The 553137-nt window shown below is 38.5% G+C and overlaps 5 protein-coding genes, 1 long non-coding RNA gene and 2 pseudogenes across 9 annotated transcripts; 4 read left to right on the top strand and 4 right to left on the bottom strand.

The window, feature by feature from the left end:
* Positions 1-9644: 9644 nt before the first annotated feature.
* Positions 9645-91030, bottom strand: GLCCI1 (glucocorticoid induced 1). 3 transcript variants are annotated; one of them, XM_087821180.1, is made up of 9 exons: positions 90090-91030; positions 60462-60613; positions 50545-50631; positions 42520-42657; positions 35186-35302; positions 30771-30923; positions 26362-26572; positions 13706-13826; positions 9645-12556 (listed from the first exon to the last, which is right to left on the bottom strand). In XM_087821180.1, the coding sequence occupies exons 1-9, from the start codon at positions 90547-90549 to the stop codon at positions 12208-12210; spliced, it is 1788 nt and encodes a 595-aa protein (XP_087677306.1). In that variant the 5' UTR covers positions 90550-91030; the 3' UTR covers positions 9645-12207. The 3 variants fall into 3 exon arrangements, with proteins under 3 accessions (XP_087677306.1, XP_087677304.1, XP_087677305.1); XM_087821178.1 differs by lacking the exon at positions 42520-42657; XM_087821179.1 differs by lacking the exon at positions 42520-42657 and having other exon boundaries at positions 35186-35299.
* Positions 91031-146438: 55408 nt separating this feature from the next.
* LOC107541709 (uncharacterized) lies at positions 146439-201200 on the top strand. The gene is made up of 4 exons (XR_001603638.2): positions 146439-146493; positions 192745-192874; positions 196991-197062; positions 200838-201200. It is a non-coding gene; the product is annotated as an uncharacterized LOC107541709 (long non-coding RNA).
* Positions 166940-349209, bottom strand: UMAD1 (UBAP1-MVB12-associated (UMA) domain containing 1). Its single transcript, XM_087821177.1, has 4 exons — positions 349112-349209; positions 332250-332346; positions 226354-226421; positions 166940-168843 (listed from the first exon to the last, which is right to left on the bottom strand). Exons 2-4 carry the CDS (start codon positions 332329-332331, stop codon positions 168586-168588), a joined length of 408 nt encoding a protein of 135 aa, XP_087677303.1. The 5' UTR covers positions 332332-332346; positions 349112-349209; the 3' UTR covers positions 166940-168585.
* Positions 282301-283076, top strand: LOC107541707 (5-azacytidine-induced protein 2 pseudogene; annotated as a pseudogene).
* A 284-nt stretch (positions 349210-349493) lies between the features above and the next one.
* On the top strand, positions 349494-352960 carry RPA3 (replication protein A3). Its single transcript, XM_016218782.2, has 4 exons — positions 349494-349612; positions 351018-351092; positions 351924-352032; positions 352591-352960. The coding sequence occupies exons 1-4, from the start codon at positions 349514-349516 to the stop codon at positions 352671-352673; spliced, it is 366 nt and encodes a 121-aa protein (XP_016074268.2). The 5' UTR covers positions 349494-349513; the 3' UTR covers positions 352674-352960.
* Positions 352961-365971: 13011 nt separating this feature from the next.
* Positions 365972-397312, bottom strand: MIOS (meiosis regulator for oocyte development). 2 transcript variants are annotated; one of them, XM_087821175.1, is made up of 12 exons: positions 397255-397312; positions 396211-396357; positions 390585-391926; positions 390163-390261; positions 382740-382994; positions 380646-380815; positions 377794-377859; positions 376757-376915; positions 372635-372787; positions 371179-371383; positions 368898-369027; positions 365972-368101 (listed from the first exon to the last, which is right to left on the bottom strand). In XM_087821175.1, exons 3-12 carry the CDS (start codon positions 391876-391878, stop codon positions 368005-368007), a joined length of 2628 nt encoding a protein of 875 aa, XP_087677301.1. In that variant the 5' UTR covers positions 391879-391926; positions 396211-396357; positions 397255-397312; the 3' UTR covers positions 365972-368004. The 2 variants fall into 2 exon arrangements, with proteins under 2 accessions (XP_087677301.1, XP_087677302.1); XM_087821176.1 differs by lacking the exons at positions 365972-368101; positions 368898-369027; positions 371179-371383; positions 372635-372787 and adding an exon at positions 376140-376310.
* On the bottom strand, positions 383062-386425 carry LOC107541717 (proteasome subunit alpha type-6 pseudogene; annotated as a pseudogene).
* A 15862-nt stretch (positions 397313-413174) lies between the features above and the next one.
* Positions 413175-550906, top strand: COL28A1 (collagen type XXVIII alpha 1 chain). The gene is made up of 36 exons (XM_087821415.1): positions 413175-413255; positions 416094-416250; positions 417143-417699; positions 423401-423421; positions 425007-425063; positions 426723-426776; positions 428588-428629; positions 431800-431826; positions 435922-435966; positions 439041-439085; positions 439827-439880; positions 454719-454787; positions 455902-455970; positions 461201-461269; positions 463708-463776; positions 465881-465949; positions 470192-470260; positions 471283-471351; positions 475777-475848; positions 476614-476682; positions 478421-478492; positions 482330-482398; positions 483016-483084; positions 486222-486290; positions 487033-487101; positions 499168-499236; positions 501156-501224; positions 529076-529144; positions 529701-529781; positions 529875-529910; positions 534874-534910; positions 536498-537046; positions 538768-538925; positions 547128-547329; positions 548796-548972; positions 550094-550906. Exons 2-35 carry the CDS (start codon positions 416130-416132, stop codon positions 548966-548968), a joined length of 3438 nt encoding a protein of 1145 aa, XP_087677541.1. The 5' UTR covers positions 413175-413255; positions 416094-416129; the 3' UTR covers positions 548969-548972; positions 550094-550906.
* The last annotated feature ends 2231 nt before the right edge of the window (positions 550907-553137 follow it).

The raw sequence follows: 553137 nt of genomic DNA, 5'->3' as shown, positions 1-553137 counted from the left end.
GGCTCCCCCAGCCGTAAGACGCCCCCTCTGAGCTTCCGTTTCGTCACCCATCTAGCAGGGATGGCAGCAGTCCCTGCTCATGGAGTGACGACAAGGACTAAGTGGTTAATATTGTGCTCGCACACCACAGCACGCAAGTACGGCCGCTAGCGTCCCAGATGGTCACTCGCTTGGTTAATGCCATTGAAGTGGGAGCGGGAGGCTTCTCCCTCCCCATGACCTTCCAAAAGACTCTCCCAGCCCCAACTCTGTCCCTGGCATTTATTAACTCATTCCTAAACGTCACGGGAATGGAGGACCGTAGGATGAATAGGTGGCTCCTGATTTTTCCATAAAGTTGGACAACATTTCATGCCGAGAGCAGAAGCGAGGTAGGTGGGTTCTCTGCCACACGAAGGGACGTGCTCAGAACTCGCTCGTCTGAAAGGCATTTTGAAAATGAACCACTCGCCACAACACTGATCAAAAGGAGCTGGGCTGCAGAGCGATTGGAACTCGCACACATTGTTGGTGGGAAAGCAGAGTGGAGCAGTCATTTCGGAAACAGTCTGGCAGTTTCACAGGAAGTTACACACACACACCATACAACCCAGCAATCCCACGCCTAGGAATTCACCCTAGAGGGGAGAACATTTACATTCCCTCAAAAGCTTGTATGTAGATGTTCGTAGCAGCTGTATTCATAATCTCCCTCAACTGGAAACAACCTACCATCCTTCACCTACTGAGCGGATAAACGAGCTGTGGTACCTGCAGGCCATGGATCTGATTTAGCAGCAAACAGGAGCAAACTATTGATTCCCGTGGTCATTCATGTGGGTTTCGTGCACTTCCCCATACGATGTAATTAGAAGGGAACTTCACCTTGGTAGAATTTGTTCCCAAAATTAAGTCACCAGTCTAGCCATAAGAAAAATATCAAACAAACTCACATTGAGGGGCATTCTACAATATACCCGACCAGTACCCTTCAAAAATGTCAAGGTCATGAAAACAAGAAAAGACGGAAACCACCACCAGCATGGGGAAATGAAGGCGACAGGGCAACTGAATGCCGTACGGGATCCAGGACTGGATCTTGAAACAAAAAAAGAACATTAGTGGAAAAATGAATGAAACCCAAATAAAGTCTATAGTTTAGTTAATTGTATCCTACCAACGTCAACTTCCTCATTTTGACACTGTCCTGTAGTGACACCTTCCTATGTAAGATGTTAACAATGGGGAAGCTGGGGAAGGAATTTTGTGCTATCTTTGCAACTTTTCTGTCCATCAAAGCAGTCCAAAGTAAAGAGGATGTTTGTTTTACAGGCTACATACTGTGTGAGTCCACTTGTATGCCATTTTGAAAACGGCAAATGCATAAAGACAGGTTATCAGATTAGTGGTTTCCAGGGGCTGAGATTGGGGGAGGGGTCGACTCAAAGAGGCACAAGAAAACTTGGGGGTCATTGGAATTCTTCCATAAACTGATCGTGTTGGTGGTTACATGTCTGTTGCATTTATCAAAATCTATAGAACTATGCACTGAAAAAAGATTAATTTCACTATATGCCTCAATAAGTACCACTTTAATGAAAATAATTGGATTCTGGATCCTCTTCAGGGGCGGAGAGCCCCTGAGGCATCAGCAGAGGCAGAAAACCTGGTTTGCAGATTCAAGAGTCTGATAGGCATGAAACTCAAAAGAAGACGACTGTCCACGGTGGTGTTCTCACAGCGGTGTTCCAGCATCCATCTGTGGGTAAGTCAGGATAGGCCAGGCTATGCTTCAGCAACAATCACCACACGTCTCAGTGGCTTATAACAAGGGAATTTCCTTCCTTTCTCACTAACGCTCTATTTCCAGCGTGGGTCAGTGAGGCTTGACCCCACAAACCCTCAGGGACTCAAGCTGACGAAGCGTCACCAGCTTACGGCTGATCTCATGAAACACGTGAGCTTCTGTCACCCCAGGGAGGAAAGGTAGAACTGGAGTGTCACGCATTGGCTGTGCTGTGCTTCATCCAGGGAATGGCACACAGCCCATTGGCCAGACATGGTCACATGCCCAACCACAAGGGACTGGGAAGTGGGCACGGTAGATAGAATATTTCATGAGTGCTGCTATGTCTGCCTTAAAAAGGCTTAGGTCTTGCCATGGCCGGGTGGCTCAGTTGGATGGAGCATCAACCTGTACACCCAAAGGCTGCAAGTCTGATTCCAGGTTAGGGCACATACCTAGGTTGCAGGTTCGATCCTCATACGGGAGGCAACAGTTCAATGTTTCTCTCTCACATCAATGTTTCTCTCTCTTCTCTCTCTCTCTAAAATCAATAAAAACATATCCTCAAGTGAGTATTTTTTAAAAAGGCTCTTGGCCTTTAAAGTTGACTTTGAAAACTTTATATTAAAATCTAGCAGACACAGACTGATGGTTGCCAGAGGGGAGGGGGGTTGGGAGGTTGAGTGAAAAAAATGAAGAGATTGAGAAGTACAGATTGGTGGTTACAAAATAGTCATGGGGGTGTAAAATACAGCATAGCAAATATAGTCAATAATGTTGTAATAATTATGTACGGTGCCAGGTGTGCACTGGAAATATCAGGGGGAACACTTTGTAAAGTATATGATTGTCTAACCACTATGCTGTACACCTGAAACTAATACAAAATAATGCTGAATGTATACTGTAAATAAATAAAGTGAAATCTAGTTTCTTCAAAGGAAAGAAGAAAATATATGTGGATTGAAAAAGGGAGTTGCGTGGGCTGTTTTGTTTTATTTTTAGTAGAATATGGTCCTATAATCCTGGGAGTTCTGTTTTCTAGCAGGAGATTGTAAAAAGTTCCATGTGAAGGTAATGACATAGATTAACATTCAAATTGCCTGTCACTCCTGTGTCCCCTTCTAAGCAGTCCTGGCTCCCATTCTGCTAGGAGAGACATGGTCTTAGCCTAGTGAGTCACACTCTGGGCCACAGGACCTGCTGGTCTCAGCTCACCAGCTCTGGAAGCCAATGTCATAGTCCTGGTAGAATTAACTTTCCACCCAGAGAAGAGTCCAGAGTTTATCAGCTTCTCCCTCCTTTCATTCTGAACTGGTAATGATATGAAACAATGCATCAGTTACAAAAGAGCAGAAATCAAAATGCAAAAGAGCAATGCACAGTTACTATAAAGTCATGGGAGCCTTGAGTAATGAGAGTCTGAGCAAGCAGAAGCAGAGAGGTGCTGAGGAGGCGTGCGGCGGAGGAGGTGAGAAGGCTGGTCAGGGCCAGACCGTGGAGATACCAAGTAGCTAGGTCAGCATGAGTATCATTGCTCTCCTGCTGCTAATCTAAACTTTTATCCCTTGCACCTCTTTGCTCTTTCCTCTGAAAATAGGATCTATAGCCTTACTACAAAATATATACCTATGTCCTGCCTTCTGATAATTAATTGGTAGGAAACTGACTTGAGGGGCCTACTGTCCTCAACATGCCCGAACGCTTGCTCTAGAGCTCTCTAGCATTTGGCCACACTCATTGACCCAATGTTGCCCTGAAGAACATGAGGAACCTCAGTTGAATTCTGGGGCCGTGTAGGCTCTCTATCAAATCTCTTCCTGCATTCTCCCTCCTCCCTTCACCCCAGCCCCAGCTCTTATCTCCTGACACTCTACTGCTGGGCTATGGCACCCAAGACCCATGTCATGTTGGATACGTGCTGGCTTTGGCATTAGGATGGGCAACTTCTTCATGACTTGCTTGAGCAAAGAGTGGATTGGAAGTGCTCAGGAAACCTCTGAAATCTGACAGAGGCCTGCACCCAGGCCCCCTCTGCCAGCCAGAGAAGAGCAATTGATTTTAGAAATAAATGCCTCTTCGGTGGAGTCTGGATGATACATCAGCTCTGGGCTTCCTTCTGTAGCCGCTTCCTGGGGAACTCTTTTATTGATTTTGGTCTGAGGTGTCTCCTTGCTGGTATTTGTTTATTCCATATTTTAGAGCATTCTCCACTGTGCCCCTACCTCCAGCACAAACAGAAGGCATCCTCAGGACTGACACAGCACTTGACACATCAACACCCTCACTTCTGTTCTCTTCTAGAAGTTCATTGCTATTTCTGGCGGCTGGACTATAAAATCTATTCTGGCCCAGGGATTTATGGACATCTTAGCTTCAATAGTTCTATGCATCTTCTGAGATCATACGTAATTTTTTGTGTGTGAAGATGTACCTCTGAATTTTTTCCCCAAGGAAATGATCTAGAGGTTCCATAAATTCTCAAAGGAGTCTATAAACAATAAAAATCAAAAACATTCATGCTGATCGTGGGTTTCACACTGACACAGAAGCTCCAATGTCACCACAACTTCCTATAAGCACCAGAAGCCTGAACTGTCGACGCGTAAGCAAGCGGGAGCTTCCTTCAGCCACCTTTCCCTGCAGGGAGGTCACAGCCATTCTGTACTGTTTCCTCTCTCCTTGCCCTTAATGGCTCAGTTGGCCATGCGTGGGCCCCAGCAGTCAAACTGAGGGGTATTTTTATCCTGCCAATGGGAGCTGCCATCCTGGGAGAGCTGTGACTTCGGCTCCAGCTGGAAAGGAAGAAGCTAGCAGGGAGAGAACTAATCCTGACCACACACGAGCCTGAGCTCTTGCTACCTGCAGTCTGCCACCCATCTGTCACCTGCCCTCAGCCCCAGCCCCACGGGAGCCCTTGCTTCTGTGTCTTGGGCCTCAATGGTGAGCCTGCAGGGAGACAAGCCCAGGGCCAAGCAGCCTGTTTTTTCTGACCTGTAAACCAAGTTCACAGTTAAAGACAAAGCACCTGGAAAAGACAGAGAACTGGGCCCAGCCTGAAGCCTGAAGTGTCCCGGTTTTCTAGCCTCCCTTTCTGGTTGTGGGCAGGGCTGGGGGGAGCCAGGGGACAGGAATGACATGGAGGTCTTGGGGAGGACCTGGCCTTTTGCATGGGTAGCCAGGCGATGGCCCCGACTGACCTACCTACAGAAGGCCCAGAAAGGTACAAATGGCAGACAGTGGACAACAGGGGGAGGAAGTTAGGGCCACACAGCGACTGTCCTTGAGAACCTTAGAGGAAGAGATTCTAGGCTCATGTAATCATATTTTATAGATATGATCACTATTCAGGTTTTTTGTTGTTGTTGTTAATCAGTATTTTTTCCACTGATTTTCAGAGAGAACAGAAAAGGGCGGTGACAGGGGTGGTGGTGGAGAGAAACATCGATGTGAGAGAGACACATTGATTGGTTGCCTCTTGCACTCACCCCAACCAGGGCCAGGGATCCACCCCGCATCCCAGGTATGTGCCCTTGATCAGAAATCGAACCTGTGACCTTTCATTGCAGGGGCTGATGCTCTGATCACTGAGGGACACTGGCCAGGGCCACTATTTGTTTTTGTACATTCTTTGTGTCTCTCTTTTTAAAAAAAACTCACATATATATGTAATTTTACAAAACCAAGGGATCGCACAGGTTTGTGACCTGCTTTTTGCTACTCAGTGAAAGTGATCCGTGTTCTTGTCCAGGCTTCACCAATTTATTGTTCAGATGACAGACAGGGGGTGACTATGCCCTGGCCACCCTCTTAGCACTGAGCATTATCCATCTTTTTCATCTTTGCCATTTTTACGGCCACAAGTTATTTCAATTTGCATTGTTTTGGTGGCTAAGTGAAGCTAAACGTGCATGTCCCTGTTGGTCACCTCCCTTGAGTTTCACTTGCCTCTCCATTAGGAGCACGTAAAGCAGCCAGTTGTCACATCCACCTTCTGCTGCAAACTGGATGGCGCATGGATGGGTGCGGAGCAGGTGGTGCCGGCAGGGCCAGGGGACTGCTGACCACTGCAGAATGCAGGGCATGTTGCTTCCCTGTCTTCTTTTACAAAACATCACAAAAAGGATGCATGCTCATTATAAGAAAAATGCAAATATTTCAAAATACTCTGAAAGCTTGTCTCAGCACTTTCTCCCCGCCCCCCCCCCCCCCCCCCGCCCAGGCCGTGCTCCCCAGGGGCAACCACCCTGCGCCCCTTCCTGCTACTTCATCACCGGCTCGCAGGTCCTGCCGAATGGTCACGGATGGAGGGGAGCGATCAGGAGAAGGGGGTCGGGGATTCAAACAGGAGTAGGTTCTTCACAGGAAGCTCCCAGGGTGGCCACCGGGAAGGGAAGCGGGGAGACCACACCAGGTGTTTGTCTGCAACCAAACGGGCAGGTGGATGAATGGAGAGTGGGTTGAGATGACCCTGTTTGCCTTGATTTCGGCCCATGTGAAAAATGGAGGGCTGTTGATCGCAGCCCATGAGCAGTGTCCTTTGTTAACTCCTGTCCCTTGAGGGTAACCCTTTTCCTTTACAAAGTGGAATCGAAAACCCGAGAGGAGGTTTGCCTTTCCAGCGTGAACCCTTCTCCCGTTTGGCAGGTCCCAGCCAAGCCCTCAGCCACCTCTTATCCAGCCCGCTTCCAGAAAGGGGTTTGAAATAACATCCATTGCCGCCAGGGCCATGGCCAATTCTGGCTGAAGGAATGTCATCGAAGTCACACTTCAGACCGATGCCAAGACTTGAGTCGAATTTGCCCTGTGAAAGGGAACCCATTCCTTGTTATCAGGAAATCTTTGGGAGGAAAACTGATCTAATTGTTCAAATTCTTAGTGTTAAGAAAATGGCTGTTTTGAATGAGAGGGGCCATCCCTAAACTGATCTGGAACCTTTGAAAATTGTATTTTTTATCTCCTCTTTGAGAGATGCAGATGCCTATTGAATGGCCAAATGAGAACCAGTGGGCCACCAGCCTCTGAACTACAGGTAAAAAAGACATCGGAGGTGGAAATATTTCTCTTTTTTTTCCTTTTTCTTCTTTCCCAGCTTGAAAAACTGATCACTTATCCCACCCCTTCCTGCATCATTTCCCATAGGGAATCCTTTTCTGCAAGGGTTTAATTCCCTCCCACCTTTCACCACCGTTGGTTTAGCGTTAGACAACTTTTAGGCTCATACAGTAGACTTAATACCACGTGGATTGTTCAAATAATAAAATTTTGCATAAGAAAACTTTGTCGTGGACTGAGTCCAAAGGGCCTCTTTCAAGAAGTGTCCATTCTACAAAAGGCAAGCCTTACTTTACGGACCGAGGGTAGAATGCTCTAGCAAGACTCCGGGTGCTGTTGGGGGCCGTAGTGGGTGTACGTATGTGCGTGGTGGGGGTGGCATGGAGAGCAGCTGCTCTGTTGTATTAGTTCTCTAACCCGATGTAACAAAGTACCCCAACACTTAACACCTTAACACAGCAAACATTGGTTATCTCACAGTTTCTGAGGGGCAGGGACCCAGGAGTGGTTTAGCTGGGTCTGACTCAAGGGCTCTCCGGAGGTTCCAGTCATCTCAAGGCTCAACTGGGGCCTCAGTTCCTTGCAAGCTGGGGGCCAGAGGACCCCACTACTTGTGGGTCTCTCCAGAGACTTCCTGAGTCTGCTCATAACATAGCTTCCCCCAAAGCAAGTGATCCCAGAAAGTGCACACCCCAAGACCGAAGCCTTTCTATAACCTAATCTGGGCAGTGCCAGCCCAGCACTTGGTGGTTTTCTATTCACAAGCAGGTCCAGCCCACACGCAAGGGGAGACAGCTGAAGCTCGACCTCTGGAAGGAGGCACATCGAAGGATTTGTGAATGTATTTCACAGACAACCACATGAATGATACAAGTTACCTACTCTAGTTTGCCCTCTGGTCTACAGCATTAGTCAGTAATTTGTTTTCTGTAAAGGACCAGACTGTAAATATTTTAGGCATGTGGGCCAGACTGTCTCTGTTGGAACTACAGAACTCTGCCACTGTGCTGCGGGCAATCTAGTTGATCCTTGAATAACGTGGAGGTTAGGGGTGCAAACCCTGTGCACAAAAATCCACATACAACATTTGACTCCCCCGAAACTTTACTACTTACTACATAAGCAAATGAGGGTGGCTTTGTTCCAGTAAAACTTTATTTGCAAAACTAGGCAGGGGGTGGATTTGGCCCACAGGCAGTAGTTGGTTGACCCGTCGATGACTTGGAGAGGTCTGGAAGTCTAGCACTTAGTTTTGTTTCCTTGCCGTCTGAATCCTATTTCAAAAGCTCATCCACCTGGCATGGCTGTCTGACCTGACAACATTGTGCCTCTGCTGCTCGAAATTCAGTGGAGAGATAAGAGGAAGACAGGCTCATCTGATTTAGGGGAGAAAACCTCAGGGCTTGGAATTCCCGTCTGTCTTCTGGGAAACAGGCCTAGGAGTGTAAAAAGGAGGTGAGCCGATTTGGTACAACAGGGGACAAGATAGTGTGTTCGATTCCACTGAATCACTGAGTTGAGATGAGGCAACAAGTCTGAGAGGAGATGCTCCTCAGACAACTGGAACTGCGGGGCCAGAGTATATAGATAGCATTCAGATTTTTGACTCAAGATGCAAATTAAGGGGTCCAACTTCACAAAGCTCCTGCAGCTCCAAAGAATCCCGAGCTCGCCAGGGAGTGAGTGTCCTGGGGAAAAAGACTGGAGTACCAAAGATGAGGGAGAAGGGAGCAACTGCTCGCAGAGAGCAGCGGGGAACATGCAGAGATAATGGAACTTCAGGCCGAGGGGGCCTCACATGGGGTGGGGCATGGGGATAGCACGTATTTTCAATATTCATAAATAAACTTTCAGTGGCTATTTCTAGCTAGCATAAGGCTAAACCGATATAAGTGCTTAGGCCCAATTTCCCCCTCCTTGTTTCTTAAGACTTGATCTTGCAAATACTGATATACTGCTCGTTTCTCAGGGCTGTTTATATTAAGCTTATTATTTGAGTCAAGCAGAGATAGGGCTGAGATTTCTACTTTTCCTTCGAATTCACTTGCAGTGGAATTTTTAAGTTGTACAAGGTACATCATTTTCTGCCTGAATTATGTATAATCCTTGAGAAGATAGTTGACAAACTTCACCATTAAAATGTTGTTTTTTTTTTCTCCCCAGCCAAAAACACAGACACTAGTCATTTTAAAGTTCATTTTAAAGGTGAAATCTTATCTCTTGAGTGAGATGTGCTTTGGAAATGAATACTCCACTGGTAAACTATTTCTCATAGTGGTTTGTTTTTGCTTTCAGGACACACGATCTATCACGAGCCCATTTGGATAGCTGGACATAACATCAACACTCCACTGCTCCGTAAAGCTTTTCGCCCCCTTATCCTGAATCTAAACATATATAAAAAGAGTAAAAAATAAACTTTTTTTTTTTTTTTTGGCTACAGCTTTCATTGCAAGAAATAGGCAACTTTCTTTGAGGGCATTTCACCAAACTTAAAAATAACTTGTTCCCACAAGTAGTTCTTAGGTGTAAAATAATCACGTGGGAATGATGTTTTCTCTATTTAAGGTGCTCGGAGCTGGGAGCATTACAAAGACTTGGAACTTAAGACATCTAGCTTCTTACCTTGTGCTGGAAAGTGTGTAAATTAAATGTCGGGAGGAAAGCAGGCTGTGGAAATCTGATCCAGTTAGCCTCCCAACAGCCCCCGAGATACAGGCTGGGAACTCGGGGAGCACCAAAGGCTGCCTTCACCCTGCCCGGAACTCATCTCTGTCGGGTAAGATGCCAGCCACCCAGTCTTTCCAAAAACATATGTGAACTGTTCCACTTTTACTAATAACTTTATTTAAATAAGACACAGGAACTTCTATACTGAAAAAATACAAAACAAAAGCCACATTTCCTTGTGTAAAGCCATATCGATGGTAACTCCAATACTGTTCAGCGCAGTGGCTAGAATCAAACAGTACAACTATATACAAAATTTAAACAATTTCTGACAAATTTCTACAGCTGGATGTAGGATACATTTGAGCTCAACAACTTCTGGGAAATTTACATGGCAAAGCATAAGCTTCAACACATTTGGTTCAAAACTTTAATATATGCTAAGAACAAATGTACAACACAATTAATATTCAGTTTCTCATGAGAAAATAAAAGCACATGTCACTATAAATATCGTACATCAGATTTCATCACCAGAAAAAGCATATTCAGTCCATCTTTCAGAAATTGATATTGATACTATTGCATCTTATTTGGACAAAAGCAGAGCATAAGATCAACACATATGTAATGCTAAACCAGAGAGCAGAAGTTAATGGAGCTCATATTTATCTTACGGAGCTAATAATTTTCTCCCTTTAACCATAATCTACAAAATATAGTATTTTCATCAAGGCCTGAGATTATTAGGGTTAAAGGTGTCTGCTGCTGAAGAGATTGTTTTAAAAGGTTCCCCTGTGAAAATGGCAAAAGTAAACGGAGTCCTTTTCCATGACAGCCTCCTACAACGTAACACTGACTAACTTAAAGGGGCCAGGGCGCCCCTTCAGGAGAGAATATTACTGTGAACTTTGGTGGAAAGATAACTGGGATCATGACAGATACACAGAATACATACACACACAAACATATACACACAGATGCCATTTCTTTAAAAAAATTTAAAAAATCAATGGTGTTGCTTTCGTCTTAATCGTCTCCTCCTTCTTCAACCTCCCTAAAAAATAACACCCCAGGAATGACTGAAGGGAACTGAAAGGTTCCTGTAGCTGTAGGCATCTTGTTCCCCTAATTCTTGAGAAAACTGCATTACACGTTAGGTGCAGATGGAAGCTACTCTATGTTTGATTGAACTGAAAGCAATGAAATAAAAATACAAAAACTTCCCTTTGCTTTTGGATGCTCTCTTTGTGCAGCAGAAAACGTCGCCTGAAAGTTGGGCTCTTCCACCGACCAATCGGGAGCCTCTAGGGCTCTCTCCACGCTTCCTTGAGAAGTTAGGCCCTAAGTCTGCAAGGTCAAGGCTACTTACCGGGGCTTTTACTGTACTCTGCACGACCAAAATATTAACAGCAGTATTCACGATGTTAATGTGAGAGGCTTCAATGAGACAGCTTCCAACTACTGCTTCTGTAAGTCACCAGCTAACCTGCCCACTTCTGCTGCATTAATTCTGAGACCTACCCATTCCCTCTCTAGGTGAATGTAATGTGTGCACCTCAACTGCTTGAGAAAGACAACAAGCGAAGGTGTGTCCCTTTTAAACCTGTGGAATAAAGACTTTCCAAAAGGGAAATGAGACATTGATATGCCTCTAGATAAAACAGTAGCATTTCCTGACCTCGATGGCCAGCATAAACAAAAAAATCTCAACTATCCTCTCTGAAGCTTCACTCATTCTGCATTTAAACCTAGACATTCTTGTCTCTCAATCCCATCACACGCACTGTGGAATGTCTGTGCACAGCCTGGTACTGGACACTTTATATGCGACACTGAGCAGTCACTAGCTGAGCAACACCTGAACTTGTAAAAAAAAAAAAAAAAAAAAAAAAGCCACGTTTACACATGTTGAGACAATGAAGCAACAGCTGTTTTACTGGTAACCATGTGACAAGAGTGACGTCAGACACCCCGGATTTGCTGGTTCTTCTCATGCTCCCCCATGTCCAGGATTACCGTCCTCCTAGGGTTGAATGCACTTCTTATTCGAATGTGGAATGTAATGAGGAAAGGGAAATGCATAAAACAAGGAAAGGCAAAGAGTGATGTTCCCTCTTTAGCTTTTTAGCTGTGAAATACTTAATATCCCAATATGACATACATTCCAAGTTACCTGAGTTTAGACTTCAACTGAAGTACCTGAAGCTAGGCCATAGGGTGGGCACTGTGCAACTGTTGTGGCCATTTATTTTGTTTTCTTTTTTGCATTGTATGTATTACAGAAGTTAGAAACAAACACCTGGATCAATTGTAAACATAATCCTGAAGTACAGTATTTTCCATAGGACAAAACACAGCAAGACATTTTCTATTTAGACAGGCAACTTTTTGATAATAGAGCTTATTTATACTGAAGAATTTGGAACAAAACACAGGACACAGTACTAATCTGTCAAACAAACTATGAAATGCATAGTCTCCACTTAAAATGCTCAATGACACACACATTTTGCAAGCATTACTGCTTTCCACAAAACTGCTGAATAGGAGTTCCGTCCCTGCCAAGATCAGTGTTAAGAGATACTTTACGATGCTGATAAGTAGCTTGGTGGTGGTGGTGGTGGTCGGAAAGTTTTGTCACTCCATGCAGGTAGACGTCTGAGATCTAGTTCCTAATCCATGGAAGGTCAGGCGGAGGCCAGCTCCCCTTTGCGTTAGATGACCACATAGTTCTGAGCAGAGATGTGCTCCTCACCCTGCAGGTCCTGCAGGAGCTGCTGTGGCTGCTGGGATGGCTGCTGGACAGAGGCCTCCGTGGAGCCCGCCATGCTGGTGTCATCAGAGAGAGACGCAAAGGAAACCCGGGAGGAGAGCTGCTCCACGGTCAGGGTTGCCAGGGCTGAGCTCTGGCCAGAGTTGGGAGAGTTCTTGAGCATCAGGTCGGAGGCAGGTAAGAGAGGGCCTAGGAGTTTTACAGGACAGAAAGCTGATCCAGTTGGGATAAAATTAACCTTGTTTTTGTCAGGACATGAAAAGAGAGGGGCTGAGAGAGGCTGACGAGACCTAGAACCATAAAACAAAAGGAGGTTTATTTACAATCACGAAAAAGGTAAGCACTTTCTGACTTAATTGGAGTTCTCTAAAACGGCTAAAATGTGAATGGCAGGGAGTGAGTTAAGTGTACACAGAGGGGTAAACATCTTCCATAGCACACGTCAGCTGGCAGATACTGATGTACACAGCACTGAAGTGACATTTAGACGGAAGGACTGGGCAGACAAATCTTTCCAGAGATCCTTTGTTTGCTACCAAGTATTTAGAAACGTGGAAACACCTCTCACATTAGAGCTGAAGATCAGACTAAGTTAGAATGACCCTTTTTGTTAAGAAAAAGTACACAGGGAGAGGGATTACCCCATTGTATATTTGGTTTTAAGCATTTCCTTTTTCTGCATCTCTATACATACTTCTACTAACAAAGATCAAAGGGGAAAAAAGTCTCAGCAGCTTCTTGAAGAGCCAGTCAGCCCAACAGAGCAGGGTCCACGAGCCCTTCCTCTCCTCCCACGCCCAGTAACTAGCCATCCTCTCCTACAAGGCCCGTCTGCACCCTTCTGTGTGCAAGAGCACAGCAGCCGCCACTGGGCACCTGCACTGGGGCAAGGGGATGAGTGAGCCCAAGAGCCACACAGTTTGTTTTTCAACTGTTCTGCCAAGTATTTACAGCATGAACCCTCTTTCCTTTAATTTCTAATTTATACATATTGAAGTTTCAAAAAGAAAAAAATCTGGAAACACAAAGTCCAGTGCCTGTCCACATGCTAGACGTGTCCAGAGGGAAGCAGACTGGCCTCCTCCTGGCTGGCGGGGTCACTGTCGGGCTAGCTACACGTGGGTATGCACTGTGCTGCGAAGTGTCTTTGTGTCTAAATCAATACAGCCTCTGAAGGGAAAGTTCTCAATGATTAAAAATAGACCTTTTAGCCGGTGAGGATGCATTTCCCAGTTTCTCTGTATTAGCTTCCCCTATTCCCAGCAAACAGGCTCTGACTCTCCTTTAATAAGATCTCTTCTGCCGACTCAATTCTCTTTTCATAATTGTGAAACACATTATCAGCTGGATGGAGTAGTTGATTCATCCGTAATCAACTGGTCTCAGTAAGAAGCTTTACAGCTTTGTAGATCCCAGCTGACAGAAAAGACATTACTTACGCCATTTCCTCAAAGACCTTCACTCGCTCACATCCCTCTGGGGGCTCCCGTTTGAACATGTAGCTGTTGTTTGGTTTGGGAGATGAAGCATACTTGGGTAACGGTGAGCTACTCCCACTGTCTGTAAATTTAAAGCAGTTATATTAACTAGTGATTGAAAGCTCTTTTCAATTAAATTTGATTTCCAAACAAGCAGCCTTTTGCACAATGTATCCACTACGGCCCCTCTGCTTCCACCACAGAGCTTCCTTTATTGCAAAGCTATTTCTAACACCCTTGTGTAGTGCACTTCTTATAAAGAAAAGCTTCCATGCAACAGTAATCTGTCACACCACCAAACAGAAAAGGATGCTATTTGGGTCCAGAAGACTGCATTCTGAATAAAGCAGAGCTGTAGTCCTGAAAACAAATACATTATTATGTATTTCAAAATGTAAATGAATGGCGTAATATGTGTAAGTCATACAGAAGAATTACAAGAGATTGTAATACAGGGCTCTCTATGTTTTCTCACTCTTCAACCAATGTAATTGGAAATTTTAGTATGTGGCGTAATCTTCACTAGCTCTTTGCAGAAATGTTACTTTTACTAAACATCATGAAAAATATGTAATGTGGAGGGGAAAAAGCAGGTTTATAACACAATGTCTTTTTCCCTCGACCCACCATGAAACAGTAATTTGCTCAGGATTTTGCATTGAAAATGTCTGTATTAAAAGTACTTGCTTAGCACAATTTGTATTTTCGCTACTGGAAGCACGAGAAATCTAAAAGCATCTCTACCTAACATGTTTTCTTCATATTTTTGACCAAAAAGAAAATGGTCTTATTCATGAAAAGCCATAAAACCTATATGTAATTTCTCCCTTTCCTACCTGGCAAAGAATTTTGGAAATTCAAACCCTCAGAAATGTGTCATTATCTCCACAAGATGCCAAGCTGTAAAGTCAGTAACATGCTTGTATAAATACAACAGTCCTATTTAAACAAATTCTGACTTAATGCAAACCAATCCCTACTGCTAAACTACTAAGCACATGACCTACTGAAATGTATTATTTTCATACATATTTTGAAAGACAGCATTTGCACCATAATTACATTTGTCACAATTTTGATAGGTTGCTTTAGTTTAGGATACAGAACACAGTGTAACATTCAGAATCTGAGTAAGAGGGATGTTTTTATCATTATTAATGAAGTATAGCACATGCTCAGAAACTAGACCCTTCAGGCACACTTATAGTGTATTTAGTGGATGAGTCAAAGAACTTCTATGTTAGTCCTGGGAACAAAGATGTGTGCTTATATTTGGATAGGCTATATCTTTGGCTGGGAAATCATTGCCTGAAAAATACCAAGGCCACACTACTGAGAAACCTAGAAAAGCACAGTTTCTCCATCACTATTGTTATGTATGTCCCTACAGATTATGCGTAGTCTCGGAAATAATGAAGGCTTAGCATTAAGTTGGGTTTCTTCACATACATGAAAATTCCAGGATTATCTTAGATTCAACACTTACACTATATTGTATAAATAAATCTCCCAGGGAGGGAGGAGGGGAAATATGAATTTCTCTCTCGGGTAGATGAAAAGCATTATTAACCAGACTAGAGCCTGAGTTTGCTGCTCTCTGTTTGAGCTAGGCTAGGCCAAAAGACCAGCCCACGTTCAGAAAGTGGTGAGAATGAGGCCTGGAACTCAGTGTAGCACCAAAACTACAGCTTGACCTTGCTTTGCTATCCAAACAGCAGCAAGCCAGGCAGAGGAAATACATAAAAAAGTAGCTAGGGCATGGGATGCCTCCATGAAGATTACTGCTGGTAACAACAGGCCCTCCTGGTATACAGAGGCCGCCTAAGACCATGGGCCCCATGCCTTTAACAGCCTTTCTGCCATCAGCAGGGGTGTGACCGGGTTAGCAGCAATCAAGGATCACCTGATTATCACGTAAGAAAAGTCATCTTGGCCACGCCTTCTGCGTTCTATTATTATATCAGTAGGCCCACCCACATGATTTCTCCCATAACTTTGTTGATGATCTCAAGGGACTTTCCCAGACTCGAAAGTTAGATGTGAGTTGAATGATTTACAAAACTGATTATTCTTCCTATTAAACAACCATCTACAATGAATCAAATGATTTTTCTTCTTGAAACTTTTCTAATTTCCAATTTCTAAATATTTTCTAAAACACAAACACACACACACACATACTTATTTATTTGCATTTAATGTTTGGTGGTCTGGAAAAGCAAAGAACAAAATTTGGAACCATAAACAGATTTGTTAGCTCTGAAGTTTTGCCTCAGGTAAGTATGTAATCTGATACAGTGCATAGAGAAACAGGGAACGGAGGCACTAGTTGCACAGCTGTATAACCTTAAATGCAACTGCCGCTCTCAGTTTCTACATAACTTTAAGAATTGCCACCTCTAACTCTAAAATTCTGCCATTTTTTAAATGGTTCTAACATACAAAGAAGGAGCACTGTACCAACTATTTTTGCTTTACAAAATGGCATGCTTCACAACCCACATGAACATCCAATTCTGCCCATTACAGACGTGGATGTCTAGCTTACTCATTCAGAACTCTTGGTCGAGTTTGATAACCACATTGCAGTAGGAGAACACTATAAACATGAGGTGAGCATGCCTGTTCAGAAGATTCAAGATGAGAAGTCTCACGGTAATCTTAATTTAATCCCTTTTGTTCACAAGCATGATGAATTTTCTCATTCATTCTGTTATCCCACAGTAGGAAATTACTAGACATGTAGATGAGATTAAGGTAAATGTTATTTATGTTCTTATAACATCATAGCTAATGTCAATTAATAAAATTAAATGCAATGAATATGATTATTTATATAGTTGTCTATATTTATAGCATTCTCATCTATATTTATGAAAGGATAACCCAACTCTGAAAATCAAGTATGAAAACATTTTATTGGTCATTTTATTATAATAGATCAGACTTATGTGTACCATATTTACCAAATAAAATCTAAGTAACTTGTCAAATATTTTTAAACACATGATCATGAATTAAAGCTTGGAAAAATCAAAGACGCTATTAAAGTTTGGAATTCCACATAGAAACAATATTCATTAAACTACATGTACCTTAACAGTTTAAGATTTTCTGAATTTCTCCTTATAAATGGCTTTCACTATTTCTGATGTGTTAAGTTGTGTGGCTCACAAGTCCAGTATAAAAATCATATATATGAAGTTGGTTCACTTATGTGGACAGCTGCTGTAAAATCTTTGCCATGGTTCTATTCCAGCCCTAAGTCTTTAGATGTGCTTTATCTCCTACTATCTGATTTACTTTATCACATTAAGTGAGATCAATCCTAAAGCTAGCAATATACTAACAGAACAGTGATTTTTAACTCGGGTTTCACATTATACTCATCAGAAGATGTTTTAAAAATACCAATGAATACCAATGTCCAGACCTCATTCCTAAGAGATTCTGGTTTCGGTCTGGGGCTCCTCCCAGTTGTGTGCTTTTTTTTTTTTTTTTTTTGTAAAGCTCCCAAATGCTTTTGAAATGTAGCCAGGTTTGAGAACCAATCATAAAAACGTTAAAACACTGGTTTGGGGTTAGGCCACCTGACTTCTACCCAGGCCTAACGACATGACCTAGGAAAGTCTGATCCCTTTGTTTCCGGACCAGTAACATGGGAATAACTACTGACATCAGCTATGAAAAATGTGTGTAGAAGGATTAGGATAGTGCCCAAAACACAATAAGGTCTCAAAAAATACTGCTATAATAGTAGACGGACCATTCGTAATTTGAAAATTAAAGAAGGTGAACCAACCATTCAGAAACTAAGTGCCTACTCCACTCTCTCTCGGCAGAAGAGAATAATAGAAAAGTCGTTTTTAATAGATCTGCACACTCTAAGTTTATTCAGGTATGGAGATAAGGTTTTGTGTCTGGTGGGCAAGCAGAGTCATATCTGGGGTGCCAGATTCTCCAGTGTATGTCTGCCTAGCATGACCTACGCCAGTTCACAACGGCATCCCTCAGCACATAGATGCTGATCATCCTGAAATGAAAACCAACGCCCAAATCACACAGATTCTACAGATTCCTCTACAAAGAAAATATTTTTATAATAAGTGCACCAATAACCACTGGAATGCAATTCTTACTCCACCTTTAGCTGCTAGAATAACAGGCTGGGAAAGTGAGCAGAGACTTAACCAACACTGTACTCAATGACACACGAAGAGCGTAATTAAAAGTTAGCCAACAGAGTCAGATTAGAAATATGGGTGACTAAAAAGGATCTAAACAGAATTAGTACTCTACTATTAAAATTACTTCTTTTGCTTCAGGAAATAAAATTATCAGCTGTAATGTGGTTTGATGGACTAATGAAATCAAGAGAATCACACAACTGTACAGCATTCCTTGGCAACACACTTTTGGAACCATTTGGCACTAACAATCTATTAAAAAGCCTACATTTTTAGTTAACTCCAAGACCAAATTGTGAGCAGGTAAGGAGAACATTTGGCTTTTACAAGCAGTCTCTAAGGTTTCTATAAAATTTCAAGGTCAACCCTTTATGAGAAGGTTAGAGAATTTTAATAGAATAAGCCATCAGCTATAGCTAAGATCTTCACTAAACCAACATTCAACAAAGGGTAAGAAGGAAAAAATAACATCATAACCTTTGCTACTTATGTTTTGCTTCTTCCACAAACATAATCCTGATACGCAGAATAACACTGCTTACTACTGTCTGCAGATGTGACTTGGAGCTGCTGTGCTAACTACTCACTGGGAATATATCCGGCAGGGCAGTTAAAAATGAGAGCTGGCAATGGGGGAAAATACGGGGACATCTGTAACACTTCCAACAATGAAGATAAATTTTAAAAAATGAAAGCAAATCACTTTTTTGAAGACAGTCCTCACCTCAATTTATAGACTAAAATCATGACTTTTATAAATTTAAATCACAATGGTAAAACTAAACTGAAAATAAATTTCAGATCACACAGAATATTTTACATCTTGAAAGCAACTGAAGCAAGGATCTCAGGCAAATCATTCAGATGCAATATTATTTTTTATAGTCTTGAACTTTTAAAATGAAAAAATTTCCAGGGACATTAGTTTTCAAAAACTGAAACACACTGTTCATATTAGATTGTTCCTAAAGTGTCCTACAGAGGGAAGAAACCCAATACTTCTAATAGAAGTGTCACTATAATTTTAAATGCTCACTTAAATATTTACTGAGCACTTAACTATATGAAAAAGAGAAGGCAAAGCAAAATGCTAAAAATGTCTTATATTAGGTAAAACTCAGTATTTCCTATTTTTAGTTCTTGCTACATGAAAATGGTGTTATAACATCTTCAGGCAGAAAGCCACATGGAACTTTAGGTTTATCATTATATTCACCTACAAGCCTGCTCCTTCTGATAGTCGCTGCCTTATTAATGGTGGTAATAATATTCCACAACTTCCACGCTAGAACTTTTACCCTTACTCTCATCTCCCTTCCTGCACATCTCCCTCACCTCACACATGTCGTCAGCCACCAAGTGCTGCCGACTCTTCTTCCATGCCTCTCTTCCAAGCCCTCTGCCCTTGCCTCCCCTCCTAGACTTTGCCCTGCACCTGTGATTTCCCAACTGAGGTGCACAACGCAATTTGTTGATAGGCAGGAAGAAAATATTAGAACATTTATATATATTTACTTTCTATATTTGAAAAGAAGAAAGGAAGCTTTACCAGCACAGAACATTCAGCTCTGGGATTGAATTACACATATATAACTTAGAAATAGATGAATTTATATTAGGGGTACAGATTAAAAATGGCTGAAAAAGGTGTGTAATAAATAAATCACGTTTGGAGACCACAGGACTAGGCTACTACAACAGCATCTTAGTTTGTCTTCCTTCTGTCTCTGCAGTTCCACCTGAGCTATGGTCCTAAAAGATAAAGCTGGTCATGTCCTTTAGCTGACAAAAGATCTTTGCTTGGCTCCTCATTTCTCTTCAAAGGCCCCCCAGGCCCTCTATGAAGTAGTGGCCTCTCCGCCTCTCGGCGCACACTGCTTTCTACTCCCCGCCCTTCGCCCCTGTGCTCCAGCCACCCAGTTTCTCACTGTTCTCCACACACCGGGCCCGTTCACAGCCGAATGCCTGCCGAAAGGCTACTCCTCCTGCAAAGGCAGCAAGAAGCAGCATGTAGTAGCAGAAGATTTTCGTTGGCATCTGGACTACATAGGAGTTTAAGAACGTCACTTCATTTCTCTAAGCCTCAGATTCCCCATTCTTAAAATACGGACAACATCCCTACTCGTAGGGCTGCGGCAGTATTACAGGAGAGAACGAAGGCACCCGCACCTGAGCACACTTACTTAACAATGCTATGTGGCAGGTGCCATGTTACCCCTAATCTACAGGTGAGAAAACCGAGATACAGAGAGGCTGAGCAACTTGCCCAAGGACACGCGGTCAGGAAGTGGCGGAGCAGGGATTCAACCCAGCTGCACCAGAGTCAGAGGTCACTGCTGGCAGACTATCTGCCAAAGTTCTGATCTATCTCAACTCCACTGTCCTCATTAGACAGGAGGTGACTGAAAGATGAAGGTCCTTCCAATCTAACATTCTGTGCTTCTAATGAAACTCTTACAGCTCAGGTAACAGCTTTATTGGGTCTGCCTTCTGCTAGAGTCCCAAAGAGATACAGCAGAAAGAGCGGCTCTGTGTGTTGATATTTATTCTTAGAGGAAAACCAAAGATAATGGGGTCAAAAATTTCAACAGGTCCTCTTTTCCCACAGCCTGGTTGACACCCTATTTTCTCTCCAGCCACAAACAGAGTAGACAATGCGTTGGGTTTTAGCAAAGTTACTTCCTTTCCCCTAATCTCAACAGGAAACTTGAAACTTCATGTCTTCTTCCCACCAAAGGCCTATCACTAAGCATAATCTTAGTGGGGTTTTTTTGGTGGGGAGTTGGGGAGAGAGATTATCACACTCTTCCTGAACGTTCAAAAGCCAAACACATAAAATTTAACAACTTAAAATAAAAGACACTAATATTTTCAACACAGCTATAAAAAATATATCCTTAAAAATGGACATACCATGAAGAAAGGCCTTAAAGGATTACTCAAAAAATCTCCACTAAGCACCACTCCATGCCAGGCACTACTCTATTTGCAAAGGATAAAGTGACAGGTAAAACGCAGTTACCTGCTCCTGCTGCAGCTTATTTTCTGCTAAATATATAACAGCAGATTAGGTGAAAGATATATGCAGGCATGATAATAAACTTTGGGTTGCTTCCTATTGTAGACTCTGAGTTGTAACTGCTAGATCTGAGCTGTATACTTATTAATTAGTTTTAAATTATGAATAGTAATTCACCCAGAGAACTAGCACAGCATCTGCCACTGGTACAACTGTGAACATTTTCCAAAGGTGGGGGAAAAGGGCATTTACTGGATGTTCCTTATGTGTTGTCAGAATAGGAATATAAGTAATTTTAGATGTTACCTTGAAAAAGAAATAGGAAAGATGACCTCAGAGACATAATTATAAAACTGATCAGTGTTTTAACACAGCAGCTAATAGTTATTATTTATTTAAATTAAATTTATTGGGTGACACTGGTTAATAACATTGTATGTTTCAAGTGCACAATTCTATGATACATTATCTGTATATTGCATCGTGTCTCACCGCCCAAAGTGTAGTCTCCTTCATCACCACATATTTGATCCCTCTGCCCTCTTCCTCACCCCCTCCAACTCCCTTCCCCTCTGATAACCACCATTCTGTTGCCTGTGTCTATGAGTTTGTTTGTTTTGTTTTTCTTTTGTTGCTTTAGAACACATCTGTTTTAACCTGCGGGGTAATTCCTTCATTGGAACTACATCTCTACACTTTTTTGTAATTTCACCACCAACAGGTTCTTCTAGGATAATAAGCATCCTGGAACCACATGGGAAGAATCATTTCATAGAGAAACAGATTCAGGTTCAAAAGCAGTGATTTGCAAGATATGGTGGCTAAAGGGAATATATCCAACATATCTATCTTCCCAATATAAAGCACAAAAAGAAGAGTGCCACAAAAACTTGGCTGCTTAGGCTATCTAGAAAATAGAGGGTTAAAGTATGGTAAGGGCAAAGGTCAAAAAAGGTTAAGAAACAGAGCCCTAGAGATAAATCAAATAGAGTTAAAATGTATGTAGAAAGGAATTAGAAGATATCAAAAATTCAAAGTCTGCCTACGGTCAGCCCAAGACTCTGAAAAGACTAAGATAATACTTTTATTCTCTCCTGCGACTAAAGGCCGCTCAGTCCTAGCACCCGAAAGTTTAGCATTATGAATATTTATGAGTTAAATCACGGTATGAGTTAAACAGGCTTTAATGCATTGGTCTTGGGAAACTCCATCCACATAACATAGGCTGTTCCTCTGGGAAAATAGAGTTTAAGTTCCAAGTAACCAATTTATGGACTCTAGGAATACAAGTCTCCGTAGCTGGACTGAGGAGAATGGTTGAGTTGACTTCATGATTACAATAATCAATGTTTCCACTATATTTGCAAAATTGCAGAATGTTATAACAACTGCCTACGTGAATTGTGCCAAAGATCAAGTATAAGTGGCAGACTGAAGTCTAGATTTTGTGGCCTGCCCAGTACCAGTTTGGCTACCATCAAGGAACACTGACAGAGCTGCTAAGAGAACTAGTATTTCGACGCTGCCATCTGTACTATATAAATGACTCTTTTTCTCTCTTGCATTTTGGGCATGATAATGTGGAAGAATTTAGCCAACTCTTAGGATATATTTTGAGGCTGTGAAGATGAGAGCTCTTATCTGGACCCCTGCATTCTCCACACAGGCCATAATGTAGGGCTGTGGCTGCTACTAGGTTAGCCTGGCAACTTTACACATGTGACCAGGATGGATGCCTCCATCTTTTAGTCACTGGAAAAGCCTGGCAGAAAAACACACATAAAAAACCCAAACCTGAAAGCAGTCTCTTAATGGCTGGACCTTTCTCAATAGTCAGAGTGTTTCTGCCCTGGCGCTGCAACTGCAATAGCCAAAGAAAAAACCAATAGGCTAATCAAGTAAAATTATTTTAGAGGTCTCAAATTATACGTGATTCAGGGGGAATAGATGTTAGCAATAGGCAGAAATAATGTGAGCAAAGTCAGGGAAAAGATAAATTTAACAGACAAGTACTAGAGGAAGAATCAGCTCCCAGCACATCTCTCATTAGAGCATCTATTCACAGTGGCCATCCCTCCCTCCTGTGTATGCCTACCCAGAAGCCCACAGATGTCTGAGCTGGCTAGTCTACCACAGGACAAATGTCTCTACAGCAACTAAAGAACATGTAGGTACTCCAAATCAATCCTAGTTGACTACAACATTATAGCATCGATTCTGTTTTCATAGTTAATTATGCAAACCTGTTAGAAATCTGTAACTTTCACCTTTTTCTTCAATGGAAATATATGGAAACAAAAAACCAATTTATGCTTTATTGTGAAAAAATGCCAATTATAAGCTAAAATTAGTATCTTTAAAAACTCCCCAGAATTTAGACTGTACATAGAGAAGTAATGAGTCAGAGACGATATTCTATAGTTTGAATGACATAAATATGCAAGTTTCAGAAACTGTAAAACTGATAAGTTCTTTTGTGCTTTAGTAGCAGAACATACCTGTGTAACAGTGTATTATTTATTTACATTACTACCTATTAGACCAGAAATTCCTTATAAACAGGTATCATATTATCCAATTCTAACTCTCCACCTAATAGAGTACCTGACATACAGTAGATGCTCAACAAATGTTTCCTAAATAAACCAGAAATATTAATTCAGCTGAAATACATAAACCACCACTCCTGATCCTAAAGTACATATATATGTGTATTTATATTCACATATAAAATAGATATTATTTGAATTTTCTCTTCACAAAGATGGTAGTTAATTTTTTCTGAGAACTAGAAACTTCACATTTTAATAGATGGTGACACATTTTTCCAGGGAAGGGTAACATCAACTTGACCCTAAAAACAAAGTAATGCTTCAAAGCTACAAAGGGCAGATATGTTAAGAAACTCATATCTTGAGGTCTTAAATCCCAAACTGAGTTAATCTTGTAGAAAGCAGAACAATGTCTAAGTGATTGAGATTTTCATAATTTCCAAAGAGATTAAAAAAAAACCAACTCACTATAGCTACAACCAACATCATATATGAAGTGTTTACTAAGTACCAAGGGTTATGCTAAGCATTTTGCTACAATATCTCATTGAACCCCCAAATTTTATGAGGCTGGTATTATCACCCAATTTTAGTAAGAAATATATTTTTAACTATCAGGAAAAAAACTACTGGCCTTAAAGATTATCTGAATCAATGTTCTCATTTTATATTTTAAAAAAGTAATGATGATTATTTTTACAGCAGCAGCTACCATTTACCGAATCCTTGAGAATTAATGCAAGTTTTATGCCCCAAACTTCACAGGACTCAAATCCATGCCTGTGTATCAAGGCCAGCGAGGCTCTTAACTCCAGTGTTACAGTGTTCCCTGAAAAAGACCTTGAATATACCTTCTCATAATAATACAGACTATAAATCTTCAAGAAAAAAGATATTAAAGAACATATATGGTTTTAAACTTAGGCTCTAAGTGACTACCTCTCCGAATTGCAAAAGCAAAGATTTATCTGCCTCATGGAAAGTAGTCACTTCGAGGCCATGAAGACAACCTCACAACCAGTAAACCAAAATGGAACGAAACTATCAACTCCTTAATACATTTCCTTTGTGGGTCAGCGTCTCTCAATTACTCACAGTATTCAACTTAAAAAGAAGAAAACAAAACTCCAAAATTAACTGCCTCGCCCTACTATCACTTGTTATTTTTACTTTTCATTTTAACCCAGCTACAAGTCCTAATAAGCAGCAAAAGTGGTCCACCTGAAACGTACTTAACTTTCTACTGGTGTAACAAAGAATATGGGTTTTGGAATCAATCAGACAGGCTTGTTTTGCCAAATCACCTGTGTAGCCTAAAACATGTTAACATTATTTAACATTTTCATTTACCTTCAAAGCAAATACTCCTACTAGAAGCAAGGTGTTTCCCTGTTTGTTTTATTGCAAAGCAGCCACAGTGAAAATGTTGTGGGGGACTTGCTCTGGTGGGATGCCTTAGTGAAATGAGTTTCCTAGTCTGACACTCTACCAGAAGGAGACTTTACATTCAAAGGAAAGAGATGCCTCAGGTACTATCCCCCTTCAGTACAACCATAATGGAGTAAGGGAGTTCATAAGGCTTTCAACAAGGGAAGGGTAAAAAAGAAAGGGGAGAACCACTGAGATCCACCTCCAGAAATGAAAGCAAAGGGCGAAGTCCAAAAGAGGGTCCATTAAATCTCAGCAGAGAGTCCAATGATGGGTGGAAGAAGCCAGACACAAAAGAACCCACATTCCACTTACGCCATTGCATTTCTATGAAGTCCAGTCACACAAAAACTCAACTACGGTGAGGGAAGTCAGAACAGTGGTTGCTTCTAGGTAGAGAGGAGAAGGGTACCGTCTGGAAGGCGGGCCGAGGGAGCGACCTGGGGTGCTAAAAGTGCTCTAAATCTTGATCTAGGTAGTGGCTTCCTGAGCACTTACATGTGAAAAATTAATCGGGCTGAGTACATAAGATCCAGGTACGTCACACGTAAGAATACCTCGAAAGGAAACAAATTAAGGGGAGTGGGAGTCAGGTCAGACAAGGACCATGAAAATCCTCTAAGATTCTGTAAATTTTAACTTTCCTTTGTTTTTAAATTTTTGTTGCCTACGATCTATATCTCTATGGTGAGCAGCAGTAAATGTGTTAAAAAAATAAGTTCAATGTCTCTTGGAAAGTAGCTAGGAAGGTGGGAGCTGGGCGGTCTTCATTGCCGTTTGTGTTTAGGTCTGAGGGGGCCAGAAACTGAAAGAAGAGAGCGAGCAGTAGTAGCCAAGTGCCCACCACCAGGACAGAAGAATGTAGAGAAACAGTTTGGGCCTGACCCGCAACAAAAAAATCCCAGAGGTTCTGCCCTCTTATTAAGGTATTATCAATAATTCATGTACACACCATAATATAATCCCTGATATCCTGTAGGTAACTTATTAAACTTTATCTACTTGCTTAGAAATACACTCATTCGTCCAGCAGTATTTTTAGAAATTATTTCCTCCCAAAGCAATCCGACTATGAAGTCTAACTAGAGGCACGAGAAATATAGACCCTACCATAACCATCATTAACTCTGGACAACACCAAGGAAAAACCTGTGTTATATGACATGAAGCTGTGCACACTCCATTTTACAGCTTCCATCAGCTCTCCGAATCATGTGCTGTGCTTCTCTGACACATTTATGGAAGATGTTTGTAAGAGTCACAAAGAAGGGGGTATGTGAAACCAATGAACAAACAAACCTAGGTTAAGCAATCCTTTACAATCCCACCACTCAACAAAAGAAAAAAAGATGCAATGGTCTAAGATAAAGAAATATAATGACCAAGGCCCTAGAACAAGCCCTTCATTCAGGTGGATGACGCCATTCTTACCTTTATCACGATCATAGAGTAAGTCTTCCGTTGAGCAGGGACTACCGTCCTGGGATTCCGGGGGACAGAAGGGGGAGACGCAGGGCGAGTGGCTGCTGCAGCTGCTGCTGCGCTCCTGGACAGAGGGGGTCTGAGTGTCGATGCTGCGCGTGCTGCTGCTCCGGTAGTGGGCGGGCAGTGGGGCTCTCCGGCCATCCGGGATGTCCAAGGGCTGCAGGAGGAGCGACCATGCGACACGTGAATGACAGTGCATTCCCTCGGCTCACACAGAAAACGCGTGGCGTTTCCTTCCATGTCATATGCCATCACCACCATCAGCGTAATCGAGTCTTCCGAGAATGAAGATACCAATCTTGTGTGTTAATTTTTGCATGTTACCTTTACTGAACAAAAGCTTTCTTTCAAATCCCAAAGTCTTTAGGTTTGAAAGTACTGAGGATAAACTGTCTTTAAAATTCCACAGCTCTCTGTATGCATGGGAGGTCAGCACTTCCCATAATATTCCTCAAGGGCAGGGGCTTCTTTTAACACTGTATCCCAAATGCCAAGTGCTGTGTCTGGCACATAGCGGACATTCAGTAAATATATGCTGAATGAATTCATGGAGCTGCTCAAGAAATCACCTTCACTTGCTAGTAGGAAAAGAAAATCTAATATTCACAGGTACACTCTTTCTTATTTTTAATTTTGGAGGCCAGGAACAAAACTATATTCTCTATTTCCTTTGCAAATTACCCAACATTTCTAATAGTGAGGTTTTTTTCTATCAGTACTTAATGAAGGACGTTAACATAACTCAGAATAATTCTATTAATTTGGCATCCAACTGAGCAGGACTAATAATTTTGCTTAGTTCCAATGCATTATTCTGAGTGGCAAAAATAAAAAATAGAAATGAAACTATAATCACAGAATCATGTATTTTCAACCCAATAAGACCTTAAAACTCTAAGGTCTTCACAAATAAAGAACTTATAATTCCAAGCTCCTGGTGACATGGTTAATTAAATGGCATCAGAGCTTCTGCCTTTGTAAATGTCTACTCTCCTCCTGTGAAAAGATAGGTCTGGCTCCATTTTCCTCATCTCTGTCAACAAGTAAAATTCTCTGTATTAATCATTTAAACTGTTTTTGTTATTATACAGACAAGATTGTAATGCTAAGAAAAAGAACCAATGTACTCAATTCATTTACAACTAATTTTCAGTATTTATTGCGGATACTGTAAGCTTTGTCATTTCAGAGTTTTTACAAATACTGTCAGAGACAAAATGGAGTAAGATAAAATTAGGCAAGATTCAAAATCTATCTGTTTTTCTATAACAAACAACTTAAGTGACTTTACTGAATTAAAAACTTCATTTATCCATGCAATGTTGCTAAACTGAAGCTACACCATCCTCACCACCTGACTATGACTCTACTATAAAAGATTAAATAAACATCAGTCCATTTGGTAAGTGAATTAACAAAGGAAAGACTTCCAATTTAGGAAAAAAATATTCCTAAACATTAAGTTGGTCGAATGTTAAGAAAATGTTTCTTTATTTTTAGTCTTTACAATTTTTTCTTTTATTTAACTAAATTTAGATTTTAATTACGACTCAGTCCTAAATCTTAGACTGAACAGAGAATAAATCATTGGTACAGGGTTTTTTTTGTGAGGGGTGGGGGAACGACAAGATTGTGTGATGCTTAGTATAAGATGTGTGAGGTTCTCAGGGCAACCCATAAAGAAAGATCATTTTGGAAAATATATTTGAGGGCCTCGTGATAGTTATTTCTTAAAACAGATATTTAAGTCAATAAAGACATTACTTTAATAAAAGCTTCAATATTAGTAATCAGGAAAAGAATAACTAATCAATTTATAGCTATAAAAATTGATAAGAATTAGAGTTATCTTTCCTTCATGTACTGTTTAATAAACACAATCTTTCCGTATTCATATTTCTGTCTGTAACTGATAAGATATGTCAATATCTTTAACTAATTTTAGTTCTGTTGGGGACGAAAATTAGAAGAATTAGAATAACAAAACTGATTTTAGAAATCTACATATTAACATGAAGTAACAATGGGAAATATAAAGGCTTAGAACATTGATATACTTAACAGTACACTTTTCTTTTTTTAGCTATTTGTAGATTCCTTAATGGTCACATTTTAATTTATTAAAACTTTGAGATATATAATCATAAATCTAAAAACTTTTTAATTAGTATTTTAGTTTAAGTGTGTAGGTTACCCCAGAATAATTTTCACATGGCTACTATGAAATTAGGATATGACTTATTTAAAAGAACTGTTAGTAAGTTTTATATCCTAGCATAGTTTTGCTTTAAAGTTCTTAAGGAGTCAGTAAATATGTGACTGACTTTCTCATCCTCAAAAAATTTGACCTGAAACTTTCTTACGTTACTGTTCTAATATATTATTTAATGGAAATAAGGAAACATTTTAATGGTTAATAGCTAAGATATGGCATAATTTCCAAAGGGTTCTATTATGGCATAATAAATATAAAATAAAAATTTAAATATGAAATGTCTATGGAGACTATAATGGCATAACCTTTGGGAGAATAATTTTTGTAGTATTTATCAAAATTTAAAATGTACAAATGCTTTGACTCAGCAATTTCACTGCCAGGAAATTGTTTGCAAGAGTACACAATGTTTTCTAAAGCACTTCTTGTAATGACAAAAACTAAGAGCAATTGAAATGCCCATCAATAGGGGACTTCGAAATATGGTTTGTTCTTATAATGATTCACTATATATCAGCAAGCACGTGCACACACACACACACACACATTAATTGAGTAGGATATATAAGAAACTATGAATATTGCTCAGATCTGCTAAGCAATACTGAGAGGAGGGAAAAGTTTTACTTTTTTATGTTATAAATATTATGTTATAAAATTAAACTTTGGATTTTGAGATTAACTCTAAGTCAGTTTTAAACCTATATGTTATTTGAAGGAATTAGATACACATTTGACATAAATAATATTTTAGTTTCCAAAAAAAAGCAACTATAATAAAGCCAAAGGCTATTGGATGGTTTCTTTTGTTGAATATACCTTTAAAATGTGATCAAATATAGGTTCACACGTAGTAGTGCCCAGATGTCTTTTCTGGGACACAGGTATTTATAAAGTATTTTGATTAATTCAAAAATGGATCAAAGACCTACATATAAGATAAAGCTCTTAGAAGAAAACAAAAGAATAAATCACTGTGACCTTAGATGAGCCAATGGTTTCCTAACTATGACACCAAACGTACAGACTACAAAAGAAATCAGACTTTATAAAAATTAAAAATGTTGTGCCTCAATGGACATCATCAAGAAAGTGAAAAGTGAAAAGACAACCCAAAGAACGTGAGATATTTCCAAGTAATACATCTAATAAGGGTCTTTTTATCTAGAAAATAATTTTACAAAGAACTTCTACAATTCAATAATAAAAAGACAACTAAACTAATTTTAAAATGGGGCAAAGGATCTAAATAGACAATTTTCCAAAGAAGATACATGAATGTCCAACATATGAAAAGATGCTTAACAGGCTTAGCCATCAGGAAATGCATATCGGTACCAGTGACGAGATACCACTTCACATCCACTAGGATGGCTACAATAAAAGATAATTTCAAGTGTTGGTGAAGATGCAGAAATTAGAACCTCCATATACAGATGGTGGGAATGTAAAATGGTACAGTGCAGCCACTTTGGAAAACAGTCTGGCAGTTTCTCAAAAGGTTAAACAGAAGGTGACCATACCAATAATACCACTCCTAGGTACACACCCAAGAGAGATGAAAACATTATGTTCACATGACAACTTGTATATAAATTTCATAGCAGCATTATTCATAATAGCCAAAAAGTAGAAACAATGCAAATGTTCATCAACTGATGATGGGATAAGTAAAATCCATACACAACTGAGTATTACTTGGCAATAAAAAGAAATGAAGTGCTTATACATATTAAAACATAGATGAAACTTAAAAACATGCTAAGTGAAAAAAAACAGTTAAAGAGGCCAAATATTACATGACTGCATTTATATGAAGTGTCTAGAATAGCAAATCCATACACAGAGAAGGTCGATTTGTGGTTGCCTAGGGCTAGGGCCATTGGAGGGAAATGAGGGATGACTGCTAAAGGGTGTGGAGTTTCTGTTTGGGGTGATGAAAATGCTGCAAAATCAACTGTGCAGATGGTTGCACAATTCTGTGAATATGCTAAAAACCACTGAGCTGTACACTTTAAATGTGTAAATTGTATGGTATGTGAATTACATCTAATAAAGCTGTTACCAAAAAGTCCTTCTGAAACAGTTAACAATATTAAAGAGAAAAAAAAAAGGATTTGAACATGCAATGTAATCTTACCTTGGACACTTCCTCCTTCCCATTATTTTCTTTAATGAATACCTTTTCTAACTCAGGACTTATTCCTTCTACATTGCAGGGCACACGTGAAACAGATGATTTTGGCACTGATATATTTGACAGTGGCATAGGGACTGATCTTGATCCAGTAGCCTACAAATGAGAAGATAAGGTGGTACAAAATTATTTGTGGTCAAATAATCAAAACTAAAGAGTATGAAAGACCTGAAAATAGAAACTCAATGAGCAGAGTTATTTCGACCTTTCAAATACAATATACATTTGGATACACATATAGAAATTTAAGCTCTAAAATAAGGAAGGTAAAACTCACAGAGTATAGGTATAATTGTATAATAGGTAAATTTTTAAAGTAGAATGGCAGACAGAATCCTCGGCACTGTTTAATTTTTTTTCCTGTTCTGTTTTTACTAAAACAGCATAATTGAAATCATGTAAGTGTATCATGTGACTCTACGTGTGTGTGTGCATGCTCGTGTTTCCTGCACTGAGACAATTACCTGCAAGCATTTTTCATTTCCATTTAGTCCCAGTCATTTAAGAAAACCTTTGGACTACTAAGTAATGTGGCAATGATACCATATTAAGTTCAACAACACTCACTTAACTTTTTGGTTGTTTTCAAAAATCCTTTGGAGGAATTCTCAAAAATTAACCACCTCACATAGATGTTGTAAGGGTGCCAAAGAGTGTAAGATAAGCCTTTTGATGCACAAGGAACTTATATAACAGAAAGAAAACAAAAAAAATAAGGATGAACAAGGTAAAAATTAAAATATATGATCTCTATCTTATTCTGAGTGATTAAAGTTGACATATATGACTCATAATGAGGTGGACTGCTAATGACTGATTGACACATGATATTTCCCATCATGCTGTGCTCTGCCATCTGTGACCTGCTGCCCACTAATGTCCTCTGTCTCTTACTGATAACATGAGCTTTTTTCACACTGAATTTGTAACTTTGTCATACATTCGTTGTTTACTCTCACATGTTTCTTCTAGTACTTTGGTAGTTTTCATATTTAAATACCCTATTACAATTTATTTTTGTGTATGGTGTAATCATAGTAATACATAGTAATCAAACTGCCCCAACATTTTTAATGGATTCTATATTTTATTTCCTTGAGCTGTTAGCTGATAAGACCTCTACTTTAACTGCTATAATTTTATAGTACATTTTGGTATCTTGTAGGGAAAGCCTTTTCAAATATTCTTTTCTATTATTTGGCATTACTTTTCCATCTGACCCTTGAAAACAACTTTTCAAGTAATAAAACAATTCCTTTTAAATTTCTATTGGAAGTCATTTTGTACATTAATTTTGGGCAAATTACTATTTAAAAAATACTGAGTTTCCCCATGCAAGAATGTGTTAAGACTTCCCATTTATATCTCTATCTTACATTTCATACCCTCAAATTTTATAGTTTGCATATTTCTTTTAGGTCTTATTCTAGGCATTTATATATTTTGTTATTTAGTACATAAATTTTATACTAACATTATCACCAGTTGTGACATAAGAAGAAATATATATTTGGTTTCTGCCCCTGGTTTCCTAACACAAAGTTCCTAAAACTCTTGTAATTTCCTGAGTGATAGGGGTGTCAGTAGTATCTTTTGTTCCACTATTTGTTTTTTGACCCCAGATCCTGACACAGAGCTCCTAAATCCCTTGGAATTTCCCAGGTGACAGGAGCAAAAGTCTTTTGTTCTAATGAAGCAACTCTTAGTAGGCTTCTAAATACCTTCAGAATGGAAGCTAGTCACCATAAAGACCAATCTATAATTAGAAGCTTGAAACTTTCAGCTCCACCCCACCCCCATCCTCCTGGGAGGATAGAGGGTGTAGAGATTGACACCTCCATAAAAATATCCCTAAACTACGGATCCAGAGACTTTCTGGGTTGGTGAACACATATCCATACCCATGTGCCAAAGGGTGGCATGCCCCAACTCCATGGGACATAAGTGCCTGCACTTGGGACCCTTCCAGACCTTGTCCTATGTTCCTCTTCATATGTATCCTTTATTATATCTTTAAAAAAACACACCAATAAATCTGTTTCCCTGAGCTCTGTGAGCCATTATAGCAAATTACTCAACTGAAGAAGGGGTTGTGGTAATCCCTTCTTTACAGCCAGCTGGTGAGAAGTACAGACAACCTGGGACTTGCAATTGGCACCTGCAGGCAGGGGCAGCCTGGCGGGGCTGAGCCCTTCACCGGTGGGGTCTGTGCTAACTCCAGGTAGTTAGTGTCAGAACTGAACTGTAAAACACTCAGTTTATATGTGAAGAGTTGGAGAATTGGCTGGTGTGGAAAAACCCGACACTTGGTGTCAGAAATACTGTAAGTAGAGGGTACAACAGTTTACATTAACTAGTATAAGAGAAAACTACTGATCTTTATGTTTATATTTTATCCAATCACCTCATTAAGTTCTCATTTTTTTCTTTTTATTATGAAAAATTATAATCATAAACATCATTAAACAGAAGAACATAATGAATCCTCAGGTGCACATCATCCAGCCTCAAAAATTGTAACATCTGCCAATCTTGTTTTATCTAAACATACTTCTATTTCTGTTCTTAAGAGTATTTTGAAGAGCATTCTAGACTTCATATGTCACCTCCAAACAGTTATGTATATATAGCAGAAGATAATTATTTTTACACATAACCAAATGCCAAAAAATTCTGTGTAAATTGGGAACAAGCATGTAAGTCTTTATGTTAAGTCAACAGATCTGCTAGAAATGCATTGGGGTCTTACAGAAAAGATGCTTGAAATAAGCAAAGTAAGAATCATATTAATTCTATCAGATTAAGGGGAAAAAGGAAGTCATGTGAAAGTTCACTTGAAATGTCTGAGGCATGCTTGCCAACTGTATGTTTCTTTTACAGTGCTGATGAAGTATAAAAGGCATACAATAAAATCCTCCCATTTTAAGTAAGCAGTTCATTAAGCTTCGTAAATATACACAGTCATCCAATTATGAGTATAATCACATTTTAGAACCTTCCATCATTCCAAAAAATTCCCTGGGGCCTCTCTGTAGTCAATTCCTATCCCCAATACTTTCTATCTCTATAATTCTGCCTTTTTGAGAATTTAACATAACAAATTATATAGTATGCAGTCTTTTGTTCCTCACTCCACTTAGCATGTTTTTTAAATTCAACCATGTAAGTATCAGTAGCTTCTTCCTTTTTACTGCTAACTAGTATTATATTGTACAGATACATGAGACGTCGTTTATCCATTCACTAGTTGATGGATATTGGTTCGTTTCCATTTTCCCACTCTTATGAATAATGCCTCCATGCACATCAATGCACAAGTCTTTGTGTGGACATATGCATTTATTTCTCGTGAACAGATACCAAAGAGTGGAACTGCTGGGCTGTATGGTCAGTGTGTGCTGAACTTCAGAATAAAATGCCACATTGTGTTACAAAGTGGCTGTACTGTTTTGTGTTTTCACCAGCAAAGTGTGGCTCTTCTAGTTGTTCCACATCCTCAACACCTGGTATTGTATCTTCCAATTTAGCTATCCTATCATTAGTTTTAATTGGTTAATTCATTCACTTTGATTTTCTAAATATACAACAATATCATATGCAAATAATAACAATTATTTCTATTTCTCACTGCTCTGTCTACAGTGTCTATATTACTAGAAAATAGTATCAGTAATTATAGACATCTATGACTTGATTTTTATTATAACTGAAATACTTCCAATATTTTATTAGTAAAATCTCACTACATGTGCAGTTATTTACATTAGTATTGCCCTATTTTTAAATAACTTTTATCACATGAGTACTGAGGGTTTTTTTTGAGTTTTTTAGCATCTAGTTTGACCTTCTGATGTAATGAATTAACCTAATATTGAATCATCCTTACATTGGTGAAACAATCCCCAATTGGACTTGTTTTGATATACTACTTGGGTTTCTTCTATATTACTGTATTTTATTTACTAAAATTTATATAAATATTTGTAAGTTAATTTGATCTACACCAGCCTTTCCCAAATTCTGTTCCACGGGCTATGTTAGTATATGTTCCTAGGGGGAAAAATCCCCAACAAAACTGTAATCCTCAATTTCTTCACATGTAAAATAGGTACAACATATAAAGAGATACAGAGATAGATGGATTAAGGTACTATTAGAAAGATTAAATGAGATAATGCCCTTGAGACCACCACACTCCACTATATAAAATACTTCTTACACAATTTAGCAAACAGTAGTACTTTAGCAGAACTAGGGATTTACATTATTAATTTTTTAAATCCTAAAATGATAGGTTCTCCCTTTATCACGAACCCTTTAAAAGGAATTATTCAAATCTGGACCAGAAGTTAGCCTACCTGAGAGTGATTGATGGCTATGTGGTTACCATGGAGAGGTGACTGGCGATCTTTCTCCTTACTGTGCCGACTACTCTGTTTACTACGTTGTAGTTGCTGACGCAGTTTGGCAATCTGCTTTGGAGAGAGGGGAAGAGAAGCAAAAAGAGAACAAAAGTGAGTACCAATTTTTAAGTACTTATTTCTTTAATTTTTGGATAGTAATTCATGCATTTCTTCTCAAAGGTTTTAAAGCAGAGATAATACTTTGCTACGATGATTTATTCTTCCTAGTTGTTATGATTAAGACTTTTAAAAATAAGAAATGAATGTGCTACAAATGCTTCACTTGTACAATTTAAATAATGTTGCTGGTAAGTACGTACAGTAAATTTCCCTAGATTATTTCAGATTTTACCTTTGTAACACCAGAAATATCTTCCTCTTCAAAAACTTTTCGTGAGGTGAAAAACTAGTACTTCACATACTTATTGGTTAAAGTCAAACCCAATCTCTCAATATAGGGACAACATTAGTTTCTAAGTTCTGGTCTTATATAAACAAAATCTATCTGGTTTATCAATTACTAAATACCTTAAAATTATAAATCCCACAGTATTGAGAAGAATCAAAGCATTTAGTATTAACAAATAATTAGTACTTAATATTTTACTATATATTACTCTTTAGTCACACAACTGGTATTTTATTTTCCGGCTTTACTGAGATTTCACTGACATGGACATTCTGTAAGTTTAAGGTGTAGAACAAGTTGATTTGGTACATTTATATATTGCAAAATGATAGCATTAGGTAACACCTCCATCCCGTCACATAACTACCATTTCTTTTTTGTAGTTAAGAACATTGAGATTACTCTCTTAGCAACTCCCAAGTATGTAATACGGTATTATTAACTATAATGAACATGCTGTACATTAGATCCCCAGAACTTACTCATCTTATAACTGGAAGTGTTGACCCTTTGACCAACCCCCATCTCCTCCACCCTCCAGCCTCTGGTAATCACCACTCTACTCTGTTTCTAAGAGTTTGGCTTTTTTAGGTCCCACATACAATTGACACAACACAGTATTTGTCTTTCTCTGTAAGACCTATTTCACTTAGCATAATGCCCTCAAGGTTCATCTGCCTTGCTGCAAATGGCAGAGTTTCCTTCTTTCTTGTGGCTGAATAATATTCCATTGTGTAGATACGACATCTTCTTTATCCACTCGTTCACTGACAGACACCTGGCTCTAATCACACTTTTAAAAAACAGACATAACTTAGGGTTTATTCTCCTAAAGGGAATGGTAACACTCCCAGGCTAAGAAAAGTTATTTACTGCAATATGGTTTGGAATTCATTAAACTACTGATGTATTTTAGGTGAAATATAATCTGCTCAAAATGTGCTAGATCAGGAATAAAATATTCCTGAGCATTTTAAAGGATATCATTAGCAATTTGAGGGAAGTTATTTAATATGGGTATTACTCGTAGAAAAGATTACATCAATTAACAGTTATATCTGGAAAAGCCACTTTTATGTTACCTACTTGGCAAGGTGTAAATACAAAGTGAAGTCTGTAAAATATATTGATTTCCTCGAAGAGATAAAACAAAAATAAAATGTATTTTAATATTAGCTAAATACTTACCGTGAATGGCCATGCCAATGAAAAGCAAAATAGTTGTTATTAAAGATCAACAGAAAAAGTATATAGGTTGCTGGGAATATTAATTTTTACCTGTGGCAAACAGAAGAGAAACAACAGCATGGAAGGAAATAAAGCACCTACACAAAGGAATAATTTGTATCCTTTCTTTTATATTAAGGTATGTTTATTCCTTTAGTTTTTTTTAAAGCTCTTTGTAGCTTATGGACCTCTTAAGCAACATCCTTGCAAAGATATCCAAATAAGGTTATCTATGTTATTAGTGTTCCCTGTGCTGTTGTAATGAGATAACTTTCTTCTAAAGAACTAATTTTCATGAGAAAAGGAATTAAAATTAGTATGTAATTACTATAAATCAAGACAGAGTATTCTCTATGATAAAAATATATAATTTTAAATTGTACAAGTCATTTAATTAGGATAGAGGTATAAACTTAAGTGTTTTCTGAGTATTAATGATGTTTACTGGTACTTTGAAACCATAAGAGCTTGTAGAGAAGAGGCCATATTGCTTAGAGATTAATCGAGGCAATTTGGATTTTTAAAAAATATCTTTAAAAGTAAACCAAAAAAAAAGGCCTTTGAAACATCAAAATAAGGCAGAAAACTCTTTGTTATAAACAGCTTTAACAAACCTCTGAAAACAAAAAGTATGCATCATGGTACACACCATACTTTGCAGGAATAGCAATTTAAACTGTTCAACCTTGCAGTGTTCACACAATACTGTTCATCTTTGGAATATAACAGCTATGCGCTTGTTTACAATTCAATAGAGATTAGGGTGAAAGTGAAGCACATCTTCCTAAATATATATATATATGTACATATATATAACAAATTTTTTATCAAGAACTACATTAAATGGAAGCAAGACGCCATAAATCCTCCTCTGCTTCAGAGCACAGGTGGTTCCCGAGTTACTGACACCATGCTGAGAGGAGGCGCAGACCTACCTAACAGAACTGCGAATGCTCTCGCCCCCGCTGCCACCAAAGCCACCTCTTCTCCCTGACCTTAGCACCAGTGGAGAGCAGACACAAAGGTATCCTCCGGGAGGAAGGAGCAGAAGGCAGCTGTAAGCCCCCCATCCACACCTACCCCTGCCCCCTGCCCCCTGCCGCACAGCTCTGACCCTCTGCCTGGGCGCCTCTCCAAGGCCCGCATCCCGTCGCGTCACACAGAAGCTCTCGGTGCTCACTTCCGTGGGCCTACCCACCCTGGATACTATGAAGAAACAGCCATACAATTTTCCTTTACAAAGAGAACAATGAGTTATATTGATGGGATTTTTAAAACTAAACGATAGATGAATCTTACTTTGTGTTTCTAAATATTCATTAGCTACTGTGTGACCCTAAGAAAAAAATTATGAATGGACCTTGAAGGTATTATGCTAAGTAAAATAAGGCAAAGAAAGACAAATACTGTACGATCTCACATGTGAAATCTAAGATAAAACAAAAACACAAAAAACTTAAGAAACAGAGAGCAGGTTGGTGGTTGCCAGAGCTGTAGAGTGGGGGGTAGGAAATGGGTGAAGGTGGTCAAAGGGTACAAACTCCCAGCTGTAAGATGAGCAACTTCTGGGGATGTAATGTACAGCATAGTGACCACAGTTAACGATGCTCTATTGTACATTTCAAAGTTGCTAAGAGAGCAGATCTTAAAAGTTCCCACTACACAGCCCTAGCTGGGTGGCTCAGTTTGGTTAGAGTGTTGTCCTGTACATCAAAAAGGTTGACGGTTTGTTCCCTAGTCAGGGCACATACCTCAGTTGTGGGTTCAATCCCAGGTCGGTCAGGGCACATGTGGGAGGCAACCAACCAATGTGTGCGTGTCTCTCTCTTTCCCTTCCTCTCTTTCTCTAAAAAAATCAATAAACATATCCTTGGGTGAGCATAAATTTTTTTTTAAAGTTCTCACCACTATACATAAAAAAACCGTAACTATGTGAGGTATGGATGTGTTCTAACCTTATTGTGGTAATGATTTTGCAATTTATACATATATCAAATGATCACATTGTATATCTTAAACTTCTACAATGTTATGTGTCAATTATATCTTAATAAAGCTTAAGGAAAAAATTAAGAGAGGAGAGAGGAGCTCTCTTTAAACACAAAAGGGGTCCCAAGCACATGAGCTGCAAAGTTTTAAAAAGTTAGGGAACAAATGATCCTGGGCTACAAAGAAGAAATAATCATTGTAGACAGAAGAATCAGCATAAATAATCACAAGAAAATAGCTAAATCATTTGTGGAATCAGAAAATGGCCCCACTTAAGATCTGAGAACTAGGAATACGTGTTACTGTAAATTTTTGAAAACCTGATAATATCACTATTGTTTATTTGCTATTTTTGTCTTGTATGTTTTCCCACTATTGTTAACGTTTAAAAACAAACTAAAACTAAACTAAACTCAGTCTCAAATAACTTTTGCCTCAGGTGCTGAAAAGGAGGGAAATATTTCTCAGAATGAGTCCTATTCCACAGTAGGCCGGGGAAAATGAGAAATCTTAACGTAAGAGGTAGCAGTAGGGAAAAAAGCAGGATCCTGGGGCTTTGGGGGAAAAAAAGAAGAAAAAAAAGAAAGAAAAGAGAGCTATCTCAAAACCAGGAAAAAGGCACTTTGCCATTTGCTTTTATGTGAGTCATCCATTTTTCAATAAAAGCATATGAGATAGGTACCATTATTATCCTGACATCTTACAGGGGAGGAAACTGAGAGGCAGAAAGATTAAAGAGCTTGCTAAAAGTCACACAGTTAAGTGGTGAAACAAATATTTAAATTCAGGAAGTGTAGTTCCAGAGTTTGCTATCTTAACCACTATTCTATACTGTTTAAAGAATCAAGTTAATAACTCACAAGGGAAATAAATCTTATAAAAAGTGAAGACAAACATACAAATGGGAAGGAAAATTTTGACACCTGAACTAAGAAAAGAGCCCCAAAGCAATAAAACAATTTACCCAAGAAATTCTTCTGAAAATGTAATATGAGAGGTCATGAACCACAAGCTGCTATTCACTTTTACATGAAAAAAAGGGCATACGTGACAAACTTTAGTGCTTATAAGATCAACTGTATCAAAAGAAAGGTCCCGTAGCTGAAAAACAAATTTAAAATATTATATCCCTTGACAGTGTTCAAAGGAATTTAAAATGTAACACTATCTAATGTAATACAAAAAATAAAAATTTTGAACTTCTTTTTGTCTTTCCATAAATATGAATAATCAGTGCTGTCTTCCTATTTTTCTTTAAAGTGCCAACAGGCAAACTTGAATGAACTAACTGCTATTCATTCAACCCATGATAATCAAATGAACAAACACACGCATATGCATGCACAGATGTGCATGTATAAGGAGCACACACATGTGCAAGCACATGCACACACATAGGGAGAGGTTACCTGCATGGACATCAACCCTTACACACTCACAGATATGCCTGCCCACAGGCAGACTCACACGAACCTACTATTCCAGGAACAGACAGATATTCCCACACACATTCATCCCCACAGACAAAGCCAGCTCGGGGACAATTTTTACACACATAAAATAAGTGTAATACAGAAGTGTATTTACAATTACCAATAAGGCATTTTTTCAACAAAAAAATGTTAACAGTACCAGACTATCATTTAAAATACACACAGTTCACAAACCCACTTGATCCAGCAGATTTATTGTATCTCTTATACAGACTGGGAAACACTCTAAAAAATTAAGTACCTTTCCCAATGTAACACAGCCAATAAATGGCAAGCCTACGTCTTTAAATTCATAACCTCTTTCTATTACCTACTAACAGTGCTGAAAGTAACACTAAGTTAATGTTCAACTGCAATAACTACTAGTCACTATGTATTGGCTCATAATCTCAACCACTTTGCAAAGTAACTTCCTTTGTTAATGTTGGAGATATTGCAATTTGTGAAACTTCAATAAAGATGAACAAAAATTTGATGAAGCAATTAACTGACTACATACTAACCTACTGATAAGTGTCTATTTTTTCAATAAGCAGTTTGTACAACCTTAAAAGCTGTGCCTATTGGATATTGTTTTAAAGAATGAAAAATTATAAACCATCTTTATAACTCAATATGGATTGAGACAGAGACTTCTTTAAATATATGTATTTTTAAAAGGTTTACCACATAATTCCTTTGCTCTCAAAGGGATAATCAAAATTTTCCAGACTGTTGTCTTTTAGGTCCAGAGAAAATATTATTTTCCCCCACTATAGTATGATTAAAAACAAAAAGTTTAAATACCAAATATTAAAATAATGTTAGGGTGAAAGGTATAGTCTCAGTAAAACTATAAGAAAACTTTTGTTTTTCTTACTTAAAAAGGGAAGTCCACATCAATAATATTTAGTAATTGGCCCTGGCCAAGTAACCCAGTTGGTTAGAGTATCGTCCCACCATGCCACGGTTTTGGGATTTGATCCCTGGTCAGGGCACGTACAAGAATCAGCCAATGAATGCATAAATAAGTGGAACAACAAATCGATATTTCTCTCTCGCTCTCTCTAAAAATCAATAAATAAAAATTTTAAAAATAAAAAAGTAATACCTAATAATTATTATTCGATTAGAAGTGAGAAACACCCCTAATAACTTCACTTACTTCTACAGATGGTTCCCTCTAAGAAAAACTATCTTACTAATGAGAGCAGGGCTGAGATAAAGAAGCAACCTATGATTTTTCCTTATTTTCACTGGAGGACTTAAGAATAGTATACCCACCTTTTTCAGTTTATCTTTATCAAAATCAGGAATAGTAAAAATAAAATCAAAACAACAATGCAACATGTATTATTTTTGTTCTCTCTTGAATGTCACCCTCTGGGATAAAAAGGTTCGCTTACTGCCTACTATAAAAATAGTGGATCCCCCCAGCTCTGTGTTTCTCTCCTGAAATGTCATCTACTGCATGTGCAGGCAGGAATTTGGGCCCTCCCCATCACCACCATGTGACTTGAGGTTCAGGGCAACAAATGCAAACTTGATACTTTCTGTGCTAAAGTCCACTGCCTCTAAACCAGGAGTCTCATGCCTCTGCCAGCATCCAGGAAACAGTAAAAGACAAGCTTTTTAGGCTGTAAGTAGGAAAAAAACAAAATCCAAGACCTGAGAGGGTGTACTTCCTCTTTCGCCTCAAACGGAGAAGAGTTTTAATTGAATAATTGATGTATGTTCCCCACAAATAAGGTGTCATGATGAATTGGTATCTGACACCCACTCCAGATACTGAACATTTAGAGCTAGGATAACAGATATACTGTTGAAGCTCCTAGACATTAACTAGACAAAAAAATATGTGAGAGTTTTCAAGAACCACTTGGGAAATTTGAGCGTGAGAGTCTTCATGTGGGTTGTCTTAGGTCCCATGTAAGAGGACCACCTAGAAGGGTGAACAGATCTCAGCAGCTGAGAAAGTGAATTCTAGGTCTACAATTCTAGAGGCGAAAGAGAGAGTAAGAAACTTACTAACCCATACAGACAGAACTAAAGTTAGAGATACGCAGCAACAGGGATCTCCCAAAGAACCCATGAAGTCACAAAAGAAAGTTTTAAGAATCTGTCGAGCCCAGAGAATGTAAAGGTATCTCACAATAGTACCAGTTAAGTAGGAACATTTCTATTCCCCTTACCTTTCCCTCTCTCCCCGACACTCCAACTCCAGAGGGGTCGGAAACAGGGGCTATGGAGTTAGGAAGGAGGTGAGCAAGAAACAGAAAAGGAGCCTCCAAGATTCCTTCACCCATGAAGTCACCCAGCTGCAGGAGGCCCTGGTTGGGAGAAGAGGAGGAGCTATAACCATGGAAAGAGTTAGAAGCCTTGACTAGAATAAGGTTGGAAAGCGCGCTCACCTGAAGGGACCGCAGGAGTGTAAGAGTGATTCGATTCTAGTTTCGTACCAAGGGCAGGAAACAAACGTCTCTCATTGAACAAGGACAATAGGAGGTAATATAGAGTCCTTTGGTGATTACTCCTTAAAGTCGTAGCTGCTTTTCCTAGTATGTAATTAAGCTCTTTAAGAAGTAGACTGTTGTTATCTGCGTTTCTTTTGAAATTCTAGATGTTTTACACAATATTGAGCATACAGCCTTACTCATCTGACACTATTCCATGAATAAATGCAGTGCCACTAAAGGCTCATGTGGTGTGCTAAAAAATCTTAAAATTTTACCTATTCTCTTTACCTCTACTAAATGTGTAGAAATCAAGTACCATAAAAAGTGACAAGTATTGATTAAGTCTTTATCATTTACTTAGCAGGCTTCTTAAACTCTATTTATGCTGTATACAGTGGTATCTCGGTTTTCAAATGTGATCCATTCCAGAAGCCTGTTCGAGTTCTGAAAGGTTCAAAAACCGAGGGATCCATTGCAGACAGCTAGGCCTCAGGATCTTGAGCTCAGCAGAAGCCATGTGGCACGTTCGACTTCCGAGGCGTGTTCGAAAACCGAAGCATTTATGTCCAGGTTTACGGTGTTTGTAAACCGAAATGTTCGTCAAAGGAGACGTTTGAAAACCGAGGTACCACTGTAAATTAATTTTGAATTGTTTTATATAAACAGGGAACCACACATCTAATAAATGGAAAAGTACCCTTGTAGATTTTTTTTAGTTTGTAAAATCTAAATAAAGGTTGGGTCAGCAACCCTTCAGTAAACATAACCTAAAGGAAGAACAGTAAATCTTTTCATGAAGGACAATGACACCTCACTGGAATTCATTTCCTTAACACAGACACAAACCACCATTTCACTGTATACTGTCATCAATTACAGTTCACGATAAATGTATCGATACTCTGCCATTTCTTTGTAGGCAATCTGCCTTTTTTTCCAAACTGCAAAAAAGTGTGTGTGTGTGTGTGTGTGTGTGTGTGTGTGTGTGTTTGTCCTTGATCTACATACAGTCCCACCACACTACACCTAAAGGTTGAAATTTTTTCATTGTCCTGTTCTTCCTCCTTGGAACTGGTGGGCTTTTCCAACATAAAGACACTCATGGCTCTTCAAATCTAGAGAATTTTTATCCTTAAAAAAATGTCTCTTCCCTGGTACTTGCTATTCTTACTTTCTGGAAGTCCCAACTTGGTCTATTTTCCATGCTCCTTAACTTCTCTTTCATGTTCAGGCCTCTTTATCATTTTGTTCTATATTCTAGATGATTTGCTCATCCTGACTTTCAATTCTCACTTGAGTCTTTCGACTCATTAATTCTCTCTTCTACTGTCATTTTAATCCAACAAAGAGTTTTTTTAATTTCACCAACTTTTGTAACTTATGAGATGTGCAAATGGATCTTTATCATTCTGCCTGTTCTTATTTATTCCTATTCTCACTGCAAGTTACTATTTCATTTGAAATTCTAAACATTCTTATTTTTAAGTTCTTTTTGAGACTGTGTTATTATCCTTATTTCCTCAGATGTAAATGATTCTATTTAACGTATCTTCTGTTTCTTAGGGCAATAGATTTCCTTACATTCACTAAAATACTTGTTTGTAAGCTTACCTCATGTGGGAGCTTTACCCTCGGTGAGCTCTTTCCTGCCTTGTTAAACTGGTTGCTCAGACTAGCCCCCTGGAGTTTCATAGATCCAGAGCAGGTTCTAAATTAGGGGGACTGGGGTTTTGGTCCCACATGGGTAGAGCTCTATTCCAGATGCCCCCCCCCCCCCACAACATATGGTTACTATTTCCATTTTTGCATAACTGCCTCTCTGGCCCACAGGAAAACACCAACAGTGTCACATGGTGTTATTTCAGGTCCAGTTTTACTCCCTACAAACATAGTCCCAGTTCCCTATTTATGTAGATAGCCCCATTCCAAGCTCCTGCCATTTGCAAGATGCATAGATGTGTAGAAATCTACACTCTCTCTTAAATTTGGCTTTAAAATCCTCCTTTAATAGCCAGCCAACATGATCCAGGTTTCTCTCTCTGTTAACTGATTTGAGAGAGACAGAAAGGGGGGGGGGGAGAGAGAAACATCTATGTGAGAGAGAAACAACCATCCCTTGCCTCCCGCACTCGCCCGAACACGGGACTGAACCCAAAACCCAGGCATGTGCCCTGACCAGGAATCAAACCTGCAACCTTACTGATGTACAGGACAATGCTCCAACCAACTGAGCCACCCGGCTGGGGCTCAAGTCATTTTTAAAAAAAAAAAATGTTTTTATTTATTTTAGAGAGAGAGGAAGGGAGAGGGACAGATAGAAACATCAATGAGAGAGAGAGACATTGATCGGCTGCCTCCTGCATGGCCCCGACTGGGGATGAGCCTGAAGCCTGGGCGTGTGCTCCGACTGGCAATTGAACCAGGGAAGTCTTGGTTCATGGGTCAGCAGTGAACCACTGAACAACACCAGCTGGGCTCAAGTCATTTTATAAAAACACTAAAGTAGCATAGAACTTTTAAAAACATTACTATTTCAATAATAGTTTTCACTTTTCATTATTTTCTCAAATGCCAATTCTTTTACCTTTAGTCGTCACCCATGTACTCCTGTCCAGTTATAAATATCGCATAGAATTTAATACCTTCATGACATAGCACAGAAAACCCACCAGGCTTTTATATTAATTCCTTCTCTTTTCTCATCTTTCCTAAGGTAAACTTCGTCCATTGTAAGGGTAAAATTCAGTAAGTTTTAATCACTGTTCAGGGCTGTACAATAATCACAAAGCAGTTCTAGAACTATTTCACCAACCCCAAATTTGCTTTGTGTCTACTTGTAGCCGATCACCATTACCCCGGCCCCACTCCTGGCCACATGCAACCACTACCGGGCTTCTTGCTTTCCTGTATAAATTTGCTTTTTCTAGCATTCCAGTATAAATGGAGCCATATCATATGCAGACTTGTTCATCTGGCCTCCTCCAGTTAGCAGAAGTTAGCAAACTACAATCTACAGGCTGAATCTAGCCTGTCATGTGTTTTTGTAAATAAAATTTGTTGGCGCTTAATTACACCCACTTCATACTGTCTATGGCTGCTTTCACACTACAACAGCAGAGGTGAGTAGTTGCAACAAAGATAGTATGGCCCACAAACCCTAAAATATTTACTATCTGGCCTTTCATAGGAAAAAATTGCTGACCCTTAACTTAGTAAAATCTTTTTGAGCTTCATTCACACTGTAGCATGTATTAGTGTGCAGTGTACTGTTTCTTTTTATTGCTGAATAGTATGCTATTGCATGAATACACCACATTTTGTTTATCCATTTACCAACTGACTGATATTTTCCAGTTTTTAGTTGTTCTGAATAACCCTGCTATAAATAATAGTGTACATGTCTTGATGTAGACAGGTGTTTTCATATTCCTAGAAATGGAATTGCTGGGTTACATGCTAAGTTAATGATTTAACTTCCAAAGAAACTGGCTGTTTTCCAAAGTCACTGCACGACTCTATATTCCCAACAGTGTTTGAGGGGTCCAGCTTCTTTCCATCCTTGTCAACACTCAACATTGTCTTTTAAATTAAAGTCATTGTAGTTGGTGTGTAGTTGTATTTCATGGTTTAAATTTGCATTTGTCTAATGACTAATGATGCTAAACACCTTTTGGCACCCATAAATCTTTCGTGAAAGATTCTTTCTATTCAAGTGTCTTATCCATTTTTTAGTGGGCTATCTTATTATTGATTTGTATGAGTTCCTTACATAGTCTGTAGATAAGCCCTATATCAGATACATGATCTGCTAATATTTTTTCCAGTCGGGGGCTTGTCTGTGCATGCTCTTAACCATGTCATTTCAGGTGGAAATGTTCATTTTAATAAAGTTAAATTAATATTTTCTTTTGTGGCCTTGGTCTTGGTGTTGAATCTAAGAATGCCCTGCCTAATTAAAAGTCTTCTAGAAGTTTTATAATTTTAGAGCTTATCTTTAGGACTATGATCCATTTTGAGTTAATTTTTCTCTGTGGTGGGAGTCAAGGACTTAAGTTTTTCCCTTATATATGGATATACAACTATCCCAGCACCACTTGTTGGAAACACTGTCCTTTTCAAGTGAATTGTGTTAGCAACTTTGTTGAAAATCAACTGATCATAAATATAAGGGTTTAATCCTGGATTCACAATTTTGATCCGTTTACCTACATGTCTTCCTCTATGCTAATACTTTGTCAAATTCATTAATGTACATTTATAAGAAGTATGGAAAGTATACAATGTAAGTCCTCCAAATTTTTTCCTTGCTTTCAAAATTATTGTGGCCATTCTAGGTCCTTTGCATGTCCACATAAATCTTAGGACTATTATCTTATTAATTTCTGCCAAAACAAAAGGTCTGAAATTTCAATAGCTATTACAGTGAATCAATTTTGGGAGAACTACCATCTTAATGATAATACTGAGTGTTACAGTTCATGAACAAATAAGTCTTTCCATTTACTTAAAATCTTAATTTGCCCAGCAATGCTTCTAGTGTACAAGTCTTGCACTGTTTTGTTAAATTTATTCCTAAATCTTTTAATCATTTTTGATGCTACTGTAATAATCTATTCCTTATATTTTTGGACTGTTCATATCTAGTATCTAGACATATAATTGATTTCTGTATGTTGATCTTGTATCCTGCAACCTCACTGAACTTGTCTATTAGTTCTTGTAATATATTTGTATACTCCCTAGGAGTTTCTACATATACCATCATGTTACCTGTGAATAAAGGCAGGTTTACCACTTCCTTTAGAATCTGGGTATTTTGTTTATTTTCTTGCCCTATTCCATTGACTAGAACCTAAGGTTGACAGTGGATATCATTGCCTTGTTTCTGATCTCTGCAGAAGGAAAGCATTCTGGCTTTCACTATTAAATATGCTATCTGTAGGCTCTTCAGAAACGCCCTTTTTCAAGCACAAAAACTTCACTTTTATTCCTGGTTTGATGATTTTTTTTTTCCTCTCCATAAATGGGTGTTAGAAAATGCTTTCTCTGGCCCTGACTGGTGTGGCTCAGTTAATTGGAGCACTGACCCATATACCAAAAGGTGGCGGGTTTGATTCCCAGTCAGGGCACATGCCCAGGTTGTGAGTTCGATCCCTGGTCAGGGCTCATGAGGCAGCCTATCAATGTTTCTCTTTCCCCCTTTCTCTCTCTAAAATCAATTTTTAAAAACTTATTTCTCTGACTCCACTGAGTTGGATATGTGGTTTTTAAAAATTTATATAGCATATTACATTAATTGAATTTCAGATCTTAAACCAACTTTGAGTACCTGGGACAAATCCCACTTGCTCACTGTGTATAATCCTTTTTATATGTTGCTAGATTTGGTTTGCTAATACTCTGTTAATGGATTTTGCATCTATACTCAAGAAAGATATTGTTCTGTCATTTTATTTTCTTGAGATGCCTTTGCTTGGCTTTGAAATCAGCTCACTATGGCCTAATGAAATAAACTGGGAAGTGTTCCCATCTCTTCTATTTTCTGAAAAAATTTGTGAAGGACTAACATTATTTCTTCTCTGAATAACTGATTAAAATTCACCAAATCTGATACTGGCATTTTCCTTGTGGAAAGATATTTAATTCCTCATTCAATTTGTTTACTTATTACAAGTCCATTCATATTTTCTAGTTGTTCTTAAATCAGTTTAGGTAATTTGTCTCTTTCTAGTAATTTGTGTCTGTCTAAGAATTCATCATCTATTTCATCTTAGTTTCTAAACCAATGACATAAAGTTGATCATAATATTCCTTTATAACACTTTTAAGTTCCACAGGTTGGTAGTAATGTCATCCCTTTCACTACTGATTTTGGTAATCGGTGTCTTCTTTTTCTTGGTCAGTCTATAGCTAAAGGTTGTCAACTATGTTGACCTTTTCAAAGAACCAACTTTTAGGCTCCACTGACCAGTGATGCATGGGTGGCTTGGGCCCACTTAATTTTCTGCTATGCATATCCAGTCAAGCTGGGATATGTGGTGACCTTATCAAGCCCCTGTGGCTGTCTTGTTTCCTACAACTCTATACAATTCTGCTATTCCATGAGCCTGTTGCTTGCCAGAAATGGGACTACAACCTCAGACTGGCGGAGCCACTGCCCCTCCCTGTTCATCTGCAACTAAGTGCACTATTTTAATCTTCAACAGTCTCCATCAACGTGAGCCATTCCTTTTTCAATCATGCATATCCTGTGTTGCTGTAGTCAAAATTCAACCATACCAAATCTTGGCTATTTGGGATTGTACTGACCTCTGAGATAAAACTGCAAGTTCACTATTTGTTATTTATATTTTATGCATAGATATGTTGCTACTTTAGATATATTAAACCACTTTCTGTCTTTTTTTCTTTTTTGCTGCTGTAAAACTGATTTTGTGCACATGCATTTGTGTGTAGGATAGATAGAAGTTGAGGATTTCCTACATTAACATTATAAAGAAGCCACTAAAAATGTAACACAGTCATAGGCATAATCGTGCTAATAGACTGTATCTATTCAGTCTAGATATTAAAGTATATGCAAGATACTGGATAGCCCATAGTATATGAAAATAATACTAAAGGATATGGAAACTATGGCATATATAAAAAATATCTGAGAGAAATGTCAATGTTTACCCTGGAGAAAACTGACATATTGCTAGCCTTTCAAGTATTTAAAGTAGACTTACACAATGATATAGAGGCCAGAATCAAAACTAAGGGGCATAATTCTGAGTTCAATATACAAAATGAACTATTTAACAACTTAAGCTGAAACAACTGAACTAGTTTGGTTCTCTTGCAAAATGATGAGCTTCTCTTACCATGAACGATCAAAATATACTAGATGACCTTTTTTAAAAGAATATATGTTTTTACTGATTTGAGAGAGAGAGGAAGAGAGAAAGACAGAAACTTCAATTTGAGAGAAACATTGATCAGCTGCCTCCTGCATGCCTCCTACTGGGGATTGAGTCAGCAATCCTGGCATGTGCCCTGACTGGGAATCGAACCAGTGACCTCTTGGTGCATGGGACAATGGTCAACCACTGAGCAACACCAGCTGGTCAAGATGACCATTTTTTTAAGAAGTGTTAACATAGGAGATAGACTACATGACCTTCCAACTCTAAACTTCTATAAAAAAAGTAGTTATCAATTTAGATAGATAAAAGGTAACACTATCAGGAAAAATAACCCAAAATGTACATAAAGATTATGGCAATTTAGGTTATTCATAATGAATAAGGGAATGGGACATAAAACTATTCATAAAAGATATTAATTCCACTGTACTACTGGATCTCAAAGGGCAATAATATGCTGGCTATCAAGAAAAAGCTATTAGAAGCAGAAAACACTTTTCTACCATTATACAAAGCTATGATCTACAGTTCTTGTTGCTATAACTCAAAAACAAGAAAGCTGCAGTGGGAATAACAGATAACCAAAATGAGGAAGATACAGCAATTATTAATAAAACCAGAATTCATTCTGGAAAAGGCATAAACTGAGAGTTTGCATAACAAATATTTATAAAGAACATGAAGAGCCCACATAAGGTAAACTTAGACTTGTTCACCACAATGTGGAAGGCAACCTTTAAAACTCTGAAAGAGGTAAGGTTAACACAAATAAAGAAAGTATCATTACATTCAAGAAATAGTAAGATAATTTGCTAGGACCAAAATAGGTTATAGATCAAAAGAAATAACTTACCTCTTTCAGTTGATCAGCACTCCCCCATGATGCAGAACGCTGATGAGACCTCTTTTCTGCTCCCTCTTCTGCCCAACAGCTAGGTGTCTTTAAAAAAACAAAATAAAATAAAATAAAATAAAATAAAAAATAAGGAATTTTGTCTTTACTCCTTATACTCACAGCAACTCAAACATATTTCAAAATTTTTGTGCAAGCCCTTTAAGGAGCTATACTAAACACTAAAACCCCTTAAACTCTTAAGATTTTCATGACCCTGTGTAATGTTTAAAACATTCTATCATTCTCTGAATCAGACATGATCAATTAAAGATGCCTCTAAGTTACTCAAAACATCTTGTTTTTCACATCAACAACATTAATGAAACATCCAAATGTAAAGTCCCAAATGGTAAGACCATTTAGTAGCTATATTTATAAAAGCAAATATTAATGTATCATTCTTAGTACACAAGAGGACTCTTGGTGTAATGTAAATTAGGGAAAGTAAAACTCAAATTTAACGACAAATAGTAATGATTATCACAGTAAATATATATGGCTTTAAAAATTATTTTTATTACACACCGGTTAATAAAATTATAGGTTTTGGGTATACAATTCTACAATACATCATCTGTATATTATATTGTGTGTTTACTACACCAAGTCAACTCTCCTTCCATTACCATTTATCGCCTCTTTACCTTCTACCTTCCCCCACCTCCCTTCCCTCCGGCAATCACCATTCTGTTGTCTGTGTCCAGAGACTTTCTTTTTTTTCTTAATCTCTTCACCCTTCTCACCCAGCCCCCAACACCCTCTCCTCTGACAGTTGTTATCTGTATCCATGAGTCTGTCTCCACTTTGTTAGTTTATTTTGTTCATTAGATTCCACATATAAATGAAATCACATGGTGCCTGTCTTTCGCTGACTGGCTTATTTCACTTAGTATAATACTATCCATGTCCATCCATACTGTCACAATCTGGGTATATATCCAAAGAAACCCGAACACTAATTCGAAAGAATATATGCACCCCTACGTTCATTGCAGCCTTATTTACAATAGCCAAGATCTGAAAGTAGCCCAAGTGCCATCAGATGAGTGGATGAAAAAGCTGTGGCACATTCACACAGTGGAATACTACTCGGCCAGAGGCAAAATGATTTATTTGTGCATTTTGAACAGTCCTTTATCAGATATGAATCCTCAGTATTTTTGTTATTTATATCTTTATTCATAAACTAGCAAAGGCAACTAATGCTTTCCTACGTTACCAATTTCAAAACAGGTAAAACTAATTCATAGCAAGAAAATACTGTTTTTCAATATCATTGTCAATATGTAAGAGCCTAAAGCCACTTCCAAAAAAACTTACAAAAACAAAAGAACTAATAACTTCACAAAATTCTCTTAATCTTATTTAAAACTTAAAAAAAATCTTATATAAAGCTTTAAAATCTATTTTTTTGGTATAGTTCATCCTTATCCTTGAAATTTACTGTACATAGTTTATAATTATTGTGGAAATGTGATTATTGACTGCTAATTATTTTACCATACTTTAATATATGACCCTTAGTAGCAAAGTGCTGATAAACCTGGCAAGGAATGAAGTGGAATTAACTGAAAATCAATGATATTTCAACTAATAATTAATTATGATTATAGACTAATTTTCACTTATAAAAAAGTTTTAAAATAAATAAGGACAAACCCTTCATTATTTATAAATATATCGTTTGACTAATAAACAGTTTTAAACTTTTAATTTAAAAGATAATTTTGAAAAGTCTGTCCTGATGAAGCTTTAAAAAGGAGCACAAAAACCTTATGATTGTAATATTATTGTCCTTTGTTTTTCTAGTAACTGTATGTAAATACAAATAGTCTTATAAACAAATATAAACAGCCTCTTCACTTGAAAACAAAGAGTGTAGAAAGAAAACAGTTCAGCTGAAAAAGGCAAGAGGAATTCAGCGATAGCAGCAGTTACACACTCAAATTTTTTATCAGGCTCCAACTACATACCAAGTTATATGCTCATTATATTAGACTAGTTTCATCTGGTGGTCCCTGGGTGAGCATAATTGGCCTCATCTGGGAACATGTTAGAAATGCAAATTCTCAGGTTCAATCCCAGAATTATTAAATTGGGAATTCTTAGATCAAGTCCAGCAATCTGTGTTTTAACAAGCTCTCCAGATGATTTGGATGCAAGCTAAGGTTTGAAAAGCAATGTTAGATTAAGAAAATAAAAATGAATAAGAAATAGATCCTGCACTCAAGGTGACATGCTGACCATATACATAACCACTCATTTTTCTTGATATTGTAGGCTAATATCATTAATAAGTATAATATCAATTTGCATATAATTACATGTTTAGAAATGAACATAAGCTAACATAAATACTGTTTGGAGGCATGTAGAAAGTTATATTGGTAGGGAGAGATTTTGCTTTAGTGGGGAACATTAAACAGCAGTCTCTAGGAGGGACTAACATGCCTCAGTATTTAAGTAAAATGTATAAAATCCATGTCTATTTAGTCCTCAATGTGTTCCACACAACTGAATGAAGGTCTGTGAAGTAAAAATGATTTGTGATTTTCTAGGTTATTAAGCAGGGAACTTATACAGAAGCTAAATTTCTATTTCCAGATCTCAAGGGGAGGGGGAGGGAGGGTGTTGGTGGTAAATCTCTGGATTGCAATTTTTTGCAAACAGGAAATATCACAGAAATCAAGTACTGCATCTGTGTTAGACATGATAAAATGAAATAATCTGCCTTACTTGTAAGAAATGCTAATTTGAGAAAAAGCAATCATAAATGTGCCAACAACCTTAAACATATTCACAGTGATTCTATTTTCAAGAATTAACCTGAGAGGTACACCAAAAGAAGCACTGAAAATAAATTAAATGTCTGTCAATAGGGAAATTAAAATTATCGCACATTCTTATAACAATATAAAAAAACACAGCACATGAACTACAATCCCACTTTAGTAAGCAAATACATACAAAGAGAAAAAGACTAGAAAGAGATATTTCAAAATATAAGTAGTGGTAGGAATTGTAAGTAATTCTCTAGTAAATCCATAATTTTTTTTTCAATTGAATGAGGAAAAAAAATCAGGAAAAAAAAGATTTAATATCACGTTTAGTAATATTTAATGGCATGGGAAAATACTATAGCTTATTAAGTTAAGAAAGTTATTAAAAACTACCTATAGTACCATCTGAATTGTTTTTAAAATGGTTTTTAATTTCTTTAAATGTAAATAATCAAAATATAAAAGTATATACATCAAAATGTTAAAAATGGCTGTCTGGACATTGGAAATATAAGCAACTAAGCTTTTTATTTCATGAAAAGGTTATATTCAGGGAAAAATATTAATCAAGACAAGGAGTATTCTATGACAATAAACAATGCCAACCATAGGAACATATAATGCACATAGATCTTTAAACATCTATAATATTATCAAGATATGTAAGGCAATGACCACTGAAAAGAGGGAACAGAAATTTTAACTCAGCCACAGCCAGCTCATGACAGAACAAACAGACATTTAAAAAGGGGGCTACATAGAAACTGAATAATATAATTAATAAGATCAAGTTAATATGTAATGAATTCTATATCTAAAGTAAAAGATGTACTTCATTTTCAAATACAGAACATTAAGGAAAAAAATGAATCATATATTAGGCCACAAAAAAATTTCAATGAAATTTCCAAAGATCTGTATTTCCATACTCTAATTATAATAAAATAGAAGTAGAAATTAAATTGTTACTAGGAAAAGAAACTAACCACTTAGAAATTAAAAACAAAACAAACAAAAAGCTCTCATATGCTAAACAGGATTAAAAACTAAAATTGCATAATATCTTAAAATATAAATAATGGAAACATTATACACTAGCCAAAGCTGAGCTCAGAGGGTAAGTCTTGGCATAAAACACATGTGTTACTAAACAAGAAATATCACAAATACAAAAACTGAGCATTCATCTCCAGAATCTAGAAAAAGAACAATAGACTCTAGGAAGGCAGAAGAGACAATGATTGAACAAAGTCAGAGGGCAATGAAGCAGAAAACCAAAAAACCAGGAAAAATCAATTCAACATCTTAAGAAAATTAAAAACTATATAATCTAATAATTTAAATCACTCAAGGAATATTGAGGAAAAAAATACAGATATGCAAGAAATGTAAAAAATTATACAAGAGTACTTTGTGAAACTCTATGCAAATATATTTGAAGAGCTGGATGAGATGGATTATATTCTAGCAAAATAAAAATAAAAACTGAACTAAATAAAGAGAAACTGAAAGAGACCAAGAGCCATGGAAGAAATGGAGATTTACTAGAGAGCTACAATCCCCAAACATACAAGTCTAGTCAGCTTCCTAGGTAAAATTCTCGCAGACCCAAGTGAAAGATAACTGAGGTAACATTTACATCATGACAGTGCACAGAGGAAGGAAATGTTGCAAAATCATTTTATTAAGCAAGTGTATCACCAACCTAAGGATTACATTAGTAAAAAGAAAAAAAACTGTAGACCTCATTTCTGAATATTGAAACAAATATAATAAATAAATGTTAACACTTTATTTTACTAATTTTTAAATTTCATATTAAAAAAGAACTCCATAAACCAATAGCATGTATTCCATAAATGTAATCATAACCAATTATTAAGTAATCTATCAAAAAAATTCACCATGTAATAGGTTATGAGTCCAAACAACATACTCACTTCAATGAGGTTTGGCTATAAAGAACCACTCCTGATTTTTAAAATCAAGCAAAATGATTACTAAAATTAGCATGCATGTTTGTCAGAGTGAATGCACTGGCTTTCTTTTTTAATTGCAGTATAACTGAAATACATTATATCAATTACAGGTGTATAAGATTATGGTTTGATATTATATATACTATGAAATGATCAGCACAATAAGTCTAGTTAACATCTGTCACCATACATAGTCAGAATTTTTTTTCCCGAGATGAAAACTTAAGATGTACCCTTAATGACTTTCAAATATGCAGTATAGTATTATTAACTATAGTTGCCATGCTGTACTTATACATCCCTTAGACTTACATATGTCATAAGTGAAAGTTCGCACCTTTTGACACCTTTCACCCATTTCACCCACCCCTTCCCCCCCATCTCTGGCAACCACCATTCTGTTCTGTGTGTATGAGCTTGGTGTGTTTGCTCTGTTTTGTTTTAGATTAAACAAATAAGTGAGATCATATGGTATTTGTCTTTGTCTGAATTATTCCACTTTGCATCATGTTGTTGCAAATAGCAGGATTTCATTCTTTTTATGAATGAACAATATTCCATTGTTTGATATATATATGTGTGTCATATATATATGTATGTATATGTGTGTGCGTGTGCGTGTGTGTATATATATATGAGAGACATTTTCTTTATTCATCTGTCAATGGACACTTAGGTTATTTCCATATCTTAGCTATTATAAATAATGCTGCAATGAACACTGGGGTGCATATATCTTTGTTAGTGTTTTCATTTTCTTCAGATAAATACCCAGAAGTGGAATTGCTAGATCATATTGTAGAGTTCTTTTTAAAATTTCTGAGGAACCTCCATACTGTTTTCCATAGTAGCTGTAGCAATTTACATTCCCAACAGTGCACTAGGGTTCCTTTTTCTCAACATCCTCACAAAACTTACTTCTTGTCCCTTGATAATAGCCATTCTATTAGGTGTAAGGTAGTATCTCATATCCATCTGAATGCCTTTATTTCTTTTTCTTGTCTAATTGCTCTGGTTGAGACTTCCAGGACTATGTTGAATAAAGTGGCAAGAGTAGCCATCCTTGTGTTGTTCCTGATCTTAAAGAAAAACCTTTCAGCTTTTCACCACTGAGTATAATGTTAGCTGTAAATCTGTAATATACGGCCTTTATTATATTGAGGTATGTTCCTTCTATACTTTCTTTACTGAGAGCTTTTATCATAAATGGATGTTGAATTTAGTCAAATGTTTTTCTGGGCATATATGGAAATGATCATATAATTTTTACCCTTCATTTTGTTAATGTGGTGTACCAAGTTGATTTATTTGTGGATGTTAAACCAATCTTGCATCTCTGGAATAAATTCCATTTGATCATGGTGTATAATCTTTTCAATATATTGTTGAACTTGGTTTGCTAATATTTTGTTGAGATTTTTGCATCTATGTGCATGAGAAATATTGGCCTGTAATTTTCTTTTGCTATGATGTCCTGGTCTGGTTTTGGTGCACCAGCTCTTTAAAACTGCATCCCAAAGCAAGTCTCACTTAACTTCAAATAAGCAGAGAAATATAATCCTACCATGTAGCAAGGAGAGAATGCAAATATTTAACTGCCCTCATCACTACTATACCTGGGAAATCAGAGGACATAACTTTGATTACTGCTCTGTACTATTTTTATTGTCTGACCACTTTACAAAGAGTATATGTTACCTTCTCATTTAACTTCAATTTATAGAAAAGGAAACTGATGTTTGGGCCACACAGCAGTTGATTCAGTGGGCCATGACTTCCCCCCCCAACGCTTTATTTTTAAAAAGTCAAACACATACAACAGCTGAAAAAACTGCTCTGTGAGTACTCATAAAGCCAAAAACTTATATTCTATAGTCAACTCCTTGCTATATTTCCTTTATCACATACTATCCATCAAATGAAGTTATTTTTTATTCATTTCAAAGTTAGTTGCAGACAGCAATATACTTCACCCCTAAACATCTTATGAGAGTTCAACATTCATGTTCTATATTCTTAAAGTTAATTTATATAATAAAATGCACAAGTATATACTTAGGTCTAAGTTCTGATAAATGCATTCATCCATGTAACCAAAGACTCTATCAAGATATACACTTCCATCATCCCAGAAAGTTCCCTCACATTGGGCCTTGGTTTGAACACAGGATCTGCCTCCAAAGTCCAGTCTTTTTCACAACACTATGCTACTTCTTTATAAAAGGTCCAAAGTGTAAATATATTAAACATAAATAATTTTCTTTCTAACCTTTAATAATTAAGGTAGTTGAAGTATGGAAATGCGACAGGAAGAAAATACGAGAGAGCCCAGTATTTAATAATATCTGAGGCGAGTGGACTGTACCACCTGCCCTCTAATTCCCACTAAATAAACAAAACCTTCTACTTCCCTCCCCAAGAGTTCAAGAGTGAATCCAGGAGAAATGAATGTAATAAAAAACATCTCATGTTCATCTCTTGTCTCTTCAATTAAACTAATAAATACTTGGGGCCAAAACCATTTCTTATGCTTGGTAGGCAAGCATGAGGTTAAGTGCTTTATACTTCAGTGGTTAATGTGAGAGGCAGTGGGGAACTGGAGAAAAAGAAAAAGCTTTGCAATCAGCCAAATTTGCATTCAAATCTCTTCCTATTTATTAGCTATATAAACATGTACAAATTACTTAACTTCTCTAAGCTTCATTATCTCACCTATAAAATGAGGTCTATAGTTTATCTTCCTTTCAATGTCAGATTTCTCAAATGGCTTATATGCAAAACCAGGCAAGATAACACCCACCTGGACCTCAAGCTTCAGGGGGAACAGCACTGGCCCTCCAAGCTACCCACCTCCCCACAGCGTGAAGAGACCTTGGGACAAAGGAAATATGTGCACCATGAACACACACCTCTGACACAGCCTATGCTCTGGGAAATCCAGACCCAGGAATGCCTTGTCCAAATAGCAGCAAGCCTGGCTTCCAAGGTCTGCAAGGACCTATTCCCTGACCTCACTTCCTGAGAGAGTGTGGATAAAAATGAATGTGAGGACGGGGTGGAGGGGTTCAAACATGCATGTAAAGCCACCCCTCAGGGTACAGAATGGTGTGAGGGGTAAAATGAGATATGGGTTTTAGGCTCAGAAGGTGGAGTGGGGCTCGGCCCATGTACACACATTCTGGCATGTAACTCTAAGGAATCTAGGAATTCTTAGCTCAAACCTGAATTTCAAGATCCATATGAAATTTCATTTGTCAAATTAGAAGGATAAATATATTTTATGTAACGGTTAGTTTAATTTATACATATATGGTATATGGGTACTCATTTGTATTTGCTCCAGACTCTGCAAATGTTACAAATGGGCCTGTCTACATCTAACTTCAATTTATAGAAACCTCACATGTGAATTGCCATATTCACTTTCAAATACATTTAGCCATATAATATCACCATGAGTTCTGTTACATTAACCCCATCACACAGAGAAACCCACGTTTAAACATACCCAGCGCCCTTTCATTCTATCTCTGTGCCACTCTCTTAACTCCCAAATGTCCGAGTGTCCCCCTCTGCCACTATACTCTCCAAGACAATGTGCCCCTAATCCCAAAGTCCAGTCCTTCTTCTCCATGACCTCTCTTTAGAAAAGCACTTGATACTGTTAAAAATGTTTCCTTTCTTAGAACAGCTTCCTTCGGCCTCTAAGGCTAGACTATTTCCTTTCTTCTCTTAGCTTTTGCTCTTTCTCTGGCTTCTCTTCTTTCTCAGATGTTTTGTGAAAAATTAGTAAGATAATGTTTCTGGACAGTGTCAGCATAAGCATATTCAATAAAAGGTAGGTTTTTAAAAAATCTAAAACGAGTAACTACTATTTTTAAGTACATGCCAGTTACTCTACTAGGTGATATGCACACGTACGCACATTATTCCACTTATCCTAAGAGCAGCATAAAATTGGAGCTCACATTGGTTGACAAATTAACCTTCTACAGAAACCTGGTTCCAGCACGTTCTAGCTTTATGATTCTGAGTAAGTCACTTGACTCCCCCGAGTTTCTGCTTCTCCATTTGTGTAGTCTTACAATGTTCTTGTGAGAATTAAATGAAACACAGGATATAAAACACACAGCACATGGTATGTAGTCAGTAAATGTTAACTCCCTCCTCTTCTTATTGCTTCCAGGTGAGTACATTAGTTTTCTCTCTTTCCCTTGTGTACATTTCCAAAATCTAAGTCCTCGGTCTTTGAACTGGTTTCTTTACACTCTACGCCTACACATCATGACACTTTTGAATCCAACTCCTTCAAAAAAACGGGTTTGAATTAACTCCATCTCTAAGGGTTCAGGCCCACATCTCTAAATTCTGCTAGTTATTTCTGCTTGAGAATCCCACTGCCTACCATATCAAACTGATCCTTTTACTCACAAAACTAAGAATGAAAAGCAAAAGACTGGGGTGGCATGAAATATCACAAAGGCAGAATTGATAGGATGGATGATAAAGAAGCTAATTTCATGGTTTCAAGCTTGTCTGGGAAAATTAGAAAAATTGAGAAGATTCTCATAGATCATGTCCAACCCCCCCCCCTTTCTCTTCCCTCATTCTTCAGACATGAAACTCTAATCCTTCTATTCTCCTAACCTACAAAGCCCAAAATGTTCTCATTCCTTTGAATTCTCTCAAATTTAAACGTGTCATTCTTCAATCAGAAAAACACACCCCAAACACCTTTAACATAAATTTCCTTAGCCACTTGTTAATACTTTATAAATAATTTCCAAGACTGTGCAAAGTTTTGTTCAAAAATTACTTATATTTTATAATATAGTTACTAATCATTATATTAATTTCTCTTGGAATACAATTCTTAAAACTGTAGGTCTAAAAAAACCTGTGTAATATATTTAAAATATTACATAATGTTAAAACTTTAAAAACCCAGATGACAAAAAACAATTAGTCTAAAGTTTATTAAATGAAATGGCTTTCTTCTTTGGTTGAATATATTATATTTCAAATTTGGAAATATTTGATTAAATTACATTTTCTTTACTGTGATCAAAACAATAACTGCAAGGTAGTAAAACAAATTTTGATTTGCTTATTTTACCTGAGTAGCTTTATCTTTCATACATGAAGGGTAATGAACATGAGGATCCCTTGGCCACTGTCCTGTGAGATAAGGTCCTGTTATCGTATCCAAAGAAGAGGTTCGCCTTATTGTACTAGAGGTTCGAACTTGCTGAGATTTTGGCCTGTCCACTATAAAAAGTGAAAAAGAAAATAGATTAGTCACTAATGAATAAAGTAAAATTTAAAATTATTTAAACTTCATAGTTTGTGGAATGTCATCCTATCAGTTTTCCTTATATGTTTATCCTAATAGCCCCTTTATATGATCTGATGAAATTTATAGACCCTCTCCAAAGACAAATACATTCACATATTAAATCTTACATCCACTTGCAGGGCTGTCACAGACCCTACAAAGCTCATCCATTTTAGAACCTATTTTACAATCTCCACATCATCTCCACTGCCATTACTTTGTAAGATTCCATCATGTCTCACCTGGATTGCCACTTTCCTAACTGCTATCTTGCATCCATCTCAACTCAACCTTATATAGTGCTACTTTCTTCCAGTGCTAAAAACCAATTCCATGGTTATTCATTCTTTAACTTAAAGCCTGTATTTTTCACAAATTGGCTTCCATGTATCTCAATATTTAATGTCCTGCTACTCCTCCACACACTCATGCTAACTACTAAGTGCCACACAATCTAACTGCAGTTTCCCAAATGTAAAACACTCCCTTCTCTGTCTATACATTCTATTATTTCCTGAGCCTAGAACTCTCTCCTTCCCTGTTCACTTGCCAAACTCTTATTTAAGATATATGCACCCTCCTCTGCTTGAACAGAACCGTAAGTTTATCTTTCTCCCTCACAAGAGCATAAATTTACCCTTATGAACTAAAAAGTAGTTGATGCTTAATACTTATTTAATACATTTATTCACAGCTACAAAAAAATAAACAAACATGTATAATAAAACTACACTTTAGTTCATCTTCCTCATTTATGAATGAATAATTTGAAGCCCAGAGGGATAAAACTGAATTATCCAATGAAATAACAACTGCTAACAGCTGAGAGAGGTAAAAAGGAATCAAGATGTCCAGACATTCTACACAGTTCAGTCCAAACACTGTAACAATCTACTTTTCCTCTCCATATGGGTACCATAGGTATGTCTGTTGAAAATTAAAATGATCATACTGAACTAAACTATAGAGGATTTTTCATATATACATCCCACATAACTTACTCTAATGTACATTCTATAATAAAATCCAGTGGATTACAAACTCCAAGGCTCGCAGTCTTATTCAGTTATATCTCACATCAAACAAAATGTCTTGCACATTACAGAGGGTCAAGAAACATTTGTTACTGAATGCTGTCCTTTATCTTCCTAAAACCAGAAGACAAAAGAAAATGCAGTGTACTCTGATGTTATCACCTTTTTATATGTCTTACAACTGCAGTTTTGACTTCTTTGACCCAAGAGTGGTAGAAAGGATCTGAAAATTACCAAGTTTCCTCCCTATCTTTATTAATTAGCTCCAATTTTATTTCACCACAGGCAGAGAATCTAGGATGACCTATTTCTACACTTTGGAATTACCTGCAATTTTCTTTGTAAACATGGTAAACTTTTATAAACATTTCATGAGTCATAGAGAAGATATGCTTTCTGTTTTCAGAACATACAGTTCTTTGTCTTGTACATCAACTAAAATAAAAATACAGAATTTAGGAATAATATCATTATCAGCTTAATCTGAAACACAGATTTAGAGAAGTACTCTAAATTTCTAAACTGTAATTGAGGTCTAACAATTTCCTTTATTTCTTGCAAACTTTATCATTTATATTTTAGTTCTGTGTAATTTGGTTCATATTAATTTATGACATCATCGTTATGGCTTATGTGTCACCATTTTAATCTGTCCCATTCATTACTTTTTACTTTTAAACTCTGTCGAGTTAAACATTAATGACCCCTTTGCTTTATTTCTATTATAATTTTCCGGGCATGCCTATTCTCTCATTTTTGATTCTGTGTGAACAAGATAACTATTGTGGCAATGAGTTAGTTTTAAACTGCCTCAACACCAAAGCCTCGATTCTCCCAAATTTTTGTTTATATAATTTGTGATATTATCACCTACCAATTCAGGTTTTACAATTTAGTGCAATAAGGAAAATCAACCAAATTTACATTATTTATACATTCAACACATTTTTAATTTCATAATTACAGTGATCAGAATATGTAGTTTTGAATTGAGTGATCACAGTATTTTTCTACTAATTATTATACAATAACCTCAATTCAAGTAGATCAAAAAAGAGGACACCTTATTAACTAGAAACATATATTAGTATAGCCAAGCAATCTTTGGATTAATTGATAAGTTTGAATAAATAAAATTGCTAAAATAAATATTTGATTATATATGGAAAGCATGAAAGAAAATCAATAAAATAAATACTTATTGTCATTACTCAAGCTAACCAGGCATCAGGAAAATAGTACCTTCATAAGTGGCGAAACCTAGTAAACATTACTACTAAATAAAACTTGCTGAATGTCTACTATGTGCAAAGCACTGTTCCATGTCCTAAAGGGAATTACAAAATAAGTCTTAGACTCCCCTCAAGGAGTTTACATTCTGGTTGGGGATGATATATGTATAATTAAACTATAATATAAGGCAGTATGTATGGCACATGCACACCAATAAAGAACAGGAAAGCAAACGAGACAAATAAATTAGGCAGCAGATAACAAGAAGGATGGTCTCCACACCAAGGGAAACTTTTAAAGTGGAGTAAGAGTCTTATCATGCCACTTAGCAGTTCTGTTGCTAACATCTCTTGGCCAAATGAGAGTAAAATCCAGAATAGCTAAATTCAGCAATAAAAAATTACATTAAAAAAAAAAATCACATCTATTTCTAGTACTATCATCATTATTAGGACCAGAAAATGACTGTTCATAGCAGCAGTGTGTAAAAAGGCTTCCACATTACATTCATCTGCAGGTCGTGCTTTCCCTCCCCCTTCTCTTCCCTGAATAGAAAGCCACATGGCAGCAGCAGTTGGTAGGCCTGGGGCTCCTCTGGGGTACCTACTGGGGACTATACAAAATAATTCTTGCTCTCTAACAGCCAATTGGAAATGCAACTTTAAAGTAATAATAGTAAAATAGGTTTAAAAACAAGAAGCTATATTAGTTAAGTCTGAATCTGAATGTCATACCAGGCCTCGTTTTAAACAGGTAGTGAATGCTTAATATCTAACTGCCAGAATCCTGTAAATATGATGTTAAATTAATTTGTTCCCAACAGCCATTTTACTTTAGTGGCAATGATTGAAGATGACTAGTTGGTGAGTTTGGAAATCTGATGTCTTTAAGAAGCCAATCTGTAGTGGAAAATAAACAAAGTTAAATAAAATTTCTGCAATAAAAAAACAGTTATTGAATGTTGAGAACTTTAACAAGTTTAGCTACAGAGCAATATGAAACAAGCCAACACACCTTCCAAACCAACCTTACCAACTGGTAAAGACGACGCAGTATTTTTGAGTGCCACAATGTATCCATACAGAATGTAAACCAGCACACATAACTAAACAAATGATCACATTCTTTTCTTGGACTTTAACACACTCCAATTTTTTCATCCTACATTCGTAAGGATAAAACAGCTAATTTAGTCTGAAAAAACAAATAAAAATGGCCAGTTGTCTACGTTTAGTTCTCAATTAATGATTAGTAGCCAAATCTTTCCATTAACATTGATTACATAAGCAAGGCACATCTAAACTTAAAGAAAGCATTTAAATGACAATTTATTTAAACCTTTTGGAAAAAGAGCTATTACTCCTTCAACTATTATTTAAGGACTGGTAACTTCATGAAACTTAGCCGTCACAAGTAACACCACCAAGAATGAACTGCTTACTTTATTCAAAATCCACCACTGATTATGATTGTAAAGAATCCACAAGCTACACAATTCAGTAAAATGCTTAAGATAACTGTAATAATAATACTTTATTATTACACAGAACTCATATTAAATAACTAGTTTGAATATAAAAACATCGCATTAACAATGCTAGCCAACATATCAGAAAGCACACCGGTAACGATATTTTGTCTTGAATTTAAGTGTGTAAAATCTTCTTATCCTTTAACAGTTAACATGGCAAAATCATATTTATCAACCTAACTTTGTTAACCTCCAGAATGAAAACAGCCATTAAGATCCATAATGCAAACATACTTACATATGTGTGTGTGTGTGTGTGTGTCTTACTTAGTATTGATTTAGAAAAATGCTAAAAAAAAAAGTTGGCAATGCTTTTTAGGCACTACAATGCTAACATCTGGGCATTTCTGAGAAGTAATAGAAACAGCTTTCTAATATTTCAGCGAGAAATTAGATCTTAGGAGATCCTAGAACATAAGGGAACAAGGCCCTCAGGCAACTCATAGGTGGACTAAGCAATAGATCTCAAGGATGGGATCCTGAGATGTGCTTTTCTGTATAAGGATCACCAGGCACCTTGTTAAAAATGCAAGTTAATGGGCCACATTCCCAGAGAGTGTAATTAAGTAGTTATAGGGTGGAACCAGGTAGCAACAAATTTTTTAAACCTAACTAGATTAATTCAGATGCATCGCCAGGTTTGGGAACCACTGAGGTCTAAAAGCAATGTTTCTCAAAGCGTGAGACATTTGTTAACTCTCTGGTAGTGAGACCAAGAAAATGAAATTTTTAACAAGCATCTCAGGTGACTAATGCTACTACTAAAAGCTTAAGAACCTATGTCTGAAGGATTGGAATTAGATCCTCTAGAATTGTAGGTGCTCAAAAACAAAACCCTTTTTGAAAATAACCTACACTAGCGGCACTGAAAGTTTGACTATACACCCAAGAAAATCCTACTGCAAAAAAGTCAGCCAGTTCTTTGAAATCTGCACTAGTTGCTAAACTTCTAGGATCTCATAATAAATTTAAACATCCAGTCATCTCCTTCAAAAGGTCCAGTTCTAAACTCAATGCCAGCCAGGACAGTAAGAACCTTCACATATAAGTACAGAGCACTCTAGGCAGAATGCTTAGGGACACGGGAAAAACAAAGGCAAAGTTCAATACAGCTGCTTTTGGAAGGAGGCCCTCCCACCCAAACAGGGCATTTTGCATGCAAATAAAAGATAACTAAAATAAAATCTACTTCTTGAAAGATATGTCTTAAAAACATATTAAGTAGGTTCCTTTATAAAATGAAAAGTTCCAGACCAAAATTAAACCAAATATAGGAACCAAGTAAAAATTTAGATTTCAATAATTAACTTCATTTAAAAATTTAAGCCTCAGTCTGAAAACATTATATGCTATAGCTAGTTTATTAACCTTATCTTTAACAGAAAACCAATGAGTTACTCATGGTATCTAACTCAACTCATTCACATTGTAATTTTAACCTTCATCATAAAAAAAAAAAAAAAAAGAATCATTGAGCAGAGACTGAGTAAATGTAAGACTTAAAGTTGCTTTTCTTCGACTTCAAAATATTCTGAAATGATACAGTTCCCAATCTACTAGAAATCAAGAAGAGACATAAACAACTGGGAATTTTCCTGCTATGGATTCGCTGAGGTCAAGTATAAACTTGCTAAAGTTCTATTTTCTTAATAATAGAGATTTGCCTCAATATTTCTGTAATGAGGGCTACTTCCTTGCAAGCTATGGTATCACTGACAAAGAGTCTCTCCTTGATCAAACTTTAGTTAGGTTCCCCTGAACTCAACTAGGCTCTAACTTTTAAGTGTCCCTGTTTGTCTCTGCGTTGTTCAATTTTAGCAAGAATCTTACTACATCTGTTTAACCAGAATCCCCCACCCTCAATATCTGATCATCCTTGATATCTGATCAGGTTCTTTACCCTCCATTATCCCCCATGTGATGTCTGATCACCCCGGCCTGCCTTCGGCAACAATCCTGTTAGGGATGTCTACCCCAAATCCCCCCTTATCCCAGTTTCTTTCCTCTTAGTAATTTTCCATCCACTGAACGCCCCCCACTCCCCTCTGCTCCTTGGCTATAACAGTAATTTCCCACCTTTCTATGTTGTATTTAGAGTTTGAGCCCAAACCCTCTTACCGATGGCAAAACTCTACTGTAATGGTCCCTATCATGATAGTTCCCCTGCATAAAGTCTACTTTACCCCTTTTTAACAAATTTCATGAATAATTTTTGTTTTAACATCAATACCAAACTAAATTTCAAAAAAAATTTAAGAACTGTACAACTAAGAATAAAAAAATGTAGAAAGGAAACTGGTACACATCTTAACCAGTCTAATGTACATTAATATTGATCATCTAGTAGAATTATTACTAGATTCAGCTTTCCAAAATTAGCACAGTCAAGGCACTTCACCAATGGCCTTTATGGGCCTTTCTTCCTTGACATATAAGAAGATGAAAAGTTAGCCAAAATACATGGACCACATAAAATAAAACCATCAAAATCAAATGAACTTCAGATAAGAGACAGGAAGGACACTAGATGTGAATACGCTATCTAAAATAAAACTAAAGGGCAAAAACTAAAGCCATCTCAGTGTGAGTAAGATTGTGAAACACTAATCAACCAGACCTGGAATCTTGCCACAGGAGCAATCTAGAAAACATGCAGAAATGACCATATGGCTGCCCTACAGAAATCTGGAAAGGAACCAATCAAGAAGCTGACAAGAGAAACAAACATGCTTTTGACCAAATGAGGCCTGACACAGCCTGTAACTTGAGGTTTGTTAAGAAAAACAATTAAAAAAATGTAGTCAAGCAGGCATTTAGGAAAGATTCTTTAGGTTACAGCTCACTCAATTAAATCTGTGTCAAATGACACATAAGTTGAAATAAGACATTTGGAGGAAGGCCTTCAGCCTATTTTCAAAGAAAACCCTAGAGAGTATATTTTTGGATGAAGATTGTAAAGCAAACTTCACTAAAATGGCCATGAAGCCTGGTGACAAGCACTGTAATACACAGCAAATTAAAATGGTGCTCTGACATTTGAAATACATCTACATAAAAATTACATATATGGCAGATTTTTAAGTTCATTTTCTTCTGGCTGCAAAATAGTAGTCCTTTAAGGAACCCTAGCAAAGCTGTAATTAGTAGAAGGTTCCATAAGCTTTATGAACTTCCAATTAATTCAATTTATAGAGATTCCAAACATGTAAAATCCATTAGTACTAAAGGGCTCAATGTTCAAGAAATAATCACAAAGTATTAGCAACTATAAAACAACCAAAACAAGAGGATCAAAAAAGGAAAGCAGTATTATAAGTGAAAAGAAAGGAAATATTCCTTAATCAGAAGACTGAATATTTCACAAAATTTTGTTTCATAGCTGGCAGAGCTTGGAAAATATTTTTACCCAAATGAGATTGATTCACTATTATATCCCAATTTAAAAAAGAAAAACAAACAGAAAAGGCTACAGAATAGGCAGTATCTTGACCACAGAACGACAATCAATATTATTGATGAAAGTCCTTGATTGTTTTTATTAATCCTCACCTGAGGACGTTTTCATTGACTGTAGAGAGAAGGGGAGGGGGAGGGAAGCATGGATGTGAGAAAGAAACACCCAGGTTGCCTCCCATATGCGCCTCACTGGAGACTGAACCTGCCACCTGGGTATGTGCCCTGACCAGAAACCAACCCACGACCCTTTGGTGCATGGGAGGACGCTCCAACCACCTGAGTCACACCAGCCAGGGCAAAATTCCTTGAGTTTTAAAGTAGGGAATAATTTTCCCAGAACTGTGATTATAACAAGGCATTTTCCCTCAAAGTTTACCTATTTTTAAAAAAATATAGGAGGAAACAAGATGATGGCGTAGGTAACAGCTGCACCCCCCGCCTCCCACAATCACATCAAAATTACAACTAAAATACAGAACCACCATCACTCAGAGCCTCCTGAGATCTGGCCGAACAGAAACCCTACAACCAGGGAACTGAAGGAGCATCGAGATTGGAAAATCTCATTAAGAGCAGAGATGTTGAAGATATAGTGAGGAGGAGGGAGAAGCCAATTTGAAGGTTCTTGAAAGACAAGAGAAGGGTTCCTGAGCACAGGTGGAAAATTGGTCAAGACAAGATGACTCTCGGGTGCATCAGGCCTACTCTTCTGGTCACTTACACATAGCCCAGATGGTTACATGCAAGCTCAGGGTTTTAATTACAGTATATGCTGGTCACTTTCAAATCTTTACTTGGAACCTATATTCTCTCCATATCCACATATATAACTACCATATTGGCCTGTTGCCCTGTCTTTCATCATGGGCTAAAGAACAAATTCCTGAGGAAAATGAATGATGACAGCAGAGTTGATAGAGTAAACTGGAAGCTCATTCTTAGCGTCCAACAGACCTTCCATTTTAAGCAAGTGAACTACATCTTTTAGAAATTAAAATGTTTAAATTAAAAAACAACATATATATATCTATAAAAACAACATATATATATATATCTTTATTGCTGAAAGTATTACAAATGTCCCTTTTGCCCCCGTTGACACCCTCTACCCTGCTTCCAGCCCCTCCCCAGGCCTTTATCCCACTATTGTCTGTGTCCATGGGTTATGCGTAGAAGTTCTTTGGTTAATTTCTTCCCCCCTTCCCTCTGAGATCTGTCAGTCTGTTCATGCTTCCATGTCTCTGGATCTATTTTGTCAGTTTATTTTGTTCATTAGATTCCACATATAAGTGAGATCATGTGATATTTGTCTTTCTCTGACTGGCTTATTTCGCTAAAGGAAGAAAGATATAGACAATAAGTCGTTCTTCTAGTAGAGGATACCACTAAAATTGTAAGCTGCTTTTATTTGGGATATATGTCCACATATACAGAAATTCACAAGCACACACACACACAAATAGCCCTCTATATCTGTCCCCAGTAACAGTTTCACTTCACAATACTAACTTATCTTAGTTTTTATTTTAGCATCATAGCAAGTTTCTAATATACGCAGTAGCACTCAGGATAGTTCTGTATATAAAAGTTTTGTTAAAATATTCTAAAAGTGGGAAAGATGGTAACAGAAAAGATTTTACATCTCCCCATAACAACAGACAGAGCAATGAGGATAGCCAACCCAAAGACTCAAGAACAGTATCTACAACAGAGCAATGTCACAAAGTAGCCCCACAAAAACTTCAAATAAAAGCAAGTAAGGACAAAGCATCAAAAATTAGTGAGCGGCAGCAGAAGGAAAGCCCTTGGGCTTCTGATGGTCCCAAGGAAAAAGAACACCAATCACTAAGGGGTAAATGTAAAGGGTGGTTCTAGGAACAGTAGCCACAACTGGTAGAGGGTTCAACAGGATCCAACTTTCAAGTGAGTGCAAGAGGCCACCAACTGAATAAAGTCTGAAGTACCAAAACAATATGGCTAGTCTCAAGTCTCACAAACAAAAGCTGCTTCCAGTACACAGTCCAACACTGAGAAGAAATTACTGGGAGCTGAATCCAAACTAAAGAGAATAACGACAATAAAAGCAAAGAAAAGAGATTGTTGAGATAAAGTTGGGGAAGAGAGTCAAGGAGGTTGATCACAGAAGCAAGAGTTATTTTTAAAAACGTCATTTTACAAAAACAACAGAAGTAGAAGGACTGGAGCTCTGAAGCTAGAAAAGGTATTCTGAATGCTCCCTCCCTCCTAAAAGTAAAATTCATTTCACTTAAAAAAATAACAGGAAAGAATAGCAAATTAATCCCATATAATTATATCATAAAAGGGCAAAAGGAATAAATGATGTCCCTATGGATAACAAAAGCACACCAGAAAGCCATGTCTATATAATATGAAAAACTGTAACCTCACAATTCAAAACAAGCTAGGAATCTGTTTTAAATGACAGAAGTGATGAAAAGACTCAGAATTAGAAAAACTCAGAAATGATGTGTTTGAGGGCAAGGAAGATATGAAAAGAGAGGTGTCAAAGCTCAGGAAACATACAGAAATAAAAGAGAAGTTTATTTCAGGAATGAAGACTAAAGTACAAGAAACACAACAGGTAATGCCTTAACAAAAATAAAAAGTGGAACATAATACAAATTTTATAATTAAAAAAATAAAGAAATAAAAAGATTTCAGTGGGGTCAGTGGATGTGGAAGAAGGTATGAGGAGATAAAGGGCGATGGGGAAAAAAAGATTTCAAAATAAAATTATTAACATGTAACATAAGCAAGACACTCCAACATATGTTTAATAGGAATCCCTGAAGATCAAAGTAATAAAAAACAAAAATACTAAAAACTGTAATAAAAAGATAACTTGAAACTGCATATTCAAAAGAACATACATGTATCTGGGGAAAATGATCTAGCACAGACTACATCACACACATCTGAATAAAGCTAAAGTGACCTTCAAGTATAAGAGCCATTGATAAAAACGATATTTGAGTTCTTGATGCATAAAGTATGCAGAACTCAAGGAATATTGCTCCTAAGTCCTTCCTGAGAATAAGTCCTACCAGAGAATAAGCATCATACAACCAGCAGTTTGGAAAGGACTTCTGGGAGATGTGAGCCATGCAGGTAGTAACTTTGAAAGGAGAAGAGAGCAGCTCAGTATCTCCAAGTCTTCCATCGCTACTTGAAAAATGACCAGAGAAGAATAGGAAATTCATAGCTATTCTCTGAGCACATGTGAATTTAAGACTGAATTTCCAGAATATCTGATAACTAAATGTGGATTATTAAATTCCTTCTAGACCCAGACATATATTTATTTTTTAAATTTTAATATCCTTCTGATACTTTGATTGTGTTGACTCAGAAAAATTAATCCTAGCCTTAGAGAGGTATACTTTCTTCCCAGATAACCAAGTAAAGAATCAGTTCCTGCCTAATTTAAAGGAGAAACTAACTGAAATGGAGCATCCATAATCACTCCATCAGTAGGATTTTTGCCCAACCCCTCCTGCTAGAGCCGGCACTCATGAAGCAAAGTTTCAAAGTGCATCCTGTGGAAGCTTGCAACAAGGACCAGGAAGGGATCAAGGAAGAATAATTCCTTTAATGAGGACAGGGGGATCTGACCATGGAAATGGTAGGACAATGGACTTGAGGGGCTTACAGAGAGAGTTATGTCGACAAGACTAGATGGAAAGAAGCCTTGAAGAGGACCTTCACCTTCCAAGGGACCACATTTAAAAGGGCCTCCCTTTTAAAGGGACAAAAATAACCAGGTTCTTTCAACATCATCCCATCATCTACTGGACATGTCAATAAAGAACAAAGAGTCCTAAAATAATTTTCAAGGCCAAGAAAGAAATGCTTATGACTATTAACATTATGGAATAAAGGTCTTATCACTACTCCAAAAAGACAATTAATTTATATTCTGTAAAATGAGAGCTTAAGAAGTCTGTATGACAACCAGTTTCCTGATGCTGAATAAGAATCTGAAAAAAATTATCAGCTTATCTCTATTTGAATAAAGAGTAATGACTTAATTTGACACAGAAAGCACAACAGTCTCCCAGTCAAGTACACATCTCTTCTCATCTATACTGAAAATTTGTAGAATTCTAAATCCAAATATTTAACAACATACAATTTATAAACAATAGTAAGACACAAACTTAAGTCAAAGCTATAAACATTTTGCTTAGGTAATAACTATAGATTAGCTCATAATAGCATAATAGCATAGGGTTAAGTAGTTAATTCCATGGTTAAATGTAGAGGAGATTAAGGGGAAAGGCCTAGGAAAAAAGTAACTGCTTAACCTCAATAAGATATGACTGCCAGGCAAATGATAAACAGAAATCTGTACTGAAATATGTCTAGGTACCACTGACTTGCTTAATGTAAAAGAACCTAGTAAATGAAATCCAGCCTACGAGCTGTATTTTCCCTCACATTGTGCCCCTAAATCTAGCGATGGTGAGCATGTTGTTGACTGGGAAATACATAACTAACTACACTTCTCTATAATAAACCCAGAATCAAAAGGCTCAGCAGAATGAAGGCTTCAGAAATAAGTAAGCACAGATGTTTATTCTAGCATTTACTTCTATAAATATTGACACCAAAGAATCAAATATGTAGCTGTGAAGCAGTTTACCCAAAATTGAATGCTTCATTAAAGTCGGAAATGGCCAAAAGCTGCAGGAAACATCCTGAAGGAAAATGTCTTACACAAATGACACCTTTGTGGAGGCCATGGAGTAAAATGGAACATGGTAAAAACCAGTTCTGTGTTCGCATACACAGAACACCTTCCACCTCAACAATTCTACAAATATTGTGCATAAAAGGTTGCCAGGAAACATTGCCAACGACTTAAAAGCAACTTAACAAAAAATAAAATGACTAGTGGCATGACTAAATGTAGGGGAAAAGTGTCATAAAATATTTTAGAATAGCATCACACCTTATTCCTCTAGAACAGCCACAGAATTGGCTATTATAATCTTAGTAAAAAATAGTTTATTGATAGTATTGACTGAACTGTACTGCAGTCAAAATGTCATTGCCCAGAAGCTACAAATGGACTGAAATCACAAAGTGCCAGAGTTTACTGTTATTGGCATCTAAGTTAATGTTTTTTCCTTATATGATAAAAGTGAACAAATATCAGACTACAGTTTTGGATACAGCTTGACTCATTAACAATATCTAGAATAGCTGGGGCTATTTGGAATAAAAACTGAACACCTCCAGATGTACTGGACTCAATGGAGAAGGAAAACAAAGCCATACTAAGTATACAAAAAGATAGGTAAATTGGATTTTCCTCTCTCCTCGCTCCCTTTTCACCTTTGATTAGAATTTTTTGAATGCTTTCTACGTAGGGCTGAGACAGACCAAGTACTGAACAATATGTGTTCAAACATTATAAATAAAAGTTAGATTATTCTTCATGAAGATGCCAAATCACTGACTTAACTGTCTCTCTCTCCACCTACAGTAGTCCCCCCTTATCCATGAGAGATACATTTCAAGATCCCCAATGAATGCCTGAAACCACAGATAGTACCGAACTCTATATATACTATTTTTTCCCTACACATACATACCTATGATAAACTTTAATTTATAAATTAGGCACAGTAAGAGATTAATGATAACTAATAATAGAACAATTATAAAAATATACTGCAAGAAAAGTTATGTAAATGTGGTCTCTCAAAATCTTATTGTACTATACTCACCTTTTTTCTTCCTGTGATGACATGAAATAACATGCCAAACCTATTCCTAAATCTGTGTAACCATCCTTACTTGCTGGATGTCACTCGTTTCAGGGGATCCCTTGCTGAAGTCTTTGTATAGGCTCAATACTTTTTGGCACAACACATTGCTGTCCATGGGAACACACTCTCTGTTCATGTCTTCCACCCACATATTTAAAGCCTTTTACATCTTAACTAAGAACTTATCAGCCACTGTGGCCATAACTTTTGCAGCTTGAGGTGCGACAGCAGAACTAGTACAAATTTCTTTTTCCTTCACAATTTCTGAGATAGACGATTCCTTCTTACTGTAGATCTTAGCAACCTCAGCAATTTTTTTTCTTTCCTTTTTAAGTCAGAATGTTCACTCTTTCTTTTAGAGAAAGCACTTTACAGCTTTTCTTTGGCATATCTGAGTTGCCAGCATAACTACTCTTATACTTTAGGGGTCACTGTTAAGTAAAATAAGGGTTACCTGAGCACAAGCAGTGAGATACCTAAACCAGCTGACCTGATGACCAAGACAGCCACTAAGTGACTAGCAGGCAGGGAGGTCTGCACTGAGTGGGTGCAATGGACAAAGCACGATTCACATCCCTGGTGGAGGGCAGATTTCATCATGCTACTCTGAATGGCATCAATTTAAAACTTATGAATTGTTTATTTCTGGAATTTTCCATTTAGTATTTTTGGACCACAGTTGACCATGGGTAACTGAAATGGTGGAGAGCAAAACTGTGGATAAGGGTGAATTACTGTATATTTTAGCTATTTCACTTTCACTTGAGAGCAAAATAGTAAAGAAAAACCTCCCACCATTCACGAATCTGTGTCATCTGTACATAAATGATTAATCTAAGACTTACCTACCAAGCGGGCTCACTCCTAAAAATCAGGCCTGTGTCTCTTTGCTTCTCCAACACTTAGCACAGCTACTCAGGGAACATTTTTCTCTTGTTTTTCACCCCTTTATGTCCTCTTGCACCTCCCAACCCTCCCCACAATCACCATGTTGTCCATGCCCGTGATTTTCAAGAAACATTCGTTAAGTGTATGGATATCACTTGTGTACCCTTTCCTTAGTCTTTCTGAAACAAATATTCAAAAATTAGGAATCACCTGGCAGTATTCTGACCTCTTTACCAAAGGACACTTTTTGAAAGAGCCTCAAATAGAATTCTTCTTAATATTCCGTATGTGAGGCCCATCTAAAAATCATTGTAAGGTCAAAATAGTAACAAAAATAACTTAAATTCAGGTCCTACTGCAATCCCATTTTCCACATTTATATAAAAGGCTATGATGACTATGCTCAGATATTTCATAAACAGGTAATTAAGATAGGTTCATATAACACAGAACTCTTCATTAAGTGCATATCCAAGGAATATAACTAGTTTCTATAAAATAATAAGACATTTTAACAAATACACTAAACTTCTTGTCGTGCCAATAATTCTGGAAGACGATGGACTTATTTCCACATGGCCACTTACTATTGCTTAAAACAGCTCTGAACTTTTTTGAAAATGGCCTTTTAAATTTTTAATCAAAGAGTAGTTATATAGCATCTTTAGCTAAGACTGAATTGCAAATTACATAAAAATAAACACATTCTACCAGGTTCACACAATCATCTTGATGAAGTGTCTCTTGTGTACTGACAGAAGCACTGACAACAATGAACCCCACTTGCCAATGTGATGGATCAGATGAAGAAAGAGCGGGACTCCCAAGGTAAACTTCAAAGTGGCTCCCACAGTAGCAGCTGGTAAACCACCTTTTTAAAATTCTGAGGCCTAGAAGAGTTACAATTTTTAAAAACCAGTGCCTTATCACACTAAAAGCCCAATGTGTATCTTCATGGCTGACAGATGGGCTTCCACATGATCATTCAGAGTTCAGACTTCCTTCATCTTACGGCTCCACCATTCCCCTAGGGCCTTCCCTGGAGTCCTCTGCTAGAATCTCCGCATACAGGTGGCAGGTGAGGGAAGAGAAAATGAGGATCCAACTAGTGTTTTTGTACTGAACAAAGATGAAAGTGTTGTGTATCATTTAGCCTCACCTAACTGCAAGGGCAGGAAATACAGACTAGATGTGGGATCAAGAGGAAGAGAAAACAGGGTTTGGTGAATACACAGAAGTCTCTGCTACAGAAGGGCTTAACTTCATTTTCGTTTGTCTGAATTACCCTTGGAGATAGTTTCCAAATTTTAGAGCAAGTTTCACTGAATTATCATAAACTGTCACCACAGATAGAATAGTCTAAATTAATGAAATTTAAGGTCATCGATCTTACTTTACCCTGACAAGGAACATGTATTCAAAGTATGGATCTATAAAAAGATAACAGCATTTTCAATTAAAAAATGAGTTTAGTTTGCAAAACACAAAGGAGGATGCTGAGATGAGTCCTTTACGTCAAGCTAAGGAGTTTGGATTTCAGAAATCTTTTTTTCTTTTTGAAAAGAAAGGCTGAGCTTATAGCAGTGCAATAGCTAAATTAAAGATGGGGGACTAATAGCAGGGGAAACCACTAAAGAGGTGTTAGTTTCAACAGTCCAAGGGACAATAATTAAGACATGAAGGAAATGGAAAAAAGCCACCAGATTCAGAAGATAATTTTGAAGAGATGGGACAAGATACAGTGTTAAGTAGGATAGGAGAAACGAGGGAGGAGGAAAAGTCAATGATTATACTGGCAGGAAATAAGAACCCAACCCAATGAGGCTCTGGGTCTGAAAGTATTAACCAAGGCTTTCATAGTGCCAATGAGAAAATAAAAGAAACCATTCAACTCCATTTCTGTACCAAGTCTCTGAGTTTAAACTTAAATCATTCGATACTCATCTTGATAACTGTACTCTAATTGTATCTTTTTACATATGAATAATTAAAACACATGACCCAAATTTTAAATTATATAGGGTAAAATTTATTAACAAATTATTGTTTTTTATCCAAAGCACAAAAAAATATACTAAACCATTTTTTCAAAATATGTTAACTTATGGAGCATGATATATATGTTCTCTCTGTGAAACACAGGCTGAATACACTTTAAATTAAAACTTTTTATACAACAAAACCAACAAGAAAGTAAAGAGTATAAGCAAAACATCCAGACAGTTGTGATAATATTTTAAAATATTGAGATATTTAAACTTGCAGAATGTAAGGATCATGTCTGTTTTAATTTGCATACACAGGTACCACCTATAAAAATACCCACTCCAGTCAGTAGAAAAGCAATAACAACAATTTTCAATGCTTGTTTCAACTCTGAATTTAAATACTAACATAAACCCCTGCTCAAAAAGCACAAAGCTAACTCCAGCAGAGAAAATTATCACATTTGTTAAGAAAATTAAACAGCAGTTAACTGGACTATCATTACAAACTTTGTAAGATGATTCAGAAAAGGAAATTTATATTTAAACTGATTTGTTTGTCCAAACTTTTTTTTTTTTAACCAAATAAAAAACTGCTTGATCAAAGAATTCAACTAAAGACATGCCTCTTGGAAGGTAATATACTTGTAATATTACAAGTAGTAAATTTCCCCATAGTCACAAGCAAGATGTTCAGAATTGTATCTAGTTAGCTGTCAATTGGTTTTATCTTAGTGAGATAAGCAAAATCCCTAATTCACTACCACTTGGCGTATTAAAATTATTTAAAGTATTATAAAAGGATGACCATGAATGTCTACTCTGTATGGAGAAAGCATCAGGAGCCAGTGATAGCTGAGAAAGGAATGTAAACTTTAGGGCCTTCTCTCTTATATACACACATACACACCCATATTGCGCAGTCCCTGGGAATATAGATTACTTGGCCAATTAATTCTTGGTCATTAAGTTTATACAGGAACTTTCAGTTAAATCTAGATAGTATCAGTACACAACTATAAATAAAATAATAATCCGTAGCACGCATCATCTTTCTAGTCTTATTTTGCTGGCTTATTGTTTTGCCCTCCTCATGTCGGGAGGTTTTGTGAAAGTTTTTCATGATGAAAGAAATACTTCTTCATGAAGCTGATTAGAAACAGTTTGCTAGGAAATTATAACTGAAGTAATAACTTCTTTTTGTAAGGATAAAATATTCTGGAAAAAGCCTTGGAATATTTATCTAATTTAAAAGTATACCTTTCCACAAGACGGGGTTCTTTCAATACCAAATTTCTTAGAATCATTAAACTCAGACTAAAAAGGGAATGTAAAAGATGTATTCATGTTTATTTATAACAACTTATGATATTAGTTAATGCTACTAATTGTCACTAAAACATTTTATGCAGCAATTAGAAATTACACTATTCAGTAATGTGTTTTTACAGCCTCAGATAAATCTCAACCTTGTGTAACTGACTTCCTAAAAAGTAAGTAACACTTACTGTAAATAATACTTTGGTAAATTGAATAATTTTACTTGCACGTAAGTTAGACATTCTCTAAAGCAAATAACCACTCCAAAATCTGCTCTACAGTTTAAAATTTTTATATTATAATGAAACACAAATTAATATGTAATGTACTTTCTCCTTTCTTGGAGCCTAGTACAATCATAATCTTTCTGAAAGATTATTAAGACATTTATATTTTTAATTGAAAAATCCACCACCAAGCTTTGAGCATGATGGTTTAAAGTTTCTCTAAATATAACAGCTTCAGAAATTGATTCCATGGAGCCTCACTATACCAAATTCAATTTGAGCATAATTCTGAATGTAACTGAGAAACTCACTCTGCAGAACTGTATCTTCAAAATGTGGATTGTCCTGACATCACCCATCTTCTGCCAATAATGGGTGATGTAAGAACAGTCCACAATAATGTTGTGTGGTAATACCTGGACAGTGGTGCCCTGTATGGCTATTGAAATGAGTAGGACTTGGCTTTTACTAAATATCTACTATTACTTGATATCTTGGTTGAATGTACAATGACTTGTCTTTATTATACTCAGAATTTACTTGTTTTTAATTTTCTACCAAGAAAAGCACCCAGCTCATTTTGTGTGTGAAGGTCTAAATCAGTGTTTTTCCAAGCTCACACATCACCAGGGAATGACAGGCCCTAACTGAGGACAAAAGTCATTAGTTATCTAAACCATTAGGCATTTTAGAAAACAAGCTACACAAGTTAATCTATTAACTTCCATCTTTGTCAGGTATTTATAGGACTGTTCAGTGATTTGAACCCAGCTACATATATAGCTAAAACAGAAATCTCTGTGTAAATTCTATGTAAGGATTTAATAAATATTTACTGTAGGGCCTTCTAAGCACCAGACACAATGCTGGATGCTGGAATGCTAACAATGACAAGGTGCTACTTGGTGAAGTACACACATCCACCAAAACTACCTTGAATACAGAGTTATGGAAACATTAAGATGAGCTGAGATGAAAAATTATAACTAAACTGTTGAAGTCTCTAAAACTGCTGTATTAACTATGGGAATAATACAGTGAGTCTAACCAAAGATTCAGCTACTATACTATATATTTACTTTCTTTTACATTATGAGGCACTTAATTCAAGAATGAAAAATATTTTTAAGTGATCAAAACAAATATTAACAATAATTTATTTCATTACTTTTCCTATGCCTATTTCCTAAAATTCCTGTATACAATTTTAGATGGCTTATTATATGGTTACATTCAGGGACTAAGCTTTTTTCAGCGTTCCATATGCAAGCTAAAAAAAAAAAAAAATCAACCCCCAAAATATGATGCACCTCACATGTTTTTACCATGAGATTCAGTGTAATGCTTATTCCATTACATAGGAATATCTGTATAAAGACATTATTTTTTGACTACATGGTTTAGTATAAAGCAGAACAGGGCAACTGTCTTAAGAGTTAACTAACACAAATGAATAATACTACTAAAGGCTATAATGCTAATAATTATTTAAGGTAAAAACTATGAACAGGTAAAAATTAAAAACAAGTAAATTCTGAGTTTATAATAAAGACAAGTCATTGTATATTCAACCAAGATATCAAGTAACAGAAGATATTTAGTAAAAGCCAAGTCCTTCTCATCTCAATAGCCATACAGGGCACCACTGTCCAGGTATTACCACACATTATTACTACATCGTACTACATTTCTACACAAGAAACCACACCCAACAATAAAATTTAGAATTCTGAAAGGGTGTGTGTGCATGTGTGTGCACAGAGAGAGTGTCAGTGACATCACTCTAAGCTAAACTACAGCAGAATATATGTCCAGGCAGTAATATAGCTTAGACTTAGATATAGGTGCCACAGGATGAAGCTCTCCTAAGCTACATCTAATGAAAGAAAAACACATATAAACAGAGTATTTGGTATTCAAAAAGAACACCAAAAAGCTCAATCTAACTTAGGAAGGTAAACAAAGGAAAATAATAATTCATATATGAAGTCCAAAGCTCAGAAGAAATAGTGGGTCAAATTCTTGGCAGACTAAATGAACTGACCTTGTTGAGAAATACAAATGTGAGTATACCAACTGCACCTGGAATGTGTAGTCTGTGTGGGTCAGAGTTCCTCAGACATAGTAAGGATTCAATAAATATGTATTTTGTGAAAAGGGGGAAAAATCCATTTGTTTTACTCACTAACATACTGCCAACAACTAGTATATAACCTGAAACAAACATTTCTTTAATGAATGAACAGTTATCACTAGAATTACATTAAAGCTACGCTAATCTTTGGCCAAATATAAACCAAAAAGACAAAGGGAACAAATACAATGGACTGAACCAGATGATTTTTAAATAATGGGTCAATCTGGCATATAAAGAATAAATAGGACTTCAGTATAAGTTTTGTAAAGATATCTGATAAAAATACAACAGAATCTTGTAGCTTTTTAAAAAACCTTATTTCTGAGCACAGTCCAACTCCCCAATTTTACAATACTAATGAAACTGCATTTAGCAATGTTTGCTAAACCCTGTTTAGTAAGTACTAGGGACTTAAATAACCCTACTTTAAGCAGGAAAGGGACAGTTGATTCTTTTCAGGGTGATTCATCAGATTATCTCAAACATACTTTAGAAGAACTCTCAAAGACATTACAAGTGTATTTTGTTTAAAGACTACCAGCTAATACATAAATCCATATTCTACTATGACCTTTCTGTACCTTCATGGAAAGATCTCTTCACAGGTTTACATGAGAATAGTAGTTTTTTATGGGTAAGACCTGATGCAATCCTGAGCAACTAAAGCCCTACTAGTTTTTATTCTTCTAAGGTACAACTATTATTTCACTAATTCAATTTAAGAACTGATGTATTCAACTACAAAAGTAACTATAATTACAGCAGAAATGTCATGAGAAACTTCACCTATCACATAGACTCTACAGAGCACTTTCAATATCTTAATAAAAATACCATTTCTCATGTTAGTTATGGAAGGACTCACGCTCCACATTGACTATTAAAGAGCTTATGGCAAGTAAGAATGACACTGAAAAGGGGCCAAAACACCCTGGGAGAGATTATTAAAATGAAGATCAAAATATCTTTTCTACATCACATTGGCAGACCTAGAAAAAGTGAAAGGGCCCAAGCAGATATAAATTGAGAAGATAGTCAACCTTGTTGTTTTGCAATGAGAGTGATATATAAATATCAAAATAAAATAAAATGAAATAAAATATCAAAGGATGCTAAAAGTGAAAAATCAATGTTAGGGTTGAATGGAGCCTTATGATTCATTATTATAAGTGAAAGCTTGTCAAGTGTGAAAATGCAAAAGACCTTACTCTATCTAGATTTTGAAATTTCATGGGAAAGGTAGTTTTTAAAAAATTAAATCTATGTTCTATCTTAACAAAGTGGTAGGTCCTTTGAAGACCAAGGGAAAGGCCTGCTAATGGTGCAATAAGGTTTTGAAGTGCTGTAACATTCTTATGTGCATACCTGAGGCCTGAATCACTGGGAATACTTGCAACTATTTTAAGTTCTGTGGACCCTGGAGTCTAGTCCCATTTAACTTTCTCTTTACCACCACCCCCAAGTTATTTTTGGTCTTTCCATGACTTAACTGTATAAGCAATGGGATAACCCATTGTGCATGCTTTCCTGCCTCATAATTAACTGAGTTCTAAAAGTAACTTTCAGCTCACTTGAAGTCAGGACTTAAGAGAGTTACATGGGCCCTCTGTGCATTCTGCCTGACCTTGGGCAAATTACTTAACTTCTCAAGATGTCATTTCCTTACATGTAAAGAGGGGTCATAAAAGTACTCCATATTGGGTCCCAGTGAAGACAAGGGGCTAATATATATGTTCAATAAGTTATAACTTTATAAAAAATCATCTAGTCTATACAATGCTATCGTAATCAACATGATATGGTACTGGCATAAAAAGACACATAGACCAGGGGTGGGGAACCTTTTTTCCGTCAAGGGCCATTTGGATGTTTATAACATCATTCTCGGGCCACAGAAAATTATCGACTTAAAAATTTGCTATGAAAAAAGCTCCTAGGCTTATTGAATTTCAAGTCCTGCTTGCAGGTGCCTTGGCAGGGCCAGACCAAATGACTTCGCAGGCCGCATAGGGCCCACGGGCCAGACGTTTCCCACTTCTGACATAGATCAGTGGAACAGAATAAAGAGCCTAGAAATAAACCCACACATATACATTCAACTAATTTTTGACAAAGGTGTCAAGAATATACAATGAGAAAAGGATAGTCTCTTCAATAAACAGTATTGGGAAAACTGGATATATAGATGCAAAAGAATGAAACTGGACCCTTACCTTAAAACCATATACAAAATTAACTTGAAATGGATTAAAGAATTAAATGTATGACCTGAAAAAATAAAATTCCTTGAACAAAATATAGGGAAAAAACTTCTTGGTAATGATCTTGGAGTGACATTTTGGATATGACACCAAAAGCACAAGCAACAAAAGCAAAAAGAAACAAGTGGATTATATCAAGCTAGAAAGTGCTACACAGCAGAAACAATCAATAAAAGGAAAAGGCAAGCTATGGAATGGGAGGAAATATATGCAAACCATACATCTAGTAAGGGGTTAATATAAAAAAATATAAGAAGCACATACAACTCAAGAGCAATAAAACAACCCAAATGAAAGTGGGCAAAAGATCTGAATAAACACTTTCTCAAAGAAGACATATAAATGGTCAACAGTACATGAAAGGTGCTCAGAATCACTAATCAATAGGGAAATGCAAGATAAAACCATAAAAAGATACCACCTTCCACACGTTAGAGTGGCTATTATTAAAAAGACAACAAAAGTGCTGGCAAGGATGTGGAGAAAAGGTAACCCTGTACACTGTTGTTGGAAATGTAAATTGGTGGGAGTGGAAAACAGTACGAAGGAGGTTCCTCAAAAACTTAAAAATAGAACTAAAATACGATCCAGCAATCCCACTTCTGGGTATATATCCAAAGGAAATGAAATGAGTATCTTGAAGAGATAAGTTAAGTTGTGGGGATCTAATGTACAGCATGGTGATTATAGATAATAATACTGTGTTATATACTTGAAATTTACTAAGAGTAGATTGTAAGGGTTCTCATCACACACCATGAAAAACAGTACTGTGTGAAGTGACTTGTGTGTTAATTAGCCTGATTATGGTAATCATTTCACAATTTATATGTATATCAAATCATCACATTATATACCTTAAATATACACTTCTGTCAATTATATCTCAGTAAAGCTGAGTGAGGAACGTCAAAAAAAATTACTTTTGTAAATCATACAAAATGATTGTAAAATAATATTAAATGCTTGTATAATTTTAGAAAATGTTTCATCAAATAGTTAATTTTTTAGTAATGTAAGTTAAAATTAGCTATACAGATTATTCAGAAAAGCTCTCCCTGTAGTCATACTGGCTAAACAAGGGGCTATTACTGTCAGTAGTTGATAGGCATTTATTTGATCTTTAGAAACATTAGGCAGCAAGTTGTAGCAGTTTTTACGTTCTTGTTATGAAACGCATTCAGATGTTTAATTCTAATAACTGGAAGACAATTTTGGACACTAGCCTTGCCATGCAATAATGGGTTTCATTAGTTTCTTTAATCCTTATTTATGGTGAACCATCCTTAAGGTACACCATGGTGGCACTTCATTAAGTCACAAACATACAGAGTTCAAACCCACAAATTCAGTGATAACTGTTAGCTCTTGGGAAGCCTGAATTAAATCAGCACCAGTTGCTGGGACACTCACTTGAGACCAGTTTCTGCTTGGTGAATGATTCTTGAATCGTTCATCAGTTTACCACCATGTATAACTATCTTTTAATATTCATGGAGAAAGGTACTTCTGCTCACCATAACATGACCCAAGGACAGCACAGACTGTACATGTAAGGAAGGCCAAACACAATCAAGTTCATATTCTTGAGCCCTCAGAAACAAGGATTACTCTTTTGTTCTCTCTCTCTCTCTCTCTCTCTCTCCCTCTCTCTCTCTCTCTCTCTCTCTCTCACACACACACACACACACACACACACACTCTTTTATGTAAGAAACAAATGGAGAAATATGACCAATCCATCCATTTTCTATTTCAGTTACATTCAACATTCTAGGTCTTACATTTTTAGACATTCTGAAAATGTCAATGCATATCCCAGCACAGTGTAATAGTGCTGTGGAAACAATAGAAAACGCTGTTCTTTAGCAATTTTTAGCTCAGAAATCATGACTGTTCACCAACAGGATAGTCTTGTAAACAGTGGATCTGAAATGAGAAGATTTGTGTTGCAAATCCACTTTCCTGATAAATGAAAGTATACACTGCCTTGTATATAGTAAGCATGCAAATGCTTTCTTTCCACCTACAACTAGAAGCACAGAGTAATACAGGGGAAGTTACTCAGGTATTCCTGAACTTGCCTGAGTATTTGCCTCACTAGTATTAACTTGAGGTAAACAACACTGCTTAACAGTATCTGCCGTATTTGTTTCTACTGAAATGAAATAGAAAAGTATTTTTCCACAACTTGTTTATGGCATAAGTAAAATCCTTATTTTCTTCATAACTACTACTAACCCATTATAGTTTGTTTTGCAGAATAAACATAAATCTTATCTTTCTAGAATCAGCTGGATAATGCGTGGAGTCATGGTCAGTTCAGGGGGTTCAGATGAGGGGTAGAGGGAAAGAGAGGTGGCTTCTGGCTCTTCCATCAGTTCCTCAGGCTTTCTATATCAATAGATGAGTAGTGTTCTCTCTTTCCTCCACTTACTTTTGGCAAACTCAGTTTGAGACTATCAGATACATAAGCTCAACCTCTTGTACAAATAAACGGCTTATCAGCCGGGGCCAAAATTATATATTGAAGACAAAAGACAACAGCACCAGACACAGACCTAGGACAGGTGCTGTGGAAAAGCCTATCATGGTGGTGTCTGGGAATTTTAAGCTCTGGAGAAAAGACTGAACTAAAATTAGGAATAACAAAGTCATTCCTATATACTCCTTAGCAGATGTGAAAGTTTTAGTTACATGGGAAAGTTCTGGTAAAATAGGTTTTTAAAATTTTTAAATTCAAGATTTAAGTAAAAACCTCTCCAGTTAGCCATGGGTGAACATTGCCATTTATTTCCATTGTTATTCACTGTCATGGAGACCAATTATTCCTTTGTTGTCTAATTCACATTTAGTCTGCATCATCACAAAACAAAAATCACAAGGATGCCATTACCGGAAACTTCAACATTTCCCCAATATATAAATCCTAATTTGCATTAAATCCTTGAAGAAATGTACACTGCAGTAAATGAGATGTCCTTCCATAAAAAGTACTTTAAATGATGAAATAATTTTTAGTTCAATATATACATACAAAACTTTACATAGAGCTAAACTGACCTAGGTGCTTTAATACACCATAGGTACATGATATTCAATATATTTAGGGTAATAGTTATTTGAAAGGAATATAATCTTTGAACATAAGACAGTAGTTTAAGAATAACCTCTATAAATTCACTATTTTGTTATTCACCCACTGATCTAGAAATTTTATGCACTATAATTGATGAGGAAAATTAGATACGTAAATAATGAATGTTGTTGATACTCAGTGTAGTTCTCAAAAGCTGAAAACCTTTCCTGAAAATGAGTATTTGAAACTATCACTTCAGGAAAAAACACAGCCAAAACTTTCCTATTTTCACTCTAGTATCGGAAAGCTTTGAAACAAGTTCCTCTAAGTAATCTAAGAAAATTAATTTTAAAAAGAGAGGACAGGAGAAGAACCTTAATTTCCAAGAATATCCACCTGATAAGTAACTTTACAGGAAGAGAATATCTGAGTATCTTTTAAAAGTTAGAGAAAAAAGTAATTTAAAATGTTGGCATTCCACAAACTAAGCACAGCATAAAATGACTCATAAAAGGAAATTTAATGAAGACATAAAAAACTGAAAGCAAATTAATTGATTAAAACACACGGACACACACACATTGCATGCAGTCATTCAACATTATATGCTGGTTGGCTTTATACTTTCTTTTAAAATATAATCGTAACTTCTTAATGTATAAGACAATAAGGCCCTCAAGATGCTCATGAAGTATTCTAATCAAATTTCACTCTAGAGTTAGTAATCTGCTAAGAGTACTAGGCCTAAATAAATCTGTTATGCTAAATCAGAAATCAACACATGCTATTTTCCATAGCAGCAGCTATATAAATTACAAGCTTTTCCATGTTTTTGTTAACTAGATTTGGTACACTTAAAAATAAGCAGTACTCTTCATCCAGAGTACTCCAATACAAATGTTTTTATACCTTTTAGAATTTATAATTCATTCTAATGCACAATCTTTACAAAAACTATCAGAGGATTTGCAATTGCTGCCTACTACCATGTATAGTAAAAATTTTATTTGTTCTGTTTTTAAATCCATAGGTTTTGCTGTATGAGGTTTCAGAAAGAAGCAACTTTTCTTTTGGTTGTCACTGATGAGGTTAGCTTAAAGATAAATAATTTTAACACTACATCCTGTTATATTCTCATTTGTTGTTCTATTTATCTCAAAGGTAGACTTTATGTATTACCATTACAAAAAATAACTATTTGCATAAGACTTTATGATTTTACATCTATTACAAACACATCACAGGGAGCCTGAGGATGCATTCAGTAGCTTGTCATTCACCACTTCAAGACCCTTCAGAACCAAACAAGGGGAGGGTGACATTTTGCTAATGGCAGAAGTAAAGAGATGAATATAAATAACAAACCTTGAAGGCTTAAAAATACAAAAGAAATTTTAAAAATACAAAAATATGATCCACATGCATAAACAAGATAGTTTCAATTTGTAAAACTCCATGTCCTCTCTTTAGAAGCAAGGTATGTTTGGAGATTTATGTAACTATTATAATACCCATTTAAATTGCCTAAAACTGCTACAAAAATAAAGGAAATTACCATCTTCTTCGTCTTGCTGGATTTTATAAAATAGTATCATATTAAAATTGAATGCACTTATTTAAAGAATTCAGCTCTTCCTTAGCCTTGTAAAATAGTCTAAGTACCATTTTTTATTACTCTAGCCATAACCCTATAAATATGCATATTAAGAATGTTTAAGAGGGAGATAATAATGAGCTAACATGTTTAGAAATTATGTTGTTTCATATTTTTCCTGGTAAAGCAATTCCAAAGAAAATTATTTAAAGCTATATTTTCTTTCATAACCACCAGTCCAGATTAAAAATACTGAATGCTCAGTTATGTCACCTCTAGTTCAAATGCTCATAGCACTTAAAGCTTTTTGTAAACATTACGCCTCTATAGTAAATACATATTGGGCCACCATCTACTTAATTTAACATTTTTAAATGTAGTTTCATACCCAGCATAACACCGTCTACACACACACACACACACACACACACACACACGCAGAGCAGTGTGCAGAAAAGGATGGAGGTGGAGAGCAAGAAATGGAGAACGTTGTTGTTTTTCATTCATGCAGTATAGTGATGTCAGTGTCTGCAGCAGCAGAGGCACCGGCAGGAGCCTTGACCTGTGGAGACTAAAATCCACTGAAGTCAGAACCTTGCAGAATTCAAAAGAAACTGAGTAGATAATCGTTTGAAAATTGTTCGACTGTTCATAGTAAGGATTTTAAATGGCTAAGTAAACAGAACAGTTGTACAGTTTTAATTTGGGTAGCTCTCTAGCCAGGCGAAATGTGGATAAGTAACATAAAGGTAAGATAATTAGGAGACTGGGGGCAGACTAGTCTGCATTCAAAATCACTTCAATGTAAGAAACTGACAAAACCACCTGGTGTTATAAACAGCACAAAAGTCTCTCCCATTCCCAGTACAAGCTCTCTGATGATGCAAATCTGTCTACCACACAACCAGACTCAGAAGTGTTTTCATCATGATTGCATTAAAATTGCATTAAACTGGGATGTGCCATACTACAACAAAGAGGATAGTTTAAACCTGATCACAAATTTCATTAAAACTGCTTGATGATGGGGCATGTAATTCCTAAGCAATTAAAGCTTTTGAAGGATGCAGAAAAACAAGTTGTACTATGATCTGTTGTAAGATGTTAGTGTTTATCAACAAAAGAGGAGGAGGTGCTAGATGGCCATTATATTGTTGTAGCAATTGCCGAAACTACTCTTACTCTGCCCACAAAACCCTCTGTACACAATTTGTCTGGAATGCTTATTTTATGGCTCTTGTATTAGTACCTAAAAGAAAATCCCAAAACTCAATCTATGTACTGTTGAAGCTAAATCACTCAAAATTTTATGTAACTGATGCCTTCTTTTCATTCTGTTACCTCTCATTTCATATAGCTCTAGAAAATGTGCAAGAGAGTTGCATATGGCATTAATCTGTTAGAAAATGGTGGCCTTTTCTATAAAATACAGCTAAAGATGTATGCTCAGTGGTGGTCATTATTAGGGAGATCACGTTGTTTTCATTCATTCATTCAGGATTTGCAGGAGGATGTCAGTTTCTGCAGCAGCTGGCCTGACCTGGGGGAGGAGTGGGGGGAGCAAATTCCTCCTGGTGCATACAGATTACAGGATGTATTTCTCCGTGCTCATGTACACATACCGGTGCACTACATCCTACCTTGCCTCAAGTGGTCTGAACAAGTGCCTTAGCAACATGTTAATTACAGGTCAGAAATATTAAAACCAAAACAAATCTGTAATCTATCATAACACAATCACTTTCTCCAAATCTAAGACCTTCATCAAGAAAACTCCATTTAAAAAATTCCACATACCACATAAACACTGCACAGAGAGCTCCACAGTACTTCCCTTCCAAGCAGATTTTCCACTTAGTATGATCTATTCTCTCCACAATGCAGCAGCAGCGGCGGCGGCGGCGGCAGCATCTGTAGCTCTAGCCTGGTATCTAACAATATTAGCTGCTCTACTCTCCCTTATGAGCTTTAAGTCCCTGTTTTGGCTAATCTTCCTTTTCTCCCCGAGGACTCGACTAGATCATGCCCTGTGTCCCTAGACATACAACAAAACCAAACTAAAACAGAAACCCTTAAGGGGAGCCGACAGCGTCCACCAACTCACCATTACCTTTGACACCCAACAAAAAAGAAACTTGAGATCCTTTAACAGCTCAACTGGACTGTTAAGTGTACTTAAAAATGGAAGGAAAAAGTGAGCACACTTCACAAACAGGTCTTTAAAATTTTACCATGAAAATGCTGAATTGGGCATAAACTGTTCCCAGGGAAGTACTGCTCTGATGCATATGACTATATAGAGACGGGGCGAGGGGGGAGCGCGGGGGGGGGGGTGTAAAACAAAACACTATACGCTTCAATTGCACACCCCAAACTGTCCCTTCGACACATCCTTACGACAAATATCCTTACATCACAACTAATGCCACCACTCCTTCAAAAAAAAAAAAAGGAAAAAAAGAAGAAAGAATGATCCCGGTAGTCACAGACATTAGGAACTTTGAAGGAACGCACAAAGAGGCTGCTGGAGAGTTTGTGTGCGTGTGTAAGTGTTTCGCCCAACTCCTCCTTCCCCGCTACAAACAGCAAACACCTGAGTAAGCTAATCAGCTCCTTGAACTGAAAAACCTTTCCACGCAGGTGAGTGATGGGTGATAAAATCTGAGGGGCGGCAGGAGGGTCAAATAAAAGTTGCTTCGCAGTTCGCTCCTCCAAGCCCTGCAGCGACCGCGGAGGGTGAGGTTCCCAAAGCCACTTTCACACCTTCGATAAGGCACTAGCATAGAGAAGCCCGGAGAGGCTGAAGTTTCCGCGGAGGGCACCGTCGGGGAGACGCAGCCCGGGAGGACGGAAGGGTTGGGCTCGCTACCTCTGCACACGGGCGAGCCGGGGCTCCTTCTCTCAGGTGAGTTGCTCCTCCGGTGGCTCTCGGGGGACCGTCTCGGGCGGCCCTTGGCTCGCGGCGCCTGCTCGGTCTGGGCCCCGGCCGGCGGCGGCGTCGGGCTGGACGGGCTGGGGCCGCGGGCCGCGCCGGGCCCCGGGAGGCTGCCCAGCGAGGCGGCGGCGGCGGCGGCGGCGGCGGCGGGCGGGCGCGTGGGACTGTGCTGGCTGCCCCGCAGGAGCTGATAGGGAACCGTGGCGCGGATGGGCTGCAGCAGCCGGCCGGCTCCCGCAGCCGGGGCGCAGCCCACGCCGCCGCCCGCACCGTTCCCACTCCCGGCGGCGGGGGCGGCGGGCGGCGAGCCCGCGGTGCTGCGCCGCATCCTCTGCGGCGGGGGATGAGGGGTCTGGGAGGAACTGGAGGAGGAGGAGGAGGAGGCGGTGGACATGGTGGCTCCCGCGGGCCCTGGACGACGCCAGCCGACACGGAGGAGCGGAGCGGGAGGCGCACGAGCGTGTGGGAGCCGGCGCGATAGTGCGTGCGAGTGTGTGAGGAGGAGGGGCGGGGGTATCGGGGAGGGGGAGGAGTCTCCGGGCTCCCCCTTCCCTACGCGCACCCCCACCGCCTTGGCGAGGGGGAGGGGAAGGCTGAGAAAACAAACGTCCAACGGCCCCAACCGCCCGGTCAGGCTCGGTGTGGCGGTCACGGCCGGGGCCTCGAGGAGCCTGCAGCCGCCGCCGCCCGGGGCATCGCGCTGACAGGGGCGAGAGGCAACCGTCCGGATCGCGCAGCCCCGGGGGCCGCTCGCAGCTGCACGCTCCGGAGAGCCCCGCAGCTGCAGGGAGGGCCGGGACTTCTGCTTCTGGGGACCGGGTAAGGGGTAAGGGCCTTGAGGGATCTGCTTCTCCGGGGAGCCCGCGCCACCGCCAACGCCACCGCCGCTGCCTCTGCCCGCTCCTCACTCCAAATGGCAACTTATTCCCCCACCCGCACCCCGCCCCCGGCACCGCCTCCCGGTGCTTGGACCCGGCAGCTGCCCCAACGAACATTCCCATTGGCTCCGCCGCGCTCCAGCAGAATTCGAGTGATTGGTTTCAGAATAGGAGTGAGAGGAGCTTCTGCCAATGAAAGTGGTGAGTTCTACTTTGAAGGCGGGGCTTGGGGGGTGGGAGCGTGAGGAGGGGGCTGAACGCGCACGGAGGGGCGTGAGAATTGACAGCCTTTGAGGTGAGAGAGAGACTTTGATTGGGCTGCCCTAGGAAAGCGGGTCCCCGCGTGTGCGCGCGCCCCGGCACCCACAGACACGCGCAAGCCTCGGAAGCAGGTTGCGAGGACTCCACCCTCCCGGAGCCGACTGTACAACTTGAGACAGAGGACACTTAAGGCAAACTTTACTATGCAAGTACACCTGTTCTGGTAGGATGTTTTGGAGTTGGAACCAGAAGAATCCATTTTTTCCCCTCCAATTAGTAATCTGAGCTTTCGTGGCGAGTTGACTAATTGATAAAAAAAAAAAAAAAAAAGCAGTTTCTGGATGCTGGGTTGATGCAGTTTCTTGAACAATGGGCTGATACTTCCACAGCCTATCCTAGCATTTGTAGTTATGCAGTGAAATGAGATAATCAAATCTTATGTTCCAAGACAATAACTCTGAATTGCAGGGGTTAACAAGGAATTGTACATCATTACATCATCAGTTAGATATATTAATGGAGGGCACCCTCTTGTCTTTCCCCAGAAGCAGATGGCCTCTTGGGAGAAATAAATACCAGACTTAATGTAACAATGCACTGTGGTAAATTTAGTTTTTATTCTGCGATGAAACTGAAGAGATACAAAGATTTTGGATGACCACGGAGATTTTGGATGACTATCAGAAACCTAAGTTTGCCCTACAATAAACTAAACCAAGGTTTTAAACCTTAAATAAGCAGGAACAATTAATTTAAGGGCCTACATTAGTACCCTTTATTAATCTCCTTGAGATAAAAAAGGAGAAGTGGGAAGTCACATTGGTCTACTCTTGTGTCTGCCCGCACTGACAAGCTTCCTCTGATTTCAGGGACTTTATGCAGGGGTCAGTTTCACTTAGAAGAGCCATCCCTCTCTGCTTCCTTGAGCCCTCAGACCAGAAAACATATTTGGTTCTATAAAAAGTGGATAAAACAAACCTAATATAAATAGTAGAATTGCATCCAATACTTCATCCTGTTAAGACTAGTGATAGCTCCTCACTTTATCACACACTAGAATAATTAACATCTATTGAACATTCACCATTTGTCAGTCACCGTTCTAAGAATGTTTTATGTGTTAACTCATTCAGTCCTCCTATAATCCACAAGTAGACACTGTTATTAGCCCCACTGTGTTCTCAGCTGAGGGACAAAAAAGCGAAATGTCTTGCCTGCTAGTAAGTGGGGAGCTAAGAATCTAACCCAAGTGGACTAACTTGAGTTTGTGGGTAAGCCCTCTGCTCTAGCACATTACAGCTTAAAGCTGTGGAGTACATGTTTGTAGAGTATTTTCAGTAGTCCACAAATTTCATCTATGAGATAAGTTCCCATTAATTCAAAAGAAATTTTACATGTAAAGACAGCCCACTACATATATATATATGTTTTTGCTTTCCAGAATATAATAGCATATTTTAATTATAAACAGAGGAAAGACTTTACTCTTTCAAATTCGGTATAATTGACCTATTGTGTTACTGTTTCCATCTAAAATTAAAGATGCCTCATTAATTAGGGAACTGCATTCTTTCTTGAGGAAGAAGAATGGTAAATGAATTGCTTCTTTCTAATGACTTTTTAAACATATCATGAACAAAAATTTTGACAGATTAAAATAAGTAAAGGTAAAAAAATGCTGATAAATTTCTAAGTTGTTGACCTGATTACAGCATGGTTTCATTATAGAAATCTCTGGCCATTCCTAAATATAAGTGTGGAACAACCTTAACACATTAGGTTACAATAATTCTAAATCTATACTAAGCCACAGTCATAATGATCAATACTTGATTTGGATTTAAAACAGCATACCTGGCCATATTTTAAAGGCTTTCTGTGTTTGTTCAAATATATCATAGTTACCTTAAATCAGACATTTAAAGTGAATCTAAATGACCCATGGAGAACTACAGGGGTGGGCAAAAGTAGGTTTACAGTTCATATGGAAAATAATACAATAATTTATATTGCAATAATTAATAAATAATACAAAAATAAACTCTGTTTCGTGTACTCATGGCTTAGAAGCAGGTGTAGATTGCTAGGCTAGAAGAGCATTGTAACTTAACTGTAAACCTACTTTTGCCAATGACTGTAGTATGATCACAAAATACTATTTTCAGTTACTGCTAAGTCATCATGACCTATTTGGGTGTTCAGCCACTTTCTCCTTGCTAAAGAAATCTTGGTTGTCTCTAATTCTCATGGAATAAGTATTGATTTTCATGTGTAAGGAATTCAGTCTCTAAACAAATCAAAGATGAGCTGAGGGAAACTAAACCCAGTGTCTGCTTTCAAGTGTCCATTTGTTGAGTTCTTACTATTTTATTCTTATTAAGGATCTCCACATGGGATAATAGAAGCTTTAGGAAAGCGTTCTCAGTAAATTGGAAACCCCTTACCTTACAAGGAGGTGTGGATTGCTGGGCTAGAAGAGCATTGTAATACTAGTATGCTAGCTGTGAGATAGATAGGCCCAGTGCAGATTATCTCTGTTGTAACAATCTCTGGGAAGTCTACATAAGGCTTAATATTAGTAAGACCTCTTTACTGTGTTGTCCTGACTAGAAGAAGACAACATTGAAAGCACAATTTGGTGGCATAGGAAATACCTTTGTTCTCAGTAGCCCATGCCTTGTCTGTGGGACAAGAATCCTACATTAGCTAATCTCAGGTAGAATTATATCATACATCTTAGTTCATAAATGGTAATGGACTATATTTTAGGTTTAAGTGAACACTTGGAATCATTCACTGCATATGATTAATAGGCATCCCCCTATGAAGAGAGAATGAGATAAAGAACTCTCAGGCCTACAAAGCTTCTAAAATGTCTCTCTCCCAGTTTCAGGTTTGCCAGGCTGTTCATCCAACGCCCATCCAAATCTAAGAGGCAGGCAGGCTGTCAGTATTAGCAATGAGGTCATGGCTGAGGGAGAACACTAAACAGATCTGCACTGATGTTCATCTTAAGCTGATTAAGCTCTCGTGTAGGTGGATTCTTTATAGCAACAACAAAAAAAAGCCTTGCCTGAATTTTTGTCCCTGGCAGATGCTTACAGTAAAACTTCTTACTGCTTGTGACAGCCTACGTGCACCTTTGCACTAGGTGTTCCTTTTGCCTGAAAGGGTCTTGCCCCAGATATCCACGTGGCTTTCTCAGTTCTATCAAGTCTTTACTCAGATGTAACCAGCTTCACAATGACAGCTTTTCTGAAAACCCTTTTTAAAACTGCAAGCACCCTCTAGGCGTTCTCTACTCTCTATCCGCCTGTATTTTTCCAGAGCACCTATCACCATGCAACATATTATATATTATAATTATTTTTGTTCTGTTTGTCCAAAATATAAGGACCATGAAGGTAAGACTGACTTTTTACCTGTTTTATAATTGCTGAAGCCTCCACTACAGTGCTCAGTACATGGTAGTCAATCAATATTTGCTCAATGCTGCTGAAAGAGTAGCAAATTCTATCCAGTCCTTGTCTCATGAACTAAAACTGCCTTTTGTCAGAAAAAAAAAGAAAACAAAGATAATAGGTATATTTCCACTGCAAAGGCATAGCCACACAGCAGAAAAAATGTTCCATGTGGCTACTGTAAACCATACAGATACCTGCACTGGGGCTGGCATTCAAAAAGAAAGCTTATCTTGTATTAATCGTCTTTATATCTGCAAAGCAAAAAATATTAGTCTTTGGAGGCTCATCAGAGGTTGAAAATGGAAAATAAAATTGGTAATGAAAAAAAAGGCAGTTGAAATTTTCAGAAAAAAAACAAAAGACAAAAAACCACCTGAAATTGACAGAGAAGGGCAGTTGAGAAGGATCAGTTGGGGAGTGACATCTGCTGATTTGTAGTTAGCTCCATCTCACTGGTATGAACAGCTATTCTCAAGAGGCCTGTATAAAGGAACTGAAAAAAATTATATTTAATTAAGTAGAAAGGGGACATTTCATGTAAATAATAAAAATTTTGCTTTCTTTCCCGCCAGATTTATTGAGGTGTAATTGAGATAAGATTGTGTAAGTTTAAGGTATATAATGTAATGGTTTGATATAGTGTATAGTGCAAAATGATTAACACAGTAAAGTTGGTTCACACATCTATCATCTCACATAGTTAAAAAAAATTTTGTGGTGAGAACTTTTAAAACTATTCTCTTTGCAACTTTCAAATATACAACACAGTATTGTTAGCTACAGTCACCATGATGTAGATTATATCTCCAGAATTTATTCAGCTTATAATTGGAAGTTTGTACCTTTTGACCACCCTCACACATTTACCCATTCCTACCTGCCTGCCCCACTTTAACCACCAATCATCTGTTTCTATGAGTTTGGGTTTTTTTTAGATTCCACATATAAGTGAGATCATATAGTATTTGTCTTTCTCCATCTGACTTATTTCACTTAGCATAATGGTCTCAAGATTCATCCGTGTTATCACAAATGGCAGGATTTCTTTTTCGTGGCTGAATAATATTCCATTGTATATATTTCCCATATTTTCTTTATCCATTTATCCATTGATGGTCATTTAGGTTATTAACGTGTTTGGCTATTATAAATAATGCTGCAGTGAACATGGCTGTGCCGATATCTCTTCAAGGTATTGATCTCCTTTCCTTTGAATATATACCTCAAGTGGAATTGCTGGCCCATATAGTAGTTCTATTTTTAATTTCTTGAAGACCCTCCATATTTTTCTCCATAGTGGCTGCACCAATTTACATTCCCACCAACAGTGTGTTAAGGGTTGCTTTTTCTCCGTATTCTCACCAGCACATGTTATTTCTTGTCTTTTTGATAATAGCCATTCTAACAAGTGTGAGGTGGTATCTTATTGTGGTTTTGATTTGCATTTCCCTGATGATTAGTGATGCTGAGCACCTTTTCATGTACCTGCTGACTATTTGAATATCTTCTTTGGAAAAAATGTCTATTTGGATCCTTTACCAATTTTAAAATTGGATTGTTTGGGGGTTTTGCTATTGAGTTGTATGAGTTTCTTATATATTTAGGTTATTAACCCTTTATCAGATATGTGCTTTGCAAATATTTCTCCGATCTGTGGATTGCCTTTTGACTTTGTTGGTCATTTCTTTTGCTATGCAGAAGGTTTTTTAGTTTGATACAGTTCCACTGGTTTATTTTCGCTTTTGGTTTCTTGTGCTTTGAGCATTATATCCACAGAATTTTTGTGAAGACCAATGTCAAGGAGCCTTTCCCATGATTTTTTCTCACAGAAGTTCAGAAGAAGCAATAGAAGTAGAGGGTGATTTCTTTTTAACTGGTAATATTAAAAGAGTAAATATGCAATTATTTCTACAAGGATAGAAAGCAGTGATGAGGACCACAAGTTTTTCAGCTTCCATCTCCATAGCAATTCCTGTTGCCAGCTGTGATGCCAGGGGCATATCCCCTAAGCTGATACATAAGTAGACTTTTATCATTTAACTGAAAGACTGTATTGTGCAAAGCCAACGCATTCAGAGGCAAAAGATGTGGGGACAAAAGCACTGCAAGTATTCTAACTCTTTCCATGCTGTGATATTCCACTTGTGTTAGTTCCAAACATGATGTCAACAGTACATGAGAGCAGTAGTAGTCCTATGAAGAGAGTATGCTTGATTATCATGGTGTTATTTTTTAAATGAGAGTTCAGAGTGATTAAATATGTCTTGTATTAATTTCCTCTTATGTGGTTGAATTTTACTTTTTGCTATGTGTGTTGAGGGACAGCTGTTAAAGGGCAGACAATTCATCACCAGTGCTTGACTAGAGAAGTTTCTTTTTATTTTAAACTTTTTGTGGCACACAATTTTCAGTGTTCTACTCAGCATCTTATTGAAAAGGTCCATAGTAATACATCTAATAGGCCTATATGAGAGTTTAATAGCAACAGTACTACTAGTATCAGGCCTTAGTGAACTTCACATAAGTTACTTATTAAATGTCTTCATAGTGGCCCTAGCCAATTTTGCTCAGTGGTTACAGCAAATCGATGTGTGTCTCTCACCTTGATGTTTTTCTCTCTCTCCCTCCCTTCCACTCTCTGAAAAGCAATGGAAAAAATATCCTCGGGTGAAGATTAAGAATTAATAATGATAATAAATGCCTTTATAGCGTACACTGTTGTATACTTTGTAAGGCATACTTGCTCTCACACTTTTGTAAATTGTAGTTTATCAGATGCAACGAGATATGCCTACAAAAGTAAAAAACCGTGTCTAAACATATGTCATTCATAGGAGAGATGCAAACAAAGTAATGTGGAAGTGATGCGAGGGAAAGGTAGGTTTTGAGAAAGTGCTTCAAGAAGCGAATGAAGAAGTTTGTCAGTAGGAATACAGGATATGTTAGGAGATGATCCAAGAGCCTGCCTTGACCTATGGTTAATGGGAGATAAGTCTTGGTCTGTTGATGACAGGTCGTGGAGAATGCTAGGCAAAATTTTCAGTTTGTTGAGTGTGCAGTGAGAAGCTGCTGAAGATTCTTGAGTGGGTGGAGAGAACATGAGTGCAGCTGTGCTTTATGAAGATTAATGCAAGAATAGTTTACAAGCCTGGCCGGGCGTGGCTCAGTGGTTGAGCATCAACCTAGGATCCAGGAGATCGCAGTCGGATTCCTGGTGAAGGCACAAGCCTGGGTTACAGGCTCGATCCTCAGGAGGGGATGTGCAGGAGGCAGCCGATCAATGACTCTTATCATTGATGTTTCTATCTCTCTTCCTCTTTCTTCCTCTCTCTGAAATCAATAAAATATATTAAAATAATAATAATAAAAGAATAGTTTACAACCTGTATTAGAGGCTGCAAACGGGAGGATGATTTATTGGGCTTTGAGAATAGTCCACATGAGTTTAGGTAACAAGAGTGAAGGGAATGACAGAGGACATGGAGAGGAGGAAAAGACGTGAGTGACCCTCTTTCTCGGCTGATGAACCTGAAAGCAGGGGGTTGGGCAACTCTGAAGCTTCACTACCCTGAGAGGATAGTGGTGGCTTTAACAGGAACAGGGCAGCCAAGAGAAGGAGTGGGTTTGGGAGAAGATAATAAATAAAATGACTAGAGGATATTTAAGTGGAGGCAGGATTTTTTCCTTTGTTTTATCCAGATATAATTGACATGTAGCACAGTATATGTTTAAGGTATACAGCATAAAGACTTGACTGACATTTAATGTGAAATGATTATTACCACAGTAAGTTTAGTTAACATCCCTAATCTCATATAGATACAAGAAAAAAAAGGAAAAAATCTTTTGGAGGCATTTTTAAAATGACAGTGAAGTTGAGAAGAGCAGAGAGATGGATTTTGGGGCTATCCTTGTAAATATGGTAATTGAAGCCCTGGGCACAAATGAAGTTGACAAGGGAGAAAATTATAGAAATAAAGGAAAAGGGGATCAAAGGGGAAAAAATTGAGAAATTATACATTATTAGGGGAGGGAAGAGTTAAAATAAACTAGAAAAGAAGGCCAAAGGGAAGCACTCCTTAGTTAAATAGAGTTTGGCATCTCAGAAGATAAGCTTGGTAGATACCTTATGGGGTACCTGGCAGCTCATGCCCCCCTTCTCTAAGATCTTCCCCCAGCACACAGATGGCTTGGGCCTGACAGCAATGTTTGTACAAAATAATCTTGTTCCTCTGGCCATGTTGGTTTGACCTGAGTTCCACAACTGACGAAAGGTGGACCAATCAAATTTCTCCTCTGGGAATTTGGAATTAAGAAATAAAATATATTTCTATTAAGGACATGACCTAGTGTATGGTGGGGTGGCCATCCTCTGTCACAGGCACAGAGAGGCACAGGAAGCCTGCCTTCTGAGAGAAAAGAATGACGTGACTTGCAGGAAATAGAAATGAGACCAGGTGACAGGGAGGTGGGGAGAGGGACTATTTTATGTCTTCTCCTTTTCCTTCAATCCTCTATAACCATCCCCATGCCTGCCTACCCCTGATACAGCCTCATTATATTTATTCCTACCAAGAAATTTACTAATCTTCCTCTCTTACCTTCTCAGGGACTTCATTTCTTCAGTTATTCCTCCTTGTTCATCATCAAATTTATTATTCCCAAGAAGTACGAACGTATCCCGTCCTAACACTGAAAAACAGCAAAGCTAAGATTCTCATGCCGTCCCTTTCCATCTGCAATTCTAAATCTCTGACCTCTTCACAGCAGCACTTCGTTTTAAATTTTCAGTTACATTTGACTTCAATATTATATTAGTTCACATGTACGGTATAGTGGTTTGACATTTACATAACTTACAAAGTGATCCCCCCAATAAGTCGAACACCCACCTAACACCATACGTAGTTATTACAGTATTATTGACTCTATTTCCCTAGGGTGTACTTTACATCCTTGTGACTATTTTGCAGCTGCCAATTTATATCTCTTAATCCCTTCACCTCTTCCACCCATCCCCCCAACGCTCCTCCCACCTGCCAGCCATCAGTTTGTTCTCTGTGTCTTTGATAGAGTTGTCTACAAGTTAACTTGACTTCCTGTTCAATCTCCTCCATTCTGGCTTGCACACCACCATGCCACTGAAAATTGCTAAGCAATGTTGTCAACACCCTCCACATCGCCAGACCCAGTGGATATCCTTTGGACCTCATCCTACCCCAGCTTGTAGTACTTTTTAAGATAGTTGGTCAGGCTCAACTTCTTGATAAAAGTATTTTCTGTTGGAGTCTAGGACACTGCAGTTCCTGGTCTGTCTCCTACTTCAGCCACTGCTGTTCAGTGTCCTTTGGTGGTTTTTCTCCTTTAACTCCCTCTAAAAATTGGGCTGTATTCTCTGCTTTCTTCATTATAAACTCACCTTCTTGGCAGTCTCAGCCATTCTCATGGCTTTCAGTACATAAAATGCTGGCAACTCCTAAATTAATCTCTTCAGTCCAGGCATTTTCTCCAGTTCTGTATTCAGATATCCAGTTGCTTGTTTGCCATGGCAAGTCTCCATGAATGTCTGAAAGAGTGCTAAATCCTTAATTTCTATACTCCTACATTTCCCTCTATCAAAAAGGAATTCTGTTTTTTCCTACTTCGGTAAATGGTATCACCATCTAAACGGTAGTTTCAAGCAAGACAACGTGCTCAATATTCTTGGTTTCTCACTCTCCTTCACTCCTCAACTCCAACCCATCATCTCGTCCTGTCATTTGTGCCTCATAAATAGATGTCTCATTCACCCACTTCTCTCCATCTCCTCTGCTAGCATTAATCCAAACCACCATCATCTTTTCCCTGAGCTATTGCTACAGCTGCCACTGGTCTTCCAGCTTCTGCTCTTGCCTTCCTTAGTCTTTTCTGCTTATCACTCAGGAAAAACCTGGAACTATGTTGGACCATGTTGTTTCCTGCTTAAATCAATTCAGTGTCTTCTAATTACTTTGCAATAAAATCCAAACTCCTTAAAATAGCTTAACAGGCCTGGCCTGCTCTGGCTTCTGCCTCCTTCTCTACTGAATCTTGCTCTGTGACCCCCCCCCCCCCAAACCCTTTAAGTTCAGCCACAGTGACCTCCTTTCACTTCCCCAGAGATACCACTGCAGGGCCTTCACACAGGTGTATCCTCAGCATAAACTCCTCTGTTTCTCTGAGTGGCTTCCCCACATTCTTCAGGTCTCAGTTTAAATGCCTTGTCTTTAGAGTATCCTTTGAGTCCTCACTCATCACTAGTAACCTACAATCTATAATTACGCCAGTTTGTTTCATCTGTGGTGCTCATTACCAGCTGTAAATACACATTTGTTTACGTGCCAGTGGTAAGCCTTCCCCGCTAGGTTGTAAAGTCTCCAAAAGCAGGACCTTGTTTCTTCTGTTCACTATTTGATCATGTAACACATTGCCAGTGCCTAGAATAGAGCAGGTCCAATATAATTATTTGTTAAAACTTTATTGGTTGCTGATAGCTTCCTAGGTCCTGATTCCAATCCTTGCAAAGCCGTATTACACTTTCTGGGGAGGAGTTTCCTGTAGTCTGTCTTAAAACCCTCCTTGTTGTTTCAGTTTAATTTATAGGTTTCTGTTCTTAAAATTAAATGGTTGATTGCTGAGCACCCCATGCTTTTAAAAACTTTATCAGTGTCAAATGTTGTTGAATGGGCAGGAAGGTTAAGGGCTAAGCAAAAGTCATTAGATCTCATCACTGGTAATCTTCAAGCCAATAATGCCTGTAAAATGTAGCCCGTAGAAGCCAGATTATAGTTGGATTGATGAGAAGGGTGTGAAGGTAGATGCAACCGATGTAGAATATTCTTTTTAAAAAATCTGTTAGTAACAATCAGGCATGAAGTAAAATGGGATCTTGGGATTGAACAGAGCCCAAGAAAGTATATGTTGGTTTAGTTTTAAAACAATAGGGAAGCCCTGGCTGGTGTGGTCCAGTTGGTTGGAGCTTTGTCCCATATACCAAAAGGCTGTGGGTTCAATTCCTGGTCAGGGCATGTACCCAGGTTGCAGGTTCACTCCCCGGTTGTGGCATGTATCAGAGGCAACCAACTGATGTTTCTCTCTCTCTGACCCTCTCCCTCCCCCACCCTTTCCTTTCTCTGAGATAAAAAACAAAGAAGAATAGAGAAGAAAGGTCTATTGATAATGCCTATAAGCCAAGGGAGAAAAAGTGAAGAGCAAGGTTTGAATGGGGAGAAAGATTAATGGAGTTAGCTTCTGTGAGGCAGCACAGGATTGATCAAGAGCACAAGTTTGGCAAAAAGGGACAGTGTTCCCCCTCCATTGCAGGAAGAAAGGAAGATAAGAGAGCGAAGGTCAAGGACATTTTTATATTGAGCAAAGGGAGGTTGAGTGTGGCCACTGCAGGAAGTAGCAATGTCATCTACAACTGGTTGTCAAGGGGAGGGTTAGAATCTCTTGAGAGACTTTTCCAAACCACATCTCCATCCCTTGACGTCATTACCTCCCTGCCCAAGACTACAGATGCCGTCCTCTGCTACTGCCAGAGACTCATTCCTGCTAAAGGCCACAGTGGCTGATGGGAATGTTCCTTATTTCTTAGGTGGGGTGGAACAGATAAAAGCCTGCAATCACTGAGAAGTGTAGTCAGAAGGGAATATGGGAGTTTGAAGAGCTCTGACATCATGAGGAATCTGATAAGGATGCAGACTATGTTTTTGAAACATGTAGATCACCAGACATTCTTGGGGCCTTTGCTAAAAATACAGATTTCAGCCCTCTTCCCTGGAGAGTCTTAATCCAGCAGGTGTGAGAGTGGAAGGGGTAGGATTGCATAATTTTTAATAAGTTCCCCAGGTGATCTTTATGATTGGGCAAATTTGGGAAACAGTGGATTCAAAATGAATAAAAGTTCACTAAATTTAATTACAGGGCCCAAACTATTTTCTCAATACCTAGCCAAATACAAAGAAATGTTGATAACTGACATCAATTCATGGAAATTACCGAGAGAGAACAGTTTTCAAAGAATTGGTATCTAATTCTATGGTTCTAAGTTATCTACAATGATATGAAAAATATAAGACTAATTTATAGATACTTCTTATATAGAATTTCATTGAGGAAAGGTAAATGGAACCAACTGGCTAACAGTTATTATTTATAAGATAAGGAGTCAGATATTTTAAAGCATGTTCTGCTTCTAGTTTGCTTAGCTCCCAGATTAATAAACTAAACATTATAAAAATCTAAGAATGTAACTTGATCTTATCCATTCCTCACATTCTTAAAGGAGATCTTTAGCACACTAGCAGTAGAACCACTGAGAGTAGATTCCGTTTAAAATACTTTTTCCATTCCCTCCCAGAAGGGGTGATTTGTATTGATATACAACAGTTGGGCCCCAGACCACTTTCTGGGACCTCAGGGCTCCACTAATTTGTACCAGTTTTCCTCTATTCTAGCTAGCCCTGGCCATCAGGTATAAATTAGTGCTAAATCAATATTAGCTGATACTTCCCCAGGTGTGGGAAGTGTGGAAACCTGATCACATGAGCAAACACAGCCCTTCCTGGCTACATTTAAAATAAGGTGGGTGTTACTATGCTATATGGGGGGAAAGGTTTTTAAACAAATCTCATGCCACCTTAATTTGCATTAACTTGATGTACTGATATCAATAGACTCCATTTTCAGTTATTACGGTTTCGCTACCACCCTCCACACTTTCTTCCTTCTTTCAGGGAGATTTCTCCCGCCCTTCCCATTTCTTCTCACCCCCAGCCATGCCACATGCCCCACACCCTTTTCCATTCCTGGTACTACTTGCTTACTTACTTACGGGGTTGAGTGGATGCGCCAAAGGAGACTTAGTTTACATATGTGCTTTCGTTGTTCACCTTGGGTGGAGCACTGTCCTAAATAAACTTCAGTTTTGCCTTAGCACCATTACTCAACAAGGTATTTATACAAGTGCCACTTAATAACACAAGAATAAACAAGGCATTTAAACTTGTTATTGAGGAAAGAAACTTTACCTGCCCATTTTCCTTACTCTGGGCCCAATCTCACTTCACTTGTTCTTTGAAAACTCTTAAGGAGTTTTCTTTAAAGAAAATCAGGCAGAGCACAAATACTGTAAGTCAAGTCTAAGTGACATTTACCTTTGAAAGGATTTGTTCCTTTGTTAATTATCAATGACAAGGAATCTTGTCATTTCTCTCAACACTTCCAAGTCATAGATACTCAAGGTGTAGCTATACATTTAACACTCTTATAAATATTGAAAACATATGTTAAGTATTTAGCCATAGATGAAAACAGAAACAAATGTTCAAAATTCCAACAAAATGCTGTGACTCTACATAATTTTTCTCTTTTTAAAATTTATCTTTATTGTTGAAAGTATTACAGATGTTCCCTTTTCTTCCCCATTGATCCCCTCCACCCTGCATGTACCCCACCCCCAGGCCTTCCCCCACACCAATGTTTGTGTCCATAGGTTATGCATATAAGCATATAAGTTCTCTGATTAATCTCTCCCCACCCCCACCTTCCTCCTTAGATTCCTCAGTCTGTTCCATGCTTCTATGTGATTTTTCTCCTCTATATCTGAGTTTTATAGAAATTTCATAATATGTTTAAAGTAGTGTCATACCTATGACCTTTCTGTATGCAATAATTCTGTAAAGTAGTTAGAACACGTACTATTTTCATTTTACAGGTGGGGGAACTGAAGCCTGCAGCATTGGCTGGCTTCACTGTTGTCACATGAGAGATTCAGAACTGGAAATCAGGTCTCTTGACTCCAGGCCCAGCGTTTTCCCCTCCCGAGAAAAATTGCCTTTATTGCAAGCAAGTCAGGGATATGATCACTTGAAAATAGAGAGCATGGATCTTTTCCATCCTTAGCCTTTGAAGGACCTATGAGCTCATAGTGTATGCAAGAGAGGACACTTACTGCCTGAGAGATTGATTACCTACATTTAGGGAACCTGATGATGCACCCTGATAGGAGAAGGACCTGTCTAAAGGTCCTAATTTGCTTTAAACATCCAGAGTTCCTGATAGGAAGACAGGGTGTGGTAATTATATATCTTGCTTTTGGCTTATCTTCTCCATATCCTCACCCTCACAGATGTCTTTCAAACATTGGTAATTACAGCTTTCAGAGCCAAAGCCTACAAACCCATAAGCCACACAGATGACACACTAAAATCTACTCAAACATGTAAGGCTGAAGGAAATTTCAGTGCTACTGGACTCACATTAAAAAAAAAAACACACCAAAAAAACTGCTTACGAAAGAGGTAGCCTTTATTCTTTGTCACTGCCATACTCTACTACATAGGTGTGCAGTTGCCGTGTTGACCTGTGGGGGTGCGTATCAACTCATTTGCCTCTAACTTTAATTAGTAGCGTAAAAACAGACTGTAGTATGTGTGTAGATGACAAGACCATATGATTAAAACCAAATGCAGTAGTCTGACGTTGGAAGACAGGTCCAAGTTAATGAAATCAACCTGAAACAATGAAGGAACTGCTTCTAAGCAAGAGGAAGCATCAGTGTGAAGAAATAAGTGCCACACAGAAAAGCGGTTGTCCTTGTCATATAGCCTATAAACGGAGCCTGAATTAATAACATCATAATTTCTTAAGAATTCAGTAAGTTCTTGCTATAGTGGCAGCACTATATATATGTAACAATTTCCAACCATATGTATCACTGGCCAGACCATTGGTAATATGTCTTCTCTAATTTGGGGTCTCACAGTTTAGAAAGGTATAAATGTTTAAAGAATTATGAAAGTAGACTCAAGAAAAAGTCAAACGAATTGTACCATTTTATTTGACTTGGAGAAGCAGTTCAGAGGGCTTAGTGATGGCCTTTGGGTATATTTAGTGTCGTAAATATTGGCGTGTGTGTATTTTTTCATTGTAGAAAGAATATAAGGAAATGTTATCGTTTTGAGAAAGGGTAGTTAGAAAGAACTAACATATATGTTCAGCATCTACACTGTGCAGGGCACTCTATGTACGTTCTCTCATGGACTCTTCACAGAAATCCTGCAGTGGATCCTCATAGAAACTGAGATGAGAGAGAGTAATAAAGACAAAGGTCAGAGTACTTTATCTGGCATTTGTTCGTAGGGTCTATTTACCTCCAAGTCCTGTGCTCCTGCTACCATGTGCTGTAATACTACATTGGGTAGGTTTATTGAATTCTCTTCCCTCATTAAATTCATGAATAGTTTCTAGAGACTTATCTGGGATAGTGATATAGTATTCCTATCGAGAAATAGGAAAATGAACTACATTCCTCTGAGGTCACCTTCAGCAGTTATTTTAGATTAAAATTCAGATCAGTAGAGATTTAGTCCAAGGCTTTTACTGGGCACATTATTATTATTTTTTTAATCATTAAAGATCTGAGGGCTGTGGCATGAGTAATACTTTAGGTGTTTATATTTAAAGTTTTCTCCACCTACTTAAATGTCCAACAATAAGGAATCGGTCCAATGGAATTCTATGTTATAGTTAGAATTATGTGTAAGGAAACATATCCAAAAAGATATTGCCAAAAGCGATGTCAAAGACTTAGTGGAAGAAATTTTAATGATGTAAGAAAATGTTTTGATATATTAGCAAATTAATTTTTAAAATCAGATAAAAACAAACCAAACTATAAGGTGTGTTTCCAATTGAATTTAAATATATATTTACATATGCATGAAAAACAACTGGGAGAGTATAAACCAAAGTATTAACAGTGGGAACTGGTTTAGTGGGTGACTTTTATTTTCATCTCTGGGCTTCTCTAAAACAAACAGTGCTCATATATATTACTCGAAAAACATGTTTTACACGCACACACTACACAATTTTCTGCAAAAGTTTTAAAATTTAGAAATAGAAGAACAGTGTATTATAATGCAGTTATGTATAGGATGAGGGAAATTTATTAAATAGCATCAAGCCGATTGGTGGCAGCAAACAGAGTACACATCAATGGAAATAAAATTGGCCCTTTGTGTAATTTCTTATGCTAAAATTATTATATATTAATACCAGAGTTCTTTTAGCCCCTGTCCTTAAACCCCTACTCAGAAGGCACACAGAAAGCACGCAGCTAGGCATATGGCACTGCATGTGTAAAATAGAGATAATAGTCACAGCTAGCTCACAGGATTCTCAAAAAGATTTAAATAAAATAATACTTCTGAAACTCCTAGCACAGTACCTGGCACATAGGTAACAATTATTTAGTGTTTACTATGTTGGTAGTTACGTTCTTACTTATAAGCTAAGAAACAGAGTAATTCTACAGAGGAAGATGGTTATTGATCTAAAAAGTTCATGTCAGCGACCTGGCACACACATTTCATTTTAAATAGCCTTACAATTAATGTAGGTGGTGTCCAAAGGAATCTCTGGCACATTATAATTATGTAGTATATTACATTCACTACACTTAGCAAGTTTTAATGAGTGAAGAAAACAGGAAATGAAGCCATGATATAATTGAATTTTTCTTTAATCATTTTGCTTAGTTTATATTACCAAAAATGATAGCAACATAAAAAGAATTAGCATGTTACAACTACACTTCTATTTTCCTGCATCTAAAAAATTTTATTTGTGATTAAAAACAGCTTTGAATTTAGATATGCCCTTTACTATGTAATGCAAACAGAAAGCACACCTAAAATTCTTCTCTGAAAGTACCATCATCCACTTGGAGACTGTCTCAGTCAATTCAGGCTGCTATAACAAAAACACCATAGACTGGATGGCTTAAACAACAAACAATTATCTCTCCCAGCTCTGGAGGTTAGGAAGTCTAAGATCAAGGTGCTGACAGGTTTAGTGTCTGGTGAAAATCTGCTTCCTGGTTCATAGACAGCTGTTTTCTCACTGTGTCTTCACATGGTTAAAGGAGAGAGAGAACTCTCTAGGTCCCTTTATAAGGGCACCAAGCCCTTTCATGAGAGTTCCACCCCTAAGACCTAATCACCTCTGAAAGGCCCTGGGGGAGGGGGGAGGATTTCAACATATGAGTTGTGGGAGCAGGGCTGAGTGGGCATAAGCATTCAATCTATAGCAGAGAAATTCACACACTTGTTTAAATGTAGCTTAACAATCTGTGTTAGGTAAAATTGGAATGGTTAAGTGTTCCACATTTTTTCAGGGAAATAATTTTAGTAGGGATCACATTTCTAGGTAAAGACACATTAACCCAATGGTTTCAAAGAATATGGCTTGGATCTATCATCACATTTCAAGATCAAGGATAAAAGCCTCAGTTACCTACTAAATGAAAGATACAACAATTATAACTTGTAAGAAAGTGGTTCAGAAGTATGAGTGGGATTTTAAACAATCAAACTTAGACTTGTTTGTTTCCTACTCTGATTGAGACCTTGCCCCTTTTTTATCTCAGCCTTCATTCTCTGTCCAGGAGCATGATTCCATCCAGAAGCATTGCTAATTAGTGCCTTCCTCACAGCTATTGAGGATTTTTTTTTTGCTTTTTCAGGGAAAAGTTTTCCTATGTGATTTTTGCCAACCCTTGCCCAGCCTCATAACTTATTTTCCAGAAAACAGGTTTATTTTTGGCCCCAGAAGGCAGGATAATGGGAGAGAAGGGGCTAAAAATACCATCACCATTCAGTACATATCTAGATAAACTAATTCTGTCAAAGAAACAGGTTTCTGTATTTCTTTGTGTATGCTCAGTGGGATTTTCTAAACTTTTCAGTGTTTCTGTTTCCATCATGTGCTTTAAAGATAATAAATTTTAAAGCAAGAAAACTAGAATACAGGTAAAATTCAAAGGGGAAAGGATACAGGCTTATGAAAAGTTCCTGTACCCTCTCCCACTTAAAGCAAATTCATATTTGACTTGAGTAGTGGTTCTACCTTTATATCCCAGGTAGCAAATTAGTCTTGTGGGTAAATAAGGAATGTTTGTTTCTGTCCCCATGGGGAAAACTGCATAAGACTAGAGTTGGATACTAGACGGCAGTTGCCAAAATGGGGCAAAATGTTAAAGATGATGAAAGTATTTATTTTGGTATCAGTAGGTTTAGAAGAGAATAGATATCTCACGCAGCAGAAAGAACATATTTGGATCTGTAAAATTGAAAGAGCTTGAAAAATGCTGTATACTTTGTGTTGGACAGACTTCCCAAGATAGGAAAGAACCCACCTGAACGCTGAGGGGCAGATCAGTCAAGTGCCCTGAGTTTCACTTTCTTCAACTGTAAAATCTGGTGATTAAACTGGCCAAGCGGAAGATCTAATAAACATAGATTGGAATAAATCTGCATTTTTCAAGCCTGATGAATTTTAAAAACAGAATTAAGTGACTAACTAGAATCTTGAAAATGAAAGGAAAAGACCTAGTCATGCCTCCTGAAGTAAGAGGGATCTAACTAAAAATTCTGTTGTCTCTGAAGAAAAATTACAAAGAAATAAAAAGACTCAAAATCACCTAAATGGCCACTGTCCCCACTCTGAGGCTGTAAAGGAAGGACTGGAAAAGGAATATTCTCTATGGGAACATAAATGTTAAAATATAAATCTGCATTTTATTTTGATTCCAATCCAAAAATAAATGAATTAAATGTCAAAGTCGTCTATTCTAATTTGAACTTCTCTGTACAAAACCTAGTATATACTGGATGCTAAAAATCTGTTCATGGTACGTGACTAAATAATCACTATACAATGTGTAGGGGTTAAATAAATGTCATAGTTCATTTATTATGAGATATTTTTTCACATCCTAACATCTCTGAAATGTGAGTAAAATCTGAAATTAATGGCATGTCAAAGTTTAATTGGCAGCATCTTTTTTTGTAGCATTACTTAATGTCACAACACACAGATGGTGTCTTAGATTTCATAAAGTACAGTATTCATTCAATACAGTTTAAAAACTAAAACTCTGTCTAGAGTCCTAAGGACCTCATGATGTTTAGTATTTGTGAGTTATCTTAACAGTAAGCTGGAAAATGCTAGATAAATGCCTCTGAGAAGGTCTGTTCTTAGAAGCAAAAACGACATGTATGGTTAGGAGGAGGTTGGTGGGCAAAGAAAATGAGCCTAATGGCAACATTGGTGATTTAGGCCTGGCACCAAACTCAGGTAGGTCTCTCTTGCCTTGTTCCCTAAGCTCCTAAAGCTGGGCCTAGTCGGTTTCAGTCCCCTCACGCTGTATTGGAGATCACTGACACATGTGATCGCCAAGAAAGCTGGAACCCACGAAAAAGATTCATATACCCTAAGACTGGCAGCAGAGTAGACATAATGCATTTTCTATGTGATGTATTTATCCAAGGTTTGGCTGTAGAACGTGTTTTACACTTTTAAAAGATTTAGGTCTTCTAAGACTCATAAGTAAACATATTTTTTTAAAACTTAATTGAAGCATTTTGTCACCCTGCTTAGATCAGCTCAAAACAGCATCAGTTCTTCCAGAAGGGCTTCAGAGACCTTAACTTAAAGGAATAAAGTAGCAAAGCATTCAGTGTTATTGAAGATTAAAACCAACAACTTACTGTTTTAAAAAGATGAATATATACACATGTCATGTATAGATATGTAGGTGAGGCTGTTGTGGAAGGGTGTGTCAAAAGTGGTTACTTCTGAATGAAAACAGTTTTTTCCCCTTATCCATATTTTTAAACTTTGAGACAGCAAACATGTATTGTATTTGCAGTAATAAAAAAAGCAATAGGGGTTTTACTTTTTTTTTTTTTTTTTTTTTTTTACAGTTAATGGGTATTATAAAGTACAGCTAGAATCTTCAAGGATGCATTTGCTTACTAATTCCTTCCCTAAAAGTCACCATCCAGTCCTACCACAAAGCTGAATTTAAAGTTCATCATAGCCCTAGCCAATTTGGCTCAGTGGTTAGAGTGTCAGCCCAAGGACTGAAGGATCCTGGGTTCGATTCCGGTCAAGGGCACGTGCCTCGGTTACAGGTTCGATCTCCAGCCTTGGTCAGGGTGCCTGTGGGAGGCAACCAATTGATGTGTCTCTCTCTCCCCACCCCCTTCCCTCCCTCCCTTCCACTCTTTCTGAAAAGCAATGGAAAAAATGTCCTTGGGTGAGTATTAAAAATAAATTAAATAAATAAAGTCCGTCATAGGTGAGACAGAGAGCCCACAGCTGACGTGGAAGGAACAGTCCTGCCTTCCGTGACAGACACGGAGACTTCTGCGTGTGTCCGTGTGCTGCCAGCGCAGTGTGCACTTGCAACCTGCCTTCTCTGGCCTGGCTACGGCAGGGAGCGATTCATGTAAAGGCATCAATCTCTTGATCTGGATTTTGTTCAAAATGCTGGAGCTGCACAGTCTTTTATTTGGATGTCACGTCAGTCCCTTCAAGTATAAAACCCCTTCAGGACAGGTTTTTCTCCTACTGTAACCACATTTGTGCCAAATTAAAAATACAGATAAGCACCACTTGAACAGAAGTGATGCACTACTAAACCAAATGTCCTCTTTTGCTTGTCCCTAAGCACAATTTTCAGATGTTGCGCCTTGTTTACTACGTAGTGGGTAGAAAATTATTTCTGATTTTTATGTTGCTCAAAAAAAGGTCAGTATTATTCAGGTTCTTTGTTCCCTCAAGTCATGTTATTAACATTTATTGACATATAGCTCTTCTTTTATCTTAGGTGCATATAATTTTATCAGCTTTGCAGGAAAAACAGATACCCTCAGCGTCTGAACTGGTATTTGAGGAGATAAGCTCACTTTTAGCTCACACCTAATAACATTACATTACTGTTTAGAAAAAGATAGCAGGCTGTGTCTTATACATTTAGAAAAAGATAGCAGGCTGTGTCTTATACATTTCAATATATTCTTTCTGTCATCGAATAACAAGTGAATTGTCCTACTGATAAACCTTAGGACTCACATCAAACTGTTAATGATGTCTAGTTACTCTACTTTTGCCAACTAAGAGCAGAGAAAACCATTGTAATGTCAGCATTTCAGCGACTTTTGGAACCTGTATGTATTTAGCACCTCTTCTCATATTGCTCAGAGAACAACCTTTCCAGTGATCTCGGAGGGAGAACAAAAGGGAGTGGAAAGGAGAACTGACTGAATAGTTGCAAAATTGGGCAATGGAACCTCTCTAAGCCTCAGTTTCCTCCCTGGTAAAACAAAGAAGATAATTTCTTCCTCACAGGGTGGTTGCAACTAGTAAGAATGATGTAGTAATGTGCAAACAATTTGTAAAGCACTATGTTGGTTACTATTATTGCATAAATATGAGCATTGAGCACACTAGGAAAGACCTTATAAAATTCGGTGGTTTAGCACTGAGAGTAGCATTAACTGGAGAGGGAGAGAGGGGACGGGCTGAATGCTGTTGACCCTGACATTACAAACCCACTCCCAGAATGTCCTGGTTTGCAGTGCCGTTCATGCTCCCTCAAGCTAAAGGGCCCATTCTGCCTCTCAGAGCGAAGGAACTCCTCAGGCAAAGGTGTCTGATTTGGCTGATGTCGTCCACTTTAATATCAGCAAATGTGGGAATATTGATGCAAAGGAGGGGGTTAGCATTCTCTTGAGGGACTTCAGGGAAGCTTTCCAACTGGGAATTGAGATGGGCAGGAACTATGATTTAAACAGCTAATTGTCATTAACTAAATATGCCACAAAGAAAGCTGGCCCCGTGAAATAAGACCAAGCCTTTCTCTCTCTACATACACACCCAGGACCTGTGAACATAGTAGTTTCACACCCCAAGTAAGAGTTAAAGGTAACAGACTAGATGACTCAGGTGTCCTGGGCATAGAAAGATGCCTGGCTGAAGAGATCAGCTCTGTTTTCTGTAAGCAAAATTCTGCCTACTACCATCATCATCTTATTTTTGTGGCAGCAGAGACAAACAAAGGGGATTTTCCTGAGGAGCATGAGTGACAAAGAAATGAGGCAAATTATTGAGAAACTGATGGGTGTTCATCGAAGAGCAACAAATATGATATGTAATCCTGGAGGGACTGCCTTCAGAGGGAAGATGAAAGAGACAAGTCTCCCAGCATGACCACCGGCTCTAACTAACAGGATTGGCTCAGCGGCCACAAGTACTTGAAGGGTGTAAATAGCAGGGACGGAGGGAAATTATTTAGTGTGGTCCAAGGGGACAGCAGGAGGAGTGATGGAAATGAAAGTCAGAACAAAGATGATTTAGGCGGTGGAGCAAGTCTCATGCCCTAATGGAGAGATCTATTATAGACTGTGTTGTCTGGTCCCCCGGGAGGGGTGGACGCCCCATCACTTGTGCCATTTACAATTGGAAAAGGCACTAAAAAGTAGATCAGCATATTGGAGAGGGAAAAAACCACCACATGCCCTTAGAGAATCAGTGGGATGACTTAATAGGTCTTTTCCATCTCAAATTACTGCGATGTGGCTTGTGCACAGGGGTACCTGAGATGCTGGAATAATTTCCCATCATCTGGGCTTCTTTTCTCTTGCTACAGGGCCCTGGTGAAGAAATGATAATAGGTAATGGAGAGCAGTTTCTGTGTTATAAATGGAAGTCTGCAGTGTCCTGATGCTTTGATGTGAAGGCAAAACTGGCTAGATTATGTTTTGTGTTGAGGTGTCAGTGTGAACAAAAACACACACATACTGATTGAGACCCAAAACAACATACACACATTAATTGAGACCCAAGACAAAGGGAAAGGAACTCCATCACAATTGAATGGTGGCTGCATAAATGAAAGTTCAAGTGGTTTCTTTTCTAATCTAGGAAAGTGTCCAAACACTTAAACACTATCTTTAAAAAAAAGAAAAAAAAATTATTTGCCCTTCAAAAACTGTTAAGGAACATTTACTGTGTGGGAACTTGAGGACCCATGTCTCGAATGTGTTTACACTCTATTTCTGTCCACAGCTGCAGTTGTTTTAGCAACTGACACATCCTGAAACTCTCCGCGGGCACAGAAGGGCACATGTGAGCACAAGGCAGTGCTAACCTGGGGTAGATCTACAAGGAATGGGCACAGCATGGTCAGATGGAAACTGGGGCAGGCAGAAAAGGGCCAGTGTTCCTGTGGCTGCTAGAAGGAACACAACTGTGACAATAACCACCCCTCTCAGCCAGAGGATGACACAGAAGCAGGGGGACAAAAATGGTCAGAGGGTGACAGGAGGGAGAGACAGTGAAAAGGCAAAAGAATGTAGTCTGGGAGCGGGGGTGAAACCCACGGATGTTAAGTTCTTTGCAGGTAGAGGATATCATGGTTCCTGATAAAAATATTGTATGTGGTTGGGTGTAAGTTAAAGTTGGCTTGGCTTTCTGGAACACTGACGTTTGCTACACACTCAGGGTTTGACTTACACCCGACAGATATAGGTCAACCCTCATCCTGCTGCTCTCAGCAGCTGTAACCAATGGGAGGCAGAGCTGCCCAGCACACCAGTTTAAGCTGCTGCTAATAGATGGAAATCAGCCTAACCCCATTTCCTGCCTCTCTGCTACCCTGACTTGTCTATTCACGGCCAATTTAGGCACAGGCTGAGCTGCTGGCTGCTGGCTGCCGGCACTGCTGGGAGACGGCGGGCAGAATCTGTCTCTGGCAAGTTCCCTTCTTATCTAGGTGAAAGATCTGTTTTTAAGTCTTTAAACGGAGGACTGTGCAAAATACAATACTCCCTCATTAGCTGAAAGGCTATCCTAAATTCATAGATTTTACTGACTTTCACTTCAGTGAAACTTCAGATGTCTAAAAAGAGGGAAATCTGTGACAGAGCCCTGTTTCAGAAAGGATACAGCAGAGGTTAAATGACTTTGTCCAAGGTTATTCAGAGAGATGGTAGTAGAGGCAGAAAGGGAATTAAGAGAGCGGTCTGAGAATAAATGAGGGAAATTTTCAAATTAAACCCAGAGAAAGAACATCACTGAATATAACTGATTTAATTAAGATCCTAACACTGGGCTACATCTGTTGGAAACCCTAGTTCAGTAACACACATTCCTTTGTCCTAGGTGTTGAGGCTCTTAACTGAAAAGTGAGTTCAGGTGTTTTTTATGCTCATGTTTTTTTAACTGTCCCACCTATTCTCAATGAAAACGACATTAAATCAGGCTAATTCTGGTCGTGGGGCTGTTTACTCACTGGGATCCCGAGTTGAATTAGAAGAACAAGCTTTAGGCTAAATGGTCTGTTGTAACTGCATATCTTTCTGAGGATTTTATGCCTTGTCTCATTTTCTCCCCTGCATTCCAGACCAGTCGGGTTAAGCTAGAACTCCAGAAGAAGAGAATTCCATAACTCAGAATCTTTGCTTCAGATAGATTGCTGTTTTCTTTTTATCACTTTAAGACAGCAAATGAATCCCTGAACTACTTTTTCCCACTACTTAAGCTTCCTGAGGATATTCCGGACTGAAAGTTGTCCATACTCTAAAATAACAGATTACTTCGTGTTATTTGTGTTTAAACAAATGAAGTTAGGCTTGTTAAGTAATATTTAGAAAATATTTAAAGGAAAATAAAAATCACCCATAAACTTTCCAGCCAGTGACAACCCTGTGAACATTTTTGTGTGTTTTTTATTTCTACTCACACACATATACTTTCCAAACTTTATCATAAAAGTTTTTCTTATACTGCCAAACTGCCCTTCAAAAAGTTGTATCAATTTATAATCCATTTTCAATGAACAATGTAATTTTTTAAAAAGCGAAATTTTAAATGTGAGAGTTGAGCAGTGATGCCTCTCTTTTCTCTTGTATCTTCCTCACTCTTAAGGCTGACCATTTCTCCCCTATGGTTGTGGCCAGTATTAGTGGACGTTGTATTTACTCCTCAGCAACAGTGTTGTTTCTGGAACTGACCCCAGCATGAGGAACGGGTCATGATTAACATAAACCACGCATGGTAATCCAATCTCTCCTGCTAGTGAATGGCCCAGACTCAGAGCATGGCATTCCTCTGACCGCAGATTTGATCCCACTTGCTCCCAGATTGACTCAATGAGGCTGAAGAGAAGGGCTTGTATTTCATTGCTATGAAAGAGACCCCATTTCTCTTTTGATGGATGTGAACAGGAACATTTGTTGCCCCCAGTAATTTCTAGGTGCCACCTTATTCCCGAGAGGTCATCCTGTCCTTCTGGTTACATACATCTCCTTGTTGTTTTGGTCATTTTGATTTGGAGTTTCAATTTTTAGAGTGAAAAATTGTAATATTGCTTTCTGTCCTATGGGATGTTTTGTTTTGTCAATTCTTGCTGGGTATCATTAGTATTTTGTTGTGGTTTGCGTGGCAAGAACTCTACTGAGGACATAATCTTACTTGTCTTTATATTATGAATGTGTGTTCAAGTTTATCACTTATTTGCTCTTTACTCTTGTTTAATATAAAGAAGATTATAATTTAAATCTATTAAATCTGTCAGTATTTTTCTTTATGAAATATACATATTCCATTGCTTTTACTTTTATTCATTCATTCATTAAAGAGAGAGAAAAAAATGTGTGTGTGTGCGTGTGTGTGTGTGTGTGTGCGCACACGCCTGTGCGTGTGAACCACAAGGTTCCAGGCACTATGAGAGGCAGTAAGACTTTAGAATGAGCCAATCAAGATGCAGTTCCTGTCCTCTCAGAGTTTATATCCTAGTGAGGGGTTGAGAATGGGTTAGACATTACCTGAAAAGCCATTCAAATGAGTGAAAGCTGCTAATGGAATGATCCTACAAAGGAAAGGACAGAATCTATGAGAGCTTTAAAAGGAGGCTTAGATCTAGTTAGGGAAGGCAGAGGAAGCATTCCTGGAGAAGTGGTGATTGAGCTAGGAATAATAAAGAGAAGTTGGGTAACTGGGTAAGAGCATTACAGCCGGTAGAAATAGCAGGGTCCTGCTCAGTGTAAAGGTCCTGCTCAGGGGCAAGCACAGGATATATGGAGGACTGAAAGAATGTAAATGTAGCCCACATCCTACAACAGGCCTGGTATTAGATGGAGGTGAATGGGGGGATGCCTGCCATGCGGAGCCAATAAGCCCATGTTAAGGAGTTGTGTGCCTCCTTGCTAAGATCTATGGGAAATCGTTAAAGGTGTCATCTTTGACAACCACATTACCTTTACCTCCAACATCCAGTCCAATACTAAGTCCTGTAGATTTTGCTTTCTAAATATCTCTTCAATCCATCCACTTTCGTCCATCTTTACCAAGGCTTCCTTGGCCCATTCTGCTATGCTTTCTGACTGAACTAATGGAATAGCCTCCTCAGTGATCTATTTGCAACAGCCTTTGCCCCACTCCAGTCCATTCCTACTTGGTTATGAGAATACAGACCTGACACTGATACCATTTGATGACATCGAAAACACTGGCATAGGGTCAGTTTGTTTTTTGTTAGTTTTTTGAGTGGAGAGGGTGTGAAGTGGTCAGTTGATGTGTTTAATTTTGGACTGATAGAGTTTGAAATACCCTTGGCATGTCCTAGAAAAGAAGCCAAGTAGGAGGTGAATATTAGGTAGATATTTCCTGTTTACCCATTTAAAATCATTCTCCACCCTTCTCTGTTCTGCGCCATGTGTACAGACCTGTGTGGAATGCACCAAGATTCCATGCATCCCAACACCTGGCCCCCATGTCCTCTGGCTTCTAGTTGGGTTCAGCCAATGGGAGGTTCAGGCAGAAGACCGAAGGGAGGTAAGGCTGACTATTTATTACATATTATCTACATCCCACATTCTCTCTTCCCCTTCCTCTCCTGCCTCCCTTCTCCCCCTCCTCCTCTCTCCATCACATCTTCAAGTCCTCCTCCTGCCCTTCTTTCTCCCACCTCTTCCTCTTTTCTCTCTCAACCAGTAATCACTTCTACCTCCTTACTTCTCTAGGCCTAAGGCAGTAATAGCTCCCCTTGATACTGTATGAGCATCCTCTGTTGCTTTCTCCAAACCCTTTGTAAATGATCTCTTAACTAAAATCTCCTTAATTATCCATTTGGAGTGTGCCACCTGTTTTTCAGGGACCTTGAGTAATATACTGATAAGTAAGAAATAACTGGGCTAGAGTTAAATTTAGTTGCCTGAGTAGAGGTGGTAATTGGAGCCATGGGTATGAATGTAAACACCTTGGGAGACAGTGTGGGGAAGGACTGGGCCCTGAGGAACTCAAACATGGACTAGCCCCCAGAGGAAGATAATTCTGCAAAGGAATTGGAGAAGTAGTGGCCAAAGTGGTGGGAGGACAAATTGGGGCTGTGTATATCACAGGAAGCCAGAGGAGCAAGGGAAGAAAAGGGGTTGGTAGTCAAGACTATTGATTGGTCCTGCAGAGTCTTTGGATTTAATGACTTACACTGTCCTGTATTTGTTACATATTTTGTGTTCCCTTCTTTTTAATGCTTTGAGTTTTTTACATTAATCTATCTAGAATTTTTTTTTTTAGATAAATTCAATTAAAATTTTTTTAGAATACAGTTTATTTTTTATTTTTTTAAATATATCTTTATTGATTTCAGAGAGAGGAAGGGAGAGGGAGAGAGAGAGAGAGAGAAACATCAATGATGAGAGAGTCATTGATCGAGCCCACAACCCGGGCTTGTGCCCTGACTGGGAATCGAACCCTGATCGCCTGGATCCCAGGTCGACGCTCACCGCTGAGCCATGCCCGGCTGGGCTAGAATACAGTTTAAGGTGAAAAATTAACTACCCTTCCTTAGCCATTATTTTAACACAATTTAGTAAACAGTTTATCACTTTCTTCTATTACCATTATTTCCTTCATCATAAACTGTTTTTAAAAGTACTAAGAGATGTTTGAGCACTTTTTCTTAGATATTTAAGAGCTCCCTATTTGACTGTATCATAGTGGCTCGATGATTGTTGCTTTATCATACATGTTAGTATGTATTAGAGCAAGCTTAGCCTCTTAATTCTTATTATTTAGAATTCTGTCAATGGCCCCATTTATTCTTCCAAATGAACTTTAAAACTGTTTTTCAATGTCTAAAAACTTCCTCAAGATTTTGTTTGGGATTGTTTTAATCATGTAAATTGGGAAGAATTTAAATCTTTATTATATTTAGTCATTTAGCCAGAAACTTGATATAATACTTTTCTTTACTGTCTGTGCTTTTCTAACTTAAGAAATCCTTCCTTTCCTTTAAGTGAAAAGGATATTCTCCTAAAGCAGCTTCAAAGTTTTAAAGCTCTACCTACTATTCAGTCTTTTATCCACCTAGAATTGATTTTTGGCATGTAGTGTGAGGTAAGGGTTCAGGTTATTTTTTTCTATGTGAATAACCATTTATCTTCAGCATCATTTATTTAAAACCCATACTTTCTCAGCTGATTTTCAATGTCAGCTCAATACACTTGAGAATCAACTTTCCACATTCTTCAATGCCCACATGCCAAAATAAACATCTTGTTGGGATTTTAAATGTAATAAAATAAATCTATGGATCAATTTGAAAAGGAGTGACAACTTTATAATATTGAATCTTCCTACCCGTGAAGATAGTGTCTCTTTCCATTTGCTTAAGTATCCTTTCACTTCTCAATAATTTTATGATTTATGATTGTATACAGGTCTTACTCATATTTTGTTAAATTTAGTCATTGGGCCCTAGCCAGTTTGGCTCAGTGGATAGAGCATCAGCCCGCGAACTGAAGGGTCCCGGATTCGATTCCAGCCAAGGGCACGTACCTGGGTTGCGGGCTCGATCCTCTGCCCTGGCTGGAGCATGTGTGGATGTGGCTCTCTCACATTGATGTTTCTCTCTGTCTCTCTCTCTCCCTTCCACTCTCTCTGAAAAGCAATGGAAAAAAATATCCTCGGCTGAGAATTTTTTTAAAAATTTAGTCTTTGGTATTTGATATTTTTGATAGTTCTGTAAATAATACCTATTTTTTATTATATGCTCTCATTGTTGCTGGTACACAGAAATGGATTTTTAAAATATTGATCTTGTAAGTAGAAAACTTACTAAAACTTCTTAATGCTAATCTATATAGAGATTATTTTGTATTTTCTATGTAAAAATAACCTCCTGCAAATAATTTTTTAGTTTCTGCCTCTCTAATCATTATAAATTATATATAAATTTTGTGACAACTGATATTTCCAATACTGACTAATGTTTTTGTGGGTGATAGTTGTTACTTTGTTGGATCTTAGTCATGGTGCTTTTTTTTTTTTTTTTAAACTGGATTCATATTTCTATGGGAATTCTTTGAAGCCTGGATTGAAGGGAATTCATTCAAAAAGGATTTGTATTCGTTTCTGCTAGGTGCATATGGGCACTACTGAAGGAGGGCTATTTTAAACTAAATTCTCAGTTTGAAGTTTTTCCAGAGCACTCAGGTAGTGCAACTCAGGCAGCAAAATGGGCAGCAGGGCTGGCTTATACATAGAAACTTTCAGGGAAGAGTTTTCTTCCCATTCAACCAGTGCCATATTTTAAGATAAGTAAATGTCCTTGCTGTCAGCTGTGGGGGCAATTTTACTTCAAATATACCCTTCCGAGCTTTATGTAAGATGTTGTCTTTGGGCTGGACCTGGGCTTTGTCACCTGTCACCCATATCTCACCAGGCTGTGAACACTGGAACTCAGTATCCCCTGATTTGTCAAAAGTCCTCAGCACCAAAGCCAGCATCAGCATCTAGGACATCTCACCAGGGCCTTGCTTTGAATCCATGTTGACCTTTCTTTATTACCAGCTTATCGATGCATTTAAAAATATATTTCTATTCATCGATTTTATTTATTGTCAGTGGGAAGGTTGTTAAGGGTACCTGGTTTGCCCAGGTCTCCCATCCACCCCGCTTTAGCTATGCCCTCTCATACCCTGGGTCTTTTCATTTCCAGTATCTGTTTCACCTCCTGAAGCTCAGTTTCAGATATCTTTGCCATGGCCATCATCTCCTGTCGTTGAGTGCCTCTAATGTTTATCAGTCCCACTTTCCCAGTTCCTCACCCCTGTTAGGATTTGCAATCCAGTCACCCCCAGATGTTCACTGTCCCTTCCTCAGGCTCCTCCCCATCCAGATCTGAGTCTATACAGCATCCTGTGCTACAAAATACAGTATAAAAAGTGCCTTTCCGTGCGCCATGCTCTGGTACTGACACTGTGTCCATCATCGTGACCGCTCTCTCACACTCTTCTTGTCCTTGCTTCTTTCCCCTTTGAACATCTGACCTGAGCTGCCCACTGTTATTGCTTAAACCCACATCTGTCTGGCTCCTCTGTACCTGGCTCTGGAGGAAAACAAGCAACTATGCCAACTGGTTTCCTTCTAAATTTATGTGGTCAGCAGTCCTACTCTATATTTCTCTAGTCAGTTCACTCTACCACCCTCTCTGCAAACCCTCAGCAGATCCTGGCCTCGCCCCCCTTTCTAAGTTGATGGCTTCCCTTTGCATTTCATTGAGACAATGGAATCTAACACCAGAGAGCTTCACCATCTGCCCACCTACAAACCCACCAGACTCTTTGCATTTGTAGTATATTCTCAGCTTTCCCTCTTGTGACTTAGGACAAACTTTCCATGTTCACATTTAAGGCTACCCTGCACACTTGTGCACAGGGTCCTGCCCGTTTTTCCCCCTTTCCCCATCCCTAGCCATGATGCTGTCATTTTGTTTCTCCTCCTGCTCTAAGAATGGGCACATGCTGTCAGAGTTCTTTTTTCTTAGAACAAAAAAGGAGGCTTCTTCTGGGAAGATGAAGTCGAAATACTTTTCCATATTCCTCCAGCTATATAAAACTAAAACCCTTGGGCATTACATATAAAAGAAAACATAAGACTGAAAGGTGAAGAGAGGAAGGCAGACTGGCAAAGCTTTGTCTCTAGGACCCGAGGAAAGACACAGAGGCTAGTTTCCTGTGTTATTTGTTTCTTTGTTTGCCCCACATGTCCTGGACTCAGAGCTGAAGAAGCTGGCAACCCCCAAACACCAACGGGCACAGCCTGAAAGAGCCCCAACAAAGGCCTGCTGTTTAGCCAAAGAACCAGGAAAGGGTCGGCCTAGCAAAATAGAAAACTTTGAGAATTATCTAAACTGCTCTATACCAGCCAGAAACCACAGAAAAAACTGTGCCCCCCTCCCACCCATGCCACCAGAGCCAGAGTGGGAAGCCCGGACTTCACGCCTCTGCTAGGCTGTACCAAGGTGCCCAACACACCTGCCGAGGTGACCTCACAGAAGGATGAATAGATAAGCTGGGATTTTTATCCCCACCAGGCGGTAGTGACACACACTCCCTTCCATCTCCCCTCAACAGGCCTTGTGGGTACCACTTGGGGAGCCTGGACTTCCACCCTCAACTGGCAGTACCAGGGTCCCCTTGCCCTCCCAGATGGGGTGCTGTCAGAGAAGGCTGGGGGAGCCTCAGGGCTTTCATACCACCCAGCAGTAACGAGGCCATGTTTGGAGCAGGACAGCGAGGTATCCGTGGAGGCTGCATAGGGAGCCGGGACCACACTCCTGCCCAGTGTGACGAGCTGTAAGAGAGCGTGGACCTTGCCTATCTACGTCACTGTTGTAACCCCAGTGCCTGCCTAGAGCATTGCTTGGCATAGGATAGGGGCCAATTGCATGACCTTCCTCAAATCACTCATCCCTTCTTGTCTCAGTTTGCTTCTCTGTAAAATGAGAACGAAAATAATAGAATCTACCTGTATGTTGTCGTGAGGATTAAAGGAGTTGATACGTGTAAAGCTCCTAGAATAGTGTCCCACACGTGGGGTGTCAGCCATTGCCGCTGCCGGTGTCATCCCTGTCTGAAGTGTACGCCTCTTAAATATTGCTTTAGCCACATCTCGTGAGTTTTGATTTGTAGTGTTTTCATTCCTCTTGTTTTCTAAATATTCTGTATTTGCAGCCTTATTTCCCCTTTTATGCCCTAGAGATACATAGAAGAATATTTTTAAATTTCCAAGTGGGTGGGAAATTTTTGTTTAAATGTTTGTTCCTAATTTGTAGTTTTATTGTTCTGTGGTCAGAGACTATGTCTGTGCACTTTGTGCTTTAGGAGATTTATTGATGTTTTCTTCATAGTCTTGTACATGATCTATTTTTTAAAATAATTTCTTCAATTAAAATAACTTTCCCCCTTTTCTCATTGTGAAGGCTTTTATGCTAGGAACACATCCCATAAACATACTTTCCAACACACCAAACTAGACAGTTAAATGAAATAAAAGCTTCAGTCATGTTGAGTTAAAATGCTTTCTTCCTGTTCAATTTGCAGTAAGCACAGATTGCAAAGTTCCCCAGAGGGAGAGAAATGGGAGCGGGCACACGCAGCCTTCAGGTGTGATTTGTTAGTAGTTCTGCTGCCTTTTTTCTCCCTCTCTTTTTCTCCTTGTAAAGAATGTCTTTAATTCTAATTATAGCAGATTATAATTTCCAAAAGCTGCCACAGCAGTATTTCTGGCCCCCCGTGCTGTTCCTGAACCTTGCCACTTGCCATCAAGAGGTGAAATCTATTCACTTCTGTTTGAACTAGAGACTTCATGCCTGTCTCAACACAGCTAGGATGGGGTAGAAGGCGTGTTGCAGGACTTCCAAGCTGGGTCATAAATGGCAATGTGGCCTCTGTCTGGCTCTCTCTCTCGTCATGCCCACCCTTGGAAGCCATTCGCCATGTTGTCAGGAAGTTCAAGCTATATGGAGAGGCTACTTGTTGGTGTTGTGGCCTACAGCCTCAGTTGAGGTCCCAGCAATAGCGACCATCAATCAGCAGACATGTGAGTAAGTGATTCTTCAGATAATTCCAGCTCCAAGCCACCCCTATAGTGCCCTGTCTGGATCCATGACCCACAGACTCAATGCATCATAAATGGTTGTTTTACATCCTTGACTTATAGGGTAATTTCTTACCCAGCTATAGTAACCAGATCACTAAGGATGGAGTTCCCTAACTAATCAGATAATTTCATATACAAGGAGGGTATTATAATGAGAAAAACATTAGACTAGGGCCTGGGAGACTGGGTCGTAGGCTGGATTAGTTCATAATTGGCTTTGGGTCCTTGAACAAATCATGTAACCTTTCTGAGTTTTAATATTTGGACCTTTGGGGCCCTTTCAAGTTCTATATTAATTAATGGCTTGATATAGAAAATTTTGTATTGTAAAAGGTTTCATAATGGAAATATTCTGTCTTTTCTTGAGATATTACATATCTATATTTGATCAATGATAATCTTGATTTTACAGTTAACTCTTAAAGGGCAATCTTATTTCCCTCATCCAAACTGTTGGAAATAATTTTCCCAAGTATTAACAGTAGAGAATAGGATCATTTTTTATCAAACCAATTGATAAAAATTTATTTAGCATAAAATAAATCAGAAAGCTGGCTGGGCGTTTGCTGCAGAACAGAGGGCTCCCCAGTCTCAGGTCAAAGTAATATGCTGCTTTGATTCCCAACCTTTATGTTGTTCAGTGATCTCTGCCTACTATTTGGGGTGTTCTTTGTTAGTTACTGGATGACATGCTGCCAGAATATGCTTACCGAGATTTTTACTGTCTCTGTATAGATCCAGCAGCTTGGAAATGTTAAATATGCTAAGTCTGCTATGGGCTATATGTCTGGTTTCTCACTGCTTGTAACTCTCTGAAAGTTGCATTGTTGAGAGGAGTCATCTATTATTCCACACAGTACATTCCAGAAAATGCTGAAGCAAGTGTATATTGTGTGTTTTCCAACATATAATACTCTACCATAGTCCCTAGAGTGTGATGACTTGGGACAGCTGCCCCTAGTCAATATTCAGGGGACCTGGCCATGCTGGCAGCTTATCAGTGACTCAAGGAGCACCAGCTGGGGCCCAGTAACATGCTTGTCCCACCCTCACAGAGAAACACTCTTTGCTTTCCTCCCTTTCCTGGACTCACCACAATCGCTGACTATTCCCTTTGTATCCTGATGCTCCCACACACAGAACCAAGTAGTAGGTTTCTCTCTCATGGGAATTGTATGCTCCCTGAGAATCAGTTGTTGTTTCCTAATCTGTTTATGACCATTGTATTTTGTTTTCATAAATGATGCGATTTTATTAAATATTAAATAAATAGATGAAATAGCGAGACAAAGAAAAGAGCTGTTTCTGTGAAAACAAGTTGGAAGCTTCATAAACTGTGAGTGATATAGGTGCAAAAGATTGTGGGGGAAAATCTAAAAAGATTCTCCACTCAGATCACTTTCCATTTATCTATAAGTTTTCACTCTCCTTTAAAGACAGCCATACTTTAAATCTCAGTTAATATGCTATAGGTGTGCTTTATTCAAGAGCGATGCCCTATGCTCAAAGGGAAGGCCTTGACCCTCTGACAAAAGATTGGCCAGTTGATACATACTTATTTGTTTTCAGTTAAGCAAAATGCTTGTGGAAAATATCATATTTTTATTTTGTTGCTTTAACCTACTTTTTAGCAGACCAACTCTTGGTCCTGCTCCTGAGGGATGAGTTGGCCCAGACCATACATAAATTCAGTTCATGTCAACTTTCTGTTTCATCACAACAAATAAAGAACTGTCGAGACTGCCCTTTCCTGCTGCCAAATGACAAACTGCCACTGTGTGACTTTGTTTTCACATCCAGCACATTCTTTAGCTTTAGCCAGATCTTCCCAGCCCATTCCCCCTCACTTCCCAGATTAATTCTAGAACAATGTGATTTAACTTCATTCTCCACAGACTTCACCGGGATGGTTGCATATACATTCATTGACTCAGGGAGCCCTCTGCTAATCTAAAAAAGATCCTCTACTCTTTGCACCTGTGATTCTCTAGTACAGCACCTGGTTCCTTTTTTTCCTCACTTCAGCCAATATTTATTGGGCACCGACCATGTGTCAGACTTAGCTCCAGGTACCAAGTATGTAGTAGTGAGTAAAATGTATTTATTTATATTGTAAACAACAGATATATACAGCAGGGCCTAGAATATCCTTGTTTCATTGTCGATACATTATAATGTTGATGAGATGCCTAGGAACTTAGCTCTTGTTTATATTAATTAGCCTATGGTAAAATTGGTTTTGTTGTATATATGTCATTTAGCTTAAAGTAGCAGAACCTATCTGTGATATTAAGTGAGGACTTACTGTATTATCAACAGAAGAGCAATAGCTTAGCCTTTTTGTTTCAGTAGTTGTTGTTGATAAATTGGTAAACTGACTAGGGAGAATTTTCATAGCACCTTTGACTTGGTAAATTGTTAGTTATGTATTCATGTATGCATTTGTACATGTATGTATTTATTTGTGTTCCTGTGAAATTAAATGAGCTGGGCATGTAATACGTTAGTCTAATCCAGGGACTAGCAAGCTTTTTCTATAAGGGTGGGAGAGTAGATAGTCCTGGTTTTGTGGGCCATAGGGTCTCTGTTATAACTACTAAACTAAGTAGCTGTTGCAGCATAAGAGTCAGAGCTAACACATCAAGGAAAGGGAGTGGCTGTGTTCCAATACAATTTTATTTACAAAACCAGGCAGGAGCCCTAGTTTGCTGACCCCTGGAATCTATCAAAATACCTTACTGGCTTCCCCACTAGCAACTAAATTTGCTCAAGTCTCTTCCCTAAAAATATCAAAGAAGTCCCGTGTCACTGCAAAAGGTTGTCTTGTACTCCCCGTCTCTGCTTCTCCACCGCTCATTTACCTTTAGTGTAAACAGTCCCACCTCTGTGCTCGCCACCCACTGAAATTGCCCTATCAAGGTCACTGACAGTCTCCATGTTGCTAAATCCCTTCGAGTCTCTTTTTCTTACTCAATCTCTCCAGTTTTCGACACAGGACACCACTCCCTCCGCCTCCTGGAAACACTCTTAGCTTCTGACACCTGACATAGTTGGTTTTCCTCCTGCAGCAGGAGCCACTCCTCAGTCATCAAAGCCTCATCTCCTCTGCAGTTGTAAATGCTGGAGTTTCTCATGGCTCCATCCTGGGTCCTCCTGCTTCTCACCCTACTCTCTCCTTAGGGGACCTCAGCCATTCAGTAGCTTTACTAAAGGACATCTTTATACTGAAAGCTCCACAATTGATTCCTTCAGCCCAAAGCTTTTTCCCAGTTCCTTCCTCATGTACCCAATTGCCCACCCAACATTTCAGTTCTCTAAGGTGTCTTAAATGTAAAGCGCTAAATATAAATGAGTTTACTTGGTTGCCCAAACAAAGCCTAATCACTGACTCCTCCCCTTTGCTCACCTCGTACGTTACCCAAATGTAAGCCTTCTCTTTCCTAATCATCACCTGAATCTTTCCCTGGCTCTGTATACTTAATTCCCAGGCTGGTACAGCTGCATCTGTTGCTAAAATATATAGAGTGTCCCCTCAAAATGTATACACACTGAATAATTATTAATTTCAATGGGTTAAATCTGAAAAGAAACATCAATTGAGCTATCAGAAAAAAGTGTGTATACATTTTTTAGGACACCCTGCATATTGAAATACTTTTATATAGATGGTAAAGAGACTGCTGGCCCACACCCCTGTCATGCTGGCCCCACTCTGGGATCCACCTGTCCCATCTGGCCTGGCACAGCAGAGGCCTGCTCAGTGCTGAGGCTACATCCATCCTGATGGATCAATGCTTATGCCAAACAGAATTTTAAGCATTTTAATTTCATCTCTGCCTAATACTACCATTACTAAGATATTCCAGCACTAGGAAATTTTCTCCTGTCCAGATTACTGGAAAAGCAATCCAACTGATCTCTTTACCTCCTGCCTCATTCATCTCAATCCACATAGCAGAGTCTAAATGTCTAAAATGCATGCTGATCACATCTCTTCCCTTCTTAAAACCTTGAAACACAGATAACAGTCAAGATAAAACCCCAACTCTTTAACCTGGCTCTTCATGATCTGACAACTTCTCATTCTTTAAATCTCACCTCCTCAGGGATGTCACCCCTGATTCCATCTAAAGTAGGTTCTTATTGTTACTCTCTTAGTGCCTTGTTTCCTTCGTTGTACTGATCACAATTCGACATGATTATGTTGAGTATTTTTTTATGCTTCCCCTACTAAACTATAAACTCCCTGAGGGCAAATGTCATGTCTATCTAGTATACTGAGAGAGCACTTGGCCCTGAATATTTGATAAATGAAAACATCTGGCTCCGTGAATCCCTTCTAGCTTCATCTTTTGCCACTTTCTCCCTTGTAATCTACAGCTATATGAAGTCAACATGTATTTGATAACTTTCTGATAATGAACTACTCTGTTTTTGTTTGTTTTTTAAATTTTCTAAAATTTATCTTTATTGTTGAAAGTATTCCAGGTGCCCATTTTTCCCCCCCAATTGACCCCCTCCACCTCCCTCCCACCCCCTCCCCAGGCCTTCACCCCATCATTGTCTGTGTCCATGGGTTATGCATATATGCAAATAACTTCTTTGGTTAATCTCTTCTCACTTTCTACCCCCCTTCCCCCTTCCTCTTCCCTCTTCCCTCTGAAATATGATCGTCTGTTGCATGCGTCAATGTCTCTGGATCTATTTAGTTCATCAGATTCTTTTGTTCATTAGCTTCTTGTTAAAGAAGACCCTTCAACATTTCCTGTAGTGCTGGTCTGGTGGTGTTGAACTCCTTTAGCTTTTCCTGGTCTGAGAAGCTCTTTATCTGACCTTCAATTCTAAATGATAGCTTTGCTGGGTAGAGCAATCTTGGTTGTAGTTCCATGTTTTTCATCACTTTGACTATTTCTTGCCCCTCCCTTCTGGCCTGCAAAGTTTCTGTTGAGAAATCAGCTGACAGTCATCTGGGTGCTCATATTAACTGCTTTTAATTAACTGCTTTTCTCTTGCTGCTTTTAAAATTCTCTCTTTGTCTTTAACCTTTGGTGTTTTAATTATGATGTGTCTTGCTGTGGGCCTCTTTGGGTTCCTCTTGTTTGGGACCCTCTGTGCTTCCTGGACTTGTAAGTCTATTTCTTTCCCCAGGTAGGGGAAGTTTTCTGTAATTATTTTTTCAAATAGGTTTTCAATTTCTTGCTCTCTTTCCTCTCCTCTGGCACCCCAATAATAAGAATGTGTGCCTCTTGAAGTTGTCCCAGAGCCTCCTTATACTATCTTCATATTTCTGGATTCTTTTTTCTTTTTTCTCTTCTGGTTGGGTGTGTTTTTGTTTCTTCATGTTCCAAATTGCTGATTTGATTCTCAGTGTCCTCTGCTCTACTGTTGATTCCCTGTAAATTATTCTTCATTTCAGTTCCTGTAGCCTTCATTTCATATTGGTACTTTATTGGTCATCAAGTTTCTCAATTATTTTCATCATACTCTTACTAATATGCTTGAGCATCCTTATAACCATTGTTCTGAACTCTGTATCTGTTAGTTTGCTTGGATCTATTTCATTTAGTTCCTCTTCTAGAGATTTCTTCTGTTCTTTCCTTTGTGGCATGTTTCTTTGCCTCTGCATTTTGGCTGCTTCCTGGTGTTTGTTTCTATGTATTAGGTAGAGCTGCTATGTCTCCTGGAATATATAGAGTGGCTTTGTGTAGTTGATGCCCTGTAGGGCCCAGTGGCTCAGCCTCCCCAGTCCCCTGAGCTGGGCCTTCTAGGTGCTCCCCTGTGTGGGCTGTGTGCACTGTCCTGTTGTAGTTGAGCCTTGGTTGCTGTTGGCGTCACTGGGAGGAACTGACCCCCAGACCAGTGGGCTGTGAGGACCAGCTGCAACTACAGCCAAAGAACTGCTGTGCTGGAGACACCCCTATGGAGCAGGATTTACTTCAGTAGAGCTTTGTTGTTCACCAAGTGCGCCCCTTGAGTGTGTCACTCGTGGATGTGGTAGGGTTGTAATCCAGCGTGGTCGAGTCTGACCACCAGGTGCACTGTCTCTGGGGCCTCCCGGGAGGTGCAAAGTCAGCCTGTGCCAGTGCCTTGCCCAGGGCCACCCAGCATGAGCTGCACAGCAAACCGTAGTTGGCTGCTACTTGTGCTGGGCTTGGAGGTGCCCAGGAGAGGCCAAGCTATGAGCCAGTGCAGCTGCCGCTAGTGCCAGGCCTGGGGCCACTTATCAAGCCATATGGGGCAGCTGCTGCTTTTTTGAGATTTTAGGAAAGTCCTAAGCATGAGGCTCGAGAGGCCACTTGCACAGAGAAGCCCCTGGAAATGGCCCGGATGAGCTGCAGGTGGGGGGGCGGGGCCTCCGGGAATCATGGGGCGGGGCCAAAGGTGCGAGTCAGGTGCTGGCGACTCAAATATGGCGCCTGCCTGTGGCTGTGTGCGGGGAGGACTCGCCACAGGAGCCATGGCCTCCGCCAGCCCTTCTGCCTGGGAGGAAGCCGCCCTCCGCCTCTCGCCCGGATCTCAGGCAGGTCGGTTCCTTCCCGAGTGTCCCAGGTCCTTTCAGGCTGCTGCCCGGCGCTGGGCTCAGAGGGAGCGTCCGAGTGAGTCCATGCCGGGCCCTTTAGGAGGAGCTGCTGGGGCTCCCGCAGCCTCCGCGACCCTCAGCCACAGTCCCCGCTGGTTTCACAGCCTGAAGCTGTGGGGGCGTCTCTTCCCGGCCCTGGAGCCCTGGGCTGGGGGCCTGCTGTGGAGCTGGGACCCCTTGCTCCTCCGGGCAACCTCCACCGCCGAGATTCCCTCCCAGGTTTAACCCGTGGCACCGGGTGTGGGCCCGCGGCCGCATCTCTGTGATTCAGCCCCATCCGCCGGCGTCTCTGCCCCTCCTGCAGGTCTCCATGTTTCTTCAGTTCCCTGGTTGTAGGGTTTCGGTTCAGCCAGATCTCAGGAGGCTCTGAGTGACGGTGGGTCTGTGTTTGAGCTATAATTTGGTTGCGGGAGGCGGCGGGCGCAGCTGCTGCCTATCTTGTTCTCCTCCTCTCAGTTCTTAAACATTCCCCAGAAAATACTGTCCTTTTCTGGTACTTTTGTCTGTACTCTCCTGTCACTTCACCTGGCCAACTCCCGCTCACCTTCCAAGTATCAACGCTGTTACTGCGCCCTCCAGGACACCTTGCTTGGTGATTCCTCCACAACAGAATGCTTGATACTGTCACTTAAATGTGTTTCCTTTTCTGCTTCCTCACTGGATGGGAAGCCCTATGAGGGCAGGACTGTGTGTCATTTTTTCATAGTTGCATCTGAAGCACTTTGCTCAGTGCCTGGCTGTTGGTAGCTAATATTTAGACACCAAGTCAGTCCTAAAGCAGACACTCCAAAGTCCTAAGAGGGAGCCAGTGGTTTATATCCATTTGGGTGGCAAGATAGAAAAAGGTGATTTTTTTTTTTTCCCTTTTGTTTTGTTTTGTTTTGTTTTCCCTCTTAATGTTGTGCTTCTATGATACACAGTGACTTCACCAACAACTCACTGTTTGGGGGAAGTACAAAATGCGATTCCTAAAAAGATCTACAGTGAGACTGGGTTTTATAGTGTCAAGATAGCAGTTTCCTTTCCTTGTAATATACACACACACACACACACACACACACACGCACATTCATCCTGAATTCATGTAATTCACTTAAAAAAAGAACCTCTGTCCTCTACTTGTTAATGGTGGTTCTATAGTTTTATTCTGCTGGGCATATAAATAGATTATAATATAAACAAGCCAGTGGTGTAATGAATCACTGCAGTCTTGTGCATATGTGTTTACTACACATCTTGGGGAAGAAGCTATTCATGCTCTGCATTTTTAAATTATGCTAATGTGATTAGTCATTATGATCCTACTTACTCTTCATGATGGATCCAAGATGTTTAAGCCTCTGATAGTCCTTGTGAGGGGCCTGATTAGTGCTTGAGACCCAATCAAGAGGCTGTCGATGAAGTTCAAATAGCACATTAAAAAGTTGTGTATGGCAGAGGAGTTGATCGCTGCTTATATAAGATTGTATAAACTAATAAAATAGGATTAAATTATATTAATGCATACTTTCATCTTTCCATGAAAATTTTAGCAGCTGCCACAACCTTTGAATGTGTGTTTTGCCAGGCTGTGTCCAGGCCACTGTTTTTGCAATGAAAGTGTGAAAACAACAGAGTAAGCTGCAATTATTGTTAAGTAGGGAATTTCACACATATCCCCATCTGTAAAAAGGTGTTTTTAAAGCACAGACTTCAGAATAGTTCAGCCATTCTTGTATTTTAATGTTGTAAGCAAGCAAAATGAAAACCAGAAGAGACACATTTTGGTTGATTACTAGTGCCTGCCAAATCAGATTGTTCCTGTTATTGTCTGACACAAATACCAAGCTCAGAGGGAGAAGTGAGGAGCAGGGAGGAAAACACAGATGTGTGTGAGGAGAGTGAAAGGGTGGTTTTATAATTTTAAATGCACCCAATAAATTGAAGACTTGCTTGACAATCTCAAAATAAGTCAATAGAAATAGATGTAGTATAATACACTTACATTCGTGTTTTTTTTAAAAAAAAACTTTAGAATTAGATTCCCTTTTCAGAAGGAATCTTAGAATCACAATATATAAAACAGAATATATAAAATAGGAAGAATATTTTTAGTAAATATTTCATTAGTTCAGATTTATCATATTTATTCAAATTCAATGAAAAAACAAGGCTGTTTTGATGAACACCAAAAATTAAAATTAGGGGGCTTACATGACACCTACCATCTTATATGAGGCTCAGCAGCCAATTTATTCTTGTGATTTCTTATTGGTTGCATACTATCCAGATTTTCTTGATCACAAAGGTAGATAAGCTGTTGAAAACAGTAAAAAAAAAAGACACCAACATACATAGTTTTTTAAAAAGCTGCTTTGCGATCTCAGGGTAGGATTCCATTTTTAAGTAACAAGAGGAGGGAACTCCATGTGTTCTGAGGGCTGCACCTAGACAGTGAATCTTGTGAGACAAGCAAGCATTGGCATTTGGTATGTAGCACACTTGAGTGCACTTGTTTCTTTAAAATATAGTTTTATAATAGTAAAAAATTAAGTAAAATGCCAATGGAATGTTTTCTGTCCCCTTGAGTCTCCTCAACGACACAGTAGAGTGGTGCAGAGTGAGGGCACTTTTCTGGCTGATTCTGAGGTGCAGTCTCCTCCACATACAAGGATTTTAACAGATTTGCCAACCTCCACCCCTCCATGTTACCCTGCTGTAGGCATAAATGGTGCATTCTCTATCTCAGTTAATGTCATCACCATCATAGGGGCTGCGGTCCCCTTCAACTCTTCCCTCTTCCTCATGCCTAAAATCTCCTAGCTCATGAAGGTCTATTTTACCCTTTCCTAAACATCCATGGAATCCATCTTCTCATCTCCCCTCTGTTGCTGTTTAAGATGCCCTCCCGACTGCTACCTGCTGACTTGAGCCTTACCCCACCCCTTAGAGCCAGAGCTTGGGTTCTGAGACACATGTTCGATCAGGTCATTCTCCTGTTTGAAAGCTGGTAATGCTCTCTCTCACTTATTCGGTTAAGGCCCAATCCCTCAGCACAGTGCAGAGGCCCTTCCCATTCTGACCCCACCAAGTCCCTCTAGCTTCATCTACTGGCCCCCTCAGTTCATACACCCAGAACTCATTACACTGCATGCACCTTATTTTTTGCATCTATTTTCTTTTTGCCTGGAGGGCTCTTACTCATCCTTCAAGATCCAATTCAAATATTACCCCCCCTTTCCAAAGCATTTCTTTATTCCTCTAGGCAAAGCAAGTTGTAGCTCCTTAGCTTCCTTTGTACTACATATCCTTGTTGCATTTGTTCCATTTTTTTTTTTTTTTGTAAACTGGGATCATCTGTTTGAGTGTCTCTCTTTTCTCCAAAATACTGTGGCCTCTTAATGAGCATGGATTATATCTCATCCAATTTTTTATCACAAGCATCTGCCATCTTACTTGATATGTGCCTGAAACATGGGAAACCCTCAGTGCATATTTTTTAACTTTTTATTGCAGCATTTCATGTGGAGTTTGTTCTTGATTCTTACAGTGACACACTAGCAGAAACCACAATGACATCCTGTAGGCTCCCTGTTGTAATGACAGCACCCAGCTAAATTGTCAGTTTCCTTTCTCCTTCAGACTCTCTATGCTGTTGGGCACCTAAATCCTTTATCTTCCTCCACATGCAGTAGTAGCATGTTTTGGACTTGAATTTCAAAACATCTCTTCTCCATAGTGTTTTCTTCCCCAAATTTATTCCCCCACCAATGCCCACCATGTCATATGATACTTCCCTGGTGTTTGGGATCTCAAACAGAAGTGATTTCTCTTCTGGTTTTAGAAGGTCAGACTTTTGGGAGAGTGCTTGCTTATCCTGCTCCAAGTACCCTTGGTAGAGACTCCCTTTCATTTTATTTTCCCACTGCATTTTATGATCCTTCCCAAGAGAGCTCATATGCAATCTATCACTGATCTGCAAATCTTAAGTCCTCTGCCTCCATATCCCTTGAACCCTGAAGATGCTGAAGTAAGTTGGCATCTTAATAGTTTTTGTGTGTTCATATGTATATGCTTACATCTACCAGTCTTTTCCTTACTCATGTTTCTAATGCAATAAAAATACATCCCGTGAAATCGTTACTTCCAATGAACTCAGTTGTTTATGTATTATTCCTGATCATTTGGATACTTTATAGACATTATCGTTTTTTAGTTGCTCCATGATTTTACTTGAAGAGCATTTAATAACACTAGGATGGTTATTCTTCCTCAGCCACTCCACTGGCCCCGCCCCTTTTCAAGGCATAACATTTCCTATTTCCAATCCTCCCGGGTCTGAAAAAAAATAGCTTGGCCATGGTTCACTAAGAATTGTAATTTAATCCTTTGGAATAACAGGCTTTTCATCTGTGTTCCCTGCAATGATCTGAGATCTGCCACACAATCAGTGCCTTGGGAAAGAACAATACTACTCAAAAGAAAAGAAAGTACTGGCAGCATGGTAAAGAATATGAGGCCTTTTATGAAATTTCCAATTTACTTGAGAGTAAATGGCATCAAAATATGAATTACTGCTACTTTTCAAAGGAAGAATCAGGACATTTTTGGCAGCAAATGCAAATGAACCTGAGTTGAGTGTCTGTGCTTTTGATCTGGAATGTGTAAACACAGGCTCATAACTAGGTAGTTTTGTGTTTATATTGGTGGAGTCTCTCAAGTTATGCTTACAGATCCAGGAACAATGCACCATTCAAGAAAGAGCAAAAACAACCTTAATTCTCACCTCCCATGACCCTTGACCTGAGGCGTGTTTGTCCAAATTGTTTGGTGTCTCTGTTGTAGAGCAGGTTATTGTCAAAATTGTACAGATGCAGTCCTATATGTCTACAATGCCACACACATATTTGTTTAAATGGGATTGGCTTGTTATGAAATGTCCTCCTTTTGAGACAATTATAGGCCATCAGCAATCTGCATAGTAATTTATCACCCTGTTTTCAGTCATTATCACTGTTAGCCAACCGTGTGTTCCACAGCCTTGATATCACAGTTCACTGGGATTAGTTAGGTGTTTTAAAATTCATTATCATCACCATTATTGCATCATTTATTTAGCACCAACAATCTGCTGAAGAAAGCAAGTTGGCAGAATCTAAAATGGATAAGAAACCGGTCCCATGAATAAAAGGAGCATGGGACATGAGCTCCAGGCAAGGATGGATGAGGGAAGATGACTAGTGGCTCTTAGGAAAGGGGATGGGGTTTTTATTTATTTATTTTTTCAATATATCTTTATTGATTTCAGAGAGAGGAAGGGAGAGGGAGAGAGAGAGTTGAAACATCAATAATGAGAGACTCGTCATCGATCAGTTGCCTCCTGCACACTCCTGACTGGGGATTGAGCCTGCAACCCAGGCATGTGCCCTGACCGGGAACTGAACTGTGATCTCCTGGTTCCTAGGTCGATGCTCAACCTCTGAGCCACACCCATCCAGGTGGGGATGGGGGTTTTATATTCTCATATCCTGAATGCAGTGTCCTTAAAGGACAAAACTGCAAAAATCCTCTTAATTTCTCCCAATGGCCTGATGAACATAAAGAGTGTTGACCAAAAGGTATATTTAAGATAAAAGAATTGGACAAATTGCTTGTGTTTATGGCACAGAATTATTTTTTCTGCATAGCCCACTGGTGCTAGAGTCTGTCTGACCCTGAAGGTGGTGCTTGAGTTCATTTGCATCAGTGTCCCCCCTCTACCAGCTCAGGCTACTAATACAACATCAAGAGACGTGATCCACCCAGTTAGCTGAAGTGGGGTGATGTGAGGTTGGCAGTCTGAGTTTAGCCAACAGAATACTGTCTAATATAAAGGGTTGTATTTTCTTATGATTTGGAGTATAAATGATACCAATTATAATACTTTTTCTTTCATTCTATAAAATGTGTACATTAAAAGTCCAGTGACCCTAAATGTGATTATAAAATTTGACTTGGAAACAAAAAAAAAAGAGAGAAGGCTTTTTTAAAAAAATTGTCTTTCATAGTATTTGTCCAAGTTTTGAACAAAGCTTAAGAATGAAAAGGAGTCATTTGGAGAAAATGTCTGCTTCTTCTTTATGTTTTTACTTAATGATTTTGAAACTTGGGAGTAAAGCAATAATTCATATCAATGAAAGTTTAATTTATTTTATATGGAGAAACAGTAAGTTCAAAATCAACTTAAATTTGATGGTGAGTGAAATCTGAATTATTAATGAAATTCTTAGTTTGAATGACAATCACATTTTTCTTTATAGATATGTGATAATTTTTGACATTTTAAAAGAGCTATAGGATAAACTATTATTACTGGGGTCTGATTTGCACATAGCCTAACTATTTAGTCTTTTATATATCCTCAGGACTTCTGGTTACAGTAATACTGAATTAAGGCACTCCATATTTTAATAAGCCCAAATTTTCTATAATGTCTATACATTCCTGGTCTCTTTTTTCTACTCCAGTTAGTCTGTGCACATACATATAACTAAGGAGGAAAGAAAGCTTTTTTCCACTTGGTGTTCTTGGTGTGAGACAAGTACATTTCAGAGAAAATGTCTACAGAAGAAAAGAATAATGCTTGAGAGGAATTCTTAAGTATCCGGGAAGATTTTTAAAGTAAATATTTTTAAAAAGGGGTTTGGTGGGATTTTTCAGAAAGCAAAGGGAGCCGATACATTTCATTTCATTACTTATTTATGGTTTTTTGGGGGGAAAAATTTCTATAAACCTACACCAGCTGAAAAAACCCTTCCCACGGCTGGTACCATTTGTGATGTTGCTACAAGCAGGAAGAAGACTTTTTTAGAAGACTGAAAAAAAAGTACAAATATTGCAGTTTTTCATTGTCTTTATGAAAAACCAGGTTTTTCAGACTTTGGACTTTGGGGGTAATTTATGAGAGCTCTCACAGAATGATTGTGCACCTGCATGTGGTGAAACAGAAAGAAAAGCCTCTCTTGTTGAGTAAGGTACCATATGCAAATGGGGGCTCAGGAGCGCAACAGCTGGCCTGCAGAGTAGTTACAGTTTCGGAGGGAGCACTGGTCTGGAGGCCCTGGGAACCTCCACCAGGCTGGCAAGAGTACACTGTGCAACTTGGGTAACCTCAACTCAAGTATGAAGGAAAATGGCTGTTGGAGAAACAGGTAGATGTTATGGCCTAAGGCTAAAACTCATTGGCATGGATAACTAGGCACCCAGCAAAGTGGGAAAAGCCATTAACAAATTCATTAATTAGAATTCTCTTTACATTCCTACCATCAACTGAAAACATGTTCAATCTATACTCTCCTTAATTTATTTCAATCTTTATTTCTAGAAAAAGGTAGCCTACTTGGATTTCATTAAGACATGTCATTGGTACACTTAAGTTCTCAGGGCAGGGTGGGCACATCTTCAGTCAACATTTATATTAAGTCACAGTCGCTCTTGAAGGCTCAGCCTTTACTTGAGCAGATAAGTTACTATTCATCATAGAGGGGCTGCTAACAGGACCTTGGAGGCAGTGCTGTCTGTGGAAAGAGCCCTGGACCATATGCACCTTCAGTTTGCCCATCTGTTGAATGGGGACATTAACACTTGCCCTGTCCATGTTTCAACATCAAAGTCAAAACAGATGAAAGCATTTTGTAATGTGTAAGATGATATACAAAGTGCAAGGGATTATTACAATTAATTAATTTGCTATTAACAATTATTAATTTATATTTTTTTGATATTAGAGAAGTCCCAAATCCCCAAAGAGAGTAAATACCATTGTAATTATCTGAGCCTTATATTTATTTTAATAATCTCTTGCATCTCTTATTTGGGCAAGAAAGCAACATTTCCTTTTTGAGTCACCCTTCTGCCTCTACTCTAGTCTGCTTTTCCTGTGTTTGCAAAACTCATTGAACTCAGCCAAGACATCAACAGGGAAGTCCTTGTTATTTTGGCACTTAAATCCTAAATCTAATCACAAAGGACAAGACAAACAAAAGAAACAAAACTAATGTCCTATTCCATGCAACCTAAGAACCCTGACCTGCCCCCATCCTTGGTCCACTGACCAAAAAACTACCATTTTAGGTAAAAATTAGACTATTGCTCTTCTCTGTAAGCTTTGTAATAACACATTCAGGATATACTAGGAAACATCATAAAAATAACATTTAATTGTGCAGCTTTTATAGGATATTCACAATTGGGCATCTGGTCATGAAATTCCTAGAAGCCCCTGACCATGCAAGTAAGCTTTGAAATTAGAGGTGGATAAGTCCTATGATAGAACTTTCTTGACTCAACTTTTACATACTTATCATTTAGTGACTAATTTTTCTTGCTTTCCGCCCCCCTACCTTGTCATTTCCTTTGAGTGGAGAGAAAACTTGATAGCTGAGTATATGTTTTGCAAAGAATTGGTAACCTTTTTTACAATAAACCTGAGCTATAATAACAACCATGTACAACGCTATCTTTCTCCACCTCTCTGGAAGTGGCCTCTAGACTTGAAGTCCTAGGAGTCCCTGACCCCTTTTCCTTGTTGTCTTCAGGTAACAGGGCTCTCTCATTTGTATGCTTAAGGGAGAAGGCCTGGCTGGGCTCCTCAAGCAACACCTTCAAAGATGATCTGATTTAGTCAATGCATGATCCTGATAAACACTCACTAAACTTGGGACCTACTTCCAAAATCTATTATGAAATAACTTCCTACCTCCTTTATTAACATGAGTTCTCATGTCTGTTTCTGCCAGTGACAACCATCTAACAACTACAAAAAGCCACAAGTAAAATAACATTTTTGCAGAACACCACTTCCATCTTATTGGAACCATTTGTCCACTCCTTGGGAAAAAATATGGAGTATTTCATACTGAACAATTACATTTTGAATGACAAACATTTACTGTGATGATCACTGGAAAGCAGTCCTAATTATTAGCTAACCACATTAGCTGGCTAATAGCTAATCTAAGCTGTGTCATTAACTGGCCAAGTGGCCTAGAATAAACTTCAGTTTCCTTATTTGTAAAGTGGAAATTGGGCACTGACTCAGCTCTTGGAAAGCATTTGTAATCACTCCGAGTCTCAGAGGGCAAATGACCGACTGGGACCATCTGTGACTTCGGGGGTTGCATTTACTCTTTGGGGCCATTATGGGAACCATTTAGAACTGTAGCAATGATTTGCTAATGTTGCCCTAGTGGCCCCAAAGAGTTAATACACTTTCCATATACCCCCTGCTTTCTCTATGTAATATCAACTAATCTTTCAGATGGTGCCTTTGACAAGTGAATTTGCTTGACACAGGGGGGCATTTTTACTCCTGGATAGTACTTGCTCCTTCTTTGCTCATAAAAGAACCAGAGCCAAACCCCAGCAGGCACCTACACCGCACTCTCCATCACCGAGGACTTTGGGATTATGTATGAAACACAGAGTTGTTACTGCTGTGACTTCCCAGTGCCCTTCTTGCTATTTCTGATCTTTAGATGAACAGGGCTGAATGTTGGTACTGGAGTTACTTGATAGTCTTGATTTTAACATTTTATTATTAATATTAGCTATTAATATCCACCCACTTGTCCTTCCATCTGGACTCAGACAAATAGTGACTTTCAAGAAGGTGAATCCTACTTATGTTCTGGATTCCTTACTATCTGCCATCTCCTCCAGTAGCATTTTGATCAAATATTCCTAGTCTCTCCTGGGTCATTAACCCTTTTTTTCCCCTTCCAAACTATGGGAAAGGTTCTAATTTTAAATAAATCACACCCTCCCTGGACTTTATGCCCTGTGTTGCTTCTCTCTTCATACTTGTGAAAGAAAAGTCCATACTTACTGTCTTTGCTTCATCACTTACTTATTCTAGCACCCACTGTAGTCCTCTCTGAACGTGGTCATCAGTGATTTAGACCCTAAGTCCTCTGGGTTTATAAGAACCTAAAAATGTTTGAAAGTTAGAGAAAGTAATTGGCTTAAATACAAAAAAAGGTAGAAAATGTAATTGCTACTAATTTCAAAGGGAAGGTTTTTCGAGATGAATCTAATGCGGAATTCAGTACATTTTAAGGTTTGTCATACTATGAAATGAGGTCTCCAGAAATCAGTGTTTGGGGTCTAGGAGAGTCTTACAGGACCCTGTGAGAGAGATCATAATTGCCAAATCCAGTGAACCATTTTTGGTTCATATTAAAAATGAAACAGTATTTGATCATTTTGATAATATTCCCCTTACTCTTCCTTTCTCCTCTTAGTTTGTGTGATATCAACATCTAGTTTTTAACTGATCTCTTTGATGACTTCTGTTGAGTTGCTCAGTTGCCTCTGGATTCCTCCTCTCCTGGAGTTCCATCTTGGTTGTCTCGCTTTATATTCTTTTTTTAACAGTCTCATCCATGCCTGGGCTCCAGTGCTCACGTATACGCTAAACTCTGTCGCCATCCACACTGGCACCTTGGTTTCTTCTGCTGTCGTCTTTTGACCTTGAAAATCTGTTCTTCCTCTCTGTTCCTGTGTGATTAGATGGGACACTATCCATTCAACAGCTCAGTCCAGAGATCTGGGAGACATCTTCCCTCCCTGTCTTTTTTTTTTTAATTTATCTTTATTGTCGAAAGCATTACAGGTGCCCATTTTACCCCCAATTGACCCCCTCCACCTCGCTCCCACCCCCTCCCCAGGCCTTCACCCCATCATTGTCTGTGTCCATGGGTTATGCATATATGCAAATAACTTCTTTGGTTAATCTCTTCTCACTTCTATCCCCCCTTCCCTCTTCCCTCTGAGATATGATCGTCTGTTGCATGCGTCAATGTCTCTGGATCTATTTAGTTCATCAGATTCTTTTGTTCATTAGCTTCTTGTTAAAGAAGACCCTTCAACATTTCCTGTAGTGCTGGTCTGGTGGTGATGAACTCCTTTAGCTTTTCCTGGTCTGAGAAGCTCTTTATCTGACTTTCAATTCTAAATGATAGCTTTGCTGGGTAGAGCAATCTTGGTTGTAGTTCCATGTTTTTCATCACTTTGACTATTTCTTGCCACTCCCTTCTGGCCTGCAAAATTTCTGTTGAGAAATCAGCTGACAGTCATCTGGCTGCTCATATTAACTGCTTCTTTTAAAAAAAAAAAAAATTTTTTTTTTAATATATCTTTATTGATTTCAGAGAGAGGAAAGGAGAGGGAGAGAGAGAGACAGAAACATCAATGATGAGAGAGTCACTGATCAAGCCCGAAACCCGGGCATGTGCCCTGACTGGGAATCGAACCCTGATGGCCTGGATCCCAGGTCGAAACTCAACCACTGAGACATGCCCGGCTGGGCTAACTGCTTTTAGTTAACTGCTTTTCTCTTGCTGCTTTCAAGATTCTCTCTTTGTCTTTAACCTTTGGTGTTTTAATTATGATGTGTCTTGCTGTGATCCTCTTTGGGTTCCTCTTGTTTGGGACCCTCTGTGCTTCCTGGACTTATAAGTCTATTTCTTTCCCCAGGTAGGGGAAGTTTTCTGTAATTATTTTTTCAAATAGGTTTTCAATTTCTTGCTCTCTTTCCTCTCCTCTGGCACCCCAGTAATACGAATGTGTGCCTCTTGAAGTTGTCCTGGAGGCTCCGTATGCTATCTTCATATTTCTGGGTTCTTTTTTCTCTTCTGGTTGGGTGTGTTTTATTTCCTCATGTTCCAAATTGCTGATTTGATTCTCAGTGTTCTCTGCTCTACTGTTGATTCCCTGTAAATTATTCTTCATTTCAGTTCCTGTAGCCTTCATTTCATATTGGTACTTTATTATGTCATCAAGTTTCTCAATTATTTTCGTCATACTCTTACTAATATGCTTGAGCATCCTTATAACCATTGTTCTGAACTCTGTATCTGTTAGTTTGCTTGGATCTATTTCATTTAGTTCCTCTTCTAGAGATTTCTTCTGTTCTTTCCTTTGTGGCATGTTTCTTTGCCTCTGCATTTTGGCTGCTTCCTGGTGTTTGTTTCTATGTATTAGGTAGAGCTGCTATGTCTCCTGGAATGTGTAGAGTGGCTTTGTGTAGTTGATGCCCTGTAGGGCCCAGTGGCTCAGCCTCCCCCATCCCCTGAGCTGGGCCTTCTAGGTGCTCCCCTGTGTGGGCTGTGTGCACTGTCCTGTTGTAGTTGAGCCTTGGTTGCTGTTGGCGTCCCTGGGAGGAACTGACCCCCAGACCAGTGGGCTGTGAGGACCAGCTGCAACTACAGTCAAAGAGCTGCTGTGCTGGAGATACCCCTATGGAGCAGGATTTACTTCAGTGGGGCTTTGGTGTTCACCAAGTGCGCCCCTTGAGTGTGTCACTCGTGGATGTGGTCGGGTTGTAATCCAGTGTGGTCGAGTGTCACCACCAGGTGCACTGTCTCTGGGGCCTCCCGGGAGGTGCAAAGTCAGCCTGTGCCAGTGCCTTGCCCAGGACCACCCAGCATGTGCTACTCAGCAAACCGTAGTTGGCTGCTACTTGTGCTGGGCTTGGAGGTGCCCAGGAGAGGCCAAGCTATGAGCCAGTGCAGGCTGCTGCTAGTGCCAGGCCTGGGGCCCCTTATCAAGTCATATGGGGCAGCTGCTGCTTGTTTGAGAGATTTTAGGAAAGTCCTGAGCATGAGGCTCGAGAGGCCACTTGCACAGAGAAGCCCCTGGAAATGGCCTGGATGAGCTGCAGGTGGGGGGGGCGGGGCCTCCAGGAATCACGGGGCGGGGCCAAAGGTGTGAGTCAGATGCTGGTGAGTCAAACATGGTGCCTGCCTGCTGGCTGTGTGCGGGAGGACTCGCCACAGGAGCCACGGCCTCTGCCAGCCCTTCTGCCTGGGAGGAAGCCGCCCCTCCGCCTCTCGCCCGGATCTCAGGCAGGTTAGTTCGTCCCCGAGTGTCCCGGGTCCTTTCAGGCTGCTGCCCGGCGCTGGGCTCAGAGGGAGCGTCTCAGCGAGTCCGTGCCGGGCCCTTTAGGAGGAGCTGCTGGGGCTCCCGCAGCCTCCGCGACCCTCAGGGACAGTCCTGGCTGGTTTCACAGCCCGAACTTCTGGGGGTGTCTCTTCCCGGCCCTGGATCCCTGGGCTGGAATCATGTTGTGGGGCTGGAACCCCTCCCCCCTCCGGGCAACCTCCATCGCCGAGATTCCCTCCTGGGTTTCAACCTTGGCACTGGGTGTGGGCCTGCGTCTCCTGGATTCGGCCCGGATCCGCCAGCGCCTCCACCCCTCCTACCGGTCTCAGTGCTCCTTCAGGTCCGTGGTTGTAGGGCTTCGTTTCAGCCAGATTTCAGGAGGCTCTCTATAATCTTACCCTGACATACCTCTCCAGCCTTTTCTCCCAGTAGGCTTGTCCCTTCTCCATGCCCTGTTTGTTAGCCCTGTGTTTTAGTTGTGATTTTGATGTGGCTGCGGGAGGCGGTGGGCGCAGCTGTTACCTACGCCGCTGTCTTGTTTTCCCTCCCCTCCCTTTCTCTTTCATCCAGTCAATCACGAATTAATTCAATTCATATTCTCGAGTCTATCCACTTCTCTCCATCTTTTAAAAACCCAGTTCTGGTTTTGTCACTCCCATGCTTAATCCCTTCAGTGGCTCCCACTACCCTGGGACAAAGACAGAAATATTACCATGGCTCATAACACCCCCCTTGAGCTGCCCTTTGCCTGCCTCTCCAGCCTCAATTCCAGCCACTCTGCCTACACTTCTCTCAGTACATAAGCTGTAGCCAGATTGGTGTTTTTTGTGTATGGTGGTGTTTTGTTTTTTACTTCACTCTCACAATAGCCTCTTCCCTTTTCACAAGGTGTTCCTCACTGTAGAACATCTTTCCACCCACTGTTCCCCTAGACAGGCCTCCCTTGAATCTGCAGATGACATTGGCAGCCCCCCCCCCCCCCCGCCCACCAGCCACCACCGTTACACTCTCATTGCACTCTGGGCCTCACCTTCTGTAGCTCTCCAACACACTTCACATTATTTGTTCAATGTCTATTTTCCCCAATAAGAGTGTCTGGTATTCACTGAGTGTTTCTTATATGCAAGGCGGTTTTATATACATTTTAATAATCACAATGACTATGAGGTACCATTGCTCTGGTTTTATACATAAGAACACTGAAACACTGAGAAATTGAAGGCCACAGAGCTAGTAAAGGGTAAATTAAAACTGGAACCCAGGCAGTCTGCACAGGATTGGCACATAGTAGGGGCCAACAAGAAATTGCTGAAATAATAAGTCTAAATTCCTAGGATCCTATACAGGGGCCTCCATAATCTTACCCTGACATACCTCTCCAGCCTTTTCTCCCAGCAGGCTTGTCCCTTCTCCATGCCCTGTTTGTTAGCCACATAAACAGTTTTCTGAACAGGCTGTAGTTCATATCTGTGCCTTCTCTATGTTCGGTAATTCACTCACCCATTCATGACTCTCATCATTCATTTACAGGATACCTACTGAAGGCAAGGCAGAGAGAAAAGTCCTATGACAGATGTAGGCTAGAGGAACAGAAAAGGGGGATATCTAAATCAGACTGAGGAGTCAAGAAAGTCTCCCAAGAGAGGTAACACTACAATTGAGTTTCATTTCCCCAAAATGTGCAAAGGTCTATGGCAAGCCTCTATTTATCTTTCAGGGCTCAGCTCAAATGTCTCTTCCAGTGCTCTCTCCGCAGTAGAACTGGCAGACGTACTGCATGTCTTTAGATGATGACCCTCCTGTCAGCCAGTGAGATCCTCTTATTCTCTTGGTGTATCAGTCTCAGCACAGTGGGTTCTTGGCACAGAGGGGTTACCCAATAAAGTGCTAATAAATGAACAAATAAGATGGTGATTCCTTTTTGGCCCCTACATGCGCCAATCCTGTGTTAGGCTCTGGCCCCTGCCCTGTGGAACTTACTCATCCACTGAAGCAACATTAATCATGGGTACACAAGGGCTCTGGGTGCAGGCTGCATGGGTTCCAATGGGTTCTAATTTAACCTTTAAATCCTTTTCAATTCATTATACAACCCTGCGCACATACCTGACACACAGAATTTGGGTTTATGTACAGAATAGACATATTTGTTCATTTATACAATATACGTATTTTCCTTAACATAAAGAGAGACGGAGAGAACAGTGACAGCTAGCACCATCATATTTTATTTTAAACGCAGATGTATAAAGTATGTAATACACTTAGGTAAACACACACACACACTCACCCATATGCTTTTGTCAATTTGGTGAATTGAATAACTTGAGAAAATAAGAACTCACACCATCGGGCACCATCTCCGGAAAGCTCTGGACAGTGGGGAGTGTATGACATGATAGAATATTAGTATGTTTTTTGAAAGACAAAATGATCCTTACAATTCTCTCATCAATGAAAAAGGACTTTTTCATTATTAGAAACAGGCCCTAAATGTTAGGCTGCTCATGTGTTTTGTACAAGTGTGAAAAAAATGATGCCATTTATTCATTTTGGACTCACATCAAAGCACACTTCTGTCACACTGTTCTTTTTGGGTTTGTCATATGGAGGGCTCTTTGAAAACTGTAATGAGATGCAAACTTACTGCAGCGTCCGCTTCTCTGCTAATACACAGAGGACGGCTTTGACGCTCAGGGAACCAAAGCTCTTATGGGAGCTGTTGAGGACAGTGCCTGGGGTTCTGCAGTCCTATGTCTGTCTGAGTGTAGACCCTGAGCTACCTCTTTCTACAGGATATGTTTTCTCACCTGCTGAGTTGAACTAGAGCAGGGCTCAGCAAACCTTTTTGGTAAAGGAGATCGTAAACATTTTAGGCTTTGGCCTACATCGTCTGTGTTGCAACTACTTAACTCTGTCATTGTGATGTGAAGAGCAGCCCTATGAATATGCTCATCGAGCATGCTTGTTTTCTAATAAAAGTTTATTTACAAAAAGCAGACAGGGGAGGGCAGATTTGGCCAGTGGGTCATCGTTGCAGAGGCCTGGACTAGATGAATTCTAGGATCCCTTTTAGTTTTTTTCTGCTATCATACTCAGTTTTGATCATCTCATCAGAGTTCAGAATTGGGAGATGGCTGGAAAAAAAGGGAGCACACTTTAAAGAATCATTGGCTGGATGAGATGACTATATTCGACTTACCTTTTCACTTGGAATCTTTTAACTTTGTAGCATAATGTCCCTATTATATTTAGCAATTAGAGTGCCATCACAAAGTAAAATGTAAAACCATTATTCCCTGAAAAGAGAAAAGGCTTGCGCTATGAAATGATGCATGCAAGGAGTGTGGGTGATAATTTACTCATATTATCATTTCTATTTCAGTTCTATGGCAAGTATTTCTGGAGATGGCTCACATGGCAAAGAGATCTTCAAGGTCTGTACTCCATAATTAACCTTTTTATATACTTTGATAGAAATATCAATAGTCTTTTCTCTGTTAGCAGTTTTAACTTTACTTATGGTCTATGGAATGATTTGAATTAAAGAGTGACAGTTATAAGAAAAAATCCTTTGTACTTTGGGTTTAAAACAAAACATGCATAGTCTTCCTGTTATTTTTATTTCATGGCTAAGTTCCAGACAGTGAACACCTCTGTTCTTTTTTGTCCTTAGCAGAGGGGATTAGACATCTAATGGGCTAGTACTCCTGTGGTGTACAGATCAGTGATTCTCAAAGCATGGTCTCTGGACCAGCAGCAGCCCTGTAGCATCGGCATCACATGGGGACTTGTTAGAGATGTAGATCATCCAGCCCTACCCAGACCAGCTGAATAGAAGCTCTGGGAGTGGGGCCCAGCAGCTCGTGTTTTTAACAGACCCTTTAGGTCATTCTGATGCCTGATAAAGTTTGAGAACCATGGTGTACACAGCAGGTCCTTGAATAATGTCATTTTGTTCAACCTCATTTCGTTATAACATTGATGGAGATGCCCTGGGAATTTAACTCTTGTTTATATCGTTTGGCTTATGGTAAAATTGATTTCATTGTATGTAGTTTTGCTTAAAGTCACAGAACCTATTGATGATGTTAAGTGAGGACTTAGTGTAGATTATTACTTTCCATAAACACAGTTAAACGGAAGACCTGGCCTCACTGAAAGAGCAGAATGACCCCTAGAGTTTGTGCATTGGGAAGGTGCAGAATAAAGGAAGTAAGCCTGTAGCTATATATTACAAGAAGAAATAGGGCTGAGAAAGAAAAATGATGGGGAAAGAGAGAGACATAGAACTTTGGTGAGTAGGAGGAACTAGAAAACTGCAGAAACTCCATTTACAGCTGTGACTAAGTCCACAACCACCACCACCATCTCCAGTCTCCAAGTCATTCATTCAACAACCCTCCCCATGATTGATGGATGGGACTGTGCTAGGGGCTGGGGACATGGAAATGAAAAAGAGCTTCTCCCTGTCTGCAGAGAGTTCATGGTCTTGGAGTGAAAAAGAAAAGAAATAGCTTCTTGAAAATTTATGAATCCTGAATACTCAAAGTCGAAGGGAGAAGTTGGTCAGCAGGAGAGAGAGTAGAGACAGGATGAAGAGAACAAAAGTGCAAAAGCAGAGATGAGAGGATGAAGACTGTGAGCATTAAGCAGTTTCATTTGTAGTATTTAGGATTCTGTTGTCTTAATCCCTCCAGTTGCTCAGTGGCAAGCTCTTCTTTGGATTTGGAGGTTTAGATCCCTGACAGGTCTTGATTCCCTCACTGCTCCACCGAGCAGAGCTGCAGAACTACAGCCAAGAACCTCTCCTTCCCTTGTGATCCTTACAGTTGGCAATAAGCAAAAGTAACACAGAGGTGTAAACCATGAAGCTATGAGTGGGTCAGAAGAACATATTCTTACATGAACACGACTTGGTCTTTCCGAGTTCTACTATTCATCCTAGTGGCATACTATTCATCTTACAGCCTCATCTTAAAACCATCTCTGGGTCCAAAGGAGAGTGTTATAGATGCAACCATGTTACTAAAAACTAACACCAAATCAAACATCGTAATGCTTTTAGAGTTTGATGATTTCTAGACATCACCTCGTCAAACAGACTCAAATATTTTAAAGGATGTCTTTATTGTTTTAGTGAAATTATATGCATGTCTATTGTTTTGGGTTGTGTTTTTTTTGGTTTTTTTTGTTTTTTAATTCAAGCAATATAGAAAAGTACAAAGAAGTAATTTCCCAAAGTAATGATCACTAACATTTCGTGAACAGAATGCTTAAATACAAATAGAAGGACAGATAATTAGCAGTGGTTTCAGAAAGGCAGGTCATATGGTACATGCTGTTTTTTAAAACAAAGTTGTTTTGGAATAATTTTAGGTTTACAGAAGCATTGTAAAGAGTACAGAGTGTTCTCGTATACTCCTCACCCAGTTTCCTCTACTTGTTAACATCTTATATTACCATTGGCCTTTAACACAACTAAGAAACCAGCATTGGTGCATGGCTATTAACTAAATTCAAGACTTTATTTGTATTACACCAGTTTTTCCACTAATGTTCTCTTTCCGTTTCAAGATTCACACTGCATTTAGTTGTCAGGTATTGTATTAGTATTCTCCAGAGAAGCAGAACCAATAGGATGTATACACATAGAAAGAGATTTATTATAAGGGATTGGTTCACATGATTTTGGAAGCTGAGAAGTCCCAACATCTGCAGTCAGTGAGTTAGAGACCCAGATGTATGGTTCTACTCTGAAAGCCAGCAGGCTGGAGACCCAAGAATAATTGATGTTTCAGTTCAAGTCCAAAGACTGGAAAAAACTAATATCTAGTTCAAAGCATTCAGGCTAGAGGAGTTCTCCCTTAGCCTTGTTTTATTCAGGTCTTCAGTTGACTGTATGAGGCCCACCCGCATTAGGGAGGGCAATCTGCTTTATGCAGTCTACCCATTCCAATGTTAATTTCATCCAGAAACACACTTCCAGGCGCACCCAGAAAATGTTTGACCAAAAGTCTGGGCACCCCTCAGCCTAGTCAGATTAACACACAAATGAACCATCACAGGCATATGTACTTTTAAAAATTTAATATAATATCCAGCTTGCCAGATTATTTCATAAGTGACACCATTCACTTAACAGCTCACTAGATACACCTACACTTTTGTCCCCATCGATTCATCTGGATACTTTCCATGAGTCAACTGCATTTAAACCCAAACCTCTAAATCATAAGACTTAATAAATTGTATGAAAATTGATAAATTACAAAAGAATGAATTGCTTCCATAAAAAATAAGTTGAGTGTGTTAGGAAGACTGGTAAATATAAGGTAATTCAAAATTTGTTTTTAAATTACTAGTAAGCTTGACAATGGTAAAATACTGAGAGGTGGGGGGAGGGGTCTAGGAAGATTCTGTGCTCAGATTCCCAAATGTCTTTCAGTTCTTGTTTCATTTTAAATAAATTGAAACCGGAAATCCTAGAGAGCTCATTATTGATGTAATTCATGCAAAAAAGATGGCCAGGAGGAATTCCAATCAGGGGACCACTCTCAAAGAAAAGATCTTGGCCCCAAATCAAAAGATTGTCAAATACTCTTTATATGGTTTATGTTAAAATACGCATCTGGGGAAGATGAAAAAGTTCTGGAGATGGAAAGTGGTGATAGTTGCACCGCAATATGCGTATATTAATGTCACAGAACTGTATACTAAAAATGGTGAAAATGGTAAATTTTATGATCTCTATAATCACAGTAAAAATTAAATATGTATATTTCTTCAGATTCCTCGTTCAAACAAATACTTTTTGTTAACTTACAAATGGTTGCATTAAATAAGCTGGCTTATCCTGTATAAAACTTATTTATTTTTGAATTTAATAGAAGAAAGGAACCCAACCATGAAATTGAATGAATTTCAGGTAAATGATCCCTTTTGTGTGATTTTAAATCAAGAGATTTTAATTCTCTAACAGTGCTCTAAATTTACGAGGAAAAGTACTAGGAAAAACTTGAAGAGTTAGAGCAGTGTTTCTCAGTCCAAGGCAATGCCAACTCTTTAGCAAGCAGTAGAAATGCATGGACGTGTTTTTGGTGGTCACAATGACTGAGGTGATGCTGGTATTTAGTTCCTGGGCTCCAGACGTGCCAAGTATAACACACAGGACAGCCCAATATCAAAGACATGCCCACCCCAAATGTTACTAGTTTCCTCAGTGACACACGTCAAGGTAAAGTCAATACAGTTCTTAAATTATGTTTCAGTTTTGCATAGTATCTATTGACTTCCTTATGAAATTTGAGAAAACATACCATTTCACTTTGTCCCACCTCTTTCCTTCTAACCCCATTTTTTGTTAGCTACGTTATTTTTTACAATGCTTGGGTTTGTAACATTTTATATTCCTTTCTGAAACCGTAATTCAAGGGGAGGCTTACCCTTTATTCTATTTTAAATGATTTGGTGCTCAGCACCAGACCTTTCAGTGCCCTGGCTTCTCTATTCTGCATCTCAGCTCTGATTATCTATTTAGTTGCCTAGATTTTGTCATACAGTAGTTTTTAGTTATTATTTTATTCCAAGAAAAGCTCATGGATTTTTATTTCTTTATGTTTTTTCATGCTTGCTACCTACCTGTTGCATTTATCCTAAGAGATAATTTGATTGGGCTTAAAATTTTCAAGTCATGCATTTCTTCCCTCAGAACTTTGTAGACACTGCTGCTTCATTTGATTTTGAGGGTGGAGTGGGGAAGTCTGGGGTTGATAGGATATTCCTCCTTTGTGACTGACTTTTTGCTGGTATATTTATATTATTTTAATTTAAAGACTTTTTTTCCTTTGTCTTTTTAATATATTTGATACATTCAAAAGATTAAGTATAAAGTATGTAAATTACAAATAACCAAAATAAAACTTTTAAATAACCGCTCAACTCAAGAACTAAAAGAATTGCTGATACCACTGCTCCTACCTGTAAGTTCCTCCCTGTTCCATTTCCCTCTCGTCCCTGCGGGAGCAGCTCTCCTTATGCTTACCTTCCTTTGCAATATTCCAAATATTTTTATCACGTATGTATATATCTATAAACAATATATGATTTTGGGGGGGCTTGCTTTTGAATTCTGTAAAAATGATACTCTACTATACTATGTGATATCGAGGCATTGATTTTTTTTTTTAATTTATTCTGCTTAGGAATATTGTGCTTTCTGAAATTGTGGTTTAATAGCTTTCAGCATTTCTGTAAATTTCTCAGCTATTACCTCTCCTTGATGAGCTTGATTCTCTCCTTCTGTGGCTCCCATTTGACATTATTAGACCTTCTCATTTTACCCTCAACATTTTAAAATATTTTTATATTTTCCAGTTTTTCTTTCTGGATATAATTTTGATTAATATATTCGTTTCTACATTCATGAAATCTTTCACATGTGGCTAATGTGTTTCTTAATGTTTTGTTCTTTCCTCTCAACACATTATTCTACATTTCAATACTCCACTTCGTTATTTTCCAGACCTGCCTGGTCACCCCTGGTGGTTTTCTGCCACCTGCTACACCTCACTTCTTTTTGTACATCAAAAGCATCTCTTCTGTTTCTGACCGTACTAATGTAGATGGCTTACCTTCTCGTGTGCTTGATGGTCTTTAATTTTGAACTGATATTTGCCTAATGATAAATTGTGGGAATCTGATGGGATAGACGGTAGGATGCTTTCTTATGGAAGTTTGGTTTGTTTCTGAGAGGATCTGGGGAGACCACCGATCTGGCGTAATGCAGCATCTCGGGTTCAATTTCCCCTTCTCACTGTTGACCCTAGCTTCAGTTTCTAAGTTGAATTTATAGTGTCCTACTGGCATTTTCCCTTAGTGTAACACTTTGTGTCCTTTGCTTCTTGCGCAGCATGTTCATCTGTTCAGTGCTCCATGCTCCAGTGTTGACTCAGCTTGTTCCTTTTTATTTGAGAGGTGAGAGAGGAGGATAGGGCTTAGAGATTATTTTGCCCACTTCCAGGGAGTCCAACAGCAAATCAAAATATTTTATATAGGATCTAATAGGTTCCCAGTAGAATGTCTTGTCTGGCATTGCTACTGGAAGTGGAAATCCTGTTCTTAATCTGTGAAGTTCAATAAAGGAAACACATGCTGAAAATTCTGTCTCAGTTTTCCAGCACAGGGTACCCTCTTATGATTTAAAGGGTCAAGTATTTATAATTTTTTTTGTATTTTAAATTTACAAATAAGGAAATGGCCCCAAAAGGCTAAGTGACTTACCCAATTCATGATGAAGTGGGGACTAGAAACCATGTTTTATATCCAATTCAGTAGTAGTCTTTCCAATAAATCCTACCACTCTTTAGGCTTGATTTGAAGAGACATGTTATATTAAATTCTACCTGTAATTGTTTGTATTACAACAAGGTTTATAGTTTTACTTTATGTCTATTCATACCCAAGTCTAGAGATATATAATCCATGTATAATCACATATATACAGAAATAAATCCAAGCCTATATAGAAACTATTATAAGTACAATTTAATATGTAGACAGACACGACTATAAGGGAGATACCTTGGGATCACTAAAGGGAACTACAGAATCCCAATTTTGTCTTTCTCTAATAAGTATGGCCTTTAAAATAAAAATAATTGCACACATAGGACATTTGTGTTTACTTATGCACAAAAGCAAGTAATTTCTGGTAAAAATTACAATGACGTGTATTAACTATGCTAATCCATATTATTCCACATCTCAAGTAGTCTTAAATAATGCCTCCATTGAGTAAACCCTTAAATTTAAAATAAGTTACAAGAATACGCCAGTGAAGAGAAAAAGTGGGATTCCTTGTGGGCAGTGCACTTCAACAGTTCTCAGGAAATCTATCAACATAAACAGTCACTAGCATATCACAAAATTAATAATATAGTTCAGAGCGAGCAAGGGAGAAAACATACACAGTCACTAAGAGTCAATTCACGTTCGGGAAGCCTGCTATCAGAGAACCTGGGAGGGTGAATTAGAAGCACACCCGCTGATAACAGCATTCCAAGGAAGTTAAGAATAGCTGCTAGAAGCAACCTTGGGGTTTCTTTCATCCTGTCTGATAGTTTCTATTGCATTCGTTTTGTTTAGGAGAAGTATTTTTAAAGTTAAAATAATCGGGTTAATGTCCTAAACTTCACTTTAGATACTCTGAGTGTCAGGGTGGAGAGAGATGTTTCTTAAAGTTCTTTTTTTAAAAAAATATTCTTACTGATTTTTCAGAGAGAGAGGAAGGGAGAGGAATAGAGAGACAGAAACATCGATGAGAGAGAAACATCATTGATTGCCTGCCTCCTGCATGCCCCCTACTGGGGATCAAGCCCACAACCCGGGCATGTGCCCTGACTGGGAATTGAACTGGTAACCTCTTGGTTCCAGAGTAGACACGCAACCACTGAGCAACACCAGCCGGACTAAAGTTCTTTTTAGATGCCGTGGCCATATAAATCATTATGTATCCCTTTTTTAAAGTTTTCATATATTTTTCCCCCAGGGGCATTTTGGTGTCTTTAAATTTTTATTTCCATGTTAGCACTGCTAGGGAAGATAATGTACTTACAAGTTTGTTTGTTTTCTCCTTTGACTCTCTCTCCCATTCAGGTTTCGATACTCTACCCCCCCATCCACCAACCTCCAATGCCCCCTAACCTGTGGTATATAGCTCTACTTGTCAGATGTTTTATTTGGGGGGATTGCGAACTTTTGAAAACCCTTGCTGCTAAGAGTGTTCTCAGCATGGACCACATCTGCAATTACTCTTGAAAAACAGTTACAGATGAAGATGTTTGTGAATTTTATGGGTGAGAGTCAAGGTGTGGAGCTTGGAGTGGCAGAGCCTCTATCACCTCTAAAAGAGTACGAGACAGCAGGGCACCTCCATTTGCGGGGAAGGGGACATGGGAGAAAGTGGTTTCAACAAGCCCAGTTTGTAATGGGCATCCCCAGAGTCAACTTCTGTCTTTTCTATAACAACATGGAATATTATAGTATATGAATTTAAATTATTGATATTACACATACTTTCAAATCTGCTATAAAGCTTAAGAGTGAAATCACTGATATCTTTCATTGCCCTGAAATTTCCCACAAAGCCGTCCCCTCTGGGGCCGGCCTCTGTGTCCGGGCGTGAATGGGTCCATCATCACATTAGCTGCCCCGAGTAGGCTGTAAAATGAGCTACCATCAACGTAAACATCCTTTGCACTCTAAGTTGCCTTGTAGTATAATTTTTATTTTTCAATAGCAATGACAGTTTCACTTGATAAGGAAATCAGCCAATTCTGAGTGGCTTAGCAGGGGAGAAGTTGGTGTCTAATAGCACAGTAGGTTGCTTCTAACTGCTTGAGATGTCCTCCTTACGTCTCCTGACACAGTCAGAAGTCAGGGCAGCAAGAGAGGCTTGTGACACCCGGAGCCCAGAGGGAGGCAGCCGGGGACAGTTGGCATTGTCTCAGGAGAGCTAGTTCACTCATTATTTTAGTGTTTGTGATAGCAAACACTTTCAAAGCGAAAATTAATTTCCCTTTTGGATTACTTATGGCATTATTTTTAATGCTGAAGTTTTCCACATCCATCCTTGGCCACAATTATTTTTCCCAGAATGATTGAGGAAAAAAATCACACGGTTGTTTCTAACTGCACATTAAACGAGATTTTGTTATTTGCCCTGATTTCCTTGTAGACATTCTTAATAATGGTCTTTCTTTAAAGGAAAAATAAATAAATAACAGTGTTTAGTGTTATGTGTTAAAATGAAAGTGTTTTATTGGGAGGAGTGGGTGAAGCTCTCCTCAAAACATCCATAGAATGAAAAATTCTGTCTAAAATATCCTGTCTATTTCTGTCTAAAAAATGCCAAATAAAACCCACTGCTTGCTAATCAAGAATAAGCTTCAGAATATTAAGATCATTCTGGACCTGCCTGAAGTCCTGCTTGTCTGTTTTACATCTGTCACCCAAATCTGGTCTGTCAGTGAATGGCAGGGACAAAAGGCTTTTCTTAATCTACCCAGCTGCTCCCAGTCCTGCCAGGACATCTCTGGGCTATGCCTCGAGTACAGGAGGCGAGCCAAAGGAGCATGAAATCAACCACAGTTTCCGCTTCCTCCTCTTACCACTCCCCCATCCCACCCGGACCTTCCATTCTGAGAGGCTGGAGGAGCTTCTGAGGCCTGTCCAGGTCCCCCCGTCAGCTCTGCACATGGGCAGCCTCTGGACAGGAGCACATTCCAAGCTGCCAAACACTCAGTGTCACTTCCTCAGCACTAAACTTTTAGCTGACTTTCCAAGCAGGAAACATTTGAGGGAAATTTTCTGTCACTTCCTTAGGGAACGGCTTGCTGGATAGGTTTCTCATGTCCTTACAAAGAGCTGTATTTAAGATAAGTTCCATAAGTTATGAAATAACTTTGGTAGATAAAATGCACTATAAACATGACAGTAAAGGGTGAAAAATCTCAGATTTCAACTTTAGTGCTATGAATGTTGTGTATGAGTTTTTATTTTAAAAGGGTTCCGAGGAAAGAGATTCATCTTAAAAATAAGTCAGACTGACCCTGGGCGGTGGCTCAGTTGGTTGGAGCATTGTCCTGTCCACCAAAAAGGGTTTGATTCAGGTCAGGGCACATACCTAAGATGCAGGTTCGATCTCCATTTGGGGCATGTGCAGGAGGCAGTGATTGATGTTTTTCTCTCACATCAATGTTTCTCTCTCTCTCTGGAATGAAAGTGGTAAGGCTAGAGCCCTTGTCCTCTGTGTTTTATATTTAATCAAGTGCAGGGTACACTTTTGGCGCTTTGTACATAACAAGCGGAATGAAGCAGGCCCAGGTTGAAGGATATCTGCTGTCCTCTAGCACAACCAAAGCAGCAGGCCCACTGATCTCCCACCTGGAGGGTGGTGATAGATTGTACTGGGAAATGAGGCTCTTAGCATAGTCTGCAGGTAAAGAGGAATCGTGCCTTGAGTATATCTCCAGGAACACTAGAGGAGCCTGAATGGAAATAACCTACACCAGGAGACAATGTTTTTGCTTAATGAGGGTTTGATTCCTACAGTCACTCTCTGATAGGTGTACAATGCCAAGTGTTGGAACTTATAGTCACTTAAAAATACGAGGGTGGTAAATCTAAGATGAGTGGAGATAGTTTCAGCAGATAGTCTTTCAATTAAGGGGGAAAAAAGAGAAAGGAATGATTGACCGTTGGTACTCATTTAACACAATGTTTTAATCAAGAGTAGGAAGGAAGTAAAGCTTAAGAACTTCCTTCTGCGTTTAGTTCTGGAGACTCTTTGCTGAAAAGCTTGTCTAATGAAATATTTTATTACTGTTTCCAAGTTGTTATTCAGACAACAGAAACACAGAATTTTGTTAACCAATGAATCAGGGATTTTTTTCTTTTCTTTTACTTTTTATAGACTAAATGAATGTTTTAAGAGATTGGCTACTATTGTTTTCCCATTTTTTGAAAATATTGTATATCTGTATCTTTGCACCTAAGGGGAAGAGAGTACCCATGAAAATAGGGTACTTTAGAGGTTGCAATAATTAATGTGGTGACCATACTGGTTAGAAATTTGATTGACTGATTTTGTATAAAATCACAATCAATTAGAGAAATTAAAAAGCTGAATTCATGCAGTAAACTGGTTACTAAAGGAATGGACCAGTTAAGGAATATGTTAGAACCTACTTGGATTGCATGAAAAAATCAGCATGATAGTCAAGTAATTATTTGTTTACCCTCAAAAGTAAAATGATCCTGCCTGGCCAGCATGGTTCAGTGGTTGAGCATTGGCCTATCATCCAGGAGATCTGGGTTTGATTCCTGGTCAGGGCACTTGCCCAGGTTGGGGGCTCTGTCCCTGGTGGGGGATGTGCAGGAGGCAGCTGATCAATGACTCTCATCATTGATGCTTCTGTCTCTCTCTCCCTTCTTTTCTCTCTGAAATCAATTGAAAAAAATAAAAATAAAAAGTAAAATGATCCTTCAAATATGTGGACCACTATCAAAGGGTTAATATTTCTAAATCCTTCAGTAAGGCTATGTTACATAAAAACATGCCACACCCCATTAAAGTGTCAGGCATTCCATTTTTATGGTATATATTTTAAATCTATACAAATCCATGATTTAAAAAGAGCCATGTAATTTAATAAGCATTAATCAATGTTGATTTAATAGAAGGCAGAAGAAAGTTCCCTCTATGTGTACATTAAGGAAAACCAAAAAATAAAACTCAAGTCACAACTGATAGATTTGTAATTAGTTACACCCCCCCAAATTTAATCTAAAGACATAATCAACACTGCCTAAAAATATTTTGTATAATAATATTGTATTAGTATTGATACAGCTTAACCAAACCAAAGGTACGTTTTTCAATTTTTTAATTTTTTAAAATTCTATCACCATCTATCCCCTCTATGCCCTCTTCTACCTCCACCCACTCACCTCCTGCCATCACCACACTGTTGTTCATGTCCATGAGTTCTCTTTTTTCTTTTTTGCTCAATCCCTCCACATCCCAACATCCCACCACCACCACCACCACACACCAGTGCTGTCTGCTTGCTCTCTATGAGTCTGTTTCTATTTTGCTTAGTAGTTCAGTTTGTTCATTAGATTCCGCATATGAGTGAAATCATATGGTACTTGTCATTCTCTGACTGACTTATTTCACTTAACATAGTGTTTTCCAGGTCTATCCATGCTGTTTCCAAGGGTAAAATTTTATTCCTTTTTATGGCCGAGTAGCATTCCACTGTGTGAATGTCCCATAGCTTTTTTCATCCACTCATCTACTGATGGGCACTTGGGCTGCTTCCAAATCTTGGCTATTATAAATAATGCTGCAGTGAACAGAGGGTGCATAAGTTCTTTCGAATTAGTGTTCGGGTTTCTTTAGAAAAATTCCCAGAAGTGGAATTGCTGGGTCATAAGCAGTTCCATTTTGAATTTACTGAGGTAACTACATACTGTTTTCCACAGTGGATGCACCAGTCTGCATTCCTACCAATAGTGCACTAGGTTCCCTTTTCTCCACATCCTGGCCAACACTTACTTGTTGACTTACTGATGGCAGCCGTTCTGGCAGGTGTGAGGTGATATCTCATTGTGGTTTTAATTTGCATCTCTCTGATGATTAGTGACTTGGAGCATCTTTTCATATGTCTCTTGGTCATCTGTATGTCCTCTTTGGAGAAGTGTCTTTTCAGGTTTTTGCCCATTTTTAAATTGGATTGTTTGTGGGGTTTTTGTGTTGGGTTTTATAAAATCTTTATTAATTCTGGATATTAACCCCTTATCAGATGTATCATTGGCAAATATGTTCTCCCATTCAGTGGGCTGTCTTTTAATTTTGTTGATGGTTTCCTTTGCTGTGCAAAACATCTTCAGTTAGATGTAGTCCCATTTGTTTATTTTTTCTTTTGTTTCTGCTGCCCAAAGAAATATATCTGAAAAAATATTTCTACAAGAAATGTCCAAGATTTTATTGCTTATGTTTTCTTCTGGGATTTTTATGGTTTTGAGTCTAACATTTAAGTCTTTAATCCATTTTGAGTTTCTTATGTGTGGTTTAAGAAGGTGGTCTAGTTTCATTTTCATTTTTTTGCACAAATCTGTCCAGTTTTCCCAACACAGTGTATTCAGTAGATTATCTTTAGTCCACTGTATGTATTTGCCTCCTTTGTCAAATATTGACTATAAAGGCATGGACTTATTTCTGGGCTCTCTATTCTGTTCCACTGATCTATATGTCTGCTTTTATGCCAGTACCATGCTGTTTGGGAAAAAACTTTTAAGAAGCTAAATTAGTTAGAATACAAGATAAGTTTGGGAGCATTTAGGAAGTATAGCATATTCTAGTGTGAACATCTAAAAGGTTGCTAAAAGGCTTCCAACACAGACTCAAGGTCAAATTCTAATGTAAATGGGACAAGAACCTTGTACAATTCTTTGAACCAGTGGTGATGTTGTCATTTGCCCCTTCAACACACTTTTACTGAGCCCATGCTGTGGCACCATGTTAAGCATGGAAGTGTATGTATCCATCCAGAGTCCTGAGGCAGACAAGTAAGCAGTTACAATACTGCGGGTCAAGAGCCTTGAAAGAAGACGGTACAGGATACTAGAAGAACATGGAAGGACATCCAGTCCAGTTTAGGAGGAATAAGGAAAGGCTTCCCTGCCTGGCCGGGCATGGCTCAGCAGTTGAGCATCGACCTAGGACCCAGGAGATCTCATTTCGATTCCTGGTCAGGGCACATGCCTGGGTTGCAGGCTCAATCCCCAGTCGGGGGTGTGGGGGTGGGGGTGTGGTGTGTGTGTGTGTGCGCGTGTGTGCCGATCAATGAATCTCCCATTCCTCCCTCCCTCCCTCTCTCTCTCTCTCTCTCTCTCTCTCTCTCCATTCCTCCCTGAAATCAATAAAGATCTATTAGAAACAGAAAAAGGAAAAAAAAAAAGGAAAGGCTTACGAGAGGAGGTGACACCTGAATGAAACCTTGTAAAAGAATTTAGCCACAGGTTGGGCCACTTGAGGTGGACGGAACACAGCTTCTGTAGTGTACATAATAATAATAATAATGATAATAATAATAATGTCTCTTCTTCCATTACAGTGTGTGTTTTGCAGGGACAGATTCATTGTTTAGCTGAGTTTGTGAGCTCCACTCGGCTTTTTTCCCTGATGTTTTATGCAAGTTGACTGCTAATGACTAATAAGAACAATCTGAATGCATTGTTGCTGCATAACTGTAATGTGGTTTTGCACTTAAAAGAGGCATTCAGATGCTCTAGTTGTTAATGCTCATGCAGAGCTTCTAGCTGCTTTCAGTGAATCTCAGCAGTGGTTTTGCATCTGCAGAGCACTGAGGGCTGGGCTGACCCTGGAGAGGATTGAAATTGCTTCATATTGTGATCCTAAATTTTATATTCACTGAAGTATACCTTAATAAGTATTCTGTGACCACATAAATCAAACAACAACAAAAAAGAAAGTAAGAAAAAGAAGGGAAGGTCAGGGCATTCCAGGCAAAAAGAACAGATTTTAAGAATGGTGAGAGAAGATATGGCATGTTCAGTGGGGCAGGGCACTGCTCAATAGGGCAAGAACGTGGAGGACATGAGTAGGAATACCATGAGGTGAGGCTAGAGAGGAAGATGGGCACCCCTGTTTGCCTTAAGGTGCTTCGAATCTCCAGAAGGTACTAGAGAGTTATTGAAGATTTTAATCTGTTTTTTAACAAGTTCCTTCTGGCTTTAGCATAGAGAATGGGTGGGATGAGAGCTGAACTGGATGCAGGGTCATCAGGAGAATGGTAAAGGCCTGGATTGAAGTAGGAGTGTAGGTATGGAGGAGTATACATTTAAGAGACAAACCTTAAAAGATACATAATTAATCAAAGTTGATCATCCATTGAGTACGGAGGTGAGTAAGAAGGAAAAATGGGTAGACCCCTAGATTTCCTGCTTGGGTAATCCAGGGCTTGAAATGATGTAATGAGGACTTGAAACATGGAGGGAAGGATGGCTGTTAGCGGTACACCAGCAAAATAAGTCAGGTCAGGTTATGTGTCTGCACCTTGGGATGCAGGAATGGTAACAATAGTATGCTGTTTCCCATCAGGACCATACAGAGTAAAAAGGAACTCCCCCCCAAAAAGTGGAGCAATGGAAGGGGGTGTGAAAAAGTGGGGAGCAAATAAAAACAACAGCCACCATGATTTGTGATAGAAACTAAGAGTCAAGTGAGATGTCTCACTGTGTCTAACTATGGACATGGACATGGAACTTGAGAGAGTTCTGAGCCAGAGATCGATCTGGATGTCAACAGTGGCAGATAGGCATGAATGTGACTGTGCAGGCAGAAGACAAAGGGAAAGAGCAAAAGATGGAACTCTGGGGCACACCAACATTTCAGGAATGGAGTAAGGAAAAGAAGTCCCCAATAGTCTGAGATGGAATGAAGTTGAGAAAAGCAGTGTCACAGTTATCAAGGATGAAAACAATCTCAGCAGTAGAATGAGTTGGAGGTGGCTCCTGTATGAACCAGTTCGGTGGAGGTTCTAACCAGGGAGGGGAAGTCAGACTACAGTAGGTGGAGGAGTGAATGGAAAGTAAGGAAGTGGAGACACAAATATAGGCCAGTTTCTCAAGAAGCTTGACTCTAAAGAGAGGAAAAAGTTTATAGCTGGAGTTGGAGGGGAAAGAACTAAACATGTGTATATGACAAGGGAAGAGAATTGGCGGAGTAGGAAATGTAGGACAGATATAGAAGTGTACTAAAAGAAACATGCACTACTGCCTCTAGGGAAAAAAGTGTGTTTCTAAAACAAGGTAATTTAAAATACCCAGATGTGTTTGAAGGAAAGCATCTGAAAATGGAAAACATTTTTCAAGGACAGGTCAGATAGGATTAATAAATTCTGGGACAGGAATATATGCAAACATAACCAAGAACACAGAAGGGACACTTGGCAGCTAGATAAAGCCTCAAGTGAGTCCCTCCACAGGACCAAAATACACTGTATTGTCTAGAATCTGTTCTTACTCATCATGAGGACATACGTAGTCATTATGGGCAGAGGAAAACACAACCTGAAAAACACGGCTAAGACCCAAAACAGACCAAAGGCACAATTTGTAGAGGCTTGGTAAACTAAGCATTATTTTCAGCTGAGTAAACACAGCGCGGTAATTGGGGGAACTTACTGGGGCCTGAAAAACTACCCAAGTTTTGAAATTTGATTCCTTTGCTTTTGGAAAGTCTCATTTATAGATTATTTCATGATTTATTTCATTGGTTCACTTGTTCATTCAACAAATCTTGATTGAGGATTTGTTATGTGCTAAGCACAAGTCTGATAGAACATCAATAAGAGCATAGATTCTTCAGGGAAATGGGGTGGTGGCGGTACTTTGAAAAGGCATTTTTGTCTTTGTACAAAGTAAAACTGTCAACAATTTTCTTGGCTGGAGGAAAATAGAAAGCAGACAGTGAAAAAAACATTGCAGGGCACATAGGCTTTAAAAGGTAAAGAAACATTGGCCTAAGGATTCAAGCATTTCTCCTTAGAAGAGATTCGATAGGAAGAAGACATCTAAAGATTCCCTCCTCTGGCATGAAATTTCTAATTTCAGGCTGTGAAGCAGGCACAAGAAGGAGGGAGTATATATTTAATTATGGAAGTATAGACATATTTTTAAAATGCTTTTGACTTTGGCTCTTTATAGATCTTACCAGTGTCATTCCATCCTCTTAATCTTCTTCATATCTACTGCTGCCCTTATCTTTAGGGTCAGGAACCGCCAATACCTGTGTGAGGTAGAAACTTCTAGATTTGCCTCACTAACAGCAGCTAAGTCTCTTGCAAGGGGAAGAGGAAAGCCCAGTGTTACTGCTTTAAGCTGTGTTAGCTGATGGTTACAGCTTAGGTATAGTGGGAGAGAGAAAACTAGATAGTCTGTCCCATGCTCAGAAATACATACTGGTAAACACAGAATCTTGTGACGATCCAAAACAAGGATTAGGCGGGAGATAATGTACAGAGAATGAGTAGTTAGGCTTTATCTTAGGCCAGCTGCCTGTCTGCTGTTCAGCATCCATTTCTTTCTTTTTGGTCCTGAGAAGGCCTATTCAAATGACTGAGCTAACAATGCCACACACAGAATGTTAGTGTACAGTGTACCCTGTAGGTGTAAAAACTTGGCTTTGTTTTGTCCTTGTTCATGAACAAAAGCTTCTTTTTTGTTAGCCTCCCAAATGTTCCTTGCCATTATGCAGTAATACATTAATTTTGAAACAAAATAAATTATGTACATTTTTGAAAAACAGAATTAAAAGAAAAACCTTTACACATAAATACACATATGCAGACTGAAACTGACATTATCCTGGTTCCTTCTTCTATGCATCTGAGTTATAGCCAACACCTGTGGCCACACAAGGGGTCGGCTTCACAGCTGCAAAACCCAGATGTCAGACACTGGATTGTACGTCCCTGGCAGCAGTCCCAAGTGGGAGGTCGTCTCCTTAACTGACCTCTGAAATGGTCTGACTCCCTCTCTGGCCTGGGTTGTAACTAACAAGCTGGTTTGGAGTTAGCCTACTGATGGGTTGTTCTGGATGCAATTATCCTTTGCCTTACCTTTGATTGTAAGGAATTTATTTCCTTTGTAGGGGTGAAAATTGGGACTGGGAAAACTCTTGACAAAGAACTATATTCAGGTTTCTTCCAAGGACAAAAAATAAGACACTATTTACTTTGATTGCCTCCCCCCCCCCCCCCCAATGGAAACTGGATGAGATCAACTTTGCTTTAGCACACAGTTGAGTTTTGGTTAATCAGAAGTATGACAAGTTCCTTGAAGGCATGTCTTCCCTCTGAAAGAAGACTGCATTAGGCTGCTCTTAAAATTACTTCTTAAAGGAGAAAATGAAACATTTCTTCTCTTAGAATCTTAAGGAGCTAAATTTTGTTTTTGCTATTGCTAAAAAAAAGTCATCAGCTGTAGAGAAGAGCTCTTTGTATCATGAGTATCGTGGTTTTTTTAAAGAGGAAAATGATTATCCTGGAACCTGCTTCTTCAACACTTGGTGAAGAATAGCATTATGGGTAAGATACAATCTTTGTGGGAATGAGGTAGGGAAAGACCAAGCATCTAAGAGGGCACCATTTACAATGCAACACTTGTAGCCCCAAAGGGAAGCTCTATTTTGAATAGTTATAGTCATGGCAAGTTAAAGAGAAATACATCTGGTATTTATAGGAAGATTAATTCTGAGGAAATTATAGAATATGTTATATCCAACATGGTATTCATCTGCACCATGTAAAATGTTCCAAAACTTCTTTATTAGTTTTATAATAATGTAAACATATCTCTTGGCCACCACTGATTTAGAATTGGTGTCCCAATATAAGTAAATGATAAATAAATCAATAAATAAATCAATTGGAGAAAAGAGACGTGCCTCTCATACAGAAAAATTCCAAATAGTTTATATGGCTACTAACCCCTCAATTCCTTATCCCTTCAGTGTGGGCTATGCTTTTTGATTGAATTACAAAGAGTAGGGTATAAAAGGGGGGAGGGGAGGAGTTACTTTACAGTGGAGAGACCTGGTGCACTCTGCCTTGGCCACTTATACAGGTTAACATCAGCAGTGAGGTCATGTTGACAGCATGTACCCTTGACATGATACAGTCTCATTCAAGGGCATTTCACCTTTGCAATATCCCTGCAAAATCCCATAAGCACAGTCCAACCATGTGAAACCATTAGATAGTACTTGTCTGACAAGTACTCCACAAAACTGTGATAGTCACTGAAAATCATAAATAAATAAATAAAATGTCTGAGAGACTGTCACAGCCAAAGGGAACCTAAAGAGGACTAAGTATAATGGATTCTTCCAGATGGGATGCTAGGGAGAAAAAGGACATTAGGGGAAACTATGAAATCTGAATGGTGTGGATTTTAGTTAATAGTAATGTTCCAATGTTGGTTTCTTAGTCGTAGCTATTATTAGGGGAAATTAGGTGAGAGGTATTCAAGAATGCTGCACTGCTTTTGTAACTTTTCTTTAAATCTAAAACTATTCTAAAATAGTTTATTTAAATTAAAAAATGATGATTAACCCATTGTGATACTGACTTTAACAGAGTTAAGTCTCTCTCTCTCTTTCACCCACATCTATCCACCAAACCATAGGGCATAAAAAGTCATTTCCCTGGCACGTAAGAATACTTTATCTGTAAGGCCACTGCTGTATGAATGGAGTCAGACCAATTCTGAGAGTTTTAGATCTCCCAGTCAAATTTAGGTCATGGCCTTAGTAACATGACACAGTGCTCAAAGATAACGTCCACAAACCCATATTTCTCAATGGCTTTAAAAGATGCTACATCCTTCAGCCACCTATATAATACACTTAAATTTCATGTGAATGCTATTAATGACATGGTTAATAGGACAATGTATTAATCTCTGAAGGTAACACATTCTCTGCTAGATTACTGAGGACAGTGCTTGCTCATTTACTGATCAGTTGTTATCAGGAGAGGTAAGGGGTAAGGTCTGATGGACCACTGTTTTAGAACAAGGGTGAGATTATTTCTTTGCTACTCTCTATTTTTCCTTTAGAATTATGAGAAATCAGGTCTTTCAGAAGTTTAGAAGATATTTCTTTCATACTGTTTTCAATTTATCATTTTACTTTGAGAAAGGGTAGGAAAATGTTGGTGTCAATGAATGTTTACTTAAAAAAAAAACCTAGCGTGGGGTTTCTAGAATCATTAACAAGAAACGTGCTTTTGTTAACATTTAATGATACAATTTTAAAAGTTCAGTTAATCAGTTTAATTAAGTATAATAATAAATTGGTCAGAATTGCCCCTCCAATTCTGTTTTTAGGAAAGGATGCAAATGCCACTTTTAAAAAGCTGAAAAAAATTACATGCAACTCCCTGCATATATTTTAGGGATAAAAATAAGATTCATTAAAATCACTTGTACATTCCATACCTACAGGACTTTATAATGATAACTTGTTAAGGGGGATAAAACCATGATGCTTGATAATAGGAGGAAAAAAGTGTTTCTATGGAATTCTTAACTAAGGACCTGCAGAAGAGTCAACTAATATATTTTAGGAATATTTTTCAAAGTGAGGTAGTACTTAATACGGAAAAAAATAATGGTTGGGAGGGATGTACAATCAATGTAGGTAGCTATTTTTTTTATATTACTCTTTAAGAAGTTCAGTTAATACATATTTTGCATTTCATTAGACTATCGTATGTGTGTGGTTAGTAATGAGAATTATAACAGTCCTGTTTCCCAGAACACTGATGATGTGTCAAGCTTTGCACTGCCAGGCATTTGACATGCACCATCCAAAACCTAACACAACCCTGCAAGGTGCACACAGTTACTACTTAACAAGTACAGGAACTAAGGGCACTGGAAGTTAGAGGACTGACTCAAAGTCCCACAGCCTGTAAGTGAGGGAGCCACTATGAGCTTTGCCTGCCTGCCTCAAATGCCTGAACTCTCCTTCCACAGCATACAGCTTTGTTGTAATTTACATTATCATTATTAACACTAGTCAAGTAAATGTTTATCACTAATGAGGTGACTTAAGTCATTTAACCTTTCTAGGCTTCAAGGTTCTCTTGAAGGTGGAGTTAGTTGGCTGCTTGTCTTCCAATGTTTTCTTCCAATTTTAAAATAGGAACAGTGATTTATATACAGGATGAGAAAATTAAAATGGTCATTTCTACCATGTTTTTGATAATAGGTTATTAACACTGGTACTTACTATATTTTGTGTTGATGGGATCTATCTAGAGATGTTCATGTGATTTCTCTCAAATCTCTTCAGTCCTATTAAGCCAGAACTAGTGAGTGATGTTTCCATTTTCAATGTTATTCCTTAAAACTTACATATAAGAGAAAATGTCATACTTTTCTCTATACCACATAAACTATTTACTTAAATATTTGCCTCCCAAAGAATCAATAACTTGCATTCAGACAGGAATAATGAAAAGAAAATAATTTTTCTGGCCTGGCCAGTGTGGGTCAGTGGCTGAGCATCGACCTAGGATCCAGGAGACTAAGGTTCAATTCCTGGTCAGGGCACATGCCTGGGTTGCAGGCTCAGTCTCCAGTGGAGGGCATGCAGGAGGCAGCCAATAAATGACTTTCTCATTCATTGATGTTTCTCTGTCTCTCCCTCCCTCCCCCTCCCTCTGAAATCAATACAGGCATATTAAAAAATCATTTTTCTGTATCTGAAATTAAGCAAAATATCAGTTTATTTTTATTCATATTTATTTAAATATAACAATTTTTTAGACAAGTGAAAATATGTATAAGCATATTTATAGCATGGTAGACATAAATACAAGTGAAATGTATAAGTAAGTATTTAAGACAAAATTTAACACATATTGGATAAATTGACGACATACTTACATTGAGCTTTAAGGTACATTAACATGGATATTAAAAAGGATGAGCTTTCACAAAAACTGCTGTAAAATGTTCACATTTTTGTTAGTTATAACAAAACTAACTTAGTTTGTTAGAAATAAGTCATATTTCCTAGACTGATGTTTTACGAAAACTATGTACACATCTAATTTACCTCATGTGGTAATATAATTTGTAAATGACACATTTTTTTCAATAGAAATGTTCCTTTATCTTTTAAATAACAGTGTTTTTATCAAGAACATGCCACATTTATTAAACAAACATGCAGAACACATTAAAACTGAGTAATTCATGTACCTTTAATGCACAGTGTTCAGTTTTGCTATGGCACTCTGTCTTTGTGAAAAATATACTTAAAACCTGGCAAAGAATTAATAAATCCTATTGCTACCATTCAGAATAGGTGTGATTCAAATTTTACATGGCACAGAAAACACTCTATCACAATGTACCACTTCCCTTCGCAGTTTATTGATCAATGGCAGTTCTTTTCTGTTTTAGGTGGAATAAATAATGGACATTGAAGAACTAAAAGTCCCATCTAGTGTATTGCCTATACTCTAACTGGAAATGAGCTGATTTCAGTTTTTCTAGCAGTAAAACATTTCCATCTGTATTACGGCCAACAAATTTCTAAGTAAGGGTGTTACCAGCAAATCATATGTATCATCGTGAGATGTTGGTCTTTGGGAGGTTGAAAGGGAACATGGATCTCTTCCTACACTGGGAACATACGTGGTCAGGAGAACAGATGCCACTGAGGCAGAAGCAGGGAAGTCTTTGGAAAGCTGGCGGGGGAGCACACTCCGAAGAGGCACAGAGGCAGACAGAATCAAAGGCCGGAGCGCAGGAATCACGGTGCAAAGGTCCGCCAGGGGCTTAAGGAAACTGAAATTTATCACTTAAAGAAACAGCAGCCAGAGCATTCTTCTATCAGCAAACTCCCTTGCTTTTTAGGAAAAGTTTTCAATTTCCACATCAGTGTCTATATCAAGACTGAAGACTTTTTTCTGAACTCATTCATAAACACTTTGGAAGAAAGACAATAGTATTAACTCAGGCTTCCTCCAAGTCAGAGAAGAGAATTCACACTCACTCTAGGGGCAGACGTCAGACTTGTGGTAACCAAGGAAAACGCCACAGTTCTTTTTCACAGTTCTAAGATAAATGTGAGGTGTTATATTTTGAAAGCTTGGTTGAAGGAATCTACTCCTTTCATAAAACTACGATTACCTAATTTTTATATTTATTATTTGGCAGAAAGGAAGTAGAACTTAGGTTCAATTTTTATACAAATATACTTCATTCTGAAAAACAGAGCAGTGAACATAATGTTATTTACTTTATGATCCTTGCTTCTCTGAGGGCCTTTAGACAGTGAAACAGCAAAAAACATCAAACAGGTTAAATACAATAAGCAAACTTCTGTTTTAAAGCTGTAAAGGTACAAACAAACATAAAAATTATGAATCACAGAGCACTGAATTTTCAAGAGTAAAATCATACCAAAACCGTGATAGGTTTTCACTGATGTCACAGGTGAGTAAGTGGTCTGGAAGGTCACTGATGGTGCCCTGCACTGCCAGCACATGCGGGGCCAAGGTGAAGGGTACGTCGCTCAGAAGCTCAGCCATTAACGAGCTGTTTTCCAGAGTCTGGCCTGTCTTAGTTTCCGCCTCGGGGCCTGCTACAGTCACACTGGGTGAGTTTTCTTTGCCAGTCTAAAAATACATATATATTCAAATCATTTAGACCTTATGGATTTGGAGGTTTAGTAATGTGGCATGAATATACTGAAATGATAGAGAAATGGGGGAATATATAAGTATTCCCAGGTCAGAACGTAGCTATTTGCTTTACTTGAGAAATATATCCATATAGAGCCCTACTAGGCTTTAAGATGAATCCTAGCCCCTACTCTTACTCAGATTGACCACCCATGACCCCCTCAAACTCAAACCGTCATTCTATTTCTCTAGCCCAGATAATGTCTACAAAGTTGGCTGCTTTTCCAAAGCCTGTATGCTTTCAGGCTCTACAGAATTGCCAGATTCCCTGTGAAACCTTATATCAACACCATCCAATGACCTTGCCCACTTCAGAATGATTACGGGGCAAATTGCCTAGGATATTACTTGGCATTTCCCACCCATGTCCTTGCCAGGTGCTGTTTCATGTGCATATGTCTTACCCCCAACTGGAGACAAGAGGGTCCTTGAGGGCAAGCAATCTAGTTGACATATCTTTGCATTCTCTGCCTTGTATACTTGACTGCCTTACCCTAATATATACCTGAGAGTTTACCTCTAATGTGTACCATAAGTATTGACTGTCTGACTTGCATAGGAACTAACATGTTACTTAAGTTATTCAAATACAAAGAATTGATATTTCTTGTTCAGTTTCTTTAAAATTGGTATATCTTGTATACAGTAGTTTACCAAAAGATGTGCGGTAGGGTGTTCATAGCAGCACTCTATGCAAGACTCAAAGTGGAAATACCTCAGTGTCCACCCATAGTAGAATGGATACACTGAAGTATATTTACAGTAATGAGAATCAACCACCTGCCACTGAAAGTGGCTGAAACCGAAATAAAACCAGTTTAGGCAAACATTTACTCTCCCACCCCCACCTCGTCTCATGCAGACTAAAACTCTGGAGTTTTTACGGAGGCCTACGAGGCCCTCAGTGACCTGCCCCAGGTACCTCTCTGACCTCATCCCCAGCTAGTCTGTCTGGCTCCCTCTGCAGTCTCACTGCCTCCTTGCTGTTGCTCGTGCACACCCAGCCTGCTTCTGCCTCAGGCCTGAGCTTTCCAATCCCGCTGCCCAGGAGGTTCTGTTCCCAGATATACACTGGGCTCCTTCCCTCACCTCATAAGTGTTGGCCCAAATGTCACCTTCTCAACGAGGCCTTTCCTGCCTGCCTTGTTTACACTGTATCCTGCCCCCTCCCCTCTAGCACTCCCTGTCCCCTCCCCTGCCCCTTTCCTCTCCATAGCCCTTAGCACGTCGATCTTTGTTATATAATTTATCCTGATTATAATCCCTCAGAAACTTAAGGAGTTTTTGTCTCTCATGTTCACTGCTGTATCCCAAAATGCCCAGCTCAGTACCTAGTGCTCAGTATTTATTGGTTGGATGAAATTAGACAAGATTTTTGCCTGCATGGGGTTTACATTATAATGGTTATAAATGCTGATAAATTCCTTATCTCTAAGTCTAGAGAAGAATGATTGTGTGTAAGAAATAATTTTTTAAAACTTTTTATGGAAATACAGAAAAGGGTACATAAAGTTTACAGTTTGCTAAATTTTAACCACATCAAACACCTGTGAGCACCCCAATCAAGGAACAGAAACGACAAGCTCCCCCAGAAGCCCTTAGGGTGCTTGCTCTCTTTCAGTCACAATCACCTCCCTGTCTCTGCCACCATCACCATCCTCTCCTCTAACAGCATAGATTGGTTTTACCTATTTTTGTATTTAAATGAAGGTCATCCTATAGTATGAACTCTTTTTGTTTCTGGCTTCTTTCACTCAACATTGTATGTAGGAGATTCTTCCATATTGTTGCACATGGTATAAAAAGAACATATGGTTGCGAAGGAGATACATTCAGACTGATGTCTTAAAAGGGTCATTTTGGTTGCTGTGTTGACAGTAGATAGTGGGGGGCGTGGTGGCCAGGAAAGGAAGCAGGAAGACTAGCTGGGTCTGAGAGAGGACTGTGCATGGATTAGGGTTGGGATCATCAAAGTGAGATGAGCGGTTGGATTTTGGACAGACTTTCAGGATAAGTGGATGTGGGGCATGACAGCAGGGTGGAGTCGAGGATGAAGTTAGAGTTTTTGCCTAAGCAGGAAGATCAAGAGCTCCGTTTTGGTCGTTCCAGGTGCCTCACAGCCAGCCAGGTGGAGCTGGGGCGTGGTGAGAATTGGAGCTGAGTGAGAGAGGCCTGGTGGAGAAAGTCCTCTTGTGCGTGTTTAGAAGAGTATGGGAGCAAAGACAGTGAAGACACATACGGGAACAGACAGCTTTTTCAAGACATCATGCTGTAGATGGGAAAAGAAATATGGGCCAGGAGCTGGAAAGGAATGTGGGGTCAAGTGAGGCTTCTCTTCATCTTATTTTCTGGTTTCTAAATTGGGAGAAATACTGGCAGTTCATAGGCTCACAAGAAAGGAGAAATCTGTGGAGATTCTCTAGAGGAGGAACTGCTCTCTTCACCACGCTATCACATGGTCTGATAACTTGTGTGTGAAAATAAAACAGTGCTTTCTTAGGACTGCAAACAGAACAAAAGTAACCACATCCCATTATGGCAAAGCTTATTAGAAAGGTCCATTGTGCAGTGGACAGAGCCTGCCTGCTGAAACCTAACTGGGACTTAAGTGTCCTCAGTCAGCTGACAGCACAGGTCTGACAGTTCCCCCCTCGGTAAGGGCTTCCCCATTCTCCAGCTTCTTCAAGCCGAGTCTGCAGGGGCTTTGGTTCCCGTGGAGCAGCAGGGCAGTGTTTAAGAGCACAGGCTCTGGAGCCGATCAGCTCGGGTGCAAATCCAAGGTCTCCTGCTTATTAATGTGCAAGTGGCCTTGGGCAAGTTATTTAACTTCTCTGTACCGCCGTGTCCTTAGCTGTATACTGAGATCAAAAGTAGTGCCTATTTCATAGGACTGCTATGAGGATTAAATAATGTCCGCAAGTGGATCAGTGTTTAGCACATTTTAAAGTGGATAAAACCATTCGGAACGTCAGCTCCTACTTAGCTGGGATCCATTCATCTTTTGTTCTTGGCATTCACCAGGTGGTGCAAATACTCTTACCTTCCCTCTTATATCCCTCCCTCTCTCCAATGTCAGGTGTGAGTGTTCCCTAGGTCTGTTAGTCTTTCCTGTGCTTGAACTGTCTTTTCCTCCTTCCTTGTATACAAAATGCTCTTCCTGTCACCAGCCAAATCACCTCCCTTCTTACACGAAAGCATTCTTGGAATCTCACCCTCTCCACTAAAGCACCTGCTTTCTAAACACAACACCTCTAAGGTTTAACTCTCCAGCAGCAACATCTACTTTGTTTGTGCTTTTACCAGTCCTCTTCTGTTTCCTTTACAAATCATTCTTCCAGAAATAACTGAGGACAAGACTGTCAGACTGTATCTAGAACAATAAAGGAACTGAGATGTGGTCTCTTGTTCAAGTTCTCCTGATAAAAGAGCCATATGACCAGAAGGTCCTCAGTCCTTTGTTCTGTAAAATGAGTGGTGAGGGACAGAAAATGATGACAGCAACTAGCACATGTCGAACACTGACTTTGTGCAGGGGTCCATCTAGCTGTTTAAGTGTATTCACTCATTTGCGTTTTGTGGGGTGTGTACTATTATTAGTCCCATGTTACAAACAAGAGGACACTGAGGCACAGAAGGGTTAAGAAAGTTGTCCCAGCCCGGCCAGGTGTGGCTTAGTGGTTGAGCGTCGACCTAGGATCCAGGCGATTGGGGTTCGATTCCCAGTCAGGGCACATGCCCAGGTTGTGGGCTCGATCCCCAGTCGGAGGCATGCAGGAGGCAGCCGATCAATGACTCTCTCATCATTGATGTTTCTATCTCTCTCTCCCCCTCTCCTTTCCTCTCTCTGAAGTCAGTAAAGATATATTTAAAAATAATAATAATTAAAAAAAAAAGTCTCAGGTTACAGAGCTAGTCTGTGGTAAAGCTGAGACCGAACCCAGTGATCTCTAGTGCTCTGATATATTTTAAGAGCCTGCACACTTCAGACATGCTCTGGACAGGCTTACTGAATGGACAAAGCCTTCAGAATTTAGGAAACTGTATTAGAAAATATGACTGTTCCTTACACAGCATATCTTGGCCTCAATTAGAAGGAAAAAAGACTAATATATTTTACCTTTAGGAAGAAAGGACAGAAGCTCAGTAAGGTGACAGATGTTAGACTGAAGGAGGGTAGAAAAGCAACTGAAATTTAACAGATTTAGCCCTTGGAAACGAATCTCCTAGCAGTCTGGTAGGGTGACACCGTGGACAGTAAAACAAGACCGTCTATGACTGATTGCTGCTGAATCTGAGAAAAGAAAGGTACATGGGAAGATGCTACAGTGTTCTTTGTACCTTTGTATATGTTTGAAAATTTTCCATAATCAAAACTTTCCCAAAATTAAATTGACTTAAAAAAAATGTAATGAACAGAGTGTTGCACCAAATGCCTCCTAGAGGATCTGGATTCAGCTGTGCTGCATGGCCTACTCCAGCATCTATCTCCTAACAGTTGGCTGGAGTGCCCTGTTACAGTCTCCATGGAGGCTGCCTGCCTGCCCTCTTGGCAGCAGGGTGAGCACCATGATGCAGCTGCTGTTGGCATGCTGAGAGCTGGAAAGGAAGAAATTATAAGGCAAAACAAGAGTAAGTCACAGAGAAAATGTGAGTCAAAATTCAAGGACCCCACACCCAGTAACCCTGATCACCAAACCTCTAGCTTGGCAGCCAGTGGACGCAGAGGTGGGGGCTGAGGGCTGGAACAGGTGCCTGGGCTCCCTGCAACAAGCAGCCCTCTCTCTCAGACAGAGTCTTTCCATTTTTCTCATCTGCATACTAAACTGGGCCTTTAAAAGGAAGAATGAGCATGCTAACCACAAAAGAGCAAGACGAAGAGAGTCCATTAACCTGATGGTTCATAGCCAGGTTTTTAAAAATGTCTTCAAATGTTATGTTCATAAAACATGCTCATTATCTTTGTGAGTAATCCTGTTCACAGAAATGCTGCTATGATAATGTATGTTCCTGAGATTAAGTTCCTTCATATAATCTTAACACTTCTTTTTCAAATGTTTGCCCTTACATGGTTTAAATATGAGTATACCATGTCAGAATGGCTCTTTCTTAACCATAGGGAGAAATAAATTTCCTTATCAATCTCATTACAACCAACAAAGTTTATAATTAATTAGCTGTTTTCATGTCTGTATAAAGATTATTTCTTGTTCATCAGTTAAACTGTTAAAAAAATGGACCGGCCAAGTTTATCTTGTATTCCTCACATTCTGTTATCTGTGTCTCAAATAATTCCGAGAGGTTTATAGACGCTATTCCTGCCTTTCTTGCAGAGGGACTATAAAGATTCACGAGGTTCAATCTGTAAAATCTTCTCAGAGCTTAGGAGAAAACACACTCCAAGAATACAGGGCGCATAACACTTTCTAGTAAAGGCTTAGAAAACTGAAGTCACTTCCCTGGAGCAGCGGCAGGTTATTGGCATCCTTGTGAACCTCACTCTTGTTTGAAAGCAAGGAAATGCAGTTTTAAGGACAGACGACTTCATTTTTCCTGGCACAGAAGCCCCCATAACCACCATGAAATCCATGAGGGGCGCCAACTCTACAAACCCACTAACAATTTGGAGACCTTATCTACTTGGCTGTACCCAACTAACGTATGAACATTTTATTAATACGAACATCACCTATATTTGGCATCTTTTACAACCTCCTGCTTTTTTTTTTCTGTATCCCATGCCTCAAATAAATAGAATCCTATAAAAGCAAAATTTTGAAGCATTAAAATTTAGAAACCAGCCTTAACCAGAACAGTAATAGAACCTATTAAAAGAACAGGAAATCAAGTATAAAACACTCATCTAACACATTTAATTTACATGCAAAGAAGGTAGCCATATCAAACATATTTCTAGGAGGGACTATCAAGCTCTGGCTGTCTATGCCTTTAAATTCTAATGTCTATAGATGAGAGGCATGTTCCTTTGAACAGCAGCCTGAACAGGCAACACTGTCACTTTATCTCCCCAGATAACTATCCATTCTATTCTGGCTTCAGCTGGTATCTGCTTGCATTACATCAGCTTCTTGATGGGGGAGGAGAGGGGTGCAAATCTAAGTCAGAAGCATCAGGGGACAAGAGGAAAAGGTGACATGAGCTATGGCACAATTAAGGCAGTCCTTAGGCTTCTTATTTTTTCTAAGAAGCTGGTTGGTAAGACATGTCTGGCTAGCTGAGAAGAGGACTGGTGCTCACATCTACTGAAGCCCTAAGCAACAGTCTCCTTTCACTTGTGAGAAATTATGTTGCAATGACAGGTACAGCCTTTCCGATTTTTCTGCAAATTCCCACTACCAAGAACAGTAGTGTCCATACATAGCAAGGGCTCATTAAATATTTTTGAAGGGCACTGAATCTGTTCCCCTTGTTTCTCAGATACTCTAGGCACCCCAGACTTGATTTTTATTTTTATTTTTTTAAAATATATCTTTATTGATTTCAGAGAGAGGAAAGGAGAGGGAGAGAGAGAGATAGAAACATCAATGATGAGAGAGCCATTGATCGAGCCCGCAACCCGGGCATGTGCCCTGACCGGGAATCGAACCCCGATCGCCTGGATCCTAGGTCGACGCTCAGCTGCTGAGCCACGCCCGGCCGGGCAAGACTTGATTTTTAAATTGAGCGGTTAGGCCAAAGAAACCAAAAAAAGCCCAGAACACTTGACCACTGTTACAGATAAATTAGGTGGGAGAAAGCTGAATTCGCTGAAAACCTGAGTGTGCCACAGGACCTGGGCTCCCAGTCCAGGGTGCTGTGTATCCGAGTAGCAAACTGAGAGGCTAGGTTAGCAAGCAGAGATGTTCTTTATTCCCTTAACTTTCTGATCTCTGACACCATTTCGCTTTAAATGTTGGCTCATGATTTTGTTTTTCAATATTTGTTCCCTTTCCTCTCCTTTCCCCCTCAGTATTTCCACCTCCTTGTGCTGCCTGCTTCTCCCGTCCTTCTTTAAAAAGAAAAACACAGTTCTGACTTCCTCTTTTGAGAACTCCAGCTGAATGGATACAAGCGAAGGGGAAGTAGGCGGCTGGCACAGGCCTCTGTAATGCGTTCCATCTTTCTGGGAAGAGCGGCTTGACTGAGCCGGAAAATCTGTACCAGCCAACTGGAGGGGGGCCGTGCAAAGAGGAAAGAGAAGCGTTTGAAGAAAGGAACCAGCAAGAAACTGTGTTCAATGTGGGATCCTGTTTATGCTGGTTTTGAAAATACAAAAGCCTATTCCAGTGATTTTCTTTAAAAAAAAAATTTATAGAAAATCACGATCCCTATCCTTAGGCTGACCAGAAGTCTCATTTTCCCAGCAGGCCTTCCCCCATTTGTCACGGGGCATATTTCACCCCTTCTCTTCTCCAGCCCTACATGACCACCTCCTTGCTAGTCAGCAGGTGGGCTAGCCTCCTACCTAACAGAGAAAAGAGGACCATCAGGTGAGGATCCCCGCAACCTGCCCCGCCCAAAAAGCTGGCCTACATTTGCACCCACCTGTGCTTCCCTCGCCACACGGGCCAGGTGCCCTCCTACCCACAGCTAATCCCTCGCCTGGTGCTCCACATCCAGTGCCCACTCTTCAAGGGCATGGCTGCGTCAATTAGAAGGCATCTCCTAACTGCTAATCTTTCATGTAATCAATTCACCAGTTACGGAAAATTCTCCTCGCGTCTGTATCGCCACTGGCATTGCACCCACTGAACTCCCGCGCTTTGTGCTTTTGTTCACAGCCATGCTGAGAACATGGCACGCTACCTGCTACACTCCGCACCCGCTGCCATCTGCCTCCACCTCTGCCCCTCTGCTGACTCTTCTCCAGCGTTACTAACAATCACCCCTTTGCTAAACTCAGAGGTTTAGGAGTGCTCATCTCATGGCTTCTGTGCCACTTCCTAGTTGTGCCTTCTCTCTCTCGCCTGTTTCTGAGGTGACGGTATTCTCTAGGGCCTCATTTCTCTTCCTTTATTCTTCTCAGTCTCAACTCACTTCCCCGGGTGAGCTTATCCATATCCATGGCACCTTCTCCCCCACTACCAAAAGGTAAATAAGTGTGTAGATAAGTGTATGTGCACACACACACCCAGTTCAAACCCACATTTCTATCTAGAGCTCCTAACTCTATGTCTAACTCCTACCATACATTTTATTTTGTATATTCTGTAGGAATCTTTAACTCAGCACGTTCTAAACCTGGTTCTCATCTCCTTCCCAACACTACCCCCAACTTAACGAATGGTCTTCTTATAGTTTCTGTACTGGAGAAGGGTACCAACACAGTTGCCCAACACACAAACCTGAATTATTTTTGACTTCTCCCTCCCTGGCATGTCACTTCCTCCATCCACTCCATCCACTAAATGAACTAGTCCTACTGATTTTGATGTTTTTAATATCTCCCCAAGTTTCACCTGTTTCTTTTCAGGTCCACTGTTATTCTCCTATTGCAGGCCACCATAGTCTTCTGCCTTGAATGTTGCACGAGTTTACTGCATATGGCCTTGCTTACCTCTCCGATTTCTTTTACTGTTATTCCCTAAAACTCTTTACTCCATCCACACTAAGCTATTTGCTTTTATCCAGATATGCTAGGCTCTCTCTTTAGCTCTGAGCCTGGGCTCATTCAATTTTGCCTAAATTAGAACATCTTTCTTCTGTTCCCTTCATCTTGCCCATTTCAACTTGCCCTTTAGGATGTACATCAAGACTCTTTTAGAAATACTTCCCAAGTAACTCCTCAAATCTAGACTGCGTGCCTGTCCATGTGTTCCCATAACAGCTTGTGCACACCTCTCTCACAGCATATATCACATAGGAATAGAATTATCTGCCCTCTCATGGAACTATGGGCAGCTCAAGAGCTTTCCTCTCCATTTCCCTCACAATCAGAGCAATGCTTGGCTCATAACAGGTGATCAATAGCTGGTTATTGAATGACTAAATGCTTTAAATTTCTTCACAAACTTCATATTCAAGTTTATTCAGAATTACCTAGGAATCATTATATTGATCTTGGATTTCTGCATGTTTTTTTTTTTCTAACAAGATTTTACCAATAGTTTTTCACTAACATGGTAAACTGTGGATGGTATTAGACAGAACTTAAAACTAGTTTGAGACCCCAGCTATATCTATTTCCTAAACAATAAGATGGGTTGTTATTGACTTGCAAAATGAACAACTTCACAAATATGTCTCCCAAAGGAAGTTCAATGAAGCTACAATGTTGATGAAACTGTTTGGGAAATATTTTTACCAGAGGTCCACCTTTCACTGAAGGAGGGGAATAAATTAACCTTATGTACTCCAAATTCCCCTTAATCACCTGCCTTAGTCCGTTAAGGCTACTATTAAAATTTAAAAAAAACACACCCATAGACTGGGTGGCTTATACACAACTGAATTTTTTTTCTCAGTTCTGGAGCCTGGGAAGCTCAAAATCAAGGTTCTAGCAGATTCAGTGTCCGGTGAGGGCCTGGTCCTGGTTTATAGACTGCTCTCTCTTTGCTATAACGTCACATGGCAGAAGGGGCCAGGGATCTCTCAGGGGACTTTTTCATAAGGACACTAATATCATCTATGAGGACTCTACTCTCATGACCTAATCACTTTCCCAAAGGCCCACCTCCAAATGCCCTCACATTGGGGATTAATTTCAACATAGGAATTTGGGTGTGGGGGGCTCATTCAGTCTATAGCATCAACTCGCCTTACACAGCTCTTCTCTCCCAGGGACCAGTATTTCTCCACAAGTATGCAATAGTCTGAGGGAGCTGAAGTGTAGCCTGTTTGGGGGCAGGAGTATGGGGACAGGACCAGCAACAGGGTGGCAGGACTAGGTAAGCACTATAAAGAGATGAGAGCTGAAAAGAAGGTAGGAGAGGGGATGGTTTAATTTCTGTTCACCTCTGTTGAAGAGAAAAGCCTCTTTCTTTCTTTTCTGGTCTCCATAGGGGGGGTTGTTCTCTACACACGTTGGCCTTCTGGCCCAGCCCCTTTCCTCCCCATGGAGATAGACTGAGTTAGCTGGTTGGTGGATGACAGCCATAGGTCCCCCGTTCTAGGTGGGGGAGCTAAACCATGAAGGACCTGAGGGCTAGAGAAAGTCTCTTTCTCTTTCTCTACTTGGACCAGGGAAGGCAAGTAAACAGTGTCTGCTGTGTTGATTTAGACCTTCCTCCCAAGTCAAGACAGGTTACTGGAGCGGGGGAAGTCCATTTCAGCTACTACACTAACCTGCCTCCTCCAGCCTAGGTTGTCAGTCAGGAGGGAGCCATCCTGTTTCTCTGTTTGCTGGCCCTTTGGTCTTATTGCTCCACCAGCTGAGGATGCAGGTGAGAAAAAGGGATGCCTTTTATTAGGACATTAAGGCCCCACCAGTTTCTACTTCCCAAAGCAACTCCACTTATATTGAAAGAGATCACACCAAAACAACAACAAACAAACAAAAACAACAAAGTCATGCAAATATGAAATGACCTGGAAATTAAAACAATATAACAAAGTAATGGTTTTAAAACGTTACATGCCATATACTCTTATAAAACAACTTATTGGTATGATTTTACCTATTTCATAATGTCATTTGTTTAGTGCTTTACACAGCTTTCAAAGTAGCTTTGCATACATGATTTCATTTCAGCCCCACAACCCACTAAATTTGATAGGGAAGCTACTGTTTCTGTTCTCATCTTCGGAGGCTCAAAGTTGAGTGACTGTGTAAGGTCGCACCACTACTAATTGGCAGAGACTTGTACTCTGGGTCTCCTCATTTACAATTCAATGCTGTCCCTCAGATGTACAGGCCATCATCAAGGTAAATAGTTTTAAAGCTTACCTGTCTGGTTGTTGTTGTTTTCTTAAGGGCTTAAGTTTAACAATTTAGGGCTTAAGTTTAACAACTTCTCTATGGTCAAGTATCATCTGGGGTGGAAGATGAATGTCAAAAAATACAGACTCTGCCACCATAGAAACTGAGTTTAAAATAACAGTTCAATTAAGCATCTCATTACTAGGTAAAATCTACCGAGCTGGATACAATATACAATAGCTTAGAAAACTGCAGCATCTGATCAGAGCCAAGGTTACACAAAGGCTTAATCTTCAGTGCGTGAATTCTTCAAGCTTGTTATGTATACCACAGGTCTGACAGATCTGATATCCCTTATTAGTCACACTGGATTCTACTTAACTTCCCATTTATGTAGCTTTATTTGTTCAAAATATCTATTTCACTCCTTCAGAATGCAATACAAGATCATACATTTTCCAGATAATTTCAAAGGAAAACAATGAAACATGATCTTGCACACCTCTCCTCAGCACACTGAATATTAATTTCACTCAAATGATTTTCATTTTGTAAAACAATAAAGTACTTCAACCAACTGTATATACAATAAGGAAATGAAATGCTTTCTATTTTTAAAGCTGGTAAGAAAATATAAATATATTATACTCATTTGTTTTTATATAATTTGATAAATAGTTATCACTTTTATGATATTGAATGAATGGAAATAAATAGTATAGGATACTTGTCGGAAATAATAGAAAGTAAAAAAATATTAAGTGATAGCTACATGCTGGGTTTTTTGGCATGTGCTTTGATGGGATAACATTTGACAAATTCATAACCTAAATATAATATATATTGAAGAACAAACATGTTGATATTATAAGAAATAATAATAAATACTTCATATTAAGGTTGTTTGAAGACAGAAAGCTAATCTGTTTTGCTGCTCTTAGTTTATATTAAAAAGTTTATATCTTGTCACTGTTTCCATCATTATTCAAAAACATAAATATATAATTGTTAGGATGTACTTAGAATTCCCGTGTCCATAGCCAGAAAGAAAAGACGATTATCAGTAGGATCTCACATTCACCCTGTATATAAATATCTTTCTAATCTGAGGAAACAAATAATTCTTTAAGAAAAGCCTTATTGTCTTTGTAATTTGAAATTTTACGTGTGGAATAGTCCATACACTTGGAAATACTACAGTTACTGAATGCACAGCTGTACGTTTTCATGTACAAATGAAAGTGAAAGGAAATGCATCATACCCAATTATAAAGGGAAGCTAATTAAATTCCACTCCGAGGGCATGTAATAGTATTACCCATGCTTGCAGCACCTAACCCAGAACTCCACTAGAAAAACACTGCCTTGGTGAACTGAAGAGGTGAGCAGAAAGCCGTATCGCTTAACCTTGGCTCTCATTTGCAAAAAGGTTGTATTTCAAAATAGGAGATGGGGTTGGAAAAGTAAATACAGCTGTGTTTTCTCCACCCCAGTGAGAATGAAGGGGACATTCGGAATGCAGGAGGCTGAGTCCCTTCTTGGTGCACACTCAGAACCCAAAGGAGTGTCCGTCCTAGTATTTCATTTATGGCTAACTCAGGAAATTTTTTTTTGTATTCAAAATATTACAGATATCCCCTTTAGGAAAATGTTTTTATTGTGGTTAAATATAGACAACATATAATGTACCATCTTAACCATTTTAAGTATATAATTCAGTAGCACTGAATACATTCACTGTGTTATGCAGCTATCACCACTATCCAGCCCTAGAACTTTGTCATCCCAAACAGAAACTGTACTCACTGAACAACTCTCCATCTATGACACTTTTTATCAAATTGCCTGTTTTAGGTACCTCATAAATGGAATCATACAATGTTTGCCCTTTGTGTCTGGCTTATTTCACCTACTATAATGTTTTCAGGAACCATATATGGTGTATCATGTCTCAGAATTTCATTCCTTTTTAAGGCTGAATAATAGTCTATTGTATGTAAATACCATATTTTGTTTATCCATTCATTTGTTGATAGACATTTGGGTTGTTTCCACCCTTTGGCTATTGTAGGATATTTTTAAGCTCAAGTAAAATCAACTAAGTGGAAAACCTAGGAAAAAAATTCTTAAAGGACTGTCAGGATTCAATGAATATAGGAACATAGAATATTTAAGTATGTGGAGGAAAGTTAGCAATAGCCTAAAGTGAGGAAAATAAACTATGGTTACTACTTATTTTGAATTATAAATTTGTCTTTTACAATACATACTTTGGTTTAAAAATCATAATTAAAGTAAGCCTTGCTTACAATATTTTATAAAAACCTAATTGATAGTATTTCAATACCGCTTAAAACAGCTCCATAATCTCTAAGAATTTCTACCCACACTGGAACTGTGCTGTAATTCTTTTGTGGTAATAAAAGGGTAGAATATGTCATTACTTGCTTTCCTGCAAAGTCTACCCAACGATGAGTGAATAATGCTAAGAAATAATTAAAAATGAAAAGCCATGCCCTAGCCGGTTTGGCTCAGTGGTTAGAGTGTCCACCTGAGGACTGCAGGGTCTCTGGTTTGATTCTGGGTCAAGGGCACATACCTTGGTTGCAGGCTCAATTCGTGGCCCAGTTGGGGTGTGTGTGGGAGGCAACTAATAGATGTGTCTCTTTCACATGGATGTTTGTCTCTGTCTCTTCCACTCTTACTAAAAAAATCAATAGAAAGGATATCCTCAGGTGAGGATTAACAACAACAAAAAAGTAAGAAAGCCACAATCATTTCCAAAAAAAACAGGAGGAAAATTTAAAATTCACATAGCTTAATGAATTTTAAAAATTTAATTAAAAAATTTTAAATGTCTCAACAGAGTAACACACTTTATGTAAGTGAAACACATACATAAACAGTGTGGTTGAAAAAATGCTTTCAGATCAACAATAGAAAAGTTGATTAATGTATAATCAATTTTTAGGGTCACCCTTTTTCAGGATTCCTAAGTTTTTAGTGAGAAAGGTAATTATCAGAATATATACTATTGCACATCAACTGAAAATTAATCTGTAAGACTTAGTATAAGGAGCACTAGATCCAAGTCCCAATGACTGCTGCCTCTGCCTAAGCCATGTGGCCTTAAGCAAGTCATTTACCCTTTCTGTTTCATTAACTCCTCTGAAATATGGGATAACTGGACCAGATGATTCAGCTCTAAGTGCCACGATTCCAGGTAGGCCACTGCCAATCTTCAGCAGTAGTGAAAATTCTTAAGGAAATGGCACTGAAATCAATATAAACGATAACTGTAGAAAGAAAGTATCAACTGATGGGTATACATCTTGAGAAGATACTCAGAACTCAGAAAGACAGTCCCAAGGTTATGAAGGATTGCTGCCTTGGAAGCATACCTAACTTCACACTGCTCTTGATTATGATAAACACAGAGAAGCCAAATTAGAAAAATATAGGCAGGTGCCAATCTTCTAACGAGTTATGGCCTAAAAATCACTGTTTTAATTATTAAGATCTCAGAATGTATTTTCTCAGGCCAAAGAGTCCACAACAGAGATGAAATCCTATGTATTTGCATATACAAGAAAATTATTATAATTAATATTACCATTAGAATAACAACAAATTAGATTAAACATATTAAAATTATCTTGGATGTCAGTGCTTGAAAAAAGCAAATTTAGTTGTAGGAGCTGAACTTTGGTAGAGAAGATCAAAGGTACTTCATACTTCAGAGCACTTTAAAGATTGCTAGCCCAGGTCCGTAGTGGGTTATTTTCATTAGATATATCTAGGAAATTTGGACAGTTGTGTTCAAGATTTTTTGTTTAATATCATAAACAGCAAGTGACAAAGTAGAATTTTCCTAAGATTAGTGGCAAAATCTGGTAAAGAGAAGGAAATTAAGAAGGATGTTTATGTGCATGAAAGATTCGCTGGAGGTGGCCATGACTGGTTATCAGAGAAAGTGTAAGCATAATCCATCTCCTACCTGAAGAATGGAATGGGATGTGATGGAAAGAGCCTCACATAGCTCCTTTTTGGCTCCCAGGTGACTGAACCATGGGTCAATTTGGTTTTTACAATGGCCACACCAGGGAACAGAGAGGCCTCACAAAAGGTTGAGGCAGAAGTGTCATCATGTAACTCTGTAAGATCCAGCCATTTGCCTGGTGTTTCTTGGTAACATGAATGCTAGTTTTCAAAGGTCTGACATTTATTTTTTTAAACTATTTTTTATATATCTTTATTGCTTTCCGAGAGAGGAAGGGAGAAGGAGAGGGAGAGAGAGAGATGGAAACATTAATGATGGAAGAGAGTCATTGATTGGCTGCCTCCTGCACACCCCATGCTGGGGATCAAGCCTGCAACCTGGGCATGTGCCCTGGCCGGGAATTGAACCTCGATCTCCTGGATCCTAGGTCTATGCTTAACCACTGAGCCATGCCAGGCCAGGCCAAAGGTCTGGCATTTAAACACAGTTTCTAGGTACTAGATTTTCAGAATTTAGTACAATACAGATTTTCCTTTAGCCTTCTGGAAATAATTGCTGTGATTTCAAGTGGCCCCAAAATGAGCACCTATAATTTACAAAAGTGTCCTTAAATGTATAGAATCTATACTCAGTGTCCAGCAGAGCTTGTTTTCCCTTCCATGTCTTCTTTGCAGGTGAGTTGATATTAGGAATTCTCTGAAGAAACAAACAAGTTATGATAAGGGTGGGAATAAAGGTTTGGATTATGAGCCCTGATATATGCTAATAAGTAAACTATATAATTATTACTGATTCTAATTTCATGAGCTTCATTTTGAGTCAGTCTTAAAGCTGTAATAGTGCACCTATTTCTACTACCACACATACTGGTTTCCATTTAATGATCACTTATTTGCCAGTCACTGTTCTAAGCTCTTTACCTATGTTATCTCATTTAATTTTTTCTGTATGATGTAGGAACTATGTTCCTCTCCATTTAATAGGTGGGAAATACTCAAACACAGAGAATTTTGTCTAACTCTGGAATTGGACTGTTACTATTCTGTGCTGCTCCCAAATCCAGCACAGTCTAAGGACACTTCACTTCATGCCTTTTTAAGTGCAATCCAACTGCTTCCAAAGACCAAAAAGTATCTTCTCCTTTAGAAAGGGTTGTAGAATACTTTCCTAATGATCATATCTTTTCCCTCAATACAAAACATATAGAATTTGGAAGATACCAATTTGGGGGGGGGGGGGGAGTGGAAATAAACACTGGGTATTGTCATTTTTACATCCAGCTGGATATGCTAATTCTATGTGGATTTTAGAAACCCTGAAATTACAGACTGTTTAGACTATTTTAATCCCTAAAAGCATTGCTGGGATCCTGAATATTTTTAAAATAATTTTTTTACCTTAACCAATTATATTCTAGTTAAATGTAAGAACTTAAAGTAACCACATACTGTCCTCTGTTCAATAAAGGTGACTCTTTCTGAGACCAGCCCTGTGTTGCCAGTTGTCCAGCAACAGGGCCTGGCTGCCTTCAGCTGCCCACATTCTCTAGTCCACAGCACTTGGGGAGCAATGGAAGAGGTGCCAGGTGGCTGAGACCTGGGCTGCAATCTGTTCTTGGGAAACAGAAAAGGTACCTTTAACAAGCTCTAACACATGATCTGGGGCCACTGAACATGATTATTCTGGAACCAACTATGCTAAGAGATTATATCACAGGCAAGAAAAGAGAATGAGAACATTTCCGGGACTCAATATAGTTGCGAACTTCTGGGTGGACCCTTAAATGTGAAAAAAGGGGAAGTACATCATCACTATTTATACCCAAAGTAGCACAAATAAAAGTTATGCTTTCATGCTCAAAGTGTACAGTTGTTTTCAAAAGGCCCATGAGTGTATGTTACTTCCTATTTACTTAATTGCTTTGAACTAAAAACTAAACAAAAATTGGTGAAAGTGATGCATTTCAAAATAGAAATTCCATAAATGCTTTAAAAGATAAAAGAAAATTACAAATTTAAAAACAATTTAAAAATTCTGATAATCACAGAGGAATATTTTCACTTACACAGAAACTATATGTAAAGTATTTGCTTTTTCATATACATGAGGTTTGTAATGGTTTATATAAGTTTAGGAAAAATCATTTTTGTAATTACATAAAAATAAAAACTATCACATCAATAAAATAAAAAAAATAAACCACATGATCATCTCAATAGGCTCAGGAAAAAAAATTTGAAAAAATCCAATACCCTTTCATGATAAAAATAGTCAACAAATTAGGGAAGTTCCTCAACCTGATAAAGGACATCCACAGAAAACCTAAGCTAACATCCTACTTAATAGTGAAAAAATAGATGCTTTCCCCCTAAGATTAGGATCAAGATAAGCGTTCCCACTTTTGCCACTTGTATTCTACATGTTACTAGTGGCTCTAGCCAGGGCAATTGGGCAACTAATCAATCTATCAATGATAGACAGATTGGAAAGGAAGAAATAAAACTATCTTTATGCACAGATGACATGATTTTGTATATAGAAAGCTCTAAGACAGCCACTAAAATAGTATTAGTACCAATAAGTTCAGCAAGGTTGCAGAATACAAGATCAATATACAAGAGCCAGTTGTATTTCTATACACTTGCAATAACCCAAAAATGAAATTAAGAAAACAATTCCATTTACAATAGCATCAAAAATAAAATATTTAGGAATAAATTTAATACAGGAAGTATAAAACTTACACTCTGAAAATTACAAAACACTGTTAATAAAAATCTAAATAAATGGAAAAACATCCCATGCTCATGAATCAGAAGACAACAGCATGAAGGTGGCATACTCTTATCTATAAAATCAGTGCAGTACATAGCAAAACCTTCAGCTATGTGATCTTAGAAAAATCACCTTCTATTTGGTTTCTACACCTTGGTTACTTAATCCTAATATGCCTCAGTTTCTTTATCTGTAACATGGGGATAACTGGGCCTCCTTAGTAAGATGCTGTGATGAATGAATGAGATAATGCTGGTAAAGCTCCTTACTAGTTTCGTGAATGCAGTGAGGACTCAGTAAATGTCAGCCATTATTTCCTTGATGACTATAATGAAATTTGAAAATGTCAGTTAAGTCTACCACATCCAGTATTATCCTAAATTTCTGCATGAGGAATATACTTTATTCTTAAGAAATCCAAGTAATATACAATCAAATCATAACTTACATAACAGGCAGGCTAATATCATTGTAGGAATTTGGCATACAAAGTTGTTCAAAGAAAAAGAAAAATTATTTTATTTCCTTGCAAATTGAGAAAGTACTTTAAATAAAGCTGGCAGTAAAATATGACAGAATTGCCAGAGTGTATATAGCTTTTTAAAAAAACTTTTCCTTTAGAAATACTGATAATTGACTTAATAATTCTAAAAGTAGACTTGACTGTCTAGTTGTCTTTTCTATTAAGTTTGATGACTAAATAATACAAGAGCCAATTACAACTTTTATAATGATTTCCTGGCTTCCAAACCCAAGTGGTATGGATCAAGGCTGCATTCCAGTTAAGATTCCACAGATTTCTCCCTTTCCCTTCAGCAGTGCTCAGAGCAGTAACTTCTTCTAACCAGCATTTCAGTAACGGCAAGCTTCAGTCAAGAGATCCTCTATTGTTTCTGAGACCACTAGAAGTGTCGTCTGATTCTACATTCCTTGGTGGAAGCACATTTGTTACTGGCATAATTTTAACCAAACTGAATATTTTAGACACCAAACCAACTGTTGATGAGGGAACTGGAGACTTCCTGTACTGAAACCACCTATTTGTGTAACTTGGAGTCAATTACCAAATTAACTGGAATGCACTAAAAATTGCTAAAATGCAATCCCCTTTTGAAAACATTAATTGTATATAATTTTATTTTGAGATGGCAAACTGAAACAAACATGGGCCATGAAGTGTATTTTGATATATTTAGTAGCATAACAGATTCCGTTAAATTCAGTTAGTTTCTGTGGAAAAATAAATGGCACAGAGACTAGTCAAGTTGAAAGAGGCTTCAAATATTTAGTCAATTCATAATATTAAAATGTTAAAAATTATCAGTTTTAAAAATGATATGCCAGATAATATACCAGTTCAAGTTTCTAATGGTATCTGAAACTTTAAAGAATTCCTTTCCTCATTTAGTAATAAGTTTAAAAATTCCTCATTGGCTTGATTCATATTGGCTCACGTAAATAAAAAGATGATTCTCAACTGAAAATATTTTAAGAATTTTATAACTACATGTAAAGAAACCAAATGGCTTTTAAGAAATTTGGCCAAATGGGCATAAATAATGACCTTCATGTTTGCATCCTAATTATAAAAATGGCTAAGGGAGTATAATACAGAGGAAAGAAATGAAAGAAATGAATTAAGAATCAGAAGGTCAACTGCATTCATCTATTCACAAAGTATTTGAGTCCCTATAGTGTGTCTGGCACAATGCTTGGCGCCAGTGTGTGGAAAAAAAAGTCACAGTGCTGCTACAGAGGGGAGGTTGGGCAAAACACATGAAAACTAACTGTGGGAAGTGTTATAAGGAAGGAACAGCGAGTAATGAAAAAAAATGGGATGGGTGGTGGGCACGAAGGGGAATGAGATAAAGAATTTCAACTGCACATATGAAATAAATTATATATATATATATATATATATAATGTCTTTATTGATTTCAGGCAGAAGAAGGGAGAGGGAGAGAGAGAAACATCAATGATGAGAGAGTCATTGATCAGCTGCCTCCTGCACGCCCCCGACTGGGGATCGAGCCCGTAACTCGGGCATGTGCCCTGACCGGGAATTGAACCGTGATCTCCTGGATCCTAGGTCAATGCTCAGCTGCTGAGCCACACTGGCCAGGTGGCTAAAAATATTTTAAAGAACAAATCCTTGCTCTTTTTTCTTTTACCAAGATAAAATTGATAGTAGGAGATGTTATGGAGTATTATGCCATACATACATGCTTAACATATGTGTCATTCAGATCTGCACAACCTACAGATAAGTAGCAGCATTATCTCTAACTTACAGACAAGTGAGGCACAGAGACATTAAGTTACTGGCCCAAGGTCACATTTAGTGAACCACAGACTAACTCAAGTTTTACTACAGAGATGCTCTGAGACTGAAAGCAAGTCACTTAATCTCTCTGAATTCTATTTGGTTTTCTTATCTCTAAAATGAAGGGACTGCATTAGAGGATCAATCCTGTTAAATAGAAATAAAAGAGAGCTACATATGTAATTATAATTTTTTCACTAGCCACAGTAAAAAGGCAAAGGAAACAGCAGGAATTGCTTTTTAACAATATATTTTATTTAACTATATATATATATATGTGTGTATATATATATATATATATATGTTTATTTATTTATTTATTTAACCATATATATATGGTTAAATAAAATATATATATATAAAATGTCACTTCAGCAAATATAAATATTATTAATGAAATATTTAGGTCCCTTTTGCATACTAAGTCTTTGAAATCTATTGCACATTTCAGTTCATACTACCCATATTTCAAGCATTCAGTAGCCCGGCTACCATACTGGACAGTCTATTCTCCAATAATTATGTAAAATGTTTCTGGAGTATTTGCTATTAAAAGTAAGGCACAACATTAATATGCAAATAAAGAGTTTTAAAACTTGAAAGAAAGAAAAAAATAAGGCACACCAGCAGAAACTAGGCATAATGGAAAGGCACTGTCCACACAGTGTGGTTTGATAGCATTGTTTAGGTCCCCAGCTACAGAAGCCCGAAAATCCATCTTTGATGGCATTCCTTTGTAGAAAACAGAAATCACCCAAATTTTCCAATGATAATGTAAATCACCCTGGCCAGGCAGCTCAGTTGGTTAGAGCATTGTCCCCATATGCCAAAGTTGCAGGTTCGGTCTCCGGTCAGGGCACATTCAAGAAGCAACCTATGTGGAACAACAAATCAGTGTCTCTCTCCCTCTCTCTCTCTCTCTCTCTCTCTCTCTCAAGTCAGCGTATATATATATATATATATATATGTTAGAAAGATAACAAATTGACAAATTAAGCTCTTAACGCAAACTGAAAACATTTTGAGAGGCATATGAGCTATAAATAGTAAATTTAAAGGGTCCCTAACACTTGATGTGAATGAGTCTGAGTTCATCCTGTTGGTTGGATCACTAGCATCTTACATGAGTTTGGGGAGTAGGGACCAGAAACCTGTGGAGGGTAGATTCCACAAGTTTATATTTACCTACTTATGATTCAGCCTTGCATTCTTCTAGTCTAACTTTAAAGGGAACTTATAGTCTGAACTAAAATGGAAAGGAGATTTTAAAAAGTCCAGATAATCATCATACTAGGTGAAGTCACACCAACAGCAGGGCTGTCATTTTGACCTGAACATCCATTAAGGATAGCTCAGTGACAGAGTGACATCGGGGAGGGATTAACACGAACAGTCACTATTGGATAATGCGCCTGGGCTCCTCTTAGGAGAGGTGTTAACAAAACACATTAAAAGTTACTGACAGAGCATGTTAGGCAAGCCACTGTAAAACCACCAGGTCCTAAATGACAGGTGAAATGCCAATCTCGAGCTACGCCTTGAGAGGAGTAAGATTCTAGCATGGAGCTTGCCGAAGGCAAAAATTTGGACTCTGCATAATTTCAACCAGCTTCCACTTTGTAATCCTATCTGCAGGTGACCACGCGATGGCCGCCTGGGAAGGCTGTGCCAGCCTCTTACAGAAACAAAGAAGGAGAGGGAACCAGAGTGGTCACCAAAGCAACTTCAGCCATGTGTTTTCATTCAGCCAGGTGGATGGAAGCTATGTATTTAGGAGAAGTATTTCGTGAATTACGTCAAAGCATCCTCTCCTTCCCCCTGGCAAGCAGGAAAAGACCAATTTGTCCTAAACCAAGAATAAGTATCTCACTCAGTTTACTCTTGTAAGCAAACCTCAATTTTCAAGTTATAAACCTTTATGTGTGTGCGCGCTGAGGGAGAGACACCCTGCTAGTTTTGGAGGCTGAGGAGGAAGGGTTTGGGGGAATCTGAATTGCCATTACTGAGCCTGTGGCATATTCGATGTTGAAGTAATGTCAACTCAGGAAATCGTGGAAGTGGGACTGCAACCTAGGTCAGCCTGGTTCCAAAGCTAGGACTTTTTTCCTAGATGGAAAGGATCCTGAGAATCACGAGGTGGTGAGGAACCCCCACTGCAGAAAATACAGCAACCCTTTTGTTCAGTATTTTCCCATAGGCTCTTAAGGCTCTCCAGCCTACTAGTCCCGTATTCATGAACAGGTCTGAATTCAACTCAAATATACAGCACAATAAAATGTTAGATAATAGTACATCCCACAACCATAGGCAGCTTAGTTGCTCTCCTTTTGTCTGTTTTCTATGTGTGAAAACAAGAATAGTATTCCTCAATGCCAATCCATGAAGAAACTGGTTAAAAGAAATTAGGGATGTACAGAAAGCTCTAGACACAGAAGCTCTGAGGCTCTTTCATTTTAAAATATGGTTTACCACCCCTCACAGAAAAACATGCCAGTCTTTAGCAACCATTTTAGTTCCAGAAGCACCCAATGAGCAATTGAGTGGGCCAGGAAAAGGTTCATCTTGGCAGTGAATCTCAAGAAGAGACAAGTGTGGGCCCTGACAGGGACACCCAGATGCCAAAACAAATGACCTTTCACAAACTTTGCAGTCTAGTGCTTGACTGTAAAAGCAGGGGGCTTAAAATGGCATCTTGTGTTTTTCCTTCTTAAAGTGGCGAGGCTTTAGTTTCTGCAACACAGATTGACTATATAGATTTTTAAATTTGTGCATCCTGACTGCTGTTTGAAGGGCTGGCTATATTGGATGGGCCATCGTAAACAGAATCGTATTTAAGAAATGGCAGGATTCTCCACTTGCCAGATGATGGCCCCTGATATCCCCCTTCTCTGTCATAAGACAGACTGCAGAGGGTTTTTGTAACTACCTTTATCCCCCCCAAACTGAGAGCTCTGGGAGGCATGGACCATGTCTATCCTGTTAATAACTGTATTTTATCTCTATCCCTGAGAACCATGCCTAGCATAGAACAGTTGCTTAGGAAATATTTGTTGAATGGGGGAAAAAATAGTATTTTCTCAGGAAAGGCTAAAAGAAACAACAGTGGACCTCCAGAGACCAAGGTTTCTGAAGAAGATGCATTAAGAGATGTACTCTACTCATTCCCTAGGGTAATAATAGCTCTCTTCAGATAATGAACTTTCCTCTCTGTAAATGTCTGCCTTGCTATATTTCACTCAACACCATCGGGGAAATGCCCACATGTTATCAGAAAATATACTACTATATCTTTTAGACCTTAATGAATCATTCTAAAATTTTGACGGGTCACAATAAAAAGTTAGAAGTGTCCTAAGTTCTTATGCTCATATTGGTAATGTCAGATCAGTTTTACACCTGTGTAGGTCTTGGTTATGCTTATCAAAATAAGTTAAGATCCACCTTTTACATTAGAAATGTAGCAATCACAACAACAAAAACTGAACAGTGACTACAATAATTATTGCATGCAGCAATTTCTAATTTACAAGGTATTTGCACATCCATAACATCATTTGCTTTTAATAATGCCCCTGTGAAGGGGGAGGGGAGAGAAAAAGAGAGAGACCAAGACCCTTATTTTACAGAGACAGGCCTAGAGCTCACACAACTGAGTCACTCAGCAGCATGCCGTTAGTAAATGAATAGCTGGGAATTTCAATGTGAAATGAGAACAAAAACACAGTCAACGGTATTTAGAAGATGACTGGTTTATAAAACATAAACTTAGTTCACTGTCTCTGCTTACCTAACATACCCAATAGAGACACTGTCCAGAAATTACATTCTTTATAGTCAAGGATCATTATCAAGCCCTGTCATCATTATTTCTGTTTCCTACAGGGCCATGGAGAAAAGTGTGTGTGCTCCTGAACTGGATGATAGGTTTTTAAATTAGTTCTTTTATTCCTTTAAAATACAAGTTGACAAGAACTATCATGGAGGACAGACAGGACTGGGAACAAAACACAGGGTAAGTTACGTCTCTTTATAGCAAACTAAAACCTGGTTGGGTATATTTTCTTCAAAATAGAATAGAACTAATACGGAATGTTCCAGATGGGAGCACTTCCCAATTCTTTCTTTGACATTATATTTTCTAAGATGTTTGCCTGCCAGCTTTCCCAGAGATCCAGTGAATCTACATGAAAACGTGGTTTTGTATGCAGTAACACAAAAATAAGATTATTTATGTTATGCTGATAGTTTATACCTACTGGGATTCCTTGAATTCTTTGGTGACAATAAACTTGAGGATTCACTGAAGTACCTATAAGAACACATTGGCTTTAAATAGTACTATTACCCTGATTAATAACTGTTTCTTGGGGGACAGGGGTGTAAGAGTATAAAAGGTGCACACAAAAATCTCTAGATCATCTTCAACTTCCCACCAACAAATCTACCAACCTATTTGCAACTGTACCATCTACTCCCCCCCCCCCATTAAATTGGATGAACTGTTCCAAAGGCCAAGCCATTCCTTTGTATACTGTATCACTTCTCAAGAACTTCATTCTTGAAACTACCCCTTCTATCTCATTATGACTTTTCACTTCTCTACTAGATCACTCCTATTAGCGTCCAACATGGTATAACATCTATTATTTTTTTAAATCTTTTTATCTATTATTGGCCTCCTCCTATTGATGTATTGCTCTGTTCTGTATAGTAAAATGCCTCAAAAAAGTGTCCATCCCTGATGTCTCCTTACCCCATCCCCACTGTGTACTTTATTTCATTGCTTAAACCATGAGGAGATAATATTAAAATATATATAAGGCCACTCAGTTTAAGGAACAGAACATTACTAGTAATTGTGAAGTTTACTCTGTAACCCTCTGTTCCTTTCCCTTACTCACTAGGAAGTTAATGCTACTGTTTTCCCCCCTAGCTTTACTAAATTATAATTAACATATAACATTGTGTATGTTTAAGGTGTACAACATGATGATTTGGTATATATATGTATTGTGAAATGATCACAATAAGGTTACTTATGTCTTAGTCACCATCTTAGTCACCTCACATAGTTACCTCTGTGTGTGTGTGTTGAGAAAATTTAAGATGCAGTCTCCTAGCAACCTTTAAGTATGCAATACAGTCTTTTTAGCTTCAGTCACCATACTATATGCTTGATCCCCAGAACTTATTCATCTTCTAACTGGAAGCTTGTACCTTTGGCTAGCATCTCCCCATTTCCCCAACCCCCTAGAAACCCCCATCTATTCTTGTTTCCATGAGTTTGGTTTTTATTTTGTTTTGTTTTTAGATTTCACATATAAGTGAGGTCATACAGTATTTGTCTTTGACTTATTTTACTTACTTAAGGTTCATCCATGTCAAAAACGGCAGGATTTCCTTCTTTTTTATGGCTGAGTAATATTCATATATATGTATACATACATATGTGTATGTATGTGCGTGTGTATATATAAATGTATATAATTTTGTATGTGAAAGATAATAGAAAACCAGTTTTAAATATTCAAGAACTTAAAACTATATCCAAGCCATTTAAAAAATATTTATGCAAAGATATTTAACATGAAAATTAAGAAATACAGGAAAATAAAATTACTATGTAAAGATTGATGGTAAGCATTAAAGGCAGTTAAACACAGAGATAAATCAGTGTAATTGCTGTGGACATGAAACCAGATTAAGAATAGTTATTTAATACACTTAATTAAATCTAACCCTTAATATTACATTAATAAAGACTGTAAGTAAGAAGGAGTGTGGAAGATTACATGTTACAAAGAGAAAAATGAAAGATATAATTCTTGGATTTGACAGTTAAACAAAATTTAGATTAAGAATGTTAAAAATAACCACTTATGGAATTAAAACATCTTCCATATAACTGGATTAAAAAAAACCAGCAAAAAGATATTATGCATAGGAATGAAAGAATACAAATTACTAAATGGTAGCGAACTCCCAGTAAATACAAAATAACTAATATAAGATCACACAGATGAGCGATTTCAATAAATGTATTTTAAATCCCTTTGTTGAAGGACAAATAATCTCCTTCATTACCTAAAAGATAAGAATTTTATCTTATCATGCTCCTGTCCTGCTAGCACAAAATTCTAATTTATTTTCTTCATAGCACTTATCGCTAGTGGAATTATTTTATTTGCTTACGCCCAGTTCTCTGTATTAGCATTAAGCTCCATAAGAAATGACCATTATAGGTCTTACTCACACCTATAATGTCAGAGCTCAGTAAATATGTCTTATCAAACAGTGAAACTTGAATGAATAAATGAATACTACAGATCTCAGACAGATTAAATATAAAAAGGCAAACAAGAAGCAGAGGTTACAATAAAAATGTCGTTTAAAAAGTAACAGCAAAATACTTTTAAAATATAGAGAAGATATTTTTGTTGTTAATAAAAGACAAAATCCATAATGAAATTTAAGAGTCAAAAAACATATTACACCACATACCAGGATCAACATATACAAAACAAAACAAGACAAAAACACAGACATATAGACAGAAATTACAGAATTACAATGAAGATGAGTGACTAATATATTTCTGATAGTCTTTGATAGAGTATTTGAGCAATTTACCCTCTTGAATATATATGTATGTATTTTATATACATAAAATAACTTTGTATCCAACCAAGTATTTTCTAAGTAGACATATATTGTTTAGTCAGAAAGCAACCACTACTAGAAAGCACTTACTAGATGCCATTGGAAAAAAAAGCCTTTGACAAGCTTTCTTCCTTAAAAGCTATTAGAAAAATAATTCGTGGAACTGAAATAAAAATTTGGAATAGATATAAATTTATCTAGATGGAAAAAATGTTAAGTTTAAGTGTCTGGAAACCATTACTAAGACTGGTCTAACATTTTGTAAATGTCAGATTTACCTAATACCTTCTACGTAATACAATCTCAAACAGACAAATTGCAGAATGATCTCCTAAGCCTGAATAAGTGGCCAGAAAAGTGGAAGAATGCTTTCTGAAGATACCAGCATTACAGTTCTACAGCCACATGTCAAGTAACCATAACTTTTCTGCACAAAAACTATGCTAAATTTGATTTCAGAATGCCCTGTGCAACTCTATATGCTATGCCTTGAGAAACAAAAGGGAGAGAATGAAGGTAATGTTTATTGAGCAAATATGTGTTGTTCCGATATGTAATTGCATTGAATAATCAGAAGTAGAAGTAGAGCTGTGTTCATTCATTCAACAAGTATGTCCTGAGCACTTCCACTACTGATGCAAGCACTGGGAAGGGCATTCAGTAAAGTTGGGTGAAACATATTGTATAGCAGTAGATGCTGATAGGCACTGTGAAGACAAAGCAGAAAGGAGGGCTGGAGAGTTACAATTTTAAATCAAGTCAATCAGGAGAGGCTTTTCTGAGAAGATGGTAACTGAAGAAACACTTGTAGGAGATGAGGGAAGGGTGTCCCTGGCCAGCACAGCCAGGGCAAAGGCTCTGAGGCAGAAGTATGAACAGTCAGGAAGTAGGGAGGGAGGAACAGTGAACAGAAATGGGAGTACAAGGGCTATTGGGAGACCAGGCTGTTCAGGGCCTTGAGGGTCTGACTGAACTTGAAGGTGATATACCTTGTGTTTGAAATGAAATGACTGTGTCCTTTGCATAGCTGTGAATAAAAAAGCGGCTCTTTGGAAAGGAACCTCACAGGGTGGTCTGATCAAAACTTCCTGACTGGGCAGGTCATAGTGGGTAGCCATGCCCCAGGCATCTACTTTTTCAGTAAAAAGGTTTATCTTTGCTTTAAGCAGGCCCTGCCCATTGTTTCTGTGCACCTCGTTTAACACACCTTTGGAATGCCTCTCTTCAGACCTGGAAAGCAAACCCCCCTCCAGAGAGCCCATAATCTTGTTAACTATCCTGTAATGCGGTCCCTGCCTTGGTTCCTTCCACCGTCACATAATCTTCCTACAGATGCCTCCTTGATTCCAAATGCATCATAGAAGCGGCAGATCGCTATTCTAGGGAGCATTCTCCTCAGGCTGCTGAGATCTTGCTTCCAGGCATACCCTGTTTGGCTCTAACACATTTTTATGAAAATTCTCTACAGGTTTGGACACTGTTATGTTGACACTGCTGAGCAGCGATGGTGGAAGGAAGTTAAGCTACTACAGTAATCCAGGTAGGAGTAGGAGAAGGTGGTTGCTCGGACCCAGGTGGCAGCGAAGGGGTCAAGTGATGGATTCTGGATGTACCTGAAGGTACAGAATTTGCTGATGGATTGGATATAGAGATGAGAGGAGCCAGCATAACTCCAAAGATTCAGCCTGAACAAACTGAATAAATTTTCATTATTTGCATTTTACAGGAAAGATAACTAACTAGATATTATTCCAAAGCTTATGGTCTTCCCACAGTGCCTCACTGCTTGAGGGAAAAGGCAACTGAAATTATGTGCAGAGAGCATCTACCATATGGATTACAGACTTTTCATTTTACAAATGACGGTTGAGAAGTTTAATAATTGGTAATATCTCCCTGAATTATTAGATTTATTGATCAATTACATGATACAGCCTAAAAATGGAACAAGGCTGGAAAGAAGATGGGAAATTTACGGATGACAGAATCGTATTAGGTTATCTAGGGGTGCTAGGGATACTTGGGTAGAGCTCCACATTCTTGAGGTTGATGGCATGATAAGTTATCCACAGAATCTCCCTGGAAACCAGTGTTTGACAGAAGGAGATGGAGAACAGACTTTCCCACGAGTAGCTAGGCAAACCGTTTCGGTCTGGCTTCTTTATTTCAAGTGTTTCAGACAGAAACTTGAAAAAGTCACCACCAAAGATACTTTCAAGCACATACACAGAGCTGTCCTTTGGACATGTAGTATAATGTATAGCTTTCCAATGAGTTTTTCATACTATAAAGGTTAATAGGCTCCAAGAAATGTATTTAATTCCTTCAAGCTTTCTGTTTATATTCTCTCATTTGCCATGTTAATAAGATGCCCCAGCAATGTAAATTCATTTTGTTGTTATTAGGAGAAGATGTAATTCTTATTGGAAATGTTACATTGAGTATGTAGAATTAATCTTCTATCTGGCTATCTTTGCCTATGTGTATAAACATGCCACAGTGTGGTAATTCCCAACAGTTAGTTCTCTTATATCTGCCCCCTCCCCCAGACATCCCTATTTCAGTGAAAGGGACTTCCCTCTCCCTTCTCAGTCATCTTGACCCAGCTCCTTCCTGTCCTTCACCTCTATGTCAGGACAGCTGCCAGTATCAAGAAGTACTAACTCCGCAGAATGCCTCACGTGTATAATAACCCTCTTTCTCACTTCCAGTGCTAACAGTCCAGAAATGACTCTTTTTGGCATCTTCTCTCAAGGCATCTCTCCTCAAGTCTGTCCCCACTGCACTTCATCTGGCATGATGGGGCCTGCTGACTTTTAAAGACTGGCTCTGGCCATGTCACTCTATCAAAACCTTATAGTGGCTTCATGTTGGCAGCTGAAGTACACACTTTTCTACCTATGTTTTAGGGCCCTCCCCAGTGTGGCTCCAAGCTGCCTTTCCAGTCTCATCTCCTGGCACTTCCTTTTCGATGTCACTACAACTCTAGCAAAACCAACCACTCTTCCCTGAACCCGCTTCCGTTTCAGCAGCTCGGGCCCTAACACACATAAACGTTCCCCCTTTATCAAAAGTTGACCTGTCCTTCTGGTGCTATCTGTGGTGCTGCTTATAAGAAGCTTCTGCTGTTACTCCTGATCCATGTGACCCCTCCCACCCCACCCCGAGCCCAGTCTGTACAGCACTTAATGCAGCCTGCAGGCCTGAGCCCCCTTATCTTCAACATTTGTCCCATGCTCCTCGGTGACGATGTGCTCTGCTCATCCCACAGTCTCCTGTGGTGGTGGGATGGTGCCTTACACAAAGTCAAGGCCAAGGGATTATCAGTGCCTGGGAGTGTTAAGGAGTAGAGACATCTTAAAAGAGGCTGTTTTTAACCTTTACCATTAAAAGCCATGAACATTTCCCTTTCAGTTAATAACAGGATATCAATGGAGACAAACGGATATAACTCTATCTTCCTGGTCTCTTCAGTGTTCTTTCTACTCTTCTGTATAAATAGAATTTACATTACAGTGATTAAAAGTCCCCTGTAAAACGGTGTCACAAGGCCGTATCTGGGAAGAGAGGATCAGCACTAATCTGTTCCTTACTCGCTATTGAGTAAGGAGAATATGAGATGATATGTTTGGATCAGAGACAGAAAGGAAATGGAGTTTTCAAGGGAGAAGAAAAAAATTACAAAAGAAAAACCTGTTTCACAAAATGCAGTCTGTGGAAAATCTTTCAGCTGAATGTCAAGATTAAGAAAAATCAATAAAACCTTTGAAACCAGAACTATGTGAAAGGCCTTTTAGGCTTGATGACAAAATACAAAGCTACGGCTTCAAGAAAGTAAAATCCTCCAGTAACCGCAAAAGCAATTCTTCAATAATCAGGAGACTCCATGGCCCCCAAACATGCTCAGCACAAATTGCTTATTACAGAGATAGGGACAGTCTAGATTCAAAGGGCCAGCGTTTTCAAAGGGACTTTTACCAAGGCTGTAATTAGTTGTTCTGGCAAAAACTGCACACACGTCTAATTGCACACACAATTGGCTAATTGTATCTTCAAAATAAAGGGTAAAGGGTTAATTGTATCCACATCTGGCCACAAAGAAAGAGATTGTCCTTTGAAAATATGACACTCCACTTAGATGAAAATTTGCATTAAACAACCATCCCTATTACTACTAATAATTATAATAATACCACATGCTTACAAATTAATAAATACCTTTCATCGTGATCCTAAAAACACTTCACAAACATTAATTAATCTTACAATACTCCTACAAGGTATGAAAGGTGATTATCCATCCCAATGGCGCCAATGAGGAAATACAGGCAAGTTAGGTAATTGTCCAAAGCCACAGAGGGAACTGAAGTTCCCAGCCCCCAGCTCTGTACGCTGGCCCAGGTCCCCAGGGAGGTTCAGTGGGGAGTCTGGTTCACATAATCAGCAAAAATGAGCCTAAAACCAATGCAAAACTAAGTAATCAAGTTTCAGAATAGTCAAAACTGGCCTGTGATTAGAGACTACATTGACTTCTCCTATTCAAAGGATCATGGAGCGCATCAAGAATGGAGCTAACAAGTAGAACTTTTTTTGCTCCTTGGTTTGATTTTATGATAAAATATTTCAGCTAATTTATAAAAAAGTACAGAGAAGCAGACAGTGCATCCCCAATGATTGGTACTTTCAAAAACATATAAGAGATGGATACTTGGAATGTGTGACTATAGCAGCTGTGAGGCTAAGACATGCTGGACATAGGTCATGAAGTCAGGGACTAAAACAGAGTAAAAGCAATGTTATCTTAATTAAAATTGCCACTCAGGAGCATCCAATTTATACTAGCCCAGAATATCTAACTTAATACAAATACATTTCCTTATAAATGCATAAGTACTATATCATTAATATTTGTGTAACCTTAATACCTTCTTTAAGAATGAGAGAAATGTGCCCCGCAGGAGTGGCTCAGCAGTTGAGCCCTGACCTGTGATCCAGGAGATGGCGGTTCGATTCCCAATCAGGGCACATGCCTGAGTTTCGGGCTCGATCCCCAGTTGGGGGCGTGCAGGAGGCAGCCGATCAATGACTCTCTCATCATTGATATTTCCATCTCTCCCTCTCCCTTCCTCTCTCTGAAATCAATAAAAACATATTAAAAAAAAAGAGAAATATGAGGGTTCATTTCTAACAACAAAATATACATTTTAAGGTCTGATTTATTTTTTATAATTAAAGCAAATATTCTTTTATCCATACCAGAAAATGTTTGTGTGATTTTCTTACTCATCAAAACTGATGATAAATTCTCTCTGCAGATACTTAAAAAGACGTGGAGAGAGAACCACACTCCCTCAGCTCAGTTCAGTCCCCATGGCCCATGAAGACACATGCTGGGATACAAAGGTGAGCAAGACCCTTCCTGCTTTGGTGACACAGGGTCTACGCATTTACTTACGGTCCCTCAAATCCTACCATCTCTCCTTCTACAAAGGTTTTGAGGCAACATCCAGTAGAAGAATAAAGAAAACACTGAAACAGAAAGTCAGGGACAAAGAAAATAGAAACCAAACACGCTAGAAACAAGAGTCAGTTTGACTGTGTTTCTACACTTCAAAGGGGGCTCCAAGTTACTGAGCACCCAGAGCAAAAAAGAAAGAGAAGTGGGGAAAAAGAGAGAAAGAGACATTGGGATATATAACTAAATTTTTAAGGATGGCTAGTAGAGGTAAAAATCCATATAACGTGGGAGTGCCAGAGATGGAGACCTGACTTCCCACGGGGGAAGGTGGGGACACAGTCACATTCTGGGCTGGGCTTGAAGGGCAGGGCTGAGCTCCCTGGAGGCTGCAGGAGAAAGGACATGCCCCACCCAGTCTGCGCCAGCGGAGAACCCTGCAAGCAGGAGGCCCCTCGGGGAAGTGGAAGATTCCAGCCCCGGGGCGAGGTGGGATGTAGTCCTAGACGGGCCTGGCGAGGACTCCAGGCCCTCAGGCAGATGCCATGCTAAGTACAGGTAACACTGGATTTTTGAGGGGGAAGGGGAAGACTGGAATACAACTTTTTTTTCTCTCTCTCTCTCTCTTTCTCTCTTTCTCTCTCTCTTTCTCTCTTTCTTTCTTCTAGTATAAACTCCTGACACCAGGTAAAGAATGGACCAGAAAGGCAAAAGTCAGGGGGAAGAAAGATCTGTCAGGAGGCTCTGTAATAAATCAGATGAGGCATGATCAGGGTCTCGACTCTGGTCCTGGCATAGCAGAGGTAAAGGAAAGGACAAACAAGAGACTCTCTGACAGGACTCAGTGAATAATTAAATGGCAGGAAAAAGATGAGTCGCGCGTGACTAGAACCCCTAAATCCTACCTGACCGATGATACCCCGAGGGCTGATAGTGCATGTTCTTTCTACTGTTTTATTAGGGCTGGTGTCAATAAAATTAACATCTAGCTTTGTGTCATACTATTTTTCATCAGTGAAAAGTATACAAAATTGTTTTTAAAATTATATCAGAACATGAAATGTATCTTTCTTTAAAATCAAAATGGAATGTACTGTCAGCCACACCCATGGTATGAGGTTGGTTCTATTTCTAGCTCAGGTTTCAGCACTTTTTTTCCTGTTTATTTACATTTATAAAAAAGAAAATGAGCTTTAATTCTGTTTCCAGAGATTTATATGATCTGCACCCACTAAGTGTCTTCCTATCCCCCTCCCACCTGGCCAGGGATAATGCAAAACTATAATCAAAGTAGATGCTTAAAAATTACTTGCTGAATGAATTTAAAAGCTGAAGTCAGATAAAAATCACCTGTTCCCCAAACCTGTAGACAGTGATTGCTGTTAGTATCAGACTACCTGTTAAAGGCGGGTGTGTAAGGGATTGCTGCTGCTCATTAAATGACAATTTTAAAATTTCATCAGGAAAAACATTTCCTAAATAATTTACCCTTGTCACCAAATGTATTGCTATGAAAAACTGCTAGCAGCTCTACTAAGTCCTCATTAGTGCTAAGAATTGCTATAGATAGAACATGAAAATGTCTGGAAGATTTTGCAATGCACTTACATTTCCATGGAAAGTGACATTACTATATGGTCAATATAATACAATTAGAAATTTTACCCTTTATAATAGTGTTTCACCTTTGAGTTTTGAAGGGAAAACACTGATTTTTATCTACCCTAATTTAAAAAATCGTTATTGTCAGTGACCTCCTAATACATACAAAATAGAGGTCAAACTTAGATTTGATATTCAACTCCCTAGATGATCTGGGCCAATCGACTTCTAGTCATAATTTCCTCTAGTCTGGTCAGTGATTCCTGCAAAGTGAGGGTGTGAACCACTGACTGTGCAAGCGCTAGGAAGGAGGAGGAGGAGCCCTGGAAGGCTAGGGTTTAGGAAAGCTTCATGGGCAAGAAGGCAGGCAGGGTGGAGGGCAAGACAGGTCAGGGGCTATATCCTTCCGTTCCTAGATCAAAGCCTTCAGTGGCAAGCCCTCAGCCCTGCCCGTGCGAGCATGTGTGTGTACACACAGAGGTCAGCAGGGATGGTGTCTCTGGGAACTGACCTAGCTGCAGTGAGCTCAGAACTAGGGGCTTGAGAAGCCTGAGCAGAGCTGGAGCACCAATTCTGACTTGGTGACTTGGCGACTTGGCAGTTAAGTGTCTATACTGAGTCCAGTACATCTGAATTCAGGTTTGAGCCACGTGTTAGCTAAGTGATCTGGGCAAGGCATTTCATGTTTCTGAGTGCCAGTATTTTAATTATAAAAAATGGGGAAAACTATATATTATATGTGCGTACACTGTACTCGGCACAGTACCTAAGCATAGGAGAGAAAAAAATAATAGTTTTTGTCATTAGTACTGAATGCCAGATCCAGAACACCAGAGCTCTGGGATCAGGCCTCTAACCTCATTCACCCATTTCACCAACCAGCAACTATCACAAATCCCTTTGGTTCCTAAAACACTGGGTTGTAAACTCAGATGAAGAATTCAGGGAAAATATTTTGACCTTGATAAAAGGTTTTTATAGATTTTCCCCCACCCAAGATGGCAGTGGTAAATGGCAAAGGAACTCTTTTGTTCTACCACTTTTTAAACATTACTAAATAACCTGACACATTCAAAATGGCATGCAAATGGCTTTCTAAAACAAACATTTGCCCCTCATAAGTCATGTACACTATTTTGGTTAAAAAATGATTCTACAAACAACCTATGAAAGACGGCATTAAATATACGTATGTATTTCCAACGTCATATAGATGTGAATTGGAATTCCTACTGCTGTTAACATTAACACTAGGAACAAGAATTGTCTTACTGGATACAGAACTTCATCTTTGCCTTAAACATGCCATTGAGCCAGACATCCCTTTAACACCGACTGACCCTCTAAAAAACTTAATTCGATATAAGTTTATACTTCACTATGCATTTTCAAATTTTAATATCAACATTTTCATAAGTTACCTTTTAGTTGACAGGTGGTTTTACATTTATCATAGTGGACAGAAATTGTCTCTTTATATGTATTAAGTTAAAACAGGTCCATTTTTAAAGTATAAACAAGCACTATTTAAAATACTAAAAATATTTAAATAAGTATATTAAATATATTAATATAAATATCCTCAAACAACAGGGGGGACAAGTCACAGGTGGGGGACTCCCTTTGCCATTCTTGTTTGTCCATACCTACTTATCTCCTACTTTCTGTGGAAGGTCTTTGGCCACTGCAGCTATAGTGACAACTCTAAATTCTGAATTTCTCCTACAGAATTTAGTCTATGCTATATGGTTTAATTTTTACTATATGATTAACACAATCATATGCTATATATACCATTATTTAAATTTTCACATGTCTTTTTTGTTTTGGATTATTACACTGATGAAACACTTGAGAGCCAAAAGAATTCATCCATCTCCTTGGCACTGAGTACGGCACTATGGAAACAGTGGGAACACTGCAAATATTTTCTGAATAGTCTTATAAGACCCTATGTATCTTTAAAATAATTGCATCTTAAAGGAAATTCTATTATAATATTAACTAATATAAACTAACTTTTACTTCGAAATATTTATTTGAATGATTTTATAAAGGCAGAAGATACCAGATTATTTGCCCTAATTTGAATTGTTGTTAAGGTTACAAGTTGCACATCAGTGGGGTTTTCCCCCTTGTTCCTTTAGTAATAGCTATGCGTGTGGCAATGTGCCTCAGTAATAGCATTTCCCAGCCACCGTTGTTGGTAGAGGTGGCCAATGAGATGCAAGTGAAAGCTACCAGATAGGGCTTTTGGAAGAGCGATTTAAAGGGGGCCTGCTACCAGATAGGGCTTCTGGAAAGAGTGATTTAAAGGGGGCTTGCTTTTGCCTCAGTCTTCTATGGCTGGAGATGCAGCAGCCAGGTTGTAATCAGCACAATGGAATACTGCTTGGCTGTGCAGGGAGGGAGATCTGGCTTTTTGCAGCAGTGTGGATGGACCTGGAGAGGACTGTGCTGAGTGGGGTGGGCCAGTCAGGGGGAAGAGGTGCCATGTGATTTTGCTTATATGTGGAGTCTAATAAATGGAATAAACAAACAAACAAAACAGAAACAGACTCATTGCTGTCAGAGGGTAGGGAGTAGGGGGGCCAGGTGAAGGAATTAAACAAAATTCAAAACAAAACAAAAAACAAAACAACCCCTCATAGACTGACAAGAGTATGGTGATTCCCAGAGGGAAAGGAGGGTGGGAGGAGGCAGGAGATGGTAAAGGGGAGACAAATGGTGACAGAAAGAGACCTGACTTGGGGTGGTGAGCACACAATACAATATACAGATGATGCACTATAGAATTGTACACCTGAAACCTATATAATTTTATTAACCAATGTAACCCCAATAAATTCAATAAAAAACAACAACATTTAGAAGCCCCTAAATCCTGTGACATGCAACTACTGGGCCGGACAATACTGCGACAGGCAGGTACCTGGCCGAGAGAGGGAAGGGAAATTAAAATCTTTCACCTGGACAGCAGTGTTCATTTGGGAAGTCACTTTCAGCTACCTGCCCTCCACATTTACAGAGCTCACAGGAAATATATCTTCTCAAGACTTTTTAATCTGTAATTATTATGTTGTTTATTTGAAGTTCAATTTTAACTGGGCTAAATTTTTTATTTGCTAAATCTGGCAGTCCTAGTTATAGTGGTACCTTAAGGGGAAAAGTTGGCTCAATTAATGACCTGTGTCTTATTTATGGAATTTTGATTTCTTGTATGCAGTAGGAAATGTTTTAACTACATATGAAGGAATTACGCAGCACAACAATATAAAAAGGTGAGCATAAATGACTAGTTAGTTGTAAGAACTTTCCCAACAATATTGGGAATCTCATCTTTTAAAAACTGTGCCCCATTGAATTAGGCATCACTCCTAATTAATAAAATGTTCATTGACACATTATAAGTACTATAAACTTAAAGACACGTATTTTTAAAAAGCAAGTAGCCCACAAGGATAAAGAGACAAAAAAACAACACCACCTTTTTTCTAAAGAGATAGCATTTAGAAAAAGAAGGTTAAAGCATACTTTCATGATAAGTGACAGATAAGACAACTTCCCCCTGCTCCCCCCCAAAAGTTTTTCATGTTCATGGAGATCTTCTAAAATGTACTCAATTTACTGCCAGAAACAGAGGCCATCTTTGGAATCCAGGGCAAGGTGAAAAAACCTGCAGCATTTACACACACTGCAGCATTGTAGCCATTCTTTATGCCCTTTCAGCTCACTTTTATTACTTCCAGACCCCTTTCCTCATTAACGCGCAGATATAAACTGGGGGCTACTGCTAGGGCGGAGAGCAAATACCCCGGGTGCTGGTGAGATACAGACCTCCACCTCGCATGCATATCAGCTGGAGAAAGGCCAGCCCTTATTCATCAAATTTAAAAAGCGCTCTCTCATTTCATGCTAATTGTATGGTCCTTTGCATGATATACAAAAGACTGCCTAAGATGAAAGGCGTTAAAAAGAAAACTACCAGTCTCGGAGGTTTTTTTGGAACAAGATTAACTTATTACTTTTTTAGAGAAAGTAAATGACTAATTCAAGAATCACATTTATCTTCACAGAATGAACTTTACAGGGTTTATTATTATCCAAGTCTATTCAACTGCCTCCCTCTGCCTAACATAATGTGACTCCAAACAATGTGACTTCACCTATTTCAGTGCTTCAGGACCCTCTAGGTTGGTGTTGAACAGTTCATAAGTTAAAGAATTTAAAAGAAAGTGCATACATATTTTATATGATTTTTTTTCACAAGGAAATAGTTAAACCTCCCTGGAAGAGAGGCCAATTATTCATAAATGCTTGTTTCCTAGGTTCTGCTTGTAGGTTCTGCTTCGACTGGTTTCGTATAAAAGAACAAAATCACAAACTCATTTTCGGTTATGAATATTATCTGTAATATAGTTAAGTGACAAAATATTCCTCAAGGACTGTACATAAGAGAAACCATGATAACTCACGACATACCATAATTTATGGTAGATGGAAACATGTGAATTGGGTCTTTGAAAACCTGCATTATATAGATTTATGTTCCTATAAGTAACCAACAGATTATTAACCACGGGAGAGCCGTCGGGGAAGAGGTGGAAATGAGAGCAGCAGTAGGTGCGGCTCATTCTCAGGCCGCGCGGCCAAGCAGCGCTTTTCCTCCGTAACTGCCCACCGCTCCCGCCAGCCCGCTGAGTGGGGTCGGCGGTGCCAACGAGCGGCGCGTAGCTGCGGCCCCGGACGGAGCGGCGCAGCTGGGCTCCCCACGCCTCCAAATCACTAGCCGCTCCAGAGGTTAACAGCCGAATCAAACATGCTGTGAATAACCAATATTTCCTATACATACTGATGAGGGTTTTTTAAAGCCTGTTAGACTAGCATTGTTCAGTAAAACTATAAATGAACCACACATGTAATTTTAAATTTTCTGGTACAACAGTAAGAAAGTTAAAGGAAATAAGTGAAATTGATTTTAATACTCTTTTTTTAACCCAGTATATCCAGATTGTTATCATGGCAACATGTAATCAACAAGAAAGATTGAGAATATTTTACAATTTTTTAATACTAAGTCTTTGAAATCCAGTATGTATATTTACAGCATGTCAGAATTCAGGCTAGTGACATTTCAAGTGCTCAGTAAGTACATGGAGCAAGTAGCAACCATGTTAGACAGTCTAGTTAAAATTTCACAAACTTAAAAAAAAAAACCTTGTTCTTAATGACTACCTAATGTTTTCCTGTGAGACAAATCTTAAGCCACTATTGAGGTTATTGGTTCTTTGTGTTAATGAACACAGTAAAAACACAAGAAAAGCTGGGCCCCTAAAAACAGGGATTGAATCCTAAGGTCATGCTTAACTTTTATTAATAAATATTTACATATTAAACTACTTGTCTTCCCTGGCCACATGTCTGATCCTATCTCAAATTTCAGGAGTTTTAATTTTCCTCTGAGGATTTAATTATCAGCCACATCACCCAAGATTCAGTGAAATATTCACATGTTTACCACTTGCTATTTGAGTAACAGTGTTCCAAAGTAGTAAATTGTGTTAATTTTTAACTGGTTTATGAGTAATTGGTAAAAATCATAAGAGTTTCTTCAGGAAAAGAGTTCCAAAAAATCAAGAAAAGAATAACTAAAAAGAAATTAGTACCAAAATACACTAAATTCCAGGCTAACAAGCTCTTTGGCCCTTATGAAACTACAAAAGACAGCTTAAGGGCTTGCATGCTAAAGTGAAACCCAACAAACCATTTTAAAGAGCTGAAGCAGGAATGATTATTAGAAAAATAAGTGACAGAGAGGTGCCACTATTTAACCCTCAAATCAGAATAAACAAAATTTAAATGGTAAAATTTTTTAAAGAAAACGAATGCTAGTTCCTTTGTTTCTTCTCTCTCATTTATTGTTAGAAAAATTTAATGTCAAGTTTGGGTTTTGATTTGACTGCCAATTCCAGGCAATATATTAGAAACCAAAAAGTTAGTGGAATTGTAATCAACATCTAAAAAGATCTTGACACACAAACAGAATATTCATCTTAATCACTTATAATGAGCTTATGTAATGTAAATATGTCAGAAAACCTTAATATACTCATGATATGCTTTTAGCTATAATTTATATATAACTTAACCTATAATTCTCATAATATATCATCCTCAGATCTCATAGTCTCCTTTAGCACCACCAATCTGCATCTGTAAAACTTCTTAACACTTAACTTGACTGAGGAAAGCAGAGGTGTGACTAACTGATTCATTTGGTTAGTTGGTGTCTAGCTTTGTGATGCCCTAAAATTTAAGTGATGAATACCTGTGAAAAACACAGTTATAGCCTCCAATCTTGTAGTTCAGTTATGGTCAGCTGTCTTGCATGATCTTGCAATGATGAGTTTTTAGAAGTACAACGCAATATTTTTAACCATAATTTTTAGGCAGTGTTTAAAATGCAAAGTTACTCATGGATCTTCTGGCGACTCGGTAACCTTATACTAGCATTTGAATTCATTTTTCTTTCACAGAAAGGCTACAACTATTGAAGCTGAAAGCACAGAACACTGATTTTGGTTCTCAATGTCAATAGGCATGAAGTGGAGGTTTAGAAAAATAAACAGCTCACACCCATGAAGATCTGTCCAGCTAAAACTGGCGCACCTCTCCTGATCTGGTTCAGCGGACCTTTTGCAGAAGTATGAGTTCTGCAGGGTCTTTGGAGGTATGGTGTACAGGGGCTGAAATTCTCTTCCACTGACTTGCAACTTGCAAGTTCACTGTGGTACTGGCCGGCCAGGCACCAGTTAACTGAAATGTTACTGCCATTGCTTCCTTCCTTCCATCTTTTGACTATTTATTTGATACTCACTACAAGTATATTTTTAGGCATTGGAATTTCAGCAGTCAGTAAGATGGAGAAGACTCCAGCTTTTGAGAATCTTACATTCTTCCAGTAATTACCTGTAACTTGTCATATAGAGCACGCTATAAGCAACTGTTGAATGTAAACATTATTTGATATATTAAAAATTGGGAGTTAAAATGAAGAAGTAACAATAATATCCATAGTTTGAAGAATATCTTCAGATGCTTATCATTTACTTGTCAGCTTCTTTATTTTTTGCAAGAATATCTTTTACTAAATAGCTAAAGGGGGCAAAATGCACCAAAAGATACTTAGGAATCACCACTTAAAAATAAGAGAAAAAACACCTTGAATCATTTTAAAAATAACATTTAAAATGTGTCTTCAGTCAGGAACAGACGCCAAATAGTCAAAAGAAAGAAAAACATCTAAAACACAACTGAGTTTTGAGGACAGACGTAGCGTTCAATAGAGCTACAGCCTCCGTAGGTCCCGGGAGTCAGATCATCACTGAGCTGGCCTAACTGAACGAGGAAAGATAACCTGCAAAACAACAACTGGGAAGAATCTGGAAGAATAATTCAATATGGAGAGATGAGGTAACTTTACAAAGACACTCCCGTGAAGCCAGCACTGAAAAAACAAGGAACTGATTTTTCCCTTAGTGACAGTGTTTCGGTGCTAAAGAACTGGACAGCTAGTTCCTCTGTCCTCGGGCCATCGTGAACGTTTATTCCTGCACACCACAGACGTGAAACACCTGCTGAGGGCTGGCACGTGCCGTGCACAGTGCCGGACACGGGACACAGGGCCGAGTCAGCCACGCCCCCACTTCACGGAGCGCTCGGTCATCACACAGGCAGCTAGGACGTGGGCCGGGAAAGGGCGGGGGCAGCGGGGGGAGGCCTCGCTCGCCCCTTTGTCTGCCTGAGGGAGACAGAGACCGTATCCGAGATGAGAGGCGTCTGAGCAGGGGTCTGAAGCATGAGTGGAATTTTCCAAGTGAACATGAAGGGTAAGGGATAAAGGAAGCTCTACAGGAAAAGGAGAGAACTGCGCGTACGTTCTCCAGGAGAAAGGGATACGCTCACAGCATGGAAAGAAGCTGTGGTGACACAGAACAGGCCTGACCATTCAGGGGTCAGGGCAGATCACGGAGGGACGTGCACGTCAGACAGGAGTGACGGAATTTGATCCTGTAAGCAGCTGCAGAGCTCACAATGGCATCGAGTAAGGCAACTATGTGGCCTGGTCTGTGGTCAGAAGGACCAAATGAAAGTAAGACTGGGGTCAGTAGGCCGTTTCAGAAACTCTTCAATAAACCGTGTGAGAGATGATGAGGTCTGAACTACTACAGCTGAGGGGGGAAGGAAAGGAAAGGGCAGATTAAGTGAGGTAGAAATGGAGTGACTTGGTGATCAACTGGGTTAGAGCGAAGGAAGAAGTAGTGGGTAATTCCCTGGCTTCTGACTTGAGAAGATACCTGTTTCCATGCCAAGTCATTGTATCAGCTTTCAGTTCTGGGTTCTGACTCCCTGAGATTGGTCACTGCTGCTTTCCATAGTCCCTTTGTTCTAAAGAATGTTCCCAGGTACTAATGACTCTAGAAGCAGAAATACGGGGACACGGCCACCAACACCTCTGAGTGGTGGTGATGAGAGGGAAGCACCCCTGTGACTCTCCCAGTGTCTCTCTACTTCTCCCCCCACATCCCCATATTTACTGTTGGAAAAATGAAGCTTCTAAAAGCAAAACAGGATACCTATATCAGAGACTACTTGCAGTCTATCCAATATTTACCTTTCCTTTCCCCCTTATTACTGGACCCTGATTTTGCTGGGGGTAGCAAAGTACAAAGCTAAAAACACTTCCCAGCCTTCCTTGCCACTATGGGTGGCCATATCACACAAAAGGCCCAGTAAAACTCTGTTAGAGATTTTTTGGAAAATTTCTGAAAACAGGTACTTCTATTCTCCCTTTAGTGTCTTCCAACTTCCTAGAAAGTGGATGTGATGGCTGGAGCTGCAATAGCTATCTTGCAACCATGAGGAAAAATCAAGACTCATAGGACAATGGCCTTGACATACTTGAGCTCGTGAAACAATGCTTCCACCGCCTTCTACCAGACTTTCCCATCACTTGGGAAAAATAAAGCCCTAAACTGAATACTCTGCCTTGCAGGTCTCTGCAACTCTTATCTGAACATAATTCCTAACTAATTTAATCCACTCAATTATACTTTGGCACAATTTTCAAGGCATCAACCATAATTTCCTTCCAGTTTAAAAAGAAACTAACACTTATAGAGTGTCCAATATATGTCAGACACTATGTATATAGACACATAAATATTACATATTGACTCATTTATTATAGTAACCCTGCAAGGGAAGTAGTACCATTCCCATTTTATTGCAAAAAGACAAGAAGAGGCCAAGTGCTTTATCAGAGTATGATTCTGGGACGTGGCCAAGCCAAGATCTGAGCTCCAAGTCTGTCTGCTGATAAAGTTCATGATCTGCCCACTATCCCTGCTACGGCAGGGTTCTGTGGATTCACTAGGACAACATCGCTCTAAATTAGGTAGTCACTTTTCCTATGCCCTCCATACCGATATCTAAAATCTAACAGTGCATCTAGAGCATGAAAATAAAAAGTGGCGTAGCAGGAGGCCGTGAGCTGGTTGATGTGGCTGGTGGTGCGAGTTAGACGCCCGAGGTACGAGCTGCCTGGAAGCCGCTGCCCAGCGCAGGATCCGGCGAGGAGGCTCCTTCACGCGCGTCCTCCAGCCAACAGGGCCCTGAAGAAACCACATTGGGCTGGGGATCAGCGAGTGAGCCCGAGGCACGGACAAAGAGGGCAGCTAAGGTGCCCAATGTCGCGCATTCTCACAACTAAAAACTCCTGAATTATCTTATCAAATATGATTTTTTAAAAGAAAGAAAATTAAAATTGCGAGTTTTATGTACCTCTTATATAACCAATTAAAAAGCACACTTTAAATATAGGCTTATATAAGTATTACATAAATACACTTATATATGTACATATTTTAACTCTTCCCTCTACATGGTGAATCTGAAGCAGCTAACAAAACAATTCACAATACATTTAAAAATCATGTCCAGGAAACAAAATAGGAGTGTGATGAGATAAGAGGGGAATCAAGTCTGCAGATACATAGCCTGTAGGGTCCTAAATAATTACTAGAATTCAGCTGTAAATTTAGGTCTGAGTGTCATCCTGCCAAAGGAAAATGGAAAAAATGATTTGATGCAAAATTCACCATGGCCACGAGAGAAAGACTATCACCACCTCAGTAGATACAAAACATTTTCTGTGAGTATAAAAGCAACATGCAATCAGAAGACCTAACTGGGACTTCACTCAGGAGAAACTATGTAATGTCTTGGTAAAAATTCGTCCATAATAAATGTCACAGTGTATTCCACGCAACAGTTTCTCACAGTTACTCAATCAAGCTGAAAAACAGTCCAGGGAAGGCGATCTGTGCAGGACAAAGACGACGGGACAGATACAGCTCTCTGCTGGGCTGGCTTGATCCAGTAATAAATCCCAGAATATTGAGGTGAACAAGCAGAATGTTCTTTTAATTATTCTCCAACTGAAACCAACTAAAGTAGGATTATGTATCACTTTACTGACTCTTTGCAGTTCAGAGTTTCTGAGAAAGTTTTCTGGGCTTTTGACTATGTAAATGGTACTTCAGTCCACTGTCACTGTGCTCTTCGGTATAATATATGCCAGTCTTTTATCTTTCTCCAAGTGGCAGAAAAAGTCCAAGGAAACGTGGGTTGCTATTACTTAAAAAAGAGAGCATGGCTTTTAGCTTTTACATTAGGAGGCTCTAGTATGTACATTTTCTATTATATAACTAGTGTTAGAGGATATTTATGAATTCACACCCATAATGATTTCTTAACTAATTTAAAAGGCAGTATGCGAAAGGCATGTTTCTAAGAATATGACATCCCAAAAGTAGACATTAAACAGTCCTTGAGCTGGTGGAAATTAATGTCAATTATTGAACAGGTTAAGAATACAGCAGTTCATAAAAAGAAAAACAAAAAGCTGACACTCAGTGAGGAACGGGGCCTGCTAGATCTGGAAGGAAATGTAAAATCTATGTAAATTCAACCGAGCTTAACTAAAATGTATTTTTTTTCTGTGTGTCCACATTGGAGCAGTCCCATGAGCATTTTCACAAAAAGAAGCCTCAGTAAGGTACAGAATGGAGGATTCAGAAAATGCCTCAGTCCAAGCACACCCCTGCACGCTGCTTGCCCACTGCGTGGAGTCACATGAAATTTCCCCTTCGAACCAGAGCCTCGGGTGGTGTGAAGACAACATATATATGGTTGTGCTTTAATTTAAACCTCTGTGTAGTCGCAAGTCAGGACTGTAACACGATCCCAAGGAGGAAAAAATAAGGACCATTTGCTACTAATTAAAAAATAGGGGGTTAGAAAAAGGTGGCTGTGGGAAATAGGGAGCAGTGGTTCTCCCAGCATGGGCCTCTCGCCCCGCCGGTTTTGTGGTTTTTAAAACTACAAAAGTGAAAGCTGGAAATATGACAAGAAAATGACTACCAAAACATAAACAGAACATTCCATATGGTTTTTAAAGTAATAATTTCTAAATTGGAGATAGAAAACTCGATTTGTTCAGCAAAAAGCTACTATTTCCACATTATGGTTCCTCCTCAACAGTAGCATAAACGCGCATATTAGATCTAACGTAGCTCCATGAATATGACAAGGTTCCCAGTCCCGAGTCTAACTGCAATCAACTGCAGTGAGTCAACAGATGAGGAAGGTGGCTAAAGAGAGAGAACTTCAACAAACTGAGGTTGCTGAAGTTAAATAAGTATCATCCTGGTCACTTTAAGCTACCTAGCTTCATCAAGTGGAGCTACAAAGCAGCAGGTTAGCAGGTTTCTTTCTGGCAAGGAATAATTGGTACCGAGCAACAGACTGTGTGCATGAGCAAGAAACACTGCATAAAATTCACGTTACTGGCTTGCCCACACCATATGTGCATTTTGGATGGAAACAGGGGCTGCTCTCATACACCTCACATATTTTGGCCTTACAGGCTGGAATGAATGAACATTACGTTTCACTGTGCTAGTTAACCCCAGTGGAAGCCAGAAAAATACCAGAATTATGACCTTTCAATTACAATTTTTTTTCCAGCAAAACTAAAATTAGGACAAAGATGAAGTGGTAACAAAAATATACAAATTGGAAATTACAGAAAAGATCTTTACAAACTCCGATAAGTTTGCCTCAAGTTAATTCATCTTGCCAGTGTTTTGAGCAATCAACCACCTATGCTAATCTGATCGTCAAATATAGAAGTCAAGAATTTATAGATTTAAAGTGGCCAAACTTATCAATTCCCAAGACAGACTTTGTAAGCAAGAGCAAAGATCTTGGAAGTGGTCTTTGCAGTCTGACACCTCACCAGTAAGGACTGCTGGACTAGGCCTTCCTAACAGGCCTAAGGGCTTGACTAATCAATGCCTAAGGTCTTCATTATGCAGCAGGTCCACTCCCTACCTCCCACCAAAGTCATAGTATGAAGGTTGGCATTTGGTGGTAAAATCCCAATTCACTGTTCAAAGAGGTAACGAGCCAAGACTTCTGGGAGGAAAAGATCTCAGACACTGCATCTAACCAACCTGCTGCACTGACTAAGCACTGAAGTTGAAGAGAAGCTTAGCAACTTGTTCTAGATCAGACACTTGGTGAGCAGAGGAATCCAGAAAAAGTACTACATCATATGGCCCAGTAATTCAAATGAAAATAAAGTTTGGAGAAATGCATTTTATAAAATCTTCCCTAAAGGTATCTTGCACAGGAGGAGAAACAGATCTAAAAAATTAAATTTACCATTTAAATGACGTAAACAGCGCAATAATCCAACTATGCTTCACCTCCCAGTAAATCAGCAATTTGAAAGGGTTTTGTATTAAGAAAAACAAAACAAAGAACCTCGCACTCATCTGACAGTTATATTCTTATAAACTAATTATTACAATGAGAGAAATTACTATCTTCAAAATAAGAGTCTCAGCATCATAGATATAAAGGGAAAAGCAAGATTTTTAGACACATATATATTCACACTAGTAGCTACAACTTTGGGGGGGGGGGCGGGGATATGAGTTTATAACTGATATCATGACATTGACAGTCAGGTTGATCAATGAGAAAAGTCTGGGCCGTATGCCTTCCAATGAGATGTAAAAAATAATCTCCAGGTGACCTTGCTCTTCTAGCTGTGACGTCCCCTGGGTGAGAGGAGAGATATTTTGACAAGTCGAGATCAGATACGGTGCTCTGTGATCAACTCATTAAGGGATCTAAACCTAAGTGAACCAAGGCAGGAAGGTACCAACATGTCTCCTAAGGATCATCTTCAATAGGTCACTCCATTGGTGGTGTTGCCGTACAAGAGTTCTTCCATTAAACAAAAACTGCCCTTGAGTGAATACATTGTTTCCTCACCACCGCCTCATTATCATTTAGAATATAAGGTACACTCATTATAGACAAGTTGGAAAATCAAAACACTGGAAAGGATGATTTAACTCACCTATCTATCACCCCAAAGGCAACTACGCTTAATGTTTTCATGTATGACATCATCTTTTTCTGCACAGTTTATACATAGCAGCAATTATACTATATATGTAATTTTGTGCCTCATATTTTTAACTGAAATTATGAAACCAAGAGTCTTCATATTTTATTGAAAAACGAATCATAAATTTCATTTATGAAAAGTGAAAAATATTCCACTGAGTGGATTGCCATTTTTTGCACATATAACTTCTTGTGGATTTAAAAGATTATTTTCTTAGAACAGTATCCTAAAAGTGGAATTACTGTCAAGGTATATTAACGTCTTTGTGGTTCTTGATACTTATTGCCAAAATGCTTTCCAAAATTGGTTGTACCATTTTAAACTGCCTTCAATATCAATACCCATTATACCTGTATTTGGACTATGAATATATTGGGAGAATAAACAGTTTCATAATCATCTTTATAACACCAAACTTTAAATTTATAAACTTATATACATGTTATACTAAAAAATTCTTAGCATCCAGTAGATGAATGTTTGCTATTAACACTATCCTTGAAGATCACTCCCTCCGGTCTTTTTTTCCTGTACCACGCAACCCCAATTCTTTTCTACACAGAGCTCAGTTTTAAACGAGATAATCTTACTCCCCTTTTAAAGGAGTGGAAACCAAAGTCTACATCATATGGCATTCACAAAGCTCTAGGATATTTTCATGCACTTTAATTACTATCTGAAATAAAAGCAACAAGGAAATTAGTCCCTATAAAGTCTGAAAGCTCTGTTAAAAGACTTAAGTATAAAAAAACATTAAAAGAAAAATGGATGTTTCATTAATAAGTATATTCCATACCTTTTTCAAAAAATCAACCTTTCCCTAAATTACTGATCTATAAGTTCTACATGTAACTGAACTATTCACAAATACACAAATAAAACATTACAAATACTATGTACTAGATTGAAAAATGTGCTTGAAATGACCTGAATAAACAAGTCCCCCAAATCCTTACTTTATTTCCCAGGGATTCTAATATTATGCACTTAATTTTAGCAAACATTCTGCTGTTGTTGCTACTACCTAAATTACTGTTTTTGCAATTGCTGCCTATTAAATTTCCTAGTACAAGTTGGCTGTAAGATTGTTTTAGGTCTCCATTAAGAAATTATATTAAATATGCAATAAGCCACTTTGGTTAACAGAAGTTGGGGGGATATTAGTGTCACAGTTTATTATTATACATAATTTTTGTGTCTTCTGTAAGTATAACCACAAGAGTATCTCAGTACCACCAGCTGATAATAATCTTTATAAATCCTACTTTGCAGCTATACCATCTGTTAGTTATTATTTTATACGTGGCTCCATATGCATATGTGAATTAGTTGTCACTCAAGACAAATATACAAATGGAACTGTGGTTTTGTGGGGAGTTTTTTATTGGCTTGTTTTTGTATTTTGCTATCTTAAGCCAGAGAATTAAATAAATAAATATATTCCTGTCTTGGAGACTAAAAATAAGTGCAAATTAAAAAATAATTTTAGGAGTGCAAATAAAAGAAATTGAAGTTCAACAATCCAAATGTGTGTGTTAAGATGTGTTGTGGAATTGCGTACCTGAAACCTGTATAATTTTGTTAACCAGTGTCACCCCAATAAATCAATAAAAAGGAAAAATAATAATAAAAAGCTAAAAGGATGTGTTAAAATGAGTCATCAAAATTGGACCTAATTATATTATAAAGCTAAAATTTACATATTCGTAGCTCTCAAAATACACCTACAAAACCAAACATGAATAGGTCCTCCGGTAAATTAGTAGCTAATATGGTTCCAGTGTTCACAATATAAAACACTGGCCATGACTTCAGATTAGAAAATCATGACTAATTGCTGGCTTGCTGGTAATGTTTATTCCCTGAGGAGATGAGTCATAATGGCACAGGCCGAGAGCGGACCTCCCGTGAATCTGGGGCTTGTCCCCCCTCAGCGGCACGTGACAGGCGCCTAGACTGGCAGAGGGCACTGAGCGCCTGCAGTGTCCCCGCAGCTCACTACCAGCACTGACCCTGAAAGGCAACAAGACCAGAGGGGAAAACAGAGCAGGGCGGCTCGTCCTCCGAGTGGATCATTAGCCCCAAATCATAACCTTTTCCCCAAGTACTAGAGCCTAATGACTTTAATTTTAATAAGCCCAAACATGGGTTTAAAGGAGCCACACACCAAAAACACGAATTCTGTTAAAAGTTATCAATGGCTCTTAAAATGCAGACTGAAGCACAATTTGAGAGAAACTATATCTGATGACTGCATTAGTTCAGTGTTTCCTTAAGTTCGCCTACTTTAGGAGGTAACACTTTGGGATCATATACAAGGAGCACCGGGGTAAAATCAGTGGTAACTAATTTCAGTCATTGAGAGAAACTGGGGAGGGGGAGTGAAGGAGTCACAAACAAACTGAGAAATCATGGTTTTCTGGAATGAATGCTGTACTTTAGTTTCACAAAGTAAAAAGTTCCACTAAGTACTTCATGCAAATAAATATGCTGCTTTTCATAGTTTATTATGTAAATAAATGTATTAAATATTTCATAATTCAACTCTGTAAAAGTTAACTTATTTGATGCCCAAATGAAGTCTCCGTTTTTCAAATTATATTCCACCTAGATGTTAGAATTTCCATGATGTTGGTGAGAGAGCTCTACTGGAGAGGGAGCACAGTTTTGAAGTATACTTGGGCTGCAAAGTGTAAGGGAAAATATCACAGACTACTTAACAAAATATTTTAACTGCCAGTAAAAAAACTACAGTGCAGCACAGACACGACATTTATTTTTTTAACCCTTTATTATCCGTCATTGAGATTCACACGTGGAAGGAAGTTACATACCGTGCTTGGCCTCTGTATTCTAAAGTGCTCTTAATGAAGAACTTCATTCCACAAAAGTTTATCTTAGCAATTTTGATTGCATGAATAAATTTTCAGAGGTCAAAATACATCATGCATGGAGCCTTCCATGACTCTCACTAATGCTATATCTCCCTCCATTGAAATCTCAGTTATTTTTGGAGTTGTGGAGTTTAAGGAACGTATTTATTCCACTTTGTATTATAGCGACTGGTAGAGTTTTCTAGTTACCCATGAATAGGCTGAAAATTTCTGCTTCTATAAGTGGGAGTCACAGAGCCTTACATCTCCTATATCCAACAATTCCCTGAAAACAGTAGGCAATCTACATGTTTATCTGAATTCTCCAAAAAACTTATTTCATTATGCTAAAAGCCACCTCCAAAGGGTCCTTAGAAAAAATGTGTTGTCATATTTTGACAACGAAGAGGGTGACTTTTAAGCCTTACAGAATCCATACTAATTTACCATATATATTCTCATTAAAAGTAATATTTCAACATTTCTTGTAGAGCCATTAAAAATTAAAATAATGAGAATCTTTCCTGCTAGGTACAACAATTACTTCTTAATCAGATGTATATCTTTTTGAAAACTAACTGAAATCATTCCACTTTTCCTTGCTGATGTTGTAAGACAGCCAAAAAATAATGTAAACCAACAGATTTTTTTAATGGGTAACTCCTAAGAAATATAATTATATTTTACAGAGAGGAAAAAATAATTGTGTGTTTAAAATAGAAGGTGGAAAACAGAATTTAATGAAGAGAAGTGCTCATAAAACAGCACTTGCAGAGGACCGGTTATTTGTTCATGTATCCATCCACAAGTCATGGACAGGGCATCTGTGTCACACCACAGTGTGACAGTTCCTTAGTGGCTGAGGCTCTAAAGTGAATTGACAGTGGTCGCAGGCCTCCGTGGTGGTCTCTGGCTGGGGGAGCAGGGAAAAGAGCTCACAAAGGAGGTCACATCTGAACGGGGCTTGGGGTCTCAGCTTTATTCTGCAGATTTCAAGACATTGTGGGGGTGGGGGTGGGGGGGCTGAAGTACCAAAACTTGCTATTCTTTTTTGGAAAGAGATCTGGGAACAAAATTGCTCGTCTAGTAAGAGTCTGGTGAACGGCTGAGCACCTAGTTGGAGTCTGAGGAACCAGATTTGGAAGATATTTGAAACGTAGCATCAGTAGGACTTGATGACAGATCTGATGAGGTTACAAGAATGAGCCAAAAGGATGATTTTAGGCCTTGAATTTGGCAGTCAGATGAAACCTAGATGATCAGGTAATGTGAATTTATCCAGAGCCTTCTATGTACCAGACACTATTCGAGGCATGTGAGGTCTGTTTTCCGTTCCAGGCAGGGGAGGCGGGCAGTAAACAAACGAAAACTCTGAGGTGGCGATCAACGAGATTCGGCAACCAGGGTTATGTGCTAGTGACCGGGGGGAGGGGCTCTTTAGCTGGGACAGTCATGGGAAGTGTCCCCTGAGCTAAGACCTGGGTGATGAGGAGGCAGACGAGAAGCTGTGCTAAGGAAGGGACAGCAAGTGCAGAGACTGGGGTGGGAAGGAGCTTAAGGTGACCGCGGGGCAGAAAGGCAGAGGGGGAGGGGAGGGGAGGGGAGGGGAGGGGAAGAGGGAGGGGAGGGGAGGGGAGGGGAGGGGAGGGGAGGGGAAGGGAAGGGGAGGGGAGAGGGAGGGGAGGGGAGGGCAGGGGAGGGGAGCGGAGGGGGAGGGGGAGCGGAGGGGGAGGGGGGAGCGGAGGGGAGGGGAGGGAGGGGAGGGGAGGGGAAGGGAAGAGGGAGGGGAGGGGAGGGGAGGGGAAGGGAAGGGGAGGGGAGAGGGAGGGGAGGGGAGAGGGAGGGGAGGGGAGGGCAGGGGAGCGGAGGGGGAGGGGGAGCGGAGGGGGAGGGGGGAGCGGAGGGGAAGGGAAGAGGGAGGGGAGGGGAGGGGAGGGGAAGGGGAGGGGAGGGGAGGGGAGGGGAAGGGAAGGGAAGGGGAGGGGAAGGGAAGGGGAGGGGAGGGGAGGGGAGAGGGAGGGGAGGGGAGGGCAGGGGAGGGGGAGGGGGGAGCGGAGGGGAGCGGAGGGGAGCGGAGGGGAGGGGAGGGGAGCGGCACGTGACAGGCGCCTAGACTGGCAGAGGGCACTGAGCGCCTGCAGTGTCCCCGCAGCTCACTACCAGCACTGACCCTGAAAGGCAACAAGACCAGAGGGGAAAACAGAGCAGGGCGGCTCGTCCTCCGAGTGGATCATTAGCCCCAAATCATAACCTTTTCCCCAAGTACTAGAGCCTAATGACTTTAATTTTAATAAGCCCAAACATGGGTTTAAAGGAGCCACACACCAAAAACACGAATTCTGTTAAAAGTTATCAATGGCTCTTAAAATGCAGACTGAAGCACAATTTGAGAGAAACTATATCTGATGACTGCATTAGTTCAGTGTTTCCTTAAGTTCGCCTACTTTAGGAGGTAACACTTTGGGATCATATACAAGGAGCACCGGGGTAAAATCAGTGGTAACTAATTTCAGTCATTGAGAGAAACTGGGGAGGGGGAGTGAAGGAGTCACAAACAAACTGAGAAATCATGGTTTTCTGGAATGAATGCTGTACTTTAGTTTCACAAAGTAAAAAGTTCCACTAAGTACTTCATGCAAATAAATATGCTGCTTTTCATAGTTTATTATGTAAATAAATGTATTAAATATTTCATAATTCAACTCTGTAAAAGTTAACTTATTTGATGCCCAAATGAAGTCTCCGTTTTTCAAATTATATTCCACCTAGATGTTAGAATTTCCATGATGTTGGTGAGAGAGCTCTACTGGAGAGGGAGCACAGTTTTGAAGTATACTTGGGCTGCAAAGTGTAAGGGAAAATATCACAGACTACTTAACAAAATATTTTAACTGCCAGTAAAAAAACTACAGTGCAGCACAGACACGACATTTATTTTTTTAACCCTTTATTATCCGTCATTGAGATTCACACGTGGAAGGAAGTTACATACCGTGCTTGGCCTCTGTATTCTAAAGTGCTCTTAATGAAGAACTTCATTCCACAAAAGTTTATCTTAGCAATTTTGATTGCATGAATAAATTTTCAGAGGTCAAAATACATCATGCATGGAGCCTTCCATGACTCTCACTAATGCTATATCTCCCTCCATTGAAATCTCAGTTATTTTTGGAGTTGTGGAGTTTAAGGAACGTATTTATTCCACTTTGTATTATAGCGACTGGTAGAGTTTTCTAGTTACCCATGAATAGGCTGAAAATTTCTGCTTCTATAAGTGGGAGTCACAGAGCCTTACATCTCCTATATCCAACAATTCCCTGAAAACAGTAGGCAATCTACATGTTTATCTGAATTCTCCAAAAAACTTATTTCATTATGCTAAAAGCCACCTCCAAAGGGTCCTTAGAAAAAATGTGTTGTCATATTTTGACAACGAAGAGGGTGACTTTTAAGCCTTACAGAATCCATACTAATTTACCATATATATTCTCATTAAAAGTAATATTTCAACATTTCTTGTAGAGCCATTAAAAATTAAAATAATGAGAATCTTTCCTGCTAGGTACAACAATTACTTCTTAATCAGATGTATATCTTTTTGAAAACTAACTGAAATCATTCCACTTTTCCTTGCTGATGTTGTAAGACAGCCAAAAAATAATGTAAACCAACAGATTTTTTTAATGGGTAACTCCTAAGAAATATAATTATATTTTACAGAGAGGAAAAAATAATTGTGTGTTTAAAATAGAAGGTGGAAAACAGAATTTAATGAAGAGAAGTGCTCATAAAACAGCACTTGCAGAGGACCGGTTATTTGTTCATGTATCCATCCACAAGTCATGGACAGGGCATCTGTGTCACACCACAGTGTGACAGTTCCTTAGTGGCTGAGGCTCTAAAGCGAATTGACAGTGGTCGCAGGCCTCCGTGGTGGTCTCTGGCTGGGGGAGCAGGGAAAAGAGCTCACAAAGGAGGTCACATCTGAACGGGGCTTGGGGTCTCAGCTTTATTCTGCAGATTTCAAGACATTGTGGGGGTGGGGGTGGGGGGGCTGAAGTACCAAAACTTGCTATTCTTTTTTGGAAAGAGATCTGGGAACAAAATTGCTCGTCTAGTAAGAGTCTGGTGAACGGCTGAGCACCTAGTTGGAGTCTGAGGAACCAGATTTGGAAGATATTTGAAACGTAGCATCAGTAGGACTTGATGACAGATCTGATGAGGTTACAAGAATGAGCCAAAAGGATGATTTTAGGCCTTGAATTTGGCAGTCAGATGAAACCTAGATGATCAGGTAATGTGAATTTATCCAGAGCCTTCTATGTACCAGACACTATTCGAGGCATGTGAGGTCTGTTTTCCGTTCCAGGCAGGGGAGGCGGGCAGTAAACAAACGAAAACTCTGAGGTGGCGATCAACGAGATTCGGCAACCAGGGTTATGTGCTAGTGACCGGGGGGAGGGGCTCTTTAGCTGGGACAGTCATGGGAAGTGTCCCCTGAGCTAAGACCTGGGTGATGAGGAGGCAGACGAGAAGCTGTGCTAAGGAAGGGACAGCAAGTGCAGAGGCTGGGGTGGGAAGGAGCTTAAGGTGACCGCGGGGCAGAAAGGCAGAGGGGGAGGGGAGGGGAGGGGAGGGGAGGGGAGAGGGAGGGGAGGGGAAGGGAGGGGAGGGGAGGGGAGGGGAAGGGAAGGGGAGGGGAGGGGAGAGGGGGGGAGGGGAGGGGAGGGAAGAGGGAGGGGAGGGGAGCGGAGGGAAGAGGGGGGGAGGGGAGCGGAGGGAAGAGGGGGGGAGGGGAGCGGGGGGGAGGGGAGGGGGGAGGGGAGGGGAGGGGAGGGGAGGGAAGAAGGAGGGGAGGGGAGGGGGAGGGAAGAGGGAGGGGACGGGAGGGGAGGGGAGGGGAGGGGAGGGGAGGGGAGGGGAGGGGAGGGAAGAGGGGAGGGGGGAGGGAAGAGGGGAGGGGGGAGGGAAGAGGGGAGGGGGGAGGGGGGAGGGGAGGGGAGGGGAGGGAAGAGGGAGGGGAGGGAAGAGGGAGGGGAGGGGAGGGGAGGGAAGAGGGAGGGGAGGGGAGGGGAGGGGAGGGTGCAGAGCTCGCGCGGCGCTGCCTGTGGCCCACGGCCCGGCCGAGGCGGCAGGAGGCCGCGGTCCCGTGCGCGCGTCTGCCCGCCGTGCGAAGGGGCTTGCGGGGCAAGAATGAAGGCCGAGCGTCCTGGAGAAAGTGGGGCCTAGACTCGGGTTCTAAGTGCCAGCGTTGAGGCCGCGTCACATTCTGGGCGTAGCGGGGAGGTGACAGGGCTCCTGATGGACTGGACAGGAGCCTCCCCTACCGAGGATGGTGATACTCGACAGAGACAGGAGAAAGGCGACAGCAGCTCGGGGCCGCGGTCGCCCGGCGGGGAAAGGCCGCGCTGCCTATAAACGGGCCCGGGCCCGGGTCTGTGGGCGCCCGGGCGCGGCGCAGAGCTCAGGGGGTGCCCTGGGGGGTGCACCGTGGAGGTCAGCAGCCTCTACACGGGATTTCAGGCATGAGCCTGCGTCAGATTCATCTCGGCTGATGAAGGGAGGCTGTGGGGCGGGGCCGGTGAACACGCAGCCATGCTGTTGTTGGGGGTCGTTAAAGGGGAGCAATGATGAACTCATTTTAGACTCTTACGGTCGACGTCAATGATTATTTGGCTTTTCTGTGGCAGATCATACGTAGCCTCTAAGGGGTTTTATTATCGTCCTCTCGCACCGTGACAACCCTGGGTTCTCATCTGCAGGCTCCCTATTGCTTTCCGCTACCCGAGTAAGCGCCCTGACAGCAGACACCGCCCTCTGCGCGCCCAGCTGCGCTTCCAGCGGAAGGCACTTCTGAGCACCTGCTGGAGCAAGAGTGTATAAATCCACTCTAAGAACTGGTTGTGTAACAGAGAGACCAGGACACAGCACAACAGTGCGCTAGTTTGAAATATGGGAGGATCAGAATCTCAAAAGCTGCTTTCCTTAAGAATTATTTCCATCAATGCATCAGCTTTGAAAAATAATCGAGTACCACAGACATTTCCAGTGAATCCCATAACTAAGCAATTAAACTCAATAATCGTGGACGATTTCTAAACCATTCTGAGGGGTCTTTCCCAAACTCCAAATACATCAACCTTTATTTCCCATCAAAGATGCTACTTATATATAAGGTCAGCACTCACTAAATGTTTGAATCAATGAAAGAGATCAAGTTGCTTCAATGTATAGAATGAACATAGTTCTTTGTTCTTGTATCTGTGTTTTCACCACTGTATACTCAGTTCTTACACAGCACCTTGAATACAGTCAGCGCTTAATAAACATTTGTCGCGTGCATGAACAAAAACAAATGCGCAGTTTTATGCGAAAGATGACTCTTTTCTTCCTCTACATCAATTTCCTTCCTACATCACTTCTTTAAATAAGCTTTTTTCTTGATTATAAAATATTCCTTCATTATGGAAAATCTAAATATAAAAAAATAAAAATCTCTGTTCTTAAAACGCATATTGCTGGCTACTTACAATTCATGATTGTATTCATTCAGTCATTTAACAAATCTCTTTGCCTACTCTATGCTAGGCTTTGGGGATAGAGAGATGAACCAAATGGGCCAGGACCCGGACCCCACTCCGTTTGTATACATCAATACCCTCCTGTGCCACCGTAGAATATACGTAGAGGAGTGTCACCACGTAGAAAGTTTCAAAATTCATGGATACCCCTTCCACCCTAAGAATTAACATTCCCCCTAAGTCTTAAAAATTATTTCAGTGGTTAAATAACATTAGTACATTTCTACATAGTGTACAAAAGAGCACCCTCAAGGAGCGAATCAATTTTTTCATGCGGCAGAGAACAAATACGCTACCCGAGTCTTTCTTTTGTTGTTGTTGTTGTTTAAAATATTACAGATGTCCCTTTCTCTCCCCAACGGACCCTAGTCTTTCTACTGACTAATGTCAAGGACTGCATTTTGATGCTGGAGCTGGTAATGTAATATAGTTCTGAAGAGATTATTTTCAAACCTTCCCTTATATGTTCACATATTATCTATTTATTCAAATGTATTAGAAAATAACCACTCAATTAAAAATAGTTCGAAAGTTTTAACTTGAATGCTCTATTTCTCTTTTTTTGGCAGAAAGTTTCCATTACCAGCACAAGGAGAAGCGTAGCACTTGGGAAGCCATGCTGTACTGTCACCCCAATTTTGAGCAGGTCACCTGTTTCCTGGTATCTAGACACCCGTCTGCATAGCAAGAGAAGTTATTGTTCAGCCTCAGAGAAACACATAACCATCGAGACTGGTTCGGTTTCACCCCAAAAGGACTCGGAATTTCACCTACCGGTTGATCGCCTTCTACTTCTGAAGTTGTACCTCTTGCTGCCATTCTTTGCTCATCTGCTGTATCTCCTAAGAAACAAAGAACAAAAAACTTTACCATACCATTGAGGCCAAATTGTCTTCTATTTCTTTGAAACATCTTTTGATATTATATGTTCCACATTATGGAATCAACTACTATTTCCTTTGTTACAAAGTAAATAAGTGAATTTTAAGAATTGTGATTTTATTGGGGTCTCAGATATCATCCGTAAATATATATATACACATTCAACCTAAACCAGAACTGTATCCTGTTTTATAAAAGTTTACACTGGAAAAAGAAAGTGAATTCACATTTTTGTAAGTCAAGCCATATTTCAAATAAACTAGGAAAGCTTACAACTTAAAGAAGATAAGGAAATTATTTTCAAATTATAAGTCTTTATAATATGAATAACTGTCCTCCAAATTAGTTTGTTGGTTTTTTTTTTTAGCTTTATTCTTTATAAGGTTTATATATCTGTGGATCTGCCTCGAATTCAATATATATGTTTGTGTTCAATAATTAACCAAATGGTGAACAATCTTTATAGCAGGGAAAAAAATGAACAAATTCGCAGCCAGCATTCAGTTCTTCTTTGACCCCTAAGGCTGCTCCCTGGGTGAGGACATTACTAAATGAAGCTGGCCACTAGGTTGGCTCCAACAACACAAACATAGGCAAGCATAAGCATAATTTGATTTATCGATGGCCTATTTTTATTTTTTTATTATCACTAACGGTCTGTGATTAACACAGGTTACATAAATAAACAATTAGCCTATTCCTTTAAAGCATAATGAGAGGTTAATTTAGTAATTTGTAAACTGCTCATCCCATAAAATTAAGCCAGCTCAGGAATGTCCACAACAGGTTAGTTAAGAAATTCATAGGCGATGACCTGGCTGACACTAAAGGTTAGGAATTTGTTAATAGAAGGAAGATCACAAGTCTTGATTGGAGAGTATGGAAAGTATGAAAGTAAGAAAGGCTGAGGTTAACTTTTCCATATGAAACACAAAAGTTTAGTTTACCAAGGAAGAAAGAACTTCGTGGAAATTTTAAAGGATTAAATAAAATTCTGTTAAATTCTAAAATCATGAAGCAAGAATTAAATTGGTAGTTTGTTTACTTAAGACAGTTATTTTACTTAGGAACTCCCCAAAATGTTTAAAATCCAAGCATATTAATACATATTCCAGCCTATAAGCTTTGCTCTCAGCTATGTGTAACATAATAGCTGGGCAGGACCCAGCACATAATAGGTGTTTAATAAAAACTAGCTGAATTAGTTAGTGAACTTCTCTTTATGGCTTCCAGTCTATAAAACTGTGAAAAAGTAATACTAAATGGTATGTAATAAAAACTGTATTTAAGCGTACAGTTGGTCTCTTTCTTCTAAAACATATTTGTGAAACTTAAAAGGCAAATTTATGAAATACCGCTATAATGTATTGTTACTAGTGATCCATAATTGTGGTATAACTTATTAGATTTTTAAAAGAGTTAATTTAAAAAAATCATATTAAGCCCAGCCAGGCATGGCTCAGCGGTTGAGCATCGACCTAAGATCCAGGAGTTCGTGGTTCGATTCCTGGTCAGGGCACATGCCCAGGGTGTGGGCTTGATCCCCAGTCAGGGGCGTGCAGGAGGCAGCCGATCAATGACTCTCTCATCATTGATGTTTCTCTCTCTCTCTCCCTCTCCCTTCCTCTGTCTGAAATCAATAAAGATATATATACACACACACACACACACACACACACACACACACACACACATACATACATATAAATCATATTAAAAGAAAAGCATTAGGAACTTTTGAGTTACATCTATAAGAAAATAAAGTTAATAATTTTAAGTGAAAAATTAAATCAACCTACTTTAGTGACCTAGGATATCACTAAACTCTTTTGATTGATTTTAAGTGATTGTTTAAATGGACCATTTATTTGCATATTAGGAAGAATCTTAGTTTTAGAAATCCACTTCTCTCTGGAAGTTAGGGATAAGATAATCACAGGTGGCAAAACCAATGAACCAGGAGTTTAGTTCGCTCGGTTATAGGCCGAGAGCAAGGCAGCCTGAACAGCCAAGGTAGCGAACCTCTCTACAATGAGGTCGAGGTGTGTTTAGTAACTCCCATGCATGATGCTTACAGAAAATACGTATCGCCCGAGATTTGTTGCCTTTTAGGTTAAAAAAAACTCAAGAAATTTTTTTTACATTTAAAATGATTATTGCTTCATCCCATAGCCACACAAACACTGTATCTGGCTAAAATCATTTGGCTGAAAGCGTTCAGTGTGTTTCCTTTGCCACTTGCTGATGTCAGGGTGTGTATCTACACAAGACGCTCCCTGTTTCTCCCTACTGCCTGAGTAACCAGAAGGATTATCAGCCAGTGTTCCTGACATCACACAACACGTTTGCCTGGAAGCGGTTATAGAATCACTATTTACTGAAATGCCAGGTCTGGCGATGACTCAGATAAGACAATAACCGATTACAGGGAAAAATGCCATCTGCAGGAGTATTCTCTATAAACAAAGGCACAAAATGAAAACTACACAAACAGCAGGGGAAAAAAGTCACAAAGAAATGTGACTTTTGGTATTTTCTTCCTCCCACTGATGAATTATTCTGTCATGGTAAAAATTCAGTTATTTTATCCATTTTTTATAACCCACACGAACTGAGTTTTAACAATTAATAAAGATGCATGTGACAAACGTGAAATAAGGTGCTTTAGTTTTCAAACCTCAGTTAACTCTAATTTTTGTGCTGTATAGATTCAAAAATTTCATTTGCAAACCAGTTGTTTCAAGAGAAAACAACCAACACTTTCACAGTACTTTACATTTCATAAAGCCTTTTTTTACACTGGCACATTGAATTTTCACTATGGTGCAGTAAACCTCCCCCTGCCCCCCAAGCTCCCAGTTTACAGCTGGTGAGTGAACCCTAAAGGCCAGGGCACGCAGTGACATGCCCCAGGCCTCCCAGGAAGAAGGCAGTCTCAGGAGGGGCAGAACCCAGTCTCCTGACACCTCTAGGGATCCAGTGGAAGGTTCTGAGGGCTGGGGGCTGAGGGGGAGGAATGGCACCTCCGAGTTAGGGAACTGGGGGTGAAGAGAAGGGCCCAGGGCTCCTGCTCGCCGCAACAGGATCTTGCGCTGGTCCAATGCCTGGGCCCCTAGACACTTCTCTTGACTCCTTTTTTCTGCCTTAGGCCCCATGGATTATCTGCCCTTTCCACTGATGACCACAAATGCTTCTGACCACGGCAAGTCCTTCTTCGGGTCCTTCAAAGCACACACACAGTCCCCTAGATACTTTTCTAGAGGTTTGGTAGGCAAGAAACACTTTCCTAAGAGCCAAAATCCCTCTTATACTACAACATGCCATCTTCTTGGTTTAAAATACAGTTTTTATTTTGAGTGAGTAAATGATAAAGGCTACATACGCATACGAATGAAGCTCTTTTGGGATTTAAAGAACCAAAGTGAAATTCATCTACAGTTTAGAGTAAGGGTTGGCAACATTTTTTCTGTAAAGGGCTTGACAGTAAACATTTTAGGTTTTGTGGGCCACACTGTCTTGTTTGCAACTTCTTGAATGTACCAGTGAGTGCGGCTGTACCCCAATAAAATTTTCTTTACAAAGACCACTGTCAGGCTGTAATTTCCTGATCCCTGTTTTAGAGAATATATGTACTCCACCTTTTCAGATAAAAGGCTGAAATATGTTTGAATTCTGTAAGGAGATGAGGAAGGGACAGTCATTAGACTGTGATCACGATTCCCTTCTGCTGGGTGAATTGGGTTGAGGGAGAGAAGAAATGTCGGTCAGGAGTGAGCACTAGGGATACGTAAGATGGTGAGGAGAGAAAACCCCGATGATGAGAAGGGAACTCAAATGCCTATTTGGGTCACCTAGAGGAGACTTTCTTGGGTGGGGGGCTTGGTAGTGGGTGGGGGAGAGAGCACCCAACTCATCAAGAGGAAGCTCTAGTAGCAGTCACCCCAGGCGTCCCTCTAATCCAGCCCAGTGACTTCGGAGGGCCTGGCTGCTGTGGTTCTGTGGTCCTGTCCCTTCCTTTCCCCTGTCTTGGGGATGGGAGGATCACAGAGAACGTGGCTCTCTCTGCTCTGACCCTCCACAGGCACCTCCTCCATTGTGGGGAAGCCTGCTCCAGGCCAGCATATCCTGTAACCGGATGGAGCTCAATCTAATTCCAGGGTTCAGATTAGGAAACCTATTTGCTCCTTGATAGAAGCCACATTCTTCAACACCAGCTTTACAGGCAATAAAGATGAGACTTTGGTCTTCATCTGTTTTACTTTTTCCCCCCTAAAACTGGCCATATCTTATCTGGGAAGAGGGATGGTAATTTTGGAGTGCCCTAAAGCCCAACAGGACTAGGAGTGGGCTGGTGTGGCCAGGGTTGGGCCTTCCAGCAACGAAAAGTTGCGAATACAGAAAACTGTTTTCTTTCTTTTCTTTGATTAGAGAGGAATGATCTAGAACTCAGTATCTGAGAATGCAATCTACAAAACACAAGTTTCAAGGAGTTCATCTGGAAAAAATATTTCTGTGGTCGAAAGTATGAGGAAAACCTGCAGAGGGTGTTCCCTGTTAGGTGATTTCAATATACTTTAACATATTTAAAGGCTCTGAGAAATCCTTTAGTAAAGAAAGTTTAGATTTTTTTCACAATGCATTTGACTATGGAGCTACTTTATCTACCTAACGCCTATTAAACATCTTGCAGAGATCTATGAACACACTGTGGAAAACGCTGATACAACATTTCTGAAGTGAAAACTGATGATGAAATGTATTTTTACCCAACCCTTCAGAAGACCCTCGGCATTGCCAAATTTGTTACTTAGCTTTTGAACATTCATTTTACACAACACTAACCCACACTTACTTTCTGTCAGATGACTGTCTTCACAACGCCCTGTTCACGCACTCGGTTGCCCTTGGGAAAGACTAGCACCTGCGACTGCATCTCCTGCACGCTTCTGATGCCAGAGCAGCTGATACTCTACAGGGGGGAAAGGGGTGGCCAAGCACCTTGAAGACAGGAGAAAACCCTGTGCTCACAAATATCTCCTCCACAAATTCCACCAATTAGAGATTCATTAGGGTTAATGAGCTCCTCTTTTAAAATGCAAATGCCCTCTGGGAGTGTTTGCTTATTAGTCATTCACCCAGTGAAGCAGTAGAAAGAACAGTGGGACTGGCCACCCCATTATCTCCTTTTTGCTCTCCGGTGACACACGTGACACCAGGCAGCCTGGCCCTGTGGCAAGAGAATGGCTTGGAATCTGACAGACCTCCACCCAAATCCTTTACCAAATCCATGACCTTATGCAAGCTGCTTAACTTCTCAGAGCCTCAATGTCCTCATCTGAAAAATGGGAATAATCATACATGATGAGGTGGTTACAAAGATTAAATGAGAAACCATGTTAAACCCTGACTGCAGAGGAGGGAGAGGAGTTGGGGCGAGATAAAGGTTTGTCTTGGTGTCAACTGCTGTTGGGCCTTTGTCATGTAGCTGTGGCCATTAGCTTTAGCACAGGAGAGTTGCTGGGAGAGTCCCTCACAGGTAACCTCACTCAGCCCTCGTGGCAGTGCCGTGAGCTGGCTTTACTGCATCTACTTAAGAACAGCACACCTGGTATTAGAACCCCAGTCCCCTGACAATGCTAAATCATCACATAACATGCAGCCCCCATTACTGACCTAAACTGGAGTTACCCAACTCACCTTAATACACTTTACATTTAAGTCCCCCACAGTTCAGTGTAGTTTTTCCTTCTATTTTTCCTAATACCATCCACTTACTCCCCATTTTCCACTATAGTAAAAAACAGGAGTAATAAAGAAAAGTACTAACTGCTGAAGACATGCCCTTCCCAGGGGCCTGCTGCTGTCAGGCAGGATTCGGGTAACAACTGTTATAACTCCTCAAGAAAATGAGCCAAGAATAGGAACAGCTAAGCCACAGAGGGAGGAATACAGTTAGCAAAGAAACATAGGAAAGGGCTGGCTAGGAATTAACGAAAAGAAAATTAAAATGGCACCAAGAACATATTAACATACCAAAATTATTACACCTGGAATTAGCCAAGGATGGACTACAACTAACATACTGGCATCATTGTGATAATGAAGTAAATCTGTTGATTTGACTATGTGGGGGGCTGGGCAAGATGAAAGATAATTCTACATACACACTCACTAAGGGCTTATAAAAATAATTATAAATGGTTGTTAAAATACATAGAAAACCTGAAGGTTTCAATGGAACAGGCAATCTACTTTATGAAATATTAGTGAGTCTTAACTTTAATACATATTTATATACAACTTTTATGCATCATGTTAGATTTTAACCGTATGGATGCTATTGAAATCACAGAGCTAAAAACCTTGCTTGCTACCTTAAAATCTCAGGGTCACACAGAATTCTTAAGGCATTTTACTCAGGGAAGTAAGGATACCAGCAAATCCAACTGAGGTCAGACCCACTTATAGTCCTGCCTGCTCTTAATTAACTTGTCCTGGGATTCCACAGATGTCTTTAGGTCTGAGTCTTGTTGCTTTGTAGTTATGAGTAATAATTTTCCTGGAAGATCTTAAAGCCATCCAAAAACATCATTTAAGCATTTAACACTATGTTAAACAGTTAAGCCTAGACATCCTTACTTTTGGGCTGGAAGACTAGAAACATAAAAGGCCAAATTCATTTTGCACACGTACATTTGTACAATATTGTATTGTGCTGTACAAATCTGCCTTCAAAGGTCTTTTGTTAATCTTTCCTAAATCAGAGTAAATTTATATACTGTGAGAGTAAGTTGGGCTGACCATTCCTGACCCTGGATCCCAAAATGCTGCTGAAAAAAATCTCTGCAAAGGGCCCCTCTGAGCAGTCCGCTGACATGTTTCATAGACTCTGCTGGAAACAAACAGGACTGACACAGAAAGGATTTTCAGGGCACACAGCTTGAAGCCTACATTTGTAAAGAGGGGGGAAAAACAGGCTCACTCTACCGGGTTATCTGGTATTCTGAAACAAAGACTCAAATGTTATGCTGCCAGTTGTGGGCGAAGATGGCACTGATCCATCACCAGTAATGCAAACCTGCGTTAGAGATACATGGGATCCAGTCAGTCACACTCGGAGTGTTCAGTCTCCTTTCCAGCCAATAGAATAAACTTGTGAAATTACTGTTTGGTGTCAGGAGTTCTGCTCAGTCAGTTTTCAACGTAGAAAAATAAGTGACCCCATGAAATTAAGTGTGTGTTTCAACCTGTAGCATCAATTGGTCCAACCAGAAATATCAGATAGGTAAGTTTTTCAATCTCTTGAAATTTAGTTTGTAGATTGATAAGAGCTGTGTTGTAACAGAAAACTGCAGAGAAAATGTCTAGTAGAAACAATAAAAACAGTAATGAAATACATTACCTTCAGCTTCAAGTTAAATTTCATTCATTCAATATAAATTAGATAAACACCCACTATGTGCCCTACATCACATTGGGCATAAACTAGACTGATGCCATCTCTGTCCTCACGGCATATACATTCCAGAAGGGATTTCAAACAAGCAGATGGAAATCACAAGAACTGGATGTAAAAATGAGCCCAAAACTAAAAATTATGGGAGTACCAAATCAGTTAAGGCATAGAAAGTTGTATGGGGCACACTGTGAAAAAGGTGACCAACTATAACAAATACAAGTTTCCTTATTAGGGCTCCCCCCCCCCAGCTCCTTTCATTAAAAAATAAAGAAGTATATCATTCGCCAGTATCATTACTTTTAATGGAAGTCAAATGTTAAACATGCTCTTATATCACTTACACAAAAGTTTGAAAAGAGTATTTCTGAAAATACATCAACACTATTTGAAGAAAAGTTGATACTAAAAAAGTGAGAGCCTGGCCGCGCGTGGCTCAGCGGTTGACCATCAGCCTAGGATCCAGGCGATCCGGGTTCGATTCCCGGTCAGGGCACATGCCTGGGGTGCAGGATTGATCCCCAGTCGGGGGCGTGCAGGAGGCAGCCGATCAATGACTCTCTCATCATTGATGTTTCTCTCTCTCTCTCCCTCTCCTTTCATCTCTCTGAAATCAATAAAGATGTATTTTTAAAAAAAAAAAAGTGAGTCCCTTGCAAGTCACAGATCACAATTAGAAGCAAAGCCCCATGTGGCGAGTATGAGGTGGCATGATGTGACAACTAGATGAAGACAGTTTGATTTCAAACTGCAAAAGAATCTGGTTGGTTTTACTGAAGATGTTACACCTGTCCTTGGGTTATACAATATAAAAGTGTGAAATTACTTTCCTGAGGGTCACAGTATACCATGTCATATTTAAAATGTTCATATAAGAAGAGGCCTGGCCCCTTTAAGAACTCAGGAACGCCTAACACAAGGCCTGAGGGAGGGAGTCCTAACTCTTCACCAGCAAGAGAATCGCCTATTAACATCCTGCGAAGGACCCTGAAAGGGCCTGGATCAGAGTTTAGGACTGCAAACTCAGGCCTGCCCATCTTTTGCTGAATTTATGGAGCTTTTAGTTGGGCTACAATATACAAAGTAAAACAGAGAGTGAATCATGGGCTAGCCTGGGATGAATGTGCCCCAAAGGAGAGCAGGGGCTGAAAGCGGCAGAGAGCGGGGCCTTTCTGTGCACAGCCTGGAACGTTCTGAGATCCCCTTGCCAGTGGGGCCCTGCACCTCGCATTTCAGTGTGTGTCGGTCACCTGGGGTGCAAGTTCCTGAGTCTCACAAGAGATGCAAACTTGCGATGTCTGGTGAAGGGCCTAAGAATCTAAAATTTTAGGAGGCATTCCAGGAGGTCCTAATGCAGGGGGTTCATGGACAACACGTACTTTGAAAAACACTGAAATCGACTCACTGAGATAACCTTAACCTTACAAGGATGACAGATTATCATCTGCCTAATTTTTGAAATGATTGTCCCTTCTCTCGCTCTCTCCTCCCCTCCCTCTTGTTTACATATTTAGAGAGTACATATTTCCGTGCTAAGGTTGAGGCTCAATAAGATAAGTTCCCAAGAATTGAAAACAGGGTCTTGAAGAAATATTTGTGCACCCATGTTCATAGCAGCACTATTCACAAGAGCCAAAAGGTGGAAGCAACCCAGTATCCATCAACAGATGAATGGATATACAAAATGTGGTATATACGCACAATGGAATATTACTCAGCTACAGAAGGAAAGAAACTGTGGCATATGCTACAATATGGATGGACCTTGAGGGCATTGTACCAAGTAAAACAAGTCAGTCACAAGAAGACAAAAACTGTATGATTCTATTATATGAAGTTCCTAGAACAGTCAAACTCATATAGGGACGTGTTAGAATTAGAATTATTAGAATTAGAATTAGAATTTAGAATTTTGAATTTAGAATTTAGAATTAGAATACATCTGGACATGTGCCTAATGGCAACACCAAAAAAAGTTCCAGTCTCCAATAATGTTGTTTTTGTTTGTTTGTTTTAAACTTAAAGGGCTAAGAGGGAAAAGACAAACATATTAGCCGACCAGCTGTTACGCAAAGTTGTCTAAGGGTAGATGCTTCACTCGAATCCACCCGCCTCAAATTCCTTCTCTTCTCCCAGTTGCCCCACTTTAACCATCTCCAAACTTAATAAAGCAAACCTCCCTCCTATGGCTATCAAATGCTCTCTCTTCACCCTAGGAGAAAGCACACCAAGCATAGTGGCAACTGAGAGAGCCTCTCAATCTAAGGAAAGAGCAAAAAGCAACTCTCCCAACAGGCTTCCTGAGGAGGAAAAGGCCGAATGCTTACTGCTCTGTACAGCGCCAACTGACCTGTAGACCATGCACCTACCTACCTGCCCGGCTCACCGCAAAGCACGTCAGGAAGAGAAGCATAGAGAATATGTATGGCTCCTTCTTAAGCCTGATTCTAAGATGACAGCAAATAGTGTTCTTAATAAGAAGTTTCTCAGATTGTGAAATAACATACAAACGTAGTAAGATAAAAAGGAGAACTCAGGTTGGTTCAGGCCCTGAGTTCTCAAAAACAGCAAATGGATGCATATTGAAATGTCAGTGGAAAACAAAAACATTCAACTATGGTTGAATGTATCCCCTCGGAATTCCCATGTTGAAATCCTGACTCCCTAAAATGATGGCATTAGGAGGCAGAGCCTTGGGGAGGTGGTGAGGGCTTGAGGGTGGAGCCCGCATGGATGGGCTTAGTGCCCTTATAAAGAGACACCATACAGATCCGTAGCCCCTTCCACGATTCGGGACATGGCGAGAAGGAGTGACCCAGGAAGAGGGCTCTCACCAGAGGATCTGGCCAGATCACCTGGGCCTTGATCTTAGGCTTCCCAGCCTCCAGAACTGTGATAAGTAGATGTCTGTTGTGTGTATAAGCTGCCCATTCTCTGGCATTTTATTGTAACAGCCACGACTGGACTAAGAAAATTCCAAAATTCAAATAAATTATCTGGGGCTTATCCGTCATTTCTGATTATCTGTTTCCCTTTAAAATTAGTGAGCTAGTCTTTTTATTTCCAAAACTCTATGGGCAGATTTTTTTTTAAGTCAGTCTATCATCTATCTATCTATCTATCTATCTATCTATCTATCTATCTATCTATCTATCATCTATCTATCTATCATCTATCTATCCACCATCTATCCATCATCTATCATCATCTATCATCTATCTTTCCACTATCTATCTATCTATCATCTATCCACCATCTATCTATCTATCTATCTATCTATCTATCTATCTATCTATCTATCTATCTATCTATCTGTCATCTATCTATCTGTCATCTATCTATCTGTCATCTATCTATCTGTCATCTATCTATCTGTCATCTATCTATCTGTCATCTATCTATCATCTATCTATCTATCTATCTATCTATCTATCTATCTATCTATCTATCTATCTATCTATCTATCTATCTGTCATCTATCTGTCATCTATCTGTCATCTATCTATCATCTATCTATCTATCTATCTATCTATCTATCTATCTATCTATCTATCTATCTATCTATCTATCTATCTATCTATCTATCTATCTATCTATCTGGTCTCCCTTCCTGCTTGTCTCTCTTCCTGAATAACTGAGTTCCAGCAGGTAAGCAGTAGCAGCGTTTTGGAGCCTGGGTAAGGGGGGGGGTGGAGGGGAGGCTGTGCAAGCAGTTCAGGCTGCTGAAACACAAGCAGAGTAGAGATGGACCTGGAACATCTCACTGTGCCAGAAAGTACTCAAAGAATGAGTAGGACAATCTGAAGGGGCTCCCACTGGCCAAACATGGACATTTGAAGCATCAAAGTAATTATAGTAACGGATTATAATGCTTACAAGTATTCATGAATAATAAAGTAATTTTTAAAATCCATGCACCCATACTGATATAAATAAAATAATACATAAATACATAAGTAAATAAATGAATAAGAAGAGGAACCTTTTCCTCAGGGTGGAAAGCCAACTGATGAATGGAGGAGGAATGGAGGAATTAGAAAATCACAATTTGGCAACTATCATAATTCAGCCAAGACGCATAGATGCTAAAACCAGTGACTGAGAGGGTGATAAGAAACAGGACGTCGCACAGTTTCAAAGCACCCCCCATACTGGTTATAAAGAGAATGAATAATTTTATAGTAGTGAAATCTGAGAGATAGGACCTTAAGTGATCATGTTTACCATCTCCAGTAATATAACAAACAGGAATTGTGCCCTATCCAATAACTGGATGCAAGGAGAACACATCACTCCTGTGATATTCCTAACAAAAATGCATAAACAAAATCTAATTTCAAGGACATGTTAGACAAACCCAAACTGAGGGATATTTTACAAAATAACTGGCCTGTAATCTTCAAAAGTATCCAGATACTGAAAGTTAAGGGAAGACTGAGGAACTATTCCAAACTGAAGGAGGTGAAAGAGACATGACACCTAAATGCAACATGTTATTCTGAACTGGATCTTTTTGATACAAAACACATCATTTGGAAAAAAATTAATGAGGGTCTATGGCATTGATGGTTCATGTCCTGATTTTGATGATTGATATAGGAGATATCTCTGTTTAGGAAATACATACTAAAGTATTTAGAAGTAATGACAAATCATATTGCTAATTTACTCTCAAATGGTAAAACAAAAAGCTCTTTATATTATTTTTGCAACTTTTCTGTAAATTCAAAATTATTTCAAAGTAAACAGAAAATAAGAGAGAACTAGGGTGACTGGAATCCATAATATGATATAAAGCCAGAGACAGAGGTAGGGGTGGAGATAGAGATCTCAATGGATCCTTTAACCCCCCTACCAAACACAACTAATAATCCTTTGCCTTTCACCTTTTTGCCATTTTCACCTATAAATGACTATATAGGAAAGTAGTACACAGTTATCCAGGGATGTTTCACGTGCAACAAAAACTCTAACAGTTCAGGTAATTAGGGAACCTTTCAAGAAGGAGAGGCAGAAACTAATTTAAAAATACATTCAGAAGGATACAATAATGTGTTACCAGGCTGGTCTGTTTATTTCCTTACATAGCACTTTTTCGTCTGAAGATTTTAAGCAACTTTTCAAGGAAATTGTGACAGCTTCATGAAAAGAGACAATTTCTTTACAACAACTCCATGAAGAAATAATTTTGCTTATTTAACCGGTGAAGAAAATAATGAAAAAAGATTTTAAAGTTTCCAGCATCACAAAATGTTTGAGTGGTAGAGCCAGTATTCAAGCTAAACTGTTTGGGTTCAAGACCCACGGTCTTTCTAAAATAATTATAAAAGGAAACAGTTCACTCTACATCTCTCCGTGAACAATATCCACCTTCAGAACAGCATACCGTCACAGGCAAGCTGGATCCATTTATCATCTTAAATTTCTTCTTAATTTGCCTCCTTTTTGTGAATGTACTGAATTTGAGTAGACAGAGTACAATGTCTGCTTCTGGTTTTGTTTCACTTAACCAGAAATACACTAACCATCTTACAACACTGGGCAAAACAAACCGAACACCACATGTAGCAGGGTGCCTGGTGGCGCAGTTTTGTTTTTGGTTTTTAGGTATGCCTTTGGTGTAATTATTGCTGGCTCTGATGTTTCATTTCTATTTTCTCTTAAGGAACTGGAACCAGTTTTACATCTTTCTAATGAAAACACATCTCTACCTCTACAATTTTCAACAGTTTATTTTTTAAAAGAAAACTCTTGGTAGTTAAAACACAGAAGCAAATTTTGAGCTTATCTGGCCTGCTGACCTCCATCCCTGCTTGCAAACCCATTTTATGAGTGAGATCTGGAACACGGTGTCCTCATTGCTCACTCTCACTCTCACCTCCCAGCCCCACAGCTTAACAAACACCCACAGACACACACCCTATAGCATCCACCTTTTAAAAATTATAATTTTTAGTCTACAAAAGATAAGATTCTTAACTTGTCATGCTCCGACTCTACTGTCATTATAGAGATAGTGATTTTTTTTTTGGACAGAGGTAATATTTTAATAACACCAGCCTTGGTTTACAGACCACTTAGAGCAAGTCACAACTATCTGTAATTGATCTGACCTAGTTTCACGTTACAAATTAGACAAGACAGTGCAACCAGCCTGTCTCTTATAAGGATTAAACAAGACCTTAGACAGTCTCTCCGGCCAAGCTACCACCTCAAAACAGAAGAGTTCATTTCCAGCTCAGACTTGGCCAGTGACTATGTGTATCCACACAAGAGATTATGTACCAGACATTCTGCTATTGTGTGTTGCTGATGTAGGCACAGAAGGTCAATAATGTGGATTAACTAGGATTAAAGTATTACTCTGATTATATTTGTAGCTCAAGTTTCTAGGCACTTAAAACTATTCTTAAGATTAAACAAAAAATTTACAATTTAAAATGAATACAAAATTAAAACAAATTTAGAAGTTTAAAAAATTAAAAGTAAACTAATTGAGAAAAAGTTTATTTTTATTATCTGCAATAGTATATATATATAATATGGCCTAGACATATTTTCTTACCTCTGGTGATACATAAGACAATACATGACACAAACTTGTGTATCACGCATGTACATATATTAAGGTTTTACATAAATAAGTGGTATAAGGAGATAATCATGAAAAATATCCAGAAGAAATGAGAATACGGGGGGTTGGGGGGAGTCTGAAAACAAAATGGAAAGATTTTCATTTTTCCTTTATTTACACTGAAGTTTATTTTCTATTAGTATTGAAAAAATTTCTTCTAAAACTACTGAATTCCTAAAAAGAAATAGAGAAGCAAAATAGAGAACAGATAAGAAAAGGGAAGTTTAAAAAAATGAGAGAATGGAAAAAAATAAATTTAGAGTGACACAAATGGTACATAATGTGGTTTTGTACTGCATGAGTAATTTGCCTAATGCAATAATAGGTTATTTTCACATTTTAAAATTTCTTCATTTTATGTTGACTCTGTGACTTTCTTCTTCACTCAAAATATAAGGTTAAAGAAAATAATTTGGATTTGGCAAAGATAGTACTTCAATGCATGAAAAAAAAGTTCTGCAAATTATTGGAATTCTACATTTTTAAAATAGATTTCTAGGTTACTGTTTTTCTATGTCTTTATTTCAGATAACAGTTTCTCCCCTTGTGAATCTAGAAATTAAACGATCCCAAGCCCCAAAGCATTAATGGTCCCTAACTCAAACAAAAACCTGTTAGCATTAGTAAGAGTTCAGTAAGGAGGATGAGTACAAAATTAATAATAAAATTCAGTAACTTTCAGCTAACTCATTATAAAATACAATGGAAGAAAATTATCTAATTCTCAATAGCCACAAAATATAAAATATTTGGAAATACATATCTATTTTAAAAATAGGTCCTATATGAATAAACCTATAAAACTTTACTGAGGGGCATTTAATAAAAATATTTGAATAAATGGAGAATTATTCCTGGATAGGATTATATACATATAAATATGTCAATTCTTCCCACATAAATGTATAGAAATACTAGTAAGGTAATTCCAATAAAGTCCCTACTTTTTCCCCCCTGAATTCAGCAACGTATTTTAAAGTTCTACTGGTATAAATTAAAAAGCAAGAACAATCAGATAATTTTTTAAAAAAGAATAAGGGGAGAAATTTGAGCCCTATACACTAGTAAATTTTCAAAAATCTAATTAAAACAATAACCAACTAGAAAAAAGATAGATCAATGGCATGAAAAACTCAGAAATGGATCCTAGGATATAATTTAGTACATTCAATGCAAGTCAAAAAATGTTATTAAATACCTATGTGTCAGGTACTGTTAATAGGAAAGTAAACTGGTATAATCTTTCTAGAAAGCAAGTTGCAATATGTACCAAGAAGTTCTAAAGAGTTTATGTCTCGTTAGCCAGCAAATGCACTTCTAGAATTTATTCTAAGGAGTAGTCAGAAATCATTTTAAGTATTTATACAAAGATGTTCATTATAGGGTTATTTCTAACAGTGTAAACCTGACAACTCGGAAAATGGGCCGGAAGGTTCTGAATACAATATGTACACAAAGAGCTTTTCGCATAGAGCTTTTTGCAAATTAGTGTGTCAAGGAACTTGTCCGTTTTCTTTTCTGTGTATATCCATTTGTACTCTTTCATGAGACCTTCAGATTATTATACTTCCTGGACCAGGAAATCGCTATAAGAATTTTATCCAGAGGATAACCTCTCACTTTGAAACACTTCAGGGCAAAATAAAGCCCAGGTCAAGTACAACGACAGCAGGTCTGGTGGCAAATAGCATTCCTACCGCACGCTGGCTGGGTCACTTGTGGCAAGTAATTTAACCTCACTGTCTGTGCCTGAGTGGCCTCATCTAAAATATGACGAAGATAATAAAAGGCTGATAAGAGGCTTAAATGAGATTGTCCACATAAAATGCTTAGCCCAACATGTGGCACAGAGGAAACCCTCCATAATTATAAACTGCTATCAGCACTTTAAAAAAAAATCTGGGGTAGAGTTTCTGAGATCTCCGGATGTAGAAATAGCAACACAAACACCAAGAACACAATAGATACTGAAACAGCAGCCTTTAATTCACAGCAAATAATCTTGGCAAAGAATAAGCTTTCTCTCAACTTGTTATTGTCAAAAATGTTAAACCTATAGAAAATTTGAAAGAATAACCCAATTAACACCCTAGATTATTCCCTTTCACCAACTGTTAAATTTTGCGTGCGCGCACACACACACACACACACACACACACACGACCAATCCTAAAGCCTGGACTCCAATTGGCTCTGTGTAGAAGAACATACTCCATCTATTTGCCATGTGTACAAAAAGTCAGCCTTTTTCAGATAACCTAATGCATTGCATAAGACATGTAATGTAGTAATAGTCAAGCTGCAATAATTATGAGGACCAATGGAGAATAAGATTAATAGCAGATAAGAAATATATGCTTTTTTGCAATGTGCCCTTGGGAAAGATAAAGGTCTTCGGAGCTCTATTCCTAGGTCAGTTAATAAGGGGAAAGCAATGGCTTTCATTTACCAGGCAAGGAAGTCTGACAGAGCTGGATGAGGGTTGGAGTTACACACGTTACTGAATGAAGTTACTAGCAAAGGACTTTGAGAAACCTGTGTGTGCATTTAAATAAAGGTTCTCCACTCCCTTTTTTAAGCATCCACATTATCATATGTATCTGGTGGTGGATCAGAAAATCAAAAGGACACAAAACACTCTGCCTCAAATAATTACACATCTGAAAATGTATTCTACGGATTTTAGGTTGAAGCACATAAAAGTTTTTCTAGGTTAAAAAGTCAATATAGGCAATAAAAGAATTAAAAAGCTCTCTACCACCTGGGCAATTTCTTAAGATACACTGTTAAGTGAAAATATATGGTGCAAGATATTCAGTATAGTAAACTACCTTTTGTGTAAAAGCAAAGAGAACAGTAAAAAGATGTATTTGCATTTGCTTATACACACAAATTCTAGAAGAATACATAAAAAATTAATATTAGCTGTTTAATTTGGTGGGAGTATGAACTGTGTGGATGGAAGACAGATGTTGCAGGAAGGCTTTTCTGTGTGTCCCTTTATACACGTGTGAACCAATTGTATATATTATCTAGTCAGAAATTTTTAGGTAAAAATCTGTGAAGAAAAACTACAGTATTAAATGTTTGATGTGGAACCAGAAATCAGAAAATGATTCTTGCTATGTCTTCTCTCTGCAACAATGCGATGGTAAGTTGTGATCATCTCCATGACAGCATACTCTCTAGTGTCTGCATGGTAACCACGATTAGTGACTTGAGATATAAAAAAATGATTTTTTGGCATGCTAATTTTATTTCACATTAGAGAATATAATATCTAAAAGCCATTTTAAAAAAGAGACTTTTGGTTTTGACATACAGATTCACTAGTTATGTATCCTAGTTGCAAAGCACTACTAAAAATTCCTGTACATCCTTCACCTAGTTTTCCCCATGGTTACCATCCCCAGCTCTAGGCAACCACTAATCTGTTCTCCATCTCTATAACTTTGTCATTTGAAAGTATTATATTAATGGAATAAGTGGACACATACTGTATGTAATCTTTTGGGACTGGCTATCAATAATGTTATGCAACCTCAATCCCGTATTTCATTTTCCCATATGCTCTTTTTAAGTCAGGGTTCTTGAGGGATAATTTACATGTTGAAATATTTATCCTTTCAGTGTGCAGCTGGGTGAGTTTTTAATAGTTTCATTGCAGTATAATTAATGTATAACAAACTGCACATTTTCAAGCGTCCGAACCGTTAGGACATATGTGAAAGCATCATCACAATCAACATAATGAATATATCCATTGCCCCAAAAAGTTTCCTCGTGCTCCTTTGTAATCCACTCTTCCTACACCACACTCCCATCCCATCCCCAGGCAACCACTCTGCTCTCCATTCCCACAGGTTTGCATTTTCTAGATTTTTATATAAAAGGAATCACCCAGCATGCTCTTTCATTTCTCTTAGAATGGAGTGGAATGGCTGGGTTACATAGCAGGGATCTGTTTAACTATTTTTTTATTTTTTTTAAAAAACTGCCAAAAGTCCAAAACGGCTACAGTATTTTACATTCCCACAAACAATATATGCAAGTCCCAAGTCCTCCACATCCTAGCCAACACTTGGTATGACCAGTTGTGATTTTAGCCATTCTAGTGGGTATAGTAGTATCTCACTGTGGTTTTAATTTACAGTTTCCTAATAACTGTGATGTTGGGCATCTCATCGTGTGCTTATTTGCCATCTTCTTTGATGAAGTTCTATTTAAATCTTTTGCCTATTTTTAAAAATTAGGCTGTTTCTTATTGAGAGTTTTTTATATTCTGGATAAAAGTTCTTTATCAGATATGTGTTTTATAAATATTTTCTCCCAATCCGAGGCATTTTCCATCTTCTTAACAGTGCCTTTCTAGAAGCAGAAAATTTAATTTTGATGAAGTCCAATTTATCAACTTTTCCTTTTTATGGATCATGCTTTTTATGTTAGAACTAAGAAATCTTTGTGTAAGGTCACAAAGGCTTCCCCTATGTTTTCATTTACCAGTTTTATAGATTTAGTCTTCATATATACATCTATTACCCAATTTGAATTAATTTCTGTATACTGTGTGAGTCTTGCACAGAATCCTAGGGAACATCTGCTCTTAGGGGCCGAAGCAGAGAGAAAAGCAGACATGTGAGAGTTGGGAGAAGCAGGATGTTCTGACACACAGAAGCCAAAAAGGGAGACGGCTGCAGATAAAGGAGACTTGAAGCTGTCGAGGTCCACATGGGACACTCCAAGGGGGACACCAACGGAAGCAAGCAGGGCAGCGGCCACCGGACTTAACAGTGAGCTCGGTTTTAATACGGCGACATGGGCGGAAGCCGGGCTGAGATGAGTCAAAAGAAAGCTTGGAAGGCGAACAAGGGAAGAGTTGAAATCACTCTTTTTAAAATTTCAGCAAATGAAAGAAACACACAGGACACTGAACCCAAAGAGAGTTTCTTGACTGTGAAGGCCCAGGTAGAGAAAGATTAAAAGAACGAGAGGAAGATGTGAGATAATTAATGAAGAAGGTCTGAGCTGAGACAGGGTGAGAATCTATCAAGGCCGCAGTTCACCTCTCCAAGAAGGAGACAGAAAGTGAGAAGGAAACTGGGTAAAAATGGAGACATGTAGAGATGGTGGCCAGGTAAGCTCAAGGACGTTGCTCAGCCTTCCTGGCAAAGGAGGGGAGGGGCTGATCTACTGAGGTTTAGGCAGGAGGACCTGGGGCTGGGGCTGGGGCTGGGGCTGGGGCGGGGGTGGGGCGTGAGAAGGGGGAAAGGGTTTGGAGTTGGTGTGCTGGAGGAAGTGGTGGGTTGGGGATCAAGATTAAAGGCCAGGATTACCAAGGAGCTCTGAGAACATTCATAGAGAAGGAACCTATGTTTGTAATATTTAGTATTTGCTTCATTCACTTTCCTTGGTGGCCAAGAGCTCCACAAAGAAAGACACACAGTAGGACTTCACTACCTCCTAACTCTCTTCCTCTCTCCCTCTCTGGACTCGCAACCTGTTTGGTGTGTAGAACAGGTATTGCAGTTCCACTTTGTACATGAAGAAACAGAAGCCGAGAACACTGCTTTCTCAAAATGCTTGGCTAGCTGGGACTTGAAGCCAGATCTTTTCATTCTAATTCCAGTAATCAAAATTTCCAGTAACTTCCTCCCTGCATCATGCTGTTCTCTATCTTCAGTGCTCGTCATCTCCATTCTTAGCTTAAAACCTTACCTCTGACAGTTCCTTAATTGCTATGCTACCTCTCCTATGCACCACACGCTCCTAAACTGAACTCTGCTCATGCTCTGTAGAGGCAGCAATCTCCACAAGAGTTTGGCGCACACGAGGGCTCAGTTCACAAACAGAAAAAACAACTCTCCAGCTGCAGGCACGGTTTGCCATTTAGAACGAACTCAGGCCTGATGCTCAGTCTTTTCTTAGAGTCTCTGGTGAGGAAAGACCCAAGGGATCAGGAGAGAGCAGCCACCGGAGAGTGAGGGAAATGACAGTTGGGGTTCTGGAAAACACCCAAGGTAGAGTAACCCTTCTGTAATTCCCTGGGGAAGGGAGGCAAGACCGCTAGAGCTCTGGGGCTGTATCCCTGCCCGCCCCCTCCCTACGTCCAGATTTCCAAATTCTCCTAACTGAAATCAAGCCTAAGAGTCTCCCCGAGAAAATCATCAATATGTGATAAACTCTTAGAGCAAACCTGAACATGGCATCTTTATTTTGCCAAGGGTGAAAATTTGTTTTGTCGTGTTCTGGACAATCAGTATAAAAACTTATGATGGGTGAGTGTCTGGTATGAACCTTGGTTACTTGGGAACACAGTTTTTTTAAAACCTCAGCTCCCTCTGACCTTGTAGCAGTTATTTTGCTACTGTAGGCTGTGATGCAAATTAAGGCATTTCTATTCTTATTTCAAAGTAAGCTGTATAAAATAAGTGTATGCTTTGCAAAGCCAATTGATAGCCTAATGTTCCACATTGAAATATACAACAAATCAACACTTTGCCAGGTTATTTCATTATTATTTGACTACTTCATTTAAAACTTTATCAAGAAAAAAAAATCTAATTTTCGCTTCTCATAGTTTCTGGTCTTAAAAAACAGATAATCCTCCTAATGCTACAAATTATATACATAGTGAGTCTAAAAAGCAGCCTCAAAAGTTTTTTTTCTACCAAAGCAGATCACCAATTTCTTAAATGTATTGACGTTAACATAAATATAACCGTGCAACTCCTTATTTTGAAAGCAGATCTCTCACAAGCTAAGTCACCCTCAAACCTGTACTTCTTAGTTTGCATTTGTTACAAAAGCCATTATTCTGCAGTAGAGCGTCTTCTATTTCCTGGAGCTAAATGATATTGTGAAATAGCACTATCTTGTAGACGAGAATTACAGTGATGTGTCTGCTTTTAAGCATTAAAGAAAAGAGACTAAATTTAAGGTAAACCCCATCCCCCCCTTTTGAAGGGCTGCTTCTGTTATATTTAATCCACTTTCACACAGTTTTTCTTAATTACACTACAGCTGTCTGGTAAGGCACAACTGACCACTTCCATCATGAAAACAAACTGTACCCCACCACCCAAAGTTCTGGATGAAAAAGCGGCCGTTTTTGTGAGCCCGGAGAAAACGGGCGCAGCTGCTCCGTTTCACGAGGCCGGCACCTCCACTCCATTCAGCTGTGAAGAATGGCACTGACTGTAAATTGTTCCTCCTGATCGGCTCCACAATAAAAACAAACCACACTACTTTCAATTTTTGAAAGCCAATTTTTTTTTTAAGCCTCCAGTGCACTAGAAACAAGAGTTGTGTTCTTCTGATTCATGGCCTTTGATTTCTCCATAAACGTCCCCGTATGCATGTAAAAACAGGTCCCTGCAGGATACCCGCGCAGGCTGTATATATTAGCTTACCAGATGTACCCAGAGATAGAAACGCCATCAGCCTACCTTTTGGAGCGAGATACTATTTAACAGCTTAAACGGCCTGTGACTAAAGGATGGCTGTAAAGAGCATACCGTGCGTGGAGAGGCGGGCACGGGCGGTTCATGAGAAAGCCGCGGTGTTTGCAAAAGCGGCAACAAATGGTTCTGAACTCGAGTTTTAATGCCCAGTTAAAATCCACACAGTAGAATTAGGGTCTAGTCACACATCTGCATCTGCGACTCAGACACTTGGAGTCTGAAAATAGCTAAAATTACTGACAGAAATTTGTTAAGGAACTTCTAAATGTTCCCAGCGGACTCGCTCGCTCGAACAATACCCATGGTTTAAACTTGAGGTCTCCGAAGTATATTCTCAAACAGACACTTATCAATTACAAAATGTTTCCCACACCTCCCCTCTGTTTATATAAACGTATAATTTACTTATTTACAAGCACAGAGGACTGTACTGATATCTAATGCACGTTGGAAACATGCAAAACTAGGCAGTTGTTTGTTAAAAGTGGGATAAAAAGAATCTATAAATATTTTAAGAGTTTTAAGACTTTCTTTGCACACCTCCGTGGGCCTTCTTTCACAGCTCCTAAGACACTGACTACCTCCTCGCCACCCTCACGGAGACCGTAAGTGGGCCACGGCTAATGGGAGGCCACGCTAAATCGCTACTGGCTTTGCATGAACTGACTGCTGTAAATTTCTACCCCTGCCTCCAAGAAGGTTTTTTTGTGGAAACATAAGAATATAATCTAGTTGAGAATAGCTTTTAATTCTGACTCATGCCTAGACAGTTACAATGGAACTTAAATGCGATCAAACATTCTGGAAATAAAAACATGTTCAGATAAGTGAACCTCCACGGTGGTGTCAAAGCTGTTGGCATGAAGCTACTGATGATTCTTCCCTAACATATGACAACAATCGATGTCACCTACGTCGACAAACAGGTTTCTATTGAAAATAACATCGTGCGGCCGCCCCAGTGATTGCACCCCCAACCACGCTGGTTACCAGCCTTTCCAAATGTCTCCTATTGACGCTATACCTTTGCAAACTATCTGGTTTACAAACCCATTCTGCCCGGAGACCTTAACAATATATGACTTCAGGCAAAGGAAGTTCTCACCAAGTGATGACACTGTTTTCACTGAGCCCCATCAATAACGGCATGCATTAGATATTTACTGAGTTTACACAGTTTGGCCAGGTTCTGCTAGAGCTAGCCATACAATTATTCATGTCTTCAAGGAGCTAAAAAAATAATAACCTGACAAAAATCACACACACGCACAAACGTACCTCCTACTTGCCTCTCTCTCCGGCCATTTGTCCTGTCTCCTTTATAGGTTTCCCTTATTCTGTCTCCTCTCTTTCACCCAGGTTACAAGGCAAACCTCTCTTTATTGCCTTCACTTTATTGGGTTTCATAGGTGTTGCCTTTTTTGAAAAAAAAAACAACTGAAGGCAACACACCCTCCCCCACCAAAAAGATGACTTGCTTTATGGAGATACTCATTTAATGATGGTGATCTGGAACCGATCTTGCCCTACATCCGAGGTGTGCCCATGTTCTCTTCTCACTCCATCTCCAGGGGACCTTATCCACAACTACGACTCAAGGTAGACCAACATGTCTTTGAAGACCAAAGTTATTTCTAAAGAACATTTTCTTGAGCTACAGATACAGACCACACTTCCCATATTTCAACTGCTTACTTGATTTCTCCAACCAATGCCCCCAGAGCAGTTCACCTTGAAACCTCCAAAAGGGGTCTCACTGACTTCCCATAAATATTGCTCCTCCTTCTGTCTGTAGTTACGCTCTCCATTCATGGAAGCCATCGGGGATTTCTCCCTCTCTCTCAAGTTGAAAATCCATTCATTTCAAAGTCTGATCAGTTCTCCCCCTCCATGCCACTCAAACTTGGCTGCTCCTCTCCATGGCCACCACCTTCATCCAACACCCTCCTAATGTAGCTTTCCCTCCAAATGTCTGCCCTCCGTGGCTTCCTCCTCACTGCCAGAGTCACCGTTCTAAATACTCAGGCATTTCCCTTCCTCCAGTGAGAAAGAGAGGACATCTTGAGGGAAAATTAAAGTCTAAGAATGGAGTTTTAAGGCCAGGAGAGGTTTGAGAATTTTTATAAGCTGAAAGGAAATAACAAGTAAGAAAGACAATGATAAAGAGAGCACAGGGGAAGCTCAAAAGCCTTGGAGGAAGGTCAGCACTGAAAAAGGTGAAGGCACTTCTCTCAGAGGCAGAATGGCTGGCGATGGAGGGAGGCGGCTGAGGGAGCATGTGCCAGATAATACCTATTTCTTTGGGAAAATGACAAGGGAGATAGCTCACTACTTTTAAAGGAGGGGGTCATGAGAGCTGAGTTCCTAAAAAAGGTGACCCAGTTTAGATTACTCACTATGGATAATGAAAAAGCTGGTTAGGAATAGGTTTGAAAAAAATTAAAAAAGAGAGGCATGTGATCCTGGGTGCTGAGCTAAGGCTGTAAATCATAAACTTGTACCTGAGTCAATCAGGACAGTAAGAGGAAAGCTGGTTGCAAGGATGGTGGGCAGCAGAGGGGGGAAGAGTGTGATTATGGTGCTAATTGGTTGTAAATCACCTACAGCTCTCTACACCCACCTTCATCCACTGAGCTCAGTTTCTCCCAGGCCAGTGCCCTTTCTTCCTCTCCCTCTCTTGGAATCAATGTTCCAACCATAATGAACATGCTATACCATTTCTAGAACGTGCCATTCTGTCAGGACTCTGTCTGAGGACATGCTGCTTCCTCTCTATTAATGTGCTTCCCTCTCCCCGTCTCTACTTCCCTCCACTATTTATGGAAATAAAAAGGAACACTCCAAAATAAATTTGATTGGCCAAGGTCAGCGGGCCACCAAGGCAATTAGCTGGGTAAACAGTGAGCAGATGACAAGCATTTGAGTGGGGAAGAGATCACAGGATATGTAGGAAAAAGCCATCCCATGAGTGAGGCAGATTCTCTAAGGCATGTTAAGAGAAGGGAATGATGGCTATCTTCACATTATCTCCCTCCCCACCACGTATAATGAACTTACGTATCATTTCTGGGGGCCCTGGTTCCATAACTGATTCACTCTAAAACTTAAAATTCAATGAAGTTCTCTACATCTTCCAAAAAAACAGACATTGGAGGGCACTCGTTTTTTTGAGATTTCAGTGGACGTTAATACCACTTAAGTCTCTCTGATTTTCAGAAGCAAATTTATGCAGTTTTCACCGAGGGCCTCTATCTCTAGAACTATCTCCCTTACGATGTAACCCAGAAAGACAAAGGAGGACAGTGTCTGGGACTCATTCTGACTGGTGTGCCCGAACATGCAAATTACAAACAGGCCAAAGCTAAACTTCTGGACAGAGGAATGAAAGGGGACACGTGGTCTTGGTGTTTCTGCTCCTTTCTTGATTCGGAGTTCAGAAATTCACAACGCACTGGCCCTTTTAGTCACTACCCTTGCAATCACCTCCGGCCAGGACCACAGAAATGTAAAGGTACTAATCAGTCACTCTTTCATTAATTCAACAAATGCTATGTACATTGGGGAAAATATAAAGGTGAATAAAATGAGAGGCTTACAGTCTGGGCAAGAAGAAAACCACGTATGACAGTATTAAATACAATATACTTATGGGCTAGAATGCAGGTGCGCGTTCATTCAACAAATATCAAACACCTAGTGTGCACCTGGCACTGTTTTAGGTGCTGAGGACTTAGCAGTGAAAGAAACAAGAAAAAACAGAGACAACAAAGAAACAAAATTGTCCCCAAGGAGTTTCATAAACAGACCTAGGGGAGAGCACAGGCCTTGTCGGAGACGCTGCCATCAGCTGACCTTGGAGGGTGAGCGGAAAGGTAAGGGCAGGAGGGGAGGGTGGACGGGGAGCAAGCACACCCCGGGAGGGACCCAGGTGTGGGGTCCGAGCGGCAGGAAGACTTGCTCCGGCAAGAAAGCCCAGGGGGAGAAGCAGCTCCCGCTGCGGGGAGCAACGAGCCGCCCGCTCCCACCGCGGCTGGCACAGGGCGCGCTTTCTCTTCACGGGAAAGCCAAAGCTGCTCTTCTCTTTCCACTGTTTCCTGGAGGGTCAGCAAAACAAAATTTTGTCCTCAATGAATTTGACTGAATTTCCATTTTTTAATATTTGATACATGTGCCAGGGTAGTAGGTATAGAGAAACAAACAAAAATATTAATTAATCAACAAGCAAGCAGGCAAAACGCAGCTAAGGACCAAAACAAATTAGCTCCAGGTTACCACCTGCTAGACTTACAAGGACAAACACAAGTTTTAGTAAGACGGGATAGTTACGAATACGGGGGAACATCGTAATACAAAAGCCAGTATGTTCACTTGCGTTTTCTGAGTGCAGTATGTGCGTTAAACAAATTAGTATTTACAAATCTGAGAGAAGGCAAATGAGACTGAGAGCGTATGTTTAGAGAGAGAGGAGGTACAGCCCAGAGGCCGAGAGCCAGCCTGCCTTACTTTCTCCTTTCTGTAACCTTGGGCAATTTACTTAGTCGGAGCTATGTAAAACAGAGAGGATCATAATAGTATCTACCTCAAAGAATTATTTTGAGGATTGGACTAGTGAATACATGTAAAGCTCTTAAAATGGATCTTGGCACCTAAGGATAAACTATTACTGCTGTGTGGGTGTGGGCAGGGTGGTTATTGTTTTATGATCTGGAGCTGAGTGCTTTACTACAGGGTCCATGTTAGCTGCTGCCGATTCCTGGAAAATTGTGTATCCTCTTATTAAACTGTATGAAAATTCTGCGTTAGTAATGAAATAATGTCAGCCACAAATGCTCCAGAGCTGAAACCTAAAATAAGCATGCTTAGCAATGCAAACTATTTAATCCTACTTTTGGGTAAGAGCTTAATTTCTTGGAATGTTCTCTGTTCACAATAAACAGTAACAGCCATCTCTGAAGCAAACACTCATGCTATCTTTTAAAGGCAAAATAACTTTAAAAGACAGAACCTGGCCCGGCCAGGCGTGGCTCAGCGGTTGAGCATCAACCTAGGATCCAGGAGATGGTGGTTCGATTCCTGGTCAGGGCACGTGCCCAGGTTGTGGGCTTAATTCCCAGTAGAGGGCGTGCAGGAGGCAGCCGATCAATGACTCTCCCATCATTGATGTTTCTATCTCTCCCTCTCCCTCTCCCTTCCTCTCTCTGAAGTCAACAGACATTAAAAAAAAAAAAAGAACCTGAAACAGTTGCCTAGATGTCACGAGACCAGATGTTCTGGAAAGCAGAATAGTCAAGAATGCTTATAGAATCCACCAGAATATAAATGCCACTGGACTTTAGTGGAGGGCAGGGACTTTAGTCATATCACCAACGCATCACCGACATCTAGACCTACCTGTACTAAAACATGGCAGGAGCATAATATTTCTGAATAAATGAGTAATATGACAGAACAATAAATGAACTGTCGAAATCTTAAATAAATGATCAATTACACACCTGTAGGAAATTATGTCTATATTTAAATGATGAAAAAAAGGAATATTAGGTAAGTTTTCAAACAATCACACCTTTGAGGTTCAAATGAAGTGCTGAGTTTATCCTCAACACTAACCAGCTCACAATATAAGGGGAAAAAATTAAGCACCTCCAAGCTCTTGCAGATTGCCTAGAGACAGGTGTATGTTTTAAACCAAAGCAGCACCTGCACCATTTAGAAGAATAAATTCAACAAGAAGTGGTTATGAATCTATAAATTATAATGCTTTGGGGCTTCGTTTATTATGTCAGTAACAGCAAGTGTTTTCTGGACTTGCAGCTGGTGAGCTATTTCTAAACTGCACGAGGACCTATTTTATCCCCGGCAAGGTTGGAAACCTGAGGCAATATCAATTTATTCATCAGATGAACTTTAATGTTAAACAGTAAAAGTTTTACTTCCTAATGTAAATTGTTGGCCTGCAGATATAAGTAACAAATAGTATGTCATTGGGTTTGCCTGTGATGAGCAATAACTTGTAGTCAAAAGTATTTTTAAAATTTGATTGAACTGAACTACATATGTACCCTGGAAGAAAAAAACCACACCAGTAAGTTTTGCTGCTCATCGCAAGGTTGGTCTATTAAAATCTGATGTCCTGGCACAATCACAATTGTATTAAAATGAGAAAAGTGCTACTTTGGGGTTCTAACTGCAAATATTCTAACATGAATCTCTCTCCCCCCAAAAAGTGACCAGAAGGTTAATTCTGATTAAAGTTATTATTACTATTAAAATAACTTGTAACTGAGAATTGCTCTACATATTTTACACATATGCAATATACGTGTAACATATATAAAATACACATGTATTATACATACACTACTTTCTTAGTTAAGAGTTTAATAAGTATTCCAAAAAATAGCGCAAAGATACTAAATAAGGGGGAGATAATTATTTCTAAAATTTGGGGTAGGACATTTTCTTTCTAAATCTTTGGATAGGTGTGTGTGTTTACTAAATGGGCCTGTAAGAATCCCAGGTTCCCCTCTACCTACCAGCACTTTCCCTCTTTAACAGTCACACTCACGCTTCCCCAACTGAGTCTACAGTAAATTCACATCAGCCCCCTTTTGGTTCTACAAGTACCCTGTGCTCTGCAGTATTCTTCCCCAACGTCAACCCAACTTCCATGCTCCAACAGGTCCCACTCACTCATCTATTAGGTTAAGTGCTCTGACTACATAGCACCTCTTGACTTCCAACTTTATTTTCTGTTTAATGGTCTGTCTCCCCAGCTGACTGAAAGTCATGTGGGCAGTGATTGTATGCGCCTTGCTTAGCACTGTATCCCCAGACCCTGCCACAGTACCTAACATAGGGTCTAGATTTCAATAAATATTTATTGAACATGTGAATGATTTCTCAGTCACTCGACCACAATCATCGCCCTTAACAAGAATGTGAACTTCTTAAGGCCAACGACCATGCCTTAATCAGTCATAATCCTCAATGCAGGCCTAGCTCAATCCCTGACACAGATGGAACTCAAGAAATGACTGACATTCAATAAAAGATAATTCAACAACTGAACTGATTTTCAATTTTAAAAGGCAACTTTTAGGACTTAATATTAAGCTACAAATATTAAATTTGCTTAATATAACTAATTTATTTATTGTATGATTTTAAATAAGAAAAGTATCAAAAGTAGAAATTTAATCTAAATTAGAAGTTTTTGCGAGTCACTGACAGTTTCTGAGACAATGGTATGATTTAGTAAATGATATTATTATTATTCAGCACTAGAGTATTGTGCAAGAAATAAAAGGAATATTTTGAGAGAAAGATCTCAAGACTAGGGTAAGAATTTGGCTACTGGAAGAAAAGGGACAGATAGATAAAGAGAAAAGTGGTTAGAGACAAGATATGAGTGAGGGGTGGAAGGAGTTCAGGCTTTTGATCACTGAGAGGCTGTCCTCACTGTCCTCTAAGTGGAAAGCTGTGAATTTGTTGGATTTGGGAAGGGAAGACTAGGAACAGCGCCTCAATAATTTAAGTATCAGAAGCCAAGAAAACATCTGATTCAATGTGTCCTTTAAAAAAATTAATGATAGTAAGAGAGCAAAGAGGTGTCATCTGTAGTGGGCAGTGACAGCTCAAGTACAAATATGATCACTGCTAAGACAGGATAACAGGTATACACGGGGAAGGAAGTCTTTTCAAAGGAGACAGAAGGCTAGCTGCAGAGATAAGATGTAAACCAGTCAAAGAAATTCTAGAAGCCAAGATCAAAAAAAGGTGCAAAGAAAAAGGGCAGGGTATCCTGGCAAAGACATCTGAATGGTCCTAGAGTATATAAACTCAGAGCCACAGATTGTAAACAATGAGGCAGAGTAATCTGACCAATGTAGACAACGTCAGAAATACGACCCCATTGTTAAAACAAGCTGTTTCCAATCAATTCTGGCACTGCCACCTAACAGGGTCCTTCATGAACTCCACACTCACCTCAAGTGATCCAGCTCCCATCACTGTTTTTTTTGCAGATGCTCTTCGCAATCTGCTCAATTGGCCTAGCTGCTGAGAACTGCCTCTGAACGTACTCACATTACTCCGAGCTTCATGGTCTCAGTTTAAGAGAAACAAATCTGTCTTCCAACAAGTAGCTTATATCCATCATATAACTTCATACTGTTTTATTACTTAACCAAAAAGGAGACATTTTATTTTTTTAATCTTTATGATTTAGGTCAATTCTTCCCTATTCTAAAAGCATTGAAATTTCTATGTTCCAAATACTCAAAATATTGATGGCTACTGGTCTGGAAGTAGCTGGGTTGGTATAAGACAAACGCATTCTTAATGCTGTCCATTTGTAAGTGGTTGCTGCTTCCTCTCTTTATTGTAATGAGTTTGCAAGATGACTCTCCAAATGGCAATGGCCCTTTGTCCCTGCCATATCCCGTTGCAACCCCATCCCAGCTTTGCTGTCTGATATCACCTTGGCTCCCTTTCAGCATTACTAAGCATTTTCTCCCACTGAATATCTATTTCAGGTTATTTGCTCTTAGACGTATTCACTTGCATTTTCTTAGGCTGAATCTCACTTACTATTTCCTGTGACACTTTGAAACCCTTTTAGGTATCTCGTGATACTTCTCTTATTTCGCTATTTGAGATGCTTCCCAATTTACTATCATCTGTAAAACTGGTTGACACACTGTTCATTTCTGATCCTAGAATTTTAAGAAAAATGCAAAGGAAAGCCAGGCAATATGCCTTCATGAAGAAGCATTTCCTATGAGTAAGAATACATTCTGTTAGTAAGAGCTGCAAATCATCATGTTATTAAGTCAGTAAACCTGAAAAGTCTACTCACTGGACAAACCATATACTCTGAATTGTTTTACTTGCTTTATACAGAAGTTAAAATAATTTTTCAATAACATTTAGTTTTGTATAATATGCATACTTGGTTCAATTACATTCATTCTTTTTTTTTTTAGGTTGAATTACTGTCAAATTAATGATTTTAAAAAAAGAAAAAGTGACATTTTAAAATTTCAAATAAATATACAGGATGGGGCAAAAGTAGTGAGTTCAGAATTTATTCTTCTGTTATTACCAATTATTGTATTATTTTCTATACAAACAACTATAAACGTACTTTTGCCCACCCTGTATTTAAATTTAAAAATCCAAATGTCTTTGGTTCTCCCATAACTGTAAAAATGTCACTGGTTTTAATTAAATAAAAGACACCTTAACTAAACAGCAATGATTCATTCACTATTTTAAATAATACTTCATTGTATTTATGAGAGTTATATTTATTTTTCCTACTGTGCTGTTTATAACATTTTTTCCTGTGCTCAAAATATATTTTAAAATATAACTTGGCTAGGGAATTTCAGGATTCTTATTTCCTAAATACTGGGATTACATAAACAAACTCTTGTTTTATGTCCCTGTTTATTTAATATTTCTCTAGTTTCTTTTGATAGTGCCAATTTAAAAGCCTTTTAAAAATCAAGTCTGCTAAAATTAATGTTATTCAATGCTTTTTCAGTTAAATTCTGTTAAATCTTATTTATCATGGTATGTTTTTGACTCAAGAATCTTTGAAGAAAAGATATTTCTACTCCAACTCAGGTGAGTTAAGAGTTAAAATGTGCAGTTTAGAAAAAAAAATATGGCAAGTCCGTGTATGTGACTCAGTTTTAGAGTGATGTTTACGCAGGGAATCCTGGCTCTGCCTGCACTATATTATGACCCTTGTCATCGCCTGCCCTGGAGCAGTTACATGTGTGTCTACTTCTCCCATTAAGCCAATCTCTCCTGAAGGGCAGAAGCAATCTGAAACTTTCTATCTTCCACGAGGCCTCCTATAGCTCATTGCACGGAGAAGCCACACAATAGAAGTCAGGAGTTGTATGAGAAGAGCAAAATTCTTGGGTTTGTCTTGATACACAACACAAGCCCCATGTAAAATGAAAGCAAAAGTACCCAGGTGAACTAGGTGAGTGGGGAGGTGGGGTGTGTGGTGATGGTAAGAATGTTAGCAAGTGACCTCCAATGAAAATATTTAAATGTGATCTTACTTAATCCCTCACTAATGTACTTGAATAAGAGTTGAGATTTTAAAAATAAAAAAAGAAACTTTTCATTCTTCCCAAGTTAGAAGCTGGGGAAGCTTGGTTATTTTGTTTGAAAGTATTTTCTGAGTCAGACACACCCATAGGACAGAGCCAATGTAAATAGTTTGTTCTCCTGGTGTTACCACTGCTGAACAATGATGAACAGATCAACAGTACAGGAATTCCCCAATAAAGAGTGGCCCATTGTGGGGAAAATAAACCCTAAAACAAGGAACTTCATTAAGGATAGGTTTTTACTTTCTGAATTCTGGCACGCCCTTAGTCTCTAATGCCTATGAGTCAGTCTCCTGGTAAACCTGCAACTGATCTCTCAAAGGCAAAGTAATTTAATTGAACAAATATTTGTTGTGCATCCACTGTATGCAAAGGCACAAGAATGAAAACCCAAGAAAAAAGGGTTTGCAGTGGAGCTTGAAAAGAAGCAATGACCAGGGAAGAAGGGAACAGATACAGGAGAGAGGGGTGTATGGAACCCAAAAAAGAACAGGGATTGGTCACCATTCTTAGATGTCACAAAGGGTGGAAAACTGAGACTCTAGAAGAAAAGATAACAAAATTCTTACTGAGTAAATGCAAAGTACTGGGATAAACGAACAAAATGATGAACTTCTTGAATTTCCCATATTTAGAATAATTCTGTTTTGCGAACCTATTCCCTAAGAATAGGTTCCAACCCTTTAAATGTTTTTACCAACTTTCCTACCATCCAGACTTGAAATGTCTTCCTTTCCCCCCTGCTCACTAATGCAGTCAGTTGCCAAGTCCTGTCACTCACACCCACAGGCTCACAGTCACAGGCGTGGTAACACAGGCTGTGTACAGCACACGAGGGCCACATCTACAGGGAGGAGCCTTCCCATCAGAGATGTGTTTGTTTATTTTAACAGTTTTCCAGCAGATGGCAGTCAAGTGTCTTATTCTAATTAAATATATTACAACAATTTAACAAATAAAAGTAAAATGTCTTGAAGAAGGGGCACATTTTTAATTCCCAGGATGCACTGAGTGGGTTAGTGGTGGTCTTGCCCCAAATGTTTCCAATCTATTTCCTAGTTTTCATTCTGGCTGCAGCCACTATAAGTCAGACTCACATAATATCTTGCAATAGCTTCCATACTGATCCCCTAATTTCTCTACAGTCGAGTCCATCCCACAAATATCTGAAAAAAATGTCCTAAAGAAGAGTTCCACCAGTATAACTTTTTCCAATAAGTCTTCCGTTACTCTGTCATAGTTTCTTCAATGTCACATTCAAGGCCCTTTATACCATGTCCCTAACCGTCCTTTCTAGTCCAGTCTTTCACTATTCCCCAAGAAGTGCCCTACTCCCAGTTACATCTAATTACTGTCCGCCTCACATATCCTGTCCTTCCCTACCTTGCTATCTTTGTTCATGTCATTTCCTCTGCCCGGAATTCTCTCAAAACTCAGTCTTCCTGCTACAAGTTCCAAATTACATTCAGTAGTATATTTTGGGGAGAGGTTTTGGATGACTGAATACTGTCTTCAGCAAGCATCTAAAATTTTAAAAACCAGTATTTTCCTTCTTGGCTTTGGTTGGCATTCCTGTTATCTATTGGTGCATAACAAAGTACTCCAAATTTATGACTTAAAACAATGACTATTCTGTTATACCTCACAAATCTGTGGGCCAGAAATGTGGACAGTGCTGTGAGCACTTCTATTCTGTGTAGTGATGTTAGAGGTGGCTCTGGTGTTGGACGGGCTAGTCTGCAGGGTCCCCATTCCCTCCCTCTACCACAGATCTTTATGGTCTTCAATCTTTAAGGCCCAGCTTAAATTTCTCTTCTTCCAAGAATCCTTTCCAGGTCCTTAAGTCTGGTTTAATCTCTCATTGCTTCAGATTCTCTAGTACTTTTTTCTTCATTACAGTACTTTTCTGACTCATAATCTTACACTAGGTTTTCATTTATGTAAGAAGCAAAAGAGAGAGAAAGGCAAAGGGAACAGTAGGATGCTGTGACCCTTTAAACTTTCTCCACGTGTAAAGAGGACACAAATGCTCCGTGTGACTGGAACTCTCGTGGAATCAAGGAGGGGGCTGAATTCTACGTCTGGACTGATGCCACATGAGGCTGATCCAACACATGGAAACAACATACTTTATTTACATGCATATATAATTACCTTATTCTAAATTACTGGCATTTGTAATTACTATAGATTAAAGGAAAGATAAAATTGCGGAGGGGGAAGTTTTTGTGTCTTGTGTCATTACCCTTAATGACCATTTCTAATATTGCATCTATTTCTGTCCTCGAAAATGTTCAAAATGGAACTTTCCCTTGAAAAAGTAAAATCCATATCCTACAGAATGTACTGAAGAGATACCCTAATGGGAATGTGAAATTATACTAATAACAAAATCCAAGAATTCAAACTATCCAGTTTAAATAACCTATATAAAAAGTGTAACTGAGCTACAACAGTTATAAAAGATGTAGTTCAATCTTATGATGACAATGAAAAAAACTGAAGCCCACTAAATGTGAACGGACTAAAAAGAATTCATTTCCTGTATAAAAACAAAAACAAAAACAATGCTAGAAGGATCTGTGAAGCAAAATGTGTATACAAATGTTGGTGGTAGCAGTATCTATGAGAGACAGACTGTAAATGCCTATTGTTAGGATAGGGGATAAATAAATTACGGTGTCTTCATGCAAAGAAATACTATAGAGCAGTTCAAATGAATGAACTAGAGTTACAAATATCGACAGAGACGAATCTGACAAACCACAACACTGAATAAAGAAGACTGCAGCAGAAAACAAAGAAAATGACAGCACTTACGTAAATTTCAAAACAATACTATATATAGTTTGGAATGACACCATAAGTGGTAAAAGAATAAAAAAATGGCTACTTCTATGGGGGGTCAAAGGGTACACGGGTAGCTTTCACAGAATCCATCCATAATGTTTGATTTCTAAAGCTAGTGGTAGGCATGTCGGTGCTGGTTATACTATACTTTATAACTTTTGTAAAGCTTAGTTATCATATAATAAAATTTCAAGATAAAAAAATCCATAAAAATATCCCTTATGCTTTTCTCTTTGAGATATTTACTATAAAAATTCAGCACAGAGAAATAAAGATTAGGTAGTGTACATGTTGAAGGGCTCAGGACCACTGGGATAGACTATGTGAAAGTAAGCATGCAAAGCAGTCTCTGCTTCTCAAAACAAGATAACAAACCAAAAAAGACAACTAAGCAAACACATTTTTTAAATTTTTACATAAATCGCACTCCAGATCCTTCTCAACTTACACGTTGATTTTAAGAGGGCCCCCACTCTGGGTGGACCATAAGGAGATAGGATCAACCACAACACAGACCCTGCTACGGCCTCTGGAACAGTGGTAGAAGCAGAACCAACAGCATAACTGAGATTTAGTGAGCACATACTATGTACCAGGCATGGGTAGATTCGAGCTTTATCTGCATTCTCTGCATTCTCTATTTAATCCACACAACTCCAGAACGAGATGGGAGTTACTATCGTGTTCATTTCAGAGAGGCTAAAGGGTTTGCCAAGGCCACACAGCTAGCAAGTGGTGGAATCAGGACTCTAGCCAGAGGCTGGCCTGTAATCAGTGTTATTCTGTCTACCCAAAATTATAATTAACAAATATCTGTAAATCAACACATCTTCAAAAAGAGTACCTCATTTATATCTGGCTCCAAAACATGTTTAATTACTTTAAAGCAGCTTTGCTTTGGTAATTTAAGTATTTTCCCTTCTGCACCACTGCACAAAGAACTTTATAGATCACTCTCTTATAAAACCACCTGTACTATGTCTACGTGGTTGTCAAGGTTTAAAAAGGAATACAAATAATAACAGCAGCAATTCCGAGGGAATTTTTTCTTTTGTAAGAGAGGATTAGGTGAAGTCACTGTAAAAAATGAAAAAGGAGCACCATCTGGAATAATTTTCTTTTCTCACATCTTGGATATACCTCACTGTGGACAACAATGTCAAAAATAAAGTATCAAGGAGTCCTGAAGTTGAAGGATCTGAAGATCTCAGAATCCAAGATGACACCCTGAGTATATAATATACTGGATCATTGCTTAGGAATATATATTCTTTCTGGATTTCTCTCATTGTACTAACACTAACACGCTCACATCATTCATCTTAATAAAAGTACTAACTAGAGGGAGACCCAAGATGGTGGTGGAGTAGGTGGAAGCTACACTCATCTCTTCCCAGGACCAAACTGGAATTACAACTAAAAACAGGCATATAGAGCAATGGAACAGAAGAGAGCGCCTAGAAATAAACCCACAGCTTTATGTCAATTAATATGTGACAAAGGGGGCAAGAACATACAATGGGGTAAAGATAGTCTATTCAATAAATGCCTTTGGGAAACCACAATCAGACGGCATCTCACACCTGTCAGAACAGCTACTATCAATAAATCAATAAACAACCTGTTGGCAAGGATGTGGAGAGAAGGAAACTCTAATACTGTTGGTGGGAATGCAGTTTGGTGCAGCCACTATGGAAAGCATTATGGAATTGCCTCAAAAAATTAAAAATGGAACTGCCCTTATGACCAAGTGATTCCATTTCTGGGAATATATCTGAAGAAACCCGAAACACTAATTTGAAAGAATATATGCACCCCTATGTTCATTGCAGCATTACTTACAATAACCCAGATTTGGGAGCAGTCCAAGTGCCCATCAGTAGACGAGTGGACAAAAAAGCTGTGGCACATTCACACCATGGAATACTACTCGGCTGTAAAAAGAAGGAAATCTTACTTTTTGCAACAGCATGGAAGGACCTAGAGAGTATAATGCTAAGTGAAATAAGCCAGTCAGAGAAAGACTGGTATCATCTGATTTCACTTATATGTGGAATCTAAAGAACAAAATAAACTAACAAACAAAATAGAAACAGACTCATAGATACGGAGAACAGACTGGCAGCTGTTACAGGGTAGGTGGGCTGAGGGGCTGAGAGAAAAAGGTAAAGGGATTAAGAAAAACCAAAAACAAAATTCAGAGACATGGAAACCAATAAGGTGATTACCAGAGGGAAAGGGTGGTGGGGGGAGGTAGAAGAGGGAAAAGGGAGGATAAACGATGATGGAAGGAGACCTGACTTGGGGTGGTGAACACACAATACAAATACAGATGATGTATTATATATAGAACTGTATACTTAAAACCTATATGATTTTATTAACCAATATCACCCCAATAAATTCAATAAAAAAGTAGTAACTCATCCCTCAAAGAAAGGCAAAATCCTATTCATTTAAAACAAAAAATGTTAATGCATATTAGTTTGCCACAAAACAGATCAACAAGCAGGTGTTCTATCAAACTGGGCATTTCTTCTGGGGGGAGCAGACACCCTGTGCTACGGCAGTATGCACGAATCTTGGGGCGACTCTCAGTACCACTGAGGCCAGCGGTCCTCAGCCCCCTGTCAAGTCTCCTAGGAATGTTAAAGTAATGCTAAGCTGACTCTAACTCTAAATGTGACTGGTAAAACAGTAGGGTCTAGAAGATAACATAAGGGAATATTTTCTTGATCTTTGGAGTAGGCAAAGGTTACTTGCACAGGACCCAGAAAGTGCTAACCAAAACAGGAAAGGACTGATCAATTCAACATGAATGTGAAAACTTGTTTATTAAAAAAAAATTTTGTTTATTAGAAGACACCCTAGTAGAGTGGGGAGGCAACCCACAGTGTGGGGGGTAATAGTGACCAACATATACATCAAAGACCAGTGTAACAGGCTTGGGCTGCTATAGCCCTCCTGTCACGGGAAGGGAGCAGGTCTGAAGACCAGGCTCCACAAGGGGAAAGTGCAACGATCCCAGGGCACCTTTAGAACCTTCAATCAGGGCACACCTAATGTCAGCCCAAAGCATAGGCTGGTTATATGAGCCAATAAATGCCCCTTTTCATTTAAGCCAGGATAAGAGAAGTTGGATTTTCTGTCACTTCCTTCATAAATAGTCTCAAATAACACTCAGTTCAGACCCACTTACACTTCAATTCCCAACTTCTCCAAACACACTGACAAGCTCACTTTTGGTAATTCACTAGGCGTAAATCCACCACACTCCTCATTCCTGATTTCATTAAAACCTTAGTCTTAAAGTCCTGATAACTCCAGACTGGGGTTGTCACTTGCCTAGTCTCACACATCTTTTCATTTCTCAATGATCGCCCACCCTTTGGAGTCCAACTACATCCTATCTTCGTTTTTTTAGGGTTTACTGTCATCACTTCATACTCCTTTCTCTGTGCCTAATTCCTCCCTGATTTCTTTAGTCCCCAGCTCTAACAGACACTACTCACTGAAAGCAGCCTGGCTTCCTGTTAATTCATTTGTTCATCCAACACATTCCTTCAATGGTAAACACGGGCCTGACCACATACCGATAACTATCACCACACTTGGCATCCTAATCCCTTTAGCTGTCAATAATCACAAATCCTCCAACATTCTACCTTCTTACATTTTAAGTGTCAACAGATCACAAGAGTCCGCCTTTCACTGGTGGCACTGAGCCAACACCTCTTTACTTTTCATTGCTTAATTTTAAAAATCGTTTCTGTCTTTGCACCACTCCAATTAAAAAAGAATTCTTAAATTTTCCTGCGAAGCTCTTCCTTTGCTTTTAATATGCTTGGAAACCATTTTGGAGTTTCCCTGCCAACACAAAAGGCTTTTCCTTAAGCCTGGCGTAGGCTGGACTGTAGTGAGAGGCATGGAGAGGAAGAAGACAGATTTTTCTCCTTTTTTGCACAACTGATTAAAAAAACAACACACAAAACACCAGATGTGAAAGGGAAAATTTAGACTCTAAATTCTGAAATGTAATCTAGCAATAAGGAATTCTGAAGACTCTGCACTTCAGCTAGCTGCCGTCACACTATTTCCTCCTTTAACTGCGCTCTTGATTAGAAAGGGCCTGCAATTTCTTCTTTTTTTTTTTTTTTTTTTGCTTTGGTGAACAAGGGTTATTTTACTCCAGTGAGCACTACTGATATGGAAAAATAGGATTTCTGTGCTTTAAAAGGAGCTGGCAGTAGTCAGATACGTGAGAAACTAAGACCTTACATTTTATAAATGAAGAGGCTCTGCTTTACTGGTAATATTTCTGATGGAATTCTTAAAAAGAATGAAGGACCCGTTTTTAAGCCCCACAGTACAGATGAAGAGATGTGCACACGACCCTGAGCTGAGCAGGGCAGTGAGGGAACAGATTGCATCAGGCCTCAGAGGCCAACTGAAGACTTGGGATTTTATTTCAAGGTAGATCTGAAGCCACAGGAGGGTTTTGAACCGAGGAGTGAGTGACATGATCTCACTCATACTGAAAAAAACCACTCCAGCATCTGTGAGAGAAAAAAAAGACTACAAATAGAACAGAGTATTATGCAGCTAGTAAATGAATGACATAAACCTGTAAGTTTCTGTGGAAAGATATACAAAACATGTACTTAAATTAAAAGGCTAAGATGCAAAACAGTATATGCAGAGTGTGATCCTCTTTGTGGAAAAAAATATGTGTACACGCACATACACACATGCATGTACACACCAGTGCCATATTTTAGATTTCACAAAATTTACAGCTGAAGAAGTATATTCACGCACCCAAGCTGTTCTAAACATACTTGAAAAAATCTTCCAATTAATGAATCAAGTGTTAATTTTAAATTTAACTTCATTAAAATTAAGTTTTAATGAAATTTAGAGGAAGTTAAAAATTCAGGACCTTAGTCACATTTCAAATGCTCCATAGTCGTATGTGGCCAGCGTCTACTTTATGGGACAAACTAGATCTAAACGACTGTAGGAAATAAGCAGGAAAGGTGAAACCTGTCCTCTTCTGGGGTGCAGGAACCAGGGTGGGGGAGGGATCCTCTACTTCTTACATTATGCCTTCTGGAATATGTTTGCGGTATCATAAACACATTTTTTCACATTAAAAACTATTAACTACAGACAGGTTGTGTGGTCTGAAGCCTTTACAACTTTTACAGCCCTTTCAAAGAAGAAGAATACAAAATTATGAATATAAAATTAACTAGATTTTCAAACCATTGAGCCTATTTATTGCTTCTATTAGAAATTTATCTCTTTTTCACAAATGAATTACTGCTTTGGGGATAATCTGAAATTTTTTTACAATATACTTTTTGTCATCAGAATAATTTTTATTTATTTCATCATTCATCTTTATTGCTTTAGTTTTATGTTCTATTATCTGAAACTTCTTAGTTCTTTAATAAAGGTAAAGGTAAAGAAAAGAAAGTAACCCTTCAGAAATGTCTAAATTAGGAATCTGTAATTTCTCAGCTGTCTTATTAAAATGTTCCCAAAACATCTTTCAAACTGCAGTTAAAGTTGTATATTCCCAGCTCAATCTCCCTCTAGCCAGATCTGAAAAACGCCTGTGATCACTCTGAAGCAACCTGCCCTGTGTGGACGTGTGATGGAAGGAGGGGCGGGGTAGAAGAGAGACAGCAGTCTCAACCAATTGTAATTGAAATATCTTAAAAGTCTTCAATTTTGCAAAACCATATGGCCATGTGAACACATACCTAGAGATCTTTCTAGGGCCTTGGAGGGGGCCTATGTAAGGAAGGGGCCTTGAAACCTAAATCCCAGCAAATTAGCTCCTGGTAAACTTGCCTCTGATTACAGGTAAACAGAGTGGTTAGAGGATCCAAAATGGGCTCTAGCTGGGCAGCTTTAGGCACATACTTAATTTCTTTTAACCTCAGTTTCCACATTTGGGCAAATGAGTATAATACTATCTGAACTTCTTAAGATATTTGCTAGAATAACATTATATAAAACATACATAAAGAGGTATTGTGTGGCCTGGCAAGTAGCAGATGCTCAATAAATAGTCATTATTATAGTTGCAATTGACCAGTATCCTTCTATTCTGTTAATATTCCTCTCTAGATGTTACACTATGTATTAAGGATCATTGCCCCTCACCATTCTAGCAGTGTAATTAAGAAAATCTATCTTCCCTATTCACTGTTGTTAAGACTGTCAAACATAATCAATGTCTGACCTTGTCCTGGACTAAGATTGAATAACATTGGTGAAAGAGATCCTTCATGGATATTTATGAATGCAAATGTGACACACAAGGTCCTTTCAGTACTACTTTACGTTATGGAAGTTTTTACAGAATTTAGATAAACTATCATAGAAAAGAATTATTATATCGTGGATGTTTTCTGCATAATAGTTTCAGTTTATACCCCCTTTTGTGAGAACTTCCAAAAATCTTAATATTTACTACTTTATGGTTCTTTTCATCATATCTGCATATTAGATCATAGCAAATATCAAGGCCTAGTTTTCTTTTAGAAATATATGAGACTAAAGATTTATGACTTGCCCTCCTAAACATACCAAGGAGGGAATTCACATAATTTCTCACTATTTCTGGAGGAAGCCCTTGCCACCAGTACTGTGAATGCTATAAAATTAAATATTAGAGGCTCAGATTGCTAAATATTCTATAAGCAAGGAAAAATATGCTTATCCACTCCCATTCCTGGAAAATGCATTAACTGGTGTCCCTCAAATATTTTTCCTTGGATTCGGTAGAAACAGTTCAAACCCCTAGAAGACACATAGCTTTAACTCGGAATGTTGGCTGTTAGAGTGGGCTCTGTGCTGCTGGAAAGTAATTAAATCATCTCGTATCCCCCCTTAAGTGAGATTATAAAAGCCCAGAAAAGAGTTCTTCAAGGAAAGAATGTCCAAACTCTTTAAATTAATTAGCACATTGAATTTCACTGAATTTATTGTGGAATTGTTAGGCATTCATTTGTTGTTGTTGTTGATGTTGTTAATCCTCACTGAGGATATTTTTTTCCATTGATTTTTTTTTTAGAGACAGTGGAAGGCAGGGGGAGAGACAGAAAGAGAAACATGGATGTGAGAGAGACACATGGGTTGGTCGCCTCCCACATGTGCCCTGACCAACCAGGGCTGGGGATTGAGCCTGCAACCCAGGTATGTGCCCTTGACCGGAATGGAACCCACAACCCTTCAGTCTGTGGGCCGACCTTCTAACCACTGAGCCAAATTGGCTAGGGCTAGGCATTCATTTTAACTTCAAAAAAACAGTAACTGATAACTTGAATTTGCCTTGGAATCCCACACAATTTTTCTTCAAATTTACTGTGAAATACCAATACCCAGTATGGAATGGCTATAGGCTAGAACTTTTAAAAGCACAAGCAAGGAAAATTTTTGAAAAACAAAAAATAGCAAATATAGGTATCAATAAAATCACAGTGATGCAGGTGAGAAGGAGCCCAGAGTAAAGGAAAATCCTGTGTGATGGGATGTCTCTAGTACAGTGATATAAAGAAAGGTCTTAGGAGTGTGGGAAGTTTGGTGGTTCCTAGACCTTCTGATGATCATACCTGGTTTCAGGCTGATAGAGCTAAATCCCAAAGTATTATTGTGAAAGGTAAATTCTTTTCCCAAAGCTTTTGGTTCTAAAAATAACAAAAGACATTTCCATTTATAAATTAAAATGTACTACTACTAGTCTCAAAAGAGAAGCATGATATATAGTATTTAAACAGGTATGAAAAGGAAATAGATATTTCACAAAATTTGGTAAATGGGTAAATCAGCATTATGAGTCTATATTAATGTATCACCACAGCACAATGTTGATTACTTTGTTCTACCTGTAAATCTGAGGCAAAGATAAGTCCTATCTCACCCTGCTTCCCTCAAAAAATATAGCAGCTCTCATAATCCGAATGATTTAATTCATATTTCAATTCTAGGATTGGTCATCTGGTTCTACAGGAGCAACTATTTCAAAATTTCATCGTTAGTTTCATAATATTTCTATGAATTTTTATTCTATAAATAGGTATTGGAATTATAATATGTTCTATGCCACAGAATAGAATTTGGTTTAAGGAATTTTTGCATCATTTAACTTTATGACCTAAATAAATACATAATAAAATATAAATTAAAATTTTTATTTCATATATAAAATAAAACAATGCATACAATAAAACATATAATGCTTTATTAGATGATTATACCTTGTTTTCCTATTTTTTTTTGGCCCAGAAACAGCATATTCACTAATAATTTAACGATTGAGATTTCATTTCTATACTTTCCTCCAAATATACCGGCAAACCTTCCTGTTCCTTTAAGGAGAAGTATATGTTAAATTGAAAATAATGAAGGCCGAGTTCGCCATTATATAGAGAAACAGGGCAGCTCAGCAAGCAACAATGACGATTTCCCATTTCCCGAAACCCTGACCTAGGGGGCTCCGCACTAGAGATGAAAGGGCCAAAAACCTCCATCTCTGCCGTTTTGAGTCGCTACCCTGGCAGCCTTTCTGGCAGTTTCAATTGGTTAAAAGGCCTATTATTTCTTGGCAAAAACATACTGCATAATTGCGAAGAATCACAATAACCTAAGATCTGAAGCTTTCTGAGTGTCACTGTAGAGCAGTGGAAAGAAAATCTTCCTCCACTTTCCTGCCCGTGACCTTTACCAAGTCCCTGGGAATCTCGGCGCCTCATGTTCCCGATCCCAAACCAGGAGAAAAGCATGTGCCCTGCCCTGTCCTCGGGACCCCAGCAAGGGTCAAATAAAGCAGCAAGCAGGAAATGCTCTTTGAGACAGTGCTCGACAGAGCAGCGTTGATGTTAGCAGCAAAACTTAATAGTGATTATTAATGAAATAAAATGCATTTAACTATAATTGGGCCTCCCAAGTTTTAAGAATTTTAAGAATTATAAGGGAAAAAGGGTGAGTGATCTTTCCAGAAGGCAATTTAACTTTAACTCCAAAAAAATACCACTACTTCTGAGCAAAACAAGGTTAGAGTTGTCCCCTGCCCTAGTACAGACATCAACAAATCACTACAAAATAGGGTCTTTTCTCATCATGGTAACTCCAAAACAGTGCTAGGACTTATTGACCCCTTCCAACTGTATTATATATTTAGGAAGAAAGTCTTCATGGCCTAATGGCTAATGAAGGTATCTCATTACTATTTCCCACCTTACCCTTGAAGTCCACTTGGCCTACTTATCAGCATCATTTCTAGTTAGATATATGAAAGTATCTAAAATAAACAAGGCAATAATGTTCAGTAACAATTAACAGACTCCCACAAGCAAACACACACACACACTACTTTGTAAAAGGAATATAAATATGTGTTTTAATTCTTTTAAATCTACAGGGCCTTAATACCAGAAGATAGCAATAAAAAGGAGGGATTCTTTGTGTAAATTGAACTAAAATACTGAGACATTTCCAAGTGTGTGTCTGAAGTTCTTTAAACAAGGTGGCCTTTTTAGTGAGTTGAGATAAAGGTTTAAAACATTTTAGGGACCCAGCATTTGGTTGGCATTCTGCCACTTTCTACACCAGATAATTTCGGTTGCTGCTGTTTGTCTCATATGTTTTTTATTCTCCCTCTAGGGAAGTCAAAGCCTTTTCACTTGCAGGCAAATTTTACTGCAGCTCTGGTAACTACTTTACAAGGTGATAAGCATTCACAAGAGGCTTTCATTAGGTCGGTAGCTAACGCAAAAACTACATGCACATATTTAGACAACATGTGTGAAATGGAAAACTTTAAACATATGAGAGTTCCAAGTTAGCCTACTAAAACTCCATATCCCCTGAAAAACCTGGAGCTAGAAGGAAGGAGCATGCTAAATAGCCTAAAACACAACTATTGTATATTTTTCTTTGCCTTCAATTCAACATAACAGCTTGTTTAATTGCCTATGTCAACTCCTGCATCTGCTAACCCATTGCTATCTGATTTTGCCCAGAGTATGATTCCCTCCATCACTTTTCCAAAAGATTTTGTGAAGTTGGAACAGAAACCCTTGTTTTTCCCTTTTTCTTCCACAAGTAGTGTCCCAAAGTAAATGGTCTGAACTCTATGGTACATGGAAGCTATGAGGGGAACTAAGCCTTCAAATGTGGGACTATGAGTTAAGACACAATTAAGGTGTCTTAACTAATTCGAGTAAGAAAAGACCAAGAGTTATCAGAAAGGCACCTGTCATGAGGTGCCTTAAGGTAGGCCTTAAATGCCAGACAAGACTTGGGTAAATGGAGAGAAACCACCTGGGAAATGACAAAAATAATGACTCAACATGAGAAGCCTCCAGGGCTCAGAAAGGTAGAACAAAGAGCTCTGGTGACGGACAGTAGAAATCATTTGTTGGAAATCAGTACACTAGACTAGATTTTACACACCATGAAGTGAAATGTACTCAGTGATATTCCAGTCTCCTTCAACTACTTGCAAGTTTACAGCATAAATCTAAGAAAATGAAATCTCCTTGTTACTCCTAACAATACAGCTTTTTCTGACCTGTCCACCAGATTGTTAGCTTACTGAGAATGAGTTCCATCTTATACCCCCAGAAGTTGGTCCCAGTGTCCAATACATTAGCAGGCACCAAAATAAATGCTTCCCGAACGCTATAGCACAGAGTGCAGGTTTAGGAAATGGACTTTCTTTGTAGGCACAGAGAAGTGGAAGTATAACCTTCCTTAGTTTGTCACTGATATTCATATCCCATAAGGAGTTCCCAAATGAAGTCTCTATGCAATTAGAAATCGGAGAGAAGAAATAATAGAATCTCAAAAAGAAAGTTTTATGAAAAGACAACATACAGAATTCAAAAACATATTTGCAAATCCTATTTGGTAAGAGACTTGTATCCATAATATATAAAGAGCTCTTACAACTCAAGAATAAAAAGGCAAATACCCAATTTAAGAATGAGCAAAGATGCTGAATAGACATTTATCCACTGAAAAGATACAATTGGCCAATAAACACATGAAAAGATGCTCAACGTCATTAGCCACCAGGTAAATACAAATCAAAACCACCACAGATACCACTTCACACCCACTAGGATGACTACCATGTGGAGAAACTGGAACCTTCATGCACTGCTAGGAGGGTTGTAAAATGGGCCAGCCCCTTTGCACAGCAGTCTGACAATTCCTCAGATGGTAAACACAAAGTTACCATAAGAACAAGCCATTCCATTCCTAGGTATATACCCAAGAGAAATGAAAAGATGTCTACATAACAACCTGTATGCAAACGTCCATAGCATCATTATTCATAATACCCAAAATGTGGAAACAACTCAGATGTCCGTCAACTGACGAACAGATAAATAAAACAATAGAGCCGCATAGTATTCCATGGTGTGAGTGTGCCACAGCTTTTTACCCACTCATCTACTGATGGGTGGTTAGGCTGTTTCCAGATCTTAGCTATTGTAAACTGGGCTGCCATTCAGGGGGAAGGTGGGGGGGGGGGGGAGGGGGGGAATTAATCAAAGAACTTATATGCATATATGCATCACCTATGGACACAGGCAATAGTGTGGAGAAGGTGTGGGGGGGATGCCGGGTGGAGAGGATCAATGGGGGGGGAAGGGGGACATTTGTAATACTTTCAACAGTAAAGATTTAAAAAATTGAATATTATTCAGCAATAAAAAGGAATGGAATAATGATACATGTTCCAACATGGATGGACCTTGAAAACATAAAAGTAAAAGAAGTCAGTTATAAAAGAACACATATGATTTAATTTATATGAAATGTTCAGAGCACGCAAATCCACAGAGACAGAAAGTTGGGGAAAATGGAAAGTGACTGCTAAAGGTACAGTTTCTTTTTAAGGTGATGAAAATGTTCTAGAATTGACTGAGGTAATGGTTGCACTGGTATGGTATGTGAATTATATCTCAATAAAATTTTTATTTTAAAAATATAGTTTCTGTTTGAGGTGATGGAAAAGTTTTAGAAATAGAGAGTGGTGATGATTTCACATCGTTGTCAATGTAATTAGTACCACTAAATTGTACACTAAAATGCTTAAAATGAAAATTTTATGTTATATATATGTTTTTACAATAAAAAATTTAAAAACCAATGCAGAATGGAAAAAATATTAAGTTACTTTCCCCAGCTTTAATTATTAGTAAATTCTTTCTACAATACACTAACTTTATCCAAAATAGGAAAATCCCACATCTAAAAGATTTAAAAGCCTATACATACATAGGGAAAAAGTATTAACATGATTTTGGAAAGTTTATTAAAATAAATCAACCAGAAAAACATAAAAAAAAAAACTATAAAGAATATTAAAATCAAATGCTATTGAACATTCTGTTTTCAATTTTATAAATTACAAACTTCATATCTGTGGTTCTTTAACTTGCCTTAACACTGTTTTTGACAGATGATGTTTGTTAACTCCTTTGCTATTTCCTGTTGTGAGGAAATTAATTGACTGTTACAATTCAGGTTTTAACAAATAGCATTTCTACTCTCCTTTGCTAATTATGCTGGGCCTGGATTTTGTGTAACATTTCACACTACATTTATTCTCCTACTTCGATTTTAGAGCAACTTATTTGTAAGAATGTGTATTTGTGTACATTTCATTTTGAGTCACTAGACCAAATCTGATTGCGTTACTTCTAAACCAATTATGGACAAATACTTAGACTGAAATGCACATTGATGTGAATAAACTAAAAATACGACAGTATTTAAATATACAGCATCTCTTTCAGGTTTCAACATGAATGTAAACACACAGATATACATACAGACGAAGCAAAAATGCCCTAGTGTATGTAATGTAAAACTCATGGGCTTTATAATAAGTACTTTTCTACAAGTCTTTGCTAATACACCGAGAATTATTGCTTTAACATGATTACATTTGAATGTACAGCACTTTGATGGGTGTAAAGCAAGTCTATTACAGCTGAAAGAGGAGTATATATTCCACCATATAAAATAAAGCATTATTAACAGAAGCCACAAAAATTTACATGTCAAATAGTAACTTTCTCATCGATCAAGAGTCTTTTAGATAAATGAATACAGAATTTTAAATCTGTGATTATTCATATTTATTTTCTTTTCAACTGACAATCTTGGAAATCACTTTACATGAAAACTTTGTTTCTAAGTGTTAGGCTCATTAATTAATAGAATTAACCCTTCTAAGAAGTTGTGACTTGGAAAAGGCACCTTGGGAAACTGAGGAGCAAATACTCACATAAAGTATGCCTTCATGAAATATAAACAATATCATGTATGATGAAATCTCAGTTTCTGTGATGAAAAGGAAACGTAATCTTTCACAATAAGCAGCATAATTACTGATGAACACTAGGTGCAAGTACTAGGAGACACCAGAAACTACATTTTTTATAAAATTTTTTAAAACAATACATTCAAAAGATATTTTCTTAAGCATTTTATTTACTTAATTTCATTTAATCTTCACAAAAAACTTGTAAGGTAGGTATTCATTATGTATATGCATTTCATGCATGAGAAAATTTGAGGATGAAGAGATTCTGCAGGCTGTGCAAATTTGCTGAAGTATTAGAGCTGGGAGTGAATCCAAATCCATGCTCTTTCCATTATACTATTCTTCCAATCGCAAACATTCTATCATTTAGCAAGATAATTCAGCAAGCTACTGCAACTGTAAAAGGACTCGGAAATACAGACATGTTCCTGAGGTCTGACTGGTTCAGTTATGCCAGGAAGGAGAGATAAAACACTTATGCATAGCAATTCCTACCTTCCCAAGTTATGAGATATCAGAACAAATACACAATCAAAACTAAATGAAATGCAACCTTGATATTTATATTTCTTAAAGTTCCATGAATCCAACCAACAGAAGCAACTTGTAAAAATCAGGTCTTATAAAAATCATGTCTACTTGGATTCTGCATGTTGGATACGATCCACTCTGTATACATTTTGTATGTGTGTTTGAACATGTCTTTTGTAGTTGTACAGTAAGAAAAATTAGTCTAAAAAAGAGTTCACCCAAGGTCATATCACTGGTTAAGTTCATTGCTAGTTACAATGTAGTTTGTTTTTTGGATAGCACTACATAAAAAGGCATTTTCTAGGGGTGGGGGTGGGGTGTATATATGTATTATACATATATAATCATAAAAGTAATGCAAGTTTATATTACACAAGAATGGGTCTAATTCTTACTGAAACATTTATTTGAGCTTCCATAGCACCCATTCTCTTCAATCTTTTCCTCTTGACTCTCTAGCTGTTCTTTTTCAGTCTCTTTTGTGAGCTTCTCCTGCTCTACTCAAGCTCTAAATTTTAGAGTTCCCCAGGGTTAGGTCCTGGATTCTCTTTCCCAGCATTCTCTCCCTAGGTGATTACATCCAATCACAGAGATGTAAATATCCCCAAATTTATACAATAAACCCAAACATCTTCTAGAAACCTCCACTACTACACAAAAGTTAACTTCGTTCAAAAACTGAGCCTTTGATCTTCCCCCCAAACCTGCTCCTTCTCTAGACTTTTGTACCCTCCACCCTGTGGCTTATGCCACCAGACACAGATTAATTCTAGAGTACATCCCTGCCCCCACGGTTGATCCACCACACAACCCCAAACATATACTAAATGCGTCCACTTCTCTGTGTTTCTACTGTCACTACTCCAGTCCAAGTCAGCACCATCTCTCACCTGGACTATCTATTATTGCCTTAGGTCACTTCCTACCCATTCTCCTCTCCAACAACCAGTGAGGTCTCTAAATGAAATCAAACAAACAAAAACAGATCCTGTAGATCCTCTGTTTAAAAATCCTTCAATAATTTCCCCTTGTACTTTAGAGCAAAATTCAAACCAGCCAGTCTTGTACGTTCTGACCTGCCAGCTCTTCTACATCTTCGCCCCACGTTCTCTGCTCCCCTTCTCTGTACTTGTGGAGCAGCACTGGCCTTCTTGCACTGCTTCCTATAAGCCAAAAGCCTTACTGCCTCAGGGCTTTTGCACATGCTGGTTCTTCTACCTGGGACATTTTCCTCCACTTTATGCATAGCTAACCCTGATTCTCCTTCGAGTTTCAGTTCAAATACTATTTCCTTGAAGAGATCTCCCCAAGCTGTCCCCCCCCAGTTAAATTGGGTCCCTCTTGTACATTCTCTCATAGCATCCTTTTCTTTCATATCACTCATTACAATTTGTAGGTAAATAAATATGTATGTATGTATATGTATGTATGTGTGTGTGTGTGTGTGTGTGTGTGTGTGTGTGTGTGTGTTAAATGCCTGGCCTTTCCACTAGATTGTAGAATTCACTGGGATCATGTCCTGCACAGTCAACACTTTGCATAGCATGGGTACTTTGTAAATATTTGCCGAATTAATTATTTAGAGAAAAGTCCCCTTCTCCAGCAACATCCCATTCCTAGGCCCTGAAAAAAAAGTCCGACTAAACTTTTTCTTTTTTTTTTTTAACATTTCCAGATATGAAAACTTATGTTCAAAAGGGAAAGAGTTCACACATGAACATATTTTAGTATGTCTTCCTAGTACAAGTCTTTGCATTTAATTAAATCTAATAAAAATATAGAAAGATAATTTAGAAAGATAATTAAATAGAAGTACAGCACAGATGATTAAAATATGGTACAAACTGTTGAAAACTTGACTACAAAAAGTAAATGTTACACAGAAAGCGGCCACTACCATGTAAACCTTCAACACAGCAATGACTATTTGCTGAGTATCTATCATGTACCAGTTCCTATGCTACACAGTGGAGCTGGCTCATGGCAGTAATGCTTTAACAATAGCATTTTATCCCGGGGATACGTTTGCAGAGGCAGCTGGTAAGAAAGTTTTCTTCAATAAAACCATAATTATAAAATGGTTAATTTTATTACATCAAAATTAAAACATTTTATTTAGTAGAAAAATAACTTTATTTCCTTATTTCACAAAGGTGTTAAATTTTTAATAAGTTGATTTAAAGCCTTAGACGTAATAGTCTCATTTCCAGAGGGAAGAGAAATGGGGTTTTGCTCAGTCCTTATCATATTAGTTGTACTTAACCGAAAAGTCCACAACTGTTTTTCAACAAGCCAACGATTTCATGATTATTCAAGTTAATATTGGCCCAATAAGCACCTTAACTATCATTCTGTGTTTTAATTCATAGCATTAAAAATGTTGTGTGTGTGTGTGTGTTTAAACAAAACACTGCTTTATTTTTTCCTTGCACTTAAAAGGAATTCAAAGTTCTCCTAGTAAGTTCAACACCTGGGGGAACTTCATTAAGTGTTATTATTCCCTGAAATTACTGCTTCCTCGTGCAAAATAGGGGCTTTAGAACCTGAAGTTAATGTAATGTGTGCTATTGCTCAGGGACTCAAAGTGGCACTGGGAGACACTGCCATGCTATTAGCTTAATTAATGTTTCCATCAAGTGAATGGAGTGCAAAAAAAAAATTAGTCTTAAAAGTTAGGCTTTGATGGGGATTTACAGAAACAACGAATTCCTGATTTCAATATAAGGTGAGGAAAACTTTAAGCATATTTCTGCTCTCAAATTGTCTTTAATTCCTGGTAGTTACATGTTAAGACATAAGTGGATGCTGGATAAAGTCCAAAGAAAATAAAATGATTCCGGAATCTATTGATTGCTGTAGGTGGTAAACTATAAAAAGGGTTATGACTCTTCAGGATGGAAAGGGTAATGTGAAAGGCAGATTTCAAGAGTATATACTGTTATAAACTATTATGCAAGGTATGACCTACTTGAACTTGTTCACCAAATTTCAAAAATCTAGAATTTCAGATTTCTACAACAAAGGCAATACCAACTTAAAATTTGGAATAATTTAGGACAAATATTTTAAGCTGTGGATAGAAAACATCAATCTTATAAGAAGTAGTTTAAAGCTCAATTTATAATAGTTTAAAGGAAAATTTAGGTAATTTGTGTGGATTTGGGGGACTTAAAAGCAATCTTGCAAATATTTTTGGGTGGGGATAGAGAATAACTACCCTTTTAAGGTTGTTATCACAAAGGATAGTCATGAATCCACTAAGGTAGATGCAAAACAAAATACAGGTCTGAACCAAATAATGGAATTTCTCTGTTGTTTCATATTAAAATTTGCTACTGATCAGTTTTCAAATGGAAGTTTTAGCCTGCTGCTCAGAATTTCAAATCTGCCTCATGCCTTGAAAGTAGGTGCAATTCCAGGGTTTCAAGAACTTTTAATAATTATGCTCCTATTTAAGGTAAAAACAGGGGTTCACCATATGGTAATTAGATGCTTAACAGTCTCAACTTATTTAAGCTGCCTTCCTATTTTCCCCATTGACATAGGACCTACGAAGCTTACTTATTTCTCTCCAGGCTGGTCCTGCTTAACCTTCCTGTGACCTCCTGTGTAGACACAAATAGGATCTGAACATCTTTCTAAGTTTCTCTAACTAGTCAATGGCAAGCTGGGTCATTTCTTCCACTCTCCATGAATTCATCATCATTCCAAATATTTACAAATCCTATCATTTCTCTGAAGATCATGAATTACCTTGGTTTGTATAAATTCAGTTTCCATTTTTTACATACATATTTCAAGAAAAACTAAGTGCTTTTAATCCTAATATACATTTCCAGATTTTCTAAATTTATTCCTTGATTTGCTATCTCATTAGGAACACTAATCAGCTTTCTTGAGAAAAACAGATCTTGAAGAATTTAAGTTTTGAAAATCTTTCTGACCATTTTTAGACAGCAAAGGTAAAGAGGTTAAAACCCTCTGCATAAAAGTAAATAATCAATTATTCCAAAGAAATAAGCTACTGTTGAGCTACTGTTGCTCATTACAAAGGACTGTTTCACAGTTAACCCCTGAACAACACCAGGGTTAGGTTAGGGGCGCCTACCCCGTGTAGTTGAAAATCTGTGTACAACTTTTGACTCCCCCAAAACTTAACTATAGTCATCCCTGGTATCCCTGGAGGATGGCTTCCAGGCCCCTCATGGATGCTCGAATCTCTTATGCAAAATGGCATAGGACAATGCCTACAGTAAGCCCTCTGCATCCATGGATTCCCAGCCTCAAGTCTAAAATACTGTTTACCATCAGAGGTTGGCTGAATCCACAGATGTGAAACCCACAGAGGGCTGACTATATATTTATTGAAAAAAAATCTGCATACACGTGGACCCACACAGTTCAAAGCTGTGCTGTTCAAGAGTCAATTGTATTTTGTTGAGCACTACATGAAAAGGGTGGTTGTTAGGAACAAGAAAAAATACCAAATCTCACCTGAGGTTACAGGAAGTTACAGACAATATGGTGCATTTCACAGGGACCAGGCAAGGTAAAGACAGTGAGACATAAACTGACCGTGTGATTAAACCTCAGATGCCTGCTGATGGCCATGTTCATTACTAAGTATTTACACGGTCCAGTCTGTGATCTAGCAAATTAAAAGTTTGATATTTTAACCAACTATGCTAATTGCCTCCTTTAAAAATACATTAACCTAGGCTTCTTAAGGCATATTTATGTAACAATTAAGCAACATCTAAAATATTTTATTTATTTTAAAAGTTTGTAACTTGTTCGGATATTGTGCCTGGGTAATGGTGCTAAAAAGTAAAAATGATTTCTTACCGTTTTTCCTAAAGTTTCTGCCAGTTCTTTCAGGAAGCCAAACTACAGGATCTCAGCCCCTCTACCCTCTCTTTTTTATTTGCTTCTTCCATTATCTATCTCACCTGAGAACATCGACCCAGACACCAAAGGCTCAACCTTCTCCAACTACAATCTAATTCCAAATGCGGCCACGTCAAGGTAAGTGCACGTGAAAGATGTAAAAGCGGCGCTGGCACTCTAGTGTCCAGGGTAAACGCAGTGCCATTTTTGAGCATCAGCACCATCCCAGACAGGAGAAAGGCTGGGGGATCTGAGCGGCAGAAAAGATGAAAGCAGGAAAAGCACATAAAGAAATGCTTACATGTGCTATCATTAGGTAGTCGCAGCCCTAAGTTCAGAAAAAGGGCAAATTAGCAGTAAAGCTAGTGCAAGAAAATATTCTGATGCACACTATTTGGTTATGTAACCATAAACCATAGCATGCTTGCTTACAAGGACAAATAAAGTTCATTTATGTTCATTGCTTAATGGAAGTTTTTACACATCCATATTATTGTGCAATACTTTAATATTGATGCAAAAACCTAGTGTCAACTGACCTTGAACAATAGTCCATTAAATATCACCAGGTCCTGCTTGAACCAGTGTTTAGTGATCAAATACCACCCAAGGTCCAACTCAAATAGAGATGATTTAAATTTTATGACTTGATGATTTCAGCAATGATTTAGTTTTTGGCACTATGAGCACAGGGAAAACAAGCTTCTGTTTTGTTTGTTTCGTTTTCAAGTTCAGCAAGTCAGATCCCATACTGGAAAATTTTCATAAAGCACAGTAAATTTTTCCAATGCCTATACTAGGTCTTGGTCATATGTTAAACATCTTTAAGAAACTGGATTAATTCCTTCAATAGCTAACTATTGTTTAATATTCTATAGGCCCTTTTATCAATTCAAAATAATTACAATCCTCTATGTATCCAAATGACCATTCAGGGAAGCACAGTTCAGGAAGGAAAATCTAGATTAAACCCCAAGATGAGTTCTGTAAGTCAAATCCATAGATATTTATTTGGAGCATGCAAAAGAGATGGGAGGCAAAGTCAAGGAAACAGACTTCATTTCAAGAAAAATATTCAGGATTACTTAAAAAGAAGCAAATGTACCAGCCTTATATTATGTTGTCTCTACATTTTATCTTAAAATTTGGCTAATAAAAGCTATTTATTATGCTATTTGCCCACATTCCACACTCTCTTAAATTACTCTCCATATAAAGACAATACACCAAGCTTCAAGGGGAAAAATGCGGCAAACACAGCTAAACAAAGCAAAAACAACCATTTTTTGATAGATGAAAATATAGGTGCAATTAACACTTTATAAATCTCAGTGTACACATTAGAAGAATAGTACAGCCACTGGTGTGTCACCAAAATAAATAAATCAAACTGCCACAGGTGCAATGAATCAAATAATACTGCTATTTCCTATTGATTTTGTGTTTCGCCTATATCATGATGGTAGTTGGTTTTCTCCAGGCTTTTGATCCCACAATGTGACTAAACATTATTTGCTCTGGAGGTTAAATAATGAACAGAACAAAACAAAACCCCAGTTTAAGAACTGGGTGGGGTTGGGTGGAGAGAAGCCTCAGCTTTCTGCTGGAGAGGAGGAGAAGCTGCTGGTGAGTGAGCACCCATCGCATGCCCAGCCCTGGGCAGCAAATTTCACATGTTATGAGGTCAGCAGCCCTACTGAGACTGTCATTCATCCTCTCCTTTCACAGCTGAGGACACTGAAGCCCAGAGAGGTTAATTAAGTCACCAAAACCCCAGCTGGTGAGCAGCAGAACTGAGACTCAGATCCAGATGTCTGACTCACTCAGACAATGGGGTTTTCCCTAAAATTAACATGCAATAAGTATATATATTTTTGTAAGCTTAGCTCCTTTCTCTCCAAAAGGCTACAGGATTCTCAAAATGTAACGAAAAGAGCCAGGTGGGCAGGGGCATGGCCCAACCCAAGGAAAGAAACGCGCTAAGGGAGAGAGCAGCTGCTGTGGCTGGAGAAACAGTGGGATCCGTGGGGAAGCCCGAGGCCTGGTTACCTCTGACCACCCCAGTCTGCTTCCGACACGGGGGACTGGAAAGTGGCCGGCCGCTGGCAGCCTGGCTCCAGCCATCCTGGATGCATTGGTAGAGAATGACATCTGCCTTCTGAATTATGGCAATGCTCTGTAGACACAGCGACTCCCATCTCAACACATTGAGAAATGAGGCTGTTGCTTCGTATTTGGCCCTGTTACTCTATATGAAGACATTAACGAAGGATCTTAGGATTCGATGAAACAGCTCTTACAGATGATGTATTATAGAACTGTACACTGGAAACCTATATAATTTTATTAACCAGTGTCACCCCAATAAATTCAACAGAAATTTTTTTCAAAAAGAAAGACTAAAGTATTTGGAAGAAACATTTATAGGAACTCCATTAGACACACATGTTCTGTGACATGAAAACAATAAGGGCTACCATGGAATCAGAAGGCCTGCATCAATAAGATAATTCGGAGAGTACCATGTAATAATGAATAAAAACAACTGAGTCTTTGAAAGGACTGCATGAACAGATGCAATCTGTATATGTAGAACTCCTCCATCTAAGAGCAGAGGCAGAAACTCAACAGGTGAAGAAGGGTTTAAATCCACCTTCATCACACTAGGAGGTGGAAAAATGGAGCTGGGACCTACAGATCCATGGTTTAGCACAAGAGGTGGAACTTAACCAGAAGAAATATAGTGACCTCAAAACTGAGCTGCAAAAATCCAAAGGGTTCAGTCTCAGGAAGAGGATCTGAACAGCAGACAGCTCCAAAGACCAAGCTTTTCAAGTCTTAACATGTAACATTCATACTGGGAACTGAGTAGAGAAATGACTAATTTATATCTGGGACTTAATTTATATCTGGAACTGAGTACTAAGCACACGGAAAACTCCAACTGCAATCAGGGAAGCTTTTGTCCCAAAAGAATGTGTTGAAGTCACTGGGAAAGACAAAACAAAAATCCGTCTGATGCATTTTACTGCAACGTTCAAAAGATAACTCTCTCTCTCACCAAATACCAAAGTTCTTTGTAATAAGTACCACAGCTCCCCTGATAAAGATTTAATCAGAGAAAGCAGTTCTCCAGTCATGGACAGATAATGGGAGATCCATTCCTAATGATGGCATAATCTTCCAGGACTACAACTACTATAGCAAAATTTCTATGGTAGATAATTCGTGGGTGTTCCAAAGTCCTCCTAAATTGAGTAAGGCGGCCTTTGGGGAAACTAGGGGTAAAACTTTTCAATTAACATAGTCAAGACTATCCACATAGGAGTTAATATCTGGAGATGAGACATGCACATTGGATCCTCAGTGGTTCTGCAAGAAATGTATATAACAAACTAAAAGTAGATGTGGAATAAAAGTTTGCAGAAGTCTTCAGTATATATATATATACATACACACACACACACACACACACACACACACACATATATGTATACACATATACACATGTGTATACATATATATAATTTCAAGGTACAATATATTTGCATATTTAAAAATTACCTTTAGATTATACTCTTTCCTTCAAATCTGGTACCTTGATGGGTTATTTCTAGCTACAATATCTGCCCTGTAGAGCAATATGCTATCAATCACCCAATGTCAACTTTTCTCTTTGACCTTGCAACAATATTCATTTAAGGCATAATCACTCTTCACGGACAAATCATTGTCTATTAAATAGTAATTTATCTGATGTGTTTGGGAAAATTTTTTACACCACAGGTTCTATGAAACCCAAGTGTTCCATGATAGAAAATAGTAAAATAACACCACCCTGTTCACATATATTTATTAAGCACACTTTCAGGAGTATAAGTAAAACACTGAATAATATTATATTTACTACACAATACAATTCAAATGGAATGAAAATGCTTTTCAATATCAGCCTTAGGCCTTAGATATTTCCTGAACATTGGGGGAGATTGCAAAGCATTTTTAGTTAATGCATTTGGGATTCAAAACATTGCTTTTGAAATGGAAAAATTAAGTTAGTTGGCATTTCATTTGGCTTCAAAGATCAAATATATCATAAGGTGGTAATATAAAGTAATGGAAATAATAGATAACTGTTTCATTTTCAGGGGGAGAATGGAAAATGGGCAAGATCATAAAAACCTTTTAGACTAGACATTTGGTTTCAGCATGGAGGGTAAAGGGCTTCATTTTAACCATTCCTCACAATCTTGAGTATTTATGATGAAACCGCAAATGTACAGTAACAATTCTCTGCTCTTCCATAAAGTAAGAGTAAATCTAATTTATTTAGGTGAAAGATGAGTAAGGAGGGAGATTTAACTCTGGTAAGTAAAAGCACCAAAATATAGCTTAATTAAGTAGAGAAGATAATTTCAAAAGCATAAGCTTTCTATAGCCATGAACTTCTTAAGGGTTATTTCGTTCAAATTAAAAATCTTAACAATAATAGACAAAGGTTAGCTATGACCCCAAGACACAGGAAGCAGAGAATTTCTGGGAACTGAGAAAAGATTTGCATCCACACAAGGAGGAACCTAGCAGTTTAATATGACCTCGCGTTCCTGAAATCACACTCCAGTGGACTCAGCTCTGAGACTCTGAGCTAACAGCTCGCAGAAATAGGCCAAGTGCAGAACTAGGGGCGAGATCTCAAAAGGAATGTTCTAATTTAAGCTTACAGCCCTACAGGAACTTCAGAATAACTGTGATAATAATAACGTGGATCCAAAAAAAATGCTTTTAAAGGTGGGAAAGAATTACTCTATACTTGAGAATTAAAGCATACACTGCTAATTCTTAATTATAACAAAAAACGAAAGTGGTGATTATAATCCTTTGAGAAAGGCAAGGAAATTAAAAGTCCAGGATTACCTAAGAGAACAAGAAATCATACTCATATATTCTTCTCTAATGAGAAATAGTCTTATTATGTGTGAAAGAAATCTATAATTTTACCAATAAGTGGGAAATCTGTTTTGGTGTGTGGTATCTAGAGCCAAGATAGTTCCAAGCTACTAATACAAATGGAGCATGTTTAGCATATGAAACACATAAGTATAAACAACTCGTGTGTTAATAAAAGATTTAAAGAAAGGTTCAGTGACAGAGTTGAACACTACTGAGGTATTTTAGCAGAGTATCTAACTTCAATTGACATGACCGGCTAGTAGTAAAAACTGCCTGTGATTCATTCTGCACAATGTCTGGCAACAGACCAGCCTGTGTAAGCATAATTACCACACATTGCTAATGTCTTCTGCCTACCATCCATTTCATGTGACCGTATTAATTTCAAAACATAAGCAATGCCATTTCTAACAAGGGGACCGCAATTTCAATTTAGGGATATGAAGTTTAGATTGGTTGGCTTTGTTTCCTAGGATGCCAACTAACATGGCTGGGCAAAAGACATTCCCACTAAACCAAAATAAAAATTGACAAAGGAAATGCATCCATGAAGCACCAAAGTGTTGGTCTTCAGTGCACACTTATAGCCTAGTGGCATCTTCAGAACTATATACCAAGATCACTGATGTCTTTCTGAGGTTTAGAGTGGCATTCAGCTGACTACTCAGAGATTCTGGGCTTCCTGCCAGACGCAAGACAAACACACCAACTGGGTATGGCGTGTTACTTGCTGCTGTTTTTAAAAAACAATGCCAGATTATAACACTCTTTGTCCACAAAAATGCCTGACATTTCTGGCTTAAGACCTTTTGGGTCTAATAAATAACTCCATTTCTTATGACAGAAGTTTCTTTCATTGATGGATTTATTAAATAAATAAGCAGTTCATCAGTTTACAGAATGTGTTATTTCACACAATTTAATATGAAAGAGCTAGCAGGTGGTACTATTAAGAACCATCAGTAGTAGGAATTGTTTCATAGATGACCAACTTAATCTACGCTTGGAACACTGCCATCCTTTATAAGGTTTTTCCATATAACACATTCAAAGTTTTAGTGCCCATCTACTCAGGGTGTTTATGAAATCCTTGTGCAACTTTAAACTTGACCTATCCCACTGAACTATATTTTATGGGTCTCTGTTAAAACTGCTGTGTATTCATCCAGACCACATTCTTTAAAGGAACCCCGAGCCAGGATCATGAATGCAATTTATGAAATCACTCGGCAGCAGCTGGAGAATGTTTTCAATGAGGTGGAAAATCAGACTGAAAGTTGGATCACCAAAAAATGGTGATTATGTTGAAGTCTATAAATTTAAACGGCAATGTTAAAGTCTTATTCACATTGATTTAAGTCATTTTAATTTTTTTTCTGTCACGAATACAACAAAGATTAAGGCTTAAAGTTAACATGGAAATTTTAAAAGCACCCAAAATGGCTATGCTGTTACATATTTCTATTAGAAATTGTATTCTTTTTCCCATGTTAGGAGACTAATACCAACTCATTTGAAAACATCCCACAGCATCCTAAAAAGACTAAGATATATTTTAGAAGTCACTAATTCTCCAAGTGACAAAGTCCATATTTTTAAAAATATTACTATTTATAAAGATGCATATTCAAAAGTAAAATATTTCCTAATAGGTTATGAAAAGAGAAAAATTAGTATGAGAGAAATTGGTTAATGTGTTAAAATAGAAGGTGGCTAGAGACAATGCAATATCCTGGATTCAATCCTGGTATACAAAAAAGGACGTTAGTGGAAAAACTGGAAAAATACGGATAAAGTCTGTGGTTTAGTTAATAGAATTATACCAATGGTAATTTCTTATTTCTAACAAATCTACCATGCTATGTAAAATGTGAATGAAAGATATAAAAAAACAAACACTGTACAATTTTTCTATAAATCTAAAATTATTCCAAAATAAAAAGTTTATTAATATTTTAATGTGATAAGAATATTGGTAGCTTCTGTACTTTCTTCTCTACCTTTCCCCTTCTCACCGATTGTGACAAACTTTATTTTCTAAAGCTGGCCACAGTATCTCCCATCACGTGTTCCTTAGCATCATTTCCCCAGTCAGAGCTGGTGTTGCCTTTCCGACACCCTTGAATCTGGGAACACCTTGGTGCTACTTTGACCAATGGAACATGGGGGGAGTGAGGCTTGTACCAGTTCTGGGTGTAGCTCTGAAATGACCTGGCAGCTTATACTTTCTGCACCCCTGATTGCTGACCCTTAGAACCCACCCACGACTTTATGAGAGGGGCTATAAGAAGTATTCTTTTTCACAGCCTTAGCCTGAACCAGCATCAACTGACAACCATGTGAGTCGTCTACTCTGGACATCAAGCCCAGCCGAGCTTTGTAATGACAGCGACTCCAGCCAACACCTGATTATAACCACATGAAAGAGCACAACCAAGAACTGCCCAGCTAAGAACAGTTAACCCACAGAAATATGAGAGATAATAACATTATTATTGTTTTATGCCACTAAGTTTGTGTAGTTTATTACACAGCAAAAAATAACTAGGACATCGGTAATCAACAAAAAAGAAGCTACTCATGGAAGTACTGGAAATAGGAAGTCTGGAAAATAGAAGATCTGGGGAAAAAATAATTGTTTCCCTTTCCACTTTACTATTCTGCCTACTTTTTTTCTCTTTGCAGAATTTATTGACTAAAGCAGTTAAGGACAATACATAAATTTCGGTGGGGGAGGGATGCTCAACTGGAACTTCATGGGAGAATCAACTTTTTTATGTTTTCAAGAGTCAAACATATCAGGTCACAAATGCTCAGTCAATAAATATTTTCTTAAAAGGGACATGAATTGCTCATTGCATTTGTTTACTAAACAATATAGTAGTGAATCTCAATGGCTATAGCAAGTAAGCCAAGCAGAGGCTATAAGAATATTTCTCTAAAATTGACTATATAACACAAAATAATAATAGCTAATATTTATCTCAGATATTCCTCTCAATCCTATGAGATGGATCCTCTTTCTCCATTTTACAGATATGGAAAATGAAGCTTAGCAACACTAAGCAACTTGCCCAAGATCACCAGGTCAGTTAGGGTACAAGCCAAATTGCAAATCCAATTTCTGCCCATAGTCCAAACTCTCCCACTACATTTCTGATTATGATATTTTTATACTAAAGGCTTCTTTCATACATTTTAATAGACCATAAAAACATTCTTCAACAGTAATCAAATTAGCATATTTCAAATTTGGTCAAACATTACATTCCAGAGAAGATATTTGTATTCTTTAAAGTTTGTGGGGGTTTTTTCAATAAAGTCTCTTTTATTGGGCAGTGCTATAAACTAAATGTTTGTGTCCCCCCAAAATTCTTATGTTAAAACCCTAACCCCTAAGGTGATGGTATTTAGATGCGGGACCTTTGTAAGGTGATTGGGTCATAATAGTAGAGCTTTCATATATGGAATTAGTGTCTTTGTAACAGAGATCCCAGAGAGATTCCTCATCTCTTCCTCCAGTGAGGACACATCTAGAAGACACCCTTCTGTAAATCAGAAGTGGGCTCTTGCCAGACACCAAATCTGACAGCACCTTGCTCATGGACTTCCTAGCTCCCAGAACAGAGATAAATATATTTCTGTTGTTTATAAGCCACCTGGTTTATGGGTATAGCACCCAAATGGACTAAAACAGGTAGCTTATAAATAAATAGGCAATTTAGCAAAGACTTTTGGGTTAATTACTATGAGCACATTATATATCTATGAGTCTTTGACCTAATTAATACTCTGAAATGTAAAATGACCCAATCTTCTTGATTCTATCCCTAAAAATATCTCTAGAAGCTGTTTTCCCCCTTTCATCTCCCCTGCAACACTAGCCCAGGATGTCATCATTTTTTGCATTTTTTGCATCAACCATTGCAGATGACTCCCGAATGTCTTTGTGTCCCAAACTCGTTTCTCCACAGACCATGCTCCATACATACTGCTACCATAGTTCTATCCTTAAAACATATATTCGATCATTTTCTTCCACTCAGAAGAAAAACACTTTCAAAGCATTTGAAAATCAAAGTTGAGCAATTTTAGTGTAACATGCAAAGCCCCACTCCCACTGCTGCCCCTCTCCCAACCACCTTTCAGATATCGCTTCTCAATGTATTTCATCAAATATTATTTGCTTTAAAATCATCTTTCAATATTGTACTGAATATTGCTTAAACTTGAGTTTGTTTCATTTCCCCAAATTTTGTTTTTAAGAGAAAAACATATGCCTATCAGTACATGCCTGCTTTTAAAGCTAACCATTCGGGTCACCTAGCTCAGATCAGGGGTGGAGTAGCAGAAAAAGACTAACGCCCAGTGTGCCCTTTGAAGGGATCAAATATTAGGATGTAAGCAATTTATTTTTATTCTAAAAAAGGAATGAACTAGGCAAGTTGGGATACTATTAAAAGTAAGTAAAGGTAGAAAAAGGAAGAATTATTCGATAGGACAAAATCATCTGCTTCAAGTGAGGGCTGGCAGAAAGCTCAAGAAGGGGACATGTCCATCAGCCTCTGGGCATGGCGACGCAGTGGTTCTCAACCTCAGCTGTACATTAGAACCCCCTGGGGAGTATTTGAAAGTCATTTACATCAGAATCCCTAGGGGTGGAACCAAGGCACTGGTATTTTTTAGAACACCCCCAAGTGATCCCAGTGTGCAAAGCTGGTATCCACGCTGTTAAGACAAAGCTGATGAAAAAGGAAAGGAGAGCTGACAGCTCAGGTAACAAGAAAGCAACAATGCATTATAGTCCCCATAAACATAATTATGATTTTCTCCACGAACACTTAGTAGCACGGGAGCAGAGGCATAAAAGGGAAAGGTTGGGTTTTTCCAGAATTGAAAACTGGCAGGGACCAAAATAATTGAGAGGCCTGATCTCACAGCACTGCCCTGACTGACCACAGGCTCCAGGCTGGATAGGAACAGAAGTCAGGGAGCGATGAGAGACTGGGCACATAAAAGCTGTCCATGAGTTAGATGAACACGCGGGAGGAGTGGCATGAAAGAGAGAAGATCTGACTCTGAGAACAGGATTTCTGGGCTAAAGATTTAACATTTCAGAGGAAGCATGATTCTGAGTGGTTATATTACCTAGAGCAAGGCCACAGCAGAGAATCGCTAGAGTGGAAAAGGTAAAAAATCGTTGGCAAAGGAAGTCTTTGGAGAGAGAGGGATTGAGGTTAGAGCGTTGGCTAGAGCACATCACGGGTGTTAGAGTCGCCCAGTCTGACCACAGGAGCTGCGAAAGGGAAAGAGCGAAGGCAAAGGGCCCTAAGAAGTCTGGGGCTCACTCTAGAGCGAGTGGAGGATGGCGGGTGCTATGAAGCTCCGAAGACGGTGTGCTTATTACTATTAATGAGGTGGGAAAGAAAGAGACTGAAGTGGCAGGGTGGCAGCAGGGTGACAACCCTGATCAGAGAAGTCCCAAGCGTGTGAGGATGAGTAGCAGCAGCTGAGAGGCATAATCCTCTCAATTAAAGGGAGAAAACGGAGGAGCATATTTTCAAACCCTTCCTTGTTCCTGCCACTCTCACCCACAGCTTAATGTTCATCAACGGCTTCCACTTCCCTTGAGATAAAGACATTGTCAGGGCTGCAAAGTCTAACGTGACCTGGGGCTGCCCAACTCCACGGCCTCATCAAGTTCCCCACTCCCTCCTGCTCTCTGCCCATCAGACCAAGAGCCTTTTTCTAATTCACCAAAGGTACTGTGTGCCCTCCACCAAAGGGACATTATGATCTGCTGTTGCCCTCAGCCTGGAACCCTCTCACCTCCCTCCCCTCTCCAGTTAACTCTTATACATGTTTCCACTATCAGTTCAAATGTTACTTACTTAGGGAAGGCTTCCTCAAACTTCCACATTCGGTCATCTGCTCTCATGACACATATCAACGCTATAGTTTTACACTTATTTGGGTGACTGTATAATTAATGTCTGTCTCTCCAACTGGACCATCACTTCCATGAAGGCAGACAGTATCTACCTTAATCACCACTGATTCCCAGTGCCTAGCAAAGTCACTGGCATAAGGTAGGCCCACAATAAATGCTGTTGAATGAATGAATGAATGAATGAATGAATGCATATATGGACATAGTGAAAAGGCTGATGAAATCTTGGTACTATTCTTATAGAAGCCAGATATACCATTTCTTGAGTGCTTCCTTTATGTCAGATATGGACATAACCCATTAACCCATGGGACATAACCCATAACTCATTTAACCCATGCATCAAACTCTAAGATAGGTTTTATAATCCCAATTTTATAAAAGAGAAAATTGACACTCAAAGAGATTAAATGACTTGCCTGTTGTCCTCTAAGAGAAGTACCAGAGCCAAGATTTTTCCAGGTAGAGGTGCTCTATCTCTATGCAGAGGTGGCTGAAGGGATAGTTAAGGCCAAATTATTCCTCAAAAAAAGCAACTCTGGATGTGCATACATATCTGAACACATATCAGTGCAATTGGCTTTAAGCTGGTGCTCTTCGCCATGACATTTTACAACAGAATAGAGGTGCCAAGAGTTGGAAACTGGATCAATGGAGGAAAACAGGTTTGGACGGGGAGCTCCAAGGAAAAAACAGTAGCCAAATTCCTCATGGGCAGTCACAAAAGAGCAGAGAGAGGAGGAGACTGATTCATGGACACTGCAGAGATCTTCTCTGAGACAGAAGGGAATTTTCATTCTAGTGGGGGACCATGAAGGTGAGCAGCTCGTACTGATGACAAGTCTCTTCCACACCACACAGGTGAAATCTTGGACACCATCATTTAGTACTCAAATACATGAGCTTCTTTTTATGGAAAAACTGGGTTTTAATGGCAGAAACCCCTGTGGCTTGTACACATATAGAGGTAAAAGGGTTTCATTTGATAAGAGTACCAGACAAGCTCCTTGACATTACAAACAGAATTCCAACTTGCCCACAATGGCAGGTCCAAAGCACATAAACCTCTATACATACAGAATATGTGAGAAAAGAAACTTTAACATTTTTCTTCTATCTAGTCTTGGTCAACAATCAAAATAAGAGATACTCACATGCTGTATTAGTTTCCTAGGACTGCCATTAAAAAGTACCACAAATTTTGCCCTGTCCAATGTGTCTCGGTGGCTGGGTGTTGTCCTGTGCCCCGAATGGTTGCCGGTTAAATACCTGGTCAGGGCATGTGCCAGGGTTGCAGGCTCGATCCCCAGTAGGGGCTTGTAGGAGGCAGCCGATCGATGTTCCGCTGTCACATCAATGTCTCTCTCTCTCTCTCCCCCTCTCGCTTCCTCTCTTTAAAAATAATAAAACAATATATATTTTAAAAAGTACCACAAACTTAGTAGATTAAAATAATAGAAATTTATTCTCTCACAAATCTGGAAGCTAGAAGCCTTAAATCAGGTGTCAGCAGGGCCAAGGTCTCTCTGAAGTCTCTAGCTCTTCCTTGCCTCTTCCTAGTTTCTGGTGGGTGCTGGCAATACTTGGTGCTCTCTGGTTTGTAGCAGCATCACTCCAACCTCTGCCTCTCATCAAATGTCCTTCTCTCCTATGTTTGTATATCTGCATCCAAGTTTCCCTCTTCTTATAAGGACACCAGTCACTGTAATGAGTATGACCTCATTAACTCGCTTACATCTGCAAAGACTCTATATTTCCAAATAAGGTTACATTCACAGGTACTGAAAGCTAGTTTCATGTTTTTTTAAAATATGTTTCTATTGATTTCAGAGAGAGGAAGGAAAAGGGAGAGAAAGATAGAAACATCAATGATGAGAGAGGGTCATTGATCGGCTGTCTCCTGCACGCCCCTTACTGGGGATCGAGCCCAAAACCTGGGCATGTGCCCTGACCGGGAATCAAACCTCCTAGTTCATAGGTAGATGCTCAATCACTAAGCCTCGCCAGCTGGGCTGGAGGTTAGTTTTAAACATACGTTTTAGGGGGGCACAAGTCAACCCACAACACATGCTAACCACGTATTCCTCCAGGAATCTAAATACTCCTTTTCTACAAATTCAGATTACTGGAAGGCATCATACTTGCACTCAATTCACTTAACTGAAGGCTTTTAGTTCTTCAGTAAAATGCCCTTTATTTATATTAAAAGGTTAAAAAATATACATGAAAAAAGATATTGGCTTCTTCTAAAAAATCACAATTGAACACAATGATTACGGTTTTTTAAAAAATGTCTTTTTATAATTACCATGTGAAAAGTTTATTTCTCCTAATGGCAATGAAAATTTTTCTTCTGCTTGTAAATTAGGAAGCTTAGCAGTCTACACTATAGTAGTATACTTACACTTAGTTTATATTACAATACTACAGTTGTCTGAGTTAGAGTTTCTCAAATTTTGGTGTGTATCAAAATCATTAAGTGAGAGGGCTAGGGAGGGAGATGATTAAAATCACAGGTGCCTGGGACCCACTCCAAGCCTACAAAATCAGAATTGGTGGGGATGAGGCCCAGGCATATGCTCTTCTGACAAGCGTCCAAAACGATTCTAATATACACTAAGTCTGAGTATCACCAAGTAAGAGTTTTACACCCCCTTTCCCCCTTTAGTCTCAGGGGTATATAATTTGCCAGTTCTATTTTAATGGTCTTGTGGAGTTCATGTCCTTTACTGCAACCTATATCTTTTTTTAATATTTAAACTTAAGATTAGCAAGCAATTTCTAAACATTCTATTTCCGAATTACTCATTTGAAATAAAACTTCTAACTGCATTTTAGGTCCTGCCACATTTCTTCCCAAAGATGACATCCCTTCTTAAACAGATGGCTTTATTCAGCCTCACCGTACCCCCCTGTGCTGCACTAGAAGAAACTATTATTGCCTTTAAAGATGAAAAATAAAGGCTCAAGTCCAAGTCAAACTGAGTATTTATTAAACACCTCTAATGTTCAAGACACTGTTAAATATCACCTCGTCAGGGCAGGTTACATGGCTAGGGAGGTGCATCTCCGCATACGGAGAGGTTAGGCACCACTGAAGCGCGTCCCAGCCCACTGACTCGCCGTCTCTCTTAATTCTGTACAGACTGTGTGCAGAATTAAGCAGTCTGGGCAGCTCAATTATTTTGACTGATCAGTCTAAGCAGTCATGAGCAATTCTGAATAAGAGCTCCAAGTTCAAGTACTTTCTTCTTTCCACATTATTATTTCTCATCTTCATTTCACATGTAAAAATGAATGAAAACCTCTCAAATGTAAGATTATAAGGTACTATAAAGTACTATAGTTATTAAGGTGAAAAAAATATATTACTTGCCATGGCCTTCTATAGCTGAAACTATCTGAAAAAAACAGATAGTTGGTTGGCAGTCTTTTGTGAAAGCCCTTGCGAGACTCAACTATTGACAGTGGTTAGAATGCACTGGAAAGTATAATCAGATTGCATCACCACCGTCACCTGCTCGGAGGCGCTGGAGAAACGCGTCCGAGGCTGAGCGGGCTCATTGTCCCGCGCTCTCCCGCGGCCCTGCCAGAAAGATTAGTCACCATTTTGCAGCTGGTTTCAAATTCAGTCGCTGCGATACAAGTGCAGATGCGATGGCTTACCCTAATTACACTGCTCCAGTTCAGGCTCTCCATTTGCAGCGTACTACACGCTGGATGGAATTCAAGACTCTGAAAATTGGCTTCAAACAGAAGAGACTTCAGAATCACACATTTGTGACCCTCCACTACAGCTTGCTAAGCACATTTCATCACTGTGTCTTTTGGATCTTCTGAATCCATCCCAAAGGCGTTTTTAGCTAAGTCATCACTGAATCTTAACAAAAAGGCAGGAAAAAACTGTTCTTAAAAAAAAAAAAAAAAAATTTAAAAAAAACACCAAAGTTATGACATCTCCAAAGATATTTTTTTATATATATTTTAAAATATTTCCATTTTCTCCCTGCTTCGAATTAAACATACTGGGAAATTCTACGGAAATTAATCAAAATCAGGCCTTTAAACTTGACTTGAAGCTTTAAAAAAATAGATTTCCCCAGCTTCGCCTTACAATCATTGAGTCATAATTTAAAGAGGTTTCTTTTCAAATTAATCTGTAAATTAAAATAAAACTTATGCTGATATTGCTCCTGAGAGTTAGAGGGGGAAAAACAGGTTTCTGCCTATCTCAGGCAGTTTTTTACTGCTTGTTACTGTCCATATTTAATAAATGCCTTGTGTCAAAAATGATATCTATACAAAAAGATGAGGTAAATCAGAAGAACTTTAAAAACAAAAGAAGAAATAAAATCCTAGCATCCTCAGAGCCACAGAAGCTAATCAGAAAAGAAGTTTCAAGAGGATATTTTTGGATGTAGACAATAATGAAGAGTAGTAAAACACTAACGTATTTCTAAATAGCCTTAACTTTTTAAGCTTTTATTTCAATTTTTTGGAGGCAGATAGTTTTTTTCTTCAAAATAACTTTTCTCCAAAGCAACTTTAAAGTATGATTTTTGAAGGTATACATTTTAAAATTTCGATTATACATTTCTACTCTCCTGTTTCTTAATAATTCATTCATTTCACACAAGTGCTTGGAATACAGTGATAAACCACAATAGACAACCAAACCCAGACCCTCACCACACATATAGCATCATGTATGTATGACATAAAACATTAGAAATATTACAATAGTTCTGTGATTAAAATAAGGTATATTATAAGAAATTCACATCAATATATTTCAAAATGCCTTCAGGGATAAAGATAATACATTCAAATTATAGTCAACAACATTATTTGGAAAAAATCACTCGGTTCTGCAATATTTCTCCTGCCCAAATGAATGATGCCAGTTTTACTTCATTATCTGATCTGAAATTTATAACTTGTTTATTAAACAAAAGTATGAAATTAATAAACATTCTGTTACAACAGGCTCTTCAACACTGCTCAAATAATGAATCACTGTGTTTATTCTAAACACTGGATTTTCCTAACATCTAAAGCTACACCATTATGATAAATAGAATCTACAGTATATTCAGTTCTTCTGCTTACTATTCTAAAGTGATCGTTAAACATCAAGTTTAATTAATAGGCAATTCTCCAAAAAGGCTTTCATATGACAGAGATGTTAATCTGACAATTATTTATAGCCACCTATAAACTTAAGCATACATAGCAGTGGTGATATTTAAACAAAATCTTTAGGTCAAAATTTCAATCTCACGCTCTCATCCAAACCACAGTTCTCAAACCACACAATTATCAATTAATTTCTTTTTTATTTAACATTTATTTTATTTGTTCAAAATATAAGTTGTTTTACAAACACTCTTTGATGCCCTAAAATGAAAAAAAAGGAAGAATTAAATATAATAGAGTCTATCTTATCCAGTGTGATTGGAACCATGTCATTTAATAAAAATCCAGTTTGACAGGAAATCATTTAAAAAATGAATGCCCTAAACATTGTTTTCATTCAAAACAAATAAATTATATCCACTTAATAAAGTGAATAAATTGAACTTACTTAGAAGAAATACAATTTTTCCCAGCATTGTTCCTTCCTGTATTATGTTACTGAATGTAGATTCAGGCTATTACTCAATACAACATAAAACTATTTCTAGGGCATCTGTAACCATGACATGAGTAATTTGGGCTCTAGATTGCTCTTATCCCCTCCTCCTCTTCATATTTATTTATTATTATTATTTTTTAATCCTCACCTGACGATATTTTTTTCATTGCTTTTCAGAGAGAGTGGAAGGGGGAGAGAGAAAAAGACATCAGCTGGTTGCCTCCTGCACGAGCCCAGACCGGGGCCGGGGATCGAGCGTGCAACTGGGGTACTTGCCCTTGGCCGGAATCAAACCAGGGACCCCTTCAGTCTACAGGCTGATGCTCTAACCACTGAGCAAACTGGCCAGGGCCTCCTCTTTGCATTTAGATCCATCCTTTTCTGTGACAACCTGTATGGTTTCTGTATCATCCATAATTTCATTTAAAAAACAAAACTGTGACTCATTGTTTACCATACATTACTGTTACTAACTGACAAAAGTTTTCACTTTGTCTGAGATCATTAAAAACACATACACAACAACAAACTATGTTCTTTAGTATCTCCTTGTAATTCGGGATATTCTTAAGTCATAGTTTTCATCAAAGTTTACTAAATGCCTTAAGGGGAAGTTTTACTCTATGCTATCACTATACTATTTTTAAAATGTTTGATGTTATCTATTTTATATGACTGCCAGTTCTTATACTTTTTTCTCAAGTTAAAACTCAAAACTCTTTTTTTAAAACATATATATATCTCGTCTGAACAATGGAAAAATCTTCTGATTCACAGGTTAGAGCAAGAACTTTACATTCAATACAAAACTATGGCTTTTAGGTCACTTTCTTTAAGGCCCTCAGAACAGGAAGCAGTCATTTCAGGTAGGTTTATTTTCAAGTGTTCCTATCCCGAAGGTACATATTAATGGAGGGAAAGTCTATAAATAATTTAGAGTCCATCTGGTAAAAACTAAAAAATGTATAATGCATATTTTTCTAAAGTTCTAGGATTTGTGGATTTGACTATAACGAAAAGCTGTAATTTTTTAGTTCTAGTTGCACTGCTGCCTAAGGCAACTGTAATTCCATCTTTTTTTTAAATCTTTTTTTTTTACTTTATTTTTTTACTATATTGCCTCATGCTCTGCTTTTCTGTGTCATCATTTTGGACATCTGTTTCAACTATCTGGTATAACTGACTGCAATAAAATTGTCATTATCAATAAAAAGACAGCATAAGCAAGGGCTAAAAATAATATCTGGTAAGATCTGTCACTTTAACTACCTTATAGCTCGTCATAAGACATTTTGGGCGGAGGCCTTTATGTGCAATAGAGCCACCCAATTAGAGTTCTGAGCCCTTCTTACATAAACTCAGAATATAATTAATTGCACACGATCTCCAAATGTTTTGAAGCCGGTGAGAACTTAAAAGACATTTGAAAATCAGCCTGATGCAGATCCCTAGATTCTTTTTCTTTCTTTTTGGTAGAAATAGTTACTCCCATTTTTTTTTTTTTTTTTAATCCTAGCCCAAGGATATTTTTTCCATTGCTTTTCAGAGAGAATGGAAGGGAGAGAGAGAGAAACATCGATGTGAGAGAGAGGCATCGATTGGTTGCCTCCTGCATGTGTCCCAACGGGGCCGGGATTGAGCCTGCAACTGAGGTACGGACGTGCCCTTGGCTGAAATCGAACCCAGGACCCTTCGGTCGGAGGGCTGATGCTCTAACCACTGATCAACACAGGCTAGGGCAGTTACTCCCTTTTTATATTGATATATTTTTAAAATTAAGTTGTGCAATTACAGTGACGATATACAGATTTAGGAGCAGAGTGTGACACTTGGACAGCACAGCGCTCGCTCTCGGGGGGAGCAGCAGCCTGCGTACCAGAGAACAGCTCCCCGCCGACGCCCAGGGCTCCATAGAAAGCTGGAGAATATCGGTCAGTCCGCAAAGCATTTAAGGGAAGGTCAGTTAGCACTTCCCTTGTACACTTTTCTTGGAAAAAAAAAAATGGGAACCCTCTTTTCCAAAATAATGGATAAAAGAGGCTCAAAAGGAAGCAAAGGATTTGGAGGATATTCAAGAAAAATATTTACTCTCCAAATCTTTGTTAAGGACCAACCCTCTATTTCTAATTCTTATTTCACGTTTTTAAATAAAGGTTTCTAGAGAAATCTGGTTAGTGTATATGTAATTAAATAATGGATGTCAATCATAATTTTTAAATATAAATTTTTCTTAGTGAAACAGAACTAATTTTTCATGAAAACATTTTTCCATCTTGATACATAAAATATCTTTTTATTAATAATGAAGTCTGACAATCAGAACTCTACCAGTCAAACTAAAACAGCTAATGCTGACCATCCACAAAACTATAAGCAGCATAGGAGAACCTGAAAATGCTAACATAAACAGGTAAAATTTTAATTAATTCGACTACTGTTCTTTCTTTAACCAAAAGAAAAAAAATGCTTCATCTAATGTATTACTTCAATGAATCAGTAAGATGGACAGGATTTCAGGAACAAAGTTAAAATTCCTGAATGGAATTTCCAGCAGCATTTAAAGAACAGCCATGTTTAACTTGAGACTTTAATGATTCCAGGACTCAGTAGCCAACCAACAATAGCACAGGGCTGTTTTGAAGACAAAATGAAATCAGATATGTCATTGTGCTCTGAAAGCACTGGGCAAATATTAGGCATTGTTATTAATTAATACAAGTTAATTAACTTTAATGATGTAAAACTTTTTAATTAAAGATTTCAAAATGTGTAATTCCAGGATTTTCTGAAATTTTAAACAATTAATGATAACTTTCTAAAAGTTATTCTCAGTAGTATTTTAATTAATGTGGGTTCAATAGATTATTCCGTTTTGCAAGATCCTCCATGAGAAAAAGGAGTTTTAAGGCAGTTTGGGACTTGCTGAATATTATAAACCAAAATTAGATATTTTCAAGATATAGTAATTGAAGGTTAAAAAGTTCCTGGGAAACATCTTTAACCATTTTTAAAAAAATATATCTTTATTGATTTCAGAGAGAGGAAGGGAGAGGGAGAGAGAGAGAGAAACATCAAGGATGAGAGTCATTGATCGGCTGCCTCCTGCACGTCCCCCACTGGGGATCGAGCCCGAAACCTGGGATGTGCCCTGACCGGGAATCGAACCGCGATCACCTGGATCCTAGGTCGATGCTCAACCGCTGAACCACACCCGGCCTGGCTCTTTAACCATTTTGAGCTAAGCATTTCTCAAAGTTAATTTAAACAGGATTCTCCTTTTTTTTTTACCAACTACTAGTGTCCAAAACAACTTCAATGATCACGCTTTCAATTTAACTCAAATACTACAGTCTTGTCTTATTCTGCCCTACTATGAAAGATTTCAGATCAATTTTACACTTTTTCACTTCCTACTGCTTTTTGTCCTTTATGTAACATATAACACACTTTCATCACTAAGTCTAGGTAAAACTTTATTAAGCTACATGGTGACTAGGAACAACGAAATCATCCAGAAAACAAAGAAATACAGAAGAAGAATAAAGTGTATAAAAAAAGTAAAAATCAAACGTCAAAGTTAATAGAATTCATAACAATGAAACAACAGTTTTCTTACAAAAACAAATATTTGAGATGTCACATATATGCCGTCAGAAAGTTATGAAATTGAGACAAAACAATACAGAGTTACCCTCACCTTGTTTTAAAAAGTAATAGTTACTCTTGGTATGGAACTACAGAAGCCCACAAACAGGCTACGGCCAGGGCTTACAGAGCTTGAGATGCTGAAATATCAGTAGGAGATCTGTCTCCCAAGTTGTCCAGACCCTAACGTACTAAGAAGTTAAATGGACATAAATATCCACCAAAATAGGATTTATCCTCAAAAAAATAAAAAAATATGTAACACTACAAACTGATGAAAATAACACAAATTCATTTCTGGGATATTTGTTGTTACGTTGTTTTTCCATTTAATATTGTTGGCTTTGCTATTTTCCTCCTTAGTCTTTTTTCACAGATCAACGTTAGGATTTATTGTTCCTTTTATTTCCTAGTTCATTATTTTTTGCTTCTACCTTAATTATTATTTTTTTTTCTTTTTATGTATCTCTTTATTGATTTCAGAGAGAGGAAAGGAGACGGAGAGAGAAATAGAAACATCAATGATGAGAGAGTCATTGATCAAGCCCACAACCCGGGTATGTGCCCCGACCGAGAATCGAACTCCGATCGCCTGGATCCTAGGTCGATGTTCAACCGCTGAGCCACGCCTGGCTGGGCTAATTATTTTCTTCTTTTGCATTTTCTTTCAGGTTTGTTTTGCTGGTCTCATTTTAACTTCTTATGCTGATTCCTTACTTTTGGCTCATGATTTTTTAGCTTGTTTTATGGAGAGGGCTGAATATTGTAATTATATCTATTCTCCCTAAATTAATCTATATGACCAATAAAACTTTCACAAAATTCACAACAGGGTGGGTGGGTTTGTTTGAATGACTGATTATTGATTATTGTTTATTTTTATTTATCATGGATAAGATGAGTGGACTCTAACATTTATCTGGAAAAGCAAAGGGCCAAGAAAAGTCAGGATGCTTTTGAAGAAGAAAATGATAATATAGTATTATATAGGTATTATAGTAAGCTTTATGAAACTGACTCAGAGAAAGAAAAATAGGCCAATAAAGGAAAACAGAGAACCGTGTGTGTGTGTGTGTGTGTGTGTGTGTGCGAGCTTGGGAGATAAGTGAGAAAAAGACATTCATCTAAAATGGTGCTGAGAAATAGGTTATCCACATGAAAAAAAAAATTAATTGGATCCCATCACACTAAGCAAAAGCTGATAACAAAAATTTAAGATGTTATAAAAGAAAATTTTTCTGATCTCAGAGAAAGAACGGCCTCCTAAAAATTTGAGGAAAAAAAGTAGAAGTCATTAAGGAAAGTTTTATACACTTAAAAACAGTGACATTCTCTTGATCAACAGACACAACTTAAAAAGAGAAAGATAGGCCATTAACTGCGTTATTGTAAAATGCAACGCAAGTCAGAAAAGATTCATATCTAAGCCCCTTAAATCAAAAAGAAAAAGGTAAACAACACAATAGAACAATGGGAAAAAGAAAACACACACCTATGACTACTAAACATAAATAAAAATGCCCAAGTTTATTATAATTAGGGAAACATAAACTAAAACCATAATGAGATACCACTTTTTACCCATCAGATTGATAAAAATTAAGTCTCACAATATTAAGTGTTAAAAATAATGTAGTACAAACAGTCACAGGCTTCTGGGCAGAAGAGTAGATTAGTTAAAGCACTTGGGAAAACTATCTGCCAAGATTTACCAAAGTCAACATGTTCATAGCCTGCAATTCCTCCTAGAAATAAAATCTAGAGGAAAGATCGTCACCATTTTTCATTTTAGCTATTCTGATGTGTGTGTAGAAATACCACACTGTGGTTTTAATGTACATTTGCCTAATGTCTAATGACATGAACAACTTTTCATGTGCATATTTCCCATCTGTATATCTTCTTCAGCGAAAAGTCTTTGCAGGTCTTTTGCCCGTTTTCTAACTAGAGTGTCTTCTTGCTGTTGAGTTTTGAGAGTTCTTTATAAATTCTAAGTACTCGTCCTTTCACAAATATGTGGTTTACAAATACTATCTCCTATTCCACCACTTGTCTTTCACCCTCTTCCGGTCGTGATTTCACAGAGAAAAAGCTTTTAATTTTGCTAAAGTCCACTTTTTGGTGTTTTTGGTGGCAAGTTTAGGAACTCTACCTAAGTTCCAAACTTCTCTAGATCCCCAAACTTTTCAACTATTACAGTTTTATAAAACTATTATAGTTTTATGTTTTACATTTAAGCCCATGGTCAATTTCAATAATTTTTGTATAAGCCTTAGACTGAGATCAAGGTTCATTTTTTTCTTTTTTTGCACCTATGAATGTCCAAACCAGCATTGCTTGTAACAGTAAAACAAAACATAAAAACACCCTCAAATATTCATCATCAGAACACATATATGAACTGTGGTATATTCATACAATGGATGCCAAATAAAAATGAAAGAAATAAAGGTACATGCAGCAATATGGATGAATTCCAGATATACGATATTGACTGACAAAGGTAAATTGTTCAAGAATATTGTACATATACTGTGATTGTGATTCCATTTATATATGCTTCTAGGACATATAAAACTAAATTAGGGATATAAACAAGTATGGTAACATATTTTTTAAAACAGAATGAAAAAATGGGAAACAGAATTTAGAGAGGGGCATTTACCCCTGCCGCAGGAGTAAGGAAGAATGAGACTGGAACTTAAATTGGGCACATGTGTATTTACTACACTGTCATTCTGGATACCTTATAATTTTTTAAAAATAACTTTAAAAGGTTAGTTTTAAAATTGAGATTTGCATATGCAATAGACTGAATGTTTGTGTCCTCTGCCCAAATTCATAGTAGGAACCTAATCAACCCAGTGTGAGGATGTCTGGAGGTGGGGCCCTTGAGGGCTGATTAGATCATGAGGGTGGAGCCCTCATGAATGAGATCAGTGCCCTTATAAAAAAGGTTTCAGAGATCTCCCTGGTCTTTTTCCCAGTGTAAGGAAAAAGTAAACACGAACCTATGGACCATCTATGAACCCGGTGAAGCAGGTCCTCACAAAACACTGACAGCGCTTGATCATGGAATTCCCAGTCTCCAGAACCGAGAGTAATAACCCTCTGTTGTTTATACACTGCCAGGTTTATGGTCCTTTTTGGCATAGCAGCCCAGACAAAGACAGCATAAGCAAGAGTTAAAAGTAATATCTGGCAAGATCTGTCACTTCAATGACCTTATTCCCAGGTGGTCACAAAACAACATTACAAAATATAATATAGGGACATAGCAAACTGACACTCGTTTGGGACAGATGACTTCTGAAAAAACCCTACTCACCCCGCAAGCCTGACTCTGTCCTTGCAGGCTCAGTGCCTGACTTCTCTTTCAACTCTAAGTTTCCCAATGGTTTACCTTCTCTCCAGAGTCCCTTCTGCTTTGTTTTAGAGCATCCTGCCCTCCTTGAAATGCTGGCAATGCTTGAAATGAACACCAACATCTGACCTCTTCAACTTATCCTCGGGACTCATCTTCATAAAAGATGGTGAGATGACAAAGGATGAGTCTTCCTGACTCTGGGCGGTAAGGATCCACAACTGAACAAGTTTCTTTGTGACATCTACAAAAATTAGCCTAGAATCTCACTTCAACCTACATTGAAAGTAACTTCCTGAGTTATATAACTATTCACACATATATAATTCTGATAAATTTGAGAATATATACATAAAAACAAAAAATAAAAATTCACTTCAAACAAAGAGGAAATAATTCTTTAACCATGACAAGAAATTTGCAAAATCTGTAAGAAATTATTATGCAAGGCAGCAAAAGACTGGGTATTGAATAGATAATTAGCTTTTCTAATGGTTAGGGCTCTCTTTCCCTTCTCTCTCCTGTATTCCTCTCCCACCTCCCTCCCTCCTACACACACACACACACACACACACACACACACACACACGTGTATTTTTGCTGGTTAAGAAATTCTTAAAAGAGATCCATACAATGTAACTACTATATTTGTACATACATATGTGTATTTGGTATCTTATCCTGATTTTCCTTCATACCACGTATTAATGGAAAAATAAAGTCCTAATATTTTTATGCCCACTCTATCTGTTGAAACCCTTTGTCTCCAGTAACCACAGTTGCTCGTTTCAGTCAAATCAGCTTACTATTTACTGATTATAAAATATAATTTTAAGATGGCCAAAACAAAATAGTTTGAAAAGCAGATTATTTTAATAGTAGAATTTGCTTCTATTTTTGAAGTTTATCCTACAAAGGACAAATATATTGAATCACTTTAAAAGCTTTCCTTTAAATGTTTCAAGTTATAAAGCACTGCTGCTTTTGTAAAAGATACTATTAATTTCTTAATAGAGCGTTAAACCTGGCCCCATTATATCCAAAATGGTAAATGCTGTCTAATAAATAAATGGATGATTAAATCAGGGTCACTGTCACACGGGTAACTGTTTAATACAGAAACAATATATAATATATATACCTCTACAAAACTAAAGCTGAGCAATCAATAATTTTGTCTTCCTTCATCTACAAGTAGCTTATTCAACTTTTACTAGTAAATCAAGGGTGAAAGGGAGGGTTGTAAATCACAAAGAAAAGATTCATTTGCTTCTTAATTCCCACTCGAATCTATGTAAAATGTGAAGTCACAGACAGCTAAGGAGAAGCTGTTGTTCTTGAATATGTAATTGCTATTTAGATGATAATGGCATGGATGTCGCAGCAGAACCATGATCCAAATCTGAATAAGGTCTTAATGAAGGAAGCTAAAGGAAGAATGACGGATGAAATACAACAGTGTCAGCAACAGCCCTTAATGAAGCAAATTACTTCAGTACTTTTGTAATTTAGGAGGAGCTGCATTAAAAAAAGTGACAACCAAAGGATCAAAAGCAGGACCTTTGCAAACTAAACATGCTTAAAACATGACATCACTGTCTGGGCAACAAGGCATTGTGGAAAGCAGCCTCAATGTTTGGGTTTTACAGCTCACATCACAACATAACTACATTAAAAGGTCTGGCTTGGCACACCAGTTTCCTTAGAAAGCATCTTTATATTTCAAGTTAATGACATTTCTGAACAAAAAGGAATTTAAATATCCAAGGACATCCTGGCTGATTTTTTAAAAGCACTGGATGTTAACACTAAGAATAGTTTTAGGGCAAAATTAAGCTGAATTCTGGGTCACACAAAACTAAAGAGGTCTTTTTTTTTTTTAAGTTATAAAATATCAGCTATTCTCTTGTTTGTTAAATTCATGAAGCATACAATGCATACTACTTAATAAGTGATGGAATCATTTTACATATTCATATTTTACAATCAATTTCAGTTATGCAAAACTGCACTAAGGCATATGGCATTCCCACTGCCAAATGAAACATAAGTTTAACATGTTGAAATGATTTACGGAAGGCAACATTGATGATGGTGCTAGAAACGGATCACAAGGCTTTCGGCTTCCAAGAAAGCCATTCAAGTCACGTAAAAAGTGCTGTAGTTACAAATTTAATTTGATACCCATAGGATATTTTCTCAAGTCTTCTAAGTTACAGTAATTTGATAATAAAATCCATTCCATATTAATATTGTAGACAGGTCCGTGAACTTACTACTATAGAGGATACAATTTTTGCTACATGGACCAGTATTCAGAGGGCTGTAGAAACTGATTTTTGACTATTTCTCGCGACTTCTAAAATATGTGTAGGAAAGAATGCTAGCTATGTATTTATAATGAGAAAAAAACTTATCAATACTAGTTGATGACTACCCTGTCACAGTCATGTTACTGTTTCTAGGGACTAATTGAAAGTGTTTTGACTTCAAAGATGAGGGAACAAGACTATAAACCTGGCCCTTAAGACTTGCCATCATTTCCCTGAGCTGCTGTTAGGACCCAAGGCACCATTGCCATTGTTTGTACTGTACTGAATTATTTTTAAAATCCAAGTTAAGATGGTCTATCTAAAAATAACAGAAACAACAACAGGATGTAGAACACACTGGTTAAGAGCATAGACTCAAACAATCTAGTTTAAAATCCCAGTTCTGGTACTTAGTAACTGTGCAATCTTCAACCTCCCTCACAATTACTTTCCCCATCTGTGGTCGGGGATAACAGTAAAGCTCTTAGAGCTGCTATGAAGATTAAGTGAGTTAAAATTAGGTATTATCATTGTTATTTTTATTACCAACTAGTGTGTGTCTTTGGAGGAGTTACTTAAGCTTGTGTACCTCACTTTCCCCAACTCTAAAAAATAACAGTACCTAACGTTTTTAGGCATAATCAAAATGAGGCTTTGGAAAGTGCTTAAAAAGACTGTAAGTGTTATATATATTGTTAGCATTGTTATGTTATTAGTTTTAATTTTCCTTACTAGAATCCCTGAACCAAGTAGGGTTCCTGTATTCTGCTATCTCCTGAAGTTGTCCCCATCTCCTCCATGCATACATACTCGAACCAACAAACCTAGGCCAGGGCGATAACATGGTTAGCCCCACTGTACCCACCTCCTTGACATTTTCCTCAATCCTACACCAATCATTATGTTTTCAGACTTGTTTGATTTTTTTCTTCTGCTCAAAAGATGGTTATCCATTTTGTTCTGATTCAACACGGATTTCACCTATTTTCACTAATTTCTACTCTTTCTCTTCCCCAAATCACTCAATACACAAAACCCTACTGAATCATCTACTTTCTTTTCCACACCCAGACTCCATGAGAACTTTGATTGGTGACTCTCCTCGCTTATTTTAGGGAATAGTGATTTCATGTATGCTTTTCTCCATGTAAAAATAGCAACAAAGATTTATAATAATCAATTATAGATCACATATATTTTTCTGTTTTTAAATACGTTCAATAGTTTCAGCCTTCTTTATAATCAATTGCCTTATAATGGAAATACTCAGGTGATTATCAAAATAATGGATTAGATGAGTACAGTGCTTAGAGTCGGACTATAATATAAAATATGTATTATGCCTTTTGGTAGAATACAGCGAATATGAACACTGGGTGTAGGCTGCAGAGCATGTGACCCAATCCCATTATACTTACTTCTTATGTAGTTACTTTATTATGCTTACATCGTGACTTGAGCACCTTCATAGAACATTTAAAGTTACTTTTCATTAATTTCATTCACTGGAGTACTTCAAAGCACTGCAACAACGTAAGTGGGAATTATGACTAAAAACTGCAAAGATTTTCGTTTTTATAAGCCAGTTATTTCTCCAAAACACAATCTTAATAATGAGAAAAACTAAATCTAGTAGTGCATCCGTTTTACAAACTTCATTTCAATCATCTTCAACTTCATATGCTCATTTCTTACACTATGCAGTTTAGTAAGAGTTGATCTAAGTTGAGTTCTCACCATTGCATAAAAAGTTTTAAAAAACAAAGACTGGTTTACAACATGCGAGAACAGGAGCTCCCTTCAATTCAGAATAATGACAGTGTCAGAAGGGGCGTCAGCGGTCCTGTGTGACGGTTGCCAAGGAGCATGGTGGCTCCTGTGGTGTCATTCCTCTCCTGCACACTGACCTGCGTGCTGACTGACTTCTTTTCCATTTGGGTAACGAATTCTATTTGCGATCTGCCCCATCTTCCCTGCCTATTTTCCTTCTACCCAAATAAAACACATCTTTACTTTTTTCAGATGCTGACCTTTTTGTGATTAAAAACTGTAAGTTAAATGGACTCTTTGGCACAGAAGCAATTTTCTAAGGTAGTGGTTCTTAAACTATGTGATCTCAAGACCTCTTTCTACTCTCAAAAATTATTAAGGACCTCAAAGGGCTTTTATTTATGTCAGTTATATCTACTGATATTTTATCATGTTAGAAATCAAAATTGAAATTTTAAAAATGTATTAATTCCTTTAAAATTGTTTTGCATGTTAACACAAATAGCATGCTTTTATGAAAAATTGCTACATTAAAACACAAAAACATAGTGAACAGGGAGGCATTATCTTGTTTGTACTATTAGCATTATTTTTGCAAATCCCCTTTCTTTAAGTTTTGGCTTATGAGTAGGCAGCTGGGTTCTCCTTTCTGCTTCTACACTCAGGCTGTTGTAATGTGTTGTGTGGTTGAAGTATATAAAAGAAAGCCCAGGGTTACAGAGGTATGGAGTTAGAAAAGGGAAGACTCCATGGACCCCATGGAAGTATCTCTTTGATCCTTTCTGAGGCTCCAAGGTATGTCTGTTTCACAATTAAAACATCTTACTGGCCAAAGAAGAAAGAAGTGAATAACCTTCTCAGGGACTCAGCCTCAGCCTCTGAGCTGATTAGGACAAATTGTTGGCATCACCTGCATTGTAGGGAATTGTACTCAGAGGTGGTTTAAAACCTGAATCAGGACCTCTAGAATCAGTAGAGGTTAGAAAAGATGTTTTTTAAATTAACAAGATATTCTTGCCATGTGTGTTGTACATCCTACAATAGACAAAGTTTCTTTTTCCCTTTACTTACTAAGTAAAAAATTAGACTCCTATCAAAATGGTTCTTCATATTAAAAAGTTTATAATTCCACAGGTAAAATAAATTGGAATGATAACTTATTCTTTAGTCAACATTTTGATAAAAGATCGGTTTAAAAAGCAACCTTAAACAAGAACACACAAATTCAGTAATTCGAGGAACTGACGTGATTCTTATGGTAGAAGCCACATTTTAAGCACATTTTCAAAACCTTAGCAAAAATAGTTGCAAACATCAAGGGGGGTTTTAATCGCCATTTTAGTGGCAACAGTAATTATTTTTAGCAAATAAAAAAAACTCTACAGCTGTACTTGATTATATGAAGAGCCATTCAGTGAAAGTTTGGCAAGCAAGAATTTTAAAAGGAGGCAGTAAATTCAGTGAGTGTGGTGCTACTAGAAGACCGGCTGATGGCATTCTCTGTGAAATTCTGTTATAGCTGCTCTTACAACTTCAAAGAACACATAATAAATTTATATTATAACTGGGCTGAAGAATGACATTAAGTAAAAATCGAGTGCTTTTCCCCTGCGGCTAGGACGATGAAGCTGTACAAGTGGGCACAGCAACTGTTCACCAACACACAAGTGAGTTGGCTTACCTCTCCGCACTTAGTACAAAAAAGAAAACAGGGTGCTATGGTCAGATAAGGTGGATCGTCTAGCATCTTGACTTATGATCAAATTTTACTCATCAGAACACATGCCAGAGATTATAATAGAGGTCAGTGGAAAAATGAGATTCAATTGAAAGAAAATCACTTAAAATAATTTAAAAGTATTTTTTTTAATATATAAAGAAATATTTGCCGTTTATTTTCATACTTGAGGGCTACTCACTTGGAAATGAAAAGAAGTTAAAAAAAAAATCAGGAAAAATACAGGGAATAAGTATTTAAATGAGAATACCTGTTTCAAGTATTAAAGAAAACAAACGCCCAAGTTTTATATACGTGCCATTTGAGTGAGACTGAAACCCAGGTATCCTGCCTCCCAGACCAGAATTCTCTCTAAACAAATTGCCATATTTTAAAAATAAGATCTAATAAAATACATAACATTAAAACTGTACTGAACTATTTCTATCTCTCTTTGAAGTTTGAGAAGCATAGGAACCCCAGACCCTGAAGGAGAGTAACAATGATATTACCAACCTGGGAAACAGCTAGTTAATATAGACTGAGAGTTTTAAAGTGTGCAACAGCCTGCTATTACTGTACTGATATTATCAAATGCCACACTTTTAAAGCCAAGCTATGAATAATTTATCCTGTAAAACCTAGCTTTCAATCACAAAAATAATGGGAAAGGGAGATGATTACACATCTATATAGTAATCACTTCTCTACCTTGAGATCCCTTCTATAAAATTCAACTAATATGTGACTATATTTCCATATGCGTTTTCTCCCTGACTTTCAATGAATTTCAGTTCTACTTTTTACAAATCATGACCCCCTTCTTGTTGGGAAAATTCATAAAAGATATGAGAGGTCAGAAACAGAAAAGGGAAGTACAGATGTTAGCAAAGAAATAGCAGATATAGTCACAGTGAAATCATAGAAAAGATAAAGGGAGATGGCAGGAAGTAACACACTTAGGTACCCTGGAGAGCAAAGGATCAGAGGCTTGGGTAAAGGGGTTTGTTGTGAAATAAACATGGGAAAAGATCTACAACTGCAAAAACACATGAGTATAATGAAGGGGAGCTGGTAAACAGGTAGGAAAGCAAACAGGTAAACCTCTACTTGTTCCATTAATCATCCTAATAATCAGCTTCTCAATCACACTTCTCTAAGACTACAACAGGCGAGGGGGGGGCCTGTAAAGCAGGAGACCAAGGTCAACTCTGAATCAGGACAGTAGAAAGACCCACAGTTAAATGAAGGCAGAGGCTCGGAGAAATGCTTCTCTATAAATATTTTATCAGCAACAAAGCAACACAAATTTACGAGCGTGGGAGAGAGATCTGGGAAAGTCTCTAGCACAGGGAATGGTAAGTGGGATGGAGCAGTACAGTTTCCAGTATCACGAATTTCATGTGTAAAATGACATATAGACTGTCGTTAGTGTGCTTTACTGTTTCCCTTTAGCGAACGCAAAAACTTTCACAGATACATCTCCAACTTAAGGCACCTAACCTTAGTTTCCCCTTACGGTGTTAAATTATCAGTCACAATTTCATCTTCACTCAAGTTTTCAGGGCCCTAAGTCCCACAGCAAGGAAACTACATGGTTCATTCCTTTAAAATTAAATGTGTATATTAAAATGACACAACAGGTTCCATGTTTCTCTCTGACGAAACAGAACATGCTTATTAAATGCCTGATACATAACCGAGATACTAACCAAATCTCTGTGGAGATCTAAATGTGAATTATACATAAATTATTTTTTCTTATCATAAATTTTTGGGTTTGGGATTCCCCCCACAAAAAAAGAATTAGTTACTTAGTTCAGTGAGCATCTATAAATATTTGAATGGCTTATAAGTGGGTAAAATACCACCACACTTCATGGGAAGAAAATACTTCGTCACTTTTTATTTTCACTTTCCTTCAGAACTTAACCCTATTTTTAAATATTGTTTTCTGAGTATAATCTGACTGCAAATAAACAAAAGATTTATTTCCACTTATGTAAATAGTACTATTTATAATCCAGAGCTCAGTTTAGAGGTTTTACCATGCAAATTCACCCGCCCCCTCTCACTCCACAAATATTTACTGACCACCTACTATTTGTAAGGCATTAAATGAGCACTAAGATTACAGAGCCTCACAAGCTGTGGTTCCCCGGCAGTTGTGGAATTAAAAAATATATCTGCCCTCACTCAAGATAGCTTTGGTACTAAATGTGAAAAGCCTGGAGGAAGGAAGTAGTCTTTCTGGTCCTAAACTTAGAACTAAGTCTATTTCCAAGATGACCTTACAGATTGGAACTTCACATCATGGACCACCCTAGGGATTCGCTTTTCCAACAGCATTTCTAAAGTGAAACTTTCCAGTGCTCCTGTTTAACTCAGTCTGGTGCCACTATTTTTAAACAGTTTAATGATTTTCTATTTTAATGTCAGTAAAAATAAATCTGTACTTCTAATTCATAAATTCTTATAAAGTTTAAGGACTAAGGAAATTAAAATTTTAACTTCAGGCCCAAGTTTATGAGTAGTGAAAGCATAAACATATTTAACTTTTTTTAACTTTAATAATTTACTTTTCAATTACAGTTGACATACAATATTATATTAGCTTTAGCTATACAACCCAATGCTTAGAGATTATATAATTTTCTAAGTGGTCATCCCGATAAATCTCGAACCCTCCTGACACCATACTGAATAGTCACAGAGATGTAAAGTACAGCATAGAATATAGTCAATAATATTATAATATCATATTTAACTTTTAAATCATCAATTGAAAAAAGAATCTAAGAAACCTAGAAACTCATTCCATTAACGTTTAAAAAACAAAAACAAAACACAACTCATTCTATTATCTTAAAAAAATTACCTAAGAAGAAAAAACACAAAACCATTCTGAGAAAGATCTGATATTCCCATGATCAGTGAAGCCAGTGCCCCTTAGAGCTGGGAAACGGGTGTCCACAGAACTCATCATTTCTATGCTGCAGGAAAAATCTGGGTCTACTCTTTGACTCCAACTCACTTTGAGATGAGTTCATTTTAAGACAAGATTCTCATTCACCTTACCATTAAATCATCACTGAGGAGAGGGGCAGGTAGGAGGGCTGCAGGAGGAAAGGTGAAAGAGGTCACTACAAACAGAACTTGAGAAGTTAAAGCTGCACCACCCACAGTAAAACTTGGCTACTTGATAGTCAAAAGCTTGGACTGAACTGGCTAAACAGGATCTCCAGTTATATGATATACCAAAAATAGGAAAAATATTCAGACCAAATCAAGCATGCAATCATTTAATCTCAAACACTTTTTGTTAAGTGAGATGGGTCTGGTTGAAGAAGTGATTTCAAAGGGAAAAGCAGAGTTCTAAAAATATTGAAAGTCACCTCACAGCCATTTCTCAATCAAAACTTGTACCAATTTTGGTTGAAATTGATGGAAAAAATGAAGGGGGAAATGAACCCACATAATACTTAAAAAACACTAAAGAAAATGCTCCATGGTTATTTTAAAAATGAGAATTATTATTTTGCAACCATCTCAAGGCAAATTGACCTATTTACATCTTATTTCATTAATTTCACACAAAAAAAAGACTTGAAGCTTATAGCAATTAATTATAAATAAAATCCCTTCAGAAACAGAGATATGTTTATTCTTAGTGCTTACCGATATGGTATCTAAATCATGGGCACTCATTATTTGTGTAGGCATTCAATAAATATGTATTGAAAAAATGATTAACGTACTGGAAATCCATGAATAGTTTACAAGCATTCTATGAGTCTCCTGACGTTGTAGGTGGAATACTGGGCACATGGATACATTGGCATTTTTCATCAGATTCTCATACAGTCCATTTCCAAAAAAGGGTAAGACATATTTTGAGTAATGAATGAATTATTTATCTTTCAGGGAGTCCACCATTAATATTGCTTGTTACTAGATTTTGAGAAGAACTTAATGACAAAAAGATCCATAACGTATTTTCTGGCAAGAACCTGAAATGCAGAAATTCTCTATTTTTAATTAAACACGGAATTGTACACTCTGACAGTCAAATGGGCAGAGAGTCAGTCTGATAAAGAATCCACTTCAAGCAACTCCCAATGGCCAAAAAAGGCCATTGAACAGCCCTTATGAAGTGGGCTGAAGGAATACCAAAACTGTCCTCCAAAACGCTTCTGGTCTCATTCAACAGTCATTTAAGCAACTGAGGAACTTGATTTATAAGACTCAGGCTGGAAGATGAGTGCCCCCAGGAGTAGAGGAGGCATGGGAGAAGATGCATGACAACGAAGGAAACACACAGCAAGTCTCCCAGTATCTAACCCACTGTTGGGTGTTAAATAATTTAAAGCATTTTATGTTAAAATAATCACAGGTGTATTATGCACTGAGTAAAAACTTCACTTGATTTTTCAAATTGTATTTTATGTTAGCCATTTCTTAATGTCTCTAAAAGGTACCCATACGATATCTGTTTGAAGCATATAACTTTAAGGAACACTTAAAGGGGGTCAAATATATAGTGAGGGAGGGAAACTAGACTTTTGGGTGGTGAGCGCACAGTGATGTATTATAAAGTTGTACACCTGAAATTTACATAATGTTATTAACCAATGTTACCCCAATAAATTTAATTTTAAAAAATGAAATGAATAAGTTATCTACTTCATAGGTCTACAAGAGATAAGCAAATTAAATATTGCAACTGTCTGGCAAATTTGACGATTGTGATGTTAAAGCAATAACTATTAAGCAGTTTAACTTTTAGAGAAAACTTAGAAGTACTAGACATTGAGGAACCTGTCCCCAAAAAACCTACATCATCAGCTTTGTTGTAAAAGATTAATCTCTCCCTTCAGCCCAGCAAAGAGTCAGGTATGATTTCACTGAGAAGAGGTATGTGCTCATCAAGATTTTAATGGGTAGAAAAATAAGAATTTTTAAGGATAGAAGAGCAAAACAATTTGATTTACATGCACTGAAAATTATGTGATTTACCACAAGACCATTCCTACTGACTCTTCCTGGAACACATACTAAGACTGAAATTCTACAGAACTTGGAGCAAGGACAGGGTGTTTACTGAGCTCATTAAGCTTAGTCATAGCTGCTTCCACTTCACACAGTCAAATCCCGGGAAAAATCAATAAATCTGTGCCCAGTCTTACGTTGTCCTTAACAGATTTCAGATGGAATGTCTGAAAAGGAAAGTCTTTAAAAAGAAGAAATGGTAGCGTCTACATTTGAGTCTGATCTGACAGGGCCCTAACCCGTGGAATTATTAAGGGTAAACCAGTTGAGAAGGATCAGTGCCCACTCCTCAATTCCCACTCTGAGCAGGTCTGAAGCAGAAAATCTTTAGAGAGTGTTTTTTTCAGCTTGAGTTTGTGAGTCATTTGTTCTGTATGAGGGAGAATTACTGGCAACAAATGAGGAAGAGCCTTGAGATCAATAAATTTCAGGCGGTTGACATCAGTTAATAGAGGGGAAAAATACACTTCCCATGGTCAAATGGGATCTAAATTTCCACAATTTCACCTACCAAATTCACACCACAAGTTATTCTATTTCCAAATAGGCCTCATGGCCAATTCCAGTGGCTAAACTCAGGTCTTCTGAATAGTTTTTGGATTTTTTTTGAAAATTAAAACTTTATGCTAATACACATCTACTAAATTCCATGTACTTTTTCCAAATTATCTTTATCATGATACTTCACCAACAAGACCATATTTCTTTGTGTGTTTTTTAAACTACCCAATTACTCATAAATTTTAGCTCTAAAAGGGTGAATCTCATATGAGCTCAAGCAGAAAAGCAATCATACTGGTAACAATTTTATCAGAAACACACAGACATACAGTGGAGTTTAAAAGAGCCTCATGTAGGTAAAGGTTGACAATCCATCTCACTCTCACACTCCTGCCTTATAAAATTCAACTGTAAGTGCATAAAATATAATGGGAGTAATGCTGCTTAATTTATAATCAACATTTATGATCATGTGAGAAGACAGATGTGGAAAAATAACCTAAAGGTGATACTTGACTGATTAATTCCCAACATATATAGACATAAAAGATGCTGGGTCTACCTAGAATGAGAGCTGAAGGTCTCTGCTGAAATGCACATGCTCAGAAGCAAGGTTTCTTTATTCAGGGCCATGCTGCAAGGGGTCAGATTCTGTCCGTAGAAATTCCACTGCCAGAAATTCAATGTGTTACAGCCACTAATGCCAAAGAACATGAAAAGCCTGAGTGTTCTTGCTCTGAGGCTAAGCATTACGGAAGTTCTATGCCTCCAAGTAACAAGGAAAGAGCATGGGTGACAAGCATGTAACAAAAATTAAAGAATCTGAGTAAAAATCAGGTTATTAGGTCTAGAAAAAGATGGAGGGACAAAGTCAGCAGAATTTTCTCTCTCCACATCCTTTCTTATCTAATAGAACATAACCATTATTATAAGTCAAATCCTAAAGTTGGCTGGGCTTGAAAATTCTGTCTGTGATAAACTGTGGTCCGGAAAATGTTGATGGCAAGTGAACAAACTAATGTACGCCTACCTGCTGGGGAGCAATGGTGCTTTACTCTGCTTGGAAAATAGCTTAATTCCTTCTTCCAAATGTTCAAATATGACTCAGATAAACTTTCGACTATTTAACAGTGCTCCTCTATAGGAATGGAGAGAAACCAAAGGTTTGGTATTTTGTTTTTTGTTTTTAATTAAACCTTTTGGTATATTTACTACAAGTGACTAATGACAATAGCAATAAAACTCAGTTGCCTTCAGCCAACAAATCATTAACAGACATTTCAGATCAACTGACAATAAAGACAACAAAAGAGAGATCTCATTCCTCAGAGAGAAAGACCTTTTTTCAAATAATTGCCCTGTAAAAATAACATGATTTTAACTTTATTAACTAAATAACCAATACAAAAACCCAACGTAGAGGAAAAATCATATATGTCACAGTATGATTAAAATTTAAAAATTTGGACTTAAAATTCCAAAGAAACATCATGCAAAATAACTTATACAGAGGAATATAAAATGTCCCTTTCGTATTATTAAAATTGCTAAGAGCCCGGCCAGGCGTGGCTCAGCGGTTGGGCGTCGACCTGGGATCCAGGCAATCGGGGTTCGATTCCCGGTCAGGGCACATGCCCGGGTTGCGGGCTCGATCAATGACTCTCTCATCATTGATGTTTCTGTCTGTCTCTCTCCCTCTCCTTTCCTCTCTCTGAAATCAATAAAGATATATTTTAAAAAAATAAAATTGCTGAGAAGTAGACTGTAATAAAATAGTGTACATGTTTGTGCAATCCATTAACCGTAAGAATTTACATAAACAACTTTTAAAATACAATGAAATTTCACCTTAAAATTGACCTTCTGAATGCCTCCTGATACCTGGGAACTGCTAGTTTCATGAAGGTGTTTAGGGAATAAGACTGTCAACGCTCAGGAAAGAGAAATTTAAAACAAGAATTGGTTAACTTCTTTCCCCAAGATATTTCCCCCTGAGAAATGCTATAAATTATTAAGTTATTGCAAAATGAATGAAATGTTTAAAATGAGATTTTCCTATATTATACTCTGGCCTTTAATCTATCAAAATAATACTTATAATATTAATATAAGTATTTTAAGAGAAACTAACTGTATTTATATTTACTCAATAAATATTTGGTGAACTGAAAACAGGAAGAAGCACAATGCAAATTCTGTAGAAAGAGTAAAATGTACTTCTGCTTCTGGAAGAAATACAGTTTTCATGAGAGAATCAGAGATTCAGGGAAATATCTCTTTAGGGCTCCTTCTGACTTTGGGGTTATACAAGTACCACATGTTCATTACAGTAAATATATCTAATCAAATTAGGTAAATACAAGTGATCAAAGGGAGAAAAAAATTAAATCACCTGCAATCATAAATAAATGATTGCCCATACGTAAATAAGTGTTTTTCCTTCCAGAGACTTTTAGACACATAAACTACATACAACAAAAAGGTTCCTGCTGAACACACCACCTTATAAACTGCATTTGTGTACGTTTCGATGATAAATTACTAAAAGTGGAATTTGTAAGGCAAAGGGGATCTACTTCATTAAAGCTTCTGCTAGATATTGCCAATCTGTCTTCCAGAAAGATTGTGCAAACATAAATTCCCACCAGCTGAGGTACAAACGTCCAGTTGCAAAATAAATAAGTCACAGGGATGTAATGTACAGCATAGGGAATATAGTTAATAACAGTGTCCTAACATTGTGTAGTGACAGATGGTAACTAGACTTACTGCGGTGACCATTTCGTAATGTATATAAATATTGACTCGTTATGATATACACCTGAAACTAAAAGGATATAGTATGCCAATTATACTTCAATAAAAAAAATCCCCACGGGCTGGAGGCAGGCTGGTGCACACGGCGCTCATCTGCGTTGTCCGAGGCGGCCACCAGCGGAACTCCTCTCTTGGGATGTCTTTTTTCTCTTATTGCTACCATCTGGGCCTCAGGTGTACGTTAAAAAAGTTAAAATTTCCAACATCACTGGTACTGGCACCAACTTGATCTCTACTCCTGCCTACATTGTTTTACAGGTGGGAATTGCACCTCCCCATCTGCCCCTCCAGCACCCCCCGCCCCTCTACTTGTTGACCAGCTGTTTTCCAGAAAGAAGGAAGATGGTGATGTATGCGAGGGAAGTGCAGGAACAGGGAACGAAGTACTCTGTTTCCTTCACAGAACAAACCCCAGGGCTCAAGGGGAACTGCCAAGTTCTGTTTTGAAGATGTAACTAACTCTCAACACACTGCGCTGCGAGTAGAAGGTGAGCTCGTTTTTTCTCAGTCTAACTGCACCCCAGGTTCTTCCATTAACCTGTCTGTCACCCTTAAGTTGTGGTATGGTTATAAAATGTTCCCCTCTTTTTTCATGAGTATTTTAATAAAAGATTAGTCAGGGCTAAACTGGGGCTACTGCCTAGACAAAATTTTAACTAAAAAAAAAAAATCTTCAAACTGACTTTTGTTTGACAGCTGATGGACCAATTACTTGTCCTCCTGAAAAAGCCCTCAATGTAACCAAAAACACTTCAGTACCATCTATTTATTCCAAGAGAGATTAGAATAAATTGAAGGATCTAGCAGTTTCTTTAAATATATAGAACAAAACAAAAAAAGTATGACTAAAATGTTAAGCTATTAAAAACAAACTGAAACTTTAGAAGTAAAAATCTAATTTAGTCTCTCATTCATCGGATGAGACTCTGGGCCCCAGGAAAGTAATCTCATCTGCATAAAGTGAGAACAAGAAAGTAGCAGAGTTCCCATCCTCTTTAAAATGTAATCTTTTCACATAATGAGTGCCATGAAGGGCCTGGAAGTCAAAATGCTCTTTGCAAAACGTTATAAAATATTGCTATTTTAAATTGTATCATACAAATGATAACTTTAGACAAAATTTTATTTGGTTATGTTAAGTTTAAATTGCTATTAATGTTCAGTTTATTTTATTTTACAGGTTACAAAATAGAATATAAAACCATGACTCTGACTACAAACGTTCAAAGAACAAAACAGCCACACAAGTAAACATGATTGTCTGTCTGAAAATTATTCCTTTAATAACCATTTGCTCCTTACTCATACATGTTATCTACCTGCTTGTAACATTACTGTCGGCTCTCTTTAGAATTTAAGGAAAATTTCAAAATGAAGAGCCTGAAATACCATCAGCTTATTTCTTCCTACAAACTGTGAAAGGACAATTAGGCAGTATAATACCTTTGTCCAGTACCAAGAAGGTGCATACAGGAAACCACCTGAGAAATACAGGTCTGTACCACGCTGAGCTCGACATGCTTCAAGGTCCTATAACCTTGGAGACCTAAAAACAGCTGAAAGAAACTGCACTCTTTGGGGAATGGAAAACGTTTAAATATATCTGAACTAAGAATATCAAAATATATTTGGGTGCATTAGCATATCTCCGTAACAGGTAGAAATCATAATTGATTTTTTTGGTGGTGGTAAATTTAACCCAGAGCTAGCAATGAAAAGATGCCCACAGGCTAGAATGGCATTTATATCTCACTCTGAAGGCAATGCTTCTACTATAATTGGTTCATACAGTAATTTGGTATTTTATATAAGGTAGCTTCTATACTATACTTCTATAGTATATTTACCTTCCTTAGCAAACAAAAAAATTTACATACTTTAAAGTATTCTGAGTATACAACTCTCAATCTGAAATACTCCTACATGAAGCTGTTTAGAATTATCCCTAAGATGTCCTTCCAGCCCTAAAATTGTATACTGTATCACTCCCACCCTCTAATGGCAGAATGTTATAAATCATAGCTCAGCTGTAGTGAAAATGTAAACATTTAACAATAAGATTAATGAATTTTTTATCATTGCCTTTAAAAACTCTTCTTTCAAATTTGATATATTGAGCACAATTAACATGCAATTCAAGTAAAAACATAATATATAATTGATTTTAAACTTTAAAAAGTGACTTCAGAACTATGAATTTGGGATGATAAAAGTAAACATACATTTCGACTTTTCTCCCAAATTTTCATGTTTAAAAAAAGGATTATGATTTCATTTATTGCCTTCAGCCATTTTGGAAATGGTACATTTATTTCTAAATATGTAACACATAAAGATATGTTAGTCATATTGGTGAGTTGCTTTAAGACTATATTATCTTAAGACTATATTAAGTCGAAGACTAATAGCACCAGCAGGATTGCTGACTTAATAAAATAGCTGGTCCAGACTAGTACAGGAATCTCCTGCTTAATGTTAATCTGTTCCTGAAAATTAGACGTGTGAGAAAATGCCTATTTCCCATTGCTTTAGATGGGGAAATTTACAGTGTGCTGCACATCAATCTAACATACCAACCAATTTCTTAAAACATAACTAAAATACAGTAAAGTAGCAAACAATTATGTTAGTATGTTAAACTGGCTTCCTGGTCACCCAACAGTTAATATGCTCGCTTACCACCAGTTGCTTTTCCAGCAGTGGCATGGCCTCCCTCGGTACCAGCAATAGCCAAGATGCACATCCTTTCAATGCCGCTAGGCATACCTTCAAAACGTCTCCGCATGACTCTCGCAGTCTGTTCATTTCATTTGAAATGTAACTCAAGGTTATTTCCACACTTTGTTTAGTTAAAACTTGAGCTTTGGAAAACAAAAATATAATTTTTTCCTACACAGATATCAACTGAAGAACTTTATTGAGACAGATAACTGGACGGATAGATAGATGATAGATGATAGATAGATAGATAGATAGATAGATAGATAGATAGATAGATAGATAGATAGATAGATAGATAGATAGATGATAGATAGATAGATAGATAGATGGATGATAGGTAAATAGATGATAGATAGATAGATGATGATAGATAGATGATAGATATATAGATAGATGATAGATAGATAGATGATAGATAGATGATAGATAGATGATAGATAGATAGATAGATAGATAGATAGATAGATAGATAGATAAATAGATAGATGGATGATAGGTAAATAGATGATAGATAGATAGATGATGATAGATAGATGATAGATATATAGATAGATGATAGATAGATAGATGATAGATGATAGATAGATGATAGATAGATAGATAGATAGATAGATAGATAGATAGATAGATAGATGATAGATAGATGATAGATAGATAGATAGATAGATAGATAGATAGATAGATAGATAGATAGATAGATAGATAGATAGATGATAGATAGATGATAGATAGATAGATAGATAGATAGATAGATAGATAGATAGATAGATAGATAGATAGATAGATGATAGATATTCCATAAAGTCTGGCCATTAAAAACTAAAAGCAGCTTTATCAAAAAAAGATTATCAAGGAAGATGCAACATTACAAACATACCCGTCAAACATCAGTCTAGACATCTTCAGCTGCACATAATAGAAGCCTATCTAACCAGGAAACTCAGTATCTCACCTAACAAGAAGTCCAGAAGTTGACAATTCCCACAACAATAGACATATCAGTTCAACAATTCATCGTAAAAAAAAGAAAACAATTCGTCGTGGACCAGGCTGCTTCCTCATTTCATTCTGCCACCTTTAACAGGTTACCTGTCTCGGGCTTCCTGCCCTCAGCAAAGATGGCAGAAATGGGTACAACCTCATCAGGCATTTCATCCAGATAAAAGAGCCGCCAGGAGAAAAGGAGACGGTCCCTTCAGTACCTGCCTATGAGCGCCTCAGCCCACCTTTCTTCACATACAATTAGTTGAATTGGCACAGGCAACCATTCTGAAAGTAATCTCTGAGGAGGTGGACTTGGCACCCTTATTGGCTTAGACAAATGAGAACTGGCCCCCCAGGACTGGGAATAAAGCCAGTCTCCCCTGAAACACATGGCCATGCAGTGGAAGGTGAATACTTTGAAGTGTGGAAGAAGGGGGAATGAATTCGGGTGGGCAAATCTGCTCTGAACACTTAGTTCAGTTGTCATTAATATAACAACTAAAATTATAATATAACAATTTAAGTCCAGGCAATAGGTGACATAAGTTAAACAAAGAAGTATTTTCACTGGAAAAAGAAATACCTTAACTGAAGACATTGCCAGGTTTTCTAACCAAATATAAATGATTTAGAAGTCACTCCCAAACCCATTAACAGTACGTGGACTGAAGATCAACTTTATGGAAGTCACTGTGCTATTATGTAAAATACACAGCAGACAAGATGCATTAGGAAACAATAATATAGGAGCTCTTACAAGATACCATGTGATTAAGAAGCAAGTAAATGATAGGAGAAAATGTACAACATGAGATCAAAGAAAGAGGTATCTGGAGACCGTAGAGACCTAGAGACAGAATTTCATGAGATTTGAAGAGTGAACAGGATATAGACAAAGTGAAACAGGGCAGGCCAGGCACTCTGCACAAGGACACTCGGGGCTGCAGGCCTGGGAGCAAAAAAAATCCTGGGCAAAACAGTGAGTGGGGGTCCATGCAAACTATCATTACTAAGTCCTAGTTACATGTTTAATATAACAAGTAAAAAAGTTCTCCAATCACTGTTTGGTATCTATACATCTCTATTATTATTTGCTTTTTTTTTTTTTTTAAGAGAGAGGAAGAGGGGGGAAGAGAGAAAGAGAAACAATGATTGGTTGTTCCATTTATTTATGCATTCATTGGTTGCCTCCTGCATGTCCCCTGACTGGAATGGAACCAGCAACCTTGGCTTATTGGGACAATGCTCTAACCAACTGAGCTACCCAGCCAGGACCTCGTTTGCTTATTTTTTAATGAAAAAATGAATTGCAGCCTCATTCCCTGAATGCATCACCGATACCGGGTCAGCACGGTAAGGCAGAAAAACAGCAAACTAATGAGCTGTTTGGGACCATCATGCTGTAAGTCATTCTATGAGACACCTGAAGTATTTGATATCATTGTTTTGTAATATTATTTAAATTTTTATTTGTATCCTCATTATAGATATCTTGTCTGCTGTATATATTACATTATAGTAATTATTCCTGATTTTTATTTAGCTGCTCTAAAGTCATTCTATTTTCTGAAGTCAAGCTAGTAAAAATGGCCAATGATATCTAACCCACCTCTGACAATGACTATGCTACCTCTGACATTAAAATAAAACACCCTATGATACCATAGCCCCAGTGGCTGGTGAACATTGGTAGACACCGCAACATCTAGAAAAGTGGTTCTTTAACCTTTTTAGGGTTACAGACCTTTGATAATCTGATCGAATGCAGAGACCCTTCTCCCCAGAAAAATGCAAATACAAAATGTTGCCTATAATTTCAAGAGGCTTATTGACCACTCCACTCAGCCCCACATTCGCCTTGGCTTAGAACCCCAAACATAGTGATAGCAACAGGGACAATGGCTGGTTATCACAGTTTTCAATTCCTTCAAGCAATCCATCAACAAACTATTTTAAGGGTTACAGTTTTCCTTTGGTGCTGCCAAGCATATTTTTGGATTGTGCATCAGAAAATAATAAATGCAAGAAATAAAAATAAGTTGTTCCGTAAGTATAAAGCTGAGCTATTTAACTTAGAATGCTGAAAAGTTTCTGAACAATGACTACTTTAAGTCATTAATACTATAATGTAAGGTATTTGTACAGTACACTTAATACTTATCATTAAAAATATGATACACACACACACAGCCATAAAAGTATATGCCATTTTTTATGGAAATACCAATTATAGGAAATGAATCCATTTCTAATTTAACTGATAACCAGAGTGTGGCAGCAATTCTCAATTCTTTAAAAATGTTCCACTAATTAATGCATAATTTAAATACTTCAGTTTTTAATGGATATGAATGGACACTCTGGTGAACTCATTGCACAAACATGAAAAGCCTGTATGTGGCACTGGTAGGATGCTCACCACTCCTTTCCCATAATATACATCATTAATGATCAGGACCTTCTTCCTGGCTAAGCCTAGGTGATGGCTCAGAATCATTCTCCCAAGCATTTCATTAAATTTATCAGAATTAGCTAGTGAATAAAAAATTCTTTGTACTCACTTTTGTCCAGAAAGAAATCTATGTATAGTTCCCTCTTATTTGTCTCATCTAACAATGTAATGAGGATGCTATTAGATTTTGCATCATTACATTATGCTATTACATTTTATATGTAAGGAAAACCAGGTTGAAACGGTCAGTAGCTTGCTTGATCACACAGCAAGGAAATGACAGAACTCAGAATCCAAATATTATGATTTCCCGCTCAGTACCTATATTACCTAGGGTTTGGTTCATCTGCAAATGACAAAATGAAATAGTGGCTCACGCAGAACAGAAGTTTATTCCTGTCTCACATAAAGAAAGTTCATGGGAAAACATACAAGGCTAGCATGGCGGCTCCACAGTCTTCAAGGACCCAGGCTTTCCCAGCTTACTCTTCAGTTATCCTCACAATGTAATCTAGTCCTCATGGTCCAAGAGGGCCGCTAACACTACCAAATCACCACATCCATATTCCACCTGCTATGTCTTTAAAAGATTTCCTAGAACCTGCAATACAATGTTTCTTCTTATATCCCACTGGCCAGAAACTTCAACTGCAAAATGGCCACATGGTGATTTGAAATGCTATTAAGTAAGAAAAAAAGGGAAACAGACACTGAAGGGCAACTAGTAGTTTCTGCCCCTTTGCCATGTTGAAGCTAAAGGATATTGGAAAAGTTAGACTCAAGGTCTTTGACACAATAACTTGCAGCATTATGGTCCCATATGATTCATTGGTTTATTTCACTTTTATTCCATCAAGCTGGCATGAGGATACTTAAATGCTTTTTCACTGATGCATCCAGGAGGTGATGCTGCAATCAATTTTTTCATTAAAAAATAATTCTCAGTCTTGATGAAAACGATAATTATCTCTGTTTTAAACATTGTTAATAGATTTCTGATAAGAAAGAAAAACAAAATACTACTTCACTCTTTTAAAATGGACAAATATCCGATTGTTCACTGCTGTCAGTGGGGTAAAATTCTAACATCTCAGAATGGCACACAGGCCCAATAACAAACCACCTTTCTAGACGCGTTTCTCATCAGTGGCCCAGGTACACCCTCTCTAGTTAGCCAAGAACTTTTTATGGGCCCTGTAAATGTCCCAGATTCTTCAGGATCTACATAGTTTACACAGTCGGTCTCACCTTCTGGAAGGTTTCCTTCTCCTACCACACATTATAAGTTAAGTGTTTCAGCCCTGGCTGGGAAGATCAGTTGGTTAGAGCATTGTCCCCATACACCAAGGGTACAGGCTCAATCCCCGGTCAGGGCACATACAAGAATAACCAATGAATGCATAAATAAGTGGAACGACAAATCAGTTTTGTTTTTCTCTCTCCCTTCCTCTCTCTCTCTCCAAAAATCATTAAGAAAATAAAATAAGTATTCCAGCAATTCCCAAATATCAGCACACATAAAAGTCACCTGCATTGCTTTTTTTTTTTTTTAATTCTGGCTCTCAGGCTATAGTTCAAAAGACTGTTTCCATAGGTACGGGTCAGGTCGAGATATCTACAGCATCTTTAACAAGGAGCAGAGAGTCCGGGACAGAGCAGGTGCACATCAAGAACGTTCACTTGATGATTCTACAATAGGAAAAGATTATATCATACTAATTTGAGATTTTTTTCTTCTGGTTTAGTTTATCTGATAATGCTATTCTGAGGTAACACCATAATTCTATCATGATACAAGAAACAAATAAGATGCTTAAATTTTTTATAAATTCACTTATAAAGATTAATGTGGAACCCCAGTAGGAAACCTTTCCTTCATACTATGCTTTGGTTTCAAGGGGAAAAAACAGAAGCTGAGTAACATAACCACTTAAATATAAAAAACTACTGTATTATTAAGATTACCAGAAAGACAATATTTAGGTTTTCCAACCTTATATGAATTACTAGTACAAAGCACAATGCTCACACTGTGTACATTTTATTTAATTTTCATCCTCATTATTTATTTCCTCAACAGAAAGAAATAAGAATAAACTTTAAGTTAAAATGTAAAAGGTAGTCATCTCAATTTTTCAGTTAAATAGTCTCAGATGTGGAAGATACAGCATTATGAAAGCTCTAAGGAAATACTAGAGGAGCCTCCATTTATGTAACATGGTGTGCACACTTAGATTTTTTTCCCTACTGAAGGAAACAGTACTGTAGTAAACCAGTCAATTACCCCCAAATAGCTATACTAAAAATATGACTGCCTGAAGGTTTTAGTTCAAAGAAAATGGACCTCAGAGTTGCTCTGAAAAGTTTATGGGTGTTAATCTGTCAAATAATTTTACCTCATGTCACTCTAGATGTACTATGGCTAAGACAAAAAGAGTCATAGGCCACCTGGAATTCACATTTGTATAATTAATTTAATAAAAACTTCCCCACTGCTCTTCTGACTTAAATACCCATACACAGATTTAAGGTTCCAAATATATTACTCTTAGATTTCATTTCGTAGATTTTTGAAGCTTTCTGCTATTTGCCTATTTAATGCTTGAGAGGAAGTATGTTTCACCTAGGAATTCTGCAGTTTTATTTGCTTTTTGTTTGTTTATGGCTGGACTACAGTGGAAGAGAAACTGTAACTCTGTATTTTTATGAGGTCTTTTTTGAAGTGTCTTAAACACATTATTGGACGGTGTACAATTACTAAATTATAGAGAGTGAACTGCAGTGGCTCTCAGCTTGGCATGCACACTAGAACTACCCTGGGGGACTCTGGAAATAAAAAATAAATAAGTAAGTAAGTAGTAAGTAAGTAAGTAAGTAAATAAATAAATAAATAAATAAAATAAACCAATGTCCAGACCAAGCCCCAGGTCCATCTAATCAGAGTTTAGGCATGTAGACCCAGCACCAGTACATATTCAAAGTGCCTCCTACTGCACAGGAGGGTCAGAACCCTAAAGTTAGGAAGACAGAGCCCTCCTTTACATTTGAGTCAGTGGAGTCTACTGAGGCCCAGTAAGAATGAATGACTTTCTCACAACGAACTGCATGAAACAGAGGGCTCAGTTCTGCCTCTCAGTCCAGTTGGCACCTCTCCCTGCCCCGTAAAGTTCTCTCTCGCTCTGCACATTCAAGGAGATAAGGCAGGGTGGTAAAGCCCACCCCACACACCCTGCCACAGGACAGCCTTGCCCGAACACTTTCATCTCTGAAGTGTCTCTAGGTTAACAGGGGAAACATAATTAAGAACCAACAAATATGAAAATTCTGTTCATTCCATCTGTTAGACATACAACTCCACATTTCTTAATGGGAAATAAGCAATTGCATAATGAAGTTAGTTGAGAAACCCTAGCACACTTTGCTTTAGAATTGAAAGGTCAAGAGCAAAAACACAAAGATCGCAAAGTAAAATAATTGCCATTTGAGTTTTTGTGGATATCCAATAAGCGGGTAAAGCTGTGTTTTTAATCCATAAACACTTTTCTTTTCTAAGATTTGGTACACTTCTGTTGTAAGAACAGGGAGTAAAAATACAAAGCACGTACTGAAAATCTGTTTAGTTTTTGCCATTGTTTTAATTAAAGCCTTCAGTCTCACATATGATCAAAGTGACTTACTGTCCCTCATTCCCTGGAATGTAAATTTTTATTGTACACAATTAAATTTCCACTTCCAAACAAAGGAAAGAATACAGAGATGAAAAGATTACCTAAAAAGCTCCATATAAAAACATGATAGCTTAACTGCAGCGTGTGTTCATGGTTTGAACGTTTCCCAGGATGAGGAATTCAGTAGGAGACAATCTTAAACATAGCCCACTACTTTTGAAAGCGATTTATCATTTAAACTGGAAAAAAAGGTGAGACTAAATTACGCATTTCAGTATGGATACCTAAAAGATGACATCCAAGCTGCTGTGAATTACTAAATTGGATGAGTTTTACAAAACAATTAGCTTGATGGAAACTAGCTCTTATGCCCTACTTTAGAAGCACCTGCATATTCTGAAAAACATGATGAATTTCAGTTCAACTGTAACCCAATTCCTTTAATCTCTGAAATAGCGCTTACCCGCTTGATCCTGCCTGCTCCAAAGTTATATTCAACATCTGGTCAACAGTGTCACGGAACACAACAGTAATCTAAATTATTCCTTTTCATTTTATATTCTGTGGGGGTTTTCTGTTGCTATTATTTTTCCTTAGTTTAGCCATAGCATATTAAACTAATTCATGCTTTTGTCTTAGTTTTGGAAGGAATTATATGCCAATATCTAGGCAACAGATACCCCTTTTTCCTGATTTAAAAAAACTATGAGGTTGCACACTACGGTAGCAAGTTTGCAATCAACTTAAAGATAATGCCTTAAAAGCACAATTAAGCATGTCATAACTGAAGAAAACCCTGGCGATTACAAATAGCACCATGTTTGCTGGGGTTTTAAACAGCAGTATAGACTAAGAAAACTCGCCACCCAGTGATGCAAATGAAAATTGCAATTTGTTTTTGTGTAAAATGAGTACCCGGGAGGATTACTTCAACTTCATTACTGAATGAATGAACAGCTATTACCTTCTTCTGTGAATAGGAACTGGTTACAAGGGAAAGGATGTTTTTCTACTGGGCCTTTTTTAACCCCCTCCTTATACTTATTCAGCACAATCGAACATTTTACAAAGACTAAAAGCTTTGGAAACCCTAAGAGAGAAAAAGTTTTCCATCCACAAGTAAGCTAATTGTATATGAACAGCCCAGATATTCCCATTATCAACAAAAGTGCCTAGGCTCTGCCTGACCCTGAATTTCAACTCACGGGGTGTTGACTTCAGCGACTCAGCAATGCCATCTAATAACTGCAACCAGAGACCTAACTGTGTTAAGCAGGAAGGCTTGCCTTGGGGGAAAAGTAGCTCCAAGTGGGAAAATATAGATAATTTATTCTTTTAACAGCAGAGTTTACTCTGAATTGTTAGAAACAGGCTGTAAAAGCCACATAAGATGATAATCTAAAAAATTCTGTAGGTTACACACTGATAGAAGTTGCCATAAATGTAATCATGTTTCTAAGTCTTTAGTTATCCACTGCACATGAGGACAAAGAAAGTTATGTGAACACGTGATAACAGAAGTACATGTGTGTAAGTATGGGGCCATGTTAATAATAGCATTTCATATCTACCACTTGACCTATTTGGCATTTTCCAAAATATTTTCCACCGTATGCTCTGAGACTGAAGTAGATATATATGTCAGTTTAGAACCATATGATAAAAGAGCAACTCAGCAGGACAAACCAGTCTTCAAAAAAAGATGTTACCATTCTATTTTTAAAGACAATTAACTATATTCCTGATCATCTGTCCTGACTTTTATCAGTCAATTCAGTTAAGTCCCTCATTGTTAAAGGATTATTTTTACTAACTAAACAATACATAGCATCTTCCAATCTCAACTTCAGTAAGGAGATTCTAGATTTCTTCAATATGTTTGAAATATTAACTAGTGAAAATTTGGGGGTAGCCAAACTTTATAAACAGTAATATACCAACCTTCTTTTATTAAAACAAACAAAAATCAGCACTTTCTCTTGTATACAGTAAAGAACACAATTTAATTTTTTTTAAATCTTAAAATGTAAATAATGTCTTAAAATTAAAAATGATAATATGACATTTTAAAAAAATGGATAGCTTAGTGTTCAAGAGGGTAGGAGGTAGGCTCTGAGATCAGACTGCCTGGGCTAATTCCAGATCTGCTATGTGTCAGCTGGAGGAACTTGGAAAAGTTAGGCCCTCGCCTGTATATGGAGATATGATACCACCACTTCACTCACAGGGTTGTTCTAAGCATTTTACACACATTAACTCACTTAATCCCCTCAATAACCCTATGGGGAGGTACTGTTATCAAGTTCATTCTCTAGATAAGCTAAATGACACCCGGGAGGCTATATAACTTGCCCAAAATGGTGAAGGGTGTGGCAGATACACCACCCCAAAATATGCCACTTTGGCATAAGGATAATTTTGAACGGAAAGCAAGAGATAAAACCCCCATATGAAAGATGCCAGGAGGAAAGAGACATTCTTATCACCAGAGATGGGGAGTTGAGGCCAAGAGAACTATACAGACAGACCTTGTTAAAATAACTCCTATCTTCCATTAGTCTCCCCGCATATTTCAGTCACATTTCCACAACTGCCTCTTTATTCAACCGGGTATATATGCACTTAGGTTTACCACTTCTTTTGGTCTTCACTCTTCTATGAGGGCTGCCATGGACATGTAAGCATCTGTATGCTTTTCTCCTATTCATCTGTCCTATGTCTATTTAATTCTCTGCACACTAAACGTGAATCCTTTAAATAGCTACTTGATAACAAGAAGAATAATGTTGATTTCTAATCATGAAACAACAGGAAAAAGCAAGGTTCTCTGTGTTCTTTACTGTAGAACACCTCTATGAAGACTACAGAGGTGTTCTACAGTAAAGAATACAGAACAGCCCTGGCTGTGGGGCTCAGTGGTTGGAGCGTCGGCCAGCACCCCGAAGGGTCTCGGGTTCGATTCCTGGTCAAGGGCAAGGGTTCGCTCCCCTTCCCCAGTCGGGCCACGTGTGGGAGGCAGGCAACCGGTGGATGTGTGCCTCTCTCTCTCTCCCTCCCTCCCTTCTACTCTCTCTGAAAAGCAATGGGAAAAATATCCTCAGGTGATAATTAACAAAACCAAACAAACAGAAAAGAATACAGAACAGAGTTTGGAAAATCAGGCTTTGTGGAAGCAAATTTTGAGAGAAGAATTTACTGTGAAACTCCTGAAAGAGCAGAGCAAAAACTTCACACTTCACAGGAGACCAGAGACATCCCTGCAGTTTTTCTGCTACTGAAACTAATTCATTACATGAAAGGGAAGCAACATTGGCAGCTTTCAAGGAACAGAGAAAGTTGGGGTTGACAGAGCCAGCCTGACTTCGAAGCCACGGCACTAATTCCTGACATGCTAAGAAAGGCCAGATAAGCAGTCGTGTCCACAACATCCCACTTTATCCCAGTCAGAAGGCTCCCCAGAAAAATCGCTGGGCCTGCTCAGACTGTGCCCCAATATTTTGTCCCGGGGGTAGAGGATCTGGCGAGAGAAAAAACAACTCTGAGCACCCCAGCTACTGCCCCTGTCCCAGGCTACATGAAGCAGAGTCAGGAAAGCACACAGGCCTGCCAGAACTGGACTGTGGAAAAGATGGGATATTCTATGGCAGCACTTAGCTATGAGAAAACTCTATTCTGATCTCCCAGAGATTAAGGCCAGGAACTGGAAGAGGGCCAGGGAGATAAAACCTCAGTGTCCTTTCTGCAAGAGCCCAGGTCCTGAAGACAAAGGCTGAAGAGGCGAGGAGACCCACCCACCATACTTGTGAATGTGTGAGGTGAGAGGCATGGCTGAGCCTGGCTCTGAGAGGGGCTAAGCTGAAAGTTCAGGCACACCCTTAAATCCTACGGATGCCAGGGGACCCTAGTCTGTCTGGGCCGCCATAAAGGAGGAGATAGGAGACCAGGATCTGGAAGGGAAGACACCTGAGAATCATCCCAGACAGAGAGTAAACACCCTGCGAGTTCGCGCCTCCTCTCAGAGGAGCCCAGATCTGGGGGCAGGGGCCCACGTGTGAGGGATACGAGCCGCAAGGGGAAACTGGGTCTTGGCTCCTCTTTACCAGAATACAAACCCTCCCTCAGGGAAAGACACAGTGACATGAAGAAAATGTTATTTTTTCTCATTCCCCTTGGGAAAAAGCATAGCATCTGGTTGAAAGAAATATATTTTAAAACCACTGAAACCTTAATAATTAGTAGTTTAAATTTTATAACAGGAAATAAACTAGGCTTAAACATTTAGGAGACACTATTTAATATTACATTGAAAAGTGTACTGCAGCCCAGCCGGCATGGCTCAGTGGTTGAGCATTGACCTATGAACCAGGAGGTCAAAGTTAGACTCCAGGTCATGGCAGTCAGGGCACATGGCCGGGTTTCGGGCTCGATCCCCAGTAGGGGGCGTGCAGGAGCAGCCGATCAGTGACTCTCATCATTGATGTTTCTGTCTCTCTCTCCCTCTCCCTTCCTCTCTCTGAAATCAATAAAAACATTTTTTTGTAAAGTGTACTGCATGCAGCAAATATTTATATTTCAGATGCCTAATTTAATTTAAGATGCTAATTTAAGGAGCAAGGCTTGCTATTTATAAAACAGAACTTGAGATTATCAAGGATTCTTCAAGACTTTGGGTTTTTTACAATGAAAATGTTGATTAGCATATCAGAGAGAAAAAAATGGGATAATTTTATAAATTTAATTGGCAGGACACAGCCAAACCAATATATAAGAAGAGTCTGACTTGATGACAATATCCTAAATGATTAGTGAACTTTATAGATTTCATATAAATTAATTCTGGAATTACTGAGAAATAATTTAAAAAATCAATCCTATAATTTTCAAGTAATTTTTTAAAAGAAAAATAATCCATGTAATTATGATTTCATTTCTTAAAATGACTCACCTAAAAGGACAAATCCATCTGCTTCTGTGTCTGACACCGAGGGCTTTTTTGATTCCGGAGGCTTCCTGAAGAAGTGAAACATTGCTGCCACTGGGATCTGAAACAGAAACACTATCTAAGGTAAAATTCAAATGAAACTGTAAAACTCCTACCCTTTCTAGTAAAAAGTCAAATATAAAGAAATCACAATAACTACTTTTTAGGAATTTCATTACCAGACTTAAAAACACAAGCCCTCCTCTCCAGGTGTCAGAAGACACAGCTAGAAATTAAGGCGCATGGACTTTCAGGGTAAAATGAATCATGTAACCTCTCAATTTCTGAACATGCAGGAAATCACCCAAGAAATCACCCCGTGTAAAACCAACATCAACAGGTCACACCAGAATCTGGTAGGACCTCTCTAAACATAAACATAAATCATATACTTGATTGAGGAAAGGAAAAAAACAAACACACCCGTCATGCAATAACTAGCTTAAAGCTCATAAAGCTGAGACCGCCTGAAAAAAAGAAGGCATTTCAAACATCCTCTCCAGTGGCTTATCTGATTCAGACACTCAAGAACTGTATCCACCGTAAAGCTGCAGCCAACTCTAAGTTCCCATCAGAGCAGATCTTTGTGTTGGTGCGATTATTGTGCGCTACCCCCAAACCACACACACACACACGCACACACACACACACACACACATGCGCAAGCTCCCCTACCTCTTCCTCCTCCTATCTTTGCACACTCAGGCAGGCCAACAAGTCCTAGAAAACAACTGGGAAGGAAGTTTAAGGGAACTTGCAAGGACATACACACTACACTCTGAGGGCAGTCCCTATAAACAAAGCCATGTAACAGACAGCAAAGAAAAGAATAGTCCTAGTGGCAGCAAATGCTCTACACTTTTGTTTTCATATATTCCACCCAAACCAGAAAATCAAGCGGGGGGGGGGGGGGGGGTGGGAGGGTCAGTAAAGATTTTATCTGAACAGAAGCCTCCTAGAAACTGAGAACTGAACTGGGATTTGCGTAGGTCGACCTGCCCTGAGCTATAGATCCAAGTGGATGGTAAGGGAGCCTATTTGTTGTTAAAAAACATATCTGGCAGATTTCACTTGTTAAAAGAATAAAAAATTGAGAAGAAAAACACAAGCCACATGAGAAAGAAAATGTTCCAGTAGAGGAAAGGAGCAGCCTCTGAAATCCTCAAAGAAAGAGCTTACTGGATATAGTGATAGATCCAGAAGAAAAGTCTGGAAATAGTTTGGCACCCTCGATAGAGTACAGGAAGCATGGCTTCTACGAAACTGGTGAAAAACAAGAGTAGGTGAAAAAGCAAAAGGAAAAGATGAGAGGACCAAGAAAACTAAGATAAAAGAAACCCAGGCAAGAAAGAAATGATATCAAAAAATAACTGGTTGGTTTATACATTCAGACTTAAAAGACTGTAGGAGGCAACTAACTTCTCAACCCCAAACGGTTAAAAATGAAAAGAAGCCCTTTGAAGGAACAAAAGCTGATTAAAACTCAACCTCAACTAAGGATCAAATCAAGGGTACAGCCAGCACACCTGACATTAAACCCTCTGCCCAGATCAAGTGGCGCTCAGTAAGTTCTTTCACTCAGGGTAAATGGTTCGGGAAAAAGAGACAAAGGGGGTAGGTCTCCAACTGAAAGCTGGTGGAGAAAAGACACCCTCAAACAAAGAAAGGAGGAGGGGCACAAGAAGGGGTACAAAGATGAGAAATACAGAAAATCTAACAGTTCATATCTAGCCAAAATTGTAGGTCTGGCTATTGATACGTGAAGCTGACTGGAATCAGTAAGAAGTCATGAGAATTTCTGAGGGTTGTACTGCCAAAATAACTACAGTCTTGATTAAAAGAGGGCCACAACCCTACAGACAGGAAGCTGCCAGAGAAAGCGACTCGGCCCCCAAGGAAGGCCTATTCTCCAGTGACAACTTCAGTGGTAGCTAAGAAGTTACTAGAAAAGGAAGAAACTCTCAGAGGGTGGAGCCAATGGGTGTGGAGAACAATGGACTGGGGTGGGGGCTCTGCCAGGAAGCAGAATCTGGGCATAATTAATGAACATTCTCCAACCCAAAGTGGGGGGGGCCCCAAAATGCCTGCTCAGTGGGATTTCAGAATTGCTACCACTCTGCGACTGCTACATATTTCCCATTCCTCCCCTTTCTGAATGGGAGTGGTTTTGTCGGTTATCTTTCCCAGTTCCACAGGGTGGGAAGGGACACAAGGGACAGACTACTGGCCTTTTTAGTTCCTGAAGTCTCCAGAACAAGAGGTGATCTGGACCTGATAAAGAAATACTGAACTTTGAGCAGGATGCTAAGACCGAATGGGGACAATTTGGGTAACTGCCCTTGGGGACAGGTGAGTCATTCTGCCCATGGAAGGGAGAGAGAACTGAGTATATGGTGACCATAACTGAGAACCCCCGAATCATGAGGGCTGTTCACTAGCTTTTCCGTAATGGAGACTTCCCAGCGCTATAGTCATCTACCCTCCTTGAGGTAGGTGTGGCCAAGTGGCTTGCTTAGTTCACACTGTCACATGCCATTAGAGTGCTATAACAAAGAGCTTTGTGGACAGAGGAGCAGAGGCCCTTTAAAAAGTGGTTCCCATTCTAACATAAAAAGAAAAGCCTTTGAATAGGACTCAAATTTCCAATACCTTCCCATGTCTGGCCACAAACCAGGAATGAACAAACACAGAAAACACACAGTGGTGCTGGTACATCATTCTCAAGCCCCCACATTTCAGATATGTGGTTACAAAAGCCAGACCAAACTCAGATGTAGCGCCAGAGTCTCTTTTTAATGCAAGTATTTTGTACAGAATTTATAACTTAAGTAACTAAGTGAAGCACTTAAGTTTTTCATGACCTAAAACATAAAACTGAAACAATCTACAGGCTGCAGCACTTTGTTGAAAGTATGACTTACTGGCAATGTATAACATTCTATTCCATCCTTTAGAGCATCATAAAATTCCAGACATAGTTAGAGGAGGGATAATTTAGGCTCCAAGAGTCAAGAAACTTCCAGGCATGGAAGAAACAGGTCAGGAATAAGAGAAAGGTAGCGGAGGCAGTGACGAAGAACTCGGAATGGCAGCAAGGACGAGTTTATTGCAAATATCTACTGGAAACAACTCTAAAACTGTTATAGAAGTACCAGTCACCCTCAAACCTAGTATTCTGCCTACCTGACCACCATCTTACAGGAACATGGTAAATTTCCCAATACAAGTCTCAGGATTCCCTTGTATGATCAACCCTGCTGCTGGCATTAATGACTCATTCCACTAGGGACCTCAAGTCAGGGTAATGATATATCTTTACAGGAATTGCTCCATGCATGAAAAGACTATGTCTGAGACACTAAAATCTATAATCAAATTATCTTTATGTCATGATATTTTTTTCATGTCACTGAAAAACACAGTGCTAGAAAAATGTATCCTGGTAGAGCTGGCAATTACCAAGCTAAAATCTCCCCTCTGTGACCTTCTTCTCAGAGGGGGAAAGCTGCATGGTTAGGTCACCACTCCAGCAGCCAGATTTAGTTACCTTGCTTAAGACTAGAGAGTGGGAAGGAAAAGGGGAGTAACTACAAACCCCACTACAATATGTCAAAATGCTTTACATACTCTATCTCCTATGATCTTACAATCACCAACCAGGCACAGATAGCTATTCACAATGTGTAAGAATTGAAGTAAAGTAGGTTATGTATTGGTCCACCTTCAGGTGGCTAGTAAATAGCAGGGCTAGAATTTTAAACCAAGTCCGTTTGGCACCAAAACTGGACGCTTTTTATCAATAAAGTACCAGAGAAAAGGAGTCCCTCACAATTAGGACATTTGTGTTGGACATTAATATATTTCCCAATATTAGTCCAATACATTTTATTAATTTCACTTTTTGTCTTTATTAATCCTTACTTTCCCAAGCCTAGCTCAGCTCTATGTTCTGAAGACGTTTATGACTTCCATAACATGTGTTCAAGACCTTCACTTACTTTATATTTTATAAACATTTACTAAGTGCTTGGGCCAGATACTGACTGAACACTGCAAATGCAGCATCCAACTTATATTTAAGGGGAACAAACTGCAACCCCCAGCCTGCCACACCTCTGAGGCATTTCTTAGCAAAAGGAAGAGTCATTTAAGAGCCCCATCCCCAAAGTGGAGGAGGCCTGTAGTAGTCCCGCTGCCCCACGCACACATGCTTCTGACGTACATCACCTTGACAGTCGGGATTCTTTTGCTTGGAGTTCTCAAGCATATTCCTCTCTTGTTTCCTTATTTACAAGTATCAGTATTTTTACAATTGTCTACAGTGAGTAAATTTCACATTTAGAAACAGAAAAAAAATACCAAAATTTTATCTGAAAAATACATTATCATCTAGCAGCAACACTCTTGCCTGGCTGAGCTGGGAGCCAACTCAGAATACCTCCTAAGTCTCAAACATGAGAATCTTGGAGCTGCGCTGATATGCGAGATAAAGAATTCACCCGCCCAAGCCACACACAGGCTGGGAGAAAACACTTGCAAATCACAAACCTGATATAGGATGAATGTATATAAAATATATAAAGATGTGTGCATATTAAAAAATATAAAGAACCCTTAAAACTCAATAATGAAAAACAAATTAATAAAAACTGGGCAGAAGACATGAACAGACATTTCACCAAAGAAGACACATGAGTAGCAAAAAGCCACATGAAAGAATGCTCAACATCATTAGTCAATAGGCAAATGCAAATTAAAATCTCAATGAGATACCACTACACACCTATTAAAATATTTAAAATTAAAAAGGCTTGCCATGCCAAGTGTTGGCAAAAATGTGGAGCAACCGGAACTCTTGTACACTGTGGTAGGTGTGTAAAATAGTATAAACACACACCTACCACATGACCCAGACCTTCTCCTTCCAGGTATTTACCTAAGAAAAATGAAAGCATATGTCGCAATTGTACACAAATGTTATACAGCTTTTCTTTGTAATAGCCAAAAACTGGAAACAAGCCAAATGTCCAACAACAGATAAATGGATAAACAAACGGCAGCGTATCCATAATAATATTCAGCAAGAAAAAGGCATGGAGTCCTGAGATATGCTACAACTTGCCAGACTATCAACAAAACCAAGCTGAGTGAAAGAAGCCAGACTAAAAAGAGTTTATACTGTATGATTCCATTTATATGAACTTCTAGAAAATGCAAACTAATGTATAATGACAGAAAGCAGATCAGTGGTTGCCTGGGGAATGGGGAGGTGCAGGCAGGGACTACAAAGGGGCACGAGGAAACTTGTGAGGGTGATTGATACATTCTTTATCTTGATTATGGTGATGGCTTCAGGGGTATAAACATGTCAAAATTCGTCAAATTGAACACTTTCAATATGTGCAATTTATCATATGTTGATTATACCTCAACAAAGCTATTCTTAAAATACAATTATTAGCACAATATTCTAGATGTCACATAAATGTAGTTCACTATTTAGAAAATTGTCTCAAATCCCTTAAACAACGTTGTGTATGTTACTGATACAGTCTTTGTACGAAAAGTGCTTATTTTCTCTAAGGACTTACACAAAATTGAAAAATAAAAGAACAGTATCTTCACTATTTTAATGTACATACAGGATGCACATACAAGGGCTACCCTGACTGCCCGCAGGCACACCCTATTGCTCTGAAGGGGAGGAGGATAGAGCAAGTTAATATATTTACTTTTTTCCTATTAGTCTAAGGCTTACCTTTTAAGTAATATCTCCCATGACAAAAGGATTAAAGGATTAAGGCAAACTCGGTTTCTCAACTTGGTTATCTTCTTTTGATTTCATCAGACTACTAAATAACGTAAATATATCACATAAACTGAAATTTTAATGTAACCAATAGACAGCAGACACTTAACTACAAAAGTAATATATATACACACGTTTTTTCTTCATATTTGTGCCCAAATCTAATAAATATGTATATTTCATACTGATAAAAAATTAAAATCAAACAATGTTTTAATCTTCCTCTTCCTCTGTATGGTGGGTTATGAACTGCATGATTATGTAAGATTAATACAAATTTAGATAACGAGTTTACTAATTTATTCTAGATACCAAAAAAGGAGATGGTCCATGCTTTTGGTAGTTTTAATCTTGAGAGACAAGATTATATTACCAAAAACAGCATTAAACAGTATAAAACATTCCAGAAGGATCAATGAGAATTAGAAGAGCCCTGATAGACCTCACAAATAGGTAGCCCTGAGTTTAACCTCATCTGATGGGTTGGGTACAGATATAAAAGAAGAGAAGGCCTTTCCTATAAAAAGCGTCAATACGAACAAAGAACATAATGTGTTTAGAGGACAGCAAAGGGGGTGACCTCACTAGAGGTATGTAGATAAGCAATAGAAAATAAGACTGCAAAAGAAAAGTACAGGTAAATTATTGAAAGAACTAAAAAGTTAAGGAAATGATAGAATATCCAGAGTTTTATACAGGATTTGTTTACTATTATTGTGTAGTCTAGGATCTTGAGGAAGGGAGTGTTTCAGAAAGATTAAAATGTAAAATAATATGCTGGAGAGATTGCTTGAAAGTATCGAGTCAAAAAATTAGAAAGTAGTAAAAAGGGATTGAACTAAGATGGAAGGAGTTTGAATAAAAAAGAAGGGACAGTGTGGCTCAGCTCTTGAGCATTGACCTATGATCCAGGAGATTGTAGTTCGATTCCCGGGTTGCGGGGCGTGAAGGAGGCAGCCGATCAATGCCTCATCATTGATGTTTCTATCTCTCTCTCCCTTCCTCTCTCTGAAACCAATAAAGACATATTTTTTTTAAAAAAAGAAATATGGAGTAGGACTAGTGACTCTCAACTGTACAAAATACTGATGAAAGAAATTAACGCAAGATGACTGAAGTTTCAAACCTGAAGGACTGAAGAAAGTGATTTCATGATTAAGAAAAGGGAAGTAGAACAGGGAAGTTTATTTCAAGAGAAGAAAAGAATCAATTCCATTTCAGACAAGTTGGATATAGGGTAACAGTGACTGCTACAAATAAAAATATGTAAAACACTGTTGGAAAAATGGAAGCCAGTGCTCCAGTGAAAGGAATTAGTTGGAATTCAGGAGTTGTCAGCATGTAAGTGATAGCTGAAATCAAAAACATCAGTGTTATTGCAAATAGAAAATATGAAAGTTCAGGGATTGAGACCATAATCTTTGTGGTGTCAAATGATACTATGAAAATATATCCCCTTAAATATACCAAAATGATGCATATACTCCCTTTCTTCAAAGTTTTCAAAACCATTATGCTTGGCTGTCTCACCAAGAGTAAAATGTTAACTATATTGTTTCACATTTCAAAACTGTAGAAACATCTGACCTCTCCAGTAGAATGCAGGGGTGGTAAATTCAAATGCCAGGCAGGTACCTGAGTGAAGCCCGCCTTCTAGGAGACAAGGAGTGAAGGAGAGTACAGGCCTCGTCTAAAGAAGGCACCTCTAGGGAGGGAGATGCCCAGGGAGCCGAGTGGAGGAGCCCTTCCCTAAAACAAGGCTGTGAGGTCTTGACTCAGGAACCAGTGAAAGAGCCTTTTTTAAAGTGTTGAGCTGGGAAGGTCTGTAATCAGATTTGCACTTGCTGCTCTGGGCACCATAAAACAACAACAAAAGAAAAACAGGACCAGGCTGAAGCTATGGTTAAGGCACCTCTCCCCCTGAAGATGATCCCAAGGCATCGAAGAACCTTTGGGAAATGTAGCTTGCAGGTCTAAAGTTGCCTGTGTCAGAAAGTCCCTCCCCTTTAATGTCTGTGTGGCACTGTGGGCCTGACACTCAGAACTGCTGCTGTGGCTGTCACCCAGTCCTCTCGGAGATAACCTTTTAGTTGAAGTATTTGTGTTATACTATTTTATCCTGTCTAGTAGTTTTTCTCATTTATTTGCTTTTTCAAATTAGGATTACCTGAAGATTCTCCCCATTTTTCCATCCCACCTAGGTTTTTTAATTTTGAAGGTTTGTGATATTTGTGATATTGGTGTAACGGGGGAAAGTACAGGTATCTGGGAGGGTAAGGAAGGGGAGCGGGGAAAGGCACATAAGCTGATATCATGGATGAGCTCCACAGAACTGTGAGAAAGCCAGTTAATGAAATAGTATTAACATAGTTCCACCTCTCTGATTTATGCTTAGACCCAACAAAGGAAAAAAGCCCAGTCAAGGAACAAAATAAAAAAACTGAATCTTGGCTCTATAGCTGTTTTTCAAACTGCAGGTCCCAACCCTTCAGTGGAAGTAAACTCAATTTACTGAGTCATGGGTCAGATTTTTTTTATTTAATTTTTTCTTTTAATATATCTTTATTGATTTCAGAGAGAGAAAGGGAGAGGGAGAGAGATAGATAGAAACATCAATGATGAGAGTCATCATTGATCGGCTGCCTCCTGCGTGCCCCCGACTGGGGATCGAGCCCACAACCCAGGCATGTGCCCTGACCGGGAATCGAACCCAGATTGCCTGGATCCTAGGTCGATGCTCAACCGTTGAGCCATGTCCAGCTGGGTATGGCCAGATTTCTTAATAGACTGAAGCAGGAAAACGAAAAGAAGAAGAAGGGGAAGGAGAAGCATAAAAGTTACGAGAGAGCATCATGTACGATAATATGTTATGAACTTTTGCTTTTGGATGCATGGGCTAGGTCAGTGAAATGTATTTCTTAACTTGGGTTGTCAGCAAAAAAGTTTCAGAGCCGCTAATCATACTTTGGTGCTCACATATCCCCTACAAAATTTTTGAAAAATTATGCACCCCCTTTTACCTTTTAAGTTGTCATCCAAAGCTTTCCATTCAAAATTATAAAGTATGTAATTTATAGCATATTATATTTACATGTTGAAATAAAACCAAGACATCATTCTTTTACATTTATCCAATGGATTATAAATACCATAACATTTTTGTACACACCATCAGCCATTTAAGAAATAGATGAGCAAGTTCTTTTATAACAGCAGGAAATTTTATATTGTTCTTTTTCTCCTTGAACTCTTACTTCCATTCCATTTCCACTGGTCTGGAGCAGCTCAGAGGTGCCCTCAGAACACACTTGTGCAGCTTTTCCAACATATCCAGATAAATGCAAAGTGGTAGTGAAAACCTCATTTTTAAGAGAGCCTGTCCTCTAACACTCCTAAAAGTTCACTTATCACCTAACTGGAAAATTAACATCATGCGCATATATATAGCCATTAAAAACTGAACTAACATAATTTAATAAAACTCACTTCCCTAATATGACTGCATAGTTGCTTTTAGCAAATTGCAAAATTAAATACGTATTATTTTTAGCAAAAACAGAACATCTAAAATACTCAGAAAGTCACAGGTCTCCAGCTACAAGTGTGTGATTATAAAACATCAGGCAAGGGAGGATTCCAGAAGGTGGCAAAGGAGCTCCCAGGAACTTCAGTGTAGATTTCAACAGGTGCCAAGCTGGGATGATATTTATTTTCTTGATTTTATAGTTTTTTTCTTGATCCTCATAATTTAAATCATTTCCTATTTTATTTCATATTAAATTAAAGGCAGAAAACTCTTTTCAGAAATGCGACACATAGGATTCAAACATGAAATCCTTAAACACAGTACCAGAAATCCAGGTTGAAAGAGTACTGGAGGTGGGGGGAATGTTAGTTTATCACGACTGGATGACTTTTTTAACAGCTGGCCTTGTTGCCATGGAGAGCAGCAGAGACTTCACTTGATCATCTCAATAGCCAGCTACTGATCAGTCTTGTAAGATACCACCACCAAAAACTGTTCGCAATCATTAGCTATCACTAGAATAACAAAATCCTGCTATCCTGGAAGCATTACATTATCTGGAATTACTCATTTTCTGGAATTTTCTCTAGCACAACTGCTTTTTAAGTATATGATAAAGGAATCTTGAAAAGTCACAAGTTGGCCCAAAAAATTTTAGAACAAAACCTTCTTTCTTCTCAGACCCTATTCCCATCACTGAATGGTAAAACAGCCCTCATAGAACATTACTCTCCTCCATTACTTTGCAAACAAACATGACCCCTAAAGTCTCTATTAGAATCATCAGGGAAGTTTTGTGTTGTTTTGTTGTTGTTGTCGGATTGGGGGATTTTTGTTTGTTTGTTTTCCTTTTAATTACCCTATTATTTTCAGAATTAAAAATAGTAGCCTGACAGTGATAAAAACTACTTTTTCCCCTACTGTCTCTTATCCACAAAAAGAAAAATAGAACAATATAAGAAAGTCTCCTCTGATTCTACTAATCTAGGGGGGGATCCCCCATTACATTAGACCTGGTTTCTCAATCTCTTTACTCTTAGCATTTTGGTCCAGATAACTCTTTGTTGTAACCTACTCCTCTGTGGAGGGGTGTGACTGCCTAGTATATGAAGCACTCTAGTCAAAGACATCTTAATTTCAAGAGGTTTTATTTAAAAAAGAAAACAACAACAATTTTCCTCTCTTTACTGCAGTACAATGTGAACACCATGGATTTTTTTTTCTAAATAGTGTGGGGGGATGTAGAAATTTAGAAGATAAAGTTGCTGCCTTCTGGAGCTTATAAATAAACTGTACTTATAATTTATATCATTTGGGTCTCCTTCATTGACCAAGAAGGTAATTTAAAGACGTTACTGTTATCCCAACTCTTCTAAATTAATAATACAATGATATATTTTTAAGTTTAAGTTTTAATGAAGTTACAAACATAATTCTACATAACTGTCAGGGAAAAAACCAACAACACATTTTGGTTTTGGCTTAAATAACACTGAACCTACCAATACAATACAAATTTCTGCCCACTGCCTTCAATGTTGCAACTCTGAAATGAAAAAGCATCCTGAAAAAGACTTCAGGCAACTCTAACAAAAATACATCCCTTCACATGTAACAAATGTCTTAGATGAGTAAACACATTTAAATAATGTCTTAAAGGAGAAGGAAGTCATCCGATGCAAGGCCACACCTCTTTACAACTCTATAGCACAGGGAAACCTAGAATGAATAAAGAAAAAATAAAGCATTATTCAGTGTGGGTCTATAAAGTGCTCTCTTAGCTCACTTAAATGCATTGAACACACAACGGGAACCATTGCATTCAGCTTCCAAAAGGACGCACTCCCAAAACTGCCCACTAAAAATCTGCAGCATTTGACTTTCAACACAATCTAACTGCATGATCAAAAGTCTTTACTTCCTACCCAAATAAAAACAAACAACAAATTCAGTCATTTGATCTTCACTTTTAATTCATTCAACCAACATGTCTGGAAGAGCAAATACTGGCCAGGCACAGTGGTAGACCCTAGAGAAACAGAACCAGACATGACACTTTCTCCAAATTCAAGGAAATGCCCAGTCTACTTGCTGCCTCTTTTTTTTTTTTTTTAAATATATCTTTATTGATTTCAGAGAGAAGAAGAGAGAAGGAAAGCGAGAGATAGAAACATCAATGATGGGAGAGTCACTGATTGGCTGCCTCCTGCACGCCCCTGAATGGGGATCGAGCCTGCAACCCAGGCATGTGCCCTGACCAGGAATCGAACCCCGATCTCCTGGATCCTAGGTGGATGCCCAACCGCTGAGCCACGCCCGGCCGGGCTACTTGCTGCCTCTTTGAGCTGCTTCTCTATCACCTCTCACAATGCCGGTGGCACAAAGTATGGTGCTGAGTCCTGGGTAAGATTAGCATCAGCCATGAAAGAAGCTAAGAAATTGCTAACAGTCTAGTCAATAAGTTCTGCTATTTGTCTGAAAATTTACTTTAGACTACCAAGTAAACAAGAAAGCTGGCTTTTTTTTACCTCCTCCCAATTTTTCATTAAAGTGCATAAAGATAACACAAGACAACAACTGGCAATAGCTCTCTCAACCATATGCCAAAGCCAGAGTCAAATTTCCGTGAACAAGCATGATCCTTGAGGACAGACCAAGAAATAAAGCTGACCAAGAGTTCCTGTCTGTGCGCTCTGCCACATGCTGCTACTTCTATCCAAGGAATGAAGGAGTGAGTAAACAAACTAAAACAAGAGAGTCAGCCACAAAGATGGGGAAAGCATTTCATCCATTTCCATTGCCTAAACTTAATCCTAAAATACAGAAGCTGTCCCTACCAGAGGAAAACAGGCTGCCAGACATCCCACTGCCTGCAAACTCTTTCTCAAGTCTGGCAGAACTAGATTCCCTCCCTTACCTTTACTCCCCCCCCCCCCCCCCAAGTAGATCTTTCCCCTCCATTCGAAGGTCAACGGTTTGTACATGCCCAAGGAAGACTTTGTAAAACAGGGTCCCAGACAGAAAAAGCCCCATGAGCACAGCACAGGATGGAGGTCTCCTTCATGTTCAAAGAAGTACAAACTGCTCATCTCTAACTCATTCAGAGACCTCAACAGTCTGAGCCACTCAATGTCAGCCCAGCACACCCACATACAACCAGTGCGAGTTAGCCAGTGGGAGCTGAGCGAGCTGAGAAACGTGTGCATCCGTCTGTAGACACAGAGCAAGAAAGTTCAGTGAGGGAGATTAAGGTAACCTCAGCCATCCCGTCTCTCCTTCAGTAAGAGATTACCAGAATAAGACCAACATAAAGAAGGCACAGTATGGACCCAAAGAGTAAGAAGACTCTCTCTCTGATCATTATTTTCCACAAGTAACTGTTGATAAGTAGAGAAAACATCTTGGTAATATTCAAACAGTTGTAAAAATGGTAATATTCAAACAGCTGTAAGAAAACACAATCTCTTACATCCAGGCTGCTGAGCAGAGCTGAGTAAAAGCCAGACAGATTCAGGATCTCCTCTCAGACAAACCCACACACTTCCTGCCTTCTGGGGAAGCATCCTGCGGTTTTCTTCCTCCTTCACTATGTCACTATTCTTACCAAGCTGTCCAACAGATACTTAAGGACAATCTGGCCATGCTACTAACAGTCATAAGTTGTAATTTATTACTGAAGTACGCAGTGTAACAAGGCACTGTGCTCAATGCTTTACATACACAATTTTACTTCATGCTCACAACCATATGAAGCTTTACCTCCCACGTTAATACAGACATTGCAACTGTGAGAGGATGAGTGATTGTCCAGAAGTCACGTAAGTGAAAGTATCGGGACTTAACCTAGGCTATCTGCTCTAAAGTCTATGTTCTTCATTCTGTGCTACGCTGACTCAAAGTCCAAGCCTGAGTCATCTTCCCAGCACCACTCTGCTCCCCATCTCCAAAAAAGTCCAATGGTCCAAACAGCTGCGAGAAACAAAACCGTAACTGTTACCTTGATTTCAGCCTCTCCCTGTCCACCAACCACTAAGTCCCGCACCTCATGATATCTCATGAAACCGCTGACTTTTTTCTATTCCTACTGCCACAAGTACAATTTATAAGCGTTATGAGCACGGCCAAGTCAGCCTGCTGATAAACCACGAAACAGATGAGGAAATAAGCATCCAAGGCCATGGGTCTTGTCTGCCTTACGTGAAGTACAAGATGGAAAAAAATACAAAAAACAAATTCTAAGCAAAAGGAAGCTGGTGTGTCTATGGCAGTAGCTGGGGAAATTAACTTTAAGGCAAAAAGCGTGATCTGAGATAGTCACTACTTCATTTCACCATTTTACTTCAGAGTCCTAACTTTGTATGTACCGAGTAACAAATCTTCAAAAATATATAGTACAAGTCATCAGAAATTCAAGGAGAACCTGCTAATGCTACCACCTATAGGATACTTACTTAACACAATTATCTCAATTGAGACATTAATCAGACAAAAGGTAATAAAATAGAAATAGCTGAACACTGCAATTTACAAACGTGATCCAACAACTGGAAAATGCAATTTTTCCCAAGCACACATGAAATATTTACAAAAACTGCCCATGTACTTGATAAGCCTTAAAGCAAGTCTTATATACTTTGAAAGAACTGTATCAGGCCATACCATCCAATATAATGCAATTACATTAGAAATTAATAACAAAACAAAATAATAACTAAAACCTATACATTTGGAAATAAAAACCCATGAGTCAAAGAAGAAATATGTTGGAAACCAGAAAATATTTTGAACTTAATGATGATGAACATCTACTTATGAAAACTTATGGGATATGCTGAAAGCAGTAGGTACAGGGAACCAGACATAACTTGAGATATTGCGGGTTTGGTTCCAGACCACTGCAATAAAGCAAGTCTTGCAATAAAGTGAGTCATAATCATTTTGCTGGTGGAAGGTCTTGCCTTCAGTCTGTAAAAAAGCGCAACAACTGTGAAGAATAAAGCAAAGCGCAATAAAACATGGCATGCCATGCCTGTATACCAGACCCAGAATGTTTTACATGTGAGTACCAGCCAACAAATAGCTAAGTTCCATTTTACTTAGTATCTGAGAGAACAGAGGAAACACTCCATAACTCATTTCCCTGAGACTAGTATAACCCTAATACCAGAATCTCACAAGGACTATATAAGAAAGACAAATTACAGGCTAATCTCACTCATAAATTTTTTAGGATACAAAAACCCTAAACAAAACAATAAATTCAATCCAGGAATATATAATAAAAGATAATATATCACAACCAAGTTGTGTTTTTTCCAGGAATGTGAACATGGTTCAATATGAGAAAAGTTATTCACTTCAATCATTGCAATTAAGGCAAAAAATGAGGAACAACTGGAACTCTCCTACTCTTCTGGAAAGAGAATAAACTGGTACCACTACTTGGGGAAATTTTTGGTTTTACTAGTAAAGCTGAAGATGCACACCCTGTGTTCCAGCAATTCTACTGATATACTTTTGCACAAGTGCACCAACAAAAATGTACAAAAATATCCATAGAAGCTCTGTATACAATAGAAAAGAACTGCAAACAATTAAAATGTCAGCCAATAACAGCAAAATAGCAGAATGAAAAGAATGAACTCCACCTACATGTGTCAACATTGATTAATCTCAAAAACAAGCAAAAGAAACAAGTCAGAAGATATATGTGGTATGATTCCATTTATATAAAGGTCAAAATTGACAAAATTAAACAACATTCCATTTAGGAATGTCTACATGTGTAAATAAAAATATATAGAAAAGCTTAGTGTTTTCAAGATAGTGTTTCTTTCTGACTGGTAGGGAAAAAGATTTAATTAAGGAAGTACAAACTACTAATTGGTAAAGTTCCATTTCTTAAGCTAAATGGGTTCATTTAATCTCTCTAGAAAGTACTGTATACATACTGGCCATATATACTTTCTCTGTATGTTGTATTATTATATAATAAATTTTAACTGACTCAAAAAATACCTGAAAAGCCGTTTTAAATTATCTTCTTGCTCGTCTCTCTGTTTTGCTTGTGTTGCTTTTTTTAAAAAAATGCTGTTGGTAGGTAAAAGTGGTCTTTTAACTGTAATAAAACAATGATAGTAGCATCATTTAAAATTGCTATTAAAGATTATATTCTTGCGTACCCTACCCTATATAATGCACATCGACTTCTTTTCCAAAGCAACACTAAAGTGCAAAAGACATTAAGTCTTTGAAACATAAAATAGACTTTACAGACTTGCACCAACACAGCCACAACTTTTTTATACACCAACTCACCTGCACCCTGCACCTGTTAACGAAATTCTTTAAATTTCTTTTAGTGATAGCAACATTAAAAGACAAATATATTAAGTGCTAAGTAAACACTGAGATAGGCTATCATTTAATTACGGTACATTAGATTTCCACCTTAAATTGCCAGGTGAAGTCTCAAAAGGATCTTTTTTGCTTAAGGCTCCAGCTAGGTACCTGAATTTGAAGGATAACAACTAAGGTGCCTTAGGCAAACTCCGGACTCAGTTTTCAAAAAATAACAATATCCAATAAAATGTGTTTTCCAACTTCTGCAACACCGCTGACAGGTATTTTTATGAGCACTCATTCTGGAATATCCCTGGCAAGGCAGGTACCAACCGGTAAAAACAAACAAACAAAAAAACAACAAACACGGAAATCGGCAGCCACAGAGCTAATGAGATTAGAGAATTCCCCCTCCTCCCCTCGCCCCAATCTCCTAGAAACAGGTTACCTTCCACACCTCCAGATCTCCCCTCCAGAGCCCTGGGGAGTGGAGAGCAATGGGGGGAAGATTGCAGAGGAGTTAAAAAGGACACGTGAACCATATGGGCTATAGTCAGTCAGTTGGGATTTTGCAAAACATTATCTACCCCCTCTTTTTGCTGATGGGGAAATTATGTATCAGGGAGAAGTGCACCTGGTCAGGATCTAACAGCAACTAAAATTCGTCTCCTATCCTAGCCTAGGGGTCCTCCCCCCCCCGCCCCCCCCCGACGCTTCAATTGGTCGCTAACTAGGAGGTGAGGCCACCCGCGCCTCCGCAGTGTGGTCGGGCTGTCAGGACCAGAAAGTGCAGAGGCGACGGGAAGAGCCCTCCCCTTACACTCGGGGAAGCTGACAAGAGCCAGTGACGCAGCCTGGGAAGGAAATCTGCGACCCCCGCCAGCGAGCATCAGGGGGCCTGACAAAGGCGGCGCAGGCCACAGGCGCCCCCACTTCCCACCTGTGGGAGGGCAGGTATAAAAGAAACAAGAAACCCTATCCCAAGATTTCATCAGCAAGAATCACGCCCTTTCCACGCAGAACCTGGGGTGGGGGAGGGAAATGGGAACAGCCCGTGCACAGCACCGACTCCCGCCTCTCTCTTCCCCATCCGTGGGTGGAGAGAAGGGTACACAGCGAGGTTGTGGCGCCTCCAGCGAAAAGAGGTACCTGAGGCTCGCACCGCCGTCTCCCGCCGCATCCGCACCGGAGCCCGACACCCTGCTTCCGGGGTCAAGTAGCCTCGGGAAGACCGGAGGTCACAGCCGGGAGCCTCAGGCCCCGCCGCCCCAAGCCCCGCCCCCACGGCTCCCTCCACCAAGGTACCGGGCAACTTCCGGGACGCCGCGCGTCACTAAGCAGCAGATCCCCCGCTTCCGAACGCAACCCTCCTTCCGCTTTCCCTTTGGCGGACGGCGCGAATCCGAGCGAGACTTCCGCGCGTTTGATTGGTGGAGGGCGAGGGCCGGTCTCCGCCGATTGGTGCGGAGGAAACTGCCCCATAGGCGCCCGCGAGGCGCTCTTTCCGTCCGCCGCCGCTCGCCCGCGGGCCGCGGGTCTCGCTCCGCCACGATGGTGGAGGTGATGGGGCTGCCCAAGTCGCGCATCAACGCCAGCATGCTCGCTCAGTCCATCGACCGGCCCGTCTGCTTCGTGGGGAAGCTGGAAAAGGTGTGCGCGCTCGCGGCCCTCGGCTCCCTGGCCCCGAGTCCCGGGGGCGGGAAGGGAAGGGACCCCGGGGGCGGCCTCGGGGTGGGCAGCGGGGGGCGAAGGAGGGCCGAGGGAAAGCCTTAGCGCTTCACTGCGCTCGCGATTGCTTTAATTTTGCACGCGTCGTAGCTGCTGCTTTAATTTTGCACGCGGCTTGGCTGCTGCTTTAATTTTGCACGCGGCTTGGCTGCTGCAGCCCCACTTGGGCGCCTCGCAATGGCAATGTTGACGAGCGCGCTCTAAGTTCTAGCGCCTCCCCACCCACGTTCTGAGTGTGTTTACATAAAAGACTTTAGGGACTTGACTCCCACGTCTACCTTCTTGATGTTTTAGCTTAGCCAGACTTGACAGCTAGTCTGGTTTTCTTGTTTTCTTCTCTTCTGCCATTCTTCTCAAACCCCGCCTTCTCCTTGAAATCACTTCTCGGTGAGACAGACCCGGCTGGTCCCTTCCAGGTCCCATAGCCGCCTGCGGCCCCTTAATCCTGGTGAGAAACAGGCCGAAGTCTCAGGATCAGTGAGCCCAGAAAACTGGTAGAAAAAAAACTAGTATTACGTCTGGGCTTAGTCATTTCAGCCACACAACCTTTTTGAAATAGACGTTATTCTGACTTCGCAGGCGGGGAAGTTGGGTAGGAGTCGTGAATGGGTAAGATGCTCAGGACCACGTCAAGTAGCAAAGCTGGGGCTCAAACCAGATCTGCCTGCACGCTTTGCAGCTGTCTCCTAAGACTAGAACCCAGGTCTTTTGACAACGAATTATCTCTTTACTTCATCATGCCTGATTTTAAAACATACCCTCAGTGGAATATGTACTGTTTAAATCGTGGATGCCAGTAGAGTTCACTTTTTTTTTTTTTAATATATCTTTATTGATCTCAGAGAGAGGATGGGGGAGAGAGAGATGGAAACATTAGTGAGAGAGTCGTCATTGATCGGCTGCCTCCTGCACGCCCGAGCTGGGGATGGAGCCAGCAACCCCGGCATGTGGCCTAAGGGAGAATCCAATGGAGATCTCCTGGATCCTAGGCCGACCCTCAGCTGCTGAGGCCTGGAATTTACTTTTAGATAGTATGGGTTCCTTTAGCATAGGGTTGTGTGATACAGCAAATAAAAATACAGGGCATATTTGTACTAAAAAAGGTTTATCTGAAGTGAAATACAACTGGGCGTCATTTGACTGGATGTGGTAGCACAAGATTATAATTTGAACCAAATAAACTTCAAAAACAATTGCTTCGTGCGCATCTATTATGTAAATTTGGGTCAATCGACCCATCTTTTGTCAAATTTAATATTTTAATTTTAATGAGATTTTAAAGGTTTTGTTTAATGGGGTTTTTTTCATCATGTTATTTCTTTTTTAGATTCATCCCACGGGGAAAATGTTTATTCTTTCAGACGGAGAAGGAAAAAGTGCAACCATTGAGTTGATGGAGCCTGTATGTTCAAGTATTAATTCTATGCATATTATAATTAATTCTACATCTTGTTTTATTTGTTGCTGATATTTTGGACTCTTGGAGTGGATGTATAAAGGGTCAGCTTATAAAACTTCCCTGGCTGTAAAATTAAATTTTTGTCCTCTTATTACATTATATTTCCCTTTATGTGTCTAACCAACAATTCTTTGGGCTCCATGATTTTTTTTTTTATTATATCGTTTAAATACTGGGTGACAATTCTCATGTCTTATGAAAGACCATAAAATCATATAAGGTAAATCCTTCATTCAAATCACTTTTCTTCCTCAAGAAAACATGAAGATTATATTTTTAAAATTCTACTTTCTATTTTTGTTTACATATATTTTCAATTGTCACTTAATTTGTTTTTACATTTTATATTTACATTTTCTTGGCCTTTTATGAGACAAATGCATGTGCTGTTTGATTAATGTATACAGAACACACTGTGCAAGATATAGTTAATAGATTCTTTTCATTGGGTCCTTTTGAACAAATTACTCCATGTAGAAATGCTGGACATTCTCATTATCTTTAAGTGATTTTGTCTTCAACTTAAACATTTAACTGTATCTTTACATTTAACTGTATTTTTAGCTATTACTAAAAGTCAACAGGATTTGTGACATGGTGACAGTAAGCACTCAAACATTTTTAACAGGTTACACTTCAGTTTTTGCATTGGTAAATTTTTAAACTATTTTGTTACATGAAATGAACGATTAGTAGACTAGACAACAATTGTCAAAGTTAATTATCAACTGAAAGTGTGATAATACGAAGTTGACATTTTGTTCTTTGTGTTAGCTTGATGAAGAAATCTCTGGAATCATAGAAGTTGTTGGAAGAGTAACAGCCAAAGCGACCATTATGTGTTCATCTTATGTCCAGTTTAAAGAAGACAGCCATCCTTTTGGTAAATAAAGTATTCTAGTTTCATGTATTTAAGAGAAAAACAATTTTATTCTTAATTTGACATGTCTTGGCCATGAGTCTCAGTCCTGCTGCATTTTCAGTTTCTATAGAATTTTCTGATCTCAAAGGAAAATGGGAAGATGTTTTGCCCTGCTTCTAAGTAGTGTGTGTATTTGTAGGAAACTCAGTAAAGATTAATATTTGTGGAAAGAGAATTTTTTTTATGAGTCAAACAAAGACTGTTAATCTTTTTTCGTTTTGTTTTGTTTTAATATATGGATTAAAAGCATCAAATAATGTATAGCACCTAAAACACAACAAGGCAAAAACTATGCCTGTACAATGGATGATCTCATATACCCCATATCTTTAATTTTTTGGAGCCACAGTTAGTTAAATAAACATAATGATCCATATCTCAGTTTTAGAAGATGGATTATGAAAATAAGTTGACCTCTAAAAGGGAGGTAAAAGAGAAGGAGGTAGGAATCTTTTAGGTAATAATTGATGTTACAACTTTCTACTGTAGATTAAATGTTTGCTAAAATGTTTCTTTCAGATCTTGGACTTTACAATGAAGCTGTGAAAATTATCCATGAGTTCCCGCAGTTTTTTCCTTTGGGGGTTATGCAATATGATTGATCTTGATTGCAAATGAGCTACATTAAAGACTATTAGAGAAGGCCCCTGGTATTTGAGGGAGAGATTCCTGTTATTTTTAATATTTAATTCATTCTCATTTTTATTTCATTTACCTAACTTTATTAGATATTCCAGTATGCCATTTTTAATGGAACTGGTATATTGACAGTTTTCTCCTATGTCCTCATAAAGAATCACTTCTCTGCATGTAGTCAGATCAGATGCAAAACAAAGCAGTTGTCTGAGTTTGTTTTCTGTTTTATTAATAAAAGTTTAAGTGATACATACTATTCGTCATGTTATTATTTTTTAGTCAGGTATTCAAGCACAAACTTGGAATTTCGTAGCTATAAGGGCAGTCACTTTAGCTTGAACGAGTAATCTGAATGAGTATGGCTTCCCTGCCATGTGTTCCCTGATTCTCTGATAAGAATTTTATTAAGATATAATTCACTTACAATTCACATATTTCAAGTGTACAATTCAGTGGCTTTTAGTATATTCACAGAGTTGTACAACCTCACAGTCAATTTTAGACCATTTTCATCATCCCCAAAAGAAACCCTATACCATTTACCTATCATGGCCCAGTCCCTCCTTTCTACCCTCCCATCCCCACTCCCCAGCCCTAAGAAACCACTAATCTTTCTATCTCTATAGATTTGCCTATTCTGGACATTTCATAGAAATAGAATCATATGGTCTTTTGTGACTGACTTCTTTCACTTGGCATAGCATTTTCAAGGTTCATCTGTGTTGTAGCATATGTCAGGGCTTCATCCCTTTTTATGGCCAAATAATATTCCATTGTATGGCTATATTGCATTTTTTAATCCATTCATCAGCTGGTGGATATTTGATTTGCCCTGTTTCTTTTTCCACTACCATAAATCATCCCTGTTGCACAGAAAAACCCAAATGCCTCCAGTCCTTTTCACTACCATTGCCACTGTAAGATTAGGCAATTTGTCATCTTTCACTTGAACTACTGTAACACCCCGCATTATATAACTGGCCCTCCTGTTCCTATCATCCACCCAACAGAGTTGCATTAAACATCAGTTGTAATCATCCTATAAAGGTTAAAGACCAGACAAGTGTGGAAAGGGGAAAACTTCCTGGGAAGCTTACAATGGAACTTGGCCAATACTACCTTAACAAAGCGATCAAGGTTAGCATTACCAGTGATGACATGCGGATATCATGTGCCCTCTAACTGATGTGATAAGAAAGGCTCTTCACCTCTGGTATTTTTTCAAAAGCCCTCAACACCAGTCTAATCATGAGAAAACTTATATAAGACAAACCCAAACTGAAGGATAATCTACAAACTGATCTACCTCCCAAAACTGTCGAGGTCATGGAAATACAAAGAAACACATAGCAAAGACAACTAAGGAAACATGACAACTAAATGTGATGTGGGATCATGGATAGGCTCCTGGAACAGAAAAAGGACATCGAAAAACAGGAAATCTGAATGAAGTCTGGAGTTTAGTTAATGATAATGTACCAGTGTTGTTAGTTTTGACCAATGCACCACGATAATGTATGATAACAAAGGGAAACAAAAGTGAGGAGTTATACAAGAACTCTGTACTATCTTGGCAATTTCTCTGTAAATCTAAAATTACTCCAAAATGAAAAATGTGCCCAGCCAGGTGTGGCTCAGCGGTTGAGCATTGACCTAGGATCCAGGCGATCAGGGTTCGATTCCCAGTCAGGGCACATGCCGGGGTGGCGGGCTGCAGCCGATCAATGACTCATCATTGATGTTTCTATCTCTCTCTCTCCCTCTCCCTTCCTCTCTCTGAAATCAATAAAGATATAAAAAGAAAAAAAGTTAAAAATGTGTTTTTAAAATGTTAAGCTCTGGCTGGTGTGGCTCAGTGGTTAGAGTGTCAGTAGGTTTGATTCCCAGTAAAGGGCAGGTACCTGAGTTGCAGGCTGGGGAACGTGTGGGAGGCAACCATTCAGTGTGTCTCACATCAATGTTTCTTTCTCCCCCCCTCCACTCCATCTAAAAGCAATGGAAAAATATCCTCAGGTAAGGATTAAAAAATAAAGTTTATCGCCGGAGACGCTCCACTGTCTAGGTCGGGTCCCTATTTCTAATTAATAGCTGAGTCACTTCGCAGTCTGACCACGCCCACCTCATTCCCAAACTCTACTCCCCCTTGAAGCGACCCTCCAGCACCAGCTGCCACTCCCAGAGCACAGATCTGGGTGCTGTTGAACTGGCTGGCTGCTCTGATTGGAATATCTATTTCTCTGCCCAAAGGAACACATTCTCCAGGCTTCCCCTAACTTAGGCAAGCAGAATCTGTTACTCTGTTATGTTCCTTTATACCTCTGATCACACTTCACTTGCTGACATGACCACTTTTTTTGGTTGTTTAAACACTAGAGAAGTCAGAAAGTGAAGTTCCCAGTGTCTTCCCAGACACTGCTATGGATTGCTGGATGGCTTTCCAGAACTCTCTCTACATAAACTGCCCGTAGCACCTCAATGTACGGTTCAGCAACATGCATTTCTCTTTTAATAAGTTTTGGCAATTGACATGGAGCTCTCTTACCCTTTTTTATGTTTTTTAATGGTTGCAAAATATCTATTGGTTGCCAAATGTTCCCTAACTGATCTAATCGGTTATCTAATTAGTCTTCCCCACTAAGGAGAGGTCCTCACGGATACCCTGTAGTTAAGAATCTATTGGTACTGCCCAGTGCCTAGCTTGTGGATGAGTAAATTAGCCCATCCAGCCTGGTCTGAGGAAGCACAGAGAGGAGAGGTGACGAAGGCCTGAACCGTAACAGGTGTGGGTTAGGACAGGAGGCAAGGGGTTCAGAGGATATTCTCCTGGGTTCCATAGGACACTGATGATGGTAGGAGCCTAGTCCAAGAACCAAGGATGAGGGCAGTCGGTGAGGAGACAATAAATTCGCTTCAATACAGATTTAAGCAGTTAATAGGCCCTTTAGTGAAGGTTCCCAGAAGGTATTGGAAATAGAGGACCAAATAAAGATTTGAGAGACCCTGCCTAAAATATTTTAAACACAGTTTAAGATCTACCAATTCCTTTTCTACACTTTCAAAAATAAAATGGTTTGAAACCAAAACGCTCTTTCCCAAATTTGGGCCAAAACTCATTTGGCAACAAAACCATGACTAAGAATTGTAATGAGACTACTTATAGTCTTCATACCACTTACCGTAAATGCTCATGTTTCACGGTAAAAAGAATGTTTGATTCAGGGTGATTTTCCCTCTGGGGAGGATATTACATAACACACGGTAGATGGACCCTATGACTTTTCTAAAATCCCAAAATTCTGAATTCTGAAGCACATCTGGCCCCAAGAGTTTCAAGTAAAGGACTATGTTTCTAAATCAAGGGACATCACACAGAGTGTGAGAACCACAGGCCCAGTGAGGGAACCTGGGGGACCTGCACACTTACAGAGCAGCAGCGGGAGAGTGAGAGCCAGGAGAAGCCCAACGGCGCCAGACGCCTAGGAAGCACTCAGTAAGGATTTATGGACTGAAAGAATATCAAGGAGAGTTTCAAAAGGAGTCACCAATGCTGAAAGCTCAAAGAACCATTGAAAATAAGGATTGAGCACAAAGCTGACATTCCTAGGATACATCACACTTATTTCTGAGAAGGATTAGGCTACAAAAATGAAAAGGGAAGTGAAAAAGGAGATGCCTGCTACAAAAACACTCAACAGGAAATCCAATTAGGCATTCAATGTAGCTCCACGTGTTCCTGGAAAGCTAGGACAAAGAAGGAACAATAGGCCATAGAGTTTTAATAGCCTTAAATTCATCAGGACAATCAAACTTTCCCAGATGGTATATTCTAAACGCAGTATCGCAGCATCTAATGTGACGGAAGATGACCTACAAACAACGGTTGTCTTCAGCAGTGATTTTAGAGATGTTCTTGAAATGATAATTTTTATTTTCATCTGACAAAGACAACATAACTCTGAAAGCATCTCTTCATAAGGTGAGATAAATGCTTTGAACGATAAGCATTTTTACTAGTATTATTACTAAATTTATCAAATTTCAAGATTGTCTTTTAAGGCATTAATTTAATATGCATTAAGTCACTCAACAAACATTTTGTGTCGGGTCCTGGTCTAATTATTAGAGCTACATATAAACAATGTCCCCGTCCTCTGAAAAATGTAATGTATGGCAGTTCAGCGTATTAGTCTCTAAAGATTCCTCAACTCAGTTTTATTTGATATTTAATTAATCTAAGTTTTGGAGAAATCCACCATGATTACAAGCAACCAAATTCTGTAGGCTCTAATTTAGTGAAACTCCAGCTTGGTTCCTTTCCTTACTTAATTCATATGGAATTTTATTCCGATCTGTTGCTGAAAGAAAAATAATAATCCTGGTACCACAGGTTATTTTTCCTAAAGAGGTGATGCTAAATCTAGAGTCCTAATAAAGCATATGTTTTAAGTTACATTCTAATTGTGATGTTGGTTTGAGGTAAGCCACTTATGTTCTTTGTGACCCCATTTGACCTACAGCATAGGGTTTTGAGGTGGCTAATTAAGACCAGAGGTGTAGACCATGAACAGTTTACAGTCTAATTCATTCATCTTGACTGCAAGGATTAAATTTGTTGTTAGCCTGCCATTGTTTCTTCTTTACATATTACAGAATGTCAAAAGCAGGGCATGATATTCTGTAGTACTTCCTTGCTTTTGAGAGATTTGGACTGAAATATAGTGGCTATCACATATGAAAGAAAAAAATGCTTTCAACATGATTATTTTTGTACGTGGGCAGGTAAAGAGATACAATCTGTGGATTCAATATCATGTAGTATTTATAATGAAAAATTGAGAAAACTTTGAAAGTTCTCAAAAAACTGGGGTAATTTGGAAGAAAGAAAATTTATGAGTTGCATAATAGTTTTGGGTAATGCCATAGATGACGCTGTGACTTAATTAGTCCCTCTTTTCAAAAGACTGTTTTTCATAAGCATTTGAAACAGAACCCGGGAAAGTAAGCCAGTTGTTTTGGCCCTTAAGAATCTCTCACCATAAAATGTTGTGTTAAGGTAATCAAGTTTATTTAATAATAGTAGGCTTAAAGGAATGGTTTCATTGAAAGATCTTGGCATCATGTCACCATGATGAAAGGTAATGAGCAAGGAGAAATTCTTCTACTGAACAATCACTAATTAAAAAGCCAGATAATTTAATATTATTTTTACTTTATTGATCCATTATTTAGATCTTAACACTAATGTTCATTAATTCAACTCCAAAGCAGTGTCACATTTCACTTAACCATTTAATTTTTCTTTAGCTCTTGAGAAGCTAAACATTGGGCTTCATGAGCGCACACATTTCTTTTTAAGAGATGCATCTATTCTTTTCAGTGATCAGGATCCCATTGAGTCAATTATTTCTCCCATATGGCTCAGAAATGTTATGCTTTTGGTTGGTCATGTGTTTGACCTTTTACGAGAGGCAGACAGTGGACCAGGGGCTGCGTCATTTTGGAATCTCCTCACAAATGACTAAATGTTTTCCAGATGAACATACTGTAGACTAAGGTAGGAGCAAGGAATTAGAAATTGTTGCTTCCAAACCAGGGATATTTGTAGACATTTTCTTTTGGATCCTATTGACCTAGAATTGACCCACACAATTTCCTTCACTCTCAGCAGTATGATTAAGTCATGAAAACAACTGAAGATGAGATATATTTATTTCTACACCACTTGTTTCCAAAAAAAAAAAAAAAAGGAATTTAAGACAGCTGCAAAGACTTCTATCTTTTCCGTTTTCTCATCATAAATTCATGCAATGTGACTTTTCCAAATGTAAACTTGAGTCACCAGTGAAGGTAGAATGGAACAGTAAATTGATTACTGTCTTTTGTCACAGGAACATTAATCTGCTAAAACTGGCGCTAATATCCTGCTTTATCCCTTCTTTGAAAACTTTCAAATAACATTACAAGATGAATAAAATCTGTTCTATGTTGCTTTTCTTCCTTTCTCTTCTATTTTACAAGCTAAACTTATATGAGATACAAATTTAAGAACGTATTTTAAATAATACAGGGAAAATACTCAAAAACTATACTGCACTCAAAGACTATACTGAAGAAAATGTACACAAAAATAGTGCTTCCCTGTTTAATCCGTGACTCAAGGTTGATTCTTTCAGCACTTGTTTAAAGAAGAAAGAGACCAAGGAAATATTTGTAAATTTCATCTACAATAACTGGTAAAAGATACCAGTTACATATACATCTATACTTCCTTAATCAAAGCTTGAAAGGATTACAAGGCACCATATGCCTCCAGGTATGATTCCCTAAACAGTCTGGAGTACATGACATTTGGCTTCTAATAATTTTAAAAATAAGATCTAGTCATCTGATAAATTATCTCATAGGAAATGAGGTTAGGAAACCGCAGGGATTTGGGGTAATACAATGCATAAAGACAGCCATTTGCAACAACAGAACACTGAGGGAATTATCTAAAGTACATTTCAGAAATGATTTGAATTGATGCATTTGAACTTTAAAAATTTTTATGAGTTAAAATCATTAAGTCAATGATATTTAGAAACAGTTACACTGCCTTCTGTGTTCTCAACAGATTCTAAATTCAGCTACACGTGTCCTGTGATCACAAGATCTGGTTACAAATAGCAGTAATTGTTGCAAAGCAAACTCCATGATGGCACAGGAAAACATTTCCCCTTCCAGCAGAAGGGAGAGTGGATTACTTCTCAAACATAAACTGCAGGTCATATAATGAAGATTACAGACTTTAAAATGAAACAGGAATGTATGCTAAAATAGGAAAACTATTTCATGAAAAATAAAAAACAGATTGCTTTGTTTGGGGGAAACACTTCTAAAACATGATGGGAAACTTTAGGTACAAATATTTAAGTGTTTGTGGGCTATGAAAACTGTTAAGATATGAATTTATTCATTTCCATAATATTTAAGAATGCAGGCATGCAAATAAGAGTTTTATTCTATAGGCCTTGGATATATCACAATATATCCAGGAAGTGAGGGTTGGAATTTGGGGAAGTAGAGCATAGAGCGTGGGGTTCATGAAGCAAAGGGCTGAGGCATTTGCTTCCATTTTATACATTTTGTTAACCTTTGACTTTTTTTTGGCATGGCCCTGCATTATCTTTATAATAAAACACTAGCTTTTTAAAAATCAATGAGGATTCATATTCTATACATTGTACTAACACGAAAAAATTCATCTGCTCGTTTATCTATGAAACAGAAAAGCACTAAACTTCAATCAAGAAACCTGACATCTAATTCCAGCCTTAATGCACATTCACCTCCTTGAATGATCCTGTAGTTTTCTCCCATTCTTAACGATTCATGATGTCAAATACTTCGTGAGTCATTTTCCAAATCAGCGGTTAGTGAAAAATGGCAAACAAGTGACTGTTGACCAGTTGGCGTTGGCTGCCTGGGACGCTACGCTGGAAAGGGCCCCGAGGGAAGGCGGGTGCTTGATAAGCACCTGTCAGGTAAGAAAGGGGCGTTCACACACCTTGGCCCAGCCTGTTGTCTCCTGATGACTGAGAAGAGTTATCTGCCGATGGAGAATTTTAACACATAAAGGATGTTTGTTATTGGTCCACTGGTAGAACTCTTGTTGCCATGTGGTGGTTGTTTTTTTCATATGGCTGCAGTGTTTCCTCCTACTATAACCATATTCTGCCCACTTTTCAAAATACAGGTCTCATTTCTTTACACCAATCATTGTTGAGTAAAAATATCCTCTACCTAGCAGTCCTCAAAGCAGCCTTTTCTAGCTTCTTATCATATACACAACCAGGAAAAGATGCAAATTCACAACACCAGCTCTAACAACCTAATCACTGGAATCTGGAAAGAATCTTAACCAAGTTCAGCCAGAAGCAGCTGGATGGAGAAAACCTATGATGGCTCCATTTCATTGTCCACCAGTCTCAGCTCTAAAACACACGCACTGCAGCCGGGTGACCAATATAATGTAGGTCTTCGTTGAGACGTAGATAAAACAACAGCTGGTCCCACAAAATTCCAAGGAGAGCAGACAGGAAACAATGACAGAAAATTTAAAGGGGACAGACCAAAAAAACTGTCCCGCCGGGAGACAAAAGTGGGTAAGGAGGGAGTTTAAGCGCAGAGAACTCACAGACAGGAATCCCATGAGCAGGGAGACGCTGAAACAGAAGTTCTAAGTCCCAGTCATGTTCCTGGGTCTATCACATCCCCAAAACTACAACGCGCCACTCTTTTGTGGGCCGTGCACACCCTCTTCTCTGCCATCTGTTTCAGAAATGATGGTGTTATCGCCTCTCTCTCACATGTTGCTGAGTAAGTTTCATTTCAATGTAGCGGAGTATCATCTGTAGGTCAATCTAGGTCTTCTAGCTGCCCTCCTTCCTGGATTAATTCTGGCCTTTCAAAAATGTCTAACTCTGTACTATTTTTTCCTCTAAAGGCAATAATTTGGCAACTTCATTTTCACCAATGCTTGCAAGTTGCACAATTTCATAAATTTACACTTCATATTACATGACACTGATTAATAGAGACTGAGAAGTTTGGACATCTTAGTAGGTTGTACTTGAAACAAGAACAACTTCACTTCCATGCTTTCCATGCTTCTAAGAAAAAAAAACCTTACCAGGTGTGACGGAGTGACGCAGAGGAGATTATTTTGTGTTATTTTTAATGCCATAACTTAATTCTTTTATTTAAATGCTAATCGATTGTCCTAGCACAACCCTCTAGTGGCAGAATCAATCTCAGTAATGATGCTGATGGCTGCAGTGTGATCAACTGAAGCCTCCACCGTTCGCTATGAAAGGAGTGGAAATGATGGGCAGCTCATTAATCATTTATCCCAGAGATGAATGTGTTCAGTTGCTGATAGGGGGCCGTAGGTGAATGCTGCCAAAATGAGAAATGTCAATTGTCAGGCCTCGTGCATAATGGAGGAGCTATTTTTAAGCGTCTTTGAAGATTAAAGTTATGCTCTTTTCCCCTACAGTTCCGTCACATATGCTTGGCAATTTTGTTCTATGAGAATTCATTTTCACTCTGCTCAGATGTCTCTGCTTGAGCAAATAATACACCACTCAAAGGCTAGCATATTTTAAAAGTTATTTAGAAATCTGTAGAATTCCACATATTGGGAGTGAACTTTCAAAGGATGGATAAGTAAAAGAGGCAAACCAGGGAAATTACTGGACTTTAAGGCTAATTTCCACCCCCCACCCCCAGGATATGTTTTATTAGCAAGGGTGATATATGTTCTTAATTTCTCAGGTCCCCAGAAGAAACAGGTATAGTCTCTAAGTAATGTAACATTTTCTGAAGACAGAGGTAACACAATTAAATAGACCTAAAAATTACTTGTTCGCCAAGTTAGATGAACAATGTTACCGAAAGAGTAATCCCAAATGACCTCGAGAACCTGTCCCAGATTAGTTATCTCCAGCTCGTGTCTGATCCTTCCAGGGGAAAATTCTGTTTCCTGCCTAGAGGACTACCCTCTTTGGAAGCCAGCAGTATCTTTCTTACGAAGAGGATTATCTTTTTCAACAAGAAGTGAATGTATTTCAGAAATCTGTCTTTTAAAAAAAATGGCAATTTGTCCTAAGGGTCACCACTAACCCTACATTCCATTTTTGAGAAATGGGAGGAAAAGGTCAGAAAATGTATTACTTTTGCAAGAAATACAGGGTGTCCCAAAAAAATGTACACACATTTTAACATCTGATAGCTCAATTGATGTTCCTTTCTTTTCAGATTTAAGCCACTGGAATGAATAATTATTCAAAGTGTGTATGCATCTTTTGGAACACCCTGTACTTCTCCCACATTTATCAAGTTGCTGAATATTTTGCTCCATAACTTATACATCTTCATCTATTTGGGGAAAATTTATGTACAATCAAAATACACACCCATGGTTGTACAAATATTAAGTATTCTTGTTTAAGAATACAAATTTCCAAATTGACAGAGAAAAAAAATTTTGACATAATATATGTAGCACAGGAACTCTTTACCATTCAAATTTTTATTATGAAATAATCAGTTATCCAATTACTTGCTTCTGAAAAGGATACTTTGTTTTACCACACTTGAGAATGGCAACTGCTTAAAGGGCCCCTAGCTAAATAAGGGGCTGCAACGTGACAGGAATCTGAGATGTGATTTTCACATTTGCCTCTGCAGACTCCAGGCTTTCTTTCATATACCCATCCCCCATGCATCCATGTGCAAGTGGACCTAATAATCTCTAAATAAAAATGTCAGACCCCAAGTTTGCATGAATTCGTACAAAAATGCCTGCTTAATGAGACATTAATCCCTTCAAATGCTCTTCCAAGACTCTGTCTTTATGGCTTTATAGTTTAAGAGCCCAACTAATTGGATTTCCATATCTGGATTTTCAGTTATGAAATTATGTCAAGGCAACATGCTTTTCATAAATTGAATGACGAAAGACCGTATCACTGAATTACTATTATTGCTGCTATTTCTGACATTACATAAATTATCCTTTAATCCTAAAGGAACCTTTTTTAACAGAGCATTTCAAAACACTGAATTCTTAACAGATCAGCAAGAAAATTACATTTTTGAAAGATGTATGGACAGCATCTACTTCCTCAAATTATTTCTAATTAGAAAATAATTTTTGAGTCCAAAATTAGAAAATTAAATAAGACTTTTTTGGCTTGCAGATGCTAAATGATACTATTTCATTCATCATAAATATTAATCTGAATGGGTCTGAGTCTGATGAAACTACGCTTATGTCTACCTCTTCCATTAGACACGTGTCTCCTCCAGGGCAACTGTGATGCCATCAGCCTTTTGAAATCGTAACCTTTAACGCTGTCTGGCCCACCTAGGATGCAAATGGTGGTTTGTCAGAAGTGTGGACATGCACATATGTTCAGAATTTACTGCTTAAACATAAGTAATCTGTTAAATTACTGGAAATAAGTTGAGTAAAATGTACTCTGGATTAGACAATACTCAACTAAATTCTAAACAGAGGACAGGTTTCACGCCACAGGATTCAGTGATGCTCTTTGTGAATTTGTTGTGCATGCTGTAGTTTATCAGTGTGTTTGCTTTTTTAAATGTTTGTGGTATCTTTGCCATACTAAACTTTAAAGGCTTGAAAAAGAAAGGTGAGCGTGGTTTCACCTTCCTCTTCTGCGCGCGGTGTGCAGAACTGGAGGTACCAGCAGGATCCTTTTTTATTCCCTCCTACAGCGGGAAGGATTCTAGAATAGGCATGCTGCCAACCGTTTTAGTCAGTAAAGTGGGAAACAACATTTCTCCTTCATGATAAAAGCTAAATTTCAAAAACCAAGTAAGGGTCAATTTTTAAAATTTTATCAAGTGCTTTTTACATCCAAAGAGCTGACATGGTTTTCCTCTTTTGATATATTAATACTAAATATAATTAAGCCCTTTGTCACAATGGATTATTCTCATACAGAGCCCATGAAGTGCTACACTGAAATATAAAGTAGTGATTAAAAATACAGATTGGGAAGGCCAACTCCTGGAGTCTAAATCTCGGCTCTGCTGTTTACTAGCTGCGTAACCTAGCACCGGTGCCCTAACGTCCCTACACCTAACCTGCCTCGTGTATAGAATGGACAGAGTAGTGTACCTGCTACTAGAGCTACTGCGAGGGTGAAACAGGATATTGTGCATGGCAGCTGGCACATACTCAGCACCAACAGTTACCCTTTCTCATTAATATAGTTATATTTGATATTCATTCTACTTATGAATTTATCATGTATATCCCTAAGTGAAATCAGTTCCTTGTTTTGGCAGTCTACGGTAATTTGACATGTGGGTTATGTTAGCTTTAAAAAACATTTGGCAAGCTTTCCTTCTGTCTCTATTCTGGAATAATTATTTTATAAAAATATTTTTGTGAAGTGCTGCTTTTCATAGTTAGCAAAATAACTTATAAAATTTGGGGGTAAGAGGAAAAGCAAGCAGATGATGTAATGGAAGGAGTTAGACTACTAGGCAGAAGGGCAGCTGTCCAGTGAGCCCCAGCTCTGCCACGGCCGTGGGTCACAAGTACTCGATATGAGTGTGAGGATGCTGCACCAACACGTGACACGTCTCTCCTGCCTCTCCAAGGCTTTTACCGAGCATCACACATGTACTAGTCAGTGCCCACTTGCTTTAACTACAGCTATCCCAAGGGAGAACAAACCTCACAGTGTGCTTCCTTTTTTATTACCATTATCACCCCAACATGTTAACTTAAGTGAACCTCAAGTGTAATAGAATGGCAGAAAAGGAAAGATTACTAGGATAATAGTGGATACTTTCTCCCATTAGGACCAGGATTTAAGAGTTGAACAGAGATATGAAAACCTCAAATTTTAAAAAGTTACTGGTCAACTGTCCAGATTTGCCAAAATTTTAATTTTCATTCCTGGGTTTACTCTTATATCACATTAAAGTCCTAGGTACTTGTTCAGAGGATTATATACAGTAAAAAGCAATATTCTAAATATAGGATAAACAAAAATAGCTAAGTCCTATCTCCAAAGAAAATGCTACAATGTATCCAGATTTGGGAAAACAAGCTCTTGGGAAATTTCTACTTCTGAGACAAATGCAGATCCTTCATTTAAATTATACCATATTCAGTTTAAAAGTACTGACAAGTAACCAATAAAGATTAAGGTAGCAATGACTGTTAGTCACTACCTTTTATGGAGCATTTACTATGTGACAGGGACATAGCACTTCATGTTTATTTCATCACTTAACAGTCCCATCACCCTATGAAGTAGTATTTCTGTACCTTGATTTTAACATATGAGGAAATTGAAGATCAAAATGGTCAAGTCACTTGGCCACAATAATAAGTCTAAGATTATAATTTAAATGTCAAAGCCCATACTTTTAATATTTGTAGTCAAATGAGTGACTGAATTAAATTTAGCCATGCAATTAAATGCAGAACTATATTCTTTCTAACTCTAATACTTACCATGAGTAGCATTGACGATGGAGTTATTTTTTGAATAGATGATTTTAAAGAACCACTATTCTGGAAAGCACATTAAACTTAAAAAGAGCCTAAAAAAAAAAGTTACTTCTAAGATTAAGTATCAAAACTGTCATCAAATTAAATACTAATATTTCATTATTGAATTGTTTGTAGAGGAGTCATAGATAATTTCTAGATTAGACATACTGACTTCAACCCAGATTTTAAAAAATAAAAACACTTTTATTAAACACTTCTATTGAACATGTCTAGGTAAAATATCTTGTTAAGTTTACAAACCCAAATATCAGTGACCTAGTAATAAAAACAGAAGAATAATTTAAATCTATTTTCATGGTTCACATACACTGAAATCCAAAACAAACATAATAGGCATCTTATATGAACATTTGAGCTTTGCAGAAAATATCAGGAAATTGATACAAGGCATAAACGATCTTTAAAATGTCACCCTATATGATTACAAACAAGCAGATAATTTACATATGACTTTGTCTTCTTATATTGTATTTCCCAAAATTATAAATATTTTAGATATAACCCTGTTCTAAATATACATTCAATAACTGTATCTTACTTGAACTAGGAAAAGTTGAAATGTGTAAGGTAGTTTGACATTACTTAAAGATGACTTTTCAATTTTAGGACACAGTAAATTTGAAAGGGACACTGCAATTGAAGCAATTTTAAAGATAAAAGTTAGGTTTTAGTAAAATGAAATCTGGAAGATTTACTTAAAAGAAGACTGGGAAAAGGACCCTTAATAGGCATCTTAGTTAAAAATTTTTTTAATTATTTATAAACTAAATAAATTATTTATTTAAAACTATTTCCAATTCTTTCATTTTAAAAGAAGATTGGCATCTTCTAGGTGAGACATTTAGAGTAGATATGCAATGTTTTCCTAGAAAGCAACCTTTTGTATCATATCTCAAAGCAAAAAAAATATTTTAATCCACTTGTTTAGTATGTAGGTCATACCTCAAACTAATCTAATCGATCTTAGTTTCATCAGGTAAAACTGCTAACACAAAAGCTCTTAAAATTCAAGGTATTTCTCCAAAATCCATAAAATAAAGTTTAAGAGTTACTTTCTTTTTATTTTTGAATACAACTTCAACTACGAAGATCAGTTCAGATGACAGCGAAGCCTAATACAATCCTTTTATTTCCCTTCCAACTATCTAGCTGTGAAAAAGGAAAAAAATAAAAATGTAAAATAATGGCCCTGAATTGGCCCAAATATACTTACTTTTAGAAACTTACACATAAAGTAAAATTGTCTCCAAAAGGACCCTGTGTCTCCCAACATCTTCCAGTTTACCTTAGAAAAAATGGGGTATTCCAAAATAGGAGGGAATTTGACAGCGGGACATACTGACAGATTGTTGAATGGTTGGTCAGATATAATCCTGCACAGACTTTGTGTTCAGTAAAATGCTCCCAGATGATGAGCATAAGATGATGAATTAATAAGGAAAGAAATCTTTAAAGACAAATCAGGACACTGCTAAGTAAAAGGTTGAAATAGAAAATTGTATGTTTCCCTGAAATGATGCATATTTTTCTCTTCAGAAGAGAAAATTTGTAAGATACATTCTTAATGTTGGCTTTTCTAGGAAGACAATAATGGTCTGTGCCGAAAGATTTCTTACCTTAAAATGAAAGTGTGTGAGGGAAAAAACCATATATATCTCAATCATATCTTAACAAAATTTATTCTCCAGTGTAGGGTAGAAGCTCTCCAATTCTAAAAGTAAAAATTCATTGTTTAATTTTATCTGAAAAGAATATAAGCATGGATGAGCTTAAACTATCAGCTGAGTCACTGAAATGATCATTTTATCCTATTTTCAACGTGTACCAATTTTACGGGAAGATATCCACTTTCAGCTTGGAAGATACAGGTTCAAGGTCTATTCTTGCCTATTCCAGAAACTCTGCTTGCACAGCACTTATAATTTCAACAAAACCCTAGAAAGTTGTTCCAAAATGAATGTTTTCAACCATTTCAACAGAATCATGTGCATACTCTGATGTCCGTTTCAGCAGCAGTTGTCTCTGTGAAGCACATCAAAATCACTCAGACATCAAATTGCTGATTTGATAGAATGATTTATTTTCCCATTACAGGAAAGTCATGAATGACTTGTTTTGAGGTATGTTTTTGCGCTATGAAGGACATCTATTAGAAAGCTCCACACACTTGAAGGTTCCTCTGCAGGTGGTAACATTTATGGCTGGACAGTCTCTGCAGGCACCAGATTCCCTGTTGTATCCAACTGCATACATTTACACGTGCATGCAGACACAGGACACTCTGCATGGTCCCTAAAAAACAGTCCAAGTAACAGTTAAAAATCTAAATTTTACATACAGAGGTACATACGTACATTTCTTTATTTATATACCTATCTATGTCTATAATGCAATTTTTCAAAATGACACTTAGAAAAATATAGTAATTCAAACCCAAAGACAAAATACATTAAAAGCATTATATTAGAAATGACTGCTAAGCTGAACATGGGGAGAAAGTTACTAAAAAATTGAATAGCTTTATTTTCTAAATATATAACAAGATAACCATTTGCAGTTATGAAGGTGAACGGATGTGCTCAGTTTAAAGCCAATGTGACAAACTGGGTGTAAAAGCTACAACAATATAAAAGGAATATAACTTTTACACTTCTGAGTGTAAAAGTTAAATATGGTCTTGAGAGTCTCCACTGCATGAGGTGCTTACTTACTACATAACAAGCTTATTTAGAAGATAACTGACATAGCAGTTTGATATGTACTCTATCATTTAACTTATAATTCAATTACACATTATATGTGATAGGATCTTCAGTTAACTGTGAAAAACTGTAAACATATCCTCTCCCCAAATAAACTTAAATAATGCTATTCAAACATTTAACCCATACACCGTATTTAAACTACTTCTTATATAAGTTTAATTTAAGGATATCTAGTAATAGAAATGTTGACACCACCTTTGTTAACTCAGGTGACAGGAAAGAAGAAATTCAGCCTTTAGCCGTATAAACCTGAAGTATTTAAAAGGCCAACTGCTTTATCTCCTCTAACTCCAAGCCTATTAAAGAAGGAATGTGCTGATTACCTGAACCAACTAAGCATATGTCCAGCATGCCCACCATGCCTGCAATTGTGACACCATGTAAACCAATTGTTAAACTGAGCTAATTTTTTGTCCTTGCTCAGGTCTACTTTTTCATCTGATTTGGATCCTCCTACGGATTAAAGAAAATGATCTTCAATAACTATATCACAATATTTTATTCAACACTTCTTAAAAGGTATTTCTAAAACTATGTCAAAATATAAATCATATTATCACACTGCAAATGAAACTTTAATGCTAGAATCTAGTTAGATTGAAAAGATACCAAATAACAGGAGTTTCCTTACACTTTTAATAGCTAATAAAACATTGAAAAATATAAAGTATCAAACCCACTAAGAAGCAATCTGAATTAACAACTTTAGAGGAATAACTGGTAGTTTAAAATCTTCCCACAGAGAAAATACCAAGCCCAGTTTACAGGTAAGTTCTACTAAACATTAAAGAAACAGGTAATTTTTATTTATAAACTCTTTCAAAGAATAAGGAAAGAAGGGAAATTTCCCAAAACACTTTATGAAGCTGGTATAACTTTGCAAACAAAACCAGGCAAAAATAATATAAGAAAGGAAGATTATAGGCCAATCTCTCTCCTGAACAGCACATAAAAATCCTAAGTAAAACATAAGCAAACGGTATGATTTAGCAATTCTACTTAAAGGTAAGTACATTAGAGGAACATTGTACATGCTAAATGGAGACATATGCAGGAATGTTCATAGCAACATTGTTTATAATAGTAAACATCTGGAAACAACCAAAGTGTCCACTGAAAAGAGAGTGGAAAAACTGTGCTATAGTAATGAATGAAATACTAAATAGCAATAAAAAATGAATTAACTACAGCCACATTCACCAGCATAACTGACACAAAAAAATAAAAAAACAAACCCCAATTCTGAGCTAAAAAGGCAAGTCAAAGGATATATTACATAGGAGTAACTTGTATAGAATTTAAAACACAGACAAAACCAACCATGCGATAAAACCATACAAACATGCTAGAGACTGAATAACAGAATTTGGGACAGTGGTAAAGAAGTAAGAGTAGGCAGGGAGAAATGATCAAAGGCGCTAGTATAGACGACGTTATCGTAGGCAGGGTAGAAGACTCACTGACGTCTGATTTATCACAGTACATGATACATACACCCTATCTCTGTTACAGTGCACAAAAAAATTTATTTTCTATTTATTAGTATCGGGGCCATAAAAAAGTGATCAACATGCAATGTATAAAATGAAAATCCTTGATTAAAATTTAAGTAGAAACCAACAAGTACAATTCAAAACATTACATATTGCCTTTGTTTAAAGAAAGGCATCTAGATTGAAAAATAATCAGCCAATGATACCAGCAAATCTTTTGCAGATGTTAATGTAACCATAAAGCAGACTATTTACATGAATCAGCTGCAGAACATAATTACAAAATTTCGTAACTACAAGGGATCTCCCAGTCCAACACTTTATATGAGAAAGGACTAATGTAACTCTCAATGTCACAGACTGAATGTAAGAGCTGTAACTTAAAAGAGGCATTCTGACACCATATCCAGTTCTTTAGTCATTATTCATTATACCAGTGTGCCAAATATTCAAATGTTTTTCATTGAAATTTTTGCCATAGTATCATAATCAAGTTATATAAATAGCTGGAATATTTCCAGCCACTGGGTACATTATATTCTATTATCTACTGTTTTCAATTTTTTCTATGTTTACTATAAGCAGTCAAAAATAATCCTAATATTTCTAACCATATATATAATATCGCTAGGTAACTGGCAAAGATAGCAGAAACAGCAGCACAGTAAAGGGATCTCACTTCTAGGTTAATACTTAATCTGTATTTCACAGGTAGATTTTGAAGATGAAATAAGAGGAAATGCATTAAGTGCTTTAAGACTATCAAAAACTCTATGCATACAAGGTAATTATTAATAGATGAGGGCATACTGACTTTTAAATATAATATTTGAGGGTACTCCTCTTAGAAAGAGTGGTAAGAAAATGGTATAATTTTAAGATTACTCAATATTTAAGCTTTCCTCACTTCAAATTGGCTGGAATTTGTGAGATTACTTGAGATATCATGGATACAGGTTTTATTTTAAATGTGTAGATTTTTAAAAACTAAAGGGAACAAAAGCCAGCAGTGGCTCACTCTTTGAAATAATATAAAATCAAGCTAGCATTTATTTTATTTACAACATTAAATCAATTATGGAGGAACAATTTTAGCTCAGAATTGTCATACCAGGACAGCTTGAAACAGGTGTTCCCATATTAATGAGACAAAGTGCACATCGAGGAAGGGGTTTTCGACAACCAGGGCAACTTGTGACTTTAGATTTCGTTGGTGAGCCACTGACACCATACTGACTAAAACCTCTGCCCTGATGAGGCACAGTTGAACAACTGTAGGAGATAGACTTTCCACAGAAATTGCAACTCACAAACACCTATAAAACAAATAAAAGAAGTTAAAACAACGCAAACTTTATAAATAGAATAAAAAATTCAAAGTTTGATCCTAACAAACTACTTTAAAATAATTTTTAAACATAATTTTGAATTATAAAATAATTTATCTACTAAATTTGACTAGCTCTCATTTAAGGTTTCCACTTAGCAGTTACATTGAGTACTTTTCTGTTACCTTTTTTAGTTATAGTCTTCCTAATGCCACGGATATACACAGAAAAACTTGGCAACATTAGATCTCAACATTTAAAAATAATGACTTTAGAGTTCATATTAGACCCCAACATTTTAGAAATAACAGGAACTTAGAGACATTAAAAAATATCCCAATATGACTTCTGATCCAAAGTTCCATGATACAATCTCCTAAACAAAATTTTCTTGTAAAGCACTCATTTCTGAGATAAGGAGTTAAGGATCCTGAAATGGTAAATAGTGAAAACTTTAGAACAACAGCAATAGTAAGTGTTCTTTCTGCTTTAAAATTAAACTTCTAGGCTCTTAAACACTTATCATATAGATTAGTACCAAATATTATCATGTAATGCTCTTTTACTAATACTCAGGTTGTTTTAATAGAAGCACTAATTTCTCAACTTTCTAAAATAAGAAAACAGCACCATCCAGTGCTCACACTGAGGATATACCTGATATTTAATGTTTGAACTTGAGTGATCTCATGTCATGTGCTTTATGAGATAATTCATTTCCTATTTTTTAAATTAATGCTAAAAGAAAAAATTTAAAATTCCCATGTATAATCAGGCATATAGATATATATGTATATAATGTTAAAAAATCCTGCCTTATTGCATATAAATAGTGCAGAAAAACAATACATAAATGGAATAAAAAAGACCACAGCATAGTTTAGATTCTCAAAGGGCTTATAATGTACTGAAAAACCTCAGACAGCCCTAGAGCTGATTTACTTTTGCCTAAGATCCTCTAGGCCTGCTGTGGCTTGCTCTACCTCGGACTAAAGCTCAAGTCACTGAGATGATTGTTAGAAAGTGGCAGGACAAAAAAACCAGGAAGACCAAGGACAGGGTGCAGTCTAGGATAAAGACATCAATGGGAACTCAAATTTAGGCAAAAGAATGAGCTAGTACTAATTTATTAAATCAAACTCTAAATGTATCCTATATAACATGCTATATAAACACTCCTACTTTTGGCTAGACTATTAGGTAGGTGTTATTTGAGTCTCTCCAAAACTATGTACTTACCTGTGCTAAAGGCTTGGAACTGGGATCCAATTTACTCCGGTGAATATCAAATTCAGCTCGTTTGTGCCAAAACCTCCAGGCATCTAATAAATTTCTATAATTCTCTATCCAGTACTGAACTCTTTCATCTTTAAGAACATCTAAAGGAGAACCCTAAAAAGAAAATATGATTTCAGCTATTTAAAAAATCTCCTGGCTAAACCAGAAGAGCCTAAGTAACATGTGAATGAGTCACACAGAAGAAATAGACCTCCTTTTTGCCAAAAGCTGAATCCTAATGAGGATATATATAAAATAATTGTTGGAAGTAAAAAGTTTAAAAACCCAAGAGCAAACAATTCACCTTACTGCCTGAATGCAGTAAAAAGTGATGTGAATACTCTTTGTCCCAACAATTAAAACTTCTGGGTTCACAAAATCTGTTTACTATCTAATCCAAATACACACCAAAGTTACTTGATCACATTTAAAACAATACTGAGCCTGGTCCTTCATATCTGGTAATGCACTGTAAACTGAGATTCTTGTATACGTATTTATCTGAAAGGTAAACCTGCCTATTTTCTCGCTTGCCATCAATTAAAACATATATTCATTACCTGAAATTTTTTTAAAAAGAAAAATGAAAACTGTTCTTATACCCCTAAGACATAGTGAAAAGCAACAATCTCTTTTCCTTAAATTTCCTTTAGATTTCTTCTCATTAATAACTAATTTCTTGCCAGTAAGACTTTTCCTAAAACTGTATTTTCCCTGGCAGCTGTCGCATTCCATATTTCACCCATTCTTGCTTTGGTTTACAGAGAATGCTATAGCTCTGCTCATCATATACCTTCCTTAACTTATGAAGAAAGCAGAGTAAGTTTCTCCTCCAATAATGCCCTGGGAAGCCCAGTTTTCCTTGTTCTGTTTGTAAGCCAGATAGGAAATAAAATGTTAGAACTCAGCATGCACCTTACTTATGGAAAGCCAGAAGAAACCTATAACAACTAATAAAGACTATCTTTACACTTTCCATTAAAATAGAAAGAGCATATCTTTCACCTATTAATTAGGTAGTAATTCCAATTACCAGAGTTAATTTAGCTAAAGGAACATGGAAAAACTCTTAGCTGACAATTTCTTAAAAAAGTAAACATCTACTCTAATCTTAATTAGGACCAACTTAGCTAGAACTAAATATAAAAGTAGAAGACAACCTGTTTTGTTTTGTTTGTTTTTTCAAAAGAAATCTTCAAACTCCCACCCTCACTCTTGCCCCTCCCATGGTAGTAAGGATAAACTAAGAAAATTTGGTCAATTCATATTCAGTAAGTCTTCTCTAGATTGCCCCTATAAATCAAGCTCTGACAAAATCTGCAGAGGAAACAGTTCAGAGATTAAGTCTGATCGAATTAGAAGGGCTTGCAGAAACCTTCGGCTTTCCACATATCCACAGTAGCAAAATGTAAGATCAAAGTGAGCAGCAAGTAATTGAACTTCCAAAAGTATTAACAAATATTCTTCAGGCCCAGCCCGAGTGGCTCAGCGGTTGAGCAACGACCTATGACCCAGGAGATCGAGGTTCGATTCCAGGTCAGGGAACATGCCTGGGTTTCAGGCTCGATCCCCAGCAGGGGGCGTGCAGGAGGCAGCTGATCAATGACTAATCATTGATGTTTCTATCTCTCTCTCCCCCTCTACCCTCCTCACTCCAAAATCAATAAAAACATATTTAAAAAAATTCTTCGGAAAAAGGTAAAAGAACTCAGAACTTTATAATGTACTGTACATAAAATGCAGTATTAAATGAAAAATCACTAGACATGTAAAGAGACAGGTAGATGTGACTCAACATCAAGGAAAAAGGCAGTCAATAGAAACTAAACCTAAAAAATTCCCTTTGTTAGAGTTAGCTGACAAAGTTCAATGCAGCTATTAGACAAATGTTAGACTTAAAGAAAAATAGTGTTTTAATTAGTGAATAGATAGGGATCTGGGTTGAAAAAGATAAACTATAAAACAAGATTCTAGAACTAAAAACTACAATAACTGAAATTAAGTATTCCCTGGAAAACTTAACATCAGAAAGAAAGTGACAGAGTCAATGAGTAAATGAATAGAATTTATCCAATTTGAAGAGCAGAGGAAAAAAGATGGAAGAAAAATAAACAGAGCCTTAGATACCTATAGGATAATATTAAAGAATATGTTAGTAGAATCCAAGAAGAAGAGAACGAGATTGAGGCTGAAAAAATGCCTGAAAATTTCCAAAATGTAATGAGTAACACTGACTTGCAGATCCAAGAAGCTCAGAAAACCTTAAGCAGGAAAAAAAGAAATTAGGCATCAAGGTTAAACTACTAAAAATAAAAAAAGAGAAAACCTTGAAAGCAGCCTTAGGAAAAGATAAAGAATTACATAGCAGAAAAAAGTGAATGGCAGGCTTCTCATTGGAAGCAATGGAAGCCAAAGACTATGAAACCACATCTTTAAAGTGCTGAAAGAAAAACAAGAACAAAATGGACATTTTCATTTAAAATGAAACTGAGAGAATCTGTCACCTGTAATTCTGTACTAAACAAAATGCTAAAGAGAAAGACAAAAGGAAAATGATACCAGATAAAATTTGGATCTATTGGTCTAAAAAGTAGGAATGGTAAGTAAATAAACATAAAAGCCCATGTTTTTGTTCTTCACATAATTTACACAAACTACAATTAACTGCTCAAGGCAAAAAGACTAACACGTAAGATGGAGTTTATAACATCTGTAGAAATAAAATATATGACCACAGGACAAAGGAAGGGGTGTGTAAATGGAGTGACACTGCTGTAACATTTGCGAAACATGAAATACGAAGCAAAGTATAAAGTGTTAGGTGTGAGGTATGAAAAAGAAAGAAAGGGTGAAGTAGGAAGCCTGATGTATCTGGTGTGAACCATGAAGTATGAAGAGGCAAAATGTTCACTAATGAGTTAGGGATGCGCACTGTTAGACCTAGAGAAACTGTTTTAAAAAAAAGATAAAGAAAAGGGGAATAGCTAAAAATCCACCAGATGAAATGAAGTGAAACACTGAAACATTCCATTAGCCTGAGAAGGCAGGAAAGGAAAAGAAAACAAAAGAAAAAAACCAAACAAATGGAAAGTAAATAGCAAGATGGTAGACTTAACCTTGACCATATAAATATAAATGGAGAAAACATCCCAATTAAAGGCAGCTGAATATCAGACTGATTTTTTTAAAGCAAGATCCAATTATACACTTGTCTGCATTTTAAATACATTTTATTAATTTTGTTACAAGGTTACCAACCCATTTGCACTCTGTAGCCATATAGCTACAATTGATTTAACAGATGTAATCCCATTTCAGTGAGAAAAAAATACTGCATTATGTTCTAGAAGGACACCTTTTCTTCCATGCGCAGTGGCCTGAAATCTTAGGGTAAACGTACACTGTGGTTTGTGGCTAGTAGCTGCATTTGTTCCTAAGAAGGAAGGGTGAGGGAGAGGGCACTTACTGTTTGCCCAGTACATGGCAGGCTATCATACTGCATAAAAGGGTGAAAACAGGAAGGTGACATCATGAAACGGTCAGATTAGCTGGAAGGTCTACAGGACATCTCAGCAAAATGCCAATTTTCACCAAATTTCCAACAAAAGTAAAGCAGAAGGAAACCTCTGCTAGGAATCTGTAACCAGTGGAGAGTAAAAACAGAGAAAATAGATGAACTGGTTACCCCAAATCCTAACCACTGATCATAAACAGGGAAAATGAGAAGTTAAGGGAGTTGTGTTATAACTTGTCTTCTGCACTTCAAGTGAGATTATAGTTCAGGTCAGGAAACTTCAACCTCTTTTGTAGAAGGTGTAGTTGTGTCAACATTTAGAAAAATTAAACAGAGGTCTCTGCTCCATTTGATAAAATCAAGACCGACACTTCCTAAAGTGAAAGGAAAACTGGATAACTGAATGCAGGAAGCTTAGGGAGAGTAAAGTAAGGCAGAAATACGCTGTAGATCATGTGATCAGGTTAAAGGTAAGCAAGCACAGGGCATACCCACTTAATGAAGGAAGAAAATACAGAAGGTTGTTAAACATTTCCTTTTTCTTTAAGTTGCTACCACACTGCACTAACCTGTAACATGCAGTAACTTGCTGTTTGCACATCTCCAGTCCTATCGACATAACTCTCCATTAAGTCCACTCCATCTTTAGTAAGGCCTGTAAGCAGAATTCCTTCCAAATTTCCAGCCTCTTTCATTTCGTTGGTCAATTTTTCGATGTACCTATTTAACTAGAAAATTCAGTGATTTTTCTGAAGCAATCCATTTCACTGTATCTCTTGCCCTTCAAAACTTCTACATGTGGAACAATTTTATTTTTAATGGAAAACATTTTAAAACAAAAGCCCTTGCAAAAATCTAGATGTATGATCTCTAAGAAGTCTTTGCATCTAATATAAATTATAATGCAGCATTCATGACCATTTAAAATGTTTTTTAAAAAGACAAGGCATTTACGTGTTTGATAATTATTCTATAAAAGAGCTACAGAGGGTTTACTATTATAAATTTAAAGAGAATTAACCTTATTATTCTGCTGTCTATTACAGTAGGACGTAATAGAATCATAGAATCTGAGTTGAACTAGAACTTCAAGATCATAAAAAATATCCATCTCTTGTAAGGTCTTCCCAGACTTCATTTCACCCCAAACTCTAGCCAAGATTTTTCTATATTCCCCCAGCACTTTCCATTTTATTGTATGTAGCACATTGTAATACCAGTCATTTATGTTTATTTCTCTCTCTCTTTCTTTCTCTCTCTCTCTATATATATGGCATATGTATTCAGTGCCTACTTATTGTATTAGAAAACAGAGGAATCCTTTTATAGCATCCCTAAGAGGTGAGTTTAACATCTTTATCTACTGACCAATATCAACCCTCAAAAACAGAAACAAATTAAAATATTAAGTCAGCATTATTTAAAAAGTAAATTTAGTTATGACACACATTTGTAATATCTTAATCTAACAAAGAGATTATTTACTTTTTAGAAGAATTTATATATATGGATGTCTCAGTCATACATATTTATACATGAGAATAGTTTTTCAATCCAGTGACAATAAATATTATTACTTCAAATATGGAATTAAGTCAGTTCTTACCTGATTATCACCAAGGAATTTACAAGCAAATGCCACTCTGTCACGTACAGCAACTTTGTTTTCATACTGAAAAGAAGAGAAAAAGCAAGTAGTTACTTGTGGGTGCCATGAGGTTTAAGTATTTGAAGACAAGTATTTTATATACATAAATTGTAATTTTATTTTCATAGATATTAATAAGTTATTGTGTATATATTGGCAGATCTATTGATCCCCTAAGGTGCCTTTTTAAAATTAAAAATTTTTGAAGTTATGGTTGACATTCAATATTATATTAGTTTCAGGTGTACAGCATAGTGGTTAGACATTTATATACTTTATGAAATGATCCCCCATAAGTTTAATACCCACCTGGCACCATACATGATTACAGTATTACTGACTATATTCCCTATGTTGTACCTTACATCCCTGTGACTCTTTTGTAACGGCAAATCTGTACTTCATTAATCTCTTCACTTTTTCACCCAGACCCCTAAACCCCCTCCCATCTGGCAACCATCAGTTTATTCTCTATATGTACGAGTTTGTTTTGTTTATTCATTTATTTTGATTTTAGATTCCATATGTAAGTGAAACCATATGGTATGTGTCTTACTCTGACTTATTTCTCCTAAAATACCTTTCATAATGAAACTCTCAAGAAACTCTGTGCTAAAGTTATTGTCTTTACAAAGTAAAAATTTACCTCTTAAATACTGACCAATTGAGTTAAAAAAAATTCGAGTTCAGTCTTATATAACTCCAACAGAAAATATAAGCAATTATGTACGGTTTATAAAATTTAAGATGCCATGTAGTCCTTTCATCACAGAAACTAATTTGGGGGAAACAGGAAATCTCTCTTTGGCTGCTAGTTTATCAACAAGTCTCAGAAATCTGTGAATTACTAGTGAATATACTAGCATGAATATACCAGTACGGAATTTAGAAAGAAAATCAACACATTTCTTAATACAAAGTGGTAAGTTTTAAAATACACCTTTATAAATAAACAAACACAATTTTGTGCCTATAGTAAAATACTACTAGGTGTTTTGTGTCAAAATTTTCAGAGGCATTATGATACTTAAATTTGTGTATACTTGTCAATACTGTAAAACACTATTTTGAAAAATGTTTACTATGAATGTAGAAAGGTACAATTAATTTTGTGATAAGTAAAAAATTGTTTAAAATGGATAAAAACCCTATTTCCACTGAAGTCATTCTATGAACTATAGTTTTCCCCCTTTAACCATAAGAGTACTTTAGCTGATACCTATCTTAGTATGTTTTTGCAAATATAAAATTTTTTTTAGGGTTCTGCCTTAAAGAGAGAACATGTTTGATACAAGCTAGATTTAACTTTTAGATTCAGTTTCATGTGTTAAAATTTTTTATCTGGAAAGAGTTATAAATATTATCTGTCCCATTTTACAGTTGAGAAAACCAAAATCCCAAAAGTTAACTGACCAGCTGAGGTAACTGTGGCAGAGCAAAAACTCAGACCTTCATCTTTGGTTTCCCAAGTCAGTACTTTTCACTGGATTACTGCAACTTTAACAATTTATAAAAAGAACATTAATTATAATTATTTACACATACAGTATAATTAGGTACACACTTGAAATAGTTTGGAAATATGAACTCCCTACTCAAGATAAGATACCCTGACCTAATAACCCAAATTTAGCTGTAAGAAAAGAAGGATCTTTTTAGGTCACTTAATTTAAAATACAGAATTTAATATTTAGACAATATACTTCTCTATCAATTTAAAACTTGAACAATCCACTTCTTTTTCTAGTCCTAATCATTCTCTAGCACTTCCTGAAAGTATCATTTTATTTCTTCAAGATGCAACATTTACAGTCTTCTGTTTAACAAAAGCGAGTACTAATAGTAAAAACAAAAAGAATCCCAACAAACTCTTGGATATTAACTTGAAATTGTCAGAAAAGTTCAGTAGCAGTTTATTTAAAATATTGGACAAAATATATAAACTACTGAATTGCCAAAATGGACACTAACAACACTGGTTAAAATTTTCATTAAGATATCTCAATAAAATACATGTTTTTATAAATTCTTAGGGACTAACATTTAAATCAATTACTCAAGCAATGTATATTTTATAAGAAATGCTATAATGTCAAACAGAAATAACTTTCATATTAGAAAGCTCTTCTCCGTGCCAGAAAGAAGCCCAATAGAGCAAAGAAAGTTGTGCTACTAATGTGAAGTTTAAAACTCAATAACTAAAACTGACAAGCAAATCTCACTTTATTCTTTCTCTCCCAACATTATGATAAAGAACCTATGTGGTAACTGTGGTCATAGGTGGTTAAAGCAGAAGAAAAAGAAACAGCAATAAGATCAAATAATGAAAAAATGAAATAGCCACTGTAAGTAGTATGATCATATAATTTATCTTCCAAACTAGAACATGTCTGAGAATGGTAAATACTAAGTCAGACAAGGCATGGACATCCTGATCATGTGTTGGTTCATTGAACAAAACTGAGAAACATGCACACACTTTTAAAAATTGTATTTCAAGATAAAATTTATGTTTATATAGTTGTAACAGTTCTAGAGCTCAGTTCTTAAGCTAAAGGGTAAAATCCTATTGTATGTCTGTAAGTTATATTACTAAAACTATTTTAAAAGTCAAGTTCAGTTTGCTATCAGCTAACTCTAGGTTGGCAGTCACATTCAGGAAGAGCTGCTCAAAAAATGTTTTAAGATACTTCATTTTAAATAATAGAAAATGCATCAAACTACATTTTATGCAACAGATATCTGAAATTTTTAACAAAGTTAAACTCCTACCTTAAAAAGAAAGCCTTATGAAACAGAAATTAGCTTACCAATACTCCATCATAAGATCCTGCTTCACTTGTCAGAAATGCAAACATGACACACAGATACGGGTTGTTTAATTGTAATCGTAGAGTACTGCACATTTCTCTCCAAAGGGAATTCTTCTCATCAGTATAACCCGACAAAGCCATTGCTACCACATTGAGATTCAGATCACCTGCATATTAAAAATAGCCAGCTAATCAAAGTAATCAAAAGCTCAATATCTTCTTCTTCCAGTTCTTAAACCATAAACAAATAAAGACGAGAGAGTGAATTTTACCCAGAAAAATAAGCCCACTAGAATAAGGGTTTTGATTCACACAGGAAAATCTGAAAAGGACCACAAGCAAAAATTGCCATTCTTATAAAACTTTTGTCCATATTACAAACCCTGTGCAGGACAAGTATCTCTTAATTTTCAAGTCCTCATTCCAGGCAGGTTCCTATCCCGTATGTTACTGCTCAGGAACTAACTGAAGAAGAGCGAAGCCATCCTACCAGAATCACTGCTACTTTATCATCAAGTTAATTTACATTGGTTGAGGTATTTCAAAGCATTGATAGTAAATATTACTGTATATCTTGGGACTGCAATTTTCAAAATTATTCAGTTCTTAACCAAAATATTAAAATCATTAGAAAGATACTTCCCCCTATTGTTAGTAGCAGGTGTTCAAATTTAACACCAAATATTCCAGGTACACATGACAGGAAAGTACCATGCTTTCAGGTTGCAGCAAGATTCTAATTAGAAATGGCTTTAAATATCAACTCTTTTCCCATCACCCCATGTCTTTTATTTTTATTACTGACTTGAGAGGGTGAGGAACAGAGGGAGGGAGGGAGGGAGGGAGGAAGGTTGATTTGTTGTTCCACTTATTCATGCATTTATTGGTTGCCTCTTGCATGTGCCCTGACCAGGGATCAAACCCACAACCTTGGCATATCTGGATTATGCTTTAACCAACTGAGCTACCTGGCCAGGGAACCACATGTCTTCTATTGCAATCTCAAATGGGGAAGACTTACATTGTAACAAAAGTGAAAAAGAAGAGGCCAACTTAAGCAAAACATTAGCTTTTTCAACTTTTAGAGTACAAATATATATATTACAGTTAATTTCATGTTTTTTCTATGCTACAACAAAGTTGTAATGGTTTCTAAATGAACCAGGGAATAGGAATTAAGTATTCTGAATACTCAGAAATAATTTGCTAAGTGTATTAAAAATCAATAGCTATATACATCCTAGGTATTTTCAAGTGATATGAAAACTGGTAAGAAAAAAACTGAATTTCTGGGCCCTGGCTGGGTAGCTCAGTTGGCTAGAGTGTTGTCCTAATATGCCAAGGTAGTGGGTTCAATCTCTGGTCAGGGCACACACAGCAATCAACCAATAAATACATAAATAAGTTGAACAATAAATCAATGTCTCTCTCTCTTACTCTCTCCTCTAAAAAAAAATCTATATCAATTTTAAAAAATTTTAAAAAAACCTGTACTTAGGATTAAGATTTATTTCTGAGTATTCTTTTGCAAACTATTAAGAGAAAAACTTTATCACATATATGATATTTCACTGTTTATTCCTTTCTAAAAAATATTAAACGGAAACTATGTTTAAATCACCAGACTCAAGTAGAAAACTTTCACATATCAAAATATCATTTTTATAAGAATCTATATTAGTCCAACTAAAAATGTTGTGGAGTTTCCTAAAAGTCAACTAATAACTATCCAAAAAATAAAGTATGAAATAAAATATACTCGAATGTTCACCATAAAAATGCTTGCAAACTATAGTAGTCCTTATCTCTAAGAAAATTCATTTTAAAAATGTATGTGAACTATCTTTAACAAAAAGCTTTGAAAATGGACACATTTGTGCATTCCTTAAGACAACTGAGACACATTTTCTGTTTTACAGACTTAAACCAAGGCATAAACAAAAGGGATGAGCTAATATTTATACAGTACTGTGCTAATTTCTTTCAAAAAATTACATAAAAATATTAACTGGTTAGATTTTTGAAAATTATCAGCATCTTTTCTTTAAAGAAATCTATGAACTACAAGTATCTTAGAAGATAACCCAATACCTTTTTCTGATGATGCTCCTTCATTCAGGATTTGGATTGCTCGCCGAATATCCAAGTTGAACAATGCCACAGCAGCAGCTCTCTCCCACTCCCCTTCTTGTACCAGGGAGTTCAAAAATGGCCCCACATCTACATCTGTTCCTTTCTTTATCCACCCACAAAGCTGTAAAGCTAAGATTCTCTCTTCATTTAAATTCTGCATATCAGTTTGCTTATCCAATCCACACCAATTATGTCTGCTGCTTTCCACCATTCCTAGAATGAGACATTTTTATATTAATTGCTTTATTATTTATTATTATTATTGAATTTATTGGGGTGACATTGGTTAATAAAATTGTATCAGTTTAAGGTATACAATTCTATAACACATTACCTGCATATTGCATTGTGTGTTCACCACCTGAAGTGGTGTCTCTAACACCATTTATCCCCCTTTTGCCCTCTCCTGCCTCCCCCTACTCCCATTTCCCTCTGGTAATGACCATATTGTTCTCTATGAGGTATTTTTTTTCTTTTTTGAAATATATTAGGCAAATAAGTAAGTTTTAGATATATATTTCAACATGAGATTTTGAATATTCTACTTCTCAACCACAATTTGATAGCATAAATGCAAAATATGTCACAAACAAAACATATTTTACATATTGTTAAGTACAACAGTGTCTTGAACTATCAAAAAGAGCTATTGGAATAACAGTCTTTGCCTGATAGCCTAAGCTGAGTCACTGCTTCAGAGAAGCCTCCTCGGTCAACTAACGTAAAATAGGGGCCACCTGCTATTATCTAACTTACCATTGTCTCCTCTATGTCCTTTAGCACTAACATAAGCACCCCCTTTTTATTCTCCTCCTAGAACATGAGCTCCAAAAGGGCAGGCACCTTGCTTGAGATCCAACAGATGCTCATTCTCTCTCCCTCCTCCCCCGTTATCTGTCTCTCTGTGTATGTATACAAACATAGGTACGGAAAAACGAGATCATACACATAAAAATACTTTAGAAGTTTAAGGTAAGTACTAAAGCTAAAATACAACAGGAATGATCTGAAGTCCCCCCACTTAAATCAGGAGACTACATTCTTACTCTCTTTTCATAAGAAATCTAAATAAATTCTTGTATCATTGTTTAGATCACAATCAAGGCAGCTGATCCTAAAGGCAGGATAATTTCACTTACAATGATAGTTGGTGCCAAATAAAGGTTAAACAAATATACAGAAAATTTAAGGACTCTGTTAATTGCAACTCAAATTCTTTTCTTTTTTTACTGTTATTTATATAGAGCCCTAACCACTTCAGTGGCAGGAGGAGTGGGAGAGGTTACTTTTTCAATCCAGGGGTCTCCATAATGTTGGTCTGTTGTTACCAAACACGCAGGCAAGTGGCGTCGTGGATGTTTAGTCTCTCTCTGCTACAGCAACAAGGTGAGGGCCAATCTCTGCTTCTATAAGAATCCTGAATTTAGGATTTTCAATTGTAACTACTCCAACTTCTATTTCTGAAGGTTTGAAATCAATTGATAAACAGTAGACAGGCAGGTAATCGCAGTTTCCATTGTCTGTTCAAATGTCCAATCAAATTTCTTCTTCACTTTTTTTTCAAGAAAGCTGGTTGACTTGGTTTGTTTAACGCCTGCCGCAGTGGCTTAAAACCCACAGTAGTAAGCAGGGTCACACTCGTACACCTGAAGGCCTTGTTCTTCATCTATACCAATTAAAATCATACAACCAAGAGGCCTCATTTCAGCATCCTGTATGTAGACCTAAGAAATATCAGCAATTCTTTCACACGGCCTGTCCACAGGCATCTCACAACCACACCTGTATTTCCAATTAGCTGCTTCATAGCGTGCCCTCTGTACCTGGGGTCTGCTGTGAACTGTCATTCCTGTCATCACACAGCCAATGTTTTCGGTATCTTGAATAAGTGAGTCACTGTGCTGGAATCCAATAATCTGTCAGGCACTTTCTTCTGTGTGACAATTACTACACAGTCTTTCCCTCTGACAGCTACTGATGTAAGGTCACCCTGGTTAATAGCCTTAAAAGCATATTCTACTTGGTAGAGCGGGCCCTCGGGTGAAAAAATGGTAATGTGGCGGTCAAAACCAGTGCTGGAACCACGGGACACGTTGGTGCACCCACTACTTCAAGAACAATCCCTGCAACTCAAATTCTTAAATGTTCTATAAAGTTTTACCATCAAACTTCATGAAAATGTTTCAAGATGAGTTAATTGTAAATTTTTGAAATTTAAAAAACAGTTATATAATACACTTGAAATTACTTACTTTTTAACCTTACTATTGGAAACTGATGTCAATTCAGGTCAAGGAGTTAGGAGAAGATTTCTGAAAACAAATTATGTACCTTAACAGAAGCCCCTGCCCATCAAAATGAGGAAAGCATTCTGCTCTACTAACTGTGGCAGAAGTCAGTTGAGACAAAAAATCACTTTTAGCTTCTGAAAGTTAAATTTTAAGAACTATGAGAAGAAAACTTTCAATAATTAAATGGCAAAGTTAAAAAAAAAAAAAAAGTTAACATTTAACAAAACATTACTTTTCCGAATAAATTACTTTTCCAAATTTAAATTGTTTAGTTGGAATGTAGCCATTTAATTTCAGGTAGAATGAGCTGCAGATCTACTAAGGTATTTATTTTCATATCTCCACTATAAATATTGGATTCAATCCTGATATTAATGGTAAAAATAACAATTTTAAATAGATGAACCAAAAGCAGCCATTTATTTTTCAAATGATTCCTCAGTTTAATAATATTCCAGTTTCTTAGAGTTTTTATTTTACAGAAATTTTTTCATGAAATACGAAAGATCAATATATATGAAGCCGGAGAGTTTACTGCTAGGAGGTGGAAACTTGTGTCATGTATTTTTGCTGCTCAGAAACGTTCTTACTGCTTGATAACTATGCTACAAGTAATTAGGGTTATCAAATAAGCAATGTGATATTATTGTGGGTTTTTAAGTATATAGTCATTACGATTTTTAACATGTATGGATTTTTTAATATTCATTAAACAAATACGAATTTTATTTTACTACTGAAGGAAATAAATGTGTATGTGAAATTCAAAAATGAATTTCAAATGTATGATTTTAACATATCACTAAAAAGTTTAAAATCTATTTCTGCATGTTATACAATACTAAAAGACAAAATTGTATCTCTTAAATTTGAGATTCCCCTATATATGAATAATAGAATGAACATTTTCTTCATGATTGTAAGAGAAACAAGTTCACTTAAACATTAAAAAACATTTTTAAAGATTTGTTTCAAATACTACACCAAGCAATAAGACACTTTGATAGTTGTAGATATTCGTTTGTTGCATTTTTACTGCATAAAAAACAAAGCAGTAAAATTATCCCGAGTTTATAAAAGAACATTTTGTTGTTAAAAACACTAAATCCTAGCTATTTTGTCCCTTCAAGTAATTCTGAATAAATAAGTTCCCTAGGTCATCATTTACCCTTTAAGCATGAAAAATGTTTCATCATTTTGGATGAAAAGCTGACCAAAATTTATTACACAATTTTCTGTTATCTTAAAAGGAAAAAAGTATACCTATTGAAAACATTGTGAAAGCTGCTCTACAGGACTGAACAAGATACTCCCTCAGAGCATGCCCTTCTCCTGACACTGGCTGATTTCAGCACTTTGGCCCGTCCAATAAGCTAGCCTCTCTGGTCCTTTACTTCCTATCTCCGCTGGTCATACCTCCAAGACTTGACCCGCTTTCATGGACACACTCCAAATGGTTCCTCCTTCAAAAGAGCCATGTGTTGCCGTTTTTTAATCCTCACCCAAGGATATGTTTTTATTGATTTGATTTTTAGAGGGAGAGGAAGGAGGAGAGAGAGAGAAACATCAATCAGGTGCCTCCCGTACATGCCCCCGCAACCTAGATACGTGCCCTGACCAGAAATCGAACCTGTGACCTTCTGGTATATGGAATGAGGCTCCAACTGTGCCACCAGGCCAGCTCCAAAAGAGCCACTATCTAACCGCAACCTCAGAGCCTTCCGAAAATCTCATTTCCACATTCTTCAATCTCACACTCTCTAAACCACTCATTTTTACTTACCAGTCTTTTCTTCTTATTTTCCTCCCTATCCAAGCTAGATCCCAAGGGTAAACAAATGAGTCCTTTTCTTGCCAGTGTCCTTAATTCTCTTGCCCCACTGTCCCTTATTCTTTCCTCTGGTAAAACAACATTTCCCTACAACCTTCCCATGCTTTTCAAGACAACTCTCTCCCCTCTCTTCCCCATCTTCTCTAGGCAACCTCCCTGCTCCTTCTCAACAAGCAAACCTATTACACTGAGAAAAGAGAAGTCATCAGGTGGAAAACCCCTCAGCCCTGGTCACTGAATTTGAACAAATTGCAAGCCTTTCCCCTCTCCCTCCGGCTAACGTGGAGAAGGAGTGCATCCTCCTATTTAAAGCTTTAGGTCTTTTTTCCTCCCATTCCGAGGAATTTTGCTCTTCACCGCCTTTTCTCTCCATCTTCAGTCTTTCTATGGAGTTTATCACATCAGCATCTAAGCATGCTTAAATTAATCCCAAGTTCAAAACAACAGCAAACCAGTACAAAAGTCACCCACTGACCCCAAATTCACCTGCTACTACAGTACATACCTCTATCCTTCACAGTCAAATTTCTTGAATTATGTAATATGGATGACTTTACTTCTTCAACCTAAATTTCCTGCCCATTGGACATCCCCACCTAGTTATCTCAAATTCAACTTATTCCAAAATAAATGTTTTTAAATTTTATTTTAGAGAGAGAGTAAGGTAAAGGAAGAGAAATACTGATGTGAGAGAGAAACATCAATCGGTTGCTTCCCGTACGTACCCTGACTGAACCCTAAATCTGGGTATGTGTCTTGACCAGGAATCAAACCAACAACTTTTGGTGCAAGGGATGACACTCAACCGAGCCACACTGGCCAGGGCCAAAATAAATTTACTCTTCTCAAATGCACTCTTCCTATGCTATTCCTATCTAATCAACTGACACCAGAAATAACCCAGTTTTCTAAGCTAAATATATGTGTGCTCTTTTCACTTTTCCTTCTCCTCCATCCCCTTTATCCAACTAAACATTAAATTTTGTCCCAATCTCTAATTTATCCATGCTTCTCCAGCTCCTTGGCTACTAACTGTGGTGAGAGCATCATACCTTTCCTGATGACTGCGCCTTCTGTCTGAAGTCCCTGCTATCAGTCTTGATCCTCTCCAATTCCCTCCTCCCAATGACAGCTCTAAAACACACATTTAGTGGTGACTACTCCAAAATCTTCCCTTGGTTTCCCTCGCTACAGGATAAATCTCCCTAAATTCTTACCGTGACCTCTAAGTCCTGAGTTACCCAGTGCTTACATTCTGGCCCCCATTCTTCCTTCACTTTCTCTCTCATGCTCTGTCCCAGCAATACTGAATACGCTGTGTTCCTCCTCACGGCTTATGCATATGCGGCTCCCTGCCTGGACCTTGTCTTTGCCTTTACCTCCCCTAGGAAACCTCAATCCCTACAATCAGGTCAGGAATTCTTCCATACATAATTGTCTGTTCTTCCTCATGTTATTACCGCCTGTTTTAGCTATCTTGTTCAATATCCATGAGGGATATCTTGTTCATAGTTATGTCTCCAGCTCCTAGGACAATTCTTAGCATACAGTGAGCAAGTAAGAGATATCTGCTGAATGAGTGAATAAATTTACCTCATATTGTAGTTTTAAGAATTAAATAAAGTATCGTGGGGAAAGCAATTAGCATTATGTCTAATTCATAGTAAGTACTAAATATATATTATTTGTCACCAAAGTTAAAATAGAGCTGTATGTTCTCGTAAACTTGATTAGATTACCATGGGCAAGATGGCTCAATGTGTTGATTATGTGTTAAATTATTAGAGATACCATTAGAGAAAGGAGTATGGCCAGATAAAAGGTTAAAACCTAGGAATGCCACCTTTAACAGTCATTTTTCTACTTATTACTTTCAGGTTACAGAAACAAAAATTTGAAAGAGTTGAAAATCTAGCAATGAGGAAATCTTTCCAACAGTAGGTTTTTAGCCTGGGTGAAGATGACTTAAGTCAAGATACTCAGTTTGTCTCGAATGCACCAAAAACAAAGATATTCCACCCTTCCTCTTGCTTTTCCTTAGAGGTAGTTTGTTGGATTTTCCCTAAAACATATCAAAATACAATAAAAACAATAATAAATCTCAGAATATCTGAGAATGCAATGTGGCCTGACCCGTTTAGATAAAATACTAGAAATTCTATAAATTTGATGTTTAATTCTTTGCAGCAGTGGTTCTAAAATCATGAACTATGGTATTCAGGTTCATTGATAGGAGTAATACAGTACATATGCCCATTTACTTATATTAGTAAAAAACAGAAGTTTCAAGTTGAATTCATTTTTATTACCTATAATAATTATTTTTTTGGTGGAGGGCTAATAAGAATATCAAAATGAAATAGGTAAGAAAAATAGTCCACTGCATCTTCATCAATGTGAATCTAAGTAATATGAAAGTCCTTTAAAAAATTCTAACAGTTTAATTAAAATACTTAACCTACTATTAAAAATAGCATTTTACTTAGTATTATTTGTATACTACTTATGAAAGTTGTATTAAAAACCAAGTTAGATTTATTACTTCTTCTATCTCTCTTTGACTAAATAATGTGAATACCTTTTCTAGCAATTTGAATTAGGCCCAAATTTGATGGCTATCAAAGGCTAGATACGGAATCCTAAGTTGGGGAGATGATTATAATATAAACCCATAGTTTAATTCCAATGAAAACAACTTTAAAGAAGTCAGTGAAATAACAGTAAGTTTGGCTCTTCTGTCATCTTTACTTTATTCTTAGTTTATCAATTTTTATCCTACAATAATTCACACATTCATTCAATCATCAAGGACTATTTCAGGAAAGGGTCCTTCAGGTAAGGCCATACTTGGTGTCATAGTTATATGTAGACCTTGCCATGAGATAGCTAAGTGAAAGTAGGCAGCAAAATAAAAAGGGGTCTTCTTCAATTAGAAATCTTTTTACTATGTTTTTGTAAAAGCAAAACACTATAATAAAATTTGAACTACCAGGATCCTATAAATCATCTAATGTAATACCTCTCAAAGTAGGTCTTCAAAAAAAAATAACATTAAATAAATGAATAGATTTAGAAAATCAGTACCACTTCAAAAACCAAGACTCTCTGCAAAAAACACATTTAACTCAACAATTCACTAAACTATCTACTCAAAACCCAAAGAAAAAGGTCTTTAGGTATACTAGCATGAAATACATAAATAGAGAAATATAAAAGTACAATAATTATGAACGTATTGGAGAAAATGGAATTTTCTTACCCAAAGATGATTTTACAATTGATTTAATTCCTGCATAAACCAATGATCCTTTGTTGCCTGGAGACTTCTGGTCCATATCTTCTGTATACTGCTTCATGAGTATTTAAATGCATAGGAAATACTAGTAATGGTACATAATAAAATATTTCAAAGCTAAATTCTTTTTTATTTGGAGCCAAATCATAACAGGCGTCAGTGCAAGCAAGGTGCTTGTCCTCTGTTGTAGAGCTATACTTTCTTCTTCCTACACAATCTGCAAAGTAGTATTTCAAGTTCAACAGTTTTAAACTTTACTTTGTAATTTTAGTATTATGTAACCTGTATTTGCTTATAAAACATTCAACATATTTAGACTGACCTTTCAGCAAACTTCAAAAACATTTCTACCTGATTCATCTCAAAATTCACAACACAAAGGATATAGTGCAGAGTATACCAGAGTGATTTGAGCTGTGGATCTTCATTTCCAGCTAAAATATGGTTTCTCCACACCTGTTCTGTATCAAGTCCGTACCTTGATAAAGCCCGAAGGCGCATCTTCGTTGCTATATCTTTTTCTAAAGAATTATCATTTTCCTCTTCTGCACATTCATACAAATGACGACCACAAGCCCACATTAAAGATGTAATTGGGCTCCAGGCAAGAGATATCCTTTCAAAAACAGTGAAGTCAGACATTGTTCGGTTGGGAGTTACAACTATCATTCGATTTTGACTTGTTGGATGCCAAGCAAAGGAAGCAATGTAATTGTCACAAGGTTGCACGCTTCTTTCAATTATCGTGGGTTCAGTTTCATCCCCAATGGGAGTGGGTGTATGCTGCATATCGTATAATCTAATAATATTACTATCCCTTGTTAAAGTGGCAAGCAGACCAGTCCTAGTTGGACACCATGCTACTTTTGTTAAGGGTTTTGGTTGCTCAGTCAAAGTCAAAACTGGTTTCTCAAATTTCCTAAGATCCCATATTGCAACCTGACCTTCATAGAAGGAAGCAACACGATCATGGAAATATGGGTCTACTGTTACCCCTTGAACAGCTTTTGTATTTACAAACATCTTTTGGCTTGTATTCCGAAGATCAAATATGGCTAGGTTACGATGCATTCCAGCAAGGAGAAGTTTTTGGTCCCTTGGAAGCCAACAAAGAGAGAGACAGGCATCATTCTGTCCTAATTCATAAAGTGGTTTTGTTACTAATAATGTTGTTTCAGTTTCACCTGCTGTAAGTCTCACTTTTTCCATGGGGACTATATCAGGAGTATATTTGCTGCAGATATCCCAAATCAGCACTGAAAAATCAGCTCTATGTTTATCTAGACCAGCTGCAAGCCAGTTACTATCCAATGGATTCCATGCAAGTGTATTGCATTGTCGTGCATGTTTTGGAACAAATTCTTTTCCTATCAAATCTTTGAACTTTGAGTTGTGATCTTGACCAAGACTTGTAAGTACAACTCGACCATTTGCTTGTCCAACTGCTAGGAGGCATTCAGGATCATAATTGAGATACCAGGCAACACATTTCATATAGGGTGTATCTGAATTTATTGACAGTAATGTAGCCGCAGAGTCTTCAGATAAACGTAAAGATCCAGCTTTGAGTTCTGAATTCACAGTAGATTCCACATGGTAAAGGCTCAATTCTGAGTCACATACAACAAATCTATCAACCTGGTGTGGTGCCCACAATATATCAGGTTTGGTACCGCTCATGTTTACTGATGTGCTCAAAATGTCCAATCAGGTCCATTCACTGAGTATCTGTTTAAAAATGAAAGTTTAAAATGTTAACAAAATGTAACTCTAAGTTGAATAAACTATTCAGAAAGTCAGGAAATTCCAGATATTTTTTTTCTATGTGCTATGAATTAAAGACAGTAATTACTGATAAAAAGGGAAAAAAGAACTTCCTCCAGTAAGATGAGCTAGTAAAAATCTGAGAACCCCATTCTGGCTTTACTTCCCATGATCAACTATCTTAATTGCACTGTTATTAGTACCTTCAATTTAACCCCAGGGTTAAAATAACTTCAGTGTGGTGAGCAAATTAATAAGTATCATCCATTTGAAGGGAGTAAAATGTTAAGGAGTTATGAATCATGTTTCTAAGCAATAGTTTAGATCAGTACTATCCACTTGAACTTTCTGCAATGAAAGAAATGTTCTAGATCTGTACTGTCCAAAATGGTAGCTACTAGCTACATGTGAGTCACTGAGTCCAGGAAATATGACTAATACAAATTTTAAATTTTATTTAATTTTAATATAAATAGCCATATGTGGCCACCATAATGCAGATTTAAAGTGCAATGCCACTAGTAAGACAGACATCTCTTCCCCAACTTTCAACAATAAGAAGCAGCCCTACTGCAGAATAAACACTGAAATGTATTGAGCAGAAATGAGTTCTATTCCTAGCTCTAACATATGTATATTAGCTATAAGCAGAGGAAAGGCCTTTGTTTGGGGGTCTTTTGTTTCCTCACCTATACAACATAACAGTTGGTTTAGATTAGGGTTTCTCAAACTTCAGCCATTAATGTACCACCTGTGCAGTTATTTAATATTTTTCTTTAAATTGGTTCATTTTAAAATCTGAAAATTGATTTTAATCTCCTCATAAGGCTCATGAGTTATAGGTATGATATGCTAAGTATATTTTTTTCTAACATACACTAAAATAAATATATAACTATTAAAAATACTTGACTGGTCCTGGCTGGTGTGGCTCAGTTGGTTGGGCATAGTCCTGTGCACCAGGAGGTCGCTGGTTTGATTCCTGGTCAAAGGCACATGCCCGGGTTGCAGCCTGATCCCTGGTAAGGGGACGTGCAGGAGGCAGATAATTGCTGTTGAGCTCTCACATCCATGTTTCTCTCTCTCCCCGCCCTTTCTTTCTCTTTCTCTAAAAATCAATAAGCTATTCTTAAAAACAAAAACAAAACAACTTGACTGTGTTTTACCAAAAATCACTGTTTATGACCAGTGATACACACACTGCACTGTGGGAAACTGAATTAAGTAATCATTAGAGGCACTTTCAGCTTTTAATTCTATAAACTTTAAGTATCAAAATGAAATTTTTAATATTCTAGTAGTTTAAGCACAAACTAAAAACAGCCGTTAAAAATGATATTTTAATAATACAAGCTACTGTACTTACAAAAATATAAATGCCTATTTCTAACCAAATCTGGCTAGAGAAAATTATAGTCTGGGTTAAAAATGAAAGATATTTAATCTTCATGGCAATTGGTATGTGTACAACCATGGTGTCAGTTCTTCAAGGGTGAAGCTATGGTTCATTCATTTCTTTAGGTATGGAGCCTGGCATAGGCTTCTAATAATGATATACTAAATAAATTCAACTCAGACATACTTGCTTTCCTTTTTAATCTTGTAAAAGTTTCAGTCAAGAATTATCAGTCTAGAATTTCAATAGACTCAAAATTTAGATGACTGGGGAAAAAACCTTTGAGAAGAATTCTTATGCTGGTTCATTTCCTTCCTTAACAGATCTGAAACCCAAGATCAATCATTTCAATTACATTCCTATCAGCACCCTCAATTTCTTCACTTCAGTGCCAGTTTGGGTTGCCTTCTCAACCCTAGATCAACTCAATTACCGTATTTACTGTCCTCTCCTCCACCAAGCTTCCGAGTGCCACAGCTCCGCAGACTGATTCCGTAAGAAATTAAGGTATACAACATGCCTGGCCTGTGGTGCTGTTCAGCAATTGTTTTATTCATCTTTCTACTGTGGCTTAAGCAGGTTATCCAACCCCTGCTTAAAACCCTGTAACGATTTCTAACTGCTCTCAGTACAGAGTTCCAAATCTTCAATACTTATAAAATCCTATATGTTCCTGCCTCAAAGCACACCAATCTCCTCCTTGCAGTGTTCTAGCTACAGTGTCCTTCTAGACTGTACACCACCCCTACATCATCTCTGCAAATGTTGTTCCCTTTGGTTGGCGCATTCTTCCTTCCCTTCTTGGCCAAATTAACACCTGCTCAAGATGGACACCAACCATCCTCTCTCCATCCCTCCCCCGTCTACGCGAGGTTACTTAGATACTTTCATTGGACAGTATTCCTTCCCTTTAAATCACCCTCTCTGACTCTTCTACTAGATTACAAGCTCCATAGAGCAGGTAAAGTATCTTTTGCTCTCCATTTGTATCTCTAGTACCCAGCACAATACTAGGCCCTTAGTAGGTACTTAATAAATATTTGTTAAATGAATGCATTTGTTAAATGCTCCCTCTGATACTTATCACTGCTATCTCCAAGTTTTATCAATCTCCTCATGCTTCTACCCATTACCCTTCCAAGTAGAAGCTGGCTCTAGCCAAGAGCAAAGTGCCCACTGTCATAACTGTTCTAATGATGGGCAAGAGCCCACAGTAAGCCACCCTAAGAGAGGATCACTCCAATATACTGTCTTTCATTTATTCTATAAATATTTATTGAGCATCTTCTATGTTCTAGACACTGTTCTAAATGCTATGAACACAGTAGTACATAGGGACAGATAAGGTCCCTGGTTGCTATGGACTGGATTGTGTCCCCCCAATATTCACATGTTGAAGCCCTAATCCTCCATGTGACTATAATGGAGAAAGAGCCTTGAAAGAGGTGATTAAGGTTAAACGAGGTCATAAGGGTAGAGCCCTGGTCTAACTGGTGCCCTTATAAAAGGAAGAGATACCAAAACTCTTTCCCCACCATATGAGGGCACAGCGAGAAGGCAAGCTCTCTGCAAGCCAGGAGGAGAGTTCTTAGCAGAACTGGACCACAGCGGCACCTTGATCTTAGACTTTCAGTCTCCAGAATTGTGAAAAAAGTTATTTCTGTTGTTTAAGCCACTCATTCTATGCTAATTGTTATGGCAGCCCTAGGAGACTGCATCTGTGCTCAAGTTATGTTCAATCTTAAAAGAAAATTTAAAAACTTGAGAATGAGAAGGAGAGAGGCACCTCATATAGTAAATGGTAAGTAACTAAGACAACAAAAAGAAGGAACAGATACTGTCAAGTAATGGTTTGTACTCATGCAGAGGAAATCTCTAAAGTGGAGGTTTCACCCATATTCCTATCTCACTGAAAAATAATTGCTTAAAAAAAAGCATACTTTTTGTCTAGGATTCCAACCTACAATCATACTCTTTACATGAATGATATATGGTAAGAAAACTTAGTGCCACATGGAAAAACCCACCTTAAACAACAAATAAAGTGTTACTGTAATTTTAAAAACTATTTGATTTACATGACACTCAATAATCATCAGCATTTCTTTGATGATAAGCATGCAAAGTACTTATACTATCATCCATAAAATGTGATCATAGTAACTCATACAGAATGAAAGAACTTCAGAGTTAGAGACTAGTAAACCACTCTCATTTCAGAAAACATGAAGTCCAGATGCTTTGGTTCTTGTCCAATACCTCCCAACTCCCATTCTAGATTACTGCATAGAGAAAAAAATCAGCTACCTCATTTGCAGGGACCTGCCCAAACTGAAAATACAGGACCCGTCCTGTTCAAAAACTAAGGCAACAGCGGAGCATTAACCCAAGTACCAGCCCTTCTAAATGATGAGACTCACAGGTTGCATATCATGAAGCTGGCCCTGAACAGAGTAGTACATCTATAAGCACAATCTTAAAAAATGTATTTCTTTATAATCCAACACACAATATAGATGGAATCTGGCTCATGAACACAGGTCACTAGGAATATGGTAGAGAACAAAGAAAACTGAAACTGGAGTCAGAAGACCTCCAGCCACTCACTAGCTAGACCCTAACAAGTCCCTTAATACTCCAAGACTATAAAACGGAGATAGAACCTAGCCTATCTCCATCTCACAAAGTCGTGACAATCAAATTGCGTTCTTCACATCACAGAGATGTTAGTATCACTATGGCTCCCTTAAACATCCCTGGAACTTAATGTTTTTAAATGCTGGAGACGTGGAAAAACTGGGGGTGTAAGCGGCGGAATCTGCCATAATTACAGTTAATATTTAGATTCTCACCTTCAAGTCTAACAAGTCAAGTGCTCACTTCCCATCAACGGTGTCTGAGCAAAGGCAAGCCGCGTGGCCTCTGTGTTCCTCACCAGAAGACCTGTCACAGCGCCGTCCAACAGAAGTACCGTGTGAGAGCCACCGATGTAAAATTTTCTAGTAGCCACAATAAAAAATAAAAAGAAATGGATGGAATTAGATTTAATGTACTTAACCCAACATATCAAAAATTTTACCCTTTTCAACATGTAATCAGTGTAAAAATTATTGAGCGTTTTTAACTTTGTTTTGGTACCAGCTTGGAAATCCAACGTGTATTTCACACAGCCCATTTCAACCCCACGTGGCTACTGGACTGTGGAATCTATAACACTAGGCGTACAAGGCCAATCAGCCTTTCACATCCTTTTTTTGGGGGGGTCGTTTTCAACTTTTCTTACCATGACCAAAAACATCATTTTCAAGGAGGTGCACTGGACCTATATGCAAATTACCCTGAAAGTTATTCTAAATGCCCGCAGAGGCCCTCATCCGCTAGGCAATGGAGCAACGCTGGCGACATACTCGAGAGGTTTTATTTACCCTGTAGGAGAATTTTCATTACTCCTACTTGCCGAGAGCTGACTAGCCCGCGACAGGCCCTTCAGGAAGCATCTGACAGAGCACAACCGGGGAGGGCTCGTGGCCATGCCGGGTGAACCAGGAATCGGGGGGCGGCTCCCACGCTCCAGGCACCTGGCTGAGCCTCGGGCCCTTGGCGAGCGCGCAGCTCCGCGCGAACCCGCCGCGAGCACGGCGGCAGCGCGGCCCCAGCGCCCGGGAGGAAGTCCCCGCGCGCCTCCGGCCGCCCGCCCGCCGCCGCGAGGCGCCCTCGGAAGCCCCGCGCCGTTCCCGCAGCGCGGAGCGCCGCTCCCGGCGCCGCGGCTCCAAGGAGGCCCCTGGGCCCGCCCCCCCCCCCGCCCCCGCCCGGGCCTTTCAACGGCGCTCCAGAGCCCTCGACTCCGGCCTCCCTTCCGAGAGAGCGGAGACGCGGCCCGGGCCGCACTCACCGACCTGAGGAGGCAGCGCGGCCGCCGCACAGCCGCTTCCGGCCTGCTGGCCACCGCTCCCGCCTCGGGAGTCGGGACACGGGCAAGATGGCGGCGCACCCGTCCCTGGAGCCCACCCGGCGGGGGTCCACGACCCCTCAGCCGCGCCTCCGAGACGCGCGGCCACGCCTCGGGCTCGGAAGGGGAGCTCCCGGCCCACGAGCCCCGCCCCTCTGCGCGCCTGGAGTCGCCCCGCCCAGGGGCGGGGTTACTGCCAGGAGGCCCCGCCCACCGAGGGCCTAGGTTCGCTCCTGCAGGCCCCGCCCCTGGAGCTCGGGGCTGGATCCCTGGCCAGCGGACCCCCGCGGCTTCTCAGAGAAGCTTTAATCGTTTTAAGCACGTCATACGCCTTAGTTCATTGGATCAGTTTAAAATTTCATTAGAAATCTACGGCCATCGATGCAGTAGAAAGGCCAGGGTATCTGGTTCACGATTTATTCGCTCATTGTCTCATCCTACAAACAAGTCTTGAGTGCCCGTGGTGCACCCGACGCCAACGCTGCAGAAGCGGGAGCGAACCGAACAGGGGCGCCCTTGGCGGAAAGCAGGCAATGAGACGATGCCTCTTGGGGGCTCCGGCAGTGCTCCACCGGAGGGGCGCCCCCTGAGTCTGGGGAAGTCAGGAACGCTTCCTTGAGGCCCACTAGGCTGAGACAGGGAGGAAGAGTGTGGGGTTAGCTGGGAAAGGGAACAGGGCGAGAGGGCTGCAAGGGGGGAGCCTCCCTGGGCCGAGGAAGGGCAAGGGCAAGGGCAGGAGGGAGGGCAGGGCAGTGGGAAGCAGCGGGGTTCGGATGAGTGAGCGGAGGGAGTGGGGAGCGACTAAGATGCATTTGGATACCAGCTCGGTAGGTTTAGATGACCTTTTCCTAAAGGCGTTGGTGGGGTCATTGAAGGTTCTTAAACCAGGCGAGGGGTGTGATCAGTTTGGGGGAGAAAAGGGAAAGGGCTTGGGTAGGAATCCGAATGAGAGATGATGATGACCCGAATGACCAGGAGTGTGGGGAGTGGATGGAGAGAACTGTGTGGCCTGGGTGATGCTGAGAAGGTGGGATGACTGACGGAGGGAAAAGAGGATTCTAGATTTCTGGCTGCGGTAACAGTGAATGGTGCGGCAGGTGTTACAAATCTGATACAGTTTCTTCAGATGTCTGGCGACCTTTGCTTGTCTGTTCCTGTTTAAAACTGGATGGCGTTGAGCTCCTGGTGACTGATATAAATGAGCTTCGTTCTGATGACCTTCAAGGCAGATAGTTTTGGTAAGAGGATGAGTTTGGGGAAAGTATTGCCCGTGGGGGTCTGAGGCCCCTTTTTACTCCTGCCATTGAAAAAATGGAGACTGAAGAGGACAGAGGGGAGATACCACAGGATTTATCACTCCAAATGCTATCTTGCCAACCTCCTCAATGGTTTGGCTTTGGCACCAAGTCCCCACATGCAACCTCAGATCGATACAAGTATCTTCCATATCCACTCCTATCGCTTTACTTACTGCTTCAGAAAGAAAATCGGAACTATCAGGTTGGAATTCCCACAGCCCCTACTATTTTATTTTTCCATTCCCAACATCTTCATTCACACCCGTTCTTACCTCCGTTTAGCCAACATAGAGGAAGAAGGTGGGATGTTTCCCACTCTTCTGGGACCTTCACCATCAAGTCCCCCTCTTCCATGTGTCTTCAGCCTCTCCATTCCAACTCCTTTCTTACCTTCAACGTATATTCAAGTCACCCCCACTTTTTTCCTCAAAGGAGAGGACCATAGTCACTCTCTCTAACCCCGCGTTGTCCTGTCTTCCTTCGAATTTACTGCACTCTGGATTCCATGTCCACCACTCCACCAAAACCGCTCTGGACTTGCCGCTGGTTGCCTTCCCTTTCTAGAATATATGCTCCACATACCATTCTGTTATACCCCCACCCCCAAGTGCTAGCAAGGTACCTGGTGACCCAGGTAGAGATGACTATTCCTTTGCCTTCCTTTTAGCTTGCTTGGCTCTATGAGAAAGTTGTGACCAGTGTCGTGTGAATAGAACTGGATTATGTCCCTTAAAAGGGAAGCTGCTTCCCATCCACTTCCTCTCCTCCCTTCCTGCTGCCTGGAAAATAGCAGACAGTGTTTTCCTTGTGGGCAGTGAACTGTTAGCATAGAACTTTGGATTTCCTATAGTGCCTACTGCATAATATGTATTCAAAAATATATTTACTAAGTGGGAGAATGCACTGTATTTTTTTTGGAAGATTTAACTGTATCAGAGAATTTAACAAACAGACTGGTCTGAGGTTACACTAGTTGTGTCTATCAAACATGCATTTTGTAATGGGTGCCAGAGTTGCTAAAGTTCCATATCAGGGCGTTTTTGTTTGTTTGTTTTTAATTTAAACGTTGGGGTTGCTAACAGAATGTTGTTCATTTTAAGCTCCTTCATTTATGTTGTGGTGATCCAGGATAGGATTTTTGTTGTGGTGATGGTTTTAAGCCAATAAAGGACAATTGAAGAACTGCTAATGTCGTTCCTATTCCTGCTCCCTCCACTGCAATTGAGTTTCTACTAGAACATTCTGCGGAGTGTGTGACTGCCTAATCTCAACTTTCTTTACTTCCACATGTACAAAACAGTCTTTACCTGAGAGCAAGTTTTACTCTTAGGCCTTAAGAGGAAATTTTGGCCCTGTAAACATGTGACATGGCCTAGGTAATCTTTTTACAAAGGTTGAGTATGAAATCTGAGATATTGCATATATATATATATTTTTTACTTTTTTAATCATTGATTTTTAGAGAGAGAAGAAGGGAGAGAGAGAGAAAAAAAATATCAATTTGTTGTTCCACTTATTCATGCACTCATTGATTGTTTCTTAGATATGCCCTGACTGGATATCGAATCCGAAAACTTGATATATCAGGATGACACTCTAACTAACTGAGCTACCCAGCCAGGGCCAAGATCTAAGCTATTTTTAAATGGTGGTTTTCAAAAGTCTTCTAGCATGCTCCCAATACATTTTATAAATCAATACAGTTATTCATACATTCTTGGGATTACATCTAACTTTGTCATAGTAAACTTACATAGCTGCAAAGATTATGATTTTTAATACATTTTTAACGGTTAAAATGTAAATAAACTGTTGCATCACACCAAATATATCCAACAAAATTTAAATACCATAATAAGTTTTTCTCACTATATTTCATTCAAAATTTTTGTGATAAGCTATTCTTTAATTGTAGGAAATTCTATATTATTCTTTTTTTTTCTTCTTGAATTTGTATTTTCATTTTTTCTCCCACTGAATTATTTGTTTGTTTGTTAACAAAAAACAATAGAGCATATGCTATGTGCCAGATACTTTACAAGATAGGCTCACTTAACACTCTGTCTAAGGTTGGGTGCTCTGAGAACCATATTCTAAGATGGAGATTAGGATATGGGATACTTATTAGGGAATATTCTTGGGATTAACGCCTGTGGAAGGGAGAAGAAAGATACAGGAATGAGAAGCTGAGCTGCAATTTAATACCAACAAAGGCCTCAGCCAACTCATGGGAAACGTTAGTATTGGACTGGCTCTACAAAGATGTCTTGAGTTGGGACAAGGGTCCCAGGCCTTTATTCTACCCACTAATGTGGATGTGTCATTGATGTGAGCTGTTCCTTGAAGGAAGCATGACTTGGAGTGAGTCAGTTTTCTCAGGCAAGGCCATCCTCGAAGAAGGCTGACAGCTGCAGGCTGGCAACTGGCAACACTCCCAGCATCTGAAGGAATAAGTCATTCATTACTAAAGGGGGTGCACCATGGAATCCACCACAGCTTGATGAGGATGATACTGTTATTATTCCCATTTTACAGATGAGAAAACTGAGGCACAGAGAGCTTAAATAAATTGCCTATGGTACCTCTGAAGTGACTGAGATAGGGTGAGAACCCAGGCAATGTGTCTCCAGCATTGTGCTTTTAACTACTGGCCACTTCATCTAATTCTAAATGCTATTAAAATAATCTTGTAAAATACAGATTGGCAAACTTTTTTATTTTTGTTTTTGAAAGGGCCAGATAGTAAGTATTTTCAGCTTTGCAGGCTAGATTGCTCAATTCTGTTGTTGCAGTGCAAAAGCAGCCAGAGAGTCCATGAGCCAAGAGGTGTGTGTGGCTCTCTTCTGGGGAAAAATATTTACAGAAACAGGTGGCAGGTTGGATTAGTTTGCTAACCCCTGTTTCAGAAAAATATGTAAAGATAGAGGAAACACTCATGGTTTATTGTTATAGGAATAAAATAGTACTGAGTGGAATAAACATAATGATTCTAATCCTATTTTTTAAAGACTAGAGGGAATTATGCCTACATTTTAATGGTAGATTTCTCTCTGCAGTAGGTTTAAAAGTGATCATTATTTTCTCTATTATACTTTTTTAATGTTTTCTGAAATAAAAAATGTAAAATATTTTTAATGAGGGAAAAACCAATGAATATTATTTTAAAGAATATAGTTGGAGGGATTAGGATGCTAAATTCCATAATGATAGATACATCATAATCCTATAGCCACAGTGTTAAGGCAGAAATAATACTGTTCAAGCAGCATGCTAAGTGCTTTATTAATTGGGGCAGTTTTAGGATGATAACTGCGACATGGGTGATGCTAACATTTCCTGCTCTGCTCATTGCTTCTTCACAGGGTTGCTGTTTCATTTGTGGGTAACTTAATGTTATGGACTGAATGTTTGTGCCCCTCCCCCCCCATCAAAACACTGATATGTTGAAATCCTAACACCCAGTGTGATGATATCAGGAGGTGGGGGTTTTTGTGAGTTACTTAGGTCATGAGGGTGGAGCCCTCATGAATGGGACTAGTACCTTTTCCAAAGGGACCTCTCAACCTTTTTCTGCCATGTGAGGACACAAGAAGTCAGCACTCTGAAACCTGCGAGAGGGCCCTCATCAGAACCCAACCATGCTGGCACCCTGATCTCAGACTTCCAACCTCTGGAACTATGAAAAATAAATTTCTGTTGTTTTTAAACCACCCAGTCCATGGTAATGTGTTATCACAACCCAAACTGACTAAACACTAAAGCAGCAGCTATCAAAATTACTATCAAATCAGCTATATTAATTCTAGTGAAACCACAGCCATCTCTCTACCTGGTCCCCTCATTGGACAGGATTTGAATCAGTCACACTTGGGCTTTTGAAATAGAGGATGTGGCTGAATTGTGCTAATCTCTCTCTGCTCCCATACCCACTGCCCTAGATAATGTCTTTCTTAATTACTGCTCAACCAGGCAGTAGTCTCCCAGCTGGCCTCTGGCTCCCCTATTCCTACCCTTTTACTCTAAACCATCTCTTCTGTGTGGCCAGATTGGTCTTCCTGAAGCACATCTCAAGTGAGCCTCTTATTTAGAATCCTTACATCCAAACTCCTCAGCCTGGAGTTAACATGTCAATATTGTAAGTCCTAATAGCTGATGAGAATGAAAATTTGTATTTTCAATGGATCAAATTGATTTTAGAATTATCTAAACCAGACCAATACTAAACCAGTTGTAAAAGCAGGATTCTCTTGGTGGTAAAATGAGAAAGACTCCCAGAGCCAACACTGAAAGTCAGACATATATCTAACTATGAAGCTAATGTGTTCAGAACCAGTGTTGTTTTGAGGAAAAGACTAGGTCACAGAAAAATCAAAGCATAAATGATTGGCCTGAGTCAATAACTTGGACTGTTTCTGTTGTAATGTACAATGTGTGACCATAAAACCTTCAAATGGATAATGGACTTGATTCTCCTGTTCAAAATCTTGAACCATCAACAGCTTGATTGGGAAGCTAGCCCTGTCTCTCTTAGCTAAGTATAATAGTAACCCAGGAAGAAATGGAAGAGGTAAGAACGCAGAAGCATAAAAGGAATCAGAATTAGAATCAAGACAGAAATGATGAGGAAATAAACTTCCTTCCTAAGTTTTAGCCCTTTGGTAATTTTAGTATCTGTCAGTTTTATAATCATTGCACTGTTGAGTGTATTTGTCTTCTTTTGAAAAACGTTTAAAGGAATCTGCTACTCTAAACTTGAGAAGAGAGGTTTGGTTTGCAACAAACATTGTAATAGTCTGAGCATTTGCTTAATTTATATGCCATGCCTGAATGCTCCTCGTGACATACAGTGCCATTGCCTTTGCAGTCTTGTGCATGTGCAGTGTCATACCCCATATTAGGAAAGTACCCCTTCCTCAACATTCTTGCTGCCTGACAACTGTCAGAATAGCCACAATTCAAAGGGCACTCTATAGTTGTTTCACGCACACCCTGCAGGGCTGCAGGCCTTGGCCCTGTGTAACATCACACTGTTTATGCAAAGAATATCTTAGTGTAGCACTGCAAAAAAAATGTGTGCATTTATTATACTTTACGATTTGTGTTAATTTATTAAAGTCTTGAAATTTTAATTGCACAAAATGGTTTACGCATTCTGATTCCTGTTGAATGTCACCAAGCCATTGAAAGAGCGGGACTCCATAGAATGCATCATAAAACAACTTTTTCCCTCCACTGTCCTTTCCTATCTGCTTTTAAGGGCAGGATTTTCTTGCCACTTTGGTGAGATCACAGGCAAGTGTCATGAGGCCCTGAGTCAGTCTTCAATGTAAAAATCACTTCTTTCACATTTAGCCATAAAACTATCTTATTCCAATAATTAAGTTGTTTATTGCCACATAGCAGTTCAAACTCTGAGCGTGAAGTTCCTCCTCTAGCCAGCTGGGGCTTGCTTCAGGCTAGAAGCCTATGGTGAGGTGGGAGAGGGGCCAGGGCCAACTTTTCCTTTCCCCACTCTGTGCCCCTCTTCCTTCCCCATGCTCATGAAGAGCAGTTTCTGATTCTTCCAAGTAGAAGGGCAGGAAGGATCTACTTGACTTGCTCTGGTCGTATAAGCTTATTCAGGCGATCTCTTTCTCCACAGTGGAGCTCTCGTGCCTTCTTTGAGGACTCTGCGCCCTTGGGGATCTCTCACCCAAAGTTCTCTAAAGGCCAGGAAGGTCTCTTCTCTGGCAGGTGTTGAATACAATCCCCCCTCACCCCGGCCTGTTCCCAGTGGAACACCTCCAGTGTCTCTCAGGGAGGTCACCTCACTCCCTCCAGAAAGAGCCTTCTATTGCCTACTCTAGGCTGCCTCTCTTGCCCTTCTCGTGGCCCACATCTTGGCCACAGGTCATGCTTATGCATGGTCTCCTGACAAACTCCAGGAGGAATAGTTGTTCCCAACAGATGAACCTTTCACCTTTCATCCTTCAGAACAACTAGCTGGGCTGTAGGGTTTTTAGGCAGGCCTCAGACAGCAGTCCACCATGTCCCCTACCCTCTGCATGGGTCAAGCTCTCAGTGGGGAACAGCACCCCAAGCCCTGTCCTAAGGGATTAGGAATGAAATTCCCTGGAAATGAGTTTCTGTGAAGAAATCTCTCCCAGACTCTTCAGTTCTAAGCCTTTTTTTATATCCTTTGGCAGGGGCGGCAAAGGGGTGTTGGTGTTGGGCCTTCAGCTTACCAAATCTTTTCCAGCTCTGCTTAGGTGGTAGCAGCTCGCTTTGGAATATGGGGGTTTCACCACCTATTGTTCTATTCTAGTCTAGTGGGGCTTTAGCCAAAACTAGGGATGACAAACCGTATTTTTAACATCCTGTTACACAAACAGATATGATCATGGCTAAATCCTGAAACTGGAGGAATCTAATATAATGATATTATTTTGTGATGATGGATGTTTATACACTGGGTTTAAAAATAATCTGCTCTCCAGAAAGCAGAGTAGTTTTTATTAATTGGGGGGGGGGGGCATTCCTTGTTTATCTAATGGTTTAAAAGTTAAGATTACAATTTTTTATATGTGTTTAGCATGCCAGCCAAAGAAATATATATCTATCATATTGGCTTCTTCATAAGTATGTCAAAAATCAGTGTATTGGGTATAAATTGAAATTAAATTCAGCTCCAAAGGCTGAATTTAACTGGAAGAAACTGTTTTAAACAGAAAGACATTCAATTATCTTTTGTGAGCAAGTTTAAGCTTTTCTGTTCTTATCTTATTCTATTATCAGGAACTTTGTCCCCAACTACATGTAAATTCTCCATCTCTGACTGAAGATCTAAATTATTCTGTTTGAAATAATTCTTTATATTAATGCCTGCAAATTGTATTTATTAAATATATGTCCTATTGCCTACAAGTTTTTCTTTCTTGTAATTTTAATGAAATTGTCTGGGAAATGATATTTCATCCAATAGCCTATAAAGTCTGCTAATTTATCAGGGGCTACCTTGACACTATTGGATGCAGGTAAGCCCTGCCCTGATTGTTAAATAGAGTTGGGTCCAAAACAAATAGAAGAGGGAGCAACACTTCTAAATTCATTTTATGAGGCCTGCATTACCCTGATACCAAAACCAAAGACATCACAAGAAAAGAAAATCAGAGGACAATATCACTGATAAACATAGATGTAAATCCTCAACAAAATATTAGCAAAGCAAATTAAAAAATACATTTAAAAAGATCATATGCCACGATCAAGTGTGATTTACTTCATGGATGCAAGGATGGTTCAACATCCACAAATCAGTCACAAAATGAAGGGGGGGAAATCATATGATAATCCCAAGAGATGCAGCAAAAGCATTTGACAAAATTCAACATCTGTTTAAATAAATAGACTTGGATACTATTACTCATTCTAATAAATGCATTGACTACATTAGTTCTTGTTGAAATTAACATTGGTGTTCGTAGCACCTATTTAAAATTTTAGGTTTCTGAAAATTATTCTTTTTCATCTGGATTTTTCTTTTTTTTGCATTTATTTTACAAGGTAGAGGTTGTGGAGTGGAGATTATATAAATAATGAAATAAAACATAGTCACTTTTAACCATGCCCACATACAAGGTGTCCCCCCCAAAAAATGTATACACACTTTAACAGCTGATAGCTAAATTTTGAAACTGAAGTATTGCTTTTATAATTATTCAAAGTTTGTGTATACATTTTTTGGGACACCTTATATATACACAGGGAGATAGAGGTTCAGGGAGATAATAATTCACAATATTCTTCCTTCGGGTCTGGAGTTAATTGAGAAATATACACAGCAATTAGAAACACGGAGATAAAAATACCAGCATTATTATCAGTAAAGCTGAGTGTGACTTGGACCTGCAACCCCAACCAAGCTTCCTGGTACTTGCATCCGTATCTAGACTTTGGGTGTTCTCACCAGTCTTCCAGCTGCAAATGGTGTCACTTGCAACCTCCCATCCTTGGAACCCGAATAGTAGGTATGGAGAAGATGAGGTCACACAGGCAGAACTTTTAACATATTAACTCTACCTGTTTAGTAAAAATGGACCAATGGATGTTAGGCTATCATCCCCATCATTCAGGAGAAATCTAACTCCTCCTGTGGAGAGGAGCGAATAAGGGGAAGAATGGTACCCAAAGTTAGACACTAGCAGAGGTATCATATACATATTAAAGCAGGGGCCTTATACTTGTTACAGAAAATGGAAATGTCAGTCAACATTCCTGTTGGAACTATAGTCATTCATCAGTTGCAGCCATAGATTTACTAAGGATACGAGAATTTGGCAAAAAGCAATGAAAGAATCAGTAGAAGATATTGTATATTTTGTTATTATTTGTAAATTGTATACTATATACCCTTTATATCAGTAACCTTTATAATAAACTTACAGACATATACACACACACTTTTTTTCCAGAGAGCCAATTGTTAAGTACTTTTCAGAAAACCACTGGGCACTGCCCTTCTTCATTCCCTTCCCTTTTCTAGGCCAATTAGCTGCTTCCTAAGTATTTCTCAAAATTATTCACTTCTTTGCATTCCCACTGCTGGTCTTGAGAGCCTTATCTCTCACTGGCATTTTAGTAAGGTTCCTGGTAGGTCTCTCAGTCTCTAGGCTTGCTTTCCTGGAATTAATTCTTCACACAGTCACCAGAGTGATTCTTCTAATACGAAAACGTGATCACGTCACTCCCCTGCTTAAAATTGTTAGTGGCTCCTCATTGCTTTCCAGATAAATTCTAAACCTTTTAACACGGCATAAAAGAAACCCCTGCACATCCCCTGGTGCCTGCACTTCCGACCTCCGTGGCACAGTCCAGGCCGGTGCCCTCTTCGCAGGCCTCTTTCATAGCTAGTATCACATGGCTTTTTTGTCTAATATTTTGTTATTAAAATTTTCAGACATACAGAAAAGTTGACAGAATGATACAACAAAATCCACCACAATTAACATTTGCCCGCCATTAACATTGGACATACAATTGACATATTTTCTCTACCATATATTCATCTACCCATCCAGTTATCCCTCTTCTTTTTTTATGATGCATTGCAAAGTAAGTTGCAGACACCAGTACAATTGGCTCCCAAACATTTCAGCATGGTATCATTAACTAGAGTTTTTGATTAACTAGATATTTGATTACTTAAAAAAAATGTTTATGGGTAAGATTTGCCATTGCCTTTTACTTGCCAATCTCCTCCACTGGGTTGAAGAGATTGTGTCTTATTTTGTTTTCTGTCCAATCCTCTATATAGTAGAAACTAAGTTAATGTTTATTAAGTGAATGAATTTCAGATTATATCAGATGTTACTTCATTTCTTGATTCATATGTAAAAGTAGCTTTGTCACTCCTTTGATTCATCTCGTTATTTCCCTATCCTGAAAATTTGCCGAAAGCAATTTACATCCTACCTGTGCAGCACCAGAGGCAATTAAAAATTTTAATCTGTTAACGATAGTAGACAAGCTCTCACACCATGTCTTTCTACAAAGCCCCACAAGGTGGTGTCCAAATATCTTTTTTCAAACAACAGTCCCACATTACCTAATGTCAGTCCTCACTGATTTGTGTTAGTATCTGGCCTTTCTGAATTTGGTCAATGAGTATAATAAAAAAATATATCCTTAAGTAAATGTTATTTACATTAAATAAAATTAGACATGTGTAATTTCAGAATCTACAATTCTGGATACAAACAATAAATCTTGATTATAATAGGTATCTTATGTTTGTGTAGGGTTTTGTATTATTAAAAGTTTTTTATTTCCCTAAATAGTAAGGATATTAATTTACCTCAAGGCCTTTTCACTGAAAACTTTGTCCATGGGTAATTTACCTTTAGTACACAATTCAAACGGATAGAAGAAGAAACAAACTATTATCCAAGGGAACTATATAATTTAGATGTAATTCAAATAACAGATGCCTCTGTTACCTTAATTAGCGACAGTGTTGTGTAAAACAGAGTTGTAATGGGTTAACATAATGTCAGGTGATAAGTTATTTAATGTCCTTAAGACATTTTTGTTCCAGGAATCCGAAAGGGTTATTTTAAAATATTTCTTTGTTGAATATTGTTATTAAATCTCAAATGGACTGACCAGGAAATTCAAATGGGTGTTGAGTTTCTGGAACTTATTCGTGATAATAATATCTACCTACATTATTGGCTGTGTTTTGATCAGGTATCAATGACATGCACCACAGGTCACTGAGGTCAGTGTAACAACACCCAGCTACTGAGGCAAAACTACCCAAACCTGCAGGAGAAAGTTCTTCAGCTCAGGGATCTAAGACGTGCTGCTCATTGCCTCTGACGGCCCAGGCGTTAGGATTTACGCAGTGAGATGCGAGACTCAGTGTGTGCTGGCATTGAACCCAAGTTAATTTGTCCTGAGCCATTTCCCACTGAAATAAAATCCATATTTTTCAAACATAAACTGTTGGCTGTAAATTAGTCTCCTTCTCCCCCTGCTCTGGCTCAAAGGCTTAGATACTTCCTGGGGTACTTAGGAATAATGAAAGATGGCCAACTGACTCACCGACATCTAGACTTGATTCCCTCACTGACTCATTGGATGACCTTTGGGTGGATCACAACATCTGCCCTCTAGTTTGTCATCTGTGAAATGGGTGAATCAAACAAGAGTGGTATCTAAGTTTCCTTCCAGTCCTGAGATTCAGTGATATCATTTGTCTCCCATACAAGAAAAGGTTAAATACCATCTAGTGGGCAATCAAATAATTCACTAAGATAGAGTATAATACTTTATAATACGTGAAAGGAAAATCAATTAAACAAAAAACAGAAAATAATTTCCCTATTAAAAGTAGAATTTGGTCAAAGCTTAAACAGATCTAATCTTTCTCTTTTGGTGGACTCTGCATGAAAAACTTATGACTGCTCTATCCACTGACTGAAAAGAATAATTTTTTAAAAATCAGACATTCAAATCTATGATAGAACAAAACCTATCCACTTTCAGATATTTCTTAGAAAGGAAAATTGTAAATTTTTCCAGAGAGTACTCTGGTTTTTTGGCATAAAGTAATTTGCTCTTAGTAAAGAATAAATAACACACAGTAAGAAAATATCAATCATGAAGGAAAATTTTAGAGAAAGATTTTAATAGTCATAAGATTGGTACAATGAGAATTACACTGTCACTGTGATTTAGGGCGCCTTGTGTTGCATATGTGACACAATTATTTAAGCTGGGGCTCGCATGACAAATAATGGAGCAAGATATATTAGGGAGTAAACAGGACAAAAATAATTGAGTAGAGAGAATGTGGAAGAGTCAACTCAATCAGAGTTTGGGGAGGGGAGGGGTGCTGGAGTCACACTGTTCCAGACTTAAGCAATGCCACATTTTCTATGTTTGATTACCAATGATAATTTCCACTTCCTTGCTGTCTTTGAATGCTTTTAATCCTTTCCTAAGTTCATAAATAAGACCAATGCCACTTTGGTGTTTCTTAAATTTCCTTAAGAATTACATGAGGGAATGTCCAAGTCACTCTTGAAGACAGGAAGGATAATAAATTCCAGAAACTTCAGAGCTTTTGGCAAATGTTATCAATTCTACTACCAAGATTTTATACTGAAAAAGCAATAATAGGAGGGGACCTCTAATGACAAATTTCTCCAATTGACTTCTCCCTTCTCAGTTGATAACGCTCTTTTCTGTTCTCATTAGGCAGTATGGGAGGTGGGTAAAACTGGGAGAAGATTGTAAAACATTTTGCTATACTTTGATCTTGGTCCAGATGTATAACTGTGGTACAGTTTTTTTGTGTGTTCTCGTAACCTCATGCAGATAAAACCTTCTGATATATACAGCCCATCCCAGACTTTGATTCCTTTTAAATGATCTTGGGACCCCAAAATATCATCACTATGGAAGTGGAGATCTTGGCACCAGTGCCAAGACAAATAAAGCCAGTATAGATTCTACTTAGGTAGAGTATCAAAATTTTTTGAAAAAATTGAAAAGGATTTGCTGTCTAGCAGTGCTCTGGAGGAGAGCAACCTGTTGTATCATGGTTCTCAGGTGATTGATGAACACTAAAATTTATTTCTAATAATCATTCATTCAACAAGTATTTATAATCCATCTATAGCAGTAACAGTAAAAATAGTGTACTATCTTTCTTCTGTGAAGCCATGCTACAGACTGTCGGAGCGTGGACTCCACCCAAGTTGCCTTACTTTAGTTATCATTGTTACCCACGCTCTCTTATTTGGTCTGTGATGCCCAATTGCACACTAATTCAAGATCCTCCATTAAGATTAAGATTGTAGTCTTCAGCCATAGCTCACTGTTTCTCTGGGTACAAAGCTAATTGCCAGATCAAACTTGACAGAGCACAATATTTTCTTTTGAGTCGTCTACGCAGTCAGTGTAGTTCTGACTGCTACACCTGAAATGAGGAGTGGCAAACTTGGGTGTAGGTTATCCTATCTGATTCTGGAGGTGGAGGGGAAATGGTGAACAGGCAGGGTTTCCCATGAAGCACGCATATACATTTATGTATTTACACACATATATTGTAAATAGCCTGTGGGTAATAGCCACACTTTCCACTTTTGTGAGATGAGAACCATGAGATAAGGAAGCAGCATTTTTCAAAGGTCACTTCTCTTTTTCCTGAGGTAAATACCAACTTGATCAGAACAGTTTAAAAGCACCAGGGCTTTAGTCTATTCCTCCCCTCCAGGTCACCTGCTTACTTCTTAGAGGCATTATTCTTCTTCAAGTTGGTATCTACCTCAGGAAAAAGAGAAGTGACCTTTGAAAAATGCTGCTTCCTTATCTCATGGTTCTCATCTCACAAAAGTGGAAAGTGTGGCTATTACCCACAGGCTATTTACAATATATGTGTGTAAATACATAAATGTATATGCGTGCTTCATGGGAAACCCCACTGTTGCTTCTGCAACACACCCACTGTTTTCTCTTTCTATTACCAAAGCCCCACAAAACTCCCTTGGTTCCTCAAGAACTGCTTTGTGGTGAGGAGACCGTGAAAGCACAAGCATTCGCTCATTCATCTGGAGGTTTAAGTTTAATGATGCAACAGTTACAAGTGAGTCTCAGCAGACAGATGGTCCTGAGTTAAGATCCCATCCTGGTTCTCTCTTGTATAATAGTGGCCAAGTGACAGGCCTCAACATCCTCATGGGCAAATGTAAATTATTTTTTGTTTAATACTCACCTGAGGATATTTTTTCCATTGCTTTTCAGAAAGAGTGGAAGGGAGAGAGAGAGAGAAACATCGATTGGTTGCCTCCCACATGCACCCGCTGACCGGGGCCAGGGATCGAGCCCTTAACTGGAATCGAACCCTGGGGCACTTCAGTCCGAGGGCTGGCACTCTAACCACTGAGCCAAATGGCTTGGGCAGCAAATGTGAATTCTTAGAGTACTTATTAGAGGGAGGTGGTTGTGCTTTTGGAGGGCTAAGTGCTATAATGTGTGTGAAGCATTTAGATAGTACCTAGCTTGGTAAAGTGTTCATGAAATGGAAACTATTGTTGTTACAATATGCAGATGCATAAGTGCTAAACTGCATTCCTCAGAAAGCTGATTTAAAAGAATTATAACATGAACAATTATATTGCTTTCTCTTGCTGATCCTCTTGCTAATATCTATCGCTGAGATTGTCCATAGAGAAGCTTCCCTGTTAGTTGTCTAGGGGTCAAGCGGCCTTTGGCAGTATGTTTTGTACTGATAAACACTGACTTAATATGGGCTGTAACTACAAGGAAGAAAAAATAGGAAATAAAGAGAATGGAACCACTAGTGACCGCCTTTCCTGGACAGAGACCTCAGAATACTGACCCCTGTAAACCTACCTCTAATGTTGCAGTTTGAAAGGACCTTGATAAATAATTAAATATACTGCCTTGTTTCATACGTGGGAAACTGAGGTCCCTATGTCACAGACAGAACCAAGGACTAAATTTAGATCACCCTTTTGCTATATATTATGCATGCCTTTTATTATGAAAACTTTCAAAAAAACTTTCAAAACTGTAGAAAGATCGGAATAATGAGCTTCTATATATACTCATCACCCAGCTTCAATAATTTTCAACCAATTGCCACTCTTGAAAAACACTGCAGTTTTGCATCTGGGTCTAGAATCATGTATGTTCCTTCTCAGGCCTATTTAGAACACACATCTAACAGAGCACATACCCCAGGCAAAGAAATGTAAAAATGGAAAGTGAAGAACATAGCATGAGAAACAAAGGCAGACTCAAAAAGTGCCTAAAATGTAAAAAATAAAATAACATTTAAAAATGCTCAAATTGTTTTTAAAACAGTCTGGAAAACACAGACTTGTTCCAAAAGGACACTGTTCCTTTAACTTACTTACTGATCCCACCCAAATCTTGCACCCTGGCCAAATGCCTGGCCACTCTTGCTTTAACTTAGTCTAATAAACATGAATAAAAGATTGCAAAAGATCCAAAGCAAGGACAATTTTTATTTCCCACAGAACAGAGAAGTATTCAATAGCCAGCTCCATCCCCAGCGATGGTCCTTGCTATTGGCACTGGCTTCACCAGTCTTTAATTCCTGTCTGACAAACTTTATAAGGTAAGACATAACTGCTTTGTTTTAATCATTTTAATCAGAGAGGGCCATTGTGGAACTGTGGAAGGCTAAATGGTTTACATACTCAATATGTGAAGAAAGCTGATTAAAAAATTGTATGCTCTGCTATTATTTTAAATTAATTATTAGAAAAATACGACTAATTGTAGAATTTTAAAATGTAAAAATTTAAAATTTATTTTAAAGTTATTTTAAAAATAATTTTTAACTTACAGTCTACTGTGTAGCACTACAATGATGTTAATATCTTTTGAGGCATCTTTTTCTTAATTTGAAACGTTTTTATAATTATGTGTTAATTGCAGAATACTTTAAAACTTGGCTAGTTTGGCAATTTGAACAAAGTATTTATGAGTCATTTTATCTTTAGGTGGAAACAAATGAGATGCAAACACTGTGAGTAAAATTGGTAAACTTCGCTGAAAGATCATTTCATTTATGAGAACTCATAAAATATAAAGTCTTTTGAAGTTATTGATCCTGATATTTACCATCCTCCAAATATTTTAGACAAAAATATGGCATTTGGTTAAAGATAGTCAGTATCTGCATTTATAAAATTTAGCCAGTAGTAAAAATAGAGGTTTATATATTCCTTTCATTTAACTAATGGCATTGCCCCCCTGAAACCTATTTTATTTGTATATGATGTTTAAGTGAGAGAAAGGTGGGAATTATTTTAAAAGGGAGGCAAAATAAAACACAGTAAATGTGATTAGAAATGGATGGGCTCTTAAGATGCCAAACTAATAAAGATTTCAGGACAGCAGGAGAGCTAAAAAACTAAAGAAAGAAAAATGGAAAGGTGTAAGCATGTCCCCTTGCCAATATCAGTAAACAGAAAGGAACACCAAACTTTGGTTTGGGAGAGCTAAATAAAAAATGTTACAGCAAATAGTAATAAAATATGAGACATTGTCATTATTACCAATGATTAAGTTATGTTAGTAAACATTGTCTATACCAAGGTTCTGGTAGGAATTTATGATTAAATGCCAAGAAAACTGTATGAACAGGTGCTTAGTTTTAGAGAAAGGTAAGTCTCTATTTAAAACCAGCTTTTCCAAAGCCCCAAATGAGGCCCACAAATAAGAAGAGAGTGGTTTTCTTCTCATGATCCTGCATGGTTATCACCTTCCTTAGGTTTTTAAAGAGTCATCTTGATTATGTAGCTTGCAAAGTCTCTCTTGTTCTCAATGAAATTAAATTCTCAGTCTCTGAGAAGTTCCTTCTGGTATGGGCTCAACAAAAGAGAAAAGTCATAAGTAATACCAGGGGCATGGCACAATTCCTTTATCCCTCCCCCCTTAAATGCACTAGCAGCTGTGTTTTGCTTCATAGCCTTACCCTTACACTAGTCTTCAAAATGAAACTCGAACATCCTTTTGTACCCTTCTTGGTTAGCAAGGGGATGTCCTCTGTGTATCCTATTTCCTTGGGACAATTCTTGTTCTTTCTTTTAACACCCACCTGTCTTCACACCTGAGCATACCTGGTCTAAAGGGTGGCTAACATTTGATCACTTGCACTTGATGTACTTGCTGGCAGAGATGCGTGGCCCTCCTGATACAGTCAGCTTAATACACTTCCTGCTAGATGATGCTGTTTGAGAAACAGGCCATGGCATGGAGCCATCCATTGGTTCATCCCCAACCTAACAGCTCTGCTTCCCTTTGGCGTTTCTTCATCTGGCAGGTAGGAAAGAAATCAGTCGCCCATCTCCTTTGTCACTGCTTTTGCATGTATTTCTACCCCCTACTCAGAGCCTGGAAAAATCATGCTCATGATTTCCCAGCTCCCATTCCCTGAAGGCAAGGTGCCAAAGGAGGAAAATATGATTCCTTTCCCAGAACTTCTGAAGTCAATATAGTTTAAGCAAGCAAACATTTCTCAACCATGCAGAGCATTGGTTCAGAATAAGCTTTCTTATTGCCATTCTTGGGTACAGTGAGTTAGTCACATGAGAATCTTTTTTTGCCAGGGAAGAGTGTGAATTTAAAAATCATCTCATGTATATAGCAGGGCATATTGAGTGATGGAGATGGCTGAAGATTTTAACCCAGGGTTGGATTTTTTATTGTTAATCTGCCCAGAAAAATAGGTTCACAGGGCTGCTCACAAGGGGTGTGTCCTGATTTTGAGTCCTATATTTGTCCATTAGCTGGAAGAATAGCTATACAAATCTATTTTGCTCTTATATTATTTTGATTTATTGGATGGATATGCAGTTGTGGTCCAGGGTGGAACTCTGGTGGAGGTACAGTTTCCAAAATAAGAGTAAAAAAGAGAAATGGGATTCTATACAAAAGGGCAACTTAATTTTTTACTTGACCTCTGAACTCACTGAAGTTTTGCGTGCAAATAGTAAGACTGAAATGGTGGTGGTTCTCTGCAACCCTGTAAAAATATTGGGCTCGTCAGGAATTAGCTATAATGAAAATGAATGAAGCAACCATGAAACAGTCTGAATGTGGAAATGTCAAGCAGACCCTGTGATTGAACCAGTTATCATATAGAATGGGACCAAAATGTTTTAAATGCTTCTCCCCACTCCCTGCTTCCCATAACAAAATGGGAAATTCAAACTATTAAGATGTGACTCTTTGATTTACAGAAATATTCACTAATAAATGCTTGTTTGTAGTGCCATGATTTATTTGGATTAGAACCTTCTAAAATCTCAATATGCATATTTTTCTGTAAATATGAATGAAAACTCTTTTCTCTAGGCACATGCTAGTTCAATTCCTCAGGATTGGAATTAAAAATAGTAAAAACTGTATTTTATTAGAGTATTTATAATGGATTTTTCTATTAAAGGTGCTACAGGCAGATGATTTTTCACCATCTACCAAAATGTGGAACAGACATGTTTTTTATCTTCTGCTTTTGCCAGCTTTTATGAGTCAAACAATATATGGACAAAGAAAGAAAGCATCAAAGTCCAATTTACTTGCAAGGAAAAATGATCTCCAGGGTAAAAAAAATGTTTTGTTTTTGTTTTTAATGATTAGTTTTAGCCTGTTAAAACACCAATGTGCATTTTTACCAATAACATTTGACGTAAATAACAAACCATATATATATACATATATGTGACATTCTACTTTGATATGATTATATTATGAAGATACACCTTACATACTTATAGGGCATGCTTATAAAAACATCAAAGTTTTTAAACCACTTGTACACTTATTATCTCATTTCAGATTCACAGTAATCTTATAAAATAGGCATGACAGAGATTGCCACTTTCATATTATAGATAAAGAATTGAGGCCCAGAGAGGTTAAGTGGCACACTCAAGGCCGTAGGAAATTAACTAGTAAGATAGCCCTAAGATTCAACCTTAATTTCCCTGCTTTTAAGTTTCTTTTTCCTTTACTGTAGCTACAGTGTGATGTGTATAGCAATTTTCTCCCTTAATTTCAAAAAGTTAAAAAAACTAAAAACTACAAAACACCTACAGGAGGAGCCTCACCAATACGACACACAACCTGAGAAATAGGTAGAGTATTAATTACTTCTAGAGAACTTTGCCCAATGTTTGTTGAATTTTTAAACTATGATGCACTTTTTCCTCCCATTTTAAGCGGGTTTTACTTTGGGAAGGTGCTTAGAATATATGGTATTTTAAAAATTATTGCTTTTGACTTGCATGATTTTACTTGAGAAAAAGAATGTTTAGGCTCGCAAAGAGATTTAGCTCTTTACACCTTAAGCCCTATCTACAAGGTGCCTCTGGATTTCACTTCTCTCTTCTCTCAAAAACAAATACACAACATATCAGCTCAGGGCTTTTCTTATGCAAAATTGTTTCAGGAGTAGATACAAGTATTTTGCCTAACAAATTTGCTCTATTTCAGATTCCACTTGCTTCATAGATGTTGTCTTCATTGTGGACAGCTCTGAAAGTTCTAAAATTGTTCTCTTTGATAAACAGAAAGATTTTGTGGAAAGCCTGAGTGACAAGGTTTTCCAATTGACCCCAGCTCGCTCCTTGAAATATGACATCAAACTGGCAGCCCTTCAGTTTAGCAGCTCTGTCCAAATCGATCCACCTTTCTCTTCTTGGAAGGATCTGCAGACTTTTAAGCAGAAGGTCAAGTCTATGAACTTCATTGGGCAAGGAACTTTCTCTTATTATGCTATCTCCAATGCCACTAGGCTACTTAAGAGAGAAGGGCGCAAAGATGGTGTAAAAGTAGCTTTGCTGATGACTGATGGCATTGACCATCCAAAGAATCCAGATGTTCAAAGTATTTCTGAAGGAGCCAGAGCTTCAGGAATATTATTTATCACCATTGGACTTTCTACAGTAGTTAATGAAGCCAAACTTCGTTTGATATCTGGGGATGCATCCAGTGAACCCATTCTTCTGTTGAGTGATCCAAACCTTGAAGATAAAATTCAGGATCGCCTGGTAGGTATCTAATGGGTTGGTTTGTATACATACTTCTCATTATAATAGTAATATTTTGATTGTAAATTCTGTAAGAATATATACTGGGTCAAAAAAGTGAAAGGAAAAAAAAATCCACCTTGGAATTAGAAAGAAGAATCTTTCCGAAGTCTCTCTTTACTTCCTTGATAGTTTATACCAGATAAACTTGGGAAGTACCAGGCTCATTCTCTGGAGTAGCATTCCTAACTTTATTGCTTGCCAATGCTGAGGATTTAAGGATTAATTTCCATCATGCACCTCAGACATCCTGGGCTCATTGAACACTGCTGACTTAGACTCAATTTGTGGTCAACTTATGGCCTGCTATCTTTGTATTAAGTTGACCTTTTTCCCTTTCCACATGTGCAGAAATATTTTTTGACTTTGTCTTACCTACTGCCATATTATGCTCATAGACTTCCAATTAAAAAATCTCCTTGTTTCTTAGGTGTTAACAAAGTCACTCAATGTAAAATCACCTACAACCTGCAGTCACCCAACACTTTCTCCCATCAGATCAATGAGCCCCTCTTGATTGGTCTGATTGGCTGTGTCAGTGCTTTTTTCTTTATGGGTTGGTTGCTCAGCTGTGTGTTACAACCTTTCCTTGCTGCTTGGTAAAACACAAGACAAAGCAATCAAAACAAAATCCTTCACAATATTTCTCAAGGAAATAACCCCTGGAGAAAAAGTGGTTGATTCGTTAAGTGTTAAAAATTGATTTCCTTAAAAATATTGATTTTCATTGATTTCTCAAGAAGAGAGCAAGACTGTGTCCTGCGGGTACTGAGCATTCATATTGCTGTTTTGTATAGGTTGGAAAAACCCCTCAAGCTCCATTTCAGAGATTGTTTTGCTCCTTTGTCCCTTCCTCCAGTCTTTTCCCCAACATTACTCTTAATTTTTTACTCAGTTGTTTTCAGCACGAGACCCTGAGTTTTTCTTATCTAAATGATAATTATCATGTCTTGAGCGCTCTGTGTATTAGGCATTGTTCTGAGAGCACTTTACATATTTTTATTCATTATTTACAATAATCTTGTGATGTAGATACTGTTATTATCATCATTCTATCATTGAAAATTTAAGGCCGGGAAAAGACCTCAGCCTGCATGCTTAACCCTGTAAAGTCTTGTTGAGGAGAAATAGCAGCTTGGGGTGAATGCTTCCTGTGAGCTGCTCTTTTGTGTGAAAGGGAGCTGTGCAGGGTGCCTGGCTAACTGCCTTGTCCTGCTTGTGTGGTAATTTAAGGAGTCCTCACCAGTGAACCCAAAACAGAAAGTTCCAGTATGTGCAGGAGAGAACTCTGGGGGTGTGAAAATGAGTTGCCCGTTGCTGGCTGTAGAAGATGCAGGACAGGCAGCTCCTTGTTTGGCCAGATGCGAAAGCTCAGGAGTTCCTGCTCCCTCCAGGCGCACCCTCACCAAGAGCTCCTGCGCAGCGGAGAACAGGACCTTGGCAGTGGGCTCGAAGCGAGACTGTTTGCTCGTTTCTGGGGAAACCAAAAAATGACCAAGCGTCCTAACGTGATTTCAGCTTGTTTGTTCAGATGGAAGCTCTGTGAACAAGCCACTTCTTAGAAGGAGGCGCTGCTTTCCAAATACTTCCAGAATCCAAAGGGCTTATCAGGCTCTTCAAAGAAAGATCTACCAAGTTTCAATGTTTCGAATCGCCACTTTTGGGAGGCAGAACTTGACTTTTGATCAAACCACTGGCAAAATTGCTCATCTAATTTATTTTTATTACATCATTAGCTGGATTTTTAAACTTGTTATTTTGAAATAATTATGTAGTTGACTTTAAAAAATAAGTTAATTAGGTATAATTTCTGTACAAAACTGCATTTACTTCAAGTACACAATTCCATGAGTTTTGATAGATGTATACACTGAGGAAACCACAACACAAGTAGGATACAGAACATTTCTAGCACCTCCAAAGTTTTCTCAGGCATCTTTGCAATACATTCTTCCCATGTCCCGAGCTACTGCTGACGTTGACTCCTCACTCTAGATTAGTGTACACATTCTAGAATTTTATGTAAACAAACTCATATAGTGTGCGCCCTTCCTGTGTCAGGCTTCTTATTCCCAGCATAATGATTTTAAAATTCATCTGGGCTGCTTTTTGTATCAGCACTTTATTCCTTTTTATTGCAGAGTAGACTTTAGTTGAATTTATGGACATGAGTGTCCACCATGAATAGATTTTGTAGGAGTCAAGACAAATTCAGGAAATCATTGCACATCCTTAACAGCTCTAGTAGGAAGTGTAGTTTAAGAACCCCATGAAAACATTACAGTTCCGAATCACTCAGGAGAGACCTGTGATTCTAAAGTGGAAAATATTTTTATTGCTACTTTATGATGGTTTACATAACAGTATTGAAACCTAAGAAACTCAGCCCAATCTCCCAGATATATTACTTGGTCCTTTAGAAGAGCAAGAAACAGTATGCAGAGAGAAAAAAAATTCTTCACTCTACCACCTTTGGTGTTAAATTTATAAAAAGCCTTATGTGAATAAAGGTTGTGTCAAATTTGTCTCCTTCTCTGAAGATTATTAAGAAAAACATCAGTTTAGTGTATCCGCTTCTTTACATCATAAAAAGAGAACAACTTGATAACTGCTGTGTCATCTTTAGAATCCTATGCTTTATTAATTTATTAATTCTAGCCCACTTCCCAGTTTTTCAAGGCTTCCTCTCTTTAGAGCCTTACTTCTGTCCTCTGTTTAAGATTTTCTATTTTGCTAAAGCTGCAAATATTTGTTTTGTCATAGAGCTTGTGATCCTTGCCTACTGAGTTCTTTATTTTCATGCCATTTGCTGTCATGCTATAACTTTTGCAGCTTCCTCACATTTCCTCTCTTCCCTTGACCTCACAGTCGTTCACAAAGTTAGCAATTCCTTTCTCCTAACACATATATGCCATCACAAAACTCTGGCTCCATTAATAAAATGCACTTCCTTTTGACCTAGTAAGGGCCTTTATCTACACTTTTCATTAAAATACAGCGTCTGCCTGGACCCTAATTGAACATGCCCTTCCTTCTGGCTTCCCACATTCTCCACACATCCTGTCGCTCAGCCCAACTGAAAGCTCCCACTGCATCCCAAGGTCTCCAGCTCTGTCCATGTGGGCCTCTCCGTCCACTCTTTTTAAATGTCCTTCCTTACTGCTTCTTTTGTCTTATTGCCCACACAAGTCTTTATGACTTTTTCCTCATAAACTTTGACATATAGAACAGCATTCCATCAAAGAGCTGGTCTTTTGCATTCCTCCTTTCAAAATTACCCAGCAAATCCACCTATTCCGAGAAACTATCTTGTTAGCCCCCCCCCAATCCAGGATCTTCCCACACGCTGGTTGCTCTGAACTATCTGTTTTCTGGTTCTGGGGCTTAAGACTATAAGTGCCCTTAGGGATGGAGCTTTGTTCATTGTTTCAAACAGTCTCATCTATTGTGCAGTTCTGGGTCCACTTTTGTTTCCATAGAAATATAAATTCCAACAAACACAAAATCAAATGAGTTCCAAAAATAATTAGTTAGTTGTGTTGTTATGATTTTAATCCTCATGGCACACATTTTTAGATAGCGGAAATTGAATTTTCAAAGGAAGAGCTAGAAAAGCAAGAAATTACACATCAGGCACAGTAGCAGCTAAATTCATGAGTTTAAAATTGATAAGGACACTGCTTATTATAAAAGGATTGTAAAGTGAAAAAATTTGAATATTCCTTTATTTCACTAGTTGTTCTCAAATACTATAATTTGACTTGTATTATAAGTTGTTTTATTGTCTCTCTTGAACTCCTTTCAAATTCCTTTTCCCTCTCTTTCTCCCAGAAGAAACCAAGCTTGTGACATGTTTTAAATATTTTCATAATTTGGGTCACATTGTTTTTTCACTCAATGTTCTTGAGATTTTATTTTAATGTTGAAATTCGTAGATCCAATACATTCACTTTACCTGCCGAATAGTATTTCATTTATTGATCCCTTCCGTTACTGGTGGATATTTTAATTACTCCCAATTTTTCACTATTAAAAGCAATGAATGCTGAAATGCACAAGAATTTCTCTAGGCTATATCTGGGAAGTTTGTCAGGACAATAGGTGCAAACAAGGACTTGTCCTGGGCAGCCTGGAGATAAAGTATGCACATCTTCAGCATTCCAGGCACAGCCCAAGGTCATTTTACACTGAGGCTCCCATTGTATCTGCATTCCCATTTCTCCACATGACCTGCTAGATCTTGAAGATACACCTTTAAGACATCATGTGCTTTCAACCTGGACTTGCACTGGCTAGTGATTTTAAATCATTGGGTTGGGAAGGGGTGGAGGAAGGGGGGAAAGAGGACCACAGGTGAGACCTTGAATTTTGTATAGGGTCTGTGGACAGAGCTTTTCAGGTCCAAAAACTGTGTGGTCAAACTTTCTCATTTATATGTGTAGAAAATGACTTGCCCAAGGCCACATGAGCAGTTAATGGTGGAAACAGAATGAAAACCATGGAGGACACTTAATTCCCAGCCTAATTTTTCCTCCCAGAGTTAAACTGAGCTACTTAAAGCATTTTGCTATATCTTCTCTCTCTATTGTTAGTCTTAATGTATATAAAAATAAAGTCGAAACAAAACTACAGGGATGTGGAATCCTCCATAAAAGTATAACTCTGACTTATCTTTAATTTCCTCATTATGTTCTTCATTTTTAATATCTTGCAACGAATATTCTAGTGTTTTTTACTTTTGCTTTCTGTTTTATCATATGTATGTTACTCCTTCTGAGTCAATCATAAGGCATTAATTTGACTTAGAATACCTATTCTAAGAAAGCACTAATTCTATCTGTAAACATAGGTTAATTTTTTCCCAGGGTTTGACTTAAGACATAGCCTTCAGTGCCCTTGTCAAATAATATCCACTGAACTGTATAGTAAGGTAACGAGGCCTAGATATTGGACTACAACAAGACTGTGAATTTCTCTAAAATTAGGAATTTAAAGTAATTTTGAAAAATTCTCTGGCTAATTCATTTCTGTGTGGGTAAGTCTGAGATAGCACTGAACTTGGTCAGGCAGCTCAGCCCTAAGTGTGTGACCGTGGACACGTCACAACACTGCAGACTAAGTTAGCGTCCTTTGCAAAATGAGAGGTTCAACATGATTGACTTCTAAGGCTCGCTCATTAATATTTCATGAAGTTACAACCTTAAGATGAATGTTTTAATGTTTCCAAACAAACACATATATGTTTAGGGATGGAAAAATAAAAAGAGAAAATACACAATTATGTATTCTGCCTAAGTCTTTGTAACTAAAAGTAAAAAATTTCTCATTATGACTGATTAAACTTGTAACCAAATTAAGCTTTTAGCCAGATCATAGAGCTGATAAAGGAAATCAAAGAGAAGCATAGGAGGCAATAGGGTAAAGTTGCCAGAAAACAGAATAACTTTTAATGTTAGTGCCCTTCATGTCTCCTGTTATTATGTGGCTCAGAGTATTCCTTGGGTGGTTGGCTGGTAGGCTTCATCGCTTTCACAAGGTTAAAAAGGCTGAATTGCTATTCTTCTTGGAAATTGCATATCCCATAGAGAATAATTAAGACTAATGAGAAGTTGGAGGCAGAACCATGAATTGAGTTAATGTTTCATTCTTTTTCTCCTCCTAGGAGATCTTGTTTGAAAAGAAGGTAAGTACTACTTGCTTTGAATAACTCTAAAAGCTCGAATGATCAAATCAGCACTATAATTCACATTAGAAGTTAGGTGTGACTAAATAAAAATGCTTAACTCTTTTTAAAAAGAGCCACTCTATTTCTAGGCCACCATCTGATTTTTTTAGGCCACCATATCCAATGCAGGTTGGAATATTAGAAAAAAATTTAATGTGATTTTAGAGACCGATTTCAGAAATTAATGATAACCAAATGACAGTTTTTGCCTAGTTTGATAAGACTTCCTTTATTCTAAGCATGTCTCTGACATCAACTACTGGGGGTGGAGGAGTGTGGGAGGGGTCCTCCACTTGAGGAGGTGTGCCTGGTGTTGGCCAGGGTTAGGTAGAGTGTTCTTGGCTAAGAGACAGAGCTCAGAGTCTCCCCCTGCCACCTGCTGGTTGACTTAAAGCTCATTCTTCCTGATGGTGGCAACCAGGCCAAGTGGCAGAGAAAGCTGACCAATATTGGTTGGATAGTACTTAGTACAATAGATGACCATCAGCTTGCTGAGGTCTCCTGTAGTGAACATGTGTTTCCTAATGCAATGAGTTTGGAACATCTAAACTTTGTTCTATAAACTGCTTATTTAACATCAGAAAATTTACACAAAATATTGCATGAAATAATAGGAGCCAACCAAACCTGTAGAGCACATTTCATTGAATTATATGTGGTCAGATATACTATTGTTTTATGTGCCATTAAGGCAAAAAACCAAACAAACAAACTTTGGTGATTAAACTATGATACAATGCCTTATTAATTATGATTTTTCATTTTAAACTTATGTGAAGAGTCCTTTTAGGTTTATTTAGATACAGATTTTTAAATGCTGTATCCCTTTTGTACATACATATAGGAGAAAATACAAGCAAACTAAATTGGTTATTTCTAAAATATCTTCACGTTCAGAGTCTGAATCTTCTGACTCACATTTTGTCTCAGAGTCATTGATGGACTTGTTTTTCTATAAAATATCGGCCTCTGTTCCATCAAAAGCACTGGTGATACAGCATTTCTTAAGAGTGCTGCAGTCGTGCCTCTGGAGTTTTCTTCCATTCATTCTGTCAGTTTTGAAGTGTAAATGCAGAAAATAGCAGCTTCATCAGGATTGGGCTCACTCTGATTTCAGAGATGTTATAATAAAGAAAAATGTGCATCTTAGAATTGATTAAATATGTTTTAAGTCAAATGTCTTCCTTTGCTGAGTAAAGGAGTATTTGATATTTGCATATTATTGAGCTTTGATGTGTTATATAAAAGAGAAACAGCAGAAATCCCGAGTCCACTGAAAGTATTTATCTTCCCCTTTTTAAACTGGCAACTAGATGCTTTATATATCTATATTTGATAGGAGGTCTCTTTAACCATGGCAATGTTTAATAATACTTTATTAGCTGGTTCTTATGAGATCTGAGTTTTCCTAGAAGAATTTAATAAGCAGAGCAAAATTTCCATAAATTTCTTCAAGGGAGTGTTCCATTTAGTAATGTACTGGATAAGATTTGAAATGTTGTCTTTCATGATGTGTTAATATTGTATTTCGTTAATGATTCAGTGTGAACGCAAAATTTGTGAATGTGAGAAGGGGGATCGAGGCGATCCAGGGCTTCCGGTGAGTATATTTCTTCTTTGAACTTAGGGTCAGGTCAGGAAGTCCCAATGATGATCACTCTCCTCATACTTGAAAATACCAGGGCTTTTGGCAATGTTGAAAAGCAGTGGAGTGCAAAGAGCAGCAAAAAGGGAAATGCTTTCTCTCTTTTATTCCTAAAGGGATGCCTTCTGTCCTTAGAAATAATAATCCTGGGATTTTACTGGCCTGAGCCAAGGGCAGATTTGGTTTAGAATGCTGAAATTGTTCCCACAAAGGTTATTTCAGCATCACTTCTCATGTGGCAACTGGTGCCAGAATTTCTCAATACTGAAGTGAAAATATAGAAAGATCATCCAAATCCTCAGTGCTTTAGGCAAAGCTTTGTTTGGTCCACCTAGAAACAAGCAAGGGCAATACCCTGTGGCTTTGTGCGGAGGAAGCTCTGGTCAGGAAGCCCTGGGGATGGAGTGAATTCTGTGACATGGAATGATATCGTGATGACTGGAGATGCTGAACATTTCTCTAACACCAGATCATCAGAAAGCACTCATGCTTCTTTTTTCATGTGATTTATGTGATTCCAAACCTCGATGTTCAGAAGCACAGTGGAGATAAAATGCTTGAACTAACACTTGTATTTGGGGGATGGGAAGGGAAATGTGTGCTGTGAACTTCTTAGACTATGACTCATTTTACCTTGAGACTTGAGTCCAAAGGCTATACTTTTTCAACCCTCCCTCCCAATCAATTAGATAATGGGATTGTCTTTTTTTTCAAAATACAAAGTTTGATACATTACATGATAATGTGACAGTCAGTAGAATCTAACTTTAGCCAAAGCAAAGGCTTAAATTTCCCTTCTCATAAAGTCTTAGTTTATACTTATTACACCAAGGGATCACCAGTGGAAGGTTTACTTGTGATAGTCAGTTGTTTTAGAATGAACAGTAACAAAACTTGCCATAGCTGAGCTAACCTGACAGCTTTAGTGGAGCAATATTGTTAGAAGAGCTAGTCCCATTTTTTAATAAGGACAGCACCCCCCACCCCCACCCCCAGGCATGACTCAGCAGTTGAGCATCAACCTATGATCCAGGAGATCACGGTGTGATTCAGGGTCAGGGCACATGCCAGAATTTCTGGGCTTGATCCCCAGTGGGGGGGCGTGCAGGAGGCAGGCAATCAATGACTCTCTCATCATTGATGTTTCTATCTCTCCCTCTCTCTGAAATCAATAAAGATATTTTAAAAAATAATAATAATGACAGCTATAGAACTGTATTATGTAACATTTATTGGGTTCCCACCAAAACCAGTTCTCAGAAAAGTGAGCTTTTTGATGGGTTGAGAGTAGGAAAACGAAGCGCCTTTCTGGAATAAGATTTGGAGGACTCTCTTCTTTCATCTTTTGAGATTGTCCCTTGGATATCAAGGAGAGAAAGATGTTATCCTCTTTTGGATAATCTGGAGAATCTTCCTATTCAAGAGAGTGCAGCCTTCCTAATATGTAGGAAAGGAGAGAAGAGAGTTGACTCTCTTCTTGGTAGGTAAAGGTTTTTGTTTGTTTTTTACAATCTTCCCCCATTTTATGGGATGAAGCTGATCAAAAATTATTGTAAGGTATAGAAAACTAACAGAATGGCTGCTCAATACAATCTTTTTTCCCTTTGTCTTCAGGGTACCCATGGGAACCCAGGTATCAAAGGTGAGCGAGGACCAAAAGGCAACCCGGTAAATGAATAAACAGCTTTCCTTTAAACCAGTGTGTCTTCTAAATTTATTTAAAGAACAAAAATTAAGAAAAATTAAGAGCATTGCAGTATATGTAAATGCCAAAAACCTTATGATTTCTGTGAAAAATACGAGATGTTCAGTTCCTACTTTAGCTATCTGGTTTTGTTAATTTGCATTTACAAATTCTGAGTAACATATGACCAGTTTAGTCAATACGTTTAGGAAACCTTGGAACCCAATAAATAGAAACTTATAATTAAATAATGGTGTCCCAAATTAATTAGTACAATGTCTATGAATTATTAAGACATGTTTTTTATGGATCTACTTTGTAGATAATTGACCTACAATAATAATAGAAAAACTCCAGGTTGTCTCTCACTCTTCAGGCATCTCCTCAATTATTTTCTTTATATACCTATCAAAAAATTCTATATTATTTTAATTATCTGTTCAGATAATTGTCAGGATGATGGTGTTCCAAGCTTTAAAGTGACTGAAGGAATCACAAGACAGAGATTAGCAGATATAACTATGTGAAAATTTAAGGCTAAATTATGTATAATACAAAAGTAATAATTAAAATAAAGAGGGAAACATATAGGAAAATGTTTTCACCAAATACAATGGACATTGGGTTAATTTCTGTAGTACATAAAGACAATAAAATGGGTGAGAAAATATGAAGCTTCTAATAATTAATGGTCAAAGAACACAAATAATTTTCAAGAGAGGAAATAAAACTAGTAAATAAAGAAATAGAAAACCACTTAATTTCACTATATAATAAATGAAATTTAAAATAGAGACACTGAGGTACCCTTTAATACTAATTATTCATATTGCAGGGACTTTGGAGTCCAGGGTGGTTGGCTTGTATTTTGACGCAGGGAGGAGATCAATTTTCTAGTTCACATAATTTGGTTTATTCTGTGTTTCAAATTTTAAAATAGCATTACTTTTTATAACAGTTAACACAGCAATATTAAAAAAATAATAACTAGTGATAGCAATATGGTGGTGAAACTGGTTTGCTCTTTATTGCAAAGGTAATGTGGCAAATTTTGGAAAACAATTAGGCACTACATAAAAGGAACTCAAATATTCAAAAATTTAACCCAATACTTGATTTCTGAGAATATGCGTAGGGAAATAATGAAAAATATAATAAGTTAGATGCATGAAGGTATTTTTGCCAATTGCATGCTTGTCAAAGAAAGGGAATGTAAAGCATCTTTGAGTGGCTTTACAACACACACTAACACATACCTACATTCACTCACCTTATATGGATTGAAATTAATGCCATCATGTCTTTTTGTTTTGTTAAATACCTGTTATAAGTCTATGTTCGAATTTCATTTATTTGGCTTGTAATTTTGTGTTACCATATATATTTTCCTAAGTCTTGCTGAAGTCAAGCAATCACTCTTTAGGACATTTTGGAAAACATTCCAAAGCCCCTTGGAGAAAAGCCAGAGTGGCTGGCTTCCAGTGGGTACAGTGCTATATTTGAGAACAATGGCCATGTTGTTAAACTGGAATGCAAGACTTCGTCTAAGCTGTGAAAATGTACCTGGACTCCGCACCCTCTACATCTGGCTTCACTCCAAAGGGCAAAGGCTATCAGAGCTGCTATTTTCTTCCCCAGATTGCATGGAGAAAATGTCAATGGGAAAGACCAAAGATTCCCTCCCCCCACAATTGGCTTCATTTATTAATCTGGGAATTCTGAATAATGCATTTTATTGAGCAATGAGTCCTCTGCATGGCTGTGGAATTCTGACTGAGTTTTTTGTTTGTCACAGGGTGATGCTCAGAAAGGGGAACCTGGAGAAAGAGGCCCAGGGGTATGTACACAACTGGATTGCCTTTCTAAGAAAGTAATCCCAGGGTGCTAAGATTCTGGAATTGATCATTTTGACCCTTGGAGTAAAAATACAAAACTGATTTCTATCTACATGTGCTAGTGATGTCTCAGGGAAGCAGTCAGACAGATATGATCCTGGAAGTAGAAATGTGAGAAGAAAATACTCTGTCTAACAGGAGTGATGATGAGATGAGTGGTCAACCACATGACATTCCCTAATACTAAACTTGACCTCTGTGAAACGCTCAAATAAGAGAAATATCTTGCTTTACTTCTTGTGTTGTTCTTTCAATAAAGATGATATTAAAATTCTGGGACCATAACAATTATATAATCTAAACTATGCTTTTGTAAATTCAATTGTATAGATGGGAAGAAAACAGAGAGGAGAGAGATAATTTTAGTTGATTGATTATCCCTAAAATTAGAAGTTATCAGAAATTGTATGAGAAATAATTACAGAAAAATTTTTCATTTGCATTTTTCTGGGGAGTTACAGCAATGTAGCAAATAGCACAGAAGTATACAGTGAGCAAAAGGAGGCCACATTATACTCTCAGTCTGTCTCCTGGGGTGAAAGCTCTAGTCTCGGACCCAGAGGTTTTAAAAACTGTTATCTTGGTGTTTTTAAACAACTTCATGAAAAAGTCTGATAGAAAGTTTGGTAATTTCAATGGAAATTCATTCAGAAATTTGTGTAACTTATTCAGGAAACATTTCTTAATTATCTTCTATACATAAAGCATGCTATTAAGTGAAAATAAAATTAAGACAAAGCACTTATATTTTTGCAACGTTTATTATCTCATGGGAGAGAGAAGATATTTAAAATAGCCACTATATGAAGCAGGGTGTCAAAATATTGTGAGAGCCCCGCCGGGAGTGGCTCAGCGGTTGAGCGTCGACCTAGGATCCAGGAGATCAGGGTTCGATTCCCGGTCAGGGCACATGCCCGAGTTGTGGGCTGCAGCCGATCAATGACTCTCTCATTATTGATGTTTCTCTCTCTCTATCTCCCTCTCCTTTCCTCTCTGTGAAATCAATAAAAATATATTAAAAAAAAAAATATTGTGAGAATTGCATGCACAAAGTATTACGGGAATTCAGAGACTGGAGTTGTCAGGATAGATTTTACGGGATGACCCCTGAAATGAGGCAGTATTGTGAGAGGAAAAGACAGAACAGGAAGGTTCCAGATGGAGAGGACCCTGAGCAGCAGTCAGAGGGAAGGCAGTGTATGGGAAAATGGTGAGAGAGGGTGCCTGAAGAGGAGTATTGTCAGACACAGCTGGAAGGTCAGTGTGGGTGCACTATTCCAGTTGTAAGGTCTGGGTTTCTATAGGTAATGGGCACTTCCCCAAGATTTCAGATGAGGCAGATGACCCAAAAGTTATGTGTTTGGAAGGTTAGTCTGGCATGGCTCTAAAAGAGAAATTGAAGTTGCAATAAGCAGAAGAAAGAAGCACTTAGAAAGTTTGTTGCTACAGCTCACATGAGAAATAACAGGGACATTGGCTAGAGCTGCTCTGGCTGATAATGAAAGCCAGTAGCCACCTGGGCTTACTAAGCAGCCAAAATACGACTAGCCTGAATTGTGGTGTGCTTTAGAAATAAAACACATGCCAGATTTGATGGTGTGTATCTCTCATGACCTAGCAGCCAAAAAAAGATGTAAAACATCTCATCAATATTTCTTGTATGATTACATGTTGAAATGACAGTATTTTGGACCTATTGGGACAAATAAATTCTATTATTAAAAATTAATTTTACCTGTTCATTGCTACTTTAATGTGGCTATTGGTAAATTTAGAATTACATATGGGGCTTCCATTTGGGGCTCCCATTATATTGGACAGAGCTGGGCACCATACTAAAAATTAAACCATTTATGTGAATAAATATTTCCAAAAATGGATTAAATTGTAGCAACAATATATTGGACTAGTTCTATTTCTATCTTCTATCTCTCAGTGACCACTCCTTCGTGAGCAGTGTTATTTCCTTCTCGGAGTTGTCCTTTTTACTTTCTGTAACAAAGTCATACACAGAACAAAATTTTGTTGGCTGACCCACATGTAACTGCAAGAATAGCTTGCCTATTCCACTAGTTTCTCCAGCCCACTTAAAATATGTCTTTCAATTCTATTTTCATACTTGAAAACTACAGGTGTGTGAAGACATGAAATCCTGTTTGAAAAAGACTTGCAACGTGTTGCCTGAAGTTGTAACTCCCCAGTGCCTTTAGCATTCAGTATCATATTACTTGAAGGGCTTATAGGCAGTGACACACGGAGAGGGCTGTGCAGGGTTCCCAAGAGAGGCCAACAGGAGCAGAAGCTCTGGCTCCTTATTTAGCATGAGATAAAATGTAGTCACTTAAAGCTCACTGACTCATTAGGGTTGAAAAAGGAACCATTCATTTGCTTGATGTTTAGATTCTAGACCGAATTTGAAAATGGGGGGCATAAAGAATATAAATATTGCCTGGCTGGGAGTGGCTTAGCGGTTGAGCTTCGACCTAGGATCCAGGAGATTTCAGTTCGATTCCTGGTCAGGGCATGTGCCCGGGTTGCGGGCTCGGTCCCCATTTAGGGGCGTGCAGGAGGCAGCCGATCAATGATTCTCCTATCATTGATGTTTCTCTCTCTCCCCCTCTCCTTTCCTTTCTCTGAAATCAATAAAGATATATTTAAAAAAAGAAAATATAAATATTTATGGACATTTTAAAGGACATTATCCCAGCTCATCCTCAAAGCCAATTTCTGTACCTGTCACTGTGAAACATTGTCAGCTGTGATAGTTCAAATATAACAATTTGAAAGGACTGTTACAGGTCTTCACTTCTACAATGAGTTTCAGTGTATAGTCTCTCCTTCAGCTTCAGGCCAAAGGGTAAGAAACTGGGTTTGAAAAAATACCTGGAACTGAGAATAAATGTGATACAAGGAAAAATAGGTTCTTTTCTTCTCCCGAGTAAATGTACATTCCCTAAGTGCAAAGTGAAACAGCCTACATCTAAATGGCCTTATTTTTCAAAACTGTACAAGATGTGTTTTGTTATATGCTATAAATGAAAAACATCAAATGCTTCCTCCAACTATGTTTTCTAATATCATATTTTACTTTTTCTTTCCTCGTTTTAATTAGGGAATTCCTGGGTACAAGGGTGAGAAGGTAAGTTTGTAATAAGAAATAGACCAGAATTCCAGAAACAAAAAAGAAACATCACTGTATTTATGTGCTGAATAAAAGTTACTTTCCTTCATTTCTGTAAGTCTAGAGTCCCTAATTCGTAAATATACTCAACTCTGCTGACACAAAATAATAACTTAATATATGGGTGTGTATTGTAAGGGGCAGGCGGTGCCTTGAGATTTCTGAGATTGGTATCCAGTTTCTCTGGGCTCCGTAGACATGAATAGAGAACCCCAGGTTAACAGCCGTGCAGCAAAAGTATCCAGACTAAAAGTTTCAGTGTACAAATGGATGCAGAAATACTGCAACTAGTTTGCTCCTTTGGTGTTTAACTTCCTATAAAACCTAGAAATCCAACCCTCTTACGGGAGAAAGAGAATTTATCCTGGCTAGGCATGAAGAACCACTGACTTCCTTCAGTTAGGCATCTGGGTAGAGATTGTAAGGGGGGATAAATTTGACAAACAAACTAACAACAGGAAGGGGTTGGTAGATTATCTGCAAATTACAAATTAGGAAACTAATCAAACTAATTCAGAAGAAATTAACATTCTGATTCAAAAGAAATAAACAAGTTGGACTGGAGCTCAGGAACCTTGGAGTGCTCAAAGGTTCATTAATAAATCTGCCATTGTTCTATTATCAGATTTTCTGTCTGAAATCTGAACATGTCCCTACCATCCATTCTGTCCTACAGGTGGTAAAACCCTCAGATGTGGGCAAGAGGCCTGCACTTTAGAGGGTGCTGCTCTGGGTTTCCTGCCTCCCCCCCCCCCCCCCCCCCCGCATACACACCTGGAGTCAGGACTCGCAAGGCAAGAGGCCTGTGCCCCCTCCGCCTAGATCATGCTTTGGATAACCAAGACAAGATACAGAAAGTCCTTGCAAAATGGTCTGAGCCTGCTCTGAAGACATACACAAACCTCTTTCCCATGCTCATCTTCTTCCCAGGCCTGAGGGATAACCAAATGGCAGCTGTTTGCTCAAGCAGGAGGGGGCCGTGGAGGGACCTCTGTTGTGCTGTGTGGGCACCTTCATGTACACTCACAGCATCTCTCCCTGTGGAAGGAGCTGGGGGTGGGAAGTGAAGGGGGGGCTGGGCTCTAGGCTGGGGCTTTACTCCTGCATAGGCCTTTGAGGAACCTCAAAATTTATGGTTTTTAAATTTCCTTTGGAGGTCTATTTGTCAAGAAAGGAAGCTAGAATGTGACGAGTTTTTTAGCTTGATTTATAACTTCCTACTTTTTAGGTATATAGTATATGGCCTCTGCTTGTCCTCATCCCTAGGCCCTGCAAACATTTGGGGTAAACCTTCATATAGGAAAATAAATGTATCCCCAATGACTGGAGATGTTAAGCCTAAAAGAGGAAGAGTGTAAGAAATGCGGTGATTCTGCCCTTAGCCATAAGGACCTGGGTGACTCAGCCTCTTGGAGTGTCCAGTTCATCATCCACATAGAACCAGGTTAGCACAGGCCTCCCTGACCTTCAGAGAATCAAACGGAATAATGGGCGTGACAATATATTGTAAACTTTTTGTTGGTCTGTGAATGTAAGGTGATATTAGGAAGAGATAGGAAGTAAATGATAATGTGGCAAAGTTTAAAAAGTCCCATGATTACAAAATTGTCCTATATAGCTGAGAAAAATTATGAATGCTCCCACCCCACCCTGAATTATACAGTGAGCTGACTATCAACACCAGGAAGATATATATATAAATATTATACACACACACACACACATACATATATATATAATTTATATATGAAAATATTCATTTAAACTTCTGGGGAATTATAGATTCATTGGAGATCTCACTGGAAAGTACAGGCTGTTAGAGCACAGTAACCCTGACCTATCGACATTCAAAGCAGAATTTCAGCAGGAACAGCAGCGTCAGGAGTCGGAGGCTGGGAACAGAGCTAATCTGTTTATAGCCTTCTGAGGCACTTGCTCTCTGGAACTGTGTAATTATGGCCATTCCACAGGGATTAATGAGCCCACCAAACAAGAAAACGCCTTTGCAGAGGCAAATAACATGAGTACAATATTTTCATTGATGGAAATCTGCCCCCCGCCCCAAACAAATGCTGTTCCTCAGGACCCTATAGCTAACCAATCTGTCCGGACTAATGGAATGTGAATTCTGGCCCAAATCATTTTGAGTGTATTTATGGCTCTTTCTGTTTTATATTTTGGTGGTTGACTCATTTTATTCCCACCCAACATTATTAAATTAATTGCTTCCTAATGGATTCTTCAAGAGCGATTTTCCACTTGCAATAATAAATCTTTGGCTTGTTCGAAGTGAAAGCTCAGGTTTTCCTGGGTCAATCTGACTCACATTATGTGGGGAGAGAATAGATTGCTTTTGAATGAGGCATAGCTGGATCTAAGGATTGTACATCCCTCTTTCCTGCTCCCATGCCAGCAATACCCTGTGTAGCACCCTAGGCAGAAGTGTCGAGTCAGTGGAAAGGGACTTGTGGATCACGGCAGTGTGTTTTGTTCAACTTTGAGTGGCTAATGAAGAACCTGGGCCTGAGAGTCTAACAGACTCACTTTGTGGTCATCGGCAAGTTACTCAATCTCTCTGAGCCTCAATTTCCTTATCTGTGAATGGAGATATATCTCCTTTGCAAGGCTGGCATGGGGATTAGCAGTGATATAAAGGCTTTGGCACATACTTTGCATCCACAGTTGGTGGTTACAGTTGTGATCTCCCTTCTTGGAGCAGCGCTGTTCAAAGTGTGGGCAGGCTGGCTGTCAATCCGTGAAATGTTTGTTGCTATTTTGTGATAAGATAAAGCTTGCACCAGAATATAAATCCACTAGATCGCTATGTATACTGTTTAGTTCAGCTGACATTTATTTTTCATAGCAAGATGTCCTTGGTGAAGGAAGCAGGGCACTAAAGTACATTTTAGTGCAAGTTCCTTATGTCATTGTGTAGTGGCACTTTGAGCAGCATGCCTTGAGCAGCACACAGAAAATAAAGCAGCAATAGAAGCAGAAACTAGTGGTGAGGGCAGTGGACTAGGAGTCATTGGCTAGCACATATATTTCAGTAAATCTCCAAAGGACTGAGTTGCCTTATCTTAAAAAGAGGAATTGCTCTGAGGCTCAGAATATATATACGAAAGCTCTTTGAAATTCTAACGTTCGTTGTTATTCGAATCGACTCTGTTACATTTTAGTTCACGTATTAGAAGTCCTGAGCAAAACTGAGTCACAAAATTTTAGACTGTAAAATTGGGCTAGTCATATCTACCCCAGACAGATGGTTTCAGATTAACTGAGATAATTTCTGTAAAATAACATTAATAATAAACTGTGAAACATAATTTATACGTCAGTTTTTTTGGTTACTATTCCAGGAAAGGCAGGACCGTGAAGAATGATGATGGAAAATGCATAGTGTGCTGGCCACCGTGCCCCGCTGTCTCTCACAGCAGGCCTTGCTAACAAAGGCTCCTTTCCCTACCAAGGCGGGACATGGTCTCAGGACTCTCCCCTCACACTCTCTAGGCAAAAGCTACTACTTGGTCAAAGTTGGTACTGGGGCTGGAGCTTGGTGTTGTGGGAACAAAAGGGACTCTGAGTCAAGGTAGACCTGGGTTCAGACCCTGATTCTCCTTACTAGCTCTCTGATGGAAAGAAGTCTTGCTGAGCTTTAAGTTTTCTCATCTATAAAGTAGGAATTGTAAAACTGATCTCATTGGGCTGTACTGTGGATTCAATTTAATCACACATGCAAAGGGCATATAATCCACGGTAGATGCTCAGTCAACCTTAGCTTCTTTTCTTTCAGTTTCATCCGTCTCTCAAAAATGTTAAGCCTCATTAGGTGGCATCACTGATTTGATTCTGTCAAGTCAAAGAGTCAAAGGTGACTCATGGATAAAATTTCTCAGAGTCCAATGCCCAAACAACCCACAGGATTGAGGATTAAACTGGGTATAATCCGTCAGAGTGCTGTGTCATAAGACTCTGCTGGGAATCCTTAAAGAAAATCCTAACACTGAATGACAGCAAGTGGCCTCTTATTTGTTTCATTTATTTATTTTTTAGGGTGCATCTGGAGAATGCGGTAAACCAGGAATAAAAGGTGACAAAGTAAGGAACATGCTTATAAAATACTAACAGCTGTGATCCTTTGGGGCGGAGTTTTCTTAAGAGGAAATTCCTGTTTCTATGAGTCTGTTTTTGTTTGTTTGCTTGGTTGGTTTGGTTTGAACAGAAACCAAAGGGATGGTTACCAGGAGTGGGGGATGGGGGCAAAGGGGAAGGGGAATATAGTCAACAATATTGTGATTGCTAGGATTAATGGGGTGATCACACTGTAAGGTATAAAAATGTTGAATCACTATATTGTACACCCAGAACTAATATAACCAATATAAGACTGTATACCAGCTATACATATATATATAATATATATCAAATATAAAATATTTTATATATATATATAAAATTCCTGAACAATTAAAAAAATAAAAGGAAATTACTGGGATGCATTATTTTGATCTCAGTATTAGAGTTGGAAAGTCATTGGCTCAATTTTCACATCAGTAAAACATGCAGCAGAAAACAAAGTCATATCTAACTTTAATTAACAGCGCCCCCAGATGCCTTTCTTATGGACCATTGAGACTTTGCTTTGTGGTACCCTAACCTTTGAGGCCAGGCCTATTCAATGTTATGGTGAAAAGAATAATTTAACCAGCAAAGAGTCAATTCAAGCTCCAATTGGAAAAAAATAGGATTGTTTTCCAGTTGTAAACACTGAGAATAAGCGCTTTCCAAAGCAGAATAAAGAACTCTATGAAATAAGTTATAAATAACTATGAAATGGTTATAAATAATGTGGTGGGACCAGACGAAGTAGGGGTTTGAAATTTTGAAAATGCGGCAAACCACAGACAATTGAGTAGGTATTTACCTTTCATTAAAAAAATAAACATGAATAAAGTATTTAAACGGAGACAGTATTAACTATGTTAAAGAGTTCCTTAATGGGCCAGAAATACATGGAAAGTGCATTTGAAAGATAATAATAAAGGGGCAAAAAAAGCACGCAGTAAAAGTAGTCTTCATTGCAGTTAAGAACTATTAAGAGCGTGCCATTAAGGTAACCAAAGTCTCCCAATATCTATATTTTAGTTGTGACAGAGAGTCAAGGAGAGAAAATGAGGCAGAAGGTGAAAAGGAAAGGATAGGGTGAGGACAGTGGCACATGTAACTAACCTCTTTAAATAGCTTGAGACTTTCTGAAAGCTTTTAAACTGCGGGAGAGTGAAAGGTCAGGTGGATCTGAAAATGTAGCCCTGGTAATGATCTCTGGGCAAAAGGGAAAGTGTGATAATGAATGGATTCTTCCTGGGAGATGACCCGAACTGGGAGATGGACTCAGAGTTACAGCAGAAGGGACACATGGAGGAGAGAGAGCCAAAACAAAAGCTATAGCTGACAAAGAGTATTAGATTCCATTGACTAAGATGCCAAGGGCTGTTAAATGCTCTATTATATTCTGGGCCAAAAAGAAATTTAAAAAAATGCTTCCAATTATAAAGATGCAATTGATTGTAAGATGTATCCCAAAGTCAGAGATGTGAAAATTTGAAAAATGCTTGCGTAGGGCCAATGAAATAGTGTCCTTGGCATGAAGAATTCACATAAATTCATAAGTAAAACATACAAAGAATCAGAACCCCCCCCAAAAAGTAAAAATGGCTCATAAATAAAAAAAATAGCCAATACATAAGCCATCAGATAAGTAAAATTAAAACATTAAAATATTATTTCACCTATCAAATTAGCAAACACTGAAATAACATATACTCGGTGTTGACGGGGATTCTGTAAGATGAAGGTGTGCTCTCTCTACAGAGGTAGTGAGAATGGAAATCTGAACAAACTTTATGGAGACAGGTTTCATGTTTTCTTCCCATAGAAGGTGTGAGAGGCAAAAGAGAATAAGAATCTTAAATGTGCTTATTGTCTGTCTCTGCATCAGGCATCCTCTCCTAGGAAATTATCCTTAGGAATGAATCAGAAGTTGGACAAAGATGTATACATAAGGATGTTCATTATAACATTATCTAAATAATCATCATCAGAAACAATCTAAATGTACAAACTTGAGAAATGAGTTAGTAAATCATTACAGATTTATGTTCTTGAATATTACGCAGTTTACTAAGAGTTATTAATGACATGGAAAAATATTTTTGATACAACAGAAGAACAAATAAGTAAAACATAAAAAAGATATATACACTTTGATTAAATTATTTGAAGAAAAATCTATTGGGAATAAAATTGGATGAAAATATGCTAACAGCAGTGTGAAGGGACACATATATGACAAAAGCAGAAAAAAAGTGGAAATCTGAGAATAAAAGAGACTAGACCATATTATACTCTAACAAAAATAAACTTTAAAGGGTTTCCTAGTTATGGAACATACTGAAATATTTTATATTAGAAGAGTGTTGAGCACAAACAATATTTTGCCAAGTTTCATGTCTTAAAGATGGGCAAAATAGTGATGCAGACATTGGAGAAACTCACTAAATTAATTTAACTGATATCATCTTGTTGGAAGAAAACAATATTACTGACCTAGCTGGTTCTGCTCAGTGGTTGGAGTGTCAGCCAGTGGACCAAAGGGTCTGGGTTTGATTCTGAACAAGGGTATGTACCTTAGTTGCAGGTTCAATCCCTGGCCTGGGTTGGGGTGAGCGCAGGAGGCAACCAATCGATCTCTTGATCTCTCACATTGATGTTTCTCTCTCTCTCTCTCTCTCTCTCTTTCTCCTTCCCTTCCACTCTTTTTGAAAAGCAATGGAAAAAATATCCTTGGGTGAAGAATTGAAAAAAAGAAAAAGAAAAGAAAACATTACTCCACCAAGTTTACTTGAGAAGTCATTTACTTTGATCAAAATGTCAATATATAGGCCAAGAACTTACAACTAAAATTATGCTTTCTTGGAGTCTGTTTGCTAAAGAAAAGTTTGACCCCTCCCCACACACTTGGCTTGTTAATTAGGATCATTTCATTAACACTGAATATGTTGGCTTTGAGGTTTGGATCACCAGGGAAGATTGGCCATTACAGAGAACACCTGCAGTCATTGCACTTTGAAGATGGATATTTAGAGTGATTCACCATTAATTTTATTCCACAGGGATCCCCAGGGCCATATGGACCAAAAGGACCCAGAGGACTTCAGGTAAGGAGGCTAAAACCATATCTAAGTCTAGACTGGAACCACTTAGGAAGTTTTAAAAATCCTTTTGCCCGCTTGCATCGTGCCAACTCAATCAGAATGTCTGGGGATTGGAGCTAGGCATCAATATTTTTAAAGATCCCCAAGTGATTCCAATGTTCAGTCAAGTTTGGAAACTACTACCTTAATGTCTTAATAACTAATTCAGGCTCCCTAAAGATAGGTACCAGCAGGTGAGTCTACTTAGTGAGTGGTTGAAGGGATAAAAGTTTAAAAATTAGAGTCTAGGAAGACAGATAAAGTCAAAGTAGTTAAAAGCAGAATAACTGCTTTTGCAGTGCTACTCTAATAGAGTTGGAAGAGTTGTGCATTTTATCTAAATTAAGTGTTTGTATTGATTTGTCACTATAAGTAGTTGATGCTCAATAACAATGATTCTTTAAGGCATTTATTTAAGTTAGACACATCTCATAGATTTGAAAAAATAATCTGGATGATTTTTTTCTAGTCTGTGAACTTGCTTCTTCTACAGTTATAATGGGGGGGGGGGCTGGGGTGTGTGTGTGAAGAATTTCAGTATTTCAAAAAGTCTACTGAAAATTATACTCCACGCAAGATTTCCTAGACAACATCTAGTTAACCACCAACTCCTTTGTTTTAGCCTGAGATTGTGTCAGGGTAGGACAGTCACTCCAGTTATCATAGGGTCATTGAAACTAATTCTTGGTTTTCATCTTGGAGCAGGGCATCAGTGGACCTCCAGGGGATCCAGGCCCGAAGGGATTTCAAGGCAATAAGGTAATCCTGTTCTTGGGTTAAAGACAAGCAGAGTCCCTTTCTCCTAGTGAGCTATGGTAATGCATGTTTTTATTAGACAGAAGTCAATGGACTCTTCAAGGAAGCATCTTTGGAGAAACAAAATAACCTGCAGGCATATACATAGAATCATGTTCAAGTACATGTAGGAAGTCATTGGTATAGCTTTGTCATTTATTATTACATTATTCAAAGGGGCATTATTAAAAACAAACCATTATCAGAATCTGCAGCATTTCCTTGTTTGCTTCTGCCCTCTCTAGTCCTTATATGGCTCATTAGAAGCTGGTAAGTAGTAATAAGTTAAGTCAAATGACTCTTTCCCACATGCGCCAACTCAATATACATTTTATAAGGGAAGAGAATTTATAACTGTTATACCAAAAGAAATCAAGCTTTTTTGTTTTTAACAAGGGTGTAATGTGAGTCATCAGTGCCATGCTTGTCATGTGATCCCACAGATAACCAGGCAAGATGTAGGGAGGGGTCGAGTAAGAGCCAAACAAAACCAAAAATGCTACAAGAGGGTCTGCAGAAGGCTCTGTTTTCCAATGAGAGTGGCCATTAACTTGCTGAAAGCAAGCCTCCCAGTTCCTTTTTAATTCTTCTCAATGCCTAATAAATTTCATGGATATAGTAAATATCCAATAAACGGAGTTGAGTTAGTGACTGGAGATCTGTGGAATTTATGGCATTAATAGCAGCTGAAGGTGAAGTCCCCAGAGGACTCTAGATAAAGACAATATTTTAAAAGTGCTATTAAATTTAAGTTGTGGGGAGCAGTTGGTCTACTTGAGTGTTCTGTTTTCAGAGGAAAGGGAGTGACAAGTATAGTATTTTTAATGAGATAATGACAGTGTGTGATTCCCCAGGCCACTTTTAATTGGCAAATTAAAATAGAATGGGCTTCTCCGCAGGAGCTCGCTCAAGCTGCATCTGGGGAAAGTGTCTTTTCCAGTCCTTGCCTATGATTAATTTTCTCTGGGGGAAAGAAATGGCTTTTTTGAATACCGAGTAGAAGGTTTTTATAAAATTGCTTCGGCTGTAGGTAAAATCCTGCAGCAAGAAAAAAAATATTTTGACAGTTCATGCTTATTTTTAGGATTCTTTGTATACCTAAGATGATAATTTTCACATGTTTGTGAAAGAGAGGCTTACAATCTGGGGTCAGGGTTGGAGTTTGCAACAGTAATAGAACTAGAGAATTTTTGAGCCACAAGGGATATTAGAGATCATACTGCCTCAAAGTTTTCACTTTGGAAAATAAGAAATAAAGCCTGGAAACCAAATGCTTGCCGGAGGCAGGGGCAGAGCCAGGCTCTTCAGCTCTGGAGGGCAACTGAGGAAGTGCTGGGTTGGGAGCAGGCTTGTGGCTTTGGGAGATGGTTGATGGCAGTCCATAAAAAGGTGCCCATTTGATCACTTCTCTTTATCTCTCATATAATTACTACTTAGGTTTTCCTTTGTAAATAAATTCATTTCAACAGAATTTAGCTTTTCATTCCAACCATGCACTTATTCTTAGAAAGAATAAATACATAAAAAGTTGAGTGCTTGGGGGAGCTTGTAATTTTGTGATGTAATAACACATCATGCTTGACTTTCACAACAACATCATAAAAGGAGTTGTTTCAAAAGTATTCGAGGACTTCATCACTTTTCTAAGGGCGTCTCCTAATTTATTTATTTTTAAATTGTGGTAAAAGATACATACCTAAAATGACCACTTAGATGTTAATCATGAATTTCACGGCCAGGTGAACATATAACGTTCACTGCCAACTGAAAAGATGTCAATTTCTAGAGCATATTCAAGTTGTTGGGAGGAGGTAAGATGGGAATGAGTCTCTTTTTTCTTCTAGTTATATTTCTGGTTTAAGGTCACAGGTGTAGTGGTCTCTGGACTCTTACTTTGACACTATTACTAATTTCCACTTCTCTTTGGATCTGTCAACCAGGGATGCATGTCACATTGATCACTATTTTTTAAAATTTTATATAGTTATGAGTATATTGTATTAAAAGTCAGGTTTCAGGGAATAGTTTCATTTTGCATCCCAGAAGGTACTTCTAAATCTTAAAGACTTAATAAGCTATTTTCTTCTCAATCTAAAAATAATGTTCTGTTTTACAGTGACATTTCATCCATTATCATTTTATCACAAAATATTTTTAAGAAATTGCTACTGCAATTTGCACAGAAACAGTCTTTAAAATCCAGTAATTCTGTATTTTTTAATGGGCACAGGGGAGGATTATCTATTTTTAAACTTCTATAATAGATAACACTTATTTATTGATTATTTCTATGTACAGATACAGTTCTAAATGCTCTTCAAGGCACACTCTTTTCTTACCACAAGATTAGGTACAGATTAGGTTACTAAGGCACAGAGAGTTTAAGCAATGGGTCCAAGTCTACACAGTGAGCCAGGGACAGAGCCAGAATTTAAACCCAGCCAATCTGCTCTTAACCACCATATTATATTTATCTCCTTAGAAAAAGTACTCAATTTCCTGAATAGTCGATCTGAGACAAATGCATTTCTTTTGGACAGTATGGAAATTGCATCTGTCTCCAGTTCTAATGTACTCTGGCTGGAAACAATAGTCTGTTCAGAGGTACCTTTCTAACTTGGCTATAATGTTTATCTAGAAATGCAGGAAAAGAAAGAAGGGAATTGCATGGGGAAAAAGAAACCAGTAAAGTGCTCTTTCATATATTTTGTTTCTTATAAGACCTTAAAATAAAAACCTTTAGATTTGTAACATTTGTAAATATTCCCTGAGAGGTTCTAGATGGGGCCTGCCTAAATTTATGAATGGTCTCTCTCAGGAATCACAATCCCCTTCTGTTGCTCTAGTGGTTGGATTTTCTTCGTCAAAGGATTTGCCGTCAAGGTGGCCAAAGAACAAAAGGGCGGGGGGGGGGAGGGAAATAGCATGTGATAAATCAAGAAAAAATGTGATTCTGGCCTTGTTTCACCATTTCTGTCATTAATATTTTCCACATGTAAAGTAGTTTCTATTTTGCCCTGAATGCCCTTGTTTCCTTAGAAACAAAACATAGATGTTCTTCATAATGAAGCCTTGGCTCCAAGGGCACCTCAGCCTGGTTCCCATATATGAGAGTCATGCAGTGGCATTCATAAGGAGAACATCCCATTAGTCTCTACATCAGTAGAATGAAAAGTGCCCAGGAAGACTTATCCCTAGGATGGAACTGAGAGTATAACTCAAGGAAGAGCACCATGCTCTCTCAGTAGAAGCTGAGTGCCCAAGAACTCTGCACCAACTTTCAAGGGCTGCAGTGGTGGTTTGGGTGGCAGTCATATCCAGCTATGGAATGGGCCCTCTAATGACTGAGAAGAAGGCTCAAGATTGGCAGACCTCTCAAATCACGGAGAACAAACTAGCGACATTAGTCTTGAACAAATAAACAGAATGCAGGGTGTGCGAGTCCACATTAGGTAATTTTGCCATTCCTTGATGTTTTCCTGAGGTTATTTCTGAAGGGTATTTTTTTCCCTCAAATCTCATGCAATTTTGCTCTTTCCAAGACCCTCTTTGTGTTCCTGGAAGGAGGGACAGCTCATCATGGCTTGACTAGGACGCAGGTTGTGACATTTTGAAGTCTCCTAGTGCTAGAGCTTCAGTGCTAAGGCCAAAGGGCACTAGGAAATAGCCCTGGTGTAATTTCCCAAGTCAAAGTACCACATGTGAATACTCAAACAATTAGAAATAATGTGATATATTATATATTAGTTTATCTCAATAAATGACTTGTCCTTCCTTCTTCTAACCTCTTCCATTGTTTTACTCTCAGATGTTCATATATTTCCCGCAGGGCTTTCTTCCCCCTAATGTTTCCTTCTTGCCCTCCACTCAAGAATAAGAAACTCAAAATCCTTTCATGTATGCGACTTGGTCTTACCTTACGTTCAGTTTTACTTCTGAGATGTTAAAAAAAACCATAGAGAAATGTCACCAGTCTGGTCCAGTTGAATAAGTTGGATATGGTGAGGGAAAATAATCTCCAGGGAATCAAACATCCATCATCTATCTAAAATGAACAAAGGACCTACTGTTAATGAAAAAAACAGAACCTATGTTACAAGAGGAGTAGTGAGGGCAAATTAGGCACTTAGAACACACCAGCATTCTGCGCCAACCCATGATTCTTAGACGCCCCAGTCCTCCTACCCACCTCTGTCCAGTTTCCATCATTCTCATGCTGTATTTTGAGGTTCCCAAGCGCAGTGGATATTTTTGAAGTAGCTGGCATTTTTATGAAGAAGTTAAGTAATAGCTAAATATACAGATCCTAAAATTAAAACTGTAAGCCTAGTAAACATCCCTATACAACATCCTGTTTTCTTCAAAATGCTCTATGAAAAGAGGTCATTTTTAACAAGAGGACTACTTGTCAACCCTTAACACAGCTACTAAGAATGCATAGGCAGATAATTTTGGTAGCTGGCAGTGTGTTAATCAAGTTTTCTTTGAGCTTCCATGTTTTGCGCCTTTAAACATTGCCAGCCTTCTTCAGATATGAACTGCTGGCAGAAGAATTGGACAGATACGTGCAGGTCCATCACTGTTTTAAAGAAAATATTTAAAGCAGAAGATCCAGTGATGGATTAGGAGCACAGCAATCACATCTGAGAGATATGAAAGTTTCATATGCACACTCATGCATGTTTCAGATAAGCAAAAAATAAAATAAGTATTTGTTGACTGAATGACTGAGTGGAAGGTTTTAAATGGAATGCGTTGTCAACAGGAGCATACCACAGACAGGCGAAACAAGCCTAAGCAGTCACTTAGTTTGTCAAGTTTGAGGCTATTGGAAACCTCTGAGAGAGCAGTTTCAATAGAGAGATTGGGGAGATGACAATGGGTTTTGGAAGGAATCAGAGAGAAGGGTGCAGTAGCCAGGAATTTTGACCATTCTTCCAAGATAGTTGGATAAGAGAAACAGTACAGTGTTGACATAAACCATCAAAAGCTTCTTTTGCATTAAATAATCTAATGTGTTATTTATACTTCCACTTTCTCCTAAGAGTGGCACGAGGACTTGGGACTTACTGTTTTTTACAGTTTCATATATACAATTTGATTGTTTTTTTTTTGTTGTTGTTATTAATCCTCACTTGTGGATATTTTTTCCATTGATTTTTAGAGAGAGTGGAAGGGAGGGAGGGGGGAGAGCAAGAGACAGAGAGAGAGACGGATACATTGATGTGAGAGAAACACATCGATTGGGTGCCTTCTGCACACGCCCCAGCCGAGGCTGAGGCTCGAGCCTGCAACTCAGGTCAGTGCTCTTGACTGGAAATTGAACCCACGACCCTCTGGTGTGCAGGCTGATGCTCTAACCATTAAGCCACACTGGCCAGGGCTAGATTGTTTCTTCTAATGTTTTTTATAATATATATATATTTTTTCATTAGAACAGAATGTCAATATTTTCATTAGAACAGAGAAATCATTAATGAAGATTTATTAGTTTTAAAAATATATTGCTTGACTTGACTCAAAGTTAGCTTAGTAGATTTAGTAGGTCAACCTACTAAACATAACTGATATTTCAATTGTGGGTTGGAAGTAGTTCAATACCACAAATACAAACAACTGCGAAAAATTTTAAACTTTCCCCTTATTAGTTCTCACACAACTCAAAAAACTAACAATTTCCTAACATTATGATGTTGCTTTCAAACCACTAAAATGAATCATGATTTGCAACAGGATATAACTCCTGATAACTCAATGGGAAGTAAATCAGCTGAAACATACGTGGACATCAGCGATTCCCAGCACAGAATAATAAATCAGCAGAAAACTTTCTTTTTAAGTCCACAGCTCTCTTAACTGAATGACTGTAGTTTTGGCTTCATATAAAGTATTTTAAGTACGGGGTACTGGAACATGTCAGCTTTCCCAGTTGTCCAAAAGCAATAATGGGCCTTCTGGCTCAGGCTAACAACCTTAAACAAGGTTGTGACCGCTCAGTGTAGAGCAGTGTAACAGGAAGAATCCCTTTACAATTCCAATTATAAATATATGTTTAATGAAGAATCAGAACCACGCCGCCAAAGTAGATGAATGTTTTTCCTTTGGAGATGGCAAAGTCTAAATGCTATTTCTGCCCTTGGCCTATAATTAAAGGGAAAGAATCAGTAATCCAGCAATTCTTGTGGAAAGGGCTTTGACCTACATGCACATCTGCCCACCAGGACTCTAAATTAGCTTATTAACTCACTTGATATGAGACAACTGATAGTGACAACTCGAAGCGGCTGCCAGAACATGTGGGATGTCAGCCAATGGCTTCAAGGTTGATGATTTTTATTCCCAAATCTCTGACGCTGTGGTTCTCAGCAGACTGCAGGTGTATGTGGTGTGTGAATGTGTGTGCAGATGTGTATGCAGAGACAGCTAAGGTGAAAACTCTGATGAACTGAGAAACCAAAATGCTGCCAACATTTCCCACAAAGGTACTGAGTCTAACCCACATGCCCAGTCCCTATTTCTAATGTGAAATAGAATCAGCTACTGCAATGTCTTCAGAGAGGTATCAGAATTTTTAAAATAATAAAATCAGTGTCTTTAATTAATTCAAGTAAGTTGCAACAGCAACATCGCAACAGGGAAAATAAAGTATATTCCAGGAATAAGGTAAAACATATATAACATAGTATTTATCATTTTAACCATTTGTAAGTGTACATTCAGTGGTATTAAATACATTCACAATGTTGTATAATCGTCACCACTATCTATAACCCAAAACTTCTTCATCATCCCAACAAAAACATTGTACCCTTTAAACAATAAGTCTCCTTGTCTCCCCCTCCCCCCAGTCTTAAAAGTAAGTTTTTGAGAAACATATCACACTGTCCTTTGAAATCATCTTCTCTCATAAATCGATGTTTTCTTCTCAGATTTATGGAGAGTGTTCACCCTGAATATTTTCCAGCTATTTATTCTGTGCTAAAGGAATCCAGACAGTGTCCACCAGAGCTGTGATTCTTAGAAGCTCTCCCAGTGGGCTGCTGACTGGTCCTTCCTTTTAGGGAAAATGACACACAGTACCTTAGACTTTATTATATGTGATGAAGCCTGACTTTCCAATTAGATTGAACCATATGAACTGCCATTTTGTAGGTCAAATTGATTGATTGACTATTGCCAATTTCACATGGTTTAACCTAATGGCATTAAAGAAAATGAGTTAAGAGTTAATAAGATCTGGTACAATAATATAATTTCAATAACCTTACTCACCAATTCTTTGTTATTATGAAGTTTTTTCTTCTTTGGAGTTTGGATAAGGAGGTGGAATATGTGAACCGTGGTCTTTTCTCTTACCCAAGTAGAAGGTATTCAGAAAAGACCGTAACTGGAGATTTGAAATAATGGTGGTTCCAAACTCACTGCAGTTGGTTAATAATTGGTTTATATGTGTAGAATGATATTGTGTGATCACAGTATTGCCAATTATAAGTTATGTTACCTTTATCACTAATTCAGTGACAACACTGATCTAGGCAAACATAAAGTATGCCTGAAATGACATGTGAGTCAGCTTGTATAAAGTATATTTTCTCTTGGCTTATATTGTAGTTCAAGATTCCTGGTCTTCAAAGGATGGAATTTCAACTATGGGTAGATTGAAATTATCTGACTTTTGAGTTTTTCATCCTATGATAAAGATAATGAATTTTGTTTGCAATGAGGTGATTTTTGAACTACTTTAAGAAAAGAATTGAAAAAGTCCCAAAGGGGCAGTTTGCACAGTGGTTAGAACACTGGCTCTAAAACCAGGCTTCTGGGGTTCAAATTTAGCCTGCTGTTGTATTAGTTCTGTGACTTGGGCCACTTACTTTTCCTACCTATGCTTCAGTTTTCTCACCCATGTAATGGATTAATATCAGTACCTACCTCTTAAAGTTGTTTTGAGGCTTATATGAGTCAATGTATGTGAAGCACCTGGAGTAGCACTTGTTACATAGTAAATGCCATATGTGTTGACAATAATTACTAAGCAGTTAAGGACTTTTACAACCCCTCTTCTTATTAATGCAGAACAAGTCTAGTTTGATATGTGTTCTGAAAAGTATGCCTCTTATTACATAATGCTTTCTCTCAAATAAGAGAAACTAGGGGCTAAAAGTAGAGCTTGATTTAGCAAGTATTTGATAAACATTAAATTCCAGTTCCCCTTTCCTTCTTTCCAAAAAGGGGGCCTTTCTGGACTTTTTAACAGGCCTTTGTATAAAGTCATCACTTCCTTGAGTTTTAGCTAAGAGTGTATCTTGGCTATACTTGAACCACTCTGCACTTACAAAATGCTCATCCATCATTTTGTTCCACTTGGAAACTATGAGAATATTTGTCACAAGACTTAAAATATTAGTGTTGGTGGTACACATATCTGGGAAATAATAGAAAGAGTTGCTAAAACATCCATATAATGTTAAAAAAAGCTCATGGCCTGATTAAATTGTTCATAATTCTATTAGTCGAGAAATGGTGAAGTTCTATCCTCAAAAATTTCCAAGAGTCTTGGGCAATCATTCATTATTTATTATCTTTGGGAAAGGAAGGATGTTGGTTTTGGTTGGAGTCAGTGCCAGGAAATAGGAGTGTTGGGCTTCTCTAGCTGGATTTTTCATACAGTGTAAGCTTAGGTCACCTATCAGGATTTCATTACTCCTTCAGCTGAAAAAAAATTATGAATTGTATCTGGGTAGGTATGAAAGAGAAACTGTTTAAAAGGCACTTGATATCACTGTGTAATTCATATACAGTTGCTGTTGGTTGAACACCTGAGTAAACCGGGGGGATCTGCAGATTCAGCCCCGATCCGCCCGTGTCTCGGCCCCTCCTACCGGTTTCGGTGCTTCTTCAGGTCCCTGGTTGTGGGGCTTCTGTGCAGCCAGATTTCAGGAGGCTCTGAGTGATGGTGGTTCTGTATTACAAAAACAACTGAGAAAATTGATGACATAATAAAGTACCAATTTGAAATGAAGTCTATATGAACTGAAATGAAGAATAATTTACAGGGAATCAACAGTAGAGTAGAGGACACTGAGAATCAAATCAGCAATTTGGAACATGAGGAAACAAAACACACCCAACCAGAAGAGCAAAAAGAAAAAAGAATCCACAAATATGAAGATAGTATAAGGAGCCTCTGGGACAACTTCAAGAGGCCCAACATTTGTATTATTGGGGTGCCAGAAGGGGAAGAAAGAGACCAAGAAATTGAAAACCTATTTGAAAAAATAATTACAGAAAACTTCCCCTACCTGGAGAAAGAAAAAGACTTATAATTCTAGGAAGCACAGAGGGTCCCAAACAAGAGGAGCCCAAAGAGGCCCACACCAAGAGACATCATAATTAAAATGCCAAAGGTTAAAGACAAAGAGAGAATCTTAAAAGCAGCAAAAGAAAAGCAGTTACAAGGGAGCACCCATACGACTGTCAGCTGATTTCTCAACAGAAATCTTGCAGGCCAGAAGGGAGCGGCAAGAAATATTCAAAGTGATGAAAAACATGGAACTACAACCAAGATTGCTCTACCAAGCAAAGCTTTCATTTAGAATTGAAGGTCAGATAAAGAGCTTCACAGTTAAGAAAAAGCTAAAGGAGTTCATCACCACCAGACCAGCACTACAGGAAATGTCAAAGGGTCTTTTTTAAGAAGAAGCTAACGAACAAAAGAATGACGAACTAAATAGATCCAGAGACATTGACACATGCAACAGACGATGATATTTCAGAGGAAAGAGAGAAGGGGGCTGGAGGGTGGGAAGAGATTAATCAAAGAAGTAATATGCATATATGCATAACTCATGGACACAGTCAATAACGGGGTGAAGGCCTGAGGAAGGGGTGGGAGTGGAGTGGAGGGGGTCAATTGGGGAGAAAAAATGGGACACCTGTAATACTCTCAACAATAAAGATAAATTTAAAAAAAGAGAATTGACTAGGAAAATAGGGAAGTAAGAATATCCCAGATAGGTAAAATAGTACGTGCAAAGATCCTGTGGCAGAAAGAAACATGGCAAGTATAAGGAACTGAACAAAGGTCAGTGCTGCTAGGGTGGCATGTGAAGAAGGAACTAATAACAGATGGGATAGGAAAGGCCACAAGACCATACTGTACAGGAGCTAAAAGCCTTGTAACGAGCTCTGTCTTTACCCTAAGAGTGAAGGGAAAGGCTTTGAAGGGTTTTACTCAGATTAAAATGCAAATGAGAAGGCTGCTCTGGCAGCAGTGAGGGGAATAAATTAGAGTGTGCTGAAATGCATACATGTAGAGTACTAAGGAATTTATTGTAGTCTGAGCAGAAAATGATATTAATTTGGGGTAGACTGTAGAGACATGGTAGCAGATCGAAAAGATGGATGGATTTGAGAGAGATTTAGGAGGCATATTGCCAGGCACTGGTGATGCATTGCATATGGTGAATGAGGGAGGGAGAGGTGTCCAGAATGAGTCCTAGGGTCTGGCTTGACCCACGGAGGGACTGTGGTGCCCTTTCCTGAGATAGAGAATGCTGGAAGGTGATCAAAACAGCAAATGGAAGATATGAGTTTGTCTTTGGAAATTATGAGTTTCTTTTAAAAATCTCTTTTTCCTGATTTTCCTTTACGCTGTTTTTGTCAGCTCACATTTCTTTTTCTTGGCCACTGTCTTCCCAACTTCCCACAAGACATCTCTGTTCTTCCACTCCCACTTCATTTAATTGTTGGTACTCTCCGTGGTTCTGACCTGAGCCTCCAGCCTGTGATTTAATCATTCTAAATCCGCGGGGTCCAGTACAATGGCCATATATGTCTACTGAGCGCTTGAAATGTGGCTCGTGCAAATTAAGATGTTTCATAAATGTTAAATACACATAGGCTTTCAAAGTCATAGCATTAAAAATAATGAAAAATTAAATCATTAATAAGATTTTTATATTGATTATATGTTGAAAGGGTAATATTTTGGATATATTGGGTTAAGTGAAATATATTATTACTTTCCTTATGTGGCTACTATAAAATTTAAAATTACATGTGTGGCTCATTGTGTACTTTTAGTGGACAGCACTGCTCCAGACAGTAACCCTATTGTCACCTCATTCCTGTCCTTTTGAGCCCACGGCTTACTGTCCCCAGAACATTTCGAATCATTTTATGTCTTATATACTTTCCTTTTCCTGAACTTCTGCTCCCCTTTTCTACCAGACAAGATATAATTCCTACTTCTTTGTTCAGAGCACATATCACCTCTACTATATGAAATTTTCCCAATTCCTTAAGGCAGAATTAAACATTTCTGCCTCAGAGTCTTACATGCTCTGTTAATGTCTTTATAATACCTAATTTACATGCTTTAATCTTGTTTTATGTTCATTTTTCTGTCCAGCCAGATTGTAAGTGTCTGAAAGTGCAGGTGCAACCTGATTTATGTCTGTAATTATGTAACCGGGTGCTCGGTATCAGGCTGGTGCTCAAGGAAAGCCTGATGAATAACAACTGAATCTGCACCCATTAAACAGCTACCACGTGACTGGTTATGACTTAGATATTCTACAGACAATATCTTGAGTCCTCTCGACAAGCCTGTAAGGTAGATATAATCATCTTCATTTTGCGTTTGAGGATCTTACAAAAGCTCAAAATGTTAGTAAATTATAGAGCTAGGATTCAACTACAATGGCTGACTCCAAAGCTGTTTTTTCCCCTCTGATTTCATACACGCTGAAAAATAGATAAAAAAATGTGGAGATTATATTTCAACATCATATTGTGGAAAAATACCTGTTTCCTAGGATTGTTAGAAAATTAAATAACGTATATAAAGTGTCGGGGCAGTCCTTGGGAATAGGTGGTTTAATTAAGCATTGGCTTCCTTCAATCTTGAGGCCCATAGTGTAAAAGTTTTTAATTTCTGAGAAGGACCAAAGTGGCCGACCTGACTTCAGTGATGCCCCTGCACTTGCTCGCGCACATTCACACTCGCTGGACGTCATAAGAAACAGAGGCCCTCTGGGGCCACCGCTTTTACCCAGTCCTCTTTGCACGAGCCTGTGATGGTTAAAGAAAGTGAAGTAGAGAAATAATAAGTAATACTCAGGGCATTCATCTGTGTGTGTGTGTGTGTGTGTGTGTGTGTTTGCTGGTGCAGGTCGGGGCAAGAATAATAGCAGAAAAGGAATCAAGTCTGGAGTCTTACCAGGGCTGTGTTGCCTTGGAAATTCCCAGAAAATCATTCGGAATACAGTGCTGACTCTCCTCTCTTGTTCTGTCTTGCCCAGCTGTGGTACTTTACAAAAAGGACTACTTTTTTTTTTGGATCTCAGGAATCTTTGTAGGAAAGGGAAAGGGGAAGTATGAAAAGGGAAACGCTCGTTGCTGGCCAATACTGGCCTGCAGGTCCTATGCTGAGATGCTAGGCCCCTGAGAAAGAAATTGAAACAAGTGAAATTTGAGGGTATGTACTACAGGGCTGTGCTCAGGTAGGGGAAAGCAATCCCTCTGTAAGCTTCAGATCCTTGTAATTTCCCTGAAAGAGCAACATTAAGAAATCTCCCGGTTGCTACTGATACTTGACTAAAGCTAAAGGGAGCTCGTAGGCTCAAGAGTAAGACAGTCACTTCTCTTGATTCTCCTGGCTTACACATTTCAAGGTAACAACCGCATTGCTGCCTTGTGCATAGCAGAGGAAGCTTTCTCACCAACCTGTGCTCCTTTGTTCTAGATCAAACACACAGGCAAGGACTAAGTAGGACAGAGCTTCTGCTACCTAAAAAAATTTTAAATTCTCTTCCAAATATATAATATGTATGACATATACAATATTTAAGAACCTTCTGACCCATTACAGAATCAAACTACATACAAAAGGGTCAGAGAATAAATACAATAAAGGAATTTAGGGCTTATATCATTATTATTACTATTGTTATTATTATCATCATTTAACATTTTATTTTATTTTTATTTTTTAAATATATCTTTATTGACTTCAGAGAGAGGAAAGGAGAGGGAGAGAGAGAGATAGAAACATCAATGATGAGAGAGTCATTGATCGAGCCTGCAACCCGGGCATGTGCCCTGACCGGGAATCGAACCCTGATCGCCTGGATCCCAGGTCGACGCTCAACCGCTGAGCCACACCCAGCCAGGCATCATTTAACATTTTAACTAGTGCTTTGAGTTGAGGAACCATGTCTTAAACATCTCTGTATTTCCTTTGCTCCCCTCCACGTAGCACGTACTTGGTGTTCCTTTGCTGAGTAATGGACGCAATCACCACACGCAGTATAACTGACAAGGAGATTCCAACTTGAGTGGACAGCACAAGAGGTTGTAAGGAAAAGGTTCTTTGCAGTGAAAACCTGGATTCTTTAGGAAACTGAATATTCTCTAGCACTTCAATCAAACTTTGAGATTAAGAAAACAGCTTTAAATTGAGGGAGAACTTTTGATCTGATATTATATAGACAGAAATTCCACGGCCAGGAACACGTCAAAAATAACAATGGCAGTTACCTGGCTGCTCCAGAAAACTTAATCTAGGTAGACAAAGAACTACAGCCTTGAACTTGAAAGGGAAAAATTGAAGTTGATTTACCTGCCAAATTGACTTGTACTCAAAAGGATGAACAGAAGGTACTTTTAAATTCAATCCACTCACATGCCAAAGCATCATAAACTCTCACAAGGAACTGATTTTGAAGTAACCGCTCTGGGACTCAGATTCGTCACCTGTGAAATGGATGAGCTTGACGCTCCTGTTCAGTTCTGTAAGGCCTGAATTCGATGCCAGGCCTGCTACATAGTAGAAGCATTAATGGAAAATGCCCTGGCTTCTAGTAACAGGCATCTTGACTAATAGTGACTTACATCAGAAGCACTCTTTTTGTTGAACAGACAGAATGTTTGAAGGTAGATGGTCCAGGGCAGAATTAGTAGCTTAATGAGGTCCTCCAGGAGCTTGGCAGGCTCTTTTAAATGGTTTCTGCATCACCCTCTTCAACCGTTGGCAGTCATTTAGAGACTGTTGCCTCAAGGCTATAGACAGCAATCACAGCTCCAAGAAGGTAAGAGGAGGCCGAGGCAAAAGGTTTCTCTGCATTCAATAACATCCCGACATTTGTCTGAACTCAGCCAAAGGGCCAACCTAGACTAGCCAGGGGCCAAGGAAAAGGAGATTCTAGGCTTGCATTAGATAAATTTTCATTCATCCTACATCCTGAGGGCAAAGAATAGCTGCCCATGACCCAAACAGGTCAGATTTCTAACAGCAGGGAAGGAAAGAGGAGAGAAGATGGTCATTGGGTAGAAAATAATATATGTCTGCCAGAAACACTTAATAAAGATTTGTTGAATGAACAAGTGAGGGCTGCATTATAATTTTCATGGATCCTAAAAACTGCCTTTGTGGGCCCCTCCTTCCTAAAAATATGTTAAAAATAGTGTTTTACAACTGAGCTGATATAAAGATAAATAAAATCCAGACTGAATTCAATTTTATGTATTCATTCTTATTATGTTTATTTTTTAATTCTGGTTTAAAAAATAAAAATGGAAACATTTTTTGTCAGCCTTAAATACTGCGCCTACTCTGCCCAGTGGACAATTCCACCCTGGGTTAATGATGTGTTTCTGACTGATTTGCAAACCGTTGAGGGCAGAGACTGTGTACTAGTTTTCATTGTTGCCCTCGAGGCCCCTATCACATCACTATGAATCTAAGAGCTGCCCAACAAATATTACTTACTTTAGCTAACATGTCATTATTTCTTCCTCTAGGGTGAGCCAGGTCCTCCTGGTCCTTACGGTCCTCCGGGAGTTCCTGGTATTGGACAGCAAGGTATTAAGGTAAAGATACATGACTCTTTGCCCATTGATGATTTTTGAATTTATTGTAGGGGTTGGAGGAGCTTTGATTTAAATTCTGCTCAGCCTTGCCCTCATAGGTACAAGGAGGCTGCTTGCAGAAGTTACTTACAGTCGGGATACCTGGACACTGAGTGCCCTGGTCAGGGGCAGTTACCATAAGAATAATCAATGCATTTTGTTCTTTGGTTGGGATGAAAAAATTTGCTTGTCTTCAAATACCCACCTTCTTGCCAATGTACATCTGGTTCTGTTGACTTCCCATGCACTGAAAAGTTAACATGCAAAATGTTATTGGGACGTGAAACACCTTCACACATCAACTATCACATGCTCACAGTAAATAAGCCTACGGGGGCCGAAACCAGAAGAACCATGACACTGAAAAGTTAACGTTGACAGGAAGGTTTGTGGGGAACCAGAAAGGACTGAAATACCAACACCCTGCAGCCTCTGCATCGTGCAGGATGAATAGAGCTTATTTTAAATGGATTTTCTATGTCTTGGGGCCAAAAAGATGTTGATGCAGGACTGAAACAGAGAGTGGGACAGAACAGTACACTCTGAATGTAATCAACTGTCACCACGGATGGCATTTACACAACAGCACAGGGAAGGTTGAGGCTTCAGGGAAGGTGGAGTTTATATTGGTGGAGTTATGGGAGACGGGTTTCTGAAGGAGATAAAGTGTGAAACAGAACTGAGAGGAGAGGTGACATGGAACAGAATGGGGGGGGAAGGACAGCCTTCCAGGGTGGTGGCGAGGGGGCAGGAACAGCGTGAGGATGGCCAGCGTGGTTCTCTCAGTAGCCAAAATGAATCACACATAGACCATCCTGCAATTACTACACAGCAGTTTCTGAAAGCGGACGTGCCATATTGCTCTTAGACAAGAAGGGATGCTGAACATTTTAGGGTAGTTTGTTCACTTCAATTCAAGCCATTTCTCCTCCTCCAGATTTCTTAAAATCTTTATGAAATGAGAAAAGTTTGGCTGTTTTGCTATATATGTTTGCTGAAATTTTTAGAGTATTTTGTGCTATGTTTCTTCTATATTTAAAACTCAAACTTTCATTTGATGATTTCTTTCTCTTAGGGGGAGAGAGGCCAGGAAGGAAGAACAGGGGCTCCGGGACCAATTGGCGTTGGTGAGCCAGGCCAGCCAGTAAGTAGCAAGAAATTTTAGATGGAATAAGAACAGACATAGTTATGTGCTCCTTCTGGTTAGAATAAATGGTTCAGTTAGTCCATCTTGTATCTTTTGGACAACAATAGACAATAAATATGGTAGAACCAGATATAAGTGTCATTTTTCATAATGTTTGAAAGAGGGACACACACACAAGCACACACATATACAGGGAGGGGCAAAACTAGGTTTATGGTTGTGAGTACACAAAACAGTTTATTCTTGTATTATTATTAATCATTGTATTATTTTCCATACAAGCAACTGTAAACTTACTTTTGCCCCACCTGTATATATGTAGGATATGTACCGCTGGCTCTCCCTTACTGTAATCTCTTACAAGATGAATCGGTTTGTTCAAGAAGGATAATTCTTATGTGTCAACATTTCCTAGGAGATAAGAGATCTGGATTCAGGCCTAATGTCTGTACTTTGTAATTTACTTTCCTGTAACTATGAGAAATTCATTGACAATGAGGGTTTTGCCCGTTACCCAATCCAAGAGTGGACTCTAAAGCTGATATTAATGATGGTAGAGAGGCCATACCTGTGTTATTTGCAGGCTCTACTTCATGTAGCTTTGAAGTTTCTTTTTGTTGGAAAAGAAAAAAATCTTTCTAGCAAAAGAGATCTGAAGAGGAAATGAATAAAACATGACCATTCTAGCATAAGAAGCTTCTTAACTTTTCAAGTAAGCATTGTCCTAGAAAAGAACAATAGCTGACTCACTGGGGTACAAGCGGAAACATAGTTGAACTCCCAATTTGTTTGTGCATCGCATAGTTCCTCATGTGTAAATAGTAACAGAAGTGTGCTTCCCAGCTGTATTCTATGAGTGGAATGGGAGCATATTGCTTGAGGATTAGCTTTTCACTAATGTCTACATGCACTAATTCAAAAAAGAACACATCTTATGGAGGAAAGATATACTAGATTAATTATCTAGAGATCAGTGATGAAGTCTGTTTCTATTAACTAGATGGTGCCCTTAATGATAAAGCCTGGAGAGAGAAGAAATCAGCTTTCTTGCAGACACTGCTAGTTTTTCACTGGAGAGGCTGGTAACCTAGAAAACTGGAGGGACAACAACTAGAAAGAAAGACACAGGCACATATAGATCGCCATGTGTACAGGGAATACAGCAGAGAATCTAGGATTTTAAAAGCAGAATAAACAAGAATCTTTTATCAGTGCTCAGAATAAGTGGAAATAAAAATGAACTAAATAAATACATTTTTAAAAACGAGCTGCTAAAAAATATAGAGGATTTAGTGAACTTCCACCAGATAACCAAATCTTAATATTCTGCTACATGTGCTTTAGATTTTCTTGAAAAGACATAAAACATTATGTATACAGTCAAGTTTACATAATCTCTTCCAGAAAAATAGAAGAGGAAAGAACACTTCCCAACTTATTTTATGAGGCCAGTTTTTCCCTGATACCAACACAAGACAATGACAATACATAAAAAGAAAACTATAGAATAATATCCCTCATGAATATAGACAAAAACATCCTTAACGAAATACTAGCAAATAGAAGTCAGCAACATATAAAAAGAATTATACGACGTGACCATATGGGGTTCATTCCTGGATGCAAGACTGATTTAATAATTGAAAGTTAATCAATATAATACATCATATTAATAGGCTAAAAAAATTACATGATCATATAAAAAGAAACAGAAAAGCATTCAAAAAATTTTTTTTAAACTTCAACATTAAAAAAAAAAAAATGTCCTTATTGATTTCAGAGAGAGGAAAGGAGAGGGAGGGAGAGACAGAAACATCAATGATGAGTCATTGATTGGCTGCCTCCTGCACGCCCCCTGCTGGGGATCGAGCTCACAACCCGGGCTCTGATGGGGAATAGAACCCTGATCTCCTGGATCCTAGGTCGACGCTCAATCGCTGAGCAGTGCAGGCCGGGCACAATCAGCAAAATTTAAAATTCAAACCCCTCATAAACCCTCAGAAACTAGGAATAGAAGGGAACTTCAACTTCTACAAACAAACAAAAACCAAAAAGACTCCAAACTACAGCTAACATTATACTCAATGTCGAAAAGGCAAAATCAAAAACAAAGATTTCTGCATTCACCAGTCTTATTCAACGTAGTTCTAGAAGTCCTAGCCAGCATAATAAAGCAAGAAGAGGAAATAAAAGGCATAAAGATCACAAAGAAGAATTAAAGTTGTCCCTATTAGCAGATGACATAATGGTCTTTGTAGAAAATCCCCAGAAATCTATACCACACCTCCTAGAACTAATGACTGAATTCACTGAGGTCATAGGATGCAAGGTGAACATACAAAATCAATTTTATGTCTATAGTCCAGTAACAAATACAGAAACTATCATCTTTAATTATTTGATTACCGCTCATTTTGTGCTGGTTTCATAGATGACTGATTCATGAAAAAGAAATCGATTCAGATTCTCAGGGTGATCTGTTTGTTTTTTGTGTGAGGTTAGTCAAAGCACTACTAGTAAAACATTACTCCCTGAAGTAAAACTGTAATTACTTTGAGGTTAAAAATAAAGTGCATGGCATGTGTGAATATTATAGACAATTTTTTTTATTATTTAATATATTTATCTTTAATGCTTGCCATGTATATTAAAAATCACTTTATTAAATATTCACACTATTTAGATTATTAAGGAAAGTAATAAAATAATGGATAATTATATTTTATCTTGCTAATGTCCCAAACAAAGCATTTCACTGACAGACTATGCTAATACTAGATAATGAGTTTCCTCTATTATATTTTTTTATTAGAGGTGTCCATTAGACACCAAATAAATATGTCATAGTTGCAATTGATTCTCATGGCCTTTGAAAAGGACACTGAGTTTTTTATAGAAGCATTTCTGTCTTTAAAGAATAATCCATTGATCCCGTCTTAATAAATGAAAAATATAATTCATCTAACCCAAGTATCTGCTCTCTCTCTTCTCTGCTTAACAATCCTATCTTATCCTAACTGACCAACTAGAGAACTTGAGAGTATGCTGATGGTGTGGAATATTATTTTGACAGTTTACAGTAACTGAACCTTGGTTCTCCATTTTTAAAAATGCTCCTAAGTGATTGCTCACCAGCATTAACTCTTTGTTCTCAGCAGTTTGGAACACATGGCTCCTAAAAGCCTCTATTATTTTCATTTTCACCTTAGCTGATTGTATTCTAGAAATGCAGAGAAGGAAGGATCCCTGTTTATCCTGTGCAGCAGGCCTCTCTTGATAGTATCAACCATTCATGCTGAGACTACCTTTTTTGTCAAAATGTCCATAAAAGGACATTCTTAGTAACTGATTCAAGTAAAATAATTTTGATAGTGATAGGAAATACTAATTGTGTGCTTGATATATAAAAGCTTTAAATCTCTCTGACTTAATCCTTATGTTAATACTTGAGGTTGAGGTAGGTGCTGTTGTTACCACCATTGTGATGAGTTTGCTGAGCTTTAGAGAGAATAAATTATTTGTTTAAGGTCACATTGCTAATAGTCAGTCCAAATGACACCAAAATCTGCTTTTAATTATCATGCAAGACTATGAACTCCATGAGACAGAAAGCAGGTCTGTGTGCTCTTCTTAGAGCCTAGCACAGAGCTTTGCACCTCTTAGGCATTTGGTAAATATTAATTGAATGAAAAAAAATATTGAATGAACTGGAAAATAGACTTCTTTGCATTTAGTAAAAATTGTGTTATTTTTATTTGTCATATCATTGGGAAAGAAGATAATCGGTCAATATTTCTTTTTGTAGAGTGTGTGATGTTAGCTAGACATTGTCTGGTTGGCAATCCAGTTTTCATGCTTGTATTTATTTTTCCTCTAGTTAATTGCTCTAACATTACAGTAAGTTGTCATGAATATTAATGCTTTTATTAAGAACTAAAAAACTAGGTTTTCCCATAAACATAGCAATTTAAATGGAATTAAATGTTAGTTTTTTATTTTAATTAAAACCTTTACTAAATTGACTATGCATAAATACTAAAGAAGGCTGTGTTTTAAAATATACCGTATTGGGGGAGGGGGGAATTAAACACTGAGATACAGTCCTTGCAAGCTTTCTTGTAAGCTTTTTTCTTATAAATCCATAACTGTGCTCAGTCACTGATTAGCATAATGGTCCATCCTGATTCTGCCTCCTGGTTTGCATAGAAAGCATCTGTTAAATTACCCTGATTGACTGCAGATCCAGCCCCAAGACCATTCAGAGCGTCTGCTGGGCAGCTCAGTGGCTCTTGTTCTGTCACAAGTTTACTTCCCTGGCAAGTGAGTCCTAATTATCTTTTTAGGCCCATTTAAAGAAAAGCTCCAGTTTGCACTTCTAAGATTCCTGTTGTTAGTCCCTGTCCTACTTTTTGGCCTGCTGGCCAAGAAGACCAAGAGGAAAAATCTGTAGCCTTTTAGAATTCCTGGTGTTTAAGTGAATACGTTACTGCTGTTTTTATTCTCAGTGAGTGCCTTTCCTGCCCGTCTACCTCAGAGCTGAGACTGCATTGTTTTTCTTTCCTTATGTGAGAAGTTCTCACCTTTCCTAGTGCCCTTCTGAGCGATAGTTACATAAGCTTCTTAATTTTAATTATTGAGGTTGAAAAGCATATTTCCCTTGGTCAAGATTACTATTTACACATAAACCTCCAGGGGATTCAACTAGTTCTTGAAATAATTCAAGTTTAAGCTCAAATTTATGAGGATAGAAATTAAAACACATGTAAACAGAATTCAAAGTTTTAAAATAGCTGGGCACTGGTTTCTTTGCAGGGCTCCCCTAGTAATTAAGCTATTGAATTACTCTGCATCATCTCCAGGCCATATAGTCCTAGATTTTAGCTTTTCCTCATAGGATTTATTTTCTATACCTTACCTGATGCATCACTTTATTTCCATTTTCCACTAGTTTGAGGACACCGGAATAGAACATCATATGCCAATCAAGTAGAAGAAGTATTTAATACAATGGGAATATTATTCTTCAAAACACTATAATTCTGACTAGTATGAAGCTTACTAGAAGGACTCTTACTAATGACTTGAATAGGACTATATCATTGCCATGCCCATGTGAACTGAAATATAACCATTTTCTTTCTTTCCCTTCCTCTCCTCCCTTCTGTTTCTCTTCCTCCCATTATCCTGTCCTCTCTATTCCTATTTTTTATCCCTTTATTTTCACCAGGGTCCCCGAGGTCCCGAGGGAGCACCAGGAGAGAGGGGCTTACCGGGAGAAGGGTTCCCAGGACCAAAGGTAACAGCACCTTCTGTACTAGCAAAAGTGCTTTGTCTTGTGTCATTGTGAATTACAAATTTAAAGAAATGTGTCCAATGATCAGAAGTCAAATACTTTCCTGACCAACTTTACCCTATTAAATGAAGGAATATGTAAAGTTCCCCTTGACATGAGACGACAGTGAATTTTGCAATCATGAATAAGTAATTGACAGATGTCTACTTTATATAATTATTGCGTATTAGAAAAATCTCTTGGACTGTAGACATTAAAACCACAGTGAGAGCATCTTTATGTCCAGTAGATGAGTCACAGAGCGTAGCTATGATGAAGCTTTGCCCACAGATTTGTTTTGTGAAACATAGGTTAAAAAAACAGGCTAGTAAACTGATTTGTAATAGTATTGCCATTAGTATAATAAAAAGGGAATAACCTTATTACCGTAAGGAGCAAAATGTTATGAAAGACCAATCTTTTACCTGGCAATTGAGAATTTAAAGGTTTCCACTGCTTTCCACATATAATTCTTGGAGCTGAAGTTCCTCTAGACCAGGGGCTGGCAAACTTTTTCTGAAAGGGCCAGAGAGTAGATATTTTAGGCTTTGTGAACCATATGCTATCTGTTGCAACTACTTAACTCTGCCATTGTATCATGGGAGCAGCCATAAACAATGTAGTATAAATGAACGAGTGTGACTGTGTTCCAATAAAGCTGTATTTACAAAACACCGGCAGTGAGCTGGATTTGGCCACTGGACTTTTGGTTTGCTGATCCCTTGTCTAGGCTGTTTACTCACAATCTATGGCACCTCTGCCAAAGGCCACATGGGACATGATTTTCCAAGATACTTTGGGCAGCATTAACAAAATTTCAGAGTAAGTAAGGATAAATTTTGGAGTCCTTCTTCCTTCTTTTCTAAAGTCTTTCCCCCAAACACACATGCATGAATACACACGCTGCCCAGAGAAGCACACGCTCTTTTCTCAATGACTAAGACCTTTCACTGCATTCAGTCAGGTCGCTAAGTTCTGACCTTCTCAGTACAGCCTCACGCTCTAAAACTGCATCTCAGTCTTAGCCTCTCCCTTCATGATCAATATTCAGTGATCTATGAGAAACCTGAATCTCAGCTGGAGGGAAAGTAGTTAGCTAAAACAAATAATTCATACTAAATTTTGAGTGACTGCTGGGTTGAATTTTCAGAGAGGCCCCTTTCAACTCACAAATTTTAATTTGTCATAATAAATGGAAACAATATGTTAGATAAAAGGGACATAACTAACACCCTTGACTAATAAAATGTCAATTGTTACTATCAGATACAGAGTCTAGCAATTTGGCACTACATTTCAGGAAGATTTATAATACATAGTTTCTTGAATTATTTTTTGTTATATAATAAATTTCTATATATGTATAGCCCAAACAACCTGGAAAATTTAAATAGCCAGAATTACTTCTCTTTATAATCTGTTTTAAAGATAAAGAAATAAATGAGACATGAATACATGAAACACTAAGAAGTGTACAAGAAGGTATGTCTTAGTGACTAGTTCAACTACATGACGTATGGTACCCCCTTGTTCATAATAACCCACACAGTGCATTGTCCTTTATCTCATCAAAGAAACAACACAGTATATTCAGTGTTGTTTTAGAGTCAGCTGTATACAATTATATACTGTGGAAATGATTAGAAGAACCCAATGTTCAAAATATCAGCAGGACCAATGGGAGTTTGCTTTATGTGCCACCTGGGGCTGTTTGCAATGACATAGGGGTTAACTGAATATATCATGAATAGAGAGACACAAAGGTATATTCTACTGTTTCTTAGGTTTCTTGCAAATGTCCTTTGATTTTGCTCTTGGTTCAAATCAATTCATGAGATGAATGCCACTTGATTGCTTATATGGTTTATTTTTCATACAAATGCACTGTTATGACTTCATTGATATTACATTACAACTAGAGCTGTTCACATAGGTCATGTGATTCTATCCAAGAAGATTTTACATGAATTCTTTTAAAACTAAATTTTCAGTAAATGTTTATAAATTCTAATATAAAACTTTTAATAAATAATTCAACTGTAGTAAGTATTAGTTCATATACTAATACGAGAAACAAATTTCCATTGTGCGATGGGTATAGTTGTAGCAATGTTGAGGAGATGGAGGACTGACTTTGTGATTAATCAGGTTCTCCATCTCCAGATATTTCTGATTATATTGGGAATAGAGCTCTTTTCTACCTTTAGTGGTGCTGCATATGTGTTCTGCTTGGACAGGGTCTTTCCTATTTAAGACTAATAGTTTTTGCAAGCTACAAATCTTGGAGTCAATTAGAATTACCTATCTGCAGTGGGCAGTAAATTTGGTTGCTTTGAATGCTTTAACTGTTGTAAAATTCTGATTTTTATTAGTGCACTGATGTTTCTCTCATATACTTTCAGGGTGATAAAGGTTCTGAAGGACCAATTGGCCCACAAGGACTACAAGGCCTATCAATCAAAGGGGACAAGGTACTGCATATAGAATATATAATAGAAAATATGCCAGTATAGTTATTTTTTAAATTTTGTTATATATGTATATTTATGAACTGTATACATCCTGACAACCACACCACAAGGTGTCAACTTAATTCTAAATCAAGTATATGTGAGGTATATTATTGTGTAGGATGAATTATGATCTGGAAATTCCCATGCTATATATTTATAGTAATATCTCATTTATTTGGGTTCTGACTTCCAGTAGCCCTATCTTCAGTCAAGCTGCTTTGAAACCAAACATTAGCAGAAGAGACTCCTACTTAGTAAAGAAAATAGCTGTTGAAAACATGACTTGACCTCCTTAGAGTAGCGGATATCCACTCCTAGGCTCGCACTCAAAAATATTACCTTAAAAGGAGGCTGAAATAAGATAACTCATTTAAGAAAACTAGCACTGATGCCCTCCAGCAAGGACCAATAAGAATCACAAATAGTTGAACAAATTTAGGTTTATTAACTCATTTCAGTGAAAGATACCACATACTGTGGGAACCTATCACAACTCAGTAAGAAGATGAAAGTTTTTTTCATAGGATTTGGGCTTATATATTAGTTGATTTGGGCAAATGTCTAAGAAAGTATGAAATGTCTCTAAACTGGACACTCTCAGGAAGTGGGGGCAATGTTAAGTTTGGGTATTTTAATGAATATGACTTAGGTGGTGAGAAAAATGGAGCCAGTCTTCATTGTAATTGGTAAAGCAGCAGCAGTTACTCATATCAATTTGGAATCATTTATATGTGAACCTCTAAGCATATCATTATATTATATATTATATTAGAATGATGATTGGTATTTAAGATTATTTTAGGTGTTGTGTTTCAATCTTGGATTACTCAGTTCTATAATTTACTGGTAGCGGTCTCTTCAGGAATCTGTATTTAAATAGCAGAGAGAGTGGTAAATAGTGAGTTATACACATTTTAGATGTAATACAATTCTTAGTTGTAACTTCAGCTCCAAAGTACTCTAAAAATATGTAAGATGCTTTTTCTTCCTTTGGAGCAGTGAAAGTTCAGTACAACAGAACCAGTTTTTTATGACCTTAGTAAATTAACTCTTTTAAGTATTGTTGACATCGCATTTAAATTTTTATACCTAGAGCTTGTGCAAAGAAAACACATTGAAATATCAGGACATTATCACAGAGTAATTGCAAAACTGTCACCAGCTATTCCCTTACCAAATCAATGCCACCTTCCTTTTCCTTTCCCCCATTCTTCCTTTTCTGTCCTTTTCTATATAGGGTGAGGTGAAGTTAGGTTTACAGTTGTGAGTACATTAAACACAGAATATATTCTTATATTATTATTGATTAATTATTGTATTATTTTCTGTGTGAACAACTGTAAACCAATTTTTGCCCAACCTTGTATATTAGATTCAGAGACTTTGGTGTCTGTACTTCAAGTGATAAGATAAATACCTCTGTGTTAAGGGCTCTCAAATACATATAATTGGTACAAAATAAGAAAGCTGTTTTGATATAGTTATTTAAGTGTAAATAACAATGCACGTAAGAGGGTCTCTCTTATGGAGTATGGTGAATATTTGCAGAATAGTGTTTATGAGTTGGGTTCTGGAGTCAGAGAGAGTGGACTTGAATCTTGCCTCTGACTAGGGTGTTACTTAACCTCATCTGGAAAATGGGGATGTCTACTATTAGAGGGTGGTGTAAGGATTAAATGAGATAAAGCATGAAAAGCATTTAGCACAGTGCCTGCCAAGTGATAAGCAATCAAGTTATGAATCAGAATAACCCAGTTCTGAATTAGAGCTGAACTCCATATAACAACCATTCAAGAATTTTTGGTTCTCATGAGAAAAATGACTGATAAATATAAATGGGTGCAAATTCTCACCAATTTAGACTAAATAGAAAAAACACCATTAACTACTTTGGTAAATTTTAACTAAATTGTTTAAAAGGAATGGAGTTTGTTAACTTTCCATGTTGAATTTTTTTAAGCATGTAAAGATAGATTTTAATGCAGACTAATTCCAGGTTAGCAAAGTATGAAAGAATGAAATTTCATTTTCTTTTCATATTTCTGACTTACCTTTTACACAGGGGGATTTGGGACCTGTGGGACCCCAAGGACCGATGGGCATCCCTGGAATTGGAAGTCAAGGGGAACAGGTAATCAATACGTTAGCCCTTTCCTAAGGTACAGAATATCTGGCCCAATCCTGGTGTTCACTGAAGGCCAGTTCTGCAAACACCAATGGTATACTTGATAGTCAAATAAATGGAATTCACATGCAGAGTGAGTATAGGGAAGGATAAGATGGTTTATGAGATCTCTTTTAGAACTTCTATGACTTAAATAGTTTATTTACCAGTTGGTTTGTGTGTTTATCTTCCCCCGTTGCAGCTTTGTGAAATCAAATCCCATTCTCTTCCAATGCCAGTAGAGTAGTACTTCCACTCCCAGCCATATACCAATTAAAAAAGTGTTACATTTAAAACAAGGTCCAGAATCAGAGGTAACTACTTAATTTTAAGGGGCACCATTCCTAAATAGACACAAGCCACAAATAGAGTTTATAAATGACACTTGGCCCTTTTTGGTAAGAAGAAAGAAAAGATCTCTTAGCTTGTCTCTACATTCATGACTGAAATTGCTTCCAAAATCTTCTGACCAGAACTACTGGAAAAGCTGAGTAATCTTGTTATGTCTAAGTAATATGAAGATAACATAATGATACTATCTACAGTTGTTTACATACATTATCTCATTTAATCAAGTGACCAGTAAATCCAAATTTATGCTGAACATCCTCCCGCATAGAAAATGGTAAACCAGTTTGCTTAAATTTTATGATTAAGGTTTGAATTTCCTGTTGCCTAGAGAATGAATAATAGTTCCGTTATCTAGGATAGTGGGAGAAGAAAAGGATTTTAAAAAATGAGATAATTCCAAAGCTTCTTGTTGGCATTAATTCTGAGTTTATTGCTAACCATCTTCTCATTAATTAGTATACTTTTATTGTTAATCCGAGCAACAGCAAAGTTGGAGTGACTATTTTTTCCATTTCCTTTTTCTTGGTTGAGGTCCTAGTGTAGTAGATTAGGAGGATTAAAGCGTCAGAGAAGCCAAGATAAATCTGTAAATAAATGCTTAGAATATAATTAAGAGGTGGACATTTTGACTATGTATGGCTTGACTCTGTGACCAGGCATTCTGAAGCTTTGTAGTTTATTTGTTTACCTTCTAATCCCAGAAGTGGCTGGACAGTACTGTCACATCCTGGGTCTTGTGGTGTTCCTGGTGCTGAGTCACCACGATAAGGCTGAAAATGAGGTTCAAAGAAAGCCAAGTCCTTCCAGATGGCCAGTGAATTCTGGACCTCCCACCTGCAGCTTCCTGTTGCCTTTAATGCTGGTTCTTCCTGGAGGTTGTTTTCCTTTAGCTTAAAAAAGTCCTCGAACCTCCTTGATTTCTTGTTTTCTCACCGCCTTCTGTTCTTTTCCAAGAGAAAAGAACTTTTGAGATAGACGTGTCCGTGTGGAACGGAGCCCCATTGGATAGGAGACTGAATAGAATGTGCTATTTGTCAACTGCCCTGAACAAGGAAAGAATTTGTTTATCCTTTTAAGGCAAATGATCTAAATTCTACTTAAATTTAACCTTAATTCATGCAGTTATTCATTTTTATTTTTATCCTCAATTTAACATGCTTATCCATTGAATTCCTGTAATTATGATCTTCTTATCTTTCTCAGAGAAATGAATTTTCGCACTCATCTGTTTATGAGGGAACTTCTGATTCCATTCCCAGCAACAAGCATATAATATCCGTCAAGTGGCCTGCGGATTTTCACTAAATATTTGCAGACTTGACAACCTCAAATCTTTTATAAAATAAAGTAGAATATAAATAGCCACATACACATGTATATGCACATATGGCCACATTCCTTTGAATTTTTCGGTTCCTTGTAGCATTGCATACTACTTGTGAACTACTGAAAAAGTTAGAAAGAATTCCTTCTTATAAAGGTTCAATATTTTAAAACTGGGCTTTCTTAAATTGTTTAGACTGTTTCATCTTCATCGATGAGAGAAAGGGTAATACTATTTGTCATTTAAAAACGAACAAGCAGCCCAGCTGGCCTGGCTCAGTGATTGAGCACTGACCTAGGATCCAGGAGATCACAGTTTGATTCCCAGTCAGGGCACATGCCAGGGTTTCCGGCTCCATCCCCAGTAGGGGGCATGCAGGAGGCAGCCGATCAATGACTGTCATCATTGACATTTCTCTCTCTTTCTCTCTTTTCCCCTCTCTCTTCCTCTCTCTGAAATCAATAAAGACATTAAAAAAAAAAAAAAAAAAAAAAAAAAGAACAAGCAGTTGTATCATCTAGCTAGGGAAAGGGCATATCATTTGTAATAAAATAATCATATTTCTGTAACCCTTACATGCACAGTCATGACTTGTGGGGTGTAAGCAAAATAAAATCTTAGTTTTTTTCTCTCAATATCCCTTTAAAACTTTTTTTTCATCAGGGGAAGTTTTTTCTTTGTCCTACTACCGAAAGAAATTATCGCCAAGCTATAGATTTTTCTTATCACTTTTTGTTAATAGAAAGTTATAGGGTCACTCTAAGTTGCAAATCACAGTTTTAATTGTACAATAAAAACTACCCGGTCAATGTATAAATCTTCCTTTCAGTCTTTGTTCATCTGGGATGAGCTGCATGGAGAGCCTGTAGTTCAGGGGAAGGGATGTGCTTTATTTTTAAAAATAAAAATTAGTAGCTGTTTTTTGTTGGTGGTGTTTTCGTGTTTTTTTTTTATCAAGTTCTTCAAGTGGTTTCATTGAAGTTCCCTTTCTAGAATGGGGTAAAGAGTGAAGCAACTGAAACACCTCTCATTTTTTCCAAAGAAAAATTTTTATGACTCCTTTCTCAGTCCTCCCAGCTGAGCCCAGGCTGGGAGCAGAGGCCGGGTACAAAGATTCTTTCTTGGCTGGTCCATTGTCAGGGGGCTTTGAGTCCTCTGGTCTTGGCAGGAGTTTGATGCTGACACTCTTTCTCGGGGGGATCCTGCACTGGCCCCCGTCTTTGCCCCTCCTAGCACTCTCTCCCTCCAGCTCTTTCTCCCCAGCAGCCTCAGCTTTTCCGGGGGGTTACTCTATACCAACTCTTTCTGTTGGAGTTCCTTTACTCTCCCAGGTCCTGCTGGACAGGACTCAAAACAGCTCGAGGCCTACTCCGTCTCACGCTTAGAGAACATCAGGTCCACAAAAAATACTCAGGTGGCCTTTGCACAAACCCTGACGCTCAGTCTGATCCCACCCAGCTCTCTCTTGGCTGTCGCGGCCCACTTTAGCTTTCTCAGGCATGAGTCAGACACTGGCCCCTGTGGGTGAAATAGGCAAAGGGATTAAGCAAAAAATAAAACAAAACCCACAGACACAGACAGTATGGTGATTACCAGAGGTAAAGGGGTAGGGGCAGGTAGAAGGGGGTAGAGTGGAGATAAATAGCGACAGAAGGAGACTCGACTTTGGGTGGTGAACACACAATAGAATATACAGATGATGTATTACAGAATTGTACACTTGAAACCTATAGAATTTTATTAACCAATACATTAAATTTAAAAAGTTCTTAAAAATAAAAATTAGTAGCTGTTTTTTGTTGTTTTTTTTTTGGTTTTTTTTTTAATCAAGTTCTTCAAGTGGTTTCATTGAAGTTCCCTTTCTCGAATGGGGTAAAGAGCGAAGCAACTGAAACACCTCTCATTTTTTCCAAAGAAAAATTTTTATGACTCCTTTCTCCAAAGAAGAACTTTATACAGGCTGCCTCCTTCCCCCTGTTGTGCCTACAGCATGGGTGAGAGTCAACTGTCTGAGCATGTATCGGTTTGGTGGCTGCTGCCTGTCGCTTCCTACAGCCTAGGTCACACCATCATTTTAACATCTTGATATATAGAAACTGGTACAGCTAGGATACAGGCTTGCTTGCCTGTGACTGAGATGTGAAACGGGTTAACAAGCTGAAATGCTATATCTCTTTTTTTGAACCCCAAGCTGGTGTGGTGTGTCTGCTCATCAGGGCTTCAGGCTTGAACCAGAAATTACACACATCGCTTCCATTTATATGGCAACACTGGCTGCCACAGGGACTGGGAAATGTCTTTATTCTTGGCAGCCATGTGGGTCTGCTGAATTTTCTCTTACTATGGGAGGAGGGGAGAATGTGTTTTATGATTCAACTAGCACAGCCTCTGCTATCCCATTCAACTAATATTGAGTATTAGTAATTCATTACAGGGCATGAGCTAAACTTACTTTAGAAGATTGGAAAATACTCTTATTCATATTTCTTCTTAATTTCACTAATGCTACTAAAATTTTTCTTTTTATTTTAAAGGGAATCCAAGGTCCTATTGGTCCCCCTGGTCCTCAAGGACCCCCAGGACAGGGCTCACCTGGTTCCAAGGTAATTTTCTCAATGAAAGAGAAGTTTCATATTTTGATAGTCTGTCTAATTGCTGTTTTCTGGGCAGTGGCCAGTCATTTGGAAAGTAGCAGATGAAATGAACTTAAAAACCAGAGCTCTCTACTTAATGTAAAATTTACTGATATTCCTAATGGTTTAGAAAATGTAATATATATTCTTTATGCTCTTAGAAGCTTTTTTTTTACACAATCTGCCTTTCTTGTTTTCTTTATTAGTTTTACTTATGAGGTCCTGTTCTAGCAACTCAAACAGTAGTATCAGTAGAGTCTACCTGTGGTTACATGCCTCTCTAGACTGACACATTCTCACCAGCATTCCCACAGCAGGTCCAACTATTAAAACATTTAGCGAAAGATATGGAGTCAAAAATGACCCAACAAATAAACATTTTCTATAAATGTAGGAATCAAATGATCTCCTAAATTAGAACTATTATTTATCCTTTGGGAGAGGTACGGCACCTATTCTCTAATTAGCTGTCCTTAATGTGGCTTCAAAGGATCATTAATCATAATAGTTCTCTGAGAGCTCTCACCTTTGGCACATTCCCTAGTGATGCCCATGTGAGAAGCAGCTCGGTAGAATACTGTTACTGTCCTTCACGTGTCTGATTAGGGGCACATCATCAAAAGCTCAGGTTGTTCTCTCCAGTTATAATACTGTTCTTGACCCTCAGTCATCTTGGCTTCTCGTGTCAGTTTCAGTTGTGCTAGAACATAAATACCTATCATTTCCAGGGCCCCTTTATCGGGAGGGCTCCTTAAAATCAATTTTGAATATGTTACATAGCCTATATTTTAAGCCAGACCATTTATACATTTACACATTTCAAATGTGGTGGGGGTATATATATATATATATATGAATTGAGCACATGAAGCTCAGTTTCCTCTTATTTTGTTGATATAAAAAAGACAGCTCTTGGGAGATCAAAGAAGAAATATATTATTGTTGTTTTGCTGCCCTGGTCAAATACTCTCCAAATACTCTTTCCTTATTAGGGAGAAGTAGGCCAGATAGGACCTACAGGCCCTAGAGGACCGGTGGGGATTGGAGTACAAGGTCCAAAGGTGAGTTGACTATGCTGCTCAGAATCATTTAGATCATTTATGTGATATTATGTAAAGTTTCACTTATATCCAAATGAAATACAGATCATGCATGTGTCATTTAATTGTTACTTTAAGGTATAGAATATTTATTCAGAAAAGGGTCCGATGCTCAGTATAACTCCTAATGTTTAAGAAAAACCAAAATCTATTTACTTTAATGACTGCTATTTGTTTCTTTTATTTATTAGCATCAGAGGCCCTCTTTTGGCACAGAGGGATTCTTTAAGAACATTATCACCTGCCATATTATAAAACAAAGCATGGACTAACTAGGAGTTCAGTAAAGGTTACTTCCCTTTCTTTGCTTTATGGCTTCCTAAGCAATCTAGTCCCTAAATCTAAAGTAAGTCCAGCCCATTTCTACCACCCAGTAATTTTATATCTCAACATGCTGTTTGTTTCCCTTGCTTTTACCTCTTATCTCAATTTGCATTTAACTTGCGTGTTTTTTGAATTACAGCTGACCCTTGAACAATGTAGAGCTTAGGGGTGCAGACTTCTTCCAATAACTCTTGACATCCCCAAAGCAGCTGTCTTTTGGTGTCTGTGGGGGGTGCAGAGGATTGGTTGTAGGACCCCCATAGACACCAAATTTCTGGAGGCTGAAGTCCTTTACATAAAATGGTGCAGAAGAATGCCTATAGTTGGCTGTCGCATCAGAGGATTCCCAACCACAGAATAGTTTCAATCCAAGTTTGGTTGAATCCCTGGATGCAAAACCCAATGATGCAGAAGGCCAACTGTATATTTATTGAAAAAAATCTGCGTGTAAGTGGACCCACACAGCTCAAACCTATGTTGTTCAAGGATCAATTGCACTTTTCGTCTCACTATACCCTCTAGAGCTGTGCTGTCCAATATTGCAGCTACTAGCCACATGTGGTTACTGAATGCTTAAAGTGTGGTTGGTATGAACTGAGATGTGCTACAAATGTAGTAATATACACACTGGTTTACAATGCCTGTTACAAAAAAAAAAAGTAAAATATGCCATTAATACATTTGTACATTGGTTAAATATTGAAGTGATAATATTTCAGGTATAATAGAGTAAATAAGATCTATTATTAGAATTATTTATACCTGTTTCTTTTAACTTTATAAATGTGGCTGCTAGAGAAATTATAATTACATACATGGCTCGCTTTATATTTCTATTGGACAATGCTGCTCCATTGGGGCAGGGACCTTGTTTCCTTTTTTTTCTTCATTATTATTGAATCCCCAGTTTGGGGGATATGATAGGTACAGCATTCAATAAATGCTGTTGAATAAATTAATGAACCCTTGTTTCCCCTTTCATAATTTCTATAACTCATATAGAATCTTATAGGATCTGATGAGCCACACTAAGCATTAAATTTCACCATTATTCTGCTGTTATTGTCATCACTCCTAAACGTATTTAGTTATAAGAAGAAACATAAGATGCAGGCCTAAGAAGAACATACATGTTCCATATATATAAACATATAATGACAGGATAAAGAGTGTACTAACGTATTAATAATTGCTGCCATTTGTTGAGTGGTTTTGATGTGCCCCGCAATGTACTAAGTGCTAAATATGACATATGTCTATACATATACGTAGTGAATATATTTATGCATATGCATATATGATGTCATATATATAAGCCAACTTCAGAGAGGCAATATAGAGCAGAAAAGCTCAGCAGTTAGACTAAGTTCAAACCCCAGTTTTTCTACTGACTAGATGTGCGATCTTAAGCATCTCTTACTTTAAGACATAAAATATTTCAAACATACCACTATACAGAATAATACAATGGACACCCATGTATTCCACGACCCATATGGAATGCAGTCACAATAGTTTCTTGATGTTTTTGTCTACTAATTCTATCACCTGTGTCATTTTTCTGGATCAGTTTCAATTGATCGATTTTTCCCAGCACAAAGGGCTGTATTTTGCAGCTTTTTTGAACGCCTGATAGTTTCTGATCAGATGGCAACCTTTGTTAATTTTGCCTCTTTTTGGGGTACTGGATATTTTTGTATTCCTATAAGTATTTTTTAGCTTTGTTCCTGGATGCTTTTTAAGTTACTTGAAAACAGTTTGAGCCTCTGGGTCTTGCTTTTAAGTTTTACTAGGTAGGAAAAGAATAGCATTTAGTCTAGGGTTAATTTGGGGGGGAAATTAACTGAGGCAAGACCCTTTTTAGGTCTCCGAGCTTTGCCCTCAGAATTGTGAGGTTCCCTGTCTTGCCATTAGGAGCAGGCACTATTTCTGGCCTGCTGTTGTTTCTCTCGAATCCTATAAGTTGGTTGTTTTTCTGGCCTTGGGTCACTTCTTGACACTGCTGAACAGTATTCACCTGACTCGAGGGGGAAGCTCATCAGATCATAGTTCCCTCCATGAAACTCCTTCCTTTTTGGTAATCTGTTCTGTGAATTTTTTACACCTGGCTGCCTTTGTCTCCTTAAACTTCTGAATTTTGCCTGGGTACTTGCCCCCTGCACCATGGTCTGGAAACTACCCAGGCAGAAAACTGGGGAAACCGTAGCAGTCACCTGATTTGTTTTCCCTCTCTTAGGGATTATTTTCCTTCATTATTTGGTCTATAGAGAGACATTGTTTCATATATTTTGTCTGGATTTTTAGTTGTATCAGGCAGGAAATTAAATCCAGTCCCTATTCCTCCATTCTGACTGGGCCCTTAAGTTGTATCTATTTTCAACCAATCTATAGACTGGTCTATAATTTAGTTTTCTTGTCTTGTTATTGTGTGATTTTTTAAAATGGTTTTATTGATTTTTAGAGAGAGCAAGGGAGAGGGATAGAGAAACATTGATGAGAGAAAACATCATCTATCAGCCCCCTCCCGCATGCCCCCTCCTGGGCCCCCAATCAGGGCATGTGCCCTGACCTGGAATCGAGCCTTCTTGGTTCCTGGGTCAACGCTCAACCACTGAGCCACACCGGTCGGGCTTTTGTGTGATTTTTTAAATCAAGATATTAACTTCATAAAATAAATTGTGTAGACTTCCTCCTTTTTATTTTTCAGAGCTGGTGTAAGATAGGAAATATGTGTTCTTCAAAGGTTTAACAATTTGATAGGGCTTGACTGTAAAACTAAGCTTGTGGTGCTGAAAGGAAAGGACGTGAAAGCCCTTTAATTACTGATTCATTTACTTAATGCTATTGGTTTAGATAGCTTGTCCATTTGTTCTTACGTTATTTATGTAATTTATGTTTTTGTTGAAGATTATCTGTTTATTAATGTTTTCCAACATATTTTTTGAAATTGCCACAGAAATTTTCTATGATTTTAAAAAAGATTTATGATGTATATAATTATCTCTTTAATTCTTAATACTGTTTATTTGTGCCTTTTTAAAAATAATATTAATCATTTCTGCTAGAGATTTATTTATTTTATTAGTTTTTTAAAGTATTATCTTTTAACTTTGTTACTCTTCTTACTTTTTGTTTTCAAGTTTATTATTTTCTGTTCTCATCTTTATTTTCTTCTTATTTTTAGGTTCACCATTCTTTTTTTCACTAGTTTTTTAGTTTGGTTTAGTTGAAATGACTTTCAATTATCTTTAATATATTTTGCCTGTAATAAATATAGTAAGGACACTTTTATACTGTTTGAAGGTAGCAAGTGTTTTCTCTGAATATATTAAATAACTTCTTCTTAATCATTAAATTTACTTGAAAGTAAGTAGGATTGTTGAGCATTACAGCTGGAAGTGATAGTAGGTCCCCAACACTTTTATATTAGTTTCTTCGAATTGCTGTAACAGAGTACCACAAAATGTGTGGCTTAATACAGCAGGAATTTATTGTCTTACAGTTCTGGAGGCTAGAAATAGAAAATCAATGTGTGTGCAGGGCCGTGCTTCCCCAAAAACCTGTAGGGAAGAGTCCTTCTTTGCCTCTTAGCTTGTGGTGGCTAATCCTTGGCATTTCTTGGCTTGCAACTACATCACTCTAATTTTTGCCTCTGTTGTCACATGGTGCTCTCCCTATGTGCCTGTGTACACATGGTGTTTTCCTCTTTTTATAAGCACACCAGTCATGTTGGATTAGGGCCCACTCTAATGACCTCATTTTAACTTGATTACATCTGCATAGATCCTATTTCTGAAAAAGGTCACATTCACAGGTACTAACATATTTTTTGGGGGGGGTCAATTCAACCCATAATAAAAAACATAAGCCAAAACTGAGATCCAGAGAGGTTAAGTAAGTTGTCCAAGGTCAAATAGTTTAATTACTATTAATTACTATTTTGATTTCTCAGCTCAGAGGCTTTTCTCAGACACCATAAGATCTATCTAATTGTAAGTACCTCAAAATGGGGTGCATGATAAACATGAACTTCTGGAAATAAAACCTTTGCTCTTCCACCAGGGGGCACCAGGCTCAACAGGGCTCCCAGGACAGCCAGGAGTACCGGGAGAAGATGGAGCTGCAGGGAAGAAGGTAACTGTGTTTTTCGTGTTACAGGAATAAAACCTATTGAATCATACTGATACCTTGGTCTTACAGGACTCAGATTAAACAATTCAGGGCAAACTTAGTCTTTTAAGAAAAAAATTCCACAAGTCTAAATTTCCTTGTTCACTTACTTCAGAGAGAAAGAGAGCCCCAAGTCAAAGAGTGAATAGTGTTTCAAACCTGCCTTTTCTCTGGTATTTTGGACCTGACATCCTCCAGTGACCTAGTCTTTTTGGGATTCCTAGAAAGCACTCTAATTTAAACTTAGAGAAAAACACCAGTTTTTTCCCCTCCTCTAAATGAAGCATCTGTGAAGGCATTCAGGAAGTAAGGCCATTATAAAGATTTCCTGAACGATTTTGAGTGGACATGTGAAATACTCATTTTTCAATATAAGCATTGAAAAACAGCAGATGGAAAGACTGAAGGTCTTTCTCGTTTTTTTAAAAAACAAACCACCAATATGAATGCTGAGCCAAAGGAAAGTGACTTATTGCTTTGGAAATTGGCTGAGAAATTGGGAGTTTTTCATGATATTTCAACTGCTCTGAGCTAAACTAGAGTTTGATATTCATTTATTCAAGTTGGTAAACTTCCAAATTACTTTTGAGAGTAGAGTTAACATCTGGTCTGTTTTTTTTTTTGGGGGGGGGGGTCTCAGCAGAGAACCCACTGGCCATAAGAAATAAGGTGGGCTTATATATGCTGTCCATGAAGGGTCAGCTAAGATATCAGTATCATTTCCTCTAGGGAGAAGCAGGGCTTCCAGGAGCAAGAGGCCCAGAAGGACCACCTGGAAAAGGACAGCCTGGCCCTAAGGTATGGAACTGATCGTGTTGGGGGAAGCAGACTATCTATGTTCTGGTCTTGATACTAAGGAGCCAACTTAGGAAATTCAGTTGTTATTCCTGCTATGTCAAATGTGTTTACTTCTGGCTAAAAGTTATGGATACTAGCTTGTGAGCTGTGGAAGAAAGCAAGTATGTATTATTCATTTTTATTTCCTAACATCTATTATAAGACCCAGCTTCTACGAAGAGTGCAACACATGTTTATCTTAATAGCCAGGCGGACATTTAAAAAACACATAGGAAAGGAAAAGAAGCCTTGAGATACATTCTTGAGACTTGAAAGTCCATAAATTTTCTTTAAATATTTATGGAATTTCACACAGTAATAAGAAATATCTCCTTATTAAATGGCAGCTTTAATTTCACAATTTGGAATAAATTATTTTATACATTGTAAAAATGCTAGTGAATACCATCTTTATATGTCAAGATGAGAATATCCAAATTCATCCATAAGACCATTAGTGGCATAACCCACAGCCTCCAAGGTGCCAGATGTTCCTGCAGTTTTTATGTACAGTCATCAATGCCCACATAAAAATTCTGAAGAATTCTAAATGAGGAAAGTAAAAATAAATTCTGTATACTAATTAGTACTCTATAATTGTATTAAAATAGTAACTGATAGCTTAAGAAGTCTATGTCTTGAAATGTATTGGCTAAATTTGAGTCCTTAACCTTAAATGTGAGAATTTGAAATTTAAATATATTTGTAGAATTGGCAACAATTTTATTTATTGACTTACCAGATTATAAGATCCTTGGGAAGGGAGGGGAGCGGGGAATGTGAACAGAGCATACTTTTTTAACATCATGCAAAAATACTTATAGAAATGCTCGCCTACTAACATTTGGGAGAACTAGTGTATCCTAGAATGTACTTTTGGAAAATTGGCCCTTGAGTTAATAAGTGAAGCTGTAAGAATGAATGATATCTCTGAGAAGCAGAGCTGAGGTTTGAATTTCATGTTGTACAGTAGCTGGAGATAGAATATGTAGACAGGATAAGCAGAAGAGTTACCACGTTAGGGAAACCAAGGAGAAAGGGTTCCAGAGGGTGGCAGATGCCACCACCGGAGCAAGGAGAACGCGCATTGAAGACAGAGGCCGCTGGGTTTGTGGCTTTGAGGTGATCTGTGGCTTATGGAGGGTTATAGGAGAAGAAATGCTTGGAGGCTTCTGGATGCAGGTAAAACAGTCCTTTTGGGAGAGCAATGGTATACACAGCCAGGCCGGGGAACAGTCAGTAGGCAGTTTCTAGCTCTGACCCAGGTTAATGCTCACATGTCTTTCTACTAATAGAATGATCAGTCTCCTTTGGGAGACTCCCCCCCAGAGGAATAAATGGGGCTGGGTTTGAAAAATATCTCATTTTATGTTTTAAAACTGAAATAGCATGAAAGCTAAAGAACCACCTGTTAATGGACCAAGGGTGCAAAAGAATTGTCAATTCAAACAAAAGTCCCCGAAGAAAGATACTGAACTTAGATTGTTTTATTAAATCACATGGAATAAATGGTGAAGACCGAGCAGTTCCGAAGTGCCCCATATGTGCAAGAACATCGACAAACCTGTGTAACTGAGCTGGGCTGGGTCATGTCACTTTAAAATCGGGATCAGTTGAGAATGTGGCCCTGATAAGGTTGTTATACGACTGAGGAAGGTTCGTTAATGCAACCACTGTATTCTTCTGATTATTTTATCAGGGTGACGAAGGAAAGAAAGGGAGCAAAGGAAATCAAGGGCAGAGGGGATTTCCAGGGGCCGAAGGGCCAAAGGTGAGGTTTTTATACTCTTGTTTTTGCTTTGGGGAGATTGTAATTGTGTCTGGTTTTAATAGAATATTAGATTTCTGCTGCAAATTTGATTTCCTGTTTCCTTGCCAACAAATACAAAACAAAAACCCCCAAATGAAAAAGGCTTTAGAGAATATACTGCTCCAGACCATAATTGAGTAGAATAAAGATACTGCATAAAATATGCACCCTTCATTGGAATATTTATGCTTCCAAGGGAAAATCCGCATGTCACTCTGCTCTACTAACAATCAAATATCCAGAAGTTGGGATGAAGTTAGGACCAGAGGAGATACCAGTTCTCTAGCGTCTTGTTTTGCTGAACAACTTATAGAGCCCCAGGCTGAGAGGTGGTGCAGTGGGGATGACTAGCGGGGTCCCAGAGGGCAGGGGAGTGGGATTCTCACCTGCCCCCCCAACCTTCCAGGGTCAGTTGTTTTAATCATAGAAAGAAAGTAATAATATCTCTGTTTCAAAGGGTTGTTGGGAAGGCTAAAACAGTTAATAAAACGCTTAGCACAGTTCCTGCCTGGCACATAGTGAGAGTTTAATAGATGCAGTTACTCAGAGAGAAAATCAATACTGTGATGGAAAGTAGGGACTTATGTCCTGAAAAAGTGGCCGGGACAGAGAACTGAGGAAGAAGTTAAGGGAATCGTGAGGCAAGCAATTAGGTACATGTCCTGACTTAGCAGGAGACAATATTGAGGTCATTTGGATGTGTCAGGAAACAGACACTGCAAACCTAAGAGAGTTCAGGCCTCTAGGAAGATGCTAATTGTAAAAAGAGACAAGGACCAGACTATGAATGAACTAAGAAAAAATGATGCTGGCCGGATGAGAGCAGGTACAAAACAAAGCACCCCCGGTAGACCAGTGATTCTTAAACATCAGTGTCCCTCAGTACCCCCCAGGGAGCTTGTTACAAATCCATATTTCTTGGCCCCATGCCCAGAGATCTGGATTTAGTAGGTGAGGGGGTACCAGGTGTCTGATCTTAAATAAATGCCTTCTGCTGCAGGTAGTTCAAGGAGCACATAATGAAAAATCCCACCTTATAAGAAACATGTTATATTACTATTAATGACAGTGACCACTCTTTATATCTTAGTTACTCTTATTCAAAGTGATTTTTTTCTGTATTTTGAAATAAAGCTTTTTTTGATGAAGAATTGCTATATTTGAAAGCATAATCACACCTTAAAACAAAGTCTTTAAAAAATTGTATACCTCCTAGGTATATAACTTTGTATTTTAAAAGTCCTGTAACTGGCCTCTTTAAAAAAAAGTAGAGTAGATTAAATTTGGAAGCATAATTTTTGCCCTGACCTTAGTGAAATATTTAACAGGTTAATGTTTTATTTCTCTGCCATAGGACTGAATTGGGTGGTTATCTGTTGCCAGGATCCTGGTGTGTCATGTGCCTTTGCCTTGTAGCTTTGGAATTGAGGATCGGCACACACGTGCACTAGCATGACCTGGGCCCCAGTAGGCCGATGTGCTCAGCCTGTCCCTCATACTGGGGACCCAGCAGAGCAGGGGGCCTCAGCTGTGAAGATGAACATGGCTCAGGGCAGGAGTCGTTACCAGCGAATCTCCAAAGGAGGCAGGAGATCAAAGGGGCAGCTCATGATCTTAAGAATAGTTCATTCCTTAAGGCAGGAGGAGGCAAGTTTCTTTTCTTTTTTAAAATCCTCATGGAGGATATGCTTATTGATTTTAGAGAGAGGGGAAGCGAGAGAGAGAAAGATCAATGTGAGAGAGAACATCGATTGGTTGCCTTCCGTAGACACCCCACCAGGGATCAAACCTGCAACCTAGGTGTGTGCCCTGACCCCAAATTAAACCCCAACCTTTGAGTATATGGGACAATGCTCCAACCAACTGAGCCACACTGGCCACGGCAGGAGGAGGCACATTTTTTGGTAAAGGTACAGGTGGTAAATATTTTAGGCTTCGCTGGCCAAGAGGCAAAATTGAGGATATTATGTATGCACTTACATACAATCATTTACAAACATGAAAGTCATTTTTAGCCCATGGCTGCACAAAACCAGATGGCAGGTGGGATTTGGCCCACAGGTCGCAGTTTGCTGTATCTGTTCTAGATCAGTAGTTTCCAAACTGTATGAATCTCTAATAGTAACAAAATAAAATTTGACCACATTCCAATATAGGTTTATTTTTTAAATTATAATTTTAATTCATACAATATCATATTAATGTAATAAGGTTTATCTAAATGAAAATTTAAAAGATGATATAAAAATATAAGGTGTAGTCCTAATATTTTCTTCTAATAATGCCAAATGGGTAATTTTAAATACTTGTAGGGTCTGTGCTTCCTCTTTTAATGATAATTGCTTTGCACAGTGTGTTTAAATGAGGTAACAGCACCTATATCAGAATCACCAGAGGTGCCTCATAAAAATTCATATTCCTGGGCTCAGCCCTTACATCTCTTGGATTGAAATATCTGTGACTGATCATCAGTATACAACCAAATAAAGCTGTGGTACATATATATAATGGAATATTACTCGGCCATAGAAAAGAATGAAATCTTACCACTTGCAACAGCATGGATGCACCTAGAGGGTAATATGCTAAGTGAAATAAGTCAGACAGAGAAAGACAAATACCATGTGATTTCACTTATGTGTGGAATCTAAAAAACAAAATAAATAAACAAACAAAACAGGAACAGACTCATAGATGCAGAGAACAGACTGATGGTTGTCAGATGGGAGGTGGGGGGGGGCAGGGTGAAAATGGTGAAGGGATAAAGAAATACAAATTGGTAGTTACAAAATAGTCATGGGATATAAAGAACAGCATAGAGAATACAGTCAACAATACTGTAATAACTATGTATGGTGCCAGGTGGGTACTAGACTTATTGCGGCGATCAGTTTATAAATTATATCAATGTCTAACCACTATGCTATACACCTGTAACTCATATAATATTGAATGTCAACTGGAATTGAAAAATAAATTTTTTTTTTAATATCTCTGAGACCGAAACCCTGTACTCTGTATTTTACCAAATGCCTCTGATGATTTTTCTACTCCCCAAAATTTTAGAATAATCGGTCTAGAACTAGGTGGGACAGAGGTACTACTTGGTATTTCAAACTGAGTCTTTATTGAGACTCAATATTGAGACACCAAAAAAAAATTGAGAAATGTTTTATTTTTTTATTTGAAAAAAATTTTTTTTTACCATATGCTTTCTATTTCTAAAAGGGATATGAGATAGTTTACAATGGAAGACTGACATGCCATGGGCCACAAAACAAAATAACAAAGGAAAAAGCAATAAACTATAAGAAACATTATTTATCTACCATGTATACCTAAAACCTTACACTGAAGATAATTGTTATAATTGAACAAATATTTCCCTCTGAGCTCCCTGGCATACAACAAAAAGGAAGCACCAGGAATTGCATAATTTTTATTAACTAATAAAAGGATGCACAAGAGATAAAATTTTAATAATATTTAGAAATTAATTGAGTGCATTTATTAATGGCATTGAAATCTTAATCATCAATAACTTTAGTAGTGGTTTAATAAAGATGTAAAAATATTTTCATATTGATCTGTGAAACAGACAGGTCATGATATTTTAAAATGCTGGAAACATACTTCTATGTTTTTGCTAATATAATTCCTGTATGTATATGTATATATATATATATATTTTTTTTTCAAATATATATATATATACAGGAAAAATATATATATTCAAATATATATATATATATATATATATATATATGAAATGTAATGAGTATTTTGCTCTGCTTTTAGGGTGATCCGGGTGTTATGGGTCCTTTTGGGATTCCTGGAGCATCAATTCCTGGACCACCTGGGCCTAAGGTATGCATTCCTGGGAATATTTTTTTCTTTTTCTTAGATAGTTGGAAGGAGCAAAATTCATGATACCAGTCAACTAGAATTTTAGTTTTGGAAGAAAACCAAGATATTATCTAGTTCAATCCTGATATATCACTCTTAAACAAACTAAAGGCCAGCAGCAAATATAAGATTAGAAACCAGATTTCTGCTCCTGGTCTTGAACTTGTCATTTCAGTTCGAATTACCTCTCCCAAATTCTAGACCTTAATGCAGGTAAGAATTGACTGCATTTATTCAGAAGCATCCTCTAGGATTTAAATCAGAAAGTGTGACAGAAAAGAAATCCACTCCAATCTGAGAGCATTCCCAGGCATTCTTACAGTCTAAATATTTCTGTCTAGTCAGCCACCTCTTATTTCAGTGGCCTTTCTCTAACCAGCTTAGTAGCCTTAACTGACAGCTTTTATTTACTTAGGATTTGAAATTCCCCTCAAGTGTATTAGAAGAATATACTCTCTCAAGATCTGAGCCTAACAGATTAAGCCCTTTACAAACTAACCAATCACTTTTTTGCCCCCTGCCATTGTTTCTCATGCAACCTAAAGTCTGAAACTCTGAACATTATTTGAAATGTACAGGGTGATAGAGGAGGACCTGGGATGCCTGGATTTAAAGGAGAACCTGGCATTGCTATTAGAGGACCAAAGGTAGGCTTTATTCATGTTCTTTTATTTTATTTTTTCTGTATGTGAAAGAATAAAAGTAGATTTAATGCATCATAAGTTGATGACTGAGGTGGTTCTACTTCCAGTATCTGTTGATGAACCCAAATATAAGAACAGACTATTCCCTTAAAAAAACACCAAGCCAACAGATCATTTATTTTTCATAAATGTAGGGGATGATGACTCCTATGGTTAAATTTTTTGCTGGCTAAACAGTTGTTTGAAAACGCTCTTTTTGTAATGTCTGTGATATGAGATTATATGGCCTCTAGCCTTTTTCATTTTCACATTAATGGCCGATGTATCTCTTCTGCAAAACATTGTCCAAAATGTTTATGTTTGGAAGCTTTTATGAATCAAATTTCTCTGCTTTGTCATCCATCTTTCAGAGTTATTTTAAATGAAAATGCAAATAACGATAGGAGAAGACAGCTTTAAGTAGTCATTTCTATTTTTCCATGGTGACAAAGTGCCATTCCCCTCACACAACACCGAGCGTTACAGCAATATTTAGCATTCCAGATGGCAACAAGCACATCCTCGTCTATGAGAATGGGCTTCAGGGCTCCATAATCAGCAATTAGTAAATTAGTAGCATGTTGTTATGTAGCTTTGAAGCTGGCTTCAGTTCTATCACATTGTCTCTTCTAGACAAAAGAGTTCAAGTACTAAATCAGTGATTTTCAAACTTAAAAAAAAAAAAAAAGCAATTTAGAACCATCTTTGAAATATAATGCAAAACCCATTATATACTGATTAAATTGTAGGGATTCTTTCTGAAGGTCAAGGGAGGATCCTGACCGTCATTGTTCTTAATCACTTTAGCAGTCATCCTTGCTAAAATGACAATCTCTTGGTTTACTGGGGACAGAGGAGGTTCCAGGGATGTGGGAGGTTCAAGCTGAAACAGAGAAAATCCTGGACAAACCAGAACAAGATGATCACCTTACTCCCCAGACTTTGAAACACACGGGAACCCAAGTTATGTATAAGTCAAGGAGAAAATTTCAAATTTCACAATGCTAAAACTCTAGATATGACCTTGATCAAGAATATTTGGGTGACAATTTTCATAGTGTTTGATAACTTCCTGGATCTGTGTATTACTAAGTTTATGATTTATAGTTACTTCTCTCTAATTATGCTATTCCTTACAATAGAAATAAAATCCAATTAAATATGCAGTTTTCTACTGATCATCATTGGACGTTGTTGGTGACAGTACTTAAAGTTATTTTCCTCTTTACCCCAAGCATTTTTGAATCCCTTGACCTCTAAAGATGCTCTTTCTGTCATTCTTCCTAATGCATTGGTTTTTAAGCATTTGAGGGGTTAAATGCCTCATGGAAGTTTTGGCATATTAATTCAGTTTTTGTGTGTTACTTCAGGGAGCTCCCAGATTTCCCCTAAAGCCCATTTTAAAACATCAGATTAAGATTTCTGCCCTAGTTTATGTTGAATGAGAGACACTTCAAATTGAATCACTTTGCACGATATTTTCTTGAATCCAGTGCCAAGAGGCCAAGTGGCAAAATTTCATCTAAAAATGTATTGTGAGGAGTCCAAAAAAAAAATTTGAGTCAGAACTCTCCCCTTCTCCCCATCTCCTGATATTCCTATTAACGTTAGAAGTAACACGCTAACTACAATTTTTGCAGGAGAGACAAAGTTCTCTAGGAAAACATGTTTGTGAACTATTAATGCCCCCCCCCCAATGAGGGCCAGAGGCTAAACAACAACAGCTGCTGATCATTTGTTATAGGCTTGAGACTTATAAATAAAAACTGAAAGTGAATTTTTATTCCAATTTTCTTTTCCTTTCAACTTAACCAGGGAGCAGTTATTGCTTTGTTTTGTTGTTGGCTGGCTCCTTGTGTAAGCGTGGAGAGAAATGGAGATCTTATTTTGGGACATATCCCATATGGATGCTTAAAGCTTTAACCTTAAACATAGTTGGAATAGCATAATAAATTGCTTCTGAGAAGTGGCCAGTTTCCTATAGTTGGAGATATACCAAAACTTACCTTTCCTGAAAACCTTGCCTTGGATTTCTGTTAATGATAAATAAGAAATTAAGTTTTAATAAGTGACCACATGTGTTCTGAAGATGATCATTCTTAGGAGGTTAATCATATAAAACCAGTCTCTTAGACTTAATAGAGAAAAAAACTTGTTGCATGCATGGTTTTCAAAACAAATTTAACTTTCCTGTTGTTTTAAGGGTATGCATATTTTTTCCCCCTTCCAATCAATCATTCTTTCACAGAAGTAGAATTAGAAACTTTCTGGGAGTTGCATTTTGGGCAACATTTTGGCTTGGAAAAATGGCAGTTTGATTTCAGTGTTTGCCAGCATATAAGAAAAGCATTGAGAGTCTTGCTACTTTTTCCAATCTTGGAAAACAAAGTTCTATGTATTAGTAGAGTTTCTTCCTAATGTAAAAACCAAGAATAATTGATGTGTATTGACAAAGGCCATTGCAACAGTTATGACAGTAACAGAATGGGATGTGGTATAAAAAGAATATTATAAGTTTTAAATTTAAGATTTATATTGAATAAATCTTCTAGAAGTGTCTTCCTTGTTTTTTTTTTCTTCTTTCCATTCTACTTTAGCCAAAAATTTATTTAATTTCCATTTGTAAAGTTATACATCTCTAAAACTTGTTCAAAAGGCAATAACCACCCTCTCTGTCCTCTATGTAGGAGGCCAGTAGTTACACTAAAAGTTATTGATGCCTAAGGTTATCACTATAAAGCAAATTTATAAGTTTTTCCTAGGTCTCAAGATATAACCACAAACTCTGTGTCCTATCCCCTTATAAATATTGGCAAACAGCCATCTTCTGATCCCTATGAAGTGTGTTTCCTATAGAGCACTTGGTAATGGTTCAGATACACACCCTACATGCATTCCACGATTCCCACCGACACAATGGATAGGACTTAGGAAGAGATAAGTTACCGTATGTGGTAGGACTTCCTTTTAAACATTTTCCAATCATTTCTTTGCACTTATCAAATCCACCTTTGGCATATTGAGCTGGTATTTTGCTTAAGTTTTGCCTGGTGTTTCACAGTTTAGTCTTATGATATCACCTGGTGTTGGGATTTTCCCAGGGTGCCCAAGGCCCTCGAGGACCAGTGGGTGCTCCAGGTCTCAAAGGCGATGGCTATCCTGGTGTGGCTGTAAGTTTGGGCATTGCTTTCATTTCTTTCTTTCCTCCTTCTCTTTCCTTCCTTCCTTCCTTCCTTCCTTCCTTCCTTCCTTCCTTCCTTCCTTCCTTCCTTCCTTCCTTCCTTCCTTCCTTCCTTCCTCCCTCCCTCCCTCCCTCCCTCCCTCCCTCCCTCCCCTCCCCTCCCCTCCCCCCTCCCCTCCCCTCCCCCCTCCCCTCCTCCCCTCCCCTCCTCCCCTCCCCTCCTCCCCTCCCCTCCTCCCCTCCTCCCCTCCTCCCTTCCTCCCTTCCTCCCTTCCTCCCTTCCTCCCTTCCTCCCTTCCTCCCTTCCTCCCTTCCTTCTTTTCTTCTTTCTTTCTTTCTTTCTTTCTTTCTTTCTTTCTTTCTTTCTTTCTTTCTTTCTTTCTCTTTCTTTCCTTCCTTCCCTCCCTCCCTCCCTCCCTCCCTCCCTCCCTCCCTCCCTCCCTCCTTCTTTCTTTCTTTCTTTCTTTCTTTCTTTCTTTCTTTCTTTCTTTCTTTCTTTCTTTCTTTCTTTCTTTCTTTCTTTCTTCTTTCTTTCTGTCTTTCTTTCTTTCTCTTTCCTTCCCTCCCTCCCTCCCTCCCTCCCTCCCTCCCTCCCTCCCTCCCTCCCTTCCTTCCTTCCTTCCTTCCTTCCTTCCTTCCTTCCTTCCTTCCTTCCTTCCTTCCTTCCTTCCTTCCTTCCGAACTTTACAAACAGCAAGGCTGCTCACTCTCTCCCTTATCTTGCCATCTAGGGACCGAGAGGATTACCAGGACCCCCTGGGCCAATGGGTTTACGTGGAGTGGGGGACACTGGAGCAAAGGTAAGATTTTAAAGCAGGTAACATAGTAGCTTCTAAAAACGTGCCTGTAGGTGTGTGATTTTGGTAAAGTGGTTATCAGGTGCAATAGAAGAGGAGAGCAATCTAAGAATTGATAAAGTTATTTATCCTCCCCTGTGGGCTTCCTGGGGACCTTGCACCAATCTGAACACGTAGCTTAACTTCATGGTTTTTCTCTTGCTTTCCTTGTGGCAACTCTCACATCGCTTTGCTGCTCTGTTAGAGTTAGGGGTAGAGCCCTCCTCTCTTTCTCAGGTGCTCTCATCCAGTCCCATGGCTTTAACTGCCATCCACGTGCTAGTAGCATCCAAATTTCTATCTTCCCTGCTCTAAGCTCTGGTTTCACACGTCTAGTTTCTTCCCCATAGCTCCTCTTAGATTTCTCACAGGCGTCTCTGAGCTAACATCAGAAGTGAGCCTTTGATTTCCACCCCATGAGCCTGCATGCTAGCACCGTGCACCCCACGCTCTTGCCACGACACTGGAGTCATTCTTGGCCCCTTCCTTCCCCACTCCTCCCTCTACGTTGAGCCCTGCGGTCAGTTCTACCTTCAAAATATATCTCGCCTCTGGCTGGTTTTCGCCTGCTGCTTCCCACCGGGGCAGAGCACCATCATCTCTTTCCTGGGCTATTAAAACAGCCTCTTCACTGGCCTTTCCCCTTCTACGCCTGCCCTTCTATTGCCCAGTAGGCAAAGGGCTCTTTTACAGCCAAAAATCAGACCGTATCTCTTTTCTTAACAAAAAAACACTGGTGGCACCTCTTTGTGCCGAGAGCAAACTCCAACCACTTTCCATGGCCTACGAGGCCCTTTGCAACCTGACGGCAGCTCCTGCGCCTTCCTCTCTTGCTGACGCCCCATCCCCGCTCTTCTACCCCCAGTGTGGCCTCCACTCCACATTGCTTCAGCTCATCCCTGCTTCCAGGCTTGGTTCTGCCAGGATGGCTCGCCTCCCTGACCATGGGTACGAAAGCCTCTCTCTCTTCTCCCTGCCTCCTGATCACTACCGTATCCCCATCTGTATTTCCTACAAAGAATGTATCACTTTCTGAAGTCATTTTACTCGTTTCCTGCCTGGCCTATTCCACAAGAGTCAATTCTCCAGGAAAGCAGCCTCTTTGCCTTGTTCCCTGAGAAATTCCCGGCCCCAGCACTAGATGTGCTACCCAACAGGAGCTTTATAACATGTTAAACGAGTGAAAAATGAATGATCAATATTACCCTACAGAGAGCACTTTCCCTTAGAAATACACCCACTCCGTTTTTTAAATGCTTCCAGGTCATTGAGGAGAGAGGTGGTAAGTGCTCAATGCCAACTTTTTCTTGGTTCTCTGCCCCATCACTTAGGAGTGACCACACCTCGATTCTGCTTCTGTATAATGAACGGGGCAGGTGTTCTCATGTTCTCTCCCACTAGAATGAAAGATTGAAGACCCGTGGCGCTAACTATCATCTCCGAAGGAGATCTCTGTCTGTTGGGGTCATCATGAGAGCCCAGGAGAGGCTGTGTCTGCAAGTGCCGAGTAAACTGTGCAGAGCAGACACACCTGAGGCTCTTTTATCGAGGGTCTGTCTTGGTCAGACTAAGGACTGACTCCCATCTACTAAGGCACCTCAATAGTGTCAATAAGCATGCTGAATTTGGGTACTGTAATATTCTTTTTTCTTTATGACAAAATATCTGTCAAATGTTAAAATTCAAAAGTAGAAAGAGAAACTTCAATACATAAATCTCATTATTTTCTGCTCTGAGTGAAACATTAGTAAAAACTTTTGTTATTACACTAAATATTCCTTTGGTTAGAGAAACAGGTTATTCTTATTTAAATGGAGGCATGATACAAAATGTGTTCAGTATATACTGGAATGGATTTGTACTCCAATGGAACTGTGTGATCATTTACATTTCCAGAGTAGATCATTATAAATAATTTATATAAGTATATATTGTACTATATTAATTATACTATTATGTTACTGTCTTGTAATGAGCAATAATAATAAAGAAAGGTATTGAGGCACACAGATAGAGAACATTTAAAAACGTGATTCTTGTGAATATTCACTGTCAGATTATTTAACATGCAGACTAAAACATTTACTACATGACTTCATATACAGTTTCTCTCTGAGTCCCTGGTATTTGTTTCCATACACATTTTAAGGGGAAAAATCAAGGAAAAGAGTGTTCCTTTTAAATTTTATCCTGCCTATTTTTTTTAACAGTCAACATGTTGTCAGAAGCTGTATCTTAAGTGAAACATATTATCTCTGTGAGCCCACAGGGGAGGCTGAGTGGAAGCCCCAGCCTGTAGCTCACGTCTCGCTGAAGGGAGACGAGAGCTCTAGCTAGGACCTGCCTCTGTTCGCCCGCCTCCCTCTCCCCTGCCTTGTCCTTCTCTCTCTGCCTCTCTCTGTAGATGCTGGGAAGGTATGTTATCCTGAGGATCACTAGCCCTGGAGGGAGATGTTAGGAGTGAGAGCTAGTCTTAGAATCCACAAACTTGGATCATAAACTTGAAAATAAAGGAAATTAAAAACTAAACATCAGCTTTTCATAACTCACAAAATCATCTCTCCTCTTTTAAAGAAGACTTAAAGTCTCTATACGGATTTTTTTTTTTTTTTTTTCCCTAAAGAAAATTTGGACACACACACACAGACGCTGGTAAAGAAAAGAAAGTATTCAAGAAAGTCTAATTACCACTTAACTTTGTCCTTCTGGATTGGCAGAGTGAAAGTGAAACCCTCAAAATACCTAAAGTTGTCAGTGGTGGCAAAGGTACAGGACTTAAGTCTGTGCAAAACTCCTCTCCTTCCATTTTGACTTTTAAAATGGCAGAGAATCATAATGTGTGTAGTTGTATAGACATATATATCTGATATGTTTTTCATTTAAACTCTGTGTAGTCACCTTAAAATATTGGCCTTAGGGCATTAACTTATAAAACAAATGTGTTTTGAAATGAGGAAACCATTAAGGTTGACGATTAATTTATGGTTGGCTTTTGTGATATTTGGTTAAGGTCACATGTGGTTAGCACATGACACAGACATTGGAATCAAAGCTCCTATGTTTCAAAACATATAAAAACCAGTCCCTGACATCTTGCACTCTTGTGGTGCTCCAGGGCTTTCTTCCAAGTGGAAGAATTCCATATGACATCAGTGGCTAGAGCACGTCTATATACATTACCTTTACTTTAATCCAAATTTTGACAAGGACTTCTGAGAGATTTCTAAAATTCTTGTAAAAACGGCAACATTCGAGGAAATAGCAGATATGGTTTTAAAATCCACTTTGGAAACATGCCCTGAAGAGGAACAGAGATTTTTGTTTCTTGCTAAGTGGGGTGTCCTCATTCGGTGCCCTGGCGCCAGGACCCAAACTCCCTGCTCATCACAGGGAAGTCAAGTTCAAAGATCCTATCTAATGCTGCCTGCATTTCTTTCTTTCTTTTTTTTTAAAAAATATATTTTTATTGAGTTCAGAGAAAGAGACAGAAACATCAATGGTGAGAGAGTCATTGATCAAGCCCACAACCGGACATGTGCCCTGACTGGGAATCGAACCCCAATCACCCGGATCCCAGGTCAATGCTCAACCTCTGAGCCACGCCTGGCCTGCCTGCATTTCTTTACTGGACCATTAGAGATGAGAAGGACCCTTTGTGATTTGGGGACAATCATTATACAAATCTAATTTCCCCTAGAGAAGCTCAGATAACTTTTTGTTCCTGTATTTTTGCCCACAAAGGCTCACGGGGTGCATATTGCCCCAGGGCTGATACACTGACATCTCTGAGGGTGAGAATTTGTTCTTGGCTTCTTAGAAGAGTAATGAATACAAAGAGTGGCTCTCATGAGCTCCATAAAAGTAGGTGCATCCTCCCAGGTCCCTCTCTGAGCTCTTTCAGCCCCCTTCAGTGTGCTAGTTTCTCACAGAGAAAGCCATGGCCTTCCCCAAAGCTCTGGAGCAGCTGAGCTCAGGCCAGTTCTTGCAGAGAGCAGATCAAGCCTGGTTTTTGGGGCCCTCAACGGACCTCTTACCGGCGAGTGTTTGGAATAAGGTCTGTGGGCAGAAAGACTTGGGTTGTTGTTGTTATTATTTTATATTACCTAAATATTATATATTGTATGATATCTAAATATTGCCAGAATATTGTGACGTTTTTAAACAACCCCCTCTTATACAGGCGAGGAAATCAAGAACCATAAAGGCTGAACAACTTTCCCCTTTGTACTCTATCGTGTTTGTGTGTGAGGAGACTATGAATAGGATGAATGAATGAAAGACTAAATACGTAAATAAGTCAGAGCAGAAAGAATGACTAGGCCTACTCTATAGGTGCTCAGTCTCCAGAACTGTCCATCTTCTATCATGACATCATTTAGCGTACAGTTGGATTGTTTCTCTTTTCAGTCTAGCTTTTCCACGGCCACGACTTAAATTATGTAAACATTCAAGAGAAGCAAAAGCCTAAACTCCAAAGAGTTAAACATTTTTCAAAAGCTTTAAATGTTTGACTATTGTAAATACATGCCTTCTTTGACAAAAGTGGCCCGCAGTCATAAATTAAAAGGCAAGTCTATGTGAAATTCCAGTGAGTATCATTATTCTAAAAATGTTCCCAGCGCCTGAATGGCCCCTCTGTTCTCTGCAATGGCTCACATATGTGCACACCACCAAACAGGCAGTGGCGGGACAGAGGAGCGATTCACAGACATGCACCAGGAATTTGTCGATTCCATCGCAGGCATGGACTGCACAAGGAGCTCCATTTGATCGGTGTCTGACAAGGAGGGCTGGCCTGGGACACAGACTTCATGGTAATGAAGTTAAGGGTCCATGATTCCAAACTGGAGTTGATGAAACCCACCTCCCATAACTTGACTGCAAAATTGCTACAGGCAGGACAATCAGCTCAGAAAACAGGACTAATTAAAGCCAGAGCCATATCAAATTTAAATTCCAGACAATTTGACCTTTAGACTTCAGTAAAGGTCACATTCAAACCAGGAAAACTTGCCTAGGTGACTTTTCAAGGTTACTCCCCACTTCAGTTCTATGCATGATCGCTGAAACCAGAGCTGTACTCGTATCTTATGATTTTCAGTATTGCTTTCCTCTCTCTTTGCTATTTTCCTAGCTTTGCATTTCTCTCCCCAGGAGTACACACATACGTTCCCATTTGCCCTGGAGATGCACAGGAAGTCGTCTTCTTTTTAAAAAATTTATCTTTATTGTTGAAAGTATTACATATGCACCCCCCTTCTTCCCTATTGTCTTCCTAACATTCTCCACCCATCAACATATTTTTATTTTTAATCATGCAGACTGAAGGAAATCCCCCCTCCGCCCCGTGAAAAATTATATTAAATATCAGTACAAGAGAGCCTTTTCTCCGCCCTGTCATTAGGGGCAGTGTCAGTGTTTCTATTTTCAAGGTTTCCATCTCAGCTAAGTAAGACTGTCCTTCTCCAATGCCACTCTTGGCACAGGAGAATCACTTGCTCATCTTTGGTGAGGTGATTTTGAGAAAAGAAAGAATCAACAACAAATTCCCTAAATCCTAAACTAAGTTTTTAAATTATCATGGGCATTGAGTTATTGCTGCTTTGGAGTGAGTATTAAATTTCAAGAAGAGAAATTGATTTGAAGAGCTGAAATTATTTTAAATATTTTGAAATTTAAATCTTGGAAAATACACTAAAGGAAATGTTATAGCGATTTGAGTGTTTTCTCGCATCTTCTTAATTATTTTCTCATCCCCCTGATATTTGTGCTGTTAATTGTTGCTGTCTCCCTTTTCACTGGGTGTCAGTGAGAAGTGACTGAGTGATAGGACAATGGTTAGTCAATAATCACACATTGTCAGTATCTGCTATGTCTGTCCATAAGCTTCGAAGAAAGACTCTAAAATTTCCATTGACATTCTGGCCACACAAGTGAAGCATTCAAGAGTTACTCAAGCATTGCATACATTCATTACATAATTCATCCCAGGGTGGGACTTATTTTTGTGGTAGTTGGAGCCTTAGTAGTTTTATCTTAATTTTATTTAAAAGCCAGAAAGACAGAAACATTAAGCAGCTGCCAAACATCACTTTGACTTCTACCTTATTTTAAAACACAATTGTTCCTCAGTTTCATCATGTAGTAGAATCTTCAGTGTACCATTCCTTGGAAAACTCTCAAGAAGTTAATTCTTTTCACAGTAAAGTCAATTTGCTTTTTATTGTCCCCAAAGTAAAAAAAAAAAAAAAAGCATAAAATCACTTTTAGGACAACTGTAACTTGCCTCTACAACCTTCTCTAAGAGTGACAGGGGCTTAATTGACACAAACAAAGGGAGAAAAAATGATTAAAGCCTTATAAAAGTGTGTGGGGGACAGGGAGGGAGAGAGAGTCTAATAGGCTCTTTTGTCTCTAGGAGCACTATCTTCTCAAATACTATATTTCAATCTTATAAAATATAGAAGATATAACAGATTGTCTCCTTATTACTACTCTGCTTGAGACCTCTGCCATTTTTTTAGCTGTGTGACCTCAGTAAAACTTTTATCTCAGTGAGACTTAGCCTCTTCATCTTTGATTTGGGGTACGAATGCCTACTTCACAGGGTTATTCTGAGAAATTAATGGAATTATGTCTATAAAACATTTTTATGAATTCTAATATATTAAAGTATTATTATTAGTAGTAGTCATAGTATGCACTTAATCTACCAAATCAAGTATATTGCAGTAGGAACAAAAAGAGCATATGAATTCGTGTAGGCAGGAGATCTGAAATGAGACCAGTTAAAACACTGGGGTAAGCCGCAAAATTGAGGAATGGCGACAGGGGGGAAATGGAAAGGGAAGCCTTAGAGAGCTGGGTATTTGTGCAGATTGTGTGGGCCTCTTAGGAATCTTATAATCAGGATATTTTCCTTCTTCTCCTTGAGAGAGTGTGATGGACTCAAGTGTAGGAAAAGAGCTTTCACAGCCACAGAGCCATGTGTTTGCATTAAGTGGAGGCTGGAAGAAAGTCTATGGAGAAGTTAGCACATTTCATCCAGCCTTGGCCAACGCCAAGATGAGAGGTGAATTCTGGGGTCAAACCTTGGTTTGAATTGCTTCTGGATGCATGGTTTTTAGCAAATCATGTTTTTTCTTGAGCCTCAATTTCCTTACCTGTAAACTGGGGTAAGTTGATGTTCATAGGATCAGAGAAGATAATGAATGAAAAGGACCTGCCATGCAATAAACTTAATACATTTTAATGATTATTTATTTTATTATTAATCATAATAGTTTTAGGATGAACCCAAGCAAAGATTTACCAATGAGAAAATGAATGATCATGGTAGTGCTTTTGCTTTTTTTCTTCCATTTCTCTTAAAAAGTAAAAGATTGAATAAATGTTTAGTAGGATTATTGTAAGATTATGTATGATTTTAAGGGGGTTGAAATTAACCACTCTGCAAGGTTATGGTCTAAGTAAAACCTTCACCAAATCATTTGTTAAGTTCACGTATACAAGACCTGCAGGTAGTCCTAAACTTGACCATTTCCTGTCAAAACAAAAGGAATGCCTCCTCTAGAATCCCTTTTATGGGCCAAAAGGAAGCTGTAGGCAACCTAAATAGTTAGTTGTCCTTTTTTGAGGGAGCAGAGTTGGGCAAGTAGGGGTAGGACTTAAGCTATGGTCTTACGAAATTGATGGGCACAGCTACAAATGGCAACTCCAGAATTTGCTTTCTGCTTTGCTCATTGACTCCTAATGCAAGAGCTCCCTCTGCAGGCGTCAACAACCCTTAGATTCCGCATGGGAAGCTAAGTCCAGCTATGCAAGTACCTGTTGCAATTCTTTCTATTTGTGAATGTCACTGTACCCACCAACCACATAACTGAAAATGTCATGGTAAACACACTTCTTTGGTACCACTGGTGCTGCACTGTGTCAGAATCAGTGCTATCAAGTATGAAGTGAGTCCTGATGACACTCCTTGTATACACATTTACCTGATCGTATAGCTTAGCATGGGTATGTGGCACATGGAACAAAAGACAGGATGCATTTTTAAGACCCCCTCCATACTAGAGAGACACTACCTCTGTGGATTCACACAGCTCATTAAGTGCCTGATATTCCCGTCTATTGAAAAGCATGGTACATGCATACCAAGGAATGACCCTACTACCATGTTATTGACCAGTTCTCTCATCTGCAGTTTATGTCAAGTCTTAATTTAAAGTCTATCAGATTAATAAAAGCCTGTATCAGATTATGTTCAGATAGGCCAAAAGATATAAAAGAATACTTTGGTAGATAAAACATAGCTATATGGCAATGATTATATTAATAAGAATGGACAACTTGTTTGAGATAAACATTGCAGCACCACATATAACATGGGATCCCACCCTTAAAAAACTCACTTGCCAAAGTTCAAGTATAAAAAGGGCCATAAGGTGTCTACAGGGTCAGCTATGCTATTGCATGTAGCTTCAGACATTTTTAAATGGTGAGGGTTAGGGGAAACTAAATGAGAGAAAAAAACCAGTGAAAACGAAGTTGGTGAGAATGGCCTAAGGTAAACTCACAACTTATTTCAATGATTTTCCCCACTTGCTTTCCCATCTGGTGTGTGTGTGTGTGTGTGTGTGTGTGTGTTAGTATGATAAATACTAATTGAAATGACGGTTCTGACTAAAATCATCACAAGAAAAGTATCATGAATTAAATAGAGTGTCAAATTCTTTCTTAAAAGAAATACTACTTTATTAACAATCTCCATTGTCTTCTTACCATGACCCTAGTTTTTTTAAATTACGAAACATTTTATACATACCAAGAATACATGAAACACATGTAAGTTATACTAATGCTACTAAATCTACCTGTGTGTCCCTCCTCCCCTTTGCTCATCTGCCTATCTTTAAAATCTCATATTCTCCTAATTAAGGATGAACATCACAGTAACCTTTCCTCACCCACACTGGTGAGATATTTATTAGGTATTGTTCATGGATTTTAAAAATGTTATTAAAACATTATGAAAATTATTAAGCACATACAAAAGCAGAAACACTAGTAATTCCCATTTATCCATCCTATTCCTTCACCAATTATCAACGTGTGGTCAACCTTTATCAGTATCCCCCATTCGTCACTTCTCCTCCTTGCACCACATTATCCCAGCAAACCCCAGACATCACCTATCTAGGGCTTTAGCTTCTGTCTCTCTAATATATGAGCTCTTTAAAAAAAATCACTACAATACCATTAGCAAACCTAAAAGACATTAGTAACAATTCCATAGTATCACCCATTTTCAAACATTAAAATTTCCCAGCTTGTCTTATAAATTTAGTATAGTTGGTTTGTTTGAATTGGGATCCAAACAGTGTTGCATTTGAATTCACATCTCTTTTTAAAAGCAAAGGTTACATGTCAGATGTCGAGCTAGAGACCTGGCCAGATACAGGGTCAGTTTTCCTTAGCTGGAAGGCTTCATAGATGGGGCCATCTAGGCCACTGCATCACATGAGGTGTTTAACCTCAGCATGGAAGGGTAGAGATGAAGAGAAACACAAGAGAGGGACCTGTTGTATCTGGGTGGGGTCGAGGGTAACCAGGCAAAGACAATTATTTTTTGATAAAACATTTAATGATTCTGGATGAAATCCACTTAACTATATTTAGTACTTAACTACTTTACTGTGTTCTGTTCTGCTGGAGGGACTCAAAATGTAGCAACTGTGTGAACCAGTTAGGTGTAGTTGGAGACCTTCGCTTGAACTTGTAGACACTCCCTTTAAAGGTATTTCAGAGGTACTCCAGAAAAGAGAAATGATAAAAACGTATATAACACAAGGCAAGCTCATGTTCTCTGCTTGGAATTCTTGATGATCAGAGTGATCATTTAAGCTGGGAGAAACTTGGGGCCACTCAAATTTGGGAGTCAGAAGGAGAGAGGCATTAAAGAGATAATTAGTGCCCTTGATCTCAAAAGCAGGTAAGTAGTGACAGGAAGAGGTAGAGACTGGAGACCAGAATCACGAAAGTGGAATGTAAGCAAAAGGGAAATATGTAATTATAAAAAATAGAGATTAAAAGAATGAAGTCAGTAATAAGGTACTTGTATAGTTTAAAAGTTTTCCTCACTCTTTTAAGACCTTGTTTTCTCTAGAAGTATTTTAAGGTCTGTAAGTAAAAAGTAAAGGATGAGCTGTTTTCCTAGATAAACAATTTCATCATTTCTTAAACTCCATGCATTTGGCATTGTTGGAAGCTATAAGCTACTTAGCTTCTAACAGGACACGCACAAAACAAGACCCAGGGCAAAGGGCTCAGGAGATCTAGGTTCAAAGCCTGGCTCTGGTCCTTTTATTCATTTTTTTTAAACAAAAATAACTTTATGGAGACATATTTAATATATCATAGAATTTACCCATTTCAAATGTAAAATTCAATGACTGTTTAGTAAATTTACCAAGTTGTTACAGCCATTACCATACATCAGTTTATGAACATTTTCTTTCCCCCAGTAAGATTCCCTCACGCCCATTTATAGTTAATCCTATTCCTGGCCCCAGGCAACCACTGATTTACTGTCTCTATAGATTTGCCTTTTCCAGGCATTTTATATAAATGAAATCAAACAATATGCCTTCTCATATATCTGGCTTTTTTTACTGCAAATAATGTTTTTGGGGTCCATCCATGTTTTTGGGGTCCAAATAATGTTTTTGGGATGCATCCTTTGAAGCATGCATCTGTAGTTCATTCCTTTTTACTGCTGACCATCCCACACTGTCTATCCATTACCAGTAGATGGCCATTTAGGTTGTTTCCAGTTTGGGGCTCTTATGAATAATGCTGCTAAGAGCATTTGTATGTAAGTCTTGGTATGGACATATGTCTTCATGTTCCTTGATTATATACCTAGGAGTGAAATTACTAGATCATAAGGTACATTTATGTTGAACTTTTTGAGAAATTGAATGCCAAACTGTTTTCCAAAGTGGCTGCACCAGCAAGATCTGAGGGTTCCTGTTTCTCCATATCTTCCAAGCTCTGCCTCTTAAGAGCTGTGAAGCTTTGGGCAAACTTTAGTTTCCTCTTTAGCAAACTATGGGGGTGGGGAGTTAGCATTTACCAAGTGTCTACTCTATGCTAGACTCTGACAGAAGCACCCACATTCTTGGCCTCGCTTCATCGATCTCCCCAGGGTTTTCCATGTATCTGATGAATTTACTGAGGCTCAGAGGAGGTAGGTAAATTAGTCATCACTGCAGTACAGGATAGTGGTAAATACTAAATTATATCAAATAAAACATATGAACAGGCCTAGTAAAGCGTTGGGAACGTAGAGGGTGGCTAATGGAGAGATTTTTATTTCTCTATTTCTTCCCACCATCATTCGCATCTCCAGTAGGTCTAGCCACAGGGCCTGACTTACCCTAATCAGGTCCCACCACTTTTCTGGTGTTGGTCACCTGTTATGAAACTGTTGAGCTTTGGAGAATCTGAAAAGCCTTTATAGAATTTATCCTGCAGTCACAGCCACTCTAGTGGCAGAAGTATCACAGAGCCAATCCCTAACCCAAGTAGTGTAATCTTTGCTGCACAAAATAGTGAGAGCAACTAGTTCAGGATGGGCTTCTATCTTTTCATGGTTGCTTTTTTTTTCGTGTCTCTTTTCACAATGGCTGTATTTTTCCAGATTCCAGAGAAGGGAGCTCTGAATAAAAAGTATATATTAAGGTTGCCAAGAAGTTAATTGACTTGATTACTTTGAAATGGACCCAGTTGGCTTGCAGACTGAATAAATGGCAATACCAAAAGAAAACAAAGGGAGATAACACCCCCTTTGTCAAGTTCAGGAAAGTGGTGTGGGGTAAAAGGACTCAATAGCTTAGTCAAATTCAAGGGTGTAGAATTTATAAATATATTTTTTAACATAAAACTTTATATGAAATATTTTTAATATTTTAAATATACAACATAAAGTGTTTTTAAAATTTAGTAACTTGTCATGCATTGTCTTTTCAGGGAGAGCCTGGTGTCAGAGGACCTCCAGGCCCCTCTGGGCCTCGGGGCATAGGAACCCAAGGGCCCAAGGTGAGTCCCCAGGTCTGTGTGGTGTGAGGGTCAGGTACCATCCCTGACAACTGAGTAAACATTCACTTCATAGTAAGTGTTCATTTTGGTGTTTGCTCATTTTTTCTTGATTACTGATAAAAAGTCTTCTTTTCTCATATCATGTGAATGTTCAGTAAATAGAACATTGAAGTTTATAAGGCCATTCTCTTCCCCGAAAGAAATTAGTAAGCCAGTATCTCTTAAGAAAGTGGTTGCAAAGTGCTCAAAATATTTCGAGGTTCCTTAGAAGCTGTGAAATCATTAAGAAGCGTGTCTTTACTTTGGCCAGAGGTGCTTCAGGTGGTCTTTTAACAGGACACCAGACACTGTATCTATTGTGTCATAGGTGTGTAGTAGACTGTCAGGGCCTCAGTGCAAGGGTCTAGGTTTTCTGTCTCCATGGAAAGAAAGAGAAACTTCCTTTGGCTCCCTTTGCTCTCACTTCTACTTTTCTTCCTTTTGCCAACTCCAGTTTGGTGATCACTTATCCTTTTAATCCAGTGTCCTCCTCTCTCCACTGCAGGGGGACATTTGGCAATGTCTGGGGTCATTTTGGGGGTTCACAACTGGAGAAGGATTGTTATTGGCACCGAGAGGGTAGAGAGGCCAGGGATGCTGCCAAATGGCCTATAGTGCACAAGACAGCCTCCCATAATAAAGAATCATCCAGCTCAGAATGCCAATAGTGCTGAGACTGAGAGGTTGTTTTAATTGTTCACTCACTTGCTCAACAAATATTTTTTTGATTTGTTCAAAAAGTAAGGTAAAGAAGTATCAGGTATGTTTATAGGGAAAACAGGTGTCAGTGAGCCATCCATCACAAATTCAAATTTCAAATAGATGTATTCACCCCTGCAAATGCATGGAAGTGAATTAGAATCCTGTTACCAGAGAGGAAAGGGGAGAGGCTTTATGAGTCAAAGTTACTGAAGATCTCAGAATTACTAAGATTCTTTATCTTTTCTTTGTCCATCAACTCCATTGGGGCAGTGGGCCATTTCTTAAGCTCATAGATCACTTTATGTGGGTGAAGATTGCCCCAAGATGTTAGTAGTTGTTATCACTGGGTGATGGGAAGATGGGTCTATTTTTTTCAGTGTCATCTTTATATCTATTTAAATTTTCTTTCCTTTTCTTTTCTTTTCTTTTTTTGCAATGAGCAGGTATTCCTCTTATATTAACCCAGCATTTCTACAAAGCTTATTCCATCAAATGTTAATCTGGGAGCTTCTGGGATAGTTAAACTAACCTCTCTATTGCCGGACTTCTTAGAGGCTTTACTATTTTAATTAATATGTGCTAGAGATCTCCAAGGAGAGGCACATACCATGGTGTAGAACATTTTCCAATCTCCTTTGGCCACAGAAGCTTTTCCTCAGGGAATAGAGGGTTCACTTATGCTGTAAAGAATACATACTGGGAAATCATGTACTTTTTGCTTTATTTACATCTTTTCTCAAAAATTCAACACTGATCCACATTAATATCCACTGAATCTCTAACTGCAACCCTGGTGAATTAGCACTGCACGTTGAAATGGAGCAATAGATGGAAAGCTACGCAGAACTGTGTGCGAGTGGTCCTCACACCCCTGGTGTCTAGGGGTTGGTGGTAGGGCAGCTGAAAGGAGCCCAAGCTGATGAGGCTACTGGCCAACACTTGGCATACATCAAGCAGCTTTGCCTCAAGTCTTTATGTATATTTGGATCATATGAAAGAGTTTTGCAAAGGATTCTGTGACTTAAAAATGTTGCTTTATATAAAATATGATATAGCTTTTGGGCAGAGTGGAGGAAGGTCATGATCAGACTGAAGTAAGAACAAAGCCAAGAGCAATAATACACTGTTTCTCCCTAAATCTCCTTACACTTGTCTGATTTCTCTCCATCTTCCAACAGGGTGATATGGGGCAGAAAGGCTTGCCTGGCATCCCCGGCCCCCCTGGCTATGGGTTACAAGGAATTAAAGTAAGTGAACATGATTGTGCTAGAGTCACATGTCAATCCACTAGGGTGACGGACAAAAGAGGTTGTGGACAATATCAAATGTGACTATTATGAAATGAATTTAATATAAGCTTAGCCATTAAAATTGCATCCAGTATTTAAAGACACCATGCAGCAGTGTAAAAATCACGTAAGTACATCATCTCATGAATGCTAAACATAAATTGCTTGGTGAAAAATTTAACTGTTGCAATGATTGGCTATGCTGCTGCTGTGGCATCCCTGGTCCTGGGAAACCCTGAAAACATGACAGGCTCACTTCCTTGGGCACCACAGCAGCCTCCTGTCATTCCTATACAGTCCCCCTGTGGCCCAGCTGACCCACTGTGCTACAGAGGACTTCCAGCTCCTGAAGGCCTCAGTTCTTTTTCTCAACCACAAATGTCTATTAATTGCATGGATGAATATGGGACTGTAGCTCTTTGGTCTTAAAGTGGCTTTGGTGTTTCACATTCACAGCATAGGCCAGGAGGTTATATGATGACATCATCTTAACCCCCTGTGAGCCTCCAGCACTGACCTTTCCCCTAGGTATGGACTCTAGATATGCCAGTAATTCCCCAGATTAAGTCAGAAGGGGGAAGGGATGGGGCTGGGTCTTGAGAGAGTTACTTACTATGTCAATTAGCCCTTGAGGGGCCAGCCCTTACAAGGGGCCAGGAGGGATATAATGAGAGAATGGGCCATTCGGGTTAAAAAGCCAAGTATGGGGACAGACAGAAATCTTCATTTCTACTCAGGAAGCATTCTAGTTCCCCTCTCTCCATCTTTAAGTCAGTTCCAGTGTTCTGATCAGCCCTGCCATTCCCATAGGATTTTTTCTTTTTTTTTTAAGGGAATCAGAGGTCCTTATAAATATAAGATTCCTGGTGACCCTCCATGACTTGAGGAATCTGAGATTCATTTGTGGACTGAGAGTATCACTCCTGCTATGCCTAATCCCTTTAATCATTAAAAGAATGAATTCCTATACCACTGGCTTCCATTCTTTGTTGAGGCCTGAACATGATTGATCCCCTCCTGGCTGAGGGAACTCTCCTTGTGGGCAAAGGATGGCTTGAGTAACATTTCGAGCCTAGTTGGTTTAGTATCAGTGTGAAAAAAATTAGTTTCGATGACATGCTGGGAGAATTAAGTGAACACTATGTGGCACAAATCTTAGCGTTTCCACAGCTGACAAATAGTGATGACTGCAGTTGTCCCATGGTCACAGAACTAACAAATTAACCACCGAGACATATGGGGCCCAGAAATGGAGGGAAACTCAGGCCAAATGACCTCTCTCACCTATCTGTATTCTGACTTCAAAGGTGTAATGGAAAGAGATTGAGTTTTAGAGCCACTCAGACCTTTGCCGGGATATTTCTACTTGTGTAAGCTTGGACAAATCATTTATCTTTGTTGAACCTCAGCTTACTCATCTTTAAAATGGGGATAAAATGGGGATAACAAAGCCCATTTACAAGGTGTTGTAAGGTGAAATTGTGCAAACTGCCTGGAACGCGGCAGTGGCTACTCATCTAGAGCTAGGGCTGTGGAGTCAACAGATTTGAATCATGGCTTCCTGAGGACTGCATCTCTGCCTCACTTTCCACGTCTGAGTGAGGGGGTAATGACAGTACTGTGGTATTTCCTAAAGCTGTTGTAAAGCATAAATGTAATTCAATGAGACAGTATGTATAATGCACTTAGCACAGGCTCGGCCCATGGCTACATGTGCAGGAAATGTTGTCGTTCCTCGCATTACTAGTCTTTCCTGTTTCTCTCCCTTTTCTGCTAGTACTTCTTGTATTTTCCAAAATGAAGGTCTAGAACTCTGACCTTCAAGTGGGGAAGAGGCACACTCCTACTTAAACGTCTCGGCCAAGAGGAGACAGACATCACCTCTGACCACATTTTATTGGCAAGAGCTAGTCTCATGGAAAGGGGGTCTAGCTGTGTGCCCAGGAAGAAGGGAACCAGAGGTTTGGTGAAGAGCTGGCATCTACTGCCACAAATAATTTAACCGACTTCTAGGTAAGATGAAAAAGCTATTTGTTGTTCTGAAGTATGTCGGTGGTTTCAGGAGAGAAAGGGAAACGAGAGTGATCTCCATGGCAACTTCCAAGGTGCCTTGTCTCTCTCCTGATTTTGTGGGGCACAGTCACCTGTGTGTACAAGGACAGGGTTCAGCCCTATCATTTCTTTTATCCTATCTTAAAAAGAAAACCTTAGAGCCTTGATAGCTTCTTATTTATTTCAAGCAGCGTTAGGAGCACCATGGGTGATTTAGAAATTGTTTGGAGTAAACAGGCTGAGTCCCAGATAAAGAACTGGACAAGGCTTGGGGTTCAGTGGGACCAGGAAATTTTCATTTCTGCCTATGACAAAGCCAGGGTCAGAGGATGAGGGACACCTGAAACCTGGTAGAGAGCTGTGGTTGAAAGGCTAGGGGGAGATACGTGTGACATCAGAGGAGGGAGGCAGAGCTGGCGGGAAGAGCCCGATGGTGATGCAGGGAAACAAAAAGGACCCACAATGAGGCTCCTGTGGGGAATTAGGGAGGGTGGGATCCTCGGGGATGACTTGGGATGCCAGTGGCATTGGAGACCAGCAGGGGTGTGGAGGTGAGTGGGGTGGTGAGTCCAGCTTACAGGGCCCAGCAAAGGGACAGCCAGGATGAAAATGGCTTCTCCCACCAAAGTGCTCTGATTAGAAATTCAGGGGAGAGCCTTGAAGATTCTTGGCTCAGTGTTTAGGGTGAATATCCCTTCCCAGGCAGACTTTGTGTTTGTTTCAGCTGTGTCAGAGTAGCTGTGGTTCTGTAAACTCCAAGCGCTCTTTTTACTGAATCAGGTATTTTTCCCACTTTCTGGTGTCCCGTCACCAGAAAGAGTGAAACTTGAGAGAATGTCAGCATACTGTGTTGGGGGTCTCATGGGAAGCCTGCATGGAAAACCGTCCCCCTTAAGGTCCAAACAGAAATGATTTATTCACTGAAATGAGGCTGACCTGAGGGGGAAAGAATCCCATTTATAAAACCTCAGGGGTAAGTTCAGTATACCCCAAGTCGCAAATACCTGTGGAAAGGTTAAGAGGTATCGGCATTAGGAAATTTTCTAGTTTCCTAAACTTATATCCATGCGCATGATGTTGTTTACAAGGGGAGCAATAAACTCACATTTTAATATGATGACTTTCTGGTGTTTCAATTAAAAATTTTCTTCCGCTCCTGTCTGTAAACAAACTAACAGCAGCAAAAACAGAAAACAAAACCAACCATGGTAATAGTATGTTCACTGCATTCAACCTGAACGCACCTTAGAAATTAAATTGAAACAGTAGGAATATGGTCTATATTAATAGCATAATAGACTGTACATGTGCTTATGCCAGAAACCATCTTTGAATTAACGTCTAATACTTCTTCTGTTATAATATTCAAATTCCCACAATGATTTCTCTACATAGAAAGGAATTGTTGGAACCACACAGGAGGTTTACACTCTAAAAGAGTTTGATGTTTTGGGATTATAGTTGCCAAAATGCCTGTGGCGGAGAGGGCTGAGACTAAAGGTTAATCCTGATTATTGAAGTCCACAAACCTAGTTTCAAACATTGAAGGCCTCACCCATGTTATTATAACCTTTATTATTTTTAAACCGGATGAAAAATACTGATATGGGTTATGAACCAAAGCCAGAAGCCCTGAGCCCACAGGATTCTCTATAAAGGTTGTAGACATCAGGGAAAGTTTGTGTTAATTAACTGGGGCTGGCTCTGAGGCCATTCGCATTACTCAATTATTGGTTCACACTCTCATTTTCCTCCTGGGCCAAGTGGCTTTCATTCCTTCCAGCCATTTAGGAAAAAGGATTTTTGTGTGTGTTTGATTTTTAAATTCTGAAGGTGAATCTGAGAACATGATAGGGCATTTTCCTCTGTCAATCTCATTATTAAATTTTCCTTTTTAGTAGCCAACTCCCCAGATCAGAACTGGAACGGGAACTCTGGGCTCTCAGTTCGGTGGGGCTGCACTCATCATTACCAGCTTTTATTTATTTTCTCTTTACAATGAACAAGGCCTTATGCAATGGCTAGTGACCCTCACAGAAATCTGCTTGACTTCTACCATGCTCCTTACACTGTCAGGAACCTGAAAGGTAAAATTAATTCCTCAATCATTTTTTCCAAAGCAAATATTGAATCCTGCCCAAGGTTTACTATGGTTTCCCCAGTTCCAAAAGAAAAGTCAAAAGGACCGAAGACTTGTTAACAAAGACAATGTCCAACATCATGTGCTGATGCTGGATATTTTAAAAAATAAGTAGATAAAAAGACATTATCACCAAAAGTAAGAAAATGATATGAAACGTTTTATTTAAGCAGTTATGTACTGAAAGTGTTCATCATGCTTAATAGTAGTAACTGACAACTGTGGTAAGCATGCTGACATTTTAAATTGTTCTGACTTTTCCTCTCCCCTTTTTCCTTCATATCTTCCTCTCTCCCTCACTGCCTACTATCCGCCCACTCATATCTAATATATAAAGACATAAATACTATATGTTTATTCCTTTTCATTCTTGTAACAGATATTGTCCATATAAAGCCAAGTTGAGTGAAGGACGTAGATAAATTCCTCTTAGATTCTGCTACCCTCTTTATGGTATTTCCCATGAATGTCACTGTTGAAAGTTTATAAAAGGTATTTTATCTTTTCGCACCCATCAGTGCTTGGTTAGAAGTAAGTTACTGGTATATATTTTCCCTTTCTCCTTTCGGCAAGGGAAGAGGTACCTTTACTACTCAGAGCTTGGAGCCCGGGGACAGCAGCAGGGCCACGGCACATTCTCTAAGTCTCATGCATCATCCTATTCGAGCCTTGCCAGCCTGTGAAGCGGGCTGTAGGGAAACTAAGGCACAGAGATGTTAAGTAAGTCTAAAAGGTCACTCACAGCTACTCCTCCACGCAGCCTCCCTGCGGAAATTAGCTGTTGGGCAGTAAACAAAGTCAGGGCGGATGTCAGAAAGGGGGAAATGATCAGCTTGAGACTTTCAAAAGGAAATGCCACGCAAAATTTAGATTTGCATGTTGGAATTAAAACGTGGCCCTTCAAGATGAGAGACCTATGCAGCGAGGTCTTTTTTTTTCCTGATAATGTAAATTTTTTAAAAGAAAGAAGTATGAAAGAGCACTTCTTTTGCTCTGAGTGCGGCGCTGTCAGAAGGCAGGGGTTGCACCCAGCGACCTTTTGAAATCACTTGGCAGGCACAGGACAGGAATGACAGCCGGCTCTGGGCTGCCGGGCGATCGCTGTGCCCGCACCATTCAGAGGCACGTCGGGTCCCTTCTGGTTTGCTGGCTGCAGAACACGCTCTTATGTCCTTCAAACCTCTGAGACAAGCCCATGAGTAGCCAGCTCATCTGTTTTTATTGCTTTTACACATTTCCTAAGACCTTCCCAACTATTGAATTTTTATTATCAGTACCTAGCTGCAGATATGACTTCTCATTTTAAATATAAGAAGTGATGGGAAATGAGGTAAGTGACCTGTTTAAGGTCACTCGGAAAATCCCTAACAAAGCAAAGCTTATGCAGTTTTCTGGGTAGTTTTTGGCTCAAACGGACAGGCTGTGTTAAAGATAGCCCCAGAATAATTTTTCTTTCATTCTGTGAAAAATTCTTCAATCAGAAATTCTTCAGAAATGCTTCTCACATTATCGGGGTGGGAACCACAGGCCCAGCTGGTGTGCATTCTGCCCCGTAGGGAAAGGCCAAACTGAGGAGAGGAGCCAAGAGTGTGGCACTGGAGAGACACAGGCGGAAAAATCATCTGCCTCGGAGACAGAGAGACGGAATTAGGAGGAAAAACAAGAAAGGCGAATGAAAGAAAGAATAGGAAATTGGTTACAGTGACTTTTTAAAGACACTGTAGTTAGTAATGCTTTTTTCCTTACACCCTTCTATTATCTGTAATTAATGTAGTTACTGTCTTTTGGTTAAATTTTACTGTTTTTCTATACTCTACCTTTTCTTCTGCCTTTCTGTGTCCTTTTATTTTACTTGTTTCCTTCAAACAACGTGTATTTGGGTTTTTAAAACTCCAGCCTGACAATGTTTGCCTTTTGCCAGGAGCATTTAGTTTATTTACTTTTATTGTAATTAGTAAACTTTAAAGTTTTATCTATCCTTCAATTTGGGGCTATTTGTCCCACTTGTTTTATGTTCCTTTTTAAAAAAATTTCTTACCCTTTTTAAGATTAATTTTTAACTATTGCATTTTCCCCCTTGGTAGCCTGGAATCTAAACATTATTATCACTCTTTTTTCAACATTTACCCTGAAACATACTCACATTTACCTCACGAAATACCCATATCAACTTTCTGGTTACTATCGTAGCTCAGAACACTTTAATTCCACTTACCCCCTACCCAATATTGTTATTGTTGTTTTATATTTTAATTAAGTTTCAATCCCTCAAAACATTTTTACACAATTATTGCTTATTTAGATTTATCTGCATGGTTTCCATTCTCTCCTTTATTCCATCTTGTCCCTCAGACTGGACCCACTCTTCCTCTGCTGACTTGGATTCTTCAGAATTTCCTTTGGTAAAGATCTACCAGAGTAGCCTCTGCTCATTTTTATTCCCCTGAAACTATATTTCTTTCTCTTTAATATCTTCTTAAAAGATATTTTTCTAAGTATAGAATTCTAGCTACAAGATTTCCCTGTCATTTGCCCTCTCTTGTTGCCCTCGAGAAGTTATCTGTTTAGCTACTTGGGTGATAATTTTTCTTTTTCTCTGGTATTTAAGGCTTTCTCTTTTTATTTGGTGTTATGAAGTTTCACTATGACACATTTAGATGTAAATTTTATTTTATTTATCCTGCTTAAAATTTGTTAGAATGCCTGATTTTGTGGACCAGTATTTTTAATTGTTTCTGGGAAACTTTCTCCCTTGTCTTTTCAATAAGTAACCAGAAGCAATCTGCTTCACACCCTGTCTGTCTTCCCAGAACTGCAATTAGTTAAACCTTTTTATTGTTTCCTCCTATATAATCAGTCCTTCCATATTTTTGCTCTTATCTTTCTGAGTCACAACATCTCAAAGATTTTTCTAGTCTGTTTTCCAGTTTGCTAAATCTTTTTTCAGTTGTTTTGAATTTGTTGTTTAATCAGTCCATTAAATTTTAGCTACAATTATATTTTTTATTTTTAGATGTTCTATTTGAGATTTTAAAGTCCACAGTCATTCTATATAGAGTATTTTTCTAGAAAAAAAAATTCAGACCATATCCCTTCCTTGATTAAAAAGCTTCTAAAGTCTTCCTATAATATTTAAAAAATTAAAAGAAAGAAAAAAAAAGAGAGAGAGAGAAAGCTCTAAAGGCTGCAGATGGTCTGGATGCTGCCCACCTCTCTGACTTTATCTTGCATCTCTCTTTATCTCACACAATACAATCAGGCACAATGATTTTCTTTCTGTTTTTCAAAAACAAAGTTCATTCCTTCTGTAGGGCCTTTGCGCTATTGTTTCTCCCATTTTAGAGAGACCAACCTAACCACACTATCCCATCCCTACCCAGTTCTCAATCATTCCATAATACTGTCCTGATTTATTGTTTTCATAGCACTATCACCATATGAAAATATTTGTTTCTTTGTTTACTTGTTTATTATGTCTTTTCCCTGTAACAAACAAACAAAAATAGTTTGTTTCCTTTATCCATCTCTAATTTCCTAGCATCTAGCAGAGTGTCTGACATATAGTAGGCATTTAACACATATTTAATAAATGAACAACGTAGTAAGTAATTGAATGAATGTATGGAGGTTGGTGAATGGTCAAGTTCCACCTGTAACCATATTGTCAACCCAAAAAATGATTAACTTGAATAGGCTTTAATTCAATAAACTAGTATTAAATTCTGTCATTAAGAGAACTCTAAACTTGTGAAATGATCATTTTTTTTCTAAATTTTTGTGTTTGATAGTGGGTGTGCCGTACTTTCATAGATTGTTAACTTGGTTGACCTACAGGTCTCAGAAGTGCTGGATCTGGCTTTCTTGAAAGTATATCTTTGTGATGATGTATTGCCACAATACACCAGGATCACAATGAATGCTATAAAAGTAAATGTACTTGTTTGACATATAAAAACCGGGGGGAGGGGGTGGTTCTTTTATATTCTCAGTGGATTCTGCCTAGTGATAATCAGAGGATATATACAAAAATTCTTAAATGAACTGATCTAGGTCTTACTTTTAAAGGCTCATATCAATAGATTAAAACAGTCACAGGAATGTAAATTACAACAGAGGGAATATAGTAAAAAATATTGTAATAATTATGTATAGTGTTAGGTGGTACTTGTCTTAATGGGGGTATCACTTCATAAGTTATATAAATGTCTAACCACTAGGCTGTATACCAGAAACTAATATAATATTGAATGTCAACTGTAATTGAAAAATTAATAAAATTAAAATAAATAAAGACCTAAGGGGAAGGAAACATAATCCATCATTGCAATCACCAGACTAGCCAATCATTATGCAATATCATTACATGTTCCATGGCCCTCTTAATTTAATAATTAGAATAGAAATAATTGAGAGACCCAGTGCTATCCAGTGGTTAGATTTTCACAACTTTGTGGCTTTAACCAGGAAGCTTAATCCTTGGAAACAGACAGGTTTTCTTGTGAGTTCATATCTGTAGAGATGACAATTAAAGAGTAGAACTAACACATGATCAATTCCTATTCATTGCTGTAAAGACGGTGAGCTTTTATAAGACTTTTCTTTGGCGTGTGCAATTATACCTTTAAATAGCTCTTAAATTTCAAAGCGGAAAACAGATTTTAATCTATTACAATATTAGTCTTCTGCAAGTTCTCCAACTGGTTTCTGTTGGTTTTAAAATGAAATCTGATGAGTCAATAGATCCCATTGTGATTATTATGCCAGTTTTATAAAGAAATAAATCTTTCATAGACCTCAATCTTTCCTTCCTTCTTTAATTACCTTACTGTGGTGATTTCATACAGTAAACACATTTGTTTTCTTGCTGCATATATAACTTAAAAAATAGTGCACACAGACTTTTTGACAGGATTGTCATGAGTAATGTTAATACGTCCTTTGATATAGAATCTCTTTTTGTTCTGCCTGTAAGTAAAAGAAGTTTATATACAGGTTTTTAAATCAGATCTTCTTTCTGCTCAAAATTAAGGATACTGACCCCAATATTCAGTCCTAGCTAGTTATACAAAATTTTATTTTGGCAATTCATTCAATATGTATTTAATGAGCATATGTAAACATGCTAGACTCTGTTCTAGGTGCTTGGGATGTATCATGAGCAAAAGAGACAAAGATTTCTGTCTTTATGGGAATTGCATTCTATTGGCAATAAATATAATAAATAAGTTATATGTTTGAAGATGAAAATTGCTATGTCCAAAAGGAGAGCAGGGTAAGGGTGTGATGAAGTTTTAAGTGGGATGGCCTCATGAGACGATGACATTTGAGCAGAGACCTGAAGGAGCTGAGGGAGCAACCCTTGTGGATTTCCAAGGGAAGGACGGTCCAGATAGAGCTCATGCAAAAGCCATTTGATAGCAGGAGGATGCCTGGCACATGCAAAGAAGGACCAAGAGACTTGGGAGGCTGCAGATGAGGTCAGGGAAATAACAGCAGTGAGGTTGGAAGAGGGCTGGTTCAGGTATAGCCATATAGGGCCTTGTAAGGACTTTGGCTTTTACTCAGAGTAAGGTGGAGAGTTATTTAAAAAAAAAAAAAAGTCTTTATTGATTTCAGAGAGGGGAAGTGAGAGGGAGAGAGAGAGAGAAACATCAATGATGAGTCACTGATCGGCTGCCTCCTGCACGCCCCCTACTGGGGATCGGGTGCCCTGACCGGGAATCGAACCGTGATCTCCTGGATCATAGGTCAATGATGCTCAACTGCTGAGCCACGCCGGCCAGGCTGGCTGACTTTTTAAAAGAATAACTATGACTGGTGGGCTGAGAACAGACTGTAGCAGAACCAGGGTTGAGAATAAGGAGGCTATTCAGGAATCGAGGCAATTACAAATGGCATTTGAGAATCTAAGTTTTATAAACTAGTTCACATAAATTTAACCCCCTAGGAAAGGATTTATATTTAGTGACCAGTGTCTGAAAACAGAAATATGTAACAGAAAACACTCTGACAAAACTGACCAGATACATAAATCTGATTGCACGTCTACCAACTGAATTTTAAGCTATTGAACCATACTGAGCTATACTTTATATCCTGACTGTGGCACACAAATAAAAAATCCTAACCGTAGAAACAGTTTTCATTATGCATTTGGAGAAAACAAAGGTGGAATTTTCCTCTCTCCTTTTCCTCTCTTCTCCTCTCTCTTCGATCTATGATAATTATATGTTGAGACATTATAGGTGAAATTGTGTGGTTTAGGACATGCATACATGACAGAAATACCACTTGTTATTACCTGACTTCCTGCCAAAGTCCAGCAAAAGTCTGCTTTCTATTGGCCATTAGAAAACTTTCTGGTATGAACTTCTTAATAAACTAAACCCTCATCCATAGTAAAGATGTGGATGTAAATATATTTCAGGAAATCCATTTGACGATTTTAAAAACCTTTGTATATTTTCATGCCAAGGAAATACATCTAAAGGGTCTTCTTTCTCTCTTTAAAAATTTTTTAAAAATGTATCTTTACTGTTGAAATTATTACAGATGTCCCCCTTTTCCCCCCATTGATCCCCTCAAGTGTACCCAAAGAGATCAGCTTCAAAAATTAGCAAGTCTCCATTTGATCTGGACACCCACTTTTATGTCTTCCTAACCCCTCAGTTCTCAATGATCCAGTTATATGGAAAGTCTCTCAGTTTCCTGTGAAAGCCATGTTTCCTGACACTGGTGCTTTAGCCTATGCTGTTCCCTCTTCTTGGAGAAATCCCTTTCACCCTCCCACTTCAACAGGCTCCCTCTTACTCATATGTCAGGGCTTGTATTAGGTAAGTTTCCTCCAGAAACCTTCCCTGTCTCCTTAAACCCGTGTTTCCTTGTGTTTTCATGGCACACTGTGTAATAACCCCTATCATAGATCTTTTCACATTATATTGTAAATGCTTGTTTTCTTGTCTAAACACAGATGATGTAAGATTAGTGAGATTAGCAGATGTCTTGTGTTTATTTTTTGTTTCCTGAGCACTTAACACCGGGCGTGTATTAGGTATCCAATAAAAAATTAATGAGTTCTGTCTGTAGCTTTCCTCAATATTTATTATCTTGCCTGTCTCCCAGAGCATTCATTCAACAAATATTAGTCAGCAACTGCCATGTGCCAGGTACAGTGCCAAGTACTAGGGTTAGAAGTTACTACAGTGGCTAAGTCACCTATACATGGAGATTAGATTCTACACAGTTTCCATTTGTATTCCCTAATACCCACTTAGTAAAAAACAGTCAAAACATACAGTAGAGGAGTAGAAATTAGGGACCTGTGGATTGGGTCTATTGGCTCTTTACCTTAACAGATGATGTCTTTATTTAATATTTTCACTTGATATTTATTTCATTCAGAGTGAAAGCTAACTCTCCACAGTCTGATTATCTAAACGTTTGTATAAAGCAATTTGCTTCCAGTCTGAGACATCTGCTACATGCATTCTCTCACACGCCATCTGAGCAGTGGGACGTCTGTGTGTTGAAAGTGTTGGATGAAATGGTGTATCTCACGGAACTGGGAACTAATAAGACTGAGTTCCTATATCACACATCAGCATTATCCCATTCCTTCTGAGCCGTAGGAGATATGTATTTATAATTTACCACTTCTCATTGCATAAGAGAATGTCATTGCAACCGGCCTTGACAAGAATGAAGAAACTGTCCTCAAATTTAATCCTGGTTGCTTTGCTGATGAAATCAGGAACTGGAACTAAATAACATCAGCCAATGTCGAAAAGTCTTTCCCAGATTAACCAGCTGTATAGATGGTAGATTCTAAAGTATGAATTAAGTAGGGCTGGGGAATGTCTGGTCTGCAGGCCGTATATGGCCCAAGAAATCATTTGGTCTGACCCTGCCAAGGCAACCTCTAAGAGCCTTTTTCATAGCTAATTTTTAAGTTGATAATTTTGTACGGCTTGCAAATGATTTTATAAATATCCAACTGGCTCTTGGCAGAAAAAAGGTTTCCCACCCCTGAATTAAAGGAACAAAAGACTCAGGGCAACTCTTGTCCCATTGGGAGAATCCCTTTACCACCTGCTTTTGCTTCCTTTGTCGAAAATGCTCCCTCATTGGCCATGTTCACTCTGGCCACAGGGTGTCCTTCTTCACTCTGCATTCCTAGCTTTGGCCTTTCCATGCTGCATGTGAAAAGGTGGGTTAGAAGCTCAGGCAGTGGGTAGGAGGGATTTGGGTGATTCTTAATTCGGGATTTGGGATATGAGCCCACGGCTAGCATACTCGAGGAGTGCAGTGAGTCATGAGGTGAGAGGGCTTTGTACAGAGAAGTAACCTGGCATAAATCATGTTCTAAAAGGATGGTTCTGGCAGCAATGTAGCAAGTAGGCTCGGGGGGTACAAAGACAAATAAAAAGTTGAGATAGAAAGCTATTGCTGAAGCGCAGATGAGAGATGGTGATGGTTTAGCCCAGGGTGGTAATGGTAGAAATGGTAAGGGGTGGTTGGATTCTGGATTGGATGTGGGGTGTAAGATGAAGGAGTTAAGATGCCTACGATTTTTGGCCTAAAGAACTGGGAGGATAGAGTTGCCATTTCCTGAGATGGGAGAGTCTATAGGAAAATGGAGCTGGGTAGATGTGCTAGAAATCAGTATACATAATCCGAAATTTATAGTTGGACATGTAAAGCTAAATCTCCAGTGGAGCTATTAAGTAGGAATTTAGGAATAGAAGCCTAGAGTTCGGAGGAGAGATCAATATAGGAGATATCAATTTGACTTAACAATATATAGATAGTATGTAAAGTTTTGGCAGTGGATGAGAGCATGTGGGGAGTGAATGTAGATAGAGACGAAAGAAGATCCAAGGACTGGGCCCTGGGTCCTCCCACATCTGGAGGATTTTATGATGACGAGGACATGGCAAAGGAGACTGAAAAGTAGCAGCCATTGGGGTGGAGAAGCAAAAGGAAGTAGTTCCTAGGGGCCGAGTGAAGAAAGTGTTTGACGAAGGAAGGCGTGATCTACTACTTTCAATGTTGCTGATTGGATAGGAGCTGAAATGATCATTAGATTTGACAGCATGAAAGTCACTGGTGACTTTGACAAGAGCTGTGCACACACACACATTCATGCTCATGCACACACATACACACAGGCAGAATAAAACCTACGGAAAAGTCTTACCAATGATGGATCTGGGTGAAGGGAATATGGGAAATATTTGTATTACTGCAATTCTGTGAGTTTGAAATTATTTTAAAATAATTTTTTTTTCAATGAGTTAATGGTGAGAAAGGAAGTAAACACAGGGCATAGAGGCAACACTTTTGAAAAGGAGCACATGGAAATGGAGTAATGGTGTGATATGTGAGACTAAGGAATTTTTATTTAAGATGGAAGATATTATGGTATCATAGAGGCTGATGGGAAAGATCTAGTGAATAAGGAAATATTCATTATGCCGAAGGAAAAGAAGTTGCTAGAGGCATGCCCTTAATCTTTTCAATTAGAGGGGATTTCCACTACCATGCTCCCCCCAGTCCAACACAAGAATCTATTCTACAACATTCTAAGGGGCATCTGGCCATCCAGACTCTCCTTGGACACTCCAGGGAAGCGTTTTCCTTTCTTGTATGTTTTTCAATGACCTTGTAACAAATTCAAGAAGCTTCGTTACTTTTTAAAATGAAAATAATGCATACTTGTATTAAATCCAAATACCTTATAATTATGTAAAGTTGTGAAAGTCTCCTTTCTCCTCAGTCCTACCCTTTAAAGGTTGCCACTGTTTGAAGTTTGGTGTGTAGCCTCCATATTTTCCATAGATCTGTGAACGTACACATATGTAGCATGACAGCCTTTAAAATCATTCTATACAGAATTTCCCCAACTTTCTTCTCCCACTCTACCCCCCATTAATAGAGCATGAATAGCCCTCCAAATCAATCCATAAAATTTACTATATTTTTAACAGCCATGTAGTAATCCATAACATGGATGTAACATAATTCATGTATTTCCCTTCCTTAAATAATGCTGCAGAGAACATTCTTGTAATTCCAACACTTGTAGTAGTATTTCCATTTCATTGGGTTTGGAAAGGCTTATTCTATAGCTATAATTGGTAGACTTTCCTTCTTTATATAGAACTGAAATATGCCTACCTGTGAATTTTTTTGCTGCTGCTAATCCTTTGATATGGGTTTCTACTTTACTTTGAGCATGAATCTAGGCTTATAAAAATTTGTAAATACAATTTTATTGTACATATATTTGTCTCTTTTACTGTTAAACTTTAACTTATGTTTTTTTGCTTGAAGCAAGTATTATGCAATTAAAACCTGAGTTAACTTTGTTAATAACTGAATTTTCTTGAAAAGTGTGTTTTTATAGGAGACTGAGACTTTATGGCTCTTTCCACATTATTTCAATCTGTTTCTTTGCCTCAGATATGCCAACCACATCTGTGTGTTATGTGGTATATCAAGGCCAACTCTTTTTTAAAAAAATATGTTTAATTGATTTTAGAGAGAGAGGAAGGGAGAGGGAGAGAGAAAAACATCTATAGGCTGCCTCCTGGACGCCCCCTGCCGGAGACTGATCCCATCGGTGACCTCTTGGTGCATGGGATAACACTCAGCCAACTGAGCCACAGCAGCCAGGGCATATCAAGGCCAACTCTTAAGCTGTCATTGAGCAGCTTATGAAGACAGTCGAAAAGAATGTTGCAGGGAAAAATCAAGAGAAAAGTTTCCATTATGAGCAAGCTCTGCCCCTCTGAAAGTGCATTTGAATTGTCAGGAATAGTTCCTATTGTATTAAGTTGGAAGCAATGAGAAAGAAAAATAGGGCATATAAATGAATGAGACTGAGGGCTGCCTACAGGAACTATTAATGATAAGGCTTTATTATACTTTTATTTTTTCCAGCTTTTAAAAATTAATTAATTTTCTTTATTTTATTAAAAATGCACTTGAATATATTTATCATTTCCTTTTTTAGACAAATTTATTATTTTCAGCTGTTGTTTTTATTTTTTATTGTGGTAAAAACACTTAACATAAGATCCACCCACCTAAATTTTAAGTGCACGATACAGTATTGTTCACTAGAGGCATTATGTTGTTCAGAAGATCTCTAGAACTTATTCATCTTGCATAACTAAGACTTTACACCCACTGAACAACTTCTCCTCAGTTCCCCGTCCTAGTCTCTTTCTACTCTGCTTCTGCGAGTTTGACTATTTTAGTTATCTCACCCAAGTGGTCATGCAGTAGTTGTCCTGTGACTGGCTTCTTTCACTTAGCACCCTGTGTTCACTGCAGCACTACTCACAGCAGCTGAGAGGTGGAAGCAACCTAAATGCCCTTTGAGGGAGGGATGGGTTAAGAAAATGTGGTATATAGATGTAATAGACTGTTATCCAGCCCCCCCATAAGGAAATTCTGCCGTATGTGAGGACATGAAGCAACCGAGAGGACATTATGCTAAGTGAAATAAGCCTATCATACTTTTATTTAAGGAATTCATAGAACTATATAAATATTACTTCTTTAATCCCCATAGCATATCCAGAAACAGACCCATAGAGAAGCTAATACTGTGAATTCTGGTAAAAGACATTCTCTGAGAGGACAATTAGTTGTTAGTCCTTTTAATGCTTTTAATCTGTAGTAGAAAATAACCAGTTTATAGAAAGCTACTGTCTTTTAGTCGCTATAACCCTCTTTGACAGGTGATAAAACTAGAACAACACAGAGGCATATATCCTGCACTTCGCATCTCAAATACAAGAATTGAAAAGCAATATATTTTCATTATGGCTTTTAGGAGTCAGTGTCAATAATGTGTCCAGAATTTCTGTTCGGATGGCTGGGGGCCTGATCCGGAAGAGTGTGGGGACAGCAGGCACTCTGCTTATAGTGGGTTGGAGGTCACCAGCATGGCCGAAGGAGATCATAGGATGAAAGGTGGGGATAATCCACCCTTTGGTGTCTTCTTTGGTTGCACCTCACAAGTTAACAGGCCTCACCAAATCTACTAACAGGAAATAACTTAAGCCTAAGGGAAGACCTGGCTGAATGTCACATTGGAATATTCTTTTTGATATAATTAAACATGTAACATATGGCCTAAACAAGCTTCCCTTTCCCCAGCCTTCACGACTAAACGTGTGACCATTGAGACACATTCATTGTGACATCTGGAGCTGCTGCCTTTTGCTCATGTACAGAGCTGCCTGCTGCACTTTTTCTCTCCATCTGAACAAAAAAGACTCCCACCATACACTCCCTCGTGGTGTTGCTCAAGTCGATGCACACCCGAGCCTAGCTAATTCTAATTAGAATCTTCCCTTCAGCTGCATGTCCAAGGATGCATGACATATATTTTGGTATGTTTGGAATTTATAGATTTTTTTCCCATATAAAATAACACTCACAGGTTCCGGTGCTGGGACCTGTGCAACTTTGGGAGCCATTATTTGGCCTACCCCGGTATTAACTCAGACAAAGGAGGCAAAGGCCTCTCACTACCCATTCCCGTCAGTTGATGAACTGATACATGGAAAGGAGAAGAGCAATTTGAAGGGCATACAACATCTCATGGAATCCTTTCATTCAGCGAATTTGTACACAGGGATTGAATGTTGTGCTAGGAGCCCCAAAGCAGGAGGTCCTGTTTATAAATACCTCCTTCAGCTGGCCCACATCCTGAAATCTTGGCTGGCACTTTCCCATGTGTCTCTATTCTGTTGCCTCTTTTCCACATCGATCCCCAAAAGCTTATCATGCCATTTGCCTCATGTGAACCAGAGAAGCAGTTAAGTACCTATAGGGGTTTGTGAAGCTGAGTAAGACAGGAAACTTCTACCAAAATGATAGCCAGCCTCCACATCCACTCTCTCTAGCTCCGTATGATATGCAGGGCCCTGAAACAGGAACCCCAGCAGATAGAAAGAGAAATAAGATGAAGTGCCTCTGCGTGGGGAGTTTAAGATAAACAGGACAGAAAGAATATGAGCAACCACGCTTGTTAAAGAAAGGTGGGGTTGATCTGGGGGTATCACTCTTGGTGGGGCAAGGGTGAGTCAGGGAAGACCCCTTGGATGTGTTTGGTGGCTGGGACTTGAAAATGAGGGTATTCAGTGAGCACAGACAGGGTCAGAACACAAAATCCCAAGCCTGGAAGACTGAGAGGTGAGTGAAAGAGGGAGAGCCAGGAAGAGAAGTAGATGAGGCTAAATAGAATTTCTGTGTTTGATAGATTTGGTTCTGAAATGGCTAGCAAGTGGAAAGGTCTAGAAAGCAGATCTAAATTAGGCCTGGAGCTTAGAGTCTAGGACAAGACTGGGGATTAGAAAATTAGAGGTATCCCTATAGGGTCACCATCGATGCCATGGATGTGAACAAGATTGCTAAGGATAATACAAAAGTAAAAGGGCCAAGGCAGGCACCTACCTTGAGGGCACACACAGCACCCAGAGAGACATTGGCAATGAGACCAGCCACCCAGGAGACTGCACTGTACAGAGAGGCAGCAAAGGGAGCATTCCTGAGTCCCCTGTCTCTAGCACAGGCAACTGCTATAAAGCCAACCTTGTCATTTTCTATTCATCATTTGTGATGCAAATATATTCAAATAACATGCAAGATATTCATGACATTTGGCAGGTTTACTGAAGGCTATTTAGGAAGAAGGGTAGGACATATCAATTTTTACAACTGAATCCATCTGATAAAACCCCTAGAAGCCATGATACTCTCTTCACTGTGATCTATCAATATATTCAATTCTAGCATTTATACTACTAAGGATTGTTTTATTATCAAACAATGGGACTAAATTCTGTGAACGGGGTAGAAAAATCATAACAGTGAGCACATGTATACACGAAGCAGTCACATAGCCCATCAAGTAGTGCCTAGTGCTGAGATTATTTGCAAATATGCATGTGCTACTTGTTCAACCAGTTTATCATCTGAGGTAGATATAAACAGAAAAATGAAAGCAGGGACTAAAAGTTTAAGAGGAGTGATGGGGAAAATATGCCCAAATCGAGCACATTTGGCTATGACTGTTGCGAGCTAAGCTTGGTCAACCTGGACATTAACAATTTGTCAGATTCTTTTTGATGACTATCAGTAGTCAGTAGGAGTTGCCTGCCCCGTCCTAGACAACCTGGCTATTAGGTGGCGTATTTTGTTTAAAACAAGTGTCAGGCAGAATTCGATTCTATGTTCTGCTACTTACTAACATACATGCCAAAAAACATGTAGTGAAAGCTTGGTCCGAGCTCCAATTCTCTGTCTTTTTAAGCACTTCAACAAGCACTTTGCACAAAATGATCACTCTGAGGCAAATATAATAATACCCTCATAATGGGGCCAGTGGACCTTTTAGTCAGGTCAGGCGAAGGGATTCTGCATCGTGGGATGAGACTAGGAGGCACCGATTCGGAATGAGCTCTGAAGTGAGGCTGCTCTGCCAAAACTATCTGGCTGGTGGGTTCAGTTGGCTCTTATACCCCATCCACACAAGGGTGAGGTTCCTGTACTTCTAGCCACTGCATGTCTTGAACACCTCTTTTTCCCCCCAAGGATAAATTGTATTTATTATCCCTCTGGAACAAATTCAGATAGCAATAGTTGAAGCACATGTATTTGATGTGTGGACTATTGATTATGGTATTTCAAATGTTAAGTCAGCATCCCTAGAGTGTAAATTAAATTAATTTGGACATCCGCATATTCATGATACTCTCTAAACTGAAATATGTTAAGGTAAATTACAGAAAATATAACAATTAGCTTACTTTTTGCATGGACAGATAAAAAGTCACTTTTGTAGACTGAATAATGCCCCCCAGAGGTGTCCATGTCCAAATCCCTAGATTAGGTTGCTTTATTGAGCAAGCACTAGGCTGTCTTAGTCCCCATTTTTTAATGTTAACTTATCAAAATGGGACATTAGGTTAGAAGAATTCAGTTCCACGAAGGAAAGGATTTTATGAAACTGGAAGCTCTTGATTTTCAGGTTAGAGATGAGGAAACTGCCTGGCTTCCACCCCATGGCAAGATACAGCTGAGAAATAAAAATCAGCTGAGCCTTTGGGGGAACTGTCAGCTTTGCACTGGGAGAGAGAATTACTGTTCAAAGCACTGCTGTGAAATCAGATACAAGCCTTGGTTTTATCATTTATGTACTTTCTCCCAGGGTTGTTATAGAAATTAAATAAGAATATGTCTAGTTCTATTATTACCTAGCTCAGTCCCTCACACATAGGCACATGGTAAGTGGCAGCAGTGGTTACAACAGATTATTATGATCAGAACTTCAAGGAGGAGATAAATGCCAAAATGCCAGGCCATTCACTTGTTCTAAGGGTCTTTGGGTCACCTTCATCTACGTGTACAATGATATGTACTCCCTAGGCCACTTGTAAAATACCATTTTCCTTTTAAAGTGAACTGTGCCCACAAAGCTTAAGAAAATAATCCCTTTCAGTACAGAGTGCTTCCTGGATTCCAGGCCAAATACTAGATGACTATTCAAGGCAGGTCATTGAGGTTTGCTAACTCTACCATTTACCCACTAAATCAACATCTTAATACAATACTGGCTTCTTTATTCAAGCTGGCAGAAGGCTGCTTGGCTAAGCTTTTACTTCCCATTTGAAATTTACAATTCCCCTGGCTCCTAATTAACAGTACACTAATCACCGTCAGAAACAAAGGCAAACAAGAAGAGAGACAGAAGGATGATAAATTGATTTATTTTAGGGTGTTTTGGGGGTCACTACAAAATGATGGGATGGGTTTAGGTTTTTAATATGATTGCACGATTGCATCCTGCAAAGAAAATTCGGTCAAAAAGTAAAATACTTCCTCTTCTCACAGCTTCTACAAGAGCTCACAGCCTAGAATGTTCCCGTTGACCTATGACTGAAGGTTAGCCAGAGGTTTCCCTTGTTTTCAGTATGTAACCAGACCTCTGCAATTCCTCAGACAGGACCACAAATCTTGATAGAGAAGAAACTCAAGCTTCTGGTTGAGCTAGAAATACTGGAGATACTTTTTACTAATTTTGACATGAGCCCTTTTACTTTTAGCAAGAAAAGAAAATTGATAAGAAAGCAGCTCAACAGTAAAAAGAAAAGTGTGTAAAGTTAAAAATAGAATGGTGAAGTGTTTCCACTGAAGTGAGCCTGAGCTTGGGCCAAAATCTCATTTAGGTATCATAGCTGGGTTTTATTTCTTACCATCCACATTTTAAGCTGAGGCAATAAGCAAGTGCTGAAATCCTAGAAGGCATTAAAAAATTTCCCCCAATAGTGGATTCCTAGTACTCTTCTGTAAATGTGAAATGAGTTCTCTCTCTGTTCTAAATAATCATCTCTATTATTACCTATGAGAGGAGAGAGGGAACTTCAGAGGCATTAACTTGGGCGGGAAGGGAAAGTGGTAGCTGAGGGCTCCCTTTCAGGCTGTGCAGCCCAGATGTCCCACTTTCTCATTTAGCATATACATCATCCCCAAACAGATGAAGTCATAGTATGGTGGGAGATCACCAATATCGGGCTTACAAACTGGCTGTGCCCAAGTGAGACAATGCTACTGCTGTTTTAAAGGATTGAACTGAAGTTGGTATGAGTGTAAATCCCAGGGCAACATGTTTCTGGTAACCTGTAGGCCTCCTGAATGGAAAGAGCAGAAGTTGTCTCTGGGTAGGGAGAAACCCAAAACTGTGTCTTTGCTTTAGGTCTTTTGGTGATCTTTTAGCCTTTGGGTTCCCCGACGTCGGGTTGGTAAAGTACCTGTATACTCATATGCTTCAGCTCTTCTAGCATTGGTAGATGATATATTTTTGCAACCATTCAGTGCATTCATTCATTCATTTTATATATTATTTTAAGATTTTTTTAAATCCTTACATGAGGATGTGTTTGTTCAATTGATTTTAGAGAGAGCGGAAGGGAGAGAGAAAGAGAGAAAGATCAATGTGAGAGAGAAACATTGATCAGTTGCCTCCAATCTATGCCCCAACAGGGGATCAAAACCCCAACTTAGGTATGTGCCTTGACCAGGAATTAAACCCTCAACCTTGTTTTTGGTGTATGGGATGACACTCCAACCAACTGAACCACCCGGCCAGGTCTATTTTAATTTTTAACTTTTATTTTAAAATAATTTTAGACTTACAAAAAAGTTGCAAAGACAGTACAAAGAATTAATTTCCATGCACATTTACCCAGATTTCCTAAATGTTAACATACCCCATTTGATTTATCAAACTGTGTGTGTGCATGTGTATACACACACATTATTATTTTTCTGAAACACGTGAGAGTAAGTTGAAGATATGATATCCCTTTACCCCTAAATACTTTAGTACTTTTTATACAACAAGCACATTCTCTTACATAACACAGTAAAATTATGAACATCAGAAAATTATTACAGTCATGTGTTGCTTAACGACAAGGATATGGTCTGAGAAATGCATCATTAGACAATTATATCATTGTGGGAACACCATAGAGTCACACAAACCTAGATGGGATAGCCCACTACACACTTAGGCTATAATGGTATAGCCTATTGCTCCTAGGCTACAAGCCTGGACAGCATGTTACTGTACTGAATGCTGTAAGTAATTATAACACATTGGTAAGTATTTGTGTATCTAAACATAGAAAAGGTACAGTAAATACAGTATAAAAGATTAAAAAACAATAGTATACCTGTATAGGGCACTTAACATGAATGTAGCGTGCAGGACTGGGAGCTGCTCCGGGTGAGTGAGTGGTGAGTGAATGTGAAGGCTAGGATGTTCCTGTCCACTACTGTTGACTTGATAAACTTTGCCCCACAAGCCTTCTTCCTGCTTCCTTCCAAGAGGGTCAGAGATAGAACATCGAAAGCTGTCAATGCTGCATATGAACAGGGATGTGAGCTGGAATGATTTAAAATATTGAGGAGAAACTGGATGTGTAAGATGTAGATCACCATAATAGTGACTGTCAAGGGGCAGTGAAAGGTGGCCTGAGGATCAGAAGGATTAAGAAATCAGAATGGAGACATAAAGGGTCACAGGGGGTTGTCACAACAATGTGGTTTGGCTATTGCATGTTGGAGCAGTGGTCAGATTAAGTAACCTTGTGGTATTCATAAAAATTGAGGGTGCTTAACATGGAGAGGGTGTAGAACTGAGGACTCAGTATTTTGACATAGGAAATCTGGTTTTGTTTCCATTGACCCTACCTGGCACAAAGGGCTCTCTCTGGCATCGAACTGATGGATGAAATAAAACCTATGCTTTACATCATTACAACCTGAAAATGTTTCCAAAAATGCCGGGATGGGCTGGCCCCACACTACCCCAGAAAGCCTTTACTACAGTGGCAGTGACACTTAATTCTGTTAAGGTTGCTCCTGAGACCTGTGTCGCTGCGCAGGATCAACAAAGAATTTACAGCAGTGTACCCCGAAGACCATAAAGCTAGATCTGGGAGGGCTGCATGCCCTCTGAATACACAGTGCTGGGGGGACAGGCCCCTCTCCCTGAACGGGTCAGTGGCGACTGCTTGGGATGTAATCTGTGCACTCAGAACTAAGACACAGTGCGTGAGAGGGAATCTATCCCCAAGCCCCACAGATATTTCTCTCAACAGAGAAAAAAAATCTGCCTCAACTGTATAGCCATCCATTCCTTACAGAAAATTCAGCTCCATTAGAATCTTATAGGACCACCGTCCTATATGTGGTCTGTCGTTTACCGAAATATCGTTTAGTGGCACATGACTGTTGATATACTGTTATTTAATCTACAAACTGTATTTGGTTTTCCAAGTGTTCTGTTCATTCTTTTTAATTAAAAACTGTCCCCCCATTTTTTAGTGAAAAATTAAATATGGAAAAATGCACCCAAGTACATACAGTTCTAAAATTTCCAGAAAATGCATAAAGGGCCTCTAATGGTCTGGGCTGAGGATGGCTTCCTGACCGTCCCCAAGGAATAAGGCCTCTCTACAGGCCTAGGCCCAGGGTGCATTTCTGCAGGTTTTATTCTAGTTCTTTTTCCCAGTTTCCATGGGTTTTCCTCTGTGCCCTAAAAGTGCCGGTATTTGCCGCACTGACCTCAGCAGCTTAAGGTTTTTGTGCCATAGGGGGCTTTGGGCCTTTCTCTGGAGGACTTCTGGGGCCTTTCCCTAGGCCTGCACCACTAGGAGCTTCAGGACCTGCCCTGTCTCCAGCCTTTTTCTTGAGCTCTAGGGAGGTCCCCAGAGAAAAGCCTGGGAGAGGGTAGGAATTTCCCTTGTGCCTGAAGCTCCCAGGGGTTCTACCCTCTCTCACTAGCCACACTCAGCTTTCAGCAATTTGTTAAAATTGTTACTTGAATTCTTACCAGCGTGGATGACATCTGGCATTTCCAGCAGGTAAGTGAGTAGCAGCGTCCTACCTCTCCTGGGGGAGCCTGTGTTTCCTGAGATTTTGAATTAGTTGGTTGCCTTGCAAGCACAGCTCTACTATGATGGGTTTGAGAAAAGCTGTGATTTCATAGATTAGTTAACAGCTTTTGTTGTTGTTTAAAGAAGGAAAACAGCCTCTTTCTGGTTTTCTACACCCTGACTAGAAGACATCTATTTTATATTTTATTTTATATTTTATATAAAAATATTTTATATATTTTTTTATCATCTATGAATTTTACCTTACTAAGGAAACATTTGGAAAGAAAAGCTGTTGTTTCCTGACATATCAGTAATGAAAAAAAAAATCTTTTAAAATATTCAGGTGGCTGCGCATTCTCCTTGGAAAGTTCTCTCCCAGAGAACAAGCAATCATATGAAAAATTAAAAAGATCACATCTTTAACAGGACAGATCCAAGAGTAAAAAGCAGTGGAGAAGAAGCTGGGGTTGACATTTAGATTTAATTATACCCTCAGATAGACAGGTTCTTTCCTGCAGCTTCTTCTGACTCATGCAGAAATCATTGTATATCATTTTCCTGACCCTTCTAAGTAAAAAAATCTGATAGGATGGCATTCATCTCTGCCAAGCTAAGGCAAGGACTTACTTGCTTAAAGGCTTTAGCCAGATAGTCTGCTCTGAAAAATTATAGAAAGCCTTTAAGTATTTTGAAGGGAAACTGGTGATTAAATGGGGTGGGGGGTGGAAGTCTTTATTATAGGTAAACCCAGCTGCCTGGAATAGCTACAGTGTTAACAATTGTATATAAAATGTCTATACTATTAAATAATGCAAAATAAATTCCTGAACATGGAGCTGATCCTCACATGATAATTGGCTACTCGGTAGTTTCCCCCTCAGGGCTCAGCAATGAAGACACAGCAGCTTTTAACTTTATTAGGAAATTGTATCATTTCTAAAAAGCTGCTAGTTAGTCATAAACATTTATTGAACGTTTTCTATATCAGCTGCTGCAGGAATCTGAAAGATTGTAAAAGGAATAATTCCTCTAAATAATTGTCAGAAAGGTATCAAGTCCTTTCTGGACCCACTTTTTCTGAATATATAATCCCCGGTGATAATTCATCATCTCCTCTGTCTGCCACACTGTTCTGTCCTTTAGGGTGGGGAAAGGCAACCATAGGTTTCCTTTTAGTGTTTTCCCATGAACCTTTAACCTCCCGTACACGTGGCTAGGAAGCCTCTTGACTCCTTGACCAGTGGCCTCATACATCTCCTTGACTACCCCAAACTACCTTTTAACCAGGTACTTGGTTGAATGAAGTAGTCCTCAGTCACCTTCACAGAAGAAACTGGAGAAAACTAATCCATGCCAAAGTATCATTTACTGATACATCTTTGTTAAGAGGATATCTTTCTTATACTTAAAATTTTTTTTTCTTTAATTAGAACGATGATGGGAGACTCTCAGGTAGATATCCTTCAACTGTCCTTCACATCACTCTGGGCTGGTCACCTCGTCTGTACGTAGACAGGCCCTTCTACGCTCAAATGCAGGGCGAGGCTGCAGATGAACTCTTAGCAGAGCATGTTTCTCAGCAGGCGTGATGGGGTTGGCTGTGTTATCCGCACATTCCCGCCTATTCCTTCCCATTACACCTGTGCGCACAGTGCCATCTTTGGAAGCAGAACAGATTTTCCTTCTCTCATTTCTTCTGCTTAACTATGCAGCTTGGAATCCGAGTGTTGGCTTAGTGTTTGGGGCTTTATATTTAACTGGCACCCATCCCTATCCAGGGTTCTGGAGCTCCCAGCACCACCAGGGTTCCTGGTAAGAACAGACCCATGTCCCTGCCTGTCTCCTCTAACTAAGCAACAAAGAGGGGGAGCACTCCTCCTTCAGGGGTGAGTCTCCAGGGTTGACCGGAACATCCATGCACAATACTGCATGAACAGTCACTGTGCTCCCGCATGCTAAGGCATTGTGCCTGGCTCAAGGGTCACGAGGGTGAAAAAGACATTCGAGAGAGTTCTCTGCAATTTGATCATTGTAAGGAACTGGTTCAAAGTCTTCTAGAGTTGGATTGAGGGGGCAAAACTGTAACCCCACACTTTGCATTAATTTGGAAATACAACATGGCAGAGACCAAAAGAACCCAAGAGTTCAGCCAAGCCAACCTCCTGTGAGGGGCTAGGATGGGCCAAGAAGAACTGAGCACTTCACTTCAACAAGAGAGTCTCCACTTGTATTCACTTTATTTTGCTCTCTCCCATGTAAGATTTGTTTTAATGAAAGGGACCCCCTCTAGGGATGTGTGCAAAGATATATAAAAGTGTTCATTGAAGCATTGTTTATAATAGGGAAATACTGGAAACAACCCGAATGTCGACCATTAGGACAATGGATAAATTGTAGGCTAGTTATTCAATGGAATACTGTACAGAGAGAAAATTAATAAACTGGAACCACGTGCAGATTCACAGATAAATTTTATATAGGTAGTGTTGAAATTTCAAATACAAATTGGATGCATAAATATCACTTATTTGAAGTTTGAACTATTAAAAATAATATTGTGCATTGTATTAGAATCTACACATATGTAGCTAAAGCATAAAAACATGGATATGAGTGATGCATATATATTTCAGTGAGAGATTTCCTCTCTCCTTTGGGAAATGAGACTGGGTACATGGAAGTTTCAATAGTATCTGTACTATTTCATTTTTTAATATGGTGGTATATAGATAAATGTTTGTCTTTTTTCCTGTAAATTGTGTGTGTCTGAAATATTTCATTATAACACTTTTAAAAAGAAAGGATTTTATTGACTTAAAAAGCTTGAAAGCTCATGCATGAGCTAGAAAAGGGGGCTCAGGAATAGTAATACTCTAAGTTACAATGGGCTCCAACAGTATGGTGATTACCAGAGGGTAAGGAACAGGTGGGGGGGAGTTAGAAGAGGGTAACACGGGGATAAACGGTGTCGGAAGGAGACTTGACTTTGGATGGTGAGCACACAATATACAGATGATGCATTATAAAATTGTACACTTGAAACCAATATAATTTTATTAACCAATGTCACCCCAATAAATTCAATTAAAAAAAGGTACAGTGGTCTCCAAGCAAGCCTCTGTGGCCCTTTCCAGGAGTCACTGTCTAAAGCCCATCCTGCTTTCTGGAGTAGTGGCTGTCAAGCCTTTGCAAGCCTATAACAAAATACATATTTGACCCCTACCCCCTCCCCTCCCCTTGATTCTCATTTAGTTGGTCTTTTTATTAAAACATACCAGTGATTCTAGGGTGATACCTTTGAGAACGATGCTGAAAGTAAGCAAGCAAATCAGATCCCAGGAGCCCATGGTCCTTCAGACCTTTGCCCACAGACCCGTTGCTAATAACGATCTAGAGTTAAGTAAGGGTTGCATGTAGGATCCAAGCAGCATTAGTACTATGACTCTGTATACTCATTAGTGATTATTCCTGTTTCAAGATCAACATCATAAAAACACTTTAAACCTGGGTGGTTTGAGGGGCAGGGGCAGGGGAGCAGGAGATAATGTTAAGATATGGTGGGGAAAGTTAAAAACAAGTCCTGAAGTGAAAAAATCTTTATCTTTTGAATTAAGGGGGCACTAAATTTAGATAGGTTCATGTTGCCACAAATTATCAGGGATGGAATTAACAGCGTATGATAATTATATAAACAACTCCTTGGCATTAATTAGAGGGAGATACTAGTATATCCTTTTTTGTCTGTTAGTAAGATAATGCATGTTTTTAACATAAAATAAAATTTAGAAAAATGTAAAGAAGAGTATAAAAATCACCACCAATGTCACAACTGAAATAACAACTGATTGTTATTTGTGAACTGATTGATATGATGTTCATAGTCTGAAATAGGCCAAGGTGGGAATATTTACACCACAGTAATAGGCACATTCTATAAACAAGCTGCCTCACTTCTACTCTGCCCTCAGCAATTAAACTTTCACAAGCAAAGCACTGAGCCCATTTGACATATATATTCTTATTTCTAATCCCCCCAAATTTAGATAATGCTATAACACAGTTTTGAAACTGCAAGTATAAATCTCACCCAAAGAATATTCTGAGTTAACTTGGAAAATTAACAGGAACATCTCCCTTTCTTATATTGTATGTAGGGGGAGCAAGGACCTCAAGGCTTTCCAGGACCAAAGGGCACGACAGGCCATGGCTTCCCTGGCCAGAAGGTAAGTATTTCAGGACCTTAAAAAAATGCTTAGGCTTAGGATCTCAACTAACTTGAACTTTGGAAGAGCTCTCCTACTCTTGTTAGTCTTCTCCTTACAAAACTCTCAGAGGAAAAAATCCATTTGAAAGTGAATTCTTATGCATTTCCTTTCCTAACTATGAACATGCTTACTTTACAAAATCTCATTTTCTTCATTCTCAAAAGAAGGCTGATAAAGGAATAAATTCTTACAATATAACATGTAGAAGATACCAGATAGCTCAGGTGTAAAAGATATAATAGTTGGACTTCCTGAAGACAGTGAGCTGATCTGATGGTACCTCAGGTCTCTTCACTTTGAGATCTCTGGTTCATATAGAATTATATTATGGTACCTGGGGGGGAGGGGGGATGCAAATAAAATGCCCCCAATTTTTATTTCTATCATACATTTGTAGCAACAAGAACTATAGATTTTCAAGAGATACCAATTATAAATAAACAAAATTTCAGAGTTTTTCTTATTTGGCTTTATAATTCACATTCTAAACTTGTCTTTTCACTATATTTTAAAGGGAGAGCATGGAGAACGGGGTGATGTGGGGAAAAAAGGCAACAAAGGGGAAATTGGAGAGCCCGGATTGCCAGGAAGACAGGCAAGAAGTGATTTTTAAAGTCTTACTGTAACTTTATAAGTTAAATATGTAGTTTCAACCTGTACTGACTGTTACTCTTCTTCCACTAAGCAGGGGTTACAAGGACCAAAAGGAGACCAAGGACTTACAGTGAGTACCAGTCTTAGAGGCTAATTGAGGGTTTGTGCTTGCAAAATTAGTACATTCAGGTTTTAGCTTTAGAAGTATGAATTCTTCTGATGCAGAGTTCCCGTTGCTCTTTAAATGATAGCACTGCTAACAACCCCAGTGTTGACTTAGATGCATGAAGTAACTGAATCTGAATGTGAGGGAGAAGTGTCACCTGGCAACCCTTATCTGGCCTTGCGATGGAGACCTGTGACTGCTCCCCTCTGACCTTGGTAGAAATGGTCACAAGGAGGTGAGCTGTTTACAAGAAGCCAAATGGCCAAATGACTTTTTATTTTACATGATCCTTCGTATTTCAGAATGGGGGCTCTTTTCCCCTCAGCTAGTTTCTTTAGGAGGTGCTCTGAGAAGAACAACAATCACAGTATTTTTAGGTCCTGATTCACTAATTCAATTATTTGTGATGCATCTACAAACTGTTCCCCACTCACCTCCCTACACCACTGTAAACAAAAAGCCAACTCTTTAAAGTTCCACAGGGTGGTAAAGTCCCAGAATTTTTATAGCAAAGTCTAATTCTTCCTTTCTCACCTGAAGGCACCATGTCTTCCAGAGTGGAGAAGAAATAGGGACCTTCTCTTTTTGACTTTTTGGTGGAACATGGTCTGGGGATGCTGATCCTAGGTACTGTGCTAGGAAACTCCAGGTGTGAGGGGTATGGGAGTTCCCATAGTAAGGGTGAGAGATGAGAGCTGGGCATGTGACAAACAGAACAGCCCTCTTTTTTTATGGCTCATCTGCCTTTATCTCTTTGCTCTTCCCCACCACAACTCAACCCCTGCCCCACGCCCAAGATGTTTATGGTGGATGAAGTGACTTCATATGCAGCAATCCCTCCCCAGAAGCAGCAGCAGAGAGTGTGTGGAAAGTGCCCAGAGGAATGGTCCCCATAGGTTTATACCTCCCTCCTATTCCAACAAGAGGGAGACTAGTTTCCTGCATCCATTCATTTCTTTATTCACTTCACCAACATGTATTGGGCATGTGCTCCAGATCGGGCTCTGAGAGAGACACTGGGAGGGTAATAGAGAATAAAAGAGCATGTCCTCTGGACCCAAGGAGCTCGCAACCCAATAGAGAGAAAGACAAACAAAGGATGTTCACCTAAAGTTTAGTAAATGCTGTGATAGAAGTAGATATGTGGGTCTGGAGCAGACAAAATGATCTATGATGATGTTTGGGGACAAGATAGGTTTTTATCTCTTAAACAGAAGGTTTTTAACCAAGAGGCAGAGTTCTTAGAAATGGGAATGATTCTTCTGACTTTGGCTTTCTAGATTCTAGAAAAATGGACTAGCAAAAAGGGAAGAGTGAAAAAAAAAGAGAGAGAATTTGTATTCAATGAGAATCTAGAATGTGTTCGGGACCAAGTTAGGCTCCTTCACATCAGTAGCACCTTCCCTAGGACTGTAGGTTTCCCGGAGCCCATGCTTTAGAGGCCCAACTCTGGGCCTCTCTAGCTGCATCCCTTCCGCTGGGGAGGAGTCCTCACGGCTCGGGGAGCTACCACCCTGAGCACATGCCCCTCTATGCCATACTCTGGATATGCAGGATCCTAGAATTGCTTGCCCAAACGGCCCCTTTGGAGAGTTGACAGCACTGGTCTGTATGCATGGGCCCACCCAAGAGGGGATTTGAACAGAGCTTGGAAGTGAGGACTGTGTTCACCCCATGAATGCCAGCCATGGCCCCGTGCAGTGTAGGAATGGTATGGATGGGGTCCAGTGAGAAGGGGTCATACTGTGGGCCACAGCCCTCTCTTGCCCAAGACCCCACACTAATCCACAAGACAGCTTTTTGGGCTCCCAACCTGTTATTCCAATCTTCCTTGTCTCAGACAGTGTGCCATCTTCATATGCGTCCTCCTAGACTCTTTCCTCCTCCTCACCTTTTCTTCCCATTACTTTCCCAGCCCTTCATGCTCCCTCTGAAATGCTCCTCCAGGCCACTCCTTCCTATCCATCACTACCACCACTGCTTTCTGGAGTCATTGTCTTTGTCTGAACTATTTAGGAACCTCAAACCTCTCTATTGGCTGCCATGATCTTCTTTCTTAAATAAAAATGTGATCACACCTCTTCTCTGCTTAAGGCCAGGTATCACTTCATTGGCCAGGATACAGTCCACACTCTGCAACATGACACAAAGACCTTTTAGAGTTCATCTGTCTCCCACATCTCTTATCATTCTCTGCCACACACCCTGAGTCATAGGTTTACTCAAGGACTGTAATTCACCGTGCTTTGTGTGTTTGTACCCTGCCTGGAACATTCCTCTTCCCCTCCATCCCACCCCAACCTGGTCAAAGTCTACCTCCCTGGACCACAACCCCACTGCTACTCTCCCACCCATGGAACTCCCCGCAGACCAACATGGTTCCTTGTCTTCAACCTAGCAGCATAGCACTTACAAAAGTATTTGTTTGTCTACTTCGTACTAAACTGAATCTTTTGAGGGGTATAAATTTGATGACTTTATCGTTGGCAACAAATAACCAAAGTAGTTATTCATCAGTTTTAGTGGAAAGACTGAAACTATTCCAATCACTGAAAAGCAAAGAGTGCGAGAAAAAAAAACCTGATATACATATATGATTACTTAAAGCATTTTAGACCTGGTTATCCCATAAAAGCACATTGAAAAGAATTAAAATGCAACTTTGATATATAAGTTATTCTTACCAGTAAATAAAAGACAAATGTTGTAACAGAAAAAATGGACAAAGAACATACAAAGATTGTGCACAAGAGAAAACAACTTGAAAACATGCATGTAAAATAAAATTAATAATTGAATAAACATAATTTAAAACAATGAGATATTTTGCTCTATCAAATGCCAAAGATTATAAAATAATAATAACCAGTATTGTGTGTCTAAAATCAACAGGTTTTCTTATATACTCTGTTAGAGGTGTCATTACTACAGTTTTTCTGCAGGGCAGTTCGGCAGTATGCATCAAGAACCTTAAAATGGCCATGCATTTGACATCAGTAATCAAGATTTTCAGAATACAAAGTAATACGGGAAATTAACTATGATATGATGTTAAATGGAAAACTATAATTGAAAACCTTGGTACACAGTATTCACTTATAAAAACTAAACATAAATATGTAAATATATACTTTTCCCCTTTGTAGACCATTCTAGTTTCAGATTTCTTAAATGCCTCAGTAAATGTGCAAAAGCATGACAAGGCCTGAAAAATATATATAACTGTTGATGCCCTCATTTTATATAATTTTATTAATATCATATTGGGAGTTCTTTTTAAATAGCCACTTGGAATTATTGGCTTCTACTTAATTTGTAGTAAAAAAATTTAAATTAAAATACCCTGAATATTCCCCATACATGCTTCTGTTAAGTCATGTCACTAGTGATGTCACCTTCGCCCCAATTCTGTCATTATAGGTTTTTTCTTTAAAACTTTACTTTTGCAACTGTTAAATTTTATCTTCTTAGATTAGTTCTACTGTTCCTGTCGAGATTTTCTGGGATCCTGTTTCTTTCATTTGTGAGCTAATCATCCCTGGCAGTTTCCTGTCTTTGGCAAATGTGGAGTCCTGCCTTCCCTAGTCTCATCCCAGTTATTTGTAAGCATGCTACCCAGAGTGGGGCATCGGCAGATGTACTCCTAGTACCCAGCTCCTGCCTGGCCCTTCTGGGGGAGCTGATGGGCAGCAGGACCGGGAAGGCGCATTCAGAACATTGGGACAGTTCATGAAAGAGCCAAAGAGATATTAGGAAACTGGAGAAGGGACTTGCACAATTGGGGAATGGTACAGAAAAAGGGGAGGAGATACAGCATAGAATATATTTTCTTTTGGTCCTGGTGCTTGTCTTGGTTGCCCAGCCCTGGTGGGTTAAATCATATAACTGAATAAATGCATGGCTCACACCATCGTAGGTAGTACCAGTGGTCCCCTTTATCCACAAGGAATATGTTCCAAGAGCCCCAGAGGATACCCGAAACCAAAGATAGTAGTCTACATATATACTATGTTTTTTCCTTTACATACATACCTATGATATAGTTTAATTAATAAATTAGGTGTAGTGAGAGATAAACAATAAAACTAATAATAAAATATAGAAACTGTAATAATATACTGTAATAAAAGTTATGTGAAAGTGGTGTCTCTCAAAATATCTTATTTCACAGATAGAAGATTCATTCTTACTGTAGATTTTAGCAACCTCAACATAGGATTTTTTTTTTTCCTTATTAAGTCGAGAATTTTTACCTTTTCACTTAAAGGAAGCAATTTATGGCTTCTCTTTGGCATGTCCCAATTTGCGGCATTACTACTCTCGTGTTTTGGGGCCATTAGTAAGTAAAATAAGGGTGACTTGAAGACAAGCAGTGCAATACTATGAGCACTGCAGTCGATCTGACAACCGAGATGGCTACTAAGTGACTCTGTTGGGGGGGAGGGGGGACAGCGCACAATTTAAAACTTATGACTTAATTCTGGAATTTTCCATTTAATATTTTCAAACTGCACTTGACTGCAGGTAACTGAAACCATGGAAGGTGAAACTGCAGATAGGGGGCAGGGAGCACCTTGTGGGGCCAGATCCTGAGCTAAGAGCTTTGTGTGTGTTACCTTGTTTAATCTGTCCACAGGCCTAAGTGGATCGAGACGCTGTTAAGTCACCTAATGCCCAAGGTCATACAGCTGATAAATGCTGGAGCCACAATTTGAACTCCAAGTCTGAGCTATTCCATTTCACAACTCAAACACATTTCAGTTATGATGTATTACAGCCAACTTTTAACCTCTGTGCTACTTATTTTATTTTCTGCAGTGGAAGCATTAAATCAAATGACCCAATGCTGACTGTAACAAGACATATCTTTTATGACTATAGGATTAAGGTCATACTATTAATACATAATATTCCCTTTTTTCTCCAGAAAGAAGAAATTATCAAACTTATTTTTGAAATATGTGGTAAGATTTGACTATGAAGAAAAAAACTTTACTGTACCAACCCCTCTCTGTTCTGTGTTGGTCAAGATAATGTGTTTACCCAGAAGATGTATATTACATAGCTCAAGAGAAACTTTGAAGCTCATTTGAAAAGTCAGTGGGAAACTAAAAGGAAGCGGTGAGAGGGGCTGTGGGAATCCTGACTTAAGAAAAGAAAATCTCTCTGGGTGGTTGAGAAGCATGAAGATACCTGCCTAGAGTCTGTGGGCAGCCAGGCCTTCTGTAAGCACAGTGTTATTTATATTCAGTGACATTTACCTGAGCTTTGGAAGAAAAAAGCAACAAAGGAAATGTGACCACAAGGGCCTAACTTGTATTTGAGTCCAGCCTCGCTGGTGACTATCATGTCTGAGTTTTGGTTTTTCCTGAAGCCAGAAGTCTTTCTGAATTGAGTTTTGAGCTCTATTTCTAAAGTGCATTCCACCCAAAAGGGAGGAAGACAGAGCCAGAGGGTCCTCTTGCTTCACAACTATCTAAGTGCTTCTACATATTTGACTAAATGGGTAGATTTAAGATAAAGTTACCAGAAGGAGGAAGTAAAGAGTTTAGCCAAAAGGCAAGAGATTCATGGACTAATAAAGATAAGAAACTTCAGTGTTTAAACAGGACAGAGGCAGGAATATCATTGTTGATATTCCCAGAACTGGCTTGTCACCCAAAGAGTTCTGGCCTTTAAGAACCAACCTGGGACTCTGTATGGTGATAGGCCAATTTAGAAGTGACTTCTGAAGCCCTGTAAAAATAGCACCAAGTTTCCTTAAGACTTTTTGTGGTAAGGTTATTGGGCGACAGGAGGGTGGATAAACCAATGGATAGTTCTTATTGCCTGGGGATCTGGCAACTGCTTTGAATGACAAGCCCTGAATAGAAGTTGGTTATTGACCAGTATTCTCATTACCCTCAAAAGGTTTCATAGTATGGCATGAATGGACAGCTGGCCTCACTGATAAGATGGGAGCCACCTTAGTTGACATGGTGGGTGACTGAGGACATAAAATAGAGTAGCTATTCTTTATTCTTTTACAGTTCAAAGCTCTAATCCTTCCCCTGCAATTAAAATTTTTCATCACATTACTTTAGCCATTGGCCACACCAGTGAGCAGATCTCTCTTTTCCTATAGGGATATGGTTGAAGACTGAAATATTAGCTTTCAGATTCAGATTCAATACAAATGGTGGAATGACAAATTTAGGATAGGGGTTCTCTCTTAGGGAAAGGGAGGGGAATGTAATCAGGAAGGTAGACACAGGGGATACTGACAACTTAAAACGTTTTAGTTTTTAATCTGAGAAATCGGCACATAGTGCTTATTATTTGTCATCTATAGTGTAGTTTTTTTCATAAATTAGATTTTTAAAAGAGAGAGGTATAGAAAGCAGAAGGGAGACAGCTATCAGTTGTATTCACAGTCACCGAAAAGGAAGGTAATAATCCAGGCCTAAGGTTCATTCCTGCCCATCTCTTCCCACCCCTACCAATCTGCTATTAATCAGTGACATTTTAAGTTTCATTACTGCAATGTCTCTGTCTCAACATTCATCCTTTAGGTTGTGGACCCAAATGCAAAGAGACTCCACTAGAGCTGCTGTTCGTGATCGACAGCTCAGAAAGTGTGGGGCCCCAAAACTTTCAGATCATCAAAAATTTTGTGAAGACTCTGACTGACCAGGTTGCTCTGGATGTTGCCACAACCCGCATAGGGATCATCAACTACAGCCATAAGGTGGAGGAGGTGGCTCTTCTGACGAAGTTCTCCAGCAAGGATGACTTCAAGCTGGCTGTGGACAGCATGCAGTACCTGGGGGAAGGCACCTACACGGCCACAGCTCTCCATGCAGCCAACCACATGTTTGAAGCTGCAAGGCCAGGCGTAAAGAAAGTGGCCTTGGTCATCACAGATGGGCAGACGGATACTCGAGATAAAAAGAATCTGACAGAGGTGGTGAAGGACTCCAGGGAAGCCAATGTGGAAATATTCGTGATTGGGGTGGTGAAGAAAAATGACCCCAACTTCAAAATGTTCTACAAAGAAATAAATCTAATTGCTACCGATAGTGGGCACGTTTATCAATTTGATGACTTCATTACCCTGCAAGGTAAGACTCAGCTCCAGGGAAAGGCACTTACATTGTTCTTGCAAGTACCATGTCCCTGAGCAAAAATGGAAATCAGCAGGCTAACAAGGCTTATGCAAACATTAAATTGTAACACATAACCTCCAGAAGGAAGAAACATTTTGTATCATCCATGTAGAGTATAATCCCCTGTCTTTATTCATTCATACCAAGTGCTGAGTTGGTCTTGGAGTAACCTGGGATATCTGTGGTCGAAGGACATGGATGGAAAGAAAGACTAGAACTTGGGGATATTGTGAAGATTAATGTTCAGAAAGTTACTTAACCTGAATAAGAGATGGAGCGAGCCAACAGCAAGGCAGAAAGTAACCTTAGACTCCAAATGAATTAAGAAGGGCACGATGAATGAAAACAAATCATGGTAGTCTGAAGAGATGACGGATGCAAGTAACTGGGATTGTCCTATTCTTTCCTCTGTTCTTATGAAAACATATAATGAACAAACGAGTCGATGTGAGGAGTTCATCTCGCAGAGCACCATTCTGAACATCCATCACACAGTCAATGCTCAGGAGCTGGGTTTCTCTGGGCTCCGTCACCCTTTCACGTGAGCCGAGGTCTCTTCATGAGGCACGAGGCAATCTAAGACACCGTCTCCCCTGTGCTTGAAGGGTGGCCAGTATTGCTTTCCAGTGTGACATGTTCCAACTCTTTGGAAACTGACCATTCATTCTGGCAGGGCACACACCGCGCGAGCTTGTGAAAGAAGTAAAATTGAAGCTTAACGCGTTTGTAGGCTTCCATTTGGCACCATTCTCCCTTCTCCGCCCCCTAGGAGTGGGGCCTGGCTCGGCCTGGCACAGGCCCCCCTTGCCTCACGCTGCTCCCCACCCACTCAGGGTACCAGCAAGGCCTGCCCCAGTGACAGCACATCATGCTCAGCACCCCCAGCATCCTGGTTTCCCTTTTCTTCAGACCTTTCTAAGCTGGGGTCCCATCCCCCTAACACCCGGCTGGTGACTGACAGGTTTGTCTGATATACTCAATCTCACTGGGCTGTGAAGGTGTTAGAAAGACCAGAGTATTACGCATTTCAGAGACAAGTTATATTTTAATGATTGAGGGGCTTTATCATCTAAACCAAAGGAGTTAGTAATTTGTTCCAGCCAGCGAGGGATATATCTGGGGGCTGGCTGGCCTTTTGCTATCCCTAAAACCGCTCATTCAGCTTTCTAAGGGTGAGAGCTGCCCCTTCCACAGAGTGGTTCACAGTTAACTGATGCTTTAGATAAGCAAGCACTTAAGTCATTCTTTAGTTTATTTTTATTTTTTTATCCTTACCTGAGGGTATTTTTCCAATTGCTTTTCAGAGAGAGTAGAAGGGAGAGAGAGAAACATCTCGATGTGAGAGAGAGAGAGACACACATCCCACATGCAGCCCAACCGAGGCCGGGGGTGGAGCCTGCAACTGAGATACCTGCCATTGGCCGGATTCGAACCCAGGACCGTTCAGTCCACGGGCTGACTCTCTAACCACTGAGCCAAACTGGCAAGGGCTAAGTCACTATTTTAGATGTCCTTTTACAGGTGATGTAAAAATGCTTTAAAACATAGTTCACCTTGTAGTTGACTTCAAGTGATGGGAAAGTTTATTTTAAGGAGAGTGCAGCTCTCTTTAAACAAGTTTTGAGTAATATTTTGTTGCTCCTACAATATCTCTTTTTCTGCTTCTCTTTTAAAAGATACCCTGAAGCAAAGACTATTTAAAAAGCATTGTGAAGATTTTGATTCCTACCTCACTCAAGTTTTGGGTTCATTGCCGCTCCAACCTGAATTTGGGATGTCAGGGGAAGAACTCAGCGTTTCCACTCCAGAGCCTCAGAAAGAAATGTCTGAGTCAGTAAGTAACTGTCTTGCTTAATTTGCGAGCTTAACATTGTGTTTTCTGTCTGTTTGACATCAAAGAACATCTTGCTTTGCAATGCCAGGAATCAGCTGAGGTATGTGTATTTTCAGGTCCTTGGCTCTAAATATTAGCACTTTGTCTCCAGATTTCTAGTTCAGCTCTGGGGCTTTGTGAGCATGAATATGAGATTTAAAAATATTTCTCTATTTTATAAGACATTCTTTATTAAATGTTGCAAGTAATATTTTATATTAGACTCCTTCTTCCACCAAAGTAATTCTATCCACTAGAACAGATTAGCACTATACTATTTGAATCACCCATTTGCCATGCTAGGTAGATCCTTTCATACCAGGTCACAATACTTTCTCATCTGTCTGTATATTCACTGCCCATTTTGCACCCTCTGAAATTTCTTCAAAAGTGTGCAGTATTCAACCTGCCACTATGCCTGAAGCCAAGCCACACTTTTACTGATTTAGCTTCCACCTCCTGTGCTCAGAGTAGGGGTTGGGAGGGAGGCTATGCCTGCATGTGGTGCAAGGTGGATGTTCTCTTTCAGAGCAACTGAAAGAACTACCTCCTGAATGTACTGAGACAAATGACGCTATCCTCAAAGCCAGCTTCTGGGCACTGACCTCAGCCCATCAGGTTATGAGCAATTATTAGGTAAAAAATGGAGAGCTTCCTGTAATTACTGGTCAGCGGGTATTGTAGTCTCTTCCCCACCAAGTTACATAAAGCAGGTCTAGACTCATCTGCATTACACATACAGACATCCTCTAGCAAGCAGGCACATAGCTGTCCTGACCCTGTTCTGTAAGCTCAATGAAGTCCCTGACCCGCCCTGTTATGACGGCTTCATGAACATGAAAGATTCATGATGAGCCAGTGCAACAATATTCTAGCATCAGGATTCAGCTGTCTACTTGGACTAAGGCCTTGAGAAATCTCCAGATCAGTACGTGGATCCTAGGAAGGGCCTAGGAAGCTTTCTTAATGGGATAGACTCTAGGACTCACTAGATTCTTATACTCTGCTCAAAAAAAGGGTAGAAAGGCCTCTAATATATTTCTATTTGATTAAATACTAACTGCCTCTGAGATGGGTAGTTTCAGTTAGGGCAACAGGCTACCCCTGGATTGTTGATTGAAATTAACACACATTTTTACCACATGGTTTATATCAGGGATCAGCAAACTCTTTCTGTAAAAGGCAATACAGTGAATCTTTTTGGTTTTGCAGGCCATTTGATCTCTGTTGCAATTACTCACCTCTGTCTTTGAGGTGCAAAAGCACCCTAGCCATTACTTAATGAACTAACAGGGCTGTGTTCAAATAAAACTTATTTCCAAAACAGACAAAGGCTAGGATTTGGCCCCTGGGGTTTTGCTGACCTGGTCTTTACGGGCATTTTAAAGTGAATTGCAGACATTAATGTGCACAGTCTATGACTTTGTTCTTCCCTCGTCAATCCATGTCTCTTTCTAAAGACTTCCTAAGCAAGAGCCCGCTTGGGTTGCATCCAGCAAGTGGTGCTTAAACCGAGCTCACCTAATTAAAAGGAATATAAATCGATCATCTACTGCTCTAGTAGGTGGCAACTCTTAAGACACAGTTCCTGGCCCTGACTAGGTGGTTCAATTGGTTGGAGCACTGTCCCCTACACCAAAAGGTGGCAGGTTCGATTCCTGGTCAGGCCACATACCCAGGTTGTGGGTTAGATCTCTGGTCAGGACATGTGCGGGAGGCAGCTGACTGATGTTTCTCTCTTTCTCTCTCTGAAAAAAAAAAAAAAAGAAAAAAGACACAGTTCCTGCCCAACAGAAGTCCAGGGTATAGGAAATATTAAGAACTTTAGCAGAGCTGTGGATGAACCACAAGAGATGATACAATTAACTTCAGGGCAAAGTAATGGAAGGCCTTACAGAGGAGGTGGCACTGAGCTGAATTTTAAGAATAAGCAGGAGTTTTTCAAAGCAGAAGGGTACTTCTGGCAGAAAGAACACATAGGTGAAGGAAGATTCCAAAGGGCAGGGCATTTCAATAAATTAGTTAAGTCCAACAGGAACCTAAGTGTGGTTGGCAGAATGGTGGGAGTTAAATCTGGATAAATAATTTGAGGACCAATTATAAATGGCCTCATCTGTCAAATGAAGGAGCTTAAATTGTATTCATAGGCCAAGCAGCCAGGAGAGAGCAGAGAAGTTTTTAAAGCAAGAGTCATGAGGTCATATTCAGTTCACAGGAGGAATAACCCTGGTTTCAGTGTGACAGATAAATAGAAGGAGCTGGAGAGGAGACTAGAGACAGATATGAAGAGTAATAGTCCAGGTGAGAGAGAATGAGAGCAGTGGGAATGAAAGGAGGCATGGATTGGAAAACCATTTCTGGGGCAGAATGAGCAGGATTTAGCGATGGTATAGATCGGAGGTTAGGCAGAGGGAGACGTTTGGTGATAGCTGGATTTCTAGCTTGGAGATGGGGTGAAATGAAACATCATCTACTGAGATGGAGAATATAGGAGGCAGGATGGGGTTTTTTGAAGGAAAATAATGAGCTTAGTTTGCACCGGATAAAGTAGAGGTGCCTGAGGGAAATCCAAGGCAGTTATGACACAGAATGAAGCACAGCAAGACCCTATGCCTCATACCATGACCCAGGAAGGCTGATGGCCCTGAGACACAAGTGATGTTAGTGGATTATGACAGTTTAATCATTCTAGTAACTGGGAAGGGAAGGGCATAAGAAGAGTACATCCAAAATAATTTGGATTTATAACACCTACAGCTGCACAGAAGGAAACTCAGCATCAGCTAGGCCTCTCTAGGGTGCCTGTGACTGAGATAATGGGAGCTCACATTGAACCTGGGCTTCTTGGATAGCCCCGTTTTCTCTAGACTTTCACCCTGGCTCTCTTCGCAAAAGCACCAAGGCAAGATTGAACAATGAATGTTCCTCAGATATATAGCCTAACAAACATATATGCATTTATCTCTGTCATATGTACATATAATACATACACACATTAATACAAAAACGTATTTATACATCTGTGCATGCACACCCACCTTTATCTAAAAGTGTCATCACTGTAGCCAAACATCCGAAGTAAAGAGGATCTGTCAAAACCTTTTGATTCTCAGATTGTTCCGAAGCCTACCCTAGGCAACACGGCAAAGCACATGATCTCAGAAGCCCCTTCTTGTGTCTCTATTTCCTTTCTCTGCTGTCCCTTCTATCCACTCCTTTAGACACCTATCTCTGTCCTTCTTTCTCCTCTTTTTTCTATCAAGATCCGTTCTTAAGGAGAATTTTGATATTGGTTATTTACACTTTAGTGCAAAATCTAAGTCAATAGGTTTCCACCTCCAAGAAGGACTTATACTTTAAGCATTTTTTTTGTAATTGTGGGATGAATTTGCTATACACTAAACATCTGGGTACAGGTGTGTTGGGAAATAGAGAAAGCAGGAGGATTTCCCAGGTTCTACCAAATTCATAGCACTTCAGCAACACCCTGCTCTGTTGTTCTTTCTGGTCAGTCCCAGGAACTGAAACATGTACATCCATTCTACTCTGTCTCTCTCCTGAAATCTTGATAATTTATACTTCTTCTGTAATTTATCATATTGTGTTTTTTAAAATATATTTTATTTATTACAAAGAGAGGAAGGGAGAGGAAGAGAGAAATAGAAACATCAATGATGAGAGAGAGTCACCGATCAACTGCCTCCTGTACACCCTCTGCTGAGGATTGAGCCCACAACCCCAGGCACGTGCCCTGACCAGGAATCAAACCGTGATCTCCTGGTTCACAGGTCGATGCTCAACTGCTGAGCCATGCTGGCCGGGCACATTTTACATTGTTAATAATTATTTATATATGCACCTCAACTCTCCTAATGGATTTAAAACCCTTGAGGACATGATCTGTGCCTAATTAAACTTTGTGTCCCACTCACAACCTAAAACTGTGCCCCATTTTGCAAATAGCAGATGCTCAATAAATACCACTGACCAAATAAATGCTATACCAACTGTTCTACTAAAAAATAAATCTAAAGATTTTCTTCAATGGAAGGCATAAATTATACTGTTATATAAAAGACTGTTGACCGGCCGGGCATGGCTCAGTGGTTGAGCATGGACCTAGGATCCAGGCGGTTGGGGTTTGATTCCCGGTCAGGGCACATGCCTGGGTTGTGGACTTGATCCCCAGTCAGGGACATGCAGGAGGCAGCTGATCAATGACTCTCTTATCATGATGTTTCTATCTCTCTCTCTCCTTCTCCTTTCCTCTATCTGAAATCAATAAAGATATATTAAATAAATAAATAAATAAATAAATAAATAAATAAATAAATAAATAAATAAAAGACTATACATAAAAAAATCCTTATTTTTTTAAGGGACTAATAATATTGGTCCTTCATGTTCCTTTATTATCTCTGGGTTTGGCCAGTTGGGTTAAGATTTCCAGGACATAAATGGGAGTGGGGTAATAAAATCAGGTAAACATCATTTAATCATACCAACTGGTTATAACCAATAATGGTCTGTTAAGCAAATAAGCACTGGATGAAGTCCTCAGCAAGCTTAAATGCAAATAAAGAGCATTTGATTTAAATACTACTAGAGCACTGAGAGTCCTGGCAAAAAAAGTTATCACCTGAGAAGAGGCAATCAAGGTCAGGAGCCTGAGAAGCCAGGCACCTTGAAGGCACTGGCTGCTGAGCCAGCTGGCAAGAGCACAATCCCCACAGCCAACTGGGAGAAACTTGGACCCACACTGCTGGGAAAAGCTCAGAATGAACACATGGGCTAATGCAGATGGATCATTTGCATTCATCCAGAGAAGACATGAGCTCAGATTCTAAGAGCTTGTCTGTAATAAATGCACAATTCTGTGTCATGAATTACGAAGAAAATGTTAGGAAGTCAGAAACCAGATGGCCTTTTGGAATTGTTAGTAATCCTCCTTTCGGTCATACATTCATGTTCCTAGGATGCTGCTCAAAATCTGTTTTCCTTTCCTTAAAGATCTGCCCTAAGATCGAAAGGGACTGGCGATAACACATCCGCCCGTGCAGCTCCCTGGAGCAGCCCTGGACTCCAGGTGCTGGCCCTTCACGTGCCCCTACCCCCCTCTTCTGTGTCTTTTTACTGTGCTGAGCCCCTGCTTGGAGCTGGGACCGTTTGTCTCCTTGAAGGCAAGCCAGTGTGGTGGGAGTAGAAATGTGTGGAGCTGCTGGCAGGCCTTTGTGTTTAAGATTTATAAAAAGAACAGAGAGTACATATAACAAACATCTGAGTCCCCACCACCCAGACAGAACCGTTGTTTCCACTTGTTCACTCACTTTTGCTTCAAATAAAGTCCTTGTTGTTTTCTTTAGGAGTCTCTTTCTCTCTCCTTTCTCCAGAGGGAACCACCACCATGAATTTGGTGTGTATTTTACCAGTAAAATTTGAGGCTGCTTAAATCCCACCTATAGAGCTGGAAGTCATGTTAGGGCCTAAGCTTTTCTTATTTTAAAATGATTATATTAAAGCCTAGAGGAATTAAATAATTAGTCCAAAATAAGCTCCCCCCCTTTCTCTTTCCCTCTGCCTCTGCCTCTCTCTTTTTCTCTCTCCCTCCTCTCCCATTCTGAATTTATTCTCTTGTCACTATTTGCTGATCTATGCTATAAAGACTTTTAAAAAGAAGAAAAGCAAGGAAGGAAAAAAGAAATAAAAGCATGGCTTGGTTTGAGTTCTCTTATCAGGAAAGTGGTATTTACACATATGAAAGAAGAAATGACGCAAGACAGCACAGGATTAAAGGTTAACTTGCGTATGACCAGGGCCAGGCGTAGAAACATTAGAAGGTCCTACGCACCATCTGGAAGGGGCAGGTTGGGACCGGCTGGGTTACTGGGAAGGTTCCGCAGGTGGGGCCCGTGGCGAGAGGGTTCATGTTGAGCCCGATGCAGAGAGAAGAGGAAGGGATGGGAAAGGTCACAGCAAGATGTGCTGGGAGCAGTGGGAGGCGAGCTCACATGGTTACGACAGTGTGGAGGAGACAGGCCGTGGCAGGGCCAGGTACCAGTTGAAGAATTTTTTACCTATCAGATTGGTAATTGTCTCTTTTTTCAACCATAATATCTAGTAAATTGTGATAATTTAGAAAGGACACTCAGTAGTGAGGGTGCAAGTTGGTAAAATTTTTTGAAGAGGACTTTGTCTCAGAAGCTCAAGTATGTGTGTTCTTTCACCAGCAATCGGCCATGTGGTTTCTAATAGAAAAAGAGCAAATTAAATGTTTATAAAAGGCCATTGTAGTTATGTATATTTTATATTTAAAACGGTGTATAGAGTCACAGTAAAATATATGGAACCATATATGGAACCAGGGTATTTTATTTATTTATTTATTTATTTATTTAATTATTATTTTAAAAAATATATCTTTATTGATTTCAGAGAGAGGAAGGGAGGGGGAGAGAGAGTTGAAACATCAATGATGAGAGAGTCATTGGTCGGCTGCCTCCTGCACGCCCCCATTCTGGGGATCGAGCCCGCAACCCGGGCATGTGCCCTGACCGGGAATCGAACCGCGATCTCCTATCCTAGGTCAATGCTCAGCCGCTGAGCCACGCCTGGCTGCGCTACAGTATGTTTTTTTTATTAAAAAAATTTATGCACACAGGAAAATGACTGAGGAAAAATACACCTGAGTGTCAACAACAATTACTTTTGGGAGGTGGAATCAATCACTTGTGATTTCTCTTCCCTTCCTGTTGCTTCTTCAGATTTTCTAAAATCCCTTCCATGAACATGTTTGCTTTTGTAATAAGGAAGGAAAATCTAAAAATGGCAAACCATAACAATCATGTACTTGTTTAAATAACCTGAATCTTGGGGAGCCAAAAAATCAAATTATTTTCATTTATGAAAACATAAATTTATTTCACGGGTTCTAAGAACTTCAGGTGTAATGCTCTTGTGGTCAAAATTCCGAAATGATGAGGTGACTGAGAAAGAGAGCACACACTCCTGTAAGTAGCAGGGGTAAAGATAACCCAGGAGGCCTTAAGGCTGGACTACAGTAATGACGTAAAGGCTGAGTTAATCCCTTTAAGAAAACCACGCTGCCCAGTGTGCTTCGAAGGAACAGTAGAGCCTGGCTGATAGCGTCTGAAGTGTAGCCTAATGTCCAGTGACTTTTTTATGTTTGATAAACTGCTCCTCAGGCATCCTTCTCCTTTAACTTATTTGTTTTTTGCTGAAAATAAAATGTGTGCAAATAAAAACCCCAACAACCCAACAGTATTTCTTCCCTAAAACAGGCAGTTCTCAGATTTTGCCACTAGCTTACCAATAATTTTGGGGAAGTTCCTTAATCATTTGGAGTTTTAGATTCCCTCCTAGAAAATAAAGTACTGAGAAAATTTTCCTCTACCTTCAAAATTCTCTAGTTCTGATGGCTCAGCAGTTGAGCATCACAGCTCAGTTCCCAGTCAGGGCACATGCCTGGGTTGGGGGCTCGATCTCCAGTGGGGAGCATGGAGGAGGCAGCCAATCAATGACTCTCTCATCATTGATGTTTCTATCTCTCTCTCTCCCTCTCTGAAATCAATAAAGACATATATTTTTTTTTAAAAAAATTCTCTAGTTCTATGATGATAACAAAAGCTCTCATTCAAATTGTCATAAGTACACACAAGATCATTCTGAAAGAAATAGGAATGCCAAGTGAACCACAGTTTTACCTCCATTTGTACCAAAGGTTGTGTTTGGGGGCTAGTGAAAACCCACTACTGTATTTGACTTGAATGCCCATTACACAGGGCTGATGACCAGATCAGTCCCAGTGGAAATATTTGCTCTGATTTATCTGGTAGTACTGGAATCATTGTAAATATATGTATACACCAGTAATAGAATTGATTAGCGTTTCCCCCACTGTGTGTGTGTGTGTGTGTGTGTGTACACATACACTCACACAAAGTGATAGGAAAGTCCATAATTTAGGTATCCAGAGATATGTGATATAGAAGAGGGGCATCATTTCCTGAGCTTTTATTGAAATAATTAATATTAGAGAGTTGCGGAGAAGCAGCATGCTGAACTTTTCCTTAAATGCTCCCAAAAGCAAACTTGCTTTTTTTGACTTGATATCACTAGGAACAAAAGTGTGAACTTTTTGTGTAGGTCAGTACTCCCGGAGCCCAGGACAGAGAGAATGAGCCTCCAGAGCCTACTTGGGCTGACAGCCTACCCACCACTCCTTCATCCGAGGCTGCCACCATCCAGGGGCCATTGCTCAGCCCCTCTGAGGATAGGACAGTGGGTCTGGGAACCAGAACTCCAAGTCCCAGTTTGAACTTACAGTGGGGAAAGTTGGTGCACAAAGGTAAGAGATATCTGCCAATCAGCCTCTGCATCTGCAATGTGAAGAAAGCACAGAGAAGGTGGTCTCTAAAACCTCTAGAGAGAACGTATTTTGTTTGTAAACAGGAGGGACAGAAGATAATTTTCATTTTATTATATGAAGGATTAGAAAACTGGCTATCTGTAGAACAAATCTGGTCAAAAAATTTTAAAGCTCTTTAGTGTTTATTATTTTTAATTTGAATGCCTTTACACAGGGCTGTGCTCTCATGTTTGCCACGGTCCCTACCAGTCCCTATTATCTTACATGTGGCCTTCACACATATAGACATTTGAGTTTTGAATCTTAGATTGTAGAAGACAAAGAAAAAAGCTAGAATCTAGATTCATCAATGTATTTTCTACAGAATTAACATCTATAGAAATGAATCATTAGATACATAGTTCCTGAAGAACATGCCAGAGAGATAATATCCTTGCTTTAAGAAGCAAAGATTGGCTGGAAATCAAGTTACACGACATTATTTATTGTTTTTAAGAGCAAAGGTAGTGAAAATCCACTGATCCTTTCCAATTGGTTTAAGGAGTTTTCATTTAGTTTTAGAAAGTAAATTACTTGAGACCTATTCCAAACCTAGGGAAATGATTATGGGAGATGGGGAGAGGGCTGGTTTTGATGTTGATAAATGAAGCCTATGACATATAAACCATCTCACAGAACCCAGGAAACAGACAGCAAGTACTTCTTTGGTCTTTTTTGGCCTTGGAATCACTTCCTTAGGTAGGAAATATGATTCATGACACTAAGGAGTACCATGAAATAAAAAGGGACCTAACAAAGGATTTACTGTTGTAGTGTTTCTTTCCTTTTTTTCACAGTGGACATGTTTCTGAAATTTATTTGTAAACTGACATAGAAGGTCATGTTTTATTATACTGCAATAGCTCCTCTTTAGAAAAGAAACTTGTGGCATAAGGAGAGCCCTTTGTTTTACTTATTTTTTGTAACTTAAAGAAATCTTCCTTTTTTAGGAGCACAATGACTTGATTGCCCTGGTGTTTTCTGTGAACAAACTGGAAGGCAATGTGGATAGAAAGCCAAAATCATCTTCAGTCCAAATATTAACTTGATTTTAAATCAATTCCAAAGTAAATTAGAAGTTCTATTTTTCTCCTGTCAACTAATCCCCACAAGAATATTAGCCAAAGAAGGCTCACAGTGTTATGCTTTAAGGGAAATATGAATTTTTAATGGAGTTTCATGAGGATTAAAAAAATTTCTGTTTTCAAAGGAATGAATATCTAAGGGTGGAGTTTGGGGTGATGGAGGATGTGTTTTGGGTATCAGGGAACCCTTATTTAACTTAGAACAATGTTTTCTTAATTGGTATGTTAATGTGCATGGAGGATAATTTATGAAGCTTTTCTTTTTCATCTTTTCACTGAAAGAAAAACCTATAATAACACGGTGTCCTTTTCTCAACCTAGACCCTAGGTGTTTGGAAGACCTAAAGCCTGGAAACTGTGGCGAATATGTGGTTCGATGGTATTACGACCAACAGGTCAACTCTTGTGCCCGCTTTTGGTTCAGTGGCTGTAATGGCTCAGGAAACAGATTCAACAGTGAAAAGGAATGTCAAGAAATCTGCATTCAGGGCTGAGCAGGTAAGTCAGCCTGTCATGACTCAAATTTCCATCTCCATCAGCAGGCCCAGAAAGCACCTCTCTAATTTCAACATATTCACCCAACACAGATAAAGCACCATGTTTCATTGCATACAGAGTATTTATAATTTATGAACATAATTGAATCCTTACAACCACACTGGGGTGTGGGTATTATTAACCATTTTTACAGATAAAGAAGCTAAGGCTCTGAGTTTAGTAATTTGTTAACAGTAATTTGTTAACCCAACTAAAAAATGGTGGAGCTGGGGATTGAACATAGAGCTGTGCAAGCTCAACACATAGGCTTTAGTGTCTATTTCCCAACCTCAATGTGGTTCTGATTCCTGTTCATTCCTATTCTATGTATTATGTTGAATTAAACTCCTTCCCCAGCCCAGCCCCCCATGCTTTCCTAGTCCCTCTGGTCCCTTCTACCCACTTCAGTCCCCCAAACCCCTCACAGCCCTGCCAGTAGAAAAAAGGTAGGTAGGTGGTGGGAAGGACTTGGTTTGGGAATCAGAAGTGTTGGGAGTATGTAGGAGGGAGTGAGATAAGAAAGATGTCCTGCTTGACAGAAACCTAGCAAGATGGAATGTTTCTGAGAGCTGGGGTAGGAGTGGGAGTGGTGTGGTTAGATTTTTGCCTCACTTGCTTTGAAACTGAGTAAGAAACTCAGTTTGAATTTGAATTTAAGTGACTTAAATGGATTAACAGCTGTCACTCTGCACCCCTCTAACATGTTTGGTAACAAACCTCTATTGTATGTTTAAACTATTGCACACAAGAAATTGTAATTTAAATGAAGAAACTTTTCTCACTCTTCCTTTAAAATATGTAAATATGACTTTCAGTTTTAGGGGGATGGAAAAAGAAGGCACTTGACAGCCAAGAACTACTTAAAGCCCACATCCGCTCTTGAGCAGGGTATTGTAAAGTTAGGTCTTAGGCTGAAAAATGAGCCGCCAAATTGAAATATAACCCACCAGAGTAATAGAGAATTGGCTCTGTCATTTTATAATAATTTTGCGACATCCAGTCTGGGAAGATCATCAGCTCTGAGCTAAGTGCAGACAGCATTTGTATATATCATCTGACAGCACCCTCTCTTCTTCTTTCAGGCCTGCGACCCTCACTCAAGGTCAGCGGCACAAGAAGAACACTCAAGGAAGGAGGTGCTGGAGGAACAGCTGTCTTAGCAAAAATAATTTTGTGTAGCTTGATTAAATTTTTATGATGTAATATTTAATACTACAAAAGAATACATGCAATATACGTGTAACTAAAAATGTGATAAGATGAACACCAGTGAACACTTCACACAGAGAATGACCAAACATAACCAATTCTGTTGAAGCTTCCTGTGTACCCCTCAACCATCCTAGCCCCCAATTTCCTGCCAGGGATATTTCATCTTGAATTTTGTTTTACCATTTCACTTTGCTATTGCTTTTTATATGTAATTTTACATGTAAAACCACATATATCTCTATGTATCTCTAAACAATACTTAGTCTTGTTTATTTTAGAACTTTATAAAAATGGTGCTACACTCTAGTCTTTTGCAACTTGTTATTTTCATTCAATATTATAATTAATCCACATGTTCTTACCATATGTATTCCTAAAAATATCTAAATGTGTTCCCCAAAATTTATTATTTAGGTTTTTTTAATCTTTAGAAAATTTGTTTTATAATATAGGATTCTTTGCAACTTTTATGTTTTTACATTATAATCCATACACATTTATTTACTTTCACAGTTATATAATAATTGTGTGAATATATCATAACATATTTAACCATTGTCTTGTCTATGATCGATTGAATTGTTTCTGTTTATTAATTTATTTTTCACAATTTCAGGAGCATTGCTATGAATGCTCTTATGTGTGGCTTTGGGTATACACACACCAGCCTTTTTCTAGGCTATATACCCAAAAATGAAATTGCTGGGTGGCAGAACATGTAAACATTTGAAAATAGTATATCATACCAAATCAAATTTTTTTCCGAAGTATTTGAACTAATTCACTATAAACTCTCACCTGTTGTGTATAACAGTTTCCAATGCTTGATATTTTTATCAACACTGAGTACTGTCAGACTTCTTCGTTTTGCTAATACTGGGTAGAAAATGGTATCTTGTATGTTTTTTTATTGTTGACAATATTACAGATATTCCCCATTTTCTTCCTCTTCGCCCCCCTCCACCCTGCCCCCACCCCACCCCACGCCAGGCCTTCACATTATTGTCTATGTCCATGCATTATGCATATATGTGTATATGTTCTTGGGTTAAGCTTTGACAACCCTCAGTTCTGTTCCATGCATCCATGCCTCTGGATCTATTTTGTTCATCTGGATCTATTTTGTTCATTAGATTCCACATATAAGTGAGATAATGTGATATTTGTCTTTCTCTTACTGGCTTATTTCACTTAGCATAATACTCTCCAGGTCCTTCCATGCTGTCACAAAAGGTAAGAGATCCTTCTTTTTTACAGCTGCATAGACCTTCTCTGGTGATATTTTGCCCTATTTTTCACCATCTGTGCTGCTTCTGCTTCTGTGAAATGCGTGTTTATAATTGGGGAAAATTTTTCTGTTGGATTGTTTGTCTTTTCCTTGAATTTCTGAAGTTTCTTATATATTCTTAAATCAAATTATTTGTTCAATATTTGTATCGCTAATATCTTTGCAGCTTGTTTTTTCACTTTACTCTTTTTCAACAGAAGTTCTCAATTTTAATGCCATCAAATTTACCCATATTTTCTTCTGTGGCTAGCACATTTTATTCCTTGTTTATGCTGATCAACCTCTCAGCCACCTTTCTTGGGTGGGAAACTCTCCCAAGACACACACACACACACACACACACACACAAGGTCTTGGTGTTGAGTGTATCTTTCTAGATTCCTATCTTCATGGCTGGTGATTCCTTGATTGTATTAGCACCTTGGTAATTTCTAGGTGATTTTTTGTTTGTTTGTTTGGTGTGTTTTTTTAGTTGTCCTCAGCATGGAAGTGGATCTGAGCTACAGAGATGGCCATTACCATATTTTATTACTGTGGGATGGAGGGCTTTGGGAATTGTCTTATTTCCTGGAAGTCCAGCAATACATTAAAAAGCATACATTAGTCACCATATGGTTGTTGAAAAGTAGAAAGACCCTTTAGAATACCTAGCCTGCTATTTTGCCAGAAGTAGAAGTACTTATATTCCTTTTTCAAGCTTTTCACAACTTTGTCCACATAGAAAATTGATATGCAAACACGTAATATTGAGTTGGGAGTTTGTCCCTTTATCTGAGATATCCTTTTTCTCCTTCGGTGATGACCAAATCCCAATACTTCAAGGACAATTTGCAGGCCTCCCCTCCTCCTTTGTGGTACTTTTTCATCAGCTGGGCCATGTTCAACATTGAGGGCCCGAGCACTTGGCTTATGCCTCCATTCTACTGTTAGTCTGAACTGCCTTGCACTTAGTGAAGAGCATTTGCATTGGTTTCTTCTTGCTGCTCTAACAAATTACCACAAATTTGGCAGCTAAGCAACACAAGTGTATTATTTTATAGTTCTGTAGGTAAAAAGTCTCATGCAGGTCTCACTGGGCTAAAATCCAGGTGTCAGTGGGGTTGTGTTTCTTCGGGTTTCCTTACCTTTTCCATCTTCTAGAGGCTGCCCACTGTCCTTGGCTTATGGCCCCTTCCTCTGTCTTCAAAGCCAGCAGCAGCAAGTTGACTATTTCTCATGCTGCCGTTGCTCTGATTCTCTGACTGTAGAGGGGGAAGGTTCTCTGCTTTTAAGGACTCATGTAATTAGATCAGACCCACCTGGATACTCTTCCATCTCAAAATCTTTAACCTTAATCACATCTACACATTTCCTTTTGCCCCATAAGGTAACTGTTTAAAGGCCCTGGGGCTAGGGAATGGACATTGTTACAACCATTATACCCCCAATCACAGCATCTGTCTTGCTCTCTGAGTTTAGGAGCAAGACATGTCTTATTTATCTGTGTGTCCCTAATTCCTGGCACATAGGAAGAACAATGCATTTAAAAAATATATTAGAACTCACTGTTTTATTACATAAATAGATAATTGCTTGGAAGAGGGATAGATGAAGGATCAAAGAGGCTGAATTGAACAATATGAGAAT

The sequence above is a fragment of the Miniopterus natalensis genome, chromosome 10 (assembly GCF_054644295.1).
Source record: "Miniopterus natalensis isolate mMinNat1 chromosome 10, mMinNat1.hap1, whole genome shotgun sequence".
Taxonomy (NCBI): Eukaryota; Metazoa; Chordata; class Mammalia; order Chiroptera; family Miniopteridae; genus Miniopterus; species Miniopterus natalensis.
Note: the sequence above shows the minus strand (reverse complement) of the source record. Positions and strands in the feature narration are given on the sequence as shown.

Excerpts from the sequence above, each read along its gene's own strand:
- RPA3 (XM_016218782.2), top strand. The coding sequence starts at position 349,514 with ATGGTGGAGGTGATGGGGCTGCCCAAGTCGCGCATCAACGCCAGCATG. Across the intron at positions 351,093-351,923 it reads CCATTGAGTTGATGGAGCCT|CTTGATGAAGAAATCTCTGG; the intron begins GTATGTTCAAGT and ends TCTTTGTGTTAG. Across the intron at positions 352,033-352,590 it reads AGAAGACAGCCATCCTTTTG|ATCTTGGACTTTACAATGAA; the intron begins GTAAATAAAGTA and ends TGTTTCTTTCAG.
- COL28A1 (XM_087821415.1), top strand. The coding sequence starts at position 416,130 with ATGTGGAACAGACATGTTTTTTATCTTCTGCTTTTGCCAGCTTTTATG. Across the intron at positions 476,683-478,420 it reads AAGGACAGCCTGGCCCTAAG|GGTGACGAAGGAAAGAAAGG; the intron begins GTATGGAACTGA and ends TTATTTTATCAG. Across the intron at positions 529,782-529,874 it reads CCGGATTGCCAGGAAGACAG|GGGTTACAAGGACCAAAAGG; the intron begins GCAAGAAGTGAT and ends TCCACTAAGCAG.
- UMAD1 (XM_087821177.1), bottom strand. The coding sequence starts at position 332,331 with ATGTTTCACTTCTTCAGGAAGCCTCCGGAATCAAAAAAGCCCTCGGTG. Across the intron at positions 226,422-332,249 it reads AGATGGATTTGTCCTTTTAG|GAGATACAGCAGATGAGCAA; the intron begins GTGAGTCATTTT and ends TTTGTTTCTTAG. Across the intron at positions 168,844-226,353 it reads AAGTAGAAGGCGATCAACCG|ACTGGCAAAGAAAACTCACC; the intron begins GTAGGTGAAATT and ends ATGTATTTTTAG.
- MIOS (XM_087821175.1), bottom strand. The coding sequence starts at position 391,878 with ATGAGCGGTACCAAACCTGATATATTGTGGGCACCACACCAGGTTGAT. Across the intron at positions 390,262-390,584 it reads ACTCTGGTATACTCTGCACT|TCATGAAGCAGTATACAGAA; the intron begins ATATCCTTTGTG and ends GCATTTAAATAC. Across the intron at positions 377,860-380,645 it reads GATCTTATGATGGAGTATTG|TATGAAAACAAAGTTGCTGT; the intron begins GTAAGCTAATTT and ends TCTTCTTTTCAG.
- GLCCI1 (XM_087821180.1), bottom strand. The coding sequence starts at position 90,549 with ATGTCCACCGCCTCCTCCTCCTCCTCCTCCAGTTCCTCCCAGACCCCT. Across the intron at positions 50,632-60,461 it reads TGAAAGATAAAGCTACTCAG|ACACCTAGCTGTTGGGCAGA; the intron begins GTAAAATAAGCA and ends GTTTTTTTAAAG. Across the intron at positions 26,573-30,770 it reads GGAAGGAGGAAGTGTCCAAG|CCCTTGGACATCCCGGATGG; the intron begins GTAAGATTACAT and ends CTCCTCCTGCAG.